General features: G+C 43.5%; 5 protein-coding genes, 1 long non-coding RNA gene, 2 other non-coding genes and 1 pseudogene across 14 annotated transcripts; 4 read left to right on the forward strand and 5 right to left on the reverse strand.

Annotated features, from left to right (window-relative positions):
• Window positions 1-32,977: 32,977 nt before the first annotated feature.
• Window positions 32,978-35,208, forward strand: LOC146894807 (uncharacterized). The gene is made up of 2 exons (XR_015001105.2): window positions 32,978-33,218; window positions 34,939-35,208. It is a non-coding gene; the product is annotated as an uncharacterized LOC146894807 (long non-coding RNA).
• A 107,447-nt stretch (window positions 35,209-142,655) lies between these two features.
• Slc30a10 (solute carrier family 30 member 10) lies at window positions 142,656-175,943 on the reverse strand. 2 transcript variants are annotated; one of them, XM_085687580.2, is made up of 4 exons: window positions 175,380-175,943; window positions 154,596-154,673; window positions 146,472-146,711; window positions 142,656-145,174 (listed from the first exon to the last, which is right to left on the reverse strand). In XM_085687580.2, the coding sequence occupies exons 1-4, from the start codon at window positions 175,828-175,830 to the stop codon at window positions 144,687-144,689; spliced, it is 1,257 nt and encodes a 418-aa protein (XP_085543706.2). In that variant the 5' UTR covers window positions 175,831-175,943; the 3' UTR covers window positions 142,656-144,686. The 2 variants fall into 2 exon arrangements, with proteins under 2 accessions (XP_085543706.2, XP_087762172.1); XM_087906046.1 differs by lacking the exon at window positions 175,380-175,943 and adding an exon at window positions 155,354-156,012.
• A 3,568-nt stretch (window positions 175,944-179,511) lies between these two features.
• Eprs1 (glutamyl-prolyl-tRNA synthetase 1) lies at window positions 179,512-246,334 on the reverse strand. 2 transcript variants are annotated; one of them, XM_085687579.2, is made up of 33 exons: window positions 246,149-246,334; window positions 242,025-242,109; window positions 239,273-239,372; window positions 236,388-236,544; window positions 234,213-234,352; window positions 233,233-233,327; window positions 228,155-228,281; window positions 227,320-227,512; window positions 224,793-224,964; window positions 219,759-219,992; window positions 219,204-219,288; window positions 218,295-218,354; window positions 217,993-218,013; window positions 213,292-213,402; window positions 210,576-210,712; window positions 209,463-209,670; window positions 208,431-208,543; window positions 207,603-207,720; window positions 204,481-204,840; window positions 198,351-198,584; window positions 197,787-198,049; window positions 195,476-195,527; window positions 194,275-194,484; window positions 193,928-194,000; window positions 192,327-192,406; window positions 192,027-192,128; window positions 191,399-191,554; window positions 189,793-189,990; window positions 188,314-188,487; window positions 185,624-185,784; window positions 183,004-183,082; window positions 179,953-180,017; window positions 179,512-179,869 (listed from the first exon to the last, which is right to left on the reverse strand). In XM_085687579.2, exons 1-33 carry the CDS (start codon window positions 246,192-246,194, stop codon window positions 179,719-179,721), a joined length of 4,560 nt encoding a protein of 1,519 aa, XP_085543705.1. In that variant the 5' UTR covers window positions 246,195-246,334; the 3' UTR covers window positions 179,512-179,718. The 2 variants fall into 2 exon arrangements, with proteins under 2 accessions (XP_085543705.1, XP_048295454.1); XM_048439497.3 differs by lacking the exon at window positions 217,993-218,013.
• A 6,666-nt stretch (window positions 246,335-253,000) lies between these two features.
• Bpnt1 (3'(2'), 5'-bisphosphate nucleotidase 1) lies at window positions 253,001-281,241 on the reverse strand. Of its 3 annotated transcripts, none has more exons than XM_087906047.1 (10): window positions 280,914-281,241; window positions 271,958-272,084; window positions 270,505-270,609; window positions 265,500-265,607; window positions 264,233-264,281; window positions 261,858-261,949; window positions 260,772-260,816; window positions 257,255-257,452; window positions 256,392-256,497; window positions 253,001-254,223 (listed from the first exon to the last, which is right to left on the reverse strand). In XM_087906047.1, the coding sequence occupies exons 2-10, from the start codon at window positions 272,075-272,077 to the stop codon at window positions 254,075-254,077; spliced, it is 972 nt and encodes a 323-aa protein (XP_087762173.1). In that variant the 5' UTR covers window positions 272,078-272,084; window positions 280,914-281,241; the 3' UTR covers window positions 253,001-254,074. The 3 variants fall into 3 exon arrangements, with proteins under 3 accessions (XP_087762173.1, XP_048295459.1, XP_048295456.1); XM_048439502.3 differs by lacking the exon at window positions 280,914-281,241 and adding an exon at window positions 278,887-279,043; XM_048439499.3 differs by lacking the exons at window positions 260,772-260,816; window positions 280,914-281,241 and adding an exon at window positions 278,887-279,043.
• Window positions 281,242-281,323: 82 nt separating this feature from the next.
• Window positions 281,324-321,756, forward strand: Iars2 (isoleucyl-tRNA synthetase 2, mitochondrial). Its single transcript, XM_048439506.3, has 23 exons — window positions 281,324-281,674; window positions 282,781-282,903; window positions 287,743-287,902; window positions 290,321-290,469; window positions 290,952-291,001; window positions 291,087-291,196; window positions 291,278-291,368; window positions 291,659-291,774; window positions 293,993-294,162; window positions 295,379-295,469; window positions 295,994-296,145; window positions 297,535-297,695; window positions 306,731-306,833; window positions 307,356-307,449; window positions 309,105-309,213; window positions 310,624-310,726; window positions 311,759-311,884; window positions 312,090-312,221; window positions 316,506-316,612; window positions 317,597-317,742; window positions 318,475-318,665; window positions 320,268-320,412; window positions 321,185-321,756. Exons 1-23 carry the CDS (start codon window positions 281,420-281,422, stop codon window positions 321,325-321,327), a joined length of 3,027 nt encoding a protein of 1,008 aa, XP_048295463.2. The 5' UTR covers window positions 281,324-281,419; the 3' UTR covers window positions 321,328-321,756.
• Window positions 321,757-321,986: 230 nt separating this feature from the next.
• On the reverse strand, window positions 321,987-408,405 carry Rab3gap2 (RAB3 GTPase activating non-catalytic protein subunit 2). 3 transcript variants are annotated; one of them, XM_087906049.1, is made up of 35 exons: window positions 408,176-408,405; window positions 388,271-388,335; window positions 375,200-375,323; window positions 373,740-373,821; window positions 371,456-371,503; window positions 371,302-371,377; window positions 370,701-370,802; window positions 367,529-367,628; window positions 365,702-365,800; window positions 360,520-360,668; window positions 359,088-359,167; window positions 358,892-358,981; window positions 358,074-358,213; window positions 355,569-355,785; window positions 354,766-354,909; window positions 354,439-354,521; window positions 353,625-353,689; window positions 350,727-350,817; window positions 349,511-349,638; window positions 346,203-346,416; window positions 345,291-345,388; window positions 342,560-342,665; window positions 340,964-341,124; window positions 340,025-340,253; window positions 337,325-337,438; window positions 337,063-337,169; window positions 333,529-333,595; window positions 332,086-332,156; window positions 329,289-329,324; window positions 327,961-328,035; window positions 327,325-327,543; window positions 326,523-326,612; window positions 325,624-325,833; window positions 324,675-324,833; window positions 321,987-324,512 (listed from the first exon to the last, which is right to left on the reverse strand). In XM_087906049.1, exons 1-35 carry the CDS (start codon window positions 408,285-408,287, stop codon window positions 324,363-324,365), a joined length of 4,101 nt encoding a protein of 1,366 aa, XP_087762175.1. In that variant the 5' UTR covers window positions 408,288-408,405; the 3' UTR covers window positions 321,987-324,362. The 3 variants fall into 3 exon arrangements, with proteins under 3 accessions (XP_087762175.1, XP_087762174.1, XP_087762176.1); XM_087906048.1 differs by having other exon boundaries at window positions 337,265-337,438; XM_087906050.1 differs by lacking the exons at window positions 365,702-365,800; window positions 367,529-367,628; window positions 370,701-370,802; ... (4 more) ...; window positions 388,271-388,335; window positions 408,176-408,405 and adding an exon at window positions 364,196-364,306 and having other exon boundaries at window positions 337,265-337,438.
• Window positions 364,209-364,341, reverse strand: LOC125403896 (small nucleolar RNA SNORA36 family). Its single transcript, XR_007233117.1, has one exon. It is a non-coding gene; the product is annotated as a small nucleolar RNA SNORA36 family (small nucleolar RNA).
• On the forward strand, window positions 387,821-387,927 carry LOC125403890 (U6 spliceosomal RNA). Its single transcript, XR_007233112.1, has one exon. It is a non-coding gene; the product is annotated as a U6 spliceosomal RNA (small nuclear RNA).
• A 127,303-nt stretch (window positions 408,406-535,708) lies between the features above and the next one.
• On the forward strand, window positions 535,709-535,883 carry LOC125403759 (cytochrome b-c1 complex subunit 6, mitochondrial pseudogene; annotated as a pseudogene).
• The last annotated feature ends 40,833 nt before the right edge of the window (window positions 535,884-576,716 follow it).

Here is a 576,716-nt window from a genome sequence, read left to right on the forward strand (position 1 = left end):
GGTAGTACCAAAACAGGCTCCAAAGCTACATGGAGAAACCCTGTCTCAAACAAACAAACAAACAAAGCAAATACTCAGCGGGATATGGAATATCACCACCACACTGAATGAAGCCTTTCCTACTGAGTGTCCCCATCAACCTGCACTAGGAAGTCAGCAAGTAGAGAGACCCCACCTAGAGGGAAATCAGGTGGCAAGATCCGTGTTGAGGCTGGGTGTCAGGACTCAAGCAGAGTGGGGAAGGAGCAGCCACCACGGGAGGTCAAGGGTGACCAGGGCTCTGATGTAAGAAAAAAGTCAGGAAGGATTTGTAAGCATACAAATAGGAACAACATATGCCTGTGTTGTGAAATTAGAGCTGGGGGCATCCATGTGACCTCATGGCTGTCAATATACATAACAGAGGAGATTTAAGTACAGATACGCTTTGCTGTGGAGTGAGTTTGTGCTGAAATGCAATCCCAAGGTGGAAAGAATAAAAAATGAGACAGCACCTGGGTACGATCACACCTCAGTTATCACCTTCAACCACCAATGTTAGCCATAGGCATAGAACCAGGTAGAGCACAAGGCAAATAACAGGGAATCTTGACCCTTGCCTGGCCCCATGCCTGTGGGAAGGACCTTCTATGTTCCTGGGAGGTCTGCCTTCTACAGTTAACCCTCTCTGGAAACACCTCAAAGACATTCCCAGAAGTGTGTTTCCTAGTGGATCCTAAATCCAGTCAAATTAACAATGAAGATTGTCATCCATTTCCTTCAGCAGATTTCATTCTCCCACCCAGCTTCTCCACATCGAGAAAAGAGGATGGAAAGACTGTAAGAGGCAAAGGAGTGGGAAATCTGGATGGAGAGTGTGTCCCCTAGAAATGACAGGGAAATTTAACTCATGTTAACCCCACATTGGCTGCCTGAACAAATACAACACCAATAGACATTCTAACACAGAAGGGGGGAGTTTTCTGGGACCCCACCCTAGATAAAGGCAATAAGGAATGTTAAGAACAAGAGAAACAGTTTTCCCCAGGAATGAACCCTCTAATTGGTTATCCAATACCGATACGTCAGCCCTGAAATCATGTACATACAAATAACACTAAACAGACCAAGCAAGTTACATGTATGCATTTATGCATAGGGAGGCATGCACACATATGTATGTGTTTGCATGTGTGTGTGTGTGTGTGTGTCTCACCGTGTACATGTGGAAGTTGGAGAAAACTTTGCATGTATCAGGTCTCTCCTTCCATCATAAGGGTCCTGGGAATAGAACTCAGGGCATCAGGCTTGGCAGCAAGTGGCTTTACTCACTGAGCCTTCTCAGCCCTGTGTTAGCCAATAATAGTGAGCAGAAGAGACACAAATCATTTTACCTTTAGAGAAGTCTGATTTTGGAAGATGGATTTCCATCTCCTTTTCAAAATAAACCAACTTGAGGCTGAAACTTGGAAGAAAAGGGGGGGCAGAAATCCCTCCCAGAGTCCATTTAACATTTAAAAGTCAGTATGTGATGCACTACTTCTCCTCTTTTGGTTTTTGAATTTTAGGTTTTAGTTGTGTGCTGTTGTGCTGTGCTGTGTTGTATTGTTTTGCTTTGCTGCATGGGTGGCAATTCTACCCTGTCTTGGTTAAACTATAAGCTTAGATGGATCCTATGTGGCGTTGGATCTACCCTGTCTCCTTTAGACACATGACACAACAGAAAAATACATTCTTGCAGCGTTAGTCCATTGTCCTGATGGTTTTGATTAACATGGAATCGTGCAGTTTATCCTAAATGGTTTGTCAGCTGATAAACTAATCCTTTTTATTGTTGTTTGGTTTGGTTTGGTTTGGTTTTTGATTTTTAGTTTTCAAGACAAGATTTTGTTGTAGCTTTGAAGCCTGTCCTGGAACTAGTTCTTGTAGACCAGGCTGGTCTCAAACTCACAGAGATCCACCTGTCTCTGCCTCCTGAGTGCTGGAATTAAAGGCGTGTGCTGCCACCACCACCCAGCTGATGGACTGATCTTATTTGCATATCTGTCTCCTCAATAGCAGAACTTCATCAAGGATAGAAGGCTAACAATTTCTTATTCTCCAAAAACTTGTTCTTCCTGCTGCCTTGCCCAGCAGATAAGTGCCAACATCACCCTCTCAGTTCCTTTTCTTCATTTGTTCCATGCTGGGAATCAGCCCCACCACACACGCATGCACGTGTGCATGCACACACACACACACACACACACACACTCACTAAGTCTCTCACCATTCACGATCTGGCCTTATCCATCACACCTTCTTAGTGTTTCTGAACTGTCCCATTTATCTCCAGCCCGCTGTGTCCCCTAAATCCAGAACAACAGCATCACCATCACACAACATCTTTCACAGCCCTTTGGCTCCTGACTGCCCCATCCCACACTGCTACCAGAATGGTATTTCCAAAGCGCAAACCAGTGCATCACTAGACAACTTTGAGCCCGTCAAAGGCTCTTTATTACCTTTAGATTAAAATCTAGCCCTGCTGTGTCCCACAAGACACATTCTGAGCTGGTCTGGAGAAGCTCCGTAAAGGTCAAGGGACTTCTACTCTCTTCATAGCTGTGTCTCTGGTACTGACAGAGTCCAGACTGTCATGGGCACCCAAGACGCCGTGGCTTAACCCACAGTTAAGGTAAGACTTAACCACTTTTCTCCAGGCTCGTGCAGCCTGCCCTTCTGCTCATGCTCACCCTGGTCTTCCCATGTTTCTGTCTCGCTCATCCCTCCCCGGTGTTCTCACAACCCACCTAACTGAAATGCGCTACCCTGGGTTTGCCCAAAGCTAGTTTATCTCCTTCAGATCTCAACTCAAATGTCACCTCCTGCCTGTCTGATTTAAAGTGACCCCACCCAACTCTTTATCACATCTTTGTCACAGCTTTCCTACACCTTCCTTTCTTTGTCATTGCCAGCCCTTTTCTGATTGGCCAGAACATCTCGGTTGCTTAGGAACAGATTTGGGGTTTGCTCTTTTCGTTGCTTAGGGACAGACTTGGGATTTGCTCTTTCCTGGCTTTTATTCAACTACTCCTATGAGATGAAAGGAACACAGGGAGACCCAGCTTCATCCTCGTAGCAAGATCTGTGCTGGGGCAGCTTCCCTGAGAAGGAGCCGTGAACACCAGGCACCATGGGTTCCATGTTCAATACTTAGCACTGTTGTGTCTGCTTAATACTTTGACAACTGTATTGTGTTATGATTGGTTCCCTTCGTCATCGCCCCATGTGTTTGAGTGGATGCCACTACAACCATCATTCCGACAAGCCTTCTGCAGGCTTCCCTGTACTGCTAAGGACCCGTGTTATGAATGAGGGAGCAGTCCTGCACTGAGCCCAGAACTCCTGAGGACACACATTGGGTCTCATTCCTGAGGCTTTAGCCCTGAAAGGTCGGAAACATCTGTGGAGCTCGTGAGGATTTACATCCCTGGCTGCTGACATGTGCCTGGCCCATGAGAAGGTTCTCTATGGAAGCTTCTTAAGAAATAACTCAACTACTGCAGTCCCAACTGGCTGGCCCAAAGCCTGGCTCTTCAATCTCATCGAGCTGACTTCACATTCCAACAGACTGAAGCAAGGAATCGTTTGTCAAGCAGGCTGGTACACTATCAACAACCAATCTCTACAGCAATGCAAACTCCACCGCCACTCATGAATTGCTTCAAGATAAACACCCAGTCTTGAAGTGAAGTGCTGCCTGATTAATGAGCAGTTCCAGAGTCCTACACAGGGGGTCATCCTCTAAGGGGAGCTCTGCAGGGCTGGGGATGGGCCATTCGTGTTCCAGGCTCCACACGGCACATTTTCACAAGCCGGCTATGGAGAGTCCGTGAGGCGATCTGAGAACGCGGGAAGACTGACCCTGTGGGCCAAGTTCACAGGCTCATATGGAAATGCCATCTGCTGGCCTGCTTCCCAGAGCCCTACACCCTAACCAGCTGAGCTAATCATCTGGACCACCCAAATCAAAAACAAGGCCTCTCAGATACAGAAGAAGGGCAAAGTTCAAAAGAGGTCAATGGGAAGCCATGGTGACCCAGAACTAAGCAGAGCCGGGAGTCTTGAATAAATCCTTGGGGCTTCACTTCCTGCCCTCGATAATGGCAGGGAGCTTCAAAGTTACCCCTCCTTCCTCGCTCCACCCAAGCAGCCCTGACCCTGACTACGAGACAGCAAGGAGCAATGAAGGCTGTGTCCTCGTGGATCTTACCAGATTGCTGGCAACAATATCAAGAACTAATCCAGATTTTTTTTTTTTGCTACAATATATTTTGAGTTTTCTTTTGCCAACTCTGAATGAGCTTTGCTTTTGATCCACCCAGAATATAGGAAGGTCACAATTTACACCCTCCTCTCCTTCCCAATAAAGCCCTTCCTGACCAGCCCCAGGGACTGTCCAGGCGCTCACGTGCTCCAAGGGAAGGGACCATAAGAAAGGACTAAGAGGGCATACACAACAGTACAGGGACAGTTTCACATCTGCTGCTTAATGTAACTCAGAGAGACGGATATTGAGCAACAACTGTGAGCACCCTCACCCTACCAACCCTTCAGAGTGAGCTCTTGAACATTAAAGAAAATTAGCAAGCAATGGCCACCACTGAGTGCTCATCTTATGTGCGTTGGATAGACAACAGAGTGAAGAACAGAAGCTCCATGGGGAAACAGCGTTGGCGTAGCTCTCACTAAGGGCTAATCTCTTGTAACTTTTGCCATGCATTAAGAAAATAGTCAATGAGATACTATGATTTTTAGATATTCATGCCAAGAAGCATAACAGATTTTGAAGCTGACGGGTGAGAAGGAGCTCCAGGAACCATGCCACCAGTGAGATGTCATCACATACAGTGACAAGCGGGCATGAAGTAGAGTGACCACCCTTTCCAGCCTGGCCCAGAACTATCCAGTTTTCCTACAGACTCTCCTGGCATATCCAACATGCCCCCAAGTTCATATGCTCAAAGTTCAGAAAACTCAGTACTTTGTTCTCTGCCAAGGGCTCTGTGGGACTGACACAATGTCCATCAGAATCCAGAAGAACAGTTTATAGAAACTGTTAAATTAATTCTCAAATGCGTGTGGTGACGCAAAAGAACAAGAAGCTGACATGACGTGGCAGGGGTGGAGGGGTGAACTTGGAAGACAGGCACTACGGGATTCAGAACATTGCAAACCTGTAGTGACCAGTACAGCACTGCACCATGTACATATAGCATAAGCCCAAGAAAATCAGGGGAAGAGAACACAAACCCACCCATACACGTACAGACAACTGATTTTAGACAAAAGTGTAAAGTCTGGGGTGGCCAAGATGGCTGATTAAAGTTTAGCTTCTCGGTGACTTGGAGTCAAACCCAACCAGAAAACAGGTTCTCCCCGAGGTGTGTGACTTAGGGGAAGCACCGACAGAGAGCGCCTTAAAGAGACCAACAGTCCCTGGTTATCGATACAGACTGCGACAAGCAGCACGTGGTCCCTGAGCCCACAGCAGTACAGCATGGCGCAGGGAGCGACTGATGCGAAAGCACCGGGAACAGAAAGGCAGTCTGAACTCAGCAGATTCAGACAACGCAGCAGGCTCCTGAAAAGCGCCATGCTGTAGCAGGGACCCACGGTAAGGATGAAAACAAACTTACTGCTTTAGGGAACAAGGCTCAACATCACTTTTTCCTTTGGAATACACAGCAAGTATTGTCATGCTGTTCTGGCCAGTGTCTACATCTGGACCCAGGGTCCCTCCAGCCAAATGCCACGGAAACAAAGTTCATTGAAGAACACATGTAAGGGGGTTAGGGACTGAAGAAGGAGATCCAGAAGGGGAGAACCTGATTTTCTGTTAAAGCGAGCAGAACTAAACTGACACAGCGTGTGACTGGGAGGACTGGACCTCAGGAAACCATAGCTGTGGGCAATGCAAAGCCAGGGACCTGATGAGAATCCTCCACCCAGCAGAGATCGTTAGTTGGCTTTCAGTGTGGGCATCGTCATGAGGCATCTGAGATCCAGAAGTGCCATGTTGGTGCAAGACCAACAGGGTGAGAAGTAGGCAGGAAGTCGGTGGAGGGAGAGGGAAGTTCCTCAACTAATCATTTCTGAGTAAATTCTAGTCCAGGGAACTTTGATTCCAGGCTGCTTTGTCCTGTTGAGCAGGGAAACAAAGAGCAAAGCAATTCAACCACCCCCATTCCAAACCACTCACTGGTTAACTGGAGAGAGAAATGGGGGGATTTGAATACCCCTGAGCCTTTCCTGTCTCTCGGGGATACACAGTCCAAGAGGACCCAGACAGACATGTAGATTATGTAGACTGACAGTAGTAATGAGCTACGTCTCAAATTTATAATCCTCCAACCTCCATTTCTTTTTTTTTTTAAGATATATTTTTTAGAGAGGGGCGGGATGTACATATGTGCAGGTACCTACAGAGGCCAGAAGAGGGTTCAGACACACTAGAGCTGGAGTTTCATTGGTTCTGGGAACTGAACTCAGGTCCTCTGGAAGAGCCAGCTCTCTCAGACTCTGAACTTTGCTCCATCCCCCTACTTCAGCTTCCTAAATGCTAGAATGCTGGTCAGCCAGTGCCACACCACCCCCAACCTCCTTTTTCCCCTTACATTTTTTTTCTTTTTATTGTGTTCCTTTGGTTTTCTTATTAATCTTCTTCTACAGTGAGAATTTTATATTTTTTCTCTTAAGTTCGCCTTGACTTGCCACCTTCCTCCTGTTTTCTCCCTCTTCATCTTCCCAATATTTTCAATTTGCTTTTGCTTCCCCATTTCTTGGCTTTTCCTGGCTTTTTTAATCATCTTTCCTAACTTTCTGGATTAAGATATTTCTGTCCCCATCATGCCTGCTGTTAGAGAGCTGTCCCTCAGATAGATGACCTGGCATTGCTGAGGGAGTGGTGTCTTCACCAGGGTTATTCCTGCTGTGATAAAACACCCTGATGGGTTTTTTTTGTTTTGTTTTGTTTTTTTATTAAATTATAAAAGTTTCCACCTCAGCCCCCCCTCCCAACACCCTTCCACTCCCCCCACTCTCTCCCCTCCTCCCTCTCCATCCCCTAGAGCAGTCAGGGTTTCCTGCCCTGTGGGAAGTTCAAGTTCCTCCCCCCTTCCTCCAGGTCCAGGGAAGATGAGAGTCCAAACAGACTGGAGCGCCAAAATCCAGTATATGCAGAGGAAGCAAGTCCCAGTGTCATTGTCAATGGCTTTTCAAAAAGGCTCCAGGCCAGCCACATTCAGAGAATCTGGTTGGATCACGTCCTCGTTCAGTCCCAGTCCAAAAGGCCTTGGTGAACTCTCATTATATCAGTCCCCTTGTATCAGTGGGTGCTCGCATCCCTTGCAGTCCTGATTACTTTTTTTATTTTCTTCATCCTTCTGTTCCTCATTTGGACTGTGGAGTGCTCAGTTCGGTGTTCCAATATGGGTCTCCATCTGTATCGCCATCCAACGTCGGATGAAGGTTTCCTGTGCCCTTGCCTTCTTTGCTCACGATCTCTTTCCTTCTGCCTCTCATTTGGACCTAGGGATCTAGGTCCAGTGTTCCAACGTGGTTCTCCGCCTCCATCTCCATCCATCTCCAGATGAGGGTTCTATGGTGACATGCAAAATATTCATCAGTATGGTTGTGGGCCAAGACCGCTTCCCATGGTCTGCTCAACCTGCTTTCTGACAGAACCCAGGGATGGGACCACCCACAATGGATAGAGCCCTCGTCAATCACCAATTTAAAAAAAAAAAATGCCCTACAGGCTTGCCTACAGCCTGATCTTATGGAAGCATTTTCTCAACTGAGGCGCCCTCCTCTCCAATGACTTTAGCTTGTATCAAGTTAGCATAAACTTCCTTGCACAGCTGACACAGGAAAGAAGAAAACCCACTGTCAAAAGGGAGAGGCAGAACTGAGAAAGAATTAAATATTAGAAAGATAACAAATTAACAGGAATCAGCATCTAGCTTTCAACAATAACTTGCAATGTAAGTAATCCTAACCCTCCAATTAAAAAATCTAGACTGGCTGTTCAGGGTAAAAGCAATCAATGTTCAAGTGTTGACTGCCTGGAAGAGACACACTTCTTGGCTAAGCAAGACTGAAAGCAAAGGTACGAAAAACTGCAGTCTAAACAAATAGAGCCCAAGAGGAAAGAGGAGTAACTCACTCATGTTCAAAGTAGCCCTCATCAAAATCAGTCAGAGACGAATAAGGTCCCTGCATATGGGTAAAGGCACAAGCACATCGAGAACACATAAATGACGTAGTGCCATTGTGTTCCTGGGTCAGGAACTTAGTACAGCAATATATCTGGCAAGGAAGGGAACAGGACATAGTAAGAGGGGAGTGGGAGAGTAAGAGGCAGAGGACTTTAACAGGGAAGGAGAGGGAAGGTACTACAAGAGATTGATGATAACACTAAGATGTGTGAAAAGAAAAACAGAAAAAAATATATTTTTATAAACTTATTTTAAAATATATACATATAATATACATATGTGCATATGTACATACACATAGTTCAAATAGAGTTACACTACACAGGGTGATAATGCTGCCCTCAAGCTAGTTCTCAGCCTGGGAAACCTACCTTTGAGATGCTGGTCAAGGGGTCCATGAGAACTTCAAAACAATATAGACTATTGCCATTTCCCTTGGTCGCCTTCCAGAACTTAAAGGAAAGATCCTATTGTTGAAGACACCACATACTTGACACCTGGGACTTGGAAGAACTGAGCCTGAATTGACCTAGAAGTCTCTTCCCTGGGCTAACTCTCACAGTAACAGAGGGAACTATGTAAGCTGTTGGGAGTGGGGGAAAGCAATCAACAGTCCCATTCAGCTGTGAAGCTTATGGATAAAATGATGGCAGACCCAATGGTACAATGGTGGCACTTCTGTCTCGGGGGTAACCAACAGCTGTCCAGTAGGGCTTAAAGCCCAACCAATAGGAGGGAATGCGTATCTGCTATGATAAACCTAGCTACCAGTGACTGGTTAAGTCACAGACTCTAGAGGAGAGTCTGCTGTGCCATTTTCCTAACCCAATATAATTTTTGACTGTATTCTAGATGCTTATCCTCATCCGCACGGGCAAATGTAGCTCTCACCCTCATCGAGGAAGCTTCTTCTACAGCAGATGGGGTCAATTAGAGATCCACAACTGGTTAAAACTCAGAACAAGGAACCATGAGGTGCCCAGCTCCTACCCCTAAGTCTCAGGGAACATCACAGAAGGAGGAGTGGAAAGATTTTCAAGAGCCAAAGGATCAGGGACACCAATTTTATAGTCTTTTCTAGACATGACAGAAAGCTACACCCATGAAATTTAACAAATGGTTGCCTACACAATAAATACATAATGGCAATACCAGTAGACATGTTGATTTCAATGGGGAAATTTCACAAGGCCCCACCCTTAGATCAAATCTACTGGCAGTCATGGGCACTTGGAAGAGGAAAATCAGTTTTCTCCAGAGATGAGCACCCCCTCCCACGGGTTACCTAATCCCAAGAGGTCAGCTCTAAGTACATGTACATACAAGCAATACTAAATAGTAGTAGGCTATATATGTGTGTGTGTGTGTGTGTGTGTGTGTGTGTGTGTGTGTGTGTGTGTGTATGTGCGTACAGGCACTCAGATTATATCTATATGCATATATAGAGATAGAGATATATAGCTATGCATGTGTGCATATATAGCAATAGTAATTAAAGAATAAGAGGTCATGGATTTGAGGGGAAGACTGGTAGGTAGGAATGATGTAGATATAGAACTCATGCATGAAATTCTCAAAAAAATTAAATTTAAAAAAGTATATAAAGAGGGTAACCATGGTCTAAGTACATTAAACAGGTATAGGATGATGTCATAATGAAAACCATTACTTTATACAGATATTTTAAAAGTCTGCTTTTAAAATGATATAATTGTACATATATTTCACAGCTCTAGAGGTGGTAGGACCTGGGAGAATAGAGCCAATAAATGAGACAGACTAGAGGCATATACAATGACCAGCTTTGCTCAGACCATCAGCTCATAGAGCATTCTACAAAATAACACATCTTAGACCATAAATCAAATATCAGGGGAAAAACTGGGGCAGGACAGATGGATTAGATGTTAAGAGGCACTTGTTGCTCTTTCAGGGGACCCAGGATTTCTTCCCAGCACCCAGCTCACCCAGCTACATCCATCTATGTTCTTTCTGATATGTTATCTGACCTTCTTTGGTATCAGGCATATACACACATGCAGGCAAAACATCCATACACATAAAATAAAAATAAATTTTAAACTTTTTTCTAATTGAAGTAATGTCTTGCATCTTATGATATTACAATGGAATCTAACGAAAATCGATGCCAAGAGGAACCCTCCAAACAATAAAACCACAAGGACATTGAACAATGCCTTTTCAGATAAGTGAGTCACTGAAGAAACAGAAGAGGGAAAACTCATTTAATCAAACGAAAATGAAAATACAATATATCAGAGACTGTGGGATATAGCAAAGACAGTTCTAAGGAAAATGTATAACTATGATTTTTTTTAAAAAAAATAAAGGGGGGGTATGAGGAGGCTCACTGGGAAAGAGCACTGGCTTCCTGCTAAGCCTGACACTCTGAGTTCAATCCCCAGGACCCAGATGTGGAAAGAGAACAGATTCCTGGAAGTTGTTTTCTAACAACCATCCATAGATCACATATGCATGTGCGTGTGTGTGCACACACACACATGCACGCACACACACACGTGAACATTAGATAAATAAATCTAAGAATATAATAATCACAGAGATCTTAAATGAGCAAAATAATGATGTTATAGGTTTTAGAAAAGAAAGACAGATCCAAAATAAAGAAAAATATAAGAGCTGAGAATCTAAAAGAACAGTGCAAAGGGCCCACAAGCTAGAGCTAGTTCCCAGAAGACAAAGCAAGTTGGGCTTGGTGGTGCACACCTTTAATCCCTGAACTTGAGAGTCAGGGTCAGGCTGATCTCTGTGAGCCTAAGGCTAGTCTGGTCTATATAGTGAGTTTCAGGCCAGCTAAGGATACATAGTGAGATGATGTCTCAGAAGAAAAGAAGAAGAGGAGAAGGAGGAGGAGAAGGAGGAGGAGGAGGAAGAGAAGGAGGAGAGAAAAAATAACCGAGATTGACACAGACTTAGTCAAACTAACCAAAAGAAAGTGAAATGCGATCTAAATCAGGGGAAACTACAACAGAAGCCTCTGTAGTACAGAGGGCTCATTGTGGGCTATTTTGATATCTTACCCTCTAATAATAAAATCTAGAAGAAATTGATAGATTTCTAGACATAAATAACTTAATAAAATTGAACTAAAAATATACTTCAAAAAAGGCAAATAGATAAATAACAAGTTACAATGTTGATGTGGTAACATAGAATGTTTTCCCAATAAAGAAAAACCCAGGATTGCAGGAACTGGCTGATGGATTTTACTTGAATGATAAAGAATAGCTAACACAATAGTTCCTGAAACTATTCCAGAAAATAGAGAGAAAAGTTTCCAAACACATCCTTCCTTGTAAACCAGTATTGCACTAATCCCAAAGCCAAATATAGCACAACTAGATCAGGTCCTCTGATGAACATAGATACAAAAGTTCTCAACAAAATATTTGAAAGCTGAACTCAACAATACATTTAAAAGATCATAATCAAGTTGGCATCATTCCTGGAATGCAGGAATGGGTTAGCCTATATAGTTCAATAAATGTAATACAGTCTATAAACAGAATCACATGGTCATCTCAACTGATGCAGAAAGAGCACTGGCAAAATTGAATATCCTGTCATTTAAAAGGCCCTGAGGAAATCAGACAATGCACTTCGATATAATAAAGGCCGCACAAGACAAACTCTCTGTCAACATCAAACTAAAGAGGAAACCCTGCAAGAATTTCCTCTAAAATTGAAAACAAGATAAGGACATACACTCTCGGGGCTCTTATTCAACATAAAACTCCAATATCATATTTCAGCCACATTAATTACTCAACAGAAAGAAGGCAAAATGGGGAAATAATTCAAATTCTCCCTATTGGCTGACAAAACGATCCTATGCTAAGTAGACAATAACTACCAGGAAACTCTTAGGTCTGATACTTTCCGTCAGGTATGTGGGATATGACATAAATATGTAAGAATCGTCAGTTCCCTGGGACTCGGCAACAAAACTGCTAAGACAACGGGAAAACCAATACATTCATGACTGTATCAAAAACAGAAAACTCTAGGGAGAAAACCTAAAAGAAAGAAATGAGACACTCACACAGGGAAATGGAAGAGGGTCCTGGAAGATGGAGAGACTGCCCATGTTCATGGGTTGGCAGAATTAAGACCGTGAACGTAGCTGTGTTATCTAAAGCAATGATCTACACATTCATTATAATCCCTGTCAAAATCACACTGGCATTCTTAAGAGAATTATGAAAGCTATCTACAATTTACATGGAAGCATCAAGAATCTTGACTAGCCAAAGCAATGACTAGAACATTATGGCTAAGGAGCAATTCTGGAGGTATTACAGTAGCTGATTCAAATTATACTACGGAGCCATCGTAGCCATAACAGCATGATACTGGGACAAAAATACATATGTAGACAGAAACCCACACAGATAAATACATTTTTTTCAACAAATGGGACATCTGGGTATTCATTTGCAAAGAAGGATATGAGAGAGGGAAGGAAGGAGAAATAAAGCAAAAATACATACATTCCAAGCTACAAAAGCGAGTGGAGGCAGCCACCCCTATGTGAAGTGTTCTCTCTCTATATTTCTCTCTCTCTCTCCTTCTCTCTCTCTCTCTCTTTCACACACACACACAATTTGAGTAAACTCCTTCTATTTGGGACTCTCCCATACATATAGACCTTAAGAACCACATTCAAAGGCAATTGGTTAATTTTTAATGGGTCCCAAGAGATACTCTCAGAGGAGCAAGGAGACGAGATAGAAAATGGCAGGAAATAGTCAACAATGGATTTGTTGCTGAGCAACTCTGGGCAATTGGAGTTTAACCTGACTAGTCTCCAGGAGCGAGAGTAGAAAATGCACACCCATATCACAACTGAGAAGAGATAGGATGCATATCATAATATCACATCAGCTAAGCAGAGATAGGATGCATATCATAATATCACATCAGCTGGGCAGTGAGGAGACCCATGTCCCATCAGCTGGGCAGTGAGGGGACTCATATCACATCAGCTGAGCAGTGATGGGGTCATGGGACTCACAGGCCAGCTCCTGACACTCCTCATTGGAGCCAATGCCACCTCTAACAAGCTTAGTCTAGGTGGGGAGATAGTCATTTGTCTTATTAAACTGTGAATCTCAATCTGACATGCAGTTAATTCCATTGCCAGCAGGATCCATCCCTGCAGGATCTAAAGTCATTTCTGACTTCTCAGAGGCCAGAAAAGCAACACGAATCTTGTCCTGTTGAGGCTGAGCGGTGTGTACTGAGGTGGTAAGATTGCAAGAGTACCAACGGTTACTCTCTGCAACTATCATAGCACCTGTACGAGAACACTGGCTTAGGTGCTTGGTGGGACACGCCTCACAAATACACACAGACTCACCTGTGTTCCTCAGTCTTGATACCAAAAGGCTATGAGCAGCAGTAATCTGACTCACGCCAAAAACCGAAGCATCGATGAGTTGGTATGTTCCTCTTTTACCCTCTCCTCTCACATCACAGGAACTCCAAAGCTTCATCTTCCAGATAAGACATCTGCAGGATACAACTAGACTGGATCAGAAAGGCATCCCTGGAAAAGAAGCTGGATTAGAAAAGCTGCAAGACCCACGGCTGTCTTTGTGCAAAGAGAAAACAAACCTGAATTTGCTAGAAATGAAGATTCCCTGGCTTGTTACTGCAGCAAAGGTTTCCCTAGCCTGACTCCTGTAGACAAGATCTTTTGTCTTGATTCCAATTTCATGGATTCCTTTGACAGTTACTTACAGCATACTGTATTACATGTAATATTTTTATGTAGATTATAAAGCAGTGAAAAGGAAGTCTGTATGGGACATAATACATACTAGTGGGAAATGATTTACCCACCATAAAAGAAAGGCCAGAATTGTAAAGACATTAGATTTACCCTAGAAGGTGGTGATGTGGTATATGTAAGGCAGGGTTATGAGGAGAGGAAAGGGCAAGTGTGGGAACCAGGAACCAGGTCTGCACTTGGCACCCAAATGTGAACACCAGAGTTCAGAGTCCTAGAACCCATCTGAATGCCAGGTGGTCCAACTATAATTCCAGCCCCAGGAGGTGCAGACGGGATCTTCAGAGCAAGGTATACAGCAAGACTAACCATACAAGATCTGAGTTTTCCCATAAGAGCTTGCCTCGGTGCAAGATCAAGAGAGCATGACCCTCAGCTTCAATTCTGGACCTCAACATTCAAGTGCACATGCACACATGCATGTGCTCACACACAAGTGCACCACACATATGAAAAACATGCATATACACACATGTGCACATCACACACAGACATACACCACAAAAAAAAAAACTGGAAAAAGAAGAACGTCAAGCTTCTCTTGAGTTCCTTAATAACCTCCGGGTCCGAACACCTGAACTCTAGCTAGTGGCACTATTTTGGAAAACTGTGGAACCTTTAGGATGTAGATGCTCACTGGATGAAGTGAGTCATTGGGGAAGCAGGTCTCAGGGTTTTATTTCTTGGCCCCAGGTCCAGCCTGCTGTGCTTGTTACCAGCACACAGTGTGATCAGCCACCTCGTGCTTCTGCCACGATCCCTTCCCCACTGCAATGGGCTGTGTCACCCAAACTGTAAGCTAAGATAAACACTCGCCTCCCCTGGAGCTTCTTGTCAGGTCCTTGGCCACGGCAATGAGAAAAGTAACTAAATACCCATGATGAGCCAGGGCGTCTGTTAGGTCCAGGGATTGGGAAATAATTGACAATATTTCAGACCTGCACCAGCTGAGCTCACAGAAGGGGAGATGATTGTTAACCAAATGTAAAATCCTTGGTGGCTGTTAAATGTCTTATTAAACCTTAAACTCAGCTTGACCCGGGGTAGATGCCCAATAAGTGTCTACAAAATAAACTAGAAGCCACACTTCATCATTGCCCTTCACTTGCAAGGAAAGCGAAGAGATCAGCTCACATCTCCACACAACCCCGCTCTCGCCATCTCAGCCCTCGCTTAGCAAGGCCTGACCTCCGACTTCCTACAGCAATCCCAGAACATGGGGCTCACCCCGAGCCACCAACAAAAGACTGTTCTCTTGTAGTGTGGGCATCCAAGCCTGGTAGCTGTTCCAAGCTGGGGCTGAACCTGTACGCCAGGTCGAACAACTCACGAAGGGCAGGGCTGGAGACCCTCGGGTTAAAACGCAGTTGGCAGCCTCCATTGAAAACACATCTAGTCTGCAGTGTTAATCACATCCTTGCTGCAAGGAGGCGGAGGACTCGACTTTAAGGCCTCTAGCACTGTCTTCACCCTGGAGGGATGACATTGAACTAGACACATCGGGAAGGGAGGTCACACCAATAATTCTGTTAAGGGTTGGCGTTTCCTGTACCCTCACCTTAGTGCTTTTGTGCCAATTTCACCCTGACCCTTGGCACTGTTCCACCAATCCTGATGCCTCTCCTCTGCTGGGACTCTTGGTTTCCGGTGGAGCAGAGCCTATAGAGAGTAGGTGGCAAATTCTACTGTTAGGAACTAAGAAATGGAGTTGAGATAACAGCCAGGGCAGCCTAGAGTGAGGCTGACCCTTCACACACACACACACACACACACACAGCACCCACGGTCTCCAACTTTCCTAGATAGTGTAGGAAGCTCTGGGTGTTTTCTGGCCCCAAAGTTGCCCATCCTGAGATCTGTCAGGGAGACAGAGTTCTGACTTCCCCCATCGTACCATGTGTCCACTACTAATTGATCTTTAGTGCCTTCTCACTACACACGCCCTTGCTGTCACTGCTCTGCCTCCATTTCTTGTTGGCTCGGCAGTACCCAATTAAAGTAGACTCCAGGGGACTGGAGAGATGGGTCAGGGGTTAAGAGCACTGGCTGCTCTTCCAGAGGACCTGCGTTGGATTCCCAACATCCACATGGCAACTCACAACAGTCGATAACTCCAATCCCAGCGGACCCAATGCCCTCTTCTGACCTCTGCAGACACTGCACAAATGTGATATATAGACCCATTCAGGCAAAACATTCACACATATTAAATAAAAAAGTGCCAAGCATTGCATGGTGGTGCCCACTTATAATCCCAGCACTCTGGGGGTGGAGGCAGGAGGGTCAGAAGCTCAAAGTCATTTTTGAAATTCAAGACCAGTTAATTTTTTAAAAAAATGTTTTAAATTCAGCTGAGCATGGTGATACATGTCTGCAGTTGCATCAACGGGGAGATTATGGCAGGAACGTGACAGGTTCAAGACCAGCCTGAACTCTATAGTGAGTATACGCACACAAGCACATACATGCATGTATATTTAAAATGATCACTGTAAGCTACCACACACACACACACACACACACACACACACACACACACACACACCCTTATCCTTGGGCAAATTCCTTTTACTTAGCTAATAGCTTTGGCCAGAAAACAGCCGTATGAAACTTAACACAAGGCACCACGAGGTATAGCAATCTTTTTCTGTTAGATATACAGCTTGCCCCGTTCCTCACCCCAGCAGTTGGAAGTGGGTATTAACTGACCCTCAGATAAGCATCAGGAACCAGTTGCTTCTCACCACTAATCTATTTTTGGAGCTAACTGTAAAAGAAACACGGACTCAGTCATGACTCCTTTTAAAACAACATCTGTGGAGCCTCCATCTCCACCACCCCCATCCCTTGCTCAGTTCTTTCTTGCTCACCAACTCCCACCCTTCCTTTCACTTTAGCCCTAAAAAGAAACTGGCTTGTTTTTCTTTTCTTCATCCCTTCCCCACCCAAATCGTAGCACAACAAACCGCATCTTACCTATGTGGAAAGCTCAGGAATGTTTTCTTTTTGATATTAAAATGTCCTCCCCCCAATTAGGTAAACACTAGCCATGCCACAGAGCCAGTTTGTTATTACAGAGCCCAGAGGAGCACAAACCCAAGGTATTTCCAGATTGTTTCGCAAAGAAACCCCAGGCTTTGGCTCCACACCAGGAAGAGATGTAAACACAGTTGGGTGTGCCAGGCCACGGCGGCACGCTTACTGGGCAGCCGCGGCACAGAAAAGTTTCACGGAACTGCATATCTTTTCACGAGTGGCCATGGGATTTTCCCTCTTCGCCTCCACCACAGGACCCAAGATCAAACATGGTGTTCCTAACGATTCTAGCCACAACAGACAGGCTTTTGAAGTTGCCTCAACAAGGGCACAAAATTACAATGGTGAAAGGGCCGTTCACCTGAATACACACCTCACCCATGTTCTTCAAGAGCTGTGACATTCTCGGGCTCAACTCCACAACAAGAAGGTAGAAACAGGGACAATACACATGATTGCTTTCAGACGCAATTCTTTTCCTTGATATGTGTGGGCGTTCCCATGCAAATGCATTCAGATGCACACACAGGTTCACATGGATGTGGCTGCTCATAGCCAGACACAGCCTCGAGCGTCCTTCTGCAGGAACCAACCACCCTGTTTTCTAAAGCAGGGTCTCTCTTTGGCCTAGAGCCCGTGGTGTGGGAAGCGTGCTGGTGTGTGAGCCCCAGAGCCATGCCTGTCTCTACCCCCTCGGAACTGTGATGACAAGCATGCACCTCTATGTCCAACTTTTTTCCATGGGCTCGAGGAGTCAAGCTTGAGCCCTCGGTGTTTGTATTACTGACTAGGGTTTCTTCCCAACTCTCATCCAGGTTTTAATACAGACAGGTGATGTGATGGTCCAAGATGCACTTGCAGCCTGCAGAACATGCATCCTTGGGTGAAGGCAGTTCATTCTCACGTGTCCCAAAAGGAATATGCATGCGGCACTACTGTGCATGTGGTTTGTTTAATGGCAAAGGGAGAGTGTTCTTTCAGTTCTTTCTCCATTCCCCCAGGAAGAGAGAGAGATTGATTTCCTTAATTCTTTAAGAGTATCCAAGAGGACTAAGAAACAAGAAGGTCCCCCTGGGAAAGTCCCCTGTGGTGCCCATCAGGATTTAGTCGATCATTAATGAAAACAACAGAAACTCCCCCAAGGCTTCCATCCTTCCCTGGGTTCTGAGTTACTTCTGTCCATGGCATCCAAGGGTAAGTTAATTTTATTAAGAACATTTTTAGAAAGCTAGAATGTCAGAACCTGACACTACTCCCTTTCCTGTCCTCTATTCTTGGTAACATCATTAAATACTGGCCGGGCCCAATGGCAGGTTGCATCTTTTTTCAATCTAACAGCCATTCCATGGAGAGCATTTGTTTTTCATTGCTGCCAAGGAGGCAATCTGGCTCTCGTTTCCTTTGAAGAAGAGCCCGTTAGGATGAGTCAGGTCTACATGGGGAATAATTAGGTCAAATAAATGAGCCCTTCCAGCTGCCTACGGCATCACTCAACACCCCCACGGTGAGATGAAGGAGCCGACACTGGAGCAAACACATAGCTTATCTACTGGGAGGTATTCTCACCATGTTCTCAAGACTGTTGAGGCCCCTCTCTCTGCATCTGGAAAAGTGAAAACTGATGCATAAAATCTTGGGGCATTCCCATCGCCTCCCCATGCCATAAGAGAAAGTTTCTCTCTCTTGAGGAAATACAAGCCAGTTGACAGACCTAGGGCAGCCTCTGCCTTTGTCACCCTGGCCTCCATGGATTCCCAGATGCCTTAACCTGAACTGTCATGTCCACTGGCAACAGAAAAAGGAAATTTGAGGATGCTGTGGTCGCATGCCAGCTCTCATCAGTATTCCACTCGACCTGGTGGCTGTAGCTCATGCTCAGGCCCGCATCTGCCCTGGCACTACTCAGGGAGTCCCAGACTCTCCTCTCGGGAAGCTCACCAGACCACTGTCACCCAGATTAAAAAAAATTAAAGACCTCCCCTTCCCAGATGTGGGGAAGAGGAAATGGAAAGACCGTTTCATTCACTCGTATATTCTCATTCATTCTCTCTCTCTCTCTCTCTACCCCCCCCCCACCTCAAAATTCTGCATGGTATTTTGCAGTGTGTGTGTTCACTGGAATTAGGTGTTTTAGGGCAAGTCTTCAAAATAACACACACACCCCACACCTGGGGTCCATGCCCCTCCACAGGCTTCAGGCTGGGGTAAGTAATGCTCTTAGCAGCTCCCCATCCCACTGCCATTTGTACCCTCTAGAGCTCTAAAGGAGTCTTGACGACTGATGGATAAATTTTCTTTTGGGAGATAAGAATACTTGACCTTTTCCCTCCTAAAGCTACCCTTGGTCAAGCAAAAAAAAGAAAAAAGAAAAAAAAGACGTCTCTGTGTCTTGCAACATGGGAAAATAGTATATAACGTTTGAGAAATGCCCTCCAACTGCTTTGAAAATCACTCAGCATGCCAGCATGTGCTGGTCTACCCTGAACAGAGAGACAAGTTGCACCACAATGGGAATGCTTTTCCTCAGTCTTTGACCAGACACAGAAGTGATTCCCTTCGTAAATGTATTCATGCTGCTTGTCCTACTCCTGAGCAGTTTCCAAAGAATTATCCGGTGAGCTCAGTTGCCTAGGAGAATGTATCACGTGCATTCAGATAGATAGCTGCGTCCTTGCGCACCATTAGGTAAACTTAAAGAACAAATTAGACCCTGTAGCCCACTCCCACACCCATCTCCTATGCACCACTCCAGCCATGGGAGTTTTCCCAATGGGGCTGAAGCCCGGCTTTCAAGCGGAGCCCCACTGCCACCACCAAGGCCTGGGTGTATAACTCATAAGAACAATCAGTGACGGTTTGTTTTTCAGTTACTTGCATCTGGTGGCTACCTTGTGAATGCCGAACCAGCAGCAGGAAGGGGAGAGGTCGGGGTAAGTGCATGGGGGTGGGAACTAAGAAGAAAGGGCTGCTGGGCTAGAGGAATCAAAGGTGTCCCAGGAGATGAGTGCTAGGCAAGGGCTGGGAATCTCTAAGCAGCTACTGTTTGTCTGTCTGTCTATGTGTATGCATCTCTCTCTCTCTCTCTCTCTCTCTCTCTCTCTCTCTCTCTCTCTCTGCATTTCTGCTGCCCTAGGAACTCTGCAAATGCTGACAGCTTTGAGTAAGTCCGCGTCTTATCAGAATCAGAGCAAATTCTCTTTGACTTCAATTTTTTTCCATTGGGCATTAGATTTAGAGCAAAATTGAGAAGGAAATTTATTTGCCATTTGCTCTGGGCTCTTAAACATGAGCCTCTCGCACTATCAGAGTGTGCTGTAGGCGAGTCTACACTGATGTTTCATTGTCACCCAGGGTTCATAGATCAGAGTTCACTCTTGGCGCTGTGTAGTCTATGGGTTCCTAAGCATTTGTTTTCCCAGTCCTGGGGATTTAACTCCTTTCCATATGTGAGGTAAACTCTCTACCTCTCAACTACATCCCAAGACCCCATTTTTGTGGGACTTGACAAACATAGAATGATATATAGGTATCACTGTATCGCTGTATCCTAGAGAATTTTCACTAGCTGAAACCTGTTGGGGTGTGTTCGGCCTTATGCTGACTCGAACATCCTAGTAGCATAATACAGGGGGAGGTGTGGAGAGTGGAACCGGCCACGGGAATCCCCATAGGTGAAGGTCAGTAGTTCAGTCACCCTCTGAGTTTCTCTTTTCCCCTCTGTCAAGCCGGGATAATTGCACTTATCTCAGATAACTTGAGTATGACCAATGTTTTTAGAAAGGAGATGGCAAAAGTTAACACAGTTGGTAGAGTATCTGTCACAATAAACACCAGCTTGTTCCCTCCATCCTCGATGTATATACAGTCACAAGATAAATATATCCTAAACTAGTCAAGATATCACTACATCTTACTGTGTGTGAGTGCATGCACACACAGACACATGAGCAGTACCTGTGGAGGTCAGAGGTCAAAAACGAGAGCCTTTCCCTATCACTTCCCACCTTAATTTTTTTTAAGACAGAATTTTTCTCACTGAACTTGGAGCTGACTCGGCTATACTGGCTGGCCAGTAACCCAGGGATTCCTCTATCGCTACTCCCTAAGGCTGGGATAACAAATGCAGGTCACCATGCCCAGCTCTTATGGGGATGCTGGAGATTAACTTCGTTTCTTCATTGTAGCCTTACTTCATTTGTATTTTAATAAATAAAGCTTGCCTGAAGATCACAGAGTAAAACAGCTGCCCTGGTCAGCCTTACAGACCAGGCAGTGGTGACACACACCTTTAATCCCAGTAACCACACTAGTTGCCATAGAAACCGGCAGTAGTAGTGCTCACCTTTAGTCCCAGTACTAAAGAGGAATATAAGATGGGAGGAGACAGCTTTCAGACACAGACTCATTCTGAGATTCCTGGAGGCAGGATCGCCATTTGCAACCGAGGTAGAAGTAAGAGTCAGTGGATGGCTGGTTTGCTTTTCTGACCTTCAGGTTGAACTCCATTATCTATCTCTGGGTTTTTAATTAATTGTGCTACACTTCATACTTACACACCAAGCACTCTTTCGACTGAGCCATCTCCCCTGTCTCTGTCTTGTGTTATTTATCTATACATGTTAAACAATACCAACTACAAGTCCAGTTACTCACAAGTATATTTAAACACCAAAGCAATAATATGTCAATTATAAAGATAAGTATTCCGCACAAAATAGGAGAAAGAATTGCTGGATATAGAAAAGTAAATAAACAGCTTTAGCTGTATATTCTCTGAAAAGAGAGCACTTACATCTTGTAAGCTTATGCTAAAATTATTTGAGGAATATAATTTATATAAACATATTATATTGAACTACAGAATTTCAACCATCATTAAGATCAAATCCTTGCATGACATTCAGAAAGCATTAAACTGTTTTCGGTTTGTCTGTTTGTTTACTTTTTGTTTACTCTGCAGAGCACAGAAAAGATCTGACTCTGAGGTAAAGTGATCACGACCCAAGTTTAGGAGGTTACTAAGGGAACACAGCAATAAGATGATTTCTAATGACATATTGCTATACTCTTAGACCAGTGCCTCACTCAGCCCTCACCACAGAAGCTTCTTCTTGCAGTAGAGGAGAATTAACACAGAGGCCCACACTGAAGGGGGGTGAGAGACTTCAAAACACTCAGCCTAAATGGGAAAATATTCATCCTAAATGGGACGTCCTTATCCACCCCCATCTCCTTAGGGCTCAATCCTCATCCTACATGAGATGTCTTTATCACCCCCCTCCCAGCTTGTCAGGGCTCAGTGGTCTATGAGAAAGAAAAGGCAGAAATATTACAAGAGACAGAGGTGGTGGCTCCAAAGGAAACAGTGTCTTCCAACACAAGAGGACTTATGCATGTATGAAATCACAGAGACTGTGTGTGACTGCACGCACAAGCCCAGCACAGATTCAAGCCAGACGAGGTCCCAGCACTGAGACAAGGAAGCAGACACGGGCTCCCATCCCTCACTAAGAAGTTCTCTGTAATTGGTGCCTGCTGGCAAAAGGAAATGGGTTTTCTCCAGTGGGGTGTCACTGGATATATATCAACCCACTCCAGGGCAGGCCCCATGCCCTGGAGAAGTCAGCCAACACAAATGAACTTTATGGGCTGTTTTAGGTTTTAGTTGTTATTGTTGGGGTAACAGGGAGACTTTGGAGGGCTTTTTAGCTTTTTTGTCTTTCTGGTCTTTTGTTTTTTGATTTTTGATTTTGTGTTTCAGGATTGGTTTTGTTGTTGCTTGATTCTTTGTTTTAGAAGAAGAGAAAGAGAAAGAACAAAGGTGAGTGTGTAGTGGGGTGGGAAGAAGCTGAAAGAACCTGGGGAAGGAGAAAACCTGGTCAAAAATATATTGCAGAAAGAAAACTTTTAGATAAAACAAAATATTGGAACATTAGAAATGATGGAGAGAGGTTTCCCCTAGAGAACCCTCCCCATTTGTATGCAAATGCCAGCTAGTTCCCTTCATCCTTTGTGGGGGTTTCTGCAGGGTCTACAGTACTATGGTAACCCTTCAAAAGGGATGAGTTAGAAGTAATTTACAAATCCAAATCTAAGAGTTGTTCAGTAGTAGACCAAGGCAGCTAAGGAGTGATGTGGTCATAAAAAGACAAAGCACCACCAGTTCCTCGGGTGCTGTATTCCCCAGTGTGGCCCATTCCACACTCAACAATATCCAAATCCTTACAAAATGGGTAGTTCTGGTGTAGATATCAAAAATGCAGACCCTTAGACTCCATCCCAGAAGTTTGTTTTGATTTTTTTCTTATTGTTTTTGAGACAAAGTCTTATCATGTATCCCATACTGTTTTTTAACTTGCTATATTTCCCAATCTACCCTCAAATTCAAAATCAACTTCCTTCATCCTCAAAAGTGCCAGGAGTGTTGACATATACCACACCCAGCTTATCCAAGAACTTCCAGAAGAAATCTCTGAAGATGGCCTTTAAAATAGCATCTTCACAAGAAGATGGAACCAGCAAGATGGCTCAGTGGTTAAGAGCACTTGCCACACAACCATAAAAACCTGAGTCTGGATCCTAGGACATCCATGGTAACAAGCCAGGTTTGATCTCACAAAAGTAACCTCAGTGCTGCAGGGAGTAGAGACAAACTGGTGATTGCTGGCTGCCAACCATTCTGAAAAACATGAGCTCCAGGTACAGGCAGAGACTCTGCTTCAGAGACATAGGGTGGAGAGTAATAAAGATACCAGATGCCCTACTCTGACTTCCACATGTGTGCACTTTTACACACACATGTGCCTACATCACATGCATTCACACACAAGAGAGGAACTGAGCCAGGCAGAGCTGTGGAAGAGAGACAGAAATAGGAACAAAGTCTCTATCAAAATGCTACAATGAAACCATTACTTTCCTGGGTTAAAAAGTGAATTTATAAAACTATGAAAATCAGACAACATTTTTTCACAACAAATATACACTTTAACAGATTTGTAGAACCATAATTATAAAGTAAAATGAAGTTTTAAAAAAAGACAAAGCATTATATCCATCATTAACAAGAGACAAGACAGGCAATGTGTTAATGGGGATGGGTGGCAGAAGAGACGAAGGGATGGAAAGAAGACAGATTTCATGAAAAATATTTTTGAAAGTGTTCTGACAAAAAAAGTATGAAGTTCTATAAAAATAAATGACCAACAAAGAATATTCAAAAAAGAAAAAATGCAAATAGACTATGAAGGGTAAAAATGCAGCCATCCCTTGATGGACCTGTGCCTCCATGTTCCCCCGTGTTCATCTGTCTCCTGCTGCCCCTTCTGGTCTCCTTCAGTCTTCCTGATCTTTGCCGTCCACACAAATCTCTTTCCTGTTAGCCTAATTTGTGTCCACAGCAGCTCTTCTCGTTGTTGAAACCTTCAGAGAGCTCCCATTTATCACTCTTTGTCTTAGACTCTTTACTTAGAAGTGGACCCCTGTGCCCACCTAAATCCCCACTCCAAGTCAGCGTTCCAAACTGCGATCTCAGTGTTTGGTTTCAGGATGGTCCTCCATGCAGATCCGTGCAGGTTACGTGACAAGCAAAGACTTAAGTAACAAGTGAGGAACCAACTGAAAAAAAGAAAAAAAGGACAAATCATAAATGGCCTTTCAGAGCTCAGTGCCACAGAACGGTAGAGTAAGCCACATGGATCTGAAAATCTTGGAGGCAAAAGGGGAGCGAAGTAGAAAAATAACCAACGTAGAAAGTTCTCTAGGGGAAACCCGATGGTAAAAGACAGGGCAGAGTCTACGGGACTTGAGGTGGCCACAAACAGTGTTTGGCAATTGTGACAGGAGAAGGTGGCAGTAGTGGCAGCTTTGGATATTACAGGAGATTGTGAGGAAGGGAGCTTAGTCCTCAGGTCCCCTGCCCAAAAGTTGCAATAAAAATAAAAGATGTTCATTCAGAACCAAGGAAAGTAAAGAATAAGTCAAGGCTCTTTCCCAAGCCACAAATCTTCAAAGCATTCATGAGAATCTCTTTGAACAGAAAGTTAATTCAGCAAATTTTCGGGAAGGAGAGAAAAATATTAATTAAATATAAACTTATTTGTGCATTTGTTTGTTCCCACAAAGTGTCCCACAAGGAATCTAAGGCATCCGCAAAGCATTACAGGCTGGATAAAAGTCACCACATCATAGACTGTGAGCTAGACCGCCTTAGCCACCAGGCCAAGGGCCCGAGCAAGTAGATCGTAAACAAAGGCCCGCAGCACCAGGCCCTTACACAGAAGGAATAAAGCCACGGAGGACGGTGATGAGAAGGGCAGGTCCCGCAGGTGTACCTGAGTGCCCAACTGCTTCCCACCACATCAAAAGCCACAGGCACTTCCAACCCTTCCAAACCGCTGAAACATTTTAACAGCTGGGAATTAAAATAAGCTGTCAGCCAGCTCAAAAAGATTTTTTAATTCAAAATAAATCAAGCTAACAACCTGCAGATGTTTGGAAAGAAACGGTTTCGGTGACGTGTTTTCAAGATCCAATTCCCTAGCATGGCCGGTTCGGGGATAGGGATGGTTGCTGCCTGCTCTCCGGCTGCAGATCAGAAGACAAGCTGTGTTGCTGGCTCTCTGGCTCTCTCATGCCTCATACAGGTCCTCTGTGTCGCCGAAGGGTCATAGACTCTATCCAGCAAAGTGAACTAGACTTGGGCATCAAAAGCAGAGCGTGAAGGACTGAGGATTTAGCTCCATCAGGGAAGTTCTATCCCCGCAAACGTGAAGGCGGGAGTCCAGATTCTCAGCGCCCATACTGAAAGCCGGGTGCTGCAGCATGCCGGTGTAAGCCCAGCACTGAGAAGGCAGAGACAGGAAGATTTCTGGGATTCACTGAGGAACCTGTCTTGCCAAATCAGTGTGCTCCAGAGACACTGAGAGACTGTGCTTCAAAAAGAGAAGGTAGACAGCAATTGATCAAGATACCCGGCATGGTCCTCTTAGACATAAACAGAAAGAAAGAGCGAGAGCACACAGCGGGATTACTCGGGTGAGTGAATCTTGTTGGATACCAGAGAGGGAGAGAACCAACCTCACTCAGGAGCCTTCATACTTAGGTTTGCACTGATCCTTACACACATCCTCAGAGTAACTAGAGGTGATCTCAGCTTGCGCTCAAACAATTGGCCAGAAACAAGGTCAGGATCAAGGGAAAGACAGCACCGCAGGGAGAATGAGTCCCATCCCAAGTTCACGGTAACAGCCAAAGGTACCGGAGTGCCTAGACCCAGGACAAGCATGGGAGGTGCATGCATTCAGCTGACCAACACCAGCAGAAGAAATGCCATGGGGGCAGCTCCTCCACCTGAGAGCCATCTCGGCCAATTAGAACGTGGGCTCTTGCAGCTGGTGTATATGAAACAGGTCATAACACTCCGGGCAGTGCTGACTCCAGCTGTAAAAGCTGGAGAAGTGCTGGGTGATCAAAGTGATGCTGTGGAGAACTGAGAGTACGCTGGTGGGGGAGGCAGCTTACCCATCCCTTCTCGCCAAGCAGATGTTCATACACCTCCTGCGAGCCAGTCCCTTCCTCATCGCCATTGTCCCCCAGAAACCAGGAAGGCCTCCATCTTCCGCTTCCTTAAGCATCCAAGACTTTTCTATCCTCCCACCCCCGCCAGGGTCTCAAATACAGCAAATACAATGGTAATTTGCACATAAGTCTGTCTCCACGTGCTTCTCAGTGATTATTAGTAACTGTTTGCTGACTGAGTTTGTTAACGAGAACATCACTGTTTGTGTGCGCCCACTGGTATGCATGTGTGTATATAAAAGGTATACACAGATGTGTTCGGGCATACACACCTGAGTGCATGTCATAGTGTGGTGGTCAGAGGTCAGTATCCCATGACCTCCTCTACAGCCCTCTGAATTAATGACGTTTTCCTGTCGCTATGATAAAATGGCAATTTAAGGAAGAAAGGGTTTATTTTGGCTTACACTGCCAGAGGGTTAAAGTTCATAATGGTGGGGAAGCCTTGGGAGCAGGCGCAGGAAACTGTCTGGTCACATATTGATCAACGCACAGGAAGTGGAGAGAGCAGGAAGTGAGGCAAGGTTATAGACCTTCAGAGTCCATCCCCAGCCATATGCATCCCCCCAGCAAGATTCCACCTCCTAAAGTTTCCGTAACTTCCCCAAATACTACCAACAACTGAGATCAAAATGCTCAATTACACGAGTGCTGTGACATTTCTCAATCAAACCACAACAGCATCCACTGAGCTTTCGAGACCACTTGTCAAACCTCGAGCTGGCCAATAGACTGCACAAACACCCAAGCTGTACCCAGCCACCCCTTCCACTCTGGGGTCCCAGGTATGCTCTGCCACACCCAGCTTTTCTGTGGATTCTGGGGGTATGACCTCTGGCCTTCACACCTGCGCAGAAAGCAAGTGTGCCCTGAGCCATTTCCCCACTCCTTGTTTTCTCTAAAGGAGTAAAATTCCCTTTAAAACCCAAAGATCTCAAAAGTTCTCTAGAAAGAAAGTTAATCCCTCAAAATTTTGATGAGCTTCCCTTGATCAAAGTGACTGTAGTCCCCTTTTTGAATTGTTGCTGCCTTTATTTTACTTTTATTTTTGTTGATTTTTATTTAGCTCTACATTTTTCTCTGCTCCCCTCCCCACCTCTCCCTTCCCCTTCAACTCTCTCCCAAGGTCCCCATGCTCCCAATTTACTCAGGAGATCTTGTCTTTTTCTACTTCCCATGTAGATTAGATCTATATGTCTCTCCTTGTTGTCTAGGTTCTCTGGGATTGTGATTTGTGGGCAGGTTTTCTTTGCTTTATGTTTAAAAACCACTTATGAGTGAGTACATGTGATGATTGTCTTTCTAGGTCTGGGTTACCTCACTCAAAATAATGTTTTCTAGCTCCATCCATTTTCCTGCAAAATTCAAGATGTCATTCATTTACACAATGGAGCACTACACAGTAGAAAAAACAACAACATCTTGTTGCTGCCTTTTAATTCGCAGCTGTCCGAAACAGCAACTGCAACTCCATTGCTACCAGCAGCGGTTAGGCCTCAAGAACCACAGCCTGAGGGGATTCTGGTCCCTCGGGCACCCGCTCTTTTTTCAACAGCAAGCAGCTCACCTCCTCAGGCTCCCAAAGAGTTCTCCTGTTTCACCTCACCCTCCTTAACAACCCTTCTCCACCTGGCTTCTCCCTACCACTTCCTGTCAGCTAGTTGATGACTCAACCTCCTGACTGCAGGTGAATTTCATTTAATCAAACGCATCTTTGTGTCATTAAACAAATGTTCCAGAGCATAAACAGAAATGACATACCTTAAAATAATATTCTACAAGTGACTCTTAAGACCAGAAACTAAAATAACAATACAATATGTTTGACTGGAAGTCTCCTCACCCGACTTGGGGGCAGCCAACCACAAGCCCAGAGGCTTGGAATTCCCCAAGCCTCTTCCCCTATCTCAACCCTCCCTTTTTACCTCTCAGCATCTCTCCTACACTGTTCCTGTTGCTGCTGTTTCTTCAGATGGATAGAGGGACCCTCATTAACTCGCACTAAAGACTCTTTGCTTTTGTCTTGGATACGATCTCATGTTGATGTTTGGGGAATCTGGACTTTGGGCATAAGAATCTACCATCAACTAGTCAATCTCGGGAGAATCTGATGGAGAAGAATCACTTGACTACCGAAACTACTTCCCTTCCCTGCAAGGACCGGTCAGTGTGAAGTGAACTCGAGGCTCTCCTGTATGGTACCCGTAAACTCCCTTTGCTTTTTGTTCCTTCAAACCCTGATAACCAAATCAAGTATCTTTGTACTTGACCCCTGGTCATGTCACCCTGAGGAAGTCCTATCATGTTTATCAGTAAGTAAAAATCACGTATGTCCTTCCTGTGTGCCAGGCACCATTCCAGACACTACTAATACACTGGGAGGGTGGACAAACCCAGTCTGGCTTCCTCAGCCTTAACTCCCCTTTCTGGTAAATGGGCTTCTTGTACAAGGGGTTCTAATTAGGAATAAATGAAATAATACATCAGATATTAAACACAATACCTGCTAAATAATATGGGTTCATTACATAAAAAACAATCTGAGTTTTGTTTGTTTGTTTTAATACAGAATCTCATCTTGTAACCCAGTCCGACCTAGAACTCACTCTGTAGTCCAGGCTGGCCTCAAACTCACAGAGATCTTCTTGCTCCATCCTTCCAAGTTTTGGGATTATAAACATAAGCCAGTTCATCTGCATAAAAGATGTCATTCTAATGATTAATCAAGTGAGATAAATGTCTAAATGCTATAAATTAGAAAACATAATCCTATTACTATAACACAGAGAATTTTTAGAACAAATTGTTAAAGTCAATATATTTTTTCAACTAATTAAAAATGAAAAATGTGTGAGCTGTTTCCATTCCCCAGCTACTGTGACTAGAGCATCCAGAAACATGGATGAGCAGGTGTCTCTGCAGTGGGACACAGAGACCTCTGGGGACATGCCTTAAAGTTGTATGGGGGTGATCTTGTGGTAGAGAACTGTTTCTAGCTTTTTGAAGTACAAATTGAACTCAGTCAATTTGTTGGTGGTGGTGGTGGTGGCGGCGGCTGTGTGTATGTGTGAGAGCGTGCGTGCGTGCGTGCATGCATGCGTGTGCCGTGTACATGTGCATGTGGGGGGGGGGCAATGAGGAAGAGAGAAAGCTCACAAGAAAGGAAGCTTCAGCTTTCCTTTTGTTGTCCTAGCCAGAATCACTGAAGAGAAAATGGTATCTGCTGGACACCTTGGGTTGGTCATCCCCGCATCTGTCGAAGGCAACAGTCCTTGCCACTCTTGGGGTAGCTCTGCCCTGTGCCATGGTGGCCAGGTGAGCAGTTTTAGAAATCTTCCCACCCTCTGCTTTCAGAATCAGGCCCATTGTTTGGTTAATAAAGCACAAGATACCACAAGGTACCAACAGAGTCCCCCAACCTCGTTTGATTTTGTTTCATATTGAATAAATTATTTGATCTATTTAGGGGTAATTCTCCTCATCTGTGAGCCAGTTCTCCATAATGTCACCTGATGAATAACATTAATTGTCAACATGACAGACGCTAGAATCATCTGGGAGATGGGCCTCCGAGCATGCCAGTAAGGGTTACCCTGGTCAGTTGAGGTTTGTGGGAAGACCCATAGTAACTGTGGGTGGGCCCGTTATTTGAAGATCCCTGACCATATGAAGTGGAGAGTGCAGGTGAACAGTCTCAGCACACATCCACATACGCCCCCATCTCTGGATTTTGGTTATGCTCTGTGTGGCCAGCTTCTTCAAGTTCCTCCTGTTCTGATATCCCCACCATGATGGTCTGTAGCCTGAAACGGTGAACCACAAAAAGCCCTTTCTCCATTAAGTTTCTTCTGTCTGAGTTTCTGCTTACAGCCATGGGGGAGCAAACAAAGATATAGATTTGAGAATAGAAGGAGTTAATGCTTGAAAAATATTTAGCAGATGAAAAATATTGGGCACACAAGAGATCTCAGTTACAGTTACATGCTCTACTTCTAGCCCCCCATCACTTTTTTTTTTTTGTCTCGCTATTTGTCCTAGGTTTCTCGATTCGGAAGATTGTCTTGCTTAGTCTGTCAGTACCTGGGACTACAGGCATGCACCACGCCTAGTTTCAACTTCAGCTTCATAAATTATAAAGTGACAGGTACAATTGTATAAGCTGCTTGCCAAAGTTTCTGGTAGCCTTCAAAACTTGAAATTTTGTATACTGTGCCTACAATGTCTGGGTGATAAAAATAGACGTGTGTGTGTGTGTGTGTGTGTGTGTGTGTGTGTGTGTACATATATATCATATATAACCAAGTGTCTGTTTAATTCATTAATTAGCAGTGTTGGGAATTGGAACCAGGGCCTCACACATGCCAACCACATGCTATACCACGGAGTTGGCCCACTGCTGGTTTTCTGTCACTCACAGAGTCTCACACATGGCCATGCATACAACAGTTAATCTTGTGCTTGTTAAATGCTTGTTGAATTCTTGATAAATCGTAACATCATTGTCTGTGTGTCTAGCATGATTTATTTTGCATGTAAGAAGTCGATGAGGGTAATATATTCTGTTTTTCCTCTCCTATTCCCTCACTTAAAAATAATGTTTTAAATAATGAACATTTATGGGCTAAAACCCTTACTGTACCCCGGGAATAGAGCTGAAGATCCGTAAGGGGGGAAAGCTGAGGTGCGCCCCGGCTCTGGTTCTCAATGACAGGTTTCTGGGTGAGAAGGGAGGCAAATGTCAGATGGCACCACAGCGCCGTGGTGGCCTGTCTCCATGAGGCAAAGGGGGATAAGGGGGATGGGCTTGTCCTTCTGACCGCTGAACGTCATGTGGTGCAGCTGGGCACAGGGAGGACCTGTGGGGAGTGGTAGGGAGTCGGCTTACTTAAACATATTTTCTAGAATCTAGATGATGCATAGGCAGTCTTGGCAGTACGCCTTGAACCTAAGGCAGGATGGTCAAAAGTGAGAAGGTTCAGAACACAGATCCGAACAACCACATTCTGGTTCTTGTGTATTTAACAGTCTGCCTTCAATGGCAGGGACTGTTGCCTTTGGCAACTAGAAAGAGGTGACTAACCCAGGGTGACCAACCCAAGGTGTCCAACAGATACCAGATACCATCTTCTCTTCAGTAATTCTGGTTAAGTCAATAAAAGGAAAGCTGAAGCTTCCTCTCTTGTGAGCTTTCTCTCTTCCTCACTTCAACACACACACACACACACACACACACACACACACACACACACACACACACATTCTTTCTTGAAAACAAAAGTAAAGGTAGAAAGAAGTTGGATGGCAGGTGCCTTAGTCTCTTCCCAAGCCCCATAATCAGTCAGTTCAACGCAGCAGGATATTCGGGTCCATGGGTCCATTGTCAGTACCTAACATCACTCTCCCTAAGTCCCTGCCCCCAGAAGTCATAAATGTCCAAGATCAAAACCTAAATTCCTCTACAAGTCACTTCCACCTCCTAGTGCAAAGCGTCCTAGACAGACCAATCTGGATTGTGCCAGTTACTTCTATATTGCTGAGATAAAACACCATGATCCCTGCAACTACAGAAAGAACTTCAGGCTCCAGAGGGCTATGGAGTGGAATCATGGCAGCAGGCAGCGTTGTGCTGGCAGAAATACCTGAATGTTCACTCTTTGGATGACAAGCAGGAAGCAGAGAGAGCAAACTAGGAATGGTACAAGTCTTTAAACTCCTAAAGCCTGCCCTCGGTGCCATATTTCCTACAACACGGCCGTACCTAAGTGTTATCCCTACACAGTACCACCAACTGGAGACCAACATCTGAGTCCATAGGGGAGACTCTATTCAAATCACTGCAGGTTGATAGAAGGAAAACAAATGAACCTGAAAATTACAAACCATTTTCAATCAAACCCCCAAACTATTTTATAAACTACAAAACAATAGCGCATTCATGGGTCAAGGGCAGCAAATTAAGGCCTTGATTATGAGTCCTGCCAAAAATTTTTTGGGGTGGAAGAATGTACCCTTGCATACATTCTGCCCTTGTTTTAGATCAAAATCACACGTACCAATGATGAAAACATTTCCTAAACTCGGTGACCGTTCCAGTGGGGTGTTTACATCTGCTGTGAAGCCCTTCCTCCTCGCAGACCCCAGTGCTGAGACACGAGGGAGGTCTTTATTCAGTTCCCAGCTGCTTTTGTCATTGTTACTGCTGTCAGCGTTGCCATGGTAACAGAGTATCATTTGATCGTGTTTTCAGAAACTTTCTGATAATCAATATACATGTCATGTGATGGTCTGGCTCGTACCTCTCACTGCAGGCTGGAGACATGCACTGTGGTTGTAATAAAATGACTCACACGGAGGTCTGAGGAGATCATAGAACCAGCTCTCTGGTTATATGGCTTTACTCCAAGGGAGCAGGACCAAGACAAGACCCATGGACAGAAAAGAGAATTCAGACCTTTGACTTCTGGAAAACTTTGGCCTGAGGATATGCCACAGCCTTGTTTTCTTCAACAATCAACCAGGAAAGGGGTGAGGTAAAGTTCTCTAGTGGAAATTAAACAGCCACGTAAGCCCTGTACTATTGTGAATTGTGTGTGTGTGTGTGTGTGTGTGTGTGTGTGTGTGTGTTGTATGGAGGTGCTAGCTTAACCCCCGAAATAATCACACAGAAATCTGTATTAATTAAATTGCTGCCTGGCCCATTATCTCTAATTTCTTATTGGTCAACTCTCACATCTTGATTCAACCCATTTCTAATAATCTGTATGTCACCACAAGGTCGTGGCTTATCGGGAAAGATCCAGCATGTCTGACCTGGCGGCTGGCTCCATAGCGGCTCTCCCAGCCTGCCTTCTTCCCAGCATCCTGTTCTGTCTACTCCACCCACCTAATTTTCTGCACTATCAAAAGGCCAAGGCAGTCTCTTTATTTAACCAATGAAAGTAACACATAGACAGAAGGCCCTCCTACACCATGTGTACGTATGTGTGTGTGTGTGTATTCCATATATGTAAGTATGTATATATACATCTAAGTATGTCTATATTTACAAATGTGGAATATATTCTGTATGTTACATATGTGTGACTAGCAGAGTCACTCTTACATACAAGCCCAATTGAAAAGATAAATTCAGAGAGATTTTAAGCAAAAAGAAATTAAACACAGTCTGAAAATGAATGCCTGTGATTCCAGCATTTGAGAGACTGAGGCAGGAAACTATAAGTTCTAGGCCAGCCTGGGCCATGTCAGAAGACTCAGAAGAGAGAGAGGGAGGGAGGGAAAGGGGGAAGAAAGGAGAAAGGAATAAAAGAGAAGAAGGGGGGATGGGGGACTGGAGAGGGTAAAAAACAGGGCTGAGGAAATAGCTCAGTCAGTGAAGATTTTGCTGAGCAATCATGAGGGCCAAGGTTTGAGTCATAAAATCCATATTTCAAAGGTCAGGTGTGGTGGCTGGGCTTGTACTTCCTGTGCTGAGGAGGCAGAGGCAAGCACATCCCGGGACTGACTTGCCTGTCATTGTAGTTTATTCACTGACGAGCTCCAGGCCAGTGAAAGCCAGTCTCTGACGGCAAGGTAGATACCTTCCTGAGGAATGACACCCAAGGTTGACCTTGGTCTCCATACACACACACACACACACACACACACACACACACACACACACACATGTTCACACAAATAAATATACACAGAAAAAAATTAATAGCAACTGACTATACCCCAACACCTGCTCCCCAAATGCACACAGGCACACGCCTACAAGTAGAATATCTTGCAATTGTCATTCCTCAAATTATCTAATGCAGGAGCAAGAGCACTGGGGAGGAGAACATCCAGAAAGCAGGGGGCAGTGTGATTAGACTCACAAGCTGGCATATTGAATGACTGTGGGGGTAGGGGAGAGAGCATGAGAAATGCCTCTTCAGGCCCAGCAAGGGAACGCGGTTACATCATAGGAGGGAAAACCACTTCAAAGCCGAGATATTGGCAGCCTGGATCCCACAAAGGACTGAGCTGAAACACTACCTATTTCACCAGGCCTGGAGCTGAGAGCTAAACAACTTAATTCCTCCACTGAGCCCTGGTTAATGATCCAGGCCTGGATATCCCCAGCCCACCCGGCGCAGGCTGTCTTTATGTGCAAGTCTCATGTTTTGGAAAGCTATATGAGATGATGGAAAGGCACAAATTAAAGGCATGTTTTTATAGGAGAAAGAAAAGGGGGCATAATTTTTCTTTCTTTTTTTTCAGTCCTGCCACCTGCAAAGCCCTCGTGAAACCCTCAACTGATGGAGAACTGTTAAAGAGGGGAGAAGCAGGGCTTCTCCTGGTAAGACCAGGAAGGCTCTGAGGATTTGCCTCTAGACACACAGACCTCAAGTGGCCATCACTTTTCAGAGGAAAGTTATATGTATGTGCATTTACGTGTGCATGTGTTGGAGGAGGCCGTTTGTTCCCAGCTGCTCAGCCCCGAAATAATCACACAGATACTGTATTAATTAAATCACTGCTGGCCTATTAGCTCTAGCTTCTTATTGGCTAGTTCTTACATCTTAATTCAACCCATCTCCATTAATCTGTGCATCACCATGAGGCTGTAGCCTACCAGCAAAGTTTCAGCGCATATGTCTCCCGGCGGTGGTTTCATGGCTTCCCCTTACTCTGCCCTTCTTTCTCCCAGCATTCAATTTAGTTTTCCCTGCCTACCGATATTCCCTGTGCAGGCCCAAGACAGTTTCTTTATTAGCCAATGGTATTCACAACATACAGAGGGAAATCCCACATCATGCATGTGTGCTGTGTGATGTGTGCAGGTGCACATATATGGTGTGGGGGGTGTACATGTGTAGTATGAATGTGGAGGCCAGAGGACAACCTTAGGTATCATTCCTCAGATCCTATTTGTATCTACATATATGTATGTATGTATGCATGCATATATATTTATATTTTTATACATACATATATATTTTATATGTAAATATAGATATATATTCCTGTATATATATGTGAGATGACAGTGTCTCTCACTGGCCTGAAAGTGATCACGTAAGCTAGTCTGACAAACCAGTGAGCCTCACAGACCCCCCCGCCGCCTCTGCCTCTCAAGGACTGGGATCGCAAGCACATGCAACTACACCTGGCTTTTTTCCTACATGAGTTCTGGGGGCTCAGACTCAAGCCCTCATACTTCAAAGGCATCTGCTCCACCAGCTGAACCATCACTACAGTGTTCATACAAGAATTGTTTTTAAATATTCTTACTGTATCCCAACAGTTTAAGATGGAGACTGCTGAAGATCTCCAAAACTCTAGACCAGCAGTTCGTCTTAAAAGAATCTAAAGTATTAAGTTTTTTAAAAGGCTAAAAACAAACAGAAGTTATCACTATGTCAAATGTTTAAAAAAAATGCATCTTAAAATCATGCCGAAGTCACCACTGTGCTGAGGTGCTTACAGCAGCAGCGGCTGCATGGATGTGTGGAGACAGACAAATGGGACTCAGTCCTTTCTGCTCAACATGCTAAAAGCCTGTTTAAAAAAAAATTAAGTCCATCTTTTAAGTTTTAAAAAGACATGACAATCTTCCTGTGCATCTCTAGTATTCCTATCCCTCCTGTCTCTCTGTTTTCATCTCTCTATTCTCTGTGGTCTTTTATACCTTCTCTGTTACGATTATTTCCAGCTTTAAAACGTGGTTTCTTTAGCCTGACTAAAATGCGGGAAAAGCCCACATCCATGCCTAACGCTTATGAGATAAAAAAGAAAATTCCGCAAGTTGCATCGGTTGCTCAGGCCATTTCCCAAAGCTTTGTAGTGTTTGTAGAATCTGTCGTGGACCAGAGGCCTAACGGCTCGTGTATTGATTCTACCTCCAAGAAAACAGCTCTTTAAGAGTTTAGTTATTATATTCTAGGTCTCCAGCAGCAGCTAGTTAATGAAATGGCATAGTAGCTACTGCATGAACATTTAAGGGTTGACTTTAAGTTGTACATAAACCATAGTGTTAGTCTGAACTTGACTTTCTACCCCAGAGGTCCCAAGACACAGCCAGGGTGGGTTGTGCATAGAAAAATATCTCCCCTTCCTCTTTACAATAATCTAGAGTAACTACTGGCAACCAAGCACAGCACAGTTCCCAATCGTGTGGGAACTTCAGCCTCAAAGGTCTCACCGAGGTGAATGTCACACCCATGTCAAGAAGCCTACGGTGGCACTTCTACATGGCTTCTTCCATGCCAAGAAAGCCCGTGAGCCTCAAAGGGCATGGGTACCACACAAAGGACCGTGAGATTAGCCTTCTGAGGTTCTCCTTGACCCTCACAAATCTCTGAACTCTTGCCATCCTAAGCAAAGACCCTAGCAGAGTCTTGAACGCACAGTGAGCAATGGTGGTGGTTACTTCTACAAGCCAGTCACTGTGTTGCCGAACACAGGGTGACTGCTACCTGCTGCTTCCCTGCCTCTTGTGACCCTACAGTCATCAGGAAAGCAGGAAGTGGTCTCACAGTCTTTCCCGCTCTGGTAAATAAATTAAAGGGTTGTACACACACAGCGAAATTGGGAATTTGTCAACTGTTTGTTCTGGATGTTGTGAAACAGAGTCAGTCAGGCTAGCCTTGAACTCTTGACCCTGCAGCCTCAGCCTCCCAAGTACCAATGTGACAGGAGAGCATTCCACCACACACAGCTCATTAGGAGTTTGTAACCAAAGTTTGGCTGTGAGGAGGGCAGCACGAGAGCTCGGGAGCAAGAAAGCCGGAGCACGCTGCGACTCTATTCTCGCTCTCGGACTGGAACAGCCACCCCTGGACTGGGCTCAGAGGTATAGCGGCAAGTGCCCAACACAAATAGCGTAGCTATTTTGCCAGAGAATCTGTCATCATTCCTGAGATTGTCAGGCCTCTCTTCTACAGTTCACCCTCACTATGGGATGTTAATAAAGGAGAAAGAACAAACACACACACACACACACACACACACACACACACACACACACACGGCATAATCCCAGGGAAGATTCCTATATTCCTGAGTATTCTTACAAGCCAGTCAATGTCCTTTACCTTTGCCTAACCACCTGCTCGTCATCTGTGTTTTGTATACCACATGTGACCCTGATTGATACCTGAGGAGGCCAGAAGATGGCAGTGTTTTTAACCATCTTTCTATGCCCATAAGAGGTCTATTTTTTGTATTCCCCCTTTATACCATGTACCACTTGTTTGTTTTTGTAAGTATGATTATCTATCAGATGACCGTCATGTATGTTGACCCCACCGTGTATGGGGTGGGGAGTGGTTGCCCAGTTAAGACAGGTTCTGTTGCCCAGCTGGCCTGGAACTCCGGGGTTCAAGCCAGTAGCTGGGCCTACGGTTGCATGTTATCACATCCAACTTATGCTACAAGTTTAACCAAAACATGACTTAATTTACAAACTCACACAAACAGGGACCATGTCCCCCCTCCATGTCTACACCCATGCTTGGCTCAAGAAAACTCCACAAACAAAGGGAAGTACTGCTTTCTATTCCTCCGCTGCCTGGACTCCAGGGCAGAGATTCCCAGGGACGGTCCTCTGAAAGTGCTTGTCCAGTGTGGTACTGGGAAACATAAGAACACAGCAATCAGAGACTCTCGGAGATGGGGGGAGGCAGAGAAGGGGACCTAGGTCCACTAAGAGGAATCTCTGTCCACAGCAAGAGAGGAGTGACGCCGGGCAACAAAACCAAGCACAGGGGACACTGGACACAGGACAGGTGTTATTCTGTCGAAGCCCCCCAGTACGCTTAGGTGATGGAGCCCACTTTTACAGACAGAAAGCCCCGAATTGGAGATGCGAACAGACTTGCCAGGGATCACAGCTTGTAAATCGTGGCCTCAGAAGTCCGCTGCCTTCCTGGGCAGTCTGGCTACCCGGAGCCACTTTACCCACAACACGCCTCTATTGTTCTAGAGGGCCGCCTGGGTCTGCACATCACGCTCATGGCTTGGCCTCCAGCGAACAAAGAGCAGTTTGTTTTCCTGGCTGACCCAGTGGAGGTTTGGGGGGTGTTTTGGTGTGTAGTTGGGGTTTTTTTCATCATTCTTTAGACTCTCCTGCCCTCTAGTGGTTTTCTAGTGCTTACTACAAGGGCAATTTTCCTACATCAGACTAAAACGCTGTTTGCTGACTGCTAGGTTAAAGAGTCTGACTCCTTCCTTATTAATTAACTAATTAATTAATTGGTTGATTGATTATTAAAAGTATACATATATACACACAATAAAACCAGATAAAACAGGTATTTTAGAAGCAAAATACCTCTTAGTCTAAGAGTATTTTTTAAAGCTACTTGTCAAAAATTAACACACCTCCCATATTTATCCAGCTCGAGTACAAAGAAGAGTAAGGAGGAGCTTGAGTGTGCCAACCTCTATCGTACACATAGAGGTCAAAGTGCACGTGCAGGGGATTGGGATGTCAACACAGATCCTAAGCCTAAGGCAGAGGACAGATCACAAAGGAGCCCTGGATAAAGGCACTGCTTAACTCTGGCCCCTATAATCTGTCCGCCTGGCTACAGCTTTTCTGGGTAGGATCAATGTCTCATCCAGTCATGAAATACACATTTGACTGTCTCCTGAGGGGACATCTGAAGTGAAAGCTACGGGAATGTGGGTCCTAGACCTCGACCTTGGTCTCAAAGCAAGTATGTGAGCAGTGGTGACAAACAGCGGTAACTATGACCGTTGCGTTTCATCCTTCAGAGTCCTAACTTCAGATGATGGCAAATGAGAAGTGTGTGTGTGTGTGTGTGTGTGTGTGTGAGAGAGAGAGAGAGAGAGAGAGAGAGAGAGAGAGAGAGAGCACTGCAGCAGAGGAAAAGAACTACGAGCCACAAAGGACTACTTGCTGCCGGGAAACTAGCCAGCGCTCATGGCTCTTAGTGGAGATGGGAGGAAACTGAGATGCTCATGTACTGAGTGGAAACAGAAGGCAAGAGAGAAACTTCACGGGGAGCTGAGGTCCACGTGTGTGTTGCAAAGAAAATTCATCTTAGAATCTAGAAGACCGGATTGAGTTCCTTCTGTGTGCCAAGCTAGCAGTGTGATCTTGAGACCATCTCGTCCATCACGCGAAGGCCCAGTGCCCTCAACTGCAGAGTACCACATTCAGTTTCTAGCTGGATGCTGCCCTTTGGGTAGAAAGCATCTCAAACTGTTTCTGTCTGCTTGGACGTGGCAAAATAAAATGACCTCTTCAGGTGGACCTTCTCTCTCAGGTTTGAGAACAGTTTGGGATCTTCCGCCAGCATGCCCGCCCCCTCATATGTATCTCTGATGTTAGAAAACTCAATTGCAAAATAAACTACGCAACATTTCAAAACCTCATCATTCAAACACTCTCTGCAGGTTTAGCTACTCCTCCCACTAAAGTGGGAGGTTTTATTCTCCCACTGGGTACCTACTAGCCATAACCCCAAGTCCTAACCTCGGACTCGGGGTTCAGGAGAATGCATCTAACACCTCGTTAGTGAAAAGCATTTGTTGATTCCTGGGCATCTAGTGTTCACAGCTGCCTTCAGGCCATGCTTGTCCAGTTTGGGTTTTGTGTCTTTCACCAGCCAGAGAATTCTCTTCTGTCACAATCTCTTGTATGTGTGTGAACAGAGTAATTAGAGGAAACGGTCAAGGGTATAGATGCTGAGGTCAAACCACTTACATTTAAACTTAAACAGTCTTTGTTAGAGTTGGCATGACTTTGAACAAGTGATGTCACCTTGGGCAGGAACTCATCGCTTCTTCCTTCTCTCGTCATCAAATTTGGATTAACTGAGTTAATGATAAATTTAAAACGTATTAAAATAGCATCAAGCACAAGGAAAGTGTTCATGAAATTATAGCTATCATTAGGATTGCTGTAATACAGCTTTGCAAAAATATAGCAAGGCCATTGCCTGCCTCATCCTTGACGCTCTGTGTCTGTTAATGCACTATGAGAGTTTCCAGTTTGTGTATCTACGGTGTCCGTGATGCATGGACGGAAACTCAATAAACTTCCATCAATTGAATCAACCACTGGCTCAAATTCTCAAGTCATTTTCATCTCTCCAACTTCTAAATCCACTTCTTTCATATTGTATTTACATGGGCTGACCCAAGCTTATATTCAGATTTGTTCTGTTCCTTTATCAGAACCATGCCCTTCCCACTGGTTGAGATGGCTTGCAGTTTTTAGTGATCTCATGCATTTGACACGACTCCCAGTTTCAAGGCACCTGCAAACTCCACAGCCTTGTGGAGTAGCCGAGTCCTGATGAGCCAGCAAAGCTGAGTGATTTGAAGGAGACAGAAACCCGACAGGGAAGTAAGACTCCAAAAACAATGTCTGGTATTCTCAGAGAAAGAAAAAGCATTGCTCCTTGAAAGAGGAGCTGTGCCCTTTAAATGAAGAAAACGTGAAGAAAGATGGGGAAAGGGTTCTCAGAAGCTGACCTAGGGTAGCTGAGATGGTACCTGAAACATGAGGAAAGAAGTTCATGGCCGGAGCAATGGCTCAGCAGTTAGGAGGACTCGCTGGGTTTCAGAAGACCCAGACTCAGCACCCAGTGCCCAGTATCCATGGCTCCAGGATCAAATGCCCTCTTCTGATCTCCACGGGCACCAGGTGCATATGTGGTGCACATCCATATATGCAAGTTAAACTCTCACATAAATACAAGTAGATTATTTTTTAATTGTTTTTTTTTTCAAAAGAAGCTAGAGTTCTTCCAGAGGAAATAGGTCCAAAAGCCAGAGCCAAAGAAAAGAGAGAAAAATACAATGGAAATCTTGAAATCCCATCAGAGGGCTTTGGTATCCAAACAGAGACAATTCAGAGAGGACCCAGAAAACAGAGAGCTAGAAACCAAGCCATTGTCACCTGAACAGAAAGGCAAGAGGCCTCCACATTAGAAGAAAAGCATTTCAGACTCAAAATGCTGTTTCCATCAGGTGTCCTTAACAAGAGAGGACAAGCTCGCCAAACCTAGCACTTCTGTGTGAAGTTTCAAACCACTAAAGATTAAAACATGTCCTTAAGGCCTTCAAAGGGGAGAAGCTACCTGTAAAAACCCAAGAATCTTATGATCCAAAGAATCGCATTAGTCGCACTGGAGGCTAGAACATAATGGAATGATGTGTCCACGCTTTTAAAGGAAACGTGATTTTCATTGCAGAATTTTCTACCCAGCCAAACTATCAACTGACACGGCAGAGTCTTAAGTGACTTTTTCCAGAAAATAAGATGCAATAAGCTTAGGTGACTTTAAAAAAATTATAATTTCTCTACATTCCAAGGATCAACTAAGTGACTCTACTAGTCCGATCTGGTTTGTCAAACTCTGTAGTCAGGTAATCTTGGGCTCAGTGGCATAGGATGACCTCACACACACTCCAGAAGGCAGATTAGTCTAATGTGAAAAAGGGGTGGCCCTGTATTACTATCACTTCTCTCTGTTCCACATGCTCTCTTATTTACCAGCAAACTAACCTTTCTCCTGTGGTGCTTGGGCCTTTCCAAATGCTTTTAAAACTGTGCACATTGGTGGGTAAGCATTTTCAAATACTGTTTCTTTTATCTTTAATGTATTGTTATTAGCCAAAAACAGTCACTGTAGTTAGGAACCACATAACGAAAAAGGAAGTAGTGCAGCTATTTTGTGAACAAACTACAAATAAATCAAAAACATTTTTTAGAATTTATGATCTTTGAAAATAAGCAACCTTTTCCAGAAAGTTCTGTAGAAAGTGCCTCCACCAAAACAATATAGTAAAGAGGGGGTGGGTTAAGACCTAGATCTAGAATCTAGAGAACAGGGAATCCATCACAAAGGGGAGTTTCCAGAAATAAAATTTTTGTAGCAAACAAAAGATGATGGCTGCATAATAGCCCAGAGGCAAGCAGTTCAAACCCAAGCTGGCTAGAGAAAGTCGACAAAGACTTCTCCAACAAGGTCCTTCAGTGGACGGGAAGGAGAGATTTTGGACACTTGGGGATAAACGGTTGTGGTTGCATTAGTAAGACATAAATAGAAACTCAAGCAAACCAACATTTAGACGATTTCATTAAGTCTAGGAAAAACAAAGCATTGTGTAAGAAAGGAGAAGTATTCATATGTGCTACCAAGCCAAGTCCAGTCATTCTGGTTTGCATTTCCCACTGTGCTGGGGAATTAGAATTTCAAATCAGTGAGAAATAAACTTTTTAAATTATTGTTTTCATTCCATCTGTCAGACCTTCCTCTCTGCCCAGTAGTAAATCCTTTCACACCCCAGGTCAACACCCCTACTTTCCTATTGTCAGTTACTGAGACTCAGACTCAGTCTCTTATAGCCCCAGGCTCGCACCAGACTCCAAACTCCTCTCACTCCTTTTTCACTCTCTGTGCTCACAAGACCTATGGCTCGAGGGACTTGGAACAAAAGGAAAACACATTTTCATTGCAACGTTATTCTTTCCCATCTTCTTGGGTTCTGATGCTTTAGGAGTAGGAATAAGAAAGGGAGATGAAGATATTGATGGACAGTAACAATTTCTGTATTTAACTGGAGTCGTTGTAATGTTTTTTCTAGTCAACTGTGAATGGCCACAAAGGTAAGGTGTTGTTGCCAGTGTTCAACACTGACCTTTGGCTCATGAGCATTGACGATGATTCATGAGCATGGTACCTAGAGTACATGACAGAGTCCTACTCAACACATTTGGTTGATGTAGGAGATCCTACCCTGGTTATAGCTCTTCATATTTCTATCACATATTGTTCACCCCTCATAACCTTTTGATAGTGGAGAGCCCCTCACCCTGTAGGCAGCTCTGTAGCTCATGTATGGTTTATCCCTCTTAACCTCTTTGTAGTGGTATTTCATTTATATTTTAATAAATAAAGTTTGCCTGAAGATCAGAGAGTAAAACAGCCACACTGATCAGTCTTACAGATCAGGCAGTGGTGACACATACCTTTAATCCCAGTAGCCACACTAGTTTGCCATAGAAACCAGGCAATAATGGTGCACATTTTTAATCCCAACCCTAGAGAGGATTATAAAATGGGAGGAGATGGCTCTCAGTCACAGTCTCATTCTGAGGATTCCTGGAGGCAGGATCGCCATTTGTGACTGAGGTAGAGGTGAGAGCCAGCAGCTGGCTGTTTTGTTTTTCTGATCTTCGGATTGAACCCCAATTTCTGTCTCTGGATTTTTATTAATCATGCTGCACCTCCTGGTGATGGAGAGTCCCTCACCCTGAAGGCAGCTCTCTAGGTCACAGATGGTTCATCCCTCTTAACCTCTTGAGGATAGAGAGTCCCTCACCCTGAAGGCAGCTCTCTAGGTGAAATATTGACCAAAGGTTTAGCCCAATCACCTTCTTCAGGTTATGGTCTGCTCAGTAGAGACTTTCTGATCCTTCAGACTAACTGGTGTTCTCACAGGGCTTGGGAGAGCTGACCTCCCTTCTTTGGACCCTGAGGTTTCCCTCTCATTCCTCTCCCTTTCCCAGACTCAGGGAGATCAACAAACCCAGTCCCTAGGGATTAAGTTATTCTCCTTACCCAGTTGGTATACCAAGTCTGCACAGTTGATGGGCTGGGGATCCTTTCTTTTGGTGTCATGGAAGCAATAGATACCTCTTCTACTTCTACTTCTATTCTGGGGAGAATGGACAGACTTTTCTTGCCATGTGCTCTGTTCTCCCACAAGACAGTAACTCAAAGCTTCCCCATGTCCCCTTCTCATTCCACAAATGTCTGGCATAAACTGTTGCCACTCTCCCTTCTGCCTCTCTAGCACATATTGGTGTGGCAACAGGTAGCAACAAGGAGGGTCTCCCTCTCCTATTCTGCCCTGGAGAGAAGCATCTGGCTCCCGTTGGACCCATCTTAATGCAAGATTCTTTGAACTTCTTTCCTTTAGCCTCATACCTTGTGGGGCTTTATACTGCTACATATTATATAAGACAGACAAACAGATATGATAATAAATGATAGATGATAGATAGATACTAGATAGATAGACAGATGATAGATAGACAGATGATAGACAGATGATAGATAGATAGATAGATAGATAGATAGATAGATAGATAGATAGATAGATAGGATAGATAAAACACATACATACATACATACATACATACACTGACAGACTTTCCAGTTTCCACTGATATTTATAAAGAACCACAGGTTGGTCTTCTGTGTTCACAGTAACCTAAGACACCTAGGGAAAAACACTGAATTTCCCTGAGAAGCCACTGTAGAACTGTTTTATGCTTTGTTTCAAAAAAAACTCTTTCATTCTTTTTCTTTTTCATTTTCTCCAGATTCACTGACTTCAGAAGCAATAGCATGCACATTATATTAATTTCTTATAATTTTCAAGAAATAAGTGAGATTTAAAAGTGTTACAGGGACTACAGTTTAGTTTCCCAGCCTCATAGACCTGAATAATCACACAAAACTATATTAATTACAGCACTGTTTTGGCAAGTGGCTCAGGCATATTCCTAGCTACCTCTTACATCTTAAATTAACCCATTTCTATTAATCTTGTATCACCACAAGGTTGTGACCTACCAGTAAGGTTCCAGTGTCTTTCTTCTTTGGTAGCTACATGGCATCTGCCTAACTTCATCTTCTTTCTCCCTGCATTTAATTTAGTTTTCTGCCTAGCTCTATTCTGCTCTGCCATAGGCCAACCAAAGCAGTTTATTAACCAATGGTAATAAAACATATTCACTGTATACAGAGGGGAGTCCCACATCATCTCCCCTTTTCTGTCTAAATAAAAAAGAAGGTTTTGACTTTAACATAGTAAAATTATATATAACAAAATAGGTATCAAGCAAGAATTACAGTTACAATATTTAGTCTATTTGTATTAGGCAAAAATTAAAGAAAATATTTTATTATCTATCTTTGTGAGTCTAAAGTTTTTTATCTAATTTATCTTTTATTATAACTAAGGAAAGCTATAACTATCTATCTTTAACTCCATCAAAGTCCTGAGAAGGGAATATTACCTAGATAAACAGGAAGTACAATCAAGCAACTGGTGTGGGAGAATTATCTGTATTCTGTCAATCATGTATTTTAATAAAACGCTGATTGGCCAGGCAGGAAGTATAGGTGGGAAAAACAGACAGGAAGTAGAGGTGATGCAATGAGAACAGGAGAATTCTGGGAAGCAGGAAGCTCCCTCCGCCATTCCTGCGCAGATCAACGAAGAGGCAGCATGTAACTTGCCCAGCTGAGAAAGATACTGAGCCATGTGGCTAATGTAGATAAGAATAATAAGTTATAAGAGCTAATAAGTAGCCTGACCTAATGGGCCAATCAGTTTATAACCTAATGTAGACTTTGTGTGATTTTCTTTGGGATTTGCCGGCTGTCGGGTACCGGGTAGGACGGAAACCCCAACAAGCCGGCCCCTTGTGTTACAAGCAACTTCCAAAACCTGCAAGAAATGGCAGAGACAACCAGCTACCTGGACAATCACCCAAAGTCTCATCACAACATTGCAAAGTCTCATTTGCAACCAACTTTGGCTAAGACCAGAGTATTTGACAGACCATTTTCAGAGGCAGGAAAATCTTAAAAACTGTCTTACTCTGTCTTGCTAAGGTTTGGTGTCATTTTCTTTCCTTTTCATATCCTGTTTGTCTAGTTTGGACATCACGCATTTTGTCAGTAGTCAAGGCAGGGGCAGTTCTTTGCTCAAAGGCCAGTTTTACCAAGAAGAAAACAAGCTCCAAATGGAGTGTTTTTAATACCCAACCTTCTCTTAGGAACATATAAAATTGCTTCCAGGAGCAATTTTAAGTTACTTAAATGCCATATTCTACAGTTATTTGAAGTGTTTCAAGGTTACCTATCTTCTATGCACTATATACTTTTTCTGTATCTAAAGAACCTGACTAATCTAAGTATGACAAACATGGGTGACTATTGACCTGTAATTCTTAATACCTATATAGTTTAAAGGCTAAGGCATCACATTAAAAAATTAAACAATCTTTAAACAAATGTGCAGCAAATGAGGATAATAACCTCAAAATGTAAACAATATGTTTAAGTATCTTGATCAGAGGTAGAAATGTATAGCGCAATATGATAAATATATCCTAAAATTGTATCAATATGCAAAATACCTTAACCAGAAGCAGAAACATGCATGCATATAGTATGACAAAATAACTTTGCATAGGTATACAAACATTGTAAACAGAAATAGGAACATATTTAATATAATAAATATAATATGAATTTGTATCAATATATAAGAATCGCTACCAATGAAAATTGTCTATAAATAATAGGAAATAAGGGAGACACAATAGGAAAAAAAATCAAATTATTTGATTGACAGCTGTGACCCTCCCTCTACTCCAAAGACTCTACAGACCTCACCAGGAAACTCTAAGATCTCATGAGCAACTTCAGAAAATGGCAGATAATTTCACATGAAAATTATCTTATCTACATATCAGTAATGTACTAGTCAAAAAAAGAAATCAAGAGAAAATTCTACCTACAATAGCTGGGAATAAACATAACCAAGGAAGGACATAAAAGACCTCTATAATGAAAACATTAAAATGTGGGGCTAGAGAGGCGCTTCAATGCTTGAGAGTGTTTGCCTTTCATGCAAAGTACCCAGGTTCTGTTCCCAGCACCCATATCAGGTGGCTCACAGCCTCCTGTAACTCCATCTTCAGAGGATCTAATGCCCTCTCAGGCCTCTGCAGGCTCCTGCACTGGTGAGCACATTCCCACACACAAAGTAAAAGCCAGGTGGAGTGGTGCACATCTTTAATACTAGCCCTTGGGACACAGAAGCAGGCAGGTCTCTATGTTCTGAGCCAGCTTGGTCTACACAGTGAGTTCCAGGTCAGCCAGAGATACATAGTAAAACTCTGTTAAAAAAATTAAATAGAAAGTAAAATAAAATCTTTATTTTTAAAACATCTACCTGCCTTTAATCCCAGCACTCGGGAAAAAGAGACAGGTAGAAAAAAAAAAAAAAGGATGGTGGTTAGTTTTAGCTTTTTTTGTATACTTGATACAAGCATGAGTCATTTGAGAAGAGGGGACCGCAGTTGAGAAAATGTCCCCATCAAATAGGCCTGTAGGCAAACCTGGGATGCATTTTCTTGATTGATGGCTGATGTGGGAGGATCAAGAACATGGCGGATGGTACCAACCCTGCTCAGGTAGTTCTGGGTGCTATAAAAAAGCAGACCGAGCAAGCTGTGAGGAACACGCCGGCATGTGTGTGCTCACACTGAAAACCACAAACACTCCCAACACATCACATACACTTACATAAAACACTTCCTAAGAGGTACATTGGTTATACATAAATAGCTTCCTTGGTATTCTCTCCTCTTATTATTTATTCTCCAAAACTCCTGATACTAACACTACTCTGTAATTAGCCTTTATATTAGGCAGTTATAATTAAGTTGTTTAAGGAAAAGAACATAATGTTTGCTTTGGGTTTTAACATTTCCCAGCTCTTTGCCTCTTTTTTTCCTCACTCCTTTATACGCCTTAATAAAAAGAATTTTAAAAACTGAAGGGAGAGGGGAGGCTGGTTGTGTCATATTGGCAGCCTCCAGGTTTCTCTCATTAAGAAACTCTTAACTTTTTACTCCGACTTCCTCTGACCGAAGAATCAGACCTCAGCAAATCGATGACCTGACGTCATTCCCTCCCGAGCAGTGTTTGCTCCTCACAGATAATGCCTGTGTTCAGGACATAGCGCTGAGTGCCAGCCCATGCTTTTCAAACTCTGCGTCACGGCCCTCTGGGGCATTATAATGCTAACGCAGTGGGTCATGACCAGAGCATTTTTAATGTGAAAGAGAATTGAACCAAAAACATCACAGCACACCACACGTAATAAGCATGGTTTCATAAAATGTTTATTGAAGCTATACGTGCCTCTGTGTGGATGTTAAGTAGCAATGGAAATAATATTTTTATTACAGATTATGGTTTTAAAAACGAAAGCAGGTGCTTAGGATACTTTGACTGCTTTGCTTTTCTGGTTTTCGAGTTGAACCCCAACTTCTGTCTCGGGGTTTTTATGGTTCATGCTGCAGTACCTTGCTCCAATCCATCTTCACTTGGTGAGACTGACCTTGACTGAGAAACAGGTACCCAAATGCCTGTAAAATCATAGACCTGGGATTCGGATCTCAGTCTGTTGTCTCTAGTCTCTGCTCTGAGCAGCACTGTTTCTCCTTCACGAAACTGAGGAGCAAGATAGCATATTCAACACTGTCTCTTCGCGTTTTGAAAAATGCTCCCACACAAGGAAAATGTGAATTTTCTGGCTTATAATCTTGTCTGCATGGGCCAGTCTACTTCCCATCTACTCCAAACCACTTCACACACAATCATGATTAGGACAAAAGCTAGATGGAAATGTTGGTTTTTCTGTTATCTTTTAGCTTCAAATCCTTGATGGGTAACTGGGACTGAAGTTTGGTTGGCACAGTAGTCACCTAGAATACACCAAGTCCCATAGTCCCCGGTGTCGTGGAAACGTGGCATCATGGCGCACACCTGTAATCCTAAGACCTGGGAGGTCGAATCTGGAGGATGACAAGTTCAAGGTCATCTTCGGCTACATAGCGAGTTTGAGGCTAGCCTATACTACAAGAGACTCTGGACAACAAGCACCAACAAAGGCTTTAGCTGAACTTGGATATTCAGAAATAATACCAAAGTCAATGATTTCTCCTCCCATCATCTCTCCATGCTCTCCTCGGAGTTAATGCCCAGATCAACAAGTAGTTGGGCTTTTCCATCAATTGACATTTCACCTACCCAACACTGATTTCCTCAGACCCTACGTTCCCCCCAGGTCACTGCTTCAACCCAGCTGAAGGCAGCTCAACAGACTTCGTCAACACATGGCTGCCTTCCAGTGGTCAGCCACCAGCATTCACACACCCCACTCAGCTCAGGCACACACGCAGCAGTAGAAAGAGAGGGGCACCTGTCTAAAAGCCTTGGCGCTCGATTGTGCACTTTACAGACAGCCTTAGACGTGGCAGGAGGGTCTCTACTGTTCTTCTCCATGCCGTGTCAAGTGTCTCCAGCAAGCTGAGTTCTGAAGACACTGGAGAGCAAATCCTACATGTGGAATGAATCGCTGTATCATGTTGGCTCTTCCCCATCACTATACCACCAGTATTAGAAACCTTGCTAGAGGACTAGGGAGATGAACCATTCAGTAAAGAGTTTGCCTTGTAACCACAAAGACATGAGTTTGAGTCCCAGAAAAAATCAGGCATGGAGACACAGGGTCATGATGGAGGAGGACCATCTGTCTATGTGGTACTTTCATTGGTTAATAAAGAAACTGTTTGGCCTAATAGGTCAGAACATAGGTGGGTGGAGTACACAGAACAGAATGCTGGGAAGAAGGCAATGAGGCAGACGCCATGGAACCAGCTGCCAGGTCAGACATGCTGAATCTTTCCCGGTAAGCCACAACCTCGTGGTGACATACAGATTATTAGAAATGGGTTGAGTCAAGATGTGAGAGTTAGCCAATAAGAGGCTACAGATAATGGGCCAGGCAGTATTTAAAAGAATACAGTTTCCGTGTAATTATTTCGGACAAAGCTAGCCAGGCGGTGGGAACACAGCCCGCAGCTCCTATTTATAACAGGGTCAGAATTGCTTCAGTGGAGACATGGAAACACAGAGAGTCCTGGAGTACCCTGGTCAAACACCCTAGCCTCACTTGGCAGGTTCCAGGCCAATGAGAGACCCTGTGACAGAAAAATAATAATAAAAAAAAAGTATATAGCACCAAAGGAATGACATCGAAGACTGCCTTCTGACCTGTGCTCACACATGCAGAGAGAGAGAGAGAGAGAGAGAGAGAGAGAGATGCTTTTACATGAGCATCACACACAGCCACACATGTGCCTGCACACACAAAACAAACATGCAGAGAAAAGACTTTAAAGGAAGGTACTATGTTCTCCATGGTGTTATTTTCCTTCCTACTCTTTTTCTAGAAATGGGAGCCTTATCACAAAGAAACTTCTGAGAACAGATTGAAATTTTCTAATCTCAACTGACACGTTATAGGATTTTTTTTCCCTCCTGTAATAACCCTGGATCTTCTCACGCCTTGTGGCACGGTGTGATTAGCTTTTCAAGTGATTTTGCAGACCTGACAAAATCACATCAGTGAGGATGAAAATATCCGGTCCCCTCCGACACCAACACTTGACTCCTGCCACCTTGCAGCGATTTAAGAGAAACCAAAATCTCACCTAAAATTCAACTGTGACTTGCAATCAAGGTGAGGCTACTCCACCCTGACAGTGGTATCTGTTGGAAACCTGCACAATAAGAAATTTAAGGCTTCTCATTTAGGAAGCTGAGTTCTATGCATAGTTAAACTAGAAAGTGTTTTTTTTTAAATTATATGATGTTAAATAAGGCCTTGATGCCTCTGACCCTTCCCCAGGGGCAACACAGGACAAGCAAACTTCTTTTGTGTAAATGCAAAGTCTTTGCTCCCAGCTGTAGACAGACTGTGCTCCACTGTGCAGCCCCACTTGCTTGCCAGTCCTGTCAGTCGGCAAGGACACCAGAGTCCCTCAGCTCCGCGGCGTCCCTCGCCTCCCTATTCCTCCAGAGTCTCAGAGTTTGAGCTGTTCACTTTAATAAAGCACTAGAAGCCCCACAGGCTCCCTTCTTGAGCAGAGTAAACTCACCAGCAAGCCCCAAGAGTGCCACCCCGGTGGGGATGGAGGTGACAGGATTTTCTGGGGCTCTGAGTTTTCAACCAAAGTCCCTCAGTGACGTCAATCAAAATCCCTCAGTGGCTCTGTGATGGCCAGTGTTGCCTTCCAATAGAAAGTTTCAGTCATTTTGGCTGCTTTACCAATTAGGAACCAACCAGCTCTGACTGGTATTCAGTTTGGAGAGTAAGCACAACCAAACCACTTGGTGGCAGCCACACCTCCTTGGTAAAATTCTGAATAACAACTTTTATTTGATACAGGTTGAAAGGAACGATTCTGATAGAGAACGAGGGCCAGACATTCACAGATGGCAAAGCCCTTGCCACACAAGCATGGGGACTTACACTGGATGCCCAGAACTCACATAAAAAGTCAGGTGCAGCAGGGTACACCTGGAATTCCAGTAGTGGGGGAGGCAGAGACAATAAAGCCCCTGGAGTTCATGGCATAGCCAATCTAGCTGGATCAGTGAGCTTCAAGTTCAATGAGAGACCCTACTTCAAAAATTGAGGAGAGCAACTGAGGAGGACTCTGGATGTTAACCTCTGACCTCTATACAGACACAAACCCTAACGGGATGTTTCTGGGCATCAGTGTCCATAACCACCCATCTCAGAAAAATGGCGGCTTCAGCTGCCACAGTCAGGGGATCCCACTGACCACACTCTTCAGGGAACTATCACCCCGCAAAGTACTGGCTGTGCTCTGACCTCACCCTCAAGCAGTCTGGGCAGTTCTGCCTGTTAAAAATACCCCAGAACTGTCTGGATTTCGGAAACAGCAGCATAGTTGTAGCCAGCGTTGATGTCATAGAAGCAGCCAACAAATCAGGCAACACGAATTCCAGTCCAGCAAGCCCACTAACTAGAAGAGCCGTGTGCCTCCTTAGGGACTGGGGGGACAGGCTCACAGGCCTTAGGGGAACCACCCAACAGCTTTGCAACAACAGAAATCACCCTGCCAACTGTGTCTGCTCATCTCTGTGATCACGTGATGTGTGCATGCAAACAAGAGACCACCCTTTCCTAAAGACAGGACTAACACTCCGACCTTACCCAGCACCCATCGGAGCTCCACGGCTCCAACACTCCCCGCAATAAGGCACAAAGGCTGAGTCTCCCCAGCAGTCAACTTTGGCAACATGGAAAAGTTTGGCTTTCCCACTGATCCGATCGCCACTATTTGAATAATTACCTGAGATAATCACCACAAGCAAAATTCCGCTTCATAAGGATGCTCTTCCATCCCTAGCTTTAGTGTGATTCCCCTTCTTCCAAGTAAATATTATTTCCCAATGCCTGGCAAGTTCCAACTTTGCTCAAAATTTATATATAACTTTTCCATTATCTCAGGGCAGCAATAATAATAACAATAACGGTTATAACATCTTCCTTCTAGAAGAGTCCTGGCCGCTTCTTACACTTCTCTGGTTTAGAATTCTCTGATGGGCTTTTTTTTTTTTTTTCCTTCGTTGTCCTCCTTCTCCTTAGTGGAAAATGTTACTTCTAACCGCTGGATTTAATTTAATTTAATTTAATTACAGCATTTTCCACACATGCCCACAGGCTCTTGGTAATAGTTGCATTTTTAATAAATCTAATATATAATAATGACTTTGTTTTTAATTTTCCACTGAGAGTTGGATCCTGAGCTGAATACGAAGCTCCAGACAAGGGGCGTCTGGTTCGCTCCATACGACTGGATTTCAGAAAAACCAACAGGCTGCTAATTGGGAAATGGCTACACTTTCGCCCTCTGTCCCCACACACCTGTGTTTAATGTCCTGAGCCAGCATTCCATGGGGCATGAAATGACCGGTTGTTCCAATCGAAAGGATCAAGGTGCTTGTCCAGGCTCCTAGGGCTGGACCCTGAGAGCTCGAGGAAGGTGCTGTGTGGTCAGGAGCCAGCATCGTCACACAAAGGGACTTTGTGGCAACCCTCCTTGGTCATGATCTGCACCCAGTGACCCATCACTCCGACCTGTAGCCACAAGGCAGTGGATCAACTCTGAGCTGTGATTCGAGCCCATCCAGGACCCAGATCTTCATGGCTGCTCTCTTTCTTCTGTGAAGACCTTTGTCAACATTCTTTGGCATTCTGCTTTATGACCCCGTGTCCATGTTCAGTTGGCTCAGTTGTATGGTAAATGAACCATGTTGTTCAAGACGTTTTCCGTTCTCACCTACATCAAGTGTGCAACAGAGAACCCAGCTCTATCCTCTGTTCTCAAAAACACAGCTGCTTTATCGGTTATGCATGTATCCGGACCACCCTAAGCAAGTTACCCACACTGCTTCACGAAGGCTTCCCATGTGCCTACCCCTGAGTTAGTGAATTGTTTTATCTATCACAAAGTTCCTGATAAACACCACTTGAAGGGGTAAGGGGGTCGGGGGGGCTCATAGTTTGAGGTTACAGTCCATCAGGGGAAGGAAGGCATAGCCGAAAGAACAGGAGGCAGCTGGTTACCCTGCATCAGCTGTCAGGAAGGAACGTGCGCGCAGGAGGAGGGGCCGGGCTAGTAAACCTCGAGACCTACAGTGGCTCACTTCCTCCAACACATCTTCCCCTCAGACGGTTTCTAAACCTTCCAACACTGCACCACCAGCGTGAGACCAAGGATTCCAGCACGCGAGCCTATGAGGGGCGTGCCGCGGTCACACCGTATCACTCACCTGTCTATAGATGGGGGAACCTATAGGTGTTTAATCACCTCCTTAGGTTCACCCTGTTCAGGAACGCCCAGCTGTAGTCTGAGCTCCTCGCCATTAGGTTGCCCTTGCTGGCTAAAACACTGCCTGGCAGTTTTCCCAACGCACTCAGAAAGGTTCCACTACCACCGGAAACTAGGTGCCCTAGGGGATCAACTGGAACAAGCCCCAAGATGCCTGAACAGGCCTAACATCTGCCCATCTGATGCCCAGCAGCCGTGAGAAATTCAGGCAAGACAGGTCAGGGCCCTCATAATGAAAAGAGAGACAGACAGACAGACAGTCCCTGCTACAATCTCTATGTGACTGTTACAGAGCATACCTACTTCAAAAGGATGCTGTCAGGGACCTGCTCCACTGTGCACCCAGGTGACCCGTGCTCACACAGAGGCCATGCAGGCAAAAGCTTGAACAGAGGTCTTCTAAGTCCTCATGGGTCTCTTATGACTGGCCCAGAAACTGAGAGTAAAGGAACTTTGCCAGGAACACGATGAAGCCATTCGCCTACTCCTGGCAACTAGGTGACTATCAATGTCTCCATGACTTTCCTGGTTCTTATAAGGGATAAGGCACCTTGTTAGCCCTATTCAAGGCAGAGATGCAGACTGTAAATCCACTGAGCTACAGTTTAGAATTGAGTCCTCCACAGGGAACTCCCAGCCCTCTGTGTATCTTTATTGTTCTTTCTGGTTATGTGGGCTACAGATCACAGCAGAAAACTAAGTGCTAGGCTAGCTTTCTTTTTTTCTTTTGGAACTCAGTTCTGTAGACCAGGCTGACCTTGAACTCACAGAGATCCATCTACCTCTGCCTCCCTAGTGCTGGAATTAAAGGCCTGTGCTACCACCACCTTGCTAGGCTGGTTTTGTTTTTGCTGTTCATGTAAGGAGTAAAGGTCTGACTCTAAGAGTGGATTGTCCCACTTTACTAGCTGAATTAGACAAGTCTTGGCCTTACACTGTGCCTTGTGAGCCTTTGACAAACTGTCCTGTAGAGTTGGTCACCTCCTCAAACAGTACAATAAAAATCAGCCAAAAAAAATGCTTTAATAACAGCTATCTCAGTGCAACTGACAGTGTAAGACCATGAAAACGGATACAAAAAGACGTATACACACACACACACACACACACACACACACACACACACACATACACACACAGGTTATATCAAAAGAATCTGGCTAAGGAAGTAGCTCAGTTGGCAGAGCCCTTGCATAGTGGGTCTGAGGCCCATGTTTAATCTCCAGCACTATATAAACTATTTATGGTGTTACACACCTAATCCCAATGCTGGGGGTGGGAAAGAGAAAAGAACCAGAAGTTCTCAGTCATTCTTGGCTGCACAGCGAGTTCAAGGACGGCCTGGGCTACGAGAGACCCTGTCTTCAAAGGAAGCAGAAAAGCACCCAGGAGAGAACCAGAACAGCCACTAACAGAAGTGTCTCTCTCTCATTAAGCAAGCTGTTGGCAATTTCAGAAAATAAATGCAAATGCATTCCATTTAACAAAATTAATATTTATTGCCTATAAACAAATCCAACAGAATTCTCGGTGGACACATGTTTCCACATCTGAATTTACAATGAAGCATGAGTTCTGCATTTCGAAATCGGTGGAAATCCAAATGTGGAGATGTGTCTGTGGATGGATCCCATTTACTCATCAGATCCACACAAGCCAGAACAAGAAAAAGAGTGCAGGGAATTCCCAGTTCTATGGAAGGGCTTGAGAAAGGACCATCCCAGTCACCAAACACACTGATGGCCAAAGTCCAGCTACTTGTGGTCAAAAGATACATGGACAAGGAGTAACACAAGCTCACTTTAAACTAATTTTCATGACTCAAGAATCACAAAACAAAGGAAAATGCATAGTTGATGAATAATCTAGTTATCACAAAATGTTAGGAATATAAGAAATGTAGCAGAGGCTGTCTCACCCTCGAGCCCCAGACGTTCACAAACTGTACGAGAAAACAGAACAGAATAACAGCCTTAAGGATAAGGGGAGAAACCAGTGGGGTATCACATTGTCAGGGGCAGGTCGAGAGCGTCTCTCGAAGGGTCACATTTCCACTCGAATAGTGCGGGAAGTGTCTTTCCCCTTCGCCAGCTAGACCCGTGGCTATAAATCCCAGCTGTAATTAGTTCCAGGAACATCATACACAAAGGAGAAATAAAAACCACCTCCTTCTGCAAACCATAAATGTCTTTGAACTGCCCCAGTCTCACTGGGATGGACACACACACACACACACACACACACACACACACACTACTGCAAAGACATTAGCCTTCCCAGCTGGGTGCTAAAGCCCTTTGTTAAAGATGATGTCATATATGAGCTAGTCTTCAGGATATTCTTTAAAGTGTCTTTCCTACATGTCCTTCCTCTTAAAATCATAAAGAGTCTCTACTCTGTACTCATCAGAAAGGCTTCCCATGAAGGAATCTGAATGAAGACGAAGGCCAGAGTAATGAAAAGAGGCAGGTAGGTGCAGGGGCCATAATAGTAGCCCCCAACTTGTGAGGCACACTGGCAGCCCCTTAACAAACATCTCCCTTCATTCTCACAAGTATATACACTTTATTACTTCCATTTGGCAATTAAGAAGCTGAGGTCTGGGTTGGAGCGATAGCTCAGTGGTTCAGAGTTCATATTGTTCTTGCAGAGGACTGGAGTCCTGTTCCCAGCACCCCTGTGGCAGCTCACAATTCCCTGTAACTGCAGTTCCAGAGGCTCTGCTACCTGTTTCACTGTGGGTGCTGAACTCACCCATTCAAGACCACACTCAGACACATACATATACACATAATTTTTAAAAAGAAATTCTTTTTTTAAAGAAAATGAAGCTTAAACCATGGAGTCAATGGTACAAAATCAAAGCGCTTCCTGCAGCTTCACAGAAGAAGGGCAGGAAGAATGTAAGAGTTACAGAAGGGAGGAGAGTTGTGAGATACTTGCTATCTTCATCACCCTATGTGGCTAGCACATGCATCACTCACAGAAGCTGTGGTTCCTGTATCACCTACAAAAGAGGAAGCAGGTCAAAATCCCAGCATGGGTCAGGGAGGGGCCCCTGGATCCCCACCTCAGGCAGAGAAGCTATTCAGCAGTTAATTGCTGTGTGATAATGTTCTTGTACACTGTAAAGATTTGTCACTTGTATTAGTTCAATAAAACACTGATTAGCCTGTAGCTAGGCAGGGCAACCAGACTAGGAGAATTCTGGAAGGAGGAAAGGCAGAGAGTCAGTTGTCATCCAGAAGCAGGGGAAGCAAGATGAAAATGCCTTACTGAGAAAAGGTACAAAACCCCGTGGTTAAACATAAACAATAATTATGGGTTAAATTAAGCTGTAAGGACTAGTTAATAATAATCCTGAGCTAATAGGCTAAGCAGTTTATAATTAATATAAGCCTCTGTGTGTTTCTTTGGGACTGAATGGCTAAGGGACCAGGCAGGACAGAAACTTTTATCTACAGTTAGTGGCTACTGTAAAGGGTAGAGCCACCCTCTTGGGAACATAGCATGGCAGTTAATAGTGGCTGGGGCAGGTGTTGGGGGAAGACAGACATTTTCTCCAGTGGTGTAGTCCTGGTAAAGTTATCTGTGCTTCTCTAAGTATCCCTAATGAATTAGTCCAACAAGAAAACCTGTTCTCTGTCACATTGTTGATACAAATAGGAAGTACCAACTGCCTTGTCTTTGGGCTCCCACTAAGCAGTTACAGAGACAGCCTTGGCCTCTTGACTTCACACTTCCCTGGGAAGTACAGCAACCCTATCGTTTATTTCTTGTGTTCTGATGTTTACATCTGAGGTCTTGGGGACCCTATAAAACTTTAAAATTCAGACCAACTTTCCAGAGATAATGCCACCAGCCCTTATCACCTCAGGGCCAAATATTAAGCAACTAGGTAGACATAACTCAATGCCACAAAGCCCACTGAAATTCTCCAAACTCATTATAATTCCTTAAATTGTCTCATCTGAGACCTGGGGGGGACAGGAATATATATCTTGTATAACCTTAAGGTTGAGTGATAGGCAAAAGGTAACAAAATCAGCATCATTGGTCTCTACTTATTCTGGGTTGGTGTTCTGGACTCATAATGAGCTCTGGGACATCAGGCAAAGTGAATCAAGGAATGTCTCATTTGAATATTGTGATGGATGATATTGGCCATCTATTTGGTTGGGTACAGAATCATCTAGGAGACAAAATTCTGGACATGTCTGGGAGGAAGTTGCTTGACTACACTAGATAAGCTGGGAAAATTCACCCTGTATTATTGGAACTATCCATGAATAGAGCAGAAAGAGGCAGGGATTTGGTTTCTGCTTTGTGGAGGGTCTTTCCCTGTGAGTTGTATGTGCGCTTCCTTCAAGCTAATGAAAGCATTTCTTTAGAAGATAAGAAAGCAAGCTGAGTCCTAATTTTCATTGTTCTCTGCTTCCTGACTGTGGATGATCAGCTGCAGCACAGTCATTTGGCCGCGCCTTCCCCATCATGATGGACAGGACCCTTGAACTATGAGTCAGGATAATCCCTTTCTTATCTAAGTTGTTTATGTCATGGTTTGATACAGCAACAGGTAGCTAAGACAAGTCTGTTGTCACAGGGGCCTCCTGGTGCTACGGCTCTCTCCTTCCTATGTCAGTAAGAGCATCACAGGTTTGGCAAAGTGTTTCTAAAGGAGCTGTGTTGGTCAAATATTATACAAACTCACTCATTTTCAAATGGAAAAGCTGCGGCTCAATAAGTTACACTTTTTGTCCCAACACCTTGTTGAAATTACAGAAGAGAGAGTACACCAAAAGGAAAATAATAAAGTAAGCAGAACAAGTCAATGGCAGCAATAATAAAAATCTCGGGCTGTGGAGATGGCTCAGGGGTAAGGCACTTACTACACAAGTTAAGGCTATGGGTTTGGATTCCCAGAACCCACATAAAGCTGGACATAATTAAGTGTATCTGTAAGCCCAGCACTCTGTAGAGAGATGGGAGAGATGGAGACAGGACAGTCTCTGGAAACTCACAGGCCAACTAGCCTGGCATATGCAGCAGTGCTCAATAAGAAACTCTATCTCAAACAAGATAGAAGGTGAGGACCAATACTTGAGGATATCCTCTGCCTTTCACACATCTACCATGGCATGTGTTCCTTCACTCACAGAGAGAGGAAGATAGAAAGACAGGGAGAGAGAGAGAGAGAGACAGAGAGAGAGAGAGAGAGAGAGGGGGGGGAGGGAGGGAGGGAGGGAGGGAGAGAGAGAGAGAGAGAGAGAGAGAGAGAGAGAGAGAGAGAGAGATTTAAAAATCTTACTAGCAGTTGGCTCTATGTATTAAGGTAGATGTCAGTGCTACTGAGCAGAGTTCCACTGTGCACACATTTTAATGATTTTGTACTGTCATTGCTGGCTTGTTCTCTGTCTTTACCTTGGGCCACAGAGCCACTTGAGGACAAGTTCTACATTGGCTTTAGCAGCCAATCAAAAATTATTAAGCACATCGCAAATTTAAAAAATCTCTGGGATAAACATAAATAAAATATGACCCTGCATATTTTACAAAGTAATTTTAGCAGGTGGATGGTTGAAAACATGAAACAAACAGAATTTCTCAAAATATAGCAGCAAAGGTAGCAATAGTAGCATATCCAATGTCATATGAAAATCTAAGAGACAGCCAAGCAGGTAGGGGTACCTTACAGAAAATTTTGAACTTTCTCTTAAAAGACTTTTTTGGAGCTATTTCCTGTGAATTTAAACATTCCCTTCCAAGCTTTTCCTTCATGGTAGAAATCAGAAATCAAATAAAACTCACAAATCTCAGGAAGTTCCTGAAACTTATAAAATTCATGGGATCCCTCCCCAAGGTTATCTAAGTAGTAACAATTTTTGAGAAGAATCCCACTGACATGACTGTAGACAACCTCAATAGGAAGCTCCATGGATGCAGTTTTCATGAGTCATCAGACATGCTGAGGTGAGCTTCTCAGTGATGCAGCTGCCTTTGAGTAATTTTTGCTCCTGGAAGTTACCCCCAGTGAACTCACTAGTTTACTGAGATAGACCTAGATGGAACTGTTTCTTCAGCCTGTTCACTGGTGACTATCAGGGATGAATCAGTGTTTGTATCTCCCCGGGGAAAGTAACAAAAATAAGGGAAAAATAGTCCACAGATAATAGGAGAGAGAAAAAGGTCAGAGAATACCAAAGATAAGGCCTACATCAAGCACATAGCCAGGTTCTCAGAACTGTCAATCATTGGATAAGCCTAAAGGGTCAAGTTCAAGTCAAGAATCAAAGGGACATAAGCTGAAGAGAAAATATATGGTTAGGTTGATCACATTGAAGGGCTCCAACCTACTTACACTGTGGTGAGTAGGGAATTATTAACTGTTGTACGAGGAGTGGCAGGCTGCGTCCCAGTGTCCGGCTAGCTTAACCCCCTGACATAAACACACAGAAATTGTATTCATTAAATTACTGCCTGGTCCATTATCTCTAGCCTCTTATTGGCTAACTCTCACATCTTGATTCAACTCATTTCTAATAATCTGTGTTCACTACGAGGTCGTGGCTTACTGGGAAAGATTCAGCATGTCTGATCTGGCAGCTCCATAGTAGCTCCCCCTGCCTGCCTTCTTTCTTCCAGCATTCAGTTCTCTTTTCCCTGCCTAGCTAAGTTCTGTCCTATCAAAAGGCTAAGGCAGTTTCTTTATTTAACTAATGAAAGCAACACATAGACAGAAAAACCTCCTACACCAATTAATGTGCTGGGGTATAATACTATCTTAGTCACTGTTCTATGCTGTGGAGAGATACCACAACCAAGGCAACTCTTATAAAAGGTACCATTTAATTGAGGTCTTGCTTACAGTTTCAAAGGATGAATCCTTTATAGTGGAGAGCATGGTGGCAAGCATGGTGCTGGAGAAGTTGCTGAGAGCTACATCCTGATCCACAGGCAGAGAGAGAGGGGGAGAGAGAGAGAGAGAGAGAGAGAGAGAGAGAGAGAGAGAGAGGCGGGGGGCCTGACATAGGCTTTTGATACCACAAAGCCCCTCCTCAGTGATATACTTCCATCAAGGCCATGTCTCCTCATCCTTCCAATCCTTTCAAAGAGCTCCACTCCCTGGTGACTAAGCATTCAAATACCACCATGGATACTGTCGTAAATAGGGTCTCTGTTCCTGTGATAAACACCATGACCAAAAGCAGCCTGGTGAGGAAAGGGTTTATTTTAACTAACAGTTTCACATCACAGTTCATCACTGAGGGAAGTCAGGGCAGGAACTCAAACAAGGCAGGAGCCTGGAGGCAGAAGCCATGGTACAATACTGTGTACATACTTTCCATGGCTTGCGGAGCCAGCTTTCTTCTAGGACCCAGGACTACTAGCAACCACAGTGATCTGCGCCCTCCCACATCAATCAGCAATCAAGAAAATGCACCATAGGCTTGCCCACAGGCCAGTCTCTCAATTTCAACTGTGGTTCCCTCTTCTGAAATGATGTTAGCTTGTGTCAAGTTGACATAAAATTAACCTGCACAAATACAGAAAGGTATCCATGAGCTCGGGAAGGAAGGAGAGCTGGGTAGAGGGTCTGAGGAAAGTGTTAATGATGGACCATGTATGTCCTGGCAGTCTGTGCTTCTCTGGAAAGTTAAATTCCAAATCTTCACCCCAGTTAACTTCACAAATTCTCACATGTGCTAAACTGAATTCGGGGTGGGATTCAGTCCTAAATCAAGGTCCTTTTTTTTTTTTTAAGGAAAAAAGAAGTTCTGAGGGGTATTAAGGAAAGGTTTTAAGTATGGGCATTAAAAGAGGCAGCAAAAAGCACAGAGGGTATGGAGGAGGGGGAGACTGACTTAGGAACAGAACAGTGGGGGACGATGAGATGGCTCAGTGGGTAAAAGATTGGAAGTTATGACAACCAGAGATCGATCCCCAGGACTCATATGGTGTAAGCTGATTCCTCAAGTGTCTTCCCAGCTCCATGACAGGGTCATGGCATACCACCCAACAAATAAATAAATTGGTTTTTTTAAATTTTTTAGAAAAAGAGAAGGACACAACCATAGGCCATACTTCTTAAGAGTGCTGTGTTTAAGTATAAAGATGATTTTTGATGGGTCAGACCAACTCATTGCTTCAGCAATGTCTCATATGTTGGAATTATTCTTTCTTTAATAATTTGTTTAATTTTATTTTATGTGCATGTATGTGAGGGTATCAGGTCCTCTGGAACTGGAGTTATAGAGAGTTGTAAGCTCCAATGAGGGTGCTGGGAATGGGACCTCAGTCTTCTGGAAGAGCAGTCAATGCTTTTAGGTACTGAGCCATCTCTCCAGCCTGAGAATATTCTTACTAATAGCTGGAGACCAAAACAGAACCAAGAAGGCAAGCTTATTACTGAACCTAGAACATGGAAGATCCTTTTTGTACTATATAATAAAAGCAAAATTATTTTAGTTACTTGCTAAGTATATATCTCCCTTCTCAAACACATAACAATCAGCTAGGACATGGGCTCAGCAGAGGCAGAGGCGACCACCCATGCATGGGATCACTGGATAATGAAAAGGTGGCTGCTGTGTGGGGTGGCGTCATCAGTCATAAAGAAAAGTAAAACCCTGCCGTCTTTAGCAAAGTGAATGAAACTGAAAAGTAAAACAAGCCGGGCAAGCATCACATGCTCGTACACATGAAAACTCAGAGCTAAAACAAAAAAATTCACCTTAAAAAAAAGGTGAGCAAAAGAGAAGGCTATTAGAGAATTGGATGGGTACAGGAAGGCTCAGGGAGGTGGACTGGGGTAGACTTGTAGATAGACATGTTTGGTGTATGCTTGGAAATGTCACAGTGAGTCATTTAACTTTTATAATTCAGGTGCTGACAATAATAATCATAAATGGAAAATATAAGATAGGGCCAGCAAGATGGCTCAGCCAGTAAAGGTGCCTGTTGCCAAGCCTGGTAGCCTAAGACCTATATGGTAGAAGGAAACAACTGACCCCTACTAGTGATGTCCTTTGACCCCCACACTCTTGCCTTGCACAATACACTCATCCACATGCGTGAATGCACACACAAATAAATTAAATGTAATTTTAAAATACATATGTTATATATAACATACACACAGGCACACAAATAAAGTTTAAGTATATATCATGTATAAAACACACACTGATTTAATTCAAAAAGTTCTATCTAGTTGACATTTATTTCATCATATTTCATAGAAACGTATTTAAGTAATAATTTTTTTTTAACTCAGTGGTAGAAAAAAAATATTTTTAAGTGCGCAAGTCCAAAAATTCCAACCCCAGAGCCAGCGGGCCATTGTTTTATAGCGTGCACATGTCTTAGCAGGAGTCCCTGTGGGGAGCTTTCCCTTCTCTCACTTTGAATTGGTCCTCGGGCACTTTTAAACTTCAAATCAGAAGTTTCCTTTTAGTAAAGGTCAGCCCTGGAAAATCTCCCCTTACTCTGCAAAACAAATTCCCTTTCGGGATTTCTAAACTGAAGCTAATTTCCTGAGTTTACGAAACGCCCTTTCCCATTACGGCTTCACGTGTCTAATGGAGGGAAGACCCCTTCTCAGCCGCCTAACTGCTCCCAGTAGGACCCCAGTTCTGCTGTGTGAGAAGCATGCCAGGAGAGTTACTGCTGCATGTTCCAGAATGTTCCTATTCCTGCCAGCTGAAGTGGGGGACTTTACCATCATCATCCCCTCCCTCACCCATCTTCACTTATTCCCAGGACACAGCAGGGGCCAACAGCAGTAAGTGATCTGCTGAGGAGCTCAGTTCCTGCAATTGGCTCATCAGTTCTCATTGGTGGGAAGTTCCACTTCCATGGGGCTCCCTCTGTCTTTGGGAGCATTATAGGAGGACCGGAAGCAGCCACAGCCATCCGCGTGTTAAAGAGATCAGAGCTTCTCCACAGTATTTCCATCATCCCAAGACTGTTGTGATCTTAGCCTATCTCTACAGCAAACTCTGTGCTTAGAAACTCAAAGAAAAGCCCCCCCAGAGGAAGTAAAATAACTTATCAAGAGCTAATGAAATGGTTCAGTGGGGAAGGCACTCTCTGCCACGCCTGAGGATTTGAGTTCGATTCCTTCAACCTATGTATTAAGAGAGCAAGAACCAGCCCCTCAGGGTCTTCTCTCACCTTCATACTCTGGTGTTCAGGGACGCACGCACAAAATAAATGTGATAAAAAATTTTAAATAACAAAAATGTATTCAAGATCAAAAAGCAAGAAAGAACAAACTATGATTCTAGTTTTCTGGTTTCGAGGACCCTGGTCTCACATTCAGGGCCCTTCCACAGAGATGAGAAAGTTAGAACTTCTGGTTGAGACCTGAGAGTAGATGTATGATTACACAAAGTACAGGGGTTTTTTTTAGTTTATTTTTATTTTGCGTGTAGCAGTGTTTTGCCTGTGTATGTGTGTATGTACATATGCATTATGTATGTATGCATACATGTATGTGCACTGCATGCATAAAATGCCTATGGAAGCCCGAAGAGGACATCAGAGCCCGTGGAACTGAAGTTATAGCTGTTGTGTGGAAGTTAGGATCCAAACCCAGGTCCTCTGACAGAACGGCAAGGGCTCTTAACTGCTGAGTCATCTCTCCAGCCCCAAAACACAACTTTAAAAACTAATAATATATAAACCACTTGTGACAGTCCTCTCAGCCAGAATAACTATAAAATGTATCCTTCTGGATCTCTAAACAAACGCTTTCCAAACCGAAATGTTATGATTTCACAGCATTAATTCTCTATTCAAATTATTTTAATACTTTTCTATCATTAAATACTCAAGATCAGAGTCTGTGGTAGGCAGATACTTAAGCCATTCATTTTTAAACAGGGATCCATTATCCAAGATTCTCATGAGTTCTGGACCACTAGGTTGTAGCAGACTATAGTGGGACTACGAAGCCTTTACCCTGGGCATGAGACAGGTGGTGCCCTCCTCTCATTGGTCCCAAAACACACATTTTGTTAGTTTGTCCATTGGGGGCAAGATTACTGTTGATCCTTAACTGATGTCCACCTTTATTTTAGTTTTTTGAGACAGGGTTTCTCTGTGTAGCAGCCTTGGCTGTCCTGGAACTTACTTTGTAGATCAGCTGGCCTTGACTTCACAGAGATCCACCTCTGCCTCCTGAGTCCTGGGATGAAAGGCCTGTATCACCACACCTGGACCTAAACTGTTATTTAATTCCTTTTTACAAGGTGGAAGTTTAACTGGGTGGGGTCTTGCCCTGAGGTCACCACTCCCTTTATTCCATCTAACATCAGGCTTTCCTTTAATCCATTTAGCTCCTTGAATACAGGGTTTAGCTCTATTCTACTTCCTGCTGCTCCTGTTCTCCTCAAACTGTAGTACATTTTGTGTTTTTTCCTTGCTCAGCTTGCTCCTTTTCATTATAGATCTTCATGAGAGTGAACACTAATAACCACATAACAGAGTCTATGATGCGGAATTCTCTTCTGTATACTGTGAATACCACTGATTAATAAAGAAACTGGCTTGGCCTGACAGGGTAGTTAGGCAGGGGGAGCTAAACTGAATGCTGAAAGAAGGGAGGCGGAGTTTAGAAGAGAAGCCATGTAGTCCCATCAGAGACAGATGCTGGAACTTTAGGCAGTAAGCCACAGCCACATGGTGATATTCAGATTAATAGAAATGTGTTAAATTAATATGTAAGAGTTAGCCAATAAGAAACTAGATCCAATGGGCCAAGCAGTGATTTAATTAATACAGTTTCTGTGTGATTATTTCAGGGTTAGCATCTGGGAACCAACAAACAGCCTCCTCACAACAATTGGCACCCTCGTGATCAACTAAAATCCACTTAAAAACCTGGGAGGGCTTGCAAAGGAATTCTAGACACTAAAAAACAAATTTTAGCCACATTTTTTTCCAAATGGGCTTTTCTTGCTGTTGGCACACTGCAGCTCCTTTAAGAGAGGTTTTCCTGACTCAGTGGTGGCAGGAAAAAAGCCATGCTGCTTTGAAATGCCAGCTTTCTGGGCCGTGCTGCCAACGTGACCGCTGGATCTTTCCGGAGACTCAGCATTTGAATTGGATTTGTGAGCAATGTGCTACAGCTTGCTAGGTGGCAACATGGATCAGCTGTGTGCCTAGAGATGGGGCATTGTGCATGACTCTCAGGGGTAAGCAGCTTCACCATGCTGGGCTGGACCGGGCAAGCAGACAGAGCTGTATTTCTCCTAACAACGGTGCAGCTTAAGTTTTTACGAAGTGCTTAGCATTTTAAGAAGCACTCTGGACAGTAAAGAATTACAGATACACAATAGGAAAGATTCAGATATAAAAGACCTCTAAATGGGTCACAGTGTTGGATAAATGTACATAAGTTTGGGAGAGAGAAGATAAAAAGAAATAAATGGGTTTTTTTTTAAAAAAAAAATGTAAAGTCTTTAATGAGACAGAGTACAGACAGTCATAAATTAAAAGCAGTAAAGAAAGAATAAGCCATGTAAAGATGGAGAATACACAGAGTCTGGATTATGTATATTATTGTGTTTTCTTTGAATTTTTTGACAGTGAAGGAGCTAAGTACAGAGAGACATTTCATTGTATGGGCTGCTAAGCTAAACCTGCATGTATATTATAAAGGTATCTTGACTTCAAAATATGGATCTAAGGATATGTTCCTTTGGAAAAGAGGTTCTTTTGTTTCTACAGAAGATGAGATCCTGTGGATTGCTTCCAAACTACTATGGTTTGTTGCACCAAAATCCCCTGAAAGATCACTGTGAACACCCCCAAAAAAATGCTTCACCCAACTGCTGACTGAGATGAATGTAGCACACAGGATATACCATGAAAGACCTGTTTAACAGTGCCCCCAAGCAGCAGGAAGTAGTCTAGAGAACTATGCCCAAATTCCCAAATATTGTTTATAAATGTTTCTTTATATTTAAAGGGGGATATGCTATAGAGATTTGCATTGGTATGGGTTTTGGTTTATTGATACAAATTTAAGGTCAATTCTGCTGTATGTATATTTCTGTTCTTGATTAAGGTATTGTGTGTGCCGCTCATTTAAAAACATAATGTATAATTAAGAAATATAGGTTAATTGATAATCATCAATAATAATCAAGCTTGTAGTTATGTTAGTTAGGTTTTTAGATATATAGAAATATATTTCAGTTAGATAGGTTATTCTTCAAATCTTTTAGAGACCTTTAGAATATGTCATTTAAAATGTTTAAGAACTTAGAACTTTTCATGACAGTGAGACACATCTTTTACTGGCAGCACCAATTACTTCAAAAGGAAGATGGGCATCAAAGAGGCTCCATTTGGGCAAGAAACTGCTCTTGTCTGGACTGTTTAACTGGACATGCAGGACCCACAGAGAAATGACTGCTGAATTTGCCTAAAGGTGAGACAGTCCTTCAGGGTTCCTGCTTCATGAAAGAGTCTGCCAGACATTCTGTAGGACACAGAAGAAAGTGACTGACAAACTGCCAATATAGGCAAAACTGTCTTTGAAATTTCCTGCTTCTTGGAAAAGTCTGCTAGATACTATGGGCCTGTAGGCTGAAGAAAGATGCCCCAATGGTACAGAAGAACTTTGGGTGACTGTCCAGGTAGCAAAATGTCTCTGTCATTTCTACAGAGTTTGGAAGTTGCTTACAATGCACTTTCTGTTTACTTAGGTAATATTATATCTTTCTGGAGTCTTTGATGGAGTTGAAGAATTTATAGATATAGTTATAGTTTTCCTTAGTTATGATAAAAGATAAAGTAGATATAAATATTGTAATTGTAATTCTTGCTTGATATGTAATTTTACTATGTTAAAATTAAAACCTTCCTTTTTATTTAAACAGAAAAGGGGAGGTGATGTGAGATTCCCCTCTGTATGCTGTGAATACCATTGATTAATAAAGAAATTGACTTGGCCTGATAGGGTAGATAGGTGGGGAAAACTAAACTGAATTCTGGGAGAAGAAAGGTGGAGTTTAGGAAAGAAGCCATGTAGCCCCACAGCAGACAGATGCCGAAACTTTAGCTGGTAAGCCACAGCCACGTGAAGATACACAGATTAATAGAAATGGGTTAAATTAATATGTAAGAGTTAGACAATAAGAAGCTAGAGGTAATGGGCCAAGCAGTGATGTAATTAATATAGTTTCTATGTGATTATTTCGGGGCTAAGAGGCCAGGAACCAACAAATGGCTCTCTCCTCCAACAAGTCTATATGTGGATGTTTTGAGATTTCCTCTGCCAATGGAATTAATCCAAAACTTTTCACTTTAGCCCCAGGAAGACTTTTCATACAATGGCAAAAGGCAACCACATTCTTCACAAAATGTCACAAGACTAGTCTCTAGACCACGTACTAAAATTCTTCTTCTCTGAAACCTTTTAAGCCAGGCCCCCACAATTCAAATCACCCTCAGTACCACTGTCTACCATGTTCCTACCAGGATAGCCCATTAAGCCCCCACTTAAAGCATTCAACTGCTTTTCTAATCCAAAGTCTAATTTCCTCCAAACAAATCATGGTCAGGCCTATGACAGCAATATCCCAGTCCCTGGTGCCAACTTCCATTTTAGTTTTTCTATTGCTGTAAAGAGACACCATGAACATAGAAACTCCTAGAAAACATTCAATTGAATTGATTTACAGTTTCAGAGGTTTAGTCCATTATCATCATGGTGAGACATGGCAGCACACAGGCAGACATGGCTCTGGAGAAGGAGTTTAGAGTTCTGCATCTTGTTCCACAGGCAGCAGAAAGTGACTATGTCACTGGGCCTAGCTTGAGCATATAAGACCTCAAAGCCTGCCTCCACAGTGATACACCTCCTCCAACAAGGCCACACTCCCTAAGGGGCAAGCATTCAAACATGTAAGTCTATGGGATCCATATGTATTCGATCCAACCACCACAGAGGGGAAAGGTTTTATTTCATCATACACTTCCAGGTAACAGTCCATTGCTAAGGGGTATCAGGGCAGAAACATGGCGGCAGGAACTGAAACAGAGATCAAGGGGAATGTTGCTTATTGACCTGCTCCTCATAGATAGCTCTGCCTGCTTTCTTAAATAGCCAGAAACACCTGCACAGGAGAGGTGCTGTCCACAGTGATGGGGGACTCTTCCACGTCATCTATTAATTAAAAAAAAATACACCACAGACTTGCCCACAGGGCAATATGATAGAAGCAATTCCTCAGTTTAAGGTTCTGGTTTCCCAGCTGACTTAGTTTATGTCAAGTTGGCAAAAACTAACCAGTACAATTGACCCCTTGTCAACTTGACACATAAACACATCACTACTAAACTCTAACCTCCTTTCTTGTTTATCCCCAAGATTTCATGTTACTAACATAATATAAAACATACTATAACTTTGAAAGTCCCAGTCTTTAAAGAATTTGGACACTTTAAAAGCTCTAAGCCTCTTTAATACAACTAAAAGTCTCTTAATTGTGGGTTCCTATAAAATAAAAAATAAGGTAAATACTTTATTACTCCAAGAAGGAATAGCCAGGGCACAGTTACAATCCGATCGAAGCAAAACTGAAATCTAGCAGTGAAAATCTCAGTGCCCAACGTCTTGAACTCATTCAAGTCTTCTGGGCTCCAGTGGTCTTGAAAAGACCCATTCATCCAGCTTTGCCATCCACCACACACACACACACACACACTCACACACACACTCACACACACACACTCACACACACACACATACATGCACACAAACATACACACTCACACACACTCACACACATACACACTCACACACACTCACACACATACACACTCACACACACACTGACACTCACACACACTCACACACATTCACACACATACACACACTCACACATACACACTCACACACACACACACACACACACACACACACACTGAATCTTGTCCCACAGCTTTGGGCAGCTGCACTCCACACCTTCCTCTGTCCTTGTAGATATCTCATGGTCCTATTGTCTTCCATATGCTGGGGGCTCAAGGGAAACTGAGGCTTCACCTTCGCCAATGGCCCGTTGGTCTGTCTTCAAGGACTTCTACCCTGCCACTTAAAGACAAGCCTCAGTTTCTCTCCATGACTCCTTCAGTCCCGGGGCTTCCACTGCAATGAACATTTCTCCTTCACTAATGGCCTCTCCTAGTGAAGCCTCATCAGCTCTCTGTAGCCCCTTCCATCCTGTAGATTTCCATACCAGCGAAACCAGTACCACATAGGAGAGTCTTATAAAAGCTTAGCTGCCAACTTGAGATGAATCCCTTAGCTCACTTTGGACCACAGTTTTTGTGTGCTAAACCCAGATGATTTTGTGTCAACAATGCTTGTCTGAGACTAATCACAGTGATAATGCCCAACTAACCAGCATCATTTGTCCCAACAAAGGTCTCACTTATACAGAGTATTAATCCAAAATATCACATAAAGCAACCCTGATAGCCTTTGCACCCTCTGAAGTTTCACAAAGAAAGTGTTAATTCTTATAGAAATTTTCTATGAGGGCTCCGAGCTCTCAGCCCAACTGAGGAAAATCTGAGATAGTTTCTGGGTTATCTCCAGATGGTGCCAACTTTGTTCTGACAGAAGAGCAGTCGTGGAGAAGAAGAATCCATGTAAACAAAGGTGTGTTCACCCGAAGCTGTGTGTGTTTGTGGGGTGGTGTGCAGAAGGTACATGACATTCATTTACCTGTTCATGCGTATCCCTGAATCATTCATCAAACATTTCCTGATATCAGCTCTGCATGCAGACTCTGACTGTAGGGCCCATTTGAGGTTCATTAACTGCAGCTCTCATGACTTTCATATCTTTCACATATCCCACAGAACACTCCTGTTAATCTCTAAGCACTCAATGCTCAATGGCTTTTCCATCTCAATTTTCTAAATATGATCGCAATCTTCCCTGAAAACAGCATGGCCATGGCTATCACAGCAGTGCCTGCTCTCGGGTACCAGTTCTTACACTACTATGTTTTTCTGTTGCTGTGATAGACGCCAGGACCAAAAGCAACTTGTGGAGGAAAGGCGTTGTTTCATCTTACCCTTCCAGGGAACAACACTCCATCACTGAGAAAAGGCAGGGCAGGAATCCAAAGCAGGAACTGAAGCAGAGACCAAGAAGGACACTGCTTACTGGCTTGCTCTCCATGGCTTTCTCAACTTGTTTCCTTCCTTACACAACCCAGGAAGCTTCTTCAACCATAGATAAGCCAGCTTTTCCCTTGCAGACAGTGAGACTGCAAACACTTTCCATCAATTTTCAGTAACTGCCTTTAGCATTTATTGATGATCTTACGAATTCTTTATTCTGTATAAACTTATAAATTTCCAATAGAATTTAAAGAGGAATATTTTATCTCTCCAATTTATTGATTTGTTCACTCATTTACATTAATACAATGCATAAATTTCAGTGGGATTTACTGGATTATAGCTCAATTAATCCTAAAATCAGCCTAGATTTGGTTCCAGGGTATGGATTCAAGCTATCTCTGATGTCTACTTTAATTGATAAATGCCTCCTCCTGACAGAGTGTTATGAGTGGAATGTGCAGTGTACCCCATAGGCCTCTTTGAGCACTTGGTCCCCAGTTATACACCAGAATAATGGTGCATAGAGAGGCTATGAAACCTTTTTGTATGTGGAGCCTGACTCAATATGTGGTTGCTAGGGATAGTTACTTGGCTGATTGACTGGTTGGTTGGTTAGTTGGTCATTTGGTTGGTTGGTTGGTTGGTTGGTTGGTTGGTTGGTTGGTTGGTTGGTTGATTGGTTGTCCGACTGGCTGACTAGCTGGCTGACTGGTTGTTTGGTTGGTTGGTTGGTTGGTTGGATGGATAGCTGATTGGTTGGTTGGTTGGTTGGTTGGTTGGTTGGTTGGTTGGTTGGTTGGTTGGTTGATTGATTGACCTGTTGGTTGGTGGGTTAGTTAGTGGTTGTTGGAGACCACTTGTTCATTCCCAGCTTCCCAGACCCAAAATAATCACTCAGAAATTCTATCATCTAAATCACTGCTTGGCCTATTGGCTCTAGCTTCTTATTGGCTAACTCTTACATCTTAATTTGACACATTTATATTAACCTGTGTATTGCCACTTGGCTGTGGTTTACTGGATAAAGTTCCACCCAGCATCTGTCTCTGACAGGGCTAGATGGCATCCCCCTGGCTCTACCCTTCTTTCTCCCAGCATTCAGTTTAGTTTTCTCTGTCTACCTCTATTCTGCTCTGTACAGACCTAAGACAGCTTCTTTATTCATTAACCAATAAAAGCAACACATACACAGAAAGACTTCCCACACCAGTTGGTTGGTTTGTTGGTTGGTTGCTTGCTTGCTTAGTTGCTTGGTTGGTTGGCTGGTTGGTTGGGTGGTTGGTTAGCCTGTTGTTTGGCTGGTTGGTTGGTTAGTTATCCTGTTGGTTGGCTTGTTGGTTGGTTGGTTAGCCTATTGGTTGGTTGGTTGGTTGGTTGGTTGTTTAGCCTGTTGGTTGGAAGGTTGGTTGGTTGGTTTGCCTATTGGTTGGTTGGTTGGTTGGTTGGTTGATTTGTCAATCAGTTGACTGACTGGTTGGCTGGCTGATTAATTGACTTTGAGAAAGTACCAAGCTTTTGAATTAATGACATTCAACCTCAGCCTCCCAGGTGCTGGGATTACAGATCTGCCTGAGCCCATCTAGTTCACTGTCTGTTTTTAGATCTCAAGGTAACATGAAAATGATGTATAAATGTACAAAACTGTTTGCCATTCATATTTTACATTTGGAACTGCTCTGTGTGCAGAGAAAAAGAATTCTTGGATAAAAAGTGCAAAACAATAACACAAATTGATTTGAAATTTTCCATTGTTCACCAGTACTCCCTGGTCATAGTTTAGTACATTGGAAAAGGAACTGAGCCCAGAATCTGGGTGAATCCTCACTTTTAAGTCAGTTCTGTGGGACTGGAAGATGGCTCATTGAGTAGAGCACTTGCCACACAAGCGTGAAGGTCTGAATTTGGATCCCAGCAGCCATGTGAAAAGGGTGCTGGAGATGGGGTGGAGACAGAGAGAGCCCAGGGTTAAATGACCTGCCAGCCAGCCTCAGCAGCAAGTTCCGGGATCAGAAACAAGGTGGAGAGGACTATAAGATGAGAGAAATCAGCGGGTGCCCTCCACACACACGTGCCTGGACAAGGACCCTCACACACACACAGATACACATGCATTCACTCTCACACACATACACACTCATTCATGCACACTCATACACTGATTCACACTCATTCACTCTCACACACACATATACACTCATTCATATACACACTCATTCACTCACACATTCATTCACTCTCACACACATATACATATACACACTCATTCATACACACACTCATTCACTCACACATTCATTCAGTCTCACACACACATATACTCATTCACACAAACACATACATACACTCATTCACTCTCACACACATATACATATATACACTCATTCATACACACTCATTCACTCTTATACACATACATATACACACTCATTCACTCACACACTCATTCACACACACACTTTAAGAAAACAGTGCTTACTCTAGGAATTCTCATCCTAGAAAACATTCAATTACAAAAAGAACCACTCTGGTTTGTGGCTGTTTGATAATTAAATAGCTGGAAATACTTGGAGCAGAAGGGCCTCTGGTTTCCTTCAAACTAAGCTGTTCCAAGCAGGGTGACCTAAGTGCAAACCAAACTGAGGCGCCACTTTCATATTTCCAGGAAACCCTCCTGCCAGATTCAGCCTTCAGAAAAGGAACAAGCACTCATTAGAGCTCCCAGAAGTAGGAATTGAAACCAGAAAATAAAACGTTCTTACTACTCGAGTGTTGAGCACAATGACTGCACAAAGAGGTCTCAGTGGAGGGAGAGGGTGTGTGATGAGGGCCCCCAGCTCCTGAGCCCCTTTTTCACATCCTGCTGACAGAGGCCAGAAAGTAGGCATGAGACCAGGCCTGCCGGAGCAGCCCCTTTGTCTGGCATCCCAAGAGGCCAGCACTACAGGTCACAGCCAAACGAGGCAAAACCTGGGGGAGTCAATCTGTGGTTTTAAAGTCAGGCCCCCTCCCCTCACAGCCTGTTTCTTTTGCCTCCAAGGAGTTCCTGCCTTGGCCACTATCACTAATGGTTAGTCTCAGAATCACTTGTGAAGTTATTTATTTATTTATTCATTTATTTATTTATTCAACTTTTTTTCCTTTATTTTACATACCAACCACAGTTTCCCCTCCCTCCTCTCCTCCTGTTCCTTCCTCCCAACCCTCATCTACCCCCTCCCAACCCATCCACTCCTCCTCCAGCTCCATTCAGAAAGGGGCAGGCCTCCCATGGGCTTGCACAAAGCATAGCACATCAAGTGGAGGCAGGACCAAACTCTTCCCCTCTATAAAGGCTGGGCAAGGTAATCCAGCGCAGGAAACAGGTTCCCAAAATCCAGCTAAACCCCAAGGACAGGTCCTGATCTCACTGCTAGGAGCCTTACAAACAGACCAAACTACACAACTGTCACACACATGCAAAAGGCCTAGATGGGTACCATGACGGCTCACTAACTGTTGGTCCAGAGTCCATGATCTCCCACGAACTCAGGTCAGCTATCTCTGTGGGTTCCCCCTTCATGACCTTGAACCCCTGGTTTGTACAATCCCTCTTCTCTTTCTTCGGGAGGACTCCCGGAGCTCGGCCCAGTGCTTGGCTCTGGATCTCTGCATCTGCTTCCATCACTTGCTGGATAAAGGTTCTGTGATGACAATTAGGGTCATCACCAACCCGATTGTAGTAAATGGCCAGTGCAGGCACCCTCTCCACGTTTGCTAGGGGTCTCAGCTGGGGTCATCCGTGAGAATTCCAGAGATGTCTTTCCCCATTGCATGAGTGTTATGGTTCAAATGTAAAAAGTCCCCCAGAGACTCTCTTCTGTGAGCACTTGCCACCAGCTGATGATATTGTTCAGAAGGTTGTGAGATCTTCGGAGATCGGGCCCCGCTGGAGGAGGCGGCAGAGTCGGAGGAGGGTAAAGCAGAGTAAAGCAGGGATCTGAACAGACCATTCTCCCTTAAATTGCTTCCTTGGGTACTGACAGTGATCACAGGTTCCTCACAGTCAGAGCTGCATTTCCAAAAGAGGTCGTGGTTGCCTGTTTCTCCCTGACGGTGACTCTGCTAGTGTTCTTGTTCTTCCAGGGGACCCAAGTTTGGTTCCCAGCACCCATGTCAGGAGGCTCACAACTGCCCATGACTGTAGCTCTGAGGACTCCAATACCCTCTTCCGGCCTCTGGAACACCTGTGCACAGATGCCATGCATTTACACAGACACATACACATAAATAAAAATAAACTTTTTTTTTCCAAAGTTTATTAAATTATAAAAGTTTCCATTTCCACCCCTCCTCCCAACACCCTCCCACTCCCCCCACTCCCTTTCCTCCTCCCTCTCCATCCCTAAGAGCAGTCAGGGTTTCCTGCCCTGGGGGAAGTTCAAGTTCCACCCCCCTCCCTCCAGGTCCAGGAAGGTGAGTATCCAAACAGACTGGATCCCAAAAATCCAGTATATGCAGAGGAAACAAGTCCCAGTATCATAGTCAATGGCTTTTCAGAAAGACTTCGGGCCAGCCACATCCAGAGAATCCGACCACATTCAGAGAATCTGGTTGGATCACGTGCTCGTTCAGTCCCAGTCCAACTGGCCTTGGTGAACTCTCCTTAGATCAGTCCCCTTGTATCAGTGGGTGATCGCACCCCTCGCGGTCCTGATTTCCTTTTTCATGTTCTTCCTCCTTCTGCTCCTCATTTGGACCTTGGGGGGCTCAGTCCGGTGCTCCAATGTGGGTCTCCGTCTGTATCGCCATCCATCGTCGGATGAAGGTTCCCTCTGATCTTGCCTTCTTTGCTCACGTTCTCTTTCCTTCTGCTTCTCGTTTGGACCTAGGGAGTTAAGTCCAGTGTTCCAATGTGGGTCTCTGTCTCTATCTCCATCCATCGCCAGATGAAGGTTCTGACCCTCTTGTCTATTTCCAATCTCCAGGAGGATAACTACATGATTTTCTTCAGGTTCACCTTCTTATTTAGCTTCTCTAGGATCACGAATAATAGGCTCAAATACCTTTAATTATGGCTAGAATCCACTTATGAGTGAATACATATCATATTCCTCTTTTTGGGTCTGGCTTACCTCACTCAGTAAAGCGTTTTCTATGTCCATCCATTTGTATGCAAAATTCAAGATGTCATTGTTTTTTACCGCTGAGTAAAACTCTAATGTATATATGTTCCACACCTTCTTTAACCATTCTTCTATTGAGGGGCACCTAGGTTGTTTCCAGGTTCTGGCTATTACAAATAGTGCTGCTATGAATATAGTTGAACAAATGCTTTCGTGGTGTGATAGGGCATCTCTTGGGTATATTCCCAAGAGTGGAATTGCTGGGTCTTGAGGGAGATTGACTCCCAGTTTCCTGAGAAACCGCCACACTGATTTCCACAGTGGCTGCACAAGTTTGCATTCCCACCAACAATGGATGAGAGTTCCCCTCTCACCACATCCTCTCCAGTATAGGCTATCATTAATGTTTTTGACTTTAGCTAATCTGACCGGTGTAAAATGGTATCTCACAGTTGTTTTGATTTGCATTTCCCTGATCGCTAAGGATGTTGAGCATGACCTTAAGTGTTTTTTGGCCATTCGAAGTTCTTCTGTTGAGAATTCTCTGTTCAGATCAGCACCCCATTTTTTAATTGGGTTAATTAGAGTTTTAGTGTCTAGTTTTTTGAGTTCTTTGTATATTTTGGAGATCAGGCCTTTATCTGATGAGGGGTTGGTGAAGATCTTCTCCCAGTCAGAAGGTAGCCTTTTTGTCTTACTGACGGTGTCCTTTGCTTTACAGAAGCTTCTCAGTTTCAGGAGGTCCCATTTATTCATTGATTCTCTTATTGTCTGTGCTACTGGGGTTCTACCTAGGAAGTGGTCTCCTGTGCCTATGTCTTGTAGACTACTTCCCACTTTCTCTTCAATCTGGTTCAAAGTGGTCAGATTAATGTTGAGGTCTTTAATCCATTTGGACTTGACTTTTGTGCATGGTGATAGATATGGATCTACTTTCATTCTTCTACAGGTTGACATCCAGTTATGCCAGCACCATTTGTTAAAGATGCTTTTCTTCTTCCATTGCATACCTTTAGCCCCCTTGTCGAAAATCAAGTGTTCATATAGGTTTGTGGGTTAATATCTGGGTCTTCTATTCGATTCCATAGGTCGACTTCTCTGTTCTTATGCCAGTACCAAGTTGTTTTCAATACTGTAGCTATGTAATAGAGTTTGAAGTCAGGGATGGTTATACCTCCAGAAGTTCCTTTATTATATAAGATTGTTTTGGCTATCCTGGGTTTTTTTGTTTTTCCATATAAAATTAATTATTATTCTCTCAAGGTCTGTGAAGAAGTTTGATGGGATTTTGATGGGGATTGCATTGAATCTATAGATTGCTCTTGGTAGAATTGCCATTTTTACTATGTTGATCCTCCCAATCCAAGAGCAAGGGAGATCTTTCCATTTTCTGGTATCCTCCTCAATTTCTTTCTTCAAAGACTTAAAGTTCTTGTCAAATAGGTCTTTCACTTCCTTGGTCAGAGTTATCCCAAGATATTTTATGCTATTTGTGGCTATCGTGAAAGGTGAAGTTTCTCTGATTTCCCTCCCTGCTTCTTTATCCTTTGTGTATAGGAGGGCAACTGATTTTTTGGAGTTGATCTTGTATCCTGCCACATTACTAAAGGTGTTTATCAACTGTAGGAGTTCTTTGGTAGAGTTTTTGGAGTCGCTCATGTATACTATCATATCGTCTGCAAATAGCGAGAGTTTAACTTCTTCCTTTCCAATTTGAATCCCCTTGATCCCCTTATGTTGTCTTATTGCTATTGCTAGAACTTCTAGCACTATATTGAAGAGGTATGGGGAGAGTGGACAGCCTTGTCTTGTTCCTGATTTCAATGGAATGGCTTTGAGTTTCTCTCCATTCAGTTTGATGTTAGCTGTCAGCTTGCTGTAAATAGCTTTTATTATATTTAGGTATGATCCTTGTATCCCCAATCTCTTCAACACCTTTATCATAAAGGGATGTTGGATTTTGTCAAATGCTTTTTCAGCATCTAATGAGATGATCATATGGTTTTTTTCTTTCAGTTTATTTATATGATGGATTACATTGATAGATTTGCGTATGTTGAACCAGCCCTGCATCTCTGGAATGAAGCCTACTTGATCATAATGGATAATTTTTCTAATGTGTTCTTGGAATCGGTTTGCCAGGATTTTGTTGAGAATTTTTGCGTCAATGTTCATGAGTGAGATTGGCCTGTAATTCTATTTCTTGGTTGTGTCTTTATGTGGTTTTGGTATCAGGGTAACTGTAGCTTCATAAAAAGAGTTTGGCAATGACGCTTCTGTTTCTATATTGTGAAATACCTTAAGGACTATAGGTATCAGCTCTTCTTGGAAGTTCTGGTAGAATTCTGCATTGAAACCATCTGGTCCTGGGTTTTTTTTGGTCGGGAGGTTTTTGATAACAGCTTCTAATTCTTCGCGACTAACAGGTCTATTTAGATTGTTCACCTGGTCTTGATTTAACTTTGGTAAATGGTATTTATCTAAAAACCAATCCATTTCTTGTACATTTTCCAACTTTGTGGCATATAAACTTTCATAGTAAGATCTAATGATTCTCTGAATTTCCTCTGTGTCTGTGGTTATGTCCCCCTTTTCATTTCTGATCTTATTAATTTGGGTGTTCTCTCTCTGCCGTTGGATTAGTTTGGCTAGGGGTTTGTCAATCTTGTTGATTTTCTCCAAGAACCAACTTTTTGTTTTGTTGATTTTTTGGATTGTTTTCTGTGTTTCTATTTTGTTAATTTCAGCCCTCAGTTTGATTATTTCCAGTCTTCTACTCCTCCTGGGGGAGTCTGCTTCTTTTTTTTCCAGAGCTTTCAGGTGTGCTGTTAAGTCTCCAATATGTGCTTTCTCCGTTTTCTTTAATTGGGCACTTAGTGCTATGAACTTTCCTCTTAGCACTGCTTTCATTGTGTCCCATAGGTTTGAGTATGTTGTGTCTTTATTTTCATTAAATTCAAGGAAGACTTTAATTTCTTTCTTTATTTCTTCCTTGACCCAGAAATGATTCAGTAGTTGACTGTTCAACTTCCACGCGTTTGTAGGCTTTCTGGTGTTCGAATTGTTATTGAATTCTAACTTTATTCCGTGGTGATCCGACAAGACACAGGTGGTTACTAATATTTTTTTTGTATCTGTGTAAGTTTGCTTTGTTACCGAGTATGTGGTCAACTTTCGAGAAGGTTCCATGAGCTGCCAAGAAGAAGGTATATTCTTTCCTATTTGGGTGGAATGTTCTATAGATATCTGTTAAGTCCATTTGATTCATTACCTCTAGTAATTCTCTTATTTCTCTGTTGAGTTTCTGTTTGATTGACCTGTCCATTGGTGAGAGAGGTGTGTTGAAGTGTCCTACTATTAGTGTGTGTGGTTTGATGACTGCCTTGAGTTCTAAAAGTTTTTCTTTTACATAAGTGGGTGCTTTTATATTAGGGGCATAGATATTCAGGATTGAGTCTTCCTCCTGATTAATTGTTCCTGTTATGAGTATGAAATGTCCATCTCCATCTCTTCTGATTGATTTTAGTTTGAAGTCGATTTTGTTAGATATTAGAATGGCCACACCCACTTGTTTCTTAGGTCCGTTTGCTTGGAAAACCTTTTCCCAACCCTTTACTCTGAGTAGGTGTCTATCTTTGTGGTTGAGGTGTGTTTCTTGTAAACAGCAGAATGTTGGATCCTGTTTTCGTATCCAATCTCTTAGTCTGTGCCTTTTTATAGGTGAGTTGAGTCCATTAATATTAAGTGATATTAATGACCAGTGGTTGTTGATTCCGGTTATTATTTTTGTGTGTGTGTGTGTAGTAGAGTTTGTGTGTTTCTCTTCTTTGAGTTGTGGTTGTGAAGGGTTGCTAGATGTCTGGGTTATTGTAGGCAGTGATGGCAATGTTGGATTCCTTGGGTTGCGATTTTCCTTCTATTACTTTCTGTAAGGCTGGATTTGTGACTACGAATTGTTTAAATTTATTTTTATCCTGGAATATTTTGTTTTCTCCGTTGATAGTGAACGATAGCTTGGCTAGGTATAGTAGTCTGGGTTTGCATCCATGGTCTCTTAGTTTCTGCAGTACCTCTATCCAGGGTCTTCTGGCTTTCATGGTTTCCATAGAGAAGTCCGGTGTAAGCCTGATAGGTTTACCTTTATAAGTTACTTGACCTTTTTCCTTTGCAGCTCTTAATATTCTTTCTTTAATCTGTATGTTTTGTGTTTTGATTATTATATGGCGAGGAGATTTTTTTTTATCCAGTCTATTTGGTGTTCTGTATGCTTCTTGAACCTTCATAGGAATATCATTCTTTAGATTGGAAAAGTTTTCTTCTATAATTTTGTCGAATATATTTTCTGGGCCTTTGATCTGCAGCTCTTCTTCTTCAATCCCTATTATTCTTAGATTTGTTTTTTTTTATTGTGTCCCAGATTTCTTGAATGTTTTGTGAAGAAAATTTGTTGGATTTGCCATTTTCTTTGACCAGAGCGTTTATTTCCTCTATGGTATCTTCAGAATCTGAGATTCGTTCTTCTATCTCTTGTATTCTATTGGTTATGCTTGGTTCTGTAGTCTCCGTTCGTTTACCTAGGTTTTCCATATCCAGCTGGTTCTCGGTTTGTGTTTTCTTCATTGCCTCCATTTCAGTTTTCAATTCTTGGACTGTTTCCTTTACCTGTTTGATTGTTTTTCTTGGTTTCTCAGGGAATCATTCATGGATTTACTTATTTCTTCAAACTTTTTGTTATACTTCTCATCCAATTCTTTAAGGGAGTTATTCATATCCTGTTTAAGGGACTCTATTGCTTTCATAATGGCACTTTTTTCCACTTCTTCTGGATTAAGGTGTTCCAGTCCTTCTATTGTAGGGTCGTTGGGATCTGGTGTTTTCATGTTGTTTTTCAGATTGTTGGACGAGGTCTTGCCTTGGCATCTGCCCATCTCTTCCTTCAAATGCTCTCTATTGGATCTTCTGGTACCAGGTCGGGTTCCCTGGATGGAAGCCCTCCAATGGCCCTCTGCTGGATGGAAGCCGGGATGGCAGGCGGGAGAGCTTAGCAGGGTGGAGCCAGCACTGCAGGGTGACCTGGGAGTCTATGAGTTTGGGGAAAGTCCGAGCTCCTCCTCGCTGGGCCCCTGCCACAGGCCAGAAGCAAACTTACCCCTCCGATGGCCCTCTGGATGGAAGCCGGGATGGCAGGCGGGAAAGTTTAGCCAAAAATAAACTTTTTTAAAAGTCGTTCAGTGAATTTTGGTTTCAGATTCGAATCTTGTGCTAGTTACTCTTTTGCCAACTTGACACAAGCGTAGACATATCTGGGAAGAACGGATCTCAGTAGAGGCATTGCCTCCATCAGACTGACCTATGGGCAAGTCTGTGGGAGGATTTTCTTTATTTATGATTGATGAGGAGGACCCAGGCCACGGTGGGCAGAACTACTCCTGAGCAGGTTGTCTTGGGGTGTGTGAGAAAGCAAACTGAGCGAGCATGGGGAGAGTCAAGACTCAGCATTTCCACACGCTTTCTGCTTCAGGTCCTGCCCTGACTGGAGTGGACTGTGACCAGGGAGCTGTAAAATGGAATCAACCTTTCCTCTGCTAACTGCTCTTCTTCATAGCAACAGAAAAGCAAAACAAAACAAATCTCTGACAATTTCTGAAATGGCCCCAAACGTAATCCTGCCTTTTGTACTATATTTTTATACAAAGTAGAATTCTCAGCTTTGACGACGATAAAACCAAAATGCCAGTCAACTCAGGCAAACGCTGAAGATGCCTGACGTCCTGCAGTAAATGATTCAGGGAAGATTTAACTTTTTGACTTAATTATTTTATGTGTATGAGTGTATGGGTGGTTCTGAGGTAGGTCCGGAATCTGTGTTGCAGATTCTCCAAGCGACTTAGGACATGCAATGTAGCAACTATAATTAATAATGTTGTCAATATCCCCACAGTACCACGTATCAGAAAGAAACAAGCAGTACAGCGTGGTACATTTTGTAGCATGGCCTGATCATTCCATGGTATAGACACTCCCTTGCATACAGAACCATGCTGCATGCATTAACAAGTATTGTATGTAAAAGTACACATTTTAAAAAAAAAATCATTGTACCTAATACATGAGTGTGCATGCATGAAGGTTCATAGTTTCGCCGTGCCATCAACAGGTATCTTGCTTTTAAGCTTTTTGTAAGGTTATTTGAATGTATGATTGATTTTACAATTTAAGGATATAGAGCATAAGTTCTCCAAGTTTAGAATGCTAATGCCCGATGTTGCGTAGACAAAACTTCTCCAGTAGGTGGTGCTATTCTCTCTGAAACTGGACCTAGGACTCTGCAAAGTGACTATGGCTTTTCCTGAAATGAACACCCAGAACCCGAGATGTGGCTGTCCATGAGCATTTGCCTTCCATGCAGAATCTGTGGACTTATCTCAGAACCCCACAACACTGGCCGTGCAGGCACAAGCCAGCAATGCCAGCACCCGAGAGGGGAGACGGCACAGTCAGAAGTTCAAGGTCATCCTTAGCTACCTGTCAAGTTTGTGGCTAGCTTTGGCTACTTTCGAGTGCCCCCCCCACACACACACATCTCAAACAAACCAGCCAAAGAATCAGAGACATGCGGGCTTAGCATCATCTATTATGTGTGAGCTCAGGAAGAAATGATAAAAGAAAAGGCATCTGATGGAAAAGCGACTTGGGTAGCAGCTAGTCAAAGAATCCTTTGTGGTAAACAGGGATTTGCTCAAAAGTGAAATGACTCCTTTCTCAGGATTCCGGTGTCTACAGCAAAGAGAAAAATAGAAATAACAATTGAAATAATGTTCACTTAGTAATTTAAGGATAATTCTTCTTCCTCTGTAACACTCTTCTCCACACCCTGCATGGAATCTGCTGTCACTCCTCCCGCAAAGTGATGGAGGAGGGAGCATTACTGTATTCCTCCACTTTCCATTGCTGAAACAAAACACCAAGAGGAAATGTTGGCTTTAGCTCATGGCTTTTGCAGGTTTTAGTCTATGTCCAGTTGCCCACGTGGGGAGGTCAGCCCCTGCGCGGGTGTTCTGAACACCCGCAGTTAGACATCTTCGTGTTCTCCAGCCTTGGGGGACACAATATCCTGGCGTCAAGTGGGTAATTGTGAGAGTGACCGCTGGAAGAAGGGTGCTCACCTGTCATTTACCACACTCAGTGGGTCTCGAGGTTAGCAAGTCCATCACCTAAACCCTTGTGTCCCGTGGCCCATTTGCTGTCTGACTCAATGCAGGAATTCCTTTTATGGTTTTACTGAGTGCTTTACTATCAACTCGGAACCAGAAGAGAAGCCGTCAAGTCTCCTGAGAGCACACCTCTTCCTCATGGCTGGACTGGTCAGTGTTCATCAAAACTAAAGGCAAAGGTCGAAGACTTCTGCTTCCTCCCCAGGGACAGAGAGAACATGAACTTGCTTCCCTCCAACCCCACCCATCCACTTTATCTTTGCTTCTCCCCACCCCCCACCACCTACTTTAATCCCTGCCTCCTCCCCCCACCTACCAGCCCACTTTATCCCTGCCTCTTCCCACCCCCCACCCACCTACTTTAATCCTTGTCTCCTTCCACCACCACCCCCACCCCTGCTGACCAATTTTTAATCCCTGCTTCCCCCACCCACCCACTTTATCCCTCCCTCCCCCCCCCCACTCTCAAGGACGAAGGAGGTAAGGGGCGGGGAACGTGCTCTAGCAGCTTCTTCTGTCAACAGCATGCCCTCTCACACCACCACCTGCTCCGTTGTTTGCAGATCTGAACTAAGACGCATCTGGTCTCTGCCTCAGTTTCCTTGTCTGTATAATACAAGTGTCCCTTGCAAGAGAGTCAAAAACAGATGACTCAGTGTGAGTAAAGCAGTTAGAACTATGGCAAAGTTATAGTAAAAGGGCGATAAATTCCGGCTCTAAATGGTGGGGGCACAGCTCAGCTTCAGAGCACCCAGCTGGTATGCACCTTGGGTTCCTCTACCGGCACCACAGAGATGTTCCCTTTCTATCATTTAGTGTCCGAGTTGAGTCACTTAAAAGCCTTACGCGTGGAGAGTAATCTTTTTATTCAAAACTACATTCCAAAATGATGATACGTAGTAGACACAGATCGATAGCTGACAGCATTGGGTTGACTGATAGATGACAGGTGTAGATACAGATATAATGGAAAGCTATCTAGCTGTACAGCATTATGAATCCTGCCATTGGTGGCAGCACAGATGAACCTGGAGGACATAGCTTAAGGTGAAACATGCCATGAACGGAAAACAGCTGACACATGATCTCACTCACACAGAAAATCTGACAGAGCATGGGGAATGAAGGGATATAAACAGGTTGGCCACTGGACATGTTATATTTAGAGAAAAAATACACTCTGGTTGCTACTGCATGGTAGCATGATGATGGTCTATAATGTATTCTATGTTTGCAAAGAGCTTAAAGAGAAGGTTTTGGACACTTCTGTATAATAAAGGAACTTCTGGAAGCATCACAATCCCTGACTTCAAACTCTACTACAGATCTACAGTACTGAAAGCAGCTGGTATTGGCACAACAGACAGAAGGACCAATGGAACCAAATTGAAGACCCAGGTATCAATACATGCAGCTATGAAAACCTGATTTATGACAAAGAAGCAAAAAATATAAAATGGAAAAAAGAAAGCATATTCAACAAATGGTGCTGGCATAAACTGGATATTAGCATGTAGAAGAATGAAAATAGATCCATATCTATTACCATGCACAAAACTCAAGTCCAAGTGGATCAAAGAACTCAACATAAAGCCAACCACACTGAACCTCACAGAAGAGAAAGTGTGAAGTACACTTGAATACATTGGCACAGAAGACCACTTCCTAAATATAACCCCAGCAGCACAGACACTGAGAGAAACAATTAATAAATGGGACGTCCTGAAACTGAAAAGCTTCTGTAAAGCAAAGGACACGGTCAACAAGACAAAATGGCAGCCTACAGAATGGGAAAAGATCGCCTCTAACCCCACATCAAACAGAGGGATGATCTCCAAAATATACAAAGAACTCAAGAAATTGGTCATCAAAAAAACAAACAATCTAATTTTTTAAAATGGAGTACAGATCTAAACAGAGAATTCTCAACAGAGGAATTTAAAATGGCTGAAAGACACTTAAGGAAATGTTCAACATCCTTAGTCATCTGAGAAATGCAAATCAAAACAACTCTGACATTTTATCTTACACCTGTAAGAATGGCCAAGATCAAAAACACTAATGACAACTTATGCTGGAGAGATTGTGGGGTAAATGCAACACTCCTGCATTGCTGGTGGGAATGCAAACTGGCACAGCCACTTTGAATTTCAGTATGGCAATTTCTCAGAAAATTAGGAAACAACCTTCCTTAAGACCCAGCGATACTACTTTTGGGTATATATCCAAAGGATGCTCAATTGTGCCACAAGGACATGTGCTCAACTATGTTCATAGCAGCATTGTTTGTCATAGCCAGAACCTGGAAACAACCTAAATGCCCCTCCACTGGAGAATGGATAAGAAAAATGTGGTACATTTACACAGTGGAGTACTACACAACAGAAAAAAAGATGACATCTTAAAATTTGCAGTCAAATGGATGGATCTAGAAGATATCATATTGAGTGAGGTAACTCAGACTCAGAAAAACAGTTATCAGATGTACTCACTCATAAGTGGCTTTTAGACATAAAATAATGAAAACCAGCCTACAATCCTAGAGAACTAGACAACAAAGAGGGCCCTAAGAGAGACATATATGAATCTAATCTACATGGGAAGTAAAAAAAAAATACAAGATCTCCTGAGTAAATTGGGAGCATGATGACCATGGGAGAGGGTTGAAGGGGAGGGTAAAGGAAGGAAGGGAAGCAGAGGAAAATGTATAGCTCAATAAAATCAATTTTAAAGAAAAATAAAAAAGAGAAGGTTTTGGATTTGCACACCACAAAGCAAATAGCTGTTTATGGTGATGGATCTGCCTGTTGCCCTTGATTGGATCGTGACATATATACGCATATATCAAAGCATCGTTTGTGAGTGAGAAAGGTGCTCAGTGGGTGAAGTCCTTACTGCACAAGCGTGAGGACCTGCCCACACTCCCATGGCGGCACACATCTGTAACCCCAGAGCTCCGGAGAGGAAGAAGACAGGAAGTGGAGAAACACAGGCCAGACAGCCTAGTCGAAATGGTGAGTTCCAGGCTCAGTGAGAGTACCCAAGGAAGACCTCTGACAGTGACCTCTGGCCTCCACATTGCATTCATGCCATGAATGCACAGCCCACACAAAGAATGTCACACTGTAATGCAGAGTTACATATTGTGTGTGACTCACAAATGTGAAACTTTTCAAGAATTGAAATGAAACAATAGCTGAACATACGTGTATTAATCTGGTTTCAAGACTTCTCACAGTTTGAAGATGATGAATCAGTTATTGCAATGTTCACGCGCCTAAGACTCCAATTTTACAATCACACAAATATTTGGAAGTTTGTTTAAGTTCTGTGAGAACAAAAGATGAGCATATCTTCATACGAAGTTATTTAAAGTCATTGAGACTAAAAACGTTGCCAAAATAATCATTTCAACAAACAGAAATCTCTTGATAGGTTGATTTTTAAAAGATGAAAATGATACTTATAGGGGCCACCCATTTGCCTACAAAATTCAAAATGTTATTTTTTCTGCTGTGTAGTACTCCATGGTGTAAATGAGAAAGGCTAACCACCCAGGTGGACTCCGAGGGCTGAGAGTATGCCGGCTTCAAGGAAACTTCCGGGCTGGCAATGAGCCTGCCGGAAATCTCAAGAAACAGTTCCAGAGACAAGATCTTATGAAAATCTCTGCCATTCAGGGCTGGGGAGAGGGCTTAGTGACTAAAGCATTTGTTGAACAAGCTTGGGGACCTGAGCTCAAAACCCCAGAACCCACACACAGATGGGCACAGTAGCATGAATCTATAACCCCACCATTCCTATAGTGAGATAGCAGGAGGAGACAGTAGAGTCCCCAGAAGCTCACAGCCAAACTAGCCTGGCGCGGGCAGCTGCAGAGACCCTGTCTCAAATGAGATGGAAAGCAAAGACTGACACCCAAGGTCCTCTCACATCTAAAAGTAACCACCACTGTCTCATTACCCCCCCTCCCCGGTGTCAATAGATACATTTCAAAAACATAAGATACAAAAACTTTTCTTTCCTTTTGAGGGTTAATGTCTGGTAGTTGATTGGTTAGTTGGTTTGTTTGGAATTTTCCACAATTCAACCAAGAAGAGATCTGAGCAAGAGTTAACATAACTACAGCTACTGAAGTATGCAGTGTTTTTCTCCTAGCCTTCAAGAAAAATAAGAACACCCTCCGTTTTCCTAGAAGCCACTTCTGTGGGCGCTGGTTTCACATTGTTCTGCAGTTCTTTCTCTTGTCAGGTTCCCCGAGGAGGTGCCCAGGCAGCCATGGCTCCTCACTGAGGCCCTGCACCTGACCAAGTGTGAGTCCAGCACCACAGCTGGGAAGGGGCACCGCTGGATTCACGGCCAGCACTTCCCTATTCCCCACCAAAGAAAAGCACTTCATTAAGAAGGCCAGCTGGCTCCTGGCTTTCTACGTAGGACAGAATCTGTGCAAAAGGTTCCACATGGTTAGGGTGATGGCTGGAAATAGTTGAAAGTCCTCAAATCAAAGGAAAACCACAAGCATCCCTTCTCCTTTATCTTCTCCCTACCCTCTATCTGAGAACCCAGGTCCACTCTTTCTTTTCTGGAAAATCACCTTTGGGAAACAGTGGAAGCTGAGCAAACTGGCTCCCAGGCTCTGTCTTCGGGGTAATTCCAATCCAGCAGTTTTTATGGGTTATTTATCGTTACACCAGTATCTCATCCCAGAGGTCAATGGGTCTGACTGTTATTACCCTCCGTATTTGCTTTGGCAGAGCTGAGTTGTAATACAAATTTAGTTAAATATAACCGAAATATAAGTTACACACATTGATGTAGATTGAATCCACAAGTCAAGGTTAAAGTTCATAACTAAGATTCAGGGAGGCAGGGAAGGACATGCATGTCTCTGTAATGTTAGCGTAGATATCTCTAACACCCCCTCCAGTATCCACACTACCAGTCATTGATTCTGAAAATGTGTATTGATCACTCGTAGGGTGAAATTACACATTTATCTCATCCAGCAATTTGATTCTGTCAAAGAAACATGTAAGACCAAAAAGTTTGGGGTAGGGAGGTGGAGAGATGGCTCCTTCAGCAAAGCCCTCACCACACAAATATGGGGATCCAAGTTTGGAGCCCTAGCACCCACATAAAAAGCCAGGGTGGTGCAGGGCAGCTGTCGTCCTGGCTCTGGGGAAGGCAGAGACAGGAGGATCCCTGGGGGCTCACTAGCCAGACAGTGTGGCTGGAGTCTTAAGTTCCAGTTCAGTGAGAGACACTGCCTTCTTAAAAAGTAATAAGATGCAAATTGATTGAGAAAGACGTCTGACCTCAATTGTGCATGCACACATAAACACACACATAGGGGGAGGGGTGGGATTACAGAGACAGAGAGAGAGAGAGACAGGTAGATGTGTTTGCCACCAAGATCAACAATCTGAGTTCAATTCTTGGGACCCACATGGTGAAGGAATGGAACCAACTCCCACAAGTTGTGCCCAAACCATGCAATGCCTCATGTGTGTGCATGTGTGCACATGCACACACACACACACACACACAGAGAGAGAGAGAGAGAGAGAGAGAGAGAGAGAGAGAGAGAGAGAGGGAGAATCAATTTGTGCACTGATGGAGGTTGAAAAACCCCACAATTTACCATCTTCACCCAGAAAAGTCAAGCCTGAACTCCTGTCTGAGGCCAAAGGCCTGACAAGCAGAAGAATGTGTGTTTGTTTGGGGTGGAAAATAGTCATTCTTTGAGCTACACTGATATATCAAATATTGACACATTTCCATACATAGCACCAACAATCCAAAGGCATGAATACCATATCTTGTATCTGAGAAGTACCAGAAGACTTTTAAGAGCAAGGAAGGAGTAACTCATTTCCCGAAACACTAACTACTTAGCTGGAAGACTGGCCTTTCTTACTGCCAACAAATGCTGTTGGTTATTGTCCTAGTTGTTGTCTTTGCTGTAATCTTCCCACTGCTTCTCATTTCCAGGAAACCCTCACATCTGCAGCCTGACACGATGGGACACACCTACAACCCTAAACCCTCAGGAGGCTGAGGCAGGATTGTCAATTCTTGGCCAGCTTGGGCTATGTAATGATCTCAGGTACCCAAGAACCAACAGCTGCCTGTCTGTTGACAAAGACAAATACCACATCTTCTCTGGTATGCAAAAATCTAGATTTAATATGAAAGCTGAAGAGGGTCAACTTGGGAAGAGAAGGGAAACCAGAGGAAGAAGGATGGAGGGAGGAGCTCAGTGGGGGAGCAAACATAAGTAAATGATCCTTCTGTATATGTGTTACTTTTACTGGTTAATGAATAAAGAGGCTGCTTTGGCCTGTAATAGGGCGGAGTAGAACTAGGTGGGGGCAGACAAGGAGTCGGGGGAGAGGATGGGACACCTAAACTGAATGCTGGGAGAAAGTAGGCAGCAGAGTCAGTGAGACACCATGTAGCCACAGGAGACAGATGCTCAAGAACCCTGCTGATAAACCACATGGTAAAATAGAAAATAGTGGAAATGGGTTAATTTAAGATATAAGAGTTAGCCAGAAATACGCTTAAGCTATTAGCCAAACAGTACTGCAATTAATACAGTTTCTGCATGGTTATTTCAGGTCTGAGCGTCCGGGAAACAAAAACGAGTGGCCTCCACCAACAGATGTGTGTGTGAAAACCTTTTATGGAACACATTTGATACACCAACTCAAAAGTTAATTTTAGAAAGTAGGTCTCAAATGTCTTAGTATGGCTACTCACAGCTGGCCTGCCAATTGTTCTTTCTGGCGATTTGGTGTTTCCAGAGCTAACTAGTTAGGTTCCTGCCTTTCCCCTACATCCGCCAGGGTGGTACTGAGTCTTTAGTAACTCAGGGAGTGGGGAAACAAGACCTTTCCCACCTGCTGGCAAGGTTCTCAATCGGTAATGTTTCCAGAAAAAGACTTGACAATGCATATCAAAGCTGCTTAGGTCAAACACTAGTCAAAACCATTGATTTATGGGGCAGGAGAGATGGCTCTGGCTGCTCTTCAAGGTGACCTGCCATGATAGCTCACAGTCATCTGTAATCGCTGTCCCAAGGTATCTGATGCCCTCTTTTGGCCTCCGTGGGCACTGTGGGCACACAGAAAACAGACATACCTTCAGACAAACACATAAAATGAAAACTAAATAAAATCTCAGGGACAATTTTTAAAAGATTGACTTTTTTAGTAATTCTGTTATAGACGAGTAAGTGCTGTTTAATCCTAGACTTTTTCAGGAATTCTTTAATTCTTCAGTTGCCCACATGGATGGTAAAGGAAAGCCAGCATTAAGCTACTAGGATGGTTCTCCAAGTGGTGAAGAACTTGACCGTCCATCTGCCTCACTTCGAACAAGATGTGACACTGTCCCGTATTTGCTAGTTGAACCTGTCATGAGACCTGCAGTTCAGAGCTGCCCAAAGCCTGTCAGAGAGCCAGTTCTATTTCCAGGCCAAAGCAGCCTTTATGAACACTGTGGAGTGATTCATAAGCCTACCAGCTACTGTTAGTTCACCAGTTTTCTATGCACCATGAAGGCAGTGTGCAGGCTTACTTTTTTCCAGTTCTGTCTACTTGAAAATAGCAGTGTGCTCTCTGATGGTCACCTATGGTGGCATTATATATAATAAATAAAGATTTATCAACATAAAAAAATTGACTTCTTAATATTGGTGGACACCTGTAACCCAGGTGCTGTGTGGGGAAGCGGGTGGGGGTGACGGACAGAGCTGGCCTAGCCTAAAGTGAGGGACTCTGACTCAATATGGCAGAGCCTGACAGAGAAGACACCTAAAATGGCGGGCCTCCTCTGCAGCCCTGAGAGCGCATGAGGGCCTCTTCTGCAGCCCTGAGCGAGCATGGGAACCACAAATACACAAAACAAACCATGTGACTTCTAAGACTTCTCCCTAGGGAACAGGCCCTTAGCAATATTGTTTACAAAAGTGAAACCTGGAAATGGCCTGGACAAAGCCTCCCTGAGTCAGGGCAGTAAAGTCCCCTGTGCGGCTTGTCATTCAAACGCTATCATGCGATGCATTGCAGTGCTCTGAGTCAATGCGGTCCAAGATGATGCATTTTTCCTTATTTCCTTTTGACCCACAGGGATTAAGTAATAGGTTGCTGAATTTGCAAATATTTGGGAAGGTGTTCTAGCGAAGGTGACGAATTTCATAATTTCATGGTAGTCAAATAGAATACTCTGTAAGACATCAAATTTTTAGTTTAATGGAACTTTCTTTCTGAGTGTGGGGTCCTCCTTGACAAGACTTATGTGTGCTTCAAAATGGCGTAAACTTGGGGCTCAGTTACTTTGTTTTGGTTTTTGTTATTGTTTTGCTTGTTTTTGATGCAGGTAGCCCAGCTGGGCCTTGAACTGGCGCCCCAACAGCCTCCCACTCCAAAGTGCTGAAGTTACAAATGTAAGCCAACATCTCATCCCCAGCAAGGTGTCTGTTTTTGAGGCGGATATCAGAAGCGTCATTCGGGTCATGTTAGTTGGCAGGGTTCTGTCATCTGCACACTTGCTGATTGCTTTCCAGATTTGTGTATCAGTTGCAGAGACAGACTTGCTGGAGCCCGAACGCCAGCGGTAAATCTCACTTCTTCAGGCTCCTAAAGCCTGTCTTAAATACCAGTTTCAGCCCCAATTGCAAACAACATGAAAGGATAAAATACCTAGAAAAAACTCTTGAGGGGGTAGAGTGTTGGTTCCCTCAGACAAACCCCAAACTACAACCTCCCCATCTGTTTCTGTTAAGGACATGTAACTGGCACATCACAGCAGCCAAAGCTAAGTCGATCTTGGTCATTCACAACTAAAAAGTACGGTAACTCTGGCCCTAATTTGGGAGTCTACATTAAAATTCATCATCAAGTGTATTAAATGCTCATGGTATATGCATGATAATGGCATTAAAGACTGACAATAAATAATGACTAGGAAACAAATATTCTTGTTTTGTTTCAAATATTATTTTGTGGGTTATTCTTGTTTTTGTTTTTTGAGATAGGGTATTGCAGTTTATCTCAGGTTAACCTAGAGTCCACACACCTCCTGTCCTATAAAGGCTAAGGTCAAAGGCATGTGCCACTCAGTTGTTATTTACAACAAAATGAAGTGATTAGAAGAAGAGATAAACTATTTTTTAATGTGTAAATTTTTCCAAAAATGAGAGTTCTATTTTAATTATGTATATAAGAATATGATTTTAAGACTTGTTTCTACATTATCAGCCCTTCCAGAATCTTCCACTATCATTTTCTATTTGACTAAACAAGGCCAGGGTTTTTAATCTCACGTAAGGAGGATCCGGGGAAGATTGTTGGTGAATTGAATGATATGCTAAGACAGTGGGATGCACAGAGCTGTTTGTTCTGCACCAAGTCCCCCAGCCCAGCCTCTAGGCCCAATCTCTCTGCTTCCTGGCCAGCTGAGATATACCCACCACCATGCCCTTCTTCAAACTGTGAGCCAAAACAAATCCTGCCCCTCTTAACACAAAGGACATGCACATATATCAGATGCATAAAAATAAATGTAACAGGAACCACGACATGACCTGTATCCCCAGTGACCCAGAGCAGCTCCAGGAAGCTCAGTGAAAACTGTGAGGTGAAGTCCAGCCTGGGCAACACAGCAAGATTCCCCCATCTAAAATACCTGAGCAACTATGAAAACAAATCAGAGGTTTGGTTTGGTTTTTAGATTTGTTTTATGTCTATGAATGTTTTGCTTACACAGGTATATTGTGAACCATGTGTGGACCTGGTGCAGGCCTGGTGTGCACAGAAGTCAGACGAAGGCATCAGATCCCTTGGTACTGGAGTTACAGATGTGAGGCACCAGGTAGGTACCAGAAATTGAGCACAATTCTTCTGCAAGAGCAACAAGTGGTCCAAATCCCTGAGTCCGTCTCTTCAGCCCCAAACTCAAGTTCTGTGCAAATATGTTTGTGACCCTTTGCTCACATTTACCCACGAAAAGCTAACACTCACATTTAGACCACACATATAGGAAGGGCTTTAAAACAAACGAACATAATCGAGCAGTGGAGGCTCATGCTCCCTGAATTCTAGCACTCAAGAGGCAGAAGCAGGTTGAGTCTCTGTGAGTTCAAGGCCAGCTTGGTCTATAGAGAGAGTTCCAGAACAGGCTCCAAAGCTACAGGGAAACCCTGCCTCAAAAAAACAAAACAAAACAAACAAAAAAGGCAAGCATAAATTTCCCCTGAATAGAAAATCAGGAAAATCAACAACTAAGCAATCTAAACCTAGTATATCCTGATGTTTTCTGTAAATATAACCAGAGAGGCATCCCCCAGCGCAGCACAAGCCTGTGCCTTTGTCCTGACTTTTGTGGACACAGAGGACGAGGACAGCGTGTACTGATCTTGCTGACTGCTTACAGAGCTTTCACGGTGACATGTACACAGCTGGCCAACAAAGTCACTAGCTCATGCCCAAGATGTTCGTTTCTGAGAAACGTAAGGAAGACATCCCTGCCATCCATCCTGAAATGAAAACCTGAAGTGGGCAGAGATCCATTGTCACGTGCCAAAAACAAAGATCTCTGTGAACTCAAACTCTCGGTTCCCATCAGCGCCAGCCTCTCTCTAGCCCTGACCACCTGTCCAGCTGCTATGGAGATAGTTCGCTGGTTAAGAGAGCTTGGTACTCGTCAGAGGACCTAAATTGGCTCCCAGCACCCATGTGATGTATAACAACCACGTGACTCCAGCTCCAGGGGGTCTGATGGTTTCCACAGGTGATCTACTAACATGCACATACCCCCCCAAATATGAACTTAATGCATACACATAATTTTAAAATAAATATTTTGAAAAAGCTTTTAGATGCATATTTAATTAAAGCCAGGAATCTGACCTATGTATGGTACGAGTGCTGTCTCCACTGAAGCACAGACCGTTTCAGTTTAGAAATGCCGCCCACAGATCTTAAGAGCTCTGTGCGTTGACGCTATTCTCCCGTCAAAAGTGGCTCCAATATTACGGGTTTCAGTCAAGAGTCCTCTGTGCCAGCCTTCACATTCCAAGCAAGGAAGCGAGCCTTTAGCTAGGGCGCTCTCTCTCGCTCGCTCTCTCTCTCTCTCTCTCTCTCTCTCTCTCTCTCTCTCTCGCCTTCGATGGGAAGCCCTCCTCACTGCGGTCAGGAGTTGCTGTCTCCAGTCTAATTGCATCCATTCTGCCTAATCAGGAAAGAAGGCCGTTTGAGATGTTAAGAATAATAAGCACACAGACAGCTGAGAATTGGTGACTGCTGAGAGTTTAGCGCCACTCTTTCCAAAGTTCAGGGAGTGATATGGAGGAGGGGTCCGAAAGAAAGCCAAAGCCGGGGATGCAGAGGAGAGCTCTGTACTGGTCTCTTCTGAACTCGATATGGCTGCTGCACTCATGAACTCCGAGCAGGGCTAGCGACTTGCACTAGCCTGGACCCACCAACTGTTTATCGTGGGTGGGGAGGGGCTCATGAGGCCACTCCCCCTGAGGAGCTGCAGGCTGCTAATGTTCCTGGGGGCGGGGGTCATATTCCTCAGTGGCGGTGTAGGCGCTGCAAAGCTGCCCTTGCTCAAGTAGATAACACCCCTCACCATGCAGCCTTACCTACTTCCATGCAGAGCAGCCCAAAAGACCAGACGTGAAAGCAAAACGTGGAGCTGCTGGGAAAGGGTTCCAGGGGGAAAGGGAGGAGAACGGGGGAGAACAAGACCAAAGTACAGCCTGTTTCAGTAGGAAGTTGTGAAAAAACTTAAGTATTAAAAATGATGCTTGTTAACCCAAGTGAATTTATAATTTTATGGGGTAAGAAAGAATAATGACCACTAAGAATTCGGCCACTCTAAGTAAAAGATTATTCCAAGACCATAGATAACATCCTGATATAACAGCTTTTATTCTTTTATTGCAGTAAATCAAATGTTATATAAGTTTATTACTTTATGGTTCTCTGAACCCAAGGACCTCCTCCCTACGCCTCCCTTGAACCTATTAAACTCTTTCCACGTCAGCAGAACGATCAGAGTATTTGCTTCAGCTTCTTTGCACCATGAACCTCCTAAGACACGATGACTGCTCATTTATTGCTGGTCAGTGAGTTCAGTTGGGGAGGTGGCCTGCAGGGTGACTTCAGAGTGTCCTATCTAGAAATATAGGAAGAGTAGGCACCTGAATGAGTGGACCCAGGACTAAGGTGAGGTAGTTGGCCACTCGGGTAGAGGGACAGTTTAAAGGGGGAGTGGGTGTCCCAGAAATTAATCATCAAACTAGACTCTACCTAGAAGAAATTGTTTTGAACTAAAATCAATGCAAAAATCCATGATAGAGGACACTTAACTAATACGGTATAAATATTAAAAGAATTCGACTTTGCACTTTGATGATTCAGCGTTCCTCATCTCATTTGTCATCTTGCCCTTTCTGAGTGACACAGTGGTACCTGAAGTTCTCAGAGCCCCTGATTTACAGAACTGTCTGCAATGGAAGCAAAAATCTCTCCAAGACAGAAGTCAATTGAATCTCAGAAATTAATAGCCCAATGTTGTCTACCAAGTGTCTCCAAGAAAAAAGATTTTTTTAAAAAGGGTTGGAGAGATAACAAGAGGTTTCTGGCGCTGTTCTTCGGGGACTGGAGAACAGGGCAATTAGACAAAAGATGCTTCGTTATCACTCTGTGCATTCTAGAATCAGAACAGAAGAGGGCGCTGCTGGGACACATCGCAAGGCTTAGAATTCCTTTCTGCTTTAACTTTCACAGCTGGCTAGTTTCTGCCACATCCCTAAAGGAAAAGATGCAAACACAGCCAGTCAGTTTGTTTATGTTTTAGCATTCACTTCCTGAACTGTGTGAAAACTCACACAATTCGTGAGGACTTTGCAGGATCTTTGCGTAGGCCACGAGCTGAGTAACGTGCAGCCTTAATAAAAAATGGAGGACGCTGCTATAAGGCTGTCGTTTGCAAGACAGTTCCCAGACAGCCAGAACTACAAGGAGAAACCTTGGCGGGGGAGGGGGAGGGAGAAGGAAAAGGAGGAGAAAAGAAGAAGGAAAAGAGGAGGAGGTGAAGAAAAGAAGGAGGAGGCGAAGGAAGAAGAGGAGGAGAAGAAGAAACAAACAACTTTTTCTGGGGCTGGGAACTAGACCTAGACCACTAAGCTATATCCCCACGATTTATGAGTTACAGTATTTTACCTGAATCCAAACTCCCTTACATCGTTAGAGATGCCTCTTTTTAGTTAATATTAGATAGGTTATCAGGGTTTCGTTTTGTTCTTTTCTGGTGCAGCAATGGGAAACTGTGTCTCTGGCCAGCCAAGGGAGGAATACAACAGAACGCATTTGCCCCACGATACCTTGCAGCTTGCAGCAGAATCTCCCCCTACTCTTACATGGCTCTGTGATCTCTGCCCCATGCATACTGGCTTTTTTTTTTTTCAAGCTAAATTCAGTGCCTCCTTATATGACAAAATGTCAACTAATCCTTTGACTGCATTCATGGGGACATTTCTCCTTTCAAGGGCTCCAGCACTAAAAGAATATATTGTTCATTTACTTCATTTTCATTTCTCCTGGCCTTACCAAAAAATCATACAATGAACAAAAGACATATAAAAGGTACCTCTGATACTAAAGGATGCCTTCAAGCTTTGATGATTTCCATGGAATAATACTGTCTTCTTGGGAGAGAAACAAAGAATTAAATCTGGAAAGCTGAGGGAAGATGGGAAATGTCGAGGTCAGGTCAAGACGATAGGAAGGCAAGCCCAGGCTGTAAACTGGAGAAGCAGGGGGACCATTCGGATCCATCACAGCACTGTAAGTCTGAGCTTTTCAACGCAGGATTCGAGTGCAACACAGACTTCATGTTGAAAATGGTGTGGACAGTGTTTCTCAGCCACTCTAATGCTGGGACCTATTCATACAGTCCCTCACGTTGTGGTGATCCCCAGCCATAAAATTATGTTATTGCTCCTTCATAGTTGCAATTTTGCTACTATTAAAAATCAAGATGTAAACATCTGGCATTCAGGCTATAGGATATGCAACCCCCAACGAGTTCTAATTCCAGAGGCTAGAGCTGGTGTCTCCATCTGTGTTAGAAGAAGCCAACCCACATGCCCAGACTTTCTCTTTGGTCATCATAAGAAAACAGAGGCAAAAGTGTGTGCACAGGACATGCCATTCTTACAATAAATTCTGAAATACAGAGGATATTTCTAGCAGATGAGGACACAGTTATTTTATAAATTATCAACAGATGGGATAACCCACCAAAATTAATCTCCTTAAAAATTATGTTGTCAAAACTCAGAGAAATTATTTAAAGTTTCTTAGTGGGGAGAATATTATATTTAAAAGTTGGAAAGTTTTTATGAACTTGAGCAAATTTTTGTACTGCTTTTTAGGACTTTTTGATCTTTCTTGATTCCATTTCATTTTTCTTACTGCATATTAACCTTTCCAGAGCAAAAAGCCCTAAGCTAATTGTTAATTATTTATCCAGATATTATCTATCTTTGTTTTTATGTCATGCACTGACAAACCTAAGTCTAGGCAAATTCAAGCCTTATTTAGGTATCTGCTTCTCTGACTCTTTTAGGTTAAAACCCTGACTCTGTCTAGGCAAATTCTATGACAACCGTGTAAAACAGAACACAGGTTCTTAGCTCATACACCTAACTCACCTCCAAGTCAAGCTAGTGAGCCCCACGGCACCGTCTGTGGAAATTCCCAATTCTTCATCACTTCCCTTTAAAACACTCTCTTCGAAATCTTTTCTCTACATCTTAGAAGTGTATAAGGCCACATGTAAACAAAAATTCTAACTATCTTTGACTAGGGGTTTCAAAGGCTTGTGTTTAATCCTACGGAATCTTTGTGCTGTGTTTCCCTGTGGTCTGAACAGTGCTAAATCTTTGTAAATGTTTAAATTGCTGCCTTCAGGTATTGGGTTTTAATGTTATTACTGTTATAGCTAAAACTAGAATCCTATCAGAAAGGTAACCTCATTGACTTATAAAATTATCAAATAACTATTCAGACCGTATTTTGGAAGAAAAGCAAGAGGGAAATACCTAGGAAATAAATGTCACAATGCAACCAATGTGCTCTCAGTTCAAAAAGGCTGCTCGATTGTCTTCTTTGCAAAGCCTCTTCATTTCAAACAAAACCAAGGATGCCCCCATGCTCCAGCTTGGAGACATGAAGTGACAGAATCCTGAAAGCCCTCAAGGTATTTGTAAAAGGTTGTGTTCACATCCAATCATGTAAGGTGTGCAAACACACTACCTCGAGAATGCATGAAATACATAGGCAACCGCCTGAGAAAGAGACCAGGCTGTTGTGCCGACACATCGCCCCTGGCCGGTGTCGAAATCCTAGATAAGGGGGAACAGGTTACAAGGATCGTGTATTCTTAGCGGGAAAACAAACATGCGTGTGTTAAAAGATATCCAGTCTGCACTCGTATGACACACGAAAGTGTGTCTTACACTGAAAGAGAAAGCTAACTCACTGAAGCAGTTTGCTGGGGTTTGGCAAGCAAAAGAACGTTCTCAAAGCTGCTAAAGTTTGGAGCCTGTTGTTGTACGTATTAGCTATACGCTGAAGCTGCATCCTCTAACGAGTTAGCATCCATGCAAGCCTGGCTAAGCACACGGTCCAAGGGATGCAATAAAACTGTAAGTGTTGGCAGGAAATTTAGAAATAAGAACATTATTTATTTAATCCTCCTACAAGACATTACTGTGGCCAATATTTGATTCTTTTCTTTAGCCACTAAATCAAAATGTTGAGTTTTCAGTCCTCTTTCAAATAAAAATTAGTTATCTAAATAACACTATGCTTACCTTAACTTTTTAATTGTGGAAACAATAACATAAATGAGATCACCACTCTCTAATATATTAGCTGTCTTATATACATTTATTATTTTGAAATTTTAATAATGTATACATTTGAATTAAATTATGTAATCCAAACAGTGTTTTTTTTTAAAGGAACTATTTAAAACTGGATAGAATTTTCTATATTCAGAAACAGTAAAAGGGCTTGACACACAGAATTTCACCATGTCACCTAGAGGGCTTTGAACTCCTTTTGTAATCAAAGCAATATGAGTTATTACTCTAGCAGTCAAAGATTGTTTATAACCAGTTATCTACCTGACTTGTGACCAAAAAAGAAAACAAACAGTTGCCTAAGTGATAATCCACACAAAGGACACGTGTGGCCACGGAGCCCTTCATGTGTCTCCCGTCCATGTCCTCTGCACTCTCCCTCTGGGTTTACAGTGAGAGTGCACGTCACAGTGCCCAGACAAGGACCTCTCAGCACTGCAATTGGAAATTCCAAACAAAACACTAAGCAGTTTACTTAGTAGTGTCTCCTAAATCTGTTCTAAACTATTGCGTTTCCAGGCAAGAAAAATAAAAAAGCGCACCTGTAAACCCAGCATGAGGAGAACGAGGCAGGAGGATAATGCGTTCAAGGCCAGCCTGGGCTACAGACTGAGACTTCCTCAAAAGCTCACAACAACAACTATAAAAAGAAATTTATAAAAATGAAAATAAGAAAGGAAGCATTTTCTCATCCAAATTTAAAAAAAAAAAAACAGTGAAGAAACTATGACTCTCCAGATCAATTTAACAGACACCTCCAGAACATTCCACCCAGCAGCCACAGAATCGTCCTTAAAACAGACCACAAAGGAAGTCTGAATGAATCAACAGTATCAATAATTTCTTACATCTAAGCAAGATGCAAGAAATTATTGATTGCAGTTGAATACAGGTAGAGACCAACAGCAAGAGAAATGGCAGCAAGAGAAAGAGCAAAGGCTTAGAGACTAAACAGTACATACTCGAACAAACAGTGGGTTGTTTAAGAAAGCATGGAAGACATTTTTATTTGTTTGTTTTTCTAGACAGGGTTTCTCGGGGTAACAGTCCTGACTGTCCTGGAACTCACTCTGTAGACCATGCTGGCTTTGAACTCACAGAGATCAGCTTGCCTTTGCCTCCCCAGTGCTGGGATTAAAGACATATGCCACCACTATCTGACTAAAAGGAATTTTAAAATCCCTAGTATCAATTGAAAATTAAAGTACAATGTACTAGAATCCTTTGGATTTTGCTAAGATGGTTCTAAGGGAGAGTGTACAGATATGGGTGCTTATTAAAATTCAGAGTGATCTTAAACAAACAAATAACTTAATGATATACACTAAGATCTCAGAAAAACAAGAACAAGCCAAACCTAAAAGAAGCAAGTATCGAGAAATAATGAAGATGAAGGAGAAATTAACAGAACAGGTGCTGCAAGAGCAATGCACAGACTCAATAAAACAAATGTTGTTTCCTGAACAGAGAAACTGACGAGCGGATAGCCTAACTAGACAACGGGAAGAAACCATAGACCCACATTAATGAAAAGAAAAACCTAAAGGAGGAAATTGCAACTGATTCCCACAAATCCCAGATCATTGGGGAATAATTTGATAACATATATGCAAAAAAACTAGGAAATCTAGAAGAAATGGATAAATTCAGAGACCTATCAATATTAAATCATGAAGATGCAACTGCCTTTTGGTTAGTTTGGATAAAGGTTTATCTATTTTGCTGATTTTCTCAAAGAACCAACTCTTTGTCTCATTGATTCTTTGTGTTGTTTTCTTTGATTCTATTTTGTTGATTTCACCTCTTGATTTGTGGTGTGGGAGAATTGTCTGTATTCTGTCAATCATATTTTAATAAAACGCTGATTGGCCAGGAAGGCAGTATAGGCGGGAAAGCCAGACAGGAAATAGAGGTGGAGCAAAGAGACTGGGAGTATTCTGGGACACAGGAAGCTCCCTCCGTCACTCCTGCGCAGACCACCAAAGAGGCAGACCACAGAGGCAGCATGTAACTTGCCCAGGTGAGAAAGGTACGGAGCCATGTGGCTAATGTAGATAAGGATAATGGGGCAACATAAGTTATAAGAGTTAACAAGAAGCCTGACCTAATGGGCCAATCAGTTTATAACCTTATGGAGTCCTGTGTATGATTTTCTTTGGGGTTTGCCGGCTATGGGGTACCGGGCGGGACAGAAACCCCAACAAACCGGCCCCTCATGTTACGGATTTGATTATTTCCTGGTCTAGTTCTATTAGGTGAGTTTTCTTCTTTTTGTTCTAAAATTTTCAAATGTTCTGTTAATTCATGGTTGTGGGATTTTTCCACCTTCTTTATGTGGGCATTTAGTGCTATGAACTTTCCTCTTAACACTACTTTCATTGTGTCCCATAAATTTGGATATGTCATGTGGTCATTTTTATTGAATTTTAGGAAGTCTTTAATTTGTCCCTTTATTTCTTCCTTGACCAATTGATGATTCAGGTGAGCATTGTTTAATTTCCAGGTGTTTGTGGGTTTTCTGAAATTAGTATTACTGTTGATTTCTAGTTTTAAACCATAATGATCTCCTAAGGTACATTGGGCTATTCCAAATTTTTTTATTTGGTGAGGTTTGTTTTGTTACCGAGTATGTGGTCAATTTTTGAGAAGGTTCCATGAGGTGCTGAAAATAAGGTATATTCTTTTCTGTTTGGATAGAATATTCTATAGATGTCTGTTAAATCCATTTGAGTCATAGCATCTGTTAGTTCTCTTATTTCTTTGTTCATTTTTTGTCTGACTGACCTGTCCAGTGGTGAGAGTGGAGTGTTGAAGAGAGAGAATATCTAAATTAACAAAATTAGAAATGAAAAGGGGAGCATATCAAAAGACATGGAGAAAATACAGAGAATCATCAGGTCATATTTTGAAAACCTGTACTCCACAAAATTGAAAAACTTAAAGGAAATGGACAATTTTCTGAATAAATATCACTTACCAAAATTAAATCAAGACCAGATAAGCAAATTAAACAGACCTATAACTGCTGAAGAAATAGAAACAGACATCAAAAGTCTCCCACCCTAAAAAAAGCCCAGGACCAGATGGTTTCAGCTCAAAATTTTACAAGACTTTCAAAGGAAAACTAATACCAATACTCCTCAAATTATTCCATATAATAGAAATAGAAGGAACAATGTCAAACTCTTTTTATTAGGCTACAATTACCCTGATACCCAAACCACAGAAAGACATTATTAAGAAGGAGAATTACAGACCAATCTCACTCATGAACATTGATGCAAAAATACAAAATAAAATACTGGCAAATCGAATCCAAGAACACATCAGAACCATCATCCACTATGATCAAATCAGCTTCATCCCAGAGATGCAGGGATGGTTCAACATATGAAAATCTGTAAACGTAATCCACCATATAAACAAACTGAAAGATCCAGAGGGCCATCGGAGGAGTGAGTTTGCTTCGGGCCCACGGCAGGGGCCCTGCGAGGAGGAGCTCAGACTTTCCCTGACCCCATAGACTCCCAGGTCACCCTGCACTGCTGGCTCAACCCTGCTAAGCTCTCCCGCCAGCCATCCCAGCTTCCATCCAGAAGGCCATCAGAGGGGTGAGTTTGCTTCAGGCCCATGGCAGGGGCCCGGCAAGAAGGAGCTCGGACTTTCCCCAAACCCATAGACTCCCAGGACACCCTGCAGTGCTGGCTCCACCCTGTTAAGCTCTCCTGCCTGCCATCCCAGCTTCCATCCAGGTACAAATTCCTATATTTCTCCCTTCCCACTGGGGCCATAAAATTTCCCCAGCTCAGTTGCCTTGCACGCTGGGCCTGCTCTGTAGGCGCATCCCAGAAAGAGGGAGTGCCTGTGCTTCAATAGCCTGCCTGAGGAAAGGTAGGCATTCTATCAGTGAATTCCCTGCTCAACAAGGGAACCTGACCCGCTACCAGAAATTCCAATAGAGAGCATTTGAAAGAAGAGATGGGCAGACGCCAAGCAAGACCTCCTCCAACAATCTGAAAAACAACATGAAAACACCAGATCCCAACGACCCTACAATAGAAGGACTTGAACACTCTAACCCAGAAGAAGTGGGAAAAAGTGCCATTTTGAAAGCAATAGAGTCCCTTAAACAGGATATGAATAACTCCCTTAAAGAATTGGATGAGAAGTATAAGAAAAAGTTCGAAGAAATGAGTATAGAAATAGATGAGAAATATAACAAAAAGTTTGAAGAAATAAGTAAATCCATGAATGATACCCTGAGAAACCAAGAAAAAACAATCAAACAGGTAAAGGAAACAGTCCAAGAATTGAAAACTGAAATGGAGGCAATGAAGAAAACACAAACCGAGAACCGGCTGGATATGGAAAACCTAGGTAAACGAACGGAGACTACAGAATCAAGCATGACCAATAGAATACAAGAGATAGAAGAACGAATCTCAGATTCTGAAGATACCATAGAGAAAATAAATGCTCTGGTCAAAGAAAACGGCAAATCCAACAAATTCTCTTCACAAAACATTCAGGAAATCTGGGACACAATAAAAAAAAACAAATCTAAGAATAATAGGGATTGAAGACAGAGAAGAACTGCAGATCAAAGGCCCAGAAAATATATTTAACAAAATTGTAGAAGAAAACTTTCCCAATCTAAAGAACGATATTTCTATGAAGGTTCAAGAAGCATACAGAACACCGAATAGACTGGATCAAAAAAAAAAAAAAGACCCCTCGCCATATAATAATCAAAACACAAAACATACAGATTAAAGAAAGAATATTAAGAGCTGCAAAGGAAAAAGGTCAAGTAACTTATAAAGGTAAACCTATCATGCTTACACCGGACTTCTCTATGGAAACCATGAAAGCCAGAAGATCCTGGATAGAGGTACTGCAGAAAATAAGAGACCATGGATGCAAACCCAGATTACTATATCCAGCCAAGCTATCATCCACTATCAATGGAGAAAACAAAATATTCCAGGATAAAAATGAATTTAAACAATTCGTAGCCACAAATCCAGCCTTACAGAAAGTAATAGAAGGAAAATCGCAACCCAAGGAATCCAACATTGCCAACACTGCCTACAATAACCCAGACATCTAGCGACCCTTCACAACCACAACTCAAAGAAGAGAAACACACAAACTCTACTACACACACACACACAAAAATAATAACCGGAGTCAACAACCACTGGTCATTAATATCACTTAATATTAATGGACTCAACTCACCTATAAAAAGGCACAGACTAAGAGACTGGATAAGAAAACAGGATCCAACATTCTGCTGTTTACAAGAAACACACCTCAACCACAAAGATAGACATCTACTCAGAGTAAAGGGTTGGGAAAAGGTTTTCCAAGCAAACGGACCTAAGAAACAAGCTGGTATGGCCATTCTAATATCTAACAAAATTGACTTCAAACTAAAATCAATCAGAAGAGATGGAGATGGACATTTCATACTAATAACAGGAACAATTAATCAGGAGGAAGACTCAATCCTGAATATCTATGCCCCTAATATAAAAGCACCCACTTATGTAAAAGAAAAACTTTTAGAACTCAAGGCAGTCATCAAACCACACACACTAATAGTAGGAGACTTCAACACACCTCTCTCACCAATGGACAGGTCAATCAAACAGAAACTCAACAGAGAAATAAGAGAATTACTAGAGGTAATGAATCAAATGGACTTAACAGATATCTATAGAACATTCCACACAAAAAGGAAAGAATATACCTTCTTCTCTGCAGCTCATGGAACCTTCTCAAAAACTGACCACATACTCGGTAACAAAGCAAACTTACACAGATACAAAAAAAATATTAGTAATTACCTGTGTCTTGTCGGATCACCACGGAATAAAGTTAGAATTCAATAACAATTCGAACACCAGAAAGCCTACAAACGCGTGGAAGCTGAACAGTCAACTACTGAATCATCCCTGGGTCAAGGAAGAAATAAAGAAAGAAATTAACGTCTTCCTTGAATTTAATGAAAATAAAGACACAACATACTCAAACCTATGGGACACAATGAAAGCAGTGCTAAGAGGAAAGTTCATAGCACTAAGTGCCCAGTTAAAGAAAACGGAGAAAGCACATATTGGAGACTTAACAGCACACCTAAAAGCTCTGGGAAAAAAAAGAAGCAGACTCTCCCAGGAGGAGTAGAAGACTGGAAATAATCAAACTGAGGGCTGAAATCAACAAAATAGAAACACAGAAAACAATCCAAAAAATCAACAAAACAAAAAGTTGGTTCTTGGAGAAAATCAACAAGATTGACAAACCCCTAGCCAAACTAATCAAACAGCAGAGAGAGAACACTCAAATTAATAAGATCAGAAATGAAAAGGGGGACATAACAACAGACACAGTGGAAATTCAGAGAATCATTAGATCTTACTACGAGAGTTTATATGCCATAAAGTTGGAAAATGTACAAGAAATGGATTGGTTTTTAGATAAATACCATTTACCAAAGTTAAATCAAGACCAGGTGAACAATCTAAATAGACCTGTTAGTCGCGAAGAATTAGAAGCTGTTATCAAAAACCTCCCAACCAAAAAAAGCCCAGGACCAGATGGTTTCAATGCAGAATTCTACCAGAACTTCCAGGAAGAGCTAATACCTATACTCCTTGATGTATTTCACAATATAGAAACAGAAGAATCATTGCCAAACTCTTTTTATGAAGCTACAGTTACCCTGATACCAAAACCACACAAAGACACAACCAAGAAATAGAATTACAGACCAATCTCACTCATGAACATTGACGCTAAAATACTCAATAAAATACTGGCAAATCGAATCCAAGAACACATCAGAACCATCATCCACTATGATCAAATCAGCTTCATCCCAGAGATGCAGGGCTGGTTCAACATACGCAAATCTATCAATGTAATCCATTATATAAATAAACTGAAAGAAAAAACCATATGATCATTTCATTGGATGCTGAAAAGGTATTTGATAAAATTCAACACCCCTTTATGATAAAGGTGTTGGAGAGATTGGGTATACGAGAATCATACCTAAATATAATAAAAGCAATATATAGTAAGCCGACAGCTAACATCAAATTGAATGGAGAGAAACTCAAAGCCATTCCACTAAAATCAGGAACACGACAAGGCTGTCCACTCTCTCCATACCTCTTCAATATAGTGCTTGAAGTTCTAGCAATAGCAATAAGACAACATAAGGGGATCAAGGAGATTTGAATTGGAAAGGATGAAGTTAAACTTTCGTTATTTGCAGACGATATGATAGTGTACATAAGCGACCCCAAAAACTCTTCCAAAGAACTCCTACAGTTGATAAACACCTTTAGTAATGTGGCAGGATACAAGATCAACTCCAAAAAATCGGTTGCCCTCCTATACACAAAGGATAAAGAAGCAGAGAGGGAAATCAGAGAAACATCACCTTTCATGATAGCCACAAATAGCCTAAAATATCTTGGGATAACTCTAACCAAGGAAGTGAAAGACCTATTTGACAAGAACTTTAAGTCCTTGAAGAAAGAAATTGAGGAGGATACCAGAAAATGGAAAGACCTCCCCTGCTCTTGGATTGGGAGAATCAACATAGTAAAAATGGCAATTCTACCAAAAGCAATCTATAGATTCAATGCAATTCCCATCAAAATCCCATCAAACTTCTTCACAGACCTTGAGAGAATAATAATCAAGTTTATATGGAAAAACAAAAAAACTCAGGATAGCCAAAACAATCTTATACAATAAAGGAACTTCTGGAGGTATAACCATCCCTGACTTCAAACTCTATTACATAGCTACAGTATTGAAAACAACTTGGTACTGGCATAAGAACAGAGAAGTCGACCTATGGAATCGAATAGAAGACCCAGATATTAACCCACAAACCTATATGAACACTTGATTTTCGACAAGGGGGCTAAAGGTATGCAATGGAAGAAGAAAAGCATCTTTAACAAATGGTGCTGGCATAACTGGATGTCAACCTGTAGAAGAATGAAAGTAGATCCATATCTATCACCATGCACAAAAGTCAAGTCCAAATGGATTAAAGACCTCAACATTAATCTGACCACTTTGAACCAGATTGAAGAGAAAGTGGGAAGTAGTCTACAAGACATAGGCACAGGAGACCACTTCCTAGGTAGAACCCCAGTAGCACAGACAATAAGAGAATCAATGAATAAATGGGACCTCCTGAAACTGAGAAGCTTCTGTAAAGCAAAGGACACCGTCAGTAAGACAAAAAGGCTACCTTCTGACTGGGAGAAGATCTTCACCAACCCCTCATCAGATAAAGGCCTGATCTCCAAAATATACAAAGAACTCAAAAAACTAGACACTAAAACTCTAATTAACCCAATTAAAAAATGGGGTGCTGATCTGAACAGAGAATTCTCAACAGAAGAACTTCGAATGGCCAAAAAACACTTAAGGTCATGCTCAACATCCTTAGCGATCAGGGAAATGCAAATCAAAACAACTGTGAGATACCATTTTACACCGGTCAGATTAGCTAAAGTCAAAAACATTAATGATAGCCTATACTGGAGAGGATGTGGTGAGAGGGGAACTCTCATCCATTGTTGGTGGGAATGCAAACTTGTGCAGCCACTGTGGAAATCAGTGTGGCCGTTTCTCAGGAAACTGGGAGTCAACCTCCCTCAGGACCCAGCAATTCCACTCTTGGGAATATACACAAGAGATGCCCTAACTTACTACAAAAGTATTTGTTCACCTATGTTCACAGCAGCACTATTTGTAATAGCCAGAACCTGGAAACAACCTAGGTGCCCCTCAATAGAAGAATGGTTAAAAAAGGTGTGGAACATATACACATTAGAGTTTTACTCAGCGGTAAAAAACAATGACATCTTGAATTTTGCATGCAAATGGATGGAAATAGAAAACGCTTTACTGAGTGAGGTAAGCCAGACCCAAAAAGAGGAATATGGTATGTATTCACTCATATGTGGATTCTAACCATAATTAAAGGTCTTTGAGCCTATTATTCGTGATCCTAGAGAAGCTAAATAAGAAGGTGAACCTGATGAAAATCATGTAGCTATCTGCCTGGAGATTGGAAATAGACAAGAGTCCCAGGTAACCTCAGGTGCATGGGGGGGGGGGGTGGGAGTGTTGTTGGAAGGGGAGAGGGTTAGAGAGAAGGGAGTAGGGGAGGAATGGGGAAAGCTCGGTGGACTGGGATGGGGGGAGGGAGGAAGGATGGATATGGGATCAGGGAAGAATATATTTCAACTAAGGGAGTCATTTTAGGGTTTACAGGAGACTTGATTATAAATGGGATCCCAGGTCCAAGGAGAGATCCCCAGATTGTTCTCTGGACAGAAGAGAGGGTGCCTGAAACAGCCTAGGCCCATAACCATGCTGATGAATATTTTGCTTATCACCATAGAACCTTCATCTGGCGATGGATGGAGATAGAGACAGAGACCCATATCGGAACACTGGACTTAACTCCCTAGGTCCAAACGAGAAGCAGAAGGAAAGAGAACGTGAGCAAAGAAGGCAAGACCAGAGAGAACCTTCATCCGACGATGGATGGCGATACAGACGGAGACTCACATTGGAGCACCGGACTGAGCCCCCCAAGGTCCAAATGAGGAGCAGAAGGATGAAGAAAATGAAAAAGGAAATAAGGACTGCGAGGGATGCGATCACCCACTGATACAAGGGGACGGATCTAATGAGAGTTTACCAAGGTCAGCTGGACTGGGACTGAACGAGGACGCGATCCAACCAGATTCTCTGAATGTGGCCAGATTCTCTGAATGTGGCTGGCCCGGAGTCTTTCTGAAAAGCCATTGACAATGACACTGGGACTTGTTTCCTCTGCATATACTGGATTTTGCGGATCCAGTCTGTCTGGACACTCACCTTCCTGGACCTGGAGGGAGGGGGTAAGAACTTGAACTTCCCACAGGGCAGGAAACCCTGACTGCTCTTAGGGATGGAGAGGGAGTGGGGAGAGTGGGAGGGTGGTGGGGGGAGGGGCGGAAATGGAAACTTTTATAATTTAATAAAATTACTTTCAAAAAAACTGAAAAATAAAAGCCACATGATCATCTCATTAGATGCCAAAAAAAGCTTTCTACAAAATACAACATCCCTTCATTATAAAGGTTTTAGAAAGAGCAGGGATACAAGAAACATACCTAAATATAATAAAGGCAATAAACAGCAAGTCAACAACCAACATCAAACTAAATGGAGAGAAACTCCCAGCGATTCCACTGAAATCAGGAACAAGACAAGGTTATCCACTCTCTCCATATCTATTCAATATAGTTCTTGAGGTCCTAGCTAGAGCAATAAGACACTGAAAGGAGATCAAAGGGATAAAAATCGGGAAAGAAGTCAAACTCCCACTGTTTGCTCATGATACAATAGTTTACCTAAGGGATCCCAAAAAATTCTACCGAGGAACTTCTATGACTCATAAACACTTTCAGCAATGTAGCAGGATACAAGATTAACAACAACAAAAAAAAACATCAGTAGCCCTCCTGCACACAGATGATAAAAGGACTGGGAAAGAAACCAGAGAAATAACACCCTTCACAATAGCCAAAATTAGCATAAAATATCTCAGAGTAACTCTAAACAAACAAGTGGAAGACTTGTATGACAAGAACTTTAAATCTTTAAAGAAAGAAATTGAAGAAGACACAAGAAAGTGGAAAGATCTCTCATGTTCTTGGGTAGGCAGAATTAACATAGTAAAAATGTCAGTCTTACCAAAAGAAATCTACAGATTCAATGCAATGCACATCAAAATCCCAGCAAAATTCTTCACAGACCTCAAAAGAACAATACTCAACTTCATATGGAAAAACAAAAAAGCCAAGATAGATGAAATAATCCTGTATAGTAAAAGAACTTCTGGAGGCATCACAATTCCTGACTTCAAACTCTATTACAAAACTACAGTACTGAAAACAGCCCGGTATTGGCATAAGAACAGACAGGAAGGCCAATGGAACTAAATCAAAGACCTAGATATCAATCCACACATCTACAAACACCTGATTTTTGATAAAGAAGCAAAAAAATATCAAATGGAAAAAAGAAAGCATATTTAACAAATGATGCTGGCATAACTGGATATCAACATGTAGAAGAATGAAAATAGATTCATATCTACCACCATGCACAAAACTCAAGTCCAAATGGACCAAACACCTCAACATAAAGCCAGCCACACTAAACCTCATAGAAGAAAAAGTGGAAAGTACACTTGAATGCATTGGCACAGGAGAGCACTGCTGTGGGAGCACAATTTGCTCCTGCAGCCAATAGCCTTTAAGATACCAGCCCACTTGGCATAGTCTCTTATATTGTAAAAATCCGCAGTAACCATGTGCCCGCTTTCTTGCTTCCGGCTCCCTCTTCTGGCTGCTAGACCCTGTTCCTATTCACTCAGAGGACTGTTATCTAGAACAGTGATCTGTAAGTTTTCCGCTTAAATAGATAACCCTTTTATTATCCATAATTCTGAACTGGTGTGGGATGTTTTGTGACTTACGCCATCAGACCACTTCCTAAATATAATGCCAGCAGCACAGACACTGAAAGAAACAATTAATAAATGGGTCCTCCTGAAACTGAAAAGCTTCTGTAAAGCAAAGGACAAGGTCAACAAGACAAAACAACAACCTACAGAATGGGAAAAGATCGTCACTAACCCCACATCAGACAGAGATCTGATCTAAATATACAAAAGACTCAAGAAATTGATCATCAAAAGAATACATAATCTAATAGAAAAAAAGATGGAGTACAAACCTAAACAGAGAACTCTCAACAGAGGAATTTAAAATGGCTGAAAGACACTTAAGGAAATGTTCAACATCCTTAGTCATCAGAGAAATGCAAATCAAAACATCTCTGAGATTCCATCTTACACCTGAAGAATGGCCAAGATCAAAAACACTGATGACAACTTATGCTGGAAAGGTTGTGGGGAAAAGGGAACACTCCTGCATTGCTGGTGGGAATGCAAGTTGGAACAGATCCTTTGGGTGTCAGTGTGGCGATTTCTCAAAAAATTAGGAAACAGCCTTCTAAAATCCAGTAATACCACTTTTGGGCATATATTCAAAGGATGCTCAATCGTGACACAAGGACATGTGCTCAACTATGTTCATAGTGGCTTTGTTTGTCATAGCCAGAACCTGGAAACAAACTAAATCCCTCTCGACTGAAGAATGGATAAGGAAATGTGGCTGGTACATTTACATAACAGAGTACTACACAGCAGAAAAAATGATGACATCTTGAATTTTGCAGGAAAAGGATGGAGCTAAAAAACATTATTTTGAGTGAGGCAACCCAGACCCAGAAAGGCAATTATCACGTGTACTGACACATACGTGGTTTTAAAACATAATGCAAAGAAAACCAGCCTACAAACCACAATCCCAGAGAACTTAGACAACAATGAGGACACTAAGAGAGACTTACATAGATCTAATCTCCATGGGAAGTAGAAGGTAGAAAAAGACAAGATCTCCTGAGTGAATTGGAAGCATGGGGACCTTGCGGGAGGGTGGAAGGTAATAGGGGAGAGGCAGGGAGGGGATCAGAGAAAAATGTAGAGCTTAATAAAAATCAATAAAAAAGGAAGAGGCAAATGATTTTAACAGACTCATAACCAGCAATGGGGTTGGAGCAAAAAGAGAAAATCTTTCTCCACAAAAAGAAGCCCAGAATTATACAGGTTTACCACTAAATTCTACCAAACCTTTAGGAGAGAGCTAACACTCCTGAGACTGTTCCGTAAAATACAAAAGGAAGGGTCTTTACCAAGCTCACTCTGTTAATCCAGTGTTGTCTGACGACAGAACTAGACACAGAACAACAAAGAGGGAAATTGTAAACCAGTTTCCATGGTAGACAGAGATGGAATGCACCTCAGCAAAATTTTTGCAAAACAAATTTAACATGTTAAGAGAGCATTTCCTAAGCCCAAGGCAGTTTAATCTTTGGATGTGAGGTTTGTTCAATCAGTGTATGCAAATCAGTGAGGTAATTTAACGAGGTAGAGTTATGAACTGAAACCACATGTTGATATGAATAGATGCCAAAGAGGCCTTCTTCAGAGTTCATCTTCTCTTTGTGACAAGAGCCCCCAAGACATTAGGAATAGAAGGAACATATCTTGATATAATAAAAGCTATGTAACATATTAATAGCTAACACTATACTAAACAGGGGAGAATGTAAAACATTCCTCTAAAATAGGAAATGGCACAAGGACGCACACTATTGCTACTCTCGTTCAAAGTTGAACTTGAAGTCTTAGTGTGACCAGTAATGCAGAAGAAGGAAACAAAATGGCTATAAATAGGAAAGGAATTGATCAAATTATCCCTCTTTGCAGATGGCATGGTCATATAATTAAAAGACCCTAAAGATTTATACACACTTTCATATAAATACCAGGCTACAAAAATCAGCGTGTAAAAGTCAGTAGTCTTTCTGTATACCAAGGGTGAAAGAGAAATATGCCAAGAAAGAGAGATAATGGGATTCTGTTCATGCCAGCTGAAAAAAAAATAGTCAAGGAAGTGAAAGAAGGGCTCTATGATGAGATGTTTAAGGTACGGAAGGCAGAAACAAAAGATGGCACTAGAAGACGGGAAGATCAGGCTCCTAAGAATTGACAGAATATTGTAAAAAACAGTTCTATTACTGAAAAGATCTATAATTTATAATTCTATAAATTCTACCCAATTCTTACCAAAATTCCAATGACATTCTCCTAAGAACACAACAAACCCTAACACTCATGTTAAAGCAAAAAAGACTCTGAATCTAAGTAACCCATGGTTATTACAGTATCTGACCTCAAATCATACTACACAGTCATTGTAACAAAAATCATACAGCACCAGCATAAAACCAGATGTGTGGACGAAGAGAAGAGAAGACTTGGAAATCAAGGTACGCAGCTGTAGCTGCCAAACTTTTGACAGAATTATCAAAAACATACATTAGTGAAAAGACAACCTCTTCAAGAAATTATGCTGGAAAATGAGGTATTCACATGTAGAAGAAGGAAACAGATCTATCTCTCTCCCTCAGCAGGAAAATCAATTCACAATTGCTCAAAAACCCTAAAAATAAGACGTTGATAATGATGGTGGTGGTGATGATGATGATACTAAAGAAAAGCTTTGAAAGTGCTAGAAGAAAAACATGGAGAAGACACTTCGAGGAAAGGAAGTTCTGCAAAGAACTCTGGTGACAACAGAGATGACCCTAAGAATTGGCAGATGGGAGCAGCGCACTCAACAGTCTGTGCACAGTCGAGAAGCCATCATCACAGTGGAGAGATGGTCTACAGAGCAGAAGATCTCTGCTAACTGTGTATCAGGCAGAGGGCTAAGTACCTAGACTATCTGAAGACCTGAAAAAAAAATATTGTTTTATTGAGCTATATATTTTTAACTGCTCCCTTCCCATCTTCTCCCCGCCCCTTCTACCCTCTCCCAAGGTCCCCATGCTCCAATTTACTCAGGCGATCTTATCTTTTTCTACTTCTCATGCAGATTAGGTCCATGCATGTCTTTCTTAGGGTCCTCTTTGTTGTCTAGGTTCTCTGAGATTGTGAATTGTAGGCTTTTTTTTTCTTTATGACTAAAAGCCACTAAAAGACACATCTGATATTTGTCTTTCTGGGTCTGGGTTACCTCATTCAATATGATGTTTTCTAGATCCATCCATTTGCCTGCAAATTTCAAGATTTCATTATTTTTTTCTGCTGTGTAGTACTTCGTTATGTAAATGTACCAGCCACATTTCCTTATCCATTCTTCAGTCGAGGGGCATTTAGACTGTTTCCAGGTTCTGGTTATGGCAAACAATCCTGCTATGAACATAGTTGAGAACATGCCCTTGTGGCATGATTGAGCATTCTTTGGTTATATACCCAAAAGTGGTATTACTGGATCTTAAGGAAGGTTATTTTCTAATTTTCGAAGAAATCACCACACTGACACCCAAAGGGTCTGTACCAGCTTACACTCCCACCAGCAATGCAGGAGTGTTCCCTTTCCCCACAACCTCTCCAACATAAGTTGTCATCAGTGTTTTTGATCTTGGCCATTCTTCAGGTGTAAGATGGAATCTCAGAGTTGTTTTGATTTGCATTTCTCTGATGACTAAGGATGTTGAACATTTCCTTAAGTGTCTTTCAGCCATTTTAAATTCCTCTGTTGAGAGTTCTCTGTTTATGTCTGTGCCCCATTTTTTCATTGGATTGTTTGTTCTTTTGATGACCAATTTCTTGATTTCTTTATATATTTTGGAGATCAGATCTCTGTCTAATGTGGGGTTGGTGAAGATCTTTTCCCATTCTGTAGGTTGTTGTTTTGTCTTGTTGACCTTGTCCTTTGCTTTACAGAAGCTTTTCAGTTTCAGGAGGTCTCATTTATTAATTGTTTCTCTCAGTGTCTGTGCTACTAGGATTATATTTAGAAAGTGGTCTCCTGTGCCAATGCGTTCAAGTGTACTTCCCACTTTTTTTTCTGTGAGGTTCAGTGTGGTTGGTTATGTTGAGGTCTTTGATCCATTTGGACTTGAGTTTTGTGCATGGTGATAGATATGGGTTTATTTTCATTCTTCTACATGTTGATATCCTGTTATGCCAGCACCATTTGTTAAATATGCTTTCTTTTTTTCATTTGATATTTTTTTTCTTCTTTATCAAAAATCAGGTGTTCAGGGCTGGAGAAATGGCTCAGTGGTTAAGAGCACTGACTGTTCTTCCAGAGATCCTGAGTTCAATTCCCAGCAACCACATGGTGGCTCACAACCTTCTATAATGAGGCCTGGCGCCCCCTTCTGGCCTGCAGGCACACATGGAAAGAATGCTATACACATAATAAATAAATAAATAAATAAATAAATAATCTTAAAAATAAAAAAAATCAGGTGTTTATAGATGTGTGGATTGATATCTGGGTCTTTGATTCAGTTCCATTGGTCCTCCTGTCTCTTTTTATACCAATACCAGCCTGTTTTCAGTACTGTAGCTTTGTAGTAGAGTTTGAAGTCAGGGATTGTGATGCCTCCAGAAGTTCCTTTATTGTACAGGATTGTTTTGGCTATTCTGGGTTTTTTGTTTTTCCATACGAAGTTGAGTATTGTTCTTTTGAGGTCTGTGAAGAATTTTGCTAGTATTTTCATAGGCATTGCATTGAATCTGTAGATTTCTTTTGATAAGATTGCCATTTTTACTATGTTGACTCTACTTACTCAAGAACATGGGAGATCTTTCTATTTTCTGGTGTGAAAACCTAAAAACTTAATTACACTGAAAAAAGACCAAAAAATGCTCAAATCACCCCATTGATAAATAAACTGAACAGGCAGTGCTTAAATAAAATAGAAGTAGAAATCCCTTGTAAACAGGTTAAACATGTTCATCTTTCCATCTAAGAAATAGAAATCAATACTGAGTTGAGACTCTCTCTGTCCCTCAAGTCAGTATCTACCCCCAAAGAAACCCACAGCTCAAACTACAAATGTTGCTGAGGCTGGGGAGTTGGGGCAAACCTTGTGACCTGCTGGTGTGAATGGACAGGAGACGCCTCCACAGAAATCAGTATCGAGCTTCCTCAACAACTAAAAATTAAAGCCCATGACGCAGCTAGACCATGGCTGGTTAGATACAGATTGCTGAAATTGTGTTAGAGTGTCTTGGAGCAATTTGCAAATCTGGATTAGATCTTTTAATTCTTCCTAAGCATGGAGTGGTGCTCAGCCTATGACAATGGTGTTCATTTTATAATGACCCTAACGAAGTCGTTAGCCGGGTGTGATCACAGCTGTGAGTAACCTCATCACAGACTAGAGCCCTGCTTTCACAAGGTAAGACCAAGAGAAGCCTACAGGGCCATAAAGATTCCTGGTCAACTTCCAGAGTCTTCCATTCATTTTCTCTGGTCTCTAACAGCTTCCACAGCCTGGTGAAACAAAAACAGACTGTTACAGCCTAACCTTCCCCTCTAAGGGAATCTTTTTGGAAAAGATGCATGTCTTGTGAGTCCACTGTGAAATGCAAAACTACGCTGGTTTCCTTAAGAACGGGGCATCCCTTGCTTTCCAGGACTCCAGAAAGCCCTCCTGGGGAGGGGGAGCGAATCAAGGGCAGGATTCTGCTGCTCCACAGTGCAGTCACCCAGGGAACTGGGGCTTTTGAGGAACAGCCTGAGACTTTCGAGCCAGGATGACTGCAGTTCTGTTCAGCCATGCCCGGACTCTATACACAGAGCTAAGAGCTGCTCAGTTCCCAGGGAACAGAAACAAAGACCCTCCTTCTTTCCCCAAAGAATAGATTTAAAAAAGAAAAATCACCATGCTTTGCTAGAGCCAAATCCACTCCCACAAAGTGAACGCAGTTTTGATCTTCCAGCGGAGAACTTTCTGGGTTAGCCTATACACACACAGTCCATAATATGCTGGGTGCCATCCCACTATGTAAACATTTGTAAATCCTAGGGCTCTGGAATCATCCTGCCTTCACTCGAGTTCCTAGGCTACCGCTTCCTAGGTTCTCAATGTGTCACCATAGGCAAAGGGTTTATTTTTATGCCTCGGTTTCCACATCAGAAAATGGTCACAATAGTAGTATCTTTTTCTAGGGTTCTTGGAGTTAAGTGTAAGGTACCCACACCCTGCTAATGTAACTTTTCTGGGTTTTGCCTTTAATTAAGGCCCTCTAGAAGGGCGGTGTACCCCCTCTTGCCACTGCTATGCCCATTGCTTTGATGAGGTCCCTGCCAGCTTGTATTGTGTACACAATAAACCTTGCTTTGCATTTCTGTGAATCAGTCTCCCTGGTGGTCTTTTGGGGTCCCCACAGACTGGGCATAACAACCCCCAGTCAGATTCTTTTCTCAGCAGCCACTCTCCCTCACCCCCATAACAGGATTTTCTAATGAGTCAGATTCTTTTCTCAGCAGCCACTCTCCCTCACCCCCATAACAGGATTTTCTAATGAGTCCTGTGAGATTTGACAAAGGACAAATCCTAACTCCAATCTCCTTCCTCCACGATTCCTACCTCATCAAATGAGAGGACAGTTACCCGCCCCAGACTGCCAGGTAGGAGTCACACCTATGTGCCCAGTCAGGAGACATAAATGTTTACTAGGATTTGTAGATTTCTTTGCAGGGTGAGGTATTCAGTCTTTCCAACCACAAATAAGGGGTCAGCACTACAGCTTACACACTCCTCTCTGAGATCATCCCTTGTTCAGCTTGTCCTCCTCCATAGAGACATACAACAACCCTGAATTCAACTCTCTGATCATCCAACGAATAACCCCTTCCTTGTACATCCCCTAGAAATTCCACAACCCTATTGCTCCTAAGCCTCAGGGAAAAGTGCAGTGGGTGAAGAGGGCCATCAAAGAGCTCAACTCGGAGGCTTGCAAAAAGAATATACAAACAAAAATTAAACACCTCCCTAATCAGTCCTTTGAACTCATGTTTGGTAGAACTCTCATACCCCCCAATCTCAGCAGACACACCCCAACTTCCTCCATCCCCATCTCAGAGCCCCCATCCTTTCCCAGCAGAGAGGTTTAGAATCATACTGGCGCTGTCCCACTCTGTCCCCTACCTGATACCCCTTTTCCTAATCTCCAAAGAGAGGAAGCAGTCAGCATCTCAGATACATCCCACTCCCGACACCTAAGTGGTAGGACCCCCATAAAGTCATTTTACTCACCTCGAAGTGCCACAAAATCAAATAATGTCAATTCCTGGGTCCACCTTTCCAAGATGGCCCCCACCACCATGTCCCTGCACACTTCTAGGAACCACCAAGCTCTACATACCCAGGCTTCCGGTTTTCAATCTCCTACCAACCACCAAGGAATAATTGCCGACCTCTTCATGCCCCCTCCCTTCCAGATACGCTAGAGTCCCCTGAGTGCATCTCAAATCCTGCTTTTCCTGCATGTGATGAAGACCTCTGATTGGCCCAGGCCCTATAGTGTCCTGACTCTCCTAGAAACCATTAGCGTCCTTTGAATACAAGGAACATCCCAGGACCAGATGAGTGTATTCTCTGCAACACTATGCAACCTGCTTATCTGCCTCATTGGCCCAGGTGCCACTCCCCCACCACACACACACACACACACACACACACACACACACACACACACACCCAAGAACCTCCATTGACCCATCTGGTCTGGAGACTGCTTCACTCTCTCTCTCTTCTGAACAAGTTAATACCAAGTAACCTGGACAGCTTTACTCTCCTATGGGGCACCCAGGTCTTGAACTCGAACCAGAAAGATGCAAGTGTCCTCATGGTAAGCTCTGTAAAATTTTATTCCTGGGGTGTTGGGACACTAGACAAGGGCCCTCCCTCTTAGCTCGAATAAGCTCACGTTGTGATAACACCCCATACCACAGAGTCCAAGATTGCTTCTGGGACAGAAGAGATCCATACAACGTGGGCACCTATGGGATGTGACCAGTTAAAACATAATGAAGGGTGTGGAGACACCTACTGGTCCTGAAGGGACTTACTCTAGCCTGCCCAGCCTGGCAAACGGGACTCTGGGAGGCCCTCCCCTTCTCCTTCCCTCTGTCCTGCTAAGAAACTTTCTAAAGCTAGACACCAAGATCTTTTCCCTTATTTGGCCACTTCCTCCTCCTGCGACTGAATACCAAATCCTAGTTATCAAAGTATTGAAGCCCAGCAATCAAAGCCCCCTGTGGCTGTCCTAATTAACCTGTCCAATCAAAATTAAACACCTCGTCCTAACATGGGGTTTCCCCTGTTATCTTTATAAACTGTCATTTGCCTATGGGCCATGTCTGTCTCCTCTCCATTCAGAGGCTGATCTTTCTCCCTCCAAGACAAATATTCCTTTCCCATCTCACTTGTTCTCTTCCGCTTCTCCCTCATGCTCTAGCTACTGTCTTTTTCTCTTATTCCCTGCCCTTTGTCCCTCTGGGGCAAAAAAAAAAAAAAATCTCCTTTATGCTGAGAACTTGATCTTGGAGAGTCTTGTGCCAAATCCCAGTCCCTTCAGGTCCTCGAATACTGGTCTTGTTTCAGTTTTGCTTGGCCAGGGGCTAGCTAGGCAAAGGCCCTCACAAAGGGACAAGAAGTTGAGTCCCTTATGACTTAAAAGTGTCATAATTTAGCTGGGCAGTGGTGGTGGACGCCTTTAATCCCAGCACTCGGGAGGTGGAGGCAAGAGGAACTCAGTGATTTTGAAGTCAGCCTGGTCTACAAAGCAAGTTCCAGGACAGCCAGATCTGTTACAAAGAGAAACCCTGTCTCAAAAACCAAAAAACAAAACAAAAAATTAAGAGTTGATCATAAAAATACCCTTCACGTGAAATACCTGCAACTTTGGACAGGAATTATATGTCCATGAAGCAAAAGACCCCTCCAAAGTTATGATTGTCCCATGTTCCTGTGAGGACCCCTGGGCACCTCATAGCACCAATTCGTCCCTGGGGTAGGAGACACCATGGCAGTGAGAATCACCGCTTCTTTAATCCCAACACCCCTCTTGCAAATGCCAGATATAGCATGGCTGGCCCAGAGCTGGGGAAGCAGTCGTTTGAGGGAAGCCAGAAGACATATAAGGAGTAAGCATGTCCAGCCTGACACAGTGCAACCAGGAAGTCAGGAAGGAATGCTCACTTTCCTATAACTCTTTCTGTATGCCTTGTGACCTTTTCTATGTCATGTAATAATAAATGATCAACTGACCAGGAAGATTAAATGATTATAAAATTCATATTCACCCGACATCACACAACCTGAACATATAGAGATAAAATTGGTAGGAAAGACAGCAATACAATGATAGTGGGAAACCTCAATTCCGATGGCTAAAAACAAGGCAGAAAAACAAGAGTATGGCTGGGCAGTGGTGATCCACGTCTTTAATCCCAGGACTTGGGAGACAGAGGTAGGCAGATCTCTGTGAGTTATATGTCAGTCTGACCTATAAGAACTAGTTCCAGGATGGCTAAGGCTGTTGTTACACAGAGAAATCCTGGGGTGGGGGAGAAAAGCAAAATAATCCTAACAGATAAATACAGAACAAATTTAAGAAAATTAAAATAGCAACTTGTCTTTCCCAGTCACAGTGGAAAGAAAATTTTAAAAAAAAACAATAGCAGAAGGAATTCTGGGAAATTCAAAACTATGTGGGAATTCAGCAATCATTCTGAATAAGCAATGGGTCAAAACCTCCAGGGTGAGACTGGAAAATTTCTTCAAATAAATGAAAACCAAACAATGCAGAGCTGACTGGACGTAGCAAAAGCAACAGCAAAGCAGCTAACACCTACATCATCAGAGAAGGATGCCAAAGCGGAGCTGGCCTCACCACTCAGGAAAACCAGAGAAAGCCAATCTGAAATCAGCAGAAGGAATAGTAATAATATTAATGACAACAACAATAATAATAAAACAAAAAATAAATGAGGAACCAGAAAGCAGTAGAACTGGGATTTTTGGAAAAGAAAAATAAAGTTGATGAACTTTTGTGTACATCTAAAAAGGAAGAGTAAAATAACAAATGCCCTCAGAGTTTAAAAGGAACGTAGGGATCAGCAAGATAAGACATAGAGTCATAAAAAGTCAGATTCACGGGAGAGCTCAGGTTCTCTGCAAGAACAGGGCATGCTCCTAACTACTGAGTCATCTTCTCCAGCCTGCGGCGCATTTTTGGATGAAAACAATCTTTCAGTTAAAATGTAAATTAAAAGTAATAAGACATATGTATTGCCTCCGACTCTGAAGAACCTATTCTGATATTTATGCCTTTATTTCTTTCTTCCTTTACAAAAATACCATGAACAATCTGGGATGGGGGTGGGGTCAGGTGGGGGATACACGCTACTGTTTACAATGCAAAACGCTGATGCAACTGTCTGTGAGTCAGGGACTACTGACTTCTAACTTGGGAACCTTGGAGGGGCTAGAGAGAATGTTCCTTGATTCTGATCAACTACTGCCTTTGCAGAAGTCCCAGGGATCCAATCTCCTACTCTGGCTTCACAGCATATGCTCACACAGACACACACAGAAACATAAATAAAATGAAGTCTTTTTTAAAAAAGAAAAAAAAAAGAAATTGATGCTCAGGTTATAATCTGTTTCATATTATTAAATTAAGTTATATATTTGGGCCCAAATTCTAGGGCATAGAATGAGGCTGTCAGGTGAGCTGCCCCAAGAGCCTTCTGAGAACTTAGAGAAAGTTCAACATGAGAGACCAGGGTAGAGGCATTTGGTTATGTCTTACAAGGAAATCTGAAGTCTCTAGGTATAATCAAAGCAGAACCTTTAACCCCTAATATAAAATTCGTAGACGTGATTCTCAGAAACAAAGGTTTCCTTCCATGAGGTCATAGAAACAACATTCAAAACAAGTACAAACATCTAATAAAGTGTTAGGCTAGAAACACAGTATTTTGTTGACTGGTTCCGTGTGAAATTTCACCTGGCAATAAAACAGACAATGAAGAAGTCAAAGCATTTTGAGCACTTGGAAAGTGGAGAGGACACTGGTTCACTTTAAGGAAAAAGAAATCCTTGTGTTCTTAAATGCATACCATATATTTATGTATGTATGTGGGTATGTGTGTATAATATGTATGTTTTCAAAGAATTAACCATTTCAGATATTGACGGTTGTCTCAGCACCTCTGTTTGCTTCCTGGTTTTTGCTACATGACATGTCTATTTTCTGAGCAGCACTCATTTGCCTGGCTCAGTTTCCTCAACTGAAGTTGGGGGAGGAGGTAACTGAGTATTAATTTCATAATCACAGGGACCAGTAGTATTTTCCAAATGCTCTTGGAAGAGGAACACTCATTAAACTGTCAATCCTGGGGCTGGAGCGATGGCACAAGGATTAGGAGCATTACTGCTCTTTCGGAGGACCAGGCTTCAGCTCACAGCACCCACACAGCAGCTCACAAACACCGGCAACTCCAGTTCTAAGAGATCCAACTCTGTCTTCTAGCATCTATGAGCTCCTACACACTACTGTACACAGACATAGACTCAGGCATGCACACTTATGCACACACACTTACACAAAATAAATAAATCTAAGCAAAATGTTTAATTATCAATATTATTATATACATCCAAAAGAAGCAGAGAAGGACTCCTTCTGAGGCCAGCTAAAACAGAATCTCAGAGCAGTGGCCTAGATAGGAGACCCTCCCAAGCAATTCCAACATCCAGCCAGCAGTTGAAACCACGTGACGCCACATACAGGCACATACAGCATCTGCCCACAAGAATCCAGAAGGAAACAGCTTCTCAGCAAGGAAATTCCACCAGCTTCACACAGGCTGCAGAGTTTACACAAAACAAAGCAGCCACAGAGGCAGCGTGAAGGGGCATACCCACGGAGGCCTGCCAGGGGGTCCATGGGAAGGGAAGAGTAGAGGACCCTTCCAACTGACTCAAGAGATGGAAGAGGGTTGTGCTGGAAACTAAGTCGGGAACGAAAAGGTACAGAGTGTTCGCGTGAATTCTAAACTGTGAACTTGGAATTTCTGCAGACAGCAGAGCCAGCTGAAGAATTCTCACCAGCATGGTCAGATTTCTGTGAGGGTGGCCATGGGAACTTTGAAATAGAGATAGACAAGCAGTGGTGTCCCTCAACGATGCCCCCTCCAATAGTCCCTGCCCCTATCTAACACCTGTCTCCTGTTCATTGCTCTTCCCTCTAAGATCTAAAAGACTCTGCTACATCTTCTCTATATATTTTTTTATTTTTTTACATTTATATATTTATGAGAGGGAGTGTACAGGTGTGAGGAGATCAGAGGACAGCTCATAGGAATCGTTCAGCTCTCTCCTTCCATGATTGTGAGTTCCAGAAATTGAACTCGGCCATCAGACAGCAGGCAAGTGACTTACCCACTGAGCCATCTCAGGCAAGTGACCTACCCACTGAGCCATCTCAGGCAAGTGACCTACCCACTGAGCCATCTCATGACCCTTCATCATCTTTTAGTTTTGCCATAATCATAGTAAATTACACTCTCCACGTGGATGGCCCATCCCATAGCCCATGCTCTAATTCCTGGGCTCCAGTGACCTCCACTCCCCTGCAGCCACCCATCCTTTCATCATGAACTCTGTCACATCTATGATCCACCCCATCACCATGAGCTCTTTCACCTCCGCGGTCTTCACCGTGAACTCTGTCACCCCTATGGCCCACCCCATCACCATGAACTCTGTCACCCCTATGGCCCACCCCATCACCATGAACTCTGTCACCCCTATGGCCCACCCCATCACCATGGACTCTGTCACCTCCACAGTCTTCAACTTTGATTTCCTACTCTTCTTTCCTCGTTCCCTGTCCCACATCTGCTCTCCACCCTCAGTAAGTCTCCCCTCCTCGCTGGCCCCACCCCACTCCCACGTGCTTCTGCGCAACTCTGATTTTCGACTTTCCTCCAGCCTCACCTGGCTGTATCTCTTGCATAGAAGTTTGCTCATTTGGTGAAATAGAGTCCGTTAGACGGAGCCTCTCAAGCTGTGTCCTCAGCTACCGACTCACCTGCCCGTTTGCCGTTGTTGCTCGTCTCTCTGGTTCAAGATGCTTCTCCTACTAAACAAGTGGATATCCATTCCCATTTTTGCACAGTAGGAAAACTAAAATAAAGCAATATTCATTCTCCAGGTCCCTACAATTGACCTGTTGATAAGCTGTCACCGAGAAAGCCCTAGTTGTCAGTTTCTTCTAAGCTTTGAGAAACAAGCGTGTAAGTGAAGCGCCCTGGGTGCCAGCTCTCAAGAGTTTGCATGACTATAGAGGAAGGTTGGTGGTGGTCTCTGTCTCCTGGTTCCTCAGCTGAACAGCAACAAGGAACCTGGTTACCAACTTTTAAATTCTTTGTAGCGTGTCCTGGTTCACTACCATCGTCACGCTGACACAGTCGCGAATCATCTTAGGAATGCCTATATTGAAGCCTGCATCAGATTGGCCTGTGGCATGTCTGTGCAGGGTGTTCATTGATGGGAAGGGCTCAGTCCCCTCTCCGGGGCTGCATTCCCTAGGTAGGTAGACCTGGGCTGCATAAGCCTGAGAGTGATCAACTAAGAAGCATTCCTCCATGGTTTCTGCTTCAAGCTCCTGCCTTGGCTTCCCTCAGTGATGGGCTGTGACAGGCAAGATGAAATAAAACATTTGCTCCCCTAAACTGCCTTTAGTCAGGGTATTTACCGCAACAATAGAGAAGGTATCAGAACATAGGGTAACAGGCAGAACAGGGGCTCAGCGAATAATGCTTACAAAGGAAAGAGCTGAGCTTGCTGATGGAGTCAGTAGGTGGGAAAGGGGAAAGGAAGTCACTGGCCCAACACCGCTCTCACCCTCTTTGCTTCCCGCAAAGCTACATAAACTCACTTGAGCTTTCCACTGTATTCAGATAAGCTTCTAAATGTGGCAGGATTAAAGTGACATTCCTAGAGTCAACAGGTGGCTTGGGATTTAGGACTAAGGACATCTTAGCTATCTCAGTTAGCAGGATGACGGGCCTCACAGCTCCTCACCTCCATCCTCAGCAGTATTTGAGAAATTAGTGCTCCCCATTCATTTTAGCCAAGTCAGCAGAAAGCTGGGGAAGCTTGGGACTTGGCTCAATTTTTTTTTTCTGAAAGATTTTAAAGCTCTCTCATTCCCATGCATGTTTGTTGTTCAAAGTGATGGACTGCAGAATGACAGCCTATCATTCACTCTGCCTGTTTTTCATGGCTTGAGGGCATGTGCGAGAACACATGCGTGCATGCATGTGCACACACACACACACACACACACAGAGGGAGAGAGAGAGAGAGAGAGAGAGAGAGAGAGACCTGTGTACCATTTGTTCTACCTGTCCACATATTGTCTTGTTCTCTGACTCTGTTCAGTTCCCAATTGGCTGGCCCTTGTTTTTCTCAGTTACACTTCCTTTCAGAATCAAATGCAAACTTCGGCTTCTCTCTGCAGAAAACACACAAGCACATGTCACATGCAGAGCCAGGGACCCCTGAGAACACTTCTGAGCACTCGTTTAAAATCTATATACCCCAGTGATATGTATCTGTTCTAGCTTTTTTTTTTCTTACATGCTTTAAGCACACACACACAGCTAAAAATCCACTGATGGGTTTTTGTTTTTGCACCTAATACTGGCAAACACACATAGTGGTCAAACTATCACAATAATGGAAAGACCCCCAGGAGATGGTATATAACATTGTGAGTGACTCCTTGGCTCTTCACCCTACAATTTTTACAGGATTTCCACAGATAAAGAGGTTCATTCTGTGTTTGTCAAACAAGCCAAAAGATTTAAGCAAAGACAGTATCTTCTGGTAGCCAGGGAGACTTCCACTGCCTCAGAACCAGCTCCTGCAACATTTTAGAGTTAAGCTTTACAGAGAAGCCAAGTAAAGGCTCATACATCTTGGAAGGAAAACCTGGTGTCTGCTTAGAAGATGTAGGCAACGGGGATACTTATGTGCCCTGACATTTCTCAGTGCTCAGAACACTCACGGATGCTACTTTTCATGACAACCCCACCCTAATGTGTAAAGCAGGTGGAACATTTGAATTATATTCATTCATTGATTAAAAAAAAAAAAACTTGAGTCCTGAGTGTATTCACATACACCCAGGGTCTCATAACAGTCTCAAGTGGGAGGGCAGATGGCGCATGACCCCAGCTCCACTCTGTCCCACAAAGCCAAAGAAATTAAGGCAAATACGAGATGCCCTTTATAACCTGGCAATACACTCACATATACGGAGGTTGTAAAAAGCCCTTTTAGTCAGCATGTATGAAATTTCATCTTTGCTTGCTGCACCAAAGTATATGGCTATTTCCAAAATTCCTAGTCTACCAATTCTTTTCTTTAAAATGTAATTGCCCTTGTGTTAGTCATGGAAACTTAATCATTTGCGGAGAATGAAATGGCCCTATCTTTACCAAAGTTCCTGCAGTCCCTTGGGTAAACAGTTCACAGCCATTTGTATTATTCCTTATGGGACAATGGGTTCAAAGTTATAAAATCTGGAAATATTTTACTAGAATGTTGCTATAGGCATTTCTTATTTTGGGTCTCAGTAGTCTCCACCCACGACCGCATCTTGCAGGAGAAGAACTTTTATGACAACCCACAGAGTGAACAAACCTTTTATGAAGCACGCCCAGACCCAGATTCTTCCGTAGAATGCAAATGATCCATGGACTCGTTTCTCTATCCCACTTCCTGCTCTGTTCATGAAACACAGCCACCTTCCTCTCAGTCCAGCTCCGTTTATGCAAAATACTCCCACCCTGGTTGCGACCTCCCCACAATGGCACGAGGGTGACCAGCAGTCACGGGGCTGATCCTGTGTTGGTCAGTGGAGGAGAACAGGAAAGAGAAATGTGGCTTGAGGCCGATGCAGACCTTCAATGCCAATGGCTATGAGAGACAGAATGAACACAAGAGCATATGCTTGTAAGTGTCTGTGTGCAGGCACATGTGTGCATGTGGGTGTGTATACACACTCATATAGAAACCAGAGGTCAGCCTAGGGAGTCAATTGCTCTTCGCTTCATTTATTTTTTTTTAAGATGGGGTCTAACTATATAGCCCCAGGCCAGATTGACCTCAGACTCGGAGATCTTCCTGTTTCTCTCTCCCAAGTGTTGGAATGGATGGAAAGCACCACCATACCCAGCAGCACCTCATTTTTTGACACAGGGTCTCTCACTGAACGTAGAGAAGTTGATTCAGCAGGGTTAGCTAACCAGTGAGGCCTAGAAATGCTCAGGCTCTCCCACAGTGTTGGGATTACAGGCTTCTTTTTTTGGGGGGGGGTGAGCTCTGGGGCTACAATCCTCATGCTATGCTTATGTGGCTTGCACTTCCCTGACTGAGCTATATCCCCATATTTCATGTGTATGAGTGTTTGCATGTATGTTTGTATATCGGTGTGTGTGTCCAGTATCCAAGGAAGTCAGAATAGGGTTTCAGACTCCGTGGATCTGAATGTGGTTTGTGAACCAGCGTGTATGTGAAACGAAACTCAGGGTCCCTGCAAGAACAGCAAGTATTCTTAACCAGAGAGCCCACTCTCCAGCACCTCCCTCTCCCCACCCTGTTCCAAAGTTGTTGCTTATTTTTTCTTTCATTTCCGTGTGGATTGAGTGTTTTGTCTGCCTGTATGTCTGTGTTCTATGTGCAAGTCTGGTACCTGGGTTTCGGTCACTCAAATGAAACCCTCATGATATGTACTAAGATCGGTACGAGAGACAGATCTCTTTTCACAGAGAAAATAGTTTAGTGAATGACCCTGATTTCTGAAGTCAATCTATTACGTCAGCCTTTTTTCTCTGAATTCGTCTTTGGGCAGTTGACTGGATCTGTCTACCTATTTCTGAAAGCTTAAAATGGGTCTGCAAAGTGCTCCTGCCTCTCACAGTTTCAAGAATAAGGCGAGTTGATACGTGTAAAGCACCGTGGAAATGCTCAATATTATTAACACAATCAGTATCTTGGGAACAGAGGTGCCCCGGGGAAATGACTCAGTGCAAAAATGGCTGAGGGTCTGAATTTGATTCCTAGGACCCATGTGCAAAACCAGATGTAGGAGTACACATCTGTAATTCCAGCGCACTCCCCTGGAGAGGTGGGAAGTCAAGACAGAGGAATCGCCTGTGAGTTTGCAGGCCAGCTCGTCTGGGTAGGCTATACTGCGGCAAAATACAACAAAGCAGAAGGCGAGGCTCCCAAGGATTGTCTTTTGATACCTCCCCTGCCACACACACACACACACACACACACACACACACACAGAGTGTGGCACTTGCCAGCATGCACACAGAGTAGCAATTTGTAAAATTTTTTTTTGCGATCAAGATTTCTCTATGTAAATTTACTAAAATAAGGAGGTTTGGACAGTAACGTGGCTCAGTAGGTGAAGGTGCCTGCCACTAAGGTGGCAATCTGTGTTCAGTCACCCAGACCGACATGGTAGAAGGAGATAACATCTACATGTTAGCCTCTGAACTCCACATGTGTGCTGTGCCACCTATATACCCCACACACGTTCACGCACACAGAATGTTTAAGGTAGTGGGGAATTCCCAATGTCAACCTCTGGCCTCTCCTTGTGCTAGACGGATGGATCCAGGTGTCTGTCAGGAGGCAAGCGAGGTCCTTAGGAAAACTTGAGTGGGACAAACCTGTAACTCCAGTACTCAGAAAGCTGAGGTGGGCAGACCCTGAGTCCAAGCCTACCCTGGGAAACATCAAAATCCTGCTTCTAGTACAAAAGACACTAGTGGTCTTCCGAACAGACTGTAAAACTCCCAGCACAGAGGATGTAGGAGAAACAAACAGAGAGAAGCTACAGGGAGTTCAGTTATAAGAATAGAACCAAAATTCTCAACACAAGCCACAGCTGTACAAACAGAGGCCCTTGGGGCAGAGAAGAACAAAATAGTCAAGGAGAAAAAGACCAAGGGAGTCTGTGGAGAGAGCACTGGGACCCTGAAACGGAGAAAGGAGGGGAGAGAAGGCTAGGGGCATAATTCTATGGCAGGCTTCTTCTCTCAAATGCACAAGGTCCTGGGTTCATTCCTCAGCTCTGGAAAAAAATTATACCAGGAGTAATCGTGAGTTCAAGACCAATATGAGTTATATGATGAGACTCCCATCCTCCCAGGACTACAGAGTGTAAAAATATATTAAAGAGACAAAATAAATCATGTATTTTTAGCTTGTTGATTCAAGAGAGAATGAAAATCTGTGAGTGTTCCACATAGAATGTGCACGTTCTACTATGCCCTCAAATTTTGATAGGATGTGAAATTTTATACAAAAAAATCTTATCTGCGCCCGATTTTCCCCATAAAATAAAACTCCTGCCTGCTTCCTTGTGTCAGAGTTTGGATGAGGGTTTTTTTTTCTTCCGTCTCTCACAAAATACATTTGTTTATTCTCAAAAATCAAACATAGAGACATGCTTCTACACAGAACATATATGGATAGCAATTAAAACATTTTGACTACTGAAAATGTCTCTTGGAAACGCATGAAGACTAGAAGACTAGAAGACAAGACCCGCCCTCGGCCACTGTCAGCTGCGACAACACACACAGGCTGGCTTCGTCAACGAGGAGGAAAGTCAGAATACATTAAAACTATTTTAGCTTCAAATAATGTAAGCATTTCTAGAAACATCTTTAAAATAACTCAGATTGATTGTAGTTGTAGAAATCTAGCTGCTGACTCTCAGGGAACAGCTGCATTTGAAAGCTTCCTGGTAGGAAAACAAAAGGCCTGAGGCATTTAAGTCTTAAGAGGGAAAGGTTGGCTTTAGCCTGCCATTCTGGAAGTTCCAGTAAAGACGGAGTGACCACATGGCTTTGGGTCTTTGGTGACAACAGTATGTTGCAGGGGGTGTGACACAAAACAAAACACACAGATCAGAGAGGGGAAGAGACCAGGCTCTCACAAACCACCACAAGGACATTCTCCCAAACACCTCATATGAAGCTTCCACACTCCAGGTTCCCACCGCCCCTCTGTAAGCCCTCCCCAAAGTCTGGTCTGTGAACACGGAAACTCTGAAGTCCTCAAACTATCTTCAAATCACAGTAGAAGCCTGGTGACATCAGGGCTTGTGTCCCAAGGTCGGGGTTTTTGTTTGTCCTGCTCTTTACTATAAGACAGCTGTCACAGCCAGTGTGCATTCAAGTGAGGAGGGGGCAAGGAGAAACCTCCCTCCCTCCCCATCTCGTGTGTGTGTGTGTGTGTGTGTGTCTGTCTGTCTGTCTGTCTGTCTGTCTGTCTGCCTGTCTGCCTGTCTGTCTGACTAACTGCCTGAATAAACAAAGCCTTTCCCAAACTTCCTCCCCAACCTAGAAAATTCCCAGGTGCTGCTGGGAAGGCAAGCATCTGCGTTCCCATGGGGACCAGGTGAGAAAGAAGGTACTGGGGATAAATCTGTTCAGACCAACAGCAAATGTGGATGCCATTCCTGTTCCTGATATTTTCTTTTTTGTTTAGCCAAGAGCTGCCATTTTAACATGCTTTTTAAGTAGGTCCACACAACAAATATTACATTTGTGTTTATTCTGTAAAACCCACATCCTATTTTTAGTTAGCTTTTCTTTTTTTTTTTTTTTTATCTTGTTCATTCGTAAAACAGTCTCCCCCAAAAGCTTCCCAAATGCTGGAGTCAGGCTTCTAAAAGCCCCTACTTACAACTTAATCATGAAGGAAGAGGTCTTAAAAATCTTATAAAATCTGAACTGGGGCTGGCAAGATGGCTGGGCAGATAAAGGTGATTGCTGCCAAGAAAGCCTGAGCCACACACAACAGAGAAAACTGATTCCGAGTTGTCCTCTGATTTCCACGTGTGTGTGAACAAACACACACACATACACGGATAAATCTAATCATTTTAACTAAGGTAAGATGGAAAATATCTGATTAATATTATATCCCCCTAAAATAACCTAGAAACAAAAAGCATAACGCAGACAACGCAAACAAGAGCCAAGGTTTTCCACGTGTCCTGAAGGTGCCAGTACTCAGCTCATGACGCCATCACACGCTGGCTGGAAAATGTTCTTATTTCCTCCCTTACAAGCATTTTGTAAGCATGTCCTCTTCATGTTATCATGAACTTTCCTCCAGATCCAAACATGGTTTTCCCACATTAAGACTTGGGAGTGGTATTGACTGTCTCCCAGCGCTTGGGAGAGTGAGGTGGGAGGATTTTGAGGTTATTACAATCCTGAGCTAAACAGTAAGACTCTTCCTAAAGACAGACTTGAGGTATTTACTGTTGGTGGGTGTCACTATGAGCCCAAATGTAAACTTCAGTCACCCGCAGCCTTCACCATGGCTCCATCCCAGAGCCTCCACCGTGGCTCCATCCCAGAGCCTCCACCGTGGCTCCATCCCAGAGCCTCCACCGTGGCTCCATCCCAGAGCCTCCACCGTGGCTCCATCCCAGAGCCTCCACCGTGGCTCCATCCCAGAGCCTCCACCGTGGCTCCATCCCAGAGCCTCCACCGTGGCTCCATCCCAGAGCCTCCACCGTGGCTCCATCCCAGAGCCTCCACCGTGGCTCCATCCCAGAGCCTCCACCGTGGTTCCTATCAGGTGGCATTCATGGAGCCACAAGGACAAGGGCCATCTGAGTTCACCTCATTGCTTTCTCTTTCCTAAGACGGCCTTGCAAAGGTCCCAAGTCTGCCCTATCTTCAGTCTCCTCCGTGTCTAATGCCTAGGCTCCTCCTTCCCACGTGGCTCCCATGGGGACTGCCACACAGCATGCACATTCCAGAATCTAAAGTCTCCCAAGTATCAACAAATCAATCTTTTATAACTTATACTATATGAACTTGCAGTTCAGAACAGAGTAACAGACTGACTGATGACCAAGCATTTAGAGATGTTCACAAGAAGAGGGGAGACAAATTACACCTTTGCCTCAGACGCTCCCTACAGCACACCTTGCTCATCATAGTTGGGGTAAAGTTAGCCAAAGATGTCTTCTTCCCTTAGGGAAGAACTTGCTCCATGTAGCTTTAAAGTCATGGGGGGTTTGCTTGCCTGGCGGTTCACAACCCACACCCTCTTTTATGACAATGCGATTATGGATTCTAATGAATACTATTTTGATAAGGATAATTAATAGGCTCTCAAACTTAAATAGCAATTACCAAACCATGGTTCTGCAAAGTCATCCTCTTTGTTTTCCCGAGTTTCTGCCTTTGCCTTCCAGCCTAATGCTTCCATTTACTTCACAGGCCTCTTCTTCTTTCCCCAGTTCATACCAAAACAGCTTTCATCTCTAAGGGAATAGAAGAGGGTTTATTCTGGAGTCAAAGATGAGTGATCACGGCCCCAGAACATGAGACCCAGGTGTGCTGGCTGATTGGTTTTATGTCAACTTGACAGAAGCTAGAGTCATTTGGATTGGAAAGAGAGAACCCCAATTCAGAAAATACCCCACCAGATTGGCTTATGAACAAGCCTATGTTGTATTTTCTTGATTGATGATTGATGTGGGTGGGCCCAGCCCACTGCGGGTGGTACCACCCCTAGGATGGTGATCCTGGGATGTATAAGAGAGTAAAACTGAGCAAACCATGAGGAGCGAGCTCGTAAACATCGCCCTCCACGGCCTCTGCATCTGCTCCTGCTTCCAGATTCCTGCCCTGACTTCCCTCAGTGATGGACTATTACCTAGAAGGACAAGATAAAATAAACTCTTTCCTCCCCAAGTTGCTTCTGCTCATGGTATTTTTACTACAGCCATAGAAACCCTGACGCATCTGGCTACCCCAAAGACCATGTTCCAATGTGGGAAGAGTTTCATGGTGTTTTCAGAGGAGCTGAACGAGGAAAGTCACAAAGCCAGCCACGGTTTCAAGTACAGTGGTTTCAAGTACACGGTTTCAAGTAGGTGGGCGGCTCTCAGCAGTTGATGGCAGCCAGAAACAAAACAGCATTTTCCTCTCTGGGTGTGACTACTAGTAAGTCGGCCATGCTCCATTGGGTGACTCTACACCACCCACATATAGGCAGTGCTAACTGGATTCAGTGCGATGTTGTTGACAAATGAAATAGAAAGGATTGAAGTTGAGAGGGGCATGTTGAGGGAAATGGGGCATGGGAGCCACTGAGAGCTAGAAAAGGAATAATGTTGGGTATGATAAAGATACAAATGAATGTGTGTAACATTCTTAAAGAATTAGTTCAAGGAGAAGTGGAGGGGGGGAAGGGAAAAAGGAAGGAAGAAGGGAAAGAGGGAAAGAGAAAGAGGAAGAGGAGGGAGGAAGGAGGAAGAAAGGGAAGGAGGGAAACAGGGAAGAAGGAGGGAGGGGGAGGGAGGGAGGGAGGGAAGGAGGGAAGGAGGGAACTCTGATGGAAATTCAGCTGTGGTAGTGATCAGACACTTGTCTTCAAGGAAACTAGGACAAGTATGCCGCCTGGGACATGACCCTCTAGGATGTGTTATCCCAGCCACTGCGGTGATAGTGCATTTTAATTAAACATTCAGTGTGTGTTAGATGTCCCCATGGGTTCAGAAGAGGGACATCCAGGGCCAGTGAACAGGACAGAGGCACTGGAATCCAAGATTCTGTTTCCCATCCTGGCTCCCCTGCAGCCGAGCTAAGCAACCCTCTCTAATCTTTTCTTCCTTGATAAAAATGAACACGAGGCTGAAGAGATGGCTCAGTGGGTAAGAGCACGTGTTACCCAAGCCTGAGGACAGAACCCAGGTGTGAGTGGTTACACCTGGAACCCCCGTGCTATGACTGGTAGAGGTAGGATTGCTGGGACTAACTGGTCAGCAGCCTAGCTCCGGAGTCAGTGAGGTGAGAGACCCTGTCTAAGGTGTCTAAGGTGTCTTTGTGACTCTCTAAGTCACAAAGCAGGACACCAATGCCATACTCTGGCATGTGCACACGTGCCCGCACGCACACGCGTGCGCGCGCACACACACACACACACACACACACGGGGAGGGGGCACTTTGCAGCAATTCAGCAAGAATTTAACTAGATCTTATGGTGGTGGAGTGTGGTTTGATAATAAAGTGCTTGCCTATCATGTGTGAAGCCCTGGGTTCTGTTTCCAGCATCACACGGGAGGGGTGGGGGTGGGGGGAGAGACAGAGAGACAGAAATCATATATACAGATCAAATGCCTAGAGCATAGGAACAGAAATGCTAAGTCCCTGGAAATTTCTGCTGTTTAGGTTAACCACCCTATGGCGTTTTGTTATGGCAATCTGAGCAAGTACGTATGTACATCTATCGGCACCATGGTTTTGACCAGTTCTTTTTCCGGCTGTGGGATTTGGTTTCTGATCTCCGTTCAAGCAAAGGATTCTGATTTGTGAATCTACTCCTAAATAAATATCCATCTATTTTTCAATTCTGAGCTAGTGTGGGATCTCTTTTAAGTGTCCTTCTTCATAGTGATGTCAATTTCAGACATTCAACCTCCAAACAGTCAAAAAAATATCTGTCATCTCATGCAAGAATGTCGAAACAATGTTTTTACTTAGATGTAATCTCTGCTCTCAAAAGCAGACTATTTATTTGAAGAGGGAAGATAATCCAGTGACCAAGGAGTAGCAGTCAGTGCCCTTGGCATGGGAACAAGGGGACGGGGAGGTGGCAGCTGCCGCTATGGATGTTCTCTGAGCTCACATAAATAGCGCATATGTGAATTTAGAAGCAGAGAGGGGGGAAGTATAAAGAATTCTGTAGTTGGCATTAAGCAAAAATCCACACACACTCAACACCCAGAGGCGAACCAGGGTGTTTAAAGTCCACATAATTTCTTAAAGGAGATAAAGTACATCAACAGAAAGGTGGTCATTTAATCGGTCTTTCTGTAGAAGGGAATATTATGGAAGTGTGAACCAAAGCAAGTCCTGTCTTGAAAAGACCTAGAATACACGGTTAACTGTTTTGGAAGTCGAGCTGAAAAAACCAACCCTACATGATGATTGCACTGAGCTGTTTCCCTCTGCTGTCTGGAATCTTCGGAAGTGGTTTGCGCACGCCTGCTCCGTTTTGTTCCACTGGCGTTCAGGAAGACACGCGGATGTTTTAGGAAAGGCTTTGGAAAGAAAACTAAAAACTGCAGTGGGAGCGACAGCAGGAGACGGCCCCAGCCTCCCAGACAGAACAAAGGACACTCTTATCGAGTGAGCACCAGGGGTGAAGACATCTGCTTCAAATTTGTTGACTTGAAACGGATGTGGGTGTGGCCGCCTGCGCCTGGGCCAGTGCAAAGAGCCGATAGGACATCTGCTCCCCAACACAAGGTCGACTCGAGGGAGCCCCAGATATCTCGCTGATCACTCTTTCTGTTAGAGAGTGGAGCGTGACTCGGGACATAAAGGGGAGCCCCCATGTGTGCAGGACAGTGTCAAGAGTCAAAACACTAGCATGATGCAAACAAGGTGGGAGAGGATGTCCTGCACCTTGTCGTCTGCACCCATGCTTTCATGCAGGTGTGGACATCAGGACCTCTAGGTGTCGGGTGTGCCTGCCTCCATGGTGAGGAGCCCCATGTTGGCTCCATTTGTCTTCTCCGATCTCAAATACCCACAATGGTGACAGCAATGGAAGGTTCGGGCAACAGGACAAGTGAGGACAAAGGAAAAAATAACCTGAGGACTCTGCAGGTCTTATAATAGTTAAAGTCGTTGGTTTGGGGTTTTGTTTGCATGCTCGTTTTTGGTTTTGGAAACAAATTCTCACAATGTAGCCCAGGCTGGCCTGGAACTCTCGATCCTCCTGTCTCAGTTTTTTAAATGCTGGAGTTACAGTTATTCACTGCCATGCCTGGGTTTGAAGTTATTTTTGAACAGTTCCATAGGAGACAGAACAGAAGCATACATTTCCTCTAAATCCTAAAAATCAAGGCAGCTGGAGGCAGAACCCTACAGAAGTGTCCATCAAACCAACCCCGCACAGCACTTAGCCATCTCTGGCTCTGCCAGGTATGTGCAGAATCTCAGTACCCTTTCATCTCACTCTGCTGGTATGGAAGACACCGACGTGCCAAGGTCACAAGCTTCTAAGAGGTTTTTGAGCCAGAATTTGAAAGCTCATCACCTACTTCGTTAAAATGGACCAACGTAAGCTGGACATAGTAGCTCCCACCTTTCTGTGAGTTTGAGGCCAGCTGTCCTGTGCAGTGGACATAAACAATGTCTTCCACTCCTCCTGAGTCCCAGCGACAAACTGAGGTGGTATTCCACCAACACTCCTGCTGAGAGACAGGAGTTGCTCCCTTGTAGAGCACAGGTGAGGGGTCACAGGAGTGTGGGTGCTCCACTGAAGAAGGTCTCTCTACTCAGCAGTGATGACAGCATTTCCTCTTTGCAGTAGCCAGATAGAAAAAGCCCCCTCTCTGAGTCCTTCCCCATCTGCAGCCTCTAGCGCCTCCCCCAAGGCTCCCTAGGCGACCTCATGAATTAGGGCAGAATTATATACAGCTGGGTGGCAGAGTGGGTGGATACTCAGGTGCAGGTTCCATGGCCCTCCCACCTGATCCTTCTATGAGGGAAGGCAAGCTGTCAGAAGCCCAGATGTGAAGACCCCAACCCAGCAGAAGTCCTGAAGGTGGAGGCAATTTGGCTTCAAAGACTATCCTATACAACAGCAGCCTGGTGTGCATAGAGTTACAGGCCAGCCAGGGACACATAATGAGGCTCTGTCTCAAAATATAGATAGATAGATAGATAGATAGATAGATAGATAGATAGATAGATAGATAGATAGATGATAGATACATAGATACATAAATAGATACATAGATAGATACAAAGATAGATACATAGATAGATGACAGATAGATGAGAGATGATAGGTAGGTAGATAAATGATAGATAAAGGATGGATGGATAGATAGAAAGATAGATAGACAGATAGATGGATGACAGATAGATAGGCACCCCTGCAGATATTTAGGGCAGAAAACATGATAAAGGAAAAGCAGAGCCCCACTCTTAGATTATCAGTACCAGTCAAGAAGAAACCCTGTGCTGGGCATGATGGCATACACCTTTGATACCAGCACTAGGGAGGCAGAGGCAGGTGGATCCTGAGTTTGAGGCTAGCCTGGTCTACAGAGAGTTCTAGTACAGACAGACCTTCACAGAGAAAGCCTGTCTCGAAAACACTTAAAAGAAGGAGGAGAAGGGACCCTGTGACCATGACGATATAAGGCAAAAAGCAAGTTCAGACTACAATCATGTGTAAACACAAAAAGAACCAGAGCCCATGAGGCCACAGAACAATGACGTTTCATCATCCTGGGTAACGTGAGTGGCCACTGCCTCCAGCTGGGACTTGAGCCCTTCTTCAGTCCCTCCCTCCGTTTCAATCCAACTTGTGGGTGACGGGTCACAAAAATGAGCCCTAGTTGTTGACAGCATCCAAGCCAGAGCAAAGGCCTGCCTGCTATCAAGAACCTTGTCTCACATCACCTAGCAGGAGCCTGAACCCTACAACTGTCCTTTGAGTTTCCCTCTTCCCAAGCTGCCCCCATAGTAAGTGTGGAATGCGAGCCCTTACTTGTTTAACCCAGGCATGTTCCTGGAGATGACTGGCTGGAGGGCCTTGTCAGAGTAGAGATCCACCCAGATTCAGAGAAGAGTTTGATGCCCCTGACTTGGAAACCTGGGTTTGTTAACTGCATTGGTAATCTGTTCAAGGTGCTCTGAGTCTGTCTGCAAAGGAAGAACAGCTAGGCTTGAACCCTGGAATCTCCTGGAAGCCCATTAGCATGATGTGTGTTCTGATTTCCCGGAAATAGATTTCCTTGAATGTCTCTGGTATCTGATCAGGTCTGTGTTGCTCTTTGAGGATGTCCTACCTTCAGGGAGTTTTAAACTCTAGCTGCAGGCAAGGTGTGTAACTCAATCCTTGCCCGTAATCCCAACTCTTGATGAACAGAAGCAGGAAGATCAGAAATGCAAGGTCATTTGGGGCTCTATGTTGAGTGTGAGGCCAGCCTAAGCTATTTTGAGATCTGTGCCCTGGGTATATAAATAATTGGTTGATTAATCAAATATCTAATCGAATACTGATCTATGCTAAACCTGTCATTTTTTAGCGTTAGCGTTTTAAAGAGGCCCAATGCTCTGTAAGCCAGCTCCCCTACCCTGGCCATTTTCAGTCACACTCTCACAGGAAGGAGTGATTTTTTTTTTATTTATACAGAAGATGTAAGTGAGGTCTGAGAATTCTGTGTGTCCTCTGACGCCAGACCCCTGATGGTCAGAGAGCTAACACGAAAGCGCTGGGATTTAAACCATGATGGAATGCTCAGACCCTCTACTTCATAGCATATCCTCCAGAACACACGAACCGTTGTGATATTTCTTCCACACAGTCTTCTGCAACCCAGGTTCCACGGCCCCGTGAGTCCAGCCTGGTTTCCCCACCGAGAAGGTGCTAGTGCGTGCAAACTGTTCGTACTGAAAGCAAAAGTCACACCACAGGTATTAAATTAGCATCACTCGTCCCCAGTACACTGTGTTGCTTTCCTTCTGAACGACTTTGAGGATCAGAACGTGGCCATGAAGTCACAGTCAGCCCTCCAGCAGGATCATTTTTGGAGTGGGGGTGGGTGGTTAGGGATGGGGTGCGGTTTCCTGACAGCGATAAGAGGCTTGCTTGTTATCACGACCCTCCCCAGCCTGTACTGAGGCCCACTCTGAGGAGTCCCTGCCCCCTGCTCCGGCCTCCTCTCTGGAAAGATGCAGCCAAAGATCTGGAGTAGCCTGCAAATTTACTTTTTGGCTTTAAATCAGCGATCCTTCTGGCTCTGACACACTGTGGCTTTGTGGTGGAAAACCAGAAGGAGATACGGCTGTGCTTTCACACCCAGGGCGGGTCAGATCTGCTCAGACTCTTGGGTAGTAGGTTGAGGGCTGAAGTCTATAGTCCACAGCAGGGTCAGAGTAACAGCTGACACAGGAGGAAGCCCTGAGCGGAAACAAGGCAGGAAATGTACATTTTTATTGGATGTGTGTTTGCTGGCAAGTCTGCATGGCCATGTGTGTGCAGTTCTTGTGACAGGAGAATGTGTCATCTCTCCTGGAACTGGAGTTGCAGGAGGTTGGAAGCCTCCACATAGGTGCTGGTAAACTGCAAGAGCAGCAAGCGCCCTTAATTGCTGAGCCATCTCTCCAGCCCGGGTAAATGTCATTGGAAAGGTGAAATGTCTCTTTGGCACGCAGGCAGCAGGTCACAGTGACAAGCCCATTCCCCACTCCTAGGCCGTGTTAAACTACACTTCCTAACTAGCGACCCTCCCACACACCAGCGTACTTCAGGTGTCTCTGTGTGATGTTTATCAACTGAAGGGAAAGAGGAGGCCTCAGCACTGAGGAAGGAAAACCAGCTTTAAAGCCAGGTGAACACATAGTGACTGTGGCGTGTCCATGGCCTCTGAGAGCAGCTGCAGGGCAGGTTCTCAGTCACAGTGAACAGAGCTCAGAGTGCCAGGTAGGGTGCAGGGGGCCTCACGTCAGGCAAGACACTCCTCTGAAGAATGCAGACCTTTGTGTATTCGCGTACCAGTGTGTGTGTGTGTGTTTATATGTATGTGTGTACGTTTATGTGTTCATGTGTGTGTTTATGTGTTTGTGTATGTGTGTATGTCTATGTGTGTGTTTGGGCCACATGCAGTTATGTGTTTAGTGGTCAATGTCAAGTGTCTTCCTTAATCATTCTCCATTTTATTTTTTGAAACATAGTCTCCCACTTGGAAGAATGTTCCCCCAAATCCCATGTATCAGTATATAATTCTCAGCCTATTACCAACGGGAAGGTGCTAGAAATATTTAGAGGTGGGGCCTACAGATCTCCCCAGCTCTGGGGTAAGCCAGTAGAGCAAAGAGGAAGACCGCCACTCTACTCCTCCCTTTTTTGCCCCCCAGCTATGAGGTGAGAAGATCTTTGCCATCCCCGCAGGCTTCCAGCAGGATGTGCCATCTCCTACGCTGGCTGATTGCTCACGAACTAGAACCTCCAAAACCCCGAGCCATGACGAGACGGTCTCTTTCAGTTGCCATCTCAGTACCTGATACCGTCATGGAAAACGGATAGACGAGGCCTGTGGTGCTGCCGGAGGTGTTGGGGAGCTGGAATGTGAAGAGACCAGCTGGGCCCCAGCTGTGGAAACCAGACCTCCACGTTAAGTAACAAATTAGCCACCACAAATGACGAAGACTCCACGAATTCTACTGCTTTGAGTTATCTGTTTAATTTCCACAGAAACAGTTCATTTTCAGCACCATTGAACATTCTCCCCCTGCAACAGGCACGTATCATACACTGTGTACATGTACAACATGGATATGTTGAGGGAATTACATGCAATCAGCAAGGAGTTATGAAACTCTTTACCTTAAAGTGTTAACAATCCCCACAAGGTGATGGTTACACTTTGGCAGACATGCCCTTGAGAATAGGAGGGGGATTTTAAGCAACAAAACTCCACAATACTGTAACAGAACCTCAGGCCTCCAGAAGGCATGGCTTCCCCTTAACAATAATCTTTTTCTGGACTGAACCCACTACATTTAGGGTAGGTTCAGCGTCTCTGGCCCTACTAACTTAGCTGAGAAAATTCCATGTAAATAAGAAAAGTCTAGGGTGGGGGTGGGATGATTAGGGAGAGGGGAAGTGTCAGAAAAAGAAAGGAAGCTGCTCCAAATCTAAGAACATTGTATACATTGAGGGTTTCCGTCTGATGCAAGTTCTATTTAAAAAACTTTTCTTGGTTGGATAACCTTGTTCCTACTCATAGTCACTAGACTGGAAATAAGCTCAGAAGTACTAAAGAGGGTGACAGGAGATCAGGCAAGGGCAGAGAGATGGAGAAGGCACACTGTCAGTCAATGATCTCCAACAAGATTCAAAACCCAAATCAAAATGTAACCAAACTGAAATCTCAGGTAGAAAGGCAAGCCTCGAACTCATGTCAAGGACAGCCTAAACTGCTGGGTTACTACGTGCTTGGCTCTTGGGGAAGTTCAGTGTTTGAGTGGATGCCCGCCTAGCAAGGCTGGGGCTTCCAGCCTCAGCACAACAAATGAAATAGAGTCTAGCATATTGCTTGTAAGCCGTGATTCCTAACCCAAATGAGGGGGTGAATACCTATAACCCCCAGACTCAGGAGGTGGAAGCTGGGGTGGAGAGCTTTGGGCCCGTCTAGGAGACAGAGGGTAGTGAATCCTGCAGAATGAAGGACACTAAAAACATTGTTGGGCTGGGGTGGAGGAGGGTTCCATGAATAATGCTCAGACATGGTTAGAGCTAGTAGTTTACGAGTGCGACACAGAACGTCTCCCAGGGAATACATAGCAATGTCCAGAGGAACTTTTAGCTATCATAGGTTGGGAAGATGATTTAGTATTTGTGATAAGAAGTCAATAATGCTACTAAATAACATGCAATACCTAATAGGGTCTGCCACACTAAACTTAGAATGTTAGCATGTCAGGATGGACACACCCTGACAAAGACAAACACGCACTCCATGGAACCTGGAGTTCCTAATTTACAGGGTGTGTGTGTGGTGTGTGTGTGCGCGCGCATGCAATGGAGTGTTTATAATAAACTAATGTCAAAAAATAAAGATTCCAATTTTTAAAACTAAGATAAGAAGATGGGAAACGAAGCGAAGCAATCAGTCCCGGTAACTGGTGCTGGAAGGAAGTGATGTGTTGTCCACAGGCAACCAGACAGGAAGGCAAGAAAAATCCTAGAAGGGGAGCGGACAAGTCCGCATGAAGGACACCCAGTCCTGACCTGTCCCACAGAGGGTGTCATGCGTGTTATTAAAAAAAAGTCTTTGAGGTTGGGAATTTAGCTCAACAGTTGAGCGTATGCCTCACAACCTTGAAGGTTCTGGCAACGATTGATCACCACCCCTTTAGGGGGGAAACCAAGAAGACAAGCAGGATGGAAGGAAGGGCAGGCAGGAGGCCTGGGGCTGGGGTTCGAGGGTAAACCTAAGCATGCAGGAACAGGGACTGAGGGTCACTATTTACCTAAGCTCAAAGAAAGTGGGTTGTCTTGTTCACAGGGTGCATGCTGATTGCGGATTCAGGGAGGGGAGATACCATGTACTACCCTCAGAGAATTAAAACAAAAAATAGGGCAATCAATGGTCCAGGAAACCCCAAACAAAAATATCACACATCCAGGGCTGGAGGTGCAGAAGACAGCCATGTAGCAAAAACACTGCATCCTCTCTACTTGTTTGAACATTATTAAACACACTTCAGCTGTCTTCAAAAAAGCCGTATTTTACACTGGCTCCTGTCTATAATTTTCTGTGTAAGTGTCAATCAAGATTGTTTTTCTCAGGCTAGGTTTAATTGTGTTGGAATTAAAAAAATACTTCAGAGATTAAAGAATGTTATTTACTTGCAAACTAAAATACATTCCTTTAGCCAGTAGCAGAAAAACTGTAGAATTACAGCTTTTTCTTTAACTATAAGGCAGAGTGGTATGAATTCAGATTCGTTAAGTTAGGGACAAATTTCTCCTTTGGCTTCAGCCGAGGTATTAAACAGTGTTTACATGGAGGAATCTGCTCACACATGACCACGCTGGGTTCCTAGGGAGTCCACTCATCTGTCACACATTTGATGCCCAAAGTAGAAATTTTGTCTTTGCTCCTCTCTGGCTTATAAAGTGCCTATAATCTAACACAATAAACTGGGAATTAGAAAGGTTTTTAATATTTTTCTATTTACCTATGGATGGGTGATTTAAATCCAATCAAGTTCTAAGGAACAAATAATTTTTTAGACTCCCGACCCTAGCTGCCCAACAGCCTCCAAATTTAAGACTAATAATTAAGAAAACAAACAAAACCAGAAAACTGACTCTCACTATTTTGTCTGAACTCCTGGGCTCAAGTGATTTTTCTTCCTCAACCTCCTGAGTAGCTGGGGCTGCAGGCATGTGTCACTACGCCCAATAAAAAAATTTTCTTTGATATGGTGCTTGTACTGGAAAATGTGGGTGCTGTTTCTGTGACCATCCACTACTTCTGATGAATCCTGTGTAGTTTCTCCATAGGATCAAAGCTAACAGACTAGGACAAGATCACTTTCTGTCGACCTTGAAACTTGTCCAACACAGTGGGGCTCCCTATGTCAGACATCCCCATCTCGTACGTATGAGGCTTTGGTTAAAGGAGGATGCCCAAACAAGGTATAAAACACATGACAGACATTTCTGCACTTTCTCCTACCAATACAGTTCAGTTATATGATGTCTGAATCGGATCATCATTAATTTATTTAAACTTGGTAACATGGGGTCACAGACATAAAACTCTAAGTGCCACCAAACACGTTAAAAGCAGCAAACAAATTACTTTTCATTTCTCGGTTGGATATCAACTTTTCAACACAGTTACTAGTTGGCAACTATAATAAATACTTTAAAATATGCGTAATTAAAGCAGAGGCAGGCTAGCTTGTTTATTTAGCAGGAATGAGTATTCTCCTGTTCCCCGGAATATTCATCATCCCCCTGGTCGATGCTACATGGATCAATGTGATCATAAAACCATTGTCAAGACAGTAAGCAGCAGCTATCCTACCGGGAGACTCTCAGAAATGGTAAGTCCGTAAGAAAGTAGAAGCCTGTCCCCACACTTGTGAGTGTAAAGAGTGTGTTGCACTGCTAGACACTTGCAACACACTGCAGCTGCAGCTTTGTTCCCAGCAGAAAGTAGACATTAGCCACCGCACACCTCACAGAACAAAGAAATGGTCCAAACCCACCTTTCCCTCCACTGAAGCAAATTCTGCCTCCTCTAACGTGTTGAGAGGCATCCTGTTTATTCACCCTATCAACTATGCGTTTTGCATTTATTTATTAGGTGTCTGTTTCTCGTGGTCCAAGAATGGACCTAGGAATATATATTTCTGCAGGGCCACAAATAGCCGACTTTCGGTCTTTGAGGGGAAGAGAGGAAATCATAGTTCATGTGCTTTCATTTTTTTTCCCTACCCACTGAAGCTTTGTGCTCACCTGAGAGTCAGCTAAGAAGTTCTGATCAGTTTAAAAGCAAGGACTAGCGGGCACATTTTGTAACAGAGCAATTCCTTAGCACGCAGGAGCCCCAACACCACAAGACTGACTTTGAGTCCTGAGTCCCAGCCTTTGACATCCCTGACACATACGCTAGGGAAGCCTGGTTTAGGAAACTCATATCCACACTAAAATTGTCACAGGGAAGCATGAGACGCGCAGGGTGATGTAAAGGGGTGAGCCACCAACAAAAACCAGAAGGCTTGCCTGCACTCACATCTCAAACGTCCGACCCCTACTGACAGGGTGCACGCCCACAAAGCTCTTTCCACAAGCAGAGCTGGTGACCCAAAGTGCCTGTCCAGACAGTCTGATTTGTGTGGGCACCCACTAAAAATGAGTACTGTTTTCCCAATGTTGTCCCTCTTGAGTCTTGCTAAGAGTCTGCCCCTGCTGCCTCGGAGAGCCGTCCAAAACCATATCAATGGTCACTTCCTGAGCATCGCTTATGCTTCGGTAAGTCTCTCGAGGGGGCCCACCGTTCTGCTCGGCACAGCCATTGACGAGAGCCAGTGGCAGTGTCCCCGGGGGACAGCACAACTTCTTAGCGCAGCTCTGGTAGATGCAGGGGGCACTGCAGTGCAGCAAGAAGTCCTTCTGCTCCAGAGTTTCCTTCAAGTCCATTGCTTCAAACTGGATGGTCACACTGTGGATTCCAGCATGGTGGAAGATCTCTCGGATTTTTCTGCTGGCATCCTGGTACCCAGTGTCCTTCTGGTACTTGATGTGCAGGGTAGCGATGATCTTCCCACTTATCAGCTCCCAGATGTGCACGTCATGCACACTGCTGATTCCAGGCACGCTGGAGAGCTTGCTCACTACAAGAGACAGGAGCAGACAACAGCCAAGAGTGAGTGCTGGAACAGAAGCTTGGAATCAAGGGAGGGGCCTGTGTACCTAATCATGCCCACCAAGACTGTGTGTTTATCACAGCCAACAGCAAAAAGAGCTGCCCTTAAGAGTCCATTTTCTCATAATCACCCTTCCCTCTGATTTCCTACATCATGCAGTGTTAGCCTATAAGCAACTCAAGAGCATGAGGCAAAAAGATTGCAAGTTCAAGATCAGTCTCCGTCAGTTCTAAAGCAGCCGGGGCTACATGTGCACAGTGTCTGTTCCAAGATAGCCTGATCGACATAGAAAGTTCCAGGTCAGTCAGGACAACATAGGGAGACCTGTCTCAGATATATGGATGGATGGATGGATGGATGGATGAAGATATAGAGAGAGAGAGAGAGAGAGAGAGAGAGAGAGAGAACAGGTAAATAGATATAGATAGATAGGTTCCAGATAGATGAGTGATAAACAGGTAATTGATAGATGATAGATACACAGAGATACAGAGATTAATAGATGATTGATAAATTGATATGTAGATGAAGGATAGATATATGGATGATTGATAGATCAATAGATGAATAAATGATAGAGATAGATAGATGATAGACTTACAGATAGGCAGATAGATCGGCAGACGGACAGACAGATGGGCTAGTTTAGCAGTATGGATCAAAAGCACTTACCAAAATGCTACTTCTAAGCATATATTCAAAGTCTATGAAACCTATAACCTCCGAGGCACATAACCAAAGTGGGCAACTGAGCAAAGTAAATGAGAAGGTTTCACCCTAGACCAAGGAGGGGTCCTCTAACATGGCCTTTTCACAGTGTAATGTGCCAGCGAACAACTCACTGGCTCATGCGTGCCAACTAATTGGAAGGCATTAGCTGTACCATGATTGACTCATCTTTCAGGGGGCAAAAATGTATAAAGGTATAAATTAAAAAAGGTAAAAAAGATCTAGGTCTTGCGGAGTGAACGCAATACAGTTAAAACACACCCTTGTCATGAGGTCAAACAGTCCAGCAGTGCATCTTGCCCAAGCTTTACATTCTCAAAAATTTGTGAGTTAGAGAACCGTGCTACAAAGGACTTTTGGTTCCTGAAGCTATGAATTATCATCCCAGACTGCAAACCACATGAAGCATGCCTCCATCACACGAGATGTAGGGTGCTTCAGAACACACCAATCAAGCAGTGCTCTGGGGTCGTAACCCTCCGGAGTGAGCGGCGCTAATGTGTCAACGGTCCCCCTCTACATGCAGTCCACTTACTCAGCTCTTCCATGTTGAGTCCCCTGGGGACCATCTGCAGCAGGATGACAGCGGTCTCCTTGATCAGAGGAAAGGCAGATGACAAAATAATGATGACCATGATGATAGTCAAACTGGGGTCAATGTAGCATTCCCAGTTACACGGGTCTTCAGGTCTCAGCGGACGGACATAGAATATGATGGCCGTGATGACCACGATCACGGACCCCAAGGCATCTCCCATCACGTGCAAAAGAACACCTGCCAGGAAGGAAGGCAGACCAGTAAGTCCCAGAGCCGAGGGCTGGAGCCATCCGACCCTCAGTGATCCCAGCTCACAAACCTTAGAGCGCTGAATAGGTCGGAATTTAAAACAACAACAACAACAAGTCCAGTGTGTGATAGACACCTGTAACCTCAGCATTTAGGAGGCTGAGGCAGGAGGACAGCCTAAGTAGTAAGATGATCTTAAAACAAACAAAATAACAATAGAAGCTACTCAGAAAACAAAATCTCAGACCAGAGCCATGTGATAGTTCAAGCGAGTAGGTGGCACCTGCTACCTGGGGTTGGTCGCCAGATCGCCAGGATCCTGCGGTAGAATAAAGTGGCATTTCTGCAAGGTGGCCTCTGTCCTCTATCTTCCACATGCATACCACACATTCTCATTCTCTCTCTCTCTCTCTCTCTCTCTCTCTCTCTCTCTCTCTCTCTCATGAAAATGTTTTTTGAAGGTAAATGATATAATTATATGTCAATCTCAATTTTTTAGTTAAAAACAATTTAAACAAAAAAAAAAAGAAATATCAGGCCAGCAACCCAGGACCCAGAGAGCCCAGGGAGAGGTATGGCCTAGGAAGAACCTGGGCTAGCTGTCACCTCCTGTGTCACCAGCCGATACTGCCGCATCATTACCCCCCACACACACACCAAAGAGCATTATGATAGGAAACAGAGCTAAGCAAACAATGTGGTGCTTGTTCAGCAAGCATCTGCACATTAAATTCTTTTAAACCTTTGTTTCATTTTTTTATTCGAGAAAAAGTCTTACTGTGTAGCCAAGGCTGGCCTCAAACTCTAAATATTCCAGCAGCCCAGTGCTGGGACTGCAGGCATGCGTCACCGTGCCTGGTTTCAAAGTTTGTGTCTTTATTATATACTCCATGAGTCAGGTGTCGGGTGGGGCTCCCCTTCTGAATCCCTTATGCGCTCAACGTGATGGAGGCCCCATCATCTTTTATTGCTGTTTTTATGGTTGCCAGGGGATGGAACCCAGCGTCTCACCCATGCCGGGCAATCATTCTGTCCCTTGGGTATAGTTTCAGACAGCACCATGACACATCAAGAATGGCTCCTTGGGGTCTCTGGCTTCCCTCAACCCCACTCACTCCCCCTTTTTCTGGAGACCCCGGTCTACTCACTGGCCCATCATTATGTCCGTGGCACTTAGTTTAAGAAGGGTCTGAAGAAGTTTCCTCTGAACAAAAAGCCGTTGGTCACAATCACATAAAATAAAACTCTACACACAAGGGTTAAAGCTGTAGGTTCTACTGCATAGGACCAAACTAGACCCTCTGAATGTGGGTGGCAGTTGTAAGGTTTGGGCAGTCTATGGGACCACTGGCAGTGGGACCAGGATTTATCCCTAGTGCTTGAACTGGATTTTGGGAGCCCATTCTTTTTTGAAGAACACCTTGCTCAGCCTAAATATGGGGGGTGGGGGGCTTGGTCCTGCCTAAAAGTGGAAAAAAAAAGGTGTGGGTTCTAAGGGTCTCAGCCAATTCATTTCACGGAAGATGCAATCCTCAGCAAAGAAGGTCTGGGCTGTGGATGCACATTAAAACAGAATTCTGAAAAGTCCAGGGAAAATCTAGTCAGTGCGGTTAAAACTGTAGACACAAAGAATTTGCGTTCCTGAAAGGAACCCCAGAATTGCGCCCTTGAAATAAGAGCACCAGCAGCAGCAGAACTCATTAGAGTCTCAGTCCCACATGGGTCCTGTCGTGAGCTGAGAAAGGGGGTGTCTGCCATTCACACGACCCAGCACACCCCACAAAATCACACCAGTCAAGAGCTTCAAATCACCGGGTTCACATTGAGGACACCTGTCAACAGACCATGGCAATGGTTCAGAGACGGAGGCCCTGGCTGCCGAGCCTAACAGGCTGAAGTTCGATCCCCCAAACCCACGTGGTAGAAAGGAGAGATCGGACTCCTGCAAGTTGTCCTGTGACCGCTACACATGCATACAGATGCATGCATGTGCATGCATGTAATGTTTATTTATTGTCCATGCAATAAATAAATATGACTTTTTAAAAGAGTACCTGTGACTGGATATAATGGTGTTCACCTATAATCCAACTACCCAGAAGGCTGAGGCAGAAGGATAGAAAATTCAGGGTCAACCTGGACTACATGGAGATTTTCAGGCTTGCCTAGCCCACAAAGAGACTTCCAGGCCTCTCTGTAAGGTCACACACTAAGATCCTGTCTCAGAAAAATACAAACAAATACATAAAAATTTAAAGAAAAAAGATGAAGAAGCTGCCAGGCCATAAAGGTGGAGTATCCAAAAGGCCACCCACCGTCTGATACTTCACAGAAGCAGTGAGTGACATTCCAGCAGGACAGTGTTGGAAGTAGGAAGTATGCCAGGCCAAACTGGTGCTGGGCACAGGGTATTTGGCCGTAAAAGAATGTGTGGTGGAACACGCCTTTAATTACAGCAATTTGGAAGCAGAGGCAGACAGATCTCTGTGAGCTACAGGGCAGCCAGAGTTACCTGATAAGACCCAGGATAAAATAAAATAATAAAATAGAGTATTGAACTTCTGATCTATATGCTTAGAACTGCAGAGAGCCGAACCAGCCAACGAAGTCACCAAGAGAACTGCTAAGCTTGAGCGTTTAGATGGGGACCCTGGTCGGGGTGCGTGAAGCTGCGGAGCTCATGGTAGAATTAAAATCCACCCAGGACACCCACCCACCCATCCACCAGCAGCAGCAGTCGCTCCTCGTGAGACGGAAAGGGCTAAACTTGAAGAAAACAGTCTCTTAGGGGAGACAGAAACAGCAAAACACACAGCACGGGAATGAACCCTATGCCAAACAGTGCTAACAGAAACCAGAGGAAACCCCGCCCTCCAAGGTCCACCTGAGGTTCCCTCTCCACTCTACAAAGGGGAAAATTGCACTGAATGGCTAAGAGACTTGCCCAAGATCATACAGCCGTCAAATCCAAGTGAGCGTTTGAACAAGACTGCCCGCGTGATTTGAATGCACATAGAAGTTGTCAAAAGATTGTTCTAGAAGAAAGCATGTAGTTAAGGAAGGTCTTCTTGGCCACCGCAAGTATCCAAAGGGTTCACTCAGTAGAACTGACAATGATTCCGATTGCTAACTGCTCGCTCATGGACGAGACTGAATGGTCTGGCCTGGAAGGTGCTTGAATTGAGCTGCTCACATTTCCTGACCTCTGAGTGACACCCCTGGTAAGCGTTGTCCCTGTGCCTTTGGTTACTTAAAGCAACAGGACACTGATCCAATATATACATGAGACAGTCCCACTTTCTAGCACTCTGTCTCCCATCCTCCCTGGTCCGTGTTCCCAGCCACAGGAGAGAAATTCAGAACCTTCTCCCAGGAGTGGCCCTACCCACCTGTTCCCCTGACACACATGAATAAAGCCTTTGCTTTCTTGGTGATAGTACCAAATGTTACTGCCCCGACAGGAAAACCTACTATCTCAGGACCCGTAGCCTCACTTAAATCTAATGGGGTGGGGTCCCACCTCACTTCCTAGAGGCACACAGCCAGAGGGACAGTCAGAGCAGTGACTGGGGACTGTGGTCCCAGCACAAAGGAGTTGCTACAAGGCCAACCTGGGCACAGAGTGTGACTCCCTTGAGAACAGCAGCAGCAGAAGGTTAGGGGAGGAGGGGTAGAGGACCATTGCATCCTGTCCTACACAAGCTCCACTCCCACCTCAGGTGGGATGATTAAACTCTGCTAAGCAGAATTTAGGGCCCAAACCATCATAAACTTCAGCTGGGAAGAAAGCCGTGGATGGGGGTGAAGATCACAAGCGTAGAGTGTGTGTTTAGCATGCACAAAGCTATAGGTTCAAGGCCCAGCACCACTAATACAGCACAACTGATGAAACTGTTAACCCCCACCCCATCTCTCCATATAGACATAGAGTGTATCTTCAGTGCTGGACTAGAACTCAGGATCTACAACCGTCAAGGTGAGTGCCCTACCACAAAATTACACCCCCACCTGCTAATGTCTGGAAATGTAAAAATCACAGAATTTCCTAGTCAAAGAAAGGGTGAAGAAGGGGTGTCTATTATCTTGAGAACCACAGAATCATAGCTTCCTGGCAAGATGGGAGAGGATATTTTCATTGTAATTGATAAATAAAAATGGAATGCGTTGGGGAATTGTTTTAACTTGTTTTGCGGGTGGGGGCGATGTTTATTTTGGTCCTTTTTCTGTTTTGAGACAGGGCCTCACTATCTAGTCCAGGCTGGTCTCCAGTTCACATTTCTCCTCTCCCAGCCTCTGGGGTGCTCAGGGGACTGTTAGGTACCACTGAGCCAAGCTCCCTGTGCTATTCTGACACATGGTCACACTATGTAATATTAAGTCAAATATCTAGCCCCTTGAACCTTTCTTGTCCTTTTCTTTATGTTAAAAACTTTAAAAAAGATAACCTCAATCTTCTAGTTTTTTTTTGGGGGGGGGGGGAAGTAGTGCCTGGCTGCTGTCACAGTCGTCCACTGAGTGAAGGCACACAGGCCAGATTGTGAGCTGGGTGTGTCAGTGACATTTTGAGGAAGGAGGGGGGGCTTCATGCTGAGAACACTGAGGGGTCCCTGAGGAAGAGACTGACTGCAGCAGGCAGCCCCAGGAGAACACTGCCTCTCAGGCAGGATTCCAGGGAGGCCTGAATGAAAGATGCCTTATAGGGAAGAGACAGGTAGCCTCAGACCCTGATGCTGTCTCTGTGAGCCACAAAGCCTACTAAAGATGGGTCTCCTATGAGGTAAAGCTGATGATCCGCCTCCCTTTCCTCAGAAACTGGTCCCCATGGTACACGTGACAATGTCTCAGGTCCCTCTAAGCACTGACCTGGAGTACAAGTAACGATGGGTACCAACTGGGGAGTCCTCTGTTCATACCAGAGCATGCGTGGGACCCTCACCACACCACTGCAGGTGGATGCCATTGCAGGCAGCTGCGGGAGGGGGATAATCAGCCAGAGTCACCAAACTAGGAGCTAGCAGAGGGTCTACCTGCTCACCTGTGCAGCAGCGCTGGGATGTGGGAAGGAGAGGCTAGAGGGCTGGGGTAGTGGGTCGGGAGAAGACAGGGAGGCAATGGATAGGAAGAAGTGCTGGCTGGCATAGCTGTGATTTCCAGAGATGAACCTGTCAGGTGTTCTGAGACAAAGATCTCCATGGATGCCCCCGTCTCCTGATTAGTTCCAGTGCCTACGGGGTTATTCTGCAAAGGCAGAAGACCTCCGCGCTTGGCCTTCACACACTGACTTTCCATAAAAATTTCCACTACCCGCCTGAAACCGACATATACCAATACTGTCAATTTGAGCCAAGTTGAAATCCAGGATGGAAGGCAGCCTTCAAAGCTGTTTGTGTGTGCACGCAATCACAGGGCACCAGGAAAGGATGGGAGTTCTCTCTCTAGAGAAAATGAGCAACTGAGACGAAATATCTCATCAAAGGAGAGGTCTTCTCAAGTGATGTCACACTGCCATTCATCTGTTTATGATGCTGCTGACATGCTGTGACAGTATTTTAATGCAGCAAGCTTGACCCTATTATTAAGATTTATTATATCAGCCACTGATATATCAGCCACTTTAGAGAACTTAAAAATGGTTGTGCCTACACTTTGGTGGCAAAAGATGAATTTATCTCTTAATCCCATTACAATAAGAGTAGCCGTGGTGAAAATGAAGAGATGGCTTTTGGGACCAGGGCAGTGGTCTACTGGTTAAAATGCTTGCCATGTGTCTTAGTTTGCTTTCTATTGATGGGACAAAGACCATGATGAAAAGCAACTTGGTCTGTCCCAAAGGGAAATCAAGGCAGGACCTCAAGCATGGCAGGAACCTGGAGGTAGGAGCTGATGCAGAGACAATGGAGGAATACTGCTTACTACCTTTCTCCCCATAGCTTCTTATAGCTCATGGTAAATTGGGCCCTGCTACATCAGTTAGCAATCAAGAAGTGGGATATGCCCACTGGAGAAGCAAAGCCATTCCTTTCTGGAGGCCAGAGGCGTGTGTGGCCCTGGGAAGAGCCATATGTGTGAAAAGAGGGCTGAGACTACAGCCCAACTCTGCCGGTAGCCAAGGGGACTTTGGGGAAGCTGCCACACACACTCTCTAGATTATATCACTTCATCTGTAAAGACCAACTTAAGCTACATAGAGAGACACTGCACACACACACACACACACACACACACACACACACACACACCCAAAGATTGGGAATTGACTAAGGCTAAAATCACTCTACTGGGAAAATATCTGAGAAGTTACAGCAGGGTCCAGGGAGAGAGCTCCCTCATGACACCCAGCACTGCTGACTTTGAATATGGAGTAGAAGGAATGATAGTTTCACCAGACCCCCAACTTTGAACCTGGAAGTGAGAGTTTTAATCAGAATATAGTTCCTTTCTCAGCAAATTTCTACTATAAAGAACTGTGGCAATAAAGACATCCGATAATGTCACACAGGGCAGAGTGGGCCAATTTGATTTTTTTTCCCCCACAGTTAGCAAATGCACAGTCAACACCAAGCATAGTGGAAAATATGCTGCAATTCCAGCTGTGAGGGGACTAAGAGAGGATGACTGTCACAAGTTCAAGGTCGGCCTGCACTACATAGTGAGTCCCAGGTCAGTCATGGCTATATAAGAGGACCCTGTCTCCAAACAAACAAATCATAGCCAGTTAAAATAAGCTGCAATGGGGCTTTGGGTATGGATCAATGGTATGGCATGTGTTTAGCATGGACAAGGCCCTGGGTCCCATCCCCAGCATCACCACACACACACACACACACACACACACACACACAAATCTTGTTAAACAAATAGGGTGCATTGTATGTCAGTAATATTCATGAAAGTAGAAAATCAAGTATAGCAGTCATGTGACATTGGTGTGTGGAGATCAGCTCAGACCAACCTGGCCCTGAGTTGATGGGTTCATGAGAACATGATACATATGTATGAGAAGAACATGATACACATATGGAGATCAGAAGAACATGATACTGATGTGTGGAGATCAGTAAAACATGATAATCATATGTCCAATGTGGACATCACGGGAGAGTATACTGATTTAGGAGATCAGAACATGACATTGAGGTATAGGGATCAGGAGAACTTGATACATATGTGGATTTGAGGAGACCATGACACATATGTAGTGGTTAGGAGAACATGGTATTGATAGGTGAGGATAAGGAGAAAATGGCATTCACATGTGGCGATCAGGAGAACATTTCACTGATAATGTGATGGTCAGGAGAACATGACTAATGTGTGAACATCAGAACACGATATGTATGTATGTGGAGGTCAAGAGAACATGGTATTGATATGTGTGCTCAGAAGAACATGGCATTTACATGTGAAAATAAGGAGAATATTTCACTGATAATGTGGAGGTCAAGAGAACAAAACACTCACATTTGGTACTCGGTGAAAGACAATACTCATATGTGGAACTTAGGAGAACATGACTGACATGTGGAGATCAGTGGAACATAATACATACGTAGCAATCAGGAGGTTATGACACTGATATGTGAAGCTCAGGAGAACATGACACACGTGTGTGACTCAGAAGAACATGGCGCTGACCTGTGCAGCAGGCAGCTGTAGCGAGGCTTAATTAGAGCAAAGATAAATCATTAGCAACTAGGTTTTCCCTCAAACATCAACGCCATGATTAGGCAAGAGGAGCGGGTCATAGTCTGCAGGTAACTGACCTATTCTCCAACACACTGTGGCCTTACTGAAAGCCGGACAGAAGTCACAGCCGCAGCACAGCCCCTGTGAACTTGAGAAAGGGTCCCCCTAGTCCAAAGACAATCCTACCTCTGATATTCAGGGCTTCAGACTTTTTCTCTTTTTTCGTCGTCTCTTCCGGTTCATTCTGGGTGTTCAGGGAATCACCTGCATTCAAAGAAGAAACCTTGTGTTGTGTATAAGTTCTACAAACAAAAAGAACCAATGAACTCAAAATGCAGTTCTGTTACGTTCAGTACCTCCTAGTATACGGGAGTTCCCACCTCTCCCACGCTCAGCCCAGACAGGGGCTTTTCAACCCAGAGCAAGCCCGCGGACCACCCTTGGACACACAGTTCTCAAATGTAAACGGGGCGAGTATAAGCCTACACCTGTCCCCCAAACCCACAATACCAAGGGGCAGATGACAGCCCTGACATTGATGTGTCAAGGGAGGAAACGAGTCCAGATAGCAGCACCAGGGAAGGGGGGAGGGTTAGACAGTGCTCCCTATTGCCCAATAAGAATTGATTTCCAAGATCAATACTGTCACAAGGAGACAGGAGAGGATAGGATTGCGGGGGGTCAAGGAGGAAAAGAGGGAGGGGAAAATGGGATGGGGGAGAAGGCAGGGAAAGGAGAAGAAAGAGGAAGGAAGGGAGGAGAGAAAGTTAAGTTACAAGAGGGGCAGAATAGGCTGCGAGGAGGATTTTTGTTGTTGTTGTCAGTCAGGAAACAAAAGGAAAAGGAGGGAGTGTATGAGAAAAAGGGACCAGATGCATGGGGGGGGGGGGGATGAGGGGAAGAACAAAGCGGTCCCAGTACGGAAGGATGCATCCGAAAGGCACCTGCTATATTCGAGAACACGGTCGCGCCCTCCTGGAGCATTTTTCCGGCCGAGGCCCCCCGGAGAGTCACTACTGCGTCTGAGCCGGGGGCTGTGGCTGCCACAGCTCCTTGGGGACTCCCCAAAGCGCCACAAGGGTCCCCCTGATGTGGCGGCTGCGGAGGGCGGGTCCGGCGCCTCCGGGTGCAGACCGCGAAACAGGCGCCGCAGTCCTGGAAGATGAGCAGCCCCACCACGTTGACTGCCAGCCCCAGGGCGCCCACGATGAGCACCAACTCCGGGTCGTCGATGCGCTCGGGCCGCGCGAGGCGTAGTACGGCCTCCACGAAGATGGTGAAGCAGAGCGCGGTGAGGAAGACCGCGTTGCTGAGCGCGCCCACCACTTCGGCCCGAGCATAGCCGTAGGTGGCGCCCGAGCTGCGGGTACCACGCCGCGCGATGTAGCCGGAGCCCAGGCCCACGCACAGCGAGATCAGATCAGACAGCATGTTGAACGAGTCCGAGAGCAGCGCGATGGAGTTGCCCAGGTACCCCGACACCAGCTCGGCCACGAAGAAGACCACGGTGAGCACCAACATGAACAGCAGCCGGCACGTCTTGCCGGAGTAGCGGCCCATCTCTGCAGCCCACCGCGCCCCGCAACAGGTTGGGGGGTCTGGAGCCTACCTCCTGCCGCAGGCCCACCCTGCCCCGCCGGGGCCTTTTGTACAGCCAGCTCACTCCCGCACGGCCAGAGTCTGCAGGAGTGGCCCCAGTATCGCAAAGGCCACCTCCCGGGGGCCCTGCCCCTCCTCCCTTGCCGCCCAAGCCTGACTTGGCAGGTGGCCACCGGCCTGTGTCTCCTTCTAGGACTGGGCTGGAGAGGAGAGCTGTTGGGAGGAGGGGCGCATCGGGATGCCAATCTTCTTGGATCCCCACCTCCACCCTCTTAGAGAGGCAGGATGCACCCGATGGTCCCCTCTTCCAGCTCTCCCCACCCCCACCCCCGCGCCACTACAGATCTGTGAAAGCCGCTGATAACGACCTGAGCTGCAGTAGGAGTGATCACTGCACACCCGTGCTTACGTGCCCAGACGCGAGTTGCAGGGCAGATTCCTTATGAGTTGGTGGGGCCAATTGCCATTAAAGGCGTTTCCGGCTTTTCCTTTGGTTAAACGGTATCTCATTCCTCACTTAACGCTCGCCCGCGTTCCTGTGCCCACCATCAAAGCCCTTTATCCTCTCTTCTTCACAAAGAGCGCGGATGCGTTCTGTTACTCCCTCATGGCACAGGATCCCCATATCCCCTTTGCAGGGGTCTCAGTGCTGATCTTTCTACAGAGGAGGGAAAGGCGGAAGCCCAGGCGGTTTGCAGCCACACAGGTGTAAGGATAAGCATGGAGCGCTGGTGCAGCACCCCAGGGCTAGATTCAAGTTCCTTGACCATCGAAGAAGCCAGGCCAGGCTTAGTCTTTCATAATATGCTGGAGAAAATTTCTGCTGGCCGCACAGATGACCCGATACCCCTAGTTCAATTGATTGACACAAGTCGTTTCTTCCAAACAGGCCCGCATCCAGGACATTCCCCCAGCAACCCCTTCAAAAAGGGGATTTGCCGTTGTCACTTCAATGGGGTGTGATGGGGAGCCCTGTAACTCACTCTCATTTTAGGAAGGGTCTGAAGGCGAAGCAGAGCAACCTCTCTCCACGTCTCCCCACAAACTTTCACCACCCCCAGCAAGAAAAATGCCCCAGTCTGGAGCTTGAAAATGAATACAAGGCCTCCCTCAAAACAAAGCCATCAGCAAGTCATAGTAGTGCATGCGGGCCTTCACTCTCAACTGTTCTCAAGGAAGCTTGAGACTGGAGTCCATTAGCAAAACATTTAACTTAAAAAATAATTTGGATTAAGTTTGTTGATACGGCTTACAAGTGGAGGCCAGAAGACAACTATTGGGGGCTGATTCTCTCCTTTCACATGGTCTCTGGGATTAAACTCAGAACCCCAGGCTTGATGCCAAACACTTTTCATCTGCTGAACCATCTTTCCAACACCACCTATTTTTGTTTTATTTTGTGGCCTGCTAGGCTTAACCAGGGCAGCCCACGTAACATTCTACCTTCCAATGCCATTAAAATATCCCTGATTTGCTGGGCAGTGGTGGTGTATGCCTTTAATCCCAGCACTCGGGAGGCAGAGGCAGGCAGATCTCTGTGAGTTCGAGGCCAGCCTGGTCTACAAGAGCTAGTCCTGGGACAGGCACCAAAGCTACAGAGAAACCTGTCTAAAAAAAAAAAAATCCCCGATTCAAAGGTTCTATCTTACTATGAGGGAAGCCCCAACTACAAGAAGCTTATTAACACTCCCTTTTTATCCAGACAGATGACTCAAGCCTGTAACCCCAATATTTGGTAGGCCGAGGCAGGTGGCTTACTATAATAGGTCAACTGTGAGTTTGTCTTTAAACAAATAGACAAACAAATATCTCTAGGAGAAATATCTCTACACGAGAACGCAAGGAAATTCTCTAAGTTAATAAATAAATAAAAGTGATAATATAGAACTAAGAAGGTATAGACAATGAAAATTTTAAGCTATAGAGGTTTCGACAGGTTCCATAATCATCTGGGCCTGTTTTCATTACTGTAAAGTGGGGTTGATGATTGTATAGCAAGGACAAAGCAAATCAGTGTGTAAAGTGTTTTTCATGGCACCTAGTATACAGTAAGCACTCAATAGATGCTGCGGTTATAGTTGCTAGGGTGATTAGCAGTAGTGCAGTACACGTCATAGGATCACTGCTGGCCAACAGATAAAATGCTAATGTACACACACCAGAGTTGCATTCAGCTGCTCTCCCCAGTATATAGCCTACATTGTCTTCAAACGATGGAACCTCTACAATTTTTGACATATGACACTATGACAGCTGAGTGTGGCTGAGAGTTTAGCTCAGTGGTAGAACGCTTGCCTCGCACATGCGAGACTCTGGGTTCAAACCCCAGCGCTGACTGACAAGAGAGTAGGGCCTACTACAACTCACACAGCACGGCTCACGCGTTCCTGCCTAATTGTAGTTCTTGTTCATTCACAGCTGGGAAAAAACCCCAGAAATCAGCAGAAACATATCACTCCTGCCTCCTGGTTAGTCATTCTCCCAGCCAAGGCAGATAAGAAGTGTGGCGCTGGCCCAGGAGCAATACATTAAGAAAAGCCAGAGGCTGAGGAGCAGGGGGTGTCACAGGTATCTGATGTTCCTGACCACAGCCAGTTCCTGACCACAAGGTAAGTGTTCCACATGCTGCCCATAAAATGCACTATAGAAAAGTGGGGAGTGTGTGTGGCACTGTGTGTGTTGTGTTTGCATCGGTGTGTGTGCATATGTCTTCCCCAGTCAGTTCCACTTTGGGGGGATGGGAGAGGGGAGAGCAGTCTCTCGCTGAACCCCAAACTCCCTGATGATCAGCTGGGCTGGCTGGCCAGGAGCTGTGGAAATCCATCTGTCTCCACTTCTCCATCAGTGAGATCACGGGATGTGCAGAACGTGCCCCCCTTTTCACATAGTTGCTGGGGATTGAACTCGGGTCCTCACCCTTGCACGGCAGCACATTGCTGACTGGGTTGTCTCCCCAGCCCCCAGAAAAACGCTTTGCCTAACCTACACTATATGGCCTATCTAAGTCACTTGACGGACACAGGCTGCCTTACAATGTAGGTTTCAGCAGCTTTTTGTTTACTGAGTTCTTATTTGTAGCCCTGGACCGAGTACATTATAGGCATTATCCAATTCTACCTTCCAGTATCCTCATATTAAACATATGAAATAATGTTTTATTACAAACAATTTTGTTTCTGAAGAAGTTGAAGCCTGGAGTTTTGAAGCCACCACAGTAAGATCACACAATCTGGAAAATGACAGGTGGAAGCCCTAACCTAGGCAGAGAACGCCCAAAGTTTTCTTCATACGTGTTTTCTTCACGTGTACCAGATTGATCTTTTCAAATACTTTTGTTCTAAAGAAAATAAATAAATAAATAAATAATAGGGTTGTATTCGTTTTTGTTTTGAGAGAGGGTCTTTCTGTGTAGCCCAGGCTGGCTTTGAACTCAGTCTTTCTGCCTTCTCCTCCTAGTACTGGGATTATAAATTCCCTTTTTGATGGCCCAAAACCTGATGCATTGCAGTTCATACATCTGGGGATTATTATTCTTTCTGTATTGGCATTTTGCTTTTAATATATCAGTTTTAAAATGTGACTTTCAAAATAACTGAGGTAGTTAGTAAGACGGCTCGGCAGGTAAAGGAACCTGGCACCGAGCCCGATGATCTGAGTTCAATCTTGGAAAACCTACAAGGTGAAAGGAGAGAGCTGACTCCCACAGACTGTCCTCTGACCTCCACCTGAGCACTATGGACTCCACCCATGTGCACACGTATGCACATGCGCGCGCGCACACACACACACACACACCATAAAATAAATAAATAAGCATAAAAATTGAATTAGAAATAAATCAGCTTATCATGGTCTTTAAAATTGGGCTGACCTGGAACCAAATCTGGGCACTACTATGTGCTACAAGTCACATGACCTGGACAGGGTCCTCACATCTTCTCCTTCCTCATTGGGGTGTTGGGGTAACAGTTGTAGCAACATCTAACTTGTGGGGCCATCATGAGACTCACGTAGGGAAATAAAAGTTTATAGGAAAGGTTCACAGGTAAGTAAGTGTTTATAGGTAACCCCTCCCCTGAGTTTGGTAGTTCAGCATGGAGGAGGCAGATCATTCCTCTCATCAAAGGACTCAAAGCTTTGGTCTGTCTGAGTGTTTGAAGGGCAGAGAGGCCAGGCTGTCAGGGATCCTCTGTGTTATGAACACTGTGTCTCTGGTCTATGGTGACTTAGAGAGACACTTTAAATATTTATTTTCAGCTTCATCTGAAAAGCAAAGAAATGTATACAAGCATCTAGTAAGCAGTGTCGGGGCTGGTAGGGTGGCTCAGCTGGTCAAGGCCCTTCCTGAGCAAGAGTGCGGACCTGGGTGCAATCTTTGGAACAAAGGTAAAAGTGGGAGAAGAGAAACGATTCCACCTAGCTGTCCTCTGACATTCACATGCATGCTGTGGCCCCCATGTGTGTCCACACACACACACACACACACACACACACACACACACACACACTTAGAAACAAGTAAGACAATTCAAAATCCCTGCAACTATAAGAAACAAATCATCAGAATGACAATATTCCCACAGAAACAAAACACAGATCCCCGTTTAATTGACTGTAGAGATTTATTGTTGCTGTTGTTTTGTTTTGGAATACAGGATTGTTATGTGTAGCCCTGGCCAACCTGGAACTTGCTCTATAGACCAGGATGGCCTTGAACTCAGAGATCCACCTGTCTTTGCCTCCCAAGTGCTGGGATTAAAGGTGTGTGCCACTACTGCCTATGTGGGATTTTTTTTTTAAGGCATAGATTTGTCCAGAGTACCAAGGATGATGAAGGATTTCCCACAAAGTATTTCAGAATACACTAAGTTTGAGAGAAATTGAATTGATGTTGTGACTCGGTTTTCATGACAGAAGTGAGAGGCATGAACAAGGATAAACCAGTCAACCTCCCTCTGGACGGGACACCCATGAAGCTGAAACAGTCCTTTGTCCTGTCCTCACTTAAGCACAGACAGTATCTACCTGGGATTCACTTGTGGTTACAAACACTGACTTTGGACTGTCAGTCTCATCCCTCCTCCAGGTAACAAGAGCATCCCCAGAAAGCCACTAGGATAGTGAGCATCGCTTGTTAACTTACAAGGATCTGGAATCCCTTAGGGACTCCTTCATAAGAGAAAGTATCTAGCTTGAGTCAATTGAGGTGGAAAGGTAGGCTGCACCATTCCACGATCTGGGGTCCTGGACTGCTTAAAAGGGAGAAAGTGAGTTGAGTAGCAGCCCCAAAGTCTCTGATTCCTGACTGAGTGCTCAGAGGCCAGCTGCCCTACGTCCTGCCACGTGGCTTCTTCATCGTGACACACTGCCCAAGGTCTCCGCATAAACCAACCCTTCCTTCCCTAAGGTGCTTTGGTCAGGTATTATTCGCAGCATGGAGAAGAGTAACTAATAGTCACTGTCATGGGGAACGCTGCTCAAGGCCTGTAAAGGTGTGAATATGGTTGGGGGAAGAAGAGGAGAGCATTAGAGGCCAAACCAGGAAGTTAGAAAACACTTCCCGTTCAGAGTTCAACTCACTGGCATGTGGAGTCTGATGGGGAGTGGGATCAGCTGTGTGACTACTTCTAATTCAAATGAATCCTCAAAGTTAAAGAAAAAAGGTGGAAAATGCCATCTTGGTGTTCATTCTAAACCTCACAATAGTTTTAATGGCAAGTAAAATTCTATATTGCTTCATAATTTACAAAAAGATATGTTATTTGAAGCCATCGGGGATAACTCACGCAAGCGTCTTTCTTCATCGGCTAGACTTCTCTGAATCTTTAGACTACCTGAAAATGAAAATGGCCATTTGCCCAAAAGATTATGAGAAACAACTGTTCAAATAATCCCAGTTGGCTGAGTGTGGTGGTAAATGCTTGTACATCCCACATTTGCAAAGCAAAGACAGAAGGGTCATGAGTTCCAAGCCAACCTCTGCCACCTAGTGAGTCTCATACCATCCTAGGCAACATAGGGAAACCCTATCTCAAAACTTTAATTAATTAAAACCTCCTGGTACGTGCCTTCATGTACCCAATGCGCTGGTTCCACATTCAGGGTGGGGCAGCACACGGGCACAGGTTAAAGAGGCATGAAGACCTCAGAGCCAATCCCAGCCCTGTTGGGTGTGAGCCAGTATGTCATTTGTGTTCCCATTTATAATCTAGTCATGGGGTATCACCCTCTTCTGCAGGGAATCAAACAGAATAACACATGTGCCTTGCTGGCACAACACCCGTAGATAAGCTGCTGGCAGCCCCTCCCATTACCGGCTCACCATCAACCTCCCCAGTACTCGATTTCTACTGACCAAGCAGTATTGTAGGATCTCTTTGAGAGGTATATAGAATACTACATATTTCATAAAATCATTTATTTCCCTTTAGTCCAACTAACCTGATTAGTTTAATTGGTTTAGAACTAACTAGCTACTGGTTAACAGCACATTTCACAAATTTGAATATATTTAAAGGGCTAGGAAATGTATGTAACTCAGTGGCATAGCACCTGCCTGGCATGTCCATGGCACTGTATTCAATCCTATACTACCACTTTTAGGTCTCAAACTCAGGACAAATGGCTGAGGTACACTTTAACATGCCAAAGTAGATGCTGGGCTAGCTCCAGGTTCTCCCTGAATCCCACTGGGATTTCTTCTTTGGACTCACCTGCTTACAAAGAACAGAGCTCTTAGAGAGGAAAGTAGCTGAGGTAATGTACCTGGGTGTTAGGGTGAGGGGGTCTGGGAGTGGGCAAATGAGGTTAATTCTCCAACATACTCTGGTTAAGATAGGCAATGAGGAGTGTCTAGAGTCCAAAGAAACCTGTGGGGATAGGGATGATGGAGAGACAGAGGATAGAGTTGATGGGCAGACGGAGGATAGAGATGATGGAGACACAGAGGATAGAGATGATGGAGACACGGAGGATAGAGATGATGGAGACACAGAGAATAGAGATGATAAAGACACAGAGGATAGAGATGATGGGCAGACAGAGGACAGAGGTGATGAAGAGACAGAGATAGAGATGATGGAGACACAGGATAGAGGTGATGGAGACACGGGATAGAAATGATGGAGACACAGAGGATAGAGATGATGGGCAGACAGAGGACAGAGGTGATGAAGAGACAGATATAGAGATGATGGAGACACAGGATAGAGGTAATGGAGACACAGAGGATAGAGACGATGGAGACACAGGATGGAGGTGATGGAGACACAGGATAGAGGTGATGGAGACACAGGATAGAGGTGATGGAGACACAGAGAATAGAGATGATGGAGACACAGGATAGAGATGATGGAGACACAGGATAGAGGTGATGGAGACACAGGATAGAGGTGATGGAGACACAGGATAGAGGTGATGGAGACACAGGATGGAGGTGATGGAGGCACAGGATAGAGGTGATGGAGACACAGGATAGAGGTGATGGAGACACAGGATGGAGGTGATGGAGGCACAGGATAGAGGTGATGGAGACACAGGATAGAGGTGATGGAGACACAGGATAGAGGTGATGGAGACACAGGATAGAGGTGATGGAGACACAGAGGATAGAGATGATGGGCACAGAGGATAGAGATGATGGGCAGACAGAGGATAGAGGTGATGGAGAGACAGAAACAGGGCATCCAGGCAGGTCCAAAGTAAGGATAGGCCACATTGAGTTTGATCAAGTCACAGCAGCTCACTGCTTACAGAAGAACTGCTAAAAGAACAGCTAATAGTCACCTTCTCTCTCTGAGACTGTTAGTATTATTATTAGCTTCAGTCTTAGGTACAAAAGAAATGAAAGTGTAAGTCATTTGCTCCTCCAGAAACATCCAACAAATTGAGCTAGAGGGAGAGATAGCTTCCCTGGGCCCAGAGAAACACAATGAAGAAAAAGAAGTGTGCCCACATCTGAAAACTCTTCAAAGGGACTTAGATCGGGCTAACCCAGGGACTGACAACCAGAGACAGAAAGGCGAGACTTCGGGGAGCAATCTGGACTGCAGCCCATCCTCTGCCCCGTAAGAGAGAATCAGACTCTGGAATGCTTAACACCCATCACCCTAAAGGTGCAGGTGCTTCCTAAAACAAATACAACTGGGGTGTGATGCCAGCATCCTGCGCCTGTTCCCTCACGGTGGCGGGTAGCTGTGTGTAGAAGGGAGCCCATTGGTTTTAGTTCAGAGATTGTCCAGTTGGGGTGAAGGAACTCGAGGAGTTTAATCTGCGTCATTTATGAGGCTTTTCTTCCAAGTCCAGGGCATTTTCGGGAGTCTGTGGGAGAGGCGAGTGCATTTTGCCCATGGAAAGGATTCGCAGTGCAGAACGTTTTTTGAAGATGCCTTCTCCCCATCTCATCTTCTACAGCATGACTGACATTCAGACATCATGCTGACATCCAGACGTGGGGCTACGGGCCTGACACTCCTGCCACCTCGTCGCCACATCCTCGGATTTGGAAGACAGAGATGTTTCAGCTTTGGTTGTCCAAAAGTTGTGCTTGGAGTCTTGTGCCACATCCAGCCATGTCCTGAGGCTGCTCTTGCATGAAGAAGCCACACGGACAGGTTACCTGTAGGTTGTCTGACCAGCGGTCCTGAGCATCAAGACTTACCAGATTGTGTACCGGATGTGAGTGACTGCAGTCTCCAGCCACAAAGTGTCCTCGGTCCCCTAGGCCACCCCCAGCTTCCCTAGGTGAGACCTCGGACACCGTGCGTACAGGCAGGCTGTTCACACTGTGTTCCTTCCAAACCCTATACTGCAGAATCCCTGGGTATAAATTTGAGGTATTATGTTAAACAGTAACCGGGAGAGCTGTGTGGCCACTACACACTGACATCTGTGGAACTTGGAACTATTTTAAGCAAAGCCCAGGGAAACTAACATAAAATATTTATGGTATAACAAACAGAACAAGAAAAAGATGGGACTATTGGAATACAGACAGGGAATACTGGTTGGGATCAAGGTAGGGCAGCGATGGTTTGAATTGGGTCTAGGGCAGAGGCTAGGTGTAACTAGAAAATGCCTTTCGAGCGAGAATGTCCAGCTCAGGGCTGAGAGCTGACGAGATCTGTTTGGACAGCAGATGCTTTTGACTGACCCATAAGACACTGACTTCATTCCTCTCCCTGTGATTAGAAAACAAAAACAAAAAAAAAAAATCTATGTTTGAGAAAACCAACGTCTGACCCAGAAAAGAACAAAGAAAAGGAAGACAGTCCAGTAAGAGCAGCGGCCTTCCATACAGTGGAGCAGGAAGGAGGCCAAGTGTGGAGCTTTAATTAAACCATGGGGCCACCAGCATGCAGCCCAGCCTTTGGAAGAGCCGAGCCCTGAAGGTCTGTCTCCAGCCTCAGAGCTGACAGGCAGTACTGAGAAGCAATGGGAAGCCTGGAGAAGCACAGAACACGAGTGATTACCAAGCTCTGAAGATCCTAGGCAACGTCTGCTCTTGAGGTGATGATAAGCCTAACATGAACTTTAGGGAGCCACTCCCTGAGGAAACGGAAACACAGGACCCACAGGTTCTAAGGAGGCTGTTGAGGTGAACAGAGCGGCCTCCCTCCTTCCCTTCTTCCGCCTTCTCTTTTGTTTCTCTCCCTCCTTTTCTTCCCCACTCTCACCTTCTTCCTTCCTAACTTGCTTTGTCCTTCCCTTCTTCCTCTTCCCTCCCCTTCTTCCCCATTTCTCCCTTCTTTCCCTCTTCTCTCATTGTATGGAAAAGTTCCACAAAGCCTGAACCCCAGGACACCATTGCTAAACTCTGCAATTACACAGAGGATATGCATCACTCCCTGGGAAGGGTCCGGGTGACACAGAGGAACACCTCTATACAATACCCTGTGCTAACGGAGCGGCTAGAGCTGAGTACTCGGCAGGCCTGGACCTTGACCAGTTCTGGCACCCTCGGACCATGAGAAAATAAGCTATCTAGAGGGGGCAAAAAATACAGTAACACATTAAACATCAGAATTAGGTCTACAATTTGGAGAGAATGGCAAAGCCAGAGAGAAACACTTTTCTCACACTGCTGAAGTATATGTGTGTGTGTGTGTGTCCCCACGCACACATGCCTGTGTGTGATGTGCACATGCGCAGGGGTGTGGCTCACAATGCCTGTGTATAAGAATGGAGGCCAGAGGAAGATGTCATCTTCCTGACCGGTCACACTCAGCCTCACTCCCTTGGGATACGGTTTCTCTGACTCTGGGGCCAGGCTAGGCTATCAGCCAACAGCCCCAGAGATCCCAGTGGTCCTCCTGTGTCTGTCCACTGGGCTAGAGGTGCTGAAGCGGCCTTGCCTTTCCATGTAGTGGTTGGGGATTCCATAGTCTTGCTTGAGCATTCTCGTTTTCTTACTAGGTGAATCTTCTCCCCAGGTCTCACATTGCCAGGTTCTAAATTGATCCTTGTCAGCAATCATGAACATCTGCCTTGCAGGAAATGCTGAACTGTGATGAACTAAATTCACCTATAATAAATGGTCTCCCTTTAGGTCATTTTGTCAAACTTTTTGACTTCTTTAAAAAATGTGGTGAGAAATTCTAAAAAAAAAAAAAAAAATTAAGACTGAAGCCAGGAGTTTGTGAGATGGTTCAGTGGTTAAGAACACTTGCTGCTCTTGCAAGTGTTTAATTCCCGGCCACCACATGGTGGCTCTCAACCATCCATGGTGGGCTCTCAACTCCAGTTCAATGGGATCCATTGCCCTCTTCTAGACTGAGGGCACCAGGAAGGCACATAATGTAGACACACATGCAGGTGAAACACCCATACACATTTTAAAAAAAAAAAGTAAATAAAAATTCAAAAGCTAAAACCAAAGTCAAGGTAGAAATTTAGAATGGTAAGCTGAGGCTGGAGTCCGACCTCAAGATCTGACAAGGAAGAACGCTGCATCCCTCATTTAGAACAGACACGGGATTGTATGCAGCTTAAAAGGTTAAATGTTGATGGGTGTTATGAAGCTAGATCCCTCAGCGGAAAATTCAAACTCAAACACAACAATTAAATATAGAGAATCCAGGCGGGCAGTGGTGGCTCACACACTTGGGAGGCAGAGGCAGGTGGATCTCTGTGAGTTCGAGGCCAGCCTGGTCTTCAAGAGCTAGTTCCAGGACAGGCTCCAAAGCTACAGAGAAATATTGTCTTGAAAAGACAATAGATAGATAGATAGATAGATAGATAGATAGATAGATAGATAGATAGATAGAAAGGCACCTCTGAAAGGCACCAGAAGCAGACAGTGTGTGTTAGCCTTGGTTGTGGACAGTGAGAAGAATGTCTGCATGGAGCTGAAGGTGGTAGGGGAATGTGAACAAAATGTGTACTGTCCATAAAAATGATAACAGGAAATGTCAGGCAAATAATGTTTACATTACCCAAGCTAGCTTTGCACCAAAGTACCTGTGGGGTTTTGCTTTTGCTTTTTGTTTTGTTTTGTCTTGGTTTTGGTTTTTTGAGGCAGAGTCTCCTTGAGTAGCCCTAGGCATCCTGGAACTCGCTATGAAGAGTAGGCTGCCTCTGCCTCTCCAGTGCTGGATGTGTTCTCTACCACACTGGCAGATCTGTGTTTGGAAAGGTACCTGTGTAGGGCTAGAGAGATGGCTCAGCAGTTAAGAGGACAGGCTGCTCTTCCACAGGACCCTAGTTCAAGTCTCAGAACCACGTGGTAGCTCACAACTGTAACTCCAGTCCCAGGGGATCCCATGCCCTCTTCTGACCTCGATGGATACCAGGTACACAGGTGCTACAGACATACACACACAGGTAAAACTCTTATATGCAATTTTTTAAAATCAAGTATGCAAAATCTTTTAAAAATATGCTTATATTCCACACTTCGACAAAACAAAGTCTTAGAAAAAATTCATTAAACGCTTATTCACGATGAAAAATTACAAAACACACAACCATCTGGGGTGGCACACCTATAAGCTCCAATCCTTAGGAAACAAAGAAAGCAAGGTCAAAAGTTCAAGGCCAGCCTGAGTTATGTATGCAAAACCTGCCTCAAAAGCAGAAAGTGAGGAAACAAGACATCCAGAGAGAAGCAGCAAGCACAGTAAACGGTACTATCAGACGTGCAGGAACCAGGCCCTGAGACTACAGGAACCAGCCAGAAAATACAAATGCTTATCGGAAAAAAACAAAAACCTTGAGAAGCCCTAGGCTTAATCTCCAAATTTAAAAAAAAAAGAGGAAACTATGAAGATGAATAAATAGTTAAAATTAAAGCTCCTCCCAGCCAGGCGTCAGCCTTGAGGTCCTAATGAGGAGACTGGACTCCTGTCCCTGCCAACTCATAGAAGTCTAGGGACAAACGTTGGAGTTCTGCCACCAACTGGCAACAAGCAGTAAGGCTTTGGGTAACCAGACTGCCAGGGAAGAAGAACCAGAATGTCCCAAGACCTAAACATCCAGAACCAACAGGAAATCTTTTTTCCTACTAAAAACTGAGGGAAATGCAACTTCAGTGTACAAGCCACTAAATCTGAGGTGGCAGACATATTGTGATTATCTGGTAAGCAAGGATTTTTAAAGTAGTTGATCATAGCAATGTTATAGGCAATTAATTATGAACATACTTGAAATGAATTTTTTAAAAGAGTCTCAGCAAGAAAATAGGTATAAGAAGACATGGAGGGTCAAGGAGACAGGCTTTCTTAACAGGCATGAGAGTTGGGGTCTTATTCATAGATCCCACAGGAAAAGTCAGGAGTGCTGTTAGAATACCGCCACTGGGGGGGGGGGGCAGAGACGGGAAGGTCCTGGGACACCCTGGTCAGTCTAGACCACTTGGAGAACTCCAGGCCAGTGAGAGACCCTGCCTCAAAAACACAAGGTGGACAGAGCCTGAGAACAACACTGGAGGTTGACTTCCAACCTCCGCATACAAACACACATGTGTACCTGAACTTGTGTGTACACATACAACATAAACAGAATTTTAAAAAATGAGGCAGAAACCTTAACGTTAAAAATATAAGGATCTGAATAAGAACTCTAAGGATGGGCTCAACAGCAGAAATGGGAATTCAGAGTGGAGGAAGCACTGAATTTGAAGACAAAAATAGAATGTACCCTTCCCCCTCTCTCCCCCATCTCTTTTTTTCTTTTCTTTTTTCTATTTATTTATTTATTTATTTATTTATTTTGCTATTATTGTTGAGACGAGGTTTCTCTGTGTAGCCCTGGCTGTCCTGGAACTCACTTTGTAGACTCTGCTAGCCTTGAACTCACAGAAATCTGTCTGCCTCTGCCTCCCGATTGCTGGGATTCAAGGCGTGCGCCACCTTAAAGGCACCATCTTGAACAAGAGACATCGCTTTCCAAGGCTGCATGGGATACCCAAGCGTATCAACACAGCTTTCTTGAAACAAGACTACCAAGATAGAGGGCGAGTTAATGGTTTCCAAGGCACAGAGATGGGGTGCGGGTAGGAGTGGAGGGCGTGGCTGCAGAACAGCAGCAGTAGGGCTGTCTGGGGGCTGTAGCAGTCCCAGATCTTGGCTACAGATCTAGATGTCACAAACTGTACAAATGTCGGTCTCTTGGTTTTGATTTTGTTAATGTTACGACTTCCCTGGTGCAAACTAGATGAGCTGAAGTATCCTTGAAGCCTCTTGGCATTGTCTTTATAATTTTTCAACCTCGGAAAAAAATAATAATAGTTTTTGTTTATTCTTTGAAATGTTCATATACAAACAAAATATATTTTGCTCATATTTATCCCCAACTTCTCCCTCCCAACTTCATGTCACTTAATCCACTAAGTCCAAATCATGCTGCCCTTATGCACAACACACGAAACCATGAGCCTGAAGTCCTTTCGTTCTAAAGCTAACAGGCAAGTTAACAGCATCAAGGAGAAGAAAAGGGAGACACACAAACATAAGACCTACCAAGAGATCCACACGGGTCACATCTGTGTCACTGCTTTTCAAGGACACACTGTGCTACCCAGGCTATTCTCAAACTCCGGGCTGGAATGATACTCTACATCAGCCTCCTGAACAGCTGAGATGAGAGATACATGTGCTCACATGCCAAGCTCACAAGAACGTTTTGCAAAAGGAAATTGTTTTTATTGTAAGCTGTTAAAGATCATTTTACACATACACATATATAATTATGTGTATGTGTACATATGTGTGCATGTGTGTGTGTATGTGTGTGTGTCCACTAGGACAGCTCAGTGTGTAAGGCACTTGCTGCCAAGCCAGATGATCTGAGTTCAATGCCCGGTTCTCTGTGGTGGAGGGAAAGCACACGCCTGTAGTCCCAGTGGCTTAGGACACTGAGCAGATCAAAGTCAGCCCGGGAAACATAGGAAGACACATTTCAAAATAATTTAGTAATGATGATGGTGGTGAGGTTATTACTGAGAGGAAGCCCAACACTCAGAAGACCTCTTTGGAAAATAATGTACCACAAACTATGGTTTCTCAAAATAAAAACAGCAAGACTCTAAAAGTAGAGTTGGTTCACAATGGTCAGGCATCCTCTTTGACGCCAAACCTGTCAATCACAGAAGGACCCAGACCCTTGTTTTCCAGCCCTGGGGCAGTGCTCCTCGGTTTTACCCTAGTAGGAATGACTCTCACCCCATCAGTATCCACACACACATTCTATGTGGTTTCTAGGGGAGGGGGCGGGTCTGCACTGATCAAAATCCAACTAATAAACGATTATAAGAACGTTGGTCAAAGACGAGGTAGGCTGCCATCCCACAGCGGTGCGAGCAAGGGAACAGCTTTGTCCACAATGTTTTTCTCTTCTTTCCTCCCTCTTTCCTTACTGCTTTCTATTTGCTTTGAGCCTAGGGTAGCCTCAAACTCACCATCTTCCTGCCTCTGCCTCTTGAGTGCACTATCGTATTTGACTCTGATATCTCAACCACGACAATCTGACACCACCATCACTATCCTTTATTGCGTGTTCTATAAATGTCAGGTGTATTTGCTCTGTGTTTGCCATCAACTGTCTTCACAGCATCCACAGGAGGTGGAGGTTTCCCACTTTACAGGTGAAATACTGGAGGTCACTCCGATTAGAACTAGGGCTCCATTCACTGTATACTCGTCTGTGCTTTCCCCGTGTTCTTCCATGACCATTGCCAAATAGTTTTTCACATCTGTAATTATTTTCCTTTGTTTGGGTCTTTCCTTTGGAACCAACATAAAAAATGGAAATAGAGAATGTTCTCCCCAGCTAATTATTTTTGTAAAACCCACATTTCTCCAGCTGCGTAAGACTGAGTTATAGTGCGCACTCTCGGTATCCAATACTTACTCTTCCCTGACATTTAATTCCAGTAACAGCCAGGGGATGCCTCACACACTTGAATACAATATCTAAGGATGTGGGGCCGAGCTCCTGTTTCATGTCCCTCCTGATGAATTTGATTTGAAAAGATGCCAATTTCCCAATCTCCCTCAAGATTTTCCTACTCACTCCCTGGAACTGCTCCAGAACCCTTGAATAGCAGAAGGGGAGATGGGAGTTTAACTGAGAGTCAGGAACATAGAGAAAGGGATGGTGGGAACTCTACCAGAACCCGGTGTGGTGTGTGCTCACTCCTGCAATCTCACCAGCACACGGTATGAGGCAAGAGCTTTGGCGTGTGCTCACTCCTGCTGGGAATCTCACCAGCACCCGGTGTGAGGAAAGCTGTGGGGCTTATCTAGATGTTGACAAGCAACAGACCGGAAGAGCATCAAGCCTTCCAAAACCACCCTTGACAGGTACTGTGAACCACTGCTTTTGCAACATGTGGACCAAAGAAAATGCTATGACAGGGTACACAGCCAGGGAGAGGAGAGTGGGGAGGGGAGGGAACAATTTGGAATCAAAACAAAATCAATTATGAAGGAAAGGTATTTGTGAAAAATAAACATATTACACATTATATATATATATAATTTATACATAAATTATTTGATACATAAGTAATTTATAAGGCAGGATATAAAGTATACACCTGCAAGCCCAGTCCTTGAGGTAGAAGTAGAACAGCTGAGAGGTACAGGCTAGCTTGGACTGCAGAGCAAGAGCCCTTCAAAAGGAAAGAAGAGGTGAGAGGGAGGGACAGAGGGAGACAGGGAGGGAAAAGGAGATGGAGGCACAGGGAAGCCTGGGATCTAGAAGGAATGTGGGACCATTGCCAACATAAAACAGCATGTGAAGACGTTAGGAGTTGGTGCAGCTGGCATTTTTAGCTAGAAGGCAGAGTGAAAACACAAACTTTAGAAAAAGACAAACAAAATAAGCTTTAAGTCCAAAATGTTGAGTTTTATGCATGACGATAGTTAGAGGAACCGAGCAAAGAAAGGGGTAAAGAGGAGAAACAGTATGTAGATCTAACAGTATGTAGATCTAACAGTATGTAGAGCTAGACCTGAGGAGATCCAGTGACACCAGCTGGTCGAACCTGGTTTCATCTTTTCCTGTCTTTTTTTTCCTCCTCCTTCCCTTCCTTTCCCCTCCCCTCCCCTTCCCTTCCCTGCTCTCCTCCCTTCCCCTCCCCTCCTCCTTCCCCTCCCCTCCTCTCCTCCCCTCCCCTCCTCCCCCCACCTCCTCTCCTCCCCTCCCCTCCCCTTCCTTCGTTTTCTCTCTCCTGGAATCCAGGGTTGTGTTGTCTTAACTGACTGTTAACTGGTTAATCTGCTAGTACTTCATCTAACTAAAGGCAGTGGTCCCCTTATTTTTACCTTGTCTATTATCTTTTTTTTTTCTATTTCAACAATTTTACTGAAAGGTGTATTCCTTAGTTCAAAACATAATGGTAGTTAGTTAGTTTACTTCTGTCCACTTAAAATCAACACTGTTTTCAAACTGTAGCATATCAATCTTTAGGAAGAATTTGGTTTACAAAGGTTAAGGATAAAATACTCGCACTCTTTGGTTTATTTTTCATTGGTCATTATCCATTATTATCTTAATCAAGTACATCAGCTTCTACACCCTACTAGCTAAAACAGCCACAGAAACAAAAGGCTTGCTAAGAAGAAACCCTCCCTGGCTTCAAAAGAGATGGGTTTCTGAATTCTTCCAGAATTCTTCAGTTCACAATTACCTCAAAAGTACAGAAGTTGGGGTTCTGTGCTCATAGAGACGTCTTTCTCCCCTTACCTGACAAGCTGGCACACACCTGAAAATCCAGCACTTGACTAACTGAAGCAGGAGAATCACAACTTCAAGACCAACCTGGGCTGTATAGCAAGATCCTGTCTAAAATATAGATTAGAGACTTTTTCTCCCCTTGTAGTTTAGAATCTTATGTTAGTATAGATGAATTAGTCATAGCTCTTCTTAAAATATGAGCCAATTAATACTGAATTAATGTCAATTTACAAAAATTAACATAAATATTCATTCATTAACTTCACTTAGGTAATATGGGCATCAAAATGGGACTTTGAAACACTAATACATGCAAATTTTGATACATCTATGGTAATAAACCCAGTAGCTATCTTGAGCAAACAGAAAGGCAGAAACACTGAAATTTAAAACAGATTTATTAACTCCAAAAGGTAAGAGAATAGGAATGATCCCAACGTGGTCCTCACACCCAGCACCGTGCTTAGTCTTAGCATAGAATATGGTCAAAAGAAGGCAAGACAGCTTGGAACTAAGCCCATAGACACCAGAGGGTGAAATGCTGTGCTAAGCCCGACTAGTGTCTTACATCAGACATAAATAATAGAACAGACCATTTCCCAAGCAAGAGTTGAGAGTTAAGTACAAACAATTCAGTTTGTAATGTAGAACCCCATTTGTGTGCACTGGTTCCCTTGTGTGTCCGAGTCCAACGCTATGTTGTATCCCAGAATAAAAACAAGTTTAGAATTGCTAGGACAGCTAAAGACATGACACACCCCTTCCAACACTAACCATCTGACGGCCCTCAAACCTTCCATTAATATCTGACAATTACATATACATACCGGACTACATTTTCTGACCTAGAGCCTCGAGCGGCAGTTTTCATGTCGTGGATAGAGCCAAGACATAAGGTCTTCAGGTAACTGATAATTGTCTTTTAAAAGGGATGGGCCCTGACTAATTTTAAACATTAAGCTGAATACAGATTTAGTCTCACTTGTTCACTTCTACAGTTAGCATACAGCATAGCTGCTCTCAGAACGTGTACCCTGCCAGCAGAGATGGCTAAAGGACTTAGCAGAAACCGCAAGACCACAATGAAGAATGCAAAGTCACATGGAGAGGTCCCCAGACTATTAGATAATGTCTCTACTAGTGAGAAGAAAGCCAGCCAGCAAAGAAGTCCCCTAAAGAATTAAGTGATACTAGATTCCATATTGTGAATTTTTTTTTTTTAAAAAATTAGTCTTTATTAAGTTTCTGCCCAGTGCGTGAAACCTACTATTCGCGTGTGTTGGGGGAGTGGGGGGATTGCAGGACGAGACATGGCAACACAGAGAAGATTCCTACCGTGGCCTTATGCTATGGCCATAGATGGACCCTGCTGATCTGCTCACAACCTAGCACTCCTAAAAGAAACACTGGGCATTTCTCAAAACAACAACTCAAACAACTCTCTCTCCCACACATATAAGTATAAGCACTCACATCTATGTTAGTTAAAAATCCCTCTGGAATAAAGGAACATAGCTCCACTTAATAAAGGAGCACTCCGTGTTCTCATCCCAGCTTTAGTCTGCTCTTCTGACAGATGGATAACCCAGTTAGTTAACTGGGTACCTGCTCTTAAAGTTGTTTCACAGGATTTAAGAGCTGAGTATTTCCCAGTCACCGCAAGAACAAGTTCTCATAATCATGTTACTCTCTCTACTAAGTGAGATTTTCTACACCATCCCACTTCTCGCCCCACTTTCTGTAACGCCCCTCCGAAGCACTCCTAGCTAGCTGTCCAACACCTTGGTCTCTCTCGGTCGGCTTGGTAACCCAGCATTTTTTTTTTAAAACGTATCTTATGGAAATGTTAATATATTAAGTTTATACTCAAACACTGCCAGGTCACGGCTGGATAAACCAAAGCGAATCACGTAGGGACTTTTCGGTTGCTCTGTAGTTCCTCCCCTCCAGCTATCTGACCGCACTTTATTCTCTGTGAGTAAAAAGTAAAGAACCCAAAGCATTCTGCTGCTAAGTGCTGCCTCTGCTCACAAGGAACTTCGGACTGAAAGCAATTCTACTGTAAAGTCGCAGAAACAAGAGGCCTACATAAAGAAAGGGGCCTCCGCTAACAGCACCTTCAGAGGCCCCTCGGGCAGGAAGAGCACCTGCCGAACTCAACAGATTTGTCTCTGCCATCTAGAGAGAGGTATTTACCTGCTTCGGTGTCTCTCTGGGGCTGGGGCCCCGAGCAGTAACAACACTCTAAGAAGATGACATAGTTAAGAACATTGAAGAACAGCCCAATGACTCCGGCACCGAGGACCAGCAGGGGATTCTCTGTCTTCTGGGGACTGATGTACCGTTTGATGGCTTCTATCAGGATGCTGAACATCAGGGCCACAGCAAAAACGGAATTGCCAAACGCCCCTACCACGTCTGCCCGGAGAAAGCCGAAGGTGCTCTTCCTGTGCTGCCTGATGTGGCTCGCCCGCAAGCCAAACAGCCCGATGATCATGGATATCAAGTGGGAGAGGACGGCGAAGGCATCGGAGGCCAGGGAGAGCGAGTTGCCCAGGTATGAAATCACTAGCTCCAGCACAAAGAGAAGGACGCAGACCACACACATGAGGATCATTCGGAAGCTTCGGCCGGAGTATCTTCCCATGGCTTCCGCGGCTACTCTTTCCCAGGAAGGCAAGAGCTGAGCTCCTAGCAGTTTTAGAGATTACAACTCCTGGATAACTCTCCCCTTCAGCTGCTCAGCGCCTGTCATATTCGGAAATCACCTATTATAGGTTGCTATAAAGTCATAAAGCAGTTTAAAGGGCAATTAAGCAAGAAATGTCACGTGAGTCTGGGTTTGTAGAAATGGACACTGGCTTCAGGTGTAGACTTCAGAATTGTTTGTTCGGATGCATTTAATTATAGAGCTTCATGTCTTTCTTCCTCTAAGAGCTTACCCTAGCCAGAGCTTCACCAGCTCCTGGCAGCATGCAGGAACGACTTTAATAAGGCAAGCATTTGGCATCAATGGCCACATCTTGTCTCCTAGGTGTGTAGTTTTGAATGCAATCTGTGTGAAGTGGAACATTCTAGCGTTTTCATTCCAGAGATATACCAAGTAAAAAAAAAACATAAAACCTATCCCCATTGCTTTGCCCCCTGACCACCAAGTAAGTCACCCCACTTCCAACAGTCTTTTTAAGAAAGACAAGAAAATAATCCCCAATGTCAGGAAAGGTTTGGACCTTCCAAAACTGGAGAAGCTATTGAGTGACTATCTGTTTCAGGAAGAAAGCCAAATAATGAGTTAACTGATGAAAAGTTTGGATCTCACTAAAAAATCTTATCCCTTAGGCACTTACAGAATCGAGGGCTTATTGGTTGTCAACTATCTAAACTGACAGTGGTCTATAGTGTTTGGAATAGCCACCAACTACATAGTTGTTTAATTAAAAAAATGCTTTTTTAATTAAAGAATGTTTTAATTACATTTCCTGGGTCGAGGTTAGCATGTCTGTGTCAGAGGAGTACCTGCAGGGGCTCGGCCTCTCCTGCTACCAAGGGTCCTGGCGATCATCTTCTGGATGGCAGGAGTGACCAGCTGTCTGTCTCCCTCGTCCTTCCTGCTGGTACCACGGCAGGTACCACGGTTATGTGACAGATGACTAACAACTAGAACAGGCGATCCTTCCACAGATAGTCAGAATGCCTTCTCCTTGGTTGTTTTATGAGATATTCTGCGCTCAGACTTGGATCTGTGTCCCAGCAGCCCATGGCCTGCTTCTGCTGTCCACGTCCTACAAAAGTTCATGTGACCCACTGGCACAATGAAACTCTTTTAACGTTGAAACTGCTAAGGTGTGTAACCAGGTGCCCTAGTTGGACCCTTGGAGCAGAGCCAGTAGTCTATCTGCCTTGTTGTCTTTTGCTGCGGTGAGCACTGGGCAAGTAACCACTTCTATGACTCTAACTCAGATTGCACACAAATCCTCTGCTACCTATACAAGGGACCAGAGCACTGTATTTAAAGCAAATGGTTCCGGTTCCTATACCCTCTTAAAAAATACCAGTGCTTCCCATTTTGATAGTTTCATACCCACTACACAGCCCAAGCTGACTTCACACTCGTGATCTTCCCACCTTAGCTTCTTGAGTGCTAGGATTGTAGATGGGTGTCACACCTGGAGTTCAGAACCCTTTCACACATGGAGTTTGAAAAAGGTTTGCTACTTTAGCTGACCTCCACTTCTAGAAACAAGCCAATTTATCAGACATAATTCCAGTGAATGATTCGTATCTTAAAGTAACTAGAGTTCCTTTAAATGACTGGAATGGGGGTCACCAAACCTCAGGCTTTTCAGTGTTTCTTTTATTTGCAAGAAGCTAAAAAATAAATTTAAAAAAAAATTGAAAAAAGTTCCAGAGATTTCTCCCTCTTCCAAATGACCTCGGGTCACAGTATAGAATATGAAATATGTGATCTACATTTCACTGTAGCAACTTCCAGCTGACCCCATGGAATCTGTACCAGCGATATATGACATGCTGGGCACTGTTCTAGTGTCCCCCATAAGGCAGGGGAGCCTGGAAGTGGGTACGGGACTTCTCACCGTTTGCGCTGGACGAAGACTGGAAGGGTAAGGGAAACATGAAACCTGCCATGGCAATGAGAACTGATTCAGAGCACAGCTATGTGATCAGATAGGCACGCTGTTTACATCCGGTGCGTGCAGAGGCCAGAGTCCAACACCAGGTGCTCGCCATTTATTTTCTGAGACAGGGTCTTATGGACTCTGCTGGAGCTCACACTAGTTGGCCTGACTGGTGAGCCAGGAAGTTGCAGGAGCCTCCAGTCTTTGCCTTCCCCGCTGGGACTGAAACTCAGGTCTGCAACTTGTCCTACGAGCGCTTTACTCATGGAGCATTCTCCCCAAGCTGTGTGCTCTATTTTACCTGCAGCTTCCTGGGGCATCTCCTGTCCCTAACAGGTAAGCATAACCGCCTTTCCATCTCATTCCCTTCCCTCTATTAACGCTGAAACCTTGCTCATTCTTCAAAGCATGACTCACAATTCTAAGCCTCTTAAAGGCCCTTCCTGGGAAACGGAACTGGAAATGAAGTGCTGAAATAAGATATTCACTCGGTTGTCAGAGGACGGGGCAGGAGGACCACAACTTCAGGCCAGCCTGGGCTACAAGGTGAGGTAGTCTTAGCAGAGGCACATGCCACAAAGCCTGGTAACCACAAAGCCTCAATCCCCACAATCCACATGGTAAAGAGAGCGGACTCCACCAAACTGTCCTATGACTTCATACATGTGCCTTGGCAAGCACACACTGTCCCACCAGAAAAAAAAAAAGTAATAAGAAGGCTCCAAATGGGGTACAAAAGGCCTCCCAGGCAAACAAGCAGACAGAAAGACAACTTGCATGAGAAAAGCAGAGGGCTGTGTCGAACTGAAGGACACTGAACAGGTAATGAGCCAGATTAGGTAATGTGTTTACATTTTGGCCTATAAATGATAAGAACTATAAAATGATATGAGGGGGAAGAAAAACTAACTTAATAGACTACATTGGGAAAAACAAAAACAGTCTTGAAAATGTGGAGACTGGCATGGTGGTCACATACCTATGAAGGTCTAAGCCCTAAAGACAATCAAAGCAACGGCAGCCTACTTAGCCGGCCAAACAATACGGATAGCAAGCTTGCCGCAGGAGGAGCTGCCTAGGATGACCCAAGCTTCTGGTTTACTGATAGAGGATATTCTGTCAGTGTTAATCTTCCAAGCAGGAAGAGAGGGGCTAGGGATGGAAGGGTGAAATGAGATTCATGCTGGCCTGAGATGTTGATGAAACATACCACAGAAGGGCTCACTGTGCAGCTTAGAGCTCCGAGCTGCTGTTAAACATAGAGTTATCGGTCTATTTATTAATGCTGTTTGACACTGTGCGAATAGTAACACTGTTGATTAGATACTGTGAGGAAGCCAAATATAGAAATTTGCATATCAATACCTAAGGAGGTGGCCAGCAATGAGAGATATAACAGGAGTCAGTGAACAACACAGTCAGAAGCTCCAGGCGCTGTGGTGAGCCCCGAGTCAGAGTGCACACCGGACCTGCGGGTTGTCCTCCACGACCTCAGGGAGACCCCATCAGGGTGGGGAAGCCTGGAAAATGCGGGGGGGGGGGGGGACCAATGACACCGGGACGACTTCTTCTGAGATGAACACTGCCTTTCTGATACCATCAGGGAAAGTGTGCCCCTTGCCTACCTGGCTTTCGATGACCACCTTTGTGTATATGATTTGGCTATTGCAGGATAAACTGAATACATAAAATATAATTAGTTCATGGTGTTTATTACCCAGGCTGTTTACAGAAAAGTATTTCCCACTGTTAATTTAGGCATAAGAATAGCTGTTTATCTCATGTGATTTCTTTTTAGAACTTTTAAAAAATAAAAAAAAAAACTGCATCTGAGAAGATATTAGTATCATTGGTTTAAAAAAAAAATTAGGATGGGTGAGAAGCTTCTGTTTCGTCCATCAGTAACTCCGACCAAACAAGGTATAGAACTTGGCAGGTTTTTTGCCACAGACACACATGGCTCCAGGCTGCAGCTCACACAGGGGATTGAAAGGAATGCAGAGGCTTTTGGCTCCCATGGATGGAGCACCAGGTTCCACATCCTGATCCCTGGAATTAAAGAGATAGGAGTCCGTTCACTCCCGCTGCACACTGCACCACTCCGAGTGCAGTCTGCAGTGAGTTCCACTTACCTGGCAGTTGTCTTTTTGATCCAGTCCTCACAGTCAATCTCCCCACAGAATGGAATCTGTGCAATCTAGTAAGAAAAGAAAACGCATTCTGCCATTATAACTCCTAGAGAGGAGCACCTGAGTTCACTCTGTACTTTTCGAGCAAAAAGGGTGCGTACGCGTCCCAGTCCTTTTGCAGCCACGGCACCTTTGGAAACACTGAGGACTTTGCTCAGAAGTGGACATGAGAACAGAAGATGAATTTTACAGCACCAAAATCCACTCATAAAACCTGACACAAACCATCTTTGCTGTAGCATGCTAAACGCCGATACGAACTGTGCTGGAGACCTCTTCAGGTCCTGACTGCTGCCTGTGTTACAGAGGGGTGTCTAAAGATTGAACTGATTGCAAGGTAACACAGCATTAACAGCTAACAGCCAGGCAGGCCTCACTCGACCTTACATGTCTAACATGTTAAGGGTAAGTGACTAACTTTGAACAACAAATGCCTATAAAGGACAAAAATCATGTTTTATCAGAAAAATCACAATAAAACTTCAATTCCAGGGAACAACATAGTATAAGGAGAGAACCAACCCCACCAAGCTGTTCTTTGACCTCTCTCTGTGTGCTGTGGCATGCACTCACTATACACTAAATGTAGGAAAGAGAAGTGGTGGTTGTTTGAGGGCAGAGGCAGCAGCAGTGCTGCCCCCCAACTTTTCATGACTTAGCAGTGTTCTACATTCTTAAATTAAATTCACCTGCAAGGATCATGAGTTCCAACTCCTGATCTACATAGTAGTGTCTCCAAAACAAAACAAAAAAGGTCCTCTGCAAAGCTACCATGCACTGGGATCCAGTAAGCATGTTTCAAAAGGCTTCTTCTCTAAGAAGTAAGGAGGCAATTACAGAAACAGGAACTTCCTTAGATGGACCTTAACTCCAAGGAAGGGCAAATGCTCATGATCAAATCTCTTAATGTTCACTTGGTGAACGTGCTAGTCTGATTTCTGAAATTTACCAACTGCTCTTCTGCTAAACTGCCTCCAAGACTACAGAAGTAATACTTTTCTATGTGTGTCCTGCAAGTGAGGAAATGGATGGAGAGAAATGGACAGAGACCAGTGACAGCACACATTAGAATTTAATACAGAAATTCTTTGTGCCATGGAAATGGAGACAAAAGACCCAGGATCTAAGCCAATTACTTCCCTGTCTAAGACTGCAAACCCTTAACATTTGCAAACAAAATGCATTAAAAAGTACATTTATAAAACTGTGTAATATATAAAATAATAATGTCTGTAGCACATGAAGAAATTTGTATTTGGACTCATAAGTAATTCTGTCAGAGCTTGGTGGCAAAGGGAGATAATTCTGGCTACTTAGGGGCTGATAAAGAGGATCCAAAGTTCAAAGATTCTAGCTTACCAGTGAGCTCAAGCCTAGTCTAGGTACTTTAGCAAGAGTCTGTCTCTTTACTGCAAAATAACAAGTAGTTCAAGTGGTAGGGCTCTTGCTCAGCACGCCTAAAGCCTGAGCTCCTACCCCAGCACCATCAATACAACAAATCAGCTAAAATGAAAAGTAGAAAGGGTGGACTTGAAAATCAGCGAAGTGAACCATTAGTCGCCCCACCCCTTTATACCAATGAATAGAGGTAGAGAGGAAAAAAGCGACGTTTTACCTACTGTAAGTTCGTCCACAGAGCTTTCCTCTCCTAGTAAACACAGTTATTTACAACAGCCTCCAAGGCTGTCTGACCATCAGTCAGCACACTTAAGATGACCCCATGAAGCAAGAGGGGAGGAGGTACTGACTACTGACTGCAACAGACACAATCTATTTATTGACCTATGTGTTCATTAGACATGAAACTAAAATACCCCTGCTCCATTTTAAAATTTCAGATCTATCTAATATAATCTATCTAATATTAGAATAAAATAAATGACCCACTAACACCTTGTGAATCTTGATTCTTTGAAATCAATGCATTAGCTAAAAGCTACTTTATTATATTAATGTTTATGCAATTTCTCAAATAAACTGTTCTACAAAAGTGACTAGTCGTTATCATAAATAAATTATTTAAATTTTTAACTTAAAAATTAATGGAGTAAATCGAGTCTGGCAGCACAGGCCTTTCATCCCAGCTCCTCAAGAGACTGAAGCAGGAAGATTCAAGTTCAAGAGCTGCCTGAGCTATAGAGTGAGTTCAAGGGTCAACCTAGGCATTTAAGAAGATCTTTCCTCAAAATGAAAAGAAGTGGGCTGGAGCTACACTTAGTGCTAGCCCAGTATTAGCATGCCAAAGCCTAAATTCATCCTCAATACGCACAGGAAGGAGCACGCACGATAGAAGATGGCCACATAACCTCTACGCTTCTGTTAAAAGCATGTAGCAGACAAGGGAACTATAGAACACAGAAAGGTAAAGGCCAGAGAAGCAGTAAACCGAGCCAAATGCTGAAGAAGTAGGGATCTGAGAGCAGTGTTGAGGCCATCTATTGACAGAGCAGTGAAGAGTCAGAGAGGTCAATTCCTCTGCACCAGTAACAAGAGAAGTATTATTAGGCTACCAATGACTGTTTGAAAAACAAAAAACAAAAACAAAACAACTTTGTCTTTTATTCTCAAAAAGGAGTTTTTAAAAATCTGAGAAGGATGTATACATTAAACAGCGGCAGAGAGATCTAACTTCTGGTACCTGTCTAATTCTATGGGCTAATTCCATTTAGACTCTGGCCCATGGTTTCTCATTTGTAATCTGGAGACACAGGACTAGTTGCGTATTTAACGTGCATACCAAATACTAAAGTCCATAAGTGATTCACTCCAATAGTACAGAAAGCTGAATAACATATAATCCTTTTGTTTGACTGCCTCTAAAGAAGACTGAAACAGAGTCTCAGCTGAGGGAGTTTTAAAATCTGTTTACTGGGAAGTGGCAGAAGTGCAGGTCAGTGGTACAGCACTACCTAGCACAGTGCAAGACCCTGGGGTCAGTGCCTGGGCCTGTAGGAAACAAACAAAACCATGAAAACCTTTCTGGAGGCCCCTTACCTTCCCAGAATCTAGTGCCTTCTGAAAGTCCTCCAACGTGTTGGACACAACCATATGAGCTTTAAGGTCTTCAGTAGCCCTGCCAAAATAAATCAGAAAATACATAACTTTCCTTACAAATAAGACAGTTTTTTTTAATCCCAAAATAAACAAGATTTAATGACATACTAAGTGAAAGTCAGAAGAACTCAATCTGAGTATTAATCCCCTTACCGGCAGAGGCCACGAATAAGTGGTCACCTTACTCGAGCGTCACCTCAAGCCAACACGTGAGAAAACTGCCAGGCACACAACAGGCAGCTGCTACTTTTGTCATTGCTGCTGAACAGTCCTAACTCCCACTTGCACCACCTCGGAAAGCCTGTTAGTTTTCAAAACCTTCTGGTCTACTTTTCCCCTCTACAAAAACGTGAAAATAATAATAATACTGTAGCAGGAGATATATAGGCGTAACTGCCAATAATGACACATGAAGGAATGAATGCATCGTAACAACACACACACACACACACACACACACACACACACACACACAAATTAAAGATATTTTCACACCATCAAATCCTTCCACCCTACACTCCCATCCTCTTGGGTCTCACTACATAGCCCAGGTTGGACTGGAACATGACTCCCTCTGAATTCAGCTAGTATTACTAGGTGTGCCCCATCATGCCTGGCTCTACAATCTCCTCTTTCAGACCTTCAGGTTTTAGTAATGCCATAGGCAATACTTTCATCTACATTCAAAATCACACATAGAGTAGAAGGGAAAAAAAGACAGCTCTATTCTGAATCTCAAGGCTAGGACCTTGGGCATTCTTAGCAATTGCTAGCTGTCAGTCAAATTTGTTTCCTCTTTTCCCCTGTCATATTTTTTTGTATAGAGCTAGGCAAGACTAAGTAGGAAAAGTCATGGGACATTTCCCACCCACCGTACAATTGAAGGCAGCAGGCATGGCTCCTGCACCCTCACCCACCAGCACTCCCTTGACTTGACTGTGATCTGGTGTGTCCGTATCACTACATTCTAGGTGATGACAGAACCAATAAGTTCTGCCATAAGTTCTGGAAAACTACACCCACTGGACCTGCAGACCAGCTTCACACTGTTTCATATAAGAAAGGAAAAGCTCTTCTGAGTCTGACTCTGGTCTTCTCTTGGTTATAACAGTTTAGTCTACTTCACACAGGACTTCTTTCATCAATGCTGACATTAAGGAGGCTGGGATGTAGCTCAGTGCAAGGAAAAGAGCCTGCCTAGTATGAATGAGGACACAGTTACCTCCCTCAGCACTAAAAGGAAAAGAAACACCAGCTACCCTTAATATTAAATCCAGTAATTGACTAGGAGGATCCGCCCCTGGACAGGCCGAGGCTCCACAGAAGGAGCCTGTCCCATGGAAGGAGGGAAACCTCAGGAATACACATTTGTGATAGATCTATACTGCTATGTCCTCAGTTCACTAAAATTAATCAATATATTAGTTTCTTCGTACCTGGTAATACAAAGATTCAACTGTGAACAAGTATACATTGCTATCTTTTTTTAAAAAAAATGAGTTGTTATCCTTATTCAGCTTTTCCTTAGTAATAGGTCTTTGTAAAATTGACTTATTCAAAGTATCTATTTACAGGCAAGAATGCAATGCATATTGAAAATTGCACAAGATTAAAAACAAACACATCACTAAGAATAAACTATTTAGAATGAACCTTGTATGTAAAAAAATAACAGAATTTGAGTATAAGAATGAAAAGTTGCTGAAATTTTCTGCAGTAGCATAGGAAGGCTGAGGTGAAGGATCAGAAATCCAAGGTCAGCCTCAAGTTTGAAGGCAATCCAGACTACCGGAGACCCTATCTCCAAAAAACAGATGACAACTTGTATTTGTAAAAATACCCATCTGGAGCTTGGGAAGACATCTCAGCAGCATGGTAACCCCTTTCTAAGTGTGAGGACCTGGGTTTAGCCCCCCACGACCTACAACAAAACCAGCTGCGGATATGGTACGTGTCATATTGTATCCCAGGACCCCTGGGACTTGCTACCCACCCAGTTGAGCCTATTTGTTAAGCTCCAAACCAGAGAAAAAACTTGGCTCAAAAAAATACAAGATGGGGCTGGAGAAAAAGCTCAGAGGTTAAGAGCACTGGCTGCTCTTCCAGAGGTCCTGAGTTCAATGCCTAGCAACCATAGGAGGCTCACAACCATCCATGAGTTCTGCTGCCCTCTCCTGGTGAGCAGGAATATATGCCATTATGGGGACGCTTTTAACACTATAGCTGCTGGCTGCTCTCTCAGGCTTAGTCACTCTGGGAAGGTGCTGGTAAAGCTTCCTGGATTCTACCAATCTGTGCCCAGCATTTAAGAACCAAAGACTTAATACAATAACCTAGATCTGAAGTTAACTCCATCTAGTTCAACAGACGGACCAGTTCGCAGGGAACACACACTTAGGAAACCCCCAAGTCAAAACTACAAATGGAGTAAGACACTAAGTGGTCCTGGAGCTCAGGGAGAAAGGCTACATTCAGTTGCAAGAACCCCAAAGCCCTTGTTTATGTCTCAAACATTAGGTGGAAGCTGAAGAAAGGAGACACAAGTAAACCACAGAGCTACCTTGTGAAAAGGTTAAGCTGGATGTCTTCCAAAATCTCTTGAAGTTTAGCCTCAGCCTCTTTTTCGGCAATTGTCAACTTCTCTCCAGTATCTCGCCTGACAGCCACAAACTGAGAGCTCTTCATATCTCGTGGCCCCACCTCAAGTCTGACTGGAACCCCCTATAAAACAAAACAGGCAGTTAAACCTGTGCATGGGAATCTCAAGCTTAATACAGACTATTTCAGGGTTTTAGCTACTATAAATCATAAAGCAGCCAAAGAGCAACGGTAACCAAACAAACAAACAAAAAGAGCAAGTGATACTCCTGACACACTAGAGACCTTACTGCAGTACAGAAGGGAAGAGTCTACTGCTCGTGTGGTCAGAACTAAGCCATCTCTTGATAGAAAAGCATCTGAATGGGCATTCCCATTTCCTCACAAATGGCATGTGGTACATGGAAGAATACAGAGGCTTCTTGAAACCAAAGATACCCCCAAGGAACTGAGGGGGTTAGCACATGGGCACACCCCAGACTCATTCATGGTAAACGTGTGCTTTGGCTGGGATGCCTCGACTCTGGAAGGAACTACACAGCATGCATGAGAATCACCTGCAGGGTTGGATAAAGCACTGCCTGCCAGCCCTTAGAGGTTCTTGTACTGGAGGTTAAGGATGGCTGAGAGTCGTACTTGAAGGAGCATTACATGCTCAGACTGCTGGCTTTAGGATAAAGTTTGAGAGACACCATGCTCTCAGGCTTCCATGAGAGAATTTAAGAATTGGCTATATCCAAGTTTAAGACTCCTGCATATTCCAGTCTCTGAGGAGACTAAAACCCTTAAGTGAAGCACAATTACTAAAGGCTCAGAGACTGATATTGGGGTTCAACCTTTCGGCCACTGACTCATACCTTGACTTCAGTCTGAAAATGGTAATCCTGCCTCCAGGAATCTCAGAATGAGATCGAGACTGTGAGCTGTCTCCTCCTGTCTTATATTCCTCTCTAGGGCTGGGATTAAAGGCATGCACTGCCTGGTTTCTACGACAATTAGTGTGGCTACTGGGATTAAGGGTGTATGTTACCACTGACTGTCTATAAGGCTGACCAGTGGGGTTATTTTATTCTCTGATTATCAGGCAAGTTTTACTTACTAAAATACAAATGAAATGCCACTACACTTAAGGTCCAGGAAGACTTTGAAGTAAGATCAGGAACCCTCTCTGAAATACAATAGGCCTTACATATTAGTGAACATGTTTCGGACAGTGGTCCTCAATCTCCCTAATGCTGCTATCCTTGTCATCACCCCCAACCATAAATTTATTTCATTGCTACTTCATAACTGTATTTTTGCTACTAATATCTGATATGCAGGATATGTTATATGAACTCTGTGAGAGGAGGGTTGCTCTACCCCCAAAAGTGGTCTCCGCCCACAGGTTGAGAACCACTGCTTTAAAACTAATTTAGGGCTCTGACACTGTAAGCCAGGTGCTTCTATAAACAACATGGCTGCTGAGTAGTACTCAAGTCAAAGACAAACTTATGTGAACGCCAGCAAGCCCACTTGACCCTCACAAAACAGGTTCCCAGGGATAAAGAGTACTAGAGATAAAGCCGTGTCTTTGGAGGAAGGATGTAAAACAGGAAGGTGGAGGGATCCAGAAGTGGATGGCATTTTAAATTCCTTTCAGTTAGGCTCACAGCACAGTTTCTCCTTTAGTGTTTTGTGCCCAGACACACATGAACTGGCTTAGAGAAGTAGCTGCTGGCATCACCAGCTTTCCCTAGGTGAACAGAAAAGACTGTAACAAAAGACAAATTACAGAGGACAAACTATCTGTCTTTAAGGTCCTCCCTGAAGGGAGGGAGCACATAAGAAAGCAAGAATGACACACAAAGAAGCAGGGCCAGCAGCAGCGCTAATCCCCAGCGCAGGTTACCATAGGCACCATTTTTAAAGTAAGATGATGAATGTTAGTGGCTTTGTAATTCAAGAGGGTTAATTCTGAGTAAGTTCTCAGGTACCATCTCAGAACATGTCCCACACTACTCCTCCTAATTCCTAGCCTAACTTGATATTCTCTATCATAGCCTAAAAAAAAAAAAAAAAGGTAAGCGCTAAACGTTTGTGAAATGGAATAAAGGGCATCATTACCTAATAATGAAGCTGTGTTGTAAATGAAAATACACCAAAAACATGAAACCAGAATTGAGACAGGCTTTGTATGCAGAGAGGCAGAAACAATGGCAAAGGGATGTGTAACCGTGCGGACCAGAACTGCAGATGTGGAGGGAACCTGTGATGACTCCGCCATCACCGAAACTTCACTCTGCCAGGGACTAAACTCAGATAAAAGCACTGCAACATGGCCACCAATGAGCCACATATGTTATAGAAGCAAACACTTCAAGATCATCTTTATTCTAATGTAAGAAAAACTGGCTTCCACAAAACTTTTAGGGAGACAAAGCCCAGGGGGAATCAAAGGCCGGGCCAAGCACATGCTAAGTGCTCTCCCACCGAGCTACTCACTCCTTGAGTCACCACAGGAATCAGTTTAACAAGCACACACTCTAGAAACCACTTACACAGAATGACTTACACTGGTACTCAGAACTCACGGCTATAAATATGGGAAGGTAACAAAAAAACGTAAGTTCACAGAAATCTAGATCTCCCTGGTGCAGGACCCCTGCATACCTTCAGCTCCCAGTGATTGAACTTCCAGCCTGGAGAGTAGTTGTCTCGTAGATCAACTCGGACTCGGATGTTAGCCCCAAGTAGCCGCCTTCGATACTCATTGCATTTTGCCATCAGTGCCTCTTTGTCTTCTTCAGACAGGGCATTTGTGATTCCACACGGAATCACTACCACCTAGAGTCCAGCCAAAGACACACCACATACACATAAGGACATCTACAATAATGAACCATACGAAAGTTAAAAGATGCCAATGAACAATCTTCTAAATATACATAATTTTGCTACAATTAAAAACATGTGCTGGAGAGATGGCTCAGTGGTTGAGAACACTTGCTACTCTTGCAAAAAATGCCAATGTTTTAAATATACATAATTTTACTACAATTAAAAACATGGTGCTGGAGAGATGGCTCAGTGGTTGAGGACACTGGCTGCTCTTGTAGAGGACCCAGATTCAGTTCCCAGGACCCACCCGGCGGCTCACAACCATCTGTACGGAACTCCAACTCCTTTTCTGACCTTTGAGTGCTTCAACACACATGTGATGCAGACACACACTTAGGCATACACACATAAACACACACACACACACACAAAATAATAAATCTTTAAATGAATAAAACAATCTACAACATGCAGCACCCTAAACGTTTCAAAGCATACTACTGACAAAATTTCCTAAAGTTTGTTGTGTTTAACTATGTTAAAAACAACACTAACAAAAACCATTAAATATTTGGGATCATCCAACATCAAAAGGCCTTAAAAAAAAAAATCAAACTATATACAATAACTTCCTGAAAAGCGACATTTTACATTGTTTTAAAAACACTTTTTCTACAAAGAATCTCATCTGCTACACAAAAATCTGTAGCACCACAGTCTTGCTTGGAGGTTTGGTTTACAAACATTTCCTTCTTGGGGCTCCAACATGAACTAGTTTATCGCTTACACAATCCGCATCTGTTGTTCAATGGCTAAATCAATCTGTGTGATTTCTAACCTGTCTACATGTGCTAATCAGCTAAATATCACTCATCAACACTAAGTACAATTCAGTTAACCTACTATATTTTATTTAAATAATTCTAAATAATTTCAAAAAATTATTTCTAAAGAAAATTTTAGGGCTAGAAAAATGGCTCCACAGTTAAGAGCATCCACATGGTGCCTTCTTCTAACCTTGGTCAGAACTAAGCGTGCACATGGTCCACAGAGGCATAGGCAGACAAAACATTCACTCATAAAATAAAATTAGTAAACCTAAGAAAAAATGTAAAAGTTTTCAGCAAAATAATTTTTAAAATTTTGGGGACAATAAATAATACGTATGTACACATATTTATACATAGTAATACTCTAGGCTATATTTTCTAATGTTTCTATATCATCAGAGAAATCTACCTTTTCAAAGTTCCTTTGTAAATATAGACTATAATCTTATAAAAGACACGATAAAGAGAACATTTCCCTTACCTGAACAGAAGCTACACGGGGTGGCAACACTAAGCCCATATTGTCTCCATGCACCATGACCATCACACCAATAGTCCGAGTTGTCAGGCCCCAGGAGCACTGGAATGCAAACTGCTTCTCTCCTGGTGTCTTTGGGTCTTCAAAAACTATTTCACACATTTTAGAAAAATTCTGGCCTAAATGGTGTGATGTTGCTCCCTAAAATAAGGAGAGAAACACAAGCTTTAGTTTTAAACTATTATTCCTTTGAAAATAATGACAAGATCACATACTTTAGAATACCACTACATGCACTGTCTTATCTCCTTTTAATGCTTAAAATTCAAGTATGATTGACATGAAAAGAGAGGACTGGCTAAAAAAAAATAGTAGTTCTGCTCTGGGTGGTCCCTTCCAACAAAAATAAAAATAAAAAAAAAACAAACAAAAAACACACACACACAAACACCTCTGTATGCAAGGTTTTACCTGGAGCTCATGCCTGGCAATTCAGGATGAAACCCCAACTTCACTGATTCCCCATCATGGACACACAGAACAGGCCTAGAAATCACACAGTGCCCTCCTCCACTGTTCTCTTCCTTCCTTCCCCCTCCCCGTCTCCCAGTCTTTTGGGAAGGGTCTCATACAGCCCACATGGACCTAGAACTCACTATGGAGCTGACGGTAGCCTCGAATACCTCATTCTCTTGCCTCCACTTTCAAAGGTGTGCACCATAACACCCAGTTTGGAGTATTGATGATCAATATATCAATAAATATTGGTGATCAATGACTCTGTGCATGCTAAACAAGCACTGCACTGCTTTCACAGTAATTATTTTTTATTCACTTTTTAAATCAACATAATGAGGCAATGTAAACACATTTTGTAATGTTTGAATCAGGTTAAACTTATCTCAAGAATCCATCATTTCTTTCTGGTAAAAATTTTCAATATCTTAAGTGTTTTAAAAATGCACAGCACATTACTATTGATGGTTACCCTCCTATACAATATCAGGCCAGATTTTTCTTTCCCCCAAGAAGTGTCTTACTATGTAGCTTACATTAGCCACAGACTCCTAAGAGTGTTGTGACTATAGCTGTCTGCCACCACTGTTATCTGCAGTATAGCATTCAGCTCCTATAGAACTAAAATTTAGTGCCTGCTGACCAACTCATAGTCTCCCTAACCTGTAAGTAACCACCATTCTAGTCACAGGTTACAAACAATCACTTTCTTAGAGTTCACATACCTCATTTATTTCATTTAACACAGATATCTTCAATTTCATTTATGATACTGCAAATGACAGAATGCATTCTTTTTATGGTTAATATCCCACAATGCCAATAGGCATTGTTTTTTAACAGGTGATGTCACCACTGCCTGGCTATAATGCTGCATTGAACAGAGTGTAGATGTGCCTTCAGTAAGCTCTTTATATTCGTCTGGATCTGCCTCTAGGAGAGGCATCACTAGATTGCACACTAGTGACTTTATTTATTAAAACCTTGATACTGCTTTCTATATTGGCTATCCAAATACTACTAAAGTAGCAAACACTGCTGGAACTGCCGTAGGCTGTGCTTACAGCTGCCATCTAGCCACAGCACTCCATACCTGGATAGCACGCCCGCTGGCAGATATGAAGGCTTCTAATGTGGTTGTATAGTCGCCTCCTGCAAACTTCTCCTTTTCAGTCTTTCTTCCTCTCACAACAGGGATTGCCAAGAGTTCCTCATACACTCGAGCATATAACTCAAGGATCTGTAAGACCTGTAACAACATCGATGGCATGTTTATTCACTATAGGCTTGTCAATCTACATTATCTCAAATTGTTTGTGAAAGGGTACTCAACAACAACAAAATTACGGAAAGGTTAAAGAAGTCAATGTGAGATTTAAGGAAGATGTACAACAAGAAAGCAGTGTGAGGCTGAGGAAGGAACATTTAAGAGAATATAAATTTGGAATGTAGGAGAAAATGCTTGAGAGCTATACAGTAATCAGAGTGAAACCTTAAAAAAAAGATTAATTCTAATCATATGACTAATTTTTCTATAAATTAAAATCTATCATACAAAATTTTAAATGGCAAATTTGCTAGTAAAATTTTAATAAGCAAGTTTTTAAAATTGGTTTACTCTTGGGTTAACTTTGTATTTTCAAACAGGTATTACATAGCATAAGCCAAATAACAAAAAACAGGGCCAGAAAGGCACAGGCATAGTAGAGGACTGCTCCTACCTCGTCAGCTGCCTCCTGGAAGGTGGCAAAGGCGCTGTGCCCCTCCTGCCACAGGAACTCCCGAGTGCGGAGGAAAGGCTGTGGGTGCTTGAATTCCCAGCGCTGCAGGGACAAAGCCAGTCAGTGTAGGAAAAAAAACAAACTAATTTTTATTAGCAACACTACATGATTAATAATTAAAACAAATTTTGTGGTCCAAAACCCTTTGAAAACTGCTTCATGCTCAAAGGAAAGAAAGCATGCTCTAAAAGCGATGGACACATGAAAATGGAGACCGACTAACAGCACACGGGCACCTACCACCACATTGCACCACTGGTTGAGCCTGACGGGCAGGTCTCTGTGGGACTGCACCCACTTTGCATATGCAGGATACATTACTGAAAATCAAGAAAATACAGACACTTATGACTTGATTTCTTCCTTAAGACTGACAAGAGTTAAATTCGCAATGTAACCAATATGAATTAAAGGATTAAAGTGTGCTTGCCCCAGTATCCATGAAAATTCATGAAATGACACTGATATCTAGTTCATAAAGCACAACCCTGAAGACAGACAAATCTACCTAACATGAGCATACTTTGTGTGTTTCACCTCTTTGCATGTAAGTGTTGTTTCCATGTTCTATCTGAATGAAGACCAGTACATTCTGTGTTCTAAGTAAAATTATTTTCATTCTTTATCTTATTTAATACTCTCCTTTGGCTCACAGATCTCATTATCAAATTTAAAGATGCTAATGTTATTCCTGAAATCAGCTATGTATCAGAATCAGAATTTGTTAGATGCACATATTACCATCCAACGAAGAACATTCTTGCCAGGAACTATGACTTGTCTTGTCTACAAAGTACAATCAGTAAAACAAAACTAATGCGCTATGAGAAAAAACAAAAATGAACAAAAACGACTAGAGTCATAATGTCAAAAGTAGAAATACCCAAACACACTAGAAGTATTAGATACTGAACACACTAAATTTGAAGATAAGTATCACTGGAGGATGCCACCAAGTCCAAAGTCTCGGACCTGGGTGGCACGTCCATTCACTAAGTATAATTCCAGAAAAACCATTCCATCACCTGATGGCTGCCTCTGCCTTCCCATGGCAGGAGAATAACACACATGCCCACATGAAAGCATCCTAAAAACCCTAGGTGAAGATGAGCAGGGCTGTACACCTTTAATCCCAGCACTTGGGAATCATATCTGTGAGTTCAGCTTAGCCTGATCTAAATACCATGTTCCAGGTCAGCTAGAGCTGGATGTGAGACTCGGTCTCAAAAACAAACAAAAACTCTACAGAAAAATAAACCTAATGTAGATAATAAATATTAAAAAAAATTAGTAACAGCCATCATTTGCAATTTTATAATCAATCCCAAGAATAATCCAAAACAATTCCCTCTGAAAAGTTGGAACACTGAACAAAAATAGATGCTGAAAAGTTGGAACACTGAACAAAAATAGATGCTGTTTAAAAAAATAAAAACTGTCTTCAGCCGCGGCAGCCACTGTCCAGTAACTTGCCAAACGACAGCCGCAAAGGGAAGAGGAGAGGAACCCACTGCATGCTCTCTAGGCTTTTTAGGAAACACGTATGTGAAGCTAGAGTCCATTCCCTATAAATTCATGGCTCACTGTATAAAAACAAATAAAGGACCTAAAACATAAAGTGTTTTTCTTTAAAAAGAAGACGGACAGAGAGACTTACATCCTACTGATAAAGAACTCTGTAATGAAATGGCTTAACACAAAATCTATGTAATGTAAACTTTCATCTGCCTTCATCTTTCAGTAAGTTCTGCTTTGCCAGGAAGGAACTTAACAGAAACACTGAGTCGCAGCTGCAGCCCCACAGCTCAGCGAGCTTTCCCAGGGCCCGGGCCTGCTCTCACCTGTTTCACTGGTAGGGCGGATGGCAATTGGCTCTGCCAACTCTGTCTTACCAGACCTTGTAACCCAAGCAACCTAGGAAGATAAAAATGATGTAGACATAGTTTTAATGGCATTTTTGAAGAACATAAAAGTTCAAAAGCTTGCTGCTGTTACTAGAAGGGAATAGACAAGTCATTCAGTCAGAGGACGTGACTAACCATGCCACGAGGATGGAAGAAATAGGGCATTATAAAGAAAAGTAATCACCCCAGATTTCTCTTAGTTGGTTGTTAAACTCTACTGAGATATAATTTCGAGTTTGTAAGAGAAAACCACAAAAAGGAAAAGCTCATCTTTTTCAGTGTACCTCAGGGGCAAAGTCTTCGATATGATTCTTCTCTTTCTCTAGCGCAGCCTGAGACACAAATATGGGGAAGTAGCAGTTCTCCACACCCAGCTTCTTGATCTCAGCATCGAAGAAGTCCTTAATGAATTCCCAAATGGAGTACGACCAGGGACGGAGAATATAGCAGCCGCTCACGTCATAGTATTCAATCATCTCCGACTTTGTGATGACCTTTGAGAGAGAGAAGCCTGCAAACTGAACCAGTGTTCTACCACAGAGGCAGGAGCTCCTGCGAACTGAACCCGTGTTCTAACTCAGAGGCAGGAGCTCCTGTGAACTGAACCCGTGCTCTACCGCAGAGGCAGGAGCTCCTGCGAACTGAACCCGTGTTCTAACGCAGAGGCAGGAGCTCCTGCGAACTGAACCAGTGTTCTAATGCAGAGGCAGGAGCTCCCGTCTGTGGTCGCAGCTGACTGTCGTTTCTGTTTGTTTGTGTTTTTCAACACAGGGTTTCTCTGTGTAGCCTAGGCTGCCCCTGCCTCCCAAATGCTGGAATCACAGGCGTGTGCCATAATGCCTGGCTTGGAAACACCCTCCTCAATGTGGAGGAAAAAATGGACTTTCCTACATGCAAAGGCAACACTTTACAGAACTCTAAAGTCTGCAGCCTTACCACTGAGCTACACCCTTAGCCTTCTTTTACTTTTACATTTTATTTTGAGACAGTTTCACTATGTAGGCTAGCTCTCTTGCCTTCATCTTCCAAGTTTTGGGTTACGTCGGTGTCCCACTACACCTGACATGATATTATAGTGGGAACCATGGAAGATGGCAAGGGAGTAGGTAAAATGTCTGCCTTCCACATATGAAGACTGATCCCCAGACCCCTAAAATGTCAGGTGTAGTGCTGAGATGTGCACTTGGAGCAGAGACAAGAGGGTCTCTGGGGTGCACTGGCCAGCCAGCCTACCCTAACTGGTGAGTCCAGGCCAAAGAGAGACCTTGTCTCAAAGGAGGTGGCTTTTCTGAGGGTAACACCTACGTGCCTTTATGCACATACACATAGAAACAAACATGCTCGAACACACACACACACACACACACACACACACGCACACACACGGGGGTATAGGGGACGTTATACTGTGACAGACTTTAGAGTCTGGACATAAAGCTAACCTTGAGAAATGTTCCCATAAAAGCCCACTGAAAGCATACTCACTTGGGAGTACCATTCAGCAAGATTTTCTTCTTTTTTTGCTTCAAGACCCAATCTGCAGACATGCAAAAGGAAACATGAATCCTTCATTCAGCAAATGCTTTTAGGCTGTCTCGGTCTGTTTTCTATACTGGAGAACAGGTCATCCAGAGAACAGTAGCTTACTTGGCTCCTGGTGCTGGAAGCTCAAACATCCGGTGCCAGCATCAGTCCTATGGGTGGAAAGGGCCCTCTAGAGGCATAATTGTGCTGGGCACGACACAGCAGGGCCCTAGAAAGCTGCTCGATGACTCTTCCTTTGTCTTAATAACACCATCACTGGACCCCATTTTCTTGGCCTCAGCTTATCTTAGTTACTACTGCAAAGGCTCCCCCTTTACATACTATTATCTCCACCACCTGGAGGACTAAGTCCCCAGCATGTGTGCTGTGGGAACAGTCAAACCTCAGCCCTCAGCTGGAGGACCAAGTCCCCAGCATGTGTGCTATGGGACACAGTCAAACCTCAGCCCTCAGCTGGAGGACCAAGTCCTCAGCATGTGTGCTGTGGGACACAGTCAAACCACAGCAGGCGGGACTGAAAGTAAGAATATAAACTCAAAAGGGAGTTCTTAATTTTCAGTCATTTTTATATTTACTTACTTTTCTATTCCTTTCCACAATAATGTTTTTAATCTAGAAAGTAATTCAATGTTTGATTTTTAACACAGGGAAGGCTTCACTATTCAGCCTCTGCTTGGCTAGAATAACCTGATATACAAATCGGAATGGTATATTTCATACTAAATAGAAGATGTAGTGGTGCAAGTTTGTAAAAATAAAAATTTAAATTAAACAAACGCAAGAAAACCCCAATTAATCCAATGCTGGAATTTGGGATTTAGTAGAATATGTGCCTAGAAGTGAAGGATCCTTTTGTTTGGCCCTTGATTTCCCGCCAACTCCTCAGCCTCTCTTCTAGGCAATCCTTCTTTCCTCAATCTCACCCGTTAGTTGGGCATGGGGTGTGCATACACACCTACAACCTCAACAGGAAGGCCGAGGTGGAAAGAGTGCTCAAGGCAGGCCTGAGCTACAGGAAGACAAGGTCCCCACGCCCAGAAGGGACAAAAGGTCTGCCTGTTAACTAACTGTGCTCTATAGGAAGCACATGCTTCCAGCTTGCAAGCAAGGCTTTGTAGGCTTCACTCTCTTTTCTCCACGTGAACCTGAGGACTACACATGGGCAGTCAGAAGGCGAGGGGAAGAGTGGCTCTAGCCTCTTGTCTACCATAGAGACTGCTGAGTCAATACATAAACCAGGAGCTGCTGCAGTATTCCCTAAGAAGATGGTACCTGAACATGAGAGGCAGTTAACTTTGACATTCAGCTAAAGAGATCTAAAAATCAAACTACCTCAGTAACAGCATTTTCTTCTAGGAAGCCATGACAGGAAGCACAGCACAGTATTTTTAGCCTATACTTTTGGAAGGAGAGTCACATTGTTCAAACAGACAGAAAAACACTGAAAAGGACAGATACTCTACTGCCTGGTCTTTAAACCTGCTGTTTTACATTTAAGCTACCAACTTCAAAATCCCACTGGGAATAAAGTTCTTATTTACTTCTAATGAAAAACTTTCATTTTGGGGGAAAAAAAACCCACAAAGCAATGCCTCCATTAGTCTAGCACCCTTTACACAGTGCATGTGCGATCACAACTGCTTCAGACCCCAGAGCTTTCTTCACTCTGCACTGTTTGTCTAGACTCCAAAGGCTAAGCAGCCCACAGGCTCGACTCTTTAAAGGTTTCGTTCTCAGTTGCTGAACTGTTTGGGAAGGACTGGGGGTGTGACTTTGTTGGAGGAGGTGTGTCCCTGGGGTTGGGCTCTGAGATACCAATAGCCCATGACACATCCAGTCTCCTTCTCATTCTGCTCTCAGATCAGATGTGAGCTCCTAGCTCCTGCTCAACATCATGCCTGCCTGACTGCCTGCTACCATGCTCCCTACAGAGGTGGCCATGGACTCTTAACTCTTCCTTCTGTAAGCTGCCCGTCATGGTGTCTCTTCACAGCAACAGAACAGTAAGACAGAAACTCAATCTGAGACAGTGGTGACCAACTCATCTCCCTGGAAACCAGACAGGTGGAAAGCACATGGACTTCTGAAAGCCGGAGTGAGCAGATGATGTGCTTCCTATTGTTACCTTAAATAGGAGCTATCTGCTGATAGTAGAGTATGAGCATTCTGTCCTGATGATAATACACCAAAATCTGCTTATTCTAGAAACAAACTCTCTTGAGAACTGAATTCACACGGAAGCGGTTAATACCTGGTCTGTTTCTTAGGCCCTTGCCCTTCTCCTGCTCCACTCGATGACAGTCCATTGCCCTGGCTTTTGGAAGAGTCTTTCCCTTGGCCATCATTTTGTTTCTGAGGCTTATTCTGCTTTTCAGATTTATTTTCTTTTTCTTTCTTCTTCTTATCTCTGTCTTCAGACCCAGCAGCAGACACAGGCTTATACTCAACTCCTGTCAGCGACTTGTACTGTGCCTTCAGCTGGAGGAGCTCTTGTACAGCTGAGTCTACTTGATCCTTTAATGTAACAGAGGGACAGAGGAGTACAACATTCAGTGAAAATTACTGTCTTGGCATACGTTAACAAATACCACACCCACATTTACGAGGCTTACAAACAATTAAGGGCAAGAGATGCAGACACAAAATGTTAAAATATACTAAGAAAATAAACAAAACAACATAAAAGGGACAAGATCAGCCTAGAGGACAGAAACAGATGATCTACACATAGCACTGTCTTAACAGCAGCCACTAGCTATACATGGCATGGAAATTCAGTGAATCACAGGACCACACAAAGAAACCCCACACTGACCTTAGAGGCCTTTTCGGCTTTCAGTTTTCGAACTACTTCTCCCTGACAAGCCACTCTGTCAAACAGCCCTTTGGCTTCTGGTGTCTCTGGACCAGCAGGCTCAGCACCGCTGACAGCATTTGACTGTGACTTCTGGGACACTGGGGGCTGACCAGGCACATACTCCTTCCCAGTCTTTTCCTTATACTCAGCTTTCAGGGACAGCAAGCATTCCACGGCTTCATTTATTTTAGCCTGAAGATAAAGAGGAGGGGAAGTATTTCACAACATCTATGACTATTGCAATGCCATTTCAAAGCCTTTGATCATTATCGAAGTGTACTTAGCCATTTCTGGCCAGAGATTCAAGTACTCAAAGACCAAAATTATTTGAAAAACAGAAATTGCATCATAATACGTACTCCCACAAGAAAAAAAAAAGTGGGCAAGGAAAGAAAAAAACCTGGACTAATAATTTCTTTCTAAAAACCTTTCAAAGACTCGGTTGAGCAAAATATACTTTCTATATTAAAAGATGCATGTGGCAAAACACTGCTCTAGTCTGAAAATGTACAGATGCCTCATGATTGTGTCCTAAACTGGACAACTATTTACATTAGGTACTGCAAGTAATGCAGCTAGGACTCTAAGCACACAGATACATAGAAGGAAATGAGCAGACAGTATGGAAATATCATGCAACTTTATATAAGGGATTTGGGCACCCTTCGGTTTGGTTATCTGACTGAGTTCTGAAACCAGTCTCCACAGGCCACTTTCAAAAACTAAAAAGAAATGAAAAAAGTACGTTGAAGTCTTAAATTACATAAATAACTATATATTTCAGTATCTGATAATTCAACCAAAACAGAAAGAATGACTGTTGTGTGATATTTTATTTGTGTTCTGACAAATAAAGCTTGCCTGGAGATCAGAGAGAAGAGCTACCCACTAGTTAACCATAGAGGTCAGGCAGTACTGGCACACACCTCTAATCCCAGCACTTGGAAGGAAGCAGGAAGATTAGGAGTTCAAGGCACGAGACTGAACCAGTCTAAAAGAGAAACTGAGTTGGATAATGGTGGCTCACACCTTTGATCCCATCACTTGGATCAATGCCTTTAATCCCAGCATTGAGAGGTGGAGACAGGAATATAAGGCAGATAGAGACAGGATCTCGCCCATTCAGTTTGAGGATTCATAGAGGCAGAGAGGCCCCATTCAATCTGAAGATCATAAAGGTAAGAAGTCTCTGGTGGCTGCTGCTCTGCTTCTCTGATCTTTCAGCTTTCACCCTCGCTATCTGACTACAGGTTTACTGTTAAGACTAGTTAGGATCACCCTTCAGCTGACACCCTCAGCAAGGGGACACTGACACTCTACCACAGAAGATGGCAGCACAGGGGAAAGACTCAAGCTGATGCCTGACCTCAAAACACACTCACAAATTAGCATCTGACTGAGAACCCGAAGAGAGAGTGCCTCAGGCCGCCCACACCTCTGCGCAGGGGAACAGAGTCTGCATTTCTACAGGAGCGAGGGAGCACACTCGAGACTAGCTCACCGCCAGGCAGGAGCAGCACTGGAGCAACCGTAAGGAACCGGGTTCAGGAGCTGGCAATTCACATCTTCTCGGGCTACTGTGCTTTCCCGCCTATACACTCTACAGCCTGTCATCCCAGGAACAAAGAGGGAGTAAATGAAAGGTGTGCAAATCTAGGTGTATTGGTGGACGATCATGAGGCAGAAGGATCCTGAGTTCAAGGTCAGTCTGGGCTACACAGTATGACTCAGGAAAAAGGGGGTGGGGGTGAACAAAGAGAAGATTAGGGAAGAGTCTGTATTCCAACCTGACTCTTTTGCTATTACTTTAGAACTAAGAGTTATTTACCAATAGAAATTCTTTCTTAAAAAGTCACAGTTAAAGAAAGACGGAAAAAGAATGAGAATCCAGGGAGAGGGACAGAAGGAAGGGCAGAAGAAATAAAGGTGGGGGTACTGTCAGCTAAAAAAAAAAAAAAAAAAAGAATGAAACTGTGAGACGAGAAGAGAAAACAGGGACATTTTTGTAAATATGTATACAAAATACTTTTTGAAATGTTCGTGACCCAAGTTTGTCCGAAGGGAGAACTAACTCACACAGCTGTCCCTGACTTTCACATACGCCCTACACACACACACACACACAGGCACAGGCGTAAAATAAAGTTAAACATTCACTTGAGTTTGAAGTCAAACGGTACAGTTTCATAATGAAAAGTTCCTTGTTTGACAACATAAATTTGAAATATTATAGAAGAGAAAATTAAGGCAAACAACCTATTACATTATTGAATAAGATATTCTATTCTAACAAGATTACATGTATAAATAATACATACTCCCAAAATAAGAACAAAACTCTACCAATCACTATGCAAATTTCCCTGATGACTTAGCACCTATAAGTTTCTGGAGGGAAATTAGAATTATTAACAAAAAATTCCTCATTTCAATACCTATTTACTCTATGCCAGATGTCATGCTAAGCATTTTGTAAGGACTGTCTTACTTAATTCTCAAAATACTCATCCTCATCTACATTTTACAGAAGCAGCAAATTTCAGAAACAAAGCACCCAGTCCACAGTTACTCAGTAAGAGGTCGACAGAAATCGTGGTATGTTGTGATCCCGACTACAGTCTTCATGGCATCACACATGCATGGAACAGTGATCTGAGTGTGTGTGAGGGACTCGCGAGCCAGACAGTCCAGCCCAAACACTGAACGCCAGCTTCAGAGGGTCCCTGCCTTAAATAATGAGGCAGAAACAGACCGAGGAAGCTTCTATCAACATCTGACAAGCACACAGCTTCACACACATGCACACCATACATGAACACATATATTGCATATTACTTGAGCGTGTCTCTGGCAATACATAAGTACAACTAAAAAATGAGGAAAGTAACCTTTTAAATTTTTTTCTGGATTAAAAGAAATTTGCTAAATTAAACTGTATGAAATACTTACTTCTTGGAACAATATACTAAGTATCCAGAGCTAATAGATGTTAAGTTCTTTTTGTTGTTGTTTTCTTGGGGGGGGGGGCTTCACTTTATTTTTATTTATTTATTTATTTTTCAAGACAGGGTTTCTCTGTAGCTGAGCCTGTCCTGGAACTAGCTCTTACAGACCAGGCTGGCCTTGAACTCAGAGATCTGTCAAGTACTGGGATTAAAGGTGTGTGCCACCACCGCCCAGCTAAATTCTTAATGGACAAAGATTATTTTGAGTTTATGAAATACGAATTACACACATAAAATTTTACAGTCATCAATGTGGATTAATAACATTATAAACAATCCACACAAAATTTCTCTAAGGGTTTCAGATTGCATCTGAGGTATGCAAAAGTAATCCTAAAATTGTAATTCAAGATTGGGAGGTGAAGAAAATGAAGAAAAATAGAGCTGCTCATCTGGTTTCATTTAGAATGCAAATACACAAAGAGCAATTTCTGCAGCAGCCACTAGATGGAAGCATTTCAACATGGAGAATGGTGGGAACATCAAAAAGAAAAATCTAGTTCCCTTAGCTATTTAGATGCTAAGAGGACTTTTCAAATTAGTTACGACACACCAAATTTTTGCTCTAAAAAACATCTCTCTCCTTAGCATATGTAAGTGAGCAATACTTACACATGTCAGTAATAACTCCCCAAAGCAGAGGCTTGCACTTGCTGAGTAGGAAGGAGTGGGAATTAGAACTAGTGATGTTTCTGGCTGAAGGAGTGGGCATGCTGAGGCTTGTGGCCCATGTTTAGACTATACTAAGAGGTCACAGGATTTTTAAAAATAGTAATTAGAAATCTACTTAGTTGAACTGCCAAAGAAGAAATTGCCCCAAAGGAGTCATGACTTCACCGGCTGATACAGTGCTGCAGAGCCCAGGATTAGTCTGTAAAAACTATTAGCAATGTAAGTCTTCACTACCCTCTGCTCTAAGGTAGGGATCGGGATCTGTGGGTCTAAATTTCACTACCCAACTACATCTACAGCATGGAAGACAGACAACACAGACTACCAAGTATGGCTGGTGGTGTCTCAAAAACACTTCATAGTTTGCTAAACTGAGCAGTAGAACCTAAAGTTTAGTGCTTCATAAAGCCTTTGCCATGTTATGGTTGTTGTATTAGAAAGTCATTCAGACACTAAATACATAATTAATAAAAGTAATTTTTCTAAATTTTACAAAGAACCATCTGTGCTGAGCTCTGAACCTGGAAGGCTCAGGCACAGCTTTGACATGCAGAATGCTGGAGAGATTGGACTCGTACCTGCCCCTGAAATGCTGACTGCCTTTCGGCCCATGCTTATCCCTCCACTGGACCCCATATCCCACCTGTCCCTCACCCTTCCCTTCTCCATTCCCCAAACTGTGCCTTCTTCCCTTAGCTCTCCCAGCAACCACATCACTGGTGTCAGGGATCACACATCCACTCAGGCTGATACGGCCTCATAGTCAAGTTTAATGGCCAATTTAAAAACCTATGTGGGGCTATTTGAAGGGTGGGTGAGTCACATGATTCTACTCTGTGATTGGCTAAGGCTGCTGATGGCATGTCTCAAAGAACTTTTGACCAGAGGAAATCGGGAATACTTGCCATATAAACAAAAAACAAAAACATGAAAATAAATAAATAAATGAATAAATAAATAAATTTTTAAAAGAGCGGAGACAGGCATGGTGGCTTTCTTTACTCCCTGGGCCAGCAGCACCAGCACCACCTGAACAACTATTTGGACATGCACTGTGAGGGTTACTCTTCATTGTCAACCTAACTGGATTTAGAATCACCTACGAGACACACCTGTGGATGTGTCTGTATGGTGTTCGCAGAGAGGGTTAACTGAAGGAAATCTATGCTGAGATGGGTGATACCATCCCACCGTTGGGGGCCCTGAATAAATTAAGAGAGGAAAGAGGGAAGGTCAGATCAATGCCTGCATTCTCCTTTATCTGCATCCTAGTCTACCAAGGCATGAATAAATCCCTGCCACACTTGTGTGAGACACTTGCCTCCACACCTTATCCATAATGTCCCTAAACTGTGGGTGAGACTAAACCGTTCCCCTTACACTGCCTGTCAGGATATCTGGTGGAAGACGAGAAACATAACAAATACTACAAAAGACAGAGGGTATCTCTCTGCGCACCCTGGACTTTCTGAAGCTCAAGAGAGGCCATGGTCCTTGTGTTTTAACAAGACTTCTAAAACGTCTAATGCACATAGGGTTAAGAACCACAGTTCCACAGCCAAAACACCCCTTTGTGTCATCTGTCATCTGTAAAAAGCTCCTATTACTTCAGAAAGGTATGTGTGTGCTATGCTGGGGATCAACCCAAGCTTTACACCTACTAAACACAGACTCCATGTGTGATACCTCCATGTGTGGTAGCCTATACCTTTAATCTCAGCACCCCAGAAGCAGAGGCAGGCAGATCTCTGTGAATTCAAGGCCGGCCTGATCTACATAATAAGTTTTAGGACAGTCAGGGCTATACAGAGGCCTTGTTTTTTTTTTTTTTAAATGAGTTATACCCTTAGCCTAGAAGGAATATTTTAACTTGTGAACTGTCTTCTCCTTCCCACCACTCTTGACTACGATACCACAGGTCACACTCCTGTCACAGTGACAGTGAGTCTGTCTTGATTCCAATGTTCCTCACTTCCATGAGCTGTGAGGGTTCTTTTTTCTTTAATATTTAAATTTCTTTTTCCTTTTACAGATTTTCCTCTTAATTATGTGTATGCGTGTAACTGTGTACAGGAATGTGCACATGCATGCAGGTACACACTGACATCAGAGACACTGGATCTTCCAGGAGCTGGATGGAAGTTTTAAATGGCCTGATGTGAGCACTGGAGGCTACATTCTGATCACCTGTAAAAGCAGGATGCGCCTTCACCAGATAACTAGAGTCATCTCTCTAGACTCTAGGTGAGTTTACTTTCAGTCTTGGCACAGCAGGCAATAATAAATGTTGGTTTCTAGGTCAAAATATTTAAACAGGTAGCCTACAAACTGTTCCATGGGAAGGTGATTGTGTTCAAATAGTCAGAAGTCACAGGCTGCTAACGATACACTCTGGCCTCCAGCACACTGACCTTAGGAGCCTTTTCCGCTTTCAGCTTCCGGACTATTTCCCCTTGGGCAGCAACTTTATCATATAGAGATGGGTTTTCCACAGTACTGGACGGTGACTTAGTAGAAACACTCTGTGCTGCTGCGGTGCAGGGATTCCCAGGTTTATACTCTTGCCCAGTCTTCTGTTTATATTCAGCTTTTAAAGCCAAAAGCTGTTTCACAGCTGCATCTATATCTTCCTTTGCTGCCTTCTTGGCTTTCAATTCACGAACCACATCCCCCTGAGCCGCCACTCTGTTGTGGAGGCCGGCGGAACCCTCAGGGGCAGCACAAGTATCGCTCACAGCAGGAGCTGTTCTTCCTTTAGGAGCAGAGCTTGTCTACGGACACAGAAGAGCAAAAGTAAAGTATTAATCCATGTCAAACATTCTCACAAGCTTATAACCAACTTATTATTTCATCATATTTTATACAATTTTTCATTTCAATTCTTTCAAAAGCTCAGAAGAATCAGCTCATACCTAAAAATCATATCCCCACAGAAATGGCAGCAGTAGACAAAGGGAGAGGTAAACAGACAGTCATCACAGTATTCTCAAGATAGAGAAACTGAGGAATGTAAGAGGGTTCCACAGGAACCTGTAACCTTCTCGTTAGAAGACCAAAGGTATAATGCATACATTCAGGCCAAGAAGTCGCCGCTGGGCTATCAGATCTATTCTGACTTAAACTGAATACTAATTATTTATTTATCGTCATGTTGGTCTAAGAACTAAGTGGCAGAGTCTCTGAGTAGAATATTATTTTGTACTTTCTCATACTACACGGTACCTGGTGGAATAAAGAGATTATTCAGGTCAAGCAGTGGTGGTGCACGCCTTTAATTCCAGCACTTGGGAGGCAGAGGCAGGCGGATCTCTGTGAGTTTGAGGCCAGCCTGGTCTACAGAGTTAGTTCCAAGACAGCCAAGGTTACACAAAGAAACCCTGTCTCAAATAAACAAAACAAATAAATAAAAATAAACCACCATTACCACACATTCCAGAAACACAACATAAAATAATTATGTATGTTATTATAAAGGTTAAGTATATTTAACCCATTTAGGCTGATGAGAAAATAGAAATAAATCTGTAAAAAGTCATTCAGCATTATCTTTAACATTTTTAAAAAGCTGAGATAAGTGTTATTTACTTATTAGTAAAGAGTTCACTGAGATCCTCGGAGAGAATCAGATGTGGTAGCATACACTTAAATCGTAGAACCTGGGAGCTGAAGCAAGAACACACATACACACATATATCATTTACCAATAAACCCTATATCAGACTTCAATTTTGACAGTAACAGTCTCTTACTAGAGACAAATATCTTCAAGGATCATCAAAGTGAAACCATTAAGACTACAGAAATCTCTCACTACAGTACTGAGTGTTAGTATACAAAAGAGCTTAACAATAGCCAGGAATGGAGTATAACAAAGGTTTATTTATCTGGGGATAAACTCACAGAAAGAATAGTGATCCACGGGCCTCTGCGAGCGCTGGGAACTAGAATTGAATCCAGCAGCCGAGAGACCCATGCACGCTTTTTATCTGTGTGTATAGTACATAAGACCACACACAGAGTGGGCTGGTATCTTAAAGGCTATTGGCTGAAGGAGTTCCCACAGCATGAATGTTCTAGGATTTCCCTATGTATGCTGTGAATGCTTTATTATCATTGGTTAATAAAGAGGCTGTTTCGGCCAATGGCTCAGCAGAGTAAAATCAGGTGGAAAATCCAGAGCTATAGAGAGAGAGTAGGCGGAGACAAGGAGAAACCATGAAGGAGACAGACACCGGTAAGCCACAGCCTCATAGTGATACACAGATTGATAGAAATGGTTTAATTTAAGATGTAAGAGCTAGCAAAAATATATTTGAGCTGCTATGTTTAAAATGCAAATACTAAAAAAAAATTTTAAAAAGTAAAATATACTGCACAAAATCAACATGGACAGGAAATAAGCACACTGTGTAACTGGAGTGCACGGTTCAAGAAGAAATAACAGTACTGCTGTTTCTTTCAATTACTATAGCATTTTAAGAATAAATAAAATTAATATTTAAAAAACATTTAAAATATTTTCTTCAATTTATATGCATAATTTTTCAAATGACTACTAAATAATTAAGACATAAATACTTCTTAATTTTTTTTTATTTCTCTCCATCTGTCACCATCTTCAAATCCACTCTGGATGAAGAGAAGACATGCATCTCCATCTACAATGTACTTAAACTACAAAGCCAGGCAGGTGTTTCTGACTTCACTCCCAGAGATTATTAAACTGAAAACGCTCACACTCACCATTTAAAAGGCAAAGGAGCTTTTCCCACCACCCACACCATAGTGACTTCTTTTCCCTTTTTCAGTACCTTAACAGCAGGAGGGAGCTCTTCTCTACAGGGCAGATGTAATGTAATGTGTAATGGAAAAGTACAAATAACAAGAATTCTGTTAAGAAACAAAGTAGAAACAGGAGGTGGTGGTGGACGCCTTTAATCCTAGCACTCAGGAGGCAGAGGCAGGCAGTTCTGTGAGTTCGAGGCCAGTCTGATCTACAGAGTGAGTACCACAGAGAAACCATATCTCAAAAACACCCCCATCAAATATATATATGTATATATATATGAATACAATAAAAGAAGGAAGAGAGAGAAGAGGAGAAAAAGAAGATCTATAGCAGGGTGTGAGGGAATCCCCCCCAAAAACGTTGTGTCACTTGAGGCATAGTTTTTTGGTATAGTGAAATTATGTTTTTAAAATACTGTGTTCTCACCAGTTGGTGGTGATGCACACCTTTAATCTCAGCACTCTCAGGAGGCAGAGGCAAGTGGATCTCTGTGAGTTCGAGGCCAACCTGGTCTATAGAGAGAGTTGCAAGACAGCCAGGGCTACACAGAGAAACCAAACCAAACCAAAGTCTTAGAGGAAAGGATGACAGAAACAAACAGCAAAGTAAGAAGCAGCACTTGGCGTCTTCAACCTCAGAATCTCAAAGGCAGGAAAAATCACCACCTCTTAAAAGATACATTATCTCTAAGCCTTGGGATATAAAATTCAGACTTCAGAGCTCTCTGTAAGAGTCAGCATTTACCTCCTTTTTCGAAGTTTCTACTTTGGTCTTTTCCTTTGATCCAGATGTTGGCATTTCCTTTGTGTGCCCATCAGGTATATATATCAAGATACATGGGGCTTCTTTGCAACTATAAGGGCTTTAAAAAAAAAAAGTCAAAAGTTTATTCAAACAAAATTATCTAAACAGCAATTAAAACTGAATTACTAGATGGATTCAATGATACATACAGTTAACACTTTTCAAATTATAGTGCATTCTTGTTGCAATGCCACTAATCTAGGAGTGGGCCTGGCTTTTTTGGCCTCTCCTGTAACAATGCAAAAGAGGTCTAGTCTGACCTGAGAATCTAACCTAGGGAGTCCTGAACAAGCTCCTCTACAGCCATGTTCCTGGCCCTGCTGGCTCAGAACAGCACAAAGCCACATCAGGTCATCAACCCATACACGCATTGCTTCCAATATCTTTGGGGGAGGAAGGGCATTGTTTTCAACATCTCACTGCTTCCGGCACATGGCTTAGACCTGGTCACATCTCATGGGGGACTGCAAGCTGTTTCACTTTAGAAATGAACGACTTACTAACATCCAGGGTGTGCTGCTTAGTAAATTACTCAAATCTGAAATATTAAATATAGAATACCAAATTAAGCTGAGCAGAAATTTATCAGACACAGTGTTTTAGTCAAGTTCAACTTCTAAATTATTCACTGTAAGAACGTCAAAGATTTTGTTTCAATGTTAATTTTATTTACCTAAAAGACAGTTGGGGTAGAGTACTTGCTTGTCAGACTGTGGACTCAATCCTCAACACCACCAAAACAAACACAAAAAAGCACACAATATTTACCTAACTGGTTCATACGGTTGATCACATATGAAGAATCCTCTTCTCTGCAGTTGGATGATGTCACCTTTTTTCAAATCCTTAAGGCAGGGATCCCCTAGCATTAGTTCCTCGTGCTGTGAAGATGATAAAGAACCAAATGTAATCTTTCACAGTAGAGCACTATGGTAACTGTAAAATGCAGCAGTATTCCCACAGCTGGAATATGTAATGCACACTTGAAACAAAACTGTTCAGTCAGTCAGTCTTTGCTTTGAAAGCATGAGGACCTGAGTTGGATCCACACAACACATAAGAAATGCTGGTGTGAGAATGTATACTTAAGTATTTTGATTGGTTGGTTTTTGTTTTATTTTGTGACATCTCACCATGAAACCAAGTTTAACCTGGAGCTAGCAATCTTCCTGACTCAGCCCTGGAATGCTAGGATTACAGACAAGCACATTCACCACATTTTTAAAAAGTAACATAGAAGAACTGAACAGCTCTAGGAAACCTTGTACATAATCTGACTGGCAGGCCTGTGAAAATAAGCTTCGACCATAAGTATGAAATACAGTTGAAGGGAATAGCGACACCCAGAGGCTCTACAGGATCCACAGGTCTAATCCACCACTACTCTTTACTGCATCTGCAAGCAAATCACTGAGCTGGACGGTATCTCACCTGTCACTTAAGAATGGGACCATTCTTTACATCTTTTCTGCTTGTTTGTTTCCACTTATTTTGTGTCAGTGTGGAGCTGAACCCGAGCCTTGTGCATGCTAGGTGAATGCTCTGTCACTGAGCTACACATTTGCTTCTGGAGACGATATGATTATGTAGCCCAGGCTGCCCATCAACTCAAGATCTTCTTGCCTCAAACCCCTAAATGTTGGGATTACTGGCATGAGCCATCAGGCCCAGATACATCTTTATAGTGAAATAAAATTCTACAAGCCCTTATATTTAGGCTAAGAAAGTAAAACATTGAAAATTAGCTTTCCAAATGCTAGAGTTCGTGTAAGAAAGGATGAAGTCTGTGTCTTCGGGTACCTTGCTGTCCTTGTTGACGTACTGCTTGAAGTCCTCGTCCTTCCCGAGCACTGGCTTTGTAATCAAATGCTCGTAAGTGACACAGACTGCTGGGATAGGGAGAGCGCGTGAGGTCTCAGCAAGCCAAGTGATCTTGGTTGTTTTCTTGTAGTCTTTATTTTCCAAATTCAATTTTGCATCCAGAGATGTAATTTTTCCATCTGCATTTCTACATAAAAGATCAAAAGGATTCAAAGGAATGAAAGTAAAATTAGAAGTGTTTTACTCTGTAGTAAGTGGAAGAATTCTGCTCTTTGGAAAAACTCAAATCAAACATCTATCTTAATTCTTAATGTATGTCTGACAGACATTAGTCATATGGATGAAACAAATTACTGTCAGAAAACTAATGTGCTGAGCTCAGACGTGCACACAGCTGTTGAAGAATACAAACACACTTAGGAATTTAAAGTCACCTGCACTACTAAGCACTATAAGCCTGCAATGCTAAGTTAATAATTACAGGCAAGTGTATGACGAAGACCACATAATTAGTAAGTACAAGCAACTATATGACAATGACCACATAATTAAGATTTCAGAACTCACATAAATCTTAAACATAGTACATTTAAATAATCTGAAAACCTATAGAACATAATATATACTAGAAAAGTAAAATTCACCATTAACATTGGCTAATCTACTATAAATGTTTAGCTAAAGATAACATATATAAACATTGCATATATAAATCCTATCCAAAGGATCCTTCAGCTGAATGAGATGCTATCAAACGCTCCGTAACAAACAGGAAACCTACTGCGCGCACAGCAGCTCAGAACCAGCTGTGACTCACGCTACAGCTCAACTGACGCCCTCTCCTGACTTCTGGGGGCACAAAGCACCACACGCTGCACATACATTCAGGCAGACAAAAGACTCAAAAGACAAAAATAAAAACGCCTAAATCTAAACACCAAAGTTCTCATGTCTCCATCTGGGCAAATTTACCAGTCAGTAGCACCAGTGTCAAGGACACCAGTCAGGGTCTAAATTAGATAATGTTCAATACAGAAAGAAAATTGAAAGACTTTTTCCCCACACAGTTGAAAAAATAAACAAAACTCTTACTTGTGTATTTTAGTAATGTTGATGTTGCCCCAGTTTATAAATGTGACCATCTCACCCTCTGAGAAAGTCTCTGCATCGGCTCCTTCTATGAAAACCTTTGGACTATACCACACAGGCTTCAAACCAACATCAGGGTTCTGAATGACCAAAAGAAAAGCAGGATTTGAGTTCAGCAACAAACTACTGAACTCCGAGTACAGCATGCAAATCCTTCCCTTCCCCACTGTATCTTTACCAGTTTCTCCACATTACAGTTGAAAGCTTGTTTTGTTAAACTAGGAAGGGCAAGTTTTACCCGAGTTCCCAATCTTAGTTCTTGGATCTAAACTGCACAGCTGTGACACAGGACCACTCACTATAACAGAGCTACACCAGGCAGCCTATCCCAAATGCTTCTAGCCTAGCATTCACCCCCACCACCAGAATATGCTTTGCAATCCTGAGTCTATCTGCTTCTGTGTCCAAGGAGAAAATAGTCATTCCCACAGAACGCTATCAGACAGCAGATGCCAACCTGGAAGAAAAGCATAAAGCTTTTGTGTTTTAGAAGACAAATTTTGAGAAAGTACCATGTATGTGTAGGCAGGAAAATGTCCTGCCTTACACTGTGGATCACATGAAGAATACCTCTCCTAGCTCCAAATCTTCAGACATGAATACATGACCTGGAGTAAACTACAGAAACCAGGCAGAGTAAAAAGAATCATTTCAGGGATAAGGGAACAAGAGAGGGTAGAAGCAGGGTCAAGTTACCTAAAAGTGAAAATGGGAAAAATGCGGAAGGGCTGTAATTGGGAGAAGGGGAGATAAATACAGAAAGAGGGAGTAAGGATATCTGAAAGGTGCTCATACTGTATAATTATCTGCCTAACAAAAAACCTAACAGTGGGAACTAGAAGCCTTCTTTTGAGTTGTTGGTCAGTGCTGTCCTAGAGACTAACAGCATTATAGGCTATTATTGGCTACTGCCCTTGACTGCCTAGCCCCCAGAGGTAAATTCCTATTGCTATAGATAACATATACTTCAGACATAGGGCCCAGTTAGAACTGCCCTGAAAGGTTCCTTCCTGAGGACAAGCTTCCAAGGCATCAGAATGTGCCATGAAAGCTTCCAACAGAGGGAAGAAACCAACAGGTCTGCCTATGAACCACAGTAACAACAGGTAAGGCACCATAACCCTGAGGGTGCATGAGTGGCACATGTATCTTGGCAGTAACCAACAGCTCTCTAATTGGACTGAAGATCCACTTAACAAATTATTCTGGTACTGGAAACCTAGCCAACTACATGGAGATGGTAAAGTCATGGATCTCAGGAGACCCTACAACTGATACTTTACTAACCCAGCATAATCTCTAAGTACATTCTAAATGTTTATCCTTGTACCCACAGACAAGCTAGTTCTTTCCATTCAAGGACACTTCTCTGTGCGACAGACAGAGCCCACTACAGAAAACTACATCCAGTCAAATGCAGAGCTCAGTTCAACTGATACATCTACTGCACAACTCAGTCACCTGAGGCTCAGAGATCACTGCAGAAGAGAGAGCTGTAAGATTGTAAGAGATGGGAAAAGGGAGTTTGCTGCGAGTGTTTCTCCTAGAAACATCAGAAAAGCTACACCTATGAAGTCTCACCAGCACTGCTGTCTAAACAGGAGCTGAACAAGGACATCACAACAGACGTGCTAACGTGGAAGAGGGAGAGCTCATGCGGCCTCAATACGACAAAGAGCTCTAGGCAACTAAGAAATAATGAGAGCGGGAGAAGTGGCTTCCCCAGAAAAGAGTACACCAATTTTTACACACACACACACACACACACACACACACACACACACACACACACACACACACGCGCGCACGCACCAACAATTAATAAAAACGAGGCCATGCATCTGAAAGAGCACGGGGTTTATGCAAGGGTTTGGAAGGAGGAAATGAGGTCATCTCAAAAACTAAAATAATAACAAAATTGCAAACCTAAGTAGTCCCTAATCCCTTTTTGGGGAAAAAAGGAGCATGATGCATTTTTGTTTGGATTTAGTCTTGTCCTAATCTCATTTTAAGCCAGAGTTTGAAAAGTAACAATTTATAGTAATAAAGTTTACTTTAGTTCATGACGAGGAAGAAAAAAAAATGCCTTCTTCATTAAGCTTCAGGACTTTAAAAAATAGTATGTATTTAACTTCATTATTACATTTACTTGCTGACTGACAACAATGCATGTGTGTGCATATGTGATCTAATGACTGAAAGACAAAGGTGTAATGTTGAAGGAAGAGGTACGGCCAGGCGATGGTGGTACACACATTTGATTTCAGCACTCGGGAGGAAGAGGCAGGTGGATCTCTGTGAGTTCCAGACAGGCTCCAAAGCTACAGAGAAACCCTGTTTCAGAAGACAAACAAACAAACAAACAAACAAAGAGGTACCATAGCTTCCATCCACACAGGTAAGAACGCGAACTGTAACACCTCCTTTCACAATGCCTATAAGAAGGAAAAAGAAAGGCCTCCTCACACGTTACTAAGCTGTCTTTCCATAAGAGAAAGTAAATGCTGACTGAACCGTCCTATGCTAGGCACTGCTAGTAAAATAAATTACTTCAGCAGGAAATTCACACAAAGCTTTGTTCTAGCTGCTATCAAAACTTGACACAAATAGCATGAGACAAAATATCACAGAAGCAGAAGAGAACACAGTGCAGAGCGACCTTGGGGTGTCTGGCTACTTCCTTCATCTCCTCCTGCGCATCTGGGACGTGCACTGGAACGACTTCCTTTTTCAGCAATGCAACATACCGCGGAGCCACCGGGTCAATAACCTGCAACAAACATCCTCATGTATATACTGAAATACATAGTAACACATCGTAAATAAAAAGAGTAACAGCACAGGAATACTAACTGGTTTTATTTGTTACTGCATTTACTAATTTTTATCTGTTAATTCTTCAATATTTAGTTTATCTATTACTTCTATTTACTGTCACTCAAGTAAAGTTTAAAAAGAAAAATGAAAAAACTAATTACAAATCAACAGACATAGAAGATTTAAGATTTTCTTCCCCCAAATTATTACTGGCAGGTAAAAGGAAACTGAAGAAAACAAGTCAAAAATATTTTTAAAATACTCTTTAAATCTAGCAATTTCAGAAATGAGAAGAGTCTGTGAGGATTTATAAATTCAGATCTAATGGTAATCTGATATTCAGTCTTGCATTGCTGGAGAGACATTCACTCGAAGAGACAGAGGCATTAAGAGTTTCAGGTATGGCTTCTATAACCAGCAAAGCACCATCTAAAGCAGAATAGCATTAGGTCACTATAATAAGGCAACCCTGCAGTTTACAAGAACAGACAAGGTGATCCTATTGAGCTAGATGCCACACACAAGGTGGGTCTCTATACTGGAAAGTAAGAAATCTGAAAGACATCTGGTCTCAAGTTTTGGAAAGGGACACACACAGAGAAACCACTACATGCCCAAATCTAACACATACTTGGCACAGACAGGCACTCAGTAAATATCTGCAGATTAACCGAATGAATAATCTTTAAACTGCGCTACATCCCATTCTAGCGCCTTTTCTGGAGCCAGTGAACAGTACCCACGGATCCCATACAACACAAGTGCTGAGATACTAAGCACCTGGGAGAGAAACGAGCACAAAGGCACATGTAGAGCCGGGCTTGGTTTCTCACACTGGAGGTCCTTGTACTGGGGAGGCTGCTGAGTTAAGGGGAAGGCCCTTACTCTAATAAATAAATGGGTAAACAGACAAATGGATTAACAAATGCAGTCAGACAATATTTCAAACTCCGAGAAGCTTAATTCCATTCACTGCAGCTAACTTCCTCACCTTGCAAAACTTTCAAAAGTGAACATGGTGGCATATGCCTTTAATTCCAGCATTCAGGAGGCAAAAGAAGGAGGATGTCTATGAGTTCAAGACCAGCCTGGTCAACACAAGTTCCAGGACACCCAAAACTATGTTGACAATCTCAAAAATCCAAAAATGAAGGGGGGGGGCAGGTTCCATAGCTGGCTGTCACCTAGGGAGTTGCCTACACAGAATTTTAGGCTGCCTACAAAAGTATGGATTCCAATGGTCTAGACAACGTCTGGAGATTTGTTTTTAAAAATCATTCTACAAAATTTTTCAAGCAAGTATGGAGAACCATGAATTATTTTAAAAATTGGGGCCGATAGCCAGAAATGGTAGAGCACAACTGTTAATTTTAACTACTTTAGAAGCTGAGGCAAGAGCATCACTTCAACCCAGGGGCAGAGACCAGCCTGGGGGAGGGAGGGAGGGAGGGAGGGAGGGAGGGAGGGAAAGAGGGAGAGAGGGAGAGAGAGAGAGAGAGAGAGAGAGAGAGAGAGAGAGAGAGAGAGAGAGGATATTTAAGTCCCTTTTTCCCTTTTGGCTTTAAAATTACATATTTCTTAAGACTCTGGTCCAGTGGTTTTCAAATGACTCCAAAGAATCTAAGGATTTCCACAAGAGTCCTGAAAGAACCCCAGGGTGAATCTGAAATGTCCCCGGGTTTATGCTTAAACACTGCTCAGTGGCACTGTTACAATGGCTGTAGAACATTTAAGTGAGGAGTCTGACTACAGCACACCGGTCATTAGAGGTTATTATGACCGCCTGGGAACGCCTGTGGAGGCCATCGCACAACACCCGTAACAAGACCAGAGGAGGAAAGGAGTAGACGGTGATGGTGTAGAGCCCTTTCCAGACTTTCTCTATCAGCTCTAGAGCCTGACAGCCAGGACCTACACACTTAAGAGGTGACAAAACAGAACTCCTCTGGGAAAACTGCTGGTTAAAAGAGATGTCTGAAGTTACTACATGGGGGGAGATGGGTCAATGCTTAAGAGCTACTCTTCCAGAAGACCTGGGTTCAATCTCTAGCACCCTGGCTGTAAATTCAGATCCAGAGAATCCGGTGTCTCTGTGGGAAATAAGCACACATGTAGAGCACAGACATATATGTGGACCAAACATCCTTCTCCATAAAATAAAATAAAAATAAAAATCTTAAATTTAAAAATTAAGCCAGGCGGTGGTGGTGTCTGCCTTTAATCCCAGCACGTGAGAGGCACTGGCAGGCGGATCTCTGTGAGTTCAAGACCAGTTCCAGAACAGGCTCCAAAGAAATCCTGTCTCAAAACAAAACAAAAATTTTAAAACAAATTATTGAAAGATTTTCATTTTTAAAGTTACATTGAGTTCTTCTCATCAGCCCAGCGAGTACATCCTACAGGAAAGTTAAGCTTCTGCTCGTAAAACTTCTCATCATTTCTGTTACGCCCTTATTAAAGCCAGAGATGACGCGACACGACCACTGATGCTGAAACCATTAACCGTGCGTCCAAAGCTATCTTTAAAGGTCTCTGAAATATGACAGTACAAATGAGAAATCCAACAGGCAGAGTCACAAATCAAGAGGGAAAATAAAACTGGAGGCCCACTGTCTGCACATGCCCAGAGAGAGAGCACCTGCACTGCAAGCAGACATGGGCACAGGGGAGGAGTACAGGAAAGAGAGGAAAGCAGAGGAAAGGAACTTACACATGTTGCAGTTTAACACCTGAGAGGCAGGAGAATCACTCTAAGTTTGAGGCCAGGCAGACTACACATTAGGACTATCTCAAAAGACAAAGGGGAGTGTGTGTATTTAAAAAAAAAAAAAAAAAACCTCAGAACCGAAGGAATGAGTCAGTTTCTAGGCTAGAACTCACATGTTGTTTCAATGGATATGATGAAAATAGACCCATACACCAAGATATGCTAAAATTTCCGGGTAAAAGAACAGGTAAAAGCCAGGCATGGTAGCCCATAGACTGAGGCAGGAAGATCCTGGGCTACAGATTAAGAACCTGTCTCAGAACTAAAGCCATCACATATACCAGGTCATAACCCTGTCTGTTACTTAGGAGGCTGACATAGGAGGACTACTTTGCATCTGCAAGATCAAGACTAGTCCAAGCAGCACAGTAAGCTTTCCTCTCTAAAAGAGACCTTTTAAAATGTCTCAGTAGGTCTCTTATTCCATCCAGAGTGCAGAACAAAAGGACGGTTAGAAGGAAATGACAGCTAGCAGGATAGTGCATGCATGCCTGGAGTCCCAGCTCCTAGGGAGACTAAGCTAGGAGGACCACTTAACTCAAGCACTTGAGACCAGCTGTCCAGGAAACAGGTGAGCCATCACAGAAGGAACAAAAAGGGAATCCCAGGGTGATGTGAAAGATCTGGGGGTGCACTCTGCCCCCAAAATAAAAGAACTCCAACACACGCCATCAGATCAGCACAAAAGATTCTGGCAAAGACGTCTAAGAAAAAGTTAAAGAACATATGAAGTGCCTGAACAGCTCGAAGGACCATGGCAACTTCACGGACTCCAAGAACCAGGAGTCTGGAAATGAGGACAGGGAACAGGTAAAATAAACCAAGTGATAGAAGAAAATCAAATTGTTATGAGCAAAAGACCAAAATGTCATTTCCTATCACAGGAAGACAACTGAAGAAAACCCAACTAGCATCCCCCATATGGACAACCAACACCACAAGAGTCAACTGAAAGCTCAACAGATTCTCTATAGGGAGGGAGGTGGAGCGGAAGAGCCCATAGAATCTTGTGACCCAGAGAAATACATTTCATATATTTGAAATAAATACATACATATAGCGTGATTAAAACTTAGACTTAAAAAGGCTGAGTTTAAAAAGGCACACAAATATTAACTTGCTTGTAAATTCTACTTGTGTTTGTTATTAGTAACTGCAGCAACAGAAAGAACCAATTAATGATTCCTTAATATATAAAAGATTCACTGAAAGTAAAAAAATTAAATAAATTCAAGACACATGCGAGACAAGCAACTACTTGAGGCAAGACATCAGCACAGCCGGGCAGCACCGTCCAGGAAGGATTTACAGAACACAATCACAGAAACCGCAGTGCAGAACGTGCATTCAAATGATTCGCCTTATTATAGTGCCCAAGCATCTGCTTCCAATTAGGGATTGACAGTGTCAATATGCATGGTTCCTGGTTTGATTTCCAATTAAAAAAGCTTTGGGTTGTCTTTTTTTTTTTCAAACTGAAAGCACTGCAATTGTAGTTAGCGAACCTTCATTACAACTCAATACAATATGCAATTTTAACTCTTATGTCCTCTCAGCACACAAAGGAACAGCAGAATGGAATTAGCGAAGTCTCCCTTTGCCACAAAGAAAAGAGGACACATTTGGCAAACTAGGGATGATGCACTGTCAACAGGTCTGTTGAGCAAGTCGCTACAGAAATGTGATTGTGCTTCAAAGCTGTATAGTTCCTCGGGCTATAACATGTACTATGTTCACTACAGCTATGTTTAAGGCAATACAAGGATGAAGTGATACCTTCTTACAGAGAGCTCGCAGCTTGAAAGCAGAAAAATGAAATGCAGAGTGTTCGTAAAAGGTTTAAGGAAAAACTATTACCATTTCCCATAAATCCGAGTTTGTTGCTTCAATAATTGTTCCTTGCTGGGGTGATTAGTACGCTTAGTGCCCTTATCCACTTAAAGAAGGAAAACATTCCATTTTCCTGAAAGACTGCACAATGATACACTGTTCAGAGGGCCTGATCTCTGCTATAAGCACACCAGTGAGGTCTGCGGGTCTATTACTCAAGAGAGAGGCAGAGGAAGGGCAGTGGGTACCTTTTTGTTAAATGCCCAGATTTTATCCCATTCCATGTTCACAACAGACCTCGAGGAGCCCTAGAAAAGCAATAAAAACAGTTTAAGGATATGAAATCCCTAGTAGAAGGCTGGCACAATGGCTCATTGGGGAAAGGTGTGTGTCACCAGTCTGACAACCTAAGTTTAGTCCCTGGGACTAACATGGTGGAAGGAGAGAATGATGTCCTAAAAGGTGTCCTCTGACCTCCATGCTTATGCACACATACACATACTAAATATAAACTAAAAATTAACAAATAATCAGGAGATTTTGCTTCAAGTCAAGCATGCTTAGAATAACAAACAAACAATAGTTGCAAATTCACTCTACTGCAATTGAAACCTTGGTGTGTAGCCGTAACAGCAGTTTATTGTTGGACGCTATCCTGTAGGCTGGCCAGAGTTCACACTTGACTCCCACTACATGGAAATACTTTTGTCCCATTTTTTTACTATAAAACATTAACTTATTCCCTTTAGGCAAAGTCTACTCTTCGGTAAGCATGGAGGCACGTGCCTGTAAGCCTAGCACTGGGAGACAGAGGCAAGAAGACCTCTATAGACTTAAGGCCAACTCGATCTACAGAGCAATTCCCAAGCCACCAGCGATACACAGTAAGACTGGAGGGTGGGGAAGGGAACCCATCCTGGATGGCATGGGATTACATCTGTAGTTCCAACACTCAAGAAACTAAGGCAGGAAGGTCACCAGAAGTTCAAGGTCATCACTAGCTACAGAATGAATTCATATCTCAAAATGAACAAGTCTCACAGTGAGTGAACGTGGTGACACACACATGGAATAGGAAGAACAGAAGTAACAACGAAAAGGGATATTAATAGGAATGCTTGGAAAGCCAGGGAAGCTGGAGAAGAACAGTAACTTGCCTGAGCAGCGATGAATTGCTTCAGCCCCTCAACTGTCATCCCTCTTCTCAGAACCCCACGCACTGTAGGAAACCGAGGGTCGTCCCTGCAAACAGGCCCACTGTTAAACAGATGTCTACATCTCTTGACTACAGAGAGAAGATTCCTAAGGAATACTAAATTATATTCAGAACAGCACCCAGTTGAGAGAAAAATCTCAGTCACACTTCTGAGGTGAGGATGTAGAGGATGACGGTCATCTCTATGAAAGACCAGAGTTACAACCACTCTTGATTAATGCTAAGATCCACACCCAGAGGACGTGCCAAGTGCACTTCTCATTTTCCTATGCAATGGTCACTGCAGACAACACATGCTACGGCATCTAAATCAAGGGGGAGGGAGACCCTAAGGCACTGGCTGAATCAGAGGCGAATTAGGACTCTTACAGGCTCACAGGTCTATCCACTACTACTTCCCAGTCAAACCTGACACCTACAAGTAGTTTAAAAAAAAAAAATCTCTGCTACAGCAAAGCCTGACTGCTTTGTCAACTCTAAGTGATATTAGACATACCATCCGTCCACTAGTCCTTCATTGACAAACCACGTGAGTTTTCTTTTAGACAGCACTGTGTTGTTGAGGTTTAAGCGACTGTATTCCCAGATGTATGGTTTCCTTATGCCTAAAGCTTCAATAATCCAATAAAATTGCTCATCTCTGTCATGGTATTCTGTTGTCCTCAAGGCATGAGTAACACCTTCAATGCTGTCCACTATAGGGCAGGCAAAGTCATATGTTGGATAAACACTAAAAGAAAAAAAGAGAATGTTTTTCTGAAAAAACAGACTATTTTATCTTCCTCATCTTAAACATTAGCAGCATGCTCATTTAAATACAATTCCTTACATAATAAAGAGCTGTTTTTGTTTTGCTGGACATGGTGGTTCACACTTGTATTACAGACTCCAGGCCAACCTGAGCTGCATAAAACACACTATTTAAACACATAAACACACACACACACACACACACACACACACCAACCAAGAAAAAAACAAAAGGCAACAATGTTTTGATATATTTGAGAATTAGGAGGTAGAAAATAAACATTTTTAACTATTATTTTAGGAAGTAGAAAATAAACATTTTTTTGTTTTTTTATATTATTTTTATATAATTTTACTTTTTTTTCTTTTTTTTATATTTGTTTAAAATTTTTCATTATCTTTATGGGGGGAACCAGACCCCATTATAGATGGTTGTGAGCCACCATGTGGTTGTTGGGAATTGAACTCAGGACCTTTGGAAGAGCAGGCAATGCTCTTAACCACTGAGCCATCTCTCCAGCCCGAAAATAAACATTTTTAACTGTTATTTTTATTTTGTCTTTTCAGGATTTTGCCCGCATACGTATGTGCAGTACCGGCTAAGGCCAGAAGGGAGCGGTGGATAACCTGGAACTGGAGTGAACTGTCATGGGCTGCTGGGAATCCAAGTTCTTGACCACTGAACCACCTCTCCAGCCCACTGGTTTTACTTTTTGAGATAATTCTCACTATATATAGGCCTGGGTGGCCTAGGACTCACTATATAGTCCTGGCTAGCCTTGAGCTAATGGCAATCCTCTACTTCCCAAGCACTGGAATAAGTCAGCAAATTTGCAATTTAAAATATATTGGCTTGGCAAATTCTATAGTACTTCTGTAACAGCAAATATATACTGTTCAGGGTCAGTTAGGACCACAAAATGTGACTGATACTGCTTCTAAGGAAGAAGGAATGAACTTTGGTAGGAAGGAAGGAAGGAATGAGGGCAGACAGGCAGGCAACAAAAAATTCCATTTAAGATGGAACTTATTTTTCACCCTGTGCTGGGGACTGAACCCAGGATCTTCTGAATGTGAGGTAAGCAATGTTAGTACTGAGTTTCTGCCCGGTTAGATTTCATAAGGACAGCATTCTCTGTACCAGCTGGTAGAGCACTTGTCTAGCACATGTAAGGACCTAGGTTTATGGCAGCACCACCAAAAAAAAGGGGGGGGGTACTTTAAAAGGTGATTTCTGCTTAAAATGAAGTATGCAATGCATATACAGTGTCAGCGTAAATTATTAAAAGATATTATTACATTAAGCCTTCTCATTTTTAAGATTCAACTCAAGGGGCTGGAGAGATGGCTCAGTGGTTGTTCTACCAGAGTAACTGTTCAATTCCCAGCACCCACATGACAGCTCACAACTGTCTGTAACTTCAAAATACCAATGCATACAAAACAAAACAAAGATTCAACTCAAGATGTAATTCTACCAAGCAGGGTAATGCAAATTTGTAATCACAATACCTAAAATGAGGCAGGAAGATTATGAGTTCAAGGTCAGGCTAAACTATACAATGAATCCTTGTTTTAAGCCCCACTCACCCCACCCCCCAAAAAAACAACAACCCAAACTAAAAATTAACCAGCTGTCAGTCACATCTGCCAATCAGCACAAGGTACAGTGGTTTCATGTGTAGTGGCTTTCTTCAGAGTCCAAGAAAACAAAAGCAAAATGGCTCAACACTCTGAGCTGAGGCAGGAGGATCACTGTGAGTTCAAGGCTATCTCATGTCACAAAAATAAGACACTTTCTCACCGGGTGGTGGTGGTACATACCTTTAATCCGGTGCCTCTGTGGGTAATAAGCACACATGTAGAGCACAGACATATATGTGGACCAAACATCCTTACTCCATAAAATAAAATAAATGTTAAAATCTTAAGTTTAAAAATTAAGCCAGGTGGTGGTGGTGTCTGCCTTTAATCCCAGCACGAGTAGAGGCAGAGGCAGGTGGACCTCTGTGAGTTCAAGGCCAGCCTGGTCTACAAGAGCTAGTTCCAGGACAGGCTCCAAAGCTACAGAGAAACCCTGTCTTTAAAAAGAGGCATTTTCTCAAGAACGAAAACAAAAAACAAATGAACAAAGAGAAGTCTCTGCTGGCTAGGCTACACTTCAGACAAGAGGCTAACATCCAGAGTTTACAGAGAATTGCAGAAATTAAATACCAAGGAAATAAACCCCCAATCAAGAAATATGAACTGAACAGTTTTATACAACAAGCCAATAAGTATTTTTGAAAGTGTTCAATATCCCTACCACAGAGGAAATAAAATTAAGACTACTTTTGGTACCACGTTATCCCAGTCAGAATGACTACTAACATGAAATCTGACCAAAAATGTCGGAGAGAGAAAGGAACCCTACTCACTGCTGGTGGGAGTGCAAGTTTATACAGCCACTGTGGAAATCAGCTTAGAGATTTCTCAAAAAGTTAAAAATGGAGGAGGGGAAGAGAGGGTGGCAGAAAAAATATATGGCTAAAAAAAAAATTTAAAAAAGTTAAGGGGCTGGAGAGATGGCTCAGCGGTTAAGAGCACTGCCTACTCTTCCAAAGGTCCTGAGTTCAATTTCCCCCCGCAACCACATGGTGGCTCACAAACATCTGTAATGAGGTCTAGTGCCCTCTTCTGGCCTTCAGGCATACATGCAGACAGAATATTGTATATATAATAAATAAATAAATATTTTAAAAAGTTTAAAATAGTAGTACCATATGATCCAGCTATTTCATTCCTGGGCACATACTTCCTTACATGTGTTATGTATGCCCCCATGCTACTTTACTCACTATAGCAAATAACTGGAATTAATCTAGTTGTCCATTAACTCCATCAGCAGATGATTGGATAATACAAAATGAGTGTATATATAAAATATAAAATATTATTCAGTGCTAAAGAAAAAATATAATAAAAAAATCGCAGGAAAATGAATTGACTTAGAATGTATAGTATTAAAGGGGCGCTGTAGAACAATGGTCTTTTATCCTGTCACTTGTATTATTTTTAATAAAATGCTGGCTGGTCAGGAGCCAGGTAAGAGTATAGGTGGGGCGACCACGCAGGAAGTAGAGGCGGGGCAATTAGAATTCTGGGAAGACAGAAGCACAGGCTGTAATCGTGGTCCAGACACAGAGCAAGCAAGATGTGATTGCCTTGTTGAATACGGTACTGAGTCACATGGCTAACATAGACAAGAATAATGGGCTAATATAAGTTATAAGAGTTAATAAGACGCCTGAGCTACTAGGTCAATCAGTTTATAACTAATGTAGACCTCTGTGTGATTTCTTTGGGACTTAATGACTGTGGGAACCGGGCAGGAGAGAAACCTCAGACAACAAAGGGGGTCACACAATGTCAGAAAGAAAAACTGCATATTATCTCTCATATGAAGAATCTAACCAATAAAATGTGTGTGTATGTGTGTGTGTGTGTGTGTGTGTGTTTGCGCGCGCGCGCGTGTGAACAAATGTACACATAGGGACATGTAGAAAATAGAACAAGAATGAGTATCTAATAGGGGTCGAGGAAGGATTGAATGCAGGTAATGGATATGTTATAAAAAGGGATATAAAGGTAATTGCTTTCCTAGTTCTAACCCTATCTTGGATCTTTCATTTTTACTGGTGCATAGATACATAAAAATATATTTAGTAGTGAAGTGAAGGTGTAAAACACCATGTGAAGCTTCATGACTTCAGAATGACTATTCTACCATAGAGGAGCATTAACTTGTACAGAATCTGGGTCTGGTACAAGTATTTTCTTTGTTTTTTTTTTTTAATTTATTTATTTATTATGTATACAATATTCTGTCTGTGTGTATGCCTGAAGGCCAGAAGAGGGCACCAGACCTCATTACAAATGGTTGTGAGCCACCATGTGGTTGCTGGGAATTGAACTCAGGACCTTTGGTAGGGCAGACAATGCTCTTAACTACTGAGACAAAGTTAATTAATTAAAAGGAAAGAACATATATTCTACAACTTATTTTACAGAATAAAGACAGACTTTTAAAGGATATCCTATTTTTTAAAAAAAGACTTAAAATTATAGATGTTAGTTAGTGGCAGGCCACTTGCCTGGCAAGCATGAGGCCCCGAACCAGAAACTTTAAAACAAAAGAAAACAAAATAAGATAATCTGTGAACAAACCCAAGGGGGGAAAAAAAAACAATTAAAACTTTAAAACACATGCTCTTTTCTTGGTTTGTTCATATTTCTGTAAATTTTTGTGCTACTATTACTGTGTTAATTTATGCTCAAAAAAAGATTACAAGAGAAAACATCATTATCTAAAGATACACTTACACACTTAAGTCAGACAGGAAAAACTACAAAGTGTCAAGAATTTTTATAGACAGAAACGCCCCTGTCGTGTGTCTGTGTCCCGTCCTGTCTGTGTCCCCCACTTCCCCGCCAAGAGACAGGGTTTCTCAGTAGCTAAGGAGCCAGTTCTGTAACTAGCTTTGTAGACGAGGTTGGCCTTGAACTCACAAAGATCTGTCTGCCTCTGCCTCCTGAGTGCTGGGTTTAAAGGCATGCGCCACCATCGCCTGGTGACAGAAATGTTAAGATAGCTGAGAAAGTCATCCATGACAGGCTGCATTGCACACCTTCAGAAAAGGCCACTCAGACAGCCCACATATGAGGAACAAAAGCACTGGCTCCCTGACTGATGTGCATCCTCTCCTTCCATGTTCACCGAGGAGAGAAGGGTGGCACTTACTTGTATTTATTCCCAGTTCTTGGGTGGGGCTGGATTTTGCAGCGGTAAAGGGTTGGATCCCTCATACACCCATTGTTACTACTCATGTCAATTTTTGCTCGTAGGCAACAGGACTGACCAAATTGGCTTCCTTTTTTCATTTCTTCCCACATCTGTAGATTCTTCTCAACAGCTGTAATATAACAGGTATATTCTCATTTATCTGACTGATCTAAGTTTTTGTTTTGTATTGCAGACACATTCCATTGGTTTAAAAACACTGTAGCATTGACAGCTGGGTGCTGGGGTAGGAGGAGACTAAGTAGGGCTACTCAGCAAAACTCTATCTCAGAAACAAACAAACCTCAATACCTGTAGGAAACAGACTTTATGACTGTTGCAGAAAAGGTAAAGGCAACACATTTTACTGACACAGCATAGGAAGAAGCCTTCTCCTCTTCTACTGTGCCCCATTTCCCATCAGGGCACAACTAAGGTCAGCCCTTCTCCCACTCCCAGCTTTGACGCTGTCTTTAAAGTAGAACCAATCTTCCTTCGCTGCATCACAGCCAGGGGTCCTCCAAAGTCCCTTAGGCACCCAGTGTGGCATGGGGAAGGCTTGGCTCCAAGAAAATGAAAGATCACAGAAACAGATAATGGGACAAGACATAAAGGGATTTAGCTTCAAAAAGCACTCTCTATATACTAGGTGGCTCCAACTCTACCTGTCTCAGAATAACAAAAGCTTGTTCCATCAGGATAACAGAAAAGTACTAAACAGTACCTTCCCATGGAAACTTTAGAAACTATAACACATGTTTCAGTTACACTCAGAATAAATACAAATAATTCTCAAAATCCAGTTAACTCCCTTTGAAACTACAGTTTAAAAAAAAGTTTACTGTAACAATTTATTTTTACTATGCTTCCCAAATGAGCACTTTAGACTTACACACAGTGTGGAAGTTCTGGCAACAAACTACACTGAATAAAATCACCCTGATTTGTGCCAGGTGGTGGTGGTACGCACCACTTTATTCCCTATACTCAGGAGGCAGAGGCAGAGGTGCGGGCAGGCAGAGGAGAGGCAGAGAAGGGGAGAGGCAGAGAGGTAGAGGAGAGACAGAGAGGAGGAGGAGAAGGGGAGAGGCGGAGAGGTGAAGGAGAGGCAGAGAGGCAGAGAAGGGGAGAGACAGAGAGGTAGAGGCAAGCAGATCTCTGAGTTTGAGGCCATCCTGGTCTACAGAGGGAGTTTCAGGATAGCCAGAACTGTTACAGAGAAACACTGTCTTGAAAAAACAAACAAAAAAGAAAACAAAACAAAAGCTGGACTTGTAGGCTCAGGGACAAGCCACGAGTAAGAAGTAAAGTAGTCTCTTAGACAGAATATAGTGATTTCTATATTCCATAGAACCTGTCAGCCCAGCACAGGGAAGCCGAGGCAGGACATCAAGTTAAATATCAGATTGGGCTATATGGCAACCTTTCTATTTGTTTGTGACTGTTGGAATGTGGAATGCCTCCCATGGGCTCTTTGTGGGAACACCTGAGCCCTAGCTGTTGGCACAGTTTTGGAAGGTTATGGAACTTCTGGTGCAAGATTAGAGTTAAACCGTTGAGTGTAATAGTTCAGCATCAATTCTGATCCCACTCAATGCTTTCAAAGCCACCAGCATATAAATAAGTCACACTGTAAGCTCCCAGCAACAATGACTGAGCGCTGCTCTCTAAGAGCTAATTGTACCCTCTTAAGCTTCTTGGCCCTAAGCTGCTCCTGTCAGCCGTGATCACAGCAATGTAAGTAAGGACAGGAAACACAGACTGTAGTCAGGTGATTGTGCACCAGTGTAGGTGCTAATGAATTCCTGTTATTTTAACCACACACATACCTACATGTTGTGGTGCTTACAGCACTACCAAACATTTTAGGACTGTTAGGCATTTAAAGTAACTATAAATGTTACAGAAAAATCCTCCAAATGAAATAAATGCAAAAGACTACATACAGAAACGAAGTGTTAGACTGGGTGGTGCTGCGCACCTTTAATCCCAGCACTTGGGAGGCTGGGGCAAGTGTATTTCTGTGAGTTCAAGGCTAGCCTTGTCATCAGAGTGAGTCCCAAGGCTCCAAAGCTACACAGAGAAACCGTTCCTCGAAACAAACAAAACAACAACAACAACAACAACAAAAAAAAAAATCCAAAAAGAAGTAAGATGTTACTGCACATAATTCTATTGCAGATAAGGTTGTAAGAAGTTAGGCCAGGAACTAGGAGTAAGACCAGCAGTCTCACATGTGCAGGCCCCAGATTAGATCCTCAAAGCAAAGAAAGGAAGACAAGAATGCAAGCAGGGCAGGAGGTCAAGGCAGGAGAATCTCAAGTTTAAATGCAACCTAGGCTACACACAGCAAGATTGCATCAGACAAACATAAAAGGGCATAAGAATTAGAGAAAGAAACAGCCTTAAATGTGTCTTAAGGAACATCTTTCATTTAAAAAGAGAAATAAAACTCATCAATTAAAATCTGATACAAACTGTGCCTTACAGTTTTGCCTGTGTTTGGATTCTGTCCTCTGCTCACGTTCCATTTTCATCTGTTCTGCAGGAGTGTCATCCACATAAGCCTTCCCTTCTTGAATTAATTTCTCTGCATATTTCATTATAGTCTCAAAATGATCTGAAGTGTAAGTGAACTGATCTGGTTTAATATGCAGCATCGCAACATCTTCCAAGATAACCTGCAGCAAGAAATCAAAGGAACCATCAGGGTATCTGTCACTTTCTTACACATCTTTACCCCGTGATATTTATTTTGGGCAAATGTAATAAAAGGTCATCAGTCTTAAATAGCCTGAAAATGACTGTGGATGATGCACAATGTGAGGTCATCCTATTCAGTGCACCGGCCTCCAGATCTCCAGCTGCGAAAGTGGATCTCAAGGTGGAGCTGTTTGCTGAGAGCTGGAAGTGCTGTGGCAACTGCACCACTGGCCCTTAGTGAATATATCACAAGTCCTTCGGAATAAAGACACTATGAGGCTGGAAAACCACACCTTACAATACCTGTGCAGTTTTAATTTCATTTATAAACTCAAGACCATGACAAAAAAGGAAATTTGCTTCCAGTTAAACTGGTATTCAAAGGAAAATACAGTATTCCAGTAAACTCTATAATAATTGGAGAAAAGAAAAAAATTAACTCAGGTCTTTTGGAAAGGGAACTATTATTTTTTGGCTTAGGTCTCAGGCATGAAATATAGAGATGAGAGGGAAAGGCAGCTATGAAACCAAGTTTATTTTCATACCATGAAGGTATCAGATCACGTTCCAATTTTAATCAACTTTTCTAAGAAAAAGGTCATCACTACACTTTTAATTACCTTCTCAAAATCTTCCTTTTCCTTTTCAGGATTTGTGTCATCAAATCTCATGATCAGTTTCCCTTTAAAGTTAACCTGGTAGTGCTGGTTCAGAAGAGCAGCTTTTGCATGCCCAATGTGTAAGTAACTAAAACAAAAACATGTCACAGAGAAACTCATTAACACGCTTCAACTAGATTCTTACCCTTAACCTCTTTGAGGAAATAAGAACCAAACAAAACGTCCAATACTCCCCAGTCATTTTACTTTCCACCAGCAGGGGCTGTAACAGAAAACGTGGCTGACAGACAATAGACTGTGTAGAACATGGATGTGTAACCATAAGTACAACTCCTATGTAAGCTCTCAGAGGGCAAGGTATTACAACTGTTACAACCCTAAGAATAAACTTTCTTTCCTCCAAGACGAATGGTCATTTACAGGGAACGTTCTGAAACCATTATTGATACAGCCCAGGAATCCACCTCTCAGATTTGCTGTTGCTGGAAACAAAGCCCTCACACTAAGGGAGAAGCACCCGCGACAGTCACAGTCACTGTGGCGGCTAAGGTGGAGAACATGAAAATTACTGTGACAGAGAAAAGACTGAGTTTTGACTCCTTTCCTTGGTTTCAGCTTTCTCAGATGCCAACGAAAATATTTTAACTAAATGATCTCAAAGGTCCAATCTAGCACCAAACTCTACAAACCAGAATCTAGGAAAACTATTTGTTCCCACGGGCAGCTGACAATGAAAAGAATAATCCAGGCTGAGAGTAGCGCACAGCACTGACTTCCCCATCAGTGCCACGGTGAGGAGGAGCACAGGGTCCAGAACAGCCTGGGCTGCATAACCCCAACCTAAGAATACACATCTAGATCTTACTGTGAAAGATCCTGTCAACTAGGCAGAAAACAAGGCATGAAGCAAGTTCAAACAGCTCTCACAGATGTTAACTAGTTTCCATGGCAGCTACAGTGAATGTTTAATGATAGTCACCTAGTTTGAAGCTAATACACCAATATGGGAGGAGAACACGCAAACCCTTCTTTATGACACTGTACCATTTCTGTGGCGCTAGAGAACCCAGGGCTTTGCCCGTGTCAGAGACATCCTCACCGAACTGTACCCTACATCTAGATCAAGCCGTTTTCTTTAGACATTTACTCATGCAGTACTCCAGATTGGTGATGCAACTTTCTATATAAACCAAAGAATTGTGTGGGTGTCTTGTGATGCAACTTTCTATATAAACCAAAGAATTGTGTGGGTGTCTTGTGATGCAACTTTCTATATAAACCAAAGAATTGTGTGGGTGTCTTGGATGATATCATAGAAAATTAAAAAAAAAATTATGTATCAGCAAAAAACAGGGAATTCCCCAAATGTATAGAGTTAAGTGAGTAACATTAAGAAAAACTTTGTCCTATTTTTTCAACTTTTTATGAATCTAAAACTACTATAAAAATAAATTTGTAGCTGGGTGGTGGTGACGTCCATCTTTTATCTCAGCACCTAGGAGGCAGAGGCAGATGGATCTCTGTGAGTTCAAGGCCAGCATGGTCTACAAAGTGAGTTCCAGGACAGCCAGGGCTACACAGAGAAATTCTGCTAGGGGGGAAAAAAAGAAAAGAAAGGAAGGGAGGGAGGGAGGGAGGATAAGGGAGGGGAAAGGAGAGAGGGAGGGAGGGAGGGAGGGAAGGAGGGAGAGAGAGAGAGAGAGAGAGAGAGAGAGAGAGAGAGAGAGAGAGAGGAAGGGCATGAGTCCTGAGGAAAAAACCTGAAACACCGTGAAGACGGCACAAGTGTACCACATTCAGTAACGCTACTATAACCACTGTCAAAAAGAGGAACGTAGGGCCTGAGAGAGGGCTCAGGGGGTAAAGGCACCTGTACCAAGGCTGACAACCGCAATTCAATTTCTAGTCCTCCAATGGTAGGACAAAATCAACTCCTAAGCTGTTCAATGACCTCCACATGAGGCATATGTGTGCCTATATATACATACACACATGACAAATAAGCAAATAAATATAATATATAAAATATAACATTCTATTTTTTATTAACAACCAGTGATTACCTATTATTAGTTAGTTACTATGCTCAGTTTTATTTATAACACTTGCAGGTAGATCTTCTGCATATGGAGTGGACAGGAAAAAATTCTTATGGTTTAAAGACACGTGTGACTCTGAAACCGTACATGCAGTCCTAAGAATACAAATCTTAGGAAAACATCCAGGACTCTTAAACTAGTTATAAGATTAACCTTCCCAAGAGAAAACTGACATCAAATCAGTCCTAAAAATAGATTTACAATACATACTTGGCAGTGACCTGCATTACATTCTGCCATACAGCACACACATGGGGGTGGGGAGGATAATTTTTAGTTACTAGGACTCTAGAAACAGATGGCAGCAACTTAAGTCTGGCACATTATCCGTACATGGTGTGAGTCAGCTTCTGAAACCATGTGTAAAATAGATAGTAACAGTGCCTTTGCTCAGAGTAGTGATTTATGGGCTACCGTATGTAAACACGTGGTAGTGTTACAATAGGTACCACGTAAGTGTGATGACACACCTGAAGCGCCAACACTTGGAAGGCTGAAGCAGGAAGGCTATAAGTTCAGGACTAGGCTTGTCTACACAAACTCAGCCAGGGCACACAGAGCACAACCTTCTCTCACAACACTAGAGAAGGGCTAGGAGTGCTTGCCTAGCATGCATGAAGCCCTGCTCAATTCCAGCACTGTTCAAAATGAGTATGGGAGCGACACAAGCCCACAAACCTATTATTACTCTAGAAGAAAAGGCAGGAGAGTCAGGAATTTGAGGTCATCCTTAGCAACTGTTTAGTTCACAAGCAGTCTGAGGGTGGCTTGGGATACATGAGACTTTGTCTCAAAGCAAAATAAAACTTCAGACAAACAAAAGGCAAAGAGGCAAAGTTAAGTCTTCTGGTTTTCATGCACACGGAAAAGAAATTAAAGGTTTTTTAACAGCATGTGGGGGTGTAATCAAAAGCAAGAAATCTAATCAAGACTGGATGCTGGGTTATACTCCCAACTCCTCTATTGTAACAGAGCAAGGCCTCTGAAACTACAAACACTGAAATATGAAAATCTCAAAATTTTAATAAACGTCCATGGAGGGGTAAAAAGGATAAATGGCATAATTATAAGTATTATTTTAAAAATATCATTCAACAAGTCATCAAAGTCAGTACTCAGAAGGACAACTGTGACCTTACAGTGCACAATAACAAAATTCAAGTTTCTAAAATGTCAGTGGAAACTGAACCATGCAAGGTGTCATTTGTGACAAATTTCACTTTGTCAATTATCAACTAATCACTCATTGATCAAGTCTGTAGATTTTTTTTAGTTGCTATTTCTCTTTCATCTCTTTTTTTTTTTCTTAAATAATTTTAAGAGCTGGACATGGCTCAGTGGTTAAGAACACTTGCTGCTCATGCAGAGGACCCAAGTTCAATTCCTGGCCTCGGGCTCCTGCATGCACAGGGTGAACAAATACAAACAAGCACATACTGACAAACACGTGTATAAGTAAAAATTTGAAAATATGAAATAAAATTTATTTTTATGTATATGGGTGTTTTGCCAGCAAAGTATGTCTATGTGCCTGGTGCCGGCAGAGTCAGAAGAGGACATTAGGACATTAGCTCTCCTAAAACTGGAGTTCCAGTCAGTTGTGAGCTGCCAGGCAGGTGCTGGGAAGTGAATCTGGATCCTCTGGCAATGCAGTCAAGGCTATTAACCCCTGAGCCATCTGTGTAGGTCCTTTCATTTTCTTCTATCTAGAACTCAGTTCAAAATCTGAATTGACAAATTCTGAAAAGTTAAAACATAACATGGAATTCTGGCTGGGCTTCAAGGCACAGGCCTGTAATCCCAGCACTCAGAAGCAAGATTAGGAGAGCTGCTACATAATGAGTTCAAGAAACTTTGGCTACATCAGAACTGATCTCACCACCACCCCACTATACTAAAATGCAGAATTTCAAACTGCAATTAGTGACAAGACTATGACTAAAGAACTATTAATAGGGCTGGAGAGATGGCTCAGAGGTTAAAAGCACTGGCTGCTCTTCCAGAGGACCTGAGTTCAAGTCCCAACAATTACATGGTGGCTCACAACCATCTATAATGAGATCTGGCGCCCTCTTCTGGCACTCAGGCATACATGCAGACAGAATGCTGTATTCAGAGTAAATCTTAAAAAAAAAAAAAAAGAACTATTAAACAGAAAATGGAAAGAAAAGTTGTGATCTGCCAGTAAGGCAAGATTTGACTACAAAATGCAAGATCTGAAATTAAATTCAGGAAGTACAAACATCTCATTCACAAAATGACAATGCAATGCTCTCCTAAGACTAAACTCGGGGAGCTGCTCCAGGGAGAGTCACTTCTGTGTTAGGACCCCTGGAAGGATTCTATCACAGGCCCAGCTAGAGAACAGAATGACAGACATGCGAAGGAATCCACTCAGCCTGAGGGGATGCAGGGCGGGATCTGTGGGCTCTTACAAGTTAGTCAAATGCTGTTTTCTGTGCATGTCAAGAGTTAGTAGGTTTGGGAAACCTGCAAATTTATGGAAGTTACTAAAAAGGTTTTCCAAAATTCCCTCACTTTTATTTTAGAAAAAAATAAATATTGCTTAACATCTGCTATAAATAGAAAGGACTGAGTAAGTATAAATACAAATCCTTACTGAAAAAAGGCTGCAAAAATCTCAAAATACAAGCAAAACCTAAGCTTTTCTACATATGAACACTTTCTTACTTATATTTAAAATTTTCTATTTATGGGTATTTTCTTATTTGTTTTTAAAATTCTAAAATAAAACTTAGATGTTGTCTCTCCTATTGCCTTAATGAACTAAAACTACAAATTAATAAAGTTGTAAGTAATTAAACTACAAATTAACATAGGCTGTAAATAATTAATTGAGGCTTCTAGGTTTACTCTCCCCTTAACCCATAACCTCTGGATGAGCACAGAAACAGAGTCCTTAGAGTTGCAGAGCTTCTGCACTAAGCACTGGGCTGCAAGCAGGGGGCGTTTCCTTACCCACTGGCCTCTGGAGGGAATCTGACAGTCACCTTCCCCATCTCTGCACCCGGAAGTTCAACGAATTTGCCAACATCTTGTTTTTTATCTGGTGCCTAAAAAACAAACCATACACAGCAGAAGTTTCCATGGCTGTATGTTTATGAATACATTCATTTACAAATATGGTCATAAGGAGGATGGCGACTAATCATCCTTACACTTTAGAGGCTCAAGCTCCAGTGAGGAACAGGAATGAAGCCAGACAGCACTCAGCAGAGACATTGAAAAGGTTGGAAGACATCTCTGGGGCTTTACTGGGGGTTGACAGCCTCCCACAGAAACCACAAAGAGGCTCTTCAAAACCTGGATTCGACTCAATGCTCAAGATTAGCGAAGATTTAAGATGAAGGAGGAAGTGTAGGTAACTGGGGACATCACTATATAGTAGGACTAATCCCCAGTACCAAAAAACAATGCATAAAATACAATTTTATTTTCATTAAATGGAAGAACATGCATCGAGGATATAATCTTACAGGCATAACGTTCAGGGCTTTATGTAGTTGAACAGTTAAAGGTACACAAAACTTAACAAAAATAGAATCTAAGTTTTTTTTTTTAATGAAAATAAGCTTTGAATGTTTTTTCAAAGCAGTGCCATGGATCCACCACGAGGGCCCTGACCGTGCCAGGCAAACACCTGCCACTGAGCTATATTCCAATCCCCAGAAAATAAGCTTTCTGTGAGAATAAGAATCTCTTCACAGATAGAGTTTCAGTCAGACTGAAACATCTGCACTACTGAAAAAATTAGGAGTCTGCGAGATCAGCCGGTAAAGTTCAGCCGGTAAAGACCTGCTACCAGCCTGAAGACAAGGAGAGTCCCTGGGACCCGCAGGTGGGAAGAGACCTGAACTCGACTTACATGCCACAGCAGATGTGCATCTACAAGCACAATAGAGAAAATGAATACCAAAACAATTTAAACACTTGCTTACCACTCTAGCTTTGTTTTCCGAAAAATCCCACTTGGTACCAACTGAGCGGAAGGCCTGCTGGGCTTCAAGAAAGCCAAACCAGCGTTTAATGTGGACCAGAGTTTTGTTCTGCTCCACCTGTTCCTGCCATGCAGCATTTCCTATTAGTGAACATAATTGTTTAAATCTTTAGTAAACTGGCAAATTATAAAGCAGAGATCCCATCAGCTAACTTATGTGGATGAGACTGGTTTGCATCTGTGCTTCTGCAATGCAGCCCTCAGTTGAGTCTATTTTGCAGAACTCAGAAACGACGTACTTTTTAGACCAAGGCCAGGTGTGGTGGTGCATGCCTACCATCCCAGCACTCAGGAGGCTAACACAGAAGGGTGGGTACAAGCCCGCAGCTGGGGCTACCTAGTTCTACCTAAGAAACAGAACAAACAGCTAAAACACTTTACAGTTGAATTCACTCAAGTTCTCTAAGACTGGCTCTGTCCTCCTCCCACCACACACCCGGTGTAAGACCAATGCTTCAATTCACAGATCAACCGTAGAAAATACAAGCAAGGTCACCAAGAAGCAGGTAACTTCTGCGTCATCAGTGCAGAAAGGGGATCGCCAACACATTCCCTCCCTACTTTGTAATGTTCTGTTAGTCTACAGAACCAGTGTCAGGCCCCATTTCAACTACATGCTGATGATGTCGCTCAAGTAAATCATAAATTCCTAATTCTGTCAGCCATTCACGCACCTTAAGCTTTTAACAGGTCTGAAGCTTCCATAAAAACAGGCCATCTACCTACATCATTTTAAGTAATCTTCAGGGATCTGTGTTTTCTCATATATTGTATACTTTTAAAAATTATAGCTCTCTATACAATCCAACAAGACAGGGTTTCTCTGGACAGCCTTGGCTGTCCTGGAACTCACTATGTAGACCAGGCTGGTCTCAAACTCACAGAGATCCACTGCCTCTGCCTCCCAAGTGCTGAGACTAAAGCTGTGCGCCATCACCGCTCAGTCACAATTACATTTCTAAAAGTGGACTTTTTGTCCTTCAGTGATCTCATGTCATGAAAGCCTATGCAACTTTACTCCACAGTTCCCTCTGTATTTGCTTCATGAAACCCGAGGCGCATCACTGAAGTTTCACACTCTTCCTTGCTACTGTAAGTGCAAAGATAGATATACTGATATAGTTCATACACAATTATACCTCATTAAGTTTTTCTTGTTTGGTTTTACAAGCTAACTGTTTCCCAGGTTGGTTAGAACATCATTACATCTGCTGCAAATTTATTATACAAGAGGAAAAAAGGGACCCACCAAAGAATAACACTCCAAATACCTCACTACTCTCCCCTCACATTCCTACTGAGCAAAAAGATTTCCCGGGTTGGAAACAAGTACTGGGAATGAAGCAGTTGCTAAGATAAAGTGATAAGTAGATGAGGGTCTCTTTTGTAGGAATGACAACAGCTCCGAAGGAAGGGAGAGAGATGACTTCCAGGGTCAACAGAAGACCCTGAATCTGTGACCAGGAACAAGAAAGCCAGATTAACTGTCCTCAGCTACTACCTACACACACACATAAAGGCAGTACTATTTCCACTTTTCATCTAGCAAAGTATTTCTTTTTCTCCTCTTTCTTTCTTTCTTTCTTTCTTTCGTTCTTTCGCTTGTTTGTTTTTCGAGACAGGGTTTCTCTGTAGCTTTGGAGCCTGTCCTGGAACTAGCTCTTGTAGACCAGGCTGGTCTGGAACTCACAGAGATCTGCCTGCCTCTGCCTCTTGACTGCTGGGATTAAAGGCGTGCGCCACCACCGCCCATCTTAGCAAAGTATTAAATGACCAAAAAAAAGAAGGTTATTTAGGCACAATGATGCATCCCAGTAGTCCCAGCCACTTGGCAGACTGAGGCAGGAAGGTTGCTTGAGCCTAAGAGTTTGAGACTAGCCCCATCTCAAAATCAATCCCCACCCCAACCCTGAACAACAACAAAAGAAAAACCCACCAAGTACTGGCACACACCTTTAATTCCAGCACAGGAGAGACAGAAGAGGCAGATCTCTGTGAGTTCTAGGTCAACTGGGTCTACAGACAGCTAGAGTTATACGGTGAAACCCTGTCTTGAAAAACTAAAAAACAAAAACCCTAAAAGCCCCAGTATTTTAAGAGGACTTATTAATAATACCTTTTAGGGCGGCCCAAACACATAGATCCGCCAAGGTCAAGGAGTTTCCAACGAGGTATGTTCTCAAAGACAGGCAATGATTAAGCTCGTTAAGTGCAGAAGTCAATGCAGCACATGAAGACAGCTTTGTAGCACTGAACTCCAACCAGTGATCAATCTGAGAACACAGAAAAGAATGTAGCCCAGAGTTCAGGCTTCAAAACAAGATAACCACACAAAGAATGCTAGTTAATGGAGCAACAGACAAAACTTTTCTTAGCTAAAACTGTACAATTTATCATTTCATGGCTCAGTTCTGGTTATCTGGGCTCTAACAATGCCACTTACATAAATCCCAGCTCTGCAGTTATTTCCCTATGATTTCTTTTTTGTTCTTCTTTTCTTAACAGGTACATGGAGGTCACATCAGGAAAAAACAAGAAAAATACTTGATAATTGACAGCTGGAGGGACTAACTAATCTGAAGCTACCTAGACAAATTAATACAACTGAAGAAATTTAAAAGTTAATCATTAAATTCATTTTATGTCCTGCATGTGGGCACATGGCTGTAACCCAGCAGGGCAAGAGAATCAAGCCTGCACAGCAGCCTTGGCAATATGAGTGAGGCCTTATTCAAAAATCCCAAAAAGAAAAGGCATTATTTATTTCTGAACTGTGTGAGATTCACAAGCATTAAGGTAGAACACACACAAGAGAAAAGCACACCTGCAGAGCGGCACTGAGAGCTGATCCAGTGCTGCTGGAATTAGCCATTAACTTAAGAAAGAAAATGAGCTCCCAAATACGTGTATGACCCAGTGCAATCTCTTAATTTTTCTGACCTGCGGTCTTATCTGTAATATGAAAGGTGAATGGCATGAGCTAGACAGTAAAACTCAACTATGAAACCCCAGGAAACCAAGAAGGTGAAGATAGCATTAAATGACCCCAAAATATACTTAAGTTTAGAAGGAGATGGTGAACTTTAAGAGTTGAAGTTTGCTCCTTTGTGATGCTGGGAATCTCCCACAAAATCCCATGCATGCCAACATAAGAATTCTACCCAAACTACACTTCCAGTTTATTTTTCTGAAAATAAACATGGAGTGAAACTGTGTGTGTCGTCGGAGGCGCTCGTAGTATTTCCTTTCACCATTAACAACATGTGTGGCTCTTCCACTGGAAGAACCACCTGTAAAAGCTAGCATAGCATCCTTTAAGGGATCTTTTGCTACATTAGGAAAAATAAAGGAATGTAGTTGTACAAATTGCAGCAACGATCAGCTGGGAAAAGATTATTAATCTGGCCTTCGAATTGAGCAAACACTATTTTGAAATAACCAATCAATTTGTTGCTTAGTATAAGGAACATTGATCATAGCCGGCTCTCTGCCAAAATATATCCTAGATTCCATCTTGCTCTCCTGTGCTAAGCAAGTTACTACTTTAAGAATAAGGGTTTAATACCCTAACTGGTGAAACCAGAAGGCACATCTATAGATGCAGACCGTTTTGCCATAAAATTGCTGTAGGATAAGTTTTGTAGGTAATGTACATGCTAATCAAGGCTGATCATAATTAATATAATGTACTTGCTGCTTCTGTATAGTAACTCTACCTGTGTGAATGCCTGTCTGGCAGCTTCTGCTAAGCTGTCTACTGGAATTTAGATCACTGTTCCCTTTAAGAATTTTACTCAGTTGTTCAAGGTCTCCTGCAGGGTATTTTAAATAAGGTTTTCACCATTGTTTGTCTTATTAAAAGTCTGTAAAATATCTTTTAATCCAAATTGCAAGTCTGCCTAGCTGTCAGGCTTAATGTGTTCACTTACATTTTCACAGACACTTGACTGGCCTGAAGCTGCAGTTTCCTCACACTATCTTTTTGCAGCTTGGCTAGCAGGTCAGGCTAGGCTTGTAGCTGAAGTTGGGCTGATGTAGGTGGGTCTTCTTTCTATGTGATGCTTTCATTGGTTAATTAAAAAAGAAACTGCTTGACCTGATAGGTCAGAACATAGGTGGGTGGTGTAGACAGAACAAAATGCTGGGAGAAAGAAGCAGTGTCAGGCAGAGGCAGAGAGCGGCCCACCATGAAGTTGCCAGGTCAGACATGCTGAATCTTTTCCGGTAAGCCTTGCCTCGTGGTGCTACAAAGATTATTAGAAATGGGTTGAGTCAAGATGGGAGAATTAGCCAATAAGAGGCTGGAGGTAATGGGCCAGGCAGTGTTTAAAAGAATACAGTTTCTGTGTAATTATTTGGGGGGGGAGGGTAAGCTAGCCGGGATCTGGACGGGAACGCGGTCACTCCTCCTTTTGCAACACTGGGCCGCTCGCCATTGAGTGGCTCTGAGACTGCCATGTGAGACTACAAGCTCAGGCGGGTATAGCCACGCCATTTTTTACTATCCTTGCTTTAAAAAAAAAATCTTGAAATTACAATATTAGGAGAATTCCTGCATCCTTCCTCTCCTCTCTTAAAAGCCATAGATTTCTCCATTACAGGCTCCTTGGCTTGTGGGTCAATTAGCCTCTAGCATCTCCACTGCCCTGCTCTGGATGCTGGCTGGGGGAGCTGTAGCTCTTTAAACTCTTTCGTCTCCTACAATGGTGGGACACAGCTGGAATACAATCAGGAGTCTGAAGCAGAAGATTCATAAGTGTTAGGCCCGCAAAAGACACAGCAAGGTGGCAGGCTAGCCTGGACTACGTAGAAAGATTGGGTCTCTGTTTTTAAAAGCAAACCAACCAGGAACATTCCTTATCTTTGACCTATAGTAAAGTTCTGTACAAACCCTCATGAGGCCTAATGTCACTTGTCAATACACAGTAGGACAACATTATTCCCAAACACCAGAAAGCACAAGACAAAACATGTACAAGGAAAGAAATATTCCAGGCTTACCTCAGTGTGTTCCATCAGGTTAGTACCATAGAGTCCAGATGTAGCTGCAACTCTAGCCAAGTAGCGTAGTATTGAATTTATGTCAGTGAACACCACACTCCTAGAATTTAAGCATTAAATATCACAGTTGCTTAAGAGTCATGAAGCAACGGAAAAATGGAAACTCTAACATATCTACCATATTCTCTTTGCTACTGTATTTTGAATGTCATTGGCCCCCCCAAAATCTCATAGGGAGTAGCACTATTAGGAGGTGCAGCTTGTTGGAGGAAGTGTGTCACTGAGGGGGCAGGCTTTGAGATCTCTTTACTTCCTGCCTCTAAGTAGTAGGACACTCCGCTGCTACTCCAGCACCATGCCTGCCTGCACACCATCATGTCGGTCGACACCATGATGATAATGGACTGAACCTCTGAAGTGTAAGCAAGTCACCACAATTAAATGTCCCTTTTAAGAGCTGCTGTGGTCATGCTGTCTCTTCACAGCCAATAGAAACCTTAACTAAGACATCTACCATAGAAAAAATAAAAAGTACTAATTTATTCTTTACAGTCTCTTTCAAATTCCAATCTGTTCTAAAATATCCACCTAAATTTAATTTACTTTGGAGCATATTTTCTGACACTTATCCTTTAAGGTTTTGTTTGCTGTTTTATTATTTTTAATTACTTTATTTTGTATTTTATACATTTGAGTCCAAATTTACTTTTAATCCCATACATTCATTTTGAGTATAATCATGCCATAGCTTGCATATAGAGGTCAGAGGACAACCTGTAGGAGCTGGCTCTTTCCTTCTAACATGTGGGTCCTAAGACTTGAACTCAGTATCTCCGCCTTGGTTAGTCACTTGATTTTTAGCCACTGAGCAACTCACAGGCTGCTTTTTTTTGTTTTGGTTTGCTTTGGTTTGCTTTAGAGACAGGTTTTCTCTGTGTAGCTTTGGAGCCTGTCCTTGCACTAGCTCTTATAGACCAGGCTGAAACTCACAGAGATCCGCCAGCCCCTGCCTCCCCATTAAAGGTGTGCACCACCACCGCCTGTGCTGGGGACTGCAGACTACCAGACCCTGAATTTCCTGTAAACTTGTTTTCCTCTGCTCTGAGCACAAGCCTGATGGCAGGGGGGTGGTTTCTGGTGGGCCTGCAGCTGAAAGATCCCGAGAGCTGGGGCGTGGCCACAGCACTGCATAAGCTATTCCTGAACACAATAAAGAGAGCATTCTTAATTCAAGGATGACCTGTGTCTCTGTGTGTTTAAATCTCCAGGCCCCTTTCCCAGCTCACAAACGGTCCCTGTAGTTCAGGCGGTACAATACAGGTGTAGTATATCGTAGTACACTCAGTTTGCTTTGGTTTTTGAGATAGGCTCTCACATATACTGGGCTAGCCTTGAACTCAAGACCTTCAGTCTAGACAGTACTGCACCACCACACTTGCCCTCTTCACTTTGTAGTCAGTTTCTATTTCTTATCAGTGGTGATGAAAATGTAATTGGGATTTAGAAGAGTAATTTGAAATAATGAATGCAAAGAAGCCAAGGATATACCACTATAAGAAACCTGGTTTTATCAACTTTCAAGAGAAGAAAGCACATCAAACCTTGCCAAATGCTATCAAAGCCAGAGAGTGGTGTGCACCAACAGACTAGCTACTCAGAAACCTGAGCAGGAAGATTGCTTGGATTCAGGAGTTCAAGGCCAGACTGGGCAACATAGCCAAACCCAATATGTCAAAAAAAAAAAAAAGGAAAAAAAAAATTCTTTATCAGACACAAAACCATAAAGAAAAAGAAAAAATAATAGCAAGAAAATTTCAGAAGGTAGGAAAAAAAAAACTTATAAGACCCAGAATCTTTAGTGACGAAATTGAACAGTAAGCAGATTTAAAGTTTTGAACATCAAAGAAAACTTGGCTGGAGAGGGATGGCTGAAAGCAGGCTTAAGAATAACTTAGGAACACAGCCGCCCACGAAGCCCTTCCCGCTAGGCCATCCCTACCGCCCTACTCCAGAAGAGCAGTACATGGAGGCTCATGCTCAACCCCTCCACACCTGGCAGCTGGGGGAGCAGGACCACTCAGAGTTCAAGGTCAGTCAGGCTTACTGAGAGACGTCTCGCCCTGCCGCCTCATCCCCAAATAAATGGAGATTCCTTCTCTAACCAATAAAATATAAAGTCTTCAGATAATCTCATCAACCCAAGGAAGAAAGCAGTGGGGTTCTGATGTCATGTTCACCAAATGATCAGCTGAGAGCATCGTTGATGCAGCTCACAGTGATGGGACCAACCCTGAGACCATCAGTCTCCCTCTCAGAATCAAAAGGGCCTCAGGGTCTAACCTGATATTTGAAAAAAAAAAAAGTATTTATTTGTTTGACTGTTTGTTTTGTGGTGCTGGGGAAGGAACTAAGGTTCTCACACAAATATGAACACATGTTTACCACTTAGATATATCCCAGCCCCAGTTTCCCCCTTTATCTTCAAGGACAGTGCTCGGCCTGGCATGGTAGTACAGACCTGTAATTTCAGCACTCAGAATGCTGAGCAAGAAGGACTTTTAGCCTAACAGGCATGCACTTAGAGGAGCACACGCATGCACATGCACACACACACACACACACACACACACTGAAACATCTTTCTAGGAACAATCCACCTAACCAGCAAGTAAAATAAGCTGAGAAAGTTCAGCTGAGCTGCACACGTTTAAACGCTGTTCAGAACCGAAGGGACACATAAATAAGCACTTACTCAGAAACACGAAGAAGATTCTCTTTCCCTTCTTCCACAGAAATGCTGACATCACCTTTCACATGTTCCACTGCCAGTAGAGCTTCTAAAAATGACAACATGAAAGATTTATTTCTCTTCAAAAACAAGGTAGTATTTATAACCTGAGTCACAGAGCAATAAGGATAAATCAACAACACAACATTCAGTCCTATAGGGTGTGACACCGCTACCCAACACACAGTAAAATCTAACCTTGGGGTCTTAGAAAACTATCAAATCAGAATCTGTTGTTCAGTCGCCTGTAACTGTACCAGGCTTCCAGCTAGTGACACTAAAATCATTCCTTTCCTCCCCTAGAAGAGGGGAAGAAAGAACAGTGGCTTCTGTATTTGAATACTGTATGCTACATATTATGCTGAATGCTTGACAGTCACACAACTTTTAATCTCTTTACCAATCTCAAGAGGTGATACCCATTTACAGGAAGGAAGCTGAGGCTGGTGGAGGATAATCGGCTAGCCCAGTGCCCTTGGCTAAACACAAAGGAGTCAGCATTTGAACGTCCTTCAGATGGTTCAGATCTCAAATTCTATAACACCTTGTAAAGCTGTCTTTCAGCACCTAACACACTGAGTGAACCCATCAGTCCTCTACCCTTTATTTGGTTATTAAGATGGACAGCTAGTACAGATACTCGTTTCTATGTAAATACTATGTTCAGGGCCCTAACAAGGAAAGCACAACAACTGTGTGGGTCTTATTATAATAGAAAGAAAGTGTGCTGGTTTGTCTGTCTCACTCTGTAGTTATGTTTAGTTATTAGTTATTGACTGTGGTTTCCATGTCAATGCCCTGTTAAAACTTAGGTTGAAATTAGGTTGCCCTGGTCACAGTATTAAGAAATGGGATCTATAGAGTCAAGCATGATGCCTGTATTCCCAGCACTCTGGAGGCTGAGGCAGGAACATCAGGAGTTCAAGACTAGCCTGGCATAATACAAGAATATCATTTATGAAAGCTAAAGAACAAGACTGGAGACACAGCTCAGTAGCAGCACAAGGCTTGCTGAGCATGCGTGAGGCCATAGGTCCAATAACCAGAAAAGGATTATAAGGGAGTAGAGCCCTCTAGGAAAAGACTAAGACACTGAAGCAGGTTTGTGCCATCTCAAGCACTCTCCCCTTTCCTCAAGGATCAATGACAGCAAGACCACTTAAAAGTGACCCATTGCTCTTGGACTGTCCATCATCCAGAGTCGTGAGCCAGTAAATTTCTGCCCATTACAGTTACCCTTTCTGTGGTACTCTCTTATAGTTGCACAAAGCAGACTAAGACAGCAAGGGATTTCTCAAAAGGTAACAAACTTCCAGGGTAATCCAAGTAAATAAGATACATTTTTAGCACATCCATAATGGAACCCTGTCTAGCATATAAAAAGAATGAACTACTGTTACAGGCAACACCATTAGTCACAAAAGCACTATCCTGTCTATAAAAAGATATATATGGTATGAGTCAATGATACGAAATCCTAAAAGCAAAATCAAAATAACAAAAATCAGGTCAGTGGCACTAGATGCCACGGAGAGAGAGAATTTTCTATAATGGAAATATTTGACATTACGGAGGTTTATATACCACATGTCTGTACACATATACCATCGTATACTAAAACATACAACTAATATTGGTGAACTTAGATATACGCAAGTGCTAAATTGACTAATTATAAATACAAAATTAAATACTTCACATACATTTTGTCATGAATTTAACATGAGAAAAGTGCTGACACATATAAAAGAAAGCACCAAGCCGGAAGGTCACCCCTGAAGGCACATCTTAATAACCAAGTCAGGCAGGAAGACCAACGGAAGTGTGTGCAAAGGGAAATGTGTGCATGGCTCCCAGCTCCCTCCATTAAAATGCCTTTGGTTGAAAGGGAAAGCTCTGCTTGGGGAAAACTGGCAGGCAGTGTTTTAGGTGATCAAGACTAGAATGGGAAAATTAAATTCACACACCAACTGATGAGCTGCAATGCAGAACAGGAATAGTGACGCCACCCTTGCCCGGGATGGAAGCATCTGACAACCCAATTAAGGGAAACTTAAGTAAGAGGTTTGTCATCTTCAGAAGTCAAAGCTATTAAAACCAAGGAAAAGCTAATAAGTCATTCCACGTTGAAAGAAACCGGGCAAACAGGACATTAAGAGAGTAACAAAGTACGGTCATCTTTAGTTGTTGGGTTCTGTTGGAACAATTAGCTTCACAATAATGGAGTTGGTGCATTAGGCAGCAGAATTCTATCCATTCCTGTATGAAGTTAGGTAGAGAGATCAAGTGTGTGTAGATGAAGATGAAGTATTCTGGGCGTAGAAGCATCAAATATGTTGTCTGTTCTTAAGTAGGATGGAAGGATAGTTCTGTTCTATGCATGCATCTTTAAGCTTGAATGTACTTTAACACACACAAAAATTACATGTCAAAGACATAAAACTCAAAGAAGTTGGGGCTGGAGAGATGGTTTAGTAGTTAAAAGACTGGCTGCTCTTCCAGAAGAGGTTCAATTCCCAGCACCCATATGGTAGCTCACAGCTGTAACTCCAGTTCCAGGGGACCCACTACCCTCACACAGACATACATGCAGGCAAACACCAATGCACATACAAATAAAAGTAAATAAATCCGTTCTAAAAATATTTATAATGCAATGTTTTTCCTACATATTTAATCTAATTTTATCATTTAGAGATAAATCTGATTGAATAAGTCATAAAATTTTTAAATGAAGAGAAAAAGATGTAAGCAGAAAATAATCTATGTCCTCTAATTGGCCTAGAGTTTAAAATGAAAACAAAATTTAAAACTCTTTCAGAATACCACCAGAATGTGGAATGTGGTCGGAGTTCTAAAGACACAGACCTAGGGGTTCCCAGTGATTTTCAAGGCACTTTAAAAAAAAAACCCCACAAACCAAAACAAACACTATAGCTTAGCTATGACTTAAACATCTAAAATGTGAAAGAACTCTCCTGTAGTCTCATTTGATTCTGGCAACCAGCACTGAATAGGTTCCTCCTTCCTTAGGATAAAACAAAACAAGGAACCTGTGAAGTTTCACTGTAACCAGCAGCCAGGATTGAACGCAGGTCTCCAGGATTAACGAACGAAAAGGCCAACACTGTGAAGTGCGACAAACCAAGAATCAAATCCACTTCCAGAGCTCATGGATTTCTGTCAGGTTAGTGTAAAGGCAACGGAATTAATATGCTAAAATACTACTATTTAAAAACATCTCAAGTGATTACTACATTCTATTTTTAGGGCTGGGGAATGTAACTCAGTAGAGTTACAAGCAGAGTGCTGGCCTAAATACAAAGCTCCCTGCACATTAATACATGAATGTCTTTTCATCCCGAGAGGCTCAGACTGCTGTCAAAGTTGAGCATGTAAGAAATTTCATCAGCCTCCATATGGTCAATGGTATTTGAAGGGCTGGGCTTCTAACATTAGGAAGCACTTACGAGTCTACACCGCACAGATCATGGTTAGATGATTTTGTGCAATTTCCCAAAGAAACAAAAAGACAGAAACCCTAAACTACAGAGCAATAGCGTTGGCCACTTTGAAAAATTAATTCCGAATGGAACGTAAGATGACGTTTGCTCGGTCCTTTACTCCGACCGCGGGGTGAGTAGTAAGCCGGCCGACAGCATCGGTCCGCGCGTTCCTGCGACTTTTCGCAGCTGCTGCCTGCAACCAGCAGCAAGTGCTGACAGCAAAGTCTACCCTGTCCCCTTCAGCCCGAGAACGTGCGGGAAAGTGGGGCAAGTGAATCCAGATCTCCTCTGAGAGGCGGGGAAGGGATGGGAGGTTCTGTTTAAAAGGACGTGACGGGCAGGCAGTCGGGATTTTAGTTCCACTTCGAAAGCCGACGGGAGCCTCGCGCCTCCCCGCCAGCGCTCTCTCCCCGGACGGCGGCGGGACTTGGGAGACGACGCCTTGCGTGGACAGAGGCCGGTCCCGGGGCGTGAGTCTCCCTCAGCGTGACCGCCGCCGCCGCCGCCGCCGCCGCACCTGCCCGCACCCGCCCGCACCCGACGGCTGATGCAACCCGCGCACGTCGGCGGCGCGGCCCTTACCCAGCGGAGGGTCTCCTGCGTTCACCGTGAGGCACAGCGCCGCCATCTCCAGGGGCTGCGGTTTTACTCGTCAGGCTGCCTTGCCGGCACAAGAAACACCGGGTTGGACTGGAAGCAAAAGATCTGCAACGTGGGCCGGCGCCCGAAGCCACCGCAGCCTTCGCCCCGCCCCCAGGCCGCAACCTCTAGTGTCATCGCGTACGGCGCGTCACGTCATAAACATGCGTCCGCCGGGGGGAGGTTACGCTCCGCCCCACTCCCCCGCCACGACTGCAGGGTCCGGGCACGCTACTCTGTGCGTCATCACAGCGCGCCCCACTCCGCTTAAACCTTGGTTTAGACGCCAGACCGCGAGCGCAGCCTTCATGGCAGGCGCTGCTGGTCGTCATCGCTGTGCGCCGGCTCCACTTTCAACCGCAGACTCCAGGGGTCTTCCGTCGCCCTTTGGCAGCGGGTCGGGACCCACGTGAGGTGCCACGCTGCTGATGAAAGGGAGGCGGACTTTACGACAACTTCGTCAAGCGAGGGAAGCCGGGGAAAGAGACGAATTTGTCCTGGGACGGTGTCACGTCTCCCAGACTGTTACTGATGGACTCTGTACTCAGAAGCAAAAGCCCTGGAAGAACACGCACAAAGTCGACAAGTTACAGGGAGGATAGAGGAGCTTCGGTTTCTTCTTCTTTCTCCAAAAGAAAATATTTTGTGGATTTGGAAGCAGGGCGTGTGGTGCAAAGCTAATCCCAGCACCTAAGAGGCAGGGTAGAAAGAAAATTATGGGAATAAGGGAGAAAAAGGAGCCCCTCGTCGTTCTTGTCTTCCCTGAGAATCAAGAATTCCCCTAGTTAACATCAGTATCTTCCAATAAGAATGTTAAAATAAACCGAGTGATGGTGGCGCACATCTTTAATCCCAGCACTCGGGAGGCAGAGGCAGGCGAATCCCTGTGAGTTCGAGGCCAGCCTGATCTACAAGCGCTAGTTCCAAGACAGGTTCCAAAACTATAGAGAAACCCTGCCTCGTTAAAAAAAAGAAAAAAAGAAAAAGGATTTGGTGCGAGGGATATCTCAATGTCAGAGCAATTAGCATTAACATACATGAAAGCAAGCAAATGAACAAACATACTGAAGAGTTGTCTGTAAACCAGTAGTAGTAACCTGTAATCCTAGCACTTGGGTGTCTGAGGCAAGAGGATTGCCAGAAGTTCAGTTCAAGGTCATTTGAGCTACTCAATAAACAGTATTTAAGGAAAGAAGTGTGTTTAAGAAAAAAAGTTTCAAACCAGTCTGTCCTATACAGAACATTTCAGATCAACCCTTACAATAGATAGATTAGATATTAATTCTGCCTCAGATGAACAAACCAACAAAAATAACTACAGTAATGGTTAAAACACTTACAAAGGGTTCCAAGAAATACTTGTGGGCTTGGAGTTCTGTCTAGTATCTCAAGGATAGAACCCTGACTAGATTCTCAGCTGCAAAATCAAAACCATACTGCTGCCCTAATTTGTCTTGTTATGGAGTGTACTATGTAAACATTTTTAAGAATTTTCTAATTCAAATTCTCTGTGATGGATGTGTTTACCCAGGGCATTTTCCCAAGACTGAAGTTCTAGAGGATTTCAGAAACCAGTACATATCTACCCTTACTTTCCAGTAACCTCGGCAGTATGTCTGTATTTTCATTAGGGAGACTTAAGCTTTTCATGCAACTATGGGGCAGTTATTTCTTTAGGTCCCTGCCTCTGGACCACTACCAAAGATGGCTACATTTATAGACAACCGCTCTGCAGAGTCGGCAAGGTATCTATTACTACAATGGAATGAAGGAGAGCATGAGCCAGTGAGTACATTTAATGCCATTTGGTCCCTTCTGGTTTTATTTCTGCCTTTGACTCTCTCCCCTGCTCCGGAGTCAAACTCTTCTATAATTATCTTGGGAAAATTGGACCAAAGACAGGGACTTAGTAAATAAAATTACAGGAGTCCATTATTTTGGACTGAGTTCCAGCACTTGACCCCAGTAGATCTGGTTCAAAATCAAAAGGGATCATTTCTTCTGAAGTTTCCCATCACGTGCTAAAGGAAGCAGTTTATCTGACTAAGAGATCAGAATTAGCTATCTGCGAAATTTCCCTAACAGACCAGTTTGGTTAGTCTGGTCCTGAGGTTCTCCTTGATTTAATACTTACAAAAAGAACCTTGAAATAACCTGATGTTAATTCATCACTTACTTTTCTACCATTCATGTTCTCACCCTCCAAAGTACTGGGATGACAGGATTGCATAACACACAATCTCACTTAAGGCTCTCCCCCTGTAGTCCAGGCTCACCTGGACCCTGCATTGCTGCTGACTCAGCCTCCGAGTGCTGTGACTACAGACCATGCTCAGCTTCATTTTGTTAGTTTTAGAATATAAAGGAGTACTTAGCCTACCCCAGCCTCAGTTTATAATACTTCCTCTTACTCATTTTACTATAGCCGTAGTGGTTTGTTTTGTTTTCTTTCTCTTAGAGATGTGCCTGCTATTCCCACATGAAACCTTAGCTTGCAGCATGGCTCAATTCCTTCTCTTGCTCTTAACCTTATCACTTTCCCAGGGAAGATATACTACTTTCATCTAGATTCTAGAGAAAACTCCCTTCCACCCTTCCCACCTCACTTGCTTTCTAGCACCTTCCAAATCAATACTTCTTCAGAACTTAACACAGTAAGAAATAACTTACAAAGAAACAGACTTCTGGCCACTGCCATGGCCGCTGTTGAATGGACAGGATCTGTATGACGTGATTAACCTACAGTGAAGGCTGCATTAATATTTGTTTGAGGACACATAGTCTTCTGGGGCTACATGAAATGGTTGAGCATGGATATGATGTATAATCAGAGCTGATGCTGGACAAGGTAGATGCCAGGACATTAAGAGTGTCACATACCATGATAAGGAACCTCAAGTTTATTCTGAATACGGGAGGCTTGGCTTTTTTTTTTTTTTTACATTTTTTTAAATTTACTTATTTTATGTGCATTGGTACAAAGGTGTCAGACCCCCGGGAACTGGAGTTACAGGAGTACACATATGAACTGCCAAGTGGAGCTGGAAATGAAACCTCGGAAGCACACCTTTAATCCCGGCACTTGGGAGGCAGTGGCAGGTGGATCTGTGACTTCAAGGCCAGCCTGCTCTACAGAGCGAGCGCCAGGACAGCTAGGGCTACTCAGAGAAGCCATCTTGAAAAAAACAAAACTAAAACAAACAAACCCTGGACCTCTGGAAGAGCAGCCGGTGCTCTTCACCACTGAGCCATCTCTCTAGACCCCAGACTTGAGTTTTTTAAAAAGTACCTGAGGTGTTGTGATGGGTGGTCACAGTCGACTTGCAGCCAGGCAGAGAGCAGTCAGGCTGCTGCTGCAGCGACTTAAACAAGAATGGGGTACAAGTGTCTAAGTAAATGCAGGAAGGAAGATGGAGGACCCCTTCACTCCCCACCTAGTATCTCTTTTGGTTGAGTCATGTTTTCACTGCAGAGACTCTCCCAGCAGTGAGGTGTCCCCCTTCCCCGGACCCCAGGGTCTGATGCAAGCTAGGGAAACTACCACTCAACTACAGCCACAGATTGTAGTTTGAAGTTTTACTTAGAGGGTGGGGCTGGAGAAATGGCTCAGCAGTTAAGAACAGTGGCTGCTCTCACTGAGGATTCCAGTTTGATTCCCAGAAACTACGTACATGGCCGCTCACAACCATCTGTAACTCTAGTTCCAGGGTGTCTTAGTGATGACTTTTATCACTATGATAAAACACCATAACCAAAAACAACTCGGTTGGTAGTATGGGGAGGTTTAGTGTCTTTTACCCTTTCAGGTAACAGACCATCACAGAGGGAAAGTCAGGACAGAAACTCAAACAGAAACCTGGAGGCAGGAGCTGATGCAGAGGCCATGGAGGGGAGTTGCTTAGTGGCTCACTGCATGGTGTGCTCAATCTCTTTCCTTATCGCACCCAGGACCACAAGCTCAGGGGCAGCACTGCCTACAGTGAGCTGCGCCCTCCCACATCAATCATCAATCAAGAAAATGCACCACAGGCTTGCCCACAGGCCAGTCTGGTGGTGGCATTTTCTCAATTGAGGGTCCCTCTTCCAAAAATGATTTTAGCTTCTATAAAATCGACATAAAACTAGTCAGCATATGGGGGAATCTAACACCCTCTTCTGGCCTCCGCAAGCACGAGGTGCACATGCATGTGCACAGATGTACACACAAGCAAAACACCACCACTGTTGTAAAAGGAGAGGCGGATCACTTTTCATCCCGCCCGGCTCCCAGCTGCCCGGCTGCCCGGCTAGCTTTACCTGAAATAATTACACGGAAACTGTATTCATTTAAACACTGCCTGCCCCATTATATCTAGCCTCTTATTGGCTAACTCTCACATATTAGTTTAACCCATCTCCATTAATGTGTATTGCCACGTGACTGTGGCTTACCGGCATGAGTCTAACCAGTGTCCGTCTCGGAGAGGAAAACCATGGTGTCTGCCTGACTCTGCTTTCTGTCTCCCAGCATTCTGTTCAGTCTACTCCACCTATCTAAATTCTGCCCTATCAAAAAGTCAAGGCAGTTTCTTTATTTGACCAATGAAAGCACCTACACTACCACTACACATAAAATTTTTAAAATTTAAGAAAGAGCATTGCTCTTAGAGGTTACTTCAGGCAGCTCACAACTGCCTGAAACTCCAGCACCAGGGGCTCCAACACACTCTTCAGGTCTCCAAGGGTATTGTACGCATACGTACAAACACACATACACAATTTAAAATTTAAAACTTCTAAATTTATTTTTATTTCTGTGCATGTGTATGTACACTCCTCACACACAGTAGCAGAGGAGGGTGTAAAAGGGTGTCCAATCTCCGGAGCTGGAATCCTGGGCATCTGATCTTCAGAGATGGAGTTTTAGGTGTCTGATCTCCGGAGCTGGAGTCCTGGGCATCTGATCTCCAGAGCTGGTGTCCTGGGTGTCTGATCTCTGGAGCTGGAGTCCTAGGTGTCTGATCTCCGGAGCTGGAGTCCTGGGCGTCTGATCTTCCAGAGCTGGAGTCCTAGGTGTCTCATCTCCTGGAGCTGGAGTCCTAGGTGTCTGATCTCCAGAACTGGAGTCATGGGTGGTTGAGAATCACTTGATGTATGCTGGAAACTGAACTCCAGCAGTTTGTAAGAGCAACAAGTATACTTCATCACTGAGCCATCTCTGTGACCCCCGGATTTAAGTAAAGGTCAATTTATTTCACTGTTCAGAGAATTCCACTCCAGCAAGAAAACAGAGTGCAACAGTGACTCCCAAACAAAGCGTGTGTTCTACTTGCTTCATCCAAAACAAGAAATTTAATTAAAGGAATGGGCAGAGACTCAAACAGTAAAAAGGCAGGAGTGGGTGATCTGGTAGCAATTCCGCCCCAGTCCCTGGCACCCATATACCCAGTCTGGAGTCTTCTGGTGGAAGCTCCGCCCCAGTCCCTGGCACCCATATACCCTGTCTGGAGTGTTCTGGTGGAAGCTTCACCCCAATCCCTTTCCCTGATTTCTCTCTCCAAACCCTGCTGCATCTCAGAAAGCCCACCAAATGACAACTCCTCCTCCAGAGGTGCTCAAGACCACTCCCACAGGGTTTTTAAACTGCCCTCCCAGAGACAAGTGATTTCCCCCATCTCTTTTCTGTGTGCTTTGCGGGGGAGGGGACTCTAGAAAATCGTCTGGGAGCATTATATCCATCAAACCTGGGCTTTCTCTAATTTGGTTTGATTTGGATTGCTGCATTGGTAGAGAGGCTTAGTGGGGTGTAGAAACTTTTCAGTGGGGATACAGCTTAGCTGGTAGAGCATTGGCCTGCTATGTACAAGGCCCTGGGTTCAATCTTCAGAACTTGAAAAGAAAAGTGAAAATCTATGTATGATGTCAGAATAGGACTGTGTTCAGACTTTTCTGTTAAAGACTGTAAGAGCTGGAGGCCAGAGGAATCAGGACCAGAGAACCACTGTACTCAGGAGCTCCCAGCACTGTGGTGGCCTCTTTAAGAACAGCACAAGATCAAACCAGTTACATTCCAGCATGGTGGGGTGGCGGCTCATGGGCACCCACCACTATCTGAAGAGCTACTGACAGCCAATAGCTTCTGGGGGAGTAAGAGCTAGTTTTCTTCAAAGGTGTAGCCTCTAGCAGGCTGACCACGCCTCCAGTGGATGGCCGCATGCCACCGAGTACATGGGTTGCACAAGCTGGACTTGGTAGATTATTAAAAAGGGGTGGGGGGCAAGAGGTTAGGAAGTGGTGAGAGGTGGGGTGGATCTGGGAGGAGCCATGGGAAAAGTGTTTGTTTGTGGGAGGCAGTGGGGATCATGATCAAAACACAGCCTTTGCCTGAATGGAACTTCCAAACACGAACACAAACTTTACATTTAAAGATGACTTCTGTTTTGCTCTAACAAGTGCCTGAAGGAAAGATTCCAAGGGGATTGGGGTTGGGGCTGCCAGGAAGGCAGGGCAGACAGAGCAGCTCACCTCAGGGCAGCCAGGCAGCGGAAGTAGAACCTGTAGGAGATGGTGCCACCCGCGCTCTTCCAGTCTAGTTCATCCTCTCTGGAAACCCCATTTCCTGACCTAGAAGGGCTTCTCAGCCTAGCCAAGGTGCCAGTCAAGCTAATGCAGGTTACAGTCTCCCAGTAGAAGGAATAAGGGTATTGTCCAACCTTCCAATTATGCCTTTTCATGATAACAAGAGAATAAGCTAATCCCCATAGTATTTATAAGTTTCAAATATTTTTGAAAAGAAAACTATATGCCATATGAAGATCTAGGAGTAAATAATTTATTTTAAAGAAACTTTCCCCATAAATCTTATCAACGTAAATAACATCATTATATGCATTCTCAGTTGGAGTCAGAAATTTTAAAAATTACTGTGAAAAACAAAACTGAAATTCTGGCACAATTTACGATTCTAGGCCCTGGCTAGGGGGTGGTAGTGCACACACCTTTGATCCCAGCTCTCAGAATCAGAGGCAGGCAGATCTCCATGGAGGCAGCCTGGTCTACACAGAGAGTTCCAGGACAGCCAGGACTACACAGAGAACCCTGTTTCAGGAAGAAAAAAAAAATTCTATGCCCTGGAGAAATCCAGTTTATCAGCAGGAATGTTGATTGTACAAATGACCTAGAAAGTCATTTGGAACTAATCCTTTTTCATTTCCCCACTTAAAAACAGTAACACTTGAGCCAGGAGTGGTGGCGCATGCCTTTAATTTCAACACTCGGGAAGTAGAGCTGGGGTGGTCTCTGAGTTCGAGGCCAGCCTGGTCTACAAGAGTGATTTTCAGGACAGCCAGGACACAGAGAAATCCTGTCTCAAAAACCAAAAAGAAAAACAAAACCAAGCAAACAATAACAAAAAAAGGACACAATAACAAAAACAAAAAACCAAAACAAACAAAAATACCAAGACCACTTAAGATACTGAAATTAAAAATTATCTAGATGTCAAAACAATTGGTGTGGTTAGCTAGTTAATAAAACTAAATTCCTTTTGTTTTTCTTCTCCGTTTTTAGGCAGTGTTTTGCTCTGTAGTGGAGGCTGGTCTTGAGGCCCTGGGCTCAACCGCTGGAATAGCAATAACTACCACATGTGCCACCATACCTGGCTAATTGTTTTTCGAGAGGAGAAATGAAAAATAAAATGTATTATATGCCTAAGGCATGAGAGTATTTGACTACATAGGTGACATTCTTTAATCCCGTCTTCTATCCCTAACTATTGATCACTAAATCACTGGTCACTGATGAGTGCAGCTGAACTCTTGATTGTTCAATCAGTTCTAAGAGGCTGTGAGAACCAAGTCCTCGGGGTGGGCGGGCGCGTGAAACAACCCTTTAGGGAGTGAGTGCGTTTTTGACAGACTCTGGCACCCGGCTTGCATAGTACTCGTAATTCCTCAGCGTGGCCAGGACTCCTGCGGAGTTCATGTGTTTCACCTCCTTGTCGTACTGGAGGGCGTTCCCGTGGATGTCCGTCAGCTTCCCTGCGGAAGAACGGCACGCAGAGTTAGTGGGTAGTGCGGTCAGGATGCTCCGGGCTTCCTCTCTGGAGGACAGGATCGGGGAGGGCTGACCATAGGGCTCACACTAAGCTCGTTTCACTACTGAACTATGTCCTAACCCACTCTAGTTATTCTTTAATGACTTGGTACAATATTTGTCCTGGGAATTAAACCTACGGTTTCGTGCACACCAGGCAAGCACTCTACCACTGAGCTACATCTCCAGGTATTTTTGGTTTTATTTTTGAGAAAAAGTCTAAGTTGTCAAGGCTTGTCCTTTTTTTTCCTCTTAATTTTTCTCTCATATATACTACATCCCAACCAGACTCCCCTCCCTTTTTAAAACAAGATCTCGTCATAAAGCCCTGGCTGGCTTGAAACTTATTGGTAGCCTAGGCTAGCCCTGAACTTGTGATCCTGGCTGTTCTACCCCAATACTTTCTTGCCTCCCTCCCGTCTTTGGAACTAGAGACTGAACCAAGTGCCTCCTGTAGCCAAATGTCAGCTCCAGCACTAAACTACAGACCTATGCTCTTTCTTTCCTCTTATTTATTTCTTTAAAATATTTATTTATTAAAGTTAGGGTTAGGAAAAAATATTTATTTTATGTGTATAGTGTTTTGCCTGCATGTGTATTGTGTACCACATGAGTACCTAGTGTCCTTGAAGGTCAGATAAGGGCACCATATCCACTGGAATTGGAGTTTCAGACAGTTGTGAGCCACTGTGTAGATGCTGGGATCTGAACCTGAGTCCTCTGCAAGAACAGCAATGGCTTCACCACTGAACCATCTCTTTAGTCATGTAACTGAATTTTTTGGTATTAATTTCTCTTACTATACAGTATACTTCCCAAATGTTTCCTGTCTGTCTGTCTGTCTATCTTAGTCAGGGTTACTATGGCTATGATGAAACACCATGACCAAAAGCAACATGGGGAGGAAAGGGTTTGTCTGGCTTACTTTACCTGAATCAGTTCACTGAGGGAAGCTGAGGTGGGAACTCAAAACAGGCAAGAACCTCTGGAAGCAGGAGCTGATGCAGAGGCCGTGGAGGGTGCTGCTTACTGGCTTGCTCCCCATGGTTTGCTTGGGCTGTTTTCTTACAGCACCCACAACCACAGCTGGGGATGGCACCACCCCCAATGGGCAGGCCCCTCCCCACCAATCACCAATTAAGAAAATGCCCTATAGGCTTGTCTACAGTCCTATCTTATGGAGACATTTTCTCAGTTGAGGCTCCCTCCTTTCAGATGACTTTAGCTTGTGTCTAGATGACATAAAACTAGGGCCTCATACACACCAGCCCGGTGCTCTAACACGGAGGGCCTCACATATATCAGCCTGGTGCTCTAACACAGAGTTATAACTTTACCCCGATCATCTATTTTCTAATTTTTAAAAACAGGGTATTGTCTTTAAAAAAAAATTTCTCTCTCTCTCTCTCTCTTTCTCTCTCTCTCTCTCTCTCTCTCTTTGTGTGTGTGTGTGTGTGTGTGTGTGTGTGTGTGTGTGGCAGCGAAAGTCAGAGAGGGCATATCGAAGCTGGAGTTACAGGTGATCATGAACCACCAGATGCAGGTGCTGGGAACTGAATTCATGTCCTCTGGCAAACCATGGAGTTCTCTGAGTTTCTAAGCCTGGGTCACATAATGAGTCCAGGGTGAGCCAGGGATGCACTGAGACAAACCGCAACAACAACAAAATTAGAGTCTGATTAACTGTATGGAGATGACATCGCATTCTCACTAAAGACTATAAACTAAGGACAATTCAGCCTGTTGAAAATATCCCTGCTGACTTGAAAACGATGGGATTGGACGGATGGCCTATAGGCTTCCCTCCAGCACCTGCATTCCAGACACCTCGGGGAAGGATGTTAGCTGAGGGCTAGAGAGTTGGCTCAGCAGTTAAAAGCATTCATGGCTGCCCTGCCAGGGGATGTAGGTGGGAGGTTTACAACTGTCTGTGGTTCTAGGTGATGCAACACCCTCTTCTAACCTCCAAGGGCACCAGGCATGCATGTGATACACAGACATCCATGCAGACAAAACACCCATACACATAAAAGTACAAAAAAAAAGAGTATTACTGAAATATAATGCCTAGGACAATATAAAAACCCAAATTCTCCAGGACAACTGGACTCACCTCCCACAGCATGTAGGATAACTTCTGGGGCACAGGTATCCCACTTCTTACAGCCAGGACTTGCGAATACATAAGCAGAGGCTTTGCCTTCGATCAGCTGGATGACCTGTAAGGTGAAAGGGATAATTACCCCACCATGAAAAGACAGAGCTGCCCACGAGAACTGCTAATGCCCAGTAAAGACACATCATCAGTTTCCGTCACATTTATATTAAAGCCCTAAGCAGATTAAAAGATACCAGCATCATAAAGAAATAAACCAGGTGAATAATAATAATACATGGTAATTAAAAATTGAATCAAATAAGCCACAGTCCACAGTCTGAGGTATATTAAGTTTTTTCATTCACATGGTTTTTCTTTCTTTCTATAAAGGAAATACATAGTCACTACTAGACAAGCACTGTTTTTAATTTCTAAGAAACTGGCCATTGCTGAGTAATAGAGAATGTTCAGTAGCACCGCAACAGACTAGTCCAGCAGGTGTGCCGCGCTGGCTAGCCTAACAGTTCTTTCAGAGACTTCAGAATCCTTCCCTACTCCTTATCCTTGCTCCTCACACTACTCAACTATAAACCACTATTATTGATTGGTATTATTTGCTTTATTTGAGACAGAGGCTCCTGTAGCCCAGGCTGGCCTCAAACTTGATTTCTAGACAAGGATAACCCAAACTCCTGATCCTCCTGTCCTCCAGCTCCCCAGTCTGGAACTCCGTATGCAGTACCACACCGGGCTGCGTTTTGTGTTTAACTGCCTTACTGGTGTCTGTGAAGACAGGACTGAATAGAGAGACCATTTTGGAGGAGGCGTTTTGCTCAGGGACAGTATACTTCAGAGCCAATGGGACGTGTCCGCTGTACCTTGTTTCCTGCTCCCCCCACACGCAGCACGTTGTCAGGGTTCATGGCCGCAATGCAGTCTGTGACCAGCTTGCTGTTATGGGACCTGGTGGTCGTGATGATATGCTTCCCGGCGGGCACTTCTTTCAGCTGAAACCCAAAAGCACCTAAACCCAGGACTCCCCAGATGGTCCTGCCCAGCACAGCGTCAGGGCCTGCCTGTGTGGATGACAGCAAAGCTCACTGTCACAGCAGAAAGATGTCAGCCACAAAGGAAACAGTCAGCCTCACTTAGCTGAAGTTACCAAGTTTGTTATAATGGATTCATTTTTGAGTTACAAACGTAAAAACACACAATGCTATAAAATATAAGAACAGTAAATAGGCAAAGAATTTATCCTGATAACAATTTGATTATCCTCATTGCTGCTTTGATCAACAGTTTCAAAGAAGGGGGATACTTTTGTCCTGGGGAAGGTGACCTTCCTACTCTTTTGGAATCACCCACCAATCTGTTTAACTGAAAATACCCATTTTTCAATGATATTGAAGTTCCAGGAAGTGTAACTGTGTACTAACCATTATTAGAGTGCTAATGTAATGATCATATATAGTTTCATTATTCAAGGGACAATAGGGACAACAGTGAGGATGCATTTTGCTGCCATCGAGACAGAGCAACCAAACAAGCTGCCACTGCAGAAGACTGTGGACAGTGGAGACTGGGCTGAGATTTAATGATAAATGCCTCAGTAGAACAAAAGGACAGCACAATCTCAGGATCTGTATCTTCCTTTGTGGAGTTCAGAGATGTTTCAACCACATTGCTAAATACACAGCTCATGTAGATAAACATAGCTTAGAAAAAGGAAAATTGATGCTAACACAAGAAGTCCAAACTCAACAGTTTCCTATCAGCCAGGAAGGTGTACAGTGAGAAGAGGCATGCAATTCATTCAACAAGGGTGTGTCAGGACCACACCAAGGTCTGTGCGTGTGCATCAGCCTGCCCAATACTTAGGGCAATGCCATGTTATTATCCTTAACAATGAGGTGTAGAATCAGTTGATAAACTGACCAAGGAGTCCAGGAAGTTCCTCTCAAAAGCCAGCTCACCTGCATTCAGAGCTCCTCGTGTTTCATTTTATTTTTGGAGACATGGTCTCACTATGTAGCCATGGCTGACCTGGAATTGTTTAGACCAGTTTGGCCTTGAAAAGATGTTCATTCATTCATTCATTCATTTGAGACAAGGTTTCTCTGTATAGCCTCAGCTGCCCGGAACTCATTAAGTCAGGCTGTCTTGGAACTCACACAGATCCACCAGCCTCTGCCTCCTGAGTGCTGGGATTAAAAGCATGTGCCACCACTGCCTCGTGAAAAGACTTATTTACATGTATGTATGTGTATTATGTGCGCCTCAAACTAGAGTTTCAGATGCCATGAGTGCCATGTGGGTGTTGATAACCCAACCTGGGTTCTCTGCAAGAGCAGCAAGCGCTCTAACTGCCAAGCCTGGGAAACTTGTTCTGATTTTGCTTTGCATTATTGTCTTTGACTTGGGGGTCTCACTGCATTGCTGTGAATGACCGTGAAATGCTGCTGCTGCCTTAACCTTGAAAGCAGGCGGGACTACAGGTTAGTGCCACTGTGTCCATCAAAGTGGATGCTGGGTAACCTGAGCTGACTTGTCCAATGTTTTCCAAGTCATGGCTTCTTTGTCCTAGAGAAGTGTACTGGTGCTTCCAGGATGAAATCGGCTTATGCTGTAGGCTGTGTGACCTTGGAAGCAGAGTCTGGGATAGGGGGGTGGTCGTCAAGAAGCCTGTGCGGGATCAGCACTTGTAGAAGGAAACACTGTGGACAGGGGCAAGGAGCTGCAGTGCGGCTAGGTGTCGCTCTGCCTACGACTATGGGGAGCACCGGAGCTCAAGCTGCTCTTCAAGCAGCTCCAGACCCAACGGAAACGCCAGGCCTTTGCACACCTGCTCTTTCTGGTCCTGGGAGACAGACTGCTTTGGGAAGGATTGTGACGGCTCTTCACAGGGGAGGCATTCCCTGAGGAGGCTGACTGTTGACTGGTTTTGCCTCCTGTCATGGAGCAACAGAGGAACCCAAACCAAGTACTAGCTGCTTGGAATGTCAGCGTGCTTCCTCTCTTCCCTCCTGATTACATCGCAGAACTCTCATGGCAGCTCTAGGCGCTCAGAGGCTTTTGCCTGTAATTCAACATTTAGAAAGAGGAAGCAGGAGAATTGTTTGTTCAAGACAAACCTGGGTTACTAGTGAGTTCAAGGCCAGTATAGGAAACACAATGAGAGCCTATTTGAAAAAGAAAGAATCAGCCGGGTGGTGGTGGTGCACACCTTTAAACTCAGCACTTGAAGTAGGCAGATCTATGAATTTGAGAATGACTTGGTGCAGAGTAAGTTCCAGGACAGCCAGGGGTATGTAGAGAAACCCTGTCTCAATAAGCAAACAAACAAAAAAATAAAGAGAGTTCATACTCCCTTTCTGAATGACTGTGAAGACAAGAGGACAGGCCTGAGGACCTGCTGTCCTGCTCTCCCCGGGCCCCTGATCTCAGGTGTCCTATTCTTTCTTGCAAGGACTCCACAGGAAGGTTAGCGCTTATCCTTCCAGATGTGGGGTCACTGTTAATTCTGGTTAAGAAGATAGCTCCAACATAAAGACAGATGGAGTTTCATGGCGTTTTCACCAGTCAGTACTTACTAGAATCAAAAATAAACTTTCAGTTGTTCAGTTTTTTTACCTTGCTAAGACAGCAAAAGAGAATAAAAATAGGGCTTGGAACTCACTTTGAATCCCAGCTCTGCTGTTTACCCCATGGGTGACACTGACACGTACAGTGCTTCAGTTTTCTCCTTTTCCGTGTGTGTGTGTGTGTGTGTGTGTGTGTGTGTGTGTGTGTGTGTGTGTCTGCGTGTGCGTGGACTGAACCCAGGGCCTTGCTCTTGCCAGGCAGTAACTCTACCACTGACTGACCTACATCCCAGCCCCCTTACTTTTTATTTTATGACAGTCACACTTTGTTGGCTGATCCTGAGTTCATTCTGTTACTTAGGTCTCCTCAGAACTTGCAACACTCTCGCCCCAGCTTGAGAATCTGGGATAACATGCCTGCATCACAGGCTACCTCGTATCCCTTTCTTTAGTATGGACATAGTGATTTCCTTATGTGGTGAGTAATACAAGAGATAATACTGGTGAATCCTGAGCATGGCGGCACAGCGGGAGCCCGTAAACCAGCACAGGGCACAGCAGGTGCCCATAACTTCAGCTCTGATGAAGACTACGCATCTTCAGTCTCAAACACCGGCAGCAGCCTTTCAGCTTCGATTTGTTGCAACACATTTCCAGGCTATCAGGCAAAGAGGGCGTAGAGGATACAGCACAGGGAGATGAAAGAAGAGGCGCAGAACAGGAGGAAACAGACCCGCTCACAGGACGGACGGGTGCCACAGTGCCTGCCTCTTTCCTCCCTAGCACTGGAACCAAGACCCTAGCTGATTCTCACCTTCGCTTCATTCCTCTGCTCCCTCAACTTCTCCTTTTCATTGCTCTGTGGAAAACGAATACAAGTTTTCTAGTCTCAGAAATAAGGGATGAAAATCATCAACAATTCCTAAGCTTACAGGTCTATTTTTGATAAAAGGGGCCATGCATACCCTTTTTCTATGAATTAAATACCCTTCCTTTTAGGAATAGAGTTAAGTCACAAACCCGTGCCCAAGTGTACTACAGTCCAGAGAGCAAAGCCACACTGTCAAGATTAACACCCAAGAACTTCATTCTGATTCAACCAATAGTGAAGAGCCACCCTGGAAAACCCAAGAAATAAATCAAATTTCTAAGTCTATAAGCAGCAGGAATAAACAAACTTACATTACACCTAAATAAGAAGTCTGTTCTCACATCAGACGTTCAGAAGAGATAGCCTCCACTCTGCTTAGTCTGTTTTCCAAAGTTCATCAAATCCACTTTAATATGAAATTTTAAATATTGTATTTCAATAATCTTTAAAATCTAGCAATACATCTTGTCCTGGAATTATACTGGTCCCTTGTTTCTAAAGGAGATAGCATCTCCGAAGTATACAGCAGGAAGTCAAGAGCAGGTTGGAAAAGAGGCGTGTGAGAGGAAGGGGCACAAGCATCCGAGGCTGGCTACCTGGGCTGGCAGGGAGTCAGGTGCTGTGCAGTATCACCTGGGAAGCTACAAGGATAGCATCTGTTCTCTGTTGACAAGTTTCATTTCTTCACTGTGCTTCAAGAACCACCTGTAAGCCAGGTGTCTTGGTGACCACACTAATCAAGAACCAAATGGGTAATTTCCAAACCATTGCAATTGAATCACAAATATATAAAGAGTACAGCACACTCAGTCTATTTACCCACATTACATTCCTGGCCCCAATACCCTCAGAAAGTTCTAGTTCAACAGGTGAACAGCAGCCTGGGAAGTATGTCGAGAAATCCCGCCCCCAAGTGGCTCCTTGTGCAAAGGAGCGAATGAGTGAGACCACAGCTGGTCTGGATGGCGTCTGGACTCATCCGACACTCTAATCATGTATCTAATCCTTCTGTGTCATTGGTAGCAGTACCTGGTAGTTGTAATAGGGCTGGTTGATGATGCCTGCAATGGCCTTTCCTTCGTAAGCAATCCCAATAAGAACCGTTACATTGTCAAGAAGACCTGGGAAGGAAAGAATTAAGGATGTCACACTTTCACGTTATGGCTTACCACCAGTACATCAAACAAACAGCTGCTATTCTCAATATTATTATTATTAATTTTTGTTTTTTCCAGACAGGGTTTCTCTGGAACTCCTTCTTTAGACCAGGCTGGTCTTGAACTTCTGCCTCCTGAATGTTAGGATTAAAGGCGTGCACCACCTCACTGCTAGTTACTTTTGCAGCAAAGGCAGTGAATGGGCAACGTTCACCCATGGACAACCCTACTCGAGACAAACGCACAAGCTCTACGAGAGCTGGACAGAGACAAAAATGGGGATTACAGATGCTAAAATGAGTGGACAGTCACGCCCACACTCTCCTCAGTAGTCTGTAAACCTGCTAAAGCCATGGTGGCAAAGTCATTTAGAGATTCCCTGTGCTCCCTCCTGTTCCTTAATTCCTTCCAGATTAACTTTCAAGCTCTGGTAGGCGTCAGTCTAGGGGTAACCACGTGGCACTGGATCACCTAAGGTACTGAAGTCTAGGGGTCACCACATGGCACTGGGTCATCTAAGGCATCAGTCTAGGGGTCACCACGTGGCACTGGGTCACCTAGTGGATATAACTGCAGGACTCCTCTTCCCTGAGTCAGTAGTCAATCAAAGCTCTAGGATGAATTTCCCATTTCTTAATGGGCTTCAGAGATGTTTTCAGCACACATGTAGTACACATGCACAGCACACACATACACACACACATACTTACATGCATCTCACTCTCCCCCATCTCACACACACAGTACTCATGTGCAACTCTCTCTCTCTCTCTCTCTGTCTCTCTCTCTCTCACACACACACGTACTCTCCCTAGAGTACAAATGCATGCACCATACTCAGACACAGTCACACACAAATACATCTGTGTGCCACATACACACATTCATGTGTACACACATGCACATGCTCTCACACAGACACAATCACACAGTACATATGCATCACCCACACACTCACATGTTGACACACAGTCACACACATACTCAGTCACACACTCACACCAACACATAAACCCTCACACAGTACTCATGCGTGTACCACATGATCACACAATACATATGCATGCCACACACATCCTCATAGTACATATGCACAGTCTACACATACACACTGAATACATTCAGTAACTACCATTTGATCTCATCCGAGGGCCACCAACAGTTTCTCTCACAGTTATAAGAAATCTCCACGAAGCTGGGGACCAATAGAAGAAAACTTATGGTGGTCTTTCCAGGGTGTTATTGTTGTTTTTGAGCTCGGGCTGACCCAGCACTCACCACGAAGGCCAGGCTGACCTCACATTCTTCCTGTCTCAGTCTCACTGTGGAGATCTTCGTTTCAGAAGCACAACTCCAGGCGTTCAAAGCCTAACTCTGGCTCTGGGGTTCTTCTGAATCTTCAGCTTTGCTCTGTCTAGACAAGGTCTGACTCTGGTCCAGGCTGACCAAGGACTCACTCAAAGCTGGCCTCAGACTCAAAGCAGTCCTCCTGCCTTCGTGCGCTAAGATTACAGGTGTGAGCTATCACACGGTTCCTCCTGCCTTTAATGCCTCTGGTTTTACTTCAGTGTTTTCTGTTTTTCTCACCTCTGGTAACCTCAGATGAGGGGAGAGTGGGTGGGGCGGGTTGCTATGAGACTGAGATGAGGGGAGGGTGAGGGGGATGCTGTGGGACCAGGTGTGGCAGAGCCGGAGCAGCCCAGCTGGGCTCAGCATTTTTCTAGCCCATCCCTGGGGTAAGAAGGTTTACAGTAATGGTGTCTGCCCTGTGGGGACCTCAGAGCTGGAGCTGGGGGGGACAGTATCTGAAGATGAACTGGAGAGCTGGTAGAGTGTGGGGGGACAGTATCTGAAGATGCACTGGAGAGCTGGTAGAGTGTGGGGGGACAGTATCTGAAGATGCACTGGAGAGCTGGTAGAGTGTGGGGGGACAGTATCTGAAGATGCACTGGAGAGCTGGTAGAGTGTGGGGGGACAGTATCTGAAGATGCACTGGAGAGCTGGTAGAGTGTGGGGGGACAGTATCTGAAGATGCACTGGAGAGCTGGTAGAGTGTGGGGGGACAGTATCTGAAGATGCACTGGAGAGCTGGTAGAGTGTGGGGGGACAGTATCTGAAGATGCACTCTTCTGGAGCCACTCGTGCACGACAACAGGAAGAACACGGCAGCAGCTCTTTATCTGATACGGGAACAGGACATTCATAGCAGCCTTGCCTCAGCTACACGTGCGGCCGAGAGATACTGACCTTCAGTGTATTCCTTGGTGCCATCTAAGGGATCAACCCAAACCACAAGCTGCAAAATAAAAATGGGGAAAAAAGAGAGGAAATATCCATATCAAGTATGTAAAATTCAGAGAGAATTAACAGATTAAAAGCACCCCCCCTTTAACATGTTTGAACACATGATTATAGGTGGCTTAAATCAGTATCATCAGTCTTGTGATCATAAAAAAAAAAACAAAAAACAAAAACCCAACAGAACAACCCCGAAGTTTCCTAATCATGGATTATGGTCATTTAGAGTGAGCAGAAGGCTGGCTGAAGAACCCGCCACATTTTCAATACATCAGTCAATAAGCGATGGCTGTCACACTAAGCCCAATGTCATGAACTCACGTAGCTCTAGGTGGCGCTAAAGGGAAAAATTTTCACAAGGCACTGAGACTATTTTGAACAGTCTAAGCTGTTACTTACTTTATATGTACGTGCGGATTTTTTTTTATGTTAAAAAGACAGGGTCTTTTTACATAGCCCTGGCTATCCTGGGACTCACTACATAGACCAGGATGACCCTGAACTCACAGATCCACCTCCCTTTGCTTCTCAAAGGCTGGGATTAAAGTTGTGTGTCACCATGCCAGGCTTGTACATGCTGATTTAAACGTAAATAACCGTGTCTAAAACAAAACAAAACAAAACAAAACATCCACACACAGTAAGCTGGGTCTGAATCTCTGAGGCTCCTGATGTCCTGTCTCATTATCTTTTGATCCCTCTTCCCACAGAATGGAATTTCTTCCTCACAGTAATTACTCCATAAGTGCAATGTTAATAATTTAAAACTAGGATCCCCTAGAGCTGGAGTTACAGGCAGCTGTTGGCTGCCCGGTGTGTTTGCTGGGAACTGCACCTGGACCCTCACCAAGAGCTGACGTTGCTCTTAACTGCCAACCCGTCTCTCCAGGCCAAATGAGAAGACTTTACGGTTTTCTAGAATGACTAGACCCCTTGCCCACACAATGCTTTGTTACCAAATCTACCAAACGGCAAAGAAAACTCTCTTACTGAAAATGCTTTTCATAATAGTCTCGGAAGGCAGAGCAGAGGAGACCGACAGGAGGGGACTGTGACAGGAGGGGGTCGGTCATGCGCCCCCGTGGTCCCACTCCTGCTGGCTCTAACTGCCACTCCTTTGTAACCACATGCTTCCCCTCCTACAGACAAACTGCAGTCCCTTCCCAATGGAACAGATGCCGACCAGCAGAGAACAAAGCGTGAAGATGGACCTTACGTCTTCCTCTTTGATAGCACTGTACTGCGATGGGCACGGCTGCTTCAGGATCTCCTCCCATTGCCCGTCTTCAATCAGCTCTTGGTCCACGTCCCCGGGAGGCAGATCCTGCAGCAGAGACAAGGTGGCACTGATGAAACTGTTTGTTCCCACAATGCATTGTGTCCCCAACACAACAGCAGCAACTGGGGTCCTAGCCATGCCTGTTTACCTCTCTGCCCAGAGCTTTTATGCAAACCTAGTGTAACACTAGCTGGAGCTGGAGGAGATGAAGTGAGGAACTAGGATTTCCCCAGGAGCTGCCACCCTGAGCTTGAAATGCGGGCACCAGAAAGGGGCCTCCCCCACAGAAGATATCACAGTTCTGCTGACTTAACCTCACAGCTGGCTCCTAGCCTCATTTAAACCATGATTCAGGAACCATCTAGAAAGGAACACAAAACCCTTTCCTCTTCCCTGTGTAATATTGTAAATAAATCCATTTTCCTTTACACATTTCTGTTTCCTAATGTCTTTTGGAACGCTGGGATATTAAGGCAGAGGGTTAGGAACCTGGGTGTCTAATCACAGTAGGACTTGGGATGCGGCTCAGTGGTTCATTCAGCAGCTGCCCAGCATGCACAAGGCTGGGTATAAACCTGAGCACCCCAGAAAGGGAAATGTGAGCGAGGACAAAAAGGGTGACAACAAAAGTCTCCTTATGGAGCCCAGCACACCTGTAATCTCAGCACTCAACTGGCCACAGCTGAAGAATTCAAGGCCAGCCTAAGCTCCATAATGAGACCCTGCCAAAGAAACACCAACACTAAAATCAGAAACAAGCCAGGGCCATCAAGACTGTTTTAGTCTTAGAGCAATAGCACAGGAACAAGGAACGAGAGGAAAACAAGCAGGAAGTGACGAAGTCAGCGCGTTCCTATCTGCAGAGAATATGATGCTTTACATGTTTACGTGGCAGACCCTAACGTTTCCATCAGAAAACTCCTAAAACTGATCAATGCCTTCTGCAGTGTCAGAATACAAACAATGTGATACATACATGTGTATATATATATGCATATATACATATACAGACACACACACATATCTTAAACAAACTGAGGAAGAAATCAAGGAAACAATTCCATTTACAGGAGTCTCAATAAATAAGCAAAATATCTCAGAGGAAACCTAAGCAAGGAGGTGAAGGACCTCTACAAATTTTAAAAGCAAAGGAAATCCCAGGCCTAGTGGAACAGGCCTTTAACTTCAGCCCTTGGGAGACAGAGGTAGGCAGATCTCTATGAGTTTGAGGCCATGCTGACCATACTGAGTTCCTGAACAACCAAAGCTGCACAGTGAGATCCTGCCTCAAAAGACCAAAATCTCTGAAGAAAGAAATCAAGGCAGAGATTAGCAGATGAAAGGCATCTCATGTTCATGGATTGGTAGAATTAATGATGCAAAAATGACCATTTTAGCAGAGGCAATATACAGATTCAATGCAATCTCAATCACAATCACCATAATTTTCTTCAGAAAAATAGAAAAAAAATCTTAAAACTCAAATGGAAACACAAAAGAACCCAGATAGCCAAAACAATCCAGAGTAAAAAATAACAATGCTAGAGGCATTACCTACCTGAGCTCATTATACTACAGAAGGACGGCAACAGAACGGGCATGGCACCGGCACAAACACAGACATGCAGAGCAGTGGAATGGGACAGAAACCCCAGAATGAGCCCATACAATTACCACCACCTAATTTTTAATAAAGATACTAAAAATACATCCTGGAAGAAAGAGCATCTTCGAAAAATAGTGCTGAGAAAACTGAATGTCTACATGTGGAAAAATGAAACTTGATCCTTCCCTCTTGCATTGAACAAAAATCAACTCCATGAGCTGGAGTGCTGGCTAAGCAGGTGAGAAAAATGGTTGCTTTGCAGAGGATCCAGGCTTGATCTCCAGCACCCACATGGCAGCTCACAACTACCTAAAATTCCAGTTCCAAGGGATCTGATGCCGTCTTCTGGCCTCCACAGGTAAAAGGCTCACATATGGAGCAGCAACACCCAGGCAGGCAACACACACACACACACACACACACACACCACCCACACCCCACCCAACCCACACCCCCCCCCCCCCACACACACACCAAAATCTCTTTAAAAAATTCTGCATGCCAGTCGGAGAGTGGTGGTGCAGGCCTTTAATTTCAGCACTCAGAGGCAGAGATAGGCAGATCTCTGAATTCAAGGTCAGCCTTGATTACAGAATGAGTTTTAGAACAGTCAGGGATACACAGAAAAACCCCCATGTCAACAAACAAAAAACAAAAATTGGCTGTAGAACTGAACAGAGAATTCTCAAAAGTATTAAGAATGAATAATAAACATTTTTAAAAGTGTTCAACACCAACAGCATAAAGGGAAAAATGAATTAAAGCTTTGAGATTCCATCTTGCCCCAGTCAGAATGGCTATCATTAAGAAATGAAAAGACAATAAATGCTGGTGAGATGAGGAAAAGGGAGTACTTATTCACTGTTGGTGGGAGTGCAAAGTAGTGCAGCCAGTGTGGAAACTGGTGTGGAAACTCCTCAAAAAACTAGGAACAGAGCTACCGCAAGACCCAGCTATTGTAGTCTAGGACATGGCCAAAGGCACAGAGCTACCATAGGATCCAGCTATCCCACACTAGGACACAGTCAAAGGCTTGACATCTCCCTGCTGAGAGCCAACTCATCCATTTACTGCTTCTCGGTTCACCATAGCTAGGATGTGTTTTTTTTAAGTTGTAAAGGAGATAACCTACATGGCTAGAAACTGCTTCCCCTTGAAACTATAGTTTATTAAAAACCCCAATTTTATGTGTGGGGCAACACCTTATAAGTTGGTCACGGAGGTCCTAGAGGTCCCTTAAACAGTCCAGGTGCCTGTCTTTTGTCTTGGTTGTCCACTAGAATTAGATGATGAGACCTTACTGCTGAGGTCACCACATATTTTGGTTGCATGATATAGAGAAACCAAACTAGAAATGATTTGGAGACATTTTCCCTGCTGACCAGCTTTCATAATGCTAGAGGTGCTATGCAGGCTGCTGGGGAGGAAAAGATCACTGGCTGTGAACCCCACAAACTACAGTACTAATCTGTCAAGCAAGATGCGCCCACTTGTGCAGTAGTGGCACGACTGCTATAGGAGATAACTACTGCTCTGGATAGAATCTGAGGTCTGCTCCACTGGGTGGGGTGGGGGATCCATGCTTAGAACTGTAAACCTACTCAATGTCTGGAAATGCACTCAATAAGAGGGGAGGTCATAAGCCCTATTGGGGAATTAAACTCTATGGCTTTACCAAATTCACATAGTGTTAAACCACCTTATAAATTATATGTTTATTCCTGTAGAGGGCCGGTTTTGAACTGCATAGAAACTCTGTGCAAGGGAGACTTGAGGTAGCATTCTTGCTGATAGGCTTGGCAAACCAAGTTGGGAGGAGGCAAACCTCTCCCATCAGTAGAGTGCCTTGCCAATGGTCAGTCCTTGAGAACACAGATGTGCACTGTAGTTCAAATGCTCTGATGAGGTTATGGTTTGTCTTCTGATGAGGTGTTTTTACATAGTATATTATATTACAACAAGAGTTTTTTCCCATGACACCGAGCTTTTTGTTTAGATTAGCTAGGGCACGAAGCTCTTGAAATTAGTCACAACCAAGTGACTAGTCTATGAAACTATTTTCATGTATTATGGGAACCTAGTTTGAATCATGATTTGAGTATTATAAAAAGAGCACTGACTTTACAATAAAGTATGCAGTTGTATCTCCTACTCTGCATCCCCTGTGTGCGGATTTCTGCGGCACTACCCAGGGTCATCCATAACCGAGGAGGTTGGGGAAGGGTCCCCAACATATTCCCATGGCCAATTCCCATTCTTAGCTTTAATAAGAAGTGTCTCTTTCTAGTGATCTCTGATGGAGGGGCAGATACAATAAGACTGGCTGCACAATAAGACTAAGTTACCGTTGACTGCTCAGCTCTAAATAAGACATTTATACCATCCCCTCTAAGGTCCACGAAGCTCTGTGGGAGATGGGGCGGAAAGAGCTGGAAAATATGGAAAAGGGCTGCAAATACACAGTCAGTGCAATTGTGAACTCTCAAGTACAGAAGACTGCACTGGGTCTGAAGAAGAATGGGCCCATCAATGGTCAAGCAGAGATGGAAGAGACACGCAGGGGGCCCTCTCCTTCACAGCTGAACTATTTCCTGCAGACAGATTCAGGGGCCGGGGAAGCCACTGCCTTCAGTTGTAGACCACTGATGACTAGGCTAATGGATGGTACAAATTAAACAGTCACACAGAGAGCACTGGTCAAACTAAACGGGACACAAAACCAAACCACATTACGTGTCTAGGAAGGGGAAAGGGAAGGGGGTTGGAAGGGGTGAGAGGGAAATTCAAGAGTATGAGGATTAACTGGGATGCATCACACACATGAACTAAATTGTCAAAGAACTTAATAAAAAACAAAACCAAAATATATGCTGTTCTTTCAGTTGTAAGTATGCAAGTCTGACTTCTGAAGTGAAAGACCAGCAAACAACAAAACCTAAACCCATTCTATCTCAAAGTTCCAGAACTTTGCCGACTCCTAAAATTTCACTTTTGATGCTGGGGCTCACACCCAAGCCCTCACACATGGGAGCCACATGGTCTTCTTCTGAGATGTCCTCCCACCTTAGAGTCTCACCTACAGCAGGCAGTGCTCTACCACTGAGCCTAACTTATGGTTCCAAAGCTGCATAGTCATTACAATGGTGACCACGTCTCCCACCATTAAGAATGGAAACTTAGCCTAGAAGTGGAACAAAATCATGTAAAATCAGATTATCTCCTCTGAGGAATATGATCTCTTTTGTGTTCAAACACCAGTTCCAATGTGATCCCTGTAACCATGACGTGATTCAATGGCACGTCAGTTATGAATCTACGTAGTATAGTAACTCTTACCTCCTCCCCTATAATCGTCAGCTTAGGGAACTTCCGTGCCAGGGAAGAGCATATGCTCATCTGTACCAAGCGGTCTGCTTTGGTCTGCAGGTCTGTGGCTGAGGTCTGTAATAAAGAATGAGCATCTCAAGAGAAATACAATTAGGGATAAATGGTCTTCTAAAGCCCAAGTGCACAGTAGCCATATAATTTACACTATATCTTCAGATTTTAGATTCACGGAGCTTAACCCCAAATGAATCAACTAGTTGTATGCTCCATTGCTTCTCGGGGAATTAGCAGAAATTAAGACTGGGAAGTGAAGCCGGGTGGTACTGCATGGCTGTAATCTCAGCATTTGGAAGGCTGAGGCAGGAGGACTGGCATAAATTTGAGACCAGCTTGCACTACAGTGTGCAATAAACACTAGATAAACAAAAGTAGTTTAGATTGATGGAGACAAACCCCAGACCTTGCGCGTGCTGGGCGAGCACTCTACTACTGAGCTACATTCTCAGCTCTATAATGGTTCAAGTTTGTAAAGGTGCTTTTAAATTATTTGGAATATTTTCTTCTCTAGTTGAGAAATTCTTTTCTAAGATTGTAGTTACCAATCTTAAGCCTTCTTTATGGTCTAAGAAAGACAAGAAACTACCACATAAAAAATATGTGCTGCTACATATTTTTTATAATATCATGTTTGAAAAGCAGAAGCAGGAGGTTTGCCGGAAGTCCCAGGTCAGCCTGGTCTACATAGTGAGTTCCAGGCCAGCCCCTGTATGTCCTGTGCCAGCCTGGTCTACATAGTGAGTTAGAGCCAGCCATGACAGCACAACAAAACCCTGTCTCAAAAATCAAAACAAACAAACAAAAAATAAATTTACATTGTTTCAAAGTAAAGCTAAATACTGTATCATCAGTGTATGAAGAGGGACCTCTATAACTTCTCTCACGCATCCTTGTAATCAAGAGGCCCTGAAGATGATTCATTAATGCATTAGAAAGAATTTCTGGGTTTTTATTGGGGGGAGGGTGGTAAGGATGGAGATGGAGCTGAGGCGAAGTCTCACATAGCTCAGGTTGGCCTTGAACTTACTACATAGCTGAGGCTAGCCTTGAACTTCTGAACCTCTTGCCTTCATCTCCCAAGTGCTGGGACAACGCCTTCTGTACCATATGTGGTTTTTATAGCTTTGAATAAGAAAAACTTATTTAAACATCAGACTTTATCAAACCATTTGCATGGTTTTGTATGGAATAGCTCAGGACTTGTTCTGGAGGTGAACTTCCGGCAGAAGACCCAGTCATATATACAAAGATCTTGGATGTGGGAATCATTTTCAAAATAGATATTGAAACTGAGATCTTGAGAGAGCCACCATTTTAGTTGTTAGTTGGTCTAGATTATGACATTCTTTACCCACTATGAAGAACAAAAACCCATGGCTGCGGGAACAGACAAGGTCTGTAGTACCTTCTGCACGATGCCCAGGTCTCCTTCAGCAATGACACACCTGACTATGCTCCCTGCCTTCTGAGCGATAGAATACGCTGAGGCGACCAGTCGCATCAACACGCTGTGGCTGGAAGCCATGATGAGCCTAGAAGGAAAGGACCAAAAGGTTCTGTTACTTTAGCGACCAGCTACTAGTTCCAATTAATTGAATTCAAGACAATGCATATTTACTGAATGCCTTGGGTCACCTCAGTTAACTGCGGAGGGTCTTATTTTATTTGAGACAGTTTCTCTGTGTAGCCCTGGCTGCCCTGGAACTCACTCAGTAAACCAGCTGGCCTTGAACTCACAGAGATCCACAAAGGTGTGTGCCACCACACCAGGTCACTGCATAGGATCACTAATAAATACACACTAATTTCAGTATTAACTCTCTCGATACACGCTGTAACAAAGTCTGGAAAAATGAAATCAGCAGGAGAAAACATGCTGAGTGTGAGGTGTGTAAAGTGCAAAGTGGAAGGCTTAGGAGCTCAAACTGTAACATGTAGCATCCACCCTGAGCAGCTGCTATTTTGAGCACTAGAGCTGATAAGTGCTAGAGAGTCAGGGAGAGCAGCATAAGGGACTCAGACGCTCACACAGTGTCAACTGCAAAAGAAGGAGCTGAGCTGTAGCTCAGGAGCAGAGCAATTGCTTTGCAATTCGGCATACTTAAGGCCCTGTGTGCAAATTCCAGCACTGTTTTAAAACAAACAAAACCTGCTGTAATCACAACTATGTAGTCCCCACAGGCCTAGAACTCCCTGTGCAGACCAGGTGGCTTTAAACTCACAGAGATTCACCTGCTTCTGTCTCCTGAGTACTGGGCCTCCCTTCTCCTTCTGTTTATGTGACAGACAGAGTCTCACAGTGGAGCCCAAGCTTGCCTCAAAGTACTAATCCTCCTGCCTCTGCACTGATTTGACAAGTATATGCCACCACGCCTGCCTTCGATAGCAAGATGTAAAAAGGTCACTCTGAAGGGTCACGCCAGTGGGGCTAACTGAGGCGTTAGCTGCTATCTTCCTTCCCATTTTTTCCCCTTTCCTTCTACAAGTAATTTCAACAACATTCCCTAGAAAATCTATTATATTGCATTTCTGTCTCCAAGTGCTTAAGGCAAAAACTCTCAGGTTACAGATGCAGCCAGTGACAGAACACCTTCAAAGCCTTGGGCTCAATCCCCACTACAGCAACACATACACACACACACACACACACACACACACAAAACTAAGCACACTTGGTGGTCTAGACCTGTATGAAATCCAAGCACTCAGAAAGCTGAGGCAGGAGAATCCTAAAATGGAGCTCAGCCTAGGATATATAGCAAGTTCTAGGTCAACCTGGCTAAATAAAGATAAATTGTTTCAACAACAACAAAAACCTTTAAAACTTAAAACAAACAAAAGCTTTTCCAACTCAAAATCCACCCAGGTTGACACTGCTCTACTTAGGTCAAGTAGTCTTTATCCACAGGGACCATAAATAAAGGACAAATAAACCCGTTTGCTCTATTGCCAGTTTCTGACTCAACATTCCCTTAAATTCACTCGCATTCTTTTCTGTTGCCTCAGATCTAATCACAAGACTAAAGAACAGAAAGGGGCAAGCCAGGCAGTGGTGGCGCACGCCTTTAATCCCAGCACTCGGGAGGCAGAGGTGGGCAGATCTCTGTGAGTTCGAGGCCAGCCTGGTTTACAAGAGCTAGTTCCAGGATGGGCTCCAAAGCTACAGAGAAACCCTATCGCAAAAAACGGAAAAAAAAAAAAACCCAAAAAACCCTAAACCCAGAAATGGGCAATAAAGTAAACAAACACATGGGGGCTGGAGAGATGGTTCAGTGTTTAAGAGCACTGGTTGTTCTTCCAGAGGTCCAAGTTCAGTTCCCAGCAACCACAAGGTTGAGAGCCAACAACCATCTGCAATGAGATCTGGCACCCTCTTATGGACTGCAGGCATACATGCAGAATGCAGACAGAACACTGTATATATAATAAACAAATCAATCTTTTTTTTTCCTTTTTTTGATTTTTTTGGTTTTCAAGACAGGGTTTCTCTGTAGCTTTGAGGACTGCCCTGGAACTAGCTCTCATAGACCAGGCTGGTCTTGAAAAATAAATAAAATCTTAAAAAAACAAAAAATACGTGAACGTTCTTAAAAGATGCAACTGAGGAGCTGGAGAGATGGCTAAGTGAATAAGAGCTCTAGCAGGACCTGGGTTCAGCTCCTGGTGCCCACGAGGCAGCTCTCAACTGTAACTCCAGTTTCAGGCCAGTTCTTTTGACACCTGAAGGTATGAGGCATGCATGCAATTCACAGGCTTACATGCAGGCAAAACACTCACACACATAATCCCAGCACTCGGGAGGCAGAGGCAGCTGATGTCTGAGAGTTTGAGGCCTGCCTGGTCTACAGAGTGAGCTCCAGGACAGCCAATGCTGCACAGAGGGAAGAGAGAAAAGGTGTAATTGAAACTGATGTGCAGCGCTGAAAATCATCTTGTGGCCAATATCTGTCAGGTGTGAAGATGAAAATAAAATGGGTACCTACATAGTATTTTCTTAAGTTGTAATCCAGCTATGTTGATTTCTTGACATGTTAGGTTTTGCGGGGGAAATAAAGTAAGCTATGAGCATTACCAACTCAGGAACACCACATATGTAATAATTTAGGAAAATATTTCCTTGAACAGCCATGGAGCTAATGTACTTTGAACTGGAAGGTAGAGCCAGGCTGCTAACCTTACCCAGCACCTCTTCTGGGTAAGGGGATGCTGGGAAACCACACGTGAGGCCTCACCAGGCAAGGCCTTGTCACTGAGCTAGACTCCACTCCCCACATGCCTAAATGCTGACCAGAGTGTAACTTGTGGGAGTGGTGACAGAGGTAATTTTCCCTCACCAGGACTTTTCACAGAGATCATTTACCCTTTAATCCAACCCAGTAATTATTTGAGCCTTGTTAGACTTCGGCATGATCAATCTACGTCCTCTTAAGCTTGCCACGCATACGCAGACTTTTCTTCTCGCACCAGAAAATTTCCAGGCTGTCTGCTCACTACCTCACTTTATAATGCACCCTACGTGTACGGACCACAATTGAGAGAGAACATTAGCTTGTAAGACATAAGAATAGAAGGATTACGACTCCTGAGGGCCCGGACAGTTTTCTTACCATAGTTTTTAAAGAAATATATACAATTTTGATTCTTGGTATAAAGAAAAAAAAACTATCAAAAACAAAATGTGTGAAAGAGAGTCCTACTAGCCTTTCCACTTCTTCTTCCCCAGGTAGGAGTTACCTATTGAAGTGACAGGTGACTTAAGAACAAGGCTAATCCCAGCCACTAAGTTACCTTCCTCACAGCAGCTCAAAAACCCCTCATTCACCTTTCTCTGAGTCTTACCTGAGTGCTTCTTCTGGGAACATGACCTTTCAAAAGCTTAGCAAAAAAACAAACAAACAAAAAAAAAACCCCAAGAAAACAAAAACAAACAAACAAACAAAAAACAAACAAACAAAACCCCCAAAAACAAAACAAACAAACAAACAAACAAACAAAAAACCCCCCAAAACTCAGCGTAGTGGCTACAAACACAGACTCAGGGGTCAGCTGCCTAGGTCCCCAGTCCCCATCCTGGCATCCATTAGCTTCGGGAAAGTCCTTGAACTGATAAATGGGAAAAACTGCACCTATTAGTATAAGGTTGCTGCAATTATGAAATAAATACGACATGGAAGGCACTGACCCTACAGATAAGCATCAAACAACGCTGGCTAAACATATTTAAGTGGTTTCCTTTGTTCTGGCTACAACAGAGATTCACGGGAGTGTTAAAAACAAAAGGTGGGGGGCTGGAGAGACGGCTCAATGGGTAACGGCACACACTGCTCCTGTGGAGGACCAGAGGTCAGATCTCAGGACCCATACTGGACAGCTAACAAACACTTGTAACTCCAGCTCCAGGGAACCAGGCGTCCTCTTCTGGCCTCCAAAGGCACCTGCACTCATGCGTACATACCCACATGTAGACACAGCACATGCATGTAATCTAAAATAAAATTTAAACATCTCCCATGGGCTCATGTGTCTGAACGAATGCTTTAGGACCCTGTGGGCAGAGCCTTTAGGAGGCTGGCCCTAGTTAGAGGAAGTGGATGGCTGGATGGTGGGCCTGCAGATTTCATCACGGCCAGTCCATCACTTCTCTGCTCCCTGTTCAGGTTCTCTGCTTTCAGATCCACCAACATGTCAGAAGCCACATGCAAACCTCCACTGCCAAGAATGGTGTCCAGCCACGTCTATCCCACCATGACAGACTGTGTGCCCCTGAAACCATCAGCCAAATTAAACGTCTTCTTCCTGAGTTGCTTCTCACTGAAGCAAACAGGACAAGAGATATTCCGACCTAGGGAGGCAGCGTGGCACCTGACAGGACAGCTCCTCTCCTGCTCTATTAGGGAGGCAGCGTGGTGCCTGACGGGACAGAAACTCTTCTGCACTACACCCGCGGCTTGAGCTTGGAGTAAATATGACAAGCAATGAATAAAAAGGCAGTCAACCTAACGGCCATGCAGGTAAAAAATCTTTACAATGTCTGCCGGCCACTTCTAAGGATGGAAAACACAAGCCAGGCATGGAGCATGCCTGTAAACGCACCACTCAGAAGGCTGGTGTTGCTGGTACTAAGAGAACTGCTAAAAATTGAGACGAGCCTGGACTAGAGACCAAGAGCCAGATCGGCCAGGTCTACACAGTAAGACCGTCTCAAAACAAGACAAAAGCAAAAAACAGCGACAAAAAAGAAAAATAGCAAGGCTCAAATGACCAGTTTGTTCTCATAGGCTTAAGGGTTAAGGGCTAAAAACCAAACAAAACCAAAATAAAAAACAAAAAACAAACAACAAGAAAAATAAAAAACAAACAAAAAAGCCCACCTGTATCTTTTTTGTCCTTTCTCTTTAAATTTTCACAGGGATGGTGAACGTGCAGATTAGGATTTTAAGATGTCTGATATAGTCCCAGTAAAAGCATTAAAATCATTTACCTTTGGAACCTATTTAAAGAGTGCTTAAGTTCAAGGTATCAGGAAAGATAAAAATGAGTACGATGGAGCAGATTCTGAACAATTAATAGAGATCCCCTTGTTACCAATTATCAGAATATAATAATCAGCTGGGTGTGGTGACCCTGCTTCTAGTCTTTGCACTTAGGAAGCTGAGTCAGGAGAGCTGGTAATAACACACCAACATTAGTTACACAGTAGGTTCCATGCCAGCATTGGCTACTTCGTGAGGTACTTTGTCCCAACACCCATGCATGCACACGCATACCCTAAACAAAATGAATGTTTGGAAAAAGTGTGTGTGTGTGTGTGTGTGTGTTTAAACATAGAAATGCATATATTACACACACACACACACACACACACACAGCTGGCGTTAGAACCCTGGCCTCGTGCCTGCTAGGCAAGCACTCTACCAATCTCTCAGTAAAATTTCAGAAATAAATCCAAACATACTGCTAAGAGTGGTATTTTAAATCCAAGAAGCCGACGAATACAGTGACACAAGCCTAGCACTTAGGAAGGGGAGGCAGGAAGATTGTGAACTTGAGGCAAGCCTGGGCTACACCACAAGATCCTGTCTCAAAAGAAGAAAAGAGGAAAGAAGAAAGGAAGAAGGGGGAAAGCCACTTGTACTTGTACACAAATGGCAGGGCAAGGCTAGAGCTTCAAATACAGCTGGGTCTTTCTTGCATTCTTATCAAATATGTTCCAGGAAAACTGATAAAAATGGTTCAGTAGGTTAGAGTCCGCCCCTAAACCTGACAACTTGATTTCAAATCCATACAGTAGGGAGAGAGACTCCAGCAAGTAACCCTCCATCTTCCACTCACATACCCGTGGCACACATCACACACAAGCACATTGGCGCTCGCTCTCTCTCTCTCTCTCTCTCTCTCTCTCTCTCTCTCACACACACACACACACACACACACACACACACGCACGCACTAAATGCATTTTTCTAAAGTTCTAGGTAGTCCTGATTGAAAACATACTCCTATAATTCCAAACCTTAGGAGGCTGAGGTTAGAGTGCTTTGAGTTTGAAGCCAGCCTAAGTTTGGTCTTTCTCAATCTGTTTCTCAAATACGTTTTAATTAAAAGAGTGAAAAGATTAAAAGTCTAGGAGTGGTTTTATAAACTTATAAAGACTTTTAAAACATAAAACTAAGAATTCCAAAGCCATAACTGGTAAGAGGAGAGGTTAAGTCCTGCACCATATTCCAATAATTGAAGTTGTATTTGGGGCTCTTATGCCTCAGTATATAAAAGGCGATACTCCAGTGAAAAATGAGGCAAATACAGTTAACAAGCAGTTCCCAGAAAAAGAAAAGCGCTGGTCATCAAATACATAAATGTAATAATACTGAACACGAACGAAATGCAAACTTAGAGAAGTGAATAAGATTGACACATGCAAGCGTTTGCCCGGTCTGCAAGGATTGAGAAAATATGTTCCTACAGGAACCCTTTAGCAAGTATCTTTCGAAGTAGCTATTATATTCCCGGGGAACCAAATCACAACGGCCTACTAGCGTGCAGACATGACAACCAGAAGAATATCGGCTCTCGTGAAGTTTCCGGAAGGATGCAGTAAGAAGTGACAGTAAAGTTTAACCTTGTGGTTTACTCAGTGTTAAGCAGCGTCCTTCCAGAAGACCAGGCCCAGGTAAACAACCACATGTGGCGGCCAATCAAGCTCCTAGAAGCGGCTGGACTGCAGGCAGTTCCCAAGGGGCGCTTTGCATCACAACCCCTGGCTCTCCTCTGTGCCAGGGGCGGACCAAGCAACTAGGGCCTCGGAGGCCGTGCCCTGCCGCGGGGGAAACTTACACTCAGTCGCTCAAGTCCCAAAACTGCTGTCCCGCCGGGTCGCTCCCTGCCCGATCCCGCTTCCTCCAAGTCCGCCGGTCCAATGTGAACAAGGAGACACGGTTTCCGCGGCTGCGCTTGCGAGAACTCGGCGCAGGCGCACAGCAGTCTCCCCGTGGGCTCCGGGCCGTCGGGGAAGAACCTGCTTTGCACAGGTTTACGCCACCTGTCGTCAAAGCCCGTCCCGGGTGCTGGTTCCTGGCGTCTTAGCTTCACCTCAGCAACAGTTTTTTGTTTTGTTTTTTGTTTTTTACCTGTTTTGTTTCTTTTTGTTGTTGTTTCTTCTCCGAAGTTTGGAACCTTGGTCACTTGAGGGGAATCTCAGCCAAGGGCAAGTAGCTGTGCCCTGCTCTGCCCAGACGGCATAGCCAGAGTTTCCCTAGGGGCTGCCTTCCCAGCTCCTGGTTCAGAATGAACCCAGGCTCAGGGATGCAAACCTGGGATCCCTGTGTCACCTTGGCCAGAGTGAGGTGTAGCTGTAGCCCCCTGGGGGGGGGGTGCACCACTCTCAGCCTTGCTTGTTTTGTTTCTTGAGTGGGGTTTAGGTAGCCCAGACCAGCCTTGAGCCACATTTCTTCCTAACTTAGCTGCGATTGCACACGTGCCACCAACATGCCTGGCTTGTCTGGGTTTTTTTTTTTGTTTTGTTTTTTTTTAATGAGTTGCCTTTACGGAATTGTTTCCATTAAAACAACACCACCACCACCCCTTAAAATCTCAGATCGCTATTTTGTGAGGATGGTAATGAACACATTTTGTTTCTTTCTGTTTGTTTTCTGCAACTCTCGAACTTCGGTTATAAAAAGCAAACCATAACTTATATATATAGTGTCAGGGTCTCACTTTGGCTGGCCTCGAACTCATGGCAATCCTACCTCAGCTTTTCATATACTGGGATAACAGGCATAAACAAACCATAACACACCCCTATTTTCACTGGAGAGAAATGTCAACATATACCATTTGCATATAGCTGTGGTTGGAAAAGACTTGAATTTTATTTCATTTACTCTGTGAATTTAGACATGCCTTTTTTGTGTGGTTTATGAACAACAGTAATTTATTTCAAGGCATTCTGGAGGCTGGGAGGTTCAAGGTCATGCAAAGCATTGGCAGAGTCACAGTCTGATGGGGGTCTATCTTCTGGTCATAGATGGCACATTCTCCTTGTCCTCATAGGTACGAAGGGGAAAGGCAGCTCTCTAGGACCTTCTCCACTCCTGAGGACTGCCCCCCCCATCTAACCACTCTTGAGAGACCCCCACCTCTAAATACCATCACTGTAGGTTAGAATCTTAACATAAACCTTGGGGAGACACAAATATGTGAATTTTGGTAGGGCCCATCAGTAGTTATTTTCATTTTAGTCATCCATAAGTGCTATTGTTCTCACAGTTAGAATAAGGACATGAAAAACAATAAAACAAAACAAAAAGTCCCCAGGTGCCGGAGTACAATGGAATGTTACTTACTTCCTTGCTGGGACCAAGTATCTAACAAGGAACACTTTAGGGGGAGGAAGGGCTATTTTGGCTCATGGTTTGAGACAGAGTTCATCATTGCAGGGAAGACATGGTGTTAGGTGTTTCCATGGCAGCGAAGAGCATATGGCAGCTGTTTCCTCATAGACATGCCTCCCCAGAGCCAGCTGGTTAGTGAGAGTAACCATATGAATGAATTCTGGCTTTGATTGAAAGACCCGAACTCCATGAGTACGATGGAAGAGCTACAGAAGATGAGTCCCAACCTCAGTCTAGGATGTACACGCAAACACACCCACACACATGTGAACCCACACGGACCACACATACACATGGAAACAGAAAAAGCCATCACATACTGAACACTACATCCAGCAGTCTACTTTCCCACAATCCCAACACTTCTTAGCAAACTTCATGTTTGTTCTATGAGATGACTGTGTCCTCTTGGCTCCCAAAACTGAGCATTTTTTTTTACATTCATTGACTTTGTTTGTTGATGCTTACCTTTTCCCTTTTTTTCTACTTTATCTTGACTTGTAGCAACTTTAATACTTTTTTTTTAAGTGTACTGAAGGAATGGCAAAATAACAGCTGTGTACATGTGTAGCCCTGGCTGTCCTGGAACTCTAAGATAGACCATGCTGTCCTCGAATTCGTAGTTCCGCCGACCTCGGCTTCCCGAATGCTGGGATTTTATGCCTGCGCCACCACTGCACGGTTTTAGTCCCGCTACTTGTTATGTTTACGACGCTGGACAAGTTGCTTAACTAAAGTCTCTGACCAGGGAGAGCTAACCGACAGCGGCCCACTCCTTCTCTACCCTTGCTTGACCTGGGGGAAGACCAGGTGTGGCGCCGACCTCCAACCCGGAAGGTTCCGTCCCTGCCCCACCCCTTCCGCCCCGCGCGCGTGCGCAGTCCCACGCGTCTGAGTTCTCCGGGGGTCCCAGCATTTAGATCCCGGGCTGCTGCCGTGCGCCCATCGCTGAGGTGTCCGCTTGCTCGCCCACCATGCGTTGGGGGCTGTGCCCTCCCGGGCCCGGGGCGGTGGCGCTGGCCGCCGCCGGCAGCTTCTGGAGGCCGGCCCGCTTTCCCGGCCGCCTGGGGTATCGGAGGCTGGTGGTGCGGTCGGTGGCAGGGGCGGATAGCCCTCAGAGCACCCCGAACAGCGGTAGATACCGCGACACGGTGCTGCTACCGCAGACCGCCTTCCCCATGAAGCTGCTGGGCCGCCAGCAGCCCGAAATGGAGCTGGAGATCCAGCAGGTACCGGGCGCGGCCACCCGGGCAGGGCGGGGTGCTGGGCCAGCTCTGCGGGCTCCGGGCCGCTGGGGTTACCACGCGGGCCCCCTAAGCGGAGCCCAGTGCCACGCAGTGCGCGTTCCGATTTCGGCACCAAGAGAGTCAGCTTTGCACACTCTCCAGTCATTTATCAGAAAGTAACCAGCGTGTAAATAAAAATTCAGGTCTGAGCTGGAGAGATGGTTCAGCGCCTAAGAGCGCTTGCTGCTCTTGCTGAGGACCTGAGTTCGGTTCCCAGCCCACAAGTCTGGCACTTCACAACCACCTGTTGACTCCAGCTCCAGGAGAGCCAGTGCCTCTGACCTCCGCCGGCATCTGCGCTCACCATGCACGACACAGAAATAATTAAAAATAAAAAAAAAATCTCACGTCTTGAAAAAAATAATTCAAGTGTTAGCAAAGAAGGGAACTTGAAGCCCACCTCAGTTACAGGTTTAGGCCTTTCGCTGGAATTATGCCTCCTTTGCAGGACAAAGTAGCAGTCCTTCTCTGAGTCCCTTTTGTAGACTGTGTTATGTCATATATCATATGCGATATAGACATAAATGTATATACACACGCATGTACACCTGTGTATCTCTTATATATATGTATATATATATATATCTCATACTCAATTTTCTCATTGAGACTCACGTGTTAGTGTCTATAATATTAGAGTCTGTAAATATCCCTGTTAACCAGGAATACTGCTTAAGTGAATAGAATTTTCCTGAATATTCTTTGGATTTAGGGAAGTATTGAGGCCAAAGAATAGCAAGAATAAGTTACCAGTTTTATTTTGGGTGGTGGTAGTAGCGGGGTGGGGATGGACAGGTCTCAAGGCTGGATTGAGGCAGTGGATACTGAGAGACTTGCCAAGAATTTAGAGCCCCTCTGTCCCCTAAAATCTGAAGTATTATTGGGGGCAGGAAGACTGCTGAAAATGTTTAATACCAGTTCCTTCCAAAAATGTTTCCAGTTACATTTCTGAGTTGAATGGGCTGGAATGGAATCAGTAGTATCTGAGGATCGATAAGATTCCATAACATGTATTTATGTGATATGTAAACATTGTTTTTTTTAAACAGAAATGTGGGTTTTCAGAGCTTTATTCCTGGCAAAGAGAAAGAAAAGTAAAGACAGAATTTTGTCTTCATGATGGACCTCCTTATGCAAATGGTGACCCTCATGTTGGGCATGCGTTAAACAAGGTAATTATAATTCAGGTTATAAAACTTGCTAGTAGGGGCTGGAGAGATGGCTCAGAGACTAAGAGCACTGGATGCTCTTCCAGAGGTTCTGAGTTCAATTCCCAGCAACCACATGGTGGCTCGCAGCCTTCTGTAATCGAGTGCTTTCCTTTGACCTGCAGGCATACATGCAGACAGAGCACTGTATACATAATAAATAAATAACTCTTAAAAAAAATTGGAAGTAACTATTCTGCAAAAGAACATATTCTAGCCGGGCAGTGGTGGTGCACACCTTTAATCCCAGGCAGAGGCAGGCAGATCTCTGAGTTCAAGGCCAGCCTGTTGTACAAGAGCTAGTTCCAGGACAGGCTTCAAAGCCACAGAGAAACCCTGTCTTGAAAAACCAAAAAAAAAATAAAACAAAAAAATAACATATTTTACTTGTGTGATAATTATGTAAAGTTGCACTGGCCTATGCAAATAAATGAATTATTAATTATAAATAAATTAATGAATTATTAATGAGTTTGTTTATTTGTTGTGGTGCTGGAGATGAAACTCAGGGCCTTGTTTGTGCTAGGTAAGTACTCTACCAGGGAATTGCATCCCGATGTATTTTGTGTGTTTCCTTTCAGCTTTTTGTTATATTATACTTAAATTTCTCTTTTCCATTACTTCCTGTTTAGGTGTCAGGCATTATTCTGTACTCCAGATAGTGGAAAAATTAGTCATGTCCCTTCCTTACACTCTCCTTGGGAAAATAAGTTAGGGTATAACACAGGGGGCAGTGGTAATAGCTGTGGAGGAAACAAAGATGGAAAGGAGGCGAGATAATAGGGAGAATCATAGCTGAAGCTAATTTTTTTAAAAATGTTGTTTTGTTTTATGTGTTTGAGTGCTTGGTCTGTGCACCACTTGCATCCCTAATGCCTGCAGAGGCCAGAAGAAAGCTCGCAGATGCCCTGGATTGGAGTTCGAGATGGTTGTGAGCTACCATGTGAGTGTCTAGCTTCTCTGGAAGCCAGTGTTCAGAGAAGCCAGTGCTCGTAACTGCTGAGCCACCTCTCCAGCCCTGGAGCTGTAATTTTAATAAATGGATTTGGGATGGCTTTTTAACAGGAAAGGTGAAATTATGGAAAATATGAAAGCAAGTGAGCATCCCGTGTGCCGGTGTGTGCCTGCATTCTGATGCTTGGTAGTTGAGGCAGTAGGATCATTGAATGTGTGAGGCCAGTTCAGGACTCGAGTTAAAAACCTGTCTCAAGAACAGCCAAATGGAACAAAAGAAAAGCCCCAAATAGGTAAGAATAGCAAACGCTAGACCTGAGATGGGTGTTTTGGACTCATCCGAGGAATAGTAAGGAAGGAGGCATGGGCAGTTCATGAGGGGAGAATGTTAGCTACGGCCACAGACGTGGCAGAGTTCAGATCGAACAGTTCATTTAAAGGACTTCCGGCTACTGTGTATGTGAACACTAGCGAGCCTTTGGCCTTTGGGGTCGGGGGATTGAGTAGATACACTCAAGACCTGATTTACTGGATAATTTACTATGATTTCAAATATTTATTTGGTTTGATTAATAGGATCATTTTAGACTGTTGTGTTGGTTATAGTGTTGAGGTTAAGGAGTCAGGAGACAAAAAGACCAGCCCAGGAGTTAGATGACAACAACAGTGTCATTGACAGTTGAAGCCACAAAAGCAAAAAGGGACCATGTTTGGAGTGCAGTCTGATGGTGGAGGTGATGGAACACACTGTTAGGAGCAAGAGCCAAGGACTCTTCAGAGAGCTTTGACTGGAATACTTAGGCCAGTGTTTCTCTAACTTGACAGGGAAGATGGTGGGGTTAGTGTTGGGAGGTGAGGAGTTCAGACTTGGGCAGGTGAAGATGCCTAGAGATCAGAGAAGTAACACCCAGACTCTGCTGGGCAGGCACCGGCACAGGGTCTGGAGCTGGTTCTTGTTTTGTTTCTGAGGCAGGTGGATGACTTTGTGTAGACTCAGAGACTCCTCTGGCTACCCCTGTTTCCCTCTGTGATGGAAGAAGCTGTGGTTGTCATCATGAGTACCTGGGGTCATCGTGATGACTGCTTCCCAGGGAAAATTGTTCTTGTTATGACATGATTATCAGTTCATCTTTCTTTTTAAAATTGTGTTTATTTGTGTGTGCGGGTGGGCGTATCCATGGTGGAGATCAGAGGGCAGCTACCTCTAGAAGGCTTGTCTAGAGATTGTTGGATTTCTGGTTTTATATTTTACAAACAGCATTTAGCTTTACGTTTATGCCTTTTGTGTCTTGCCTTGAGTGCTCCTTTTCAGTTTAGAAGCGTACTTGAGTTTTGTTTGTGTGTGTGTCTGTGTATGTGTACATGTGTGTACATGTGTATGCCTTTTAATTTCTAACATACTGTTAAAAACAAAAGAGACTTCCACATTACTTTAGTTTTTGTTTGGTGTTGGTACTGGAGATCAAGGCCAGGGTGCTGCTTGTACTAAACACTGGACCTTCAAGCTACACTCCATAGAGTTTCTATTATTGATCAGATTCTCATTTCTGACAGATGAACTGTTTTAACTATGTTCTTCTTTTTTTTTTTTTTTTTTTTTTGGTGTTTTTTGAGACAGGGTTTCTCTGTGGGTTTGGAGCCTGTCCTGGAACTAGCTCTTGTAGACCAGGCTGGTCTCGAACTCACAAAGATCTGCCTGTCTCTGCCTCCCGAGTGCTGGGTTTAAAGGCGTGCGCCACCACCACCCGGCTACTATGTTCCTTTTTTTTTTTTTGAGGAAAAAAAAAAAATCTCTTGAGTAGCTTGAGCTGTCCTTAGACTGTTGATCCTTCTCTGCCTCAGAATATTGCCGTTACATATGTGCACCACTATGCCCAGTAGTCCACAGATTTGATAAGCTCATTGTACTTAAAATTATACCTACTTGTATTTTAAAATATATTGACTTATTTGCATGTGGGAGGGTACAAGTACCACTGTCTGTACATAGAAGACGGAGAACAGCTTGAGGGAATTCTTCCCTTCTACTACGGAGCTGGAAAGATAGGAGGCAGCGTGCATGTGGTTCAGGAGTACAGAATTGGTTCCAAGAATGCAAAACTGCCTCCTCCCTGCCTGCCTGGAGCCCTGACAGCAGCTTGGGGAATCATGGGGATTTGGTCTTATTCCTCAGGGAGTATGGTCTCACCTTTCCCCTGCCTCGTGTGCATTTCCTCAGTGACAAAAATGACTTACATTCTCTGTTGTGAACTCTCAACCTGTACCAACTAAAGTTCAACCACCCAGCTCCAAAATTATTTCCTAGCCCTTTAACCTGACTTTTGCCTTCTAGTTAGTGTACATAAAGATATAATTTCATTTTCCAGTGGAAAATGAGACTTGTCTTCCCTGTTTACTGCTGTCTTCTCGGTACCTGAAACAATTTTTGGCTTAGAGTAAGACTACTGAGATAGGAAAATGAAAGACCCGGTCCTAGTTACTTTTCTATTGCCATGACAAAACGCCATGGCCAGAACAATTGTAAAAGAGAGTTTATTGGGGCTTCCAGTCTCAGAGGGTGAGTCCATGACCCTCATGGTGGGGAATGTGGGACCCCTCTCTCCTTCTCTCTCTCTCTCTCTCTCTCTCTCTCTCTCTCTCTCTCTCTCTCTCACACACACACACACACACACACAACACACACACACACACACACACACACACACACACACACACTTATCCGAACTGGGATTGAAGCCCAGGGCTGTGTGCGTGCTAGAGAAGTACTCTAGTGCTGAGCTACGTGCCGTGTCCTTATTTTATTGTTTTGAGACAAGGTCTCACTCAGTTGTGTAGGCTAGCCTTGCTGACACTCTAACTCAGGCAGGCCATAAACTTGGATCCTCCTGCTTTGGCCCGTGGCCTCTGTATAAACTGTGATTGGTTACAGACCTGTGCTCTCTGGCCTGACTGGTAGCATATTTTAAAGACCCTACCTGCTCGTATTTAAGATGAGCTAAGAGGAGTGACTTGGACGCTGATGAGGCCTGCAGTTTAGCGAGCACCTAGTTAGTGCCAAGCAGTTGAGTGTGAGATCCCACCTAGTGGGTGCAGTATCAATTCTGTGGGAGTCTGTGCTTCTCAGCAAGTGTGAGCAATGTGGATTGCATTGTCTGTGTTAATTTTTCCATAAACAAAATCAAAATTTCTAACTGACTTATTTATATTCTGGAGTTTAGAAGTATTTCTTCTTCTTCTTCTTCGTCTTCTTCTTCTTCTTCTTCTTCTTCTTCTTCTTCTTCTTCTTCTTCTTCTTCTTCTTCTCCTCCTCCTCCTCCTCCTCCTCCTCCTCTTCCTCCTCCTTCTCCTCCTTCTCCTCCTCCTCCTCCTCCTCTTCCTCCTCTTCTTTTTCTCTTTCTTTTTTTTTTTTTCCAAGACAGGGTTTCTCTGTAGCTTTGGAGCCTGTCCTGGAACTAGCTCTTGTAGACCAATGGCCTCAAACTCACAGAGATCCACCTGCCTCTGCCTCCCAAGCGCTGGGATTAAAGGCATGCACCACCACCGCCTGGCCAGAAGTGTTTCTTTTAAACGGTAGAATGGGCTGACACCCTTCTCTCAACTTGACGAATAATGACATCTGGGACATGATGGGTTTGCATGTGTAATTCTCTTGTTTGATTTTTCCCCTTGATAGTATTAGTATTGTGAAATTCAAGTCTTTGTTATTTCTGTGTAAATACTGCACATCTGTTAGTTATTTTATAGAAATGCTTTAAATCAGACTTTATGCTTTCAAATGGTATTTTTAAAAGAGAGTCAGATTATGAGTGGTGTGTATTCTGGATGGTGATTACACTTTCATCCCTGCAGATTTTAAAAGACATTGCCAACCGTTACCATATGATGAGAGGCTCCAAAGTGCATTTTGTGCCTGGCTGGGATTGTCATGGGTTGCCCATTGAGACAAAAGTGTTATCAGAGCTTGGTGTAAATGCTCAGACTCTTCCAGCCGTGGAAATCAGAAAGAAAGGTAAACTCCATTTTATTTTAAAATGATACTATGATTGCTCAGCCTTCTTATAAAATCAGGGCTCTGCTTGTAGCAGGTCTTTCTTGTCAGACTTTCTGTGGACCACCAGCCAAATAATGATAGTGAGACTTATTATTAATTATGAAAGCTTTGCCTTTAGCTTAGGCTTGTTCCCAGATAACTCTTATAACTTAAATTAACCTGTTTCTATTAATATACGTTCTGCCACATGGCTCTTTACCTCTCCTCCATTTTGTATGTCCGACTTCTTCCTGGCATCTTCTCTTGCTGGCATCTCTTGTACACCTAGATTCTAACCCTGAGTTCTCTCTGTCCCCGAAAGTCCCACCTATCCTCTCTTGTCTGGTTATTGGCCCTTCGGCTCTTTATTAAACCATTCAGAATGCTCCTTGACACAGTGTACAAAAAGGCTGTCCACAGCATCTGCCAAAGGTACCTCACTCTGTTTTGGTTGCAGTGAGACCTGTGGAGTGCTTACTGCTTGGCGTCAGACACAGTGTGGGATGTGTTTTATTGAGACAATGAGACAAGGACCTTTGTGTTTACCCCATTTACCTTACAGTCTTAGTTCCATCCTTGAGGGTTTTTTTTGTTGTTGTCTTGTTTTGTATTTTTTATAATTGACTTTGTAAGAATTTCTCTTTGGAAGTTCAAGGAACAATTTGGAGCATGTTTTTGCAACTGTTTTCAGTTTAGTGTTTGTTTTTTATCATTATCAAGTTGCTGGGTGGAGCTTGTTGGCTAAAATTAGGAACAAAACTAGAAGTCAGTTCTAAAATACATGGATTTTAAATTTTGGAGTGGTAGTGCAAGCCCGTAAACTCAGCATGCAAGGCTCTAAGGCAGTAGGATCTTGAATTTGAAGTCAGCATGGACTTAAAACCAAAACAAACACTCCAAACAACTACCAAGACCCCTATGAGTTAAATTAGTTCCTTGTTTGATTCTTTCTTTTGGTAGGTATGACCAGAGAGATTTTATTTTCCTTGTTTATCAGACTGCTGTATCAGCTATAAAGGTATTAGACATATGAAGTCTCTTTATTTCCTTTTGGAACACATTCACATGGTCTTAGAATTGATATTCTGAATAATTTTGGGAGTTGATTATGAATGAGTTTTATTCTCTGGCCATTTATTGAATTAAGACATAATGAGGAGGATTAGTGAGATGGCTCAGCAGGAAAAGGCACTTGCAAATGACTGGCCTCTGCGTTTGGTTCCCAGATCACATGGTGAAAACCCAACCAGAAAGTGGCCTATCACGTGTGTGCGCGCACACACACACACACACACACACACACACACACACAAAGTATAATACTATTACTATTTGTAGACAGAAGTTTCTGTCCCACCCGGTCCTACAGCCATTCAGTCTCAAAGAATCACACAGAGGCTTATATTAATTATAAACTATTTGGCCTATTAGCTCAGGCTCATTATTAACTAACTCTTACAACTTAAATTAACCCATAATTCTTATCATTGTTTGGCCACGTGACTTGGTACCTTTTATCTGTGAGGCATTCTCATCTTGCTTCCTCTCTGTCTGGCTGGTGACTGCAGACTGAGCCTTTCATCTTCCCAGAATTCTCCTAGTCTGGTTGTCCCACCTATACTTCCTGCATGGCTACTGGCCAATCAGCATTTTATTAAACCAATACAAGTGACAAATCTTTATAGGGTACAAAAACATCCCACAGCAACTATTAGTATATATTATAAGGAATAATGTGGAATATTTTCCAGTTTTTATTTATTTGTTTGTTTGTTTGGTTTTTGAGACAGGGTTTCTCTGTGTGACAACCCTAGCTGTCCTGTAACTCAATTTGTAAACTGGACTGACCTCAAACTCACAGAGATCCACCTGCCTCTATCTCCAGAGTGCTGGAATTAAAGATATGAGCTACCACTGCCCAGCAAAATTTGAGTTAATTAAACAATGAATTGTTCTATGCTTTAAATACTTTCAAATATTTTTTCTGCTAAGAATTTTCCTAGGACTGGGTATATAGCTCAGTAGGAAGCGTGCATATCTGCTATGCATGAGGCCCTGTGATCGATTACCAGTACTGTGAGTACTGGAAGTGATAGCATATTCCTGTCCTCTTAGCTTTAGAGCATCAGAAATTGCTGCAGAGTGAGTCGGAGGCCAGCCTGGATAAACAAGAGTTCTTCTGTTTAACCATGCATAACACCTTCTTTGAGAGAAGCATGTAATAAACCATGTTTAAGAATATAAAAAGTCAGCCTGGTGGCTATACTCATAATCCTAGTACTTAGTTTGAGGCAGGAGGATTGCTGTGAGTTTGAGGTCACTCTGGGCTAAATAGTGAGTTTAGGCCAGACTGAGTTTCTCACAGGCTTTTTCTTTCTCCTCCCTTGCCTTTTCTAGCTAGATCATTTGCTAAAGCTGCAATTGAAAAGCAGAAATCGGCGTTTGCTCGTTGGGGAGTGATGGCAGATTGGAATAACTGCTACTATACATTTGATGGAAAATATGAAGCCAAGCAGCTGAGAACATTTTACCAAATGTATGATAAGGTAACGAAGTAATTATTTTCTTCCCAGTGTACTAAAGTTTGCGTCACAACAGTTTCAGCCTCAGTATTGTCCTAATTAGTGTTCTTGCTGTGAGCAAACACGGTGAGCAAAGGCCCCTTGAGGAGGACAGGGTTTATTTGGCTTACTTGCCTCTGTCACAGTCCATTGAGGGAATCTAAGGCAGGAAGCTGGTGGTAGGAACTGAAGCAGAGGCCATGGAGGAGTGCTGCTTACTGTCTGGTTCCCCGAGGCTTGCTCTGCTTTTTTATTATACACCCAAGGACCGCCTGCTCTGGAGTGGTGCTCTCCACAGTGGACTGGGCCCTTCTGTATTAACTGTTAATCAAAAAAAAATGCTTTATAGACTTACCTACAGGCCACTTTGGAGGAAACATTTTCTCAATTAATGTTCCCTCTTTCCAGATTTGTGTCAACTTGACAGAAACCAACCTGCAAAAATATCTGATCTTTGTCTTTTCTAGGGCTTGGTTTATCGATCTTTCAAACCAGTATTTTGGTCTCCCTCATCAAGGTATGTGTGTATTCCTCGGTAATTTAAAGGCTGGAACCACTTGTGAAACTTATGCATATATATGTATGATCCTTTAAAATCTTAGGACCGCGCTGGCTGAAGCAGAACTTGAGTACAATCCTGAGCATGTTAGCCGGTCGATATATGTAAGATTCCCTCTCTTAAAACCTCCTCCTAAGTTGGCGTCTCTTACAGGTAGGTTTACCCAGAGCTTGAGTTTGTTAATGCTATGGAATTATTATGGCTGCTAACATATTTACAACTTGACTCCCACAGATGGCTCATCCCCCGTTAGCTTTGTAATCTGGACCACCCAACCGTGGACAATTCCTGCCAATCAGGCTGTTTGCTATATGTCAGAAGCAAAGTAGGTAGTTGGTTATATCTTTTTATTTTATCTTACAAATAAGATTCATATTAAATTTGTTTCACTCTCATGACCCCTTTAAAATCCAGTGCATTATCATTTAGTTCCTACACTCAAGAATAGATAATGCATTTGAAGACCTTTTAGTTGTTGTGGGAAAGTGAAGCAAACGTGAAGTCTGGAGTGTCTTGTGAACTGCTCTCCAACCTTGAAGTCGGCTTCTCTAATGTGATCTCATTTAACTGTAGCTGTCTTTCTTCATGGGTGATATCCTCTAACTTCATCTTCAGGTATGCTCTTGTGAAGTGTTCCACGTCTGGGGATGTCTACATATTGGCTGAAGATAAAGTATCACCTGTTGCTTCTACCTTGGAAACAACATTTGAAGTTATTTCAACATTTTCAGGTGAGGATTTATAGATGTCCAACTGTCAGTTATTAAAATTTTAGGTTGGTTGGCATTTAGTAGTTCCTTGGATATTCCCCACTGTGAATTGAAACAGATGTGGCATCTATGTTTCTAGGGGAAGACATGAAGAGGTATATGTAGTTTGTTTGAGACAGAGTTTTGTAGACAGAAGTTTCTGTCCCACCTGGTCCCACAACCATTAGTCCCAAAGAAGCACACAGAGACTTATATTAATTATAAACTGTTTTGCCTATTTCTCAGGCTTATTATTAACTAGCTCTTACAACTTAAATTAACCCATAATTCTTGTCTATGTTTAGCCACATGGCTTGGTACGTTTTCTCAGTAAGGCATTCTTATCTTGTTCCCTCTGCATCTGGCTACTGGCTGACTCTTTGCCTTTCCTCTTCCCAGAATTCTCTTTGTCTTGTCACCCTATCTATACTTCCTGACTGGCTACTAGCCAATCAGTGTTTTATTAAGCTAATACAAGTGACAAATCTTTACAGTATACAAGAGCATTATCCCACAGAAGAGTCTTACTATGTAGACCAGACTGGCCTTAAACTTAACTCACAGAGATTCACCTACCTCTGTCTCTCGAGTGCTGCGATTAAAGGTGTGGGCCACCACACCTGTTGTCAAAGGCAGTGCTTCTATCAGAAGAATTTTTTGTGAGCAATAATTTGGGACTTCAATGCAGTGACTGATTTATATAACTGTGGGGGTCTGGGATATTTAAAATAGATTGCAATCCTTAGAGATGATAATATCTTTTGAGTTTCTTGCTAAGATACAATCTTATAGTAAACATAATTTTAAAAATGGAATGATCAGTTAGCTAAAGAAGAAAACCATCTTAAGTTAATCATTTAGGTGTAAGATAATTAGAAGGATGGACACACAACCTATCAGAATGCAAAGGGAGGTGTAAGAGGCAGGCAGGGGCTGGGGATTTTAAGATCTCTGGTCCTTGATGGTACACTAGGTGAGCTAGAGGACCCAGTCTGTTCCCTTTTCTTGAGGGCTTGCTCAGTAAGCCTGGAGCGTGTTTTGTAAGTGTGGAGCATGTTCTGTAAGCCTGGAGCGTGTTCTGTAAGCCTGGAGCGTGTTCTGTAAGTGTGGAGCATGTTCTGTAAGCCTGGAGCGTGTTCTATAAGCCTGGAGCGTGTTCTGTAAGTGTGGAGCATGTTCTATAAGCCTGGAGTGTGTTCTATAAGCCTGGAGCGTGTTCTGTAAGTGTGGAGCATGTTCTATAAGCCTGGAGCGTGTTCTGTAAGTGTGGAGCATGTTCTGTAAGCCTGAAGCGTGTTCTATAAGCCTGGGGCGTGTTCTGTAAGTGTGGAGCATGTTCTATAAGCCTGGAGCGTGTTCTGTAAGTGTGGAGCATGTTCTGTAAGCCTGGAGCGTGTTCTATAAGCCTGCAGCGTGTTCTGTAAGCCTGGAGCGTGTTCTGTAAGTGTGGAGCATGTTCTGTAAGCCTGGAGCGTGTTCTATAAGCCTGCAGCGTGTTCTGTAAGCCTGGAGCATGTTCTGTAAGCCTGGAGCGTGTTCTATAAGCCTGGAGCGTGTTCTGTAAGCCTGGAGCGTGTTCTGTAAATGTGGAGCTTGCTCAATAAGAGCATTACCCGAGCTCCTTTTTGCTTTCATTCTGAGACAGGGCCTCCTTAAGTTCTCTTGGACTCCATTTGATTATGTGTTTGCTGTAGTAGACAACAACAGATAAACTGGTAGAATTTATTGTGAGGCAGTATGTGTAGCTGCTTATCCCGACAGTGGTGCGCTAAGCAGATACTGTAATCATCTGCAGTCTATAGATTCCTGGATATCATAAATCAGAGGGAGGCCAGTTTTGAGTGCAGCCAGTCTTGTACTGTTTCATCCTGTTAGAGACCTAAATAGCTTAGAGGCAGAGAACTTGCCTAACATGTTTCATTCCCAAAACAAGGAAATAAAGATGCTAGCTGAGTCTAGTGGTGCACACCTATTATCCTAGCAACTGAGAGTGGAAGCAAGAGGATTAGGTATTTAAGGTCATCCCCAGCTACATGGTGAATCTGAGATCAGCCTGGGCTCTGAGATCCTGCCTGATGGGGAAAAAAAGATTTGATGAGGCTTGATCCCAGGACATCGTACACGGAAAGGATGCTCTGCCACTTAGCTGTCGCCTAACCCTGCATGTAAATCTCTTCTTCGTGGTTTTCTTGACCTGCAGGTGTGGATCTGGAAGGTGGTACTTGTAGTCACCCTTTAATTCCCAATAAAGAGTCTCCTCTTTTACCTGCCTCTCATGTGACTATGGCCAAAGGAACAGGATTGGTTCACACAGCCCCAGCTCACGGTATGGAAGATTACAGCGTAGCGTCTCAGCACAACCTCCCTATGGTACTGTTTCTCTTTTTAATTATTCACCTTGCAGAATGAAAATGATTACTCCTAACATCTTTGTTTCTTGGTAATAACAGTTTTTGTCATCATAGCTAAATTGTGAAATGATTACATTTATGCAACATCCTAAAACATTATTAATCCATACTAATTGAGAAAGTTTCCAAAATTATCACAAAATCAGAACAGAATTAGACCTGAAGAACATGCATTATTACACAAGCCACTTTTAAAATATACACTGACCATGCTTAATTGTGCATCACTTTACTGTACTTCAGAGATGTGCAGTTTTTACTAATTGAGAGTTTGGGGCAAACCTGTGTTAAGTAAGTCCCACATACTTTTTTTAAAACTTATTCTTATTTATTGTATGTGTGTAGTTTTTTTTTTTTAACCTGCATGTATGTCTGCTTGCCATGTGTATGCCTTGTACCCATGGAGGCCAGAAGAGGGCACTGGATCCCCTGGAAGTGGAGTTATAGATGGTTGTGAGCCACCAGATGGTCCAGCACCATTTTCCAACAGCTCAGATGATCCTTAACAGTTTTTAGTCAAAAAGTATTTTGTAATTGAGGTAGGTACATTTTTCAAAACACACTGCTTGTGCACATTTAGTAGCCTATAGTGTAGCCTAGGCCTAGTTCTTATTTGTACTCGGAAGCTGAATAGTTGATGCACTGGCTCTGCTTGCCTGTTGCTTTCCTGCCATTCACATTTTCCCTACAGTTGTCTTTAACCAAATCAGGATACTTGTAGGGTGCTGAGTCACATCGACACATTGTTCCCACTCCCTGAACAATGGCAAGTAGATTTTATTAAGCACTTGGAGGGAATGGCTAAGCTGTGCCCTTTCTAAGTTCCTGTGCTTATTTTACACACTGTAGTTAGCAACCTTTACCATTTAGGTGAGAAGGATGCAGGCGAAGAAGGATTCTTGGCCAGCGACCTGTAAATGAGAGCGGTTAGAAGTATATTAGAGCGCTTGTGCTTTTCAGTATTAACCTTTAGGTTTGTGCTTCAGCAATACATTTTGTCTTCGGTCGTTTAAATATATAAAATTCAGGAATCTCTATTGACTGAGGAAGAAATACTCAGGTTTTTAAGTAGAGAAAAGGTGGACTCTGTATTGAGGTGCTCTATGTTGTTTACCATGGATCGCCGTAAGGTAAAGTGTCTCGGTACATTAACTCTGTCAAGTGGTTTGTTGCAGGACTGTTTAGTGGATGAAAGTGGAGTGTTCACTGATGCTGCAGGCCCTGAACTCGAGAACAAGGCTGTACTTGAAGAGGGAACAGATACGGGTGGGTGTCATCTGTTGGTAGCCCAGGATGTTTCTGTTAGGGACCAACAGCAGGACCCCTCCCCTATTCAGTCAGTCCCCATGCTTCTAGTCAGAATGAACCTTTTGGTTAGCCATACAGTTGAAAAGGAACCTTAGGACCTGCTGTCTTCTGTCTCAGATCTGTTCTAGTTTCTGTAGATCTAGCCAGTCACTGGAGTCATGGTTTTGGTGGGGAGGTGTTACAGAGATCATCTGCGTATTGCTTCTGTGAAGGGATTGAAATCAAGATTGGGGTGGGTGTTGCATGTGAGTCAGACATTCTTTGCTCTTTCCGGAAGCTTCTTCACGAATAGCTGATCAACTGGAGGCCTTCTGTCCTTAGGGATTTAGGAGGGAGCGGTTTGATTCAATGTCTCTGTCCCTTCCGGGGACGGGCAGCTTTCTTTTCGCCCCTACCCAGGTCCAGTTCCTCCCTAGAGCCACAGGGTCTGTGAACTTTGTCAGAATACTTTTAAGTTCTGTCTAATGGGAACTTGTTTTAAGTTATAAAGATGCTTCAGACGGCAAAGAATTTGTTGAAAGAAGAGAAGGTGGTGCATAGCTATCCCTGTGACTGGAGAACTAAGAAGCCTGTGGTGATTCGCGCCAGCAAGCAGTGGTTTATAAACATTACGGATATCAAGGCTACAGCCAAGGTAGGAAAGGCCTCCTGCTGCGAGGGCTGGGCTGGGCTGGCCATTCCCACAGTAAAAAGGTGTGTCGGGATGAGGGCTGCATGAGAAAATTTCTGATTTATTGATTGTGATTTATGGCTTGTTTTCCTAAAATTATAATACTTTTAGGCATGAAAAGATCCTGTACCTGATTCTTTCATTCTACATTTGTAAAAATAAGGTTTAAAGAGCGTAAGTGACTCATCTGGTCACTCTGTGTCTAGTGTCTTAAGAGTAGCTTAGGCCGAGTTGCATGACTTCCTAGGAACTCGGTTTGATGACTCTTCATCCAGTTCAGACAGTAATGCCTGCCGAAGCAAGCCAGTCAGTTTCCATGGCCAATGTCTGCCACTCTCCCTCATGATACACATTTAGTGAAATTTTTGTGTCCTCTGTGACCTTGAAATTAAGACTGCTGAAAAGAAGGAAACAAAACAAAATTTCAGTTCATTTAAAATTTTGTTTTGGGGTAGAGAGATTTAAAACACTTTAAAACAGTGATTTAAAACACTTGCTGCCCTTGTAGCGAGCCAGGGTGTGGTTCCCAGCACCCACTTCAGTCTTCTCACAGCTGCCCCGGCCCTTGCTGCAGGGCTTCTGCTGCCCTCTTCTGGCCTCTGCCAGCATTGTATGCATATACACCAATGCACACATGCACACAATTTTTCTTAAATGTTGCTGTAAATTAACTAATTTTATAATTGGTGTTGCAGGTTTTCAAGCTCTTTCATTTAAATCACTTGTCTGTGTCTATGTTTTCACATGAATCGATGCATATTCCAAAAACAGTTTGATTTTATTAAATGTAGCACTCACATGTGTTTATTAGCCAGGGTGAATGCACAGGTACTGTGCTTGGCAGCTGGCATCTAGGAACTGGCCAGTCCATCCGTCGGCTTGGTAGTTAGAGTCCTCGGCAGAGCTGCTGCAGAGGTTTATACTCCTATACTGTGCAAAGTGGGCATGTGACATGTAGTGTTTTTATTTTTCATTGCCATAAAGGGTAAGTCTGTTTTTGTTGTTGTTGTTTGCTTATTTGCATGATTTTTTTGGGGGACCTTATGTACCTCTTGCTGGCAGCAACTCACTATGTAGGCCAAGCTAGCCTTGAAATTGTGGCAGGCATCCTGCCTTAGCTTTCTAAGTGTGGGGATTCTAGCCATATGTTTATCCATATGTCCATCTGCCTGCTCTTGACAGTGGTGAAATCTGGTTTTGTGGCCACACTTTGAAGTCTTTGCTTTTCTGTTTTTGGCCTGTGGTGGGAGTGGGAGGGATGTGAACGACTGCACACATTCAGGATGAAGAACTGTATTAGGAAAGGTCAGGACAGTTCTGCTTCTCCCACTTGACCTAATGAATGAATTGCAGGAGTTGTTAAAAACAGTGAAGTTTATTCCCGGAGCGGCGTTGAATAGCATGATTGACATGCTGGACAAGCGGCCATACTGGTGTATATCAAGGCAACGAGCTTGGGGGGTTCCAATCCCTGTGTTTCATCATAAGACAAAAGATGAATATTTGATCAACAGGTAATTCTTTTTTGTTGTTTATTGTTTAAAGTGAGTTAACATTTTCTTGAACAAGTAGTGTGGACAATTAGAATTCCTTGTTAGTTAGCCAGACAGTGGTGGCACATGCCTTTAATCCCAGCACTTGGGAGGCAGAGGCAGATGGATTTCTGTGAGTTCGAGGCCAGCCTGGTCTAAAGAGTTAGTTCTGGGGCAGGCACCAAAGCAACACAGAAAAACCCTGTCTCAAAAAAGAAAAATAAGAATTTCTTGTTAGTGTTCATTTGTCACTGGTTCTGAGATGATCTTTGACTATGAAGTCCAGGCTGCCCTTAAATCCGGGTCCAAGTAAGTGTGCTTCTTTGGCCTTCTAAATAGCTGGATTACAGGTATGAGCCACCAGCTTCATCTCATCTCTTTCTGTCTCGCAAGATTCAGTCTATTGTCCTGCCTCACCCTCCCTGTGCTGCGACTGTAGCGTGTTCCAGCTTACCTGGAAGGTCATGGCATTGCTGGACCGAGAGATCCAGTAGTCAGGAAGACTGGGATGGGATGATAAATTAAGGCCAGGAGTAGAAAGTCTACAGAAAGAGAGCGAGAAGAGAGAGAACTAGGCAGTCAGCAGGCTAATGTGGTCCCTATTTTAATGAATTGATGAAGTAATTGTTATGCTGTCCTAGCTCTCGGCAATTCTAGATTGCTGCTGTTCTGTTGTGCGCCCTTCCCCGGATCCCATGTGTGTTGAGTGTGAGTGTGTGAGCTGGGATTCGGTCTGTGACTCCATGCCCAACTACTTGTTGCTGATTTAACAGAGGTGGAAAGGGAATGCTAATCATTTCTATTAGGAATTTATTTTAGGTTTTTGTTTTCTTAGAATGCTTTGACTTAATTTTAATTTGGTTAGTGAGATTTTACTAAATTATGCTATAGCATCAGTGACATTGGCTAAGTGTTTGTTTCATTAGTTGGGGATCTGTTGAGGAGTTTGAGGGACAGAGATAACAGAGATGGGGTGTTTGAGAGACTGTCGGCACAGGCTGGGCAGCCCTTCCCTGGGGTTCTGTTTTTCATGGCTGTTGTGATTGTATGTCCTTAACACTACCTTACTGAATGCACCTATTTTAGAAGTTTGAAATATGGTTGTTTAAGTTGCTTTTTAAAAAGTCATCTATGATCATATAAGGGGTAGGCTTATTGCTATTTCTAATAATTTTGTAGTGGGAATTGTTGTGTCAAGGTCCTGCATGGGCTCTATAGCTGAGCTAGACTCTGAGCCGTGGCAGTTTGCTATTTCCTTTTCATGATAGTGTAGCTTTAGTGTTTTTGTGTGCATGTTCTTTTTCACTTTGATCCCATACCCTGTGAACTTGGTTCAAAGAGAACAAGAGCTTCTGTCTTGAACACTGTAGGAGTATTTGCTCACCGACTTCATTCACAGAGGAGGTGGCACTTCAGCTGACCGTGGGAAGAGTGCTCTGCAGGCATCAGGGAGAGCAGCCCACAGGACACGTGTACAGAAACCACACCTGCTCCAGGGTCGGGAGAGGCTAGGAAGGCAGTCAGTCTCTAAGGACTGGCTGGGACAGACTGTAAGGAATCTTGAATAACATATTAAGGAATGCCGAAGTGGGCAGAAGTATTTCAGGATAAGCAACTAAAGGCTAGATTGCAAGACTGATTATTGTTTTTTTTTTAAGTATTTTTAAAGTTTTATTTATTATGTTTACAGTATTCTGCCTGCATGTATCCCTGCAGGCCGGAAGAGGGCACCAAATCTCATTGCAGATGGTTGTGAGCCACCATGTGGTTGCTGGGAATTGAACTCAGGACCTTTGGAAGAGCAGGCAAAGCTCTTAACCACTGAGCCATCTCTTCAGCCCAAGACTGATTATTGTTTAAAGGTTAGAGTTAACTTGACTCTGCTCAAGTATTGTTGCTCTGTGGTTCTTATAGAACTTAAGAGTTTGGTCAGTTCTATTCCACTGTCTTAATACATCTGTTGAGAATGAAAGTGATCATAGTCAAGATAAATTCACACAAGTAAACTTAAAAGCCACCGTTGTTTCTCAGTCTTTTGTTAGTAGAATGCAAGATTTAGGGCATTGCTGTGATGTGATTAAGGTGGATTGAATATGTATTATTAAAATGAAAAAGTAGAACAAGTTTTGTTTGTTTGGGTGAAAGGGACTGGTTGAACCTAGGCCCTCTCAGATGTTAAACATACACTCTACCACTGAGCTGTGTCCCCAGACTTCAGCAAACTGGTGGAGCTGACTATTGTTTTCAAAGTAAAACTGTAGCTAGATTGAACAGTAAGTTAAGTGAAATACATGCGCTTTGTCAGACACACAGAGACACGTCCACACTGCCATTGTTTCCATTTTATTTCGTCAGCAACATTTTCCTACTATGTTACAGACACTTCCGTGATCTGAGACAGAACTGTCCGAAGGTGTCAGTTGATTGCTGGTTTGTAAGTAGTGGAGACATACAGAATATTGGCCTACAGAATGACAGACATACTCAACCATACTGTCTGTCAATTCATAGGTCATTTTCCTGTACACCAGTTCACGATGAGAACTTTCACTGTCTTCCATGGCGGGATCCTTCTAGTGACATAGCACTTGAATTTTAAAATATTTATATTCTTGTAATTTGTTAAAAAAAAAATAGAAGGAAGGTTATCATTTTTCTTTTTTACTCAAATAAATTCAAGTACCCAGAAATTTCTATCCTTCTTTTTCCACATTTGTCGCGAGCTGGTGGCCATCAAAAGTAACAGCATCTCCACTGGAAATCGGTACACAGTCCACATGGAGTTGCTGTTACATGTGATAACTCCATCAAGTTTGTCGGAGGATTCCTTTTGTTTTAAAACATGTAGTTAGTGTGTATGGTTCTGAGGACTGATCCTGGAGTTTGGTGTATGCCAGGCAAGCATTCTACAGTAGACTGGAGCTGCACCCTAAGTCCTCTGCCTCCTCCTGATGGGAGACAAGATCGAGCCTTACCTTGTAGTCCTGCTTCAGCTTCCTGAGAGCTGGGACCCGGGGTGAGTGGCGCCACGCCTGGATCTCCTGCGCCTTTGACAAGCGTCTTCACGTTTCCTCTAAACATGCTTATTTTGCAAAAGAAAACCTGGATTTATTCATGTTCTAAATAAGCTTAAAGACTGGTGGGCTTCAAACTCTGAACTTGAAAGCTGACATGTTAATTTCATTTATAGTTTTTATTTGCTTCTTTTTCTTAAGAGTAGTTCTACTTTTGATATTTCAAAAGTAGAAAAGTTGTGGAAATCTATTCCCCGGTTAATAAAAACAAGTAGTTTTGACCTGAAATGGATAAAATTTAGAAACATTGACGACCTAGAGAAGACGAGAAGCCGTTGATGTAGCTTCTTCCCTTATTTCAGGTGTGTGTTGTCGCCCGACACTTTTGACTTAGGCAACGTGGATCCGGCTTCTGGAAACCTATAACTTTGTGTTTGTTAAGTAAAGAAAGCATCCTAAATCAGCTCCGGCTGCCTTTGCAGCTGAGTGCAGCAGTGAATAGAGCAGAGGCTCTTCCTTCTGCAGCCCCATCTGTTCTCAGTCACGCTTAGTAAACAGAGGGGAAACACTCAGCCTCTTACCTCGCTCTTCAGGAGCTCCCGGGGGTCTTGTCCTGCTTGTCCTTTTCCTAGAGAGCACAAGAGTGAGATGACAGCAGTGGCTCCTCTTACCTGGGAACCCTCGGTGCTGCCTCCTTCCCTGCTAAATATGTCCCAGGCCACTGAGAGCAGAGCTCGGTGATTGGCTGCTCTGGGAGCTACTCACACTGCCTGGGTTTTCCCTGATGGAAAACCGAAGCAGGAACATGAAATGTGTCAGATAAGGCCTTTGAGTCAAGTACAAAGTTTTATTATGGTCTGACTTATTGCTCTGTGAAATACAGCATTAAAATGAAACATGATTACATGGTGATAAGTGGCTTCACCCACTTTTATCAACAGTAATTTATACTGCTCTTTAGGTCATAAGTCAACTGTGTGTGCAAGTGTAGTAGAATAAAGAGAATTCTTGAATTTGCGAGAACAAATTGAGATCTTACCCCCAAAGAACATAATAATGTCACAGGGAAATTCTTAAGAAATTCTTTTAAAATATTTGAAAGCATGATCTCATTGTAAGTCATCATGCTCTCATGCTCTCACTTCTAAATATTTATCATAAAGAGGTAAGACTAATGAATTCTGTATAAAGATATGCGTGTAAGATGTCCAGCTTAGCTGTTCATCATGAAATATAATGGCATACAAAAGAAGACAGGGCTGGGTTATAGCTCAGTGTTAAAGCCCTTGCCTAGCACTCATGAGGCCAGAGGTTCAAATCCCAGCATCACACACAAGTACACAGATGAAATTTAAGTCACTATTGGAGGAGTAGTGATCACAAAGACATTTAAGGTGGTAGCTTTGCTCTAAATGGCTGCCCAGGTCCCACTTAATGCAGATGCAGTGACCAGACCTGTCCAGTATGTGGCTGCTTCTAGGTAGGGTAGGGGTTTTGGTGGGAAGTAAGTACTCTACTACTGAACTGCATTCCCACCTCTGGGTTTCCTGAGACATGGACTGTGTAGCTCAGCTCTGCATAGGCTTGGGGGCCTCCAGGTTACCGCCTGAGTGTTGTGTTGCTGGTCCATGAAAAGTGTGGATGGCAAGAGGAAGCTTCTGTTTGTGACAGCAGTGCTGTGCACTTGAACTTTGATGTGTTCAGATGAAAGGCTTTTGTTAATCTACTTTTTAAAAATTAAATTTGTTCTAAAATTCAATTAACTTTTTTTAACTGACAAAATTATATACAATTGGCACATACAACTTAATCTCTCAAAAAACATGTATATTGTATTAATATATATGTATATTGTATTAATATATACAGGTTTGGTTTCTGTTATTCTCTAATTCTAGAGTTGATTTTTTTGTTTGTTTTAAAAATATAAGTTATTTGTTTGTCCAGAATCTTAGGACAGACCTGACTATAGAGCAGGAGGCTTAGCAAGGGGCAGTGAGTACTTTCCAGCGTGGGGTGTGAAGTGGGAGCACACCGCTCCAGGGAAGCCCGCCTTCTCAGCCGTCACAGCGCCTCTTGGGTGCATTGAGAACACTTCTCTTTGCTTCAGGTTCCTAAGAACCTGGGATAAAAAACAAAACTGGATTGTTTTCTTGGTATTATATAGATTAATTTGGCAATTTTGGGAGAAATGTGTCTGTGTGTATGTGTCTCTGCGTGCATGCATGTATTTGTGGTTCCAGGCCATGCTCGTGCTAGGTCAGTGTTCTCTTAACTGATCTACACACCTACCTTGACTGTGTTGTTTGCTACTCCCTGGTCAGTCCTGGGAGCTCATGTTGGCCTTGAAGTCGACCATCCTGTCGCGTCCTCCAGAGGTGCTGAGGTGACAGGTGCCCACCACTGGGCCCTCAGGAGACTAGAGTTTTACAAAGCACTGAATATTGCTTTTCATTGATCGAGATTTACATTTGTAGTTGTGCTATTTGTGAAAATATTACTAAAGTAAAAGGAGGCTAACTCAGCAAGCACCCTTACTATGTGTAAAATGCAAGAGTGCTTAGCATTTGGGTAACTGAGGCAGGAGGATTGTGAGAGCAGCCTGATCTATGTGGTGACACTGCAGAAAAGAAAGGAGATGGGGTGCGCTGGGAAAAATAAAGGAGATGGGGGTGAGCTGGGAAAACGGAATAAGCAAGCTTGTATCTCTGCTGTTGAAACATGGTGACATATGTAAGTGAGTTACTAATATTTTTATAAGAAAATGTTGCAGTTAAAGGAACATTAGGTGCCTAAGGTGTTTGAAGTTAGGGTTTATAGTTGACTTATCAAGATACAGATAGCAAATTTAACATCCTCCTTTGATTTATAGACTCAGCAAAAAACTTTAGTGTGGCTGAATAAACACTTAAACTATAATTTTGAAGTATTATTGAATTTTCTGATATTTACGGAAAAGAAAAATAGTTCATTGAAGTTGAATTTGTTGTTAGGAAGTGGATGTGAAATATGTCATGTAAGGTTACTTGCTTTTCTTTAGTAAGACTTTTTTTTAAAGTAAAAAAAGATCACAATCTTCCTTTTACGGCTTTTCATAGAAACTGAAGCTCAGAAAACACAATATTTTACTCTTGCTATTTGCCAACAAGGCAGATAGAACTTGGTCTTTGGACTCTGCTTGCTCTGTCAATACACTAATCTCTTGAGACTCCCTCCTTCCAAACTGCCTTCAGCCTCGACTCACAGCCTCCTCTGCCTGGGCAGTCAGAGCCCTTTGCTTAGCAGCTCCAGAGAACAGGGTGTGAGTTCAGCCAGGGGCTTATGGGACAGCGTGGGACAGAGGCCTGATTAGACGACATCCTTTCAAGGCCTAGTTCCAACTGTGTCACTTATTTAGACTCAGGGTTTATGAAATGTAGACACAGCAGTCAGTTGAGTGTGCTCTGGAAAGAGAATCCATGGCCCCTTTGGTATTAGTCCCTCCTGATTGTTAGGTTAGTATGAAGTCTGAGCAGTTTACTTTCACTTCTATATTGGTTTTTATCTGTTTATTCCAAACATATTTAAAAGTTATCATTGTTTGCCTAAACTTGGCAATCTGATGGTAACAAAAAGGGCAAATGACACTCGTGTCCTGACTTTTTCTTTTCTAAGGGAAAATGCATAGTTGGTGTGAACAGCATACCCACTCTAATATGTGTATTATATGAATACACATATAATGAATGCTCTTTGCTAGTATTCTGTTTTATTCTCTGGGGCGTCAAGTTTATTCATATTTTTCTGTTACTGAGTGGTCATATTTTCTTAACTGATAAAGTGTTCTGTGCAAACTGTATAAAAGACTAATATGTAACTAAGTATTATTGTCTTACTAGTTATTTATTGCATAAAGTTTTTATGGTGTCATATGGAAGGCTTATCTTCACTGTTAAAGTCCATCTGAAGTGAGTGTCCTAGCAATCTGGATTTGTGCCAATTTTAGGTTTTAATATTCATGTTATAAGTAAATTCTTAGACATTTTGGTAGCATTATACTTTCAGTCTTTTATAAAATATCACCTTAATTATCTTTGGTTTTTTGAGATAATCTCAGTCTGTAGATCAGGCTGGCCTTGCGCTCACAGAGGGCTTTCTCTCTCTGTGCCTCCTCAGTGCTGGAGTTACAGGTGTGAGCCGCTATGCCTGGTTCCTTTCTCCTTTTTTAAGATTTATTTTGTTTTATGTCTGTGGGTGTTTTGTCTGCATACATATATGTGTACCACATGTGTGCCCAGTGTGCACAGAGGCCAGAGAGGGCATTGGATCCCTAAGACTAGAGGTACAGTGGTTGTGAAGGGCCTTGTGCCTAGGAACTGAGCCTGGGTCCTCTGTGAGGGCAGTAAGTACCCTTAACCGCTGACCCGTCGTCAGTCCCCACCATCGTCTTTTGTGAGGTGTCTCAGATTTCAGGCTAAAGAGCGTGTTAATTTATATTCCCTCCTTGGTCTTCTTCCCTCTCAGCCTTATTAGTCTGTGACTCAGCAGAGCCTGGGCATTTTGCTCTGCACGGTTAATAATGTACTGTGCAGATTCCAAACTCAGTGCTCCTCCCTGTTCACTGTTCTGTCCAGTCCCAGAGCTGCGGTGGGCCCGCAGTCAGTTGTACTAGTGGAGTATGGTAGAGGGGGCCGTCTCAGAGGTGGGGTTTACTATGTGTATTTCAATCTTTAAATAATAACATGGCAGCTGAAGAGGTAGCTCCGTGTTCAGAGCACTTATTGCTCTCCAGTGGATCAGAATGTTGTTCTCAGCACCCATATCCGGCACTTCCGATGGCCTGTACCTCCAGCTCATGGGGTTCCAGTGCCTGCTGGTCTCCAAGAGCAGCTGCACAAGCGTAGTAGACAAACATACACAAACACACGAGAACATAAATAAATTCTTTTTTTTTTTAGGTTTTTGTTTTGTTTTGTTTTGAGGCAGGGTTTCTCTGTGTAGCCCTGGCTGTCCTGAAACTCACTCTGTAGACCAGGCTGGCCTCAAACTCACAGAAATCTGCCTGCCTCTGCCTCCTGAGTGCTGAGATAAAAGGCGTGCACCACTACCACATGGCCAGTCTTAATTCATACGTAATATAAATGTATGTTAAAATGACTAAGTGTTGCCGTAGGTATTTCATTTATTAGGTCAATATTGAGTCTCTTAGTGATGTGCTGTTATTAGTAGTTTACAAACGAGAACACTGAAGTCAGAGGGGCCCAGTGCTTTGCCCAGCATCCTCTGGTGAGTTAGTGATTAAGTCACCACTCGCCACACCCAAAGCTGTGGGAGCCATGCTGCTGCCTGGAACCAGGACGGGGACCGTGAGCTCCAGGCCTGTTTCAGCTACATAGGCTGGAGTGTTGCTCAGTGCTGGAGCATATGGGGGCCTGAGTTTGATCCCTAGCACCACAGAGTAATACAGATCTCGTTGCCCTGGGGGAAATCCTGTCTGTTTTGTCACCCGCTGTAGCATCTCTAGCTCCTGGCGTCTTAAAGACAACTGGAGCTGCTTGGTTGTGTTTGAGCAAATTGGTCGGGTTGTTTCTCAGTTCTTGGCCACATGAGCGAGGGAGTCCAACTCTGAGCCTCCCTGTGTGCTTTCAGTGTCTGAGTGGAGTGTGGGCTTCCTCGTGTGTCACAGGCAGAGAACCCCTCGAAGGTTTCTGAGCAGGAATTCCGTGTGACAGCAGCGGTAGGAAAGCAGCTCTGTGAGCGCGGGCATAGCTAGACTGAGCCGAGTGATGCTGGCTTGATTTGACAGAAAATGAGGACCAAGGTTCCTGGGTAGGAAGTAGATGGACTGAAATAGCGAAGCGAGGAGACATTCATCTTCCTGTTTGGGGATGTATGTGAGCGAGATGGTTTTATTTGTACTGTGCAAGCGATTAAGATTCTGTTAAAATTAGAGGAACAGTAAGTGGCAAGTGGCTGTCACCCATCACGATGATGCATTGCTGGTCCTGCCTCTTTCCCCCACAGCCAAACCATCGAGCACATTACGAAGCTAGTGGAGCAGCACGGCAGCGATGTCTGGTGGACCCTGCCCCCCGAGCAGCTTCTCCCGGAGGAGGTCGTGGCTCAGGTAAACTGCCCTTGGTGAAAATCTGAGCAGCTCTTGGAGCCAAAAGGGATTTTAAGCAATTGCACTGGGAAACTTAAGAGTTTCCTTTCCAGAATTAAAGGCAGAGGCAGTTGAGAAGTGAGCGCTTTTACTTGCAGCCGAAGCATAGTTTGTTAGACAGCAGTGGAAGGTGGGGTGCTTGTGACCTCACGGGACCCCAGTTACCCAGGTTGGGTGACTAAGCAGACAGTACCACGAGAGAAGTCACCTATGTTGGCACAGCAGGGCTGCGTGAGCTCTGGTGTGGCACGTCCTGATGGTGTCCTCTGTTGGAGCACACTGGGATAGCAACACCAGCACTGATGTCACTGTGTGACCGTTCACTTTTCATGCAGCCGCAGGGTTGTATTAACTGTGAAGTGCATTTTAATGTTTATTTTAAGAATGTGAATTTAGTGGCTGTATTTTACTTTCTTAAAACATGGAGCATTTTCTGTGATAGTGTGGCCTTTGTAGGTCAAGTCTCTGCTGCTGTCTCCATAGGCTGGTGGTCCTGATGCTTTGGAATACGTGCCAGGGCAGGACATTTTGGACATCTGGTTTGACAGTGGAACTTCGTGGTCTTGTGTTCTTCCAGGTAATTTTCAAAATTGTTTTTCCTTATGTGTATGTGCGGGTGTGACTGTATGTGCATGTGACACATGTGCGCGTGACTGTATGTGCGCGTGTGCGCGCATGTTGGTATGCGATGTGAGTGCAAGTCCCCATGGCAGGCACTGAATCCCCTGGAGCTGGAGTTATAGGCAGTTCTTAGCCCCAGTGTGGTGCTGGGAACTGAACTCCGGCCCTCTGGGAAAGCAGCAAGAGCTCTACCCACTGAGTCATCCAGCTAGCTCCTCTTTCGTGTAATTTCTGAAGTTAGATTAAAAGCAGGTTAAGTTTTGAAGGCTGACAAGATGGCTCAGCAGGTAGAGGTGCTTGCCTTACAAGCCCGGTTACCCCAGCTTGATTCCTGGACCCCATGCATAGGTAGAAGAAGAGCACTGTCTCCAGAGCTGTCCTCTGAGGTCACTCGTACACCGAGCATGCACAGTGAGACACCTGCACAGCAGTGATAATACAGTTTGGGAAATACAGAAGTATTACTTAGTTCTTTGACCACAAATGATGTGTGGGTTATTGTTTGTTTTTTCTTTCCTTTGGAGAGTCTGTGATATAGTCAGTATTATATTACTGTGACAAAACATGACCAGGGCAACTCTTAGGAAAGAAAGCTTTTAATTAGGGGCGTGCTTACAGTTTTGGCGGTTTAGTCCATTATCATCATGACAGGAAGCGTGGCGGCACGCAGGCAGCTGCTTGAGCAGTAGCTGAGAGTTCTACATCCTGATCCGCGGGCTGAGAGACCCTGTGCCTGGCATGGGCTTTTGAACCCTCAAAGCCTGCCCGCAATGATACCTTCCTCCAACAAGGCCACACCTCTTAATCCTTCTAATCCTTTCAAAGAGTGGCAACTAAGCGTTCAGATATATGAGCCTGTGGGGCCATTCTCATCCAAACTCCACGGTCCGCAGCAGTCCAGATCTGGGAAGGCCAGGGATGTCTTTAGTCTAGTGATCTCCCAACATGCTCATTTTTTTCCCATGGTGAAGCTTTGTTTAGAACTATATTGCTTAAGTTTAGAATGGTACTTTAGCCATTTTGGTGGTCTATGCCTATAATCCCAGTGCTTAAGAGGCTGAGGCAGGAGGATCATGAATTTGAGGACAGCCTGAGCTACATAGATACCCTATCTCTAAAAATCCACAAAAACAAACAAACAAAAAAATGTTTTTGTTTTAACCCCCTTCTTCACCAGCAGTTTCTTCTCTGGCCTACTTGGCAGTCCCAAAGCACCCGGTTTGGAAACCATTGGCATAACGTGACCCCATTATTTCTCACAGGAGTTCAAGTTAGAGTCAGGACGCAGAGGTCATGTAGCTAATAGTGTCAGAGTGCACATGTGGCCTCTGCTGTCCAGCTCCATTCTCCTGTCCTATCTGAACCTTCCTAAGTGTCCCAGCTCTGCAGACATTTATTTCATACTTTCAGTTAGGTGAGCTTTTGACTCACTGGCTAAAGGGAAAGGGGAAAGCATGGTTAAGAATCAGAAGGCAGCAGGAGAAGGCAGCTGTGTGCAGGTGTGTTAGGAGGAGGCAGCTGTGTGCAGGTGTGTTGGGAGGAGGCAGCTGTGTGCAGATGTGTTAGGTCTTGTTCGAATTAAATTTCTTTTGGTGTGTTACTACATTTCAGGCACCGAGCAGAGGGCAGACTTGTACCTGGAGGGAAAGGACCAACTCGGGGGCTGGTTCCAGTCTTCCCTACTAATTAGCACAGCCACAAGGGCTAAAGCACCTTTCAAGTAAGTGCACACCCTGTGCAGAGGGAACCGCCTAAGAGCCTTTGAGTGCCCAGGTGTGCCACATAGGCTGGAGCTGTAGATGCACAGCCATTGGCAAGCTGGAGCACTGTTCTTCCTGCCTCTGTGATAGGATGATCCCCGAGTCAGTGCTGAACAGAAAAGGAGGTGCAGCAAGGCTGAACAACGCTGGGTTCATCTGTTACGTTAGGCACAGGCTGTAAACAAGTTCCACGGTTCCCTCTTGCTTTTTTGTTTGTTTGTTTGCTTTGTTTTGTTTTTAATTTATTGAGACAGTTTCTCTGTAGCTTTGGTGCCTGTCCTGGAACTAGCTCTTGTAGACCAGGCTGGTCTTGAACTCACAGAGATCTTCGTGCCTCTGCCTTTCCAGTGCTGGGATTAAAGGTATGCACCACCACTGCCTGGCCCACGGTTCCCTCTTGTATAGTCACGGTGGCATAAATCCAAGCATTCTGGAGGCAGAGATGGGAGGATCTTAATATCAAGGTCAGCCTGGGCTACATGCAGACCCTGCTCCAGAAAGAACACCAGAAAACAAACAACCAACACAAGGAGAAAGTAAAAGAGGAGAGACACAGCAGGGTGAGGTATCTGTCACTCTGGAGTAGGTGGTACCTCCTGCAAGGTAAGATGGCGTGCAGTGGAGTAGCTGGGCAAACGGTAGAGCAGCATTTTCAGTGGCATGGAGATCACCGAGTGCAGGGAAGGACAGTGTGGGCTGGTGATGGCAGCCTGAGCTCGACTCCTGCTGTGGGACCCACGGTGCTAAGGGCCTGAGGCCCCTCTGGGGTGGAGTGCAGACAGTTGCTCACCCACAGCAGAGTTCCCTGAGGAGGGCTGTTGTCAGTAGCCTAAGGGGTTGCCCTGCTATGCTTATAACCCACCCTCAAGTAGCTCACTGACTACTTCTATGTCACTCTTAAAAACTAGAGGAGGGCCAGGCAGTGGTGCACACGCCTTTAATCCCAGCACTCTGGAGGCAGAGGCAGGCGGATCTCTGTGAGTTCAAGACCAGCCTGGTCTACAAGAGCTAGTTCCAGGACAGGCGCCAAAGCTACAGAGAAACTGTCTCAATAAATTAAAAACAAAAAGCAAACAAACAAACAAACAAACAAAAAACCCCAAACAAACCAGAGGACTAAGCACTGTTTTCTTAGGTTGTCTTTCTGAAGTAGTTTTAAGGAGATGCTCTGCACTGCTCTCTGTACATCAGAACCTGGAAGTGCTCTGATGTACAGAAAAGAGAACACCCATTTTGCTGTATTTAAGTGGAGGACTCCCTGCTTAACATCCCTGATACACGAATGCCGAGAAACAGCCTTCATCCACAGTCCGCCAAGACGTACCTAGTGATTAAAATGACCCTCACACTGAAGTCGCTCGTCTTCCTAGGATGGTGATGGTTCACGGGTTTACACTCGGAGAAAAAGGAGAAAAGATGTCCAAGTCCCTCGGGAATGTCATTAATCCTGACACTGTCATCAATGGAGGAAAAGTAGGTGTCTGACTGAAACTTATGTTGTTGTCAGGCTCTTAGGTTAGTAGTCCAGGTCTTCAACGGAAGTTACCTCAGTTGTGTCTGCTGGGGACAGGATGTGCCAGGGATGGTGGCACAGCTACTCGGGAAGTAGAGACATGAGGGTTCCATGAGCCCAGGAATTTAGGGCAATCTGGGCCAAGAATAGCAAATGGTTTACTATAATGTTTTAAACTTAAACTTGTGTGTGCACATGTGTTTGAGGCCTTAAGGTATCAGATTTTATTATGTGAAATTACAGTTTTATAATGAAGTGGCTACTTGGGAGGAAAAAACAAGATCACAAATTCTGAGCGCACATTATTATATTCTTAGGGTGTGTACATTTTGAAGTAAGGATGGGTGTGTACATTTTGAAGTAAGGATGGCCATCAGATCTGGGGTTGCTGGCCATTTGGGGGCCAGGTTAGAGTTGCTTTCATGAGAGATACCCACAGTGTGTTGCCTTGCTCCTTTCACACCTTGTGGTCACTGGGTTGCTAGGAGGTAAGGAAGGGGAAAACAGCTCTGCACCCTCCTCACCCCACCCCGGCCATCCCGCAGCTGCAGTATGCCTGACCCAGATGTCCTTGTTGCTGGGACAAACCTGCTGTCCCGCCTGTGTCTCGGACAGGACTGTCTGACTCGCCTTTTCGGATACAGCAGCCTTTGTGGGGCTTTGCCTGTGTTTTGGTGCTGATCTTGCACAGCCTGCATTTACAGTCTCCAGTTTCTGAAGGAGCGGTCTAGCTAAAGCCTTTGTTTCTCTAATTAGATATTTATATCAATTCATAAATTCCTCTTAAGATCAAAATTACAAAGGAAAAATCTCAGACGTGCTTATCAGCTGGCCTCGTCCCTGTCACTGTGGAAAGCTGTCGTATTCAGAGTGCCGTCAGTGCGCTGCACTGGGAGCAGGTCCTTGTTGATAGTGTCTTAGCCCCTCTGCTCATAGAGAAAGTGTGACGGTGAAGGAGACGCTTACATGTTTGTTTTTTTTTCAATGAAAAGGATCAGAGCAAAGAGCCTGCCTATGGAGCTGATGTTCTGCGCTGGTGGATAGCTGAATCCAACATCTTCACTGAAGTGACCATTGGCCCCTCTGCACTCAGTGCTGCTAGAGATGACATCAACAAGGTCAGAGCTTCTCGCTGGAAGTTTGAGACATGCATGAAAACAAGCTACATGTGGCCATTTTTAATACCTCATGTTAATTTGTTTAAAATTAGCAACACAAAGAAATGTCCATGTCTTTAATTTGGACTAATGTGTAGACCAGATAGCATATAACCATCTGTGAATAAACACATGGTTATTCACGTGTTTCTTTTATTGTCAATAGCTTAGAAACACACTCCGCTTTCTCTTGGGAAATGTGGCTGATTTTAACCCAAAGACCGATTCTGTTCCTGTCGAAGATATGTACGTCATAGACCAGTATATGCTGCACTTAATTCAGGATTTTGCAACCAAGGTCAGTATACAACAGGCTTTGGCAAGTAGCAACATCAGCACCTTTTCCGTAACCTTTAGTAGATGGTTATCTTTGCTAGAAGTCATAGCTAGTGCATCCCAGAAAGTACACTGCTGTGCTCCACACAGCCCCAAGTGACTGTGATGAAACTTTTCATGTCTTTGCTAAATTATCGCTTTGTATTTCTGTTTTTTTTACATTAGTGTGTGTGCACTAGAATCCATGTGTGGAGGTCAGTGAACAACTTGTAGGAGTTGGCTCTCTCCTTCCACTCTGTGGGTCCCAGAGATTAGCTTAGGCTGTCAGCCTTATAGCAGGCACTTTGCCTGTTGAGCCGTCTCATCGTCCCTACCCTAGCTTCTTTAGACTGCAGGAGTACCTGCTGAAAACCTCAGGCCCAGGCTTCCCTCACACCATACTTTCCTCTCAGAGATCATCTCCTTCAGACAAGGAGTAGAGCTGCAGCGCTTTGACAGGTGCATCCCTCAGAGCATGGATGACTCCTCCTGTGTCTCCTGCATCCTGGCTCCTCTGTGTGCTGTGTGCGTTGGTGAAATTTCACAGTTTTGTACCTTGGGGCTTCCTTATGGGGAATCTGACCTGTCGTACATCACCTGACCCTAGTGGCCATCTGGAGCCTTAGGAGCACACCTCCATGGCCCTGTAACTCTTGAATTTTGTGTGCCTGAGAAACCAGCACCACCATGAAGACGAGCCACATTGTCAAGTTCTACTGCCAACTCAAGGTGTCTTCTGACCTCCTGTGCCACAGCTGCAACTGCTTTTGTGTGTTCTGTTGGTAGCACCTAAGAAAACACTTTTCTCCATGGTTGATTTTGAACAGGGAACCCTTCAGTGGAAGTCTCAGCTCAGGCTCTCTCAGATGAAATTGTGCGTTCATAAATCGGAGCCTTCAGCGGCTGGGGATGTGATCTCAGGGTATCTTTCCTACTGTCCCAGAGAAGAACATGAGTTTCCCTCTCCGGCTCTAACCTTTAACGGTTACAGCTGCTGCTCTCTCTGCACCTGCTGGCTACACGTGGGACTTGAATCTCGCTCGGGTGCTGTCCTCACCAGTTACACACTTTTCATGCTGTGCTGTCTTGACGTTTCTGCTCCCAGACAACTTACCGCATTACTTTTAAATTTAGCCTCATGCAAGTTACCAGGATGGGCTGGAGAGATGGCTCAGTAGTCAAGAGTGCTGGGAGCTTTTCCAGAAAACCTGGATTTGATTCTCAGTACCCATGTGGTAGCTCATAACCATTTGTAACTCCAGTTTCAGGGGACCCCCCCTCCCTCTTCTAGCCTCTACAGACACGAGGCACACAGATGGTGCATAGATATACATGCAGGCAAAACACCAGACTATAAAATAAAATAAATTTTAGGAAGTTACTAAGATGAGGGCAAAGTGTAACTAGATTCTTTGCCAGAATGTAACACGAATGACATCTAACCAGTTTCCAGCAGAGTTCCCTGCTGAAACCTCATGAGTTGGGTCTCCATTGTCCTTATTTTTCTTGCCATTCTGGCCTTCCAGACTCCCACCACAATGACCCATTAAGCATCCTACCTTCCCATGCCCACAACCCTTAACCTTTCCCACATCCTCCCACAAATCTTTCCAAAGGCATCTGAACCAGAACATATTTATCACAGCAACACATTCCCATACCCCCCCGCCGCCAATCAAGTTATGTCTCAGTTACTTTTCTTTTCTGACAACCCCCAGACAAAAAGCTTTATTTATTTGGCATGGTGGTGTGTGTGTGCGCATGCGCATGCACGCGTGCTTTCCACAGTGCACATGGCTATCTGAGAACAGTTGTGGAAGTCGGTTCTCTTTGTCCTCCATTTGAGACCCAGGGATTGGATTCAGGTTGTCAGGCCTGGTGGCAGGTGCCTTTACCTGCTGAGCCACCTCACCATGCAAGGAGTTTGTTTTGACTCATAATTTAAGAAGAAATAAAGTTTGTCTGGCTGGGAAGACACAGTGACATTGTGCCTACAGTCAGGAATAGGAGAGATTAACAGTGACATTGTGTCTGCGGTCAGGAATAGGAGAGATTAACGGTGACATTGTGTCTACTGTCAGGAATAGGAGAGATTAACGGTGACATTGTGTCTACTGTCAGGAATAGGAGAGATTAACGGTGACATTGTGTCTACTGTCAGGAATAGGAGAGATTAACGGTGACATTGTGTCTACTGTCAGGAATAGGAGAGATTAACGGTGACATTGTGTCTACTGTCAGGAATAGGAGAGATTAACGGTGACATTGTGTCTACAGTCAGGAATATCAGAGATTGTTTGCTGGTTCTCCATTTATTTCTCCTTTTCTTCTTTTCATTTAGCCCAGGGCCCTTGTCTGAGCCCTTGCCCCTCATGATCATGGTGGGTGTTCCCTCTTCAGTTAAATATCTCTGGAAACACTATCATGGAAATGACAGATGTTTACCTGCTTGCTGTTTCTAAATCCTGCCCAGTTGACAGTCAAGGTGAACCATCACATGGATGAGCCATGTTCTATTTTTCCAAAATTGGTCATGTCTGGCTTTGGGGTGCCACATGCCATAAACATACATGCTGGTTTTCACCCAGTGAGGGAACATTAATGAGTTCCTGGCACTTTCCATTCTTTGCTATTTTAAAAATGATTTGATTTAGGCCAGTGAGGTGACTCAGCTGATGAAGGCATTTTCCCCAAAGCCTGATGACGTAAGTTTGATCATCAGAGAGAACCATCTCCCAAAAGTTTGTCCTCTGACCTCTGTATTCATACCTGGTTGCACACACACGTGCACATACACATCCCATACTCAAAAATACAAGTACATTAAAAAAAATTTAACCCTCCCTCCTTTTGAGACAGAGTCATGCTGTGTAGCCCTGACTGGCCTGTAACTTGCTATGTAGACCTGACTAGCTTCAAACTCAGATCTACCTGCTTCTGCTTCCCTGAGTGCTGGAAATAAAAGCATACGCCACTACACTTGACCTAAAAATAAAATTAAATAAAAAATTAAAAGCAATGTGATTCTCTTACTTAGACTTAGAGGTGGGGGAGTAGCTTGTTGGGGGACAGATTTTCTAGCAAACACGAAGTCCTGAAGTCCCTGGTCAGCATTGCAGATTTAAGAAGCAAGCAGACCAGGGGCTGGGAAGATAGTCTGATTGGTAAAGAGGTTGCTCTACAGGCATGAGGGCCCGAGTTTGATTTCTAGAGCCCATATCACATTTAAATGACAGGCGCAGCACGAGTTTGTGATTCTGGTGTTGGGACTCTGAGGACAGGTGGATCTTGTCGCTCACCAGCCAGAGGAGCAGACCTGAGGTTCACATCAGGGAGAGACACTGTTTAAAAAGCAAGGTACATGATTCCTGGCTCAAGCTTGACCTCTGGCATTCATATACACATGCACCTACACATACATGAACATGCATACTTATATACACAAGACAAGCAATTACACATAAACCATTCTTTCCTTGTTCTGCTGTCATTTCCAGAGTAGAGTAGTAATTATTTTGAGTAGTCATGTCTCTAGAATGACATTCTCCAGCTTTCTTGTATTCTTGCCTGTTTTGGAAACATTTTGTTTTCTTTTTTTCATGTATTTGTATGTATGGCATGCCTGCACGTGTATCTACTTGTGCAAGTGTGTTCATGCACATGTGCACGCACTGGCGTGTGAGTATGTGTAGGCACAAGCCTAATTCTTTGAGGCAGGTTCTCACAATCAAATCATACCAGTTGGGCAGGTGAGATGGCTCAGCAGGTCAGGATGCTTCCTGCCAAGCCAGATGCCCTGAGCATAATCCCTGGGACCCACACAGTGGAAAAGAACCAACTGCAGATTGCCCTCTGACCTCCATGTGACCTGTAGCTCATACACACATGACCCACCTCCCCAAATAAATGTAGTAGCAAATTTCTAAAAATAACAAGAAAAGTGAACCAATAAACATGTTTAAAATTTCAAGGGAAAGTTTTATAAAAGGAGAAGAAAACCCAGAGCTCACCCCCGTGCTGGTTTTCAGCCAGTGTGCATCAGGGTTCCTGCTCGGCTCCACAGTGAGGCTGGAACCATAGGTGTTGCTGGAGGCCCACCGTGCCCACCCAGCATGTCTGTGAGTTCTGGGCATCCATACTCTGTTTCTCATGCCTGTGCAGCAAACATGGGGGCTGAGATGCTAGTGATGAGCTTGCTTCGCCTGTGACAATGCTTGTTTTCATTGCTCATCCCAGCTTCCAAATTTACCCTGTCTTTGTTCTCTAGATTACTGACTCATACAAACAGTATGATTTTGGGAAAGTTATCAGGCTGTTAAAAGCATTCTATACCAGAGAACTCTCCAGCTTCTACTTCAGCATAGTCAAGGACAGGTAAGTGTGACTAAGCATGCAGTCCTCAGCAGCATCAAGGATGCAGTGGCCACGGTGGGCAGCTATAATTACACCCGGGATCTGGGGTCAAGATTCACTTATCTCCTGCCACTTTTACTAGCTTCATGGTTGCACTTACAGTGCAATCTCAGTATGTCTGGAAAATGAGACAGGTAATAACTGTCCTTCTAGTCCCATCACTCAGGAGGAGAGGCAGGAGGCTCTCTTAGTTAAAGACCAGCCTAGTCTACAAAGAGTTCCACCCCAGGCCAGCCAGGGTTACACAATGAGACCCTGTATCAAACCCTGCCACTCATGTGCTTGCTTCCCATGCCAGTGAGTGACAGCTGCTGGGAGGTGAACACCATGCTGTCCTCGAGGGCTGACCCAGGACTAGACAGCCAGTTGTGTAACGACACTGGCTTTCACAATGCTCTCACAAACTGCGGAAGGAGAGGGCTTGGTGACTAGTTTGGCATGAGCTATCAACCCCAGCCTGTCACACGGCACCTCAGCGGTTGGGCATAGGGTTTACAACTCATTCTTTGCCTGAAAACCCTAATGGCACCATTGGGGATGGGGGTCACTTAAATGCTGCCAGTTACTTTAGTGGTTGTGTGCAAACAGTGGTCTAGACTGTCGTCCACCTTAAAGTCAGAGTTGGACAAAGCATGAGGAAACAGGTACATCTTTTTTTCCTGTGGTTTTTTGAGACAGGGTCTTTCTGTAGCTTTGGAGCCTGTCCTGGAACTTGCTCTATAACCCAGGCTGGCCACAAACTCAGAGATCTGCCTGCCTCTGCCTCCCGAGTGCTGGGATTAAAGGCGTGTGCCAACAGCACCCGGCGAAACAGGTACATCTTAAGAGAGTAAAATGGGGTAGAGGAGAAGCGTCCAAAAGCAGCGTGAAGTAGTCGTAGTGTCAGCCTGGTGTGCCCAGGCCAGGCAGCGAGTATGTCAGCTGCTGAGGAGGCTGTTCTTCCAGGCTCTACTGTGAAAGCCAGAAGGATCCCAAACGACGCTCCTGTCAGACCGCACTAGCAGAAATTCTGGACGTGTTGGTCCGTTCTTTTGCCCCAATTCTTCCTCATTTGGCAGAAGAGGTATTCCAGCACATCCCCTATGTCAAAGGTAAGGACAGCTGCTCCCTGCATGGGAAGGGATGGGGCAGGAATTGGGCTGCAGTGCACCTGCAGTGTCATTGTGATGAGACTCATTGGTCTTTTAGTCTGCTGTGAGCCTTCCTACAGGAGTCAGGGCTGCCCCTCTGCTTTCTGATATGTATTAAGCACTTGACAATATTGAGAAATCACTTTTGCTTAAATGTGTTTATAATGTTCCAAAGTGTATTTATAACTTTTTGCTTGTTTTTGAGACAATGTTTCTCGGTATAGTTCTGCTTGTCCTGGAACTCACTTTGTGGACCAGGGTGGTCTTGAACTCAGAGATCTACCTGCCTCTGACTCCTAAGTACAGGGATTAAAGGTGTGAGCCACCTCTGCCTGGCTGTATTTTAAGCTGTATTCAAGCAAAATACAATGCTTTTTAGTGAATACTTTTATGTTAGTTTTTTTTCCCCCCTCCTGGTTTTATTTCCATAGAAAGCTAGAATTTATGGGGATGTTGGGTGGAGTCATGAGGAATAAGTGTTCATACTTGTGCATTGTTTTTGAGACTTTTATGTTTATGTATTTATAATGGGTACCTCTCACTTGTGGATCCTGAGAACAGCACACTTGTTCACTGAACTTCACATCCCATGTAACAACCCTGTCTCTCATGAGTAAAATCTCCATTGGTTAAAGCTTATATGCTGACTAGACTGTTTATAACTTGGTTCACTTTCCCTTTTTTCTCTTTTAGAACCCAAGAGTGTTTTTCGCACTGGCTGGATTAACACAAGCTCTATCTGGAAGAAGCCAGGACTGGAGGAGGCAGTGGAGAGTGCGTGTGCCATGAGAGATTCCTTTCTGGGCAGCATCCCTGGCAAAAATGCCGCCGAGTATGAGGTTATCATTGTGATCGAGCCTGGGTTACTGTTTGAGATCATGGAGGTATGCGTAAGGGATGGGGTTGTGTGAAATATGCCCTTCTGAAATGGTGGGAGCATTGAAGCTTTGCCTGAAATTTCTTTTTCTTAAATGTCTAAGACCTTGTATTGATCTAGAAACTCAGATTTCAGTCTTGCAACACTGAACTGTCACAGGCAGTTCCCTGCTCTGAACTTGGGACACATGCAGGGGCGATTGAGGTCAATGCCAGACATGCTTGGCAGAAGTGTCAGGTTACATGAAAACCAGGAGTTTTACACTAAAGGCCTGAGTTTTTGAAAATTTTATCTGGGTCATATTCCAAAAATGAGTTCTTGATGGGCAGTGGTGGTGCACACCTTTAATCCCAGCACTCAGGAGGCAGAGGCAGGCAGATCTTTGTGAATTCAAGGCCATCCTGGTCTATAGAGTGACTTCCAGAACAGCCAGGGCTGTCTCAAAAAACAAAAAGAACCAAAACTGAGTTCTCTTTAATTTCATGAGAACCAGGGACAGCAGATCAACACATTCCTCCAGACTTTCATCGTGTTTTAATTTCCGCAAGTCCCATCAGAGTGTTCTCCTTGGGCCTCTTAGGGACTAATTGGTTAGGTGTAATGCACTGTCCTGAGCCTTGTGTCTAATTCAAATTCTTAAGAAAAGGACTGTCAATGAGCATTTTTTTTTTTTTAAGTTTTATTAGTGTCAGTCTGGGGCTGGAAAGGTGGCTCAGCAGTTAAAAGCACTTGCTAATCCAGTGGGGTACCTGGCTTCAGTTCCCAGCATCCACCTAGTGGCCCACATCTACATTTCAGTAAAGTTTCAGGGGATCCAACACCTTCTTTTGGCCCTAGGTCTGCATGTAGTACATATATATACAAACAGCAACACTTATGCACATAAAATATCTTAACTCTCTACAAATAAAAGGAACCATCTTATTTTGGTTGATAAACTCAATTTAAACATTTAAAGAATTGAGACTTGAAGTCACTACAATATATGACATTGTTGGCAATGGTAAGAATAGATGATGGCCATTGTGGTATGCTGTACAGCCTAGTTCTGGTTTGCTGTCATTCTGACAGCCACCCCACCTCTCCATCCGTGCAAATCATCCTGACAGCCACCCCACCTCTCCACCCCTGCATACACACGTGCTCATTATCCTGACAGCTACCCCACCTCCCCACCCCTGCATACATGCATGCTCATGTGCCAAATTGTCTGAGTCTCATGTTCTTTCATTTTTAAAGTAATATTTAATTCACAAACTCATCTTGAAAATCAAAATTACAAAGGAAAAAAATATTGAAAGTGCTTATCAGCTGGCCCTGTCACTGTGGAAAGGCTGTGGTATTCAGATTGCCACTGTGTGCTGCACTGAAAGCAGGTCCTTGTTATTTACAGTATTTTAGCTAGTAGAGGAAGGAGGCTCTTAAAAAGTTGGCAGAATTTTGGGTAACTTAACCTCTTACTCGTTGCAAACTAAATCTAATAAACACCATATAGATCTAGATTTGAGGGGAGCCATAGTTTTCAAAGTGAAGCAAAGTGTATACTCCAGTAAAAAACTAAAGCTGATGGTGAGATGTGAATTGAACAGTGATTTCACGTGCATTCCAGATGCTCCAAGCTGAGGAGACTTCAAGCACGTCTCAGCTGAATGAACTAATGATGGCCTCCCAGACAACACTGCTGGCTCAGGAGCCACGGGAGAGAGCTGCGGATGGGATTGAGCTCACAGGGACATTCCTCATCAATCTAGAGGGTGAGAGCAGCGAGCAGGGACTGAAGCTGTCCATGGCGCTTGCTTACTTTAAGGACAGTCTGAGCCAGCTTTCGGGGCTCTAGGAACTGAAGTCAAGCCCCTAGGGAGAGTTCCTTCTCACCCATTGAGTTACCATGAGTCTTTTTCCTTCTTGTGTTGTCCTCTGATTTATAGTGCCTAAAACTATCCAGACCTACCACCCTTTCTATGTAGATTCTAAAATTTCCTTTTATGAATATCCAAAATTAAAACACCATCTAGCCATTCTTACAGAGGGTTTGGTAAGATTCACTGGAGTGTTTATCACAGGACTCTGTGCACTCTCTACAGAGCTTCTTCACCTTGACTCCTCCTCATTGACTGGAATGGTGGATGGAGAGAGCGGTTTCTTCTGCGTACCTGAAGTTTGGTGGCATTGCCAGACTCTATAACATGGCATTTTAACAGCTTTAGTCCTAGTACTGAGGAGGCCTCACTCTGTGAGGACAGGCTACATAGAGAGACTAGTCAGCTGTGTATCTAGGCCAAGAACAGGGCCAGCTCTAAGCAATGCAGGACTCATAGTTGGATGAGAAGCAGTTGGTCTGTCATCTGTTCTTCAGTAATCAAGTTCTTTGATCCTATGTTATTGACAATTTATGTCATGGGGCAAAACCTGGGCTGTGCTAGAAAGGAGGGAGGGAAGAAAGCCTTGGGAAGGAGCGACCGCTGACCCGCGGAGGAATGGCAGTGCAAGCCTAGTGACTGGAGATGCTCTGTGTGTTTTTTCAAGGTGGCGACATTCGTGAGGAGTCTTCGTATAAAGTCATTGTCATACCAACTGCCAAAGAAAAGTGCCCTCGATGTTGGAAGCACACCGCTGACTCTGCAGATACTCTTTGTCCTCGGTGTGCAGAGGTCATTGGTGCAAAATAACATTCTGATGTTAACAGCTCCCTGAGCAAGAACCCTCCTCAGTGCTGACTGCGGTTGAATGATTAGAACCCTAGAAAGAAATCCAAGGTTTAGGTAAGGAGTGGAAGAGTAAATGGTAAAAGAGAAAGATAGGGGTAAAAGGATATTAAAAGAAGTATTTCCTGTAACTGAAAGATTTATATATATATATACACACATACATACACAAACATACATGGAAATACATATATGAAGACATAACATACATGTACACAGAGCAGACAGACACACACTCTCACACTCATGATGGACTTCTTCAGAGTCAGGCACTGAATATGGTTACTTTCAGTGTGGCCAAACAGAAATGTTTTATATTTTACTGAAACTTTTTTGACTCAGTATTTAAGTTATATAATGTCTGAAAATAAAGGCATTCTGAGAAACTCCCAACTGATGGTGGTGTAGAAGTTTTGGATTATAGAGTGTGTAACTTTGCAGGGGAGTGGAAGAGTCGTGTGCTCACACAAGGTGAAGGGGTCAGTTCATTCTGCCACTAGCAAACATCAAGTTTCTAAGGCAGCAGGATTTTGGAACGTACTGCGAAGAACGTCATCAAACTTACTCAAGAGGGGAAAGAAAAATCTCTTTGTCTTATATGTATGAATGTCGAGAACATAACATAAAAGCTGAACATTTATTTCACTAATATACATAAGTTCACAATAATGAATAGACACAGAAAGTAATGGTATATACAGAATTCACTACTTAAAATACACTGACAGTAGACAAATAATAGAGCATTTTGTGAGCAATCCAGTACTGGATTGATCTTTCAAGGATGGCTAATCTAAGCAGAATCTAGCTGCCTCGTAAACCCATCCCTGTGAGGTGAGAGGGCTTTCACTATTGCTAGAGTGCACCATAGGAATACTTGTTTCTTCATGAAATGGACCATAGCAACTTCTAAGTGAGTGCTGTAATCAATGTAAGCTTATTGTTACTAAGTCTTAGTTTGCTATGATTTTAAACCATAAGTAATCATATTTTAAAAAGCTATTTAAATGCAGCAGGCTTCACACCGTAGATGACCTTTTCTAACAAGGTGAAGTGCTTTTCTGTCTCCTGGCTAAAGTGGGAAGCATGGGAAGCCTGGTTCTATGTAATGTACTGCTGTATCTACATTATCCTGGCCCCTCCATGTCTACATCTAAGCACAGCCTGGGGTAGAGAAGTTAGGGTTATCTAAACACTTTTCATTAGCAGCGTAAAAAAGTATGTAATTGTAAGGGAGACAAGGGGGTCTCTAGGGAAATGCTACTGGCTAAGGGCATACATGCCCTTGTTGCAGGGACACCAGTCCCATTAGAACCTAATTCCTTTATTTGTGGCACTTTGTTGTTAGAGAATGGATACATAAATCTTAATCTTTCTTTATCAGATTTATTTTAAAGCCCTTAGTAAAGTTGTAGAATATTTTACTGCCTTTATGAAATTCAGGATTTAGTTTTTAAATTCTACGTGTATTACATTTTTGGATGACAAATCTAACTTAGAGACTTAATTTGTGTTTTAATTATCTTATGTGATCTACCAGAGTAAATTTAGCCAGTATTATCCTCAAAAAATACAAGCTCTCCTCCACCCAGAACAAGTAATGGGATTAGAGTAAAAGGACTCTCTCCAGCTTCTTCCAGAGTACTCAGGGCACGGGAAAACGGGCCTCCTAGGACCCTGGAAAGGGCGGTATTCATGTCAGTAAAGCTGAGCTCACAGAAATCGCAGCTCCTCACAGCCACCTGGGCAACACCGAAACATTTCTCTTAGGGAAATCCGACTGCTAACAGCGTTAGTTTTAGCCAGCCACGATCTTAGATTTGACTTTTTAATGGAAAGGAATTCACATTTGTGCATGTTCGGGTTCAGATTTTTACTGGGTGTCCCTGAAGGACATTCTCAACCTTCACAATGGTGGAGTTGCCTTCTTCCTCTGTTGGAATGAACACTGTGACAGCTGTGACCGCAGCAGTCACCGCAGTTGCACTGCATGGCTACACCCCAGAGAGTCTCCCCGCAGTGAGCACTTGCTGGTCTGCAGAGCCGAGCACTGTGGCCAGCCCGGGGTAGGTGGGTTTGACTCACACATCTGTTTAGTGCTTGGCCTGCTCTAGGCCTACAGGCTACAGAACTGGCTGCAGTTTGTCTTCTCCACCCAGTTGTGAGGTAGGTTTTCTAAGGCTGTCACAGCACAAAGCATATTCTCTGTCCTCCTAGGACAGGCAACATGACCACGGCCCAGAAATGGACATTTTGAACACTTGGAAGAAAAATAACGTTGGACTTTAAATATTTTAGAATCTTTGCTTTGTTCTTTTGTTTTTACAAATAAGTCTTACAAGATAATACATTTTTTACAATTACCTGATGTGGATACAATTTTGGAACTTGACAAAATAAAGAGTTAATCTTAATTTACATTGTAGCATTGTTCACATCTCTGATTCCCAATTCTGGCAAGTACAGTAGGCCCGGGGTCCTTCTCCAGGTCGCTTCTGGGATCTCAGCCATTTCTCCTCTGATGGCAGCAGCACCCCAGGACAGGAAGCAGTCAGCACCCAGAGCTCCCTGCCAGTGGCATCCTGGTGCAGGGCCAAACATAGGACATCTCTGCATGTTCTAAAGGGATGTGGGCTGTATCGTTAGCATGCTGATGGAAGCTATATGAACACTTAATCCCCACAGGAGTCATCTGGATATGAACTGGAATACTACAGTAAGAATGAAACCTGCAAATTATAATCAGTTACAATACAAAGTTTAACAATAAAGCTGCTTACTTGAATGAAAAAATAACAGTAAAGCATCTGTATTCATTATAGCCCAGTTATGTATTTTATCTTCAGTCTCCACTGAAGAAATGGAATTTAGCCAGGATTGCACTTTTTAAAAGTAATATATTTATTTATTATACAAAAAAAAACCTCCAAAAAGTTCCAGATCTTGCTGTGTAAAGTGACATGCAGTGATTGATGTGGTCACAGAACTTTGGACTACTGTCATAAAGTAGCCATGGCTTCCACAGCTTCGATGAGGTGTAAGGCGAGGCTGTACTGCCCGTGCTTCTCTGGCAGGAGCTCCATTACTTTGTGCACTAGTTTAGCTGTTGCGGCAATTGGCACATCAGTGTTCTGAAGATCCTGGGTGTTCTGCGAACGGGACACAAAAGTCCTTTAGTTTGATTAAGTCAAACAATAATTGTTACTGTCTTAAGCTTTATTATGAAAGTTCTTCCACTAAAGACATTTCTTGCTGTGAATTCACTGAAGGAAGGTCACCCATGAGGCCTTCTCCTTCTGCCCTGCACTCACCATTGCCTTCAGCCAGGTGCAGAGTGTGGGTGGGAGTCTGGCCAGCAGCTCCATGCCTTCTTTTGTCTGGGTGTGGAAAAGTGCATGAGCCAGCCTCTGCCCTGTCAACACGAGCAGCTGAGATGCCAGAACTTCTTTGTCATGGACTTGCAGGATGGCCTGAGGATGATCATAGGGGAAAATAATCATGCAAGAGCTACGCAGCCCGTCCCGGAGGCTGTCAGCGGAGAGCTGTTTCAGTTCATAATGACCATGTGCATGGACAAAGGAAACCCAAATTTTTGCTCATCAGCTATTTTTTTTTTTGTTACCCAAGTTTTCAATTGAGTATGACAATATCTTATCTTTAAGTGAAAGGGGTCATCCTAGCCTCACCTTTGTCATTCTTGCTTACGAGTGGATGCCTACCCGCCCTTACTCATTGCTGACAAGGCCTGGCAGACACACTGGCTTTCTAGTCTTGGACCTTGCCAAGCTGGTTCCCATCTCAGGACCTTTGCACTCTGCTCTTCCATCTGAGGCACGGTTCCCTCATCTCTTTGAGTGGCTAGTTGCTTCCTCCCCTTGAGAGGTCAGTTCAGCTAGCACTTTCTTCCACTCATTGAGGCTCCTATTTAGCCTATGGCTCTGCTCACTTTTGTCTCTTGGTACAGAATTATCCATGCTTTTCTGCTCCTCCAGTTCCACAGGCAGCCTTACTCCTTCCTCTATGCTCCAGGCACAACTCTGGCTACAGCTTTCTATTCTTTTGTTGTTTATTCTGAGCCTGGGTCTCGTTCAGCCCAAACTGGCCTACGTAGATAGGATAGGATGACCTCAATATTGTTATCCTGCCTCCACATCAAATGCATCCACCACTATATCCAACTCTTAATATTCGTTTACTGCTTCCTTCAGTTGTCTGTTTTTTAGCTTGAGCCCCAAGAATGACATCACAGGTCATTCTTACCTCCTCTCCTAAGAGGTCAGCTCCATAGTTGTATAGCTCTCCCACATAATGCCTTCGAATGACATCTTCGCTCACTTGAAGGTGATGAGCTAAATCCACAGCCAGAACCGGCCAGTTTTGGTCTTTCCAATGCGTGGTTGCTGCCTCTTCTTTGTCCTTGGTGACAGAATGCTGGGCCTGGACAGCTGCACTGACAACTTTCAGTAAGAACTTGAAGACAGGAAGCACAGCACTGCCTTGTCAGTACTTTTTATTTACAGTAACCCAGTGCCTGTGTATAAGCTGGTTGCCCGTGTTCAAGCCCAAGAGTTCATGAAGTGGAAGAACTGACTGTCCTCCCTATACTCAGTGCTATGGAGTATGCAAGGCCGCCCCCCATACACACAACTTTGTGTCAACCAGAGATACTCCATTAAAATTAATTTTTTAAAAAATTTATTTGTTTTTTTGAGACAGGGTTTCTCTGTATGTCCTTGACTGTCCTGGAGCTCATTCTATAGACCAGACTGACCTCAAACTCAGAGATCCGCCTGCCTCTGCCTCCCAAGTGCTGGGATTAAAGGTGTGCACTACCACCACCACCTGGCCTTTTAATTTTTAAAGTTTGTGTGTGTGTTTATGTACATGCAACATGAATGTGTGCATGCCACAGCAACAATGTGGAGGCGTCAACTCTCTCTGCCATGAAGGTTCTGGAGGTCCAAATAAGGTCACTAAGTGCCCCTGCCTGCTGGGCCATCCCACTGACTAAAGCTGCTTTGATAGCAGTAAAGGAATATATATTAAGGAAACTAGCTCTTGGTGTTTTTTTAAAGTCTCTTGGTTTCTTTTTTTTTAAGACAGCCATATTTGTGCTCTGTTATCTAAGCAGTAAGAACAGAATCCAGTATTTGAATTACCTGTTGTCTTACAGAAATGAAATTTGGATCCATTTCCCCACTAGGTAATAACTGAATTGAAGTTAAGTCTTTGAAAAATGCATTCTTTCCCTAAAAAGAGAAAGATCAAAAAACAAGAACAAAAAACATGTGGTGATTACAGACTACTAGGGAGCATAAGGGAGAGATCTGAATAGTTGATCTTCATGGTGCTCGCCACCTCCGCTCATCCAGCACTCAAGCCCGTGCCTCTCCCCCCCCCCCCTCCCCCCCAGACTGTGGCCTGCTGACCACCAGCAAACATGATTAGACAGGTGGCGGCCAGTCATATTCCAGACTGGGTTCCAAACAACTGTTGCTTCTGCCTTGGGTGTTCAAGTGGTCAAGTGAGTCATCCCACAGACACAGCTACATCATACTCCCCAGTCTATTTGACCCTTTAGCTGAGACCTCCATGAAACAACCTCAGTAGTGTGTACTAGTGCACAAAGGGTGGCGTTAATTACTCAAGCCAGGGAACTCAAGGGAAAGCAAACTGAAGTCATGGCAGCAAGGAGTAGATATAAACTCCTTAGGACATTGAACAGAACACACTCATTAGATGTATGAGTGAGTCTGGATGTATCTAGGGAGAATATGCAGAATGAGAAGGATGCCATGAATAAATTAGAAGAATGGAACTAGGTAGGGGATACGGACCTGGGATTCAGTGGATCATATCCCACAACCCACTAAAGAACAGAGGACATACCATTCAGTAAGAACCCCATGTACCTGTTAGCCAACAACTCCACAACAACTCTGAAAGCCTCTGGGGACTCACCTTGCTATCAAAAAGAGCGAGAGGCTTCACACTCTTAAGAGAAAAGCGCATGGCTGCATACAGGATGGAGCACAGGATGGAATGATGCTCCACCAGTGGGTAGTGGATAGGCTTCTGCTCGAGCGCCAGTTCCACTATAGAGATGGGGCCTTCCACGGACAGCCAGGCATCCTCAGTGTCCAGGACTGGCACCTGCATTTCATCCCTGCTAATGTCGGCCTATGGCAGTTGAGAATAGAAGACAGTGTCAGGAGTTGGAGAATAGGAACTGCAAACTCAGCCTGTATTCCCTATTTATAACAGAAACCACAAAAATATAATTCAGAGAGAGGGGGAAAGGGAGGGGGAGAGAGAGAAAGAGAAAGAAAGAATATCACTTTTGAGGCTAAAGTCAAAATATACAATAATAATATTGTACAATAAATATGATAAATAAACCCATCATGTCATTTAAGCTCAATGATTTTCAGATTATTTAATATCTAAAGAGACACGCGAATGAGGGTGTCGGGGGGAAAACACATGCTGTGTGCAGTCTCACTTCAAGGCCCTGGCTAGTCTTCAATCTCGCGGTCCTTCTTTCCCAGCCTCCCAAGGGGGATTCCAGGCATGCCCCACCGTGCACACGCCTTTTACCTCCAGTGAAGTCTGAAGAAGATCCAGGCAGGATCCGAGGAAGGACGTCACTGCTGTGTCACTCATCCCCACATCCTGTTCTCAAAAAGGAACATTATGACCCCATCAAAACTTCTGTACTATTAGAGAAACAAGAGACTTCAGCATGTCCACTTGCCTGCTTTTCTATACTGAATACAATTTGCCAGAGGGTTTGGTAGCATTGATCAATTTGATATTAGCCTTTAGTGTGATACTAGTGATACTAGTGTTATTACTATCAATTTTAATGTCTGGGGTGAGGGTGGTTGCCTCAGTGGTGGAGTATATACTTAGCATATGTAAGACTCTGGATTCAATCTGTAGCACCACCAAAGGGCGGGGGAGAGATTGTACACAGTGACTACAGATCCTTCAATGTGCTAGCCAAACCATGGGATATGGTAAGACACACAAACGTGGTTCAACATGTGCTAAATTCTGAAGAAACAACCTGGGCTGCTGGTTTTATGGCATCTTGAAGGCACTGAACTGAATCATCTGAATAAAACTAGAATTCCTTATTTGACAACCAAATACCAAATTCACATATTTGGCAAGAAATAGTTCCCACTGACCCCTCCTACCGGCCCCTGTGAGGAGTTACTGCATTTCTGGATAATCTTTAGGGTTTCTCTGTGGCTTTGGAGCCTGTCCTGGAACTAGCTCTTGTAGACCAGGCTGGCCTCGAACTCACAGAGATCCGCCTGCCTCTGCCTCCCAAGTGCTGGGATTAAAGGTGTGCACCACCACCGCCCGGCCTGGATAATCTTTTTAAAGCCAACAATCACTGGATTCTTCACATCTTCAAAGTACATAACTCAGAGTGTGTGCATGCGTACTTGCACACATACATACTTAACTCTAACATACTGCCACCATGGGAATAAGATTCCCCCACGTTCGATTTGTGTGTCTCACATTTCTGGAGATATGTAAGAAGAACATGTCAATTTGGAGGGAAACTACTGGTCAGCAGTCTCAGTGTCCATGATCAGAAGCTCAACGGAGGTCGGTGGTTATTTAGTTAGGTATAATCTGCCTGCAGGTGAGGTCAAATGTCTCCACTATGAGCTGCTAGGGCAGAGTAGACCCAGGCAGAGATGGCAACTTGCTGCTTCCAGTCCAGATCCCACAGCCAAACGAATCTTAAGACTTACATATGCTAGCTGCCAATCTAGACAGGGATATTGAGGGACCACAGATCAAAACTATTTCCTTAATGCAGTACTCTCTGTTTTTTGTTATCTCCACATAGGTCATCTCAACAGTGGAAATATGTAGAGTGCAGGTTTAACAGGGAGACTCACCCTTCGGCATAACCTATCCTTTGGAGACTTTCCAACCTAAAACAGACAAAGTATAATAGGTAACAATTTAAACTAAAAGGCATTGGAACAGTACAAAAAATAAAAAGCAAGCAACCAGAATTACAGCTATCAATATACATGCCAGTAATTAACTATTGGCAGGCTACTAACAATTGTGGTAGATATATATATATATATATATCACAAAAAAAATTCACACAGAGCTCATGAATAATTATTTTCAAAAGCAAATTCTTGGGCTGGAGAGATGGCTCAGCAATTAAGAGCACTTGCTACTCTTACAGAGGACCTAGGTTCAATTCCCTGCACCCATACGGTGGCTCACAACCATCTGTAAACCCAGTTCTAGGGGCTTCAACAGGCATGTACGTGGTACAAATACATGCATGTAGGCAAAACAATCACACACCAAAAGTAATATAAATCAAATAAAAAAAAATTCTTCCTCCCCTAGTTAAATGTGTATTTTTGAACCAATAAGTAAAATTTCTTGCTGGGCAAGGGAGAGTGGTACACAGGTGAAATCCCGGCCCTCGAGAACTTGAATTTGAGAGTTCAAGACTAGTTGGTAAGGTACTGTCATAAAAAAAAAAAAAAAAAGGCGGGGGAGGCTGAAAGATGACAAGACGCAGAAGAGCGAAAGGAAGGCGGCAGGAGACAGAAGCTTGGTAAAAATCCAGCTCTCTGCTCGTACAGCCAAGTAACTGTGTTATCTGAATCTTCCTAGTAAACAACACCTGAGAGCCTTGTTGGCCAGTAAAGAGAGTGCTGAACAACAGTGGACAGCCATGCTCATTGCTGCTCTAGTCAAAACAGCCAGGAAATGCAAACAACTTAAGTGTCCTACAACCAATCAATAGACAAGGAAAAATTAGTACATACACACTATGGATACTATTCAGTTGTAAAGAAAAATGAAATCACGAACTTTGCAAGTAAATGGATGCAACTAGAAGAGATACTGAGTGAGGTAACCCAGACTCAGAAAGACAAATGTTATGTTCTCTCATCTGAACTCCAAATCTTGAGTAGCTGCAGAAATCAGGAAAATAAAAATGGACCATGGGGGTTGGTGGGAAGCCAAGGGGTAATAGTGAGGCCAGATGGGAAAAACAGGGTGGCTCCAATTTGGAAGCAAGGAAGAGAGATAAATAGAGAAGAAAGTGGGGGGGGGGGGGAGAGCAAAACAACAGTTAATGTGTCTGAAAAAGTCATAAGGAATCATTATTAACTGTCTACCTAAAAATACCTATAATACACATAAATACATGTGTGCACATATGTACAGATGTGTATACATATATAGTATATAATATATAGCACATTGTGTGTGTGTATATGCATATATATGTGTGTATGTGTGGAGAGAGAGATTGAGAATTGAGATCCCATCTGGGCTGACAAAGTTTCCTCCCTCCCCAAGAGCAATACACTATCTAATAAAAACCTCAACAGCAGACATGAGAAGCCCTCTTTTGAGTTGTTGGTCGGGGTTGTCCAGGAGACTCCCAAGACATTCTAAGCTTGGTTGCCCCCCAGGGGTGGAAGGTAAGTCCCTATTGCACACACTTCAGAAACAGCACAGAGGTTCCTAAGCTGGAAATGATCTGAATGAACAGAAGACACCATGCAAACTTCCAAAGGAGGGAAACAACTAATAAGTCTACCCAGCTATGATGCCTATGAACCACAGTAACAACAGGTAAGGCACCATAACCCTGAGGGTGCATGAGTGGCACATGGATCTTGGCAGTAACCAACAGCTCTCTAATTGGACTGAAGGTCCACTTAACAAATTATTCTGGTACTGGAAACCTAGCCAACTACATGGAGATGGTAAAGTCATGGATCTCAGGAGACCCTACAACTGATACTTTACTAACCCAGCATAATCTCTAAGTACATTCTAAATGTTTATCCTTGTACCCACAGACAAGCTAGTTCTTTCCATTCAAGGACACTTCTCTGTGCGACAGACAGAGCCCACTACAGAAAACTACATCCAGTCAAATGCAGAGCTCAGTTCAACTGATATATCTACTGCACAACTCAGTCACCTGAGGCTCAGAGATCACTGCAGAAGAGAGAGCTATAAGATTGTAAGAGATGGGAAAAGGGAGTTTGCTGCAAGTTTTTCTCCTAGAAACATCAGAAAAGCTACACCCATGAAGTCTCACCAGCACTGCTGTCTAAACAGGAGCTGAACAAGGACATCACAACAGACGTGCTAACGTGGAAGAGGGAGAGCTCATGTGGCCTCAACACGACAAAGAGCTCTAGGCAACTAAGGAATAATGAGAGTGGGAGAAGTGGTTTCCCCAGAAAAGAGCACACCAATTGGTTATCCAATACCAAACAGTCAGTTCTGAAAGCATATACATACAACAATGACAATATATGGTCTGAGCAGGTTGGACTTATATGTTTAAGAGTATATTTGTATATATGTAACAATGATCAAAGAAAAAGTGGTCATGAATTTGAAAGACAGCGAGGATGTGTGTGCATGGGAGGAGCTGGAAGGAAAAAAAGGGGGTTAATGATGTAATTTTCTTATAATCTCAAATATATACATGTACACACACACACACACACACACAAAGACACACAATGCTAGCCCTCAGAAGTACATTTAAGCCAGCAGGACTAAACCACACTATCAGACAACCAGAAATAGTCTGTCAACTGTCCACACACCTCAGTGTGAACAATCTTTCTAATATCAATAAATTAAGGGAACTAGTTAAGAAGTATGAGACAATTAACATCACCTCACCTTATCCATCAAGTAGGTGGCAGCAGAAAACCTTTTAACTAAGAATGTATTCCACATCATCAACGCGATACCTAGACAGCAAATGAAACAAGAACAGAGTACTACAGATGCAACTTCAGACATGTAACTCTCATCCCCAAATTTATTTACATTACTTCTTGCATCTTATACAGAATTTTCATTTTTAATAGAAGAATAAGTGAAAAAGGAGTATAGCTTTAAGCATAAGTATAAAATTCATATCACAAGGAAAAAAAATCATCATCATCATCATAATATCACACAGCCTCCAGAAAGGCTTTGAAGGTTTGATTGCTTGCTTCGCTTTGCTGTGCTGGGGGCTGTGCTGGGGGCTGTGCAGGGGGCTGTGCTGGGGGCTGTGCAGGGGGCTGTGCTGGGAGCTGTGCAGCGGCTGTGATGTAGGAGGGCCTTCTGTATTTTTGTTGCTTTCATTGGTTAATAAAGAAACTGCCTTGACTTTTTGATGGGCAGAATTTAGATAGGTGGAGTAGACAGAACAGCAGAATGCTGGGAAGAAGGCAATGAGTCAGTCGCCATGACTCTCCTCTCCGAGACAGAGGCAGGTTAGGATCTTTCCCAGTAAGCCACCACCTCATGGTGCTGCACAAATTACTAAATATGGGTTAAAGCAAGATGCGAGAATTAGCCAATAAGAGGCTGAAACTAATGGGCCAGGCAGTGCTTAAAAGAATACAGTTTCCGTGTAATTCTTTCAGGTAAAGCTAGCTGGGTGGCAGGATGCGGCCAGCCATTCCTTCCCACTACAGGGCTGTGCAAGGCGGGACACAGGGCCTCTCACATGCTCAGCTGCTGCTATGGATTAGCACTCCTGGCTCTCAAGCTTTGGTGAGAGTCTGAAACAAAAGGAGCACACACTGGCTGAGACAGTGATGCGGGAAGACCTCTGGGGAAACTGTTAACATGGTACCTGCTGGTCTCCCAGCACATCTCAGAAACTCAGCATTACAGACAGGCACAAATTATTGAGAACAGCTTCATTCTTATGTAAAAGCATTAAAATAACAAAATATTAAAAGTACATCAAAGTAGCCAGATGTGGTGGCTCATGCCTGTAATGCCAGCCTTTGTGAGGATCAGGAGTTCAAGGGTAGCCTGGGCAACAAGAGGCCTTACTGCATGAGGAAAACAAACACCCACTCCCCCAAAAGACAAAGAAGTACTTTAAAACATTAAAAATATTTAAAGAACTCAACTGAGCAAACAAGAACAAAACCTGACCATTTCTTTACATAGCAAAGCAGCTGGCAATCAGCAGTAATGCTCCATAGTCCTGGAAGGAAGCAGTTACAGGAGGTGCTAAGGCAAGAGCCAGACGCTGGTGGAGGATGTCAGCATGACAATTCATGTCCTATTTTGGCAGGGGCTCCATGAGTCCATGAGGGCTTAACATCTGCTACTCACCATTTTGAACATGTGCATTAAGAATGTGCTTCAAGTGTTCTATGGACCTAACCAGAAAGCGTGCTTCCTTAGACAGGAGAGAGAGAAAAAAAAAGATAAAGGTTATTTGACATCAATGAAAACCTTTTAAGAATTACTTTTGTTTATGTGTCTGTGGCGAGTGAATGCTGTGTGCGAGAGGACGCCTGCAGAGCTGGAGGAGGATATCAGATCCCCTGAAGCTAGAGTTACAGGCACGGGTGAGCATCCAGACGAGTGTGCTGAGAACTAAACTCAGGTCCTCTGAAGGAAGCAACCTTAGCCATCAAGCCACCCTTCCAGCCCCCACTGAGATGTCTTACTGAATTTCCTGCATAAATCTACTTAAGAATTTGGCAAAGGGGTTAGAGAGATGGTTCAGTGGCTAAGACCACTGCTGCTCTTGCAGAGGACCAACATGATGGCTTACGTATCTATACTAATCTCCAAGGGTACTGGGCACATTTAGTGCACAGACATACATGAAGGAGGAGGAAGAGGAGGAAAAGGAAGAAGCAGCAGCACCATTATCACCGCCAAAGCGGCAGCCGCTGGGTATAGTGGTGCACACCTTTAATCCTAGAACTCAGGAGGCAGAGGCAGGTGGATCTCTATGAGCTTGAAGCCAGCCTGGTCTACACAGTGAGTTGAAGGACAGCCAGGGCTACACAGTTAGACCCTGCTTCAAAAACAAACAAGTAAGCAAACAAAAAGAAATTGATAGAAGCAGAAAGACCATGAATTCTAGACCACAAAGGCTAAAAATGGAATCCCAGGCTAAGCTATATAACTAAATCCTGATTCAAACAAAAACAAGAAGGAGGGAAAAGAAAATAAAAACCAAAGATATCTGTGAGTTAGGTTAAAAAAATAACTTTTGATGAGATAACTTCAACCATTTCATTATCTAATTAACGATTAATTTCTAGATGCACCCCAGATCATGTTGACAGGGAGATTCACGTTCTCTGTAGTCTCAATACCACACGATTGTTCTCTACATGCAATACTTGATTTTCACAGGCGTGAAAACTTAGTTTCTTCTTACAAACAACCATTATGCAACAAATTTAAAGTAGCTACTATGCATGAAATCTATTTAAGGCCCCAGGAAAACTACACTGAACAAAATGGACCCAAATCCTGGTCTTTACTGAGGGTAGAGTCTAGTGAGGAAGCTAGACAATAAATATGAAAGCGAGCATATCAGAGTGTCAGGAGTAAATGGTAAGGAGAGAAGATTAGAGCAAGGGACCAGGGAATGTCAGAGGGAAGGCTTAAAAGCCACCTGTGATATCACAAAGGCTGATATCCTCAAATTCACATATTAGCATGTAATGCTCGCAAAATCATCCAGATGTTGGCTAAAGCCACTTGAAGCCCCCATCACTACTGTTCCACACATGTTGATACTGCAAAGTCTCTAAATATAATTCAATTTAAAATTAAAGGTAGATATGTGTGTAGTGTTGAAGTTGAGATGGGGTGTGATGTGTTAAGTTAAGATGACTGCTACCGTAGAATATTCTCGTTTAGGAAGAAATTGAGACAATGGGCTCAGGGATGTTTCCCAAGGTCATGCCAGCTGTGTGCTGTAACTAGGATTAGCCGGAAGGATTGGCAACAGGGCACAAAGGCAGTTGAGCCAACTCTGTGAGCAGAACCTTTCTCTTTCTCTTAGCACCGGACTGTATCGCCTGCCACCAGTCGGGTCGGGAACACGGGCTCTCTCCTCACCTGAAGCTGGGTGCTTTGTCCTTGTCCCCAGTGAGCTCTAACAAGTACAGTTTTGATTTCCTCCTGCATTTCTGCGTGAAATGGCACCAACCTAACACTATGTGCCATCTTGGTAAAGTCAAAGTCCTAATGGCAGCCTCATGTCTGATGGCTATCACTTTTCTTACATTTGGATAAGAACGATAACCCAGGAACAGCCCTACTATGTACACTACCAATTCGTGTCCAAGGTTGCCCTTGTGGGCCTCTCAGCTTGCTGATAAGGCCTCATTTCCCACACCCTTAGGGTCACATCTGGAAGTACCCTCAGAGTGGTTCCAAGCTTGGCTTTGGATCCCAACTAAACGGATGATGTACGATTGGCCACCAAATCTATTACCCCACCACTCCAGCCATTTAAGAAAGGCATCAATCCTTCAAGCTCGACACCAAGATGAAACAAGATATGAGAGCATCTTGTAGCTATTTCCTTTGCTACCTCCTTCACTTAAGCCTCTCTCAAGGGCCTTGGACTTCCCACAGGGCAGGGTACTCTGTTCTCTCTTAGGACTGGAGGGGGAGGGAAGAGGGTGAGAGGGAGGAATGGGAGGAAAATGGAAGGAGGGGAGGAAGTGGAAATTTTGAATGGTATTATTTATAAAGCAATAAAATATATGTCTGTGTGTGTGTGTGTGTGTGTGTGTGTGTGTGTGTGTGTGAGAGAGAGAGAGAGAGAGAGAGAGAGAGAGAGAGAGAGAGAGAAAGCCTCCTTCATAAGGATTCTTGTAAATGACTCCTCTGGGATCCAAATTTTTTCTTTGAGGTCTTTATCTCGGGCTGATTCAAAGGTGAATTGACTCACACTGCTACAATAAGATATCCTTCCTACCCCTAATAAAGGCTCTTTAAAATGTAATGGTGTTATATATTAAGATAATACACTAAGAGTGATCTAAATAATAGACTTGTCCTTGCTAACCCTGGCGCCAGGATGGGAATCCTGTTCATATTCCTTCGTCACCTTCTCGATGAGTCCCCACAGCAAAGTACTAATTACAGCCAGTCTTCAACTATGCTTCTAGTCAATGAAAAAAGGAAGGCTAGAACTAGAAAGAGGATCAAACTCCTAGAATCTGAATGACGTACCACTGAGGTCACTTAAGAACACAGCTGGCCACTGCTGTGCACATTGCTCATACTCAGGAAAGCCACAAGTTCAATGCTAGTAAAGGTAACTTTAATAAGATCCTGTCTCCAGGAAATAGTAAGTTTCAAAGGGCTGAGGCTATAGTTCAGCGTTCAGGTGCTTGCCTAGCAAACATGAAGCTATAGGTTCAGCACTTAGTACTGTCAAGTTGGGAGCGTAGGCCCCTGCCCCTGGCATCTAGCCCAGGCCTGGTGTGGACTCCAAATCCCAGCAGGCCAGGTTCTGACCCCTCCCTGGGGGTGGGGTCAGGACCACTCCCCCCAGGGTATTTAAGTGATCTCCCAAAAGAGAAACACTTAGTCTCCCTTTCTTCCTCCCGGGTTGCTCCCGCTCCCATGGCTTCCCGGTTTCCCCCTCGGGGCCACCCGAGAGTGCAGAAGTCCCATTAAACCTGGATATTTCTTAATTCGGCTTGTTTTGATTTGGCTTGATTGGGATTTTGCATGGGCAGGGAGCTCGCGCTAAGAAATACTCCTGACAAGCCCAGCTACTAGTACAGGCACAAGGTAAAAACAAATGTTTAGTGAGCTGCAAGACAAGCCTGGCCCGGGTACATGTGTGCAGACACAACCAGCAGACAGAGAGGGACGCACCTCTGGGTCCTTATTCCACTGAACAACATACTCCCAGCAGCAATGTGCATGCAGCACGTCAAGCTCAAGGCTACATGGGAACTGCTCATAGGCTAAACGCAGCAAGTCTGAAAGACACAGAGGGTAACAGCCTCATCAGTAACAAGAACGTGGCTACGTCACTGCACCCCGAATCTCGTAATGCTCATCATTTGGGTGTCACCTGGTATGGCTCCTAGGTCTATCTGCACCTCTGGCACCTCAAGGAAACTTCGCGCAATACCTTCTTTGGGTTCATCTGGGCTTTCTGCATCTCTTTCTTGGTTGGCACATTTCAACAATTCAGGGCTGAGGTCCTGTTTAAATATCCACTTGGCTACACTGTCTGCAACACCACCTACAGGAATAAGATAGGAAAACGAAATCTGGTAAAATCTGAATAGCAATATATTAAATGGAGCCCAATACAGAGTATGCCGGATATTCCCTCAAGACCAGAGATACACACCACATTCAGCTGTGAATCAACCGAAGGTGATACCGGAGAGCATGAGACAAACAGCAGTGTTAATACACATCATCCAACTTGGGAGGGCACAGTTCTACACTGAGAACAATCTTAAATAAATATAACAAGAAATGTGCCAATACTTATATGCTGTACACTTGCCAGGTCCATAAATTCAAAATATAGCATACCAGACACAGATGAGGAAATTACTATTTTTTTAAAGAATTCTTTTTTCTTTTTTCTTTATTTATTTGGTTTAAAAAGAATCTTCTGTAGCTGAGGATGGGCCTTAAACTTCTGATGCTATTACCCCCACCTCTAAGGTGATGGGGCAAGTATATGCCAGCACACCTAGTTACAAGGTGCTGGGGATTAAGCCTAGGACTATGCATGCCAGACAATCACTCTTTCAATGGAACTAATGCCTACCCCTACATTACTTAAATGCAAATGTGTCTATACATATGTACACAAACGCACACGTGACATAAGAGGAGGATGGCGGTGTCCTGCTGTTACTCTGCCTCAATCACTTGAGACGGTCTCTCACTGAACCTGGATCCAGGATGGCAGCGAACTGGAGTCTGCCTGCCTGCCCCACAGCACTGTGGTTAAAATGTGCACAGCCATGCTTAGCTTTCCACGTGAGTTCTGAGGATTTGCACTCAGGGACTCATACCCCCACCCACCCTAGATCACATCTTGTGTACATCTAACTTTGCTAGATAAAATATCTATGGGCAAAATTTAGTCATAATTCCCACTTTACTCAGTGAGAGGGTACAAAAAATTTTAAGTGCCAGCTAAAAAATATTAAGACGTGAAAAATTCTGGTTATCACCTAGAATAAAGTATACAATTAACAATGGTATACACTAACTTTTACCCTAAACTTCCTATCTTTGGGGGTAGGGAGCAGGTGTGAGTAATGCCCACAAGGGCCAGTTTGAAATTTATTAGCTCAAATGTTCATTCCCCAATCTGCTTCCAGAATAGCTGGGACTAACATGTATGCCACCATGCCTGGCTTACCTCTTATTTTGATTTAAACAGTTTCCCATAAAAATAATACTTCATAGTAAACTCACCATCATCTGTGAACAGGGTGCTGGGAGACTGAACTTCATGTCTGGCTTCTGAACTATCTCAAAGTGTTACTCTAGAATTATACCCCTGACTGCATTTCTTGGGTTAATATTGCAATGGTGTACCTCAACATCATTAGGGGATAACATGGTATAGAGGAAATTAACAACTAAAAAAACCATCACAAATCTTATAAAGAATGAGAAAGCAAGTTAAGAAGTAAAAATCTATAAACACTTACAGGGCTGGGGAGACTTCAGGGTTTGATAAGTACTTCACAGACATGAGGCCCAGAGTATAGAGCTTATTGCCCATGTAACAAGCGAAGCAGACAGCACACCCCTGTAAGCCCATCTCTAAGGTCAGCAGAGACTGAAGAATCCCTGGCTCTTCCTGGCTTCCAACCTAACCTAGAAAATTTGAACCCCAGGCTTGGAAAGAGACCCTGCCTCAAAGGAATAGAAGGACCCTGATAGAGGACACCTGACACCCTCTTCCGATCTTCATTCATACACACAAAGTCCATGGACCTGTAAGTACATGTACATGTACCTGTACACGCATTCATGCACACTCATGCATTAAATAAAACATAAAGATCTAGAAGCATTTGAAATAATATTCTGGTATCAAGTGCCCAAACAGGGCCTCTGGTAAGAAGAACGAGCTGTTCTCAGAGACAACTGGAACAAAGGTTCTTATGCCCCCAAACCATAATGGCTGTAGGTCAGCAGAAAGAGACGAGGACAGTGCTGACTGCTCTGGCTTACATGTGGAAACTGCAGCTACTCTCATAGGAGAGGGTGGAAGAGCAACGCACAGAGGCCGGGCAGAATGCAGGGAGAAGGATGCAGAGAGGACAGTAGGTGCTAGGGTGCCTCTGGACGGGTGAGTAACTTCTGGTCCCCAGTGCAGCAGAGACACTAACTGACAACTAATTCAACATTCAAAACGGATATCAGAGAGGACTTTGAGTGCTCCTGACACAAAACAATGACAAATAGCTGCATAATGGATCAGAACTAATGATGCAGAAACGTATTAAAATGTCACACTGTATCTCATAAATACACATGACTACTATGTGGCATGTAAAACATGCACTTCAGGAAAATTTAGAAACACAAAGGGGAAGAAAGAGAGGAAGGGATGGCACTATTAGCTCTAAAGGAGATCAGGAGAGGAGGAGAAAGCTGGTTGGGAATGGTCTCCTGGAGGACACTTGGATGCACTTTGACCATGAGCAAGACTCAAGTGTCCACGAGTGGGTGAGGTGGGACCTGGAAGCAGGATGGGAGTCTCATAAACATGTCACTTCATGAACAAGTGAATATGTATTCAGAATCATGTGTGTGTGCATGCAAACAGTCACGGGCTTCGGCTCACCTTTTCCTCCTTCTAACAGTTTCTTCACAGAAAGCCTTGGAAGTGGCTCTGTCTGTGGAGATGACACTTTGGCAGCTGAAGGACTGGCCTTGCTGTGGAGCAGGGTCTGGAGGATGAGGCAGTCTTCCAGCTGCTTCAGCAGGAGCTTCCAGTACTCGGTGTCAAGAGAAAGGGCTTCCCAGGAGTCTGTGAGGGCTTCTGCATCAGCACCCAAAGCTGTCTGGGAAAACTGAGAAGAAATCCGCTCACACTCTGGGCAATATGTTTGTTTTCATTTCATTTTCTGGGGATCAAACCCATGCCTTACATATGCTGGGCAAGTGCTCTAATACTGACCACACCCCAGTTGCCTGGCAAAGACTTTGAATAGCATTAACTTAAATGAAAGCAACAGGGATATAATTTTACAGATTTAATACTTGACTGGAGGAGATGGATACTCAGGACATTTAGAAGAGGTTCTGTGGTAATAAGTCAGGCTCAGTCAGTGTGCATCTTAAAGAGTCTTTTGGCCTTTGACAAGCAAGAGCTGCTCTCAGGACACTGATTGACAGAATGGACCAACTAACTGTATCATTGTAAACACCTCAATCTGGTATACTTTGCCCATAACTTCTAGGACTGACAATGTTTATAGTAAACTACTACAGACCCACTCAGGTGTCTGGTAAAGTGCTTGTTCATCTGACTCAGTGCTGGCTGTGTAAGAGGAGGAGGATGGAGACAATCATGGGACGGCAGAATAAACCTGAATAAACCCAAGAAGTGGTCCAGTGTGGCCCTGACCTCTTCGTGAGCAAAGAATCACATCCATTACCTGTTATTTCAAGTTCCTCACACATCCCACATTCTAGAGCTCCAGGGCAATGCAAGTTATCTACTCAAGCATGGAAATCCCCCGCCAGCCAACAGAATGCCACCGCACAACTGCCCACTCACTCTCTTATCTGTAGAACTGCTGGACATCTGGGCAGCAACAGAATGCCCAACGTGTGCAGACAGTAGGGCCGCTCCATTGTTCTCCGACTGAATACAGGCCATGCGCATCTGCTGCCACCAAGGGGACACAGACTGAGAATCCCACGTCTCATCAATGGCCACTGCACAGACAAGAAGAAAGGCAGAAGGTAAAATCTCACCCTGTCTGTTTGGGGTGTAGTACATGGGCTTCATCCTTTACGTTTAAACTAAATCCCTCAAAGGTGCGTCTGCATATTTCTAAATGCATTAGAAAGTTAATATCATGTGCCAACTGGGTTTTTAATCAACTTGACACAAGCTAGAGTCAACTGAGAGAAAGGAACCTCAGAAGAGACAATGCCATAGCTCAGCCTGTGCGCAAGCCTGGGCAGCATTTTCTTGATTAGTGGTTGATGGCAGAGGACCCAGCACACTGAGGGTGGGGCCGCCCCTAGGTAGGTGGTCCTGAGGTGTATAAGAAGCAGGGTGAGCATGGAGAGCAAGCCGGTAGGCTACACTCCTCCAGTCTCTGCTTCAGTTCCTGTCTCCAGGAATTGAAGTTCACTGACCTCCTCAGTGACACCTGGAATTAGAAGAGAAAATAAACCTTTCCTTCTCAAGTTGCTTTTGATCATTGTCTTTATCACAGCAATAAAAACCCTAAGTCACTGTAACTGATTTGATTTAGAACATTTATCTTCCATCCTTTATATTGTTCATCATGCTATTTCTTGAACAAATACCAAACTCTTGCTTTTTTTGTTTTTTTTCTGGGGGGGGGTTGTTGTTATTGTTTTGAGACAGGGTACCTTTGTGTAACAGCCCTGGCTGTCCTGGAACTCGCTCTGTAGATTAGGCTGGCCTCAAATTCAGAGATCTGTCTACCTCTGCCTCCTGAGTGCTGGGATTAAAGGTGTGTGCCATCACTGCCAGGCCCCAAATTCTTATTTGAAATATTTTCATCATTACTAAAAAGGAATAATGGGGAAGATATATACTTTTAGAACACTTTTATTGTTTTCTTTATATGCATGGGTCTTTTGTTTGCATGTATATCTGTGTACCACATGTATGTCTGGAACCCACAGAAGCCACAAGAGGGCAATAGGTTCCCTGGAAGTGGAGTTACAGACAGTTGTGAGCCACCATGTGGGTGCTGGAAATGAACCTAGCTCCTCTAGAAGAGCAATGAGTGTTCTTAAACACTAAGGCACTTCTCCTACCAAAATATTATTTCTATCAAAGACCATTTCCCAATGAAGTTACATCTTCTGACAGCAGAATTCCACTGTTCTGTATGAAAGCACATCACAAATGCACAGCAAGTTTTTGACCAGTGTGTGAAGACTTCTACGGCAATGAAAACCCAGGCCTCGTGTGTACAAAGGATCCTCCTAGCTTCATGCCCACTGAAACCTTTACCATATTGTGGTCTCCTTTTTTTTTTTTTTTTTTTTTTTTTTTTGAAAGAAACTCCTCCTGCCTTTGTGTGGCATTTCAAACACCGCATTTTGTTTCAGCGCCTTGAAGTGGAAACCCTGAGAACACGGGCCCACAAAAGGTACCGTCTCCTACCTTTCATCTTGCTCAGTAGGGACAGCATGGTATGAAGACAGCAGACAGACTGTGGTTTGTCCAAAATATCTTTTTCCTTCGAAAGCCAAACACTTAGGAGTAGAGACTAAAATAAAATTAAAATATCTTTTAGCCTAAACAATATTTAACAAAGGGGAGATTTTACAGTTTCCTACCATGTGCATCTGTACACGCTGACGCAGCTAGCTGGCTGGGTGCTTGCTCTATCATACAATGTGGGATCACACTGAGGTACACTGTCTACCTTAGAGATTCTTGGCATTTGCTGGGCACCTCTCTTAGGTTACATACTCTGTCTTCTAATCTAAGCCACAGTTAAGGAGAACACTGCCAGGAAGGAACCAGTGTGACATTCGCCTACTGCGTAAAGTGCCAGATGCAGGTTCTGAAAGGAGACATGGGGGGGGGTTGTTGTTCTTGCTTTGACCAAAAACACAGGGACACAGTGGAGGGGAACAAGTATAAGCCATCAAATTCCTATTCTAGAATTCCTAACAAGTTCTGAAATACACACTGTAAACAAAACCACTTTAAGGTTTGTGCAGCTTATTTTATGAAAATTTGAAGAGAACAGTGTCACCTCTGTGAGCGCTGGTTTCTATGCAGCACCTTGGCTACTTATAAAATTGCAGTACTATTATGTGGGAAAAGCTCTAAAAGCTGTTGGTTTAAATGTATTCACAGTATGTCCAGAAAGGGAGGTCGAGGAGCTGAAGGTGCCTTGTGAAGGAGAGGAGCTTACACATGACATGAGATGACTCAGGACTAGGAACTACATACAGCGGCTGGCATTATATTACCTCATTTGACTTAACAACCCCTGTAGCAGGAACAGCCACACACATTTCAGAAACAGTGGACAGAGTCCCTACAGAGTTAGAACTATAACTAACTCAGATATTCTCATTTCTTTCTTTAAAAAGGTTTAAATCTGCATATGTATGTAACTTTTACATATATGAAATCACTCACTTGCTTTCTCTCTTTAATGGTGAAATCAATTTCTCTGCCTTTCTTTCCCGTTCAGCTCCTTCCTAGCTTAGCCTATACAAGAACTATACAAAAACTATACAAAAACTCCAACTCTGCCCTCATTCTCCTCATGCTCATAAAGCAAAATGCTAACAGCCGCATAAACCACCCACTCTTCTGTCACTGGCTGATATGATGGCAGGGCTTACAGAACTAAGATCATATTCTAGCATGGTACTTCTACCATTGGTGACCCAGCACACTGCTGAATCCCTAAAAATGTCTTACCCTGAGTATCAAGGGTCTCCCCTCTGCTTTAGACTACCCCCAACTTCACACAACCATTATTTATAACCAACATGCACATGTAAAAAGGGGAAGAAAAGCAGATAGGCAGATATAGTGATGTCTTAGAAACCCTTCCTATCATGTCCCTTAATGTTAATATCTTACCCAAAATCAAAACCAAGAAACTAACATTGGCAAAATCTGCTCAGGTTTCATTTGTTACAATGCATGTATTTGTGTATGTGTGTATGCAATTTTGTTCTGTTCTGTTTTGTTTTCCAAGACAGACAGTGTAGTCCTGGCTGTTTTGAACCTCACTTTGTAGACCAAGCTGGCCTCAAACTCAGAGATTTGCTTGCTTCTGTCTTGACGTGTGTGGGTGGGAGCCTTATCATGCAGTTTTAGAGTGTGAATAGTTCTGATCAGTCATCACTACAAGCAAGAGAACAAAGTATCAGAACAAGAGCCCTGGTCATTATGCTATTTCACAAAGGTTACACAGAAACCCCAGCTTGTATCTTTTGTTTGCTTGTTTTCTGAGACAATGTTTCTCTTTGTCCTAAACTGTCCAGGAACTAGTTCTTGTAGACCAGACTGGCCTCAAATTCAGAGATTGGCCTGCCTCTGCCTCCCAAATGCTTGGATTAAAGGTGTGTGCCACTACTGCCTGGCTAGTTTGTATCTTTAAAATTGACCTTTTTCCACTTCCTATATTTTCCTTAAGAAAAAGTTACAATGTGTTTCTCAATGGTTCACTGTTTTTATTATTGCAAAGTACACAATAAAGATATATAAAGTGCTTAAAACTTCACTTACTAAAACACATTTGCTTACTGATATGCATGTGTAATTTTCACTGTCTTATTTCCTGAGGTGTATGCTTTCACAGACTAGCAGAAAGAACCCATCTTTAAAGGACTTATAAATGTTCAATAAAAGTCCACACGAACATAATGAGTAAGTTCACAGGGGTAGGATGTCCAAACGCTGGCTAAAACCTGAGCTGTGTGCTGTTTGAATGTGTGCATGAGCAGGAGGCAGTAAGGAAGGAGCGCTGAGGATGATGGGTAACTTCCTTCCTCTTTGTATTTTAGTTTTCTCATTGGATGACTCCTCTGTTTCACACCTGTGTAAAGATTCTATCCTCCAATATTTAAAGCTGGAAAACATTGACAATATTATACACATTTTAGAGAAGTTTGTTTTTTAAGATCTCTTTCTTTCTAATGTAACAACTGATGAACAAAATCTACTGTAAATAAATTTACCTGTTAAGTTCTATATTTATTTAAGGCCGAAAATTTATGATAATATAATCTTAAAATGGAAATTACAATTTTCTTTGATCATTTCAGGTTTTTTACGTATGTTCTTGACATGCTAAAGATAATGATTTGAAACTTAACATGTCTATGTAACTTTTGCAGAGGATTCAGTAAGAAACCCTTACCAGTAACTGCTGAGGACTAAGTCCGGCAGACTCCAGAGTGTGACACATATCCTCCGTGGAGCTTTCTCCATGCAAACACTTCCAAAAAAAGAAACTGCCTAGCGAGACAAACAAGCATGTTACCGACAATGGATGTTCAGATTAATAATCTTACTTAAGTGCAAACTGGAATCGGAGAACAGCATGAAAGAAAACAATTTGTTGGTGTTTTGTTTTGTTTGCCAGGGGTTCTCTCTACATAGCCCTTGGAAATCACCACGGAGACCAGGCCAGCTTCAAACTCTCAGAGACCCCTTTGTCTCTGCCTTCCAAGTGCTGGGATTATAGGTCTCAACACCAAAAGAAAAGAACTTAATGTCTGAATTAATTTAATTAATTAATTTAGGAGAACAGAAGGCAAATCATTATGCCTTAAAACTGTCTCTTGTGTGCATTGTACATGCATGTGTATGGGTGGAGGCTAGGGGTCAATGTCGGAGGTCTCTTCAAATGCTTCCCACTTTTTCTGAAATAGATTGCTCACTGGACATGCAGTTCACTAGCTAGGCAAGATGAGATGACCAGAGAATCCTTGGAATCCTCTTCTCTATGTCTCTCCAGGGATAGGATTATAGGTAGATGCCACATGCCTAGCCTTTTACATAGGTGCTGTGATTCAAACTATGGTCCCTAAGTTTGCACGACAATCACTTTACTGACTGAGCCATCTCTTCAGCCCCAATACTTCCTTAGTATAAGGCTTATTAACACAATTAAACTGTGTGCCATGGTATGTGGGTACCCAGAATACATTGCTGACCACAAAAATATATACTTTGAACCATTTGGTCATTGCATTTCAAACAAAAGCAAACACCAAGTTGCTGTGCACTTGCACTAGGACTTCGGAGCAGATTACAGGAGGTTACCTACCTAGAGCCACATACTCCTCTTCGCTTATCTTCTTTATGCTCAGCACATCCTTCTCATACTCTAGATATTCGAGGAAGGTCTTGACAGGAAGCACTCCATCTGCATCTTCAGAAAACCGGACAGTGGTCTTGGTGTTTTCTTGTTTGTACTTCTCTAATAAGGCCCGGAGCTTCACGAGTTCCTTATCGTCCAGTCTTAGCAACACAGCCAAATCCTTTAACAGCAAGAGTAGGCCATGTCTGTATGAACTGCTACAAAAGCTAGCCCCTTATTGTATCTGAGAGCTAAGGTAGTTGAGCAACAGTGACTTTAAAAATTAGTATGAAATATAACAAAGGTAATGTATTGTTTTAAATATTAGTTTTAAATGATATTTCATGAATATGATGTTATACAAGTAAGCTAACCTTGAAAAACTACTACTAAGAATGCCATTTTCAGGATTTCTTTAGAGTACTATATACTCTTCTAAAAGTTAGGGCCCTAATAAATATGTATTATAAAATAGAAAATAATCAAAGTATGTAAAGTATAACTTCGCTTTCCATGTGGCTGCATGTCTCTGTGCAACATGACTGGTACGATCCGCAGCACCTTTGCTCACAGGTCCTCTTTGTAACCAGGGCCACAAAGATGTCACAACTCAACTAGAACTGGCCAGTCTTTCAAACCAATTCACACAGGACATATAAAGACACACTACATGATATCATCATTTTTTTTTGAAAACCCTGTAAATCTGCCATAGTGAGGAAAGCCTTTTGCTCAGTGTTACACAATTGAAACCACAATCATACACATTTAGCTTTATTTTGGTCTTTTTGAGATGGTGTTTAATTATGATGCCTTTATATCTGGAATTTTGGTGTTCTCTCAGCCCTCCAAGCAGCTGAAGCTCCAGGACAGTAACACCATGCATGGTTATTCATTTTCACCGGGCACATGCAAGAGCATTTGCTCTTGATGACAAGAACCTAAGAACTGTGCAGGCAATTCTTCCTGTAAGCCTCCCTCGTCAACTTGCATGTTCCTGATGTTTACAATTGCTGCAGTAGATGGTCTAATCCTAAAGAACTGGTTTCATTATTTTTAATGGTAATTAGAGAACATCACTATGAATGTTTTACTAAAATGTTAAAATCTAAAATCCCCAAAACCAGAAGATATCAGAATGTACTCTTTCATTCTTCAGTTTAAAATTATTTACATAGTTGTATATATAAACTTAACTTTCAATAAGACAGGCTAATTTTTAAATAAGTATTATTGGTAACTTGAAAAATCAATAAAATCATTTTACTAAACCTGCCTTGGATAAGCAGAAGCCATAGGGCTTCCAGGCTGGGCAACCTACACTAGGGAACAGTTATCTGAGAGGAAGACAGACACTCTATCTCTCTAGTTTCCATTCAGGGAAACTCTGAATGCATTTCTTAGAGCAACTACTGCACTGTACTGAAGACTGAAAGAGACTGTCACTACTTGATGTCTTACACAACTCAGACAATATTTAGTACAGTTGTCTTTAACACTTTGATAGGAGATAGACTATTTTAGAATTTTATTTCAGTGTATAAGTCACAAAAGAGCAAGCAGCATTAATTAACTAACAATGAAGAAAAACTGACCTCTCGTTTGGCAGAATCTTTCTTTTTTAATTTTCCCTGGTTTTTCGAGACAGGGTTTCTTTGTGTAGCCCTGATTGGCTAGAACTCCCTCTGTAGACCAGGCTGGCCTTGAACTCAGAGATCTGCCTAGTTCTGCTTCCTCCCAAGTGCTGGAATTAAAGGTGTGTGCCACCACTGCCCAGCTTGGCAGAATCTTTCTTCTGTTTTCTTTAAAACATGGCCAGTGAGACAGCTCAGCAACTGGAAGCGCTTGCCCCACCAGCCTGACGGTCTGCGCCCAGCCTCTGGAACGCGTGCAGGACGGAGAGAAGCAACTCCAGTTACAGTTGAACTCCGCCCACCACACCACATTCACAGGCAAACGGACAGTAATAATATGAAAAGTCAAGAGAAGTTACAGTTTTGTCACAACAGGAAACTGAAAATATTTTTATTATTAAGTTTTTCAAAAATACCTTTTTTTCTGTTCAATCACTTTAATGCTGATATGACAAATCTGTAAAAGGTTCAGGACAAACTTTGTTTTTTGTTTCTTTTTAATTACAAAACTAAAAGCTGTTAGAATTTTTTTCTTTTTTTTCTTATCCCAGCTACAAAATACTCCGGGGGAGATGCATTATAATTTAAAATATATAATATTGCGCAAACAACCAAAAGGTTAATTAAACTAATTACAAAGAGAAAATACCATTCCATAAAAACGAAAAGATTTAGCATTCTCTCCAACCTACCCACTTCACTGAGGTGCCCACCACTCACAGTGCCCCTGACAAGATCCCTTTAAGTCACCAGGGGATGCACCAGCACACAGAATCACCAGAATTCTATCTGTGTGGCCCTCACTGAGAACCAGGCTGCAAGTCTATAGGAAAGAGGTCCTTCCCCAGCAGAGGGCTGAGGAGAAGCAGGGGGCCCGAAAGTGACCCCCCCCCTCCTTGGGAAGAGCAGACTCTTGCAGTGGCACGGCTGGGCTAAGGACTGGGATTCATCTGACGTGGAAAAGCTCTCCAGCGCTTTTTCAAAACATCTTTTTAAAAGTCACCTGTGGTGGCATGAGTGGGAATGGCCCCATAGACTCACAGATTTGAATTCTTGGTTTTCAATTGGTGACTAATGGGGAGGACTAGGAGGTGTGGCCCTGTTGAAGAAGGTGTGCTTCTGGAGGTGGCCTTTGAGGTTTCAAAAGCCCAGCCTGGCCCAGTCTCCCTCTCTGCCTGTAGCCTGTGGATCAGTAAGCAAGCTCTCATTCCCACAACTGCCTGTATGCAGCCCACCATGATAAAGATGGGCTAACTAACCCTCTGAAACGGTAAACCAAGCCCCTAATTAAATATTTTCTTTTATAAGAGTTGCCTTAGCGATGGTTTCTCTTCAAAGAACAGGACAGTGACTAAGACATCACCTTAAAAATGTGTCAAGAAAAATTTAAGGAGTCTAAGAGTTAAGATGAATTAACAATGAGATTTAATAGTTTTGTATTTTTACAAAATATAAATTTAGTAATATAAACTAAGCATCAAGAAATAGAAAAGAGACCTGATAGAAAAAAATATACCTTTAAGTTCTTAAAAACAACAAATCTAAACCTTTAATTTTATACTTTTTATTCAAAAAAAGTTTAAGAATTGAAAATACTCAAAAGGATGATTGTGTACAATACTAACATTTGTGGTTACTCACATTATCAGAGAACGGTGTGTCTGAGTGAAAATCAACAGAATTTAACTGGCTGACAGATTCGTAAAGATGCAGTAAGCTCAGCTGGTTGGCACAAAACTGCAACAGTCCTTCATCCACAGATTCGAGCTCTACAGGAGAGGAAACATACCAGATATATGTAACAGACTCATAAAAACAATGTCATGATCTCTAAATATATAATTCCTTAGTGAGTTAAATACTGATATTAACCTATCATAGATTTTTGAAAGCATAGATAATTTCCCATTACAGTAAGCAACAAATCTAACTTTCAAGTGAAATAACGTTTTCTAATAAGGGGAGAAGAGGGACAGAACAAGAGTAGGAAATCTTTGAGTGGCACTTTGTGTGTGCGTGTTTTTGTGTGTCTGGCATGCACATGTGTGTGTGTTTGAGATAGGGTTTCTCTGTGTAGCCCTGACTATCCTAGAACCCTAGAACTCGCTGTAGACCAGGCTGGCCTTGAACTCTGAGATCTGCCTGCCTCTGCCTCCAAGTACTGGGATTAAAGTGCAGCACCACCGCCCAGCCTGTGGCGCTTCTATTTAAAGAGACGTGTCAATACTCAACTTCATCCCATTCTTTTTCTAGGAGGCAAGGCAAAAGCCAAAGCCAACAAAAGAACCTGCTTGGGTTTTGTTGTTGTTTATAAGATTGGGTCTCCTGTGCAACCCTGGCTGGCCTTTGGACTCAGAGACACATCTCCCTCTGTATCCTGAGAGCTGAGATTAAAGACGTGCACCACACTACTTGGGTTTTACACACCATCAGCTCAACACCCTCATCCCAATGGCTTTCACAATGTTGTGTAACCCTGTCAAAATAATAGTGTCTCATCATTCTTTTAAAATTTTTATATTGTTAATTAATTTAATTCTTTGGCTCACAATTTTATTTTTTAATACTTAAAACATCACTTTTATTATTTATTTAAGAACTTGATACATGCAAACATGGACAAAAAACTTCTTAAAAACAGTTAATATATTGAGACAGTTCAGCTGAAAATCAAGTGTGACTATTAGAAGGGAAATCTTTTCAAGTTCCCAAGTTGTAACCGAATATATGGAGTAAGTACCCTATTTTATGTCCACCTGCCTTTCCTCCTTCCAGTCATCTCTATAACATGTGAGAGCATCACATGTCCCACAAAGAAATATACAATCTGAAGTGAAGCCATAACAATATCGATTACCTTGATTTTTTAAAGTGTCCATTAAAGTCTGAGTAACGTTTCTAAGGCAGGAAAATGATAAACGCTCACTGGCCAAAATGCTTTCCAGAGCCTAGGAGAAAGAGTGAGTAATTCTAGTGATTATACAGCAACAAACTTGCTTTCATTTTATATACAGACCTAGATCTCTGTAATCCACAATTCAATGCATACACTTGAAAATTCAAGTCACATCAACTTGAAAATTCAAGTCACATCAACAGGAGTCTGTAAGTAATCCTCTGCCCAGACTGAGAACGAAACAGAGGGCAACTGCTGGCTCACACAGTGGCCCCACAACATGGAGAGGACAGCTATTCTCCAACGGAAAGTCTGAACTGGCCTCCGCCAGGAATGAATGAGAAGCTGGCATGTCGTTATAACAGTTGACGACTTCATGACCGCTTGCTGCATGTGTACATGGAAGATTGCCTCTTCCGCCACGGCTAGCTAGACATAGCACCCACTCGACCCTCTCCACTCTCAACCCATCCAGATGTTTAAACATCTTCATCCACAGGTTTTAAATGCCTTATCAAGGAGTCGGGAACAGTTAAAGTTCATACTTATCCTCTTATATTAGCATATTAAATTAGACATTAACTAACGAGACACATGGTTTAAAAACCCTAACCTTAAGTTGGCTGTGGTAGGGCATAGGACTCCGAGCATTTGGAAGGTAGAGATAGGCGGATATCTGTCAGTTCTGTGTAAGCCAGAGCTAAATAGTAAGACCCTGTCCAAAAATAAATAAGGGAGACTAATATCAGTCTCAGAGCACAATGACTTCTGTGTGAGGGGGTGAAATGGGCGTATGAGGCAGCCACCCATAGTACAGAACAGACCAGTACCCAGGGTAATTGCGAGCCTCTTCCATCCTGTCAACAAGGCAGGCTGGTGGGCAAGCACACTTTCTCCCCATTACTGGACTCAGTTTCCTAAAGTCTTTACTGGACTCTGCCTTTCCTCTAGTATTGGAAGGCGACAGAAATTTTGATTTTTCTAGCATTTTACATAAGATTCAAGCTTTTCTGTATGACTTAATGGGAGAGAAAGAGACTCCTTCAGAAGACAAGTGCCCTACCATCGTCCCAGCTCTGTGATGGATGGTAAGGATGATGGCATCACAGAGAGAACTCTGGGTACATCTTTCTCTATTTGGTTCACTAAATCCTCTCAGACAGCTACTTTGTCATCACAGCGCCATGTTCAATAACTGAGGTGTGTGTCCTGAGGAAAATGAAAACCAAAGTGCTCGGTGGAATGGGAAATTAATAGTAAAAATCAGAGACTTTCTTGCTCTACAATAAAACAAAGAGCATTTTTAAATGACTCCAACAGAAATCACTCCTCCCCAGTTTCTCCCACACATGTAGTGAGATAATATACACACTGGTCTCTGCCCGTGGTCTCTGGCATATCGCTCCCCTCTAATTTCTAACAGCAATTTCCTGAGTGGCAGGGGCTAGAAGAATCTGTTCTAAATACTGGTCATGCCCCCTGCTCCTGGAACAGGTGTGCTGAACCCTTATAGACAGAGAAGCTGGGAGAATGTTCTGTTGTAACTCACTGCTTGCCCCCAGATTCCTGACACAGAACTCCTGATACCTTTGTAGCTCCGTAGGAGAGAACACAAATACCTTCTGCTTTAGTGAGGCAGTCTCTGGCAGTCTCACGATGGGGCTAGTTACCATGGCAACCAGCTAGGAGATTAGAGAACTATAATTTATAGCCCCACTCCTAACCTCTGGGGAGAAGCACTTAAAAATAAGTTGACCAATAATAGCCAATGATACAATCAATCATGTCCAAGTAATGAAACCTCCATAAATTCTTCAAGGATAGAGGTTCCAGAACTTCTTATTGTGCTAAGGCTTTGTAACATGCAGACTCCTAGAGGGGACAGGGAGGCCACACCCCTTCTCCACAAACACTGCCCTGTGCACCTAGCTAGTTATCAGTATTCTTTATAATATCTGTTTTGACATATAAATACAAGAATTTCCCTGAGTTCTGGGAGTCACCTTAGCAAACAAAGCAAAAGACAGGTCACACATAATTTATAGGCATAACAATCTACTAGTTGTGACTGGCACTTAAAAGTGGGGCAAAGTTTTACGGGCTTGGGCCCTTCAGGTCAATAAAGTCAAAACTGACCTGAATTTCAACAGCGAGCCTGGCAACATGTGAAAAGCTGAGGTGGTGATGCACAGGACCCGCCAGGAACAGTGCAGTTAGGAGAAGCAGTCTGTCACCTCCTAGCAGGCTGAGGAAATGCACAGCCTGGCAGTCCCACTCTCCAGTGCAAGCTCAGGACAACCCTGCAGCGCGTGTACAGGAAACACGCACAGGGAAAACCATGCAGTGTGGTTTCACTAAGAAACTAGAAGCAACCTGAATGGTTGGTTCTACGGCAGGAGACATGAGCTGCGGCACACATATTAGAAGGTGGCAACTGCAGCTCCCCTCAGCATGGGTCGCTCACACAACACACTAAAACAAGTCACAGAACACAACAGACAACATGTCTCCAACTACAAAAAGCTGAAAACACAGCAAGACGCTCTGGAGAAGCTGCACGGAGTATTAGAAAGAGGAATACAAAGTTCATCATGGACTGAGAGGGATACTCTTCAGAGTTTGTGTAAGCTTCTATTTCTTAAGGTGCACATCTGTATTTATGTTATTATGCTTCCATTATTTCAGATTTATGCATGGGTGTGTGTGTATAAAGCACATGGAATCACATATGTTAAGATTTTTTTTTTCAAAAAGAGACAAAAGACATTCCTACATGGGGGATATGAAAATAAATTTTTCTCAGGATCAAGTGATACATCAGTTTCTCAAAAGGAAATTTCATTTACTATATACACTTACTTGTCTCTTGGTTGCAGGGTACTTAATATCAAGGATCAACTCCTTTATTTCCGTTTCAAATGAATCTATAAAGAGAAAATCAGATTGGAATTTTCAATTTAGTAAAGAAAGATGTTTATGAAAGAAAATGAGCTAATGCACTCTCTGCCATTCTAAAGGATTCACAGGTTCCTGTAGTGATATTTTATTTGTATTTTAATAAATAAAGCTTGTCTGAAGATCAGAGAGTAAAACAGCCCCACTGGTTAGTGGTGACACAAACCTTCAATCCCAGTAGCCACACTAGTTTCAATAGAAACCAGGAAGGAGTGTTGTATGCCTTTAATCCCATCCCTAGAGAGGAATATAAAACAGGAGACAGGATCTTCACTGTCTCATTCTGAAGATTCCTGGAGGCAGGATCACCATTTCAGACTGAGGGAGAGGTAAGAGCCTGCGGCTGGCATCTTTTTAATCATGCCACAAGTTCCCTCACATTATCATTTTACTGAGAAGTTTTAATCAACCTACTATCAGCAGTTCTCAATCTGTGGATCATGACCCCTTTGAGAAATGGCATGACCCTTTCACAGGGGTCGCATATCAGGTATTTACATTATATATCGAAATTACAGTTATGCGGTAGTAATGAAAATAATTTTTTGATTGAGGGTCACCACACATGAGGAGCTGTATTAAAGGGTTGCAGCATTAGGAAGGTTGAGAGCCACTGCCCTCTCCAAGCACTGAGAGAAGATGTCACGTCCCTCCTCACCCTGGAAGAGTGCAGACAGCTCGGACAGTCCAGAGCTTTGCTGCACTCAGAGGCACCTACCAGGTCCGGGTGACTTTGACTTTAGCAGGGCTGCCAGTTTCTTCACCAAGTGCAGGTCCTTGGCTCTTTCACTCTTCTTATCACTAAAATAATAAACACAACTCATCATACAATATGCATTTGTGTTCTTTCTAATCCTGATGCAATCCAGCTCAGGCATTTGTATTGTTGTAGTTGATATGCTTCCTATTTAACCTCAAAGGGATCATCTAGTGATAAAATAAACCACAAAACATTAACTATAAAACAAGCAAGCAAACACCCCAAGGTAAAGAACTATGCAAGTTGTGCACAGGAGAGTCACAGCAGACACAAAGCCACTCTTACCTCAGTGCTAAATGGAAAGGCACATTCACCGTTTTTACACTTGCAGACACCGGGTCAACAAGACAGATCTGGTAAGTCTGAGGCTGCCAACTCTGACTTGTCACGTTGTTTAAGCCCATTATTTTGTAGCCAGGATACAGCAGCCTAAGGCAATCACATACCAGTGGGAGATTATTGTCAGCAGACAGCGAAAATTCCACAGGTGCTCTGACTGCACCTAAGCTTCATGAACTTTGGGGTATCTGCTGGGCAAGGCAGAACTACCTCAGATGGAGAGGTCTACTTCCTTCAAAGCTTCTAGGAAACTGTACAAACACACTCAGTCTGCAGCCCAATAGCAAATAAAGCATGGGCCTTGCTCAGCATCATCACTGGGAAACTGCTGGGCTTTTCCTTTGGGGTCTTCACTGATGTGGAAATTCCTTCTGTATATGTGTTGCTTTTATTGGTTAGTAAATAAAGCTGCTTTGGCCTATGGCAGGGCAGAATATAGCCAGGCTGGAAGAGATATATATCGAGAGAGTAGGCAGAGTCAGGGAGATGCCATGTAGCTGCCAAAGGAGACAGCCACCCTGAACCTTTCCAGTAAGTCACAGTCTCGTGGCAATATACAGATTAATAGAAATGGGTTGATTTAAGATATAAGAGTTAGCTAGGAATATGCCTAAGCTGTTGGCCAAGCAGTGTTGTAATTAATATAGCTTCTGTGTGATTATTTGGGTTTGAGCGGCTGGGAAACGAATGAGCAGTCTCTCTTTATACTTCACAACATAAGCAAAAGACAAATGGTTAGAGCAGCTTACCTGCAGTGCTTGCCCACGTTGAAAGCTCCCACCCTTGGTCCTTGCTGTGTGTTCCACACTTCCAAAATTCCCCTTCGTGGCGCATAGATCACAAGGAACTGAGCTACTCGACTGGGACCTTGAGTATTTCCAAAGGGGGAAAACTCCCCCTTTTCTGGTACTCGTTCATGGAGGTCCTCTACAATTTGAATCCATCCAATCTGTGCATCTCGGTACCCTTGTAAACAGAGAGGGGTCGCTAGTCAGTTTACTCATCTGGGCTCAACAGTAGCTCCTCATGCAGTTCTGACTATTTAGGGGGAAGACAAGCCAGAGAAGTATATCAACTTTCTATCATTAGAGATCTTAAACTGAAAAGATAAGAAAATGTAATAACCTCTCACCAAAACATCAGATTTTAATATTTCACCATTTGTATCTGCTTCAGATCACTCTTCTCTTTAAAAAGAAAATATTGCAGACATCACCAAAGCTTCTTGAGTCTATCCCTGCTTTGGCTCCCACTCCCTCTCTTCCCTCTCTTTGAAAGACTTCTTCGGAGCAGGGGAGGAATGGGGAATGCTCGGGGGACTGGGAGGGGGGTAGGGAGGAAGGATAGATATGGGATCAGGGAAGAATATATCTCAACTAAGGGAGTAAGTTTGGGGTTTACTAGAGACTTGATTATAAATGGGATGCCAGGTCCAAGGAGAGATCCCCAGATTGTTCTCTGGACAGAGGAGAGGGTGCCTGAACTGGCCTTGGCCCATAACCATACTGATGAATATTTTGCTTATCACCATAGATCCTTCATCTGGCGATGGATGGAGATGGAGACGGAGACCCACATTGGAACACTGGACTTAACTCCCTAGGTCCAAACGAGAAGCAGAAGGAAAGAGAACGTGAGCAAGGAAGGCAAGATCAGAGGGAACCTTCATCCGACGATGGATGGCGATACAGACGGAGACCCACATTGGAGCACCGGACGGAGTCCCCCAAGGTCCAAATGAGGAGCAGAAGGAGGAAGAACATGAAAAAGGAAATCAGGACCGCGAGGGGTGCGATCACCCACTGATACAAGGAGACCGATCTAATGAGAGTTCACCAAGGCCAGTTGACTGGGACTGAGCGAGCACGTGATCCAGCCAGATTCTCTGTATGAGGCCGGATTCTCTGAATGTGGCTGGCCCGGAATCTTTCTGAAAAGCCATTGACAACGACACTGGGACTTGTTTCCTCTGCATATACTGGATTTCTGGGATCCAGTCTGTTTGGATGCTCACCTTCCTGGACCTGGAGGGAGGGGGGAGGAGCTTGAACTACCCACAGGGCGGGAGACCCTGACTGCTCTTGGGGATGGAGAGGGAGGAGGGGAGGGAGTGGGGGGAGTGGGAGGGGGTTGGGAGGAGGGGCAGAAATGGAGACTTTTGTATTTTAATAAACTTTGAGAAAAAAAAAACAAAAAAAAAAACCTGGGAGAGTACTAGTTTGGTCAGTTAAAATACCAGCAGTCCTCCTGCTGCCCAAGCTCCGTGGCGGGACAGAAGACGGAAAGCAGATGGCAGAGCAGCATGAAGAAAACGCTAAGAGCTGACACTGTCTTGTTTGGGGTGATCCTCTTATAACTAACACACCTGGGAAGGACACGCGACTGAAGTGGCTGCAAAATGAGGCAACAATGTCAGCAGCAACAGTGGCCTTATAAAGCGAAAGGAATGTGGCAGGGACAAGAAACTGGCAATGACAGAACTGAAAGTGGGTGCAGGAGGAAGAGGTTAAATGTTGTGGAATACTAGTTTAAGATGTGTCTCATTCAGTTGTTTAATGATGCAAAGATGTGTTGCATGCTTTTCTGCTGCATTTGTTTAGCTCTGTAAAGCTGTGCTACTGTGCCTGCCTAAAACACCTGATGGTCTAAAAAAGAGCTGAATGGTCATCAGCCAGGCAGAAAAGAGGAATGGGGGGCTGGTGGGCAGAGAATAAATAGGAGAAATCTAGATAAAAGTGAGGAGCAAGAAAGGGAGGAGAGGATGCCAGGGGCCAGGAACCCAGCCAGCCACAGAGTAGGAAGGAAAGAAAGACATACAGAATAAAGAAAGGTAAAAAGCCCAGAGGCAAAACTTAGTTAAAGAGAAACAGAAATATTTAAATTAGAAAAGCTGACTAGAAACAAGCCAAGCTAAGGGAGGTGGGGGGGACTCCCAAAGAGTAAAAATAAAAGAACCAGCTACAGTTAAAAGTGCCTATGATGAGTTGGAGTATAGTCAGTGGGAGCCTATGCAGGGTCCTGGGTCCAAAACCTAGACCACAAACAACAGACCCAAACAAACCAGATAAAAGCCACTGATTTAATTGATGATGTTCCAATTAAGTGCCAGCCAAGTGTTGTTGACCTGAGCTGACATTAAAAAGAAAAGCCACAGAGTCCTAAATACTGTTACTAACCAAGGTGAAGGCGATAAAGTTGCTCAACTATTGGGGTAAGATTGAGGCAACTTTCCCTCCACTGTTGTAGGGAAGTACCTTTCCACATCCGTATTGCAATTCCTCGAGCGACGTCCAACAAGATAACTCTGCCAAAATCATCTGTGACTGCTGCCAGGGTGTTACAAGGAGACAGGCATATGCTTTCTCCATGGCGTCTAGAATCTGGAAGTCCAAATCTGTCAATAAAAAATAAAAAAACAAAACCTAAAATCACACTCAAAGTTAGAAATTTAAAATAACAAAATTCACAAATAAAATAGACTATATCTATATCTTTATGTGTGTGTGTGTGTTTTTCGAGACAGGGCTTCTCTGTGTAGCTTTGGAGCCTGTTCTGGAACTCACTCTGTAGACCAGGACTATCAAAAAGAAAAGCGACTTTATAACCTTTTTGTTTAGAGAGTAATGAATGCAAACCTACAAACCTCAAAAAATTGATTTTACTAACAGCTAACTAGTCAGCTTCCTCCAGGTGAAGAACAACTTTATAAAGAGGAGCTTCAGTATTACTTTTATAGTGGTATTTTCTATTAGGTAATAAGCAACAATTAAAAAGAAAGCCAAAATCAAGCCCTCTCTTCCCAAAAATTAAAGTAACAACAAGACATCCACTAGTCACAGATGCACTGCTTATTCTAGAGGAAAGTAACAACACACCCACTAGTCACAGACACACGGCTATGCTCTAGAGTAAACAGGCAAGAGTTATTCTCTTCAAGGAACTCCTGTTCTGGTTGAAAAAGAATTCCCCATGAGGAGTAATTCTCAGAAGACAGCTGAGTCAGGGAATCAGGAAATCAACTATAGCCCCAAGTGCTGCTTGAAGCACTGGAGGAGAGAACCAGCTGACTTGCCTCACAGCTAAGGGAGTAGCTGGCTCCATCTTGGGCTTCTGCTTCTGAACGGTCTCTTCTTCATGCTTGCTTTTCCAACCAAGCCAACCACTAAAAGGAGAGGAGACAAAACAAATAAACTAGCAGACACTAGTCCAAAGTCTAGGCACAACCAAGGCAGACCCAAACCTGAGCAGTTAAAATGCAGCTTCATTACCTGGCAGCACTAAAGAGAGCAGAAGTCAGTTTACTTGCAACTGCGAGCGCAACGTGAGATAACAGCGGCTGAGTGCTTCCCTGCAAAACAGGCATGCGGAGAAAACTGAGAGGGAGCCTGACTTCTGAAGGAGCCTTACAAAAAAATGCAAGTTGCAAAGTCTATGGCAGCAGCTCTTTTAGGAGGCATCAGCCTCAGGAGCAGCAACAGGACTGAGCAAGGCCAGGATGTAGAGGTAAACCCACTAGTGGCCCAAAGTGCTCCACAAGTATTTTGGCCTCAGCAAAGCAAACTAACACACTGCCTGAAGCAAGGGCTTCCTGTAGTGCTGGCTGCAGCTGGCCTGGAACCAGCCTTTAGGATTTCTCCCTTTAAACTGCACTTAATGAAAAGCAAAGAGGCCAGCAAGACAACGCACACACAATTAGCTTTTCCCCTTCCTTTTTTTAAAAAAAGTAAATATATATTTGTATAAAAGTAAAAAGATAGTTCAGCCCACCCAGAGAAGGCTACTTTTTAAGTGACAAGTGCTGCCAAATGTAACAATGAACTTTTCTCTATTTTAAGAACCAATTTTCAAAGCTTATATCAACTGTAACAGGAGCCTGCTCTGTCTCGCAGTTCATTTATCCTAATTCCTGGTGGGTAGACATAATTAACAATCCGCAGCTCCACCAATATTTAAACAAAAGGTAGCTGGCAAAAAACTTAGGACTATCAAGACAAAAAAATTATTGGTTTTACCTCGGATTTTTGTTTTTCACACACAGACACGCACGCACGCGCACACACACAGATTGTGGGAGGCTGAGAGCAAGGTCTCCTGTAGCCCAGGCTAGCTTCAAACTTGTTAAGTAGCAGAGAATGACCTTGAATTTCTGATCTTCTACCTCCGAATTACAGAAGTGCACTACCACGCCCCCTACTTGTTGCTGAAGATCAAACTCCGGCTTCAGGCAAGGTAAGCAAGTAGTCTACCAACTGAAGTACACCCCAATGCTTTACCTTGATTTTAAGGGCTTTTTAGTTAATCTAAATAATTTAGAAGAACCTTGGACTGGTGACATGGCACAGTGGGTAAAGTACATGCAGCATAAGCCTCATGACCTGAGTTCAATTCCCAGAATCCACATAGAGAAGCCAGATGCAGTAGTGTACATCTGGGAACTGGAAGCTCGTCTTGGCCAGCTACAAGGCAGAGGAACAAACTTCCAAGCATTGTCCTGATTCTCACACACATATCACACAAACACATCTATACACAATAATTTCTTTAATTATAAAAAAATTTAGAAGAAACTTGTGATTAATTTTAGCTTCAGGTAAAAAGCTTAGAATTTTAAACTTTATCTTTCTAAGGTTATGCTATTATATCTAATTTTTAGGCAAGTTAAAAAATTCAGAGTAGTTGTACTCACGATGGAACTCATACCTCTAGAGCATAGAAGAATCCAGTGAAGGGACTGGACCCCACAGTGATATACTGAGACATGGCAGGCGGGCTGTTTTTAATTGTTGCATTAATCCCCCCTATAACGGAAGCAGTCTTCATCTGATCGAAAGGTGACAGAGTCATAATACCTTATAATTAAAAGAAAAAAGAGACAAGAACCACAGTTGGAATATATTACAATGACTTCATTTAAGAGATTACTTTTACTTCTGTTCTAAATGCTATTGAGTTAGTTTTATTTCAAAACTACAAAATCCACATTTGAAAGTGTTGATAAATATTAAAGGCGCCAACCTGAATTACAAGCATGGCTGTTTTCATCTCCAATACTTTAACGACTCATTGCAATGATATTACTATTTTAGCAACTGTTTCAACCTACTCATCTTATTTTTTTCCTTTATTTATCAAGAAACACTTGGGCTCCTTTCCATTATCATCCAGCTTAGATCCCTGTTCCATGACAGCCCTTCCTACAAGCCCTTCTACTAATCTTGCTCTGCTCTGGAAAGACTCAGCTGTTGACACGAGCACCACCCCTGCCCCACTGTCCTTGCACTTCCCCAACTCCCAATCCTTTGCTATCTGGTGCGGGAGAATTATCTGTATTCTGTCAATCATGTATTTTAATAAAACGCTGATTGGCCAGGCAGGAAGTATAGGTGGGTCAACCAGACAGGAAGTAGAGGCGGGGCGGTTAGAACAGGAATATTCTGGGAAGCAGGAAGCTCCCTCCACCACTCCTGCCCAGATCACAGAAGAAGCAACATGTGACCTGCCATGCTGAGAAAGGTACTGAGTCACATGGCTAACACAGACAAGAATTATGGGTTACTGTAAGATGTAAGAATTAGTTAACAAGAAGACTGAGCTAATGGGCCAATCAGTTTGTAACCTAATGTAGACTGATTTTTTGGGGGACTTGCTGGCTGTGGGGTACCGGGTGGGACGGAAACCCCTACAAGCCGGCCCCTCATGTTACAGCTACCCCTATGCTCAACACAGCAGACTGTTTGGCACTAATGTCCTGTGCAGACGTGGCTAGCCGGATCTCTGCAACAATACTAACTCGTTCTTCTACCCTGCATACTTGTACACTGGCAGCTGAATCTAGACGAATGATGTCTTTTGTCACAAGTGTTGGAACTGCGTTTCATGAATAAAGGTGACACAGCTCACTGAGGACTCTCTTCCTCTCCCATCCTTTCCAAAGCTGTAGAGCCACTTAAAAATTTCATATTCATCGTTTTCATTAAGAATGATGTAAATCTTTTTGTGGCTAAGAAAGCCTTCAACTATAATTCTATTTCCTAAACTGAGATTTTCCCATTTGGGTTATAATCTTGTCATTGCATGTTTTCTTTAAACACAAGTCCTTTCCATACTGTGAAACACACTGGATTTCTTCTGCATATAAATCCCCATAAAGTCAAGCTTGCTGGACCACTTCCACTTCTACCTCAGCACTTATGAGGCCTCCTTGACAGTGTGACATGTGAACAGGGGCCTGAACTGAGTGAGGGAAAAACCACATGGTTAGGTGGCACTGTTCTGGGCAGGGGAGCAGCAATCACAATGTTTTGCAAAAGACCCCTGGGTGTTCTGAGGAGCCAGATCGACAAAACTGGATACAGTGAGAGACAGGTTGAGAGACAGGGCCAAGCAGCACCTGAGCAAGCAATGGGCTCTGAGCAACTGGGAGAGACTGAGGAAGAGGGGAGGTGGATGGAAGAATAGTGAGAAAAGAGCAGCAAGTGTGAGGAAGAAATAAAGAATTTAACACTGGAGGTCAAGTCTGGCCATCTTTAAAAGTGTTCAGAAAAGGAGCTTAAAAAAGAACTGGGCAGGCCTGGAGAGATGGCTCAGAGGTTAAGAACACTGGCTGTTCTTCCAGAGTTTCTGAGTTCAATTCCCAGCAACCCAGCAACCACATGATGGCTCACAACCATCTGTAATGAGGACTGGTGCCCTCTTCTGGCATAGAGGTGTACATGCAGGAGGAATATTGTATACATAACAAATAAATTCTTAAAAAAAAGAAGGAAGAAGGAGGAGGAGGAGGAAGAGGAAGAAGAGGAAGAGGAAGAGGAGGAGGAGGAGGAAGAGGAGGAGGAGGAGGAGGAGGAGGAGGAGGAAGAGGAAGAGGAAGAGGAAGAAGAAGAAGAAGAAGAAGAAGAAGAAGAAGAAGAAGAAGAAGAAGAAGAAGAAGATGAAGAAGAAGAAGAAGAAGAAGAAGAAGAAGAAGAAGAAGAAGAACTGGTCAGCACTGGAGACCAGAGTGGAGACGCTGTCATTTTATTTCTTGTTCTTATTTGTTTACTGTGAAACAAACCCACCCCAGTCTGACTTCTGTTCTCTCCTCTCCCCTCCAAATACCCAAGTCAATGGAGAGCTCCAAGCTGCCAAATCCAGTGGTCCGTGCTGTATCCAATGCTGGTGTTTCACAGCACTCCCAAACCATTTGTACCTGCAGTCCCAACTGCCTCTGACCCCAGATCACACGCCTGCCTGCCTGCTCCATGCTCTCCAGAATGTGCTTTTGCCAGAAGTCAACACGTAAAAACGTAACTCTCGACTTTCCCTCCTTACTTATCTTCCTCATTCTCCTGTCAGTGAACAACCTGCTCCTCCACCCAGCGGCTCACACTACACAGTGAAGACATCACCTGTGATCCTATCACTTAGGATGGCGGGTGGGGTGGCTCCTTGGGTCCTCTTCTCTCACTTCTCAAACTCATACCTGGGCAACTGTACAACGCGCTTCATGTTACTGCTTCTGCTCTCGGTCCACGGTTCTCACAGGCCGGCATTACCAAAAGTACTCCCTTGGCTTTGCTCCCCCCTCCACAGCTGTCTCTAAAGAGCACTCAAGGGGTACTTTTGTCTTTGTTTACTTGAGACAGGGCCTCTCTACAGAGTTCTGGCTGTCTGAACCCACAAATTGAGAATAAGATTCAGCTTCCTTATTTTCAGCTCTGTCCTCTGCACATCTCCAACCTGACTTCCTTTATCACACTCACTCCGACTATCAAGCCATGCTGACCTCCCTTGCTTCTCAAAACCTTTCAGGTCTTTGGGGTCCTCAGAACTCGTATTGTGTCCTCTGCTAAGAATGCTCTGATTACAAATTCCTTTCCTGCAGCTGCTCCATTTCCTCCTTCCTGTCTCAACCCAGCTGTGCTCTCTGGAGATGCCTGTTCTTAGCAGTCTGTCTAAGCACTTCCTTTAATCTACAGCCGTGATTCTCAGCTTTCCAAACACTGAGACCCTTTAACACAGTTCCTCATGCTGTGGTGACCCCAACCATAAAATTATTTCATTGCTACTTCATAACTGTAATTTTTACACTGTTATGAATCAAAATGTAAATATCTGCCATACAAGCTATCTGATATGCAACCCCTGTGAAGTGGGTCACGACCCACAGGCTGAGAACCACTGCTCTAGAGCATAACCCCCCCTACTGAGTTCTTCTACAAAGCCAACCAGTGTTTTTAAGCACCAGTTAGTCATTTAGTTGTGTTTATCTCTAGTCCAGAATGCAAGCTTTCTCGGGGCAAGGTCTGCACTGCTACCTAGAGAATCATAGGTATTTATATACTATAAACGAGTTAAGACTTTACATAAAGATGTACATAATATAAACTTATTGTACCTTTTGTTTTTTCATTTGTAGGCTGGGGAGTAAATGAATAGAACAGTGTTTTCTATCCAGTCATTTTCCCCAGCCAGCTTCGATATTCCAAAGTTTAATTACCAGAGCAGGGAGGGAGACCCTGGGCTGAACTCAACACTTTGGGAATTTTATGTTAGCATTTCTCTTAGCGAAAAACTGAAGACACACAAAACTGTTTATCAAAAAGGCATCTGTTAGAGTATTTCACACAAGAATGTGTTCTATACAGGGCTGTGCAGACAGAGTCAGCAGGTCTGTGTGCCAGCCTTCTGTCAGCCCTCACACAGTTCCTGCCTTTCTCAGACCAGACTTTCAACAGTTCCTGCTGACTTCTGAGTGAATTCAGACAATGGGAGTCCCAAGAGGAGACCAGAGAGAGAAGGAGAATGAAGATGGGACATCTTTTCCCTGGCTCCTTCCTTGAAAGCTGGCTGTGACCCCTGAGGAAGTCATCCTGCTCCCCAGCTGCCGATTCTAGTCACTATCTCTAAGTTTGAGAAGGGCTCTCTGCCCTTAACTCTACCAGCTCACTTGGCACTCACTGTTTCTCCATCATGTTCTGCAACTCGCTGCGAGCCAACAAGTATGTTGACTAGAGGCTTTGTTCTTGTACTGTTAGATTAGGTCAAGGTGTTCAGTGCTAGAGCTTTCTCTTTCTCCTTCATTCCTACTACAGCTGTCTACTCTTACATGGATCCTTTAATTAGCCTTGTGCTTCTGGACAGTCACGACTTTTCATCTCTTTATTTCTGCTTTGTTTTCGTTTTTCTTCCTTTCTTTCCTATGTATGTATGTTGTATTATATCTATCTGTCTGTCTATCTATGAGTTTTACATAATGTAGCCTGGCCTCAAACTCCCAATCCTGCCTGGAGTCCTGAGATGACAGGTATGCACCAGCCTATCCAGTCTCTTTGATCTCTATATTTCTGAAAAATAACACAATAAGCCCCCAAATACTGTCATGAGAAGAAATCTGCTTTATATATGTTCTGTTGGCCCACTGTAAGATCATTACAAGAATCAGAGTGTCAGTAGATAAATACATCAAAACAGTGAGAGACTACTTGACAACTGCAATATTAATGCTGAGGGTGTAATTAAGTCTTTACTAAAACTGTTACTTTAGCCAGGTGGTGGCAGTGCACGCCTTTAATCCCAACACTCAGGAGGCAGAGGCAGATGGATCTGAGTATGAGGCCAGCGTGGTCTACAAGAGCTAGTTCCAGAGCAGCCAGAGCTACACAGAGAAACCCTGTCTTGAAAAAACAAACTAAGACAAAACAAAACAAAACAAAAAAACCCAAAAGATCCTGCTACTTTATCTTAAAGACATAAACCTAGCTAAAAAAAAAGTCGGAACTAACTTCCCAGTGTCTCACTAAAGGCAATGGATTTTCCCACATAGGAATAAAATGTCAATTCTAATAAATTACAAGCTTTAATAGAAAAGTATAAGAATAAAGATAGAACTAGCAATACTTACCAATACTAGCATGATCAATAATAGTGTCAATATCTTGTAGACCCCATTTCTTATAAGCTAACGGTGGTGGTTGTATGTTCTCATTGCCTGATGCTGCAGCTATCAAAAATAAAAATCAGACATTATAATGCATAGAATGTTTTATCAAAAAAATCTAATATATAATTTGCTGTTCTAAAATGTCCACTAACAAGAAAGTACAGTAATGAAAAGTGCATAAAATGAGATTTATTCCTGCCATGGCAACAGACACAAAAATGAAACTGCTAAAGACCCTGCTGACCCTGGTCCTGAGCGAGCAGTGTCTTTGCCTACGGCAGACAGACTTACAGCAGCCTGTAAGCCATCAGCTGCCCAACAGGAGAAAGAGCTCAATGCCACAAACGAGCAACCTCTCCTAACAGCAAAACTTCAACACTGCCCGAGTCCTGGCTTTCAGCTTGTTCTGTAAACCTGGGTGCTGACAGAGGTTTGAGGTAACTATTGATGTCCTCTGACCTCTACTGCCTGGCTAATAGAACAGACTTTATCATGGTCTTACACACAACAAATAAATAGAGATTGTGGTTAAAATTTAAAAAAAAAGGCTGACAATACCATTAACACAATTGTCTTTTGCTAGTTTTTAAAATAAAATTCTTACCTACAAAATATTGTCATTCTCTTTTGGTAAATATATTAATGGTGACTATGTTTTTAAGCAAAGACTCATATACCACAGTTCATTCTGAACTTGAGATCTCCCAATAATGGTGATTGCTTCACCAATCTCAAAATATTTGTGTTATATTGGGCTAAATTTAAACAATATAAAAGATAATGAAAATAGGTATAAAAATTCAAAGTATCCTGATGTACTACTAAAAAGAATCACAAAACCAGGACTTGAGCATTTTACCAATCACAGACTGCTGAGACAATCTGTCTACTAAGGTATATGAAGGCTAATTTCCCTTCAGAAGAAACTGCCTGTTTTGTACCTTATGTAAAGCTAGCTTGGAAATAGTTCTTTGTTGTTGTTAAGCAGTAAACATATCCTAAGGACCTGTTCTCAGGGGGCTGGCAAGATGGCTCCATCAGTATTCCACACAAACACAAGGACCCCAGTACAGAACCCCAGCAGCAGGGCGAAACTAGTTACACTGTAACAAGCCAGTGACTGATGGCACTGCTAATCTTGCTGAGCCAGTGAGCACCAGGCTCAGGGGATCTTGTCTTGAATGAATGAATGAATGAATGAATGAACAAATTAAGTCAGCAGCAAGTGGAGAGTGCTGAGGGAACACCCTTGCTGTTGACCCTGGCTTCCCCATGCTCCATCATCACCACTGTGAGGCTCCTTGACTATCCATGCAGTTTGCACCTCATAACGAAGTCCTCATACATGAAGTTTAGACCTCCGGCACCTCTTCATTGACAACTGTATCAAATAAAGAGGCTGAGCTGACCTGCTGGGCCCTCTCCCCTGTGAGGACATGTGCCAACATACACAGACGCCTCTATCCTCAGTGAAGTGGGAGGCAATGGAATCAGAGGACTTAGTGCATGTGTTTGAGAGCTTCTCATCTAGGTAGAGTTTGCTAGCTGCACCCAAACCCTCGCCTAGAGACCATCTCTCTCCCAACCAAGCTATGTTTCTGAGTTAAGTGAAGAAAACATGCTGCTCTCAGGCTGCCACACGCCACTGTCACATCTGAGCAGCATGGGGGCTCCAGTCTCTGCTTGTAAACAGCACTCCCCTGCAGGAGACACCTCACACGTGTGAGAAGGCCACACTGAATAGAACTATCACCACCAGAAGTCAGACCCTTCTTGCCAAAACATTACCTTTTGCCACCTGGTTCCGACAAGCACGGAGGGACTGAAAAAGACTGAAGCCATCGATAGTCACAATGGCGGCTGGATACAGGATGCTCAGTTCTTCATTCTGTGTGGGGAGAAGGAAAAACAGACGCAGCAAATCAACAGGTGAGGAGCACACTCAGCTCAAGGCTATGACTGAATGGTCAACTGCAGACACAAAGCACTCAGAGGAAGCGGCACAAGGAAGCAGGAATTAGTTTCAGGGCACCTTCTGGCCAAAGACTTCAACTTCCTCTCCAATATGCGTTTCCCGTGTAGTCGGAAACGGTTCCTGGATAACGGTGAGAGTAGAAATCTAGTTTCAGGTCAAGAAAAACAGTCACTATAGAGTGCAAGTCCTTGTTCAAAACAGAAGCTCACAGGGCTTCCAGTGATTCCAGCACTTGGGAGGCAGACAAGTTCAAGGCCAGTCTGATCTACAGAGTGAGTTTTAGGACTGTCAAGAGTACTTAGAGAAATCCAGTGTTGAAAAATAAATAAATAAATAAACAAACAAAACACCTCAACAACCTAAAAATGCTTCCTTGAAATCAGAGGCCTGTCCCAATACCTATTCTCAAATAAACTCACAAATATTTGCGTGAGTCTATCAAACACATTTTATTTATTTACTTATAATGTACACACATTTGGCCTATAGCACACTACTGAGTGTGGTGCCTCTAATTACCAATGCTACGGCTATTTATTTATTTATTTACTTATTTATTCATTCATCTATTCATCTAATCATCCATCCATCCATCTATTTATTCATTGTTACAGAGCTAAGGAGTTAACTCAAGTCTTGTACACTAGGCAGGCATTTTGTCAATTATGCTTCATCCCAAACTAATTTTCCCATTTTATTAAGGACATAGATATGATTTAATTTTGTTTTTTGACACAATCTTCTGCCTCAGTAATTTAAAAAAACCCCATTTCCAGCAGGGCATGATGAAATACACTTGTAATCACAATCACTGGGAAGGCAGAGGCAGGAGGACTGTGGGTTCCAGGACAACATGAACTATACAAAGAAACGCCAAACCCCCAAACAACAAACACACCCCCACAGGCACCCCTGACTCCAGTCTCTCACACTGAGGTCTAAGAACCAGTGCTCCACAGGCCCATGGCTGCACCTATTCCTTCTCCGGGAGCTCCTCTAGCCCTCCTCTGCGCCAAGTCAAGTCTGCCTTCAGACAAACTTTGATTCTTCTGCTTACCAATCAGGCTCTCAGTTTCTCAGGGCTTCTTTGCCACCATGTAGAAAGCTCTACATTTGAGCCTTCCCTCACTTTTCTCCTGACTCCTGGAAATAGAACCCTTTCTTGTAGGGGAAGGCTACTTGTTCGTTTCCCGGCCACCCTGACTCGAAATAATCACACAGAAAATATATTATTTGTAATACGGTTTGGCCAATAGCTTAAGCGTATTTCTGTCTAACTCTTATATCCTAAACTATCCAATTTCCATTAATCTGTGCATCGCCACGTGGCTGTGGTTTACTGGGTAAAGTTCCACCTGGTGGGGCTACATGGTTTCTCTCTGACTCTGCCTATTCTCTCTCTATATCTCTTTCAGCCTGGCTTTACTCTGTTAAGTCACTGGCTGAAAGAACTTCTTTATTAACCAATGGCCATAAAACAATTCACAGCAGGGGCTGGAGAGATGGCTCAGTGGTTAAGAGCATTGCTTGCTCTTCCAAAGGTCCTGAGTTCAATTCCCGGCAACCACATGGTGGCTCACAACCATCTGTAATGAGGTCTGGTGCCCTCTTCTGGCCTGCAGACATACACACAGGCAGAATATTGTATGCATAATAAATAAATAAATAAATAAATATTTAAAAAAAAAAAACAATTCACAGCATACATCACCTCCCACACCATTTTCTTCTTCCACTAACCAATTAAACTGCAGCCCATTACCCTGAGCTCACAGCAAACCTCACCCCAGGAATTTCCTCCTCTCGGCAGTCAGCTCACCCTTCCCTAAAGGTATAGTTTATCTTGACTGTATGACTGACTAGCTGTTTATGTTATTGATTAATTCATTCTTAGATGCTGACAGACAAAATCTAGTTTCTCACACTGGAGTGCTTTTTCTATAACTCCTGTAACTTACTGCACAATTTAAGTTCATGTATGCATTCAGTATTTTTGTTTAACATGGAATCTTCTGGAACTAAGTAGCGCAAAAACTAAGATTCGTTATAAAGTTTCAACCTGGTATATTATAAATGGACCAAAAGCATGCTGGTTCAATAGTGCTGTGGTTACTGTTTTACTGTGAGACAAGCACTTGTTTTACAATAGGTAATTTTGACATTGAATTAAAATTTAAAAGATACAAAGTTTCATTAATATATTTCCACCCTAAGTTAGTCACTGTAGTGTTTGACCCCAACAGTTAATAGATTTGAATGCTTGGTCACCAAGGAGAGGTACTATTAAGAGGTGTGGCCTTGTTTGAGAAAGTGTCACATGGGAGTGGGTTTTAGGGTTTCAAATGCTCAAGGCAAGCCTAATGTCTTTCTCCCTTCCTGCTGTCTGCAGATGTAGAACTCTCAGCTCCTTCTCCAGCACTATGCCTGCCCGCATGCCTCCATGCTTCCCATCATGACAACAGCAGACTAAACCTCTGAAACTGTAAGGTAGCCCCAATTCAATGTTTTTCTTTTAGAAGAGTTGCCATGGTCATGGAGTCTTTTCATAGCAATAAAACACTGACTAAGATGTCATTTTAACACAAAATTTCATTTATAAAATACAAAGACTGGTATTCTATTTAGTTACAAATTACATTTCTAGACTATGCCAGCTCAGCTAACTGTGCCATGACAAATCTCTCAATTTCCAGGCAAAACAACAAACAAAATTGCTTCAAAACAATGTCACTGTTACTTTTTTCTAATTGATTTTTACATGTATAGATGTTCTGTCTGCATGTATGTCTGTGTATCATATATGCCTAGTGCCTGTAGAGGACAGAAGAGAGTGTCAGGTCCCCTGGACGTTACAGGTGGTTTTGAGCCACTATGTGCATTCTGGGAATTGAATCTGGGAACCCTGCAAGAGCATCCAGTGTTCTTAACTGCTGAGCCCTCTCTCCAGCCCCGCCATTGTCAGTCTGAAGATAATCTTTACATTACCTGCTCGGTCACTCCAGGGTGTCGGGGGATTTCATAGGTCCTGCACTTAAGCTGAAGCACTTTGTCCTCATTCAAGAGTTGTGCAAGCAAAAGCACACCACTCTAGAAGCAAGCACAGAAAAGGGCCCTGCTGGTTTTCTCCAGTGACCGAACGGGGAGAAGGCAAACAGTGCCGTTTCCCAATAGCATCCCAAGGACACCAGGTCCTCTTTTTTGCAAGTGTACAGAATCTCTTTCTTCTACAGACGGTTCTCACCTGTCCTTCTTTCACCCAATAAAGCAGTGGTTCTCAACTTGTGGGTCACAACCCCCAAAGACCACTGGAAAACAGACATTTACATCACAATTCCTAATAGTAGAAAAATTACAGTTAGGAAGTAGCAACGAAATAATTTTATGGTTGATCACCACAACATGAGGAACAGCGTTAGGAAGGTGGAGAACCGCTGCTAAATCACCAGTTACTATTTTCAGCATTCATAGTAAGACTATCTATCCTCTTAGATTCCCAGATGCAGCCTTGGTAACGAAGTCACAGGTGGCACAATGGATGCACAGCACTGCAGTCAGCTAGCTCTCTACTGCTGGAAACCCAACTCACCTCAGTGTAGAACCGCACATAACCAGATGTGAACCCCACCACAATGCAGGTCCAGTCAGGACGCCCAGTGGAACTCCTGTCACAAATAAAATTGATGATTGTAACGTCTTGGCTATCAAAGCAGAAGAGACACAGAGCCTGTACTCATCCTCACCTCTTTTGGCTTGCCAGTGGGATGCAGAGAGCACTGGTCACACACTCCCTACAGGCAGAAACAAGACAATCATGAGCTCAGTCACCGTGCTTAGCAATAAAGTGAGTGTGTGTGTGTATGTGTGTGTGTGTGTGCAGCCCTGACTGGTCTGGAACTCAGAGAGACTCACCTACTTTTCCCTTCTGAGTGCTAGGGATTAAAGGTGCACACTACCACGTCAGAATTAATTATTTATTCTCTATAATTTAATATTGAAAGAAAATAAATGGAAGATGACACCCTGTGGAGCAGTTTTATTTGACACGTAACTGAAAACAGTAAAACCCACATCCATAACATGCAACATAACAAAAAGTAGTTCTTTTCCACTTGGTATTGACATGAAACAAAGAAAAAGTTTATATAAATCATGCACAGAAAACCTAGAAAATTTCAAAGGGTTGCCAGGCAGCCATTCCCCAGCACCCCTGTCTTCTGCAGTTCAGAGACACCTGCCTGCCTCCTTGGTTTGAAGTGGGTGCAGGGCAGAAGGAACCGGCTACTGGATTTCTGTGGGTGTTTTATCTTAGGAACTTGAGACATTTTGCCCAGTTGGGCTCTTCTTTTATGTTTGAAAGTCACTGATCCTAATAAGCTATTTCTTTCTTAAAAGATGTTTATTTTTTGTAAATAAGTGTTTTAACTACATGTATTCTGTGCACCATGTATGTGCCCGGTGCCTGAGGTTTTGGAAGATCACATCATATCCTCTGGAACTAGAGTAGCTGAACCTGAAGCCTTTGCAGAAGCAACAAGTGGTCTTACTACGCTGCCTCTCCAGCCCCCTATGACCTACTTCTAAGTACATAGAAAGGTTGTTTCTCTAAAGTGATTTCTTTTCCCTAACATACGAACTTGAGATACTGGTAGGGGCTCAGAGAAAAAGACTTGAAATCTAAACATCTACTGACTGGCTTTGTTTAAACTATCAAACCCACAAAAGCTGTTCAAGGCAACATACATGCAGCTCCACAGACCATGCTCAGCAACCAGGAAGCAGTCAATCTTCCCTTGTTGTTGCTCAGGTGGTAAATTTGCTTTGCATTTTGACAGAACTGACGTGCCTTAGAGTACATGAGAACGGCAGCTCTCTCATGCTGGTGACAGTAGAAAGCATCTCACTGAAGATCTACAATGCACGGGCGTGGATGGGGCACTTCTCGTTTGACTGGCCTTCCAGAAGATTCTTATTCATTCTGATCACAGCTTTGACGCAGAATAATGTTTAGCTCAAGCCTCCAGGCTATCATGTCCACCTTATAATCACCCTAGGGAATCATGGTTCTACTTACTAGGTAAATAACTTGCATTCTAGAGCTTAAGAATTTAAGTAATACCACTACTTCTAAGTATGAGACTGTGCCGGCTGGTTTTTGTCAGCCTGGCACAATCGAGTCATCTGGGAAAGGGAACCCTCAGTTGATAAAATGCCTCCCCAGATTGCCTGTAGACAGGTCTGTGGGGGCATTTTCTTGATTAAAGATTGATATGGTCGATGGGGAAGGATCCAGCCCACTACAGGCGTGCCATCTTGGGGAGGTGATCCTGGGGTGTGTAAGAAAAGAGGCTGAGCAAGCCAGTATCATTCTTCAATGGCCTTTGTTTCAGTTCCTGCCTTACGCTCCCAGCCTGGAACATAATGATGGATTATCAGTTGTAAGGCAAATAAACTCTTTGCACCTTGTTTGGATCATGGTGTTTATCACAGCAATAGGAAGCAAGCGAGGACAAAGCCCAAAGGAGGACGACTGACCTTACTTTCTCTAGACAAACAAAGCTAGTGCTGGAGAACAGAGGGAAAGACCAATGCAAAGGAATTTTATGAGATGCTTTCTGAAACTTCCTCACATTCTTCATAGGTTGTAGAGATGGCCCAGTGACTAAGAACAAGAGCTGCTCTCACAGAGGATCGGGCTCAGATCTGACACCCTCATTTGACTTCTGTGGGCACCAGGCACATTCTTGGTGCATACGCCCATATGCAGGCAAAACATTCATATACTTAAAATTAAATAAATAAGTCTTTAAAAATGTTATTCAGATTAGGGTTTATAAAAAATTATAAGAGCAATAAAACAAATAACAAAAACTAACCAAATACTTCTCTACAACCAGTAAAGTTGGGAAGGACACACACACACACACAAATACACATACACATAAAACTTGTAAGCAATGAAATAGATGCATTTACAAACACACCCATTTTGTACATCTCACACACAGACTGACAGGTAGCACCTACCCTTCTTCCACACTCAGGGAGCCACTCCAACCAACCGCAAACTGCATTTCTTCCTTGCCTTTATCACCATGCTTCCATTTTGCTGGGGGAAAAAGGATAAAATAAAATCAGTAATTTACTCATAAATTTTGATCTTTCCCCTTTAAGAAATTGAGTATAAAACAGTTCTGTAGAGCCTGACTTGGGTACTCATTACAGATCAAGACACAAGTCTTAGTTTTTTAAGAGCATTTCTGTAAGACCATCTGGTCCCCTAGCCTTTGGTCTCCCCTTCCTCCACCTTAAACCAACTTATTACTCTATTTAAGGTTTCCGCAGAATAAAGTTATGAAAGCACATGTACCACCATACTGGCTTTATTGAGAAGACTACTTTTATTTTCAAATGGCAAGAGAATGTTTTACATTAGATTTTTGCTATGGGAATGAAGGTTCTCTGTAAGACTACCCACAAACATCTTATACATAATCTTCCTTTGTTCTATGATGTCTGTGTAGCTCCAAATCTTAATACTTAATCTTCAACAAAAATCTGTGAGCTGAAAACCTATGCACCGCCGGGCGGTGGTGGCACACGCCTTTAATCCCAGCACTCGGGAGGCAGAGGCAGGCGAATCCCTGTGAGTTCGAGGCCAGCCTGGTCTACAAGAGCTAGTTCCAGGACAGGCACCAAAAACTACAGAGAAACCCTGTCTCGAAAAATCAAAAAAAAAAACAAAAAAACCAACAACAACAAAAAACCCTATGCACCAAGTGAAAATTCACAGCGACTTGAGTTCTCAAGCTGCGGCCACTTTCCCTGAGTGAGGGGCCAGCCCGGCCTTCAGCACGGAGTATGCCTCAGTTTTTAAGGACAGCTTAAAACAAAAAAACCCAAAAAGCAGAGGCAACACAGAATAAAAAGGAAGTACTCTAAGGAGAAAGCTCAGCCTGTAAAGTGCCTGCTGTCCAAATATGAGGACCTGAGCTCCATCCCTAGCACTGACTCTCACACACACACACACACACACACACACACACACACACACACACACACACACGGTTGGTAGTAAGTAGGTAGGAAGAAAAGGAAGGAGAACAGAGGGGAGGGGAGGGGAGGGGAGGGGAGGGGAGGGGAGGGAAGGGGAGGGGAGAGCAGGAGCAGGACAGGCCTGTGTGCTCAGTGCCAGAGATGATGCCAGGGTTCAGCCAGTTCAGACAGGACGAGCTCCAGGTTCAGTGAGAGACCCTGACTCAGAAACTAGAGTGAAGAGCAATAGAGGAGGACACCTGACATCAGCCTTCAGTCTCTACACATGTGAAGAAGGGCCTGCACATACATGTGCGCACACATACACATACCCCAAAAGGGAAATATTTTATTTATATATTAAATGTAGAATAGAAATCACACCTTTCTAAGTGCATGTTCTGGTCTAACCTCTGCACTAAAATGGAGGCAGCAGAGAACAAGGTACTTACGCACTAGAAATGCAGCCTTTTGCTCCCGGGCTATCACCATAAGATCACTGGTTGGAGATAAGGATAAAACACATTCTTGAAGCCAGGAAGTTTTTTGTGTTTTAGAAGCATTTCCTTCTTCTTCCTATGCATAAAAATGCAACTACTATAAATGCAAAAAATTTAAAGAATACTGCAACTATGCCTGCCTGTCATAGGTGAAAGGGAGAGGAAAAGAAATACTCTCAATTCTTCCATACCAAAATATGTCAGTGACAGCCACAAAACAAATTACTACTAGAAACACATCTGTTGTGAAAACTAACACAAAACCTTCATACATAAATAGCATAGCATTAGCAGGATGCAACACAAGAAACACTCAGTAGTGACTCCAGATTAGGAATTCTAACACACAATAAAAAGGTCTTTAGAAAATCTCTCTCAGGGTCAGCAAGATGGCTGGACAAGCAAAGCTGCTTGCCACCAAGCCTTAAGACCTAAGTTCTATTTCCAGAACTCACATCTTGGGATGAGAAAATAGACTCCGCCAAGTTATCCTCTGACCCCCACACATGTGCTATAGCATGTACATTACCTCAACTATGCATATGCACTACACATATAGATACACATACACACACCACACACACACACAGACAAATCTTTCAGCAGGCTCTAGCCAACTAGTGGTCTATTCTGGAGAGAACCAGTGAAATTATTAACATATATTACTTTGTACAAATAAGCAAATATATTCGCTGTGCTTCCCACCTTTTTATCTTATGAGAATGCACATGTAATATGTGCTTACTTTAACATGTTGCTTTCTTCATTTCACAAGAAGTTTCTTTATTCTTTTTAATGACTTCATAGTATTCTGTCAGAAGAACACTTAAAATATGGGATATAGAAGATTTTTTGGATTATCCCCAAGAAGCCTCAGTCTCTGGTGTAATTTCAGATGCTTTTTCCCCCTCCACGTTAGGAATAAGAATGGATCTGGAGCCAGAGCTAAGAAGGCTGCACACTCTTACAGGGAGGCATTATCACAGCAACACCCGTATTTCAGTCAAGCTCTCTTTAAAAACAATTCCATAGCTACCTTCTTGTCTTAAAAACAGTTTTTCTACAGAAAAACTAAAGAGAAAGTTATTCCTATAGATAAAAGTCAGCTGTGATTATGTTTCTCCCTGGATCCATTTTTTTTGTTTATTTTGGTTGGTTGGTTTTTGGTTTTCTGAGACAGGGTTTCTCTGGCTGTCTTGAAACTCACTTTGTAGACCAGAATGGCCTCAAACTCACAAAGATCCGCCTGGCTCTGCTTCCTGAGTGCTGGGATTAAAGACGTGTGTCACCATGATCCAGAAGATCCATGGTTTCTGCTAGAACATGGCCTGTTTACCCCACACAGCACCCCAAGATCCTCAGAGTGCCCCAGCTGTAAGTTGAGGTTATCATACCCTACTGCCTCCCCACTAGTGACTGAGATCCAAAATACTAAGCCTGAGTCTTGGATCCTTTCATGTAAGTGAGATCCCACCTTCAGGTAATCAGGTAATAGCCTGGAAAGAGAGCAAACCACAGAGGAATAGTAAATATTTGGTTTAAAAAAAATAGTGATAGCTTAGGGATTATAGACACACACTACCACACCCAGCAAAGTATGGGTATTCTTAAGGTATTTTTTTTAACCATACATTTAAAATCATCTTTCCTTTTTCCCTCTGAGATGGTCTGAATGAAAATGGCCCTAAAGAGTCATAGGAAGTGGAATTTTGGAGGTGTGGCCTTATTGGGGGAAGTGTGTCGTGTCACATCCAGGAGGGTTTCGAGATCCAGAAGTAGAATTCTCAGCTACCTTTCCACCACGTTTGCCAGCATGCCACCGTGCTTCCCACCATGATGATGGACTAAACAAACATATGAACTCTAAGTCAGGCTGAATTAAATGCTTTCCTTTATAAGATTTGCTGCCAGGTGTGGTGGTACACGCCTTTAATTCCAGCATTCAGGAGGCAAAGGCAGGTGAATCTCTGAGTTTGAGACCAGCCTGGTCTACAAACTGAGTTCCAGAACAGTCAGGACTACACAGAGAAATATTTCCTGGTAGGGAGCTGGGGAGGGAGGGTTGCTGTGACCATGGTTCTCTTCATAGCAATAAAACCCTAACTAAGACACCCTCTTGTAGAGTTCCAGTTCCTTTGGTAACCACACCCTGCTCTGACCCTTCTTGAAAATGTAGCCAGCTGACAGAGAGGAACAAGGGTTTTTAGGAATCCAGGTCAAGGCTCAGGGCAGCAGCAGCAGAAACAGAAGCTATGCATGAAGGATGGAGATGTGTCTGAAGGAGTTTTTGTGTCAGATCTTTAAAAGAGACTTCAAGTCAAAGCGGAAATAATCTGACAAAAACACCAGGGTGGGGACGATAAAGAAGCCCCCACTTCAGGTTAGATTACAGTCAACTAGTGCTAGCACAGAATTTCCAGCTCATCAATAGGCAACAAGCTGCACATCACAAGCTATGAAGCCCAAGGCATTTGGTGCACATTTGGTAGCTGGGAAGATGCAGGCTCACTGCTCATAATACGAGAACCTTTGCTTACCAGTTAGGTTTCTGAAAAAACCTACCTACAATAATGGTCCACAGTCACTCCTATTGCTCCCTGAAGCCAGTGATCCTAAAATAACACTACTAACTGAAAAGATGGCTAATTTCCCAAGTGAGGCAAAAAAAATTAAAAAGAAAGAAAACAAAGTACCTCACACTTAAGCAGCCACAGGCCCTGGAGAAGGCACTCGCTCTAAGCCAGGGCTTCGTCATATCCTTAACAGTCTTCTTTTTGGTTTTCAGCCTACAGATTTCTCAGATGAATTGTTCTTTCAAGATGTGTCAGATGATAGTCCTGCAGCACCATAACCAGCCTTTGCTTGCAGACAGCTGCTACCACGCCAGTGAGTCATCGTTTGCCTGATGTCTACTGGTGTCTCCACTGCTGTATGAAGCAGTCACCGAAGCAGCCAGGGCAGTTTCTCCATTTGCATGCTTGACCTTGGATGTTCTTTCCTGTTCTTTCCAAGTTGTTTATTACAGGGGTGGTGCCAGTACAATCCAGTGTTCTCAGGGTCTGTCCGCATACTCACTGTAGTTCTAGTGGGTGGCCACCAAACTCAGAAATACTCACTTGCACTTTCTGAAAGCAAGAAAGGCAATGCAAAAGCAAGGTCCCCAGGTTGTGTTTCCTGCAGCCTACTTCTAATTTATGTTATGCCCAATGCTTTTCAAACTTCCTTTTCCTTCCTTTTTTGGGGTAAGGTACAGTGGGATTTCTTGCCTCCACACAAAATTCTACATAACAGTTCAAAAGACCAAACAGAGCAGAGATGGCAAAGCTACACAGCCCCTCTGATGAACCCTTTGGCTTACACAAACAGCCAGCATTGAAAGACCAAAGTCTGAACCACTCAATTTTAAAGATCTTATGGTATTCTCAAAATCAAAATGGGGCAAAGCATGAACTCTCTGACTTGGTTATATTTAAAAACAAAACAAAACAAAACAAAACACCCCTATACTCTGAATCTCGATTTTTAAAAAAGATTTATTTATTTATGTATACAGCATTCTGTCTGCATATATACTCACACACCAGAAGAGGACGCCAGATCTCATTACAGATGGTTGTGAGCCACCATGGTTGCTGGGAATTGAACTCAGGACCTCTGGAAGAGCAGCCAGTGCTCTTAACCATTAGCCATCTCTCCAGCCCTGAATCTCGATTTTTTTTTACAATAGAGGAAGTCAGTAACTTTACAGTTTACTTCACAGTAAACTCAGGATTATTTGCTGTTACTCTATTACTTTCCTGGTTTTGGTGCTAAGCATTGAGCCCAGAGCCTAGGGTGTAACAGGCAAGTGCATCCCCAGTCTATTGTTATTTATGACTAAACTGTAGAGTGCAATACTATTTTATGAGATTTTGCAAGTGTCCACTTACTTGCCCATTCAACTTTCTATCTATACAGAAAAAGTCAACATGGAAAAATCCCTGGCATTGGTAATGATAATTATTATTAGTGTTGGAGAGTAAAATGCTTCCATTTTTATGCAATACCCGAGTTTTCTGTAATAATCATGGCAAAACAATTTTGTTTTTTATTAAATGCCGCATGTCACAATGAATTACAATTGAATTTCAAACCTAACAGCCCACGTGTCTCTATTTCCTGAATAAAGATTTGACACTAAATATTGACAATAGATCTCTTTACTCAATCAGGTGCTGTGTGGTACAAGGAAGTTCCAAATAATAATCTACTCAGACTCTGCCATTTAGTTCTTAGAGCAACATGAGCAATAAATAATAACAATTAGTGTCCAGTTTAAGTCAGAATAGATCTAACAGCTAAATCAAATGCTAGAGCTTTAAGCTGCTATTAGATTTTAGAAACAATAAAAAGCAGTAAGTGCTCGCCGAAAAGATTTATATATGGAGAACATAAGATGACCAATGTCACTCACAAGTGAAATAAAAGATTAAAACATTAACAATCATTTCACACTATCCCAAAATTAAAGTTTGCTAGTATAGTAAGGGTCCAACAATTTAGAATACATTTACAAAGGTTAGAACCCCATTAATAAATCAACAACACAATGTATTCACTTCCTAGTATTTTGTCTCTCTCAGTTTTTAAGTTTTTTATATGAATACAAAATAGACAATAGAACTCAATTGGCCAAAAGTAGCTGGGGAGCTTGCTCAGTGGAGGAAGGGCTTGCTATGCAAACATGAAGACCACAGTTAGAATCCTTGAGATCTATGTCAAAGTCAGATGGGTATGGAAGCCTGCCATTAATTGCAGCATTCTGAAGGTGGCAACTTGAGTATAGCCAGAGGAGTCACATCTTAGACCTTGCCTCAGTGAACAGGGTGGAGAGCAACTGAGAAAGACACCTGATGCCAACCCTGGGCCTCCATGAGTACTCATGTACACACACAGGCAGAGACTGGAGAATCACAGTAAAACCTCTGCACTCCTGACAGTTTGAGCGGAATCACACTTTGCTCTGGGTGACCATTCTCTGGATAGAAACTGTCTGGTGGGACCTTTAGCCCCTGCCCATTGGACATACCTCTACCCCAAACTGAAAACCAAGACTGTCCACAAGATGTCAAATCACTGTCCTTGTTCAGAGGGAACAAAAACCACTTCTGAATGAGAATGACTAGGTTATACTTGGCTCGCATTAGTATTAAAGAAAGGCCAATGGCTAAAAAAATATTTCTCAGAGTCAAAAGTCCAAGCTCCTAGTGAGAACTGGCCTCGGAAAAGAGACTGTGGTCACTTTCCAGGATGGCGTGAAGCAGAGCCTTAGCATGGCTGGAAAGCCCTTTTCTGCCTTTAGCTAAGTTGGCTGAGTCCTGTGTGATCGCAGAAGCGCAGAGGCTCGGCTGAGGCGGACTGAGGGAGGACTCGCGCCTACCCCAGGGGGGGCTCAGGTAGGCGCTCTGAGTCGGGCAGCGTGCAGTCAGAGCCGAGGGTTCTAAAATCAAACGGTGGGGCGCCAGATGATGGCAGAAGTCACAAAATAATCCCACATCAGTTTAGAATTATGGATAATAAAGGATTATTTATTTAAGGGAAACTTACAGATCACTGTCCTAGATAACAGTCCTCTGGCAAACAGGAACAGCGTCTAGCAGCGGGAAGCGAGAGCTGGAAGCAAGAGAGCGAGCACATGCTTCACAGCAGAATTTACAGGATAAGAGACCACGCCCCAGTGGGCTGGTATCTTAAATGCTATTGGCTGAAGGAGTAGAATGTGTTCCCACAGAAGAAGATGGCATAAAGTTTATTGGAAGTAATGAGATACAGCTGGAGATTTTCCAGAACCATCTCAAATGATTGATACTCTATAAACATATAATCTGCTTGAGTTACATTCCAATTTTTGGCCTATAAACAAACATTTCTCCAGGGCCCCTTTCCAATCAGCATATTTTCATTCCCTAATAATTTAATAACTCATGATTGCCCTTGAAAATCATGTTACACATGATTTTTGTAAAACAGATGGAACATATTTCAAAGCACTTTGAGCAGTAATTCTCCATGCTGCCCACTGGAGCTGAGGACCTGGGTGGGCAGAACTTTCCTAGGTCCATTCCTATCCTGTCTACTATCTGGTTACGATGGAGTCAGCCAATTCTATCCTTCCTACCACTTACTCTAATGCACCAATGAAAGAACATCTTACCAATTTAGGTTAACCTAAGCCTCCATGAGCTTCTTCCAAAACTGTCTCAGTCCCCTTTACAGCTTGAGACTGAACAAACATTCTATGTTCATCACTGACTTCCCATAGCAAAGCAATCATAGTCCCAACCAAAAGCTCTTGCAACACTAGCAAATAAAACACAAACCCTTGCAAAGGGATTCACTGTTGCTCACAGGACTGCGGCTGATCTCCTGGACAGTAAGTTTGTTTATCTTCTATTCCAGGTTTCCCAAGTCAGCCACACCCTTACCATGATGCTACCAATCTCTTACTATTGAGGAAGACTGTTATACTTTTTTTACATCCTAGTTCATCCTGAATATCGGTTTCTGCTTGTCTCCTCACTCTCTTATTGCACTTCCTTATAGACAAGTAGGAATTCATCAGTTGTAATCTTTTCATTTGCCCAGTTAGAGCTGTGATCAATTAAACATGGAAACATTACTTTGGACACTGTATACATTGAATTGTATTCCCCCTGGCACCCTAACTTAGATATTTAAGCAGTAGCCCCATGTGTCTGTACTGAGCATAGGGATTACATGAAAAAAGTGTATGTTAATTGAGGTCCTGAGGGCTGCACCTTATCCTACAGGACTATAGGACTCCTATCCTAAGAAGAGATGAGACACTAGAACACAGTCCACAGCCCCACTTGTTCACAGAGAAGCCAATGAGGACACAGGAGCACAGCTGTCTGGAGCAGTCAGAGGAGGGGCAAGACCTGGCATCTTGATCTTCAACCATGACAAGATAAATATTTGTTCTTTAAGTGACCCAGTCTGGTAATGTGTTATGGTAGTCTGACCAGACAATTATAAGGTGAAATATCTACAGGAAAAAGATATACCTAAACCTCAAAGGCCACTAGTGTTATAGTCATAGGCTTGGATATGGCTCCTACTGATGCAGATACTGGAATATCATTTTATTGTTTTGTTTGGAGAAAGAGGATTTTATTGTTCAGTGACATTATTGTTAAAAGCATATAGAAAATATGTCTGGAAAGAATGCTCAGTGGTTAAGAAAGCTTATCATTTTTCCAGGAGATATAAGTTCAGATATAAGTTCAGTTCCTAGCACCCATACACACATGTACACACATACACAATTTTTTTAAATCCAGAAAAAAGTACTTTGCTTTTATTTTTAGATATAGGTGAGCGTGAGAAAGACAAGACAACCTAAGAAACAAGCCCAGGAAATACAACCAGGTTTCTGCTTTTTCCAAGCAATTTGCAGAGCAGGCATGAAGGAGCCTCACTGACAACAAACCAAACTAGATAGAAGCCTAGAGGAGGGCCTACTCTATGCCTTCTCTACAAGCCAGAGGCCGACAGTGGAGCCAGTTGTGCCCAACTCAGGGCACATGTCCCTCAAGATCTTGATGCACTTGGTGCTGCCGATGAGTTTGCCCTCCACAGTGAGTTAGAAGGTAGGTCAAGCATGTGTGAAGATTCAAGTTACAGTTGTTTGGTCCCTCGAGGTTTTAGTTCACACCGACCAACGAACTCTTGAAAGTGGACAGCGACCACAAATCCAGACCTCCCCAGCCACGAACTGGTTTCTCGGCATGACTGAGATTCTCCCAGGAAGAAGCCAAACCCTTCTGTAGTGAAAGGCCATCTTGCCACCATTTTTATCACATCGCCCTTCAAAGTGGCCTTAATGTCTTCTTTGGAGAGAGAAGTCACTGTGACCAGAGTTGCCTTTCAGATTTGTGACCAGAGTTGTCCCTGAAAGGTGACAGTGCCTTTCAGATTCAGCTTTCTGAGCTGGCGGGACAGCTGTGGTCGTCACGGAGTAGAAGCAAGCACAGGAATCCTCACCTAGAGCACGGACACAAACATCCTGGTGGTACTCCACATGGCTCACTGCAGTTTTTCCTCCTCACCATCCTTTCCAGATGCCACACTCTTCATTTTGACCGTGACCTCCTGTCACCATCTTTCAGGCATTTAACTTACTGCTTTGTTTTTCTTGCTGCTGTCACTTCCTCACTGGGTGACTTCCACTCCACTGGGTCCAACACTTGTTACAGCTGACAGCTCAGAATAAGAGCAAAACAGGCTTCCCCACTTTTTTAAAAAAAAAGTTTTTTCCAGACTCCCAGTATTAAACCTCTCAAATATGAAAGCCTTTTACTCTTTCAAGTCATCAAAATGAGGACCAACTTCCAAAGTGATGAGAGGTATAGAGAAATAAAAAGCACCCTGGAGTTCATACTGTTTCCTGCTGCGCTCAAGAGACACGAGCTGACCTCTGGGGAAGCCGCACTCAGTTCTGGTGGCTGCTGCTTCACTTACTCTTCGAAAGCTCTGTCAATTGTCCTCATGCCACTGCTGCACCAAGGACCAGCTCTCCAAAGATGGAGCAACGGAAGCAAAAGCTGACTTTGCTCTACTATTCACCACAGTCTCTGCCCAGTAGCAGCTGAGAATACCTTCAGTGTTTACAGATACAGCGCCTTGACACAAGAGTAAGTGAACAGCAAGACATTCTACTCCCACTGTTGGCGCCATCTGTAATGTGGCAAAACTCAGTTAGGTTCTTGGGGAAGTTTGGGGTCTGTTCCTAGTGATAATGCTGGCAGTCCTGGGAGAGTGAAGTAAGGAAAAGGAGAAGGACTTCTAGACCACAAACAAATGGTGTAGAAACTATGAATGGTCTGAGCTATAAATAGGTAGAAGCCAGTAAGTCCTGTTTTAATTGTGCGTGAGACGCTCAGAACAGGTAAATCCATACACAGAAAGTAAATCAGTTGTTACTGGAGGGTAGGTAATGTATTTTGGAGGTTCTTCTAGGATAATTAAAATATTATGGACTTAGATCTTGATGATAGTTACAGAACTTTGAGAACACTAAGAAAACTGAGTTATATACCGAAGTGTGAATTACATGGTCATGTCAATATAATATACATTTAACATAACAACACCGATACAAATCTGAGTGACTGAAATGTACAGTAACATTTGTTTAACACAAAAGAATGGAATAAAGAGTAAGAAGACAGTGATGGCCAATCCTGGTTATCACTGACTAGAACTGGGAAGAACCTTACAGCCGGCCAGGCGCTGAGTGGGAGTTAGTTTCCATTCTGTCATCTGAAGTGGGAAGGCCCATCTTAAAACGGGGGCAGCACCTTATAATGCAACCCACACAAAGAGGTCTTAGAAAATGTGTTAGTTTTTGCTCCTTTCCTCTATTCCTGCTGGCACCTCATTCACCCTACTACTGAAAGCCTTTACTGATACCAGAATCCTGCTTCTTCAGGCTTCCAACATGGACTGACAGTAGCTCCTCAGGAACCCTCGAAGTCAGCAACACCATACTAGAGCTGCTGAGATGGCTCCTGCACGAACTAAGCAGCTACAGGCTCTTGGCCTCCAGGACAAAGATAGTGAGTGTCAGGGTACTCAGACCATGTCACGTGCCAGCCTAAGACAGTGAGTGCCTGAGTACTCAGACCATGTCACGTGCCAGCCTAAGACAGTGAGTGTCAGGGTACTCAGACCATGTCACGTGCCAGCCTAAGACAGTGAGTGCCTGAGTACTCAGACCATGTCACGTGCCAGCCTAAGACAGTGAGTGTCAGGGTACTCAGACCATGTCACGTGCCAGCCTAAGACAGTGAGTGCCTGAGTACTCAGACCATGTCACGTGCCAGCCTAAGACAGTGAGTGTCAGGGTACTTAGACCATGTCACGTGCCAGCCTAAGACAGTGAGTGTCAGGGTACTTAGACCATGTCACGTGCCAGCCTAAGACAGTGATTGCTGGAGTACTAGACCAATCTAATACGTCCCACTCTAATAACAGTCACTCTTAATTTTGTTCCCTTAGGGAACACTGACTAATAAAGGAACTAAAAAGCGACTAGGCATACACAAAACAAATAACCAAATAACAGATGAGAATTCAGCTTCACCAATAATCACATAAAATATGAAGAAATTATTTAATGAATGTCAAAAGTATAAAGTTGACTAAACAGGCAATATCCAACTATCTATTAAAAACATAATTTAGCCTTAAAACCAGAAGTTGGTTAAAATGGAAAGGAAGGGAAAGAGATAGGTCATGGAAAAGCAATGCCTGTGTGAGAAGCAGCCAGGCATTAGCACGCATCACTACTGACGTACACACTGACGTACTTCAGAGCAGGAGCGACCACGGAGTAAGACACGCGTAAACGGAGACATGCTCCACAGCAGAACTGCTCAGTACGTGAAGCAACACCGATAAAGCTCAGGAAGAGGCAAGCCCACAAGAACACCAGAAATTTCCACGTTCTCCTCTCACTAACAGAAAGAACAGAAATCAGGGAGAACACAGAAGAGTGGAACGGACCAACCTAACTGAAGGCAGGGAACCCTTCCCCATGAACAGAGATGAACATCTTACAGAACAGCCCATGTATGAAGTCATAAAGTAGGCCCCGTAGAGTTAAACTGTTGGGGAGAACATAACAGAAGTTCTCTGAAGACATTGGGGGTGAAATCAGAAATAGTCAATAGAAAGAAATCTAGTAAATTCCCATTAAGAGTCTTCCTTATCTGCAGCTCCACTTCTGTGACTTGAGTTATTCAAATCCAGTCGTGGTCCAAGGGATAAGTGGAACACTCCAGGAATGAACCAGTGCAGGTTTTAATTGTGTGTTGTTCTGAGTTATGTAATGAAACCACACAGTGTCCCACTCCACGATGCTCTGGTGTTCTGAAGCTGTGAACTTTGCCTTTGTCCAGCACATTGCCACTCACCCATTAGTCTCCTGATAGCCATTTTGGATATTAAAGCAACAGTCTGAATATCAGAGAGCATATGTTTACGAAACTCTTATTCTAATTAATACTGGTCCACAAATGCTAGGGTAATGATGCTTGCAACTTTATATAGCATATTGTTAAAATGTTTCCATTTCATTATTGGTTATTATTGTTTACATCTCAGTGCACCTAACTTATAAATTAAACTTTTTCAAAGGTATGTACATATTGAATAAATACTTCTCATAGGGCGCATGTCCATGATGTTTCAGGCCCACAGGAGGTCTTAGGAATAGTCCCCCTCCTCCTTAAGGGGAGACTACTCTATCTACAAATTAAGTAACATACTTCTAACAGATCAAAAAGGAAGCCAAAAGAAATTAGAAAACAATTTGAACTAAATAAAATTGAAAACACACATCAAAACCTGAGTGAAGAAGCTAAGAACAAACTCAAAGTAAAGAGAATTAAAGACATAAATAGAGACAATAAAACAGAAAAAATACTGAAGTTACTGAAACTCAAGTTTTGAAACTGCTAGAACAAAAGCTAAAAAAATTTTGGTAGAATAACCAATAGAAAAGAGAAAAAAATAAAAATGCCGAAACCACGGTATACAATGAGAAATTACCCAAATCACAGAATGGAAGAGAAGTCTCTCTACACACATAAAAGTCGGTGATTACAGAAACAGCTATTACTAGGGTCATATCGCCTCATTCTAGCCAAGAAATGATGTGGCTTTTAAGAAAAGCTGTTTCCCAAGAACAGCAAGGGAAGATCCAAGTCCTCCCTCTGCTCCCAAAAAATGCCACCACGCTGCTTGTGACAGAAACAAGCCAGCCAGCCAGAAGTGGAGAGCCTGGTGACATACAGAGCCCGATGACTTGATCCAACAACCTAGAAGCTACCCTGACTCTGGGTTTCCTTCCGTGTGAAGCTGTCTAAACCAGCTTAAGGTAGATCTTCCACGACTCAGAGATGAAACATTAAGATGCACAGAGACTTGGTCTACTCTGGTCAATGATGCAGCCTCAGCACCTAGAATATGACAGGCACAACAAACGACTCGTGAAGAATAAAGACTCCTAAAGCAGTGAGCGCTCTCCGTCTAGCCCACCATTATGGTCCTACCAAGCCCCCAGCGGCAAGTTAGACACTTAACCTCTCATGTGAAATGAGGGGTTGAGAACCAAGGAGTGAAGTCATAAAGGCAGAGTGAGCAAATTAATGCTGCTATCATGGGATGGGGTTGTTATAACAGGAGTGGGTGGAGGGGAAATTTGGATATTTGGATTCTACACACACACACACACACACACACACACACACACACACACACACTCCCTTTTCCTTTGTCTCTCATTCATCTTTTGCCATGCTATGAGGCAGCAAAAAGGGCACTCTCAGATGCTAAGCCCTTCATCTTGGATTTGAACTGACCCTCCAGGACTACAGCCAATGAATTACACACAAAGTCTCAGGTCCTTTGTTGGAGCACAGACTACAGTGCCCGACTATTGTACTCGTTAAGTTCCCTAAAAGCAAGAATCTAGTTAGTTACTACTAACTAAACATAAAAACAATTGTGGTGCTCGCTTCGGCAGCACATATACTAAAATTGGAACGATACAGAGAAGATTAGCATGGCCCCTGCGCAAGGATGACACGCAAATTCGTGAAGCGTTCCATATTTTTGGGAGGGTGTTGGGAAGAGGGGCGGAAATGGAAACTTTTATAATTTAATAAAATTACTTTAAAAAAAAACAATTGTGACAAAGATTTTTTTTTAAATGTCACCTGAACACTGAAATATGCCACTACCATTACAAAAGGAAATGTAACAATCAAAAACCATGCACGGCACCAGCTCAGTGGGTAAAGGCACTTATTATGCAAGCCTGGTGACCCGAATTCAATTCCTGGAACCCATTAAAAGTGAAAGGAGAGAAGTGACTCCACAAACTTGTCCTCCGACCTCCACACATGCCCCTCCCACACACATCAATAAAAACAAAGCCATACATTTATAAAGACTTACGGGTTCTTGGGGTTCTGTTTCTTCCCATGCTCCCCAACTATCATCTTCCCAGTTTGATGATTTACCTAGAGAGAAGGAGGGAGGAAGAGAGGGATTGAGGGAGGGAAGGAGAGAGAAGGAGAGAACACATAAAATTAAAAGGCTTAACATATTTTTAAACATTTTTTCTAAACATAACAGAAACAAGTTGTTTTTCATTTGGTTGGTGGTTTTTGTTGTTATTTTTGAGACAGGGTCTCACTATGTAGTTCTGGCTACCCTGGAATTTGTTATGTAGACCAGGCTGGTCTTGAACTCAGGGACACCACTGCTTCTGCCTTCTGAGCACCGGATCACAGATATGTGCCATCACACCCAGCAGAGGCAGGTGCTGTAAAAGGAAGAATGTGATTGTAAGCTGTGATACCTCAGGATTTGACATACACAGTCAAGAAACGTATAACCTACTTAATTTCCAAATATATGTCTAGTAAAACTATGTACAAATTATTTAAATCTTAAAATATTGGACATTGAGTAGATCTGCATTTGAATCAAATGTAAAGGTGAGTTTAAAAATTAATCTTGGCATGGTGACACATGCCTGTAATTATAGCTCTTGGGAGGTAGAGGCAGAAGGATCAACAGTTCAGAAATTCAAGGCCAGCCTTGACTACATAGCCAAGTTTGAGGAAGTCTAGGCCACACCAGACCCTGTCTCAAAAAAACTACACACACAAATTTTAACAAATATTTGTTACTTAAAGAAGATAAATATACAGCAACAAAGATCTAAATTTTCACACAGATGTTTTCAAAGTGAATTGTTGTTTCCTGATAGGATGAGGTATCCATGGAAACAACCTGAATTCTGAAACAAGACAAATCCTCTACTCCTCCCTTTTTGTTACTCTTGTTTCTTATATCCGAGACAATCTTCTTAGATTAATATATATTCACTAAAATATGCAACAAGGAATTAAAAAAAAACTCAAGTAAATTGGGAAAGCACCATATCCTGCACTGCTAATGTTGATTTTATGTAATTTGCTTAGATTTTACCGGAAACAATAAAATTATCATATCCAAGCAACCCGAGACAAGAATGAGATACTCTATCATCCCAAATTAAACACCAGTGAAGTTTCAATAAGACTCAGGCCTGAGACTCGGGCTGCAGATGTGCCGCTTGAACTGTATCGAGTTTTTACTTATGAAATGCATTATGAAATACCTAATGCTTGCTCCAATTTCGGATGCTGAGGAAGCAAAACACCTCATCCATCACTTTGCACTGTGGGGTGCATAAGGACCGGACCAGACAGCATACTCAGGGGCTCTGCATCTGAGACATAAGCTCTCACTGCCAGCCATCATGATTTAGCCATCAAATATAACAACCATGAAGTAGAAATAAAATATATTTAAGCAATCAGCTTTCAAACCTTGAGTGGAAGTTCATCACAGAAAATGAGTAGAATCCTGATGACTAACAGGAGAAGACGCAATGAGAACATTCACTTACACACTTGGCTTTAAAGGTTGTTGAAACAAAGGACACAGATGATTTAAAAGGGTTACAGTCTGGCACTTGGAATCACTGCTCAATTAGCTTGCAGTACCAACAGTCTAATCTCCAGTACTTAAATGCCAAATAATTACTTCCTAAAATTCCAAATACACTACTAGGCATATATTAAGACCTAAAATAGCACCATGTTTTGATTAAAATCACACGATCTACAGATTTCCATACAAGTCAATTAAGTCAATTAACAATTGCTCTGTTAAATACCATGTACCAAACGTTGTAGTAGGAGCTAGGAAAAGATAACACATCCCTTGCTCTTAAGGAACCTATGATCTTATGCAGGATGTAGATGGACACTTAACTATAGCACACAATGAGTGCTGTAACTGTCGGTACCTTGGACAAGAGAGTGAAATATTTCATAGGTGTACAAATGTATACACACATATACTCTGTGCATAATTGTTATCATTATTTATTAAGATTTTGTTTTTTTTTATCGGTGTGAGTATATTGCATGTGTATATGAGCATCTGTGTGACTGAATATGCACGTGTGTGTGAGTGAGCACGGGGGCCAGAAGAAGGCATCAGATCCCTTGGAGCTAGAGGTACAGGTGTTTTTAGAGCCACCAAACATGGATGCTAGAAACTTAGTTTGGATCCTCTGAAGAGCAGCCAGTGTTCTTAACAGATGAGCCATCTCTCTAGCCACTATTTATTTTTGAGACCAGGTCTTGCTATAGAGCCCTGGCTGACCTTAAACTGATGGTCCTCCTGCCTCTGCCTCCCAAGTACTGAGATTACATATACATGACACCACAGACGGCCAAAACAGTGTCTTTACAAAGTAGCTAGAAAATTTTCAAATTAACGGAAAAACATGAACATTGGGCAAAGCCTCAATGCACTGAGCACTGGTGAGGACTCTAGATGCCCAAGTGCTGCAAAGTAGCAATTCACTGAAACATCAGAAGGTTCCTTTGCAATTTAATGTTACAATGGGAAAACAGATTCCTCAAAAGTGGCCTAGGTCACAGAGGTGAATGGCAACCTAGGACTGAAGCTCAATTCTGCCATCGTTGCACAACTCATGCCCTGAGACTCGGGCTATGCATCCTTCCATGTGGCTCCTGGAAGGACAAGAGAAACCTTGGAACCAACAGAGGAGCAAAGTGATAGCAGGGTCTTTTTCTGAAACAGGCTAGCCTGGATTTACTACCTAGCTAAGATGACCCTTAAGCTTCTGGCCCTCCTGCCTCCACAGACTGCTAGGATCACAAGTGTGCCACATCCCATCAGGGCCACACAGTTCTATGAATCAAAGCCAGGGTTTCATGCATGCTGAGCACTCCAACCTGAGCTAAAGCCCCAGACTGTGTTTGTTTATTTCTTTCTTTTAGTTTTTTTTAAATAGAAATATCCCCTTGATACTGGAACTTTAAAAGAGGCTTTAAAAACTTGAACAGATAAACCATGTTTTTATATACAAATATATACATAACCTTGAACAATATGCCAGGAGTGGTGATACAAACCTTTAAATCCCAGCACTCTAAACACAAGCAAGTAGATCTCTGAGTTAGAAGCCAGCCAGCCTGATCTACATATTGAGTTCCAGGCCAGCCAGGGCTACACAATGAGACAATGTCTTAAAACCCTTTGGACAATTAAATTTTGTGGGTTTTTGGCAACATAATTCATTAAACACTCTCTTCATTCATTTTACTACATCGCCAAAACAAACTATCTCACTGTGGGTTGGTTGAGACAACTTAGTCAAGCTATTAATGATTTTAGAAACTAGATGGTGGTGGCGCATGCCTTTAACCCCCACACTTGGGAGACAGTGGCAGGCAGATCTCTAAGTCCACGGCCAGCCTGGTCTATAAAGTGAGTTCTAGGACAGCCAGGGCTATACAGAGAAACCTGTCTCAAACAACTGAAAAATACAGAACAGTTTTGGAATATGCATTGTCTCTTAAGCAAGAAATTTAAGTCCATGGTTCACATTTAAAATTACTATAAAATTATGTAAATATCAAATTATCAGAACATCAAAACAACCTTGCAGAATAAAAGCCCTTCAGGAAGTCTATCGTTCATTCATTCTTTAACATCTTTTCCATGTTAGACAGCAGATACAAAAGAAGTAAATTTCCAAAGAGCTCAGTCCAAGTACATAATCTCTGCTGAATGTACAACACTATAAAAAGAATTTTATTTTCCTTTATATTAGTATAAAAAGAACCTGACTCAGTTCACAAATGACTCATACAATCAAGCGGAAGACAGCAGTTATTTGAATTTCCTGCCCCTACAGAGACCCAGTATCTCTTCATGCTTCAATTCAAAACATGCCCAAAGAGAAAGACTCTGAGAAATACATTCTTTATTTCAATGAAGATTTACCCACTTTTCAATGTTTGGCTAGAAAACTGTTTTCAACTGAAGGAAAAGAAAAATTAATTGGGCAGTTCCTGCTATCGTGAGAATATTTTCTCAAAGTCATTAGACTATAGGCAGATTAAAGAGGGCTGAGGAGATAGCTTGGGAGAGGGGGTAAAGTGTTCACTTAGCAAGTATGAGGACCTAAGCAATCTTCAAGACCTGCATTTTTAAAAAAATGCCATCTACATTGATGTGGGAAAATTGTCTGTATTCTGTCAATCATATTTTAATAAAACGCTGATTGGCCAGGCAGGCAGTATAGGCGGGAAAGCCAGACAGGAAGAGGGGTGGAGCAAAGAGACTGGGAGAATTCTGGGAAGCAGGAAGCTCCCTCCGCCATTCCTGCGCAGACCACTGAAGAAGCAACATGTAAGCTGACAGCTGAAAAAGGTACCAAGCCATATGGCTAACATAGATAATGATAATGGATTAATATAAGTTACAAGGACTAATAAGAAGCCTGACTTAATGGGCCAATCAGTTTATAATCTTATGGAGTCCTGTGTGTGATTTTCCTTGGGAGTTGCCGGCTGTGGGGTACCTGGCGGGACAGAAACCCCAACAAGCAGACCCTCATGTTACATATGGCACCCAGCGTGGATAACTGCATCCACATAAAGCCTGAGACAGTTTGGGAAGTAATTCTAGAACAAAATGACAGCATTGCACGTGGTTTCTTGGTGGCAGCAATTTCTCAGGTCTGCTCTGCTTGCTAGACGCAAGCAAGCACTCTCATCTAAGAGGCTTCCTGACTCAACTTTAGCTGCAAAACCCTGCAGCTCATTAAAAGGTCCTGCCACGAAACACTTAATTGGTGTTGATGAAAAGCTGAACGCATGCTTTTTGGTTTTCAGCTGTAGCAGGAAAAAAGCCGTGCTGTTTCAAAATGCCAGCTTTCTGGGCCATCCTGCCAGGGCAAACTCTGACTCTTTCAGGCAGGCAGTCCGACTGAGTGTGGTCTGTGGGCAGAATGCTGCAGCTTGCTTGCTGGCAAGGACCTTGAAACGCCATAGACTTGTGGCGATAAAAATGGCTCTAGTGGTACCTCTGCCATGAGGCTGGAAAGCTAAGGAATGGGCTGGATTTAGCCGTCAAAGCCACGGCTTTCATCCTCTCCTTAAAGACTCCTGTAGTCAGAAAAAGAGAGCTATATAGTAAAAGAAAGATTCAAAGTTGAAGAAAACCTCTAAATGGTTTACAGTGTGTTAAAAATATATGCAGGCTAAAGGTTAAAGTCATTAAAAATAAAAAAGAAAGAGAGAAGTAGGGTGTGGTGATACACATCTTTAATCCCAATGCCTGGGAGGCAGAGGTAGATTGACCTCTGTGACTTCAAGGTGTGGTAGCACACGCCTTTAATCCCAATGCCTGGGAGACAGAGACAGACAGATCTCTGTGAGTTCAAGGTGTGGTAGCATACACCTTTGAGCCCAGCACTGGGGAGGCAGAGACAGAGGAATCTCTGTGAGTTCAAGGACAGCCTGGTCTACAGAGTTATTCCAGGACAAAGATATATACAGAGAACCTGTCTCAAAAAGCCAAAAGTTAAAAGTAAAAAATAAAAGAAATAGAGGTTGAAATAAAGCTGCATAAAGATGGAAAACACACAGAGAATATTGATACTGTATGCTATTATGCTCTCTTTGAATTGTTTGAATGCTGAGGAAGGAGCAATAGCTGATAAAAGACTTTTGTTTATAAATGCTGCTGATCTAATCCAAGATAGGTATTTTGAGAATACCTTGGCTTCAAAACTGAAGTCAAAAGGTATGTTACTTTGGAGAAGAGATTTTGCTTTTGTTCCCACAGAAAATGAGAGGCTGTGGATTCATTCTGAGTTAAGACAAATCAGGTTCGATAAAGAAAGACCACCTGAGAAATCTCCTATAGAAACAGATGGCCCAGATGACAGAGTTCTTCATCCAGAACAGGTTCAAGACAGCTGCCTGAGATGATCAAGACTCACAGGAAACTCCAGTCAGGACTTGATGATAATTCTAAATTTTCTTTAGGTCCCCATAAGATTATCAACGCCCCCTACCAGCAGGAAGTAGCCTGAAATACTACGCCCACATTCCCAACAAATGGACTATGGGTATTTTCCTTTGTTTAAAAAAAAAAAGAGGGAAATGATGTGGGAAAATTGTCTGTATTCTGTCAATCATATTTTAATAAAACACTGATTGGCCAGGCAGGCAGTATAGGCGGGAAAGCCAGACAGGAAGAGGGGTGGAGCAAAGAGACTGGGAGAATTCTGGGAAGCAGGAAGCTCCCTCCGCCATTCCTGCGCAGACCACTGAAGAAGCAACATGTAAGCTGACAGCTGAAAAAGGTACCAAGCCATATGGCAAACATAGATAAGGACAATGGGGTAATATATGTTATAAGAGCTATTAAGTAGCCAGAGCTAAGGGCCAATCAGTTTATAATCTTATGGAATTCTACATGTGATTTTCTTTGTTGCTTGCCGGCTGTGGGGTACTGGGAGGGACAGATACCCCAGGCAGCTCGGCCCTCATGTTACACTACATCATTAGTAGAGTTTCTCTAAAGACTGATCATTGATCAAAGTTACAGGTAAGCAAAGCAATGTTTTTAACATTAAATTGTGATCTATATAATTTTATTTTAATATGGAACATTTCTGTAAAACCTGAGGTCTTATAAAGTTCATGTAATCATGAGGAAATAAGATTAATTTGGCCAGGTGGTGGTGATGCATGCCTTTAATGTCAGCACTTGGGAAGCAGAGTAAGGTGGATTTCAGTGAGTCTGGTCTACAGAGTAAGTTCCAGGACAGTCAGGACTGTTACAGCGAAATCTGGTCACAAAAAAACAAGAAAAAAAAAGATTAGTTTGTTTAATTTATTATCAATTATTATAAAGGAAAGCTAAAACTATTCTACCGTGGTTGTCTCTTGGGAGAGTAACTCAATTTGTTATCTTTTGAATGCTAAAATAATTTAAAAGTCCTAAGCCTTGGTCTGACTTAAAATTCAAGTGTGTGGTGGAGTCAGGACCTTGAGTGGGCAACTTCTGGGGAGATGCAGTAGCAGTGTGATGACCCAAACACCCCTACCCACCACATGACACCACACTGGTAGCTACCCAGTTTGCATCAGGAGCTGTGTGGTACTTGTTTATATCAAATGCTAGAGTACACACTATAGGAAAATTGCAATTGTGCTTTTACCTATTAAATAAATAGCAGCCACTCAATATCCAAAAGTAATTCTTTAAGTGATGTTATCACCAATACCTGTGTTTCTCATTTTGTCGAAGTATAACCCAACAAAACTGATCAGAAAAAATAAACCAGCAACCACATTTGTTGGTTGCTGGTCAAAACACCAGAATTATAGCTCTCCGGCCAGCTTCCTTTTGGATAAAAAGATGAAACAATGAGTTAGGGTGACTGGTGGCTTGGAGGTCTGTTTGAGAGGTCTGCATGGGTCCAGTCCTTGACTCACCCCCCACCTTCCAAATATATGAGGCAAATGGTCCAGGGATCATGTCTTAGGAACACTATCGAAGGGCTAAATATCATTTTCTCCTCAGTTTGCCGTCAGTGAAACTGTCTACCCACTGGCAGGAAGACTTCAATAGTAGCCACATGTGTAATTTTAAATTAATTAGCAATTGCATTTAAAAGTAAGGACTAAATTGAACACTATATTTTAATACACTATATCCAGTGCTATCATTCCAATACATAAGTGAAATCACTCATGAGGTGTTTTGTATTCTTTTCTCACATTAAGTCTTAGAACCTACTGTGCTCTGTGCTTTGAGCACATCTTGTCTGTACTAGCCGCATTCCAAATGCTCACCAGAACACATGACCAATGAACATGGTGTAAGATAAGGCAAGTCTGGCATAAGGAATGATGTGTTATCAGGCTGTCTGCAGTGGATTCCAGATTTTACCCTGGAGAGGTTATAGGAGCTTGGGCAGTTTCACTAATGCTTGCTGCCTCACTTTCCCCTTTAGCAGGATGGAGCTAATAACTGCATCTGCTCACAGGAATGTGAGAGTTGTGCAGAGCACTGAGGACCATGACTAATCACTTCAGAATAAGCAACCTGCATACACGGCATTCCCAACCACACTCCGCCTACCCTATCATGTTAACCAGCCACATGCCTTCCTATGTGGTCATCTTGCCAGAGGTGATTTCCTTAGGGCTCACATTAATTCTCCACGAAGTTTGCTTACAGATGATTTTACACCAAGGATCAAAACAATCTTTTAAAACAAATTTTCCATAAAATATTGTAACATCATTAAATTCTATTTCAATTAGTGAGGCAAAGTAACTTAAAAGTACTGATTCCTAACCTTAGTTTTTATTAAGAAATAACAGGAAAAGTGTTATATTCTTGTTTGAATTCAAGTACACATGGAAGACTGATGAGGAATCTTTGCCAGCCAATTATCGTTAAGAGGTGGGGTCAAGTTAGAGCATGGCTTCCTTGGTACCTGGAGAAAAATGCAGAAGGCGGCCCAGGTGCTCGTGCTCTCTCTCTCTCTCTCTCTCTCTCTCTCTCTCTCTCTCTCTCGTTCCCGCTCTACACAGTTGAGCTTGGACTTTTCGCTCCTGTTTCATGAGTTTGCCTCTTATAATAAAGAAAAATATAACTGCTCTATCTTTTAGCTAGCCTGGTTATTTCTCAATCAGAGATAATTCAACACTTGGTGCCCAACGTGGGGCTTAGGTCCCCTGTGGCTCTAGCCAGTCACCACCAGGCTCTGCATGATTAACTGTTTTATTATATGTAATTACTATATTAAAACCTTCCTTCTTATTTAAACAAAAACAAGAGGTGATGTGAGATTCCCCTCTGTATGCTGTGAATACCATTGGTTAATAAAGAAACTGTCTTAGTTCTGTGCAGGGCAGAATATAGGTAGGCAGGGAAAACTAAACTGAATGCTGGGAGAAAGAAGGCAGAGACAGAGAGAAGCCATGTAGCCCTATTGGAGACAGACACTGGAATTTAACCTGGTAAGCCACAGCCTTGTGATGATACACAGATTAAAAGAGATGGGCTAAATCAGGATATAAGAGCTAGCCAATAAGAAACTAGAACAAATGGGCCAAGCAATGATTTAATTAATACAGTTTCTGTGTGGTTTATTTCGGGAGTCTAGGCAGCCGGGAATATGCAAGCGGATTCCTACAACAGATTTCATTAGGAGCATAAATATCCTTAGCAATCAAGTTGAGAGAACATGGCTGGCTATGGACTGAAAAACCTTTATATTTTACATCTACCTGTACATACAACATTTAAAAACAAGACATGCCTCATTATTAACAAAAGACCCTGAACCAATACAAAGTCAGTTTGTTCACTCAATGACTTGTAACTGAACAGTTTTCCTGAGAGGGCTAGGAAAAAATAATGATAAAGGCCACCGAGTTCCCCACACAGCACACCACTCTAAAGAAAGGAACATATTGCTCAAATATTCTTTTTATCAACAGTGACTAAATATATAAAGGCAAATGAATACAGCAAGCATTGCCTGGTAGAGACATCTAAAGATCATGATGGGAATGTTTCTCAATCTTTGTAACTTCCATGATATGATAATATCCAGATACTGCGTCTAAAGAAGCCGGTTCATCAGTACAACTCTAGAAGAAAATATCCCATATGTCAATGGGCTTTCTGACTTGCCTTGTTGTACAACTTAATGTCAAAACAGCATTCTAGGATATACAAGATATGTGTTTGTGCTTTGTGTTGAATCTTTAGTCTTTGTTTTTACTCCTCAAATCCTACCCTTGTGTCTATGTATCTGACCCTCTTCCCTCTGTGTGTGTGTGTGTGTGTGTGTGTGTGTTGTGTGTGTGTATATGTGTGACAGGGTCTCGTGTACTCTAGGCAGGCCTTGAATTCATTATGTAGCCAATGCTGGCCTTGAACTCACAACCTTCCTGCTTCTACCTTTCAAGCAAGGTGATGAAAGGCATGGGCCTCCACACCCAGCCTCCCACATCTGTTCTGAAGCATAAACTCCCTTTAAATTTTATTCTCTCATATTCTAAATAAAATTTTCTTAAAATTAACAGGTTATCGAGGTTTTCTATGGGGGTAAATTTGAGTCTTTCAAGAAGTTTTCTAGCTTAAAATATTTTGTGTATTTCAGTTGTTAAAATTATCCTTCATTTGTTTCACACTATATCTTGAATCATAACTTCTATTTAAATAAAAGAAACAGATCTTCCATCAACCTACATGGCATGGAGAGAAATAAAGAAGAGCAAGAGGTTCCACATAAAAGTGATGAAAGTGACAGATGCACTGACTGTCAACCTGACTGACTGCCAACCTGACTGACTGACTGACTGTCAATCTGACCGACAATCTGACTGACTGATTGTCAACCTGACCGACAACCCGACTGACTGTCAACCTGACTGTCAACCTGACTGACTGACAACCTGCTAACCTGATCTTTGAACCTACTCTTTTAACACCAATCACTATCCACTACTCTGAACAGTCTAGAGTCAGAAAAAATACCAGGACAGCAGGCAAGAACCACCACACCAGGCTCCAGTACCGTGAAGCTGTGTTCCCACCCTTATCGGGTTAAAGGTTTTGCCTCAGAGAATAACACCAATGACTTTCAGATTAAGATTCAACAATTCCCTTCTAGGAAGAGTGTTTTCTCTGAGCATACCGCACCACTCTAGACACTGCTCTCTGACTCGATAAAAGAACGTTTCCAACCACAGAGAAGACATACCCTCCCCAACACAAATGTCTTACTTAGGATTATTTCCAGTGAATGAATCATTCTGTTAACAAAGGCCTTCTGCTTTCTACAGCTTTATTTAATTCCCCAAATACATTATTCTAACTTACTTATGAATAATCTGTACCTCGAAATGGAGAGCATATTTTTTTCATTTAACAAGAACCTGAAGCTAGAAAGGAAATTGAATACCATAAGTAGACAATTAATTTGATAGTTATTTGTATGACTGTATCAAGAACAAAAACTGAATGAGAAACTGAAAAACAAAATGTTGGAAAAGAGGAAATTAAATTTTTATAGTCTTAGAGCCTAATACAAATGCAAATTCATTTCCATCTTTATGTATTGTTTTTATATGAAGAAACTTCTAGAACCTACAATTTGCAATTTATTCACAGGGTTCAAAAGCCTTCAGCGGGTCCTTTCAGCTCAGAGAAGGCAAGCACCACCAGGCAGGTCAAAGTCAATTACAAAGAATAAAGAAGCTCTTTAGTGTTCTGTTCCTCAGACCTCTTAGCCTTTGTCCATTTCTAAGGACATGCAAAATGACAGAAAAACATCATCTCAGCAACCTAAAATAAGGATGGCATCCTGTGCTCAACAGCTGAATTCATTTCTTTCAAACCATCATGATTAAGACAGTATATTTGTCATAGAATTCTAACGTCTCCCGTTCTCAAACAAATGACCTCCCACGTATCATAAAGAACATTCGGATAACAAATCAAAAAGGACAGAACTAAAACTATCATACAGCGGAAATATAGCACAGAACTTTCCTGATTCGGATAAGAATTTAAAGATCACAAAAATAAGCATGCTCCTTTTCCCCAAACCCTATGAAATCTTTAGCCTTACTTTCATAAAAATGAACAACAAGATACTTACAGGTATAAGGAACTTCATATGCTCCATTCTTCTTTTATTTCTATGAATTAATATATGAATGTGGCTATAGAGCGGTATTTTATACCTTCATTTCATTTTATTACTAAAAACATTTTATATACTCCTGCACAGAAATGACTTAAAAAAAAAAGATGGGTTGTAACTTACAAGCCCATTGAGTCGATATGTCAGCCAGAACATACTTTTTCCTAAAGGAAATTATGCTTCCCAAACTAGCAAAATAGAAATCAAATAATAGCTAATTTGTAAATTTATAAGCAAGGTGTAGATTCTGAGACCCAGAATAAATATTAGCTTCATTTACTGAGTCATATTTTCCTTAAATTAAATCATATATATGAAATTAGTATTACTCAACCTTCCTACTCTTGATTTATCAGTTTTCATTGGGCTAATTCTTAATCCTCATTTAGGTTTTAGCAGTTCCCCACTAATAGTGGTGACTACATCCTTAAAATTTTCTCAGTGAGCTGCCTGTACCTACATCAATCATGAAATATTTTGGTTTTTATTCAAGCACACCCAGTATTTAGGTAAAACAATAATCTAAATTAAATCCATAAGGTGCATGTGCAAACACTCTGATTTCCTGTGGCTTTCTATGAGAAGCCAGAGGGACCAGGGATGGCGAACACTGACACAAAGACCAAGGACTAGGATCAGGTTCTAGAGCGTAAGTTCAAATAGGTTCCCCAGTGTCAGGCAGTTGGCTGTGGGGGCCCCTTACTCAGGTTATCATGTAAGAAGTAGTCGTACACAAGATCATTGGGATTTCTATTTACTTTGTTTTTCAAATGGGTCAGCACTAAAAGTACTATCTTTTATATATTAGAAGAACTTACCATTAATTGAGTTTAAGCCTTTTTATCCCTAGTGTCCTCCCTTTGCTTTCATGTTTTATTGTCACCCCAAAAGGGGCCCCTGCACCTCTCCATCTCTTTCTTTCTATCTACCCTCTACAGGGTAGATACAGAAAGCTAATACTTCTAAGCTAGGATCCACATTTGAGAGGGAGGTATTTGTCTTTCTGGGCCTGTCTTATTTCACTCAGTATACTTTTCATTCTCAATTTCAGCTTTCTTCTGTGCTAAATGAGAATTTCATTAGACATGTGCACCACATTTTCATCACCCACTTACCAGGTGGTGGGCATCAAAGCTGATCTAGTCTCTAACAATTCTGGACAGAGCAGTCATGAAAATGGTTGTGCACATATGCCAGGGTATACAGTCCTTTCAGTAAACGCCCACACGTGGTATGGTTGGGTCATATGCTAGGTCTAGTGTTGGGGTTTGAAAGCCATTCACACTGATTTGCACAGTGGCTGAACCAACTGTTCCTGCTGTCAGCACCAGTGAACAGGGCCCCTTTCTCCACACCCTCACAAAATTTCTGTCTTGATAGTAGCCATTCTTACTATAATGAGAGGATACCTCAAATAGCTTGAGTTTTAATCTCCCTGAGGGCTAATGATAATGAACATGTTATATATGTTTATCAGTAATTTATATTACTTCTTTTGAGGACTCTGCTCAGATCCATTCTTTATTTCCATATTTAGTTTTCTGAGTTCTCTGTATAGTCTAGATATTAATCTTCTAGCTAGCCAAGATTTTTCTCCTATTCTGTAGGCTGCCTTTTTATTGACAGTGTGAATTACTTTTGTTGAATAGAAATTTTTAATTTTGTGAGGTCCAATTTGTCAGTTATTGGACTTATTTCCGGGACAAATAGAATCCTATTTAGAAAGGCCTTGCCTCTGTATATACCTTGTAGAGCACTCTCTACCTTTTCTCCTAAAAGTTTCAGAGTTTTGGGTCTTATGTTGAGGTTGTTGATCCATTTTGAGCTGATTTGTCTGGGGGGGGTAATTAAGGATTGAGTTTCATTCTTCTACATGTAGGCATCCAGTTTCCCCAATATCATATGATGAAAATGTGATCTTTTCTCCAGTGTGCATTTTTGGCATCTTTGTCAAAAATCAGGTAACTGAAAGTTACTCATCCCTATCCCACTCTATAGATCTATGTGTTTATTTCTGTGTCAGTACAATGCTGCCTTCATTACTATGATCCTGAAATAACTTTAAATCAAGTATGGTAACATTTCCATCATTAGTCTTTTATTCAGGGATGCTTCAGCTAGCCAGGATGCTTTGTATTTCCATATGAATTTACAACTTTTGTTTTTAATTTCTGCAAAGAGGGGTGCAATGAATCTGCAGGCTCTTTTGTTCTTTTGTTAAGATGGCCAATTTCACAAGCCATGAGCACGGGAGATCTTTCCACTTACCAGTGTCTTCCTTTCTTTCTTCAGAGTTTTCAAGTTTCCCCACAGAGGGCACTCACTTCACTGGTTATGTTGGTTAATGTTTGTTTTGAGGCCATAGTGAATTTTGTGAATAGAGCTGTTTTTCTCTCAGTGTATTTGCTACTGGTATAAAGGAAAGCTATTTTTAAATATTAATTTTGTATCTTGTGACCTTGCTCAGTGTTTATCAGCTCCAAGAGTTTGCTGGTGAGTCCTAGAAGATTCCTATTGCAGTATCACGCACAACACACAGAAGCAGGAACCAAACTAACGAGGCTGAGGAGCACGGGTGCCAGGAAGAACAGGGACGGAGGCGTAAGGATTAATGAAACTATTGTCTGCATGCTCCAGAGACTCTTCTGCATCTTCCTACCTTACCTTTTCTGATGCTCAACTACTTTCCTTGTGTTACTCATTCTTCATATTTATAATAAATCCTCTGAACACCAGCCAAATCATAGCTACGGGTTTTGTGCTTCCAGTGCACAGAAAGGACAATCGTTTGTCCTAACAGTATCATTTAGGAACCAGTAACGGTTTAGATGCAGAGTAAAGAAAAATACATACCTGCCTGTTTATCATTGCTCTTTGCTTCCTACTTAGCACTTCTGGAAGGAGGACAACATCTAGCTTAGGTATTTATTGTATTGTACTCTTGAAAGATGATAAAAATGAAGAGAAAAAGCTCTGCCCTCCACACCCTCCAAAGACAGATGTGATGCAGCAAGTGTGCTGAGCTGATTGTAAGAATAATTTTCACATGAAATCATATATCAAATTTCACACTGGATGTCTCTAATATACAGAATTTCTGCCAATTACAATCAATAAATTTACCATGAAAGAAGAATTCCCCTTCAGGGGTAAAGCCAACCCTCTCCAAGTGAACATCAGCAACAGAAGTTGCTGATTCAAAATCCCAATGTGAATCTGACTTTTAAAACTTAATAAACTCTAAAGCTCAACTGGGAGAGAAGTGGGTGAGACCATCCCTGCGACATTCTTGAGAGATGAATAACTTGGCAGAGATAATCTAGGGTTCATTAAAATGGACAACAATCAATAAATACACCAATGGAACAGAAAGGAGTCCAAAATAAAAGCAAGTCGCAAGTGCGGCTGCCTCCACAAGAGCTGCGTAAGATCAAGCCAGCAACATTCTAGCCGGGATGAGAAAGAGGCTCACAGGGCCACAGCCCCAGGGAGAGCTACTGGCAGCTGGGGGAGGAAAAATCAGTTTCCTTCAGGGTGCAGTTTCTATAGTTACCCATGACCCGGTGGGTATCCCCAAACCCGGGTACATATGGGCAGCTCTGACTGCACTCAGTGGGTTAAAGAAAAAAAAAAAAACATGAAATTGGGAGAGGGACATAGGCAGCTCTGGAAGAAGTTGGTTGGGAAGTAGATGAGATAATAATATATTTATACATGTATGATGTTCTCACAGAACAGATAAATAAAATTAAAAAATCTTAAAATCTAAATCCTTTCCCATTAATAAAGTTAAAGACAAATGTTATAAATATATACAAAATAGAAGGATAAAAAGAATGCCTTTAATAAAATAGTCCTTTATAAGAGCCATATACAAAAACCCAATAAAAAATAGATCAGACATGAGCACAAGGGTTGAAACTATGAAGCTACCAGAAGAAAACACAGAAACACTTCAGAAGTATTGTGAGTAAAGATATTTGGGGGTAGCATCCAAAAGTTCTGGCAACAAAAGCAAAACCCAATCTAAGGGGTAACAGCCAAGAAGTAACAGAATGATGGCAACCCACAAACTGTACAAAGTTCAAGCAACTCAATAGCAAAATAACAACTATGATCCAATTAAAAATGACGTGAATAGAAAAAATACCCAGGAAATGTAAGAAACGCTGCTCAACAGCATGAAGGTCAGAGTCAAAGCCACAACCAGATGAAGTAGAGACAGCGACAGCAAGAACCAAAGACCAGCAAGCACGTGGAGAGACACTCTTGGTGCGAACACCAATCAAATCGGTACAAGTTAGTCTGGCTATCAGGGGAAACAGCACAGAATTCTCTACAATTCTAGAAACAGGAGTGATATAAGCCCTCATTCCCATCACAGGATACAGAACAAAGGAAGTCAGCATGCTCAAGAAATACACTCCTGTGTTGACTGTAGCACTGGGCAAAATAGCCAAGGTACAGAATTAAGCCTGGAGATCTACTGATAGCTCAGTGAAGAAAATGTAATATGCATATACATAATGGAATGCTATTTGTTCATTAAAAACGAGCTTCTCTCATTTACAACAATAGAGATGAAACAGAAAGAAAATAATGTTAAATGAATTAAGTCAGATGTACAAATACAAATACCATATGCTTTCACTCATATGTGGAAGTTAAAAAGTTTAAGTAGTCATAGTGGATCGTGACAAGAATCTCAGCACTTGGGAGGCCAAGGCAAATCTAGATCTTGAGTTTAAAACCAGCCTGGGTCAAACAGCTAGCCCCTGTCTCAAAACAAACAATAACAACATGTATAAAACATAAAAACAAACAATAACAACATGTATAAAACATAAAAACAAACAATAACAACATGTATAAAACATAAAAACAGAGCGGTTAGAGGAGTGGTTGGCAGAGGCTGGTGAAGGTGTGAGAACAGTGCCAGGGAGCTGGGAGCTCTCGAGGCTGGTAAGGATGTGGCGCTGGTGATGGGTTATGGAGAGAGGACAGTTAATGAAACAGAGGAGGTGTGAACACACAGGAAGAGTGATGAATGTCCCACGGCACAGCACAGTAACTCCAGGCGACATTAGTAGGTACATGTTTCAGCATTACTAGTAGAGAGGATTTTAACTGTTCCCAACAGGGAGAAATAATAAACGTCTGAGGTGATGGGTATGCCAGTCATCCCAGTCTGATCATGACTCATGATTCATACGTGTACTGAAATACCATGCTGTAATTCATAAATATGTATCCCTAGATATCAGTAAAATATTATGGTGATAACACCTTTACCTGCTGAGCCTTCTCACTGGCCCAGAATTACTGACTTTAAAGTACAATTTAAAAAGACACTGTGGATTATAAGAAGGAGAATGTGATTTAGATTATCTCTTTGAAGCTTACTGGGACTACTGTTGAAACTAATTAGAAGCCAAGAGTGGAAGCAGGAAGGAGGTCTGTTAGCAGACCGGTGCCACGACACAGGTTGAGACAGTGACCTGGACCAGGGCAGTGACAGTGGGTCATAGATGCGCTTCCTGCTCTACACCCTCTGTTTCTCACCCCAAGTCTGTTGTCCTTCACAGCCAAGCTCCAAGCAACAACCAATTTCACTACCCAGTTTCCAATTCCTCCAGCACCCTACAGACAGACACACTTCTGACCACTATGCCACTCAAACAGTGCAAAGGTCCCAGCCACTCTCATCTTCCCCAAACCACTGAGTGCTTTTTCGGTCCTATCTGGCTTCTACTGACCACCCTTTACCTGTGTCAAATCCTCCCCTCGGCTTAGGGAAGATTTCCATGTTGGGGAAAATTATCTTAAGGGTGTGTTACATTTGTTTATGCTGTGGAACATTTGTTTTAATGATGCAAAGATGTGTTGCATGCTTTTATGTTGTATTTGTTTAACTCTGAAGTTGTGACTCCTTGCCTGCCTAAAACACTGATGGTCTAAAAAATAGCTGAGTGGCCAATAGTGAGGCAGGAGAAAGGATACACAGGGTTGGTAGGCAGAGAGGATAAGTAGAGGAGAAATCTGAGAGGAAAGAGCAAGAGAACAAGGAGAGGAGGATGTCAGCCAGCTACCCAGTCAGCCATGGGCTAAGAGTGAATGAAAGACATACAGAAGTAAGAAAAGGAAAAAGCCCAGAGGCAAAAGGTAGTTGGGATAATGTAAGTTAGGAAAAGCTGACTAGAAATAAGCCAAGGTAAGGTCAGGCATTCATAAGAAAGAATAAGACTCTATGTGTGATTTATTTAGGAGCTGGGTAGTGCCCCCCCCCACCAAAGTCATAAGAGTAAAGAGTTAAAAAAAAAAAACAAACAACATTTCCATCACCTAGCATTCCTCTCTCTGCTACTCCCTTTCAATCCTCAGGAACCTTCACGGGACTCCCAAACTTCAGTCTCTCTCTAAGGTTACCTCTCCCGTACCCAGTTCACCATACGAAATCCTAAAGATGGAAACCTCACTTCTGTTGATAACTCCCAAATTAATGCCCCTGACTCCAGATGCCCTCCAAGTTCTGAACCTCCATCTACTGTGTATCTTCACCTGCTCACATGGACAAACCCAAGCACTTTCTATATAAAAGGTTTGGATGCCTTCATTATCTCTCAACACACACACACACACACACACACACACACACACACACACACACACACCTGCCAAGCCCAAGCCAAAGGCATCCTAAACTGCCTCTCCCTCAGCAGCTACAACCCCCATCACCAGACCCTCCTTCCCAGAGCTGCACATCCCGACCCTACCTCCTTAATATCTACTTCCCCTCAGATCCTGCTAAGGTTATGTTCAAGTTCGCAGCGTTTGTTTGTTTGTTTGTTTGTTTGAATTAAGCTTCTCAATCCATTTGCCTGCTTCTCGACTCACTGTGGCCACAGGATACTCTAGGTCTTCACCAAGTTCTGTAAATCGGATGGAAGGCAAATCTGAAGGCAAAGCTTCGGTCCTCAGACAAAGCGCCTCTGCCGGCAGTACACCTCCTCTCCAGTCATTCGGCTTTTGGGGTTCTTTAAACACCAGAGCTGTTCAGACTTGCTTCCTCCTCCCAGGCTTTCTCTACTCTTCTATATTCTACTTCATAGTAGAATATAGAATATAGAATACTATCATTACTTTAAAGAAATGCCTCTTAGGGACTGAAGAGATGGCCCAGGGGTTAAAGACACTGGCTGCTCTTTCAGAGAATCTGAGTTTGGTTCCCAGCGCCTACTTCAGATTGCTCACAAGCACACGTAACCCCTGCTCCAGGGCACCTGACACCCTCATCTGGCTTCTTAGGGCACCTTCACTCATGTGCAGACATGCAGGCAGATGTGACCAGTGAGTTATGGCTCCTACAGGACAGAAAACTACCACCTTAATGATTGGTACAGACTATTCATTCCTAATTTGATATTTTTCGAACGTTATTTTTCAGGCAGATCCAAGCTAGCCCTCGAATGGGAGGCTAAATCTTCCCAGTGCCTGTGATAGTTCTTAATTTTTGAAAGGGAGAGTTTTGGTTTTGGTTGTTGGTGATTGTTGTTATTGGGTCTTATATATCACCATTCTAGGTACAAAGCAAAACATGTTTCATATCAAAAATAAGAAAGCTGCGTAAAACACGCTCCTTCAAAGGGAGAAACGAAGGAGTACTTAACAAATCCTAGGGAAATACACAGCATCTAATAACCCAGCCCTGGGATTTATAGCGCTGAAGGGCTTGATGGTAATAACAAGAGGAAGGCTTCTCTCCTCAATAAACGCCAATTAACTTTTCTTGGCCATGCCGCTGTAATTTTAGTTCCCACCGTGGGCTCTCCTTCACTTCCGAAGCGGTTACTTTTCTTACTGGGGAGTTTACTCACCACCTCAAAAGCCCCTCACTTGCCCATCTGCCATTCATTCCGTAAATCTGAATGACAGAAAGGAGAACAGAGAGGGTGGAAATGCTAAACACTCTGGAAAGGGTGGAGCCAGGGCCACAGTCCCAGGGATGGGAAGGGTGGAAGTTGGGGGACGAGCGCAGGGTGGACTGACAACTCGCACGGACTAGGGCGGAGGATGCGATCCTCCGGGAGCAGCTGGTGTGCAGAGGAAGAAGGCATGAAGCTGGAACTGGGAAGGAGGGGGGTGGGGATTGGTGACAGACGGGCGATGGGACGCTAGACGCAGAAGGCTGAGGGGACGCTGAGGGGAGCCGCTCAGCCGCGACCGGGTCGCCGGACACTTACTCGGGTCCCTCCTCAGGGCACCGGGGGTCTCCTCCCGCAGCTGAGGGAACAGGAAGTCGCGCGCAGACTGCAGGTCCTGGAAGGAGCAGAACTGGACAATGGAACAGGCCATGGCTGCAGGGACCCCCGCGGGCAGGGGTGTCGTTCTCTAGCCACGCCCGGCCCGCCCGACCCCGCGGTTGACAGCACGGAGCCCCAAAAGCTTCAGACACCCGGGGGGGCGGGGACGCAAGACCGGAAGCTGTCAGCGAGCCCCGGGAGGCGGTCCCAGGGTGCTGCGCATGCGCGGACCGTGCCGGAGCTGCGCGTGCGCGAGGCGACCCGGCACACAGGGAAGGGGCCGTATGGAGCATGTGACTGACAGCGGTGCGGCTGAGAGTCCGACGTGGCTGCTGGCGCCACTCTTAGGTCCCCGCCTTGTGCAAGCCTGTCAATCTGGCCTCCCTCCAGAGGTGATCTAATTGGGCCTTTGAGACACCCAAGCAATTATTCTACTTCTACCGACACGACCTAGATAGTTCACAGATGAGGCGGTTTAAGTTGAGTTTTGGCAGAAAACGTAGGTGGCTTGAGAATTTCATAGTTTTCTTTTAATATGAAAAACTATCTTAGCATGCAATATATACTTGTACCAAAAAAAAAGTCTGCCTCGGCATCCTGTAATGCTCCTTCCTGTGTTCAGAAGGCTGAGGCAGGTGAATATCTAGGTGTTCAAGCTACTAACCTGAGGGGCAGTGAAGACAGTGTCTCAAGTAACAAGGCTCTGGAAAGCAGCTCCATAAGGGCTCATATTAACCCATCGATTGGCTCGGTGTTGTGAAAGCTTAATGTATTAATATGAGCTGTGCTGCGTTAGATCCCGTGTTTTAATCATTTGGTTTTTCATTCGTTCGCTCATGCAACTGCTCAGCAAATACTTGTTAGTGTTTTCTGTGTCAGCCTCATCCTAGGTTGTGATCTTCAGGGAGCAAAAAGGACATGGTCCCATGGTACAAAGAAGCTCGTGACTGACACAGACCAAGTGAAGCCATTACTTACGCGCTAACTAAAATTGAGAGACTGCCAGGCGGGGAAGGAGTAGAAAACACCAGGACAGAATATAACGGGGAGGGCTGGCCTGGTTACTTTTCCTTAGGGTTTTGAACTAGGAAAGCACCATCTTTATAGACTCCTGGAGGACTGGGGATCCGTTTAACCCCTTATATACCAGGTCTCTAGCACGGGATCTGCTACAGAATTGACTCCTTAATACATATTTACTGAAATGTGTGCACATAAGTTAAACAGGCCAACCTGATTATTTCAAGTGTATTTGAAAGCACCTTTCCATGTGTTACCTAACTGAGCCATCTCACAAATACCATCTTCTAAGAGTCTTTTTTTGTTTGTTTGTTTGAGAGACATTCTAGCTATGTAACCCAGGTTAGTCTCAAACCTTCAATTCCCCTTAATGTCCAATCTCTGGGATTACATGTGTGTAGTACATAATGCCTATTTTAGAAAGTGTGTCTTTTCCTAATTTTTTAAATAGAGAAATTTCTCTCAATGCCTCTGAGAGGGCTCTTGAAGTCCATTTAAGTTATTCTCTAAGGTGTATTAAAGCAAGAAGGTTATTATGTTTGTGTTAGCACTACGGCCCGTAGGCACTCATTTCCCAAAGGAAACCCAGGTATGCTCCACTTTTTATGAGGCGGACAGTATTACAGGAATAATTTTAAGATGAATAGGTGGGACATGGAGCATTGGTTTCTGTCAGTCCTGCTATCTACACACACTTAGTCCCAACAGTGACGTAATTGTAACTGAGTATGTTGCTTGTTACTCTTAATTTCTGCTCCTAAACTGGAACAATTTCTACAAAATAAGATAATCTCTATATTATCAAGTTTCAAACAGTTTTTCACCTATAAAATGCATGTTGAAGTAGATATACTATAAAGTCATTTCCAGCATCAGGGACCTATAATCCTATCATCACAAATTCTAGGAAAAGCAGTTGCCTGACAGAGTCCTTTTCAGGGAACCATCTTTTAAAAGAATATTGGGCTGGAGAAGTGGCTGAGCAGTTAAGAGTACTTGATCCTCTTGCAGAGGACTCGGGTTGGGTTGCCAACAGTCCTGTGGTGACTCACAACCCTCTGTAATTCCAGCTCTAGGGGATCTCCACACCCTGTGCTGAGCTCTTCAGGGACCAGACATGTATGTGGTATACATACATACATTTGGATAAGACACTTATACACTTAGAATAAAAATAAGTAAATCTTTCTTTTTGAAAGCCTGCAATGCTCCCTCAAGAACATCACTCAGTAGATGTTCTGATAATAATCCAGTTCTGATAAGGTTTTCCCTAAAACCTAGCAACTGTGCCAAACTAAAATAAAATTTAAATTTGGATCTGTACTTTACTGATGAATACGGAACATTAGACACTTCATGGAAAAAGACAATGCCAGGGTTTGAAAAGCATTCAAGTTCTTTGGGCAAATGCATTTTATGGAAGTAGCTGCGCTTGGCTGGCTCAGCTGGCTTTTGTTCTGTCCTGAGGCATTCATACATCCCCTCAGTGACACTCGCTGAATTTCATTACCACGTTGGCTCAGCCTCAGAGTGAAGTTCTCTGTCTTCCTTCCAAGTGGTTTTGAAAAGCTTCATTCATAACGGTTTTGAGGAACTTCAGAAACCCTTCAGAGGAATTACAACAGGCCTAGGCGCTGAGCCCTTCCCTACTTGGCTGCCCTGCCTTCGTGGTTTCTGTGTAGTTCCTGGGCGACTGTGTTAGAGAATGCCAGTAACCACACAGTGTCAAGAAAGCGCGCTGTGGGAGATGGGCAGGTCTTAGACCCACATGGGCAGTTCTGGCGGCAGGGACACCATTAACCGTTCTCCAATGTCCCTCACCAGGAGTCACAGCACCAATGACTGTAGTTAGGACAGAGATGGCTAAGGAAGCTGGCAGGTCTTTACCAACCCTTAGTGGCAGCCTGAGGACAAAGGGTTCAAGCTGCAGGATTTGAAGCAGAGCAAGTTAGAAAAGCAATGGATTTAGAGTCAGGAGACCTGGGGTCCTTCTTAGTTCTGTAGTTACTTAATGAACAAGGTTGTTGTGGAATACTATTCTAAGATGTGTTACATTCGTTTATGAGTTGGAACATTTGTTGAATGATACAAAGATGTGTTGCATTCTTTTATGTTGCATTTGTTTAACTCTGTAATGCTGTGTTACTTTGCCTGCCTAAAACACCTGTTCGATCTAATGAAGCCTGAACGGCCAATAGCTAGGCAAGAGAAAGGATTGCAGGACTATCATACAGAGAGAATAAATAGAAGGAGAGAGGAAGGGGCAAAAAAAGGAGAAGGAGAGGAGGATGATAGGGTTCGGCTACCCAGCCACCCAGCCAGCAGTAGAGTAAGAAGTAAAGGAGGATACATAGAATAGAAAAAGGTAGAAGAAGCCTAGAGGCAAAAGGTAGACAGAATAATTTAAGAACAGCTGGCTAGAAACAAGCCAAGCCTAGGTCTGGCATTCATAACTAAGAATAATTCTCCATGTATTTACTTGGGAGCTGGGTGGCAGGCCCCCAAAGAGTTTAAAAAAATATAACCAACAACACAAGGCAATGCATAGCACCTTTCTGGGCCCTCTTTTCTTCCCTTCTCTTTTTAATTCTGTGTATGAGTATTTTGTCTGCATGTTTGTAAGACATGTTTGTTTCATCTGTGAAATCAAGGGGCTAAGATCTCAAGTCAATCTGTGGAATACGTAGGTTTAAAGAAGAGACCAGAAAGGGAAGAGAAACTGCTCCAGAGCTGCCCAGCAGAAGGACAGTTGGCTGTATTCCTGACTCTTCTGTGGTTGTGATAAAATACCATGACCTGAAGCAATTTAACAGGGAAAAGTTTATTTCTTTTGCCAAGGGAGAGTCTGCAATGACAAAGGAGGCCTGGCAACAAGAAGTCAGAGCAGAGAGCGGGGAGATCTCATCTTCAAGCATAAATGTGAAGCAGGGTGAACTAGAAGTGGGGTGAGGCTATAAATCCTCAAAGCCCACATTCAATGACACACTTCTTCCAGCTGGGCTCTGCCTCCCAAATGGCTGGCAACTTCCCCAAATGGCACTATCAACTGGGGAGTAAGTGTTCAAATACCACAGACTATCAGGGATATTTTAATACAAACCACCAAAGGTGGCCCAGCAAGGAGCATGACGGACAGGGATGGCCATGGGATCTCTGAGCCTCCCAACATAAAGAAGTTGCAGAAACCTTACCTCCTGACTTTGCTGAGGGAGATTTTTAAAGACTGTGAATAAGATTTTGAAGCAAGGTAACATCTTTTGATCCAGCTAACATCTGTGGATGGCTTATTACACTGTAGGTGCAGCAGCGATCAAGGGGGTGGGGGGAGGAGAACAAGCTCTTCCGAGATGCCATCCCTGAAAGCACATGTACACAAAGAACTGACAGGGGCAGAGTGTGGTGGGTAGGTGCCTTCCTGCCATGGCCAAGCTCGGTTGTCAACTTGCCATAGCTAGAAAGAGGGAACCTCAACTGAGAAACCGCCTCTGACAGATTGGCTCATGGGAATGTCTGTGGAGTGTTTTCTTGGTTGCTCATTGATGTACAGGGTCCAGTCCTCTGTGGGTGGTACTGCATCCCTTGGCAGGTGGGACTGGGGCTGCATGAGTCACTTAGCTGGACAAGCCAGAAGAAGCAGACCACAAAGCATGGTTTCTGCCTCAGTTTTTGCTTCCACTCCACGATCCTGACTTGACTTTCTCTCAATAGTGGACTATTGTTGCAGGATATTTGTTCATACTTTGAACCCAGAGATTGCGTTATTTAAATAAAACTAAACATAGGTCAAAAGGCAGAGCAAGCAGCCAGTTGAATGGAAGTAACCACAGAGGGCGAAGGGAAGTCGGGAGGTCGAGGAGAGAAGTACAGGAAATAGAAGGGAGGTACATTCGGTTAGAGGAGGGTTTTTTGTTGTTGCTATTTCAGATAGGATAGGAAAATTGTTTTTTTCTGAGACATTGGCAAAGTAGAAAGGTCAGTCGGCTGCTTCCTCTGTCTTTCTGAGCTAGCAGGCTTTCACCCCTGCATCTGGGTGAGAGATCCCAAGTCTTTATCAGTAAAATAAAAAGATACAGACTTAGTTAAAACAACATGTGCCTCCCTACGTGGAAGTGGCTTAGGTGCTGATGTGAAGGCTCCTCCAGGGTGTACCTCAGCAGCAGGGAGGAGGGGCAACCGAAACACCGATAGTGTCAGACACAACTGCTGCACAGATAGGAAACAGCAGACCATCATTTGTAAAATAAACATTTTCCTCCCCGGTGTTGCTTCTTGTAACGGTGTCTGCCACAATAGCAGAAAACAAACTAGAATAGTTGGGAGGAAGAGCTTACTAAGCTTGTTTCATAGAATAGTGGAGAAGAGGTGTGTGTGTGGGCGCTGTGATACCACTTTGATTCCCACCTATCCAGATCCAGAACCTTAAAATACTATATAAATATATATAAATAGTATAAAATACTATATAAATATATGTAGTCTAAAATACTATATACATATATAGCATAAAATACTATATAGTATAAAATACTATATAAATATATATAGCATAAAACATTACATACAGTATAAAATACTATGTATAGCTATACTATGTATATTTTATATGCTATGTATATTTTATATACTATATATTTTATTACCGCGCCAGCATGGTCTGGAACCACGAGTCTCGGCGGAGGGTGTGCAGGTTGAATGAAATCCACAGAGCACAAGGTTGAGGTGAAACAGCAGCTCGTTTATTGTTCTGCTGGGGCTAGCTTTTATACCATGGCACCAAATGGGGAAGGGGCTGCGAAGGGACTGTCACCTGACCCAAGGAGGAACTCTTACCTGACCCCAGTAGGGGTCAAGGACTGATCACATGCACTCCACCTTCACCTGTCCCCAGTAGGGACTGTCACCTGACCCCAGCAGGGATCAAGGAATAATCACGTGCACTCAAACTTCCTCATCCAACTCCAGGAGCAGAGGGAAGTTAAGATTCTTTGCAGATAAGCACCTCAAATGGGGGCAGGGAGATATAACTCGGGGTAGCAATTCCCACATTTTATATATACTATATATAGTATTTTACACGATATTTTATGCTATATAAACATATAGTCTAAAATACTATGTATAGTGTAAAATACTATACATAGTACTATATAATATTTATATGGTATTTTATACTATATTATATTTATATAGTATTTTATACTATATACATATATTCCATTTCTCTTCTATGTACTGGTGAAGCTCACCTCTGCACGTAATGCCAGCTCCAGAGGATCTGATGTCCTGTTCTGGTCTCCACAGGCACCATCATATGCACTCACATGTGTAACATACACATATACACACACACACACACATGTAAAAATAAAACAAAATTTAAAAAGAATAAAGCAAGTGGTTAAAAAGATGGTTCAGCAGATAAGAGAACTAGTTGCTCTTGCAAAGGACCTGGGTTTCATTCCCAGAACCTACCTGGTAGCTCACAACCATCTATAACTCCAGTTCCAAAAGTTTTGATGCCCTCTTCTGGTCTCCATGGGCACTGCACATATGTAGTACACATGTAAGCGAAACATCCATACACATAAAATAAAAAATAAATAAATCTTTTTTGTTTTTTAAAAGAAAGCAATACATTAACATGGCTAGCCAGATAAAAGACAGTGCTTTAGGTCCTTTTTTTTTTTAACACCAGTGTATTTAGGACTTACCAGGCAACAAGAGCTGGCATTTGTAGAATGGAAGATTAGCTACCCACCCATTCACACTTGCTCATAATTTTTAACTTTTCCTTTTAGCAAGATAAACCTTATATTACTGAGAAAAGCATATTCCTACTTATGAAGGCCCCAAAATGTGAGCCTCTTCCACCTTGTCTGAAGGCCAGAGAGTTTGAACTTGCTCAAAGCTGTTTGACAACTGTGACTACACACCCTGATGTGGGGTGTGGTTACTTGGTGTTTTGGATCCACTCCACCCTGACCAAAGGTCAGAGAATTCAAGCACACTTCTGCTCTCCTTCTTTTGAAATAGGAGGTTTGACCTAGGGAGTGGCTGCCTTCAGGATACTTGGTCTAGGGTGTGTTCACTGCCTAAACAACAGAGTGCTTTTCTCAAGAAATAATGACTTGGTGTCTCAAGTATTGGAGTTAATAGTTGTCCTGATTGTCATTTGTATCATGTTAAAGCAGTCTTTTGCCTTCTTCCCCCACTTTTGTATAAAAGTGTGTGGAAAATTAAGGCACACAAGAAGTCAGAACTCAGTATGCAGGAGGCATTGAATGGCCTTCCCGTTACTATCCTGTGTCTCTGTGATTCTTTCTTACTTCTGTTCCTCCTACCTAACTTTTCTGATCCTCATGCGCCTACCCTGGAGAGTACGAACTCTTTGTGGCTAGGACCACGGCAAAAGTCACCCCTGAATGGTCGTTCCTGACACCTTCTGTTAGGATTCAGGCATTATGCTGGCCCCTGTCACCTGGCAGGATGCACCTAGGCAGTATCCTGGCCAGCTCAGGTTCCTATGGCTTCTACAGCATGAGTTAGTCTGAATGCAGGTACAAAAGGTCCCTTTAAGAGACAAGCGGTGGTGGCATATGCCTTTAATCCCAGCACTTGGGAGTCAAGAGGTAGGCCGATCTCTGTACTCTGTGAGTTAGAGGCCAGCCTGGTCTACAAGAGCAAATTCCAGGACAGGCACCAAAGCTACAAAGAAACCTTGTCTGGGGGGTTGGGGGAGCCTATTTCCGCTCTGTTTTTTCTGAAAATGCAGGCTAGTCCTTGCTTCTTCCTCTTCTCTTTTTCTCTGTATCTCTCTCTTTCTCTCTTCCCTCCCCCCCCACTCCCTTTATCTCAATAAAACTCCCACCTAAGTTCTGCCTGCACAGTGTGCCTGTCCCTCACTCACTGTGGGCTTTCACCCACCATGGGCCCCTTGCCAAGGTCCCTCTGCCGCCATTTTACAATACCTACATTTGAAAACAAACCCATTTCCCACCTTAGGTTGATTGTGGGCAGTCATGTGACTAAGTTCTGACCAATAAAATGGAGCAAAGAGCTGTTAGGCCGCTGGCAGGGGTTTTCAGGAAGCTGTGGTGGGGGGGGGGGTCTCCAGAAAAAGAGACAGCTCAGGAAAACTGATCTCCCCTTCATCTTTCCTGTTTCCTCCTAGAATGTGACACAGTTACAACTTCAGCCTCCTTTCATGTGTTTGTTAGAATGTATTAGTTATAGAAAATAATGTGCGACATTAAGGGATTTTAACACATGGATATAATGTATTCTGACCATAGAGCCCCCATTACCCTCTCTTGTCTCCTTCCCACCCCCAGCTGATCACCTTCCTTTTTCTAAGTTGTCCCTCTTTAACTCTGTATGTGTGTGTGTGTGTGTGTGTGTGTGTGTGTACGCGCGCGTGTGTGTCCCAGCGAATTGCTTACAGGAACACGGATGAGAGATTACTTAAATAATATGAAGCAACTTGAACTAGGGTGAATCATTAATACAAGAAATTGAATCTCTCCTGTGTGGCAGAGCTGTTGTCGCACGCTTGGATGACCACATCTGGATTTCTTACAGGTGATGAAATCGATTTCCACACGTTTCAGCCTCTGCTCTTTGGAATTTCCTGTTACTGGGACCGAATCTAATCTTGACGTGGTTTGACCCAAATAAAGAGAAAACTTTCCATAAATCTCAGCTAAATCAAAGAATTTTATTACACAGATATCCTTTTTTCCTCTAGCGTAATTCAGAAAAGATTGGGCGAATTATTTGGATGTTTTCAATTGTGTTAAGTAATTTCGTTTCATTGGAACATGAAAACAAGTGCCAGGAAGCCAAGTATTTCTTGTTTCCTTCTTTTTTGGTTGAGCCAAAATAGATCCATAAAAAATTCAATGAATTAAACGAATGCCCCCAGTATTTGGTGGCTGAATGGCAGGTTCCAGCTAACACTTTTCTCAATAAGAAATAAAGGGCAGGATAGAAGGAGAAAGTGAAGGAGGGAGTTGTACTTGAACATGGGACTTCAAGTCCAAAACTAACGATTGCATTGTGGTTTGTGAGTGAAGGCAGCGGCTGAGCATGGCACACACATCTGTGCCACATTTTCATTATCCGTTCATCTGTTGAAAGACATTAGGCTATGTCCATTCCCTGGCTGTTGTGGATAGGGCGGCAGTGAAGGTTGCTGAGCAGGTATCTATGGGATAGAATATCCAGTCGTTTAGGCCTAGGCTAAGGAGTGGTATAGCTGGGTCATATGATAGATTTAGTTTTCAGTGTTTTGAGTATTCTTCACGCTGATTTCTACAGAGGCCGCACCAGTTTGCATTCCTGAAACATCACATGGAAAAGGTCTGCCTTCTCCACAGCCTCACCGTGGTTGTCTGTTGTTTTATTATCTCAGCCCTTCGGACTCGGGTGAGATGAACTCTCAGTTGTTTCATTCACACCTCCCCAACTGTTAGGGGTGATGAACGCTTTGTGAGGTATTTCTTACCTTTTTGTTTCTGCTATGGAGAACTCTGTTTAGGTCCCTAAGCCATTTTTCAATTGGGTTATTTGGGGTTTTTTTGTTGTTGTTGTTTTGTTTTGTTTTTGTTTTTAGTTCTTTATATACCCTGGGTATTAATCTTCTGTCAGATGTATATCTGGCAAATATTCCCTCCCATTCTGTGGGTTTTTCTTCTTTACTTGATTGTTTCCTTAGCTGTAAAGAGAATTTTTTAGTTTTATGAGATCCCAGTTATCAACTGTTGGTCATTATTCCTCGGCAAGTGGAATCCCGTTCAGGAAATGTAAGCCCAGCAGCTCAAACGGAAAGGGATCCTGGAAGTCTGGAGCCAAGGAATACTGGGTGCTACATCTCAGGTGAAAGAGTGCGCTGGCAGTCGGGAACCAGGGAATAGCACAGGCCACAGTAAGTGTAGCAGCTTACAGCCCTGCTCTAGTGAAAGGTTTCCCCCAGTGTAGCAGTGGCAGAGGACTTACGCAGTGAAGTTGTTACAGCTGGGCTCTGGTGTCCCTGTGCCCCTGTGCCCAGGAGTGTAACAACTCAGCTCTGCTAGGGTAAGGCCTCCCCAACAAAAGTGTCACAGTCTTGCTCTGCTCGGTTTCTGCTCCGGGGAAGGCAGGTCTCACCAAACCTCATTCAAGAGATTTATTGGGAGGGAAGAATCCAGGAGAGTGGCTGCCTCTGCCAGGGTGGAAAAAGAGCAGCAGCAAACTGAATAGGTGCAGGGCTTATATAGGGCTTCTTGGGTATGGAGGGGTTTTTTTTTCCAGGAAAAAGATTTTCATAGTGGAAATTGGTCCGATTTCAGTCCCTTGAGCGTGGCTTGGCTAGACCTCTGCTCAGGGATTGGTTGGTTTTCAGCTTAGTTGATCATAGGTAGATTCTGGTTTCAGGGCCAAATTGTGTGTGTGTGCGTGTGTGTGTGTGTGTGTGTGTGTGTGTGTGTGTGTGTGTGTGTGTTTAGCTTTTTTGGTTCTAGTTCTGGGACCAGGGCATATTTCTTTCACTGACTCTGATTCTAGGGCCAAAGTGTGTTTCTTTGGCACTGTTTTCAGAGTCAGGGTGTATTTCTTTGGTTCTGGGTTCAGGACTAAACTATTTTTTTCACTGGGGACGTGTTTCTTTCATTGGCTCTGATTTCAGGGCCAGGGTAGGTTTCTTTGGCTGGTCCTTTTACTCTATAGGAAGTCCTTTCCAAACATATATTCTGTAGGTACTGCCCATTTTTTCTAATAGTTTTAGTGTTTCATGTTTCAAATTGAGACCTTTGATCCACTTGGATCTAATTTTTGTACAGGGTGATAGATATGGGTTTAATTTCATTCTTCGGGGTGTGGGCATCCATCTTCCAAGCACCATTTGTTGAAGATACTGTATTTGTTCAGCATATTTTCGGACTCTGTCGACTATCGGATGGCTGTAATTATGAGTTCTCATGCTTGGATCTTCTATTTAATTCTGTTGGTCTACACATCTGTGCAAGTTCCATACTGTCTTTATTACTTTAGCTCTCTAATAATTCTTGAAGTAAGGAATAGCAATCTCTTCAGTAATCTTATTTTTGCTCAAGATTGCTTTGACTTTCTTGGGTATTTTCTGGGTACCCAAACTCTCATGTACGTACCCACACATAGACACATACACATAATTAAAATAAAATAAGTATTTAATTCTTTAAAAACATCATTTTTTAAAAAGCTGAGCATGGTAGAGCAACCTTTAATCCCTACATTCATTGGGCAGAAGCAAGTGAATCTTTGTGAGCTTTGGGTTAGCCTGGTCTACATAGCAAGTTCCAAGCTATCCAGAGGTAAATTTCAGTAAGATCCTGTCAAAACAAAATAAACCAACAAAATCAACAATAACAACAACAAAACAAACAAACAACAACAACCCCCCCCCCCAAAAAAAACCAAGGTCACCTAGTAGGGCAGGAAAATTTTGTCAGATTTAGAAGAAAATGAGCTTGGTCTTTTAAGCTAATTTTAGCTGGCGTATGAGATGGAATGGGACAGAGGACATATCATGACCTAAAGCTAGAGGGACAACAGCCACTTGTGTGTGCAAGGAGAAGCAGCTATTTCTAGAATGTGAAGTGTGATGCTGCGGAAGGGGTGAGCCAGAATGGTGGCCTCATTTCCTCCAGAAATTTAGGACGAATTAAGATTGTTTAGCTTGCTTAAAGGTGAGAAGTGTCTCCTTTTATTCTTTTTTCCACTTTCTTCATCAAAGTCCCTTTCCACATCTTGGTTGCAGCCAATGACTGTAGGAGGGGACCAGGTTTTGCAGGTCAGGGGCTCGTGGTATTGTACTGTGCCTCAGGGGTCTCTGATCTGCGCATGATCAACGTTCGCGTTGAATTTTGACTTCTGTTCCTGCCTGGATGAGACGTTTACAGTCAAACTGATTCCAAAGCTGAGGACGTTGCCCTCAGTGTGTTCCTCTAAGGGTTCCTGCCCCGACCTCCTAACTTCTCCTCACACCGACGGACATCCAGCAAGCAGGTGCTTTCGTCTTTCTTGATTCTTTCCAATGGATAGAGTCAATGGCAACTGTCCTGCTAGTAGCCACCGATGCAATGTGACTTTGCATTTAAAACTCTTAGCCACTGACTACTGAACTCTCTAGCTCGTTTCCTATCTTTCTTGTGCCAAGACCAAAAAGGTTCTTGGAAGACTTAAGCCATCGAGTTTGCAGACCAGCACGGAAGCAGGGAATTTCTAAAGTAATTTCTAAAGTAAAGTAACCATCTGTTAGGTCTTGGGTTTTTCACTCAAAATACGTAGAAATCTCTCTAAAGCAAGCTCAAATATTATCACCTTTTGAAAAGTCTGATTTCCCAGGCGAAATGAATCAGTTTGGCTCTTTATAGCTTTAAAAATCTGTGATTCTTTCAATATGTAACTTCTCTTTAGTTTTGTCTGCATCCCTATCTCCCCACTAGATGGCGATGTTCTCAAGGGCAGGGGTGATGACCTGTGTGCTCTGTGAGACTTGTTCATTTCACACATTCAAAGCAAAACCAAACCAAATCACTAGGCACCAGGACCTTATGACTAATCACACGACTCATTGCCAACACACACACACACACACACACACACACACACACACACACACACACACACACACACACGGACGTGATTACACTGGATGTAGGGGAGCAGTCAGACAGTCAGACAGAGGATACTCTCAATCTTAGATGGTTTTCAGGCCTGGGGCTGTAGCCTAATTGGTACAGTGCTTTCCTAGAAAGTACGAAACCCTGAGCGCAGTCCCTGGAATCACATAAAGCTGGCGTGGTTAGAATATGCTTGTCACCAGGAGGTGGTGGCACATCCCTTTACTACCAGCATTCTGGGAGACAGAGGCAGGTGGATCTCTGATTTCGAGGCCAGCCTGGTCTATCAAGCGAGTTCCAGGACAGTCAGATCAGTTACACAGAGAAGCCCTGTCTCGAAAACCCCAAACACCTGTCGTCTCAGCACTCTGGAGTTGGAGTCAAGAGGATCAGAAGTTCAAGGCCATCCTTGGTTACGCGTTCAGTTTGGGATGAATAAGGAATACAGTTTTCTTTATAAAAGCAACCAACACCTTAAGATTTCAGGCAAGAGTTAATTGGGAAGAAAAATTCTAGGTGCTGGGATAACTCGGTGAGTAAGACTCTTGCTACCAAGCCCGAAGATGTGAACTGAATCCCCAGGACCCACAAGGTGGAAGGAGGAAGAGAGGAGTGGGGGCGGGGGAGAGGTTGAGGGCGAACGCCAAGGGACAAATTGCATCCTTTGAAGCCACACCCTTTGTCATGCCCTACTTCCTACACTCAGGCCCCACTTCTTACAGCTTCCACTACCTCCGGGTGTTGCGTTATCTGGGGACCAAGGTTTCAACACAGCAAGGAACCTTTGGGGGCATTCCAGATGCAAACCATAGCTGGCTCCTCAAAGTCGGGAATTTAGGCTCAAATTACAGCACGGTGTTTTTAAGAGTTGCTGTGATTTTTATCTTAATTGTCCCTGGCACTGCGTCCTTAGGTTGGCCTTTGGGAGATGATTGGGTCCTGAAGGCTCTAGGACACCATAAACAGATTAGTCCAGTGAAGGATTAATAACTTAAGGGTCTCTTGGGAGTCGTGGAAACAATGGAAGGTGTGGCCTAGTTGAAGGAAGTAAGTCTCTGGGAGCATGGCCTCAAATTTGTTTTGTCTTCAACCCCTTTCTAGGAGCCATGAGGTATACGTCACCACTCCTGTCTTTGTGTGCTTTATTTTTTAAATATTTATTTATTTTTATTTTACATACTTTGATGTTTTGCCTGCATGTATATTTGTTATAAGGGTGGTGGAGCCCCTGGATCTGGAGTTACAGACAGTTGTGAGCTGCCCTGTGGGTGCTGGGACTTGAACCTGGGCTCTCTGGAAGAGCCACTAGTGCTTCTAACTGCTAAGCCATCTCTCCAGCCCTACGTGTTTTCTGAATACAGAGCTTTCATCCATGTCTTCAATAGCTTTTACCTGCTCACGACACTCATTTTAGTGTGGAACTGATCCTGTTCTGAACAGTATTCAGCTCCTGGTCCCTCACTAAGCTTTGCTCTTAGCAGAACAACTGTGAGTGACTTATCCACCTGCGATCGAAAGGGTAGAATTGAACTGTCGCACCCAAAGAATCGCTGCCCAGGTATTCTACGTATAATAACTGTTAATGTTTAAATTTACTTTCATGTATGATAACACAAAATGAGTATAGCTATTGTGTGCAGAGAGGAACCATCCACTACTCACGTTTTGAAATCCGAATAATCTTAATGTTTCATGCTAGTAACTAATTGAACCACGCCGTAGGAGCTGCTGCCACCCTTTAGCATTCTGTTCTATTTATCTGTTCCGCTCCTTCTGCCCCACTTCATCTTTGCACACTAATAATGCACTTTCTGTTTACCTGACATCATGCACTCCATGACTTAGCATTCTGGCTAAGCGGAATTCTCTGAAACAAACTTTCTCTTTGGAGAATAGGATTTTTTGTAGGTTATGATAGTAAACTCTATAAACTAGCAAAATCTATTTTGGGATTTTTTTCAAAGAAATTAAATTTCAAAAGTGCTGAGATGTTAAGTAATGAATAAAATAAAGGAATTAATAATTCATTAATGTATTAATAAATATTTCAGTACTAAATGGAGCCCTGGTAAATGCACATTAATATCTTAGTAAGTAAAATTCTTTGAATGTTTTCTATATTTCAATTTAATGTATTTAGTATTGACCATGGATCTATAGATAAGAGGTTTAACAAAAGTCAGTAATAAATATGAAAAGGAAATTCTGAGAAGTTTTAATAAATGAATATGTTCATAGTATAAGACATTTAAAGGCAAAGATAGCTATCAATCACGCCCTAAATGTGAGTTCATTTTACTAATTGGGATTCTTTGCTCTTGAAAATTCTTAAGAAGCATTCATACACTCAATAAAAATCATCGCTGTTTAAGTGAAGTTGTAGTCTCTCATTATATATCCCTGAACTGTCTTCAAATGAATGTTTTTAACTCAATGTCATTTTATGATTGTGGGGTGTGTGTGTGTGACCCCTTTTTTTCTTTTGGATTCTGTTAACTATTTATTCAGTGTGTGTGTGTGTGTGTGTGTGTGTGTGTGTGCACGCGCGTGCGCACACACACACACACACACACACACACTAATAATCTGCTCTTTCTGGGACACTGTAGATGTCGTCGGTGGCACTCAGGCCAGTTGTGAGTATCCAAACCATCTCTAAACATTACTAAATGTCACCTCCTAAGGGCCACCAGCTCTATAGTATTGATTTCTAGAAGGATCTTGATCTTAAAAGACCTAAAGTAGAAAAATCACAAGAACCCACAATTCATTCATTAATTTATTTATTCATTGATTGATTCTCTTACTTATTCATTCATTTTAATTTTGTTGATGCATCAGTGACAGCTCACTCATTAGCCATGCTTTCTGGGCAAGGTATCATGGTGCATGCCTTTAATCCCACCAGCACTCGGTAGGCAGAGGCAGAGGGATCTCTGCGAATTCAAGGCCAGCCTGGTCTACAGAGTGAGTTCCAGGACAGTCAGGGCTACATGGAGAGACCCTGTCTCAAAACAACAACAACAAAAGCTCATTGGTTTCTAGGATCTTGTAGATTCACCCACCTACACCTACACACACACACACACACACACGCACACGCACACGCACACCTACACACACACGCACGCACACATGCACACGCACACGCACACGCACACACACACACACACACGTTCTTGTATACCCACATTGACACACAAGTTTGCCTTTGCTAGAATCACTCTTTTGACCTATCAATGTTTCCCTGTCTAGAGTGAAGGGACATTTGTGTCTTGTCTCTCCAGGGAAGCCCCATACATCATCAGTTTAAGGATCACTTCCTTGGGACAGTTTTCTAATATTATCAAGGTGTGCTTTCACCGTTACCATGGTAGCTCAGAGTAGGCCTTAGGGTCTCCATGGCAATGTCCATGCATTGATTTATATGATCTGTAGTAGCCGGTGAGGCCCAAGAGATATAGGAATGCAGACTCTCTCACCTCTGGTGCTGCGATCCAGTGCACCATAAACATTTTGGGAATAAAAGAATCTTGATTAATAACATTTGTGAGACTGATCTTTCCTTTCCTCTAATCCTCTACTGGTTTCACAGTTAGTCACACTGTGATAAAGTGGCTGGTATATTTTCGTTTCTGAGTACAGCTCCTATGAAAGGTTCCCATCACTGGGTATTTCTGTCACCTACTGTGTGGATTCCATGTCTTAGTGAATAGAGGTCAGGGCGCTTGCTGCTTGGGCATGCAAGCTCTCTCTCTCTCTCTCTCTCTCTCTCTCTCTCTCTCTCTCTCTCTCTCTCTGTGCTTCTCCAGGGCTTTGGTTTGAGAAAGCAGTAGCATCTTTCACCTGCCCTCCACTGCCCAGACCAGTGGGAGTCTTTTACAGTTTCTGTAGGAATATGTCTGGTAGGCTCTCAAGAGAGTTTTCTCTCCAGGGAGGAACTCAGACTCTCTGAATTCTTTTCCTAATTTAGATGAACCACTAGAGGGGGCAGTGACATTCTCTGTAGGACCTCAATTGTAGGAGAGTAGGGTAAGATGGATTTTAGGGACCTGGGGCAGACTTCTCCCATCTGATAAACCAAGGGACAGAGTAGAAACCTGGGGTGGAGAAGGACTTTTCCTGTCTATGGAGTTAGTCAGTGACAAAACCAAGACCAGAGGACTGGCTCTTGCTTTTCCCTGGGGATTCTACACATAGCCCTCATCCCGCTTCCAGGATATGGATATGGCTCATGCGTGACAAGGTCGACGAACTCATGCAGAATTCCCTGGGCGGCCCATGTTTTTTAAATCTAAGTTTATTTATTAATGGTCCATATGTGAGCATTGTGCGCTGGAGGGAGGAGAAGCATGTGGTAATGGAGGTTGTGCTGAGCCTTGGCACTTTTGGAAAACAAGATGTGGTAGACAGTGATGGCTATTGTCTTCTCTCGTTGGTGCTGGCTTCCTGTCACCCCTCTGCCAATAACTGTCCCCCTCCCTACCACTTACAGAGGCGTGGGCCAGCGGCAGTGCTGGCTAACCACAGCTCCCCCACGCCTCCCCTGCAGAGTGATGGTTTAGAGGAAGATATGAACTTCTGGTGGGTCAATGAGAAGTCTCCCTGGAGACTTTGAACTTCTAACCCCCTGCCTCCATCCCCCAAGTGCTAGGGCTACAGGTGTGTGCCAGCGTGCCCAGCTGGGAAGCCTTGCTCAAAGGGCAGAAGAGAGCATTCTGAAGAGACCCAGAGAGTTGTTCCAGGCAGAGGACGGAGCCCCGGTTCTACTCCTTCCACCGTGGAGTCTGCAGCACTGCTCCCCTTCTTTGAGTTGCCCTGAGTTACGCCATCTAATAACAAGCTTGTCAGTTCCTTTTTTTCCTTCAAAGATAATTTGACTTGAATGTTTGTTTCTCACGGTAAAGAATTTTGCTGTAATTCTACAGGGCATCGTCTTTGAGGTAGTTTGAATGTAACTGGCCCCCATAATCTCACAGGGGGCTAATTACTGTCTCTTGTTCTCCAGCAGCTAACTCCCCTTTCTCTTCTCAGTTCCTCTTCCACCCTCATGCTGTGGTAGTTTGTATGTAATTGGCCCCCCATAATCTCATAGGGAGTGCCACTCTGAGGAGGTGTGACCTTGTTGGAGTGGGTATGCTCTTGTTGGAGGAAGTGTACCACTGTGGGGACAGGCTTTGAGGTTTCCTATGCTCAGGATACTGCCCAGTGTCGCAGCCAGCTTCCTTTTGCCTGCAGGATGTAGAATTCTCAGCTACTACTCCAGCACCATGTCTGCCTGCACACCACCATGCTCCCTGCCTTGATGATAATGGACTGAACCTCTGAAACTACAGGCAAGCCACCCTCAACTAAATATTTTCATTTATTAGAGTCATGGTGTCTCTGCACAGCAACAGGAGCCCTGAGACAATTTCCCTTCTCACTGTAACCTCTAGGGTAGAGACAAGACTCAGTTTTTTCAAGAACAGTGAGTGGTTGAAGATGCAGACTGATCAGCTCTCCGCATTTCCTGTCTATTGTCTGTCTTCACTCAACCAGGAAAGACGTGTTCCCAGTGAGGTCAAGGGCATGGACATGTGATTCAGTTACTCATGCGCTCTGTCTGTAACACAAGCTTTACTCTAAAGCTCCAAACTGTTTTGCAGCTCATCTCTTGAGTGATATGCCAGTATGGCTCATCGATACGGGCAGTACTGGGTAGTTAGACATGTTCTGAACTTAGGGAACAGCTTTCAAGTCTCGGCTCTGAGCTCTTACAGACAGCACCCAAGTGAGCCATCTTATATCTCCAGGCCTCTACTTGCCAGCTTAAAACCATGAGACGCCAACAACCCGATCCTAAGATATTTTCTGGCCTTAAAATTATATTATCATCAAATATATTTTCACTATATTTCAATGTTTATTTTGAGAACCGCGTGTTGATCGAACTGATCTTATAAACTCCACCCCCAAATCCCGTTGAACTTCACTGTTCTTTTCATGAGTGCCTAAGGCAAGCCAGATGCCGCATCATTCAGTATCTTTCAAACAGAAATCTCTGCTTCTGGCAGGGAATGCAGCCCTGCCTCCTTGGTAGATCATTTGTCACCCTGAGGGTTGAGTACGCGATATGGCAGGGCGAGCCAGTGCCGTCTTCTGTGATATTAATTACTGTGAAGTAGCAATTCTGTACTTCGGGGCCCGGGAGGAAAGAGCTTTCCTCACGTTCTCACCTCTGCCTCCCGACTCCCTCGACACATCCACCTCCCAGACTGCAAAGAGCCAGGGTTGCTAGGAGACCTGCCGACTGTGGAATAAAAAGGGAAGCAGATACTTCCTGGATGCCCCATCTAGTTTTAAAAGACTGCGTTAAAGTACAAGTGGAGGTGGAGAGAGAAGGGAGGGAAGGGGAGGGGAGAGGGGGAGATACACGTGAGAAGCTGAAGTCATCCCTGCCAGGCCCAAGCTTGTCTCCAGGAAGCAGGGAGCTAAATTGGTTTGCTCTGGGTGGAGCTAAGCCTAACTGGGTGGGAGCGTGATCAATTAGACACCGATGAGACCCACCTAGGACACAGTCAAGGGTGCTTTAAGAAATGCTTGGGGAAGTAGCTGGGTTGATAGCATGGATGAAGTCCTGGGTTTGAGCCTTAGCACTGCATAAAAACTGAGTACGGTGGTAACCAGTTGTAAGGCCAACACTCAACAGGTGGAGACAGGAGGATCAGGAGTTCAAGGTCATCCTCAAGTACGTACTGGGTTCAAGGCCAGCAGGGCTAGGAAGACCCATTCTCAACCCCACCTCCTCCCCAGCAAGAAGAGCATTCTCAAGTGAGGTCTACCCAGTGGTGTTGGTCACCTTTCTGTTGCTCTGATAAGACACCCTTACAGAAGCAACCTAGGAAGGAAGGCTTTATTTCCGTTCACAATTCTAGGGACCATCCATCACGACAGGGAAGTCAAGGCAGCAGGAGCATGGCACAGCTGGTCACATGACAGTCTTAGCCAGGAAGAATGCAACAAATGCTTGTGTTCAGTTCACTTTCCCCTTATGGTGGTGTGAAAGAAAATGTTCCTCCCCACAAAAGGAGCAGCACTATTAGAAGGTGTGGCCTTGTTGGAGGAAGTGTGTCACTGTCGAGGTGGGCTTGGAGAGTTCCTATGTTCAAGCCACTCCCAGTGTCTCAGACCACTTGTGCAAGATGTTAAGAACTCTCAGCTCCTTCTCCAGCATCATGTCTGCCTGCATGCCACCATGTCCCACTATGATAATAATGGACTAAACCTCCAAACTGTAAGTCACCTCAATTAAATGTTTTCCTTTATAAGAGTTGCCTTGGTCACAGCAATAGAAACCCTCTCTTCACACAATCTAGAATTCCAGCCCAGGGACGACTCCACCCACAGTGGGCTGGACTTCCCATCAAATGAATTCTTCACAGGCATACCTAGGTAGACCCAGAGCCCAGGCGATTCTACATCTCATCAAGTTGAGAGTTGAGAAGCCATCACACTGATTCCATTATACTATAGGGATGTGTTCTGGACATATCTGGCATATGCGTGAAGTCCAATAAATGGTTATTATTATTGTGGTGATTGTTATTGTTTCTGTTGTCCTTATAAGTATAGATTTGTCTGTAGTTTTTTTTTGTTGTTAGCTTGTGTTTTTTTTTTTTTTCCAAGACATGGTTTCTCTGTAGTTTTGGAGCTTGTCCTAGAACTAGCTCTTGTAGACCAGGCTGGCCTCAAACTCATAGAGATTCACCTGCCTCTGCCTCCCGAGTGCTGAGATTAAAGGTTGTACTTTTTTAAAAGTCATTATGGATTAAAAACACACTTTTTAAAAAAAAATAAACAGAGTCTGGTTATGTAGCCTCAAACTCCCGATTCTCCTACCTCAGCTTCCTGACAGCTGAGCCACCAGACCCTTCTTTACATGACAAATGTCTTTACCACAGACATGTCATCATCTAAGGTCTCTCTAAAGGCACACTGTCCTATTCCTACACAGGGCTGGAGAACACACTCAGGGGCAGCTTCCTTCATCCAACCCACAAGCACCATGGTACCCAAGAGCTGTCTCATAATCCACACCAGAGAAACTGAAAGGGTTAATATAACAAACACGCACCACCTACAAGCTACATCTTAACAAAAAGAGTCACTGTTATTCTTTTGGTCTGGTCCCTTTAAGGGGCAAGGCACGCCCACTCCCAGCGACTTCTGACCTCTCATAGCCCTCTTCTTTTCTGTTCCCTCTCTTGGTGTGTGCACACGTGTTTTCCTTTCTCTCTCCCTTTTTCTATTCCTGTCTTTCTTTCTCTCCCTCTTCTTTAAGTAATAAATGTTCATCTTTATGGTCAGCCTTATGTCTACTTACTATGTCTTGTAAGCCTTTTATCCGCCACGCCTGCTCACCCGCCCGCCTGCTCTCCGGATGGCATGGCAGGACCAGCCTGCCACCCTGGGGATCTTGTAGGTACCCACAGCTGTTCTTGTCGAAATAGCGACTGCTCTGCGAGCCTGCAGGGGCATGCCAACATTATATTTTTAAGGACTATTATTTGGTGCCGTGGACTCGAGAGATTCACCCGCCCCGGGGCCAGGGTCAGTCCGGGACTCTGAGCTCCAACTTCCAGGTCAAAATCGGGACGAGGACCTTCTCGACGATGACCCACGATCCTGAGTGTGGCATGGGCCTGTCCCAGAAGTCACTGTGTTTGGTGGGGCTCACGCCTCCCTCGGGTACATCTGCTCTCCTCGTTTAGGCCCACGGCCTGGACAAAGCTGCCTTGCCTGATGTTATTCAGGCTGGTCGCTCACAGCAGCAACTTCTGAGGCAGGGGGCTGGCAGTGAGTTTTGTGTTAGGAGGCGTCACATCCTGGAAAGATGTAACATTTCCAGACATGTGGTGGTCAGGTCATGTGAGGTCTGGGATCACCTGTACCCGCGAGCTTCCGGGAATGCTGCCTCAAGCAACTTTGCCCGGCAGACACTGGAACATAACCCTTTTCTGGATCCAGAAAAGAAAACAAAAAGAGCAAAACACGAAGTGATGTGCTGGCTTCAAACACCCGAGGAGAAAGAGCATTTGGAAAACTACCCATGGACATTCCACACCGCCTGCTGCAGCACTCAGACTAATTGATAATTCAAAGGATCGGAGTGGGGGGGGGATGGGGCTTTACCTGGTCCGAACTTATGCCACTTGCGTAGATCATTTCTGAAGCGCCAGTGCACATGGAGTTCTTCAGAATGATGCTCAAAATCCTGCTTTGGTTAAGCAGCTCCAGAGCCATGACCTTTGGAGCTGTGGACTGCCTCTGAAGCCTCAGCCGAACCACATCTGGAAGGTAGCCAGGAGAAGGGGGCCTGTCCTTCCAGCAGGCATTCCTATGAACTGTAGTTCATAGCAAAGGAAGTGACAGGCAAGTATAGGATCTTTGAAGTGCAAATTTTGCCTTGTTTTTCATAATGTTGTTTCTGACCCAAAATTTCAAGATGTACTCTTCATGGAGGCTCATAAATTAATAACATGTTTCTGCATCTGCTTTAACATTATCTAGGGCATACACATGTACTTATATCTTTGGATAATTCATATTACATACACATACATTATATATATTCTATATGAGTACACGTTATGTGTGTGTGTGTGTGTGTGTGTGTGTGTGTGTGTGCATCCTCAGGTAATATTACACATAAGTTAAAGAGAAAAACTTTGTCTCTGTCTCTCCTTCCTTTCTTTTATCTCTCCCCGCCCCCCTCAAGTTTTCTGAATAATTGTAACAAACAATCAGACCTGACACACAGCTTTCTCCCAGCCTCGTTCCTCTTACCTGTGCTGAAACTATCATCTTTAGAAGGATCCAGCTTATTCTTGGGTCTTGTTCTCACACCATCTACTTTTACCCTCTCCATGTAAAGAAAGGAGAGCTTTGACCGCCTTTGCCTGTCTCTTGAGTCTAAGAGGAACAGGAAGTAGTAAACATGGAGATGCTCCGCCTGGGGTCCTGACCAAGCTGAACAACAGCCAGGATCCAAATACATTTGGTTGCCACCTCTGTGCCAGCTGCAGACGAGTGGGGATTGCTCTGCACTGCTGTCCTTTCTGCCCTGTGTCCTCTTCCTCAGTTGCATAAGGAGCTTCGCATGAAGTGCTCCTGGGTGTTCAACTGTTCAACTCAGTCTGCCAGTCTCTGCCCTGCCCCTTGACCCTCTCATTGTGTGTGTGTGTGTGTGTGTGTGTGTGTGTGTCTATCTGTCTGAAGACCCCATTCTCACCACAGTCTCCTCACTTTTCCTTCCTTTGAACACGCAGCGCAGTTCACGCAGACCTGTCCAACGCACCTCTGTGGTTGACAACTCAACTGTGGAATATGGTCTGTGTTTCAAGGTTCTGTCCTTTAGCTCTCTGGCATGACTTCTGCAGCCATGGGGTTTACAACCCAGAATATTTTACCTGCAAAGCATGTGATTTTTGCTTAGGATGTTTATAATACTTAGAAAGCTCAGGTGCCTTTTAAATTTAAAAAAAAAAACCCTTATGTGTATTTGTTTGCATATACATATGTATGTGCATCATGTATGAATTTGGTTCCCATGAAGGCTAGACGAGGGTGTTGGATGACCTGGAGCTGGAGTTCCAGGTGGTTGTGAGCCACCCCATGGGCGCTTAGAACCAAACCTGTGACCTCTGCAAGAGCAGCAAGGGCTCTAACTGCTGGGCCATCCTGCGCCAGTGGAGGCTGAGCCTCACATTGGTCAAAGGATGGCTCTTCAGGAAGAGGTGCCTAGGGTGAAGTCTGAAGGAAGCACAGGAGGCACCCAGGAAAAATGCTGGAAGGAAGAAACTCCTGTCACAGAAAATGGAGTCAGTGCACAACAAGGCCACTCTCCAGCAGGTCAGACAGCAGGCACATGTGTGAGGGGTGGACTCCCTCTTCTGATGAGCACACTTTTAATACAACCTCGGTGTTAATCAGCTTTCCTCACTGTGATAAAACATCCGGGAGAAACAACTGAAGGGACCAAAGATTCACTATGCTCAGAGTTTCTGAGATTTCAATCTCTTGGTCATTTGAATCCATTGTTTCTGGCCCTGTGGTCAGGCAGAACATCAGTCACAGGTGGGTGGGGTAGGGTGGGGGAAGGGGGGGTGGGGGGTAGGAGAGGTGGGGAGGTGGAGGGTGTGGGGGTCCTTTGCTCCTTCTTGGTTTCTAGGAAGCAGGGGGAAGTGGGAAGGAGAGAAGAGAGGAGGGGAGGGCAGGTCTCAATCCCTTCAAAGGCATGCCTCCAGTGACCTAACTTTCTCTCACTAGTCCTGTTTTCTACAGTTTGCACCCCCTCCCCGAACAGCAGCCAAGCCTTCAGCACAGAGCTTTTGGGGGAACAGTCCAAATCTAAACTTCCCCTCTCTCCTTCCCAACCCAGACACTTCACCTGTTGTTTGTGCCAGCAGCGTGGTGGGGTGATGTGGGATTCCCCTCTGTATGCTTTGAATACCATTGGCTAATAATCTTCTTTGGGCCTATTGCAGCTCAGAATAGGACAAGGTGGGAATTCCAAGGAGATAGAGGAGGAGAGAGTAGGCAAAGTCAAAGGTGCACGCTGGACAGAACCTTACTGGTAGACCACAACTACGTGAGTATACACAGATTAATAGAAATGGGTTAAATTAAGATATAAGAGCTTGCCAATAAGAAGCGTGAGCTAATATGCCGAGCAGTGTTGTAGTAACACAGTTTCTGTGTGATTATTTTGGGACTGGGCAGCCAGGAAGTGAGTGAGCAGCCTTCAGCTACAGTGGGGCAGAAGCAGCTGCCTGGTAGAGCATGCTTTCAGTCCCTTTATAGTCGAGGAACTGGGATTCAGACGGAACTCTGCCAAGGATCACATGCAAATTAGTCTGGCTCAGCTTTCTTGTGCTGAAAGATGATCAATACCTGAGAAAAACAAAAGTGAAATCCGTATGAGACGAAGAGTGTCTTGATAACCTTCCAGGTCTGTGAGGAGCCCCATCAGACTCTGCGACTGCAGAAATGCAGCCCAGCTGCTGTTTCTGTTTCTTTGTGTGTGCATGTTCACATGCAATCAGGTGTGTATGTGCATTCACATGCAACCATAGGTGTGTGTGCATGTTCATGTGCAAGCAGGTATGTGTACATGTTCACTTGCAAGCACAGGTTTGTGTGCACGTGTGTGCATGTTCATGTGCAAGCAAGTGTGTGTACATGTTCACATGCAAGCACAAGTGTGTGTTATGTGAGTGCATGTTCACGTGCAAGCAGGTGTGTGTACATGTTCACATGCAAGCACAGGTATGTGTGCATGTTCATGTGCAAGCAGATGTGTGACACATTCACATGCAAACACAGGTGTGTATGCATGTGTGTGCATGTTCACATACAAGCAGGTGTGTGTGTGTGCATTTACATGCAAGCACAGGTATATGTGGATGCATGTTCACATGCAAGCAGGTGTTGTGTGCACATGTGTGCATGCTCACGTGCAAGCAGATGTATGTCCAGGTATGCAGGTACTCGTGAAGGCTAGAGGATGACATTGGCTGTCTTCATCAACTGCTCTTCTGTTTTTTGAGACAGTGTCTCTCATTGAAACTGAAACTCACCAGATCATCCAGACTAGCTGGCCAGCACCCCCCGGCCCTGGAATTACAGGCATGTACTACAGTACTCGCTGTTTACATGGATGCTTCAAACTGAACTCATTGCACTTGGGCGGCAGGCGCTTTACTGACAGCCACTTCCCCAGAGTCCCCAGTTGCGGTTTCCATCTACTGCACTTACTTGAGTCTGCATAAATTATTTTTTTCTCTTCAACATTGTTTTTAATTATCTATTGAAGCTTTTTTGGGCTTAATGAATTGTTTCACTCAGCTAAGTGTTGGGATTACTACAGAAAGCACTTCCCATAATGTGTGTCTATTCCAGCAGTCTTCTCTCCCTAAGTTGAAAATCATTTTTTTTTCTTTTTGAGCTAATGTTTGATGTCTCTGGGCACCCATTTGAGGTGGGAAAGACAATCTGTTTAATCTAGAGATAAAACACTTTTAGCTTCATCTTAGAGTGAAAATTCAACCTTACTAGCAATTATACCATGTTTAAATAATGTGCTCTGTTTTAAAACCCTTCACTTCTAACTGGGGGCGGGCACAGGTGTAGAGTCAATAACGGTCTAAAAATTGTCCCTTTTTAGGATCCAGGCCATGATGGGGATACCCACAGAAACAGCTGACCTGAGCTAGTGGGAGCTCACAGACTCCAGACTGACAGTGGTGGATTCTGCTTAGGATCAAACTAGGCCCTCTGAATGTGGGTGGCAGTTGTGTGGCTTGGACAGTCTGTGGGGCCACTGGCAGTAGGATCAGGGTTCTCTTCTCTTCTCTTCTCTTCTCTTCTCTTCTCTTCTCTTCTCTTCTCTTCTCTTCTCTTCTCTTCTCTTCCCTTCCCTTCTCCTTCTCCTTCTCCTTCTCCTTCTCCTTCTCCTTCTCCTTCTCCTTCTCCTTCTCCTTCTCCTTCTCCTTCTCCTTCTCCTTCTCCTTCTCCTTCTCCTTCTCCTTCTCCTTCCTTCCTTCCTTCCTTCCTTCCTTCCTTCCTTCCTTCCTTCCTTTCTTTCTTTCTTTCTTTCTTTCTTTCTTTCTTTCTTTCTTTCTGTCTTTCTTCCTGAGACAGAGTTTCTCTGTGTAGCTTTGGTTCCTGGCCTCAAATTCAAAAGAGATCAGCCTGTTTCTGCCTCCCAAATGCTGGGATTATAGGCATGCACCACCACTGCCTGGTGGGATTGAGATTTACCCCTGTTGCTTGAACTAGCTTTTTGGAGCCCATTCTTTTTGGAGAAATTCTTTGCTCAGCCTAACTATAGGGGGAAGGGCCTTCCTTGGCCCTGCCTCAGAGTGAAAAAAATTGTCCTCTTTTAAGTACTGAAATAAATTCTGTTATATATTGTGGTGGTTTGAAAAAAAAATGGCCTCTAAAGGAAGTAGCACTATTACATGTTGACAGAGGCTGTTTGTTCATTTCCTGCTGCCCAGACCCAAAATAACCACACAGAAACTGTGTTATTACAACACTGCTTGGCCAATCACATAAATGCATTGCTAGCTAGCTCTTATATCTTAAATTTACCCATTTCTATTATTTTATATTTTACCGCAAGGCTCATGGTTTACTGGTACTGGCAGGTGCGAGTCTTTCTCCTCTGGCAGCCAAATGGCATCTCTCTGACTCCACCTGTTCTCTCCTCCTCTATCTGCTTGGGATTCCTGCCTTGCCCCATTCTGTGCTATAATAGACCCAAAGCAGCTTCTTTATTAACCAATGGAATTCACAGCATACAGAGGTGAATCCTGCATCAATTAGGAGTTGTGGCCTTGTTGGAGTAGGTCTGGCCTTGTTAGAGGAAGTGTGTCCCTATGAGGGTGGGCTTTGAGGTCTCCTATGCTCAAGTTATATCCAGTAACACAGACCACTTCCTGTTACCTGCAAGTCAAGATGTGGGACCCTCAACTCTATCTCTAGCACCATGTCTGCCTGATGATAGTGGCCTAAACCTCTCAAAATATAAGCCACCCCAATTTTAAATGATTTTCCTTTATAAGAGTTGTCATGATCATGATGTCTCTTCACAGCAATAGAAACCTTAACTAAGACATATATGAACTGAAAATATATTTCAGATATACAAAATTCAGTCAGTCTGATTTTCAGTTCTAGCTACAATGAAGTTGAGGACAGTTTTATCATCTGTGATAATCAATGTTCATTGTCAGTTTGAATAGATTTGGTATCACTTAGGAGACACATCTCCTTGTTCTTATACTTAGTGTTTTAATGATGATATGCTATGGGCTGTTTCTTTCTTGGCCAAGTCTAGTTAGAGTTCTGTGTGTTTCTTTAATCAGCATGTGAATGTCTTTTCTTAGTTTGGGGAAGTTTTCTTCTATGATCTTCTTGAATAGCTATATCATTGACTAGGAATCCTTCTCCCTCATGCCTATAATTTAAAAGTTTGATCTTTTCATGGTGTCCCACATTTCCTGTATGTTCCTTTCCTGTGTTAAAAACCTCTTTTCATATTCTTTGCTTATTTCATCTCAATCCTCTGCTTTATCTCCAAGTCCTAATGGTCTGTCTTCTGCTTGATTCATTACACTTGCATGGCTTATCTTTGAGGTTTCCAGCCAGGTATTTGGAGTTTTCAATTCCATCTTTACTTATGCTTAAGCTTTCTTCAATATTTCTCTTTGTCAAAATCCATTTTCAAATCCTGGATTGTTTCCATCAGTCTTAGGTTTCTGTTTCCCTGAGCATCACTCAGGTATTTATTCTTTTTAAATTCTTTCTCTTTAAGACCATCAAGTTGTTTCTTTGTGTCTTCTTTAAACTCCTTGAATTTTTATTGAGGGAGTTTGTAATTATTCTTTTAAAGTCTGTGTCTTGGGTCTCATCTAGGTAATTTTTATTGCCAGACATTTCTATAAGACTATAAGGTGTTTTTTTTGTTTTTGGTCAGGGAGATAGTGCCTTAATTCTTCATGTTGTTTGTATGTTTGCAAGGATGTCTGGGCATGTGAACTTCTTTTGTTCTGTGTCAAAGATGGACAGAGCAGGTTGGGGCAGGAGAAAGGATGTGCAGGTTGGGTTGAGCCTCAAGGTTGGATATGCTTAGACATAATGAAATCAGGTGGACATGGGGAAGTGGCTGATATGCAGGAGTTGCATCCTGATTCAGGCTTGAAGTTTGGAGGGTAGATGGTGTGTGTGTGTGTGTGTGTGTGTGTGTGTGTGTGTGCAAAATCCTTAACGTATGGATTTTTCTTTGATAGGCTCAATATGTATCCTTCACGTCCTTCAGATTCCACATTCTCATTCTATACAGGAGGAAGAAGGCAGCACCATAATGTGACTGTCAGTCAATCTTTGACATTGACTTGCATTGATAAACAATTATTTTCTATCATTTCTACCCAGTAAAATCCAGCTTACATCCCATTGGCCAGAACTGTGCTACTTGCTCATTCTTAACTGCAAAGAGAGCTTGTTGCAAGGGGCCGCTTGTTCATCCCGGCCACCCAGAACTGAAATAATCACTCAGAGACTGTATTAATTAAACCACTGCTTGGCCTATTAGCTCTAACTTCTTATTGGCTAAGTCTTGCATCTTAATTTAACCCATGTGGCAATGGCTTACTGGCAAAGTACATCTATTTCCAGTGTCAGATCCATAGTGTCCCCCTAACTCTTTTTCCTTCTTCCAGTTATGTCTTTCTGCCTACCTAAGTTCTGCTCTGTCAACAGGCCAAGACAATTTCTTTAGTAATTAACCAATCAAAGCAACACATAGACAGAAGGACCTCCCACACCATTTCCCCTTTTCTGTTTAAACAAAAGGAAGGCTTTAACTTTAATGTAGTAAAAGTACATATAATAAAACAGATATCAAGCAAGAATTACAGTTATAATATTTATATCTACTTTATCTTTTATGATAACTAAGGAAAACTATATCTATTCTTCAACTTCATTAAAGACTCCAGAAGGATATAATATTATTTAAATAAATAGAAAGTGCATTGTAAGCAACTTCCAAAACTCTAGAATTGACAGAGACATCTCATTGCCTAGATAGTCATACAAAGTTCTTCTGTATCATTGGGGCATCCATCTTTAACATACAGGCCCATAGTATCTGGAAGACTTTTCCATGAAGCTGGAAATTTCAAAGACAGTTCATTCACTTTCTGCTGTATCCTGCAGAATGTCTTGCAGACTCTTTCATGAAGCAGGAACCCCGAAGGATTGTCTCACCTTTAGGCAAGTACAGCAATCATCTTTCTACAAGTCCTGAATGTCTCGTTCATCAGTCCAGACAAAAGCAGTTTCTTGCACAAATGGCTATCAAACTCCATAAGGAGCCTCTTTGATGCCCATCTTCCGCTTTAAGTAACTGGTGCTGCCTGTAACAGATGTATCTCACTGCCATGAAATGTCCTAAGTTCTTAAAACATTTAAATGCTGTATTCTAAAGGTCTCTGAAAGATTTGAAGAATATCTATTCAACTGAAATATATCTCTATACATCTAGAAAATCTAACTAACATGACTTCAATTTTGACTATTATAGATGACTATCTATTAAGCTATATTTCTTAATTATACATTACATTTTTAAATGAGCTATATAATCACAACACCTTAATCAAGATCAGAAATATACATATAACAAGATTGACCTTAAATTTGCATCAATAAACCAAGATCTATACCAATACAAATTATTCATATCTGTATTATATCCCCCTTTAAATGTAAACAAACATTTATAGACAATATTTGGGAATATGGGCATAGTTATTTCCAAACTGCTTCCTGCTGTTTATTGGGTGAAGTATTTTTCTTTGCGGGGGTATCTACAGCTACTTTTCAGGGGGTCTTGTTCCATGAAACCACATTAGTCTGGAATTAATCCACAGGTTCTCATCTTCTATGGATAAAAAGAAGAACCTCCTTTCCAAAGAAACATATCCATAGACCCAAGTTATGAAGTCAAGATACATTTATAATATACATGCTGGTTTTGCTTAGCAGCCCATACAATGAAATGTCTCTCTGTACTTAGCTCCTTCACAGTCAAAAAATTCAATGAAAGCACAATAATATACATAATCTAGACTCTCTGTGAATTTTCCATCTTTACATGACTTGTTTTTACTCTATTACTTTTTAATATTTATTTTATTATTTTTATTCCTTTGATCTATGACTATCTATACTCTGTCTTGTTAAAGACTTTATTCCCTTTTTTAAAGCATTAACTTTATTTTAGAACTCCCTATACTCTTTTTTGTCTCTCTTCCAAGACTATGAACATTTATCGAACACTATGACCCATTTATAGGTCTTTTATGTTTGAATCTGTCCTACTGTGTATCTGCAATTCTTTACTGTCCAGGAGCACTTCTTAAAATGCTAAGCACTTCTTAAAAACTTAAGCTGAATCATTGCTTGGGTAATACGTCAGTGCCTGCTTGCCACACCAGTCCAGTGTGGGGGGGACCACTGGCACTGCTGAGCTGTGTGTACCATCCCACTTCTAGGCACATAGCCAGTCCATACCGCCATTAAACAAACTGCAGCAGTCTGCTAACAAGCCCCACTCAAATGCTCTGTAGCCAGACCTCCTGCTGAAAGAGTCAGAGGTCTTGCCGGCAGCATAGCCCAGAAAACTGGCATTTTAAACCAGCCACACCTTTAAACCAGCCACCTATGGCCGAATTTGGAAAATTTCTCTTAAAGGAGCTGCAGCACGCTACCAACAAATAGCAAGAAGCTGTGTTAAACTCTATTTTTGTGTCTAGAATTTCTTTTCAAGCTTTCTCAGGTTTTACGTGGATATAGTCAACCATGTTGGAGCACCAATTGTTCCAAGGAGCCACTTGTTAGTCCCAGTCACCCAGAGCTGAAATAATCACTCAGAGACTGTATTAATTAAATCACTGCTTGACCCATTAGTTCTAGCTTCTTCTTGGCTAAGTCTTACATCTTAATTTAACCAATTTTTATTAAACTGTGTATTGTCACGTGGCAGTGACTTACTGGCAAATCACGTCTATTTCCAGTGGTGGATCCATGATGCCCCCCTGACTCTCTTTCCTTCTCCCAGCATTCAGACCTACTTAAGTTCTGCTTTATCAACAGGCCAAGCCAGTTTCTTTATTCTTTAACCAATCAAAGCAACACATAGACAGAAGGACCTCCCACACCAAGCTCTGGGAAATCCTCCTCACCCAAAAATTTTCCTGTGTAAATGTATCCAATTTTTCCCCCTAGAGACATCCCGGTTTGTTCTGTCACCTCCTACATCAAATATGCTTTAAGCTTGATGCCCTGCCAGAGGCTCGGGACATGTCTATTTCCACCAGTATAAGAATTTCCTTCCCCTCTCTAGAGTCACAGCCTCTGTTCCTTTAAGCCTAGATTTATACTCTCTTGCCAGGCAATGCATATCCATCAATGGCTTTTGGAATAGAAGAGTAAAAGTTTCAAGATGTTGCATGGCATGGCTAGATAGCCTCTGAGTTGTGTCACACTTGGATGGCAGCTGACCTAAGTAAGCTATTAGATTGACAATCATTTTTTTTCTTTGGCTTTGGAAAAATGTTGCTGTCTAAACATTTGGTTGAGAAGTGTGATATAATGCTTACCCTAGAATTTTTGCCTATATATTTTTAACCTCTCAGAATTTTTGGTATGCTTTTTCACTGGTATTCTAAAGAGGATTTTAAAGAATGTTTAGTGTATCAGGCATTAAACTTTTAGACATGGAGGCATATGCCCTTCAAATCAAGGAAAATTTTCATAGCACTTCTTTAACCCTTTATTGAGTTCTACTTTCTACAGTGACTAATACTGTAGTGCCTCTTGGATTATGTTTTGTATTGTCTTACTTTTGTCTTCTGGTGCCTTGCATTTGCCAGACTAGTGCTCTATTACTGAGCTAAATCCCTGAGTGCACCTCTTACATTTTATTTCTCTTCTTTATAATTCGTGTTTGTAAGATATATCTTTCTGTCATTTCACTTCTAACTTATATGCATTGTTTATGTAATATACATCTCCTGTAAATACACACAGAGGTATCTTTCTTTCATTCAGTCTGACAACCACAGTCTTTTAATAGACCTAGTTAATCCATTCATATTTAATGTAGTTATTGATATAATTTGTGTTCAAACCACACTATTTTCTTGTATTTGCTGTTTGTGATTTTTTCTTTGCTATCTCTTTTTCTGAACTCTTTTAATTTAGTTGAATTCTTGCTCTAGTTGCCGTTTTATTCCTATGATAAAGCACTATAAACAAAAACAACTTAGAGAAGGAAATGGTTTATTTAGCTTACATTTTCAGATATCTTTATCCAGGCTCTAGTCTTCCTGATACTCCCCTCTACTCATTCTCCCCATACCCCTTAGATCTAGCTGGGGCCCTAAGACCAGTGCCCTAGCCTAGTCTGGCTACCCTTGCCTGTGCCACCACTAATCCCTAGGCTTTCAACCATTCCTACTCTTCCTACCCTCAACTTACAGGCCTCTCCCATATCACAGCCAATCTCTCCATTCTCTGGTACCCTAGGGTCTAGCCAGGTGACTTCTGAATCCCCCTGCAAGATTTTACTTCATAATATACTTATGTCTCAACATCTCTCAAAAGGGCGTGAGCATCCTGCCTAGATAATCAGGTACACCAATCTGATGAGGTTAGTCCCTACCAAGGCTTTCTCTCCTCTAGCCATGTCCTACTGATAATCTGCGCATTGATGAAATCTCCTAATAATTGTTTGCATGCTCTCCAACAAAAGCAGTTTCCTAGGGTACTGATCTCTTGCTTGCTCACCCATTTGGTTGAGCCTACTTCCTGTATACTTCTTCCCTAGGGTTTCCAATATGGATGGCAAACCTTCCTCTCTAAGACCTGTGGTTATAGCAAATCCCATTGTTTCATATAATGGTGTGAGTATGACTTCTATCAGAGTGTAATAGTGGTCCTTAAAGTGATACGTAAAGCCATAAGGAGACCTTGAACCTCCATTTACAACAGAGGATGAATGTAAAGATCCAGTTTTTCAAGATCAAAATGAAATAGTAGGGACTGGGGAGATGGCCCAGTTTACAAAGTGTTCATTGTGCATGCATAAGGACCTGAGTTCAGTCTCCAGAACCCATGTGAAAATGCCAAGTGAGACAGTGTACACCTGCTAGTCCAGTGTTGGGAGACAGAGACAGGATGATGACTGGGACTCGCTGGTGAGACACATCAGTGAGCTCCAGGTTCAGGGAGGAAGTTTGTCTCATACTCATGTATCCATACTTGTACATGCACCCAACTCACATACGTGCACACACACAAAAGCAATACTATAGAATTGTTTGACACCATGGAGGGATACAATCTGTTGATGAAGCAAAAGAGAATCACCTGGTAATAAAATTATCAGAACACAAGGGAAAGATAGAAGTATAATACTGTGGAAAGAAAACCAAATTTCCATGACTCTTATTAGTCATCTCTCAGATACTGTAACAAATACTTGAGATCACCAACTCATAAAGAAGCAAGGTTTATTTCCGTTCTCACCTTGGAAGCTTCTTTCCATGGCCAATGTGTCCTGTTATCTGGGGCCTAGGGTAAGGGTTCATGGTAGAGCAAGACCAATCTCTTCTTGGAGGGGAAGTGAAAGGGAGGAGGAAGAGTCCAAGGTGCCACAGTCACCTTCAAGTGTTCACCCTCCATGACAGAAATACTTCCTGCTAGGTCACACCTTGTAAAGGTCCCACCACCTTGCAATTGCACAAGGGACTAAAGCTTTAATATGTGTGCCCTTGCACACTCTAGACACAACTATGTGACACCGTTTTCACTCACTCTCACACCCCTGTGATACAAAGGAGAAGTAGAAAAGCAGTAACTGGACTTCCAGCTCTGAGGTAAGTACATCAAAGGCAACCTCGCTGCCCAGGATAAAATGGTATTATTTTGCCTCACAAAACAGATGACTCTTTAGAAGTTCTTCTCTTCCCTTCGGACTCAAATGCTTTTGAAAATAAATGATCTGAGATACACCACTCATCCCTCCTGGTTGCCACACTACTTTCAGATCTAATGTTTAAACCTGACTCCTGAGAACTCAGGTGTCCCATCCGAACAGATCTGATGAAATAGCATGAGTGTTTTTAGAGGGAAAAAAAAATTCAAAATCTAATTGCTGGCAGCAAGAACAAAGATTCAGCTTTTGTCTTTTTCAGATGTAGGTGGATTCTGTCCACACAGATAACCTTTAAAATTTTAATTTTAAATCCCTTGAGTTCTTCAGAAGAAGACATTAGGCGAACTGTGGGGACTGGTGGCAAATTTTGTTATTTGGAACATTCTATTCTTAGTAAAATTAGCTGTGCTTTCAAAACAGAAAGAGGAAAATGCCAGCAAATTGCCAGGTATTGTATCTCTAGTTCTTGTAACCATGAAGAGGAGCAACACCGTTGATATTCAACCTGCGGCTTGGAGAGAACGGCCACTCGGTCCTTGGTTACCTTGTCAGGACGGGGTTGGAGCTCTGGTTGTTTGACTCCTTTTCTCTCTTTTCCTCTACTCTGGGAGTTTTGGCGTCTTCATAGCTGTGTATTTTCATCCAGCGACTCATGGGTCATTTGGATGACAGATTGAACTCACGTCTTTGCCTGTGTCTCTGTTTTGTGGCTTAGGATAGCTTCATTCATGAGGAATTGGGAATGAATTTCTGGAGACCCCTCTTACATATTGAGAAGACATGAAATGGAGGTTCCCAAACAGACTGGAGTACCACTTTAGGTTCCTGTGAGCTAATTAATGCACCATGCTATGTTTCCAATTCACTCTCCAACTGGTTTGTGTTCTCTGGGCAACACAGAGAGACCCTGCCTCAAAAGTCATAACAAATCAAAGCAAGCAAACAACAATGCAGGCCAACTAAAATCTTCTATAAAATGACTTTCTAGGCGTGTGCATAAGTATGTATGAAACAAATTTAACTGCATGTTTAATTTAAAAATTGTGTGTATGTGTGTATGTGTGCGTGGCATGGGATTTTCCTCTGTATGCTGTGAATACCATTGGTTAATAAAGAAACTGTCTTGGGCCTGCACAGAGCAGAATAGAGGTTGGGGGGACCTAAACTGAATGCTGGGAGAAAGGAGGCAGAGTCAGGGAGAGGCCATTGAGCAGCAGCTGGAGACAGACATGGCTGGAACCTTTCCAGTGGGCCATAAGCCTCATGGTAAAATACAAAATAATAGAAGTGGGTTAAATTAAGATGTAAAAACTAGCCAATAAGAAGTTATAATTAATAGGCCAAGCATTGATTTAATTAATACAGTTTCTGAGTTTCTGTTTGGTTATTTTGGGAGTCTGGGCGGCTGGAGAAAGAACAAGCAGAGAGCAGCCAGGAACACACTAGCAGCCACCTACAATGTGTGTGTGTGTGTACCACAGGAAATACCTAGAGGCCAGAGGACAATTCTTTGGAGTTTGTTTCCTCTTCCATCTTTATGTAGGTTCTGGGGGTTAAACTAAGGCAATTTGGCTTGTATGCAGAGTATTTCTACCTGCTGAGTCATCCCTCTGTGACCTCATTTGTGTTTATGGTGTGATATGGTGTGATACCCAACACTTTTTCATTATTTATATACATGGTATAATTCAAATCTGAAAGGAATCAGAAAGACTTCTGATGCCAAGCTCTTTGCCTAAGGAATGCTCTATGTGCATTGTTCCTAGGGCCTCCGGGGATGCCAATAATCAGCAATGTGTTACAGAGATTACCACAAATTCCAAATAGACAAATCACTGTCTTGCTTCATTTCCAATGGCCTTTCCACTGATTTTTGTGGATCGCGGTCCAAGTTCTTTGGTGACCTCCATATATCACTGTCTTCAAATGACGAAAACGCTCATGAGAATTAGGATAGGCAGGTAATGGATGTGGTGGTGAGGAGCAACCATGTCTGTGAGAAGGGAGGAGGGAGAGGAAGAGTGGAGCCTCACTCTGTGTTAAAGCTACTGTAGCAGTTCTGAGCCAACTAAGAGGACTTATCTAAATCAGGTTGGCCTGTGTGTGGTTCTATCTGTCTGTCTGTCTACCTTCCTTCCTTCCTTCCTTCCTACCTACCTATAAGCTATCCATCTATTTGCAGTCAGGACGCTGCAGTGGGAAGGGTGTTAGTGGAACCACTTGGTTGCCTCCAGTTTTTGAGTTCCCTCTGCTGTGCTTAGGTATCTGCTGTGATTTCACCTCACAGCCCAGAAGCTTAAACTCAACATGATTCACTGCCCAGCACAGCCCTTTCCAATACTCTTGCTTGTGTGTGTGTGTGTGTGTGTGTGTGTGTGAGTGAGTGTGGTCCAGCTCTAGGTGGATGCTGCTTTACATTTTATGGCACCCGTGAATGCTGCCAGCAGATGAGAAACCCGCATCTCTAGCAGCCTGGGGAAAAGGAGCTTGTTCTAAGTTGTGACTGCATCAGCGCAGAAAGTAGGCAACTCACCCGCAGAGCACACTGTCCTGCCGCTGGCCTCTTCTCTCTCTGCCTGTCTTCAGAGTCATGGAGCCAAGGCGATAGCAGTGCTCTCTGCAGCCCCTCTATTTGACAGTTTAGGGATGAGAGTCCCAGCAAGGCTTCCAGAAGCCCTTGCCTCACGTTTGCTTATAACCCCCTGAGAATGTGAAATAAAGTTTCCGTAGACCTTGAGCCCATGCAGACACAGCCTCCCCCATGACCAGCGTGCCCAAGAGGGCGGTTCATCTATCACAACTGAAGATCCTGCATTCACTCATTTATATGGACCCAGAATCCACTCTTTCCAATGAAGTTCACTCCAATACAAGGTTGGATGTGTATGCTTAATGCCACATCCTGACTGTATGCTAATGACTGTATGCTAATGACACAGCCTGACTGGACATTATGGAGCCTATACCACCATTACACTTCCTTTTTCAAAGTTCTTATGCTTCCCACTTGTTCCTTGGACTCATGTGCTCTAAGGCAGAGGGTGACCCCATACTGCCTGTATTGCCAAGGAACATCTGATGGCTGGTTTGTGGTTGTCCAGCTCCTCTCCACATTGGGATTTTTGAGTCTGTCTCTTCTTGGCAAGTTTGGTGCTTTTCAAGGTCCTGTCTAGTTATTTATATATGAGTGTGGAGTGAGTCTTGAATGGAGGCAGGAAAAAGCGGAGGGAGACAGGCTCACACACAGAGCATGCTCAGTCTGTGGGCTTCAAGGAGGAGGTTTGGGTTGGCTAAAGGGGTAGACACTGCTGAGCTGTCTGACTTTAAGTTACCTCTAAAATCACGGCAGGACTCCTGCTCCACCCGGGTAACTAGGGCACATCCAGGGGGTGTCTCCTGATTAATTTGACGATCAACATTAACTAGCCCTCCTTCCCTTTTTCCTTCCTAGCTTCTTGCCTCCCTTCTTTCACTGAGAGGGTGAACAAACTCCTCAATTCAGGTCTTACAGAGCTGTAGGCTGTAGGCAGTGGTGGGCTAATGAAGTCTAATGACTAGATTTCTGGGGGGAAAAAGCTTGCGACTTTAATGACATAAGCAATGTGTCACATACTATTTATGACTAGTATAAAATATATATGATACTTAATTGAAGATTCCATGTTTTCAATAGACTCACAAAATACTTCTGTTGGTTTTTTGCTGAGGTCATATAGCCAAGGCCATTGAATTTGCTGCAATTCAACCTCGCCAGGAGGAACAGAGTTGATGCCAGTCTGTCAAATCCTTTCATAATCAGTTTATCATAATACCCGCTCTGTGATCTGCTGCTGATTTACTACTATACGTGGGTTATGGTTTTGAAACTGAGGGATCATTCGGCTCCTGTAATGTTTGTAATGCTCTGTTGATATCCCAGGCTGCTCCTGCCTCTGGGAGTGCCAGCGATTCTTCTCGCATTTCTCCAACCACCAAATTATGTTCGTGCTCTGCCCTGTTTCATGCAGGAGTCTGTTGACATCGGGTTGCTTCCCATCCTCAGTGCAGACTGGGGCTTCTGTGCAGAGCTCTGGCCACTTTATGTGGGGACAGCACCCCTAAGACCCTTCTTCCACCATCCATCTCCCAGCTCAGGCAGAGGGAGGAGCAAGTGGAGAAGCAGTAGGGAGGAGGGCGGGAGCTTAGAGCGAGGCTTTTCAGTTGGAGGCGTTCTCCAGGCTTTGTGTCTTTCCACCTGCTTGTCACAGCATCTGAGACAACTGTCCAGAGTCAGCACAGCAGTCCCAGCCCCTCCCAGCACTCTGTGCCTTGATCACTCTTCTTCCCCATTCTGTGACTCTAGTCTTTCACAAAAGCCAATTCTGAGAGGAGATTAAGATTTCTTTTAATGAACCTATAAATAGTATCAGTAATATCATCAGTGTGTATGTAGAGAAGAAACGGAAAAAGTCACTCAGTATGTTTCTTAATTCTTTGTGTTCCCACCCAGGAACCTGCAGTTCCGTGCCGACTCTAAGTAGCAGCCCAGGCTTCCCCAGGGCCCACTCGACTACAGAGCACATGATTTTCCTTTTCCGATTGTCTATTGATTGGGCAGCCAATTGCCCTAAAATTGAGTGCTGTATTTTTGCCAGTTGGCTGCAGGGAGTTGTGTTTAATTTCCAGGGTGAGTAATGCAACCATTACCAATTCTGTAGCTTCAGGAAGATTAAGCAAGCAACTGGATTAATTATTTTTCTCATGAATGTGACCATGGCAAGCAGCAACTTAAAGGCAGGAGGAATTATTTGGACTCCCAGTTTGAGGGTCAAGAGAAGCTGTGGCCTCAATAGTGTCAGCAGGCGTGGTCCTAACAGTGGCAGCTGGAGGCTTCTGGCTTACTGGTAGACCAGAAAGCAAGGGAACTGGCACTGGGCTGGGCTGTAACACCTAAGACCTACCTCCAGTGACTCACTTCCTCTTGCTAGATTCTTCCTCCTAAAGGGCCCACAATTCCCCAAACAATCCCCTTAGCTGAATACCAAGTGTTCAAATACATGAGCCTATGAAAGACCTTTCACACTCAAACCATAACAGAGACAGAGTGAGAAAGTGGGAGTAAGGAAGAGAAAAGCAAAAATGAATTCAAACCTACTTTAAAAGATGGAATACTCCTGGGCAGTGGTGGCGCACGCCTTTAATGCCAGCACTTGGGAGGCAGAGACAGGTGGAGCTCTGTGAGTTCGAGGCCAGCCTGGTCTACAAGAGCTAGTTCCAGGACAAGCTCCAAAGCTACAGAGAAACCCTGTCTCAAAATACCAAAATACCCAAAAAGATGGAATACATTTTTTTTAACTCTTAAACAATCTCATACATGTAATCATATCATGTAATCATGACCATAGCCACTCCCAGTTCTCACCTCCCACTTCCCCCAGGAGCTTCTAAAACATCTCCTGTCCCATTCCATGTCCTCTCCCTCCCCCTTTTTTTGGTAACCCGATGATTCCCACTGACACTATCTATTGAAATATTAACTGTTGTTGGTTTGATCTGTGCAGGTTGTGTGCAGGTAACTGTAGCTGCAGTGGGATCGTGAGTTCGATGGCCGTGCCATGTCCAGAGGACAGCATGTCATAGCACCTTGCCCTCATTCTCTGGCTCTTCCACTCTTCCATCTCTTCTGTGTTCCCTAAGACTGGGGAGCATTGACACAGTTGTTCCATTTGGGGATGAGCACTCAGCCGTCATTTATCCTCGCCACTTAGACAAATGACAAGTTTCTGTATTAACTGATGATCACAAGAGAGAGAGAGAGAGAGAGAGAGAGAGAGAGAGAGAGAAGCTTATCATGCCAAAAGTTCGGGGAAGCCCTAACTCATGGGTCTCAGGGTAACTGTAAAGAAGGCGGTTTAACAATAAGTTCATTTAGCAACAAAATTGTAGTAGGTCATCCCCCTGCCCCTGGGCCTATACCATCCCAAACCAGGGGGTTTTGGCCAGGTTTACAGTACCAGGTCTGAATTCCCTCTCCTGGTAAAAACCTCAAATCCAGTCCAAAGGCAGTTGGATAATCACATGACCTATGTACCACTACTGAGAGCATCTCACCTGGCAGGCTGGTATCTTAGAAGTTACTTCTCTCTCTCTCTCTCTCTCTCTCTCTCTCTCTCTCTCTCTCTCTCTCTCTCTGTGTGTGTGTGTGTGTGTGCATGTGTGTATATGTGTATGGAGTATATGCACATGGGGCCATGAACACACATGTGCGTACTTAGAGGACAGATTACGATGTCAGACATCCTGGTCTGCCATGTGTACCTTATTCCCTTGAGAAGGGGTCTCTCACTGAACTCAGGGCTAGGCTGGCAGCCAGCAAACCCTAGTGATTATCCTGTCTCCTCCACCCCTCATGGCTCTGGGGTTCTAGAGGTGCATGCCTCCAGGCCAGGCTTTTTGACCTGATTTCTAGGGATTAGATTTCAGTTCCTTGCGCACGTTCAGCAAGCACCGCTACATGATGAGACAGCTCCCCAGCCTCCCTAAACTATTTTTTATTAGATTTTTTTTTAAAAGTTGAGGTGGAATTCATGTGACATAAAATCATTTTAATTATTTGAGTTTACCACCCAGGGTTCTTCACGGCTCACAGTATTGTTCAGCTGTTATTGCTGTCTGGTTCCAGAACAGGTTTTCATCCCCAAAGGAAACCCTATGCCACTAAGCATCACCCCCCACCCCGCCCGTCACTCCAGCCATTAGCGGTAACCACTAATCTGCCTAGACATTTCATAGACAGATTATTCCACCACTAATGGCTTTTTGATCATTTATCATGCTTCCCAGGTCTATCCTATACCATATATTCTTTTGAACTTCAGGGGAAGATAAGCCACAGGCCTACTTTTCTTGATAGATTTCTCCATTTTACTTTGCGATCTGAAATAACGGTCATTGCAAACTCTAATTTGATGCCTTATTCAGATTTCTGCAAAATGGACAAAGGAGACTAAAAGAAATAAAAAGTATTACCTATCTCAGATAAACAACTGTTCCTCCAGATAGGGTCAACTGTTTCGTAAGTCTCAGTTATATTTTAGTTTAGAGTTGTTTATGGATGACTCTGTTGGCAAGGTCTCCGGTGGGCAGGAGCTGATTTGATATTGTCTCTCTATTGGGTCTTTACCTTCTGATAGACGCAGGGAAGCCAAAGACACAGCTCTGGCGACACAGACATAAAAGGCATCAACAGAAACTCACGTGCTCACCAGAGCAGGCACATCGTTTAGGGCGGATCTCAGTGACTCAATTTATAAACCAAGCGGTCAACTCAACAGTTCTGTCAAGGGAAGGGCTCTATGGTGTCTCTGCCCGAGCGCTTGCTGGTGGCTCAGTGCCTCGTCACGAATATTTACAACAGGAAAGCAGAACCACTTATGAAGTTTCTGTTTATCCTCTGACTGTCAGCTTTTCTCTGAGCCTCTTGTGAGATGCGCTCTTTGAGTGGAGAGCTAGGGCTGATTCATGTTTGTGCAAACTCAAATCTGAGATGGTTTCAAGGCCCTTGTCTGTGAAATAACAGGACTCCAGACATCATTTTATGTGACTGTGTTAGCCAGAGAAATTTGGTATCAGTAAAACAGCCTAGAAGATCTCAATAGTTTAATACAGTAAATGTTTACTCCATTGTGATTCAAAATAGGCCTCTCTTCTAATGGCTCAGGGATTCGCTCTCCTCTGCTTTGAGCTTGTGTGAGAGCCAAAGTTACATTTAAAGTTTTAATTACTTATGCATACATCTCTTATGCCTAAGAGATCTATGGAAAAAAATGCCTCTGATCTGCAAGCCCCTTGCCCAAGGACAGACAGTTCCTGAAATGCTGGAGGCTGTTGTTCATGGGAGATAACAAGCCGCATGTTGTCACTCCCCTAAACAAGTTTGTTTGACCCAGCTGCACGAATGTGCTTGATCACAGTGGGCGGGAGGTTCACAGGCTGGAGGTATGTCAGGATGTATGTTTGTCCCTGATTGGACCTGATTTAAAAAAAAAAAAAACGAATGAATTACGGGCTTTCCTTCTTAAAGCCTAGCTAGCCATACTTGATTTTGGGTCATTTCTCAGGAACTGGGGTATGGGCCTGGTCAGAGCCCATCCAGCTGGCCAGTGTTTAATTAAAGCTTGCTTCAAATTTGACTTTAAACTGTGGTAGTGGTCTTATTCTTGCCACTGGGGTTAAGACTTGCTGTCCAGTGTAGCCCTCCTGGTCCTCCACACTAAATTAAGCAAGTAAAGAGTGCTTGGGTAGAAAAGACTATAAGAATATAGACTTGCATCATTTCCAGTTACATCCTGGTAAAGATCCATCTCCCTTGCCAACTTGGGGAATTCAGAAGTTACCATAGAAACAAACCTCAGGACGTTATCTGTGAAGATTGTCTAGATCACTTTGATTGAGCTGGGAAGACCCACCCTGAATGTGGGCAGTACCTTTTCATGGTTGGGATCCTGGAATGTACAGAAAAAGGAGGAAGAAGAAGAGAAAGAAAGAAAAGAAAGAAGGAAAGAAGGGAAAAAGAAATGAAGAGAGAGAGGGAGGGAGAGAGGGAGGAAGGGAGGGAGGAAGGAAGAAAAGAAGGAAGGAAAGAAGGAAGGAAGGAAGGAAAGAAGGGCAAAAGAGCTTGCGATGCAACAGAAGGACCTGACATGACTCCCTAGAACCCAGAAATGTGAAAGTCACAATGAGTATCTGTAATACCCACCCATCTTTCTGTGGATTCAGTGAGCTGCCTGCATCTACCTACTTACTTTCCTCTCCGTGACACACTGTACCTGCAAACCTTAACCAAAGTAAGCCAAGGCTTCTTTCCATAAGTTGCTTTTGACAGATATTTGTCGTAGCATCAGAAGTGACTAATAAAGTTCCTTTCGCTAGTGCAAGAGATCTGGGAGGTAATCTTGTGTGTCTTTAGGAGGAAGAAATGATACTATCTAGGCAGATTCTGCTGTAATTGTTACTTCCCCTCCTGCACGGTCTGAACAAGGGGAGAGCATTGGAGAGGGGAGATTGTCTCCTGCTGCCTCTCAGGTCAGTCCTGAGATACTTTTCAGTTTTGCAGGATTCCATCCTAGGGGTTGGGGGTTTGGTGGGGAGAAGACTCCTTTTAAGAGTGGGCCATCTTCACTCTCCTGCTGACTATTTTCTTCTGTTCCAGAAAGTTCTATCTCCCTCCAATGGAATATTCTCTCACAAAGTTGATCTCAGAGCGACAAGAGTCTATGCTTAACACCCCCCCCCCCCCCCGTGTTTGCAGTCTGGCCCAGGCCAGGCTGTAATAAGGCGTTAATGAAGTTTTTAATGTCATAGAAGGTAATTACAATGCAGGAAAACATAAAAATAAAATTAGCTATGACTCTGCCAGCCAAGGTCTCTGATAGATGAGGGCTGTGTAGCTCTTTCGGCTGCCTCAGCCTCACTGTGGTAAAAGTCAGCACCCTCTAGGGAGCATTCTTCGTGGATGTCCACCCGACAGCTTCGGTGAGTCACAGTCCTCATGTCCCCAAGTCCCCAAAAGATATAAAATGGTTCTTTGCTTTCTGAGTCATTCGTTCGTGATTTCTATCCACCCATTCCAGGATGACAGGTTGTGAGAATTTCTGTTTTTCTTTTTCCTTTATGGAAAAGTAAAAAGCCACCTCCAAGCATAGAAGAGCTGTCCAGGCTCAGCTGGAGAGCCCTTTAAACATGGAAGTCGGCTGACCCTTCTACCACCAGAGTTACAAATCACAGATCCCAGAAAAGAGCCTCTGCTCATCATCATCACCACCATCATCATCATCACCATCATCATCACCATCATCATCATCATCATCATCACCATCATCACCACCACCACCACCACCACCACCATCATCATCATCATCATCATCATCATCATCATCATCATCATCAAAGGATAAACCTCTTCAGTGACAAATAAGAGTCCACCAAGGCAACTTAAGCAACAAAGGAAGTCTGTCTAAGATTACAGAAGCAGCAGGACCACAGGTAGGAGGCAGGTCCCTCGCACAGAGCCTTGGGTCATCAGCAGCGAAGCCCATTTCTGCTCTTTCTGACTGGGCATAATCTTTCTCTCTCCATAATCTGGCATCGGTCTGCCCATGTCTGTGAGGGATTAGGTTGAGGTAGGAATGTCTGAATTAAAAGGAGGAAGTAAGCTACACACAAGCGTTCACTGCTGTAGGTGCAATGCAACCACCACTTCAAACTCTTGTCACCATGGATCCCCCACTTTGCAGGACTGTACCCTTGAACTGTGAGCCAAATTCAACCGTTCATCCTTTACATTTCTTTGGTCAGAATATTTTACCATAGCAACCAGAAAAGCACCCAGTACAGGACCAGGTTAAAGAATGCTTTGTGGTTTGGGGTACACACTGCTGTGTCTCTGTGATTCCCGGAGCAGAAACGTCCTTCTGATCTCATTTTCTGCTGTCATCGATACAGGATATTAAATGTGAGGCTATTCCAGACTCCATCTTCTTTGTTCAGTGTTGAGGATTATGGGTTTAAATTTGGGTCAAAGCTCAGATCTCTCCCCTTCCCCACAGGAAGGAAACATCTCCAAGTGTTGAGCCTCAGAGGATGCTCTATCCTGAGGTGGCAGCCAAGGGTGCTCTAAGTTACTCTTCCACATCTGCCTACAGGTAGCTTCTCTTTTCTTCTGTCGTACTTTTAGCAACCACATAAAGAACTTGCTAGTTCTTTGTACCCTGTAGGCTTCAGCTAATGCTTCTTGGAACGGGTAAATCACTGGTTGGTGGTTCACACTGACCCACTGGCTTCCAGACATGTGGGCCACTTGCTAACTTGCTACCTTGTTCCATGTCCTCAGCACTACAGTCTTTTCTGTATTGTGAGTTGACTGACTTGTTTGTTTGTTTGTTTGTTTTGGTCTTCAGTTTTTCTGAAACTTTCCCAACTCTTTTGACTAGCAGAATTCTTTTTCACCTCCTTACACCACTTCAGTAACTGGCTTGCATTGTTAGTAAATCGTGTCAGACTGAATTTCGGGTATTCACACTGAGACTCCCTGCCCAGTAGAGTGTGAACTGATTAAGTAGAGGGTTGGTTTCTATCCACTGAGTTCATGTTGGATGAGCAAAATGTTTCTTAAAAGCACAGATCAATAAATGAATGAGCTATACCAACCTTCAGCTAAAATTTGAGTCACTGTGACAGTCATCAATCCATTTTTTTATACGCCTTTCTGGTTTTACACCCATCCCCAAATTTCTTTTCTTTTTCTTTTCTTTTTTTTACTTCTTTATTTTATTTTTTTTCTTTTTTTTAATTATTTTTTTTGTTGTTGTTCAAGGTCTGAAATCCCCAAATTTCTATCAGATATTTCTGGTATTATCCAGGGACAAGTATTATATATTTTCTCATTCATGTATTAAAATACATAGAAATGTATTTTAATTAGATAATTTGGTGTTTTTTTTTCCTGGATATGTGTGTAAGTACATACGTGAAGGTCAGGGTTCAACTTGGGAAAGTCGTTCTCTTTTCCCTCCATGTATGTTCCACGGATTGACCTCAGGTTGTCAGGTTTGATTGTGCGTGGATTCCTCTGGAGTCATCTTTTGGTCCGTCCTCGCCTTCCAGCCTGAGTGTTATACCTTCTGCTAATCCATCTCACCAGCACATCTTCTAGGACCAAATAATATACCAGACTCTGGGGAGGCAACAATTGATGATGGCGATGATTATTTATTTATTGTTTTTATTGAGCTATTCATTTCCTCTTCTCCCCTCCCTTCCCCTCTCCTTCCTTTTTACCCTCTCCCATGGTCCCCATGCTCCTAATTTACTCAGGAGATCTTGTCTTTTTCTACTTCCCATGTAGATTAGATCCATGCATGTCTCTTTTAGGGTCCTCATTGTTGTCTAGGTTCTCTGGGATTGTGAATTGTAGGCTGATTTTTCTTCGCCTTATTTCTAAAAGCCACTTATGAGTGAGTACATATGATATTTGTCTTTCTTGGTCTGGGTTACCTCACTCAACATGGTGTTTTCTAGCTCCATCCATCTGCCCGCAAATTTCAAGATGTACTTGGTTTTTTTCCCACTGTGTAGTACTCCATTGTGTAAATGAATCACATTTTTAAAATTAATTAATTAATTTATTTAAAATTTCCACCTCCTCCCATCCTCCCATTTCCCTCCCTCTTCCCCCCTCCCCCTCCCCCTCTCTCTCCAGTCCTAAGAGAAGTCAGGGTGCCCTGCCTTGTGGAAAGTCCAAGCCCCCCCCCCCCCCCATACTAGGAAGGCATGCATCCAAACAGACTAGACTCCCAAAAAGCCAGTACATGCAGTAGAATCAAAATCCAGTGCTATTATCATTGGCTTCTCAGTCCTCCCTCATTGTTAGCCACATTCAAAGAGTCTGGTTTGATCACATGCTCATTCAGACCCAGTCCACTTGGCCTTGGTGAGCTCCCACTAGATCAGTTCCACAGTCTCCGTGGGTGGATGCACCCCTCGTGGTCCTGCCTTCCTTTCTTATATTCTCCCTCCTTCTGCTCTTCATCTGGGCTTTGGGAGCTCAGTCCAGTGCTCCAATGTGGGTCTCTGTCTCTATCGCCATCCATTGCCAGATGAAGGTTTGGTCTGAAAGGTTGTCCTCAACCACATTTTTCTCATCCATTCTTTGGTTGAGGGGCATTTAGGTTGTTTCCAGGTTCTGGGTATGACAAACAATGCTGCTATGAACATAATTGAGTACATGTCCTTGTGGTACGATTGAGCATCCTTTGGGTATATATCCAAAAGTGGTATTGCTGGATCTTGAGGAAGGTTGTTTCCTAATTTTTCTGAGAAATTGCCTTACTGATATCCAAAGGGGCTGTACCAGTTTGCACTCCCACCAGCAATGCAGGAGTGTTCCCTTTACCCCACATCCTCTCCAGCATAAGTTGTCATCAGTGTTTTTGATCTTGGCCATTCTTACAGGTGGAATCTCAGAGTTGTTTTGATCTGCATTTCTCTGATGGCTAAGGATGTTGAACATTTCCTTAAGTGTCTTTCAGCCATTTTAGATTCGTCTGTTGAGAGTTCTCTATTTAGGTCTATACCCCATTTTTATTAGATTATTTGTTCTTTTGATGATCAGTTTCTTGAGTTCTTTGTATATTTTAGAGATTAGCCCTCTGTTTGATGTGGGGCTGGTGAAAATCTTTTCCCATTCTGTAGGTTGACATTTTGTCTTGTTGACTGTGTCCTTTGCTTTACAGAAGCTTCTCAGTTTCAGGAGGTCCCTTTTAATTGTTTCTCTCAGTGTCTATGCTACTGGGGTCATATTTAGAAAGTGGTCTCCTGTGCCAATGTGTTCAAGTGTACTTCCCAGTTTCTCTTCTGTGAGGTTCAATGTGGTTGGCTTTATGTTGATGTCTTTAATCCATCTGGACTTGAATTTTGTGCATGGCGATAGATACAGATCTATTTTTGTTCTTTTTCATGCTGATATCCAGTTACGGAGGACAATGATTTCTATGAGACAGTAAGTAGCACTTGTCTTTCCCAAGTTTTGAAATTAAGTAAAATAAGAGAATAAAAGAAAAAAACTGGTATCTAAAGCAAAGTTACAACACTTAAAACTTCCTAACAAGGCTGTAATGGGAGAATGTGCCTTGCATGCTGGATAAGTGTGTATCTCTGTCTGTGTGTGGGTTTGTGGGAATGACAGTGCCCACTGAGGCCAAAGGCATCAAATCCCCCCTAGAACTGGAGATACAGTTGGCTATAAGCCGCCCGACATGGGTACTGGAAATTATACTCAGATTCTCAGTACACACTCTTACCCACGGAGCCAGCTCCCCAGCCCCTACCTGGAGATTTAAAGGGACTCACCCATTCAGTGGTCCCTGGGGATTCCCACAGTGGTCAGTTCTATATAGTAAACTAGCCACGGGGAAATAGTGTGTGTTCCCCGAGAGAAACCCAGGGAGAAGGCAGGGAAGCTGAGTCGATGAAAAATATAATTCTGGCTATCTCTTGGCTATCTGCCTTTCCCTATTGCCGTCTCTCACAACAGCAAGGGCGCATGTGCCACTGTCTGTCCATCTAGAGGTACAGCCCGTGCTGGTACCACTCAAAGGCTGTCCCCGGGATGGCGGAGGCTTTGCTAAAGCCACTAACACCTAGTCAAGATGACAATATCTGTGCTGATGCTTGTGGTTGCCACGGTCGGTCGCCAAAGTGGCCACGATGTGGCTGACACCAGGTCTGCGTGCTTGGCATCTCGGTGACTGTCTCCATCAGGGCCTCTTCACGCTTGCTCTTTTCCTCTGGCCAGTCGGCATAATACTCATGCTGGGATGGATCAGATGGATCAGATGGATGACTCTAGAGGGGGCATCTCGGAGAGATGTCAGCAGAACTGAAGAAAGACAGCAAGTCCTCACCGCAGCCTTTTTGGGAGGAGCCCGATGGATCACATCAGCTACCCTGAAGTATGCATTTGTAGTGCTTGCAAAATCCATTAATATCTTGTGAATAACACCAATTATTTGCAATGTGTGTTTTTATTTTGGTGTTAAAAACTGAATATGTTAGTATGCTAAATGAAAATGTGTCAAATACGCCTGCTTTTATAACTTGGTGCTGATTTCCTTCATTGTATTATTCTGGAAGTTTTAAAACTAGGGATTTGAAACTCCATGAGCCTGAGAGGCCCCCTCACTCCCTTCACCCCTCTGCCCCTCCCACTTTGAATCACTGTCCTAGCATATATGGACTTGCTTGTTCTAGAACTTTATTAAGCAGGGATTCTTCCCCTCTATTTCCCATCTAAGAGAATTTCTTGTGGGTCTCCCACATGCCTACACGTCCTTACAACATGCCTTGACATGTTTGAGCCCTGGCCTGAATGGGCTTAATGCGGGCTGAGTTTCCTGTAGGGGCAGGAATAAACCAAGAAGGGTTTATCTAAATTGATCCAGGAGCTTATATCAATTAACAATAGAAACTTCTACCTGTAGGGACAGGTAGAAGGAGGGTCACGTCACCCAAATTTGTTTCTAGTCTTCTGTGCTTCCCTTGGAGTCTACATTCAGCCCTGACTCAGCCCACACATTTCAACAGTCATCCACAAGTCTCAAGGGTTCATCAGTTCAGGAATGGTTCAAGTTCATTTTTGTGGGGGCTTGGATAAGCAAACCTTGCTGGGTGGGGCTTCAAGATCTTTCCACGCATTGTTTCTCACTTCTGCTTCTATTTAGGACTCTAATGTATTTGTGGTTTGTGTTTGTTTCCTGGGGAAGGTGTTCCTTGAAATGTCTCTCAGAAGCTGGGAGTATCAAGAAAGAAGATGATGAAGCTCGTACAGGTCTTTTGATGGCCTGTAACTGCCGGTGGATGCACAGGGTACTACTATGCTTTCCCTTTGCCCGGCTGTCCACCAGCGAATCCAGCTGGTTGTTTCGTATATGGCATCGTCCCTCAATTCTTAGTGATGTTGGAATTCTCTGGGTGCCTACAGTTGTCACTGGATCCCTGGCTTTTTTGGTTAACAGCATCACTAGGGTCTCACTGTAGACTCCCCAGACCTTGTTGTTTCTCTGAAAAAAAAAATCAGAAAGAACACACAAGCATGGTGTAGAAGATATAATGTAGAAGATAATACAGTTTATCACAGAGCATAGAGAACAGAGCTAAATACTCTTAAGGGGTAAAAATGGCCAGATGGACCATTGTGCCGAACTACATTCTAGCTTGGTTTTATGCAGTTTCTAAATAGTCTAGCAGATAGTTTCCCAGAGGAACGTGTTCCTGGATAGGTGATTGACAGGACCATTTGGATTGATTCTTCCATGAGAGGATGAGCTATGCCCTATGCTTTATCACAGAGCATTCTGATTGTGATCTTAGAGGGCTAAGGACTTCTAGAATCAGGTTTAGTTACTAGCTAATGCCCATCCACATAGCAGGTTAGGATGTCACCTCCCAGGGCCAGAAGTATAACTTGGTCCATCCCTTGGGTTGGTAGTTCTGGTACTGTAGTTCTAGGCTTCGCTTTACAAGCTGATGATTACGAGGGAGAGGTCCAGCCCTAATGGCTTCTAATCCTGCCAATTAGCGACCTAACAGCGTCACCACCAGCCTGTGCCTGTCTGGAACGCACATGCAAAGGCTCAGGTGGTCTCATTCTCTTAGGTAAGCAGGAGCATTGCTTCTGGGAAGTGAGACGCTGCCTTTACATTATTCAATTCGCAGACCTTTGCCACAGCAGGGGAAGCAGCAGGAAAGAGCCAGGGTTCAGCAGGAAGGAAAACATACAAGGGAGGAGTCAGCAGCAGGAGATGCCACGCAGGGGCCGGACCCCTGCAAAGCCTGGACTCCTCTGTTCTCCAGTTGGGCATGCTGAAAAGGGAGTGTGAAGCTTGTGGGTGGCCCTCAATCACCACCACTGCCACCCTTGGGGACACTGGGTAACAGGTGCAGTCCTGTGTATATTGCTCATGGGTCTGGTTCTTTCTAGACAGTAGCTTAGTTTGTATCATTTTATTTTATTTATCCAGTTCTGGATCTTAATGGCTCTTGGTAAAAATATGACAAGTGGGGTGTGCTTTGTCCCTTCCCTTTAGCTCTCCCCTATACGCCCCGCTCCTCATCACAAAGGAAACCCCTTTCTTTCACTTGGCAGTTTAGCTCACAGTGTTTCATACTCTTGAAGCTGGCCTCTCTAGGGTTGAAGAGAAGTAGTTTCAAAGGGATTAATTGCTTAGAGGATAAGAACCTTAATACTTAAAAAAATAAAAGTGCTAACAGCACCCCCAAAGCTGATTTGCCATTCTGTATAGTGTTTCTTAGCACTATAGGTCTGAGGCAGGCATTCTACTGTAGGGGAGGAAAAATCTTTTTCTCTCTACCTTCCTTTGGGCCTGTGAGTGAAGCCAATACAAGACAGGTGAACAAAAGAAAAACAAAGTCAGTTTTAATTATGTACATCTATGCTATTGGCTCACAGAGAAAAATGTGGCCCAGGAAAACAGCCAGAATTGGGCATTTCTATGCCATTTTAGGCACGATGAGGAGAGGGGATTTTAATCTCTGTGGGGAAGGGGAATTATGACCAAGCCTAGATGATGAGCAAGGCTGTCAGTTAAAATGCAGCTTGCAGATTTGACTCGGTGCTTTCCTCTGGCGGCGAGTTACCCCCCTCACCCTTTTCTCCTGGTGCAGGAGAGTTTATCGCCTTTCCAGACGGGAGTTGCTTTTCTGAGTGCCGATGCCCCTAAAACGGGAAACTTACGTCCTATTTTCAGAGTTTTTCCTGGGTCTGCCATTCCTCAACTGCCTTCAGCACAGAAGAGTCCATATGCTGGAGAGCCTATTTTGGGGTGGCATATTCCTGTCCCCATCACTACCATGGTTCTTTCTGCATTGGGATAGACTTTTAAAATCATATGCGCTTCAGTTTACATGGTCAGCACATTCGGGGACCATGACACTAATTTCTGTAGGTTTCTGGCATTGCCGTGACACTCTGCCGAGTGGACTCTGGTGGCCTGGTGTGAATTGCCTACACTGTGTCTTCAAGGAAGAGTGCTTACACTCTTTCATGACGGTTTGTGGGTCCAGAGCCCATTGGGCACACGTCAGCGTCAGTCAGCACAAAGAGGAAAGAGAAGAAGGCATGGGAGGGGGCTGTTCAGAGCTCAGCGGGGCTGGTATGCTGAGTGCTATCGGGCCAGAAGATGAGCTAATTGCCAAAGCTGAATATTTGTTCCTTGCCTCTCCGGTATCCAATCCTGCGTCTGCCAAGGGCCCCTGTTCTCCTTTGGGATCCATTTCTTTCCCATTTTATCACGTATGGCCCAGCTGGGGTTCTTGTTCTGGGGTGGCAGCTGGTTTAAGGCCTAACCAATTGCCACAGCATATTTGTTGGCACAGGGTAGGGTAGGGATCCAAACCAGTGGCGTCACTGTGAAATTTTTGGACATTTCTTAAGAGTTCTGAACAAGAAATGTGTTCTCCAGATATGAATTCACAGGGAGTGAGGACAGGAGCTAGAAACTGGCCAGGGAGAGCAGGAACCCGAGAGTGACAGTTCTGACGGCATCCTTGCTGGGGGACAAACATGCCAGGAGAGAGCTCTGGTTCTTGTTTCTTTCCTTATCTCTGAAATGAATACCTCTGCCTAGAAGTTTGACAGAGATGGAGAGATGGTGCCTGGAGTTACCAGTTCATCCTTCTCTTAACTATCAACCAGTTTCTTCCATAAGCCAGTCCTTTACAAAGCACCCAGACTGATCCCCCCTGCTACATAGAAGCTCCGAACACTCTCTTATTCCCTTCCCCCACCCTCCCACCCCACCCACTAACTTAAGAATCTGTACTAAACATCTGTCTAAAACCTACCCTCTGTGGTCTGTAAATTATTCTCCAAATTTTCAAGACAAGAACTTGAAAGCCACTGACTTTAGAGGTCTTGGGATTTTTTTTTTTTTCCAGGACTGTAGCTCCTTAAGTGGAGAAAGACTCCATTGTCCCCAGACACCCAATATTCCCGTGTCACCGGGAAGATGTTTCCAGGCCGGGTAACACTGTTTCAGGGCTGTAGAGAAAGACAAAGAGCACCAGAGAAAGGGATCAACACAGAAGCTAACTCAGAGGATGCTTAGAGAATCAGGCCCGGAAATCAGCTGAACGTTCATGCCTGGACTTCTGATTTTCCCAAGGAAATGAGCTGATGGATTTCTTTGTGGTTCAGATTGATATGGGTCAAATACGGTTGTTATTTGCAAATGTGAAGGAAAAACCTGGAATGTTAACTTTGGGTTGGTCTGATTCCTTCAAGTCCGGAGGGTGAACATAATGTGAAGACAGAAAGAAAAAGCCAATGCCTGCTGAGAGGGTGCTAGAAAGGTCTACGGTGCAGGAGCAATGGCCTCGTGAAGTATGAGCACCCACACGGTGACAGGCGCTGTGAACAGCTGATACGTTTGTTACTTGTCTTCCAATTCGGTTTTTAAGGTTTAGCTTTCAGCTAACTCCCCAATATTTTTGCCTAAAACATCATTTTAAAAATCTAAATATAGGCTGTAAACCTTCCCAAGGCCTACTGACCTTCTGAGAAATATGTGAACTATAAAAACCAAAAATAAACCAAGTCCCTTTTCTAAAACCTTTAACCATCTGAAAGTCAAAAAGGGCCACGGATTCCTACAGTTCAGTTTGCTGAGACTTTGTTACCAATAGCAACAGATAGTTATTTTGAACACAAACTCTAACATCACTCTCTTTCTCCATATTCTTATTGGCAAACGGGCAGAAGAATCTATGGCAACCTCCCACAGTGAAGATATGAGATAATTTTAGATAGCCCCAGACATGTATCAACTTTGCCCTTCAACCCCTTGTATGTTCTCAGAACCTATGGCTTAAATTCCATTATCTTGCGTGTCCACACTGATCGGAACACGAGGTTCCGTCATGGTTAGGGGTTCCATCTAAACAATATAAAGAGCACTGATGTTTGAATGACTCATCCGTGAAGACAAGAGAGCACACATGGGAGGCTGTGCGGTCCTTGGACTCACAGATAAACACTAGGAGAACCAGGAGCATTAAATACAGGGCTGTCCCTTCAAAGAGAGAGATACACAACCTGATTTCCACCCAGAAGACTGGGAGCCGGCATGGTTTAGAGCCTGGTGGGGACCTTTGTATTCTCTGTGTGGCTGAGACCACAGCAGATCCCCCCCCCCCCCAGACCCTTCTTGTGAGCTTGTCCATCTACAGGACCCATCTTTATAGAAGATGTCACACGCCCTTTATAAGGAGTTTGGCTGTCACTCACATCTTAAGCTTTGTTGTACGTACTGGATTGAGTTACTTGTCACCAGGAAGATTTTCACCAAATTGTGTGCTGCGCTTAAATGTGCCTAACATCAACTTCTTAGGGTCAGACTCCTGAAGTTTGAACCAACACCGGTTACTGAGTTCTGTTGGATAGAACTGCCTTCTAGCCCTCCAAAGATCATTACTCTGCTGGTCATGGTGGCTGAAGAGATCTCCTGTCTTAGAGTTTCTATCACTGTGACAAAACACCACGGCCAAAAAAGCAAGCTGGGGAGGAAAGGCTTTATTTGGCTCACACTTCCAGATTGGAGGAAGTCAGAATATGCAGTCAAGAAGGGTTGGAACCTGAGGCAGGAGTGATCACAGTGGCTGTGGCAGAGAGCAGCTCACTGACTTGCTTCCCGTGGCTTGTTCAGGTGACCTTCTTATAGAACCTCAGCCCACCCACCAGGGCTGGGTCCTCCCCCGTCAATCACTGATTGAGAAAACACCATACAGCTGGATCTCATGGAGGCATTTTCTCAGCTGAGGCTCCTTCCTTTCTGATGACTCCAGCTTGTGTCAAGCTGACAACTCCCCACCCCCCGCCAAGTACAGATGCTTTTTTGCAAACCACTGCTAGGAAGAAGGATGATAATTTGGAGCCACTTGGGAAATTTCACCTCTGCTTGAAAAGTCCTGCAGGAGTTAACTCTTCTGCTTTTGGAAGAATGGTCATTAATTCTCACAATGCCTTTCCATTCACGTCTCGGAAATGCTCAGCACCGTTTCCGACCCATCGTCCATAGTTGTCTGCATCGAAAGCAAGGCCAGTTAGTGACAAGTGCATAGGAATAGCTTCTGCAGTATGTTAGAGTCTGGTACACTGGAACTTTCTCTCAAACATCTTACTCACTTTCCACGAGAGCTGGGGTGGCAATGATCTGTGTGGTGGTTTTGAAACACACCTCTAAGTTCTTTTACATACACCTCATAACATGGTGGAGGTTAGTTCTCTTTGAATGCTGAATCGGCTTTAGAAGAAGAGAATGCACAAAGTGGCACCATGTGGCCAAAGTTTCTGGTGGATAAAATAATACAGTGTCTTCCAGGCTGACTAGGACAGATACCTTGGGAGCCTGGAGTTAAACATGGGAAGCAGGTTTCCCAGAGCCGGTATGATCCACTTCTTCATTTTTGGAGTTGTTCTATCTGTGTAACTTCTTATCTTCCTTGAGGCTGTCCTTCGGTCCTCTTCACGTGAAACATTCGGGGAGTGGGAAGGTGGTGGTGGGTGGCAGGGAGGGGCTGATCATCCAGCCAATCCAAATGAAGGAGTAGAGAGCGCTCGAACTTTTGATGCTAGATATTGGGAGGATTAATGACTGCGTTTAATAACCTAAGAGTGGCCCTAAATGCCTCTCCTTGAATGATAGGAGTTGAAGGGCTGAATTTTAAGGTGCAGAACTGGTTTATCCCTTCTTGGTTCATGAGGTGTCACAAGAAGCTGCATTGAAAAGTGCCCGGGTCTCTTTCCTTTCGTCTTGCAGAACACTTGTCCTTTCTTTTCCCTTAAGAACAATGATCTCATTGGACCTGTGTGCAGGACTAGGCAGACTCACAAATTAATTAGCTCTGAGAGATCCAGGCCTCAGAAACAGAAAGGAGGGGCGCGAAGTCTTCACAGGGTCCTGAGCAGTGGTCCTGAACCTCCCCAGGCTAGTACACACTGAAACTGAGGGAAGGGGAGAACTACGTGTCCCAACGCGGGCCAGAGGGCAGGATCTGGAGCTGGGAGCTTATTGAAAGCGGGGACTCCACGTGGGGTAGCAGGGTGGGTAAGGTAAGGTGAGCTGAGAGCTGCACTGTGCTTTAGGAGTTGTTTCTCACACTCTAACACATCTCCCCAGTCTTTCATATATTCCTCTCACAGAAGGCATACCGTCGCTCTTCTGTGGATACACTATGCCCTACAGCCTCACAGGTCCCAAGAGTTCAAACCCATTCTCGTTTGTCTCTTAACCACTCTGCTGCCTTGGGCTTCATTTGGACATTAGTCTAGTCTTTTCTGTGGGCTTCTAGTAGTCCCTGAAGAGACAATGTCAGATCTCAGCCTTTACCTTACCTTGATATCAATAGGGTTGGGGTAAGGGAAGAATTATGTGTAGGTTTGAAAGAAAACGGTCCCCAAAGGGAGTGACACTATTAGGAGGTGTGGCCTTGAGTAGGTGTGGTCTTGTTGGAGGAAGTGTGTCACTGGGAAGGCGGGCTTTGAGGTCTCATATATGCTTAAGACACTGTCCTTTGCAAACCAAAACCGCTGGGGCATTTCTCCAGTGTCTCCATTTGATTTCAATGATGATTAGTAATTTCAATGTCGTGAGTAAGCTACAAGTAGCCCTGAAATATCAGCTTGGTTATTTCATGAGTGGAGAGCGCTGGTCTCTCCATGTGTGTGCAGTCCACTCATTTATACAATAAATGCTACCCCAGAGGGCACTGATGACGTTTAGGGCAGCAGTCCCAGTCAGAGACTGAAATACGTGGTGGAAATCTCGCCCAAATACCTGTTCCCGCACGATCAAATCTCACATGTCCACTACGGATTTTCTGACCAAAGTTTTGATCCACTTGAAGATTTGAAAGAAAATGAGTCCTAGTTTCTGCCCTGGGAGTGACTTAAGGAGAGTGACATTCAGTTCCTCCTGTGACGTGTGTTCAAAGGCACCACAGGATCCCAGGAGCAAGGGGTTCAGATCCTATGTGGGCTGGGAAGACATTAAAGGACCTGGGGGCAAAGCTCTTCTATCTTCAGTACGCCTCTTGGAGAGGAATAGGAATTAAAATTGAGATACAAAGCCAAACCCTGTGGTTGTTTTCACTGCAGCAGCATTGCAAAACACGAATGCAAGCCAGCCTGCATCCTGCCACTCTTCAGACACGTGCGCTCATCGTCCTTCAGGTGCAAGCCCCTGCCTTGCTTACGGGAAAGCACTTGGTAGGCAGGCAGTTGTCTTGCCTTTCATTGCCACCGGGCAAAGCTAGAGAGAAAACTAAGAGCAGGGAAGCTATCGGGCACACCGGGGAAGAAGGAAGCAAGCAGCTAATACTTGGGTTTGGGTTTGGCTTTTGCCTCTGTTCACCGGGAGATGCTGATGTGAAGATGGAGTCTCCAGTGCAGTTTCCATGCCAGCATGGCAGAGTTCTGTAGATGTGAGATTAAATACAAAGTAGGGGAAACTTAAGGATTATGGTTTAAAAATTGGCCCTTCATAACACATATATTGCAATTATATCACATAAGAACCAAAAACAAAGGACAGAAAAGTGTGCCTTTCCTTCCTCAGACACAGTCACCTCTTTTAGGAGGTGAGCCAAGGCACTGAGGCCTGTGGGGGATTGAGAAACATGTCAGGACAGTCACCTCCATGAACAGGGGTATTCAACAGCAAATTGCCGCAGGGCAGAAGCACTGGACATAGAACCTCATCATTGTTATGCCGTTGTGCCCTTGTACCAGCAGACACTAGCTGCTTCTGGTCCTGGGCTATCTCTGTCTCCTACTCTAGTCAAGAGCCCTCGCCATTGTCTGTCCTCTTCTTTCCACACGCTGCAACATGACTCCGCACAGCCCATCCGCTCTGCATTGACGACTTCACCGCCCACTCGCTGCTCTGCGTTTCGCAGTTTTATCTCCCAACCCCTTTGGTGTCCTCAGATCTGTGCATCTGCTTCTGATTTTGGACAGCCCTGAGACTTTTAGTTCGTCACAGCCTTTCTGTGGGATCGCCAGCATTTTCCCTTTGGCACCAATTTTGGCTGATGTGATGTTGAGGGATGAGTCTCGATCTAAATTTCTGGCTTCAGGAGTGTTGACTCAACACAATTCAGGCATAGCTTCGATCCCTGTCAGGAACAAAATCCTTCCGGTAGTGACTTTCAACGGGAGTAGCTGTAGAAGGACAGACAAGCTCTCATGAGCCTCGGTCCGGTTCTCCCAGAGTAGGAAAAGGGCTCTCAGTGGAAAGCTGCCCTCCTTGCCACACATGTCTGATGCATGCCCAGGGAGCAAGCTTTCCTTTCACATCCCTTTCTTCTTCATATTCGCAAACAAGGCCTAAAAGGATGTTCCATCATAGAACTGGTCAGCATTTCATGTTTCTGCCAATGGAGCCAGGAATGTGAGAAACTAAAGGGCTACAGTTTAGAACTTAGCTGGAGGCTTCCTCGCCCAGCCTGGGACATCCCAGGTTAGAGCTGGGGCTCAGGTTGGTGCTGTTTTCACACTGTCCACATGAGGGGTCAGCAAGATCGGGAGTAGGATTCATCCCGTCCTTGCTTCTTTGACTGTAGTGAGCACAATCCCCCTCCCCATCCCTGCATCCCAGGTTTACCAAGCAGAGTATGTGATCTGGGAAGAAGATACTTTGCAAGGCCTGGTTGTGACAGCAGCACAGAGACTAGGAGGGTGCCTTTTTCCCTCCAACCTGTGCCCTCGAGCTGTCACGTGTCTCTGGGCAGGTCTCATGTTATTTCTGCCTTCTCTTAGCCAACCTTTCCATAACAGGACCCCCGGGTTGTGGCCGGTGCCTTCGCTGCTTCTCTCGCGCAGCATTCTCATACTCCTTGCCTGTGAAGCATCCTTCCGGCTGCCTTTGAAAGTTTATTAGTACTGACATCAGCTCTGAAGGGTCAGGGGAAATCACTCCTATGCAATAATTAGTCCTCCTTTGTAGACTGAGAGTCAACAACTCAGAGCATTGCCCTCTTCCAGCGTCAAAACCAGTCTTGGGGTATTTCACACACCGCCATAAGAGAGAGGAAGACCAGTAAGGCTCTGTGGCCAGAAAATTAACACATGTGAGGGGAAATCCCTTCGGAATGTTTCTTAGCAAAGCGTGACTTCTGTGAAACCTGGGACTTCTTTTTTCATTTCGTTGTTTTGTTGAGGCAAGGTCTGTCTATGGAGCCCTAACTGGTCCAGAACTTACCCAGCAGACCAGACTGGTTTCAGACTTATATAATACTCCCCCCATCTTTGCATCTAAAGTTCTGGGATTTTAGGTGTGCACCACTGTGCCTGGCTAAATTTAAAGCTTTCTAAAGTCAATGGTTGATCATAGGCATTTAGAGAAAGGATAACCACAGTACGGCAGGATAATAGCGGCAAATGAGACACGATTAAATTTAATTAATACGGCCTATTTTGAGGCATGCTGCCTTTCTAGTCTGTCCATTCTATGAGCCAAACATTTGTTTTCAATAAGAAAATTAAGTTTGCTTGTTCAAAAACATATGTTCCAACATACTTATTTAATGGGATTATTTAATTCTAGACTTTATAACCTCAAATTCCTCCACAGGAATTCTCATGTAAATTGACTGTTCCAGTCCAAATTTGGGATGCTCTTCTGTATTGCCCACTGTGCTTTCTGCTGTTGTATCTAGGGCCTTACCCACTTGGAAGAGAGCTTATTGTCTCTGTGACCTGCAGTGGGTTATGGGTACTGCAGTTACTATTTAGAGAAATTCCTTTCTGTGGGGGTTAACACTGACTGTCAACTTGATCAGATTAAGATGTACTCAGGGGAGCTAGTGAAATGGGTCAGTGAATGAAGGCATTTGTCCCCACGTTCAATCCATGGGACACTTGGTGAAAGGAAAGAACTAACTCCAATGTGCAGTATGTTCTCCTCTGACCTCCACATGTACACTGTGGCATGGGTACACACACACGCACACACACACACACACACACATGCAGAGAGACAGAGACAGAGAGATACAGAGACACACAGAGAGGAAACAATACCTTGGGGGCTCAGGAAGCACACCTCTGGGTGTGGCTATGATGTTTCCTGAAATAACTATATCCCAAAGGTGTTGTGGAATATTTGTTTAACTTTGTAAAGATGTGTTGCATTTGTTTAATTATGTAAAGATGTGTTGTTGTTTTACCTTCCTTGCCTAAGGCACCTGATTGGTCTAATAAAAAGCTGAATGGCCAACAGTGAGGGAGGAGGTATAGGCAAGACTTCCAGGCAGGGAGAATACAAAGGTGGAAGAATTTAGGTTTGGGAAAAGAGAGAAAGAGAAAAAGAAAGAAAAAGAAATGCCAGGGATACAGCAGAGGCCAACCAGACATGGAGGAAGCAGGAAAGTAGGACATACAGAAGGAAAGAAAGGTAAAAATGTAGATGAATAGAAATAGGTTAAATTAAGTTACAGAGCTCATGGGACAATCCCAAGCTAAGGTCAAACATTCATAATTAATAATAACCTCTGTGTCTTTATTTGGGAGCTGATTGGCAGGACAAAGAAAATTCCAGCTACACGAAGTCTCTAACATTATCAATACTCAGAATCTGTTGACATTATTGGAAGAGGGTGAAAGGTGGGGCCTAGCTGCAGAAAGTAGGCTGTTCGAGGCACGTGTTGGGAGCTGTGTTTCCTGGCCTCTTCTGTATCTTATGTTCTTTGTTTCTATCCCCACAAAGTAATAATAGCCTTCATGCTCCAACAGCCTTGATGTCCTGTCTAAGCAACTCGGGACCGAGCCCTCTAAAACCGTGATACACAATAAATCATTCCTCTTTCAAGTTGATTCTGCCATGCATTTGGTTATAGCATCAAGAAACATAACCAACACACCTTACAGTTTTAAGACTTATTCATCTTTTCTTATCATTGCTCACAAGAACTGCCTCTATATCTTAGTCTCTTGACTTTTTGATTATTTTCATTTTTTTTTTTGAGACCTTGTCTCATGTAGCCAAAGCTCTCTTGGGACATAATGGGTAACCTGGTCTTCCTGTACCAACCTCCCTAGTGTGAGAATCACAGGTGTGTACCAGCTCGCCAGATCTTTCACAGTTTGTGTGTGCGCGCACACGTGTGTGTGTGTGTGTGTGTGTGTGTGTGTGTGTGTGCACCAAGCAGGAGTAGGACAAGACAGAGTGCTTGTGGCTAAAGAGTCATGGTTTATAGTTCTGTAGTGTTCAGAGGGAAGCACTTTGTGCAGTTCCAATCCAAATTAAGAAGATCTCCATGGTGGGGAAGAAGTCAAGATTCCTGAGGTGACACTACTAAAAAGAGACCATTTCATAGTCAACATTGCCAGATCTACAGCATCATCTTCCAAAACAAGCAGAGAGCAGTGTGCAATTCCGTCTCTTACAAGAGCTGGCAATGAGATCCTGAATAGTTAAAGACTTCAAAGGATTCTACTTTAAAGAAAAGTGTTTGCCACTCTTGCCAAATTTCAGGGTGTCATAGTCTTTTATCTGCTCCTTTAATTTTCTGCAGCAAAGTTGTAGGCTACAGGACTCTGCGGTCAGCCAGACTGGATTCTCACACCGTGAGCAAAGCTCTCAGCAACCCCGTGTTTCTCCACTCTTTCTTCTCATTTCTCCTCAAGCCCCCAGTTGAAAACACAATTCAATTGCCTGTGGAGGCCTTGCCAAAAGCACATCTCCTAAACTAGGCTGTGCAGAACCCCATTCTACAAGCTTGTAAATATGAGCACTGTAAAGCCAATACTATGCTGACAATAATAGGAGAATTTCTGATCACATGAAAGGGTTCAATTGTCTTGGAACATACCAGGGCTTCAGCGTGTTAATGCACATTGCAACTTGCAAAAGAGACACAGTGCTCGTGTTTCCCAAGTGTGTACTACCATGGTGGACTCCTTTGTGGTATGTGTGTGATAATTTAAGAATTTTTCAGTGAAGCCAAAAACTGTTTAGAAAATGTTGGCTTAGGAATATTCTCTAACTTTATCTTGAAGTATATTCTAGCACATCCAACTCCCGTGTAATGAGGAATGAGGAAAGAACAGAAGCCAAATCTATCTTCCACTTCTGTATTGCAGTCAAGAGTCTGTTCCCATCTTAGACTTCTGAGTCCATTTTGACCTTGTTGGTGGAGGGAGGGCCTGCTTTTGGTCCCGGCCACCTAGATAGCTTACACCCGAAATAATCACACATAAACTATATTCATTTAAACACTGCCTGGCCCATTAGCTCTAGCCTCTTATTGGTTAACTCTCACATTTTGATTCAACCCATTTTTAATAATCTGTATGTCACCATGAGGTCGTGGCTTACCTGAAAGAGCACCCCAAAGGGTGTCTTTAATGCATGGACACCCTCGCCCAAGAACCAAGTCCGAGCCAGTGGATGCAAGAACAAGAGGCAATTTTTATTGTTCACACAGGCCTGTGGGTGCTGCAGTCACATGGAGAACTGAGCACCCTGGGCTGCGTTTTGGGGTAGTTTATATAGGCAGAAGCAAGGTACAGAAGCAAAAGCATGGTTACAGGGATTTCATTGGCCAGTTTGAATGAGGCGAGGGGTGAATTTGAGGGCAGGTCCCATGGTCCTTGGCCTGGATCAAAGAAACCAGATAACTGACCTGACCCTATCTTAAAGTACATATGGTTGTCTTTGAAGATTTTGTTCCCATCCCAGGCCAGATGTCTGATCATAAATCTCCTGTCCTGCAGCCTGATAAGGCTGCCCTCGTTCTGACCTCAGGTATCCTGCTAGATGTCTGACCATAAATCTCCTGTCCTGCAGCCCGATAAGGCTGCCCACGTTCTGACCTCAGGTATCCTGCTTTGCTCAGCATTCCGGTGATTTTTTAAACTGAGCTTGCTTGTCTTGAACCTTTGCAAAACGACGTAACTTGCAGCTAAAGCCGAGTTGGGGGTCTTTCATACCGAGAAAGGTTCAGCGTGTCTGACCTGGCAGCTCCATGGGGGCTCTCCCTCTCTGACTCTCTTTCTTCCTCTCAGATTTAGTTCTGCCTCCCCGCCTACCTAAGTGCTGCCCTATCAAAAGGCCAAGACAGTTTCTTTATTTAACCAATGAAAACAACACATAGACAGAAGAACCTCCTACACCATTTCCCCTTTTTCTGTTTAAACAAAAAGGAAGGTTTTAACTTTAACATAGTAAAATTACATATAACAAAACAGTTATCAAGCAAGAATTACAGTTACAATATTTATATCTACTTTATCTTTTATCATAACTAAGGAAAACTATATCTATAAATTCTTCAACTCCATCAAAGACTCTAGAAGGAGATAATATTACTTAAGTAAACAGGAAGTACATTATAAGCAACTTCCAAAACTCTAGAAATGACAGAGACATCTTGCTTCCTGGACAGTCACTCAAAGTTTTTCTGTACCATTGGGGCATCCATCTTCAGCCTACAGGCCCATAGTATCCAGTAGACATTTTTATAAAGCAGGAAGAAAATTTTAAAGACAGTTCATTCACTTTTTTTGTGCCCTGCAGAATGTCTTGCAGACTCTTCATGAAACAGGAACCCCAAAGAATCATCTCACCTTTTGACAAGGTTAGCAGTCATCTGTCTGTGGGTTCTTCATGTCCAGCTTATGCATCAGTCCAGGCAAGAGCAGTTTCTTGCCCAAATGGCTAACCAACTCCATAAGAAGTATCTTCGATGCCCATCTTCCTCTTGAAATAGCTTGGTGCTGCCAGGAGTAGACGTGTTTCATTGTCATGAAAAGCCCTAGGTTATTAAAACATCTTAAATGCCATGTAAGTTTCAAAGACTATTCTGTAGTCTTTGAAAGATATGAAGAATGTCTATCTGAAATATATCTATGCACATCTAGAAAATCTAACTAACATGACTACAAACTTGACTATTATAGATGATTATCTATTAACCTATATTTCTTAATTACATTACATTTTTAAATGAGCTACATAATCACAATACCTTAATCAAGATCGGAAATATCATATAACAAGATTGACTTTAAATTTATATCAATAAAGCAAAATCCATACCAATACAAATTATTCATATCTATATCATGACCCCAATGGCCTCCTCCCTATAGACTCTAAGTCTGGCTCTTAGGATGCTCTCAGTTGATTCCACACTACCTGTTTTTACCATCTGAGGTGAGAAGTAGGAATACAGACAGCCATCTTCCAACTTCACTTCATGCCATCATCGTCATTGTCGTCATCTGATGGAGGAGGGTTATCTGTCTATTGTGTTATTTTCATTGGTCAATAAAGAGACTGCCTTGGCCCCTTGATAGGACAGAAAATTAGGTAGGCGGAGTAAACAGAACAGAATGCTGGGAAGAGGGCTATGAGGCAGACGCCATGGAGCCAGCCACCAGGTCAGACATGCTGAATCTTTTCCGGTAAGCCACCACCTCGTGGTGCTACACAGATTATTAGAAATGGGTTAATATCAAGATATGAGAGTTAGTCAGTAACTAACTCTCTAGAGATAATGGGCCAGGCAGTGCTTAAATGAATACAATTTGTGTGTTGTTATTTCCGGGGCTATGCTAGCCGTACAGGAGCCGGGCAGGATGAAAAGCAGGCCTGCCCGCAGCTCCTTACTATAGTCATCATCATCATCATCACCTTCCTCCTCCTCCTCCCATTAGGTCCAATTAGTGCCATCCATATACGCATGGCTACTGACCATCCAGTGGAGAATGGACACTCTACCAGTGGCCACTTCCTCTAGGGTGAGTGCTTCTTCTCCCATCAGTGTGATATTGCGCTAACAGATTCGTTGCTTCATGTACAGATAGTTTCTGACTTAACAATGCTATAATTTATGATTTCCAAACTTACTATGGCACTAAACCATATGCAGTAGAAAATGGACCTGAAATTTTGACTTTTTCACAAGCTGGCAATATACCCAACAATATTCCCTTCCCATATTTGGCAACAGTATTGGTTCTTAGTTTCTGGTCAGCCACTTAATCATGGGGGCTAACAGCCAATGGTCTATGGTCACCACGTTGGCAGCATTTTTTTTAAAGCTGTGTTTCATCCTTCTCTTTTTCATCTTGTCATGTGCATGAAATGCCCATTGGTGTGTGGACACGAACTTTTGTCACTTTTGTTAGCAATATGCTTTGTCTTAAATGGTTCTGTGCTCTGAGCATATTCAAGGTACGTTAGACTAGAGGTGATACACTGTAGGTTGGGTATGTTTGTTAAATAAACCATCATATAAACGATTTGTCGTGTGTGTGTGTGTGCGTGTGTGTGTGTGTGTGTGTCTGTGTGTCTGTGTGTGTGTGAGACACATGTGTAGGTGTCCCCAGAGGCATAGGCCAGAAGAGGGCACTGATCCTCTGCAGCTGGAGTTGGAGTTAGAGCTGGAGTTAGAGGTGATTGTGCACTACCCAGTGTGGGTGCTGGGAACTGAACTTGGGTCTTCTGCAAGAGCAGCAAGTGTTCCTAACTGCTGAGTCATTTTTCCAGCCCCTAAACAGATTTTTAACATACATCTAGTTTATGTTAGATTTATCAGAGTGTAACTGCATCATAAGCCAAGGGACACACGTGCCACCTTGTTTAATTCCCACTATAGATTTAGGAAATATACGCTAGTGGCATCTCTGGGACTGGATCTGTGTGCTGGCCACCGTTTAGCCATCCTCTTCTGGTCACATCCAGAGCTGCACAATGTCTTTAAAGGCTATAATGATGGAGTTTAAGGATGTACATTTCCAGATTGTCAACCTTCTTAACTGAGAAATTCTGCCCGAGTACATGGACCTGGGTTCCCCATGTCCCTTTCCCATTTCAGACCTTGTTCTGGGTACATCACCCCAAGATGTAAAATCCTCAAGTGCAGGGCAGAGGCAGAGGTTTTGGACAGGCCATAAAGGCACCACAAACCCTTAAGTTTCTTATCCTCCTGGTTTTCTTTAATGTTTCTTAAAACTAGAGAACAATACTCTAGAACACTCCCTGTAATGGAGGTTATGATTTGGTTATGGAAAGGGTGAGTCTTGTGGAGAAGGAGACACCTTGCTCACTAATCTTGCCTCACTCATCCTGGCTACTAAAGAGAGCCTCTAAAAACAAAGCAGAAATGACCACTAGGAAACACAGAATGCTAAAATTAGATTTCTTATGAAATTTTTATTTTTTCCTCAGCTGGTTTTGAAGTATTGCTTCCCAGTGACACCAGTGCCTTTAAACGATGTAACAGGGACCCTTCCCAAGAAACATTAGCAGAAAAATGCACGCGGTAAAGTTTTATGTGGCTATGTTTTTCAGAAGAGGTAGTTAAAAACCTATATTGTAAAATCATATTATGAAATATTCATTCTAATCGCAGTGTTTATGTCATCTTATAAAAACTTAAAATTACTTTTAAATCGTTAATAAAAAAAGTTATATGCAAGTATCTATAAAGATTGATATATTTATTTTATTGTGATTATCATATTTAACAATCACGCATAAAGATGAAATCTAATATTTTAAATAACTAACATTTTGTTAATTAAACAATAGATATAAATTTTTGAGTAATATATTTTTTATTGAAGATATAATGAGATGTTTCAAGAAATTTAGTCATTAAATATATTAAGGCAGATTTTTGTGTGTGTGTGTTTGTTGACTGGGACATGAGGTGGGGAGCAGAGTGAATTCACAAAGTCAAAAGGAAGAAAGTATTATGTGTGATCCATACATCTAAGAAATGAGTTTTTAAGGGCATGCAGGTATCAAATGGTTATTATAATATTATTTTTCAGTAGGCAATGTAATAAATAATCTTTAGAAAGTCATTATTAACTGAATGTGGTGGAGCATTCCTGTAAGGCCAGCACTCAGAAGAACAAAGTAGGAGGACCATGAGATCAAGGCCAGTTTCAGATTTTTAGAGAGGACAGGAGTGTGGGAAGGGGGAGGGGCGAGGACACGAAGATAAGAGGGGGCCAGTGGATAAAAGGACGGGAACTGACGGAAGCTTTGTTTTCTTGCCTGGAAGAGCTGAAAGCAGCTGCTTGTGTCTCTGCCTTTCTACAGGGGGAAGTCAAGAGTGTTAGAGATTCAAAACTTCCAGTTTCCCGTAGGTACAGCCCTGGGCAGCTGAAATCCCAGCCCTAGCTTTAAGAAGTGTTTTCCCCCTTAAGTCTCTCTCTCTCTGTCTCTCTCTCTCTGTCTCTCTCTGTGTGTGTGTGTGTGTGTGTGTGTGTGTGTGTGTGTGTGGACACGCACGTGTGAGGTCAGTGGGTAATTTCAGGAGTTGTTTCTCTCTTCCACCATGTAGGTTCTGGGGGTCAAACTCGGGGCATCAGGCTTTGCAGCACGCACCTTTACCTGACGAGAACCCTTCACCCCGCCTTGTTCTCTCAGACTAGGGAGCCTTGCCCAGGCCTTCTGCTGTGGCTCTTTCTGGGTTCCTTCTTCATCTTCCATACCATCCCTTTCTTCCACCAGAAAACCAACTCTGTGTGGAAGGTTGTGAGGTATCTGCCAGAGAAGCCTACTTAGACAAGGGGTCAAGTCCATAGGAAGCCTTTATTAGCCGGCCCTTGACAACACTGGGTGTTTGGGATCCCAGTATAGTCCTGAGCCTTTCTTAGGATGGAATTTTAAGCACAAAACCATATCCTTGGTTGATGTCTTTCAGTTAGCAAGAACAGTTAGCCAGAATTGAAACTACAGAAGCCAAAAAGCAAGGCTAGTACATTTATGCACTTTCCCAGAACTATGAACTTTGATGGGTTAGATCTTTGTTTTAATTTTGACAGGAATTTCTTTCTGTGTGCTGGTTTCCAAGGCCTGTCTGGTTCTTCAGTTATAGTGGTTGTTGTGCTGGGGCCCTGCTAAGGTCTGTGGGCCTGTTACGCTATCTTTAAATTAGTTTGAATGTTTCGAATGTCTCCTGCCCTCCTGTCAGGCCTCGTCTGACTCGGTACCCTTAAGGGCTGTGATGTCCTGCCTCCTGCCTACCTGCTCAGCAGCATGCCACACCACTCTGACCACTGCGCTCCTCTCGTCTTCTGTCTTCTTGGATGTGTTAGTGTCCCTCCTGGCCAAGGACCTTTGCACACGCTCTTACTTAGTAAATGAGGAGGACCCCTCCCTCCCTGTCAGCTGACTCCGCTCAGTCTTAAAATCTGTTGACAAATGCCACCCTCTCCAAGATGTGCCTGACCTGTTCTCAAACGCCACACCATCTCCACTCACAGAGCTACAGTGTGAGGCAGGGCACGCGGCACTCAGTACGGACACAGTGTGCCGCTTTCCTCTTATTGAACTGAACTGCAAATGAGATCCAAGACCTGAGATCACATTGTTTAAAGTCACCATTTTATTTCCAGCATACACAGTGCCTGCCTGATACATCCATACAAAAGGGGTCGTGTTTGGTGAATAAGGGAACGGGTGAGTAAATGCTCCCTGATCCCTATTTTCCCTGGAGCGTAAGCTGTTAACCTCCGTTGCACAGCCTAAGCAATGAGGAGTCTTTGAAGATGCTGATGGTTGAGTCCTAGCCCAGAGCTTTTAAACTGAAGTACGGACTGAATGTTGGGACTTTCGAAAGCTCTCATGACAATTCTAACAAGCAGCAGACTCGTAGACAAAATGAAGACCCTAAGCATATGAGATGTCTACGTGTGACATTTATAATACACACACTGGGCGGGTCTATGGTCAGTGAGTGGTTTTTCCGCTGTTGTATGTAGACAGACCGCTCTTTCAACCGCTTTTATTCCAGTTCAGTTTCTCTGAGAGCTATAGAAGGCCGCCTTCTGCTTGCTTAGATGAAATCACTTCTGAGGTACTTTACTAGTTTGATAACTTAATTTTTAACTAAAAAATCTTTTATGTTGCTGTCAAATTAAAAAAAAAACACAAGGGTGTTAAGGCTTTATGCTTTAGGTGGAAAAAAAATATCTTTGACCTTGGAGTCAATGCTCTGACTTTGATCCAACACCTCTTGACATTCTTCAATCCTTGTAGAAAAATCTCAGTGCGCTAAAATTCCAGTCCCAGGACCCTGCTAGGTTCCCCCTCCACCAAGACACCACATTAGTGGAGCTTCTACCAGGCAGCCTCCAATGCCATCTCCCCAGTGTTTCCAGGCAGTACACTGTCTGACATCAACGATGACTCAGTCACTCTGTGAGCTAAATCTACTGCTCCGTAAGCCTCCCAGACAGCCCAGACTTGTGTTGGTAAAATCCCACTGAAGCAGTGGGGGCTAGTCTTCCCGGAACCCAGCTGGCTAATGCGAACTGATTTTTCCTGTGGACTCAATTGCTTGGAGGTCAGCTTGATCATTATTCTTCTTCCTTCCTAAACACAGAGATATATGACCAAGGACCTTGAAACACCCCTGGCTTGCTCTGTCTGTCTCTGACGACCTCTGGCAAAGTCAGGGTCAGAGCCAGCACAGGCTCTCAGTGACTTTTTTGAGGCCCGGCAGATGTGAGAAAAGTGTTCTTACTCACTGTGTTGTCCATAAGCACGTATCGATAGGAACAATCTGGAGCCTTGCTTTAACTCATTTGTGCTTGTGGGCAGTGGCACATTGATCATGCTTTTAAAACTCACAGCTCCTTTTGGGAGATGTCTGCACCACCTCCTCCTTTAAAAGCATCATTGACTTTTTGCAATGTGTGTGTGTATGCTTGTGTGTCTGTGTTTATGTTTGTGTACAAGCATGTGCATATGTATGAGCATGTATGCCTATATGTATATGAGCATGCATATGTGCATGTATACATGTGACATTCTATACTATGCATGCATGTGTATGCATCACTGAGTATGTGCATATGTGTGCATGTGATACTTTATTGTATATTTATGCATGTGAGTATGTACATGTACATATATGTGTGTGTATCTGTGAATGTGTCTTTATATATGTGTGTATGTGATACCCATATTGTGAATGTTTATGGATGTATATTTTTACTGCTTACATATATATTTTTATGCATATGTATGTGTGTGTGTGTTTGTGCATGTGTGTAAAACTCCATAGTGTATGTAAATGTGTGTACATGAACGTGTATGTGACACCTACAATGTCTATGTTTGTGTGTGAAGGATGACAAGTAACACCACCCCATTCAGGAACAGGTGCAATGATTCTAGACCACAGTGGAACCAAGTGATTCCAGTGTCCCTCCAAGGACAGGCACTGTGGGCCCCGAATGAGTCAGACTCGTTTTTGTGGCTCCCACTCCTAGGGCTCCCAGAATGAGGTGGAGGGGAAAGCTGGGAAGCACATATGCTTGCCCTGCGGCCTTGTGTATTTCTTCAGTCTCTATCTTAAAGTGCATGTGGGTTTAGGGAACTCCCTTCTGCTGACCTCTGCATGGCTGCTGCCTCCTTTCCGTAAGGTTATTAGCTTTATTTGAAGGGCATCGAACACCATTTTCCTCTCTAGAGTGGCCTGCCGGCACACCCCTCTCTAATGGAGTGTGGTTTTAAATGTGCGGTTGTAAAGCAAGCTGCTTTCAGCACAGAGAATCTTCCCTGATTCCTCTGTTGATGGGAGAGTCAGAACTCTTGGCTTTGGAGTTCAACTCCTGGTACCCTTCTGTTTCTGAAGCATTCATTTTCATTCTGCTAAGTTTTCCATGATCACCTGCACCCTCTGCCTTTCTCCCTAGAGTGTTGCGATGGCGCTTGACCCCATCTCTGTGTTCCTCCATATTCTTGTCTGGTTTTCTATAGGTATGTAGATACTTTGTGTAGGCCGAGGAAAAACCCAGAACAACTTGGAAATGAGCGGGGAGAAGAGCCGCATTGGAAACCAGGGTCACCAGAACTTAGATGCCATAGGTTCAAAGTCACAGGCTGGTAGCAAGTTTGGAGGTCAAGACCAGAGGAAGAAGGGAACCAGTCTGGAAGAAGGGGTTTGCGACTGTCCCCTACAAGTAGCTTCATAGAATTTAGAGACTCGTTAGAGAAGCCCAGCCCTGGTATTTGTAAGTGTCAAGTCAGAGCAGTAGTTGTCCCTGTTTTCTGGCCTTGGAGGACCCAATCGCTGGTGATCTTTTATTGAGCCGGGTGGCATTGGCCAATGCTCGATGGTTTCATTGCCAATCTTGTGAGGTTTGATGCTCTCTGGGACTCTTCAAAGTGCAATGAAAGCTCCAACCAAGGCCTATCTGTCTACCAGGGACAGTTCACAGGGAAGCCCCTTAGCCACTTTGACAAGCTGGCTATAAGACTGGGTTGGTTTAAGCTCTGTTTCTCAGACTCTGATTCCCAGACTTGTTGTGTCCCTGGAGGAGGAGGCTCAAGTCAAGCCACCGCTGGCCAGAGTTACAGAAGTCTCTAGACTAGAACCTGGAAATTGAAAATTTCTGTTGTTGTTTTACTAAGACATCGATCTCCCCAACGGATTTCCCTTGTCCTTCCTTCTCGTCCCATCACTTAACTACACACTGACCTTGTGTAACTAAATCCTTGTACCTTGCTTGAAAGAAAAAGTCAGGAGAGTCTCTTTCCTTCAGTCCAGTGGAGCTTTGACTTGGTCTATGCTTTGTTCTGTTTTTGCCTGGTATGAGTTCCAAGGGAGGAGGATAAGGTGAAGAGTGGGTTCCAGAGACATTAAGAATAACAAAACAAAACAAAAAAGAAAACCTTCTCCCTGATTAAAGGCTACATGAAATACAAGAAAGCATGTGGGTTCTCCATGGCCCCCAGTGACCCGAATGATGCATAAAGGCTTGTCCATGTGTGTCTGGGAACATCAGAATCTCTCTTGTCTCTGAACCTGAATGATCAGATAAAAGGGTGGAGAAGTGACCTGTGACCTCCTCTTTCTTTCATTCCTCCATCCAAAAGGGTAAAATCCTCTCTAAGCCCCATCCTATTACTTCCTGTCTCTCTATCTGTCTTCACTCCTCCAAAACCTCTATGGTTAATCTTGATCAGCTAGTAGCTAGCTCTGCCCTCTGATTCAAAGCAAATTTTTATTGTCAGTTTTGGGAGCATCCGAATGCAATTAAAATACCATACAAAAACACTCACAAAGGCTTCACGGGCACTTCCTCCCAAAGGACCTACCCCCAAATACAGTCATGCTGGGTGTTAGAGTTCAGCGCAGAAACCGAGCTTATGGGAGCATCAAAGCTATCGCTTCACTTTAAACTCAGGGGCCAAGTAAACATCTCTAGCTGTAACCAGGTCTCTTCCTTGGTTACAAGGTTCCAACCAGGTGAGATGGGTGTCAGGACACAGTTTTCTGCTCTTTTCCGTTTCCTTGGTGTGTATGAGAGAAGAGACCTGTGTGTGATGTGTATGCATGTATATATGCATGTTGACATGTGTGGGGGTAAACGTATGTGTTCGTGTGGAGGCCCAAGATTAACAATGACAGATATAACACTCTCCACCTTATTAACTGAGACAGGGTTTCTCAACTGAACCCAGAGCTCATTGCTAGAGCTACTATCACCAACCAGCCTGCTCCAGGGTCCCCTGGCTCTCTCTTCCAGACTTTAGGATTGCAGGTGTATTCTAGGCATGTTCAGACAGAACATGGGCTCTAGGGATCTGAACTCCAGTCCTCATGCTCGCAGGGTAAGCACTTTAACCAATCTCCCCAGGCCCTTCCATGTGGTTTTCTAAAGCATATAACCACTGCGGCTCCTTAATTCCCTCCTACTGCTTCATTAGACCTCTGTGTTCTAGAACAATGTAGACACTATTTAGCACAATGCTAAAACAGTTTTTTTTAAGATTTATTTATTTATTTAATATATAGGAATGTATAGATGAGTGTTCTAGTTGCATATACACCTTTATGCCAGAAGGGGGCATCAGAGCTCACTATACATGGTTGTGAACCACCATGTGGTTGCTGGGAATTGAACTCAGGACCTCTGGAAGAGAGCTGCAAATACTTATAACTGCTGAGTCATCTCTCCAGCCCCTAACAACACCTTTTTCTAAAAGCACAAACAGGGACTTGTCTCCTCCACCTCAATTAAACCATTGCTGGAATGATTTGAGGTCCTGTTTTTGGTGTGATATCCAAATTGTGCTGGGAATGTGTACCTTCCCTCTCCGGTCATGGTGTTCTGCCTCTCAGCGCTCAGCTTGGGCTCCCATCATTCTTTCCCTTGGTTCATGGACTCAAAGATGACTAAATCTCTGGCCCCCCAAGATGTTATCTGCCTCGTCAGCAACCTGTTAGCTGTTTGACTCCATAGCCTGTTCAGGAGAGCCACTCTAAAGGAGATCTGTCTGATGCCTCAGACATCTGGGCAATGCCCATGTCATACAAGCTGCCTGTTAGAATCAGACCCGAAGACTCCGGGGCCCAAACATCACCCAGGAACAAGGCTGAAGGCACTTTTTCTAGACTGCAGGAGCCAAATGTTATGCATGGAGTCAGTTTAGAGGAGCGGGCGGCAAGTGTTAGGAACAGCATTCTCCAGAGCTGGCCGACTCTCTCTGTGGAGGTTGTTTTCAGAGGTCTGGACACTTCCAATCAAAGGTCACATCAAACGCCCTCACTGAGAGCATATGAGGATCACATTCCCGGTAAGAGGCTGCAGAGGGCCGGAGTCAGCAGTTGTGAAAAGTCTCAAAGGCCAAAAAACTGCAACTACACTTGCTACAGTTCGTGTGCCTGGTCTCTTTCCGTAATCTTTCTTGTCTCCAATTCTAAGACAACGTTAGAATGAAACTAATTTAAAGTTTTTATTTATTTACATGCGCATGTGTGTTTGTGCGTGTGCATGCGCGTGTGCATGTGTGTGTGTGTGTGTATATGCATGTGAGTGGAGGTGCCTGTAGAGCCCAGAAGCATCAGATGCCCCTTAAGCTGGAGCTGTAGGCAGTTGTTGGTGCTGGGAACTGAACTTGGGTCTTCTGCGAAAGCAGTGTGTTCTTAGCCTCTGAGCCATCTCTCCTGGCCCAGGATGAAAATAATTAAACAAAGAGCACTTGATTATCAAGGATTTTGATCATTCTGCCAGGGACGTCAAGAAGACACAGCCTGGCACTATTACTGGTAACCGGAGGAGTCTCCCTCCTCGGGACCTCTACTCTGGTAAAGTCAGACCTTTGTCACTAATGCCACTGCAGAACAGAATTTCAGGCCAAGTCTGAGTCCTGAATGAGTCCTGAATACAGAAAGACATTTAGCACTGTGCCTGGAGTGATACATTAAGAGTTCAGAAACATTAAGGAGGCTGGGGAGACCAGGAAATGACTCAGTGGGTGAAGCACTTGCCTCACAAACGTGAAGACACGAGTTTGGATTCCCAGAGACTACACATATCCAGGTGCAGTACCTTTATCTGTCATCTCAGTGAAGTCACAGTGAGAATGGCGATGGAACTGGAGAATCCCGGGGAAACTCAGGAGCCAGCTAGCCTTATGTGTACATAGAAAACAGCAGAGCCCTGGCCTTAAGGAAAGTGGAAATCAAGGACTGAACTAAGATGTCTTCTGATCTTTATAGGCAAACCGTGTCATGTGCCAGCCATCACACACAGGCATGCATGCAAAAAGATTTTTAAAAAAAGAATTCAGAAAACATCATTTCCACATTAACAGTTAAATCATCATTGGAATCATCTTAGATTACGTAATTAGGACTGGCGAGATGGCTCGGACATTAAAGGCCAGGCTCACAGCCAAAAAGACATGAGACTACATTATTAGCATGGTATTTATTTATTTACTTATTTATTTTTAGTCTGTTTTTAATTGTAATAGAATTACATCACTCCCCCCACATCCCTTTACCTCATCCAGTCCCTCCCAGCGACTCTTCCTCAAACCTCTGCCATGACTGACCACTCTCTACTTATAGTTTCTTTTCTTTGATTGGTCTTGTTACATACATAATATATGCATGTATATGTATGTGTATGTACAGATAAATATGTATAAACACAACCTGTCGAGTCTGTTTTGGTTGGTGGTGTATATATGGTTTCAAGGCTGACCACTCCGAACTGGACAACCAAAACGGGGCTCATCCCTGGGGCAGACTGATTTCCTTTTTCCCAGCATTCATTAGTTGCCTGTAGTCAGTCATCTAGAAGCAGGTCCTGGGGAATCCTCCCTTTCCATGTTAGCATGTCCACTGATATTGCCCTTGTCCCAGTCCTGCTTGGTTAGCATGATATTTAAATAGAAATAATCTTAGTGCAGACTTAGTCAGGGGCATGACAAGGGAGAGAGGGAGAGAGATACTTAGGGAAAGGAGGGGCCTACTAGACACCTGGCAGGGGCACACTCATGCGTCTTTACAATGGAGTGTGTGTAAATAATTTTCAACAAGGTTTGAAGATTAATCAATGTTTAAAATGGAGCAAAGTTTATAAATAAAGTAAAAATATATTAGTGATTTTATTTATTTTACGTAAAGACTTTTCTTTTACTAATGACAACTGTGAGGTGGCCTTGTGAGAGGCGTGGTTTAGCCTCAGAGTGACAAGTTAAACTCAAGGCTGGAGACATTCTGACCCCGATTCAGCAATGTTTGCATTTTAGCATCTTTAGGAAAGCAAGCCTTAGCTTTGTAGGAAATCTTGGTTTTATCAGTTGGGTTGAAATGTCTTGACTCTAAGCCAGCAGAAAATACAAACTCAACTTCAGGGTGGGGATGTTATTCCTTTCCCACGTCCCCTTGACTTTTGCTGCCTTTCTGTCTTGTCTCAATTCTAGGTCCTGAGATGGGAAGTAAGTGGACTTCTCCAGACTGACATGGTGGAGGGAGAGATAACACACAGGTTACAGAGCCACAGGGCTCAGAAAAAGGGCTCAGAAATAGAAATGGCTTTGTGGAAACAAAGCAGAATTGTGTCTATTCTATGGGGACAAGTGAGAACAAGAGCCACATTGAACACACACTACCACTGGGTCCAATAACAGTGTAGCTGGCTACATGGCTGTGGTTTGCTGCATTCATAGGGCATGTATTAGTTAATATGTCGTAGCTGTGACAAGATTCCCAACAGAAACAGCACAGAGAGGAATGATTTTTGCTAACTCACAGTTCCAAGGGTTTTCCTGTCCATCACAGCAGGGAAGACACAGTGGGCAGATACACTCCTGGCAGTGGGAGTAAATGGAGGTGGCCGTTCATCTAAAGCCTTGGGCACGTTAGGCAAGAACTCTACCACTGAGCTGTGTCTCTGCCTCATTGCTGTCTTTTACATTTCCTTCCAGATGTTTGTGACCTTGGGTCTTTGAGTCAACTGTTGGAAGAGGCCTTTGGGTTCATCTGCCTCAGAAAGAGCAGGGACAAGGTTTGTGGCACAACCAGGCGTGTCTTCCACGGCCAGTGGAACAACATCATGAAGTCTCTTTGCGGCATAGAGGATTTTCCATGCCCCAGGAATTAACAAAGGACAGTGGGCGGCTCACCTGTGCTTCTATTTGTAAGAAGATGGCAGGAGGAGGCCGGGGATGTGACTCAGTTGGCAGAATGCTTGCCTAGCATGCACGAGGCTCTGGATTTCAGCCCCAGTACTGACTACAGACTGGGAAGGGTGAGGTATGCCTGCAATCCCAGCCCTTGGGAGATGGAGGAAGGAATAAGCAGAAGTCCCAGCTCATCCTTGGATATCTAGTACTGCCCGCCTGGGTTACATGAGGCCCAGTCTTAAAAGAAAAAAATAAGTTTGTAGAGGGGCTCCTCCTTCCTTCCTTCCTTCCTTCCTTCCTTCCTTCCTTCCTTCCTTCCTTCCTTCCTTCCTCCCTCCCCCTCCTCCTTCTTCACCTACTCATAAGAATTTTGGCTTGAAGCAAAAACTCATCTCAAGTGAGAAATTGGGGCTTGTTGGAGAGATTCTAAAGGAAGAGTTAAGCACTGGCCTCAGCGAGTCTGGAATGCGGTTCACTGGCGTCTCCATGTAGGAACCCATGTACCATCATGATAGGGCCATGTGTCAGGAGCCATGGAACACAGCCTCTGCTGGACTCAGGTACAATAGTCTTCAAGTTACTGTGTGCCTGAACGGGAGTCAGATCCCTGGGAAAGAGAATTTGCCTGGCTCCTGCAAACATGAGGCAAATATGCATCATTATAGACTTGTAATACCACCGTGCCTGAATGCTACTATATAATTCATGCTAATTAGTTCATAATACTTAAATCCATGCCATTGACCTTATTAATGCTATGTTTGAACCAATGAAGCTACTCATCTGAATTCCCATAAATCCCTGCCCCTTATTTGGCATATAATATATGCTCAGTAAATATTGGGTCAAGACCTTGAAGCCTTGGAATTAGGGAAGGGTTTGCCATATGTAGGCTGGCAAACCTACATTGACTTTGGGTAAATTGGGACCTGTATAAAATGTGAGTTACCATTCTAGTTTCATTTCTGTTGCTGTGATAAAATACCATGACAAAAAAAAAAACTTAAGAAAGAAAGGTGGTTTATTTCAGCCCTCAATTCCAGGTTGCAGTCCATCATTGTGGGGTAGTCAAGGCAGGAACTTCAACCAGCCAGTTCCATCGTATTCATAGTCAAGAGCACAGAGAAATGAGTGCATACATGTTTGCTTGCTTGCACTCACTAACTCCATTTCTCCACTCTTGCATAGTTCTACATCTCCTGCATAGGAATGGTATTGCCCACAGTAGGCTGGATCTTCCCATATCAATTAACTTAAGATAGCCTTCCACAGACGTGTCTGCAGGCCAAGCCCAAGAAGACAATTCCTCACTAAGACTCTCTTCCTAGGGGATTCTAGATTGTGTCTCGTTGACAGAAAACTAACCATCACAGTCACCCAGAAGCTCTTTGGGGATTCAGGCCCCCGTTTAGTGGTTTGCTATTTGAAAAAATGTTTCAGGTCAAAGTCATATGACAGGAGAAGAGGGCCTCACCCAAGGTGTCATATTTGTGAACGTGAGAACAAAGCATTCTGGCAGAAGCGGTCACAGCTGCCCGCCTCTGAAGCCTGTGACTGATTAACTCATTGTTGTTTGATAAGACTGGAGAAAAACCAGTTTGTTGGAGAAAAACCAGCCCAACCCTGAGGGCTCTGTGCAGAAACACGTGCTGACCTGACCACTCTGCTCTAGGTCACTGTCCTCTTCCCAGCAGATGCCATGGCTAAAGCTGTTTGCTGTGTGGGTTTCATTCCGGTCTTTAATCAGTCATAAATTCCTGGGCTGGACAGCTTGCCCCAAGCCAGTCCACTCATTCCCCTCCCTCTGCATTTGACTTATGCTCTCCTCAGTACTCACACGGCACTCAAGCAATTGAGTCTCTGACCTTCACCACCACTGAAGTCCGAGGGCTTCCTTGATTCCCTGTAACTGGGACAGGGCCCTTCCCCACTTTCTACTCCCTACAGGATGGCTTCTAGAAACCGCCCCACTTTGCTTTCTCCAGTTCCTTGATGACATCTTTGCTACTTGTTCCTATGCAGGGCTCTCTGCTAACACCATGGCCAGCCAAGTAGCAGAGCCACACTCCTAGGGAGCCTAGAAGGCCCTTCTGTTCAGCAGGACTCAGTAGCCAGGACTGGTTCAAACTTTGAGAGTCTGACCCTGAGTTCACTTCACTTCAGACATGTGTAAGCACAGCACAGTTTGGTGAAAATTTTCATGGTGATAAATAACTCAATCCCATGTGCACAGCAAGCTCAAGACAAGACTATATCAGAACTCTTTGTAAAGTACAGATGACATCTTCCGTAAAGATGGATTCTATAGTCTGACTGAGAAAAACAAGCTCATGATAAGGGTGGGGCGAGGATCCGCTGTGGTCTCAGCCACACAGTGGGAGGTCACCAGGCTGTAAACCACATCTGCTCCCAGCCTTCTGGGTAGAAAACAGATTATACCTCTCTCCCTTTGAAGAGACAGCCCCGGGTGTTTAACAATCTTGGTTCCCCTAGTTTTTATCTGTGAGCACAAGGGTCTCCATCCCTTCCACGTTCCTAGGCTTCCTGGTGGTGACAATGTGCCTGCTCAGACACCTCCACCCCTCTTGCTAGGCTCAACATCTCTGGATTTCGGATTGCTTGTATCCAAGTTATCTTTCTGCCAATTTAGCCAAGGCGACATCTTTCCTCTCCTGGTCAGCTCTTTGCTGGGTTTGCCGAAATCTAAGAAAAGGAAAGAAGTGGGGACAGAAGGGAGGGGAGGGAGGAATTGGTTTGTAAATAGCTTTTCTCACTTCCCTCATGAGGGTAACAGGAAATGGGACAGCCGAGACCAGCACTAGGACAGCTGTGGTGTCACGATGACCTCAGAAACACTGTCCGCTTCTCACACACAAAATCATGTGCATCGACGCTCGGGTCAAGATTCGCGCCCAGAAACTGGCTCCTTGAGGGAATCCTGGCATTTCAGTCCAGGCCTGAGAGCTGCACGACCAACCCTTCTTCATCTGTGAAAAAAGGTGTTGTGTTTAACATTATCTTTTCTTTTCCTTTTTCTTTTTCTTAATTTGAGATGGAATCTTATCTAGTCCAGGCCATCCTAGAACTTGCTACAGACCAAGGATGACCTTGAACTTTTGACCCTTTGGTTTCCTGCTAGGGCCACAGGTGTGTCCCACCATGCTCATTGTATGCCTTGCTGCAGAGGGAACCCAAGTTTTTGAAGATTCTAGGCAAGCTTTCTACCAACTGAGCCAAACCCCTAGCCCCATCTAACGTGTCTTAAGGGAAACTGTTTTCTTCAGGGACAGGAGTCAAACTTCTGCCATCGGAATCCTCACAAGTCTTCTAAGTCATGTGTTCAAGGGCAAGACAGGCTGGATTGTGGGCAGACAGTCACATTTTTTTTTTTGATGGGGGGAGGGTTTCAATATGCAGCACTGACTGACCTAGGACTCATGAAGATACGTCTGCCTCTGTCTCCCAAATGCCTGTGCAGCTGCACTTGGCCTACTGTTTGCTCTCAGAAGGCGTGTGCTGGCCAAGCACAGACTTTCTTCTGATTTTATACATGATCGTTGGACATATTAGTGAAATTGCCACTCTAAGTCTGTTTACACTTGCTTTTTCCCCCTCTGTGGTTAATGCTGAGTCTGAGTGTTTTCAGAATGCAATGGCCTGTCACCAATTACCGCGTGATGATGACTGTCTCGAGGAGCACTTACCGACAGATGGACATAGGGGTGTGCTAATCAGTAGCTCCGGTGAGACTAAAAGCAAGATTCTGATTTGTGCTGATACATAGGGACTCTCTGCGGCCAAGCCGCAGAAGAGCTGAGAATCAAAATTGAAGGAGAAAGAGAGAGTGAAGCTGAAAACCTCCCGCCACACCAGTCCCAGCATACTGTCGACATGTCAACATTTCACAGGTGTCCGTCCCCACCTGGTGCTGCTGCGTGACATTCCCTGGGGAACAGACATCTGTGCAGTCCAGGCTAGACACCACCAGCAGACCAAAGAAACAGTTGTTCCGGGTGCAGCTGAGCAAGCCATGACCTCACTGGACTTACAGCAGTGTGGGCAGCGGCAGGAGCACAGCGCTCTGAACCACGGGAGTTCTCTGTACAACTTGCAGGCAGCTCCACCAGAGTCTCCTCTACCCCAGCGATTGGTTAACACTTACAGACCTCAAGGAGAGACTGGGTGAGCTTATAATTTGGGAGATTACTGTAACTTTCTTGTGAGGCCTTTTGCCTTCCTTGTCCAGAGAAGTTTTCAATCCAGAAGAAATAGCTACATCCCCAATTGGTACCATTTCGAGTTATAGATTACAGATCATAAAATGGAAGCTCAGAGAGATTGCATTTCCCCAAAGCCTCACCAGCCTACAAGAGGAATATCAGAGTTTAGAATTTAAGGCCCAGCATTTCAAATATATATTCACCAGTGGGTATAAAGATCTACAAGTCTATGTGTTTCTTTTCTTTATCAGGAAGCACAAAGATGGGTCCTGAATCAATAATTTCTTATTTCTTAAATTCAAAACATTCAAATACACAAATTCTGCCTTTTGAAAGCCTGGGGGAGTCTAACATAGTGAGACTCTCAATAAAACAAACAAACAAACAAAACAAAACCAAAGCAGCAACGACAAAAGCATTCTCTAATTACTATGGTGATCAAACCCTCATGTGTGCAGAAAATGTCTCTGTTGCTGTCTAATGTTTTAGTCCCTCACTCACAGCGTGAAGAGGGAACTGCTATCTCTGATAGCTCTGTCTTTCACGAAAGTCAAATATGTTATGTCCAGACAGCCTAAAACAGACATGTATGTTTGGAAGATGAACTCACAAAAAGACAAAAAGATAAGTGGTCTTCCTCAAGCTCATGCCTCTAGATGGAGCTGAGCGCAGGCACAGCCTGGTCCATGACACATCTTGTATGTGCCTGCCTTGCAGTTCAGAGGGTATCTGAACGAGCCTGGTATGTCCTGGAAAACATAGTTACAGCAGAGTAATTCCTAAGAAGTTTACATCCAAAAAAGAAGTCAGAACTACTGCCTCACAGCTGGACTTCTGCCTCCCCATCTCCAGTGTTTTCATTTGGTACTTCTCTAAGTCAGCGGTAAAGGGCACACATAGGAGTCAGAGATGAGTGTGAGTTTGGGGACATGTGTATGATTCCCTAAGGCCTAGTTTTTCCCGGTTGGGTTTTCTGGACTGTAACCAGAGCTAGCGCTCACAACTGTTCATCCATTTCAACCCTATTGCCCGGGTCTTAAGTTCATGCTTCTGATGAGCAGTTCCCATGACAACTAGAACAGCATCTCCAGTCTGCCACCTCTTAACTCCTGAGATGAAAAGGGGAAAAGAAATATAAGGTAAGAGATACTCATCTCAACACAAGACTTTAAAAGTAATTGCAAGTTAAACACTAATAATTATAATAATAACATCCAAAGTACATGGTCAACATTTACCTCATCTCTAATGGCAAATAGTATTCCCTTCTTTGGCATCTATCTGAGAACTTTTCTTCTTCTTCTTTTTCTTCTTCTTTTTAAAAGTTGATTCAAAGTTCTAGAATCCAGTGGTCTAAAATCATTTCTCAGCCTGAAAGTCAGGGTTACACAAAGGGCCATGGGCTCTTGTGATGGAAAGAACAGAGAATTACAAACCATAGATTCTCAAACAGAACAAATTGCGTTCTATCAGCTATCCAACCTTCTAAGTTTGTTTCTTCTTTCCTGACATCTTCACACATCAAGATGACATTGACTGATGTCTGACAACAAGATGAGCAAGGTAACAAATTACTCTTGCTTTTCTGAACATGCCTAATTACTGGACGATTACAACTCAGTCTTCCAGAAGCCCTAAGTCTGAACCATCGTGAACTCATCACTGTCTGATTTCTATTCTTTCATTCAACCAATATTTGTTCATGTTTGATGCACCATCTCTGCAAAAAAGAATACGACAAAATCTTGGAGAAATTATGTAGACATTTTAACCTGTCCTGCATGTCTTTGATGCTCTTGGAACTAATGCAATCTCTATTAAACCAAATACAAAAGTAGTTAGACTTGCCAAAACTGACCAAGCCTGGGTGTCTAGCTGAAAATTAGGGCATGACAAAATAGATTCAGGAAAGTACACTGTCATGACCAAAGAAGTCTGGGAAAAGTGAAGCAGGCGTATCCCACAGGGTTAGAGGACACCGTGGTTAAATAATGGTGTGGGTGAGCTTGGGTCCCCATAGATGGGGCTCTCCGCCCTTCCTGTCCATGACTCTGAGTGACTTTGACTGCACAGGTTACCACTCCAACAAGGACACCCGAGACTACATGGATCTTCCACAGGGATTAGGAGAGCATCTTAATTTTATTTCCAACTTAAGAGAGAATGTATTTATTTGGTCTACAATTCCACTTTATGATCCACCACTCAGGGGAACCAAGGTGTCAGGAGTGAAAGCAGCTGATCATATCCCATCTATAGTCAAGAGTGAAGAGCTGTGAAACCATCCATGCATCCTTGTGCCATCTCACCTCTCCACTCTGACATAGTTCACAATCCCCTTCCTAGGGAATGGTGCCGCCATCAGTGGGCGGGTCTTCCCATTCCAATGAACATAAAATAATCGCCTAGCTGCGTGATGGTGGCACATGCCTTTAATTCCAGCACTTGGGAGCCAGAAACAGGTGGATCTCTGTGAGTATGAGGCCAGTCTGGTCTACAGAGTGAATTCCAGGACAGTCAAGGCTACACAGAGAAACCCTGTCTCAAAAACCAACCAACCAAACAACCAACCAACCAACCAACCAAACAAACAACCAAAAAGATAATCTCCTACAGAAAAGCCTAGTCCAGATAATTCCTCACTGAGACACTGAGACCCCCTTCTCAGGGGGTTCTAGATTGTGTCAATTTCACAATTAAAGCAAAGGACCATAGAAGGAGGGTCACTGCGATCCTCTTCTTCAGTTGTTATTGGAAATGGGTCTTGCATACCACAGACTGGCCTCAGACTTGCTGTATTGCTGAGAATGGTCTCAAATGTCTAGTTTTCCTGCTACTTCCGAAATACTAGGATTATAGGTATGTATTGACATATTTGGTGCTAGGTATCAAGCGTAGGGCTTTGGGGATGCTAATAACTGAGCTATATCCCCAGGCCCTAGTATTTTGAAAGTATGAAGAAGAGAGGGGGAAAAAAGGGTTGATAACATCTCTTCAGTCTTCTGATAAAGTCACTTCTACCACTTTTACTTCTGCAAGTGGATTCCAGGAGCCTTCTAAGGTAATTTCTTTCAATTTTTGGTATTTCTTGTACTCTGTTTGTTCCTTTGGCTGAGTTTTCCTCTGTATGACATGTTTTCCTATTGGTCTACATTTCTGGTCATTTAAAACAGCAGCAACACAAACAACTGGACATCTGAGATACTATGTGGGCCAAATCTAAATCCTAATTCTCTTAAGGGTTGTTATTTTTACTGTTTTGTGATATATTTATTTGTTTGTCTGTTTGGACTAATAATATCTATTTAGTGTGTGGCCCCTGAATTCTCTACTCAGATCTTAAAATCTTTCAGTTGTTATTTTTGTTCACAAAGTAGGTTTCCTTCTGGTTCTCCTTGATCTCCACAGCTGGATGACTAAACCACAGCAAGACAGAAATGATGTAGGAGAGTCTTATGTATTTCTGTTGCTTTCATTGGCTAATTAATAAAGAAACTGCTTGTCCTGATAGGTCAGAACATAAGTGGATGGAGTAGACAGAACAGAATGCTGGGAAGAAGGCAGTGAGGCAGACGCTATAGCTCTTCTCTCCAAGATGGACACAGGTTAGGATCCTCCTGGTAATGGTGCTACACAGATTATTAGAAATGGGTTAATCAAGATGTGAGAGTTAGCCAATAAGAGGCTGAAACTAATGGGCCAAGCAGTGCTTAAAAGAATATAGTTTCTGTATAATTATTTTGGGTAAAGCTAGCTGGGCAGGCTGTGGGAAGTGGCCCACCGTTCTTTCTACACAGAAATTTACTGTGATATTTTGTTTGTGCTCCAACAGATAAAGTTTGCCTAAAGATCAGAGCTAGCCACTAGTTAACCACAGAGGCCAGGTGGTGGTTGGCACACACCTTTGATCCCAGCCCTTGGGATCTCATGCCTTTGATCCCAGTACTTGGGATTGTAACGGGAGGGGCTGCTTGTTGGAGTTTCTGTCCTACCCAGTTCCCCAGCTGTTTTAGTCCCAGAGAAAATCACACAGAGAGTCTACATTAGATTATAAACTGATTGGCCCATTAGCTCAGGCTTCTTATTAACTCCTATAACTTATGTTAATACATTATTCTTACCTATGTTAACCACATGGTTCAGTATCTTTCTCAGCAGAGCATCCTGCTTCTTCAGTGGTCTGGGCAGGACTGGGAAGAATGGGCTTCTTCCTTCCTAGAATTCTCCTGTTCTCAACACCCTGCCTCTACTTCCTGTCTGGTTGACCTACCTATACTTCCTGCCTGGCCAATCAGCGTTTATTTAAAACATGATTGACAGAATACAGACAATTATCCCGCACCATGGAATCCCACACCTTTAATTCCAGCACTAGGGAGGTGGAGACAGAAAGTGATATGGCTGGGCAGATAGTGGAATATAAGATGGGAGGAGCCAGGAGCTCAGCCAATTCAGTCTGAGAAGTTGTAAAGATAGGATCTTGCCCATTCAGTTTGAGGAATCGGTAGAGGTAAAAAGTCTCTCTAGTGGCTGGCTCCTTTACTTCTCTGATCTTCAGGCTAGCTTTATTTGTTAGAGTACAGACAAAATATCCCCACAATTTACCTTCAACCTTGTGAGCCAGCCAGAGCCCCACTGTTGTAAGAGACCTATGTATGAGTGAGTGTGCACATTGGAAACTCAGACAGTGTGTTTTTGTTTCATTCTTTAGACAGACTTTCCCTCTTTAACCAAGGCTAGACTCAAACATATGTTCTCCTTGCTCCAGTCTCCTGATCTCTAGGGCTTGTAAACATTTACTACCATGCCTAGCTCCAGACAATTTTCATATCTTTGTAATTATGTTTTAGTGTGTGTCCAGTATACAAAACACTGGGTTTCACAGCCACGTGTTTGTACATCTCCTGCTTGATATAATAATGTACTTCAGCCATTTTCACTTTTGCTACCGTCTTTTGTTCCCAACCAGCTGGTCTCTTCTCAGTCCCTTTTCCACCATCATGCTGTGGTAGTTTGAAAGTAATTGGCCATTGTAATGTCATATGGAGTGGCACTATTAGGAGGTATGGCCTTGTTGGAGGAAATGTGTCCCTTTGGGGGTAGGCTTTGAGGTTTCCTATGCTCAGGATATCGCCTAGAGTTTCAGTCAGCTTCCTGTTGCCTGCAAGTTGTAGGACTTCTAGCTATAGCTACAGTACCATGTCTGCCTGCTCTCTGCCATGTCCCACCATGATGATAATGGACTGAACCTCTGAAACTGTAAGCCACCCCAATTACATGTTTTCTTTTATAAGAGTTGCTGTGGTCATGGTTTCTCTTCACAGCAATAGAAACCCTAAGACCTGTCTTATTGTTTTTCAAGTCTAGATCCTACATGTAAGAGAAGATATGTAATATTTATCCAGATAACTTTAAATGTTTACCTTAGCTTCCATTTTCTGTTTGTACAGAGCCTGTGGTCAGTCAGATCCAGGGTTTGTGCCATGAGTGCTTTACTGGCCGAGCCATCTCCCCTGTCCCCACTGTCCATGAATAAGCAACTTGGAAGCTTATCTTTTGGAGCACCCTTCCCCCAGCAGAGTACGGTCTAACCCCATATTGCTCAGCGGATAGCCACACACTTATATAGAAACTATTTGTCAAAGCCTGGTTCAGTTGACCTGAGACAAGAACAATTATTGATATAGACTGTATCTTGGTTCTTTCTCATTAAATAGTCATATACACCATCAGTCACGTTATCACATGCTGAACAGCCCAGGCAGGACAATTTTCTCGGGACCATGCTAGTTGTGAAGTCCTTCGAAATGTTATCTATAGAGTGGAGGAAACGTTTGTTGGCAACTGACAGTTTGCACTGTTAGGCAAAACTTACACAATCATCTAGACAGTTTGTACACAATTACAGAGAGGCAAGTGTGGATCGGGGAACCTTGTGGGTTTTGCCTGCTTTGTCTGCTAGACTGATGTTTCTTACATTCCTGGAAAATTAATACAAATAAGATACTGGGTTGGTAAAACCAGAGCTCCTGGCAAATGGATTTCCCATGTTGAGTGAGCAGAAACATCTGCCAAGACTCCACGAAAGTGCTATTACATGCATCAGTAGGTGCTGGGTATCGGGTTTAAGTGGGATTTTCCTCTGGGGGCATTCCCAAGAGTCCTGTTCAAGAGCTTCACAGTGCAGTGTGCGCCAGGAAGAAGCTGCTCCAGACTTCGCAGGAGTTGTGTTTTCGGGAACTTGCCGATGTTGGTAGCAACAATACTCTGCTACCATCCAGCATCTGAACTCTTGCTTTTCTTTATTTTATCCAGCTCCACCACTCCCGTCAGTGACCATGCCTACGGCAGATGGAATCACCTTTGCCCAGAAAGCTGGAAGATCAAGGAAGAGGGGAGTAAAATAAATGCCAGCCCCCTGCTCTTGCCTTCTCTCCATCCTGAGTCTGTCCTCCAAGCTGAGGTGACAGCCTGTGAGTGAGCACAGCAGGTGGCAGTTGTGTCTCGGTCTTCCAATACCACAGCTGGGACATTTTGTGATCAATAGAAGCTTAACTTTACATCTCTGAAGGCTGGAAAGTTCAAGATCAAGTTTCTTGCATTGGACTTTTGGTAGGGGACTGCTTGATGAGGGAGGGGCTAGGCACAGAAGGTGCAAACACCTGTGCCCTCATAAATCAAAAGGCAGGAGGCTAAAGGGACAAGTACTATATGCTAACATGACAGAAGGGCGGAAGGGAATAAATTTACTTCAGTCTTTATATGAGGGTCCTAACCCCATTCAATGGTTAGAATTTTGTTTTGTTTTGGTTTGGTTTTTGACACAGGGTTTCTCTTTGTAACTCTGGCTGTTCTGAAACTCATTGTAGACCAGGTCAGCCTCCAGCTCAGAGATTCGTCTGCTTCTGCTTCCTCAGTGCTGGGATTAAAGAGATGTGTCACTGCCAACCAGATAGACAAATGGTCATATTTTTCTAAATATTGGTTATCTATGGAACCACAGAGGAGAGTTTTAGAAATTCGGGTCAGCAGTCTAAATGCTGTCAAAGGAAGGAGTGGATTGGTATGACTGAGAGAAGTGAGAGCTGTCAGGAATATTTCCTAAAGCGGGCTCTCTGCCGACGCAAAATTCCCAATCAAGCCAAATCACAATGAGTCAAATTAAGAAATATCCAGGTTTAATGGGAGCTCTGCGCTCTCGGGGGACCAATGTAACTCTCAAGCCTGGGGACTGGGATAGATGTGAGGGGCTGGGACACTCCCAACTTAACATGAGTGAGTTCCACGGACCCTGGCTGGGAACACAAAGCTGTATTGGGAATTTCGGTGCAGAGCACTGCAAAAGGCTGGCCCGGCACGGTTCCTTCACAGGGTTCCCCTCGTGTCTCTGCCTATCCTACTTCCTTCCTGTGGCAATCTCAGGTGGACGGTCCAAGAGCCAAAGCAGCCCTAGCCTCCAATGTCTCGGCTGAGAATAACAAAACTGTTTGGACTGGAAGATTTCCTCCTCTCCTGTCGTCTCCAAACACACCAGCTCCTCCTGTGGACCCTGAAACCAGCAGCTCCACTGGTTCTCCTCATATCACCTCGACATATGACTTCATGACAGGGAAAACATTGCTTTTGGCGCACCTCTGTCCCCCACTTGCAAGGGCTCAGTCAAGCAAGATCTTTCTTCCTTTCTACTCCCGGGACACTTTTGCTGTGTTTAAGCAATCCTTCCTTGAGCGAAGAGCAGGCTGCCAGGTGGTGACGAACACCGGAGGCACTTCCTTGAGTTTTCTTTGAAAACGTGTCTCTGGTTGGGAGCCAAGCCCGTTTCGTTGGGGATGGCAGGGATGCAGATGGGACTTGGAAATAAACGATTGCCCTGGGCCAAGTCCACAGACAAATGATGAGCTAATCTCTGCTCAGTATGAGGGTTATGTATTTGCCGGTCAGAATTTGCCAAGAAGTTGGAGTTCACAGGCTTCAAGCTGTAGCTCCCCTTCTGTCGATCTGGCTCTGTTTATGTTTAAATAGCCCATTTCTTTGAGCCTTAGGCTGATCAGTGTGGGGCCAGAGATTCTTAGAGGAGATGGCAATTAAGCTAATGAAGGGCGGAAGACAGAGGGATGAGGGTCAGCTACATGGAAGAATAAAGAACTGTGAGGTGTGGTGTTGACCGTGGGCATGTGAGTTTGATGGCTTGTTCTCCGCCTTTTGCTCTTCTTTGGAGGTCACTAGACCCATATTTTAACTTAGATTGTTTTCCACTTGGAATGTTCTTCTTTCCCAACTGTGTCTCTTTTGTGGTCTCGCAGGAGGTAAATGTGTATTGTCAGCAAAGCACAACGTAATAGGAAAGCACGCAAAGGCACTGTCGTGACTTCTAGCCCATGTGTGAGCACTTTGAGGTGGTTACCCAGTGTGTTGAAATGAGGTGTGCCCTCGATTGTTCCCATGCCAAATAAACCTGGCCTCTAAAGCGAAGTTCTAGCCAGCTCCATGTTAGTCTAGAGAGATGAATGGCATTTCTTAATTCTCATGACATTAAAACAGCAGTTCTCAATCTCCCTAACACTGAGACCCTTAATACAGTTCCTCCTGTTATGGTGACCCCAACCATAAATTAGTTTTATTGTTTATATTGAGCTATATATTTTCCTCCGTTCCCCTCCTTCCCTCCCCATTTCCCTTCTACTCTCTCCCATTATCTCTCTCCCCCCCACCCAGTTTACTCAGAAGATCTTGTCTTTTTCTACTTCTCATGTAGATTAGATCCATGTATGTCTCTCTTAGGGTCCTCTCTGTTGTCTAAGTTCTCTGGGGTTGTGAATTGTAGGCTGGTTTTTCTTTGCTTTGTGTCTAAAAGCTACTTATGGGTGAGTACGTATTTTATTTGTCTTTCTGGGTTCTCATTCAATATGAAATTTTCTAGCTCCATCCATTTGTCTGCAAATTTCAAGATGTCATTATTTTTTTCTGCTGTGTAGTACTCCATTGTGTAAATGTACCACATTCTTGAGTTCTTTGTATATTTTGGAAATCAGCCTTCTGTATGATGTGGAGTTGGTGAGGATCTTTTCCCACTCTGTAGGCTGCCATTTTGTCTTGTTGACTGTGTCCTTTGCTTTACAAAAGCTTCTCAGTTTCAGGAGGTCCCATTTATTAATTGTTTCTCTCAGTGTCTGTGCTACTGAGGTTATATTTAGGAAGCGGTCTCCTGTGCCAATGCATTCAAGTGTACTTCCCACTTTCTCTTCTATGATGTTCAGTGTGGCTGACTTTATGTTAAGGTCTTTGATCCTTTGGACTTGAGTTTTGTGCATGGTGATAGATATGGATCTATTTTCATTCTTCTACATGTTGATAGTCAGTTATGCCAGCACCATTTGTTAAATATGCTTTCTTTTTTCCATCTGATACTTTTTGCTTCTTTGTCAAAAAATCAGGTGTTCAAAGGTGTGTGGATTAATATCCAGGTCTTCAATTCAGTTCCATTGGTCCTCCTGTCTGTTTTTATGCCAATACCAGGCAGCTTTCAGTACTATAGCTCTGTAGTAGAGTTTGAAGTCAGGGATTGTGATGTCTTCAGAAGTTTATTTATTGTAAAGGATTACGTTGATTATCCTGGGTTTTTTGCTTTTCCATAAAGTTGAGTATTGTTCTTTTGTGGTCTATGAAGAATTTTGCTGGACATTGCATTTAATCTATAGATTGCTTTTGGTAAGATTGCTATTTTTACTATGTTAATTCTATCTACCCAAGAGCATGGGAGATCTTTCCATTTTCTGGTGTCTTCTTCAATTTCTTTCTTCAAAAATTTAAAATTCTTCTCATATAGGTCTTCCACTTGTTTGGTTAGCATTACCCCAAGGTATTTTATGTTATTTGTGGCTATTGTGAAGGGTGATGTTTCTCTGATTTCTTTATCAACCCATTTATCAGCTGTGTAAAGGAGGGCTACTGATTTGTTTTGAGTTAATCTTACATCCTGCTATAGTACTGAAGGTGTTTATGAGTTATAGAAACTTATTGGTAGAATTTTGGGGTCACTTTTATAAATTATCATTTTATCAAATAGTGAGAGTCTGACTTCTTTTCCAATTTGTATCCTCTTGATTTTCTTTTGTTGTCTTGTTGCTCTAGCTAGGACCTTAAGAACTATATTGAATAGATACGGAGAGAGTGAACAGCTTTGTCTTGTGGGACTGCTTTGAGTTTCTCTCCATTTAGTTTGATATTGGCTATTGACTTGCTGTATATTTCCTTTATTATGTTTAGTTATGATCATTGTATCCCTGGTCTCTTCAAGACCTTTATCATGAAGGGTTGTTGTATTTTGTTGAAGGCTTTTTTTTTTTAGCATCTCATGAGATAATTATATTTTTTTTCAGTTTGTTTATATGGTGGATTACATTGACAGATTTTCATACGTTGAACCATCCCTGCATCTACTTGGTCATGGTAGATGATGTTTCTGATGCATTCTTGGATTCGGTTTATCAGTATTTTATTGAGTATTTTTGCATCAATGTTCACGAGTGAGAGTGGTCTGTAATTCTCTTTCTTAGTAATGTCTTTGTGTGGTATGGATATCAGGGTAAGTCATAAAATTATTTTAATTGCTACTTCATAACTGTAATTTGCTACTGTTATACATCTTAATGTTAATGTCTGTGTTTTCTGATGGTCTAAGGCATTCCCCAGAGAACTGCTGTTTAAGACAACTTTATTGATATACAGTTCATGGAACATACAATTTGCTCATTTAAATGAATAATTCAAATTCTTTTAGTTAAATTTACCGATGTATACAATTGTCTTCACACTCTATTTTAGGACATTTTCTTAATTTCTGAAGGAAATGCTATACTTTTTAACTATCATTTCCTTAGTTTCCAACTCTAAATAACCCCCAAATAGCCCCTCATCCCAATCTCAAAGAGCATCCCAATTCTCACACCTAAATAAAAAGGAACCTGTTTTCTGTTCTTAAGTGTCTTGTAGACCTTTTTGTGAGCTGACTCGTATGATATCTGGCCTTTTCTGACTGGCATTTTTCACCTGTTGTGCCTTCAAGATTCTTCTGTATGGTTACAATATGTATTAATACTTACTTCTTTCATGGTTTAATAACATTCCATTGAAAAGACGTACCACAATTAGTTTGTGTATAGTCGATATTCATGTCGGTACTGGCTGTCTCTACATTGGTGCTATTATGAATAATTCTGCTATGAACATTTTCATACAAGTTTTTGTGGACATGAATGTTTGTTGTTATATTCTGTTGTCAACTGGAATAGAGCGTTCATTCACACATCATTCATTCATTTTTTGTGTGTCAGGTCTAAGTTGGTATTGTTGGTGCCTTTCTTAGTCCATACTAATGTAAATAAGTTATTGAACAAATAAGTGTGTATTGGTGCTAAATAAATCATGCATTATCTCATAGCAAGTCTTAGCTAACCTTAGACAAAAGAAGGAAATAAAGGAGATACAAATAAGAAAGGAAGAAGTCAAAGTATGTTTATTAACAGATGATATGATTTTATATATGAAAGACCCTACAGACAGGCAGGAAGAGGTTTTCCTATAAAGGATGTTCCACCTAGATACAAACATGACTGCAAAGACCAGGCTGGCATCAACACTTTCTCAGAAGAGACATATAAAGATAGCTCTCCAGGGACTTAAGTCTGTCCAAAAACCTTGCACAATTTACTTGAGTTTCCCCATCTCCTAACTGGCAAATATTACATTATCTTCAAGTTACACAGTGAGGAACTGAGTTGAGATTCAAACCCAGGAGGCAGTGCCAACCTCAGAGACCACTATTGTAGACACTGTCTCATACTGAACAATGTATTTTAAAGGATTTGAGCATCAAATTTTGCAATCAGGGCAAGACTTCAGAAGACGCAACGTCAGCAATGCAGATTATTTAGATACTTCCCATGGGTGCCACAAGGAAGGTGCAAAAGCAAGATGGGCATCCAGGGCAGTTCCCAAGCACTGGTCATCATCACCACCTTTAGAAACCACCTGGGGCTACTCCTAGCCATCGTCTCTCTGACCAGCATGTCAACGTTAATGACTTTCATCTGAAAAACAAGTCTGTATGAATGCCCTGAACTGTGTCAGGTGAGGAAGGAAGAGATGTGAGGAGATAAGAATTCCAGCAAAGACTGAGGAGCTGAACCAAGAGTTCACCTACACAGCCACACCTTCTAGTTTGGCTCCGTTTCCTGCTGGTCATTGAACTACAGGACTTTAGAATAGGCTGAGTGAGCTACTGAGACTTCTGAGTGACCTTTCCCTCCTCCTCTGCAACTGGGCCAGCACTCCATCCTCTGTACATGGTAGGGACAACTGGGACATAGCCTTTGTACATGGTAGGGCAGCCGGGACACCATCCTCCGCACATGGAGCCTCTGTCCGGGCAAGGACACGGAGCGCAAAGATGGCTAGCTTTCCAGTCAAACTGACTTGGGATGGAATTCCTTTCTTCCTGGTCTGAATGCCATGATATTGGGCAGTCAGGAGAATACCAGCTACACTGGCGTGTATGTGTGTGTGTCTGTGTGTGAGTGTATAAAGAATAAACACCAAGACCAACTGTAAACCTATGAGCATAATAGTCGGCAAAATGGTATTTGGTAATTGTAATTATTTTCTTGGTCATGGGGTTGGTTTTTCTTTGAATGCTTTAAGTTATCAACTCTTCTGAAAGGAGTAATGCTGAAAACCAATAATGCTTTGGTATTGTCCCAACTCTGGATAGGAACTCTCTCTCTCTCTCTCTCTCTCTCTCTCTCTCTCTCTCTCACACACACACACACACACACACACACACACACAAACACACACGCACACACACACACACGCACACCCCTCACAGTGTTTCACATTTCACATGTAATATCTCATCAGGTCTCAAAACTAGCTTTTGAAGAGGCATGATAGACTAAGTAAAGCCAAGATCCACAGTAAGGAAGCCGTTTGCTGAAGTTCTCATGTGGCCAGGATGTGGGTCACGGTCAGCAGCTATGGGCCTGGGCTGTGGTGGTGCGGGCCTTCCGGAAGCAGGTCCTGAGGGCTGAGGGTGGCACAACGTGATGGAGAGCCTGGAAGACAAACCCGGCCAAAGAGTTTCAGAAAAGTTGCATTTCAAACCCAAGAGCCAGGTGTAAGACTCTGTCTCAAACTGTACTGGCCACCTGGGGACTTCAACAAAGCAGACAAGCAGGGTGCTGATCATGTGGATGAGAGGGATATGGAAGTTCTGGGATCATTTTGTGAATGCAGTGGATTTTCTGGGCTTCTATAGGCTAGCGGGTGTGTGAGCGAGCGGGTGTGTGAGCAAGCGGGTATGAATTAAAGAGCCTGCACTGAGGCAGACATTAATAGTGACTCCCCTAAACTAGATCTCCTCTCCCATTCTCCAGGGCCTGTGTGGAGCTTGATTTAAAATTGCCAATGCCAAAGGCTGATTCAGCTGTTGTGTGGGAGCAAGTCTAGCACCCTGAGCTCTTCCAGAGCTCCTTACGTGGATGACTACAAAGCTTCCGAGGCTACGGGAGGAGATGGCCGCGTGCTGACGACTGCGGGATCCATCTCTGCTCTCCTTCCTTCCAGGGCAGAGTGGTGTTAAGGGAGGACAGAATTCTCCCACTGCCCTCAGAGGAGATGCCTCTCATCACGCAGGATTAGACACGAGGTGTCGAGGCACCCAAGTTCAGTCTTAGAGGCCTTTTGTTTCGTTCATTTCTTTTCTCTTGAGGCCATACCACTCACTGATTATTGGCACAGACACCCCACTGCATTCCCCTCCCCTCAGTAGTGGGTAACATGAAAAACCAGGTCTGAGACATGAAACAAAAGAGCGTGGATAGTTCGTTCCAGTGACTGGTTAACTAGACACGTTTAACTAGAATTCTATCAGTAAATCCGGGCTCCTTATGGGGAGTGGGGTATTTGTTTTACTGTACTCAACCTGAGTTTGCAGGTCAGTTCTACGGAATTGTGCTAGCTAGGGTCAACTCTCAACTTGACACAGTCAGGAGAGTCACCTGAGAAGGAAGTCTTAACTGGGAGATTGCCTAGATCTGGTCAGCCTGTAGAGGTACGTTCGTGGGAATGTCTCAATGGTTGTGGAGGGTCCAGCACTGTGAGTGGTACAGTTCCCAGTCAGGTGGTCCTGGGCTGTGCCAGAAATCCAGCTAAGGGGGCTGGAGAGATAGATGCCTCTGCACTGAAGAGCACTTGGTACTCTTACAGAGGGCCCAGATTTGGTGCCAGGTGGCTCATAACCGCCTGTAACTCCAGTATCAGAGGATCAGGGGATCTAGTGCCCTCTGGCCTCTGCAGGCACCTGCACACATAGGGTACATATACACTCACATACATACAGGCACGCACCTTTGCACACGCACTCACACAATGCACACACATAAATGAAAAGCTTAGCCAATCAGAATTATGAGGAGGCAGCAAGCAGCATTCCTCCATGGATAAACCTTTCTCTCGCCCAGGCTGCTTTTGCCCAGAGTGTTTTTATCACAGCAACAGAAGGAAAGTGGAGCCGTCATCAAACACGAATCGGTGAGAGGCGGATTTGCACTTTTCCCATCTTGTTTCCATAAGGATACAAATCATGTTCAAATAAAAGAAACTTACCGTGACCTTATGCACTGACTGTGGATGCTTACAGATATGCATGCATGAATTTCCACACATGCATGTACACAGACTTCAGATTATTTGAATAAATTCTGTATGAGAACTTAGAGTTGCCTAAAAATGCTGGCACCAGGGGGTACTTGCCTTTCATGACAGAGGTATAATTATAAGAATTACTGATTATTCATAACCGAGAAAAGACTGGCAGTGACAAGTCTGAGCAGACACTGAAACAGAGTGGTGATCCGCATTTAGCTGATCCTGGCTCTTTCCTGTTGTCTGTGGAGACACAATGCACACACACACACACACACACACACACACACACACACTCTCAGCCCAGATGGGAACCAACAGCACATCACAGGAACAATTTGGCCAAAGCAACGTGATGAACCAGCTTGCTTACTGAAGTTTCTTACAGGTGCAGTGTAGTTGGCTTTTTCTTTGGGCTGCCGACCTCTTCCCAACTAAAGACATGGAGAATTATTATTAATTATGAATGTTTGGCCTTAGCTTAGGCTTGTTCCACTAGCTGTTTTATTTCACTTAACCTGTTTCTGTTCATCTTTGTTTTTGCCTCAGGGCCTTTAACCTTTCATTCTGTATGTTCTACTTTCCTGCTTCCTCTGTGTCTGCTGGCCCCTGGCGTCTCCCTGGCATCCCTTTTCCTTTCTTCCCTTTTCTGAGCCTAAATTCCTTCTTCTACTATCGCTCCCTGCCTGGAAGTCCCACCTACACCTCCTTCCTCGTTGGTTATTCAACTTTTCATTACCTTGCCTCAGGCAGGCAAGGTAAAATAACGACACATCCTTACATAATTAAACAAATGCAGCACATCTATAATAGTTAAACACATATTCTGCAACATAAACAAAGGCAACACATCTTTGCATCATTACACAAATATTCTGCACCAGAGCAGGGACAACTCAAAAGCAGCTATGCCACTGACAAGCTCACTCCAGCCTAGGTGATGCCCATGAAAGCTGCATCCCTGAGCTCTCCGCATGACTTGAGGGAGTTACTCCAGTCAGAGAGGTTCCTTCAGGCCGTGTGACCTCCTTGCTTCCTCTCAGCAATGCTCACCACTTTCATACCTTCAAAAGGGGCTCTGCATATCTTGTAAGTTTCTGGAACTTTCTGAGGCTTGTGAATTGTCTACTTCTGGGTATTGTGAGCCTCCTCTCTCCTTCATGGAGGGAAGGTTGCAACCTGGAGGGAACTGCCACTCACCACCAATGAATTAATGAGAATTTTTCTAAACACAAACTGTTTGGATTTATTTGCATATTAAATAAAAGAAAAAAAAACTCACAGGAGAATAGCTAGGTTTTTCTAAAAGGTACATGAACAGGACCACGGAGGTAGGCCAGAAAATCTAAGATAAATCCTTCGTCTTTATAAGTCAGGTCATGGAGATGTGAGGTGGAGCCGTGAGATCTTGAAGCCACTCACAAGTTTGCACAGGCCAATTATCCTCTGGACTCCATACGCCCTGATGCCTCAGCCTTCCGAGCCCACACCCGTGAAGTTGCGGACATCATGCTTTGTTTACCCCCCCCCACACACACACACAAGCAGTGACACCTTACTGCTTATGCCCCCTCACCACTGATGGTACCACGTGGTGGGTGGAGACAGGGAAGCTCAGGGGGCTGGACATGACTGTGAAAGGCCTGCTCGCTCTATGGCATCTATGGCTGTCCCATCATTTCCCCCTGACAGTGCTGGCCGCTTTCTGTTAGCCGTGGGCAATCATGTTATAAAGCTCTTCCCTTAATTTGCTTTTCTGGATTTGGGCTCTTGCCACTTTTGTAGTTGATCTACATGCAGACGCCAGGTTAACAGACTCCTTCTCTCCACAGCTGGCCGCCAGGAGTCATGGATAACCTGACTAAGGCACGTGCCCTAGCGTGCCCATCAGTCACGTGGTATAGAACCTCCTTCTTCCTCTAAAATGTGTAACAAGGGGTGCTCACTTTGCCATGCGGGCCCGGTCTCTACTCAGATCCTATGCTGTGTCGCCTACCTGTCTGTGGAGTTATTGTCTCTTCCATTAAATCTCCAACAACCAAACGGGACTCTAGATACGTTTATTTTTTTTAAATAAAAAATAGATTGAGGAAAACAAAGCAAGTTGTAAAGATATCAAGTTACACCCTTACCTTATAGCTTAGGTCAAAACTATAGCAGATGAAAGAAAGATTTCCGTGCTGTACTGGCTGGTTTGTGTGTCAACTTGACACAGGCTAGAATCATCAGAGAGGAAGGACCCTCAGTTGAGAGGATGCCTCTATGAGATCCAGCTGTAAGGCATTTTCTCAATTAGTGATCAATGGGGGAGGGCCCAGCCCATGGTAGGTGGTGCCTTTTCCTGGGCTGATGGATTCTATGAGAAAGCAGGCTGAGCAAGCCAGGGGAAGTAAGCTCGTAAGCAGCACCCCTCCATGGCCTCTGCATCAGCTCCTGTCTCCAGCTCCTGTCCTATTTGAGTTCCTGTCATGACTTCCTTCAGTGATGGACTATGATCCAGAAGTGTAAGCCAAATAAACCCTTTCCTCCCCAACTTGCTTTTTGGTTATGGTGTTTTGTTGCAGCAACAGAAACCCTGACTGAGACACATTTAATAAAAGGGAGCTGAAGAGATGCAAGTCATTATAGAGTAAGAAAGATAATCCCAAGAATAATAAGATAAAACCCCCAAAGAAAATGCATGCTAAATCACTCAAAATATATTAATAATTAAATTTCTGCATATCTTGGCTCTTTCCAAATGTGATAACTAGGTCACTGTAGTTCATTGAACCTACCGTTTCTCTGTACTTTTTGTTGTTGTTAATATATATTTAAAAAAAAAACTTGGCCGGACGGTGGTGGCCTTTAATCCCAACACTTGGGAGGCAGAGGCAGGCAGATCTTTGTGAATTCAAGGCCAGTCTGGTCTACTCAAGGCCAGTCTGGTCTATAAGAGCTAGTTCCAGGACAGCTAGGACTGTTACACAGAGAAACTCTGTCTCGAAAAGAAAAAAAAAAACTTGCTAGGAGGTGGTGGTGCATGTCTTTAATCTCAGCACTTGGGCGGCAGAGGCAGGTGGATTTCCAAGTTTGAGGCCAGCCTGGTCAACAGAATGAGTTCTAGGACAGCCAGGGCTACAGAAAAACTCTGTCTTGACAAATAAAACAACAAAAGCAAAAGCAAAAAAAAAAAAAAAAAAGGAAGAAAGGAAACCTTATTGCTTTTAATTTCATATTTATTTATGTATATGAGTGTTTTGTTTGCATGTATGTCTGTGCACCAAGTATATACCTGGTGCCCAGGGATATAGGAGAAGGCTTTGAGTCCCCTGGAACTGGAGTTATGGATGGTGGTGAGCTGCCATATGAATGTTGGGAATTGAACCCTGGCCTTGTGCAAGAACAAGTGCTCTAAATCGCTAAATCATCTCTCCAGCTCCTAGAAAACTTTACTTTATATACTTCGTGTACCAAACATAATAGAAGTCAAATAGCAGACTGGGGGGGGCATAAATGCTGTGTATGTAGAATTACCTTTAGACTGTAATATGTAAAGAGTTCTAAGATATCAATGTAAAAAATGTTCAGTTCTTTACATACTGTTTGTTTGGGGACTTTGGTTAATAATATTCACAAATGAGAATTCTTACAAAAGAGGCACTAAATAGAGTGGTGGATGGGGGTCAAAATGCTCGCTGTATTATCAGTAAATGCAAATTAAAAAGAGAGAGACACACACACATTTTAAACGTAGCTGGTGGCCTTATATTTGGCTTACAGTCTTTCAGGGAAAGGCATCTGCAGATAAGTCAAAGACGTAGAATTGGGTTTATCTTTGGAATAGCAATTCTACTGGTAGTAAATTAACATAGTGTTCAAAATAATGAATTATTTTTAAAAGAAGCTTTTCCTAATGGAGAACTGTTTCAAATGTCCTCAGAATAGGAGATTATTCATAAGATATAAAGAAACAGTTGTAAATTAATTTTTAGGAAAATATCTGACTTGAGAAATATGCAGAAAATATTATTTAGTAAAATTATATATAAATATATAATAAAACATATAGTATATTTACATAATTAAATATGTAAAATATAGCTTTGTATATACATATATGTAATATATTATACATTTGTATGTATTTATATATAAATATTCTATAATATAAATACATAATATATAAATTATAACTATTAAAACAGAACAAGGAGAAGGTTCAGTTGGTAAAGGGCTTGATCAGGAAGTGTGAGGACAGAGTTCAGATGTCCAGCACCATATAAAAGCCAAGCCTGGCTGTAGTGCCTCTGTAACTGTAACGTAAAAGGGGGGGTAATAAGGGGGAAGGGAGATAAAAAATAAGGTGGGAAGTGGTAAAGGCAGACACTGGAATGAGCACACACACATAACAGAGTTCCTTTTTAACTCAAAAATAAGACTCATATATAGAAACAAAGATAAACAAGAGAGTCTCTGAAAGTGTGTGTTGTGATTACCTTAAGTAGTGGAATTTAGAGAGACCCTCCCCGATTCACCTTGTCTGTCATATACATTTTTTTTTTAATTAGCATGCATTCTGTGGGAAAATGTTTAAATGATCGTTTAAAAGGTGGCAGGCAGCATGAGCAGATAAAATAGGCTGCCCCCTTTGTATGCCTGTCACCCCTTCCCAAAGGAGGGATGTCGTTTTGCTGACAGCCCTGAAGACCACTCAATCTCATGTGGCAAATCCGTCCCTGGTCAGAAGCAAAGGGAGCTAAAACAAGGAACTTGAGAGCACAGCCAGGGACCACGTGTTCTCTTCTGAGCCCAGGGGGACAAGGACAAGTGGCTTCTGGGCCAAAAGGAGCGAAATGCCCACTAGCACAAATGTGACAGCAGTATTTCTGTCCGCAGATTTACAAAAGGGAGCTCCCGCCCTGGAAAAAAGACCCCCTTGCTTTTCTGCACAGGGAAAAGTCTCCTTAGGGAACTTCAGGCTGGGGTGCGGGGTGGTATTCCGTTTGGGTGGTTTTCTCATGAATAGCGTGGAGGCCAAAGAAAGTCCGTAACTGATCGGCCCCTTAGGAGCGGGAAATGCTATCAAGACTTTTTTCTTTTTTCTTTTTCAGTTTTTTCCTTTTAAAGGGCAGCTGCGCTGTGATATGATACCGCCCCGGTTGCAGAGCAGGGTTGCTGTTCCAGCCGAGCCTCTCCGGAGCCTGGGGAGTGAAGGAGAATTAGCGTGGAGTGACCAATTTTACATTTGCATCTGAAAGTGCCCGCCACAAACGGCTGAGGCAGCATTTACACTCAGGGAGAGGGGACTTGAATGCCTCCCTGAGGTCGGTCAGTCTGAGAGCTCTATCTCCCTGAGAGAGATTTCTGGACTTAGTCCTGACGTTCCGCCCTTCCAGGGAAGTAGCCCCATCATAGAAGAAATATCCTATTCATTCGGGAATTACAATTCATTTTTTCAGCTCTACAATCTCTCCATTTGCTTTGTCCCTCCTTCCTGCTGTGTCTCTTCCTGTCTGTCACCGGAGAGGGGATGTGGTCTCCGATTCGTTTGTTTCATCATTTAAAAATGTGCGAGGGGGCACAGTCCATGAGGCGGTACAGATCGCATCTCTCTGGTCCTGGGAATCCTATCAACGTTTCCCTCCCATATGTCCTTCTTATGGAGGTGGGGGTGGGCGAAGGGGGATAGCCGGGCGAAAGAATAGAACTCTCCTTCCTTCTCAGGAAAGGAAAAAGGTCGAAATTGTAAAATTTCCCAGGCTTCTCGTGGGACTTTCAAGAAAGACCAAATTGCATAATCTCACAAAAATGCGAGCAGCAGCCCTGGCCTGTCGGCCCTGATAATATACAGTCAGGGGATTAGAGAGACCCAGAAACACATGTGCGATTTCCTGACCTGAGCGTAATTACAGCTCTTCATGGCAGCTCAAGGGCCTCAAGACCTGAGAACTACAGGCGTGGGAAACATGTATTCACCGCGCTGGGACGCCCCGCGCTGCGACCCTGCTGCCTACAGCTCAGGCTGTATGGGAGAGCAACTGGGTTGCAGACTCAGCAAGCTCATCCTGCAGGCTCATTCATGACTCCCTCAGAGTCCCCGAATGGCAGAAGCAGCTTCTAAGCCTTTGCTATTTAACAGAGTTCCGGGAACCTAGACCTAAAGCTGATTTCTTAATATTCAATTCTTGGCATTTGTTTGGGCTTAAAATATATTGATAAGTTGCTGTTGATCAAGAAGACTGGACTGTCAGGCTTGGGACTCTCACCAATGGCTCCCAAGGCCCTGGCTGTACTGTTCCTGTGGGGGTCCCCCGCCTGATCAATATGAAGAATGGAACCTGGCCTGGCCGCTGGGAAAGGAAGGTTCTGTGGGAAGCAGAGCTCTAAAATGGAGTGATGGCTTATTGGAGCCATGGTGGTGAACTTGCAAAGATAAAAGGGATGTACTCCTTGACCTTGAATTGTCACAGCTCAGTGTCAGGTGTGGTGTCAGGTCTTTAATCCAAGCACTCTGGAGGCCGAGACAGTGCATCAATTAACTTTGGAAGCATTGTGACCAAGTATGTAAGAGAAACAGCGTAAAGGAGCCAAGGTTGCTTTTGATGCATGGTTCTCAAGGGTCTGTCCATCGTCTGTTGGCAGTGGCAGGAACAAGATGAAGGGGCCTATTGGCATCATGGGTAACAGGAAGCAGACAGCAGGGGCTAGAACCAGGGGCAGATGTAACCTTCACAGACCCACTTCTAGTGATGTCTTTCTTCCTGCCGGAAAGATTCCACCCCCTCGAGGCTCTTCATCTCCAAGGCTCCACAGTCTTTCAATGTTCAAAACCTGAGTCTGTGGGGGACATTTCGGATTCTAACATGGAAGAGAGGAATGCCAAGGTCTCATAGTGAGTTCAAGGCCAGTCAGTATAAATGCTACAGAAAGACCTTGTCTCTCCTAATCCAAAAGAAGGTCACAATCCAATGCACAATCCAATGGGGGCGGGTATATAAATGACCAATAGGTATTTTGGAAACTACTTCACATACTAGCTGTAGGGCTAGAGGAAGGTCTTCAAAAGTCTTGGAAAAGTCATGGTTCAAGTGGCACTTAGCTGAGTCACTGCAGGATCTCTCTCTCCTGGCCCCTAATGCAATGGTGTCCAAAAATAGGCATGGTAACCCTAGAAGAGGCACAAAATCATCGTACAAGATACAAAATGAAACATTGTAAAATGTTTACGTTTCCCACCATATCCTTTACGTGTTACTTTTTTGGAATGTAATTCATGACACAAGGATGGCTCAGTGTTTGTCACTTACGAAAATGCTTTGTTGAGGGTGCTTGTGTTAAGAGTTCTGCGCTAGACTGTGGACATTTTCCAGCTCGCAGCGCTCTGGGATTTGCTTATCTGCTGTCTTTAGGTGCCGGGTTCCAGACTATGGTTGCTTAGCTTTTGGGCAGTTTTGCTGTTTTCACAAGTCTGACTTCCCCTGCCCATCTCATCTGTCACCCCATGCTCAGCAAAAGCAGGAGCCGCCTGGTCCTGGCAGCCTTCCTCTTTGGAAGATAGTCTTCAGTCCGACGGTTTTCTACCCTGAGACCACAGGTGCAGGAGGGGTCAGACATCTAGACTCAGGGTGTAACTTGTCCAATATTAGAGGGTGTGTACTATTAATGTGTTATCAGAGACAAGCAAGAGAAAGCAGGTGGGAGGTTGTAACTCAGTGGTGAAGCGTCTGCTCCCATGAGTCAGGGTCTTGGGTTCCTTCCCCAGCTTCGCAAACAAAGTAGAACAACCCTGATTAGTGGATACGCTGCGCTGGTCAGAAGTTAGCTAAAGCCTTCAGCAGCAGAGCGAAGTGACAACATTCTATTGCTACAGGATAACAAAAGCCCCCAAACAAATGCAAGGGGGCAAATGAAATGCCATGTATGACCCACGGTTACTGGTGGGATTGCAAATGAAATGCCATGTATGACACATGGTTATTGGTGGAAATTCAAAATCATGTAGCTCTGAGTTAGAGTCCTACCGTTCCCCACTTTGGGCTCTAAGTCATGGCTGAACCCATTTGAGGTACAAGGAATACAGGCCTTGCCAACACAAACTCTAAGGCGGTGGTGGGGGAGGGATTTTTGTAAGGAAAATGATGTCATTCCAAGAATGAAAAGAAGGGCTGAAAGCCTGGCCTACGCAGAGATCTTGGCAGGATGCTCAGTGTCCTGTGTCTTTAGGACACTTAGCACAGGCAATCCTACTCTTGGTGTCTTTTGAGTTCTGGACTGTAACCTCCACTCAAAATGCAAGTTTTCAGAATAGAGATTCTGATTGGCCTGTCCAGGATATGTGTTTTTATCTGTGGACTGTGATTGGACAGAGCTGAGACCTAACAAACAAGGAGAAAGGTTGGTCCTGTGAGGAAGGAAACCAGAGCCAACCAAAACAAATCATATCTATGATGTTATCTTTCAGTTACCTCATCAGGGAAGTGGACATAAAAATACAGATCAGGTAGGATTGTTCTGGAGAACAAGGAGATGTTTGCCAAACTGCAAACCACAAGGCCTAGCCCTTGCTGAGTAATAATGGCAGCCATTGTTATGACTTATCTAGGGTCACATGACACCTTTAAAAGAGAGGAGCAGATGGCCCAGATGATCCAACATTTCAGAGGACTTCTGTTGGAGTTTCCTCTGAGTTCTACATCCAGAACAACCTCAAGACTGCTGACCAAGACGATCAAGTCTCACAGAATATTTCACTCAGAACTTGACCATAACCCTAAATTTTCTTTAAGTCCCAACCAAAAAAAAAAAAAAAAAGTCCAAGACCAGATCATTTCAGCATAGAATTCTGCAAGATTTTCAAAGAGGAACTAGTAACAATACTCATCAAATTGTTCCACACAACATAAACAGAAGAAACATTGTCATACTCTTTTTATGGGGCTACGATTACTCTGATACCCAAACCACAAAAAGACTAAGAGAATTACAGACCAATCTCACTCATGAATATTGACACAAAAGTACTCAATAAAATACTGGCAAAGTGAATTCAAGAACACATCAGAAAAATGATCCACCATGGCCAAGTAGATGCAGGGATGGTTCAAGATATGAAAATCTGTTGATGTAATCCACCATATAAACAAATGGAAAAAAGTAAAACACACGTTCATCTCATTAGATGCTGAAAAAGTCTTCAACAAGATAAAATACCCTTTCACGATAAAGGTCTTATAGAGAGCAGGGATACAAGGAACATACCTAAACATAATAAAGGCAATATACAGCAAGCCAACAGCCAACATCAAACTAAATGGAGAGAAACTCAAAGTGATTCCACTGAAATCAGTAACAAGACAAGGTGGTCCACTCTCTCCTTATCTATTCAATATAGTACTTGAGGTTTTAGCTAGAGCATAAGACAACAAAAGGATATCAAGAGGATACAAATTAGAAAAAGAAGAAGTCAAACTCTCACTATTTGCTGATGATATGATAGTTTATATAAGTGACCCCAAAAATTCTACCAATAAACTTCTACAACTCATAAACATCTTCAGTAATGTAGCAGGATACAAGATTAACTTAAAAAAAATCAGTAGCCCTCTTTTACGCAGATGATAAATGGGCTGAGAAAGAAATTAGAGAAACATCACCTTTCACAATAGCCATAAATAGCATAAAATATCTCAGAGTAACTCTAACCAAACAAGTGGAAAACCTATATGACAAAGACTTTAAATTTTTGAAGAAAAAAAATTGAAGACACCAGAAAATAGGAAGATCTCCTATGCTCTTGGGTAGGTAGAATTAACACAGTAAAAATGACAATCTAACCAAAAGCGTCTACAGATTCACTGCAATGCCCATCAAAATCCCAGCAAAATTCTTCACAGACCTCAAAAGAACAATACTCAACTTCATATGAAAAAGCAAAAAACTCAGAACAGCCAAAACAATCCTGTACAATCAATAAACTTCTGAAGACTTCACAATCCCTGACTTCAAACTCTACTACAAAGCTACAGTACTGAAAAACTCCTGATATTGAAATAAAAACAGACAGGAGGACCAATAGAACTGAATCGAAGACCCAGATATCAACTCACACACCTATGAACACATGATTTTTGACAAAGAAGCAAAAAAATGGAAAATGGAAAAAAGAAAGCATATTCAGCAAATGGTGCTGGCATAACTGGATATCAACATGTAGAAGAATGAAAATAAACCCATATCTATCACCATGCACAAAACTAAAGTCCAAATGGATCAAAGACCTCAACATAAAGCCAGCCACACTGTACTTCATAGAAGAGAAAGTGGGAAGTACACTTGAACGGCATTGATTGGCACTTCCTAAATATAACCCCAGTAGCACAGACACTGAGAACAACAATTAATAGATGGGACCTCCTGAAACTGAGAAGCTTCTGTAAAGCGAAGTCCATGGTCAACAATATAAAATGGTAGCCTACAGAATGCGAAAAGATCTTCACAAACCCCACATCAAACAGAGGGCTGATCTCCAAAATATACAAAGAGCTGAAGAAATTGGTCATCAGAAGAACAAATAATCTAATAAAAATAGGGTGCAGACCTAAACAGATAACTCTCAACAGAGTAATCTAAAATGGCTGAAAGATACTTAAGGAAATGTTCAACATCCCTAGCCATCAGAGAAATGCAAATCTAAACAACTCTGAGATTACATTTTACCTGTAAGAATGGCCAAGATCAAAACCACTGATGACAACTTATGCTGGAGAGGTTGTGGGGTAAAGGGAACACTCCTGCATTGCTGGTGGGAGTGCAAACTGGTCCAGCCCCTTTGGATATCAGTATGGTGATTTCTCAGAAAATTTGGAAACAACCTTCCTCAAGACCCAGCAATACCACTTTTGGGTATATACCCAAAGGATGCTCAATTATACCAGAGGACATGTGCTCAACTATGTTCTTAGCAGTATTGTTTGTCATAGCCAGAACCTGGAAACAACCTGAACGCCCCTCGACCAAAGAATGGGATTGTTTACACGATGGAGTACTACACAGCAGAAAAAAAGACATCTTGAAATTCGCAGACAAATGGATGGATCTAGAAAACTTCATATTGAGTGAGGTAACCCAGACCCAGTAAGGCAAACATCATGTGTACTCACTCATGAGTGATTTTTAGACATAAAGCAAAGAAAACCAGCCTACAATTCACAATCCCAGAGAACCTAGACAATAATGAAAGCCCTAAGAGAGACATACATGGATCTAATCTGCAGGGGAAGTAAAAACAGACAAGATCTCCGAGTAAATTGAAAGGGTGGAGATAATGGGAGAGGGTAGAAAGGGAGGGGAAAGAAAGGAAGTGGAGAAAAATACATAGCTCAATAAAAATGTAAAAAAATTAAAAAGAATACAGATCGGGTATAATTGTTCTGGAGAAGAAGATGTTTGCCAAAGTGCAAACTACAAGGCCTAGGGCTTGCTGAGTGATAATGTCAGTTATTGTTATGTCTTGTCTGGGTTCATATGACACCTTTCAAAGATCAGACTCATTCTTTTTTAGGCATGGATTTAAGTATGGAGTTCTCCTGTAGGACCGATTTTCCTAAATATCCATGGTGGGATGAGTGAACATTGCACCTTAACAAGAAATGCATTGCATTCATCCCTCCCTGTGCAGGGCGTCCCAGCCCACTGTTCTTCACATCCTTCACACGTGCCTGCCTGTGTGTGTGTGTGTGTGTGTGTGTGTGTGTGTGTGTGGACAGCTGTGCCTGCACATGTCTACAAGTGCATATGGAACCAGAGGACAGCCCCATGTGTCATTCTTTAGGAACTGCCATTGAAACTCCCAAGTCGATCTGAGGGGCTGGCCAGTAATTCCCAGGGATCGGCTTCTTCCCTCCTCCCCAGGACTTGGACTAAAAGGCTAGGCTACCAGGACTGGCTTTTTTCTTCTCCTGTGGTTCTCATAGGTTTGTGGGACAAGCCTAAGAGAACCTGGTACCCTGGGACCAGACTTCGTTTTGCTTATTTGTATCTTCCTCTTCTAGTGATACATTTGGCAATCTAGTTCCTCTATAGGCACAGCAGTCTTCTCCAAACAATGCACCTCACAGCCTCAGACTCTTCTAGAGCCTGCTTCAGGCTAAGCATGCTCCTATCTCTGCTCTGAACAGTAGTACAGATTATCTACTCTTAGTAACAATCAAGCTTAGATCTCTTCTATTCAAGTGTATTCTCAGAATATCTCGGCAAGAAGAATAGAAGGCTCCATCTAGCCTGAACTAGATGCATGTAAGATAAACGAGGTCCTTCAAGGGATCATCCGGAGATAATCCCCTATTTACCATATTCTTACCATCCGTGCATAACTGGGCATATATATTAAGATCAAATGCAGTATGAGAGAGTAATGTGTAATTTTGAAAAATGAAATTTGAAATTTATGCCCTGGCAATGCTGAAGCATGCATGGGTAGCCCATACATATATCAAAGTTCTGTTGAACTTGTCCATGTTGAGTTTCATCAATTTCATCTAAATTGATGAATATGATTGACCAGGTCTCCTCCTCAAGAGGGCACCAGATCTCATTACAGATGGTTTTGAGCCACCATGTAGTTGTTGGGAATTGAACTCAAGACTTTTGGAAGAGCAGATAGTTCTCTTAACTGCTGAGCCATCTCTCTCTGTGTGTGTAACAGAAAGAATAAATATGCAACCTAATGTATCAATCAAAATAGAGAACCATCCAAGTAACTGATACCCTTCAATCACTAGCCTCTGCTTCCTTCAGCCCCCGTGCTAGCCTGGGGCCCTTGCATGTCTTCAGTCAAGTGCTTACTATCAATGTGCAGTGCATCCTTTTTAAATCTTATTGCTTTCCCCAAATGAGGTTCATCTCGCTCCTTTTGCAAATCTGTGAACCATTATTTTCAACTTCTTAGATAAAAGGCCAAGAACCTAGAAATACCTGGCCCAGATGTAAACATCAAAGATAGCCATGGAACATTTTCTGATCTCCTCAGTCCCTTCCTCTCCATACTCCCAAGAACTATGATTTCAAATGAAACTTCTCAAAACATATTAGACAAATAAGAATACAATCCCTTACAAGTCACGTCCCCCCACCAGCTCAGGTTGCTCTTTCCACAGTCTCTGCATTCTCCTCAGGGCTTCTCCAAGAGCACTCATCCTGTTTGTGAAGGAGGAGTCCAGTGCTGCCTTTGATGGCCGGCTCCTCCAGAGAAGTGTCAGCATGCCACCCAACACCCAGTCAAAGCTGTGACAAGTCAAACCCACAGACAGGAGTTCAGTCATCGTGCTGAATTAGATACAGACTTGTGCATCACCTTTATGTAGCCTTGAATTTGACATTAGCTCGCTAAAAATAGTCTCCAGCTGTACAACTTTTGTTACCAGAAAATTTGGGGAGTCCTGCAGGAGTTACCTCATCTTATTCAGGAGATAGGGGTCCCTTGTTGGAGCCTTTGAACTCATCAACAAAAGCATTGAAAGAACGACTTCAAAGGAAGCTCTGAGAAATTTTTATTAGCATTTAAAAGTAAAACTACAAGGCAGGTAAGCTGTAAATCCTGGTGACTGCCTGGAGGAGGGAGAGAGAGAGCTAAGGGAGAGAAAAGGTCAGTTTATTTGAGTAAAACCACAGGCAGGGAGGTCGGACACGTGGTAGACAGGCAGCTACCTGGTGGGGAGTGCTTTTCCGAGTATTTCAAAGTGAGCAGACTTCCAAAGCTGCATTGCGACAGCTCTAGACAGTTGCACTGGTGGGGCGGGGCAGGAGGAGCTCTGGACTCTGGTAAGGAAAAGAACCTTATCTCATGAAAGGAGTAATTATTCCTCCTATCTCTTTAGCATGGCTTACGGTGGCTTGCCTTCCAGAGACATTTCCGAAGGGCCCCTATCTCTGCACTGGCAACATTTATATCTCCCTGGTACCATGCTAATCGGTGCCCAGGACATGTCCCAGAACAGAAAGTCTCTGGAGAAAGTGCCTTGAGGAGGTAGTAATAGTTAAAGAACTAGTTAAGTTCAAGACGACGGGAAAAATGTACAGGCAAGGTCCGTCTCAATCAACCTACTCCAGACACAAAGTGAACAGATGACTCTTGCATGCAAATTGGGGTGGTGCTTCCACATATGTGAGTAAGAATCCCGCTGACCCAGCAAAATGGAGATCTGGCGTGATGGGGTGGGTAATTAAAGCAACAGGCTCTTTTTTGTTTGGTGGATCTGAGAACAGTGTTAGCTTCAGCAAAAACAGTTCTTTGATGTGTGCTTCTCCCAGCTGAGCCTAGCAAGGTCCCCGTCCCCCAATCACCCTTTGCCTTGGGCAGTCTATCTCCCCACCCTGCTTCACCCACTTATTGTGTCCTTCAGAACAGACCAACAATATCCCACACAGACATCCGGGGAGAGGCCAGAGAGTTCTTCTCCTCCTCCCTCTCATATGGTTAAAAATAAACCACTCTTGCCAGACATTGTACATGTCAGGAGTCTCACTGACAGTGGCTCATTGTATATGCGGGGTGGCTGACGAGGAGCTGGTGTCTTCCTGTCTGGAAACTGGGCAGATATTTAGGGCAGTGACTTTTAGCTGTTAAGTCACTGGAGAGGAGAGAAAGGTTTCAGTGAGTAATAACTGTTTAGAGCAAGCGAGCCCCAGCCACATGCAGTTTTAAGCCGAGATAAACGCATTGCACACACACACAATTATGTGTGTCTGTGTGTGTGCTTGACAGATAGTGTTCAAAGAGAATTTCTTTAAGTAGCAGAACTGTGAGTCCATGTAACATATGATTTGATCACAGCGTGTGACTTGGGCATAGCCCAATATGTTGTTTGTATGAATCACAGTAAACATACAAAGACCGTGTCTAAATGATATCTAAGTCACTGACTGGGGAATCCTGTGCCATACATCTTTGGTTTCTAGGAGGCTAACCACCCAGTTTTTAAAATGTGTTTGTTCAAGAAACAAACATTTCCCCAGTCCTTCCTCGAACCTCTCGTAGTGTCCATAATTTGGCCAGAGCTTTACCTGATGGATCTTCTTCCTTCTTGCTTCTTCACCAGCCTTCATTTTTGTATCTGACAGCACAAATGAATGAACATGTCAATGTGTACAAAACATCTGTGAGGGAGACCACTTCCTAAATATGACCCCAGTAGCACAGACACTGAGAGAAACAATTAATAAATAGGGCCTCCTGAAACTGAAAAGCTTCTGTAAAGCAAAGGACACAGTCAACAAGACAAAAGACAGCCTACAGAATGGGAAAAGATCTTCACCAACCTCACTTTGGACAGAGGTCTGATCTCCAAAATATACAAAGAATTCAAGAAATTGGTCATAAAAAAACCCCAAATAATCCAATAAAAAAATGGAGTACAGACTTAAACAGAGAACTCTCAACAGAGTAATCTAAAATGGCTGAAAGACACTTAAGGAGATGTTTAACATCCTTAGTCATCAGAGAAATGCAAATCAAACAACTCTGAGATTCCATCTTACACTTGTAAGAATGGTCAACATCAAAAACACTGATGACAACTTACGCTGGAGAGGTTGTGGGGAAAAGGGAACACTCCTGCATTGCTGGTGGGAATGCAAACTGGTACAACTCCTTTGGATGTCGGTGTGATGATATCTCAGAAAATCAGAGAACAACCTTCCTCAAAACCCAGTAATACCACTTTTGGGGATATAGCCAAAGGATGCTCAATCATGCCACAAGGACATGTGCTCAGCTATGTTCATAGCAGTACTGTTTGTCATAGTCAGAACCTGGAAACAACCTAAATGTCCCTTGACCAAAGAATGGATAAGGAAAAGTCGTACATTTACACAATGGAGTACTACACAGCAGAAAAAAAAGACATCTTGAAATCTGTAGGCAAAAGGATGGATCTAGAAAACATCATTTTGAGTAAGGTAACCCAGACCCAGAAAGACAATATCACATGTACTCACTCATAAGTGGTTTTTAGACATAAAGCAAAGAAAACCAGCCTACAATTCACAATTCCAGAGAACCTAGACTACAATGAGGACCCTAAGAGAGACTTACATAGATCTAATCTACATGGGAAGTAGGAAAAGACAAGATCTCCTGAGTAAATTTGGAGCATGGGGACCTTGGGAGAGGGTTGAAGCGGAGGGGAGAGGCAGGGAGGGGAGCAAAAAAAAAAAAATGTAGAGCTCAATAAAAATCAATAAACTTAAAAAAATCTGTGTGGATTTTGGGGTCAACCACTGGACCCAAAGATCTTCTAACCTTCCCAAGACTCTGGAGTGTGAGAAACTGTAGAGATTGGCAGTCCCAGGGAGAGGTCATTTTTTTTTCTCTTCTAATGACCCTTCCCCACACTATCTCTCCTCCCCACAGAATTAAGAGTTGTTCAACACACTGATACCACCGGTCACTATTAGCATAGGTGAGAACCCAGCCTAATAATGCCCAGGAGTTAGACAGAGTGCCATGAGCAGGTATCACTTTAAAAGCCATTTCAAACAAACAGACCCAAAGAGTTAGTGGTTTGAGTCCTGAGTTCAGGTTCTGACAACACAGATTTCCATATTCCTCAATGGTTTACACCTGCATTGTACTGCGGACCGTGATACGAACTCCCTACCTGTCAAGCCACCTCGCTCCAAGGGGAGAGGGAGCCTACCTGCAGTCAACTCTGACCTTCTGACTTACTGACCTACCTCCCATGTTCCTGCTCAAAACCTAGCGTTCAGCTCCTCCCTATCTCAAAATACCTAACACCATAACCTGCACTGAAGGGGGCCATAGGGGACTGTAGTGAAAGAAGGCACAATAATGACTTGAGGAAAAAACAATGTAAACATTTGTTTGTTTGTTTGTTTGTTTGTTTGTTATGTTGAAAGAGGACCTCACTATGTGGCTCAGGCTAACCAAAAATTAATGATGCTCTGACCTCAACCTCCTGAGTGCTGAGATTATTGGTGTGTGCCACTGTGCATGGCATTGAGGGCTTTTGTGTGTGTGTGTGTGTGTGTGTGTTTAATTTATTTACTTATTTATTTTTATGTTTATGGATGTTTTGTCTGCATGAAAACTTGGCATGGTGCCCAGGAAGGCCAGAAGAGGGTGGCAGATCCCCTGGCATTGCAGCCACATATGGCCCCAGGTTCTCTGAAGAGCAGACAGTAGTACTCCTAACCACTGAGTCATTGCTCCAGCCCCAAGCCATGAGTTTTTTATTTCAACTGTGTTAAAATACATACGCTAATATGTCTGGTGATGTATGTTTGTAACCCCAGGATTTAGGAGGTTGAGGCAGGAGGATTATGAACTTGAGGTCAGTCTGAACTGTAATATTGTTTCAGAAAACCAAAGCCCCTCACTAACCACATGGACAAGGAGTCTGAGCTCCAGCCATTTGGGCCAACTCCCCCAGAAGCAGTTTCAGGAGATGTACAACCTCCTGTTTCCCTGGAAACCTGATGATGGGAACCCCTGTGGACTCCTTCCTCTGCCTCCCTACAGAGCAAATGGGTTCGTGGCGACTGAAATCAGGGTAAGGGCCTACTGCTCAAAGAACTTTGTGACCTGTAGCAACCTAAATTCTACATGCATTCTACTGCAATAATTCATAACCTCTGTCTTAGTTACTTTTCTATTGCTGTGAGGAAGACCTCCATGACCTACACAGCTTAGAGAAGAAGGGATTTCTTTGACTTGTTGGTCTAGAGGGGTAAGAGTCTATGATGTTGGAGCAGAGGTAGAAGGTATTGGGTGAGGATGCTGGAGCAGCAGCCGAGAGCTCACATCTTCACTGACAAACAGGGACCAGAAAAGAGCCAACTAGAAATGGTGTGTGACTTTTGAAACCTCGAAGCCCACCCCAAGTGACTTAATTTCTCCAGCAAGGCCACACTTCCTAACCTTCTCCAAACAGCAGTTGAAGTGGGACAAAGTTTCCCAATGCCCAAGACCATGGTGGGGGTGTCTCCCTCCTACCGTCACCCTCCGTGACAGCTTCTACTGATATCGTCACAAAATAGGAACAAGCCCTGAGATTAATGGCTCATGGGCATGCTCACAGCCAAGCAGGGTAAGAAGCTGTATTCACACTCATGTCCAGCTAACTCCAGGGTTTGTGTGCTATTTTAACTGTAATCAGCAAGTGTGATCAATTGTTGAATTTTTCAAAAGACCCTTTAGACATTGAAAATGCAAGGTGTCCTGGTATTCTATTGCCAGCTTGATGGCAACCATGGCTGTTTCCAATAAGGAGCTATGGGCATTGTCTGCTGATGTTTACGGTAACTAAAATGTTAGAAGAAAAAAAAAACAGATTTTTTTTCTGACTCACTAAATGAGTTTAATGCTCCAAATTGGCAGGCCGCAGGGTAAATCCCACTATTTATGCAAGAAATGGATACAATTGCTGTGTGCTTTGACCCAAACCTTGGAGGACCTCCTTTGTGTAGGACATGAGGTTAATGCACCCTGCATGCTTAAGTCCTTCTTTGGCCCCCATCAACCTTGCTGATATAGATGCTGGGTCAACTGTTGTAGCTGTGCTTGGAAACTTTACCCCAGCTCCCAAATGTTCAGAAGCTGGATCTGGGCAGGAAAGGGTGTTTTCTAAATGTTCCCCGGCTTAGCCACCACTGCATTGCAGGGAAGTTCTAATCTCCTTTAACTGCTATGCAGTGTTTCTTTCTGTTTGGTTTTATTTGCCTATACAGCATGTGGAGTCCTCTTTATTGGCCACTCTCCTGTCCTCACACATATCCAAAGATGTGGGCGTCTTACGAGCACCAGGAAGGCCAGAGGAAATGTCAGGCTTTGTCAACTGAAGTCAATATTTACTTAAGATGTCTTCGGGCATCTGTGTAACCCGCAAATGTCTGTCCACATGCTTAATCAGTGGTCTATATTTAAACACAGCCTTGTCTTCTAAGATCCATTCATTTTTCACATTTTTCTCATTATTTCTTCTCCACTGTTCCTCTGTTTGCTTATTTATTTCTCAACAATTGTTTCCAGGGACCATAGGGCAAAAAAGGAAAAAAAATGAAACATGGTGAGAAACAGATAGGAAAAAAATACAAAGTCCCAGTCCCTTTGACAAAGACTGAAATAGCAAGCTTACTAGCTGCTGTCTAAGGGAAATATTATCTTAGCATGATGACCTTGTGATTCGGGTAGAGCTGGCAACATGGCTGTCTCCGTAGAGGATAGCACGGAGGAAGAGGTAAAGCAAAGGGCTTCAATTCCTCTGCAGATGTTTCAGTGAGAAGGAAAGGAAGTGAATAGAGAAGAAAATGTACAGGATTGTCTTAGTCACTGTTCTATTGCTGTGAAGAGACACCATGATCAAGGCAACTCATAAAAGCAGGCATTGACTTGGGGGCTTGCTTATGTTCCAGAGGCGGAATCCATTGTCATCACGGTGGGAAGCATGGTGACCTGCAGGCAGGTGCAGGAGTCGCAGCTGAGAATTGCATCCTGTAACCTAGGCAGAAAGGGAGAGTCTAGGCCTGGCTCTAGCTTTTGAAACCTCAAAGCCCATCCTCAGTGACAAACTTCCTCTAACTATGGCACACCTACTCCAACAAGGCCACATCTCCTAATTCTTCTAACCCTTTCTTTCTTTCAAAGAGTTCCACTCCCTGGTGACTAAGCATTCAAATATATGAGCCTGTGGGGGCCATTCTTATTCAAACCACCACAATGGATCTCAGTCTTGAACTTCTTCATTGCACACCCCCCCCCCCCGTGTGTGTGTGTTTTATCAACCGTAGATAGTCTATGCATTGAAGAGTCTCCTACTTACAGTAAGCAGGTTTCCATACTAGCCAGAGCTGGTAGTCTGGAATACAGATTCTATAGAACAATGGGGGTGTTTCTCCACAGTAAGAACTCTTAATGCTGGAGAAAGAGACTTCATGAATAGAAGATTACATGCATGCACCTGGGCTCCACATGCCTCTGTGACAGACTCCCTGACATCATCGACTTGGGAACATCTTTTAAAGCAGTGCCACCTGGTTTTTTCTCACAGCCCCGTTGTAGAGGTCAGATCAAGGCTGAGCTGTTCAGGCAGAGCCTAGCGGGCAGGGCATCTTCTGTGCCCCTCCCACCTCAGGGCTGCCTTAGTTACTTTTCCTGTTGTTGTGATCATACACCAGACAGAAGCAGCCTAAGCGAGGAAGGGTCTATTTTGGTTCGTACTTTGAGTGTGTTATCCCTGGAGATATGGTGCAGGTGCTTGAGGTAGCTGGTCTCATTGCATCTGTAGTCAGGAGGCAGACAGAGAAGACTGCTCCTGCCCAGCTAGCTTTCTCATTATGCAGTTCAAGACCCAAGCCTAGGGAATGGCACCACCCATACTTGCAGGGGGTGGGGGAAGCTGCCCACCTCAATCAACCTAATCAAGATAATCGCTCCTAATCATAGACTTGTCTCCTAGGAGATTCCAGATCCTGGCAAGTTGATACTGATTTCTAATTGTCATGGGCACCTACTGGGCACACTGGGAACATACAACACGCGATGACTTTGAGTCAGAGGACAGGTGAGTGGCAGGATTCCCTCTCCCAGATGAGCCCACAGGCTTCCTCCAAGCTCACTCAGCCAGGTTTACATGCTCAGGTTCCAATTCTTTTTGCGCAAGGCAAGACGCTCCTTTCCAAGGATGTCCCATTTTCTCCTTAGTGCCCAGCATGATACTTAAGGACAGCTACAAGCTGGGCACAATGGCACATTCCCATAATCCCAGCATTTGGGAGGAAGAGGCAAGAGGATCCAAGTTTCATGCTAGTCTGAACTATAGAGTAATGAGATTATGTCTTAAACCACTGGCATTAAGTAATACGCTTTGAAAATGTTAAATCTTGTAACACTTGTGCAGGAATTTTCTTGTTTAATTTTGTTGGTTTTTTTTTCCTAAGAAAAATGACATAATTGAATATAGAATAGAAGATGCTAGAGGACTTCCTAAAAACTCAGGAGCAGTTGTGGTAAGTAAGGGGCTCAATAATTCTCGAGTTTGATGAGATTCTAAGAAATAAATAAAATGAATAAATACATAATTTATTTGTGTGTGTACTTATCTACTGTTTATTTGCAGGGGTTCTCACATACCAGAAGAGAGCATTAGATTCTCTGGGGCTGGAGTAACAGACTCCATGTGAGCTGCCTGACATGGGTACTGGGAACCGAACTTGGTTCCCCTATAAGAGCAGTGACTGCTCTTAGGGCTGAGCCATCTCTCCTGCTCCTGGTTAGCTTGTTCACAAAGCTACTTCTGATGGTTGCTGTTGGCCTCCTCCAGAGCAGGCCTGCTTTCTTCAGCTTTAGTTCTCAAGAATCGTGTCCAACAGAGACTTCTCTCTTTCCCTAGCCTGTCTGCCTAGTATCAAGGGAGAAGGCAAAAAAATTCAAGGTGAACCAGTGATGCAGTAAAACAGGGCAGAGTGAGGCCAGGAAAGTTTAGCAAAGACAGCGAAATTAGTCTGCATACCCACGGGGGTGGGGCCGGGGGGAGAAGTGGTTCTAAGCCTTTGAAGGAGTCCCAATGACCCCAGACATTTTCACTCTCGTGTGGTCTCTCACATTGTACCAAAATCAGTTTCTGGAAGCAACAGAATAGAGCAGAAGTGACAGTCTGCCATTTCTGACGCTGAGGTATGAGAGGAGGAACCGCATCTCTCATTTTATTCTCCATCCCTCCCTCTCCTCTTCCCTCAACAATCATTTTGAAAAACAGAAAACAAAACCAAAAACCACCTGTCTCAATGCGGTAACCCTATGGAGTGTCACACATGGCAAGGAACCAGGACCTCTGGCCAACAGACAGTAAGGAATAAAGGCCACCTAATAACAAGCACATGGGTGAGCTTGGCTGTCGACTCTCTAGGCTTAGTTAAGTCCAAAAAAATTGACTGAGACTTTCTGTCAGAATTCCTAGCTAAGACTCACATTGATGACTTGCCTGGCTGCATGAGACAATGCATTTTATTTGAAATTGGTCATTGGGTTTTTTTTTTAAATATGCAGAAATAGTAACTAACACAGAAAGGCAACTTGGAACCCTAAAAATGAGCTGGGAGCCCAAAGGACAGCTCAGAGTTGGCAGCCTTTATGTGCTGAATAAACTAGAACCTTCCATCATGAAGGTGACCATGCACTGGCCAGCAGCTAAGAGCGGCGGCACCCAGTGTCACAGAACAGCTTCTACATCACCTCTCTTTGCAAATAATGAGCTCTTGTGGCTCACAAGGACTTAGAACAACACAGACCTGGAAACAACTCCAGTTTAGACAACACTGACACAACACAAACCTACCACTGCATTATTCCATTTGAGAGTGCAAACTTAGGGATCTGAGCATTAAATAATTAATATAATAATAATGTGGTGCACTTGCACATATGCAAACAAAACATCTACACACCCAACTAAATAAATCTTGAAAAGAAAAAGAGCAAATTTTGATCAATTACTAAGAGCCTACAGCTGCGGTATTGCATGTATCTTGGTTTCTTTTGGTTTGCTGCGATTAAACTATTCAGACAATGGAAACTTATGATAAAGGGCCTATGTGAGCTCACAGTTGAACGTATGAGCCATTATGGTAAAGTCAAGGCAGCAGAAGCACGGGACAGCTAGTCACATCAAGTTCACAGCCTGAAAACAAGAATAAACCCAACAAAGAGTGACCAGCAATCTTTCTTCATTTGATACAGTCCTGGGTTTCCTGAGGTTATAGTCTTACTTTGGAGTAAGAGAACCCCTAATACAAGCGCATACATAACATTAAAGGATTCAGACCTGAAGGTGTGGTGAGCAGGACGCTGTGATAGAGTGAGGTGACCATGGAAGTCCCTGTGCTCCCTATGTTCTTGCTACTCACCCACTAAGTCTAGAAACACCAGTGAGCTCAGAGGGACATTCTCCAATCCCATGGGGCAGAAAGAAAGCGGGGAGGGGGGAGACCACAAGTCCTTCCTCCTTAGTACACCCTTAGACACTTAGTGGTAGGCACAGGCCTATGTGGATGGGAGCGTGGGACTGGAGATTTATGTATTTAGAGCTCTTGTCTGGCTTACAAGCTGTCCAAAGAGAAGCCAAAGCTCTGTGTACGTTGGAAGAAGTGAGCAATTAGCCTCCAAACAGAAAGCCACAAATGCTCATTTCACCAACAATAACCAGATTTGGGATTTTCCCAGGTCCTTTCTGTTACTTCGATAAAATACCTTAAAAAAAGCGACTTATCAGAGAAAGGGATTTATTCAGCTTACCGTGCAAAATCTGTAACCTGGTTACAGTCCATCATAGCAGGGAAGGCACAGTAGGAGGCAAAAGCAGCTAGCCACATCCACAGTCAAGAGCAGAGAGAAAGAAAGACAGGTAGGTTGCTTGCTTTCGTCCCTTTTACGCAGTTCAGTTTCTGGCCTAGGGAATGGTGATGCCGACAGTGGGCTGGGTCTCCCCGATTAATAACAAAGACAGTCCACCACAGATATGTCCACAGACGAGTATGATCTAGACGATTCCTTGTGAACACTTGGTTCCCAGGTAGTTCTAAAGTGTGTCAAACTGGCAGCGAAAACCTGCCCTCACAGGAATCCAGGTTTTCCAGTCAGCCCCTTCTCAGTTGTGTGAGCAGCAGAAAGCAACCCTTTTCAAGTCAGCATTCTCGGAATGAAGGATCACAGTGCCTACCTTCTGGGAGGTCCTGAAGACTAAGCAAGCCTGCATCCTGGAAAGCTGGTTGGGCTGAGCTACCTGTAGCAGCTGTGGCCATTGTGTTCCACACGAGGAATGAGATAGTGAGCAACTTGTGCGAGGAGGTAGAATGCGGGCTGCATCTCTGATGCTCATTGTCTTAAAGGTCTCTCGCGGGCTTTGACTTCTGTCTGCCAACACAGAAAGCTAGAGCAGAGGAATTTCCTGTAGAAAGTCACAGAAAGGACTGATCATGTTTAGGCCCTTGGAAAACAGACGGTTTTGAGTGGCCAGAAGAGCTTCTGGTAGATATGAAATATTGATGTGGGGTATTATATGATTGGTTACATATTTTATTATTTATTGTGTGTGCATGAGTGTGTGCGTGCATGTGTGAGTATGTGCATGGGCCTCAGGCAGCATTTGGAAGTCAAAGGACAGCTTCTGTGAGTTGGTTCTCTCCTTCCACCGTGGGTCCCGGGGACTGAACTTGAATCCACCCATCTTGGCTGCAGTCACCTTTACCCACGGAGTCATCTCATTGGCCCTGAGTACCTGTCTTACTTCACAAAGACCATCGTAACATCTTCTGACTTGAGCCATTATTTGCAGTGAGCATTAATTAGACTTTGTCTACTAATGCTATGGTTTTCAAACTTGGGTACCCTGGAGCATGCGTTAAGACACAGGCTGGGCACCTCCTCCCTCCCTGAGCTTCCATTTGAGGCTCTAACAAACTCTAACAAGGAGACTTAAAGTCACTGCTCAGGAATCGCGCTCCGAGAATGGCTGTCTTGATTAAAGAGACCGTAGACTCGTGAGTGTGGCTGGAGAGAAAATGAATGGTTCCTCAGCAGGCTCGCCCTGGCTCTCCTTGACCTCCCCTGGCAATTACCGCCTGCACAATACAGCTAGCAATTAATCATGCCTTGTCTCCTGGCATCTCTTTTCTTTGCCTGAATACTATTTACATCTTTTTGTTGTTGCCTTTATGCTTAAGAACCAGAGAGGAGAGAGGAGAGAGACCAACCATTGGGCAATCAGTGAGAAGTGGGGAGGTTTCAGGCCCTGAGGTGGGAGCAGGAAAATGTTAGGAAAGCAGACAGGGGCTTCCTGTGGGGATGTGAAGCTGGAGGCTGGCTCAGGCTCCATCATAAGACAGAGGAAGAAAGCAAAGAGGAAGGGAACTCACATGCTCTGGAGGCACAGGACAGTGAAAGCAGGCACTAAAAAGGCAAAGGCATGACACAAGGTAGGTGGCCCCTCTACAAGGGAGATGAAGAGGGAAGTAGGTCCTGGGGTCACCCAAACATCATTTAACATCTTATTTTATCATTGGCTGAAAAAAGGTAGACTATGGTTCGTGTGTGTGTGTGTGTGTGTACATGTATGTATCTTTGAGTGTGAGTATATGTGTATGAGTATAGGTGTGTGTGTGTGTGCATGTATGTATCTTTGAGTGTGAGTATATGCGTATGAGTATAGGTGTGTGTAAAGGAGTGCACGTGTAAATATATGAGTATATGTTTGAATATGTGAGTATATATGTGCATGAGGGGAGTATATGTGTGTGCGAGTGCGTGTGCTTGTGTGCATGTGTGTAAGTGTGTATTTATGTGTGAGTATGTATAAATGTATGTGTACAAATGTGTGTATGTAAGTATATATGTGATCGTATTGTGTGAATGTATGTTTGGAAATATATGTGTGTGTGAATACATGTGTGTGGTTATGCGAGTATATATAGAAGTGTAAGTATCTTGTATGAATATATGTGTGTGAGTGTGAGTATGCGTGAATGTGTGTGTGTGTACATGTTGAAGACAAAGTGAGTTGAGTGAGGTCAAGTCCATGGAGGATCAAACGCTTGGGGAAAATAACAATTTTAAAGATACCAAGAAAGAAACAGCAAGATGTCCATCAAAAAAAAAAAAGAGTATAGGTTAATCTGAAAGAATCTGAAGTGGCTTCTTAGGAATGAGCAGTCCATGTCCTATTGAGATTCTACACCCTTCCCTTCTGTGGGCTAGGGCACACCCATACCCTTCCTCTGTGGGCTAGCCCATACCCGTGTGTTAGCAGCAGTCTCTTCCTGTGACTCTGACAGATGAGTTAGTTTGATGTACAAGAGGCCTCAGGGAATTCCCGGGTAGCAAGGACCATGACATCTGAAAGAGGAGGAACATCCTGGGGACCACAAATTTTGCATCTGATAAATGAGAAAGATCTCATGGAGAAAAACAAAGCTGTGGTATGAGTTCATCTCCTCCTAGCCACAGCCTCTCCTCTGAGAAACAAATGTTTCTGCTGTTGGCTTCTGTAGTGCATTGCACTATCTAAACAACATGTGTGCATAATTGTGCATTGCATGGTGTAACATGAGGGCCGGCTTGTTGGGGTATCTGTCCTACCCGGTACCCCACAACCGGCAACTCCCAAGGAAAATCATTCACACAGAGATCTCTATAAGTTATAAAGCTGATTGGCCAATTAGGTCAGGCTACTTACTAGTTCTTATGACTTATCTTAACCCATTATTCTGATCTATGTTAGCCATACGACTTGGTACCTTTTCCAGCTGTCAGCTCACATGTTGCCTCTGTGGTCTGGGCAGGTTACATCCTGCCTCTTCGGTGGCCTGTGCAGGAATGACAGAGGGAGCTTCTGCTTCCAGAATACTCCCAGTCTCTTTGCTCCACCCCTACTTCCTGTCTGGCTTTCCCGCCTATGCTGCCTGCCTGGCCAATCAGTGTTTTATTAAAATATGATTGACAGAATACAGACAATTCTCCCACACCAGCATGGTACCATTGTGGTCAACAATGAAACAGATACGTGACAGTGTTCCTGTAAGATTATAAAGAAGGACCAGGGAGATGGTTCAGTGGATATCTTAGGCACTGTTTGATTAATGTGAAGACACCACGACCAAGGCAATACTTGCAAAAGAAAGCATTTAATTGGGAGCTTGCTACCGTTTTAGAGGATGTGTCCCTAATTGTCATGGCGGGAAGCACACAAGCATGGATAGCACTGAGACAGTACGTGAGAACTTTACCTCAAAGTGACACACTTCCTCCAATAAGGCCTTAACTACTCCATCAAGGCCACGCCTCCTAATCCTTCTAATCCTTCTCATAGAGTTCCACTAACTGGGGACCAAGCATTCAAACCACCACAGTGGGTAGGTGAACTTCCATGTAACTCTGTCAACCTGGGTCCAATCCCTAAAACCCACGTAAAGGTGGAAGGAGAGAACTAACTCCACAGAAGTTGTCCTCTAACCTCTGTGCCTGCACCATGGCATGCCCCTTTCCCCCCAACAGTCTAAAAATATATACAATTTTTCAAACTATTATAAGGAGCTAAAATATGCTTAAGTTATGTCATAGGCTTCATGACATCGGCAGCAGCACAGCGGATGTGTTTGTCGTGAGACTGGTGTAAACGCTCCATGCTTTCCGTGGTGTCAAAGTGTGGCACATTTGGATACATGCTCTATACAGGACTTAGTAACGATAGTAAAGAACTCTGGTGCTGGCTTTTGGTTTTCATTGTATTTTTACTATTGCTTCAGGGTGTAGTACTTCTGCTTACAGATTTTAGGAGCTGCCCCATATTCATATCTTGATTGATCGTTTTCTCTTATTCCTAGTGTAAACTGTTAATTTTTGCCTCTTATGTCCCTGTGAGCAATAGACTGAAGAGTGTGTGTTTGATGACATATAATGGTTAATCTGTCAACTTGATGAGATTATAGAATCACCATGGGAACACACCTCTGGGCACCTCTGCGAGAGAGTTTTCAGAAGGAGTTAGCTGAAGAGGACAGGCCAACCCTGGATGTTAGAGACACCACCTCATGGGCTGAGGCTTTAAATGAATAAAACCAGGAAAGTGAGCTGGGCACTGTCGTTCATCTCTCTCTGCTTTCTGACTGCACATGCAATGTGACCAGAGCCAAGCTCCCGGAGCCATGCCTTCCCTGCTATGACAGCTGTTTGATATTTTGTTGCAGAAATGAGAAAAGTAGCTAATAGAACATTTGCACACACACACACACACACACACACACACACACACACTCCGTATAACCTTGGTGTGCATAAGTAATATCACACAGGTTTGTGTAAGTATACTCTGTGATGTTTGTACAATAACAAAATAGTCCAGCAAGGGATTTCTTAGAACAAAGCCCTGTTGGAGTGCACAGAGGGGTTCAGTATGAGAAAATGCTGGTTTCGGCATAAGCCTGGCAACCTGCTTGATCCCTGGTACCACACAGAAAAAGTGGGATATAGTCATATGTGTATATGATCACAGCATTCCTATGGCAAGAGCGGAGGTGGACACAGGAGAGCCTCCTAAAGCTTGAGGACCAGGTAGCCTGAGAATGGAGCATCGGCGTGGTGGATGTATGAGACTCCATCTCAAAGCAGATTGGAAGGAAGGAGAGAATGTTCTCCTGAAAAGCTGTCCTTTGGCTTTTACACATGTTCCTTGACATGTGCACACACCTTCATATGTGCATAGAAATGGTAACCAAAAGAAAGGGGAAAAAGAATAAACCCTACCATTACGTGACCTTTAGATTTTTTTTCTGTATCTGTTGATTCCTTGATATAAACCTTGAACATGTAACTTACATCACACGATTGCCACCATTTTCCTCTAAATATTTTAGTTCTTCTGAAAGCTATGTTTAAACTTTAGCCTTTGATATTCCAGCATCTCAATTTCTTGGTATGTCAACTTTGTACAGAATCTTTTAATGAAAGCATTTTCTCCTTTCTATTATTTTGTTACTACTCCCTAACTTCATCTTTCATTCTTGTGATATCTTTCTTCTTTCATACCACATTGAATTAACATTCTCACTTTCTTTTACAGTGGTGAAGTCTTCTGCATTGGATTTATTGTTGACTCAAAAATTAACAACAAAATGAAGCAAAAGGAGGCTCACGCTATTCCTTGCTCTGATTATGCTATCCTCAAGGCCAGGGCTCCTTTCTTCTTCTGGGACACAGTGGAAAGATCCACACCCTAACGAAAATAAAATGTTTCTAGTTTCGAGGTCATATGGGTATTCTTTTCTTTACGTCGCCCCGTTAATTAAAACCACAAGATGGTTTTGTTTGCTTGATATTTGATCTAAGTCTTTCTTGGATGTCTTTCTGTTTCCCTAGAGTGACAATTTTCTGTTCTGTATTCTCATAAAATATCATACTTTCACACTGCTCTGATCTTTGTCTCGTTTTGTATACTTTTATGGTTATCTTTTCCAGAGCCCAGCCGCCTCCCTGAGTCCTTGGTCTGCTTCATGTTAACTGCCCAGCTCACATCTGAGAATTCTCTGCCTTCTCAGTTGGGTTCTCTAGGGTCAGCTCTTTCTTTTCTCCCTCTTGCTCCATTTTAGTGGTTCCTGTTGAGTAAAATGTAAGAGTTACTGCTTTGAGTTAGTCTCCCTCTTTGTCCCAACTGACAGGACCAATATGGAGTTTAATGGCAGCATGGGACTTTTGTTGGTTGAGAGCCACCTCCTAGCCAATTAACCAACTTGTATTCAATTTATGGGTTTTATAGACTACACTGTAGCCAATTAGGCTCTTCTCTGTGCCTTAGCTCTGCCTTTCTTTCCACAGTGTCCAATCATACTGCTGGGTGGAGTCCTCAGGACCTGTTGTGCTGATGGGAGTCCCCTAGCAAGCAAACTGAGTTTGTATTCTGCTGTTTGGGTTTGTCTTACTTCTCTCAAATAAACTTTACTAACTTTAGTTGATCTAAGAATAGGTGAAGTTTTATATGAAAGACCTGGATAAATCCAGATCCCCCTAGCAGGAAAATAGAGCCAAAAATCTAGCAGGAAGAGAAGAATCAGACATCTAGGATTAGCCAGTTTCAGGGTTTCAGAAACTAGCTGAAGATAAAGGTAGATTGTAATCTTGAGAGTAATCTTGAGAAACAGGGAGATTCCCCCTAGTAATTATCACCCACTAGTAATTATCATTGGTACTTTTAGAAAAGGAACTAGCTGATTACGACCTTGGGAATGATCTTGAGAGGCAGGGAGTTGCCCCCTTGTAATCATCACTGGAATTTTTGGAATTTTCTGTGACACCCTCCCTGCCCCCCTTTCGGATTACTGGGCTGTGTGGTTTCTTCCTATAAAAACTACTTTTCCCGGTCACTCGAGGTCGAACTCTTCCCCTGCGTGGGTTATGAGTCTCGGCCCCAGTGCACTGGTTCCCGTCTTGTCATTAAACCTCGTGTGGTGTGATTGCAGCAAGGACGGTCTCTCGTGAGTTACTGGGGGGGCGGGGTTGCGTTATCCCGAGACTTGAGTGAGAGTCTTCCAAAATCGGGGGTCTTTCATATACACCTCAGAACGTTTTATTCTGCCCAACAACCTTCTCATAGTGTGCTATGCATAGAACTCTTAAGTCAAAAACTATTCTGAGGGCCAGGAAAGCAGCTCACTGGTTAAAAGCATTTACAGCTTTGATTCCTGGAATCCACAGAAAGCACACGTCTGTAATCTCAGCACAGCTTCTGCGAGATGCGAGGTAAAGACATACGAACCACTGAGAAGCTTGGTGTCTAGCTAGTTTGGGGTATACATGGAGCATCCCTGCCTGGAAAGTAGAAGGAGAGAAACATCTCCTGAAAGTTGTCTTTTGCCCACCACGGGTGTGCCTACACTGACGGACACCTACAGACACACTTTACTAATGATGGAAAGAGAAAATTGTGTTGTAGACAATTATCTGACTGTCCCATAAACTGGAAAAATGTGACAGATTATTTTTATTCATTTGTAGATTTGTTTAATTTTTCTCTAAGAGGTTTAAAGTCTTTAATCTTTGCAATCCTGATTTTTTGTGCAAGTATTAAGGTATAAGGGTTTTGCTATTTCTGCTCAATAAGGCTGGCACTAAGTGGGCCCCACACCCAAGGAAGAAAAATGCCTTTCTTCATCTTCCAATTTCTTAAATCATTGTTCCTTTAAACACACCCTTCACTGTCTATGTTTGTCATTCTCTAAGACTCAAACATGGTTGACCAGAATCTTTAGATGGTCCTGCTTGCTCTCAGAGAGTGCCTTGATTTTATTCTTAGCTCTTTCTGTCTGTGGGGAGAGAAGGAAGCTCTGACTGAATGCATATTGTGGCCGGGAACTGGATTGTGACAAGGACTCCATGGGATTGGCGGAGTCTTTCTTCTCTAGGACCCGACTCGGTGGATTTATGGCATCTTCCTCTGGTCCAGGTGCAGATGTTTGTTGATGGTGTGTGCAGAAACCATTATCTGCCGCTTCCTGGATGATGGCAGCCTGAGACTGCTCCCCTCCAGAGCCCTCCTGCTGAGACCAGGAAGAGGGAGATGATGACAGCACCCCTTCCTCTGAGGTTCTCGGCTGTTGTGTAGTAGCTAGTGCACCTACACACGACCCAGCCAAGCCCAGATTTTCTGTACATGTCTGTGTGTCTGTTTTTCTTCATCTGCCCAGTGCTCCAACAGTTAGGTCAATCCCTGAGCCGTGAAGGATAGAGCACTGTTCCAAAATGCTCTGAGCCATTGTTATAATAACTTTTCAAGTCTGGCCCTATCAAGTAGAAGTGCTTTGATTGCTGCCTGTTTCCTTCTGTTCTGCAAATGTTTCCCAGCCTAGCACTAGCATCTGGTGGTGTTTTTTCTGTCTAAATACATCATGCTGTGCCTTCATAGCACACACTGGAAACCGCACTAGCTATCCTTCTGTCCCTTTCTAAAGGGACTCTGGTTGGCCTGAGCATGATCAGCATGGCTCCAGTAGGCCTTGCCCTTCCTGCATTCTCTCTGCCTTGCTTAAAAAAAAACAAAAACAACAACAACAACAACAACAACAACAACAACAACAACAACAACAAAAACCTATTAGACTACATTCCAAAAGCTAGCTACCAAGGTCTAATCCCTTATTTGGCTACTTCCTTTTCCTGAGGCTGACTGACTACCAAGGCCCGGCTGTCAAAGTATTGAAGTCCAGCAATCAAAAGACCCCTTTGGGTACCCTAATTAACCTGTTCAATTAAAATTAAATACCTCATCCTAACATAGGGTTTCCTTTAAAAACTGCGATTTTCCTATGTGTCATGTCTGTCTCCTCTCTATCCAGAAGCAGCCCCCTTTCCCTCCAGAGCAAATATCATTTTATCCTCTCCCTGTTCCCTTCCCCCTCCCCCCATCTCCCATCTCCTGTCCTTGTCTCTTATTCCCTGCCCTTTGTCCCTCTGGGGCAAATAAAATTCCATTAGTGCCGAGAACTTTGTCTTGGGGTATCTAGTGACTATATCTGTCCTTTTTACTTAGGGAAGGAAGCTTCTGAACTGATACTATGTCAGCATAAGCTCTGGATGCCTCCCAAGACAGCATTCATGGAAAATAACATTTAAAAATCTTTTCCTGACCAAAAACTGTCTTTATCTTATAGTCACTCATGAACGAGAATTTGATTGGATGATTAAATATATTTTCATATTAATTTGCTCTTAAATATTTAAAGGCATTTCGCATCTTTATCCTGAAGCGGAGTAGGTACCGTTGTTTCTCTTGGTGTTGCATCCTGAGCAGCATCCTGACATGGGACTAGAGGACGGATGAAAGATACTTATTGGATCTGGAGACCCAAAAGGGAAGAAGAGGAAGAATTAGTGGACCCCTAACAACAGCGAGAGGACTGTACGGGGAACTCTCTGATGGCTTGTACGCCTGAGACCACTGTGTGGCCCACAAACTCTTTAGCAGCTTAAAGTAAACACAGATTCTTCGGCCTCAGCCTTGCCCTAGGGCGTCAGGTAAAGTTCCTTGTGCTTCTGAACCATTTGTTTCTAATGTGTATCGTTAAGTTCTTGAGAGTCTCATTAATCATGGCAAGTAGCTTCTCTTCCATGTAATTAACAATGATTCCACCTTAATAAACTGATCTGCACTGGGCGGTGGTGGCACACACCTTTAATCCCAGCCTTCGGAGGCAGAGACAGGTGGATCTCTGTGAGCTTGAGGCCAGCCTGGGCTACAAGAGCTAGTTCCAGGACAGCCACGGTTTTACACAGAGAAACTATGTCTTGAAAAACAAAACAAACAAAACCAGAAAACAAATGAACTTATCTGCAGGGAGGAAAAAAAGAACACGGTAACAACTATACAGTAATTCTTGACTCTTCCTCTCTCTACTGCCTGCTGACCACTCTTGTGCTTCTGTGGATCTACCCATTCTTCGTTCCTCAGGAAAACGACATCACACACTGTCTTATTTCACTTACTATCAATCGTCCAAGGTTCGTCCATGGCGTAGTTGGCTCCTAAGAGAATTTTATTCCTTTGTAAGGTAGACTAACACTCCACTGTAAGCCTACGCTGCAGTTTGCTTCTCTGTTCACTTGCTGGTAGACAGTCAGGCTGCTTCCCGTTGTGGTTATCATGACTGTTGCTGTGAACACCAGTGCACTTTCTGGTTCCTGGATTTGACTCACTGGGAATATACCTAGAAGTGGACTTGCTGACTCAGGCAAGCAATTCTGCATTTAGCTGTAGGAAGAGCTGCCAAACTGTGATCCACAAAGACAGCCCAATTTTACATTCTGGCACCATATTGAGATTTTATTTCTTTATAGGCTCAAAGATGCTTATTTTCCCTTTAAAGATAACAGCCATTCTAATAGACACAAAGTGGTGTCATAGTGTAGGGATTTTTGACACAGTATCCCCATGCAGCACATGTTAGCCTAGAACTACATAGGGCAGACTTCTTGCCTCTGCTTCCTGAGTGCTGAGTTTCCAAGCGTGCACCATTATACCTGGTTTTATGATGTTTTCGTTTGGTTTCCCTAGTGTCAAATGATGCTGGGTTCCTTTCGTGCACAATTGGCCATCAGTGCATCTTCTTGAGGGAATTGTCTGTTCGTGCTCATTGTCTACCTAGGTTGGCCTCTCACTGCTGAGATTTATTTAAGATTTGTTCATAATATTTGTCCATATATTAATCTTATATGATACATGATTTGCAGGCATTTTCTCCTATTCTATCAGTTGTGTTTTAGCTCTAGAATGTGGCATTTGACACACAAAAGAGCTTTATATGATGAAAACTGTCCATTCACAAAACTACTTTCCGATTTATTATCGTGGAGGTTATCCTCCATGGCTCTTTTTTTTTATATAGTAGTTTTGCAGTGTTAGCTCTTACTTCTGAGTCTTTGATTTATTTTGTAGCAGTTTTCATGTTTATATAAATATCCAAATGAACTCTTTTATATGTGGATATCCGGCTTTCCTGTACATGTATCTGCTGTCCTGTTTATTCCTCCATTCAGTGGTCACAACACCCTTGTCAAAAATCAGCTGATGCTCTGTGTCCTGCTTTCCTGTGGTTGGTTTGTTTAACGGCAGTGAGGATTGAATGCAGGACCTCGTGGACATCAGGGAGCTGTTCTGTCACTCAGTTATCGCATTGGCTGCTTTCCTATTGCTGTAACCATGACCAAGGCAACTTATAAAATGAAGCATTTAATTGGGCTTAATGGTTTCAGAGGATTATGAAAGAATTATTTATATCATAAGTGGGCATCATATCATATTGGTGTATTAGCTAAACTTTAAAAAGTTGTACTTGTGACTTCTGGAGAACCTTTGTTGTTAGAATTTTTTCTTTTCATAACATTACATTCTTTTTTTTTGATAAAGTAATTTTATTAAATTATAAAAGTTTCCATTTCCGCCCCTCCTCCCAACACCCTCCCACTCCCTCTCCTCCTCCCTCTTCGTCCCTAAGGGCAGTCAGGGTTTCCTGCCCTGTGGGAAGTTCAAGTTCCTCCCCCCTCCCTCCAGGTCCAGGAAGGTGAATATCCAAACAGACTGGATCCGCAAAATCTAGTATATACAGAGGAAACAAGTCCCAGTGTCATTGTCAATGGCTTTTCAGAAAGACTCCGGGCCAGCCACATTCAGAGAATCCGGCCACATTCAGAGAATCTGTTTGGATCGTGTCCTCGTTCAGTCCCAGTCCAACTGGCCTTGGTGAACGCTCATTACAAGGGGACTGATACAGTCCCCTTGTATCAGTGGGTGATCGCATCCCTCGCAGTCCTGATTTACTTTTTCATCTTCTTCCTCCTTCTGCTCCTCATTTGGACCTTGGGGGGCTCAGTCCATAACATTACATTCTTGTCTTAGGAAAGTTGTGTATTTTTTCTTATCTTTTAAGTCATTTTTTAAATATCATCCTCTGTTTTTATCAGAGTTTCTGAATGTCTATAACTATATTTTATCTTTTTGGTTTTTTTTATATGTTTTGTTTATCCATATTGGAATACTCTCTTAAGTGAGTGTTGGTCTTGGTGTTTTCAAGTAAAGGTATTAAAGTATTGCCTAAAAGGTCTGTGTCGGATCAGCGACTGTCTCTTCTGGTCTTCCTTGTGGGATAATAAAATAATAAGTTTTTTTTTTTAAATTCAAACATCAGTATGAAATACTTTCTTCCCTGCCCCCCTCCATTTAGAGGGCCATCTCCTAGAGTCTAGACACCCTTTCTATGCTCCCATTCTCAGATGTCTGTCTCCACGCTGCTGTAAGGACTAATTAAAGTTTATTGGTTTGCTGCTGCAATACTAGAACAAGAAGCAGAAACTCAGGCAATTGCTCTTTTCTATTGAAACAAGAAGTGTGGGAATCCCCACCTGAACCGACTGGCCCTTTTTCAGATACAGAGCTGCCTTCAAAATACATGTATTTGCTTCTCCTGCTTTCTTTTTTGTAGTTCACCTGGGCACTTTCCTGGGGCTCTGGCTCTAGCTGACCCTTAGCGTGGTTTGGCCAACCAGGCCTAGTTTCTTCTCTCATCCCAGCTCTTAGCTGAAAGAAAGTTGCTGCTTAGCCGAAATGGAAACTTCGTTTCTTTTTATTCAGAGGCTAACATGGGGTGTGATGTATACTTTGATTCCCATTTTGTTTTTTAAGATGAAAGAAAATGTCTTTACTGTTAGCCCAAAAGAGAAGTCTTATTTTGCATTCTAGATGTAGAACTAAACCCTAGCTAAGAAATTGAATAATGTATTTTCATTTCTTTACAAGAAAGTCGATAGCCTGTTGTTTGTAAATATGGTAGATTGTCTGGAAAGCCGAGAAGCTCGCTCTCCTCTCCCAGGCATCTGAGGAAGCTGGAACGCCTACAGAGGCAGAGGAGGCCAAGGTCCTGTTTCTCAGGAACATGGGACTGGATCAATGAGAAAGACACAAACCAAGAGCTGACACATAATGCTTAACACACGAAACCACTTGTCCCCAAAAGTATCCAGTTGAAACAGCCCTTTCCCCTTACTTGTGAAATATGCAACAATGCCTAGATTAGGAGAGATGACCTCTAAGATCACGTAACTAGCTTTACAAACTTCGAGAAAGGTACCTTTCGATCAGAGCTGGTCAACCAAAGCCTCTAGAACAGCGGCCTCAACCTGTGGGTCGAGATTCCGTTGGGGGTCAAGGGTGTGAGGACCTCTTTCATAGGCCTCGCCTAGAGCAAGTCTGAGCATCAGCTATCCACATTACCATTCAAACAGTAGGAAAATTACAGGTGTGAAGTAGCAACAAAAGCAATTTTATGCTTAGGGGTCATCACAACATGAGGAATTGATTAAAGGGTCACAACATTAGGAAGGTGGAGAAGACCTGCCCTAGAAGACCATTATAGAGAAGTATTAACTGGAACAGTAAAAGCCTCTGCAAGCTGGTGCACAGGGATTTTCATGGTAGGGGAGACATATGGAAGAGGGGAGATTTTTGGAAGGACATCATATGCCATCATTATACTGTGCTCCAATTTTTATACAAACCAAAGCATTTATTCATCGAAAAATCACAACATCCCTTTGGACTGTTTTCCTAAACATTTATTTATTTGTGTGTGTGTGTCTATCTGTCTGTCTGTCTCTCGTGTGTGTGTGTGCGTGTGTGTGTGTGTGAGCGCGTGCGTGCATCCTTGCATATGTGTCTATGTAGGCAACTCATATGCATGTATGGAGGTTGGAAGACAACTTGTATGAGTTGGTTCTGTCCTTCCATCCTGTGGTTGCTGGGGATGGAACGCAGGTTGCATGGAGTTAAACACCTTCACCTGCTGAACCACCTTGCCAGCCCCTTTGAGAAAGTTTGATACGCCCCTCTGAAGACATTCCTGAGGCAGGCTTCCAAGCACGCCATCTTTCCAGAGTCTGCCTCCTATACGTGAGATTTTTACATAAGCTTATCTGTCAGGTAACTCAGGTTACTGTATTCAGTGTCTGTCCCTGTGCAGCCTGAAGATGGACAGGCTGGCTGGATGTGATGCTGGCTTCTAGGACTGTCTTTGGCACTCCCTTGACTCTGTGCTCTGTAGCTTTTCGGCCAAGCTCATGTGAACTAGAATGTGCCAGCCCAAGACCCAGAGTCCAGGTCAACGGTAAGATGCCGTCTCCTTCGCCTGTGCAGTGATTTGACGGGAAAAGAATAGAAAGTGTGGTATGAATGGGTATGATTGGCGAGTGTTGCCCATTCTAGAGTGTTCAGAGTTTGTTTTACAGGGATGCGGTTAGGTCAGAGAGCGGAGTGTTAGCACAGGCTCTCATGAGTTTACGATCCCAAGGGATTGGTAGCCTCAGACTGTCTCTAGGCCAGAGGCTCATGTCTCCGGTCAGCAGATCTTTGTGACAATCTGAAGAACCCTGTTTTCTCTGTACTTGGCGGGAGCTGCTGTCTTGTTGTTGTTTTTGAGCACCGGAGATCAAGCCCAGGGCCTTGTGGATGATACCCGAGCTCTGTCTGCTCAGCTACCCCTGCGGCCCAGCTGCTACTTTTCCACTCTCAATAGTCGCTGGCCTCTTTTCTCTTAGCCCAGGCTTTTTGTAAACATGATGTAAAGCAATCAGTTAGCTGTCACATTTCAGTCCTCCCTTCCTGAGCTTGCTTAACTTTGAGGGCCTTCTTTCTAATTAGACCTCATCTGCAGGAAAACTGTGCCCTCAACCTGTTTTTTCCTGCCTTTGCCGAACTTTCTCTATTGATTCCCTCCAAATATTCTGCCTTCTAGCTGGACTGAGCTATTAACTGCTCCTGAACACACCCAACATCTAACTGTTCTCTTTTCCTGGGCGTTTCTGCAATCAGAAGGCCCTTCCTGCCCTCTCTGCTTAGAGAAAACCTACCAATCCTTGAGGGCTTAGTTCATGGTCACTTCATGTCTGAACCTTGTTCAAGGTTCCTGTCATGGTAAGGTCTATTTTCATATTGGCCCATAGTCCTTACCACCCCTTGCCACGTGTTGTTGATATGTCTATGAATTCTATCAAGCAGGGACATGAAGTTACGGAACCTTTGACCTCATCACTGGGGCCTGACCCTAGCAGGCCCTCTTCTCGTGTTGGGAGCATGGATCTATATGAATTGAGACTAGCTACTCTCATTAAGCTGAGGGAAAATTGTACCTGATAAAAGGAAGGAAGGAAGGAAGGAAAGAAGGAAGGAAGAAAGGGAGGGAGGGAGGAAGGAAAGAAGAAAGAAAGAAGAAAGAAAGAAAAAAGAAAAAAGAAAGAAAGAAAGAAGAAAGAAAGAAAGAAGAAAAAAGAAGGAAGGAAGAAAGAAAGAAAGAAAGAAAGAAAGAAAGAAAGAAAGAAAGAAAGAAAGAAGAAAGGAAGAGAAAACCTAAAAGGTTATTGAAAAAAATTGACAACAGCCACTGGAGAGGTAGCTAAGAGGTTAAGAGTGCTTCCCAGTCTTGCAGAAGACTCAGGTTCAGTTCTCAGCACCCAATCATACGGCTCACAACTGCTTGTGTTCTTCTTTTGGGAAGATACAGGAAGTGGGTGTGAACAAACCCCATACTGTTGACAAGGGAAAGTTCGAAAGAAAAGCATTTTGTTTGTGGGTATGTCCTAAAAATTCAGCAAATGTTTGAATAGCACATCACTGTCATCTGCAGCAAGTGTACCCCCATGCTATCATTCTCATGGTTGGATACCTTATCAACAGACCACAACTTATTTATTTGATTTTGTATTGACGGACCAGTCTCTGTGTGTTTACTTTCATTAGTTGATTTTAAGTTTTACAAATTTTTGTATGTATTTGCTTGTGCATGTCTGTGTGTGTGTGTACATTCACACCATGGTGTATATGTTGAGGTCAAAGAACAACTTATGGAATCAGTTCTATCCTTCTGCCATGTGGATTCTGGAAATAAAACTCTGGTCTTCAGACTTGGCAGCAAGTACCCTTACCCACTGAGCCATCTCACTGGCCCCTACTTTCTTTATTTTTTTTTTATAAAAACGTTGCTAAAATCAAGCAATGCAGCGATGAATAGCATGGAATAAAATACATGATACCCATGATCTTCTTGTCCCATAGCTCCCAAAATAAAAATCAGTCAAAGGATTTCTCCTGATATTTAATTTTAAAACATGATTTATAGATGGGAAAATTTGCTACCTCAGATTTCCTATTCTTGTGTATTTCTGTATGCCAACATATGTACTTCATATCCCAAATTGCAAAGCGCCTCCAGACAATTTGTGGGGAAATATTTTACAAGGAGATCAGAAGCGCTGTGTTACACCAAACCCCACGCACAAATACCCATAAATGCAACATACTAGAGAAGGTCTGGTTCACCTGCTGTTGGGTCCAATCAAGGACGACCATCATTAGAAAGGGAGGGAACAAGTCTTGGAATGAACCAAGCATCATTATCATCAGTTGCAAGGTACTCCTGAGAGTTGGTCAAGTCCCAGGTCCACAGTCCGTTAGGTGAATCTGTGCCCGAAGGGCCTGATTATCCTGGTCTGTTTCTAAATGGGGTGCACTGGGGAACTGTGAGGCAAATGGAAACTTCAGAACTATAGGAATGGTATCATCTAAAAATGCTCTATTGGTCAGTCGCTTATGGTAAGGGTCCAGTTCTTGGTAGCAGGGTCAGCAACAGTCTTAACCAAACCCCAACACTACCAAATTGACTGAGAACCAAATATCCAAATCCACGAGCCTGTAAAAGGCATTTTACATGCAAACCATTTCACAGCCCCTAGAGCTAGATTCCAAGAATTCAAAAACCGAAGCACGGTTTCTGCCTTTGAAGCAGCCAGAGCTGGTGGGGGAGAAAACTAACTGGGGACGTGAAGTGAATGACGGTGGCCAGGTTTGCTAGGGACCCTGGGCAAATAGTGAGGGAACTAGGGTAGGAAATGGGGCTGGTCTGTCTGTATTTGTCAACACTGATTTCTGCGACAGTTGAATCAAGCTTTTTCTGAGTTTGACAGAAGAGCCTAGAATTTAAACTCAAGATCTAGTTATAAATGTGGGGCTTCTACCAAAACAAACAAACAAACAAACAAAAAAAAAAACAAAAAAACAGATTTGCGCGTTGGTTTAAAGCACAGAAACTGGAGTCTGTGTGTGGTGATAGTTTGTGCCGTAACAAAGAAAGCTTGTCTGAAGATCAGAGTGCAGAGCTAACCACACTAGTTAGCCATAGAGGCCAGACAGCGGTGGCACACACCGTTAACCCCAGCACTCATGAGACAGAGGCATCTCTCTGTGAGTTTAAGGCTACTCTGGGCTACACGAGACTGAATCTGTCTAAAAGAGAAACAGAGCTCACATCTTTGATCCCAGCACTTGGGATCACACACCTTTAATCCCAGCATTAGGGAGGTGGAGACAGGAGTTATGTGGCTGGACAGAGAGAGGAATATAAGGCGGCAGGAGACAGGCACTTAAGGCACGCAGTCTGAGGACTTGTCGAGACAGGATACCTTACTTGGTCTGAGAATTTCATAGAGGTAAGAACTAGTGGCTGGCTGCTCCGTTTTTCTGATCTTTCATCTTTCACCCCTAATATCTGACTCCGGGTTTTTATTATTAACACCAATTAGAATTCACGCTACATCAGTAATTAAGCAATGTCCCAGGCATATTATCCACAGGTGGGCTTCTGTGTGCTGTTGGGAGTGTCAGGACTCTGACGACTGCTAAGACAGAGTATGTCTTTCCACATTTCTCTCTTGGTCCTCACTCCTCTCTTTTATGTCTGTCTGACCTGCAGCTTGGTCATAAAGACCCTTTCTGTGGCTCCCGCTGAAAGGTGTGTTTTCTGGCTCTGCAGTGTTCTTATTTTAGAGCCCGCATTTGTTTGTATCTTATTTCAGAAGCTCTTTAGCGGGTCTTTCACAGCGCGTGTTTCTAAACACACTGTACGTGTGGCGTGTTTATTGCATTCTTCCTGACTGTTTGACTTCATAACAACAAAGATCCTTGTTACGTTCAGAGCTGGTTCCCCCATTCCCTAAAACAGTGTCTAGCCTGGGTTGTGCATTTCATAAATAACCACTGAACAAATAAAATGCAAGAAAACTTTAATCCCAACTATTAGCAAAAAAAAAGGTGCTTTGAATTAATCCATCACCTGACTTTGTATATGGCTGCTGGGGTTCAAACTCTGGTCAGACACTTTACTGATGGCTCCATCTCTCTGGCCTTTCTCCAGTTTCCTGGTGTTCCTTCTCGGTCCTCATCTGAATAATAACCTGAATATACACCCATTACCACTTAGATGAGCCTGCGCTCTTTTACCATCCTCCCACCCCACCCCAGGTCTTTTACCATCCTGTAAATTCCCCCCTCCCTGCAGCACGGTCTCGCTGGTCTCCTCCTCTATAGCCCCAGACTGGCCTCAGAGGCTAAATTCTCATTTCTCAGTTTCCAAAGTGCTGGCAAGAAGTGTACGGCACTGTGCCTGGCTGGTCCCTTCTTTTGACCTCAAGCCAGACAGGTAGACTGGCTCAGTCTCTTGTGCCTGAGAATTGATTCCAGGACAAACCCCAGAGCCCATTGCTCTTCCTACAGAGGACACACTTGGTAACCTAAGATCATGCTTGGTGCCTCAGCAGATGGAGGACAATGTTTTTATCAAGTGGTTTTAATTTTTAAAAGTATTTTACTTATTTACATATTTGTGCTTTATGTGTGCATTTGCCTATGTGAGGGTGTGCCCCTGGAACGGGAGTTACAGACAGTTGTGAGCCACCATGTGGTGCTGGGAATAGAACCCGGGTCCTCTGGAAGAGCAGTCAGTGCTCTTAACCCCTGAGCCATCTCTCCAGGCCTCTCTCAAGTGGTTTTAAAGAATTTTCCTTGTTTCTTTTGCTGTTTGATTCAGTTCATGCATTTTCTTGTTTTAACTGGAAATCTACATGGGGAAGTTACTGGGCCGTGTCACAGCCCTCTGGGGTCAGAGGGTTTGGTTTGGCTCTGACCCTAGGATCATAGGTTCCCTGTGGTCTTTTCTCCACCATACACCCGATGTACTTAGACTGACCTCTTTGTTTTCCCTGGTGGCCATCGGTGACCTCTGAAGCTGCATCCATGGACTCTATTTCTCTTAATTCACCTGATCTTTTTATCCCTTTTCAGGGTCACTGCCACTGTGCTCCACAGAAGCTTTATACAGCCCTGGGACCTATTAGCTCTACGTCCGGCTCCTGTGACAACCACTACCTCTCAAATGAATGGATTCATAAACATGTATCTAGGCTAGTTCCTTTCTGCAGCTAAAATGGGATGGCCGTCCTCCACCCATTCTGCAAAGCTGACTTCTAGACTCCCCCACCCCGCCCGCTCCTTCAGTTCTGTGTAAGCAGCTGGAGGCTGCAGGGAGTGCTGAGAAGGGAAGAACAGCTTGTCTGAAATCGCCTGAAATCTCCATCATTAGCATTAGCAACTGCACCAGATCAACGCGGCCCTAATAGCTAGAATGGTGACCCAGAAAGTCTGCGAAAATGCATATTTTTGCCTCCACAACATGATGGGAAAGTGCAGCCACTTTACACTTACAATATTAGACTCAGGTACCCAGTCATCACTGGAGAGTTAATTAGTGTGCTCTCTCTCTCTCTCTCTCTCTCTCTCTCTCTCTCTCTCTCTCTCTCACACACACACACACACACACACACACACACACAGCAGACAGGCAGAGAAGATGTAAATGCATCTGTTTCTTTTTTAAAACCCCTGAGCTGTACCACCATGTCTCTCACTGAGATATGGAAGTGTCTCCTGCTCAGGGAGATGCTGGGGGTGGGGAGTGCTGGCTGTGCAACCATGAGGAACTGGGTTTAGATCCCCAGCACCCACATAAAAACTAGATGCAGCGGCAGACAAGTTGACCCAATGGCCAGCCAGTGGACCTGAGACATGACTCTCCAGGCTCAGTAAGATGGACAGCAATAGAGGAGACACTCACCCGTGACCTCTGTGCTCGACACGTGTGCTCTGGGGACTACACACACGTGTACACACACGCTCAGAAACTACCTATTGTCACCCAGAGCTTGTGTTCCACTTATGGCTGAGCGCTCTGAAGTCACTTGACTTCCACCGTTTGACCCATTGTGAGTCCCTGTTCTAACCCCAAAGACTCTTCCCTGATGACGGAGAGCTGCACTGTCTGACTCCAGAGAGGGCACCCAAAGAGCAGCTGTCACTATGTCATTATAGCCGTGTGACAGTAATAGGTCCATGCCTGGCATCCACAAGCACCACGGTCATAAACTGCAGGATTTACAGTACCAGCGTGAATTTTCTCCTGTGGAGCTGGCAGGAAGCCCCTTTAAAAAATAGAATGTTGTTTTATTCTTTGAAAATTTTAATCATATTTGCCTCTTGCTCCTCCATCCAACTCTTCCCAAATGCCCCATCCAATTTCATGTGCTCTTTGTTTTTTTAAGTCAAGTCCAATTATCTGTACATTTACTTTAAAAATAATTTTAAAAACAAAGGGAGTTGTAAAATCATTTCTGTTATCCTCTTAGACTCCCCCTAATCAAGGAGTTCAATAAATGTTAACTCATTGTTTCTTGTTGCTCAATAAGACCGAAAAAAAATGTCACCTCATTTCCTCACCTGAGTGATGAATAAATTTAGGGATTTAATGATGAAAATGGAGGTCAAGCGGGCCAGAGAGATGGCTTAACAGGCAAGAGCACTGACTGATCTTCCAGAGGACCTGGGTTCAATTCCCAGCACCCACATGGCTACCTACAACTGTCTGTAACTCCAGTTCCAGGGGATCTGACACCCTCACACCAATGTACATAAAATAAAGTTAAATAAATTATTAAAAAAGAAAATGGGGGTTAAAATGTCACCATTGTTACTAACAGTTTGGTGCTGTAGAGTACGTTTTCTGTTTCTGAACAAGTGACTTCCTTGTGCCAAACACCAGTAGGTGGGCTTACCTAGTCACAGGTGACCGTGGATTGAGACCAGTCTGTCCCTGAGTGAATGCTCTGTGGACAGAGACTCTGCTCTCTGGTCTGGAAGCACAGCATGATTCATGCTCATAACAAATACAACAGTCACAGCCAGTCCAGTGTCACCACAGCGGAGGTGACCAAATGCTGTCTGGTTAACAGAAACATCCAGGCACACTGATCACACTGAATTCACATGCATGTAAAAAAACCTCCCAGACACTGAACTTATATACATGTACTTCCAGACAACGGACTCATATACATGTACTTCCAGACACTGGACTCATATACATGTACTTCCAGCTCCAAGAGTCAGCAAATACATACATACATACCTGTTAGAAGCCAGCTCTCCTGCAGCCAGTGCCTGCCAGCACAGATCACACGATGCTTGAAGATTTCCAGACGCAACGTCCTACCCCAAACTGGGGTGTCTCATAACCTATGAGCATGGTGAGGGGTCTAAATACTCCAGATCCCTGGCCCTGACTAGAATACTACGTCTAAAATTCCCCTCAGACTCAACCAAAGTGACTGGGTGTTGGTGGTGGTGCATGCCTTTAATCCCAGCACTTAGGAGACAGAGACAGGCAGATCTTGTGAGTTCGAGGCCAGCCTGGTCTACAGAGTGAGTTCCAGGACAGCCAGGGCTGTTGCATAGAGAAACCCTTCTTGAAAAACAAAAACAAAACAAAAAAACAACCCTCAACCAAAGTGAACCTCTTTGATGGCAATCTGTTAGCATTATGGTCTTTATTTCCCTAAGATACTTCCACCCACAGACACCCAATCTAATGTTGAAACATGCTCTGCTATCATCTACTACTAGTTACGTTTTTCTCTTATTTTCAATTGTTTTCTTAGGCTGTTTGTTGTGATAAATGTTTCCATGGCAACATGATCTGAGTTCTGACATAGTGCAATTCTCACATGAGTTCATGTTCTTCATGATACACTTTTACATACAATAAGACTAGGTTTGTGCACATCTACACGTTCACATACACGTACATGTCTGTGCATACACAGTGTTGATTTTTAAAAGTTAACATCAAAAGCACTGAAACTATAGTGAGAAAAATGAGGTGTTTGGAGAATATACATATTTATCATGCAGATGATGTTCTGCATATTCACCAAATTTTAAGGTTATTTCCTGAATACAAAACCACATTGTATACATTTATAAAGACCTCAGAGAAAATCTGGGCAAATATGAATAGTGTGTGAAATTATTATGTAGGATTGAAGAGGCGTGCTCTTAGGAACATTTTAATGTTTAAGTTGCTTTTGAGAATTGTTAGCTAGTGAATAATTAAAATGCTGTTGGAATAGATTCAAGGCCAATTAATTTGGATTCAGAATTTTTTTTAATTGTAAGAAATCTATGACTGCCAACAAGAGCAATTAACATACTTTTATTTGCGAGCTGAAACAATTCACTGTGAGCCCCAAGATGTGCATTTTCTAGAATACAGCGATTTAGCTTCCACGCTCACACTGGAAGTGTGATTCTAACAATAAACAAATCCAGCAACGGAAGGCAGGGAAACACTGCATCATCACAATGACCTATGCTGTGCTTTGTCATTTTCCATATAAATTCTACAGTTCTTTTGCCCTGTTTCTGGACCTTGATGTCTTTGAAACCATTTTACAGGCCATAGTTCTGTTCCCTTGGAATGAGCTGATTTATAAATTTCAAGTAATTTACTTGATATTTTTCTATCAACTTAGCTGGTTATTTGTTGAAAGCAATTCACCTGCCCACCATCCTGGCCAAAATCTGACACGCTGGAGATGGTGTTGTTTGTCTGTCTTTCTCTGCCATCTTACCCCCGAGTCCCACATCTGGAGGATATACCTTTGCTAGTACATACCCTGTCCTCTGTTCTGCAAAGCCTCTGTTCTAGAGCCCCCTACCATTCTGTAATCTTCCCATGGTGTCCTTTAGCCCTGGATTCCCTTGTGTACTACTTTTCTGGGTGATTCGCCCAGACTTGGTCCTGCCAACCTCTCAGTCCCATGCAGCCATAACAACAGTTGTACTTGCATGGACTGAACTGTTCCCAAAGGCTCGCAAGCAAAATGCTTGATTGGCAACACAGTGCCTCTGGGAGTTGGTGGGGCCTTTAAGAGTTGAGGCCCGATGGGATATCCTTGAGTCACTGCTCCTGTAAACCCAAAGGGAACTGGGGGTTCACAATTGTCCTTTTCTTCCTGACCTGGAAGTGAGAGCTTTTGCCTTTGCCATGGTGTACTGCCTTACCACAGGTCCAAAGCAGCACAATCAGTAAATCTTGGTTTGAAGTTATCAAAGCTGTAATCCAAAATAAACATTTGTTTTCTTTATAAGTTGTAAGTCTGGGTACCTATCATACTAACAGTAAGCTGACTGCAAAGAGATAAACTCCATTCGTGGCTGACAGTATAATGCCACTCAGGAAAAAAATCCAGTTCCTTTTTACAATGGAGGTGTTACTTCTGAAAGATATAGTTGTCTAAATAAATATACTTTCCCTATAAGTAACACAATCAATAGTAACTATAATAACTTTGATTATTATGATAAGAATACTTGTATTTTTAAAATACAGTCAGAGCTCCATCCCACAACTAAATACAATACCTAACTTTTGATTGTTAAGTGAATCCAAAGCCACAAGAGATAGTTACATTTCTTTGCCCTAAGCATCCAAGCAAATGAAGAGCAAATACACACGAAGATAATTGAAAACAGCCTAGTAAACTTGTTGTATACCTTGAAACAAGGCTCTTAGTTAATTGTAGATGCTAACTGAAAATACATTATTGGTAATATAGCCCACAAACTTTGTTGAACTGAAATATTCAAGTCCCTAGTGTTCTGCTGAATGTAAGAGATTAATTATTTTAATATTTATTTTACTTACTTAGCAAAAGTGTGTGTGTGCACATGTCTCTGTCATGTGTCTATGGGAGTATGTGCATGTGGAAAATAGAGTTTTTTGAGAGAGTCTCTTGGTGAACCTGGAGCTCACCAGTTTGGCTACATTGGCTGGATGGTGTGAGCAAGCGGCCTAATCTGTCACGGAGATCCCAGATGCTCGGTGCCACACTTGGCTTGTCACATGGGTGCTGGAGATCTAAAGGCAGGTCCTCATGTTTGTGAGGCAAACACAGTGATGACTGAGCCATCTCCCAGCTCATATTAGTTCTTAACATATGTAGCAACGGCATATATAACAACCTGTGCACTGTCTTTTGCTATCTACTCAATTTACTGCTGGATGTTTAGCCTGCCAGTCTCCTGAGAAGATACGAGCTACCATAACGTCTAGCAAAGATTGCTTCATTAGTGACCCAAGACACCAGCGTTTCTCTTTCTTTTCCCAGTAGAGGCCATGGGGCAACCACCTCCTCTTCCTGGTGCCTCTGTATCTTCTTTTAAGCTTGCAAAAAAAGCCTGTGTATCAATTAGTTGTCCACACAGGTTTCCAGCCTGGTAAAAAAGTCTTTCTCCGAGTCACATGGAAGTTTGGTCCCAGACCTAAAAGTTTAAGCAGAGGGAGCTCAAGGGGGGGCTTTTCCTCTTGGTGGCAGGTGAGCATCATTAGGAACCCAGGCTGTGACGAGAAACGGACAGATGTTGCTTCGACCTCATCAGTCTAAGTCCCTTTCCACCTTGAGGACGCCCATCCCTCTGAGTGAGTGCACGTGGAAAGAAGCAACCTTCCTCTCAGGGACATCTTGTCTCCTTTACAGTAACTCTGAAATCCCAGAGCATTCAGCTTTTGGGTTGTATTACATTTTGACAAATCACTCAGAAGGCTGTCAGAGATAATAATCTCCCCCTAAGGAACCACATATTTCACATGGCTGCTTTCTTCTTAAACTGGAAGGCTGTAAGTGTGAGTATGGCGTAATGTCTTTTCCTAACTCCACCTCTAAAAGTTAGCCCAGATATTAATGGAAACAATTCTTTAGCAGTTGCTTTCATGCTGGTGTCAACACTTAGTGGGGTTTTTTTGGTGTTTTTTTTTCCTTTTTTCTTTCTTTCTTTCTTTCTTTTTTCTTTTTTTTTTTTTTGTTAAGGGCTCTATTATGTTGCCCAGGCTTACCTGGAACTCACAGTTAATCCAGCCTGGTCCTGGTCTAAACTGTGGTTCTTCTTCTCTCAGGCTCCTGCGTGTTGGGGTCTCAGGTGCAAACATCTACACCCAGCTCTGATTCACACTTTGCTTTCTTGAAGGGCTTGGGATGTAGTTCAGTCCAGCTTGCCTAGCCTGTGCAAAGCTCTGGGTTCAATCCCCAGCATTGTAAAGCAAAACCAAACTGAATCAGATGTCAATTAGAAACACAAAATCCCTTTGTTCGTTAGCCATGACCTTTTAACATGGCAGGGAGTTATTTTTGCCCAGCCTCGACCATCCCTGAGGAAAACAACAAGAAGAAGTTTCAAATATGGTTGAACTATATCAGACTGCTAATCCATTGCAGTAGAAGCTGAGAACCCACTGCTGGATCTCAGTCCTAACTACACATGTCTCATAGTAGCGAGTTTTCTCTGGGGCCAGATATTCGCTGACTTCCTGCTTTCACGGCACTAGTTCAGTGAACTCTCACAATGACCCCAGGAGATAGGTCTTATTTTTACCCTCTGTTAGAAATAGGAAAACCTAGGAACTTATCTAAAATGATGCAGCTGGCAAGTGGCCATTATTGGTACCATTTGCTATTAACATTCATCTCAATGGCCACAGTGAAGTCTCATCAAAACCATGACATACCACTCTGAGTCAGCGCACTCTGGTAGAGTGACGTGATCCATATGACAAGCTAATACTTTGTGTCACCCATGTGTCCAACCATAAGTTTGCTATCCAAGTGCTGAGTTATTTTTCTTTTCCATGCTGAGCCATATGGAAATACGGGGTAGCCTCACCTTTTGGACATCTGTTCTCTGCACTATTCTTTCTAAGAGAAGCTACAGGTTTAAGGGTGGGGGTAAGTCTGGAGGCTTCCAGGTTAATATGATGTCATGTAATGAATTCCTTTAAACTGAAACTTTCTATTCCTGAGGGAAGATCCTAAAGACCAAGAAGTTCTGAAGGAAGGCTCATTAAGATGCAGGAAGTAGGCAACCGACAAGTCACAGGAAGTTCCCGAGAGTGAGTAGACGCACAAACCAGCCACCACCCAAGGATATTGAAGCAGTAAGCACTGTTGAAAAGAGATTATACAACCTGTTGAGCTGCTTACAAACTGTCCAGGTCTCTAGCTTTCATGAGTCATGACCCATGCCAAGGAGGACTTTCATGGCTGCTGTTGAGTTGTTTCTGTTAGTAATCCCCCATCCATATTCCTGGGAGTAATCCAATAAACTCATTGGTTCACCAAGTTGGACTTTGATGGTATTGTTACCAAACAGTACTATTGGTCTGTTGTCAGTTCCCTACATGGGTTGTGAGTAGATAATTGTCTCCCCAGGAATAGCATCACACAAGAGAAGTTGAACTAGAAGCTTCCTCCTTGTAACACTGAGCAAAAAATCAGAATAGCAAAAAACAAACTATGGAAGAAGGAAGAGAGGGAGGGAGGGAAAGAGGAAGCTTTGGGAATCACAAAACGTGGCAAGATAGCTGAAAATCCCAGAAAAATATGTTATGTCCTTAGCTCCATCATCTGAAAACTGATGTTGCTAGAAGAAAACAGTTAAATACTTAGAGATGCAGGAATAGGTCAGGACTTAATGAAAATAATTTTAGTAGAAACAATGGATATATTAGAAAGAATTGTCCAAAGTTACTGCATTAATTAAAAATCTTATGCATGTCCAGGTTGTGGAATCATTCTACATGTGGTAGTTTGAAGGAAAAAGCCCCCAAAGGGAGTGGCACTATTAGGAGGTATGTCCTTGTTAAAGCAAGTGTGGCATTATTGAAGGAAGTGTGTCACTGTGGAGGCAGGCTTTGAGGCTTCATATATGCTCAAGCCATACTCTGTATGACAGTTCACTTTCTGTTGCCTTTGGATCAAGAAGGAAGGACTTTCAGCTACAGCACCATGTCTGCCTGCACACCGCCATGCTTCCTGCCGTGGCAATAATGGATTGAACCTCTGAACTGTAAATGAGCCACCCCAATTAAATGTTTTTCTTTATAAGAGTTGACGTGATCTTGGTGTCTCTTCATAGCAATAGAAACCCTAAGACACTAGCTGTCAATCAACAAATGATTAGATATAGAAAATGTGTTGTGTGTGTGTGTGTACATGTGTGTGTATGTGTGTATGTGTGTGTAGCTGTAAAGAAGAACAAAGTGGTGTTATTTGTTGGAAAATGGATGGAGCTACCATCGTGGTAAATGAAAAAGCCAAACAGAGGAAGACAAACATTGCATGTTTTACTGCATATACAGGTTCCAGATTTAAAATTTATATAAACACACACATATACACACACACACACACACACACAGAGGGAGAGAGAGGGGGGAGAGTGAGAGAGAGAGAGTGAAAGAGAGAGAGAGAGGACTTGAATATAGAAATAGGGCCATTGGAGGGAACATTTGACCAAGATAGAAAGAGATAACATGTAAGAGTGGGTAGGAGGGGATGGATATGAGCACAAAAAGCTGATATTTGATATATGTATCTAAAGTTATCATAATGAAGTCCCTCTGTCTGTATAATAAATACATGATAATTCAAAATTAATTTCAATGTATAAAGAAGAGAAAGAAAGAAAGAGCGAGAAAGAGATAGATAGATAGAAGATAGATAGATGATAGATAGATAGATAGATAGAAGATAGATAGATAGATGATAGATAGATAGATGATAGATAGATGATAGAGGATAGATGGATAGATAGATAGATAGATAGATAGATAGATAGATAGATAGATGATAGATAGATGATAGAGGATAGATAGATAGATAGATAGATAGATAGATAGATAGATGATAGATTAGATAGATAGATGGATAGATAGATAGATAGATAGATGATAGATAGATGATAGATGATAGATAGATAGATAGATAGATAGATAGATAGATAGATAGATAGATGATAGATAGATAGATGATAGATAGATGATAGATGATAGAGGATGGATGGATAGATAGATAGATAGATAGATAGATAGATAGATAGATGATAGATGATAGATGGATAGATGGATAGATAGATAGATGATAGATAGATGATAGATAGATGATAGATAGATAGATAGATAGATAGATAGATAGATAGATAGATAGGAAGGAGAGCAGTCTGACTTTGGCAGCTGTGCTGGCAGCTATTTCTTGAAGTCTAGAAAGGTGCACGGGTATCCCGAGTCCTTCCATACCCTTCTCACGCCTCTCCTGAGGAACTATCTGATTGTACACTCAGGCCTGAACTTCCCTATCGCAACAATGACTTGAAATGACTGAACATTTCACCCCTGGAAGACAGCTTCCTGGTCTGTGTAGCGTGTGTTAAACACAGAACTCTCCTGTCGCGTATCAACCCACAATCATCCCTCCAGGATTCCCAGCACAGTGATCAATGACTTGGAATCCAGCAACCGTCAGGCATTCGATGCCCTACTTCTCTGCCAATATGATTTCCTGGTGGCTGAATTTTCTGGCTTTCATCACTGTAATTGATCCAGCTTCATCTGGAAGTTCCACAGTCCCTGTGCGGCACTTTCCACAGTTGGGGGATCAACAGTGATAGAGATTCTTCAGCTGTGAGGGTGGCTTAGTGTATAAGGCTGCTTCTTGCTAAGCCTGAGGACTCGAGTTCAATTCCTGGGACTCATGTGTTGGAATGAGAGAGCTGACGCCTGAAAATTGACCTTTGGCCTCCACATACGTGCTGTGGCATCCTTCTACACACACACACACACATTCACACTCACACACACTCACACTCACACACACTCACACACACATTCACATTCACACACACACACACTCACACACACACATTCACATTCACACTCACACACACTCACACACACACACACACACACACACACACAATTTTAAAAGCAAAGATCTCCGAAATAACTCTGCTCGATCTCTTCCACCAGAGTCTTAATATGATGAGGCCAAGAAACTTTAATTGAAGTATAGTAAATCCCTGACACAAAGCTACTAAAAAATTTATTGATTGACTAAATGAATTTATTCAAGTTCATTCCAAGATTTTTAAGAGCAATTCAACTACTTTATCTATCAGCCTTCAGAGTCACTAGATTCCTGCATTAGGATCCCTGCCAGATTATGACCTGTGTAACCTGAGGCAAATTCTGAGCTGCTTTGTCCTGTAACTTCCTTGTTGGATGGTTAGAGACCAGTCACAAGGCACACACGCACGCACGAGGTTAGTGCCTCCCTCCTGAGGACAAAGTGCTGGTGGCAACCAGCACCTGGGAGGACTCTGGTGTTAACTCTGCCCACCTGTGGGTATTTGTGCAATTCTCCAATCTTAACCTGTGAGACAGCCAGGGGAAGTAGCCACTGTGTGTCAGTGTGAGGGAGAAGGGAAGAGACTGACTCAGGGCCCTTTGAATGGTGACTGTCTGCCTGTGGTTCTAGCTCGCTTTTATCTCTCTGTAGGATGTTGAAGCCTAACTTTGGGAGTCGGGAGCCTCACTCATCAGCACTAGCACCTTTGCTGGAAGCAGAAGGAAAAGGTGACTTTGAGATTCTACCCTAGGGGCAGGGAGCCGGGACCTCAGGATCCAAAGAGAGGATCCCAGAAGGAGCAGGTGCCGACAGGCTGGATGACTTTGAACTGTTATTTATAGCTTCAGTGTGTTGGTCACAGCAGTTTCCATGGCAGCTTTCCTTTGGAATTCTCCGGGTTGGGAACAGCAACTTCCAAGTCTCCTTTCTCAAAGAAAACCGAGCCTGACCTTTCACTGGCTGTAGTGGAGGCTTGGCCCTAGACGGCCTGGATAAACATCCCCGTATCCTGGCACGGGTCTCTGTCGCCTTCTCTCTCCCTGCTTCAGGGGCTTCTGGGTTTAGAGGAGACTGGAGAAGAAGGGTCAACCCATAGGTTCCAGAGCTCAGCCCCAGCGGAAGGGAAGCGCACATATGGGCTGCATATTAAATTTATGCTGGGGTGGTGCGACTGGGGGAGGGGAAGCACGACTGGGGGAGGGGAAGCCGAGGGATAGATAGCTAGACCTGGAATGTGTGTTTCCAAGGAAAGCCAGCCCTGCCTGTCAGCGTCGTCTCTCCCAGTGACAGCAGGTCTGCATAGAAAGGGCAGACTGAAGAGTCCTGGCAGAGCAGTCAGGTTTTGCAAAACACTCCCCTAGGTGTCAGAGTCTGGCGGGAAACCCTCTGCCATCGCTTCAGCGCCATTAATGTTCCACGGCTGGATTCACCATGCAGCCATCTGCTCTGTGGGCTCCTGTTTTTAACTGTGGCGCATCAAAAGCAAGACGCCTTCAGAGCATGTAGCATAAAAATGTTCCCGAATATGAATGACCGAGGCACAGGTGACCTGATTCTGTCATTCTGTCATTCCTCAATTGGAATGGGCCACACATGACAGCAGAGTGGGTGTAGGAAGCCAAGACCAGACGACCTAGAACAGGAAGAGGTCAGTTGACCATAAAGAGACGGGAAGGCCCATGTGGGAGAGGGGGAAGAAAAAGGAAATGAGAAGAGAGGATAGGGGAGAAGAGAGAAGAGGAATGAGGGCAGGCTATAAGGGATGGGGAAAGGAAGAAGGACAGGGAAAAAGGAAAAGAAGGAAAAATATAAGCAGGAAGGAAAGGAGGAAGAAAAGAGACTTCAGTGAGTCCCAGCCACAGGGTTCTGGATATAGATATAGATATAGATATAGATATAGATATAGATATCCAGCAGAAAGATGGGTTTGGGCAGCTTTCAAAGGCCAGGGTGGGACACAGTTGGATGTGGGCTTTACCAGGAAAGCTTGCTCTTCCTTCTTCTTCTCTCACTGGCTGCCAAGGACAGTGCTTGAGCAGATTGTACACCTAATATTTGTTGCAGGATGCCTAGAAGGAAATAAAGCAAAAGCCAAAGTGAGTAGGGGCTGGGCAAGCAGGGTTATGGACAGGAAGCACCAATGATAACGGCAACCCATCCTGAAATCCAAGGCAGCAGGACCAGGTAAATCCAACCCCCCTGCCCCACCTTAGAGGGGGACCATGTGCTATCCATGTTAACTCCACCCTGCAAGGAGCAAACCTTCAGGTGAACATGGTGGTCCCATAAAAGAAGGTTGACAGAGACTGATACCTATGAGTCCAAGGACTCCAAGCCAGCTTTGGAGTTATTCCCGGGGGCTTTTCATTTGACATCACAGAGAACAGACCCTTGTGCCGCACAGAGATAATAGGTTTAGAAGTCCAGAAAGCAACAAGGAGTCACACAGACATTGGGACACACAAGGCGAATGGCTTACTGGATAGAGTCCAGAGTAGTTTCTCTTTATCCTGTTTGTTTTTCGTCTTAATATGGTTTTGCGTTTTGTTTTGTGCCTTTAATAGACTGCAAGCTTCCCCCAGGAAGCTATTTTTGTAATAGTGCTATCTCAGATACACAGGGCACGATTTTACAGGCAGTTGCAAATCACGGCTGTTGGCCGACATGACGGAATGAGGGAGTAAAATAAATGAAAAAAGATATTTTTTTTAAAGGGAGAGAGTTCGCGTTGAGATTCTGCATCCCTACACAACGGGAGTCTTTGGAGCTCATCTTCCCTGTGCCTCAACGTTCTGGTTCCAGGGGCGATGTTCCGAGTGGAAGCTGTCTTTCAAGTAACATTGCCTCTGCTCCAGGGCCTGGTAATGGAAACTTAGTGATGCTGGCCCTGGGGTCTATTACCTCCTGAGACAAGATGGGCAAGCCTGGGCAGAAAGGGTCTTTCCAGTTAAAACATATCAGAACAATTGCATGGGTGAGTTCTGTTAAAGAGGAAACTCCATGTTTGGGAAGGAAAATCCAGCATCACAGCCATACTGGCTAACTGCCTTTGGCCCAGTGCCAGGAAACCAGGAGCACACATCATTCTTACCTGAGGAGTTCTTTGGAACTTATGCCCAGACTCCATGTTAACCCATTCCAAGGATCAGCCTTGAGTGTATTTATTATGAAAAAAATTCTCAAGGAATTCTGATGTATGTTCTAATAAATTAACCAACTTCACTTGAAAGGCAGAAATAAACAGGTCATAGCAGTACACACACCTCTGACCCTAGCGCTAGGAAAGCAGAGGCAGGAGGATCACTGACTACAAGTACAAAGACTGGGACGGCATAGTGAGTTCAAGGTCACTTTATCTAATGAAGCAGAAGAGCCACTCCTGGCCCAGCAAAGCTGAAATTCCCCACACTCTGGACCTACTTGGACAACTACCTGGTCAGGCTTAGCGTTTTCCATTTCCTCCTCCTCAGGGGCTACCTCAACACCACAGGACACTGAATAAAAGATAACTTTGGCCTTCCTAGGAGGCCTTACTCTCAGAAAGTTCCAGGGCAGGGCAGTGCTGATGCTCTGCCGGGAAACAAAACAAAATTACCAGGACGGGTGCGGCCGAACAGGTGGAAGAGGCCTCCGCCGACAGACTGTCTAAAGGTGTGTCCAGATGCGCTGTCAACACCCGGGTTAGTTCTTAACAACCTAACAACCGTGCTGGTGAGTGCTGTGCTGGTGAGTGCTAGATCAGAGGTGTCAGCTGATAGTCAGGTTCGGGCTAGGGTGTCACCACCTGATGTGAGTGACTAATGCCCCAGGTGCCGGGCCCATTGAGATCCTCGGCCATGCCCACCTCAAGGCCCAGTTTAATGACACAAGAGCCACTGTTTCACGCTGTTCTCAACGGCCCTGTTTGTCCAGGTACCTCTCCATTGTTCTGTCCTTTCTCAGTTGCACTGTTTAAGTGACTCGGGTTTCGTCACATTATTCTCACATTGCCATGGTTTCCCTTGGTGTACAGTGATGTCAGTGCTGCTGAGGACACAGCTTCCTCGTCCCTGATCACAGCCTGCTATGCCGCTTCGCTCTGTGACACAAAAGTTTACTGTCACTAGGGTTCCTTCACATAGACACGTGGCTTCCAGGTGACCATGAGGATAGGGCACTGAACAGACCGGAGACCAGGCATGCAGGTTTTGAAGGGTGTTCAGTTCATTGTCATGGAGACAGCCTCAGTCACAGCCCTGAGGTCAATCAACTAAAGGGAGATGACAAGTATGCCATCTGTTCAAAAGTTTGCTATAATACACACCAAAAACTTTTAAAGTAAAGCTGAGTAAAAAGAGACAAAACCCCATTTGTGGGCTGGGACCATAGCTCAGTCAGGACATGGCTTACTCTGTAAGCATTAAGACGCGAGTTTGGTCCCCAAGAGCCATGTAAAAGGAGCTCTGTGGTGTGTGCTTCTCATTCCAGGCCTGGGGAGGCAGTCAGGGAATGGCAAGGACTCTCTGGCCCACCAACCTTGCTCATTTGGAGAATTAGAGTGCAGGTCAGAGAAAGAACCTGCTGCATGTGCGTGTGTGCACGTGCACACACACACACACACACACACACACACACACACACACACTCCTTAACACATACCACCATGGCCATCCACCACTAACTAAATGATTAAGTACTATTTGTGGGACTCTAGAGATGACTCTGTGGTCAAAAGGACTTGTCACTCTTAAAGATAACACAGCTTCAGCTCCCAGCATCCACACAGCGGCTTGCAACCATCTGTAAGTCCAGTTCCAGGAGATTTAACATCTACCTCTTTACCCTTGGTGGGATAAAGACACATGTGCTGCACATGTGTCCGTGCAGGTAAAACTCTCCTACCCATAAATTAAATACAAATCTTCAAAAAAAAAAAACAAAAAAAAAAAAAAACAACTCACTGGACACGGTGGCACACGTATTTATTCCAGCATTTGGAAAGCAGAGGGAGGCGACGCTCTATGAGCCGAAGTCCGTCCTGGTCTCCATGGCAAGTTCCAGGCTAGCTAGGGCTACATAGTGAGGCCCTTTCACAGAACAAATAAAATCAACTGTATATCCTTCTACATAGAGCATGGAAGGGGAACCTCAAGATGGAGACCAGGTGTGTGACCATTTTTCCACTCATAAATTCTCAGACGTAAATTCATGGTTTGCTGCAGCAGCCATAGGGACTGAGTGTTCTGGATGGAGGGGAAGGGATCAAACAAGGACACTTGGAGAAAAGAGAGAGTGTGTGGCTTGAGGTGTGCTCTGTTGTGTGGATCAGAAACACTCTGAAATAAAAGGAGATTAAAGAGAGTGAAATATGGAAAGCCTAATGCTGATACAGTTCCAAAACTCAGAGCAAAAGAACTCTGCTTTAGGGCCTCAGAAGCAAAAAGGGATGTGGAATAGAGTGGACGTCCTTCCTTCTTGAGTCCACCACAGGCCACAGTGAAGCTGAGAAGCCTGAGGTGAGGAGGGACTTGCATTTGGATGTCTCCGGGGGTGGGGGAAGGGGTGTCTCCTGATAGCCAACATGCATGTGTCTTGACTCAGACACTCTTCTTACCAAATTCATTCCTCCTGCTGTGTCCCCAGTGAGTGACTGTCATTCCAACAGGAGACATAAACCACACACAGGAAGCCATCATGGACTTCCCCCTTTCTCTGACTCCATAGCCCATAAATCACCCACACCCCATGTATATATTAAGTTCATCCCCATTGCTCCTCTATTAGTCCAAGACAAGTCATCTGACCGCCTAGATGGTTCCACCGCTTTATAGGAGGTGTACCAAGCCGGCTCTCCTTCCCTGGTGTGACCGGAACGGTTCTTGTACTTCAGAAATGGCTGCATCAGAGCTGCTCTATATCTCTGGCCTTGTCATCTGTGCTGCTTATGTGCCAGGCTCTCCCCATTGCACTTGACAATGCAGCAGCTTCAACAAGTGCCTGCATCCCACCCACTCTCCAGCTTCATACTGCCAAGTCCTGTCAACTCCCTGAATGTGACATCTCTTCTTGTCCTCTCTCTTCTCCTGTACCTTCCCCTACATATCTTTTTAAAATGGACATTTCTTTACATTTTAAGCCTAAAGGATCTTCTTTGTGACTGTCTCTGATTTGTCTTTTAACCTTGTGGTCCTGGCATTTAGCACTGTACTTATTCACACACTAGAGACTCAGAAAATATTTTAACTGAATGAAAGAATGAAAGAATGAATGAATGAATGAATGAATGCCAGCCTCTATGCTTAAGAATAGACCCCCAAAACTTGCGTCTAGTTTTAAACTTTTATTGTGACTATTACCCATCAATGTAAAAAAATGCATCTGGACCCTGGTAATATAGCAGGAGACTCAAAGTCAATGAGGATGCTAGTGTTCATATCTAGACTCTATCATTTTTTTCAGCTATAAGTATTCTTTCTGCAAACTGTTTCTACCCTGTCATCTAAGCCTCCTCTATCCTTCTGAGAGCCAAACTCTCATCTAGAGGATTGTTCTCAAGCATGTCAGACAGGCTCTACTTTATTGAAACATGCCATTTATCTCCTGGTCTGTATTTAAAAATACAATATTGCTATGTACTCCATGGAGTTCTAGTGAGAGTTAAATGAAGAGTTTTACATACAGTGCTTGGAGTAATGCCTGGCACATGGGAAGCACTCCACAGAGGACAGTCACGGCTGTTTCTACTGGCTTTAGGTTTCATTACTCCATTGTGCCAGCCACGGCAAGACCTTTTCTTTACCCTGTGAATGTCTAATGCCCCTTTAAGAGTCTAGAAATGCAGGGACCCTTAGAGCAACTTTAAGAGTGTTAGAGGCCTCTCAAAGCTGTTGCGTGGAGCTCATGCCGTATGCACAGGTGGAAACAAGGAAAGTGTGCCATAGGGGCGTGCTGCGTCAGAAGAGAACACCAACAAAGAGATCTGACGTGTCCTTACAAATACGCAAACAACTGCAGTTGTATTTGGATTTCTTACGTGTCTTGCAAAATGTCACTGGATTCAATTGTTCCAATAAAAAAGGCTCGATAGGCTCGAAAAGTTCAGTCCAACGAGCTTGTATCTTCCAAGGGCTTGTATCTGCTCATCAGCGGCATCCTGGCCAGCGCGTCTGCAGACGGAACTCAAGATGGAGAAAAATCCCGAAGTTGTAGGGGTAGAGTTACCTAAATTAGCTTCTTTAATAAGTTAATACAGCAAAGCACTGGTTCCCAACCTTCCTAAAGCTGCAGCCCGGTAATACAGTTCCTCCTGTTGTGGTGAGCCCCAATCGTAAAATCATCTTCGTTGCCACTTCATAACTGTAATTTTGCTACTGTTACAAATTGCAATGCAAAAATCTGATATGCAAAATAAATTTGATATGCAGATGGTCTTAGGAGACTCCTGTGAAAAGGTCATTCAACCCCAAGGTGTCACCACCCACAGATTGAGAACCATTACCGACATAGGAAGGTTTTAAATAAAAAGCCTTTCTTAAGAATAAAGTTTTTCTTCAAATAGAAAGCGGTGGACACTGATAAGTAAGTGTATGACTGAAAGGCAGCACATATGTTAAAAATTATTCAGAACAGAGGGGAATCAATCCAGGCTCCTCTGATTTGGCTGGGATTCACCCCCTGCCAGCGACTGGGAACGCCCTGCAGACACAGACACTTGACAATCAAAATTTAATCAGTACTCACCTGCCTAATACTATCTACAATCTACCAGGATTCTAATGCTAGTGAGGGAATGTAAAACTATTAATGATTTAGTCTTAAAAATAAAGGCACTAGGGGCTGTTTTGATTTGATGCACTGGTGACTAGATGTGTAAAAATGAGGATTATCCAGTAATTATTAGCAATTACCCAGTAATCTATTTTAGAACTTTGGTTTTAACAAGCATTTATGTTGGGCGGTGGTGGCACACACCTTTAATCCCTGCATGCAACAGGTAGAAGCAAGCGGACCTCTGTGAGTTCAAGGTCAGCCTGGTCTACAGAGTGAATTCCAGGACAGCCGGGGCTGTTATGCAGAGAAACATATGCTCGTCGTAGTTAAATTTTCTCTCTAGTTTGAGAAAAACATTGCACTGGAGTAGACCCTCAAAATTAGGATATATTTATGTGTGTGTGCATGTGTGTGTGTGTGTGTGTGTGTGTGATATACATGTGTGTATATTAAATATAAATAGATAAAGATGTTTCTAGTTTGTTACTGCCTTAGGACATGGCCTCACCTAGCCCAGGCTAGCCTTAAACTCACTATGTACTGAGGTTGATCTTAGATTCCTGTTCTTCCCACCTCCACTTCTCAAGGGGTAGAATTATAGACAGGTCAAACCATACTTGGGCTCAAATTAATTATTATTGTTATTTTTGAGATGGGTTTCTCTGTTTATCTCTGACTGTCCCGGAACTCACTCTGTAGACCAGGTCAGCCTCTAACTCACAGAGATCTGCCTGCCTCTACCTCCCAAGTGTTTGTTTTAAAGGCGTGTTCCACCACCACCTGGCTCAAGTTAATATTTTAGTCAAGTAGAGCACTGTTCACCTATTGTTACCCACCCAGTCTGCTACTGTATAATATTTTCTAGATAATCATCACAGTTATAAGAAGAATGGAATGGCAGCGGTTTCTCCCTGTCACTTCCTTAGCCACACGTTCTTGGCAGGATTTACCGTAATCCACATGACTTCCTCCACACAGGGGGCCTTTCATACTCCCAGAAAGTCCTTGGTTATTCCAGGGGCAGACATGCCACTACCATACCTGTGACTATATTTTTCCAGGCTGGTGGTTATAACTATATCTTGCCAGGTCCTATATAACTATGGGGCACTGGGACAAATAAACACGTGCTGGATGATCCAAAAAGAACAAATTAAACTTTCTACCCATTCTTGGTCACCATAGTGGAGCCAGACTATCATCCCTTTCTATTTCCTCATCTTTGATTATAAAAGCCCCTGACTCTGAGTTTTGACAGGATTCATGGATGTCTAAGAAGAAATTTCACTTCTCAGCCTCCGATTACTTCTCTGTGGTCCTGTCCAAGTTTGTATGAATGAGATGTGAGAAGCAGAAATCTGGAAACCTCCATGACATCATAGCCTTAGAGGGAATTTGTCTAAGGCCAGCCCCTGGTTGGTCTGAAATTCACTGTGTAGCCTAGGCTGGCCTTGACCTCATGGAGAAACTCCTCCAAGGTATAGCTGCCTGCAGGTGTTCAGGGGACCCGCGATATCATTTTTGTGAGTCCCTCAAGTTGGGGTAACTTCCTCAGTGCGGCAACTGCCTGAGGTAGTCAGTCAGGCTTCTGGAAGCAGCCTTCACTGCTTCATTAAGTAAACTCATTGTTTCTCCAAGTTCCACTGAGGTTGCATCATTTCTTTGGTCTGACATTCCCTTATTTGGGGTGACCAGAAATGGACTCCTCGGAAAAGTAGCCACACAGACTTCAACGCTTCCAACTACCCTGTGAACGCGGAAAGAGATCCCGGACCAGTCAAACTTCAGATGAGCAATTGTAGCTGGTGTCTGGACAGCGGTCTGTTAAAGACTGAGGTCCAAGGCAGGCTAGAGTCCCGACCTGCGGACACGGAGCCCATAAGCGTTCAGGTTGGCTCGAGCGTAAGGGCGACTTAGATGGTAAAAGGTGACGAGTGACAGATAAACAAAAATGCTTTTATTTCTGAGTGACGAAACAGCACAGAAGCAGCGCGCTGGAGTCAGGAGGTGAGCTTTAAAATGTTGAGAGCGGAGCTAAGGCCGAACTCTCAGCATCTGCCCTTTACTGTGGTCACTAGGGCAAGCTGGGAGCCTACGCTATGGAGTTCCGTAGATTTGATTTACTACCAAGCTCAGAGTGGTTTAGGCTCGGAGAGCCTAACTAGCTAAACAAAGTCCCCATAGAGTACCGTCTACAGCAGGATGCTAATTTATTAATTCACCTCGGTAAGTAAAACGGCCGAGTGGATCTGATAAATGGCATCTTTACGCCGCTTTGCTCTCTCCTCCGGAGAGCAAGGGTTCTCAGCCTTTCCAATGCTGTGACCTTTTAATGCAGTTCTTGCTGCTGCAGTGACCCCCAGCCATAAAACTATTTTGTTACTACCTCAAAATTTTAATTTCACTACTGTTATGAATCATAATGTAAATATCAGATATGCAGGGTAGCTGACATGTGACCCCTGTGGGGGTTGTGACTCACAGATTGAGAACCACTGTTCTAGAGTCTCCCTAGAAAAGGCGCAAGTGTATGCACACATATTGCAGACTTTACCCAGCTCGACTTCTCTGAGAATAGGCACATCTATATCCTTGCTCAGGCCACAGCTTGATTTCATGGGCAGCCTTGCGGTGATTAGGTTCCTGGATCTGGCTGGACCTATGTGGTCTAGGATGGGCAGGAACCATTCTGCCTGGACCTCTTCTTTGTAGTCTATGCTTGGTCACTTGCCAGATGACTTTCATCCCCATCTTCCCCAAGTTCTGGATCAAGGCTGACATTGAACATTTGGTGACTAATGTCTCCCACCTGGAGCAGCCTTGATGCTTGTCCTACAGTGTTTTTTGTTGTTTTTGTTTTCCCACCTGTTGCTTACTAACAGTGACTCCTCTGCCCTTTGTTATGAACACTTCTTGTGCCTCCCCTTACCTTCTCTCTGCCCCCTTTTTCTCCTTCTATGACAAACAGCTCCAGGCAGGTGGAAACCTGGCAGCCTGATGCCTCCCTCAGCCGCAACATTCACTTTCTATCTAGAGCTTCCAAGAACCTTAGATGGGTAGACTTGAAGAAACTTGCCTGGTAATGCGACTGCCAGGAGTTCCCACCCCTGCAAAGCACCCCTGACAGAGGATGAAGAAAGTGGATACATCCTGAGGTTCGTTCCATGTGGCTTCTTGGAAGTTTCTCAAATCAGGACAGAGATTGATTTACCCATAGTGGTAATTAGTCAAATATGTATCTTGCATTGCAACCCCCCCCCCCGCTTTTCTGCCACTCCCTCACCCTCCTCCTACCCCTATTCCCTGGGATCTTGTTCCATAAAATCAGCTAAGCAAATGCAAGCCAATGACTTAGGTTCTGGTTTTCTGGAGAACCCTGTCTCAGATATCCTTTGGATCTTACCCTCCTGTAACGCTGTCCCTGCCACTGTCCCACTGGGGTCTTTTGTTTCTGACTCCTCCCTTCAGTACTGCTCCAGCCATGTTCCTACACAGCCAGGATGACACACTCATCACTAAAGCACAGCAGATAGATTTGACATCCTTGGCTCTACCTCAGCATTCCCACCTGAAGCTGGAATTATGCAGCACAGCCTTGCCTCTGAAATCTTAGACACCATTATCTTCTCAATATATATATATATATATATATATATATATATATATATATATATATATATTCCCTTTTGTGCCTATCTCTTCATTATTACCCCCATTCTCTAGTCTTTAGATATCATGGAGATCACTGGTGCCTTGAATGTTCTCATTTGTTCCCTTTGAGTTCCATTCATCCCTTCCTGGTCCATGATGAAGTTCATAACTAACCATCTCAATCGTTTTCCATTATCTTTGCATTCTTACTACTCTATATGTTTGTCTTTAGAAAGCTTTTTTTTTTATCACTCAATGGTTCTGTTTCTAAGAGAGCTGTTGAGTACCACTGATGCTGCGGGAGCTCCTTCCGCTCCTTCAGCCAATCGCCGCTGAGTTACCAGCCCATTGGGGCGTGGTCTCTCTCGCTCTTTAAAAAAAACAGCGGCTGTCCTCTACTCCCTCTCTGGCTTCCTCCGCTCCTAGACTCCTTTCCTGTTCGCACGGAGGGGCTGTTGTCTGGGACAGTAATCTGTAAGTTTTTTCCCCTTTGAATAAATAACCATTCTATTATCATAATTCCAAATTGGTGTGGGATTGTCTGTGACTTATGCCTTCATTGGGAAATGGTGTGGGAGAATTGTCTGTATTCTGTCAATCATATTTTAATAAAACGCTGATTGGTCAGGCAGGAAGTATATGTGGGAAAACCAGACAGAAAGTAGAGGTGGAGCAAAGAGAACAGGAGAATTCTGGGAGCAGGAAGCTCCCTCTGCCTTTCCTGCGCAGACCACCGAAGAGGCAGCATGTAACTTGCCCAGCTGAGAAAGGTACGGAGCCATGTGGATATCCTTATCCGTAGATAAGGATAATGGGGTAACATAAGTTATAAGAGCTAATAAGTAGCCTGACCTAATGGGCCAATCAGTTTATAATCTTATGGAGTCCTGTGTATGATTTTTCTTTGGGGTTTGCCGGCTGTGGGGTACTGGGTGGGACAGAAACCCCAACAAGCCGGCCTTCATGTTACACATTGAGAAAAGGATGGTGCTCTAACCTAGACCCCAAGGTCAGCTGTGCATTCCTCACCCCAGCCCTGTATGGTGAGATGTCCTGTTCCCATGCTGTCACAGGACACTATGCACTGTAAAATATGCATGTCAGTTATCACATGCCTGGCAGGTTATCACCTATTTCCAAGTCAAGGGTTGTGTTAAAAGTTAGGAATGGAGTTTTGAATGATAAGTATGGCCCTGCCCCTCTGGGATGCTTCAAAGTATTAAACTTATCTTGTCATTGATATTTGGGATCCATGGTATAAGGCATAGAGGTCCTATGTATTTTTGTTGTATACAGAAGCAAATAAATGAAAAAGTAACTATGACTGATAATGTACAATACACACACAGGTATTTCAAGCTCAGAAATCACCAGCTGTCAGTGTAGGAGCTTGGGTGCTGATTACAAGGTGTATGGAGAAAAAAAAAGTGTACATGATTCTACTTTACAAGGCCACCAAGTATTTACTGCCAACTTTCATTAGGAAGTTAAAAAAATCAGTGGACAATTCAGGACACAGGCTGACTGAAATGGAACTTCCCCTTGCTGTGATTTGTGTGCTCTTCTTGTGTGTTCTCCGTGGCTGCTCCCCCCTCCATGGATGCAGATCTCCTGGTCTTTGTCTCATGTCATTCTGTGGGTCTTTTCTGTTTTAAAAAAAAAGGTTTATTTTTATTTTATGTGTGTGAGTTGTTTGTCTCAATATGCATGTGTGCTTGCTGTATACAGTGCTCTTGGAGAGCAGAAGAAGGCGTTGGAATGGAGTTACAGATGGTCCTAAGCGGCTATAGAGGTGCTGGGAACTGAACCTGGGTCCTCTGCAAGAGCAACAAGGGCTGCTCACCAGTGAGCCACCTCTCTAGCCATCCCCACCCTGGATCCTTCCTAGTTAGTTGCTCTGTTGGCTGACCATTAGTTCCTGCATTTGGGGTGGGGCATGTTTGGGTATCTAGAATGTCTCATTGCCTACTGATGAGAGGAGACTTCTGTGGTCAGATGAGGCAACAGGTCAGGGGAAGGCATGGCAGTAGGAAGGGGTTTGGACGTAGGACACTATGTCACCAAACGTGGGATGGTGGCTCTGCGACCAGCACACTTTCTTTCTAGCCTTCTTACTCAGTTACCACCTTGCTGTGGTACTGTAGACGTGGCTTAGAAACCCTGGGCAGACAGCAACAGGCAGCAGGAGCCAGGAAGGAAAGGACAAATAAAAACATTGTTCCCTGAGATTATCAGCTCCTCCTGAGCTTTATCAACTCCTCACCCTCTCCATTCATGCTTCCCCCCATGTCTGCCATGACTATGGATACACGCGGTGTTTATGTGTGTCCAAGACCTTGGGACTTTCAGAGGACTATTTCCTTATTTCTGCAACTCTAGGCTCTGGCTATTACTACTCAGTTAATTAGTTAATTAAAATTCATTTGTTTTTTGTCATTGTCTCCAAAATACAGCAGATAAAGGAAAAGGACGTGAAATCCTGTCTGTAAAAGCCAGTGTATTAGTGTTATCCTGAAGGTTGGGCAAGACAACTCTTCATGCAACGTTGTTGATATCAATGAAAATTGTGTTCTGTTGCTTCCCTCATTGGTAACTTAACAAAGTCTGTGCTCGCAAAGTAAGGCTCTGGTTTGGTTGTCTGCCCCAGCCGTTGGAGAGTTATGTTAGGTGCAGAGAGAGTGACAGCCACGCCGCACAGCTACCTGGGCCTCTAGCAAGCAGAGGTGTGGTCAGAGTGCCAGCGTGAGTTCGGACTGAAGCTGGATCTCAGCTGAGTGTGAGGAAACGGGGGCAAGCTGAAAAGGTTCGGAAATCCAAACATGGCTCATACCTTGAATAGCAGTGCTCGGGAGATAGAGGCAAGCAGATCTCTGAGTTCAAGTCCAGTCTGGTCTATATAGCATGGTCTACATGGTGAGTTCTAGGACAGTCAGAGCTAAATAGAGAGACTCTGTCTCAAAACAAAACAAAGTTCTCCAAAACTGAAGACATGGGAGTCATACACTGGACTTTGTTCTCTAGACCCTGTTGGGGTCACGCCTGCCCTGCCTCTCTATATTCTGTGTCCCAGCCCCAAACGAGACTTTTCTCTCTCTCCTTTCTGCCTTCCTCCCTCTGTCTTGCTCTCTTTCCCTTTTTGAGACAGAATCTCACTGTGTGGCCCAAGATGGCCTCCTGCCTCCTCCTGAATGCTAAGACTTGAGGCATATGACTGTATATCAGGCTGAGGCTCCTTTCCTGACCCCCACCGCCACCCCACATACTGTCTATTTCCTCCCCTCTACACACTTGCTGTTACCTCTGCCCTGAAAATCTTGCATTCCCCATTCCCGTCCTGTCTCTAGTCTCCAGGGAATGTTGGGATAGTCTCACTCTACCCACAATTCCCCTGCCACCAAGCTGTTTGAGCTCGTATGATTGTTGTCTCCCCATCAGACCGCAGATCTCATGAGGATGGAGACCTTGCCTATCTTGCTTCACAGTTAACCCCAGTACCCTGCTCTGGGTCTGGCTCAGGGCAGGAATGCAACCAACAATGATTTCTTACTCTCTCCCACTACACGGGACTTACCATTCTGTCCTGAGCCTGTGACTCAAGTTGTGCCCAGATCTTCCCGTGTTGACTGGGGTTAGGGATGGCATGCCCAGATCTTCCTGTGTTGATTTGGGGTTAGGGATGACACCCAGCCATACATCTTACTACAAAATTGACCAAACTTTTTTTTTTAACATAAAAGCGCCTTTAAAATTAGAATCCACTGACACAGCATTGATAGGCGGGCCAGAGATATGATGGGGATTCGGTACATATTCATGCCAGAAGAATGAACTGCAGAATTACAGTCATAAATAATTAAAATGTGATTGATTTTTCTTTTTTGGATTTTATACACTAGTGAAAAAACACTTATACATAGTCTGTAGATGCATAATCATCACCATCAACTTGACTGACTCAAAATCAGCTAGGAGACCAAGGCCAATGCAGGCATTCCCCTTTCCCTGCTTTCTCTCTGTCTGTGACCAAACTGTTCGTAGTGGACTCGACCCTGTGAAATCCCAAGACAAAATAAACCTCTCCTCTCCCAGGTTGCTTCTGTTAGGGGTTTTGGTCATGACGATGAGAAGTAAACCATGCATAGTCCGCACGGATGTCTCGGGAGACGCTGGGCTTGGGCGTGGTCACGTCTGGAGGATTATAGAGTACCGGAAGGCATACCCTTGGGAGAAGGAAGGGAAGGGGTGTCAAGAAACAAGTCTACTGTGCAAAGCTATTGTCTCTTCTGCCCCCACCACAAAAATTGCCAAAGTCTACCTTGCTTACAGATGCCCCAGGGGTAGATTTCCTATCATAGAAATGAGAATTCCTGCCAGAGTTAGCAAACATCTTTAAAGGAAGCTGCGGAGACTGTCCCAAGTGGCCACAGGAAGCCTCAGCTCAGCACAGAAACCATCTAAAAGGAGTAGCAGCTTCAAAAGCCACCATGTCACGATGACAAAGGAGACTTAACTACAAAGCACTGGGAGAAACAGGTCCCTCCTCCTGCTCCCAGCACCAGACTTCTCTGTGTCGCCTCTAAACTCCAGTGGCCTCCCCCCCCCCCCCGCTCCCTCCAAATTACTGACACCCTTCCTTCACGATCGCTTACGTCTTCACAGCTGCTTCCATGTCTAACCACCCTCCGAATGCCATTAGCACCACAGATGGACAAGGAAACGGCTGTGAAGCCGAGAACAGTCGTTAAAGTGTGACAAGTGAAAAGATGTAGTGTTTAAGGTTTAATAGCTATTGTCCCCTTCATAAAATTGTCACAACAAGAATGAGACAAATGGACTGTGTTTAAAGAAAGAATGAAATGTTTTACATGATCACATAAAGCATGACATCGGTGGCCTGGGGCTGTAGCTCAACAGCAGAGCGCCTGCCTAGCATGAACAATGCCCTGACTTTGATCCCAATATTTCAAAACAAGTGAAGAATTAAAGCATAACCTCAAAAGCATACAAAAATTTTCAAAGTATTTTTGGTGTTCTTTTCACAGCCCTTAGTTCGGGGAATGATATTATGGAGTCAAAAGATCGAAATGTGAAGTATCAAACATATTTTTTTAAAATATTTTATTCATTTGTGTGTGTGTGTGTGTGTGTGTGTGTGTGTAGTTACAGGTGGTTGTAAGTTACGTGCAGGTGCTGGGGACTGAACCCAGGTTCTCTGTAAGAGCAGTAAATGAGCCACCTCTCTTAACCTCTTAACCTCTGAGCCATCTGTACAGACCTTCATTTATCGTCTTTATTGTTCTTACATTGCATAGTAATAAGAAAAATTCCATGTTGATGAGATGTGCTTGAAGAAGGAAGCACAAACTGCGCGCTTTCCAAGGACTTGGCGCTCTTGACCTCAGCTGTTCCAGAGCAGTTCCTTCTTTGACTCTGGACAGAGAGTTCCAGGGTGTTTTCCTATAGCAGAGCCTTCACCTTCATACCCAGGAAGGTTATTTGATCATCTTTTGCTTATTTGATTGTGACACAGTTTAAGAATCTCAAGTCATTTTCTTTTTTTTATTGGAAATCATCCTTTTCTTTTTAGTCACAGATCTGTGGAAAATAAGTTTGTGTCGTATAAATATTTAATCTGAAAGAAGCATTAAATTTTAATTCATGCTGAAATTGTAAGACAGGATGCAGAACATACAGATGTAGCGGTCGTTGAATAAGTGACAGGGATTAACCTGAAATCGATGCTGCTTACGCAGCACCGTGGAGAGCGGATGCTACACATTCTTATATCAGGTAGCAGTCTTCAAAGAAAACCTTCGTGGGTGCGGCTCACTGACACCTAATATTTGGGGTCATTATATAAAAGTATAGTTCTCATTTTTCTTTCTATGAACTTTCAGATGGAAAACATTATCTTCACTAGTTCCTTCTGTGGCTGTGATTAAAATACCCAGACAAAAGCCATTTAAAGGAGATAACGTTTATTTTATTTGGGCTTGCAAATTAGAGAGATACAGTCTGTCATGATGGGGAAGCCACAGTAGAGGCAGGGAAGGCCAACTAGTGGGAGGTGTGGGGACAGGACAGGATACTGGCTGGTGGAGGCGTGGGGACAGGACAGGATACTGGCTGGTGAGGTATGGGGACAGGACAGGAGGCCAGCTGGTCACATTGTCTCTGAATTCAGAAACAGTCTGTTTAAATTCGCCACAGGAGAGTGTCCAGCTCTTCTCTGGACTTCCACTTTCTTTGAACTTCGGCTAGTCCCTTCCCAGACTGATCCCACTCAACAGCCTTACTACATGCTCCAACTGTAGTGACAGCTTTAACAAACAGATGCAGAGCAGTTGATTCTTGTGAGGAACACACAATTGTCATTTGCCACATTCTACACTGATTAACCAGTCTGTCTACATGCTCAGCCCAGTTCCATGAGATGGGAACTAGCTCCATCCTCATCTGACAGACTGAGGTCCACGAGGTGATGTCACTACACGTCTCATCCTTGCGGTCTCAGGCATGGCTCTGGGGAGATTTGTCTTGGTCCGGGGTCTTTTCTTACATGCAGGCCTGACCTGATCATACCTTCCTGTCACAGTTTCCTTTCTGTGGTGGTGATAAAACCCTTGAACAAGAGCAACTTAAGGGGAAAACGGTTTGCTTTAACCCAGGGTTCAGGGTTCATGCCATCATGGTGGGAAAGTCAAGAGCACAGAAACAGAAGGCAACTGGTGAAATGGCGCAGGTGGATGTATGATGCAGCTGGTCACATGACATCTCCCGGCTGAATAGAGGGGGAGGGGCGAATGCAGGCTCCTGCTTGGCCCCTTTTCTCCACTTACGCAGTGCAAAGTCCCAGCTGGGAAATGGCGCTACCCTCAGTGGGCAGTCCTTTCCATGTCTGCTGACACACTCAAGAGAACCCTATTATAGACGTGTGTGGAGGCTCGTCTCTCGATCAAGTCTAGATTTTTGTCAAGCTGATAATTACCACTAATTGTTGCATTTCCGGAGTTGTTCATTGCTCCTAATCTGGGATGTATATTATATCCTCTAAGTTTTTAGCGTACTTAAGTGAATATATAAAAATGTATATGTACATATATATACACATGTGTATATATCTATACATCTGTGTGTGTGTGTGTGTGTGTGTGTAGTGAAGAGGTCCAGGAAACTCTTTACAAGGCCCTCCCAGTTAAATGCAATTACTATTATCTTTTGTTTTGTTGTGTTGTGTTTTGTTTTTGAGATAGGGTTTCTCTGTGTATCAGTCCTAGCTGTCCTAGAACTAGCTCTTGTAGATCAGGCTGGCCTTGAATTCACAGGGATTTGTTATTCCTTTTGGTCTCTGGTCCCTTTAAGGGGCAAACCATGCCCACTCCCAGCAACTTCTGACCTCTCCTCGCCATCTTGGCCTCTTTCTGTTCCCTCTCTTGGCGTGTGCACACGTCTTTTCTGTCTTTTCTCTCTCCCCTTTTCTCTGTTTCTGTCTTTCTTTCTCTCCCTCTCCTTGTCCCTCTCCCTTTCTTTCTCTGCCCCTCCCCTTTTCCTCCATAACCCCCTGAATAAATATTTTAATCTCATTTTACATGTCCATGTCTCTGTCTCCTGCCTGCCTGCCCACAGCCAGCCTGCCCGTAACGCGCTCCCGCCTGCTCTGACATGGCCCCTGGGGACCTTGCAGGGACCCACAGCTGTCTCTGTCGGACTAGCAGTTGCTCTGAGAGCCCACTGGGTCACGCCATTCATTCTTTAAGGAATATTAGGATTCACCTGCCTCTGCCCCCCTAGTGCTGGGATTAAAGGTGTGTGTAAACACTGCCCAGCCTTGCAATTACTATTGTAAGACCTTCTTGACTGGTGAAGTGGGAATCTGAGTACACATCGGTCCTTATGCAGTAACCACCATTGCATGTCAGCTGCTCTTCACAGGGTACGAGCAGAGCACACCACAGCCTTCTCAAGTTACACCCTGGACCCGAAGAACATATTGACCTGCTGAGGGAATAGGATCTTTCAGTCAATCCTAACATAAGCTAATTCCAGCATGGGGTTTCTGATGTGAGGCAGATATGTCTCTGAACAAGGGAGACTCTGCCTTCTCTTCTCCAGCATGTATCCAGCATGGCAGTAGTTAGAGGAAGCACACCACTGAGGGATGAGGGCACTGTGGCTTAGGTGAGCATTCCTTTAAATGTCCATCTCTTAAAGGACAGGTCCCCAGTATAGTGCTAACGGGAGGAAAGGATTGTGGGAGGTCATAACTCATCAGAACAGGCCTTCGAAGGGGAGTGTGGGGCTCTAGTCCTTTTCTTCCCCTCAGTTTCGCTCTATGGTTGTTGACTTAAGCAGTCCTGATTTGACGCACACTTGTACTGCGATGTGTCTCTTCACAGCGACATGACAGCCAGTGAGACACCAGCCAGTCTGTGAGCCTAACTGTGAGCCAATGACTCCCTCCTCAGAAGCTGATTGTCTCAAGTTCTTTGTTGCCATGGCAGGAAGCTGACTCACTCTTGAGATGGGTATGGTAGGTAGTTATTGGAATTAATTTTCCTCATCAACCCAGGCCTAATGTACACGCGGCCTAACATCCACTCATTTATGTTTCTGCCTGTGATCGCTGGTCTTGACTGTCAGCCCGACAGGATTTGGAACCACCCTGGAAACCCACCTCTGGATAAGTCTGTGAGAACAGATAGAGAAATAACTACCTGAGGAGAGAATTCTTATTCTGGATGTGGGCAGCACCATCCTACGGGCTGAAGTCCTGGACAGGCTAGAAAGGAGAAGGGGAACAGACACTGATATCCATCTCTGTCTGCTTTCTCTGACCCAGGGTGACGAGCCTCCCCTTCTCAGACCCTGCTGCCGTGACGAACGGTATCCCCTGAAACCGTGAGTGGAGTCTCCTCGTCCACACTTACCTTGCTCATGTCAGCATGGGCTTGCTCACGGAAACGACAAAGGGACAGGAGACAAATTGTTTATCAGCCTCACGCCATCTCACTGCTGCTGTGAAAGCCTGCTTCTTAAATTATAATGAGTGCTTAAAAATAGACATCACCAGTTTCTAAATGTCTGGGGCTGAGTGAGGGGCAATCTGAAAACACAGCAGGGAAGCTACTGGCAGATCTGGCTTTCTCGGGCCTCCCCGGTCCCTTTGGGGGAGGGAGTTGGAATAATTTACCAAGGTGAGAAGAGCATCATCATCAAAGTAAGAGCCTAGTTTTCACACCATATTTATGCTCATTGCATATAATGGACCTTCACCTCATACAACATAGCTGGATGCACAGAGAGCAGTCAGTCACCCTGATGCTGGTCCATTAAGGTCGAGTACCAAGTAGAAGGCAGCACATCCCGGGTGAAGTCATTGCCAAGGCAACGGGTAGACTCAGAGCTGTGTTTGTGTTCAGCTGACCTGCCCAAAGTTCTTCCCTTCGAACTCTTTATGAGACTGCATGTAATATCATGGCATAATCATTTTTGTCTGAGACGCCTTTTCCAGTCCATTTCTTCTAAAAGTGTATGAAGGCTCCTATTGGATACTAGAAAGACAGGAGTTTGGGTGGATGGTTGAGTTTGTAAGTGTTTGCTGGGCACATGTGAGGACTTGAGTTTCATCCATAGCAGCCTTGTCACAAGCTAGATCCAGTGGTTCACACTTGTAATTCCAGTGCTGAGGAGGTGGACACGGGTTGATCTGGTCCACACGTGTAATTCCAGCTGAGGAGGTAGACACGGGCTAATCTGGTCCACACTTGTAATTCCAACTGAGGACATGGACATGGGCTGATCTGGTCCACATGTGTAATTCCAGCCAAGGAGGTGGACACAGGCTGATATGGTCCACACTTGTGATGCCAACACTCAGGAGGTGGACACGGACTGATCTGGTGCACACGTGTAATTCCAGCACCAAGGGATGCACAGGCTCATCCCTCTGGCTCCTTGGTAGGAGGTCTTAG

Source organism: Myodes glareolus, chromosome 5 (genome assembly GCF_982192425.1).
Source record: "Myodes glareolus chromosome 5, mMyoGla1.1, whole genome shotgun sequence".
NCBI classification, from domain to species: Eukaryota; Metazoa; Chordata; class Mammalia; order Rodentia; family Cricetidae; genus Myodes; species Myodes glareolus.

Bases quoted from the DNA above. Each gene is read 5' to 3' on its own strand.
- Slc30a10 (XM_087906046.1), bottom strand. From the start codon at position 155,969: ATGGGCCGCTACTCCGGCAAGACGTGCCGGCTGCTGTTCATGTTGGTG. The intron at 154,674-155,353 runs GTGCCTTTCGGA...CTTTGAATGCAG, and splicing joins CGTGTTCTCGAATATAGCAG to GTGATTCCCTGAACACCCAG. The intron at 145,175-146,471 runs GTAAGTGGACTG...TGTCTCTTGTAG, and splicing joins ACTCAACATGGAAGAGCTGA to TGAGCAAGCTCTCCAGCGTG.
- Eprs1 (XM_085687579.2), bottom strand. From the start codon at position 246,194: ATGGCGGCGCTGTGCCTCACGGTGAACGCAGGAGACCCTCCGCTGG. The intron at 208,544-209,462 runs GTACCCGAAGAC...TCATCTTCACAG, and splicing joins ACGTCAACAAGGACAGCAAG to CACGAGGAACTAATGCTAGG. The intron at 207,721-208,430 runs GTAAATATTGTG...TTTTTTTTAAAG, and splicing joins CAACCGTATGAACCAGTTAG to CCCTTATAGTTGCAAAGAAG.
- Bpnt1 (XM_087906047.1), bottom strand. From the start codon at position 272,077: ATGGCTTCCAGCCACAGCGTGTTGATGCGACTGGTCGCCTCAGCGTAT. The intron at 270,610-271,957 runs GTACTACAGACC...TCTTTATTACAG, and splicing joins ACCTGGGCATCGTGCAGAAG to ACCTCAGCCACAGACCTGCA. The intron at 256,498-257,254 runs GTACAGCGGACA...TTCACCTTACAG, and splicing joins TGGGGGGAGCAGGAAACAAG to GTCATCCAGCTGATCGAAGG.
- Iars2 (XM_048439506.3), top strand. From the start codon at position 281,420: ATGCGTTGGGGGCTGTGCCCTCCCGGGCCCGGGGCGGTGGCGCTGGCC. The intron at 290,470-290,951 runs GTAACGAAGTAA...TGTCTTTTCTAG, and splicing joins TTTACCAAATGTATGATAAG to GGCTTGGTTTATCGATCTTT. The intron at 320,413-321,184 runs GTGAGAGCAGCG...TGTTTTTTCAAG, and splicing joins ATTCCTCATCAATCTAGAGG to GTGGCGACATTCGTGAGGAG.
- Rab3gap2 (XM_087906048.1), bottom strand. From the start codon at position 408,287: ATGGCCTGTTCCATTGTCCAGTTCTGCTCCTTCCAGGACCTGCAGTCT. The intron at 371,504-373,739 runs GTAGGTGCTACC...TTCTGCCTGTAG, and splicing joins TCCCTGAGTGTGGAAGAAGG to GGAGTGTGTGACCAGTGCTC. The intron at 342,666-345,290 runs GTAAGGGTTTCT...ATTTTATTTTAG, and splicing joins TTAGTCCTCAGCAGTTACTG to TCTCTACTCCTAAGTGTTTG.